Source organism: Haliotis cracherodii, unplaced genomic scaffold (genome assembly GCF_022045235.1).
Source record: "Haliotis cracherodii isolate W230 unplaced genomic scaffold, xgHalCrac1.p SCAF_20, whole genome shotgun sequence".
NCBI classification, from domain to species: domain Eukaryota; kingdom Metazoa; phylum Mollusca; class Gastropoda; order Lepetellida; family Haliotidae; genus Haliotis; species Haliotis cracherodii.
In genome coordinates this window covers 5,502,965-6,079,680 of record NW_027266276.1, presented here as the reverse complement: position 1 = coordinate 6,079,680, position 576,716 = coordinate 5,502,965, and the positions used below count along the sequence as shown (strand labels likewise).

The 576,716-nt window shown below is 40.9% G+C and overlaps 13 protein-coding genes across 34 annotated transcripts in view; 7 read left to right on the top strand and 6 right to left on the bottom strand.

The window, feature by feature from the left end:
* Window positions 1-1,010, top strand: part of LOC139470253 (reticulophagy regulator 3-like) — a 19,419-nt gene extending 18,409 nt beyond the window's left edge. Inside the window, exon 8 of the mRNA XM_071252597.1 lies at window positions 1-1,010. This exon is cut by the window's left edge and continues 1,284 nt beyond it. The gene's annotated coding sequence lies outside the window, so the exon portion shown is untranslated.
* A 15,837-nt stretch (window positions 1,011-16,847) lies between these two features.
* LOC139470139 (uncharacterized) lies at window positions 16,848-37,091 on the bottom strand. The gene is made up of 11 exons (XM_071252436.1): window positions 36,991-37,091; window positions 35,608-35,922; window positions 34,017-34,226; window positions 33,130-33,305; window positions 30,581-30,637; window positions 29,088-29,209; window positions 27,740-27,876; window positions 23,460-23,627; window positions 21,076-21,170; window positions 19,753-19,936; window positions 16,848-17,106 (listed from the first exon to the last, which is right to left on the bottom strand). Exons 2-11 carry the CDS (start codon window positions 35,908-35,910, stop codon window positions 17,023-17,025), a joined length of 1,536 nt encoding a protein of 511 aa, XP_071108537.1. The 5' UTR covers window positions 35,911-35,922; window positions 36,991-37,091; the 3' UTR covers window positions 16,848-17,022.
* A 13,608-nt stretch (window positions 37,092-50,699) lies between these two features.
* On the bottom strand, window positions 50,700-111,429 carry LOC139470251 (transmembrane protein 198-like). Of its 10 annotated transcripts, none has more exons than XM_071252593.1 (5): window positions 111,381-111,429; window positions 71,829-72,142; window positions 70,472-71,035; window positions 61,273-61,415; window positions 50,700-58,587 (listed from the first exon to the last, which is right to left on the bottom strand). In XM_071252593.1, the coding sequence occupies exons 2-5, from the start codon at window positions 72,016-72,018 to the stop codon at window positions 58,480-58,482; spliced, it is 1,005 nt and encodes a 334-aa protein (XP_071108694.1). In that variant the 5' UTR covers window positions 72,019-72,142; window positions 111,381-111,429; the 3' UTR covers window positions 50,700-58,479. The 10 variants fall into 10 exon arrangements, with proteins under 10 accessions (XP_071108694.1, XP_071108686.1, XP_071108696.1 ...); XM_071252585.1 differs by lacking the exon at window positions 111,381-111,429 and adding an exon at window positions 106,867-106,960 and having other exon boundaries at window positions 71,829-72,145; XM_071252595.1 differs by lacking the exon at window positions 111,381-111,429 and adding an exon at window positions 106,867-106,960 and having other exon boundaries at window positions 61,285-61,415; window positions 71,829-72,145.
* A 48,717-nt stretch (window positions 111,430-160,146) lies between these two features.
* LOC139470250 (small ubiquitin-related modifier-like) lies at window positions 160,147-175,066 on the bottom strand. Its single transcript, XM_071252584.1, has 5 exons — window positions 174,979-175,066; window positions 174,780-174,875; window positions 171,477-171,554; window positions 170,138-170,209; window positions 160,147-169,261 (listed from the first exon to the last, which is right to left on the bottom strand). The coding sequence occupies exons 1-5, from the start codon at window positions 174,997-174,999 to the stop codon at window positions 169,202-169,204; spliced, it is 327 nt and encodes a 108-aa protein (XP_071108685.1). The 5' UTR covers window positions 175,000-175,066; the 3' UTR covers window positions 160,147-169,201.
* A 6,665-nt stretch (window positions 175,067-181,731) lies between these two features.
* On the top strand, window positions 181,732-248,111 carry LOC139470248 (ATP-citrate synthase-like). The gene is made up of 30 exons (XM_071252583.1): window positions 181,732-181,830; window positions 200,489-200,666; window positions 202,612-202,737; window positions 211,288-211,350; window positions 212,921-213,019; window positions 215,059-215,150; window positions 216,543-216,622; window positions 217,526-217,656; window positions 218,134-218,252; window positions 218,618-218,754; window positions 219,423-219,484; window positions 220,571-220,688; window positions 220,897-221,042; window positions 221,400-221,408; window positions 225,949-226,193; window positions 226,919-226,971; window positions 227,351-227,466; window positions 227,818-227,922; window positions 229,289-229,380; window positions 229,966-230,070; window positions 230,237-230,318; window positions 230,847-230,957; window positions 235,918-236,045; window positions 236,738-236,831; window positions 237,600-237,754; window positions 238,199-238,349; window positions 239,713-239,856; window positions 241,297-241,410; window positions 241,859-241,941; window positions 243,506-248,111. Exons 2-30 carry the CDS (start codon window positions 200,517-200,519, stop codon window positions 243,681-243,683), a joined length of 3,288 nt encoding a protein of 1,095 aa, XP_071108684.1. The 5' UTR covers window positions 181,732-181,830; window positions 200,489-200,516; the 3' UTR covers window positions 243,684-248,111.
* A 1,202-nt stretch (window positions 248,112-249,313) lies between these two features.
* LOC139470149 (ASNSD1 upstream open reading frame protein-like) lies at window positions 249,314-252,698 on the bottom strand. Of its 2 annotated transcripts, none has more exons than XM_071252447.1 (4): window positions 252,559-252,698; window positions 251,954-252,007; window positions 251,590-251,665; window positions 249,314-250,626 (listed from the first exon to the last, which is right to left on the bottom strand). In XM_071252447.1, exons 1-4 carry the CDS (start codon window positions 252,604-252,606, stop codon window positions 250,550-250,552), a joined length of 255 nt encoding a protein of 84 aa, XP_071108548.1. In that variant the 5' UTR covers window positions 252,607-252,698; the 3' UTR covers window positions 249,314-250,549. The 2 variants fall into 2 exon arrangements, with proteins under 2 accessions (XP_071108548.1, XP_071108549.1); XM_071252448.1 differs by having other exon boundaries at window positions 252,583-252,698.
* Window positions 252,699-253,602: 904 nt separating this feature from the next.
* On the bottom strand, window positions 253,603-283,262 carry LOC139470247 (vacuolar protein sorting-associated protein 41 homolog). The gene is made up of 26 exons (XM_071252582.1): window positions 283,219-283,262; window positions 280,460-280,564; window positions 279,402-279,494; window positions 278,752-278,835; window positions 277,466-277,540; window positions 276,346-276,480; window positions 275,553-275,675; window positions 274,687-274,748; window positions 274,045-274,126; window positions 272,861-273,025; window positions 271,925-272,057; window positions 270,696-270,811; window positions 269,996-270,052; window positions 269,051-269,194; window positions 268,006-268,098; window positions 265,871-265,998; window positions 265,043-265,090; window positions 264,400-264,538; window positions 263,943-263,993; window positions 262,532-262,724; window positions 261,691-261,831; window positions 260,951-261,087; window positions 259,555-259,654; window positions 259,065-259,109; window positions 257,392-257,468; window positions 253,603-256,744 (listed from the first exon to the last, which is right to left on the bottom strand). Exons 1-26 carry the CDS (start codon window positions 283,246-283,248, stop codon window positions 256,679-256,681), a joined length of 2,622 nt encoding a protein of 873 aa, XP_071108683.1. The 5' UTR covers window positions 283,249-283,262; the 3' UTR covers window positions 253,603-256,678.
* A 5,152-nt stretch (window positions 283,263-288,414) lies between these two features.
* On the top strand, window positions 288,415-391,175 carry LOC139470246 (POU domain, class 6, transcription factor 1-like). 7 transcript variants are annotated; one of them, XM_071252576.1, is made up of 12 exons: window positions 288,415-288,464; window positions 325,812-325,975; window positions 358,937-359,132; window positions 360,796-360,978; window positions 371,743-371,907; window positions 374,839-374,975; window positions 377,106-377,156; window positions 378,085-378,346; window positions 379,778-379,873; window positions 382,525-382,702; window positions 385,784-386,004; window positions 386,315-391,175. In XM_071252576.1, exons 2-12 carry the CDS (start codon window positions 325,877-325,879, stop codon window positions 386,437-386,439), a joined length of 1,713 nt encoding a protein of 570 aa, XP_071108677.1. In that variant the 5' UTR covers window positions 288,415-288,464; window positions 325,812-325,876; the 3' UTR covers window positions 386,440-391,175. The 7 variants fall into 7 exon arrangements, with proteins under 7 accessions (XP_071108677.1, XP_071108675.1, XP_071108682.1 ...); XM_071252574.1 differs by having other exon boundaries at window positions 374,836-374,975; XM_071252581.1 differs by lacking the exon at window positions 360,796-360,978 and having other exon boundaries at window positions 374,836-374,975.
* Window positions 302,697-307,150, top strand: LOC139470085 (E3 SUMO-protein ligase ZBED1-like). Its single transcript, XM_071252375.1, has one exon. The coding sequence runs from the start codon at window positions 302,770-302,772 to the stop codon at window positions 305,716-305,718; it is 2,949 nt and encodes a 982-aa protein (XP_071108476.1). The 5' UTR covers window positions 302,697-302,769; the 3' UTR covers window positions 305,719-307,150.
* Window positions 307,714-308,775, bottom strand: LOC139470461 (uncharacterized). The gene is made up of 2 exons (XM_071252868.1): window positions 308,432-308,775; window positions 307,714-307,999 (listed from the first exon to the last, which is right to left on the bottom strand). The coding sequence occupies exons 1-2, from the start codon at window positions 308,773-308,775 to the stop codon at window positions 307,714-307,716; spliced, it is 630 nt and encodes a 209-aa protein (XP_071108969.1).
* Window positions 391,176-408,687: 17,512 nt separating the features above from the next.
* Window positions 408,688-496,494, top strand: LOC139470243 (kinesin heavy chain-like). Of its 2 annotated transcripts, XM_071252569.1 has the most exons (27): window positions 408,688-408,730; window positions 412,317-412,490; window positions 412,696-412,837; window positions 424,329-424,416; window positions 458,913-458,986; window positions 459,310-459,414; window positions 459,794-459,842; window positions 460,871-460,926; window positions 461,774-461,861; window positions 462,292-462,416; window positions 463,384-463,488; window positions 464,537-464,685; window positions 465,151-465,299; window positions 466,578-466,750; window positions 466,986-467,261; window positions 468,346-468,495; window positions 469,682-469,873; window positions 471,446-471,563; window positions 471,987-472,173; window positions 472,570-472,732; window positions 473,821-473,892; window positions 474,718-474,738; window positions 478,197-478,313; window positions 480,044-480,180; window positions 489,099-489,178; window positions 489,380-489,494; window positions 491,522-496,494. In XM_071252569.1, the coding sequence occupies exons 1-27, from the start codon at window positions 408,693-408,695 to the stop codon at window positions 491,523-491,525; spliced, it is 3,147 nt and encodes a 1,048-aa protein (XP_071108670.1). In that variant the 5' UTR covers window positions 408,688-408,692; the 3' UTR covers window positions 491,526-496,494. The 2 variants fall into 2 exon arrangements, with proteins under 2 accessions (XP_071108670.1, XP_071108671.1); XM_071252570.1 differs by lacking the exon at window positions 474,718-474,738.
* Window positions 496,495-506,766: 10,272 nt separating this feature from the next.
* LOC139470245 (kinesin heavy chain-like) lies at window positions 506,767-524,096 on the top strand. Of its 3 annotated transcripts, none has more exons than XM_071252572.1 (12): window positions 506,767-506,877; window positions 508,049-508,172; window positions 510,449-510,576; window positions 511,584-511,829; window positions 512,663-512,809; window positions 513,475-513,657; window positions 516,606-516,723; window positions 518,177-518,333; window positions 519,699-519,861; window positions 520,422-520,484; window positions 521,166-521,335; window positions 522,698-524,096. In XM_071252572.1, the coding sequence occupies exons 1-12, from the start codon at window positions 506,794-506,796 to the stop codon at window positions 522,699-522,701; spliced, it is 1,587 nt and encodes a 528-aa protein (XP_071108673.1). In that variant the 5' UTR covers window positions 506,767-506,793; the 3' UTR covers window positions 522,702-524,096. The 3 variants fall into 3 exon arrangements, with proteins under 3 accessions (XP_071108673.1, XP_071108672.1, XP_071108674.1); XM_071252571.1 differs by having other exon boundaries at window positions 508,049-508,178; window positions 522,698-524,095; XM_071252573.1 differs by having other exon boundaries at window positions 506,767-506,862; window positions 508,049-508,178; window positions 522,698-524,094.
* A 10,284-nt stretch (window positions 524,097-534,380) lies between these two features.
* LOC139470060 (retinol dehydrogenase 16-like) lies at window positions 534,381-560,950 on the top strand. Of its 3 annotated transcripts, none has more exons than XM_071252348.1 (5): window positions 534,381-534,502; window positions 555,172-555,503; window positions 557,007-557,265; window positions 558,494-558,657; window positions 559,750-560,950. In XM_071252348.1, the coding sequence occupies exons 2-5, from the start codon at window positions 555,179-555,181 to the stop codon at window positions 560,007-560,009; spliced, it is 1,008 nt and encodes a 335-aa protein (XP_071108449.1). In that variant the 5' UTR covers window positions 534,381-534,502; window positions 555,172-555,178; the 3' UTR covers window positions 560,010-560,950. The 3 variants fall into 3 exon arrangements, with proteins under 3 accessions (XP_071108449.1, XP_071108450.1, XP_071108451.1); XM_071252349.1 differs by lacking the exon at window positions 534,381-534,502 and adding an exon at window positions 542,400-542,481; XM_071252350.1 differs by lacking the exon at window positions 534,381-534,502 and adding an exon at window positions 553,021-553,042.
* Window positions 560,951-576,716: the final 15,766 nt, after the last annotated feature.

Here is a 576,716-nt window from a genome sequence, read left to right as displayed (position 1 = left end):
CTGATGATTGGCCTTACTGACACAGATAAGGCTTTAGGCGATGATTAGAGACGGAGAGAAATTAAGGGGTTATTTGGATGTTTTCTTCTTTATTTAAACGGGGGCGCTCGTCACCCTGAAGACCCGGGTTTGATTCCTGACATGGGAACAATTTGTGAAGCCCATTTCTGGTGTTCCCTGCCGTGATATTGCTTGAATATTGCTAAAAGCAGCGTAAAACCATACTCACCCACTCACTTATTTAAACCAGGCATCATTTTGTGATCACCCCCAAATTAATTTTGTTCAACTTAACCTCCAAAGTAACAACTGCATTGGGCCTGTGTTTGCCTCTGATTTGTGAAAACATGTCTTTGTGACTGCAGAACTTATTCAGATTTTTTATATTTGGAGGAAGCTGCCTCTTGTCATCTGGCTGAATTCCTATCATGAGTTTCTCATTGATAACGTCAAGATATTTGATAACAAGTTTTGTCACACCTGTGATGATAAATATGTGGGTACTGTGATTAATACTTAGTATATTCTCCATGTTGGATTTCACCTTCAGCCTGTTTACATGCTGTCTTAGATCTCAAGGCCACTCCTGGGGCTACACTGGTGCATTCTGGGATGTGAATAACTTAACGTTTATTTAATACCCTCATCAAGGATGATGATACTTTCAACTGAGTTTCCTTGGTGCTTGGTTTTGTATCTAAAAAATTGTAAACAAAATCTTTTTCATTATTTGATTCCAATTTGAGTTTGGGTTTGTCACAATGAATGAAATCAATACCAAATCATGGTCCATCTGTTTTCTTCTGTGGCAGTAGGGATATGATCTGACGTTGTGATTGACCGTATTCAATGTAATAAGCACCCAGAGCGCTCTCAAAATTAGAAAAAGAGGGCTCTTAATAGAATATTATTTTGGTAAAAAAACAGAATTGAAAGATCGTAAATTTTGTGGTTTATGCTGATGGCCTGAAATGTTTATATACGACAGAATTTTCCAGAATTGCATTGCCCATAATCACTGATCAATATACAGCAAATATCGCTGTGAGTGCTAATTAGAGTGGGGCGCTTATTACGTCGAATACGGTAGTTAAAGATAAATTAGATCGAGAAACCTACTGGAAAAGATATTTTGCATCAGATTTTACAACAAAATTGTTAACTAGAAGTCTTGAAGAAAATTGTATTGTAGGTCCCCAAGTCTTTAGTTCGCTAATCTTTTCAGAGAATAGCTGAATGTCTTATGAATGTTAGTAGTGACTAAAACTCTCTGCCTCTAACAAAGATCCCAGGCATCATCTACCAACCAACCACCACCAACCACAACTCACCATCAGTGGTTGAGCTTCTATGATTCTCAACAACTGTCTTTGACACCTGCATCACTTCGGGCTTGCCTCCCACGTTATGCTGACACGCCGTGATATAACAGGAATAGCAATCTCATTAAAATCAGATCTTAGTTCTTGCTGCCGCTAAACAAAGATCTGAGGACATCCCATTACGGGTCACGTCAGAATGACCTTTCTCGAATTTTGACCGACCAATGAAATGAGTGACAAGAAATCGACATTAGCCAATCAGAAGGCAGCTTTCTCGAGCTTCACGACACTGGGGACTACACTTCCAAACATATTTTGAAGTATTCTCGATTAAAAAAATTAAAACTGATAAGAAGAACACTCTGGAATGGCTTATAGATGGCCTAGATTGTATGGACATAATCATAAAACTGTCGTTCGGAATACCCCGTGCCAAATATTTCGTGGTTGCATGATTAGAAAACACATTCCGACTGTCACTTTCATGATCTGGTAAGCGACACTCTGATTAGTCGGATGAAAGGTCGTTCTGACGTGACACCTGGGATGTCCACAGATATTTGTTTAGCGGTAGCGACTACAAAGATTTGATTTTAATGAGATTGCAGGAATAGCAGAGTTACTCACATACTCACATAACTATTGTCATCCTTGATGGTAGTCAAGTTCATATCAGATCATTTCAAAGTGCTATGTGTATCACCATGTATATTTGAGTTCATTCATGATGTAATTATTCATTTCCTTTATCTAGGGCTAATATTATCAACTTGTATAACTTCTCTTTCTAAGTTATACATGTTTAAGCATATAAAGGTTATAAAGTATATGTTGTTAGTTTGAATTTTTCAGTTTCCTTTGTAGTAATTTGGTATGTTGTTTTAATGGCATATTTTCGGTTTGAAAAGTTTTGTTGAATGTTAATATATATATTGAACATTACCCAAAGTTCCGTAGTTTTAATCAAGATTATTATTGTTTTTTGTTAAATCATGTTTCTGTTCAGCATGTTCTTTGATCAAGTTATTATTGTATGTTGTTAAATGTAGCAAAATATTGAAGTAACATTTAGGAAAAAGATATTTTTTTTGGAGGGGGGGGGATTCTAAAACTTAATGAATAGGTACCCTGACTTGTTGTAAGAGGTGACAAAAATGGAATCGGATGTTACAATGTCGATGAGGCTGATTCTGTGTCATCGTACACCAATGGCATGGGTAGCTTATGCAGTCTCCCTCAGTGACTACATTGGAGTAGCCTAGTGGTAAGAGTGGTCGCTTGTCACACCGAAGACGCGGGTCCGATTCTCCAAATGGGTGGAATGTATGAAGCCCATTTCTGGTGTCCCCCACCCTCCTATTGCTGGAATAGTGCTAAAAGCTGCGTAAAACCATACTCACTCACTCACTCACTCAATGACTACTGCATAGCTGAGAGGGGTGGCACATTCCATGAAACGATCTTAGCGCTACATCGATCGAAACCCCAATACTTCAACAAAGACTTACAACAGACATAACGCTATTAACACTTTTTAGACTGTGGCCCAGGGTCCCTTCCACTTAATGATCAGAGCGCTAAGATTATTGTAACTGCTATATTTTAACACAGGCTTAAGACAGTCACAGCGCTAAGATCGCTTTGTAGAGTGTGACCTTGGTTGTTTTCATGCCATTGTGATATAACTATAATGTGGGTGGCTGCAGTGTGGAATAACAGTCACTCACTCTCTCACTCACCAGATTATGTACTTAGGTATCTTATGATTAATGCAGAATCGTCCATAAATACAATTTTCAGGGGCGTTAACCGATAACGCATGCCGTCCACACAAGTGCCCAAACACTAAGTTTGGTTTACTATGGCATTATCAGACTAAGTAAATGTGATTGCTCTCCAAGTTGTGTATTCATTGGTTGTTTATGTCATGGAAACTAATCGGGTCCCACTTTCTTTTTAATGATTGGTAGATATTTTCGGTACATGTTAGGAGTCATTACAGTGCCCTGAAATCTTTGATTACCGGTAATAACCATGAACATGATGAAAGCTGATTTTCCATTTTTTTATGGGTTTTTTTATTCAGTCTTAAAGAAATAGTTTTGTTTTTTTAATCTATCAGGTGGGAATTGTTTTTTCTTCTATCTACATGTATTCTGTTGGAATGTTTTGGTTGAGGTCCAACTGTAAAATGAAAGAAATAGGGGACGAGGTATCGATATCAACCTTAGGATTACAAGGACTTGGAACCATCTTGTAGTGCTTCATGATTAATTCCTAAATTTATTTCTTAATTGTAATGAAAGATGTTGGAACATGTGTTTGTTTTATCACACATACAATGGATATTTGGACTTCAAATGATTTTAGGACATACTGCTATACCTTGGAAATCATCACATTAGGGATACGTTCAGCCCTCCAGGTAGAAAGACTGCATCAAGGAAACAGTATTAAAGATAAATCTTGAATAAAACGATGTAAATATTTTATCCCTGTGAAGAATTATTACACACAGTCTGCACTTCATTGTAGAAAATGTTCAAATCACGTTTCATTTTTCTTGTCAGAATAATAGGGATTTTAGATATTTTATATTTCTGTTTGATTTGTGGTAATTTTCGAACATAGTATTATAACGATGATGGACAATAAGTTTTTAATGTATTTCTAGAATGTTAGTCTCTGCAGCCTTTGCAATACTAGTCAAGTCCCTGGTGTATTTTTAAATGAATTCATAATGCAGGGTCAAAGGTCACATTTGTTGCAGAGCAGCATGAATGAGAGACTTTGAATTGTTTCTCTCTTAAATACTCCATGAAATTCCCATCATCTAGATGTATTCTGATGAAACATTAAGTATACATTTTGTTTTATGTATAAATGTAATGTTTAGCTGTGTCAATTAGTGCTTTGATTTTTGAGTTTTGCTGTAAGACTTTATTCAGATCTTCCATCAGACTTTATCTGATTATTGTGGGTGTCAGAAGATCTCTCAACATCAGTGCTTATGCTAAAGTGCTGACTCGGGCTCATCCGTTTAATCCATGATGCACATACATTTATTTATAAATTAATTATATGTAACAGGGATACTATACATGACTGTGATGTGCCGCCAGCAACAGGAGGTAGGTTTATCCTGAGATGTGTTTTATGGTAGTTCTGACCAGGATCTGCTGATTGTTGGTTTACATCCCAGATTTGCTTACATGACACTCCATCCTGGTCTGTCAGCACCAGACCCTTGCTTGTGGACTTTCACCAAAGTTGTTAATATATTGTCCGACACTGGCATCCACAGATGTTGCTTGGTGAGAGATATCACTACAGTGAACTGCATCCCAATGCTTTGTGGGGCGGTCGGGTAGCCTAGTGGTTAAAGCGTTCGCTTGTCAGGCTTAAGACCCGGGTTCAATTCCCGACATGGGTACAATGTGTGAAGCCCATTTCTGGGGTCTCCGATATTGCTGGAATATTGCTAAAAGCGTGTAAAATTATACTCACTCACACAATGCTTTGCAGACCATTGTGACATCATCAGTTGCCATGACATCACAATCAAGTGACATCACCAGTATCTCTGCCACAAGCTGTACTTGTACTATTAACACTCAAAATGTTGATTATTACTTGTAAACAGAAAAGGTCGGAATGATTTTGGATGATAAATAGAATCTCACCCTTGTGTCTGCCAAGTTCAAATATATCAAGACTCGTTGATACAAGTAAATATTTGCTCAGCAAGCCTTGGATATTTGTAACTTTCATCAACTCGTCTTGATATATTTTACCTCAGACGACTTTGAGAGTTAGATTCTCTATGTCTACAACCTGTTTCCCCTTAGGCTTTCATTCAATATTAAACTGACCTGCCTGTAAATAAAAAATATACACACTAGGGGTCCTCCATCACTGAAAAAATATATATCTACCACAATCATGCCAATGGAGAGTGCTATCATCCTGCTTCTAGTGAAGTAACCACAAACATGTGAGAACAAACATATAACTACGTAACTATGAATGTTTGTTTTCTTAATAACTAAAAAGTTAAAGTGATTTGCCAAAAAATGTGATTAAAGTAGTCTGGCCTATTACCTGTTGAAACTTCTGTCTAATGCTGTACATATAGAGAATCTCACCCCTGTGTCTTTTGATATCAAGTATATCAACACGAGTTGATATATTTGATATCAAAAGACACTCTGGTCAGATTTTATTTATCATCCAACATCATTCTTCCAACTTTTTCAGTTTGTAGACAGTAATAAGCAGTGTAAAAAATACTGCTAACAGCTTCAGTAGCAGAGCCATTGGTGATGTCATTTGATTGTGACATCATGGTAACCAATGACATCAAAACTGTCTGCAAAGCATTATGATGCAATTTCATTGTAGCGATATCTACACTGTAGATATTGCTCGATCTCACCCAAGCGATATCTCCTGTGGGAGCCAGTTTGGGATGATAAATATAAGTGTTTGTGTGATAGAGTAGATTCATCTGAACAAGTGCTTTATTGTGATTGTATTTAAAACTGGGGTGCAGCTGCACAAGCGTGTCTTACTATAAGGACTATTGTTAGCCTATGCTAAGATGGCGATCATGACAGTCTTTACACTAAGTTACGTTTGTGGATAGCCTCCTTCCCGGTCCCTGGATAGCCTCCTTCCCGGTCCCTGGATAGCCTCCTTCCCAGTCCCTGGACCATGTGCTCTGTTTTCCGCTATGCAGATTCAAATGCTTTTACCAAAGTGTCACAGTTCCGAAATCCTCTACCAGTTTACCCTGTATGCCAAAATGTCACTACTTATAACTTGTTTAGTTTTCCAAGTAAGTGTTAAACACGTTTTTCTGGCTAACAGATTTTCGTTCATGAAGCGTGGTCAGTATCGGGTAGCTTAAAAGAAATATTTACAACAAATTAGGTACCATGTTTCTCGAGTAACATTTATTAAAATTATTAGGGAATATTTTACGCAAAATTGATTTTGAATATTGTGATGATATTGAAGTATTTGAACAATTGACATATTTGAACATCTTCTGTTTGTTCACTGAGAAATCTAGTGCATCCTATTACCATGATCATGTTGAAATGCCTGATATTTCTATTCAAAATCATGCTTTGTAAATCCTGAAAATTGGTCTCCTTGAAGTTCAACATAGCCAGGTAGATATGAAGAAATATTGTCTGAGATATGATAAGAGTTTTTTATAATTTGCAGCCTATTATCCTTTATGCCAAAGATGCTGAAGACGCCAACCCTGTTTGAGGTGATGATTGAGCTTTGTGACCTGTAAAGCAGTATTGTACATAATAATGTTTTTTTCAATAATTAAGTTTTTTAAAGTATTTTTCCTTCTTTTTAAAACTCAAACATGTCAAAAACTGTAAAATGTAATAGTAAATAGTTTTGTAATAAATAAATAAAATTTCATTTCTTTATTTTCTAGGCATGTCAGAAACTTGTCTTATATTTTTGAAAGGATAAATGTAATATTAGATTGTTTCATTCAATAGTAGAATATTTTTTATATAGTTTCTTTCTTTTGGAAACACAAGAATGTTAGATAATTGTCTTTTAATTTTGAGAGGATAAATGTAATATTAAGATTGTTTTGTTCAATAGCAGAAAACTTCTTAAATATTTTCTTTTTGTGGAAACACAAGAATGTCAGAAACTTGTCTTATAAATAATGAAAGGATGCATGTTGTATTCAGATTGCCACAATGTGTATATAATTGTGTATAAATGTTTTATAATGATAACTGAATTATTCAAATTATAAAATGTCTGTGATTGAGATATTCTCAGCGACAAGGTGATAAAGCGGGCGCCTGCTCACAATGTACCTGGATATATAGTGTGAATAATGACATGACAAAGAATGACATCATTCCATGGCTTATACATCATTCTTCAGTTAAAGCTTTGTCTGCCTCATTTGTTGGTATTGCTACTGACACACGATAAGTAAAACTGTCATTTTCTTATTCTGTAAATAAACGTTTGTTCTATACATTTCAACATGTTCAGCACTGTCATATTTTCCATGTTGTTAAGGTGTAAACATTCTGTTGTTGTTACGATTGTCAATATTTTCCTCTTCTGTTTTCAGTTTATACAAATTACCAATAAACACTACAGCTTCTCTCATTGAAACTATAAATGTTTATAGAAAGATGTGTTATTACATTGAAACAAATTAGGTCACAGCTTTTATCCTGAAGAAGTAGATATGTGCATGAAGGGGTATAAGTGTACAACAGAATGTTACCTATCTCTCCTGGTGAGAGTGTCCACTAGCCTATAGCAAAGCCTAGTTTTCTCCCTTGCCTTTTCAAGCCAAATTGTCCTGGCTCACTCGTGGTGACATCCTATGTAGAGCATGAGTTGTGTCCCTTGTGATGAAAACGTGATATCCAATCAGATCGCTGTTCTTATTTTGAATGGAACCTGAAATTCTCAGCAGGGGTTGTCTAAAAATAGGACTGCATCTCAGTAACTGCAATAAGCGTTCAGTTGTTTGAGTTAAAATAAAATGAAGTTTGCATTCAAATATATAAAAGTACCAGGGCATGATTGAACACTTTGAACGACTTCGAAAATACTTGTCTTTGCTGAATTGTTGGAATTTTTTGGCCCAAATTCATCATGTAAGGCTGTGATTAAAGCAGCGGCCATGTTTTCAGAACCCGTATGTTGATTTTGTAAAACGTTCTCCGAATGGACTATAGATAGTCCTCACTAAAGCCAGTCTGTTTTAGCAGAGCAATATCGGCTTTAAAGAGCACATGTGAAAACTAGGTGAGTGTGAGTGAGTTGGGATTTAACGTCACTTCAACTCAAAACTAGGCTTTGATAATAGGCTAGTCGACACTCTTGACTTTGGAAGACGAATGTAACTATGGTAACCCGATTCAAGCCTGCAAGACATCATCATTTCATCATTTTGAAAAAGAATTTGTTGTAATTGTGTTTGCATGTATTTGATTTTGACTATTTGCTGAGGCACTCAACACTTGTATGACACGTTTAGTTCATACATATACTTGACAAAATATGTTTTTCGGTCATGTGAGAGTCCAAGCTAACTGGCGCCATCAGAGGGAAGAAACGTTTTTTTAATACCTTGGTGCAAGGCAGTTCATGATTAACATCATAAACAGATATTTTTGTGAATAGTGTTTCATCTACAACAAACCTGTGAATGCCAATGCATTCTGGGGATTGCTTTTTGTGGCAGGCTATTTGCCAGTGACGCCAGTGATGAGACACCTTTGCTCTATATTCTCTAGAGGCACAGGTGGCCCAGATGTGTAGGTCACTACAATTAGAATTACATGCCACATTCTGTTGGGTTCAAATCCCAGATTCATCCTGATTCTGCTGCTTGTTAGCCATGCCACAGGTTTCACCAAAATCGTACATGTGTACGACCTATGTCACTTTACGTACACCACCCACAAGCTGACACATAGTCATACATGTAGAAGCTAATCTGTGTCTTCCGTTTGCTAGGGGGCATGAGTGGCCCAGTAGTCTAAGGCGCCGCGATGCGCTGTGCAAAGTTGCGTCCCTTGGGCACGCCAGAAACCTATGATTGTGGGTTCGAATCCTGGTTCGCCCTGATTATGTTTCGAGGTTTGTCAACACCATATCCATGCTTGTGGGTTTCACCGAAGTGGTAAAGGTCTGAGACCTGCATCACTTCGGGCTTTCTTCCCACATTAAGCTGACATGCCGTGATGTAACTGGAATAGTTAAAAGCGGCGTAAACCCAACTCACTCACTCATTCTTCTGTTTTCTAACATTCTAGATAGCATGCTCCTGGCATACATATCAAAACAGTGTGTGGCCAAAATACAGATGTGTTTAGTACTGTATACCACCATCTATAATGTTAGTATTTGGTGCCTGGGGTGGGGGTATGAAAGGGGGTTGGTCGTATTAGGCGTTGGGTAAAAGATCTCATCTTTTTTTCTAGCTGTTTCAGGTTCCACTGGTGATGTCAATCACTAGTTCTTATATTCTAAAATTCAAAGGTATTTTAATACTGCATATAATTAAATTATTTCAGATTAAGTATTAAAGCCTATTTTACTGGTTTAATCCTTGGTTGTTTTCAGATCTGCCATTAATATACTGAAGGAATAAGATAAGGGAACGCATGGCAATGTAGCACGATATTACAGCTGTGTTTATAAGGAATATTTCATATCCATGGCTTAGCCACAATAAGTTATAAGATTTTCTTCAAAAACGTGGCATTTGTTTTTTATACCTTAAATATTTGTAAACAAACTATTCAAGACATCTGTATAGATTAACTTTCAAGTGATACACAAGAAGCAGAAGTTTTGGGCAGGACTTGTTAATATTAGGTGTGTTCACCAAACTGCCAAACAATTTCTGTATATATATGCTTTTGAAAACAAGTTAAAGACCGCCCAGAACTGGAAGGCTGCATGATGCCACCAGCCATGACAGGTTAACTATAGTCGTGAAATAATCGGGTTTTTTGTAACTTCTTTTGAGTAGTATATTAATAATCGATATGTACCGTTTGTCAAACATCTGCTTCGTTATCATGTTCCCTTATTCCTTGTGAACAGTATATGTTGAATGTCTCATACAATGTGTTCAGCTCTCAGTACGCAACTGTAGTGCTATTGTTAATGGAGCAAAAGTCTTAACAACTTTTTCTAGAAAACATCTTTTTACAACACCCACTATTCAAGCATGTCCAAGAGCAGCTGATGATATACAAATGTTTTCTTCACATATTTGATGCAAAAAAGTGACCCACAAAATGCAATTAACATTTACTTTTTCTGAATATAAGTTTTCACCCATCCCATTCAACATCCCTCTCTCATGCCTGTTGGAAACGTAAAGTTGTTATACCTTCTAGGTAATACTTTTACAATATGTTCATGATTCATACCAATTGTGGATGATCTTTTTAAACTTTCAAAGAAGCTGAAAAAAATGTAAGTTAATATACCGGTACCAACAAGGAAAATAAACTAGTTGTGAATTAGCATCAAATCAGTCCTATGGTCGTCCTTGACGGAATATACAGGGCTGTTCAGCCACAGTTAGTTTTAAGACCAGATTATATCTGAATAATCAGTACATGAACTACCTGTCACTTAAGAATATTGTCATGCCTTTGATTAGTTGGTGGGAAGGATGTTCGGAGCACTGCTTCTGTGAACTGTGTGTGTAATGGAAAGTAAATTTGTATCTCTGGTTTGCATTTGACGTGGTGATTTTGAGGATGGCTATGATGTTGATTTCAATTGAAAATGCTCCACATTTTGCATTTATACCTCTGTATATTGTTGTGAAATTTTCACAGTGTAGGAGCTTGTTATTTCAGAGTGGGAAATAAATGGATTTTAATACCATCAAAATGTTACATTACTATCATTTTTTATTAGATCATATAGTGACTGGAGGCAGGGTTTCGGGGTTTGTTTGTTTGTTTGTTTGTTTGTTTGTTGTTCATGGCCGCACTCCGCAATATGCCAGCTATATGACGGCGGTCTGTAAATAATCGAGTTTGGACCAGACAATCCAGTGATTGACATCATGATCATTGAGCCACACAATTGGGATCGATGAAATGCAACAACCAAGTCAGCGAGCCTGACCACCTGATCCCGTTAGTCGCCTCTTACGACAAGCATAGTCTCCTTTTACGGCAAGCATGGGTTGCTGAAGACCTGATCTAACCCAGATCTTCACTGTAAATTATTGATCTACACATGTCAAATTTTATGACATGCATCAACCAAGTCGGGAAGCTGCCCACCCAATTCTGTCAGATGCCTTTTTTGACAAGCATGGGTTGCTGAAGAAACTAACCGGATCTTCATTGGAAATGGAGGACTTAAACCAGATTAACTTTACTTTTTGGGCAGGGAGAATCTGGGATTTGAACCCACAGCCAACACATCCTGGCATGGCTTCAGCCAAAGGGCTGTGTGTACCTCTAAACCTTGAGTGTGTGAATGTTGTTTTATGCTTGCAGTATTTCAGATATAGTTTGAGACCCTGTCAATAATCGGTCCAGACAAACCAGTGGTCGATAGCATGAGCAATGCCTCAGTCAGGGTAGCGTGACACTCGAAATCATTATCAACATCTTACCTGGAACCTCCAAGTTTTAAAAGCTGAGAGTTTGTTTGGGTGATACCTATTGCCCAGAAAATCCTCCCCACCATTATACCTGGCTGTGGACCGCCTCCGTGGCCTAGAGGTAGAGCGTCCTCGTCCAGAGAGAGGAAGGTCCGGGGTTTGATCCCCGGCCGCGTCATACCAAAAGACATTAAAAGATGGTACTTGGTTACCCTGCTTGGCGCTCGGCATTAAAGGGCTGAAACAAGGACTGGTCGGCTCGGAGTCAGTATACTGTGTCTGAGTGGAGTATTCATGTTAAACTGTGGCATGTATCTCAGTGAGCTAGGACTATAAATCGGCATCAGTCCGGACTAGTACAAGCAGCCACACAAACACACATACACGTGCATGCACATCGCTATGTAAGGGCAATAATCTTGGACGCCATGTTAAACCCAATTTCACCTCACCTCACCTGGCTGTGGCCTACTACAAAATCATGCTGTTTTGTTATATGGAATCTTCTGTTATTCATTGCTGCCCTTTTATTATAAGGCTAAAAAAAATAATAGTCTTGGTTCCCAGGCACCAACCACATCATCATAAAGTCTGCCGCACGTTTTGTTTTATTTCCATTTTTAAATTTAAAAAAAAAATCCTAATACTTAAACACAATGCAAACAAAAAATTGAAAATGGACACAAAAAGGAAACGTGCAATGGACTTTATGATGATGTGGGCAGTGCCTGAGAACCAAGACTATTATTTTTTTTAGCCTAACCTTCATAATTGTATGTTCCAGAAAGAAATAAGGCAAGATACAGACCATTCTGGCTCTGTTTTTGTTTCAACTTAAAAAAGTCAATTGAAATTATAACAAAACACGGTCAAAATCTAAAATTTTTAATGAAAAGAGGCACACCAGTAGTTTTCTCACTGAAACAAGGTACAATTCCTTCAGGCAGTCAAAAGTGACATCGCTATTGGTGGTACAACACCACAGCTCAACACAACAACATTTCATTGACAATCTCTTCAGCATCTCTGAGCTAACCTTCACAGCCCAATCCAATTGAAGGATGTGTGGGTTCTTGCCCCCATCAGATATCTGCTTTCTAAAACTAAGACTCATTTTACCACATGAAAACAATAGAAAACCCACACAGAACACAAATTTTCCTCAAATGGTTGGTTGTAGATGCCACTGACCTAAATGACAGTGTGAATAATATATCCATAAAACAACAGCGCATCTTTAATCATTCATGATTGGAACTGGGCATTTTAAGTTTGTTTTTGAGATACAGAAATCAGACATGCTGGTCTGAGTGCTTTGCCCACTTGTAATGTCAATAGAGAAGCCTTGATGCTGACTGGATGATTGGAAAGTTTATGTGATGACCTCCTTTAGAGACATCATCAAATCATATGCCATACAGAGAGGCATCATATCATTAATTTTTATTACATCGATGACATTCCCTACCTACAGCATAACAGTGAGTGAGTTGGGTTTAACGCCGCTTTTAACAGTATTCCAGTTATATCGCGGCGTGTCAGCTTAATGTGGGAGGAAAGCCCGAAGTGATGCAGGTCTAAGACGTTTACCACTTCGGTGAAACCCACGAGCACGGGTATGGTGCTGACAAACCTAGAAACATAATCGGGGCGAACCGGGATTCGAACCCACAATCATAGGTTTCTGGCGTGCCCAAGGGACGCAACTCTGCACAGCGAATCGCAGCGCCTTAGACGACTTGGCCACCCGTGCCCCCTACAGCATAACAATTGTAGGCAGTGGGGGGGCTACATCTTCCCGAGGCAAGGTAGTTAGCTGACTATAAAAGTCCAGTTTCCACCCTTGATGAACTAGGCTGGAATTTCCAAGCTCGATCATAGGACCACCAGTGGCTATTATGAGTTATGTCCCTTTCATTTGCTTCAAACAAAATGGCGGTGCCCAGTTAAGACGATCTGATCAATATCAAGATCTATCGTGTAATAAAACAGGTCTTACTTAGCGAAGTGCATCAAATCACGTGAGTGCCTTGATTAAAAACATAAAAGAATTTGCAAAATATCTGTTGACGCCCAGTTGGCGGTACACATGCTTTGCAAATCCTGCAGTCGATGAAAATCTGCACATTGAAATCCATGTTGTTTACGAACCGGATGACCAGTTCGCAACACGATTTTGATTGGACTCTGCATAGACTGGTTAGTCCAGCCAAAATGTAACTCCATAATACCAGCCTAGTTCAGCAAGGGTGGAAACCGGACTTTTATAGTCAGTTAATGCCCTTGCCTCAGGAAGATGGGTGGGCTAGTGGTTAAAGCAAATGTCACAATGAAAGTTTGAGTTCCATTCTCCGCATTGGTAAAATGTGTGGCGCTCTCTCTGGTGTCCCCTGCCATGAAACTGGTGGAATATTGCTAAAAGAGGAGCAAAACCTGACTCAATCATAACAAATGTTTAAAGCTCAGCAACAAACCATTTTCATCATAGACAGGTGCCAGGTTGTTAATGCATTGTGTCTCCATTGTAATGTGTATTCCCTGAGTGAATTTGGGCTTTGAACAGTATTTCAGTTATATCATGGTGTGCAATAGTATTAACCCCTTTAGCTTGCTGAATTGTTTTCACACTTCTCTTTATTTGGGGGTGCCGTCATGGCTAGTGACACACTCTGTCAAATGGGTTGAACTGTAGCGATCCGGCAAATGACCCACTCTGTCGAATGGGTTTGACAGTAGAGGCACGGCTAGTGACCCACTCTGTCGAATGGGTTTGACAGTAGCGACATGGCTAGTGACACACTCTGTCGAATGGGTTCGACAGTAGCGGCACAGCTGGTGACACACTCTGTCGAATGGGTTCGACAGTAGCGGCACGGCTGATTATGAAGGTCTTAGATGTTTACCACTTCAGTGAAACACTTGAGCACGAGGACGGTACATAATCAGGGCCATCTGGGATTTGAACCCACTACCACAGGACCCTGGTACAGGTAATGTGTCACTCTTTGAAATTTCTTTTCCAATACGAAGAATCAAAAACAAAATACAGGAACGATGAATCAACTGAACATGTATGAAGATTATAACACAAAAAATATTGACAACGTAAACAATCAACGACAAGATCTCTCTCATGCAAAGGTAAAATTGTTCTTAAAATGAACAAAGAAGTTTTTAAAATAAATCATATTAAGAATGACAGTCTCATGTTCAATTGTTCAACATATGAAGAAACTGATACATCTATTTCTTTTCGTGACATTTACCTATTATTAAATTAAAAATAAATACATTTTACACACATTGTATAAAAAAAGTGTTAACATTGCAATAAAAATCACTTTTATACCTTTAACTATATAAGCATAGCACTAATATTCATTAACAACATTGACAACAAACACTCCTGGTACAAGTCTTAACTACACATAAAGGCATAATTAATTCTACTATATCACTTAATAGTGATACATAGTAACTGGTCTGTAAGTAGTCGCATAATTATTTACACCCTCACTGTGTTACAGTTGGTTTACAGTGTTATTGCTCAACTCATGAGAGATATCATGTCAGAGTTAAAGTGTCTGCACCAGTCTGGACCAGACAATCCAGTGATTGATATCATGAGCAACGATATATGCAACTGGGACAAAATGGCTGAAGGAGTTGCGGAAAACCAGTTCCAACCCAGATCTCCACGCGGGTACAATTACACGCAGTTGACTAAGTCAGCAAGCCTGACCACCGGATCCAATAGGCCGCCTCTTACGGCCAGCATAGACTGTGGAGTTTATTCTAACCCGGAATCCCCATGGTTGAGTTGATTGAACACAGTATGGTATAGTTATTACTCTACATAATGTACTTTTACAATGGAAGTATACACGAGTGAGTGAGTGAGTGGGTTTGGGTGGGTGGGTGAGTGAGTGAGTGAGTTTGAGTGAGTGAGTGAGAGGGTTTGGGTGGGTGAGTGAGTGAGTGAGTGAGTTTGTTGCTGCTTGTACTAGTCCGGACTGATGCCGATATATAGTGCTAGCTCACTGAGATACCATGCCACAGTTTAACATGAATACCACTCAGACACAGTATACTGACTCCGAGCCGACCAGTCCTTTTAGCCCCTTAATGCCAAGCGCCAGACAGGGTAACAACAAGTACCATCTTTTAACGTCTTTCGGTATGACGCGGCCGGGGATCAAACCCCGGACCTTCCGCTCTCCGGGCGTACGCTCTACCACTAGACCACGGAGGCGGCCTGCTCCAATGAAAGCATACGATAAGACCTAAATGTTACCAAGATCCAAGTAATACCAGACTGAACTTGACATGGATAGCTCTTTTAGGTCATGATGTGTAAATTATAAATGAAAAAACTAGCCAGACTAATATTTTTCTTTTGCAAACATTATGTTTACTGGACGTTGCAAAGGAAAAATGATGTAATATTGACAAAGTTCATTATCTTCATATCAGCAAATTTGTACCTACTTACAAATAAATAAATAACACAAAACAAGAAATTAAATATTTTGGCCTGATGCATGTTAATCACAAAACTGACACCACAAATGTTATTTCCATACAGTCTTCACATGAAATGTATCAAGTGACTGATGGGAGATGTATGATCCCCAGCTGCAATGCATGATGGGAGATGTTTGATCCCCAGATGTAGTGCATGATGGGAGATGTTTGATCCCCAGATGCAGTGCATGATGGGAGATGTATGATTCCCAGACGCAGTGCATGATGGGAGATGTATGATTCCCAAATGCAGTGCATGATGGGAGATGTATGGTTCCCAGCTGCAGTGCATGATGGGAGATGTATGATTCCCAGCTGCAGTGCATGATGGGAGATGTATGATTCCCAGATGCAGTGCATGATGGGAGATGTATGATTCCCAGATGCAGTGCATGATGGGAGATGTTTGATCCCCAGCTGCAGTGCATGATGGGAGATGTATGGTTCCCAGCTGAGGTGCATGATGGGAGATGTTTGATCCCCAGATGCAGTGCATGATGGGAGATGTATGATCCCCAGACGCAGTGCATGATGGGAGATGTATGCTCCCCAGCTGCAGTGCATGATGGGAGATGTATGGTTCCCTGCTGCAGTGCATGATGGGAGATGTATGATCCCCAGCTGCAGTGCATGATGGGAGATGTATGATTCCCAGATGCAGTGCATGGTGGGAGATGTATGATCCCCAGATGCAGTGCATGATGGGAGATGTATGATTCCCAGATGCAGTGCATGATGGGAGATGTATGATCCCCAGCTGCAGTGCATGATGGGAGTTGTATGATTCCCAGCTGCAGTGCATGATGGGAGATGTATGATCCCCAGCTGCAGTGCATGATGGGAGATGTATGATTCCCAGCTGCAGTGCATGATGGGAGATGTATGACCCCCAGATGCAGTGCATGATGGGAGATGTATGATCCCCAGATGCAGTGCATGATGGGAGGTATAACTTCAAATACAGAATGTTGTTAATGCAATTCCTGTACATGGCAGTACTAGCAGACATACATCACTTGGTTAATCAAAACAGTAATCGTCTACGTCTAGGAATTTTTTCTTTATGATGCAGTCGTACAAGAACTCTTCCCTCACAATGGAAACCTGCAACACATACAAAGAAATATGTTACATTGAAATAGTAATAGAACATACAGAGAAATATGTTACATTGAAACTAATAGAACATACAGAGAAATATGTTACATTGAAACTAATAGAACATACAGAGAAATATGTTACATTGAAACAGTAATAGAACATACAGAGAAATATGTTACATTGAAACTAATAGAACATACAGAGAAATATGTTACATTGAAACAGTAATAGAACATACAGAGAAATATGTTACATTGAAACAGTAATAGAACATACAGAGAAATATGTTACATTGAAACTAATAGAACATACAGAGAAATATGTTACATTGAAACAGTAATAGAACATACAGAGAAATATGTTACATTGAAACTAATAGAACATACAGAGAAATATGTTACATTGAAACAGCAATAGAACATACAGAGAAATATGTTACATTGAAACTAATAGCACATACAGAGAAATATGTTACATTAAAACAGTAATAGAACATACAGAGAAATATGTTACATTGAAAGAATAATAGAACATACAAAGAAATATCTTACATTGAAACAGTAATAGAAACATGAATTAAGATTTGTTTTTCATTATGGTGTCCCAAATAATTATACCAGCCTTCCAAATGCACCATAACCAAAGCAGTTTCCTTGAACATCAGTACATGAAATAACTGAAATAATATTTCTTCACAATCTTCCGGAACAATCTCATTGCTTGTACAACCATCCCATTTTCACCACCACCCCACCCCCAGCATCCAACCCCCCACATCCACCCCACCCCCAGCATCCAACCCCCCACATCCACCCCACCCCCCACATCCACCCCAATCCCAGCATCCACCCCACCCCCAACCCCCACATCCAACGCCCACATCAACCCAAACCCCCACATCCACCCACCCCCAGCATCCAACCCCCCACATCCACCCCACCCTCCACATCCACCCCACCCCCAGCATCCAACCCCCCACATCCACCCCACCCCCACATCCACCCCACCCCCCACATCCACCCCAATCCCAGCATCCACCCCACCAACCCCCAGCATCCAACCCCCCACATCCACCCCACCCTCCACATCCACCCCACCCCCCCACATCCACCCCAATCCCAGCATCCACCCCACCAACCCCCAGCATCCAACCCCCCACATCCACCCCAATCCCAGCATCCACCCCACCCCCAACCCCCACGTCCAACGCCCACATCAACCCAACCTCCCACATCCACTCCACCCCCAGCATCCAACCCCCCACATCCACCCCACCCTCCACATCCAACCCCCACATCCACCCCACCCCCAGCATCCAACCCCCCACATCCACCCAACCATAGCATCCACCCCTCCATATCCACTCCACCCCCACATCCACCCCAGCCCCCACATCCACCTCAAACCCCACATCCGACCCCTACATTCACCCCAACCTCCACATCCAACCCACCCCCACATCCAACCCCTACAACCACCCCAACCCCCACATCCAACCCACCCCCATATCCAACCTCCACATCCAACCTAACCCCCACATCCACCCCAACCCCCACATCCAACTTAACCCCCACATCTAACCTAACACCCACATCCACCCCAACCCCCACGTCCAGATTAACCCCCACATCTAACCTAACCCCCACATCCAACCTCCACATCCAACCTAACCCCCACATCCAACTTAACCCCCACATCTAACCTAACCCCCACATCCAACCTCCACATCCAACCCACCCTCACATCCAACCCCTAAATCCACCCCAACCCCCACATCCACCCACCCCCACATCCACCCACACATCCAACTTCACCCCCACATCCACCCTAACCCCCACATCCAACCTCCACATCCAACCTAACCCCCACATCCAACTTAACCCCCACATCCAACCTAACCCCCACATCCAACCTCCACATCCAACCCAACCCCCCTATCCAACCCCTAAATCCACCCCAACCCCCACATCCACCCAACCCCACATCCAACCCCACATCCAACTTAACCCCCACATCCACCCCAACCCCCACATCCAACCCCCACATCCAACCTAACCCCCACATCCAACTTCACCCCCACATCCACCCCAACCCCCACATCCAACCTCCACATCCAACCTAACCCCCACATCCAACTTAACCCCCACATCCATCCCAACCCCCACATCCAACCCCCACATCCAACCTAACCCCCACATCCAACTTCACCCCCACATCCACCCCAACCCCCACATCCAACCTCCACATCCAACCTAACCCCCACATCCAACTTAACCCCCACATCCACCCCAACCCCCACATCCAACCCCCATATTCAACCCAACGCCCACATCCACCCCAACCCCCACATCCACCCCAACCCCAGCCCCCACATCCACCCCAACCCCAACATCCAACATAACCCCCACATCCAACCCAGCGTGCTTAGGCATGGAGTTAAGCACTAAATAAATAAACCTATTAATAACCTATTAATGAGATAAGTTTTTTTAACTACCAGTGCATGCTTAAGTCATTTACATAGGTCCCTTCAACTTCGACACAAACGTTGTTTGACCTTGTTTCAGTAACACACAATGCACTCTGAGTGTGCTTGGGCTTGGAGTCAATATATAAACCTATTTATTACAATCTACTGCCAGAACTCACCCCCTTTAACTCCGCCTTCTTTACTTTTGTGCTCTTGGCACAGAACTCGGCTTTACTGGCCACCAGCAGCGTCATGGTGCCCACAGTACCAACGCCTCCTTTATGCTTCACGACCAGCGTGTTCATGTTCGCTTGCGTGTCACAGAAGCTGCCGGAAAACAGGATTTTCTGTCCCTTGAAGACACTGGAAAAATACGTAAACAATTTGATTATTTGTTTTGGAAATTCTTTTTCATCCAAACTGAGGACACTGTAAACAATTTTAAGAGTGAGTGAGTGAGTGAGCTAGGTTTAACGCCACTTTTAACAGTATACCAGTTATATCACGGCGTGTCAGCTTAATGTGGGAGGAAAGCCTGAAGTGATGCAGGTCTCCGATGTTTACCACTCGGTGAAACCTACAAGCACGGGTATGGTGTGGACAAACCTAGAAACATAATCGGGGCGAACCGGGATTCGAACCTACAATCATAGGTTTCTGGTGTGCCCAAGGGACGCAACTCTGCACAGCGAATCACGGCGCCATAGACAACTGGGCCCCCCGTCCCCCAACAATGTTAAGAAACATTATGATGAGATTTACTGCTTTATCCAGGAATTTATTCTAAAAACCTCGCTGAGGATGTGGCTTGGGGTAGCTTTTAGACCTAGTGGTTATGTGGTTGCTCTTCATGCCAAAAGCTTAGGTTCTAGTCACATTGGTTCAGTCCCGAAATGTGGGGCGGTCAGGTAGCCTAGTTGTTAAAGTGTTCGCTCGTCACGCAGAAGACCCGGGTTCGATTCCCGACATGGGTACAATGTGTGAAGCCTATTTCTGGTGTCCCCCACTGTGATATTGCTGGAATATTGCTTAAAGCGGCGTAAAACCAAACTCACTCACTCACTCACTCACTCACTCACTCACTCACTCAGTCAGTCCCGAAATGTGAAGCTCATTCTTGGTACTACCATTACATGGGTGGAATATTGCAGGGGGTCAGGAACTAGTCATGTTATTAACATGTTTTGTTACTCAGTCCAGTATAGCACCTCAGACAGCAGGGAACCATATAGGAACCAGTTTCGTGCACAAGACTAACATGACACAACAAAAGTCATGAACCTTATTAACATTTACAATAGTTTCCGTTTTGTCTTTAAAAAAAGTGTATCATTCACCTCATTTCTGATAAACACAGGAAACCTGTATTCCAAACAGCCATCACGCCACATGCAGTGGAATCTGGCCGTTTACAGTGATTCATGCAACGTCACTACTCCAATGCTGCCCGAGGTTCTATTCAGGTAGCAACATTAACCAGGGGGCCTGAGTGTCTGGAATACCTTGTTGCTTTCAGTCCCGACACTTTGGAAAACTTCTCTGTGACATCTTCTTCATCTGCTGTATCACTGGACGTGGAAGGCCCCAAAGAAGAACCCTATAGACAGAGATCGAGAATGTCAACCGCTGTAGACAGAGATCGAGAATGTCAACCCCTGTAGACCGAGATTGACAATGTCAACCCCTGTAGACAGAGATCGAGAATGTCAACCCCTGTAGACAGAGATTAAGAATGTCAACCCCTGTAGACAGAGATCAAGAATGTCAACCCCTGTAGACAGAGAGAATGTCAACTCCTCGGAAGAACCCTGTAGACAGAGATCGAGAATGTCAACCCCTGTAGACAGAGATTGAGAATGTCAACCCCTGTAGACAGAGATCAAGAATGTCAACCCCTGTAGACAGAGAGAATGTCAACTCCTTGGAAGAACCCCGTAGACAGAGATCGAGAATGTCAACCCCTGTAGACAGAGATGGAGAATGTCAACCCCTGTAGACAGAGATCGAGAATGTCAACCCCTGTAGACAGAGATCGAGAATGTCAACCCCTGTAGACAGAGATTGAGAATGTCAACCCCTGTAGACAGAGAGAATGTCAACTCCTCGGAAGAACCCTGTAGACAGAGATCGAGAATGTCAACCCCCGTAGACAGAGATCGAGAATGTCAACCCCTGTAGACAGAGATCGAGAATGTCAACCCCTGTAGACAGAGATCGAGAATTTCAACCATTGTAGACAGAGATCGAGAATGTCAACCGCTGTAGACAGAGATCGAGAATGTCAACCGCTGTAGACAGAGATCGAGAATGTCAACCCCTGTAGACCGAGATCAAAAATGTCAACCGCTGTAAACAGAGATAGAGAATGTCAACCCCTTTAGACAGAGATCGAGAATGTCAACCGCTGTAGACAGAGATCGAGAATGTCAACCCCTCTAGACAGAGATCGAGAATGTCAACCCCTGTAGACCAAGATAAAAAATGTCAACCCCTGTAGACAAAGATCGAGAATGTCAACCCCTGTAGACAGAGATCGAGAATGTCAACCCCTGTAGACAGATCAAGAATGTCAACCGCTGTAAACAGAGATAGAGAATGTCAACCCATGTAGACAGAGATCGAGAATGTCAGCCCCTGTAGACAGAGATTGAGAATGTCAACCCCTGTAGACAGAGATCAAGAATGTCAACCCCTGTAGACAGAGAGAATGTCAACTCCTCGGAAGAACCCTGTAGACAGAGATCGAGAATGTCAACCCCCGTAGACAGAGATTGAGAATGTCAACCCCTGTAGACAGAGATCGAGAATGTCAACCCCTGTAGACAGAGATCGAGAATTTCAACCATTGTAGACAGAGATCGAGAATGTCAACCGCTGTAGACAGAGATCGAGAATGTCAACCGCTGTAGACAGTGATCGAGAATGTCAACCCCTGTAGACAGAGATCGAGAATGTCAACCCCTGTAGACCGAGATAAAAAATGTCAACCCCTGTAGACAGAGATCAAGAATGTCAACCCCTGTAGACAGAGATTGAGAATGTCAACCCCTGTAGACAGAGATCAAGAATGTCAACCGCTGTAAACAGAGATAGAGAATGTCAACCGCTGTAGACCGAGATAAAAAATGTCAACCCCTGTAGACAGAGATTGAGAATGTCAACCCCTGTAGACAGAGATCGAGAATGTCAACCCCTGTAGACAGAGATCGAGAATTTCAACCGTTGTAGACAGAGATCGAGAATGTCAACCGCTGTAGACAGAGATCGAGAATGTCAACCACTGTACACAGAGATCGAGAATGTCAACCCCTGTAGACAGAGATCGAGAATGTCAACCCCTGTAGACCGAGATCAAAAATGTCAACCCCCGTAGACAAAGATCAAGAATGTCAACCCCTGTAGACAGAATGGTTCACACTAACACTGCTTATAACAGTATTCCAGTCATATCATGTCAGCTTAATGTAGGAGGAAAGCCCAAAGTGATGCAGGTCTCAGACGTTTACCACTTCGGTGAAACCCAGGAGCATAGGTATGGTGCTGATAAACCAAGAAACATAATTGGGGCGAACCGGGATGCGAACCAGGCGTGCCAAAAGGACGCAACTCTGCGCAGCGAATTGCGGCGCCTTAGACGATTGGGCCACCCGGTCCCCCCTGTTGTAATAAGAATAAGGCATAACACATACTTTGTGCTCTACTTGCTGTTAATACAGTGATGAAGGAATTAAGTGCATACCAACCCCAGAAGTATTGACGATGTATATTTCTTAAACTAAACAGTTAAACACTTCGTTTTTCGTGTCTCAGGTGTTAAGATGTTAATAACACAAGATCTTCAAACTCAGAGTTAAACTATCTTCTTATTATATAGGCATATACTTACTACTTTCCTGTAGGTGAAGTCCCCAGAGCTAGTTTCGTAGTGCACGATGTAGCAGGGAATTATGTGATGGCTGTTGAAGATGACAAGTTCCTTACCGTCCGGCGATGTGTGAGAATCATTACCTTTCGCCAGAGACGCTCCATGGATGAGCTTTGTACATTTGTACACCTGCAACAACCACAGCGCCATGAATTCTAGGGTTGAAGTTGTGTATACTTCACAGTCTGACAGACATGCAGGTCTTCTAGGCCCAGTCCAGCCTGAGACAGAAACTTTTTAGTCTTGTATTGAGACTGTTTCAGTAGATTCTAGCCTGAACGTACTTATTATGATTCAGTTTAGTTAATGCCTTCAGACAAGTAGTTAGAGCATCTTCCCGAGGCAAGGGAGTTAACTGACTGTAAAAGTCCAGTTTCCACACTTGCTGAACAAAGCTGGAGTTTTATTTTGGCTGGACTAATGAGTCAGATCATCTTGACTGGGCGCTGCCATTTTCTTTGAGGCAAATGCAAGTGATATGAGAGGTGGAATCTGATTGGTCAATAGGAGGCGCACAGAAGGGACATAACTCTCAAAAGCTACAATCAAGCCTAGAAATTCCAGCCTAGTTCAGCAAGGGTGGAAACTGGACTCTTAGAGTCAGATAACTCCCTTGCCTCAGGAAGATGTGTCAGAGTTGCAGACTGCAAACCTGCAACAAAATTACTGGTCAACAATCATTGGGTGAGGGTTGAATCTGAGATACAAACCAACAATCATTTATTTCTGTCAGGAGTGAATGAAGCAACAGCTACAATCTATATTTAGACAGATACTGATTAGTGGATACAATTTAATGTGGTGTTTAATTGTGTCCTGGATATAATTACACAAGTCCTGACAAGATGCTTAAATCAGTCTTCCCTTGTCTTCAACACACGATGATAAAATATTCTGCTTTCACAGATTAGATCTGGCCACGGAGGTTTTCTGTGTCTTCCAGAGCATTAAACGTTTGCACTGACTGACTACTTCACACACTTGATTACTTGATTTTTGATGCAGTCAACTTCGGCACATGTGGACACAGGCTACGGCAATGGCAAAATGATTGACGATCATGTCATCTATTGTTCATGACTTCACACAGGGTATAATGCACCACCATTCCAACAATACATTGACTATGTGAAGTGTTCTTCTTGTGATGGGTGAACCTACACTTTTCAACATTTTCTGGGGGTGGTCAGCTCTTGGTTCAGAACTCTTGAGTGTGGTCCTGGTAGTACCTGACACAGCAGTAGCTCCTTGAATGTAGCCCTGTACTCACCTTCCCTGGTAGTACCTGACACAGCAGTAGCTTGGTTGCCCCCTGAATGTAGCCCTGTACTCACCTTCCCTGGGAGCACCTGACACAGCAGTAGCTTGGTTGCCCCCTGAATGTAGACCTGTACTCACCTTCCCTGGGAGCACCTGACACAGCAGTAGCCCCCTGAATGTAGCCCTGTACTCACCTCCCCTGGGAGCACCTGACACAGCAGTAGCCCCCTGAATGTAGCCCAGTACTCACCTCCCCTGGGAGCACCTGACACAGCAGTAGCCCCCTGAATGTAGCCCAGTACTCACCTTCCCTGGGAGCACCTGACACAGCAGTAGCTTGGTTGCCCCCTGAATGTAGACCTGTACTCACCTTCCCTGGGAGCACCTGACACAACAGTAGCCCCCTGAATGTAGACCTGTACTCACCTTCCCTGGGAGCACCTGACACAGCAGTAGCTTGGTTGCCCCCTGAATGTAGCCCTGTACTCACCTTCCCTGGTAGCACCTGACACAGCAGTAGCTCCTTGAATGTAGCCCTGTACTCACCTTCCCTGGGAGCACCTGACACAGCAGTAGCTTGGTTGCCCCCTGAATGTAGACCTGTACTCACCTTCCCTGGGAGCACCTGACACAGCAGTAGCCCCCTGAATGTAGACCTGTACTCACCTTCCCTGGGAGCACCTGACACAGCAGTAGCTTGGTTGCCCCCTGAATGTATCCCTGTACTCACCTTCTCTGGTAGCACCTGACACAGCAGTAGCTTGGTTCCCCCATGAATGTATCCCTGTACTCACCTCCCCTGGGAGCACCTGACACAGCAGTAGCTCCTTGAATGTAGACCTGTACTCACCTTCCCTGGGAGCACCTGACACAGCAGTAGCTTGGTTGCCCCCTGAATGTAGCCCTGTACTCACCTCCCCTGGGAGCACCTGACACAGCAGTAGCTTGGTTGCCCCCTGAATGTAGACCTGTACTCACCTTCCCTGGAAGCACCTGACACAGCAGTAGCTCCTTGAATGTAGTCCTGTACTCACCTTCCCTGGGAGCACCTGACACAGCAGTAGCTTGATTGCCCCCTGAATGTAGACCTGTACTCACCTCCCCTGGGAGCACCTGACACAGCAGTATCTTGATTGCCCCCTGAATGTAGCCCTGTACTCACCTCCCCTGGTAGTACCTGACACAGCAGTAGCTCCTTGAATGTAGCCCTGTACTCACCTCCCCTGGGAGCACCTGACACAGCAGTAGCTTGGTTCCCCCCTGAATGTAGACCTGTACTCACCTCCCCTGGGAGCACCTGACACAGCAGTAGCTCCTTGAATGTAGACCTGTACTCACCTTCCCTGGGAGCACCTGACACAGCAGTAGCTTGGTTGCCCCCTGAATGTAGCCCTGTACTCACCTCCCCTGGGAGCACCTGACACAGCAGTAGCTTGGTTGCCCCCTGAATGTAGACCTGTACTCACCTTCCCTGGAAGCACCTGACACCGCAGTAGCTCCTTGAATGTAGTCCTGTACTCACCTTCCCTGGGAGCACCTGACACAGCAGTAGCTTGATTGCCCCCTGAATGTAGCCCTGTACTCACCTCCCCTGGGAGCACCTGACACAGCAGTATCTTGATTGCCCCCTGAATGTAGCCCTGTACTCACCTCCCCTGGTAGTACCTGACACAGCAGTAGCTCCCTGAATGTAGCGCTGTACTCACCTCCCCTGGGAGCACCTGACACAGCAGTAGCTTGATTGTCCCTGAATGTAGACCTGTACTCACCTTCCCTGGGAGCACCTGACACAGCAGTAGCTTGGTTGCCCCCTGAATATAGCCCTGTACTCACCTTCCCTGGTAGCACCTGACACAGCAGTAGCTCCTTGAATGTAGTCCTGTACTCACCTTCCCTGGGAGCACCTGACACAGCAGTAGCTTGATTGCCCCCTGAATGTAGCCCTGTACTCACCTCCCCTGGGAGCACCTGACACAGCAGTATCTTGATTGCCCCCTGAATGTAGCCCTGTACTCACCTCCCCTGGTAGTACCTGACACAGCAGTAGCTCCCTGAATGTAGCGCTGTACTCACCTCCCCTGGGAGCACCTGACACAGCAGTAGCTTGATTGTCCCTGAATGTAGACCTGTACTCACCTTCCCTGGGAGCACCTGACACAGCAGTAGCTTGGTTGCCCCCTGAATATAGCCCTGTACTCACCTTCCCTGGTAGCACCTGACACAGCAGTAGCTCCTTGAATGTAGCCCTGTACTCACCTTCCCTGGTAGCACCTGACACAGCAGTAGCTTGATTGCCCCCTGAATGTAGCCCTGTACTCACCTTCCCTGGGAGCACCTGACACAGCAGTAGCCCCTGAATGCAGCCCTGTACTCACCTTCCCTGGTAGCACCTGACACAGCAGTAGCTTGGTTGCCGCCTGAATGTAGCCCAGTACTCACCTTCCCTGGGAGCACCTGACACAGCAGTAGCTTGGTTGCCCCCTGAATATAGCCCTGTACTCACCTTCCCTGGGAGCACCTGACACAGCAGTAGCTCCTTGAATGTAGCCCTGTATTCACCTTCCCTGGGAGCACCTGACACAGCAGTAGCTTGATTGCCCCCTGAATGTAGCCCTGTACTCACCTTCCCTGGGAGCACCTGACACAGCAGTAGCTCCTTGAATGTAGCCCTGTACTCACCTTCCCTGGGAGCACCTGACACAGCAGTAGCTTGATTGCCCCCTGAATGTAGCCCTGTACTCACCTTCCCTGGGAGCACCTGACACAGCAGTAGCCCCTGAATGCAGCCCTGTACTCACCTTCCCTGGGAGCACCTGACACAGCAGTAGCTTGGTTGTCCCTGAATGTAGACCTGTACTCACCTTCCCTGGGAGCACCTGACACAGCAGTAGCTTGGTTGCCCCCTGAATGTAGCCCTGTACTCACCTTCCCTGGGAGCACCTGACACAGCAGTAGCCCCCTGAATGTAGACCTGTACTCACTTTCCCTGGGAGCACCTGACACAGCAGTAGCTTGGTTGCCCCCTGAATGTAGCTCATGGAGTAGCTCGGGTACTCACTGAAGTACACCCCTTTCCCGTACCACCCCGTGTCGGTCCGGTGGCTGAAACCCGCTGAACCTGTTGAAGAGGAAAGCAAATAAATGTACACATTCCTGGTATGCTCAAATAAGAGTTAGATAATATCCATTTGTGCTTGTATCTTTGTCTCAAGTTCATAACTCATGTCCTTCATTTCAAATTTCTATTTCTTACATGGTGTGCAAAACTCAACAAAACTATATATGACTTGATGATTTGATTGTGCAATAAAAACAAGACATAAAACAATTTATTATTATACTTAAGTGTGATAGGCTGAGTTTTCCGAAGTTGAGAATATTTCATTGCAGTGAACATAACACTTTGACGGAACTGTTGTCATACAAGAGTGACTTCCCCTCCCTTTTCGTCTCCCTTTATCGTCAGCGTCTAGCCCGTATACAAACTGTTGACTCCCTATTTACGTTAGTTCCACATTGACAAGGCAAAATATCACAGATAGTCATTTATGGAGTTAATATCGCTTCATGCCATTTGTTATTCTCTTGAAAATGTTTCGTTATAAACTGTAAATTTCTCACTTAACTTGTCAATCAAGACTGTTCGTTTTGCAAAGCACCATTTTTGTTACTTGACCAGCGTGTATTATTTTGCTTCCAACTGCGGTTTCGTAGATTTCAAGTATCTTTTTTGTTAAAGTTGATTTTGTATATAATCATATCTATATAAAGAATTCTCATGACCCTAAATTTTTTTTGTTACTTTGGTTTATATTTTTTTAAGATTTTGCCCGAAATCTACTTTTTTAGTTGCAAAGTACAAGGGTTGGCGAACCGTCCCTGTGTGTTAGGTAGGGAGAACTTATGTTTTAAGGTTTCACATATGTAATGAAATAAAAGTTTATAATAAAAACCGGGTGAGATATTCCATGTTCCAAAGGATTTTCTTGTTTGAAAGTAAACTTCTCGTGTCTGAATAGAGAAAATTCTAATTCTGATTAGAAGAGAAATATTATTTCACATGTATCAAATAAACTAACATGCTACAATTGAATTTATTTTAATGATTCTTACAGCCGTAACAACTCTTTTGTGTCCCATGTGCTGCAATTGTCTGTGTCCATTCTCAATTTGTATGCATTTTGTACACATTTTGTTCATCATTTGGTAAAACCCTGTGAGAAAGTATTGAATTAGTGCAAGTATGTGATTAACGAACACATCACACAAATATCCAAGGGACATTATTCATGTCTATCAGCCAACTGCAGACCACTACAAGAATAGTACCTGGCACCCTGAAGCCAGTCTCACAGATGGGGACGATGTTCTTTTCCTCGGTGCCATGGAAGGCAAGGACCGGGTAGGAGTTGTCTTCTCCTCGTGTCTTCTTCAGATGTTGCCGAGCATCCCTTTGAGAAACAAGCAATGTGTTGAAAAGTACCATTGTGATTAGGGTTGCAACGAATAGGCTATGAGGCGAATACGACTCGTATCATGGATATAGAGGAACGAATACAAATATTTATTCTCGATTACAATAATATAGCTGGTATATTGCTGAGTGTGCATCAAACAACAAACAAACAAACCATGGCACCACTGACATGCCCGACCTTTCTACCAGACCCTAATATTACGTGACTGTCAATGCCAGCAAGCCATGTTTTGAAAAACATGGATATTTGTCATTTACAGGTTCTACTGCCATCTTGAAACATGAAGTGCGCAGTGAAGGCATATTTTATTTGATCACAATGTTATTAGTGCTGCAGTATTTCACAGCCACGGTAGTGTGTTCAGACACCTAACATTTACCAATATTTATTAAAGTAGGTAATAACAACCCAGTGTGATGCAGCCATTTTCATATGTGCAAGTGCCTTAGAAGCAAATATTTTGCCATTTAGAACGTGGTCAAATGTAACTTATGTTATATTTGGGATAACACTTTCTTAGTAAAGTACAGATTCTAGTACTGTTGAGTCCCGTGCGGGATTCGAACCCACACCTGCCAGGGTGAGGCACCTAATCGCCAGCACACAAAGTCAGCGATCTAACCCACTCAGCCACCGAGGCTTCCACAAAATGGAAGTCCGACAACTGGTAGTCTAGATCACGTACTTTGAGTACCCCCATGACAAGTGTAAATTGGCACGGCTCCCATGGCCGAAAGCTATGAATACACAATGCCATTTAGAAAGTGGTCAAATGTAACTTATGTTATAAGTGGCTATTATGAGTTATGTCCCTTCTATGCCTCTCCTGTGGACCAATCAGATTCCACTTCTTGTATCACTTGCATTTGCTTCAAACAAAACGGCAGCGCCCAGTCAAGTCGATCTGATCGATAATCAAGATCTATATTGTCTTATTGTTTAAGAACTGGATTTGATTTGGTCGCACGATTTTGATTGGACTATGCATAGACTCATTTGTCCAGCCAAAACGTAACTCCTTAATACCAGCCTAGTTCGGCAAGGGTGGAAACTGGACTTAAATAGTCAGTTAACTCTCTTGCTTCGCATAGGTGTATTTCAGTCTCCGACAAAAACAGGGAAAATGGCCGAAACTATTATATTATTAATCATGGAGTTTACAGGATTCAGATAACTGGCCAAATGTCACTGATTGATTACTTGAAGTGACATAGGTCGTAGATGTTCACCACTACAGCGAAATCCACCAAAATGTCCATGGTGCTAATATACCAAGGACCATAATCTGGTCTGCCAATTCAAGAAATAGTAGTTGACAGAATCTGTTAAGTCCAAAGAACTTACTTGAAACGTTTTACCAAAGTTGGGTTGACGACATACTCCACTTTTGAAACTCGGACACTGAAATAAAAAATTGGTCATTAAGCTAAAAATATCAGCTTCTCTGTCATGTCATCAAGGGCCATCCATTTCACATCCCTTCACCCATCTCCCCCTACATCAAGACCCTCCTCCTCCTCCCTTCCCCTTCACCAAGACCCTCCTCCTCCCTTCACCCATCTCCCCCTACATCAAGACCCTCCTCCTCCTCCTCCCTTCACCCATCTCCCCCTACATCAAGACCCTCCTCCTCCCTTCACCCATCTCCCCCTACATCAAGACCCTCCTCCTCCCTTCACCCATCTCCCCCTTCATCAAGACCCTCCTCCTCCTCCCTTCCCCTTCATCAAGACCCTCCTCCTCCCTTAACCCATCTCCCCCTACATCAAGACCCTCCTCCTCCTCCTCCCTTCACCCATCTCCCCCTACATCAAGACCCTCCTCCTCCCTTCACCCATCTCCCCCTTCATCAACACCCTCCTCCTCCCTTCACCCATCTCCCCCTACATCAAGACCCTCCTCCTCCCTTCACCCATCTCCCCCTACATCAAGACCCTCCTCCTCCCTTCACCCATCTCCCCCTTCATCAAGACCCTCCTCCTCCCTTCACCCATCTCCCCCTTCATCAAGACCCTCCTCCTCCTCCCTTCCCCTTCATCAAGACCCTCCTCCTCCCTTAACCCATCTCCCCCTACATCAAGACCCTCCTCCTCCTCCTCCCTTCACCCATCTCCCCCTTCATCAAGACCCTCCTCCTCCTCCTCCCTTCACCCATCTCCCCCTACATCAAGACCCTCCTCCTCCCTTCACCCATCTCCCCCTTCATCAAGACCCTCCTCCTCCTCCTCCCTTCACCCATCTCCCCCTACATCAAGACCCTCCTCCTCCCTTCACCCATCTCCCCCTACATCAAGACCCTCCTCCTCCCTTCACCCATCTCCCCCTACATCAAGACCCTCCTCCTCCCTTCACCCATCTCCCCCTTCATCAAGACCCTCCTCCTCCCTTCACCCATCTCCCCCTTCATCAAGACCCTCCTCCTCCTCCCTTCCCCTTCATCAAGACCCTCCTCCTCCCTTCACCCATCTCCCCCTACATCAAGACCCTCCTCCTCCCTTAACCCATCTCCCCCTACATCAAGACCCTCCTCCTCCTCCTCCCTTCACCCATCTCCCCCTACATCAAGACCCTCCTCCTGCCTTCACCCATCTCCCCCTACATCAAGACCCTCCTCCTCCCTTCACCCATCTCCCCCTACATCAAGACCCTCCTCCTCCCTTCACCCATCTCCCCCTACATCAAGACCCTCCTCCTCCCTTCACCCATCTCCCCCTTCATCAAGACCCTCCTCCTCCTCCCTTCCCCTTCATCAAGACCCTCCTCCTCCCTTAACCCATCTCCCCCTACATCAAGACCCTCCTCCTCCTCCTCCCTTCACCCATCTCCCCCTACATCAAGACCCTCCTCCTGCCTTCACCCATCTCCCCCTACATCAAGACCCTCCTCCTCCCTTCACCCATCTCCCCCTACATCAAGACCCTCCTCCCTTCACCCATCTCCCCCTTCATCAAGACCCTCCTCCTCCCTTCATCCATCTCCCCCTACATCAAGACCCTCCTCCTCCTCCTCCCTTCACCCATCTCCCCCTTCATCAAGACCCTCCTCCTCCCTTTCACCCATCTCCCCCTACATCAAGACCCTCCTCCTCCTCCTCCCTTCACCCATCTCCCCCTACATCAAGACCCTCCTCCTCCCTTCACCCATCTCCCCCTACATCAAGACCCTCCTCCTCCCTTCACCCATCTCCCCCTACATCAAGACCCTCCTCCCTTCACCCATCTCCCCCTTCATCAAGACCCTCCTCCTCCCTTCATCCATCTCCTCCTACATCAAGACCCTCCTCCCCCCTTCACCCATCTCCTCCATCATCAAGACCCTCCTCCTCCCTTCACCCATCTCCCCCTACATCAAGACCCTCCTCCTCCCTTCACCCATCTCCCCCTTCACCAAGACCCTCCTCCTCCCTTCACCCATCTCCCCCTACATCAAGACCCTCCTCCTCCCTTCACCCATCTCCCCCTACATCAAGACCCTCCTCCCTTCACCCATCTCCCCCTACATCAAGACCCTCCTACTCCTCCTCCCTTCACCCATCTCCCCCTACATCAAGACCCTCCTCCTCCTCCTCCCTTCCCCTTCATCAAGACCCTCCTCCTCCCTTCACCCATCTCCCCTACATCAAGACCCTCCTCCTCCCTTCACCCATCTCCCCCTTCATCAAGACCCTCCTCCTCCCTTCACCCATCTCCCCTACATCAAGACCCTCCCCCTCCTCCACCTCCTCCTCCCTTCACCCATCTCCCCCTACATCAAGACCCTCCTCCTCCCCCTCCTCCTCCCTTCAGACCCTGAATATCATATAGTTGTCCCTTACTTGGTGGTGTAGGTTGATGTGAGAAGCCTGTAGAACTGAGACTCGACCAGACCCTGAATATCATATAGTTGTCCCTTACTTGGTGGTGTAGGTTGATGTGAGAAGCCTGTAGAACTGAGACTCCGCCAGTCGGAAGTGAGTCTGAGCTGCTGACCCCTCCTTGTAAGCGCGCTCCGCGGCCAGGGGGAAGTACACTGTCTGGTCCCCCTCCATAGCTTCCTTCTCCCCATCCACCAGTAGAAGCCCTGTGCTCACCTGGCAACACAACATAGATCTCTCAGACAGGTGCCTTCACCTGGCAACACAACATAGATCTCTCAGACAGGTGCCCTCACCTGGCAACACAACATAGATCTCTCAGACAGGTGCCCTCACCTGGCAACACAACATAGATCTCTCAGACAGGTGCCCTCACCTGGCAACACAACATAGATCTCTCAGACAGGTGCCCTCACCTGGCAACACAATATAGATCTCTCAGACAGGTGCCCTCACCTGGCAACACAACATAGATCTCTCAGACAGGTCCCCTCACCTGGCAACACAACATAGATCTCTCAGACAGGTGCCCTCACCTGGCAACACAACATAGATCTCTCAGACAGCCCTCACCTTGCAGAACATATGATATCAACACAATTCCACCTAAACTCCATCCCCACCCCATCATCTGCTTCATCACCATCCACTCACCTTTTGTTTTGTTTCTTGTTTGACGCCGCACTCAGCAATATTTCAGCTATGACAGCATTCTGTAAATAATCGAGTCTGGACCAGACAGTCCAGTGATTGACATCATGAACATCGATCCACGCAATTGGGATACGATGACATGCATCAACCAAGTCAGCGAGCCTGACCACCCAATCCCGTTAGTCGCCTCTTACAACAAGCATAGTCGTCTTTTACGGCAAGCATGGGTTGCTGAAGACCTATTCTACCCCGGATCTCCCGGTACCCACTCACCTGGTCCTGCAGTGACTTCACTTCCTTCTCCTTCTCCTCGACCTTCTTCTTGGTCTGTTCCAGCTCCTTCTGCAGCTGCTGCTTGGCCTCGAACGCCTTCTTGATGAGCTCCTTCCTCTCATCCTCGGTCATCTGGGAGAAGCTCTTCACCAGGGACATCCCACGATTCAATACGTCCTTCCCATCCTTCTTTGGTGCAGGCTTCTTGTCCTGCATAATCATCATAATCATTCATTCAAGCCTTGGAGTTTTGTCAACTTTTGATACATTTGATTCTGTATATATACGCTCCATACTCACTTTATTTGAAGCCTACATGTATTCAATATCTAGCTATGTACCTTATTATGTAATGCTCGTACGAAAAATAATTCTGAGAATATAATCGCATAAATCTTCTATCTTGTCAACTATTTTATATAAATATGTTGTATGTATTCTACACATCATGTAAGGGAATGTAAACATGGGTCGTTGGCCTACAATTTACCGAAATATAGAGTATAAGTACACACTTGTTACTCTTCTGTAACAAGTTCAGCATAGAAGTACATTTAAAATCGAACACGTAAGTCCTTGATAATTTTAATTGAATCATACATGAAGTTGTTCACATGAGTTCTTAGACAGACTGTCCCTTAGCTACATTGCATCGCCAGTTGTATTTGAGATGGGACAGTACTGGTCATATCAAATTTGTTTCAATCCTGAAAGAACAGTGTAATTTGATTGGATGGCTATTTTTGTCAATGCGTTATTCGAGCCAAACTCAAAACAAAGCGGGGAGGACATTGGGTATACCGGTATATCATAACAGATCCAGTGGGTGGGTGGGTGTTTGAGTGAGTGTTTGAGTGAGTGTTTGAGTGAGTGAGTGAGTGAGTGAGTGAGTGAGTGAGTGAGTGAGTGAGTGAGTGAGTGAGTGAGTGAGTGAGTGAGTGAGTGAGTGAGTGAGTGAGTGAGTGAGTGAGTGAGTGAGTGAGTGAGTGAGTGAGTGAGTGAGTGAGTGAGTGAGTGAGTGAGTGAGTGAGTGAGTGAGTGAGTGAGTGAGTGAGTGAGTGAGTGAGTGAGTGAGTGAGTGAGTGAGTGAGTGAGTGAGTGAGTGAGTGAGTGAGTGAGTGAGTGAGTGAGTGAGTGAGTGAGTGAGTGAGTGAGTGAGTGAGTGAGTGAGTGAGTGAGTGAGTGAGTGAGTGAGTGAGTGAGTGAGTGAGTGAGTGAGTGAGTGAGTGAGTGAGTGAGTGAGTGAGTGAGTGAGTGAGTGAGTGAGTGAGTGAGTGAGTGAGTGAGTGAGTGAGTGAGTGAGTGAGTGAGTGAGTGAGTGAGTGAGTGAGTGAGTGAGTACGGTTTTACAGTGCTTTAAGCAATATTCCATCAATATCATGGCGGGGGACACAAGAAAAAGCCTTCACACATTGTACCCATGTGGGGAATCAAACCCGGGTCTTCGGCGCGACGACCAAACACTTTAACCACCACCTATTCCACCACCCCCATAACATAGTGAGGATATTATAAACTAGATTACCGAGGATGTGTATGATTGGGACTGTATGTGTCGCGACAGCCCTGAGACAACACCGTGACAACTTACGTCTTCGTCAGAGTCCACTACATCAGTGTCACTCCCGCTATCAGCATCAGCAGCTACACCAGAACTCGTCGGATGCGAAAACTCCGCAAAATGAAGCAGGTTCTTGCGGTAGCACTTAGCTCCATACTGACATGGGGGCAGCGATGTTGAGTCAGGTAATTTAGGTTTCGGGTCCTTCTCCCCATCTTTGGGATGATCAAAGTCGAGAAAATGCTGCGGATTCTTCCTGTAGCATCGAGATCCATATGGACATTTTGGTAGATCTGTTTTAGCCTTCTTTGCTGCACTAGGTCCATCTGCCATTTTGGTTTGATACTGGAATCACACAAAATAACTGAATAGCAAATAGTCATCTGTGGAAATAGGGAACGTCATCTTCCCAAGGCAAGGGAGTGAACTGCCTACAAAAGTCCAGTTTCCACCCTTGCCGAACAAGGCTGGTATTATGGAGTTGGATTTTGGCTGGACTAACGAGTCTATGCTTAGTCCAATCAAAATTGCGCAACAAAATCTAAATCCACTTCGTAAACTGTCCCGCAGATTTCGGACAATTGCAGGATTTGCAAAGCATGTGCACCTCCAACTCATTGTCAACAGATATTTTCCAAATCTTTTCATCTTTTTAATCAAGGTGCTCATGCATTGCGCGATGTAAGACCCGTTTTATCCCAACATAGACCTTGATTATCGATCAGATCGTCTTGACTGGGCGCCACTGTTTTGTTTGAAGCAAATGCAAGTTATACGAGAGGTGGACTCTGATTGGTCTAAAGGAGAGGCTCAGAAAGGACATAACTTGTAATAGCCACTGGTGGTGCTACGATAGAGCCCAGGAATTCCACCCTAGTTCGGCAAGGGTGGAAACTGGACTTTTAAAGTCAGTTAACTCTCTTGCCTCGGGAAGATGTGGATTGTCTGGTCCAGACAGTAATATTTACTGCCACTGTCATATATACAGCTGGAATATTCCTGAGTTAAACAACAAACAACTACCATACTTGGATCTACTCTGCTATTGCATACATGACCTTCTTGCCTATATCCATGTGCTTATCAAACACTTAATAGGCCTAACTGTGATATTGTTTCATAGATCTATTGTCACACATGTGCATATTTGAATTATGAATTGGATGAATTAATGATAAATGGCTGTCACTGATTTATGGTCGGTCTTCACGTTTTCATACAATTTCATACAATGGACAGACAATCTTGTGGCGACATATATTTGTTCAATAGACTCCATGCCCATCTCAAATTATCAAATTTATAACTGTCTATATTGACCTACATACACCTCAGATGCATTTGAGAGCAGATCCTGACAATGTCCGTGTACGAGCAACGTATTTTACCTGATAAATAAAACTGACAACTTACATGCTGCGTCCACTCGATCTGAATTTGAGAGGACGTCAAAATTTCGCTGATTCGGTTTGTTTACAACGATGACTTCCGTGTCAGCACATGGTTGAACTTGTATAGACACGCCCAGGGACGCTGGCACAATTCTGTTAAAACACGCGAGACATGTTCACGCATCCTGAAGTTGTTTGATGGTGTTGTTTCCAACATTTTCGTATTTTAGTTAAGTGTATATATAAGCTAAACAATATAACAAAGAGTAACATTTGACCTGTTTACAAATTGGATACTTTCCCCTGGAAGTCAAAGTTACAAATGAAGTATGTTCTAGGTGCAAGGGGACGTAAGAACCCAACAAAATATAAATGTTAACCGCTATACAGAAATGACAAATGCACTCAAAGCGCGACATGACAAGGGTGATGATGGTTTGACATCTTAATTCACAGGTGAAAAAGGACATTTTCATGGGACCATATCTGTGGTCCCGTGGCACTAAGAGAGTGTGAAAGGTGAAAGACCATTATATGGTCCCGTGGCACCAAGCGCCTTAAATTAGAGATTTGGCACCACAGGCACTCGTAACAGCACGCAAATAAATACACGACATCGTATATTTCTATTGACCCATGTATCCTATGAAGCCAAATAAATATATTTATTTGTGTACAGCTATGAATTCCCCAGACAGGTTAAGTTTAAAAGAATATAATATATTCATGCCCATCTTTACAGGTATGTGGAGTGGTAGAAACGGGTTCCTTCTGTCTAACAATGACAAATCCACGCAGTAATGGAATGTTCTACGATGAAAATCAGTATTTAAAGTTAATAACACATTATCTTGTTCAACCACGACATATATATTCATTTAGCTGAATATGTTTGGGTAGGTCACATAAGGGGTAAAAACTGTTGTTTTAAGTTGCAAGATGTTTGATGTTTTAATGAAGACTTTGTTCGTTATCATGTGTCTGCGGTGGATATTTCGTGAATGTCAAAGGAACTGGCGCAATGCATTTGTAATTACTATGCCTCAAAGTGAGATTGGCCAATCAGAGAGCAGGGCTACTAATGGAATAAAAAAATATATAACCCCACATGAGCCCATATACCGTCAGTAAAAATCCAAGATGGTTGTTACCAATCTCATTAAAATCAGATCTTAGTTTAGCGGTAGCGAGAACTTAGGTCTGATTTTAATTAGAATGGGTTGTTACTGACCTAATCTGAGACCGTATACAGTCAGTAACAGCCGTCTTGGATTTTCCAACACCCTACTCACATATTGCACATGGAAATTTCGTTATTTGACACTGTTTTGTGTTTTACTATCATTAGTTGTGATGTGCAAGGACCTTAATCTGTGTTTTAGATCAGGTTCGTGACTTTATTGATGATGATTATAGTTTAAATTGTCACCAAGGTTTGGCCTCTAAGGTTTGAAGAGTAGTCTCCCTTTGACCCATAACGTCGGCGAAGGGTTGTAAGTGTCAAGTTTGTATGGATACCAGACAGTAAACTTTTCGGCATAATAAATTCGTTATGGCGTCCTTCGTTGCCGTATACGGTGTTATATTAGGTTAGCAAAAACATATTGAGCTCGGCTCACGCCATAAAGACGCCATAACTAATATTATTCACTTAAGAGTTACACAAGCTTCACCTAATGTGCTGATCGATCCAGTTCACTGCTGTCTGTACCTTATCCTTTATACTGTCACAATGCTATTGGTTATTAGCTATGTTGTTCTTAGTGGCCGTATACGGCAACTAAAGAGACACGTCTTGCAAAGGCATCATTTGGAAGTGATACACATTAAGGAGGTGAGGTGAAATGGGGTTTAACGTCGCGTCCAAGATTATTGCACTTATACAGCGACGTGCATGCACGTGTGTGTGTGTGTGTGCGTGTGTGTGTGTGTGTGTGTGGCTGCCTGTACTAGTCCGGATCTATGCCGATTTATAGTGCTAGCTCACTGAGATACCATGCCGCAGTTTAACATGAATACCCCACTCAAACACAATATACTGACTCCGATCCGACCAGTCCTTGTTTCAGCCCCTTAATGCCGAGCGCCAGACAGGGTAACAACAAGTACCATCTTTTAACGTCGTTTGGTATGACGCGGTCGGGGATCGAACCCCGGACCTTCCACTCATTGGATGTCAACTTCTTTATTATGAGGAACACGCCGTTTCGGAGTATATGCTTACTCTTTCATACACATTACTAAATCATCATCCACATCCGTTATTTACAGCATATTTTAAACGTCATTTGTTTCAGACAGTTGCCACGTTCTACGATTTTTACGCTAAGCTGTACTGAAGAAAACAAAAACCACGTTCCTATGATATTATTCTTTTGTATTAACAAACATATTAGCGAAACGTTGCTTACGGCGGAACCTTGCATCTTCATACTTTCATCAACCCAAGGGGTTTATTCATTGTCCCACTTCCCCAGTCATCAAGGCACACAGGTGTCATGTTACACAAACGTAGAAATGCAATCGCTTTTCTCAGTAAGTCAAATCTACTTGGTCTTGGAGATTGACAGACCTCAAAAACTGGCAGTGTTTCATGTAACAGATCGCATGCTATTGTTACACCGGTTGTACGAAACACTCAAAGTGGATATAAATTTAGACGAGCCTCTGCTAATAAAGCTACATAATCGGCACATGTGTAAATGTTTCAGCTTTAACCCCTGTGCCTAAATAAGTGCATGTATGCGTATGCCATTAGTCCTGCACCATGACCGTGGAATATATTTATTTTGTGGAAAAAAAATAATCTAGAAATGCATACAAAAGCAAGTCTAGCCAGCTCAAGCTAGCTCTATTCTGAAATCAGCATAGAGATTATTTTTTTATTTTTAGAGTCAAGAAGGATATTGTGTAATATACGATTTCAGAGAATAAATGTTAGTCTAGTATGCCATCTATAAACACGATAATCAATCTCTGATGACGTCATCATGTTGTTGAGCACAACACTATAACCTGTTCGTAAGACCTCGGTGATATCCTGTTTAAGATCATTAAACTATCGGTACTTGCTTTGATACTTACAGAATTCTTCGAAATGATTTTAAGAAGCTGTTTATCAGGGAAAAAGAACTGTGGTAATAAATTCAAGAAAGCATTCCTGGTGTTTTGGGGGGAAAAATTAAAAGAGGGAGAAGCATTCGTACAATCACCATGAATATATCAGTTGAGCAGTGGTGTAACCATTTTAAAATCTTCTGTATGTCAGTGACACTGTATTTAATTATTCAGCTATAATTGATATCAATTGGGATCTCCATCTGACAGAACATTTTACGTAAATGATCTGAACAGACCATTTACAGAGGAAGAATTATATTCTTGTTGAAAAGTGTTAAAATAAAAAAAAAGACTCCTGGACCTGATGGTCTTCTGGGTGAATTTCTGCACAACTTTACACCAACTCGAAGAAAAATTGTTCAATAAACTGTTTTACCGTGGTACATTCCCTCCCCGGCGGGGAAACAGTATTATTTGTCCACTGCACAGGGCATGAAATATCCAAGAGCCTAATAATTATAGAGGAATATCCTTTATTGGCTCATTTTGTAAAATACTCTGGGTTGTTCTGAAGAAAAGACTGTAGCTGTGGTGTCATAGAAATAACATGAAATGCAAGCCGGTTTAGTAGATGTAAGTATATTCTAAGCTATGTCCACCATTGACATATACACACTGCACTATCCATGGGTCCTCATGACTTTAGGCCAGCTAAGGAACGATCGTTTGATATACTGATGGAAAAAAAATTGCCTGCCATAAAAAATCATATTGCTGCAAGGTATTTTTCTTTTCTTTTTAATCAGGTCCTCAGCTTTAAATAGTTTAAAAATATCTCGTTTTGTAGGTGTAGCTGAGAAAAAATATCTAATCTCGATATAAAATCGTCAACATCAAGCTTGGATATGATGCTTCTCAGCATGTTTCTAAGTTTACACCGCTTCTACAGCCTTCTGAAGTATGTATAATATAATACATTCGACACAAACCCTGTATGGTTGTCTATCGTTCTGAGTGAACAGTCTGTCGCCTTTCATCCTGAACGATGTATATATCATACACGATGTACACACACCCGCCTTTCATCCTGAACGATGTATATATCATACCCGATATACACACACCCGCCTTCATCCTGAACGATGTATATATCATACCCGATATACACACACCCGCCTTTCATCCTGAACGATGTATATATCATACCCGATATACACACACCCGCCTTTCATCCTGAACGATGTATATATCATACCCGATATACACACACCCGCCTTTCATCCTGGACGATGTATATATCATACCCGCTATACACACGCCCGCCTTTCATCCTGGACGATGTATATATCAAACCCGATATACACACACCCGCCTTCATCCTGGACGATGTATATATATATCATACCCGATACACACACATCCGCCTTTCATCCTGAACGATGTATATATCATACCCGATATACACACACCCGCCTTCATCCTGAACGATGTACATATCATACTCGATATACACACACCCGCCTTTCATCCTGAACGATGTATATATCATACCCGATATACACACACCCGCCTTCATCCTGGACGATGTATATATCATACCCGATATACACACACCCGCCTTTCATCCTGAACGATGTATATATCATACCCGATATACACACACCCGCCTTTCATCCTGAACGATGTATATATCATACCCGATATACACACACCCGCCTTTCATCCTGAACGATGTATATATCATACCCAATATACACACACCCGCCTTTCATCTTGAATGATGTATATATCATACCCGATATACACACCCGCCTTTCATCCTGAACGATTTATATATCATACCCAATATACACACACATATACATGTTTCCTATTTGTAATGAAGAATTTAATGTAGGTTATTATTCGTAATGGAACATGGAAATACAACTCTTAAAAAAATGAAACTCAAAGTCAGATTTGTGTGAGGCAGGAAAATACATTTATACTTGGAACCGTACAAGGTATTGAGCCAAAATGTTGTGGAGAGAAAACTTGGTGATTGTAGTCATCTCAGTTATCGGTACATAGGAAAAGTCCAAGGTGAAGGTCATGTACCATCAATAACGCGTATGTCCCCCGTTGGAATCGATAACGGCCTGACATCTCCTGCCCATGGAATAGACGAGTATGCGAATCAAATCCTGGGGAATGGTAGCCCACTCGGCCTGCAACGCAAAAGCCAACTGCTGCAATGTCTGGGGTTGTGGTTGACGTCGGCAAAGCCGTCTAGCGAATTCATCCCACAGGTGCTCTATCGGCTTCAAATCCGGGGATCTGGAGGGTCAGGGGAGAACATCAACGTTGTTGTTGTGTAGACAGGCCCTTGTGATCCGTGCTGTATGCGACCGAGCGTTGTTCTGTTGGAATACACCGTTGCCGTTGGCTGCAATTAGGAGGACGTGTGGGAGGATGTATCGTTGAGCCGTAAGATTGCCCTGGATATGGACCAAACCTGTCCTGCAATGATGAGAGATAGCCGCCCACATCATAACGCTAATCCCACCAAACCTGTCCACTTCCTGTACGCAGTTTCCGGCGTAACGTTCTCACCGACTTCTGTAGACCTGTGCTCTTCTATCCCCTCGACGGAGGAGAAATTTTGATTCGTCGCTGAACCAGACATCTCTCCATCGCAGTCGAGGCCATACCCTGTCTTGACGACACCAATGCAGTCGTTGTTGACGATGTTGTCGACTCTATAAGACGTGTCGAACAGGACGTCTTGCTCCCAGACCTGCTGCTCTTAAACAGGTTCGTACGGTCTGGTCGGAGATTCTGCGCAGTCCGGGTATTTTGGATGGAGGTTGAGGTGACTGTGGTCGTCCTTTCACGTAGGTGGCGCACCGACCTTGGCCGATCACGTGTTGACCAATGCTGTTGAAACCGATCCCATAGCCTTCTGATGGTGCTGGGCGCTACATTAAAAACCCTGGCTACAGTTGATCGGGATTGCCCTGCTTGCAAGCGGCCTATGAACGTTCTTTGCACTTCTGTTAATCTTGGCATGTTGTTGAACTGTCACTGCTCGATTGACGCAGATGCCAGGCAATCAAAACCCCTGCACTTTAATACCGTGCGTGCAGCTCCGTGGCCCTTTTGTTAATGCACTGGGCGCGATATCCGAATCGTACGTGTTTCCCGACTAATGGTTTGCATGTCCTTGTTGTGATCATTTTGATCCGGGATTTGTCCCCGATACTATAACACATTAAACCTCTTAATTTTTTGCACCTCTTCGTCCGCCAAAATTATCTGTGTTGCGTTTCTTTTTATTTGCAGAGTATATATAAAGGATCGTATTCACTATGGTTCGCAACGAGAATATGAACTAAATCATATTCCGCATACATATCGCCAAACGTTTTAGAGTTAACCGAAATTATTACCACAGTAAAGTTTATCCCAGTTCTGGTCGCGCCACCGCTGACCCCGGTTAACTATAACGTCTTCGTGGTGTATTATTATTCCGGAAAATGACTTTTGAAGTGTCCGACGGGACGTGTTTTGGTTCACAATTTGATGGCTTGAACTTATCTTAATGCAATTATGTCGGAACTGACGTCTCCCTGGCTCTGTGATCTTCGAAGTTTCATGTGAACCGCGTGGGTGGTTTTAGCTCTGCCAATACGGACTTCGGTGCCATGCTATCAGACGCGCTGACCGTCGTCCATCCGTCCTACGATACAGTACACGCGACAGACAGGGAAACCTCCTCGCAGTTTGGTCTTGAAAGCAAATACGCTGAAGCTATCAATCATATTAAAGCATCTTAATTTTAGTTTCTATTTTAGTTATAGATTGGAGTAATGTTTTGTTTGTTGTTTAACGCTGCACTGTGCAATATTACAGCTATATGACGGCGAACTGTAAATACTAGTAATCGATTCTGGACCAGACAATCGAGTGATTGACATTATGAGCATCGATTCACGCAATTGGGCAAGGATGACATGCAGATTGGAGTAATGAGCTATTTGTATGCTGATTATGTCAGCAGTGCCTTCAAAGTCGATCCGGTGTCGTAATGTACTGATATACATTAGACACGATAAATGTGCGATAACTCGTTAAGCACTGTGAGCACGTGGTATGTCGTACACAACCTTGAACTTCAACTGATTTCAAACATTCTATGTCTGACAACTGCCATGGTGTCTGTTTTGAATATTTCTAGACGATGTATTTAGCTCATGAACAATCTTGAAGCATTTGAAAGCAATTATATGTCCAATGATTTCTCAGAAGTGATTTGCGGCAAGGATATCTTCTTCACCGACTTGAGTTGCTTTGGCGGCCATTGTATATGTTTTAAAATGAAAACTTACTTTGTTGTAGCCGGGAACATGTTCTATAGAAATGTTGATGATGTGTTTGGAAGGATTTTTAGTTTAATGCAAACGGATTGAAAACCATGACATAAGCTCACATGGACATTGTAGGTAAACGTCAGTCGAGCTACAGAACATTTGCCTCTATTTTAAACATGATATGAAGACGGCCAATCGACTGGCTTTTCTGATCTGATTCTGATGCCATTGACTGGCTCCGTGTGCCTTTGTGGCCATGATGTTTGTGTCGGCCCAACCTTTCCCCGCCTCCTGTCTGTATCGGATCCCGGGCACGCGACTTGTACGCGGTCGAGCAGATTGATTCAGGGAGCGTCCAGCCTGCTCGCATTTGGTTCCCCACTTTGAAGCACGGAGTTCTGACGTCTTAAAGGTTATGGTTTGCGAACGATCGATGAACAAGACAATGTCTGAGTTTGTAGTTTGGCAGACCTATCGTTATATCTGATGGGTGGTCTCTTAAATTGTCTAATGATACACAGACAAGTCAATGAACACTTCATATTTTCGGCACGGGTGACCCAGTCGTCTTAAGCGCTGCAATTCGCTGTGCAGAGTTGCCTCCCTTGGGCACGCCAGAATCATTAGATCGTGGTTTCGAATCCCGGTTCACCCCGATTATGTTTCTAGATTTGTCAGCACCAGATCCGTGCTCGTGAGTTTTTTAACCAAAGTGGTAAACCTCTGAGACCTGCATCACCTATAAGTAACACAAGACCTGTCACAGAAGAAATACCCACTCACTCACTCGGTCGCTTGTATCCAATGTTCTATGACAATTATATAGTTACATGAACACGCAGCCTAGCGAAATTCCAATTCCGGATCCATAAAAATTAATATTGTTTTACCTGCAGATCCAAAACCAGATATATAGCTGAGCTAAAGTATTTATTTTTTCAAAACAATTTTTTTGTATTTTTGTAGCAGACTATTTCGTTTTTTTCCCCACAATATGAAGCATAATTATTTTTTTCAAGAATATTCGGGGAATATCAAATGGTCGGCCCCTACCGTTGAATTTTGACCGACAAATGTAGAATGCGTACAAGCAGTGGACCAATTTGAAAGTGGCCACTCCCCTGACAACGACCAGCAGTAGACCAGTTTGAAAGTGGCCACTCCCCTGACAACGACCAGCAGTAGACCAATTTGAAAGTGGCCACTCCCCTGACAACGACCAGCAGTAGACCAATTTGAAAGTGGCCACTCCCCTGACAACGACCAGCAGTAGTCCAGTTTGGAAGTGGACACTTCCCTGACAACGACCAGCTGTAGACGAAACCGGAAGTGACGAAGTGTGAGAAAGGTTAATATCGGTATCTCTGATATGTGTTTGCACTCACTGCGATTGACATTAATGACGGACATTATGAGTCCGGATCAATTCATTTCGTGAATTTCATCGGTTTCACGGTTATAATCATAAATCCCCCTGGTCGCCAATTCTATCACACATCATAAAAGTAACCCTGCTTGCAAGTTCCATCCTAAAATCACCATCGATTGCAATGACAGCAATGTAATAAAGTCGACTTTCCTTTCCTTTCACGGCGTAGTCATGTATATTTTCATGAACCATAACATCCTTCTTGTCAGAGAAGGTTTGTCTGTTTATGGTTAATGTTTATACTGGAACCGGTGAAGATCCGGGGAAGAATTGGTCTTCAGCAACCGATGCTTGCCGTAAAAGGCGACTAAGCTTGTCGTAAGAGGCACTAACGGGATCGGGTGGTCAGGCTCGCTGACTTGATTGGTGCAAATTTGTAACAATGGCAGGAAAATCAGATAAGCCAATTTTCCTTCTAACATTTTCAAGTTTTGGAATTCTGACTTGGTCAAATACACAAATATAGCTAAAATGAATGAAATGGGCATTTAAAAAATATAAAAAAATGAAAATCTAAATATGAGCAAATCTGTGACCCACGATGTACATTTATGAAAATCAGCATGGATCAAAGACTTGCTCGTGTTCCAATATTAGAAAAAACCCTGAAAATCTTTTGGCCACATTTTATCTTTACCCAAGTATTTGGTGTTGTCAAGTGTTATAACAAATGTTATATTTGGGATAACATTTTCATAGTAAAGTACATATTCTAGTACTTTTGGGGTTGAGTCACGTCCGGGTTAGTATTGTCTTGAAATGAACAAAGGTAATTTCTCATTCATATGAACACCTTTGATATCTTTCATTAAAATTTCTACTTCTTAAATTCAGCAGATCCTGTGGGTCAAAAAGGTCCGTTATCCTACCTTGTCCTTGCGCATGACTTTGTTGTATTTGCACCGTAATAAGTTAATCGAGAATATCAGATGAATGACGGTCCAGTGGATAGAGCGTCTGCCCCGAGAGCGGAAAGTCTGTGGTTCGATCCCCTTCCCAATCATTCCAAAAGACGTTAAAAGATGGTACCTGTTACACCGCGCCCGTGAAGATCGGGGTAGAATAGGTCTTCAGCAACCCATGCTTGTCGTAACAGGCGACTATGCTTCTCTTAAGAGGCGACTAACGGAATCGGGTGGTCAGGCTTGCTGACTTGGTTGATGCATGTCATCGATCTCAATTGCGTGGATCGATGCTCGTGATGTCAATCACTGGATTGTCTGATCCAGACTCGATTACTTACAGACCGCCGTCGTATAGCTGCAATATTGCGGAGTGCGGCTTTAAACAACAAACAAACAAACTTGTTACAATGACGCTCGGCATTAAGGGCCAAAACAAGGAATGGTCGGCTCGGGGTCAGTATAATGTGTCTGATTGGGGTATCCATGTTAAACCGCCACACAGGGCTGTTTGTCTGTTTATGGTTAATGTTTATACTGGAACCGTGAAGATCCGGGGTAGAATAGGTCTTCAGCAACCGATGCTTGCCGTAAAAGGCGACTAAGCTTGTCGTAAGAGGCGACTAACGGGATCGGGTGGTCAGGCTCCCTGACTTGGTTGATACATGTCATCGATCCCAATTACGTTGTACGTGGATCAAAGCTCATGTTATTAATCACTGGATTGTCTGGTCCAGACTCGATTATTTACAGACCGCCGTCATATAGCTGGACTATTGCTGAGTGCGACGTTAAACAATAAACCAACCAACCAGCCCACCTGATGATTGGCAAGGCATAGCTCTGAACCTTACCAGCAATGAAGAAGTTGCTATCCACAAACGTTTAATGTCTTTGTTTTCCCACAAACGCCAATCATACTTGGAAATGGAATTGAATCACACTTGCGGGGACAGGTTATTGACCGCCCTTATCAGGAGACCTTTTGCTGTACACGTCCTTCACGTACCACTGTGATATTGACATTATGGTTTAGCTGAAATGCGTTTTATTAAAAAATGTTAAAAAATAAAGACACGAGAAGTTATGCCGAAGTGCCATCCGCTGCGTCACTATGGTAACGAGAGGCAAAAGTGGAGTTATATATTAAGAATATAAATTGCTTATCAAAATCTCCAGCTGTTTAGGGTTAATAACCCTGGTGATATTGCTGGAATATTGCTAAAAGCGGCGTAAAACCTCACTCGCTCACTCGAGGTGATAACCTTTTCAATCACCTTTACCCTGTGGGGAGAACAAGCCGAACAACAAACACAACTTAACCAAGAATCTACAAACGTGCCCTCATGTTGTTGTCGGCAATATTCAGCTTCAGCACAGCGACCTTTACATAACCCAGTATGGACAAGACCAACGAGTGGTTGACAGCATGAGGAACGGTCCACACTATTTGGAAATTACGGTGTACAAGGACTTTTTCTGCCCCAGTAATCCCTTCAGTGGTTTCATATACTGACTATGGAACACATGTTCCAATGAATGGCGGCTTCGTTATACATACAGTATACTACGTTTATGACCAACACGCTTATAACGAACTGACGGATATAACGAACTTATTTTTTAGTCCGGTTCATTTCTTGTATACATGTATATGCTGTATGTATGCTTATAACGAACTACGGTTATTACGAACTAAATTAGTGTTCGTTATAACCGTAGTTTACTGTACATGATTGTGTTGCTAGCAAATGACCTCCCCTGACGTCTAGTGGATAGAGTGTCTTCGCAGAGTGTGAAATGTCGGTGTTCGATCCCCGAGCGCGTCACGCCAAAAGATTGTAAATGTTTTATGAAATATAGGAGATATACATAAGATTAGGCTTTTGGTTGGGTGGATGTTGTTAGGGACGCACCTCTCTTACGTGTCCTGTACATGGTAACCGTTCACCGGATTCTTTTAGATCTATGGCAGGTGAAAACCCAAACATGTCCGTGTCTCTTGGCACTACCTGTGTAAAGATCAGATTCATCCTTACTGTAACTACCATTGTATGTACCTCCGGTATTATTACTGTCTGTCTGCAGGTATGCAATAATTACCATGTACATTTTTACAAATCCTGTTGACTTTCCAGCGAACGAGGGCACAGAGCTTTGCATGTTCCCACATGTGAAGTGAAATGGAGTTTAACGTCGCGTCCAAGATTATTGCACATATATATAGCGATGTGCATGCATGTGTGTGTGTGTGTGTGTGTGGCTGCTTGTACTAGTACGGACTAATGCCGATTTATAGTGCTAGTTCACTGAGATACTATGCCGTAGTTTAACATGAATACCCCACTCAGACACAGTATACTGACTCCGAGCCGACCAGTCCTTGTTTTAGCCCCTAAATGCCGAGCGCCAGACAGGGTAACAACAAGTACCATCTTTTAACGTCTTTGGTATGACGCGGCCGGGGATCGAACCCCGGACCTTCCGCTCTCCGGGCTGCCCACTAGGTTAGCAATATCAGGACAGGAGACAATAGTCAACCTGTAAGTCAGATAAATTTAGAAGTCAGCCTTGTGGTTGATAGTGTGGGCATGAAACAGACAAGCTATCAGCCGAGTCACCTGACAGCTGGTCACCCAAGATGGTCACGTGACAGCTAGTTTACCATGGTGGTCATGTGACTATCCTACTGAGACTATATTATTTCTCTGGAAGCCCATTTAGGAGCCTCTGGACTTGCTCTTCTTCTTACAAATATAAGCCACTGGGCATCTCAGTATGGTTCCAGTGAGTGAATGCTACTTATGTCGGTCGTCACCTATATTTAAACTTATAAAAGAGACCTGTAAATGCGTTAGGCCAGGCAAACAAGCAGTTGATGGCAGGAACAGCAAGCATGCTGTTGCTCCTGTGAAGGTCTGGGTTGGAATTGGGTCTTGTCCTAAGAGGCGACTCACGTCCCCGACCCCCAAATAAAGGTTTGAAAAATGAAAAGGCCACGTTTAATCATTTGTTATACATACTTGTATACAAGCAATTCAAAATTAATTTTGAAATATATTTAGCACATAGATATGCAACATATCAATCAGAACTTGGTGTTGATGTCACAAAGCCGAAAACCCCCCAACTCATTTCAGTGAAGTTGTAAAGTTTTTGGCTGATCAAACCAATCCAACTGCTATTCTCTGAACACACATACAACAAACACTTGTGATTCATTTCATATTTTTTTATTCAAAGCCAACCATTATATACAGCAAACAAGAACCATGTCAAGTGATGCTTCCATTCCTCTCACCTGTATAAACAGTAACAACAAGTACATCAACAACAGACTGAGTCAGGTGGACAGGTGATAACAGATCATCCTCGATGATCCAGGGTACTATATCCACATTCTAGATAAATACCCTGGTATTATATCCACATTCCAAAGATATACCCTGGACAAATTTGCCACCATAGTTCATTTTGTAAGTGATGTCATCAAATCAATCTCTCTTGTACCTTCTCCCTCGTGAGTGATTTGACTGGACAGCTATTTTTAACATGGTGCAATTCGAATAAGGCTCAAAATAAAACTATGGTAGGGAATAGGTCCAAGGTATGTATAATGATAGTATGGATATATAATACTCTTGTCAATCAAGGATGACATGATTAGTGTTTTGTTATGTGTCAAACAAACATCAATAGACAGCAACTTCTATATTTACCAGTACATAATGCTCTTGTGCAGATACCAATATCTTTACATGTTTTCACTATTTACTTAATGCTCATCAAAGGTCTGTTGTCATATTACTATCCATTCCTTTGCTTGATATTACCAGTATTCACTGTCAGAATACCAATGAAAATAGTCTGAAACTAGCTCGTCTTAACAATCGTTGTGAATATCATATCGGGTTGACATGTATATATTACATTTTCCTCATTTAAGCCTGCTTCATGGAACATTATTACTTAATCAGGTTTTAACAGACTATTTAAGTTTATCATTTTCAAACTGTGAATTGCTTTAAGCTATAACACAATATGTTATTATCTTGTCTTCTTGTCAATGTATTAATTAACAGATCTGCCCAAGTTCCTCTCATTGTGATGTTTGTATTTTGGGTTACTTTTCTTTCGGCAATTAGAGATGAACAATGCTGTTGGAATCTAAACAAGACATCATCCTCGATTATCCAGGGCACTTTGTCTCCACTGTGTCCTGATATATACCCTGGACCCTTCGTTGGGGGGGTTGGTTGGTTTGTTTGATCCTGTTAGTCGCCTTTGACGACAAGCATAATCGCCTTTTACGGCAAGTATGGGTTGCTGAAGACCTATTCTACCCCAGAATCTTCACGGGACCCTTCTTTGGGAAGTGACTTCACACAGTAAGGTTCAAATGATTCCCAAACAATTTCTAGTAAAGTTATTTGAGTTGGACCTAAATCCAGGCTTTAGCAGAGAATGAGTGAGTGAGTGAGTTGAGTTGGGAGGGGAGACACCAGAAATGTGCTTCAAAGATTATACCGATGTAAGAAATCAAACCCAGACCTTCAGCATGACAAGCATTGGATCCAGGGTATCAGTTTTAGAATGGAGATAAGATACAAGGATATGGAGGATGGGTCAAATACATTTGTAAATATTCTTAGTTCTAAGAATTCTGTCCTGACACATGCTAAATGGAAACCAGTACATTTCAATCAACATCATAGACACGAGGTCTACAGAAATAGTTTCATGAGTATATAACAGGGTAAATAACATTCGCCATGTCCAGTGTTTATATATTCCTAAATACTCTACTGCATCTTCATGCTGCTAACATGGCTAAAGTCAGATTAGATTAGAAAAATATACCCTTCAAAATTTCTATGTAATATTTCTGGAAAATAAAAATCTAGATCTTCTATAACAAATCATTCAACATGATTTAACTGCAAATTCCATAACAAACATGTTATTTACAGCTGAGGACATTTTAAATGCAATAATTCACCTTTATACCTGAAGCTTGTTTTTACTAACTTCCATAAGTTACAACAAAACTTGTATAAGTTACAACATATACATTTTGTAAGGAATTTCAATAAAATAAGATTGTCATTTACTGGTTTAATACCTTATGGTTGAACAGAAGATTATCCATAAATCAATTGCATTCCAGTTCTTCATATGTAGCATAAATATCAAAAGACGTTAATGCAATGACACATTTGTTTCCATAGCAACAGTAACAACCTGTATTTTACCTGTACAGATTCATGATAGCTGACAAGAAACTGAATATCGTACTTTGATGCTGGTTATGGAAAATTTTGCACATGTAACGATTATTTATGTTGAAGAAAAGGTCAGTCACATACATTATTTAGAAGTAACTTTATACTTTCCTGGTGCCTCAGATGGCGTCAGGATCAAAATAGCAAGAAATCAATTCACCTTCCTTCTGAGCATTAGGTTATCAGACCCATTCGTGCCCCACGTAATGTTATAGTGGACTGTCAAACAAAACAAGTGCAGGGTTTGAAATTAACTAAGTCCACATTGAGGACAGAGTTATAGATTTCAACGTCTTTAGGGGCGGTCTGGTGGCTTAGTGGGTAAAGCATGCGCTTGTCACGCCGAAGACCCAGGTTCAATTCCCGACATGGGTACAATATGTGAAGCCCCTTTCTGGTGTCCCGCTAAATGCGGCGTAAAACCATACTCACTCAACGCCTTTATTTTTGTGTGCAATGTTTCAGTATGGATGTTGATATCTTTATGAAACTTAATAAAGGTACTAGTGAGTGAATATAGTTTTACGCCGCTTTTAGCAACATTCCAGCAATATCATGGCAGTGGACACCAGAAATGGACAAACATTGTACCCATGTGTGGAATCAAACCCAGGCCTTTGGTATTACAGGCAAACGCTTCAACCACTATGCTACCACACCGACCCAAGGTGCTAGCATCTGTATTGAAACATCGCCCATGAGAATAAACAAGTTGAAATCCATGTCGACTGTGGCTTCAATCTTACTTTCACTTGTCCAAGACTAGTAATATTCAGGACCAGTATTACAGCCTATCAGATAATGAAAACAGGTGCCCCTTCTCCAACCAGTTAGCCTGCATCTTCTGAACCAATATTTCAACTTGAAAAACAAATACAAGTTCAGCACCAGGTACAATATCAATGACATACTGCATCTTAAAGATTTGTCAAATCATGCCTTTCGCATTTGAGAATGTAATGATGGAAACAAATGGTCTTCACCACTGTATCCAAATCAGGAATTGAACTTAAGTCTTCAGCGTGACAAGCGAATGCTTTAACCACTTGGCTACTCCTGTAATTAAACGTGCATCTGTTTCATCTAAAACCGGCAACAGAAAACGTTATCTATCATCACCGACACAAATGATGTTTGCATGAAAACTTGGGAGAGTTCTGCATGATATTTACACAGAAACAAACACAATCATATATACAAGCAAATGAATTTATACAAGTCATAAATAATGTATGTATTAAAGTAGAAATTACTTCATGCTGTGTACAAAAGTAACAAAAACGCTTCCACAACAGGTGCTTGAGGTGAAGGCTTATTTGCTGTGTTGCCAACTAAGTCTGCTGCCTATCTAATACAATGCATTATGAAATGAGACAGTTTGGATAATATACAGGCATTGTGCATTGGACAGCTGGCTTACAAGCTCAGGCTCTTAACATCGTATGACTCTTGGGCAATGCTGTACCTTTATAATCTTACAACACAAAATTAATCAATAATTACTTGCCTATTCAGTTGCCAACCAACTCCATGTTTTCAATAATTGTATGTCATTTAAAAAAATTAGGGTAGTTTTTTATGAAAATTACTTCCATGTTATCAAGATAGAAATTGTCCCTTTCCTGTCCAATCACTGTTAGAATTTAAGGCAATCTCATTAAAATCAGATCTTAGTTCTCGCTACCGCTAAACAAAGATCTGAGGACATCCCATTAGGGGTAACATCAGAATGACCTTTCATCCGACCATTTAGAGTGTCGCTTACCAGATCATGAAAGTGACTTCTAATCATGCAACCTGGAAAACTTTAACACAGGGTATTCCGAACGATAGTTACGAGCTTAACGACTGAATCCATACATTCTAGACCATCTATTAGCCATTCCAGAATGTTTTTTTGTTCAGGTTTCAAATTTTTAATCGAGAATAAGTCAAAATATGTTTCAAAGTGTAGTCCCCAATTTGAAATTAGTGCCGTAAAGCATGAGCAAGCTGCCTTCTGATTGGCTAATGTCGACTTCTTGTCAGTCCTTTATTGGTCGGTCAAAGTTCACGAAAGGTCGGTCTGACGTGACACGTAATGGGTGTTCTCAGATCTTTGTTTAGCATAACTAAGATCTTATTTTAATGAGATTGAAATTAAGGCAGATCCCATGGTCTGTGACGTCTTCTCCTATGGGATTTCATTAGGGACCCCATAATTTTTATTTTTTAACATTATAGCCTAGAGTCTCATTCCACAGAGCGATCATACCGTTAAAACGACCATAGCTCCCATACTTTAGCTAAGACAGTCGTAGAGCTAAAATCGCTTTGTGGAACAGGTTTAGTACTTTCATGCATAATTTTATACAGTTATACTTCTGCTTTTCCTATGCCCCACCTACCCAACACATAATTTCTTTGAGGTTCTAGTCAGATCACTTCTCAATAAATCCAGTGTCATGAGTTACCTGAGTGATATCATTGGGGTAAAAGTGGAACTGAGACCATATTAGGTAAATAGTTTATCTATACAACCAATTCGCAAAAGAATTCATAAATACACTGCATACCTACATCACAAAAATAGTGATAGTCCGAATACCTGCTGTATGAAGACTAGAAGTGAGGAAATAGTTGTCAAGAATACATTCATGTCCCAACTGTTGAACAATATTCCTTAATCAATCAGACAAAAATATCAGACAGATTTTCTCAAATTCTGCCTAACCAACAGAAACTCAGTGAATTTAAGCTACTTTAAAGTAATAACAATGAGGGAGTGTGGTTATTACGCCGTTTTAGCGATATTTCTGCAATATCTTGTCGGGCACACCAGAAATGGGCTTCATACATTGTACCCATGTGGGAATCAAACCCAGGCCTTCAGCATGATGGACGAATGCTTTAACCACTAGGCTACCCCTTTGCCCTGAAAGAGGCCATTTTGTCTCTCATCAAGGCAGGGAGGAATAAAAGAACCCTCGCCAACAACTCATTGACTTCATGCCTATGGGTGTGTAAAAGCGTGTACATATATTTTGAAGCTTATTTCTCAGTCGGTATGACAGTAGTGACGATCGAGTAGGGTTTTATGCCGCTTTTAGCAAAATTCCATTACTATCATGGCAGGAAGCACCAGGAATGGATTCCACACTTGGCATGAAAGCAGAGAAAACCATCAGTCCATGGAATGTTCCATGCTCCCTTGCTTACCAGCCTACTAAAGAGCACAGTCTGCACTGACCACACAGTGTATTTATTGACCACTCAGGCAGCGCTCATCTTGCATGAGAGCATCTGTGGTGCAAGGCTGATTGGCTGATTACATATACTGCCTACCAGTTCATGCAAACTTAAAAGCCGAGTTTCCAGGAACCTGCCAACATATGATTTGTACAAATTATGTTATCACATCCGCAACTCGTCAAATGTTTTCATTTATCCCAGCTGACCCATTTTTGTACCAGAAATATTATATATTCGTTTCTTGATCATATCTTAATTTGCCAACATGTGGAGATGAATGTACCCTTGCATAGATCTCTATTAATGCTGATAAGCAGTGCTGCATTATAGCAATGATAACTGCCAAAATATATAGCATAGAATATTGCTATAAATGCCTATCAAAGACTTCAATGATAACTGTTGTTTGATATTGTCATGTTTTAAGTCAAATGATTTATGATTTTCTTATGGTATCCAAGCACTTTGAGAAAATAAAACTAAATTTCAGCTTATGAAGTCCTTCTGGCTGTGACAAATCATCAAAGCCTGGACGGGCAACAACCACTGATTTCAAATACTGTGTTCATTGCATAGCAGACACAATCCTTTCTGTGTGCCATCTTCCATATGTACAAGGTCAAGGACATCTTAGGGTCACATAAGAAAACTATCTTCCTGCTGACTAACATCAATGTTATTGCACTGATAGTGTCATGAGTTATGGGTAGTGATTGCTGTTAGAACAATGGTGATGCTTCATAATGATCTTGGTCTCTCTCCACAAAGTGATCATAGCAATACAACAATCATATCTCCTATACTTTAAAATACACCTACAACAGTTGTAGCGTTATGATCGCATTGCAGAGCAGGCCATGGTTAATCAATTTTCCTCCAAAATCTAACCTATGTGAATAATGCCTTAACAGTTTGTCAGATTAACAAAGTTGTGGATCTGAACAGGACACATGTAACAGTGGCTGACATAACATTAGTCTCATAATAAACTCTAAGACTTGCGTAGTGTTAAGACTAGTTTCTTGCTTGCTTGAGGCTGACTATAAACAATGTTGCCACCAAAAGAAATATATTAAAAACATTAGACGTTATGACTGAAAGTTTGTGGTCTCAAAAACCCAACTTTATTTGTATTTTGTTGAAAACTTTTCTTTAGGAACCTCAATAAAAAAACAATAAAATAATATGACTGTTAACCTTCCAGCACCTGACAGGCTTTTGGGTTGTATGATCCCCAGGGAGCAGAGAATGAAAATCCAGTGCACACTGATCCACTGACTTAGATAATAATGTAGATCTATCATGGTCTTAGTGCCTTGAGCAATTACAAATTGGAGAGTGATCTATACAAATGCTGATTTAGTTTCATTCCATTTAATCTTTCTTATTTTGCCTCCTGGCAACCACATTATTGACCAAGAAAATCCAGAAAAACAAACCAAATGTGAATGGCTTAATGACAGGAAAAGTACCACTTTAATATGAATACCTCAAGTAGTTTCTAACAAATAAACTTGCTTTGTTGAACCGATAAGGAATAGTGAATCAACAAGCCCATTCATGATGGGGATTTTCTGTTTGCAATATACATCCCAAATCACTAACAACCCATCCCAGATCACTAACAACCACAAATGCACACACAAAGAATGACTGATTAGATGTGATTAGGGACTTTGAGCATTGTCTATATATCTACATCTATCTATTTGCACCAAACCTTGAACAATATTGCCGAGAAATATGGCCATGCAAGCAGAAGTGTGACCTTCATGAAGGTCATTGTGATTGGTGAGTTCAGAGGAAAACGGAATGGTTGTCATGACGTCATCCAGTTTATGCATCTTGACACGCAGTAATGCTGACTCTGATCATATAACATTTGATGACCAAGTGTAGTTGGAGTGAAGTCTTATCTACAACAACCTAGAATGGGTATGGATGAAAAGGACTTTTTCTTTTCAATTCGTGGCAGCAAAATGAAAATACAAGCATATAATTGTCTGAGATCACAACATAAAGATTCAGTTCCTGTAGTGACAAGCATGGGTGACAGTGCATGATTAAACAGCCTCCCGATTACCTCATATGACATACAGCTCTCCTCTGTGGTCCATACTATTCACCTTCCAACTTTAACCTCGGCTCTCAAGCACATACTATTTTCCATCCAACAACTCCAAATTCTTCTTTCCAGCAGATGCTACTTCCCAGCCAAAAAACTCCAGTTTCTTATCCACAGCAGATGCTACTTTCCAGCCAACAACTTCAGTTTCTTTTCCACAGCAGATGCTACTTTCCAACCAACAACTTCAGTTTCTTATCCACAGCAGATGCTACTTTCCAGCCAACAACTTCAGTTTCTTATCCACAGCAGATGCTACTTTCCAGCCAACAACTTCAGTTTCATATCTACAGCAGATGCTACTTTCCAGCCAACAGCTTCAGTTTCTTATCCACAGCAGATGCTATTTTTCAGCCAACATCTTCAGCTGGTTTTCTCCATTTGCTATTCACCATCCCACGACTCCCGTTCCTTTTCCAAACACCATCTTCTTCACAAAGGTACATACTATTTTCCTTCCAACAACTCTAGCTTCAGCACTACAGCAAATACAGTTCTCCTCCCAACAACTTGATGTCTATCACGACACTCAGTTCACAAGCTAATAACATGGTAGACATTCATTAGACAGAGCTTAATGAGTCCAACCCATGCATGAGATAAGCACTACTGGCTGCCATGTCCTATACACATCAACGTAGGTGACCATCGGCTCCTCCGTGGTTGGAGAGTCCTCAAGCAATAGGATATATCAGTCTGGTGCTTCCTGTGTAATGATATGCTTCAACATCATTCAGAGTGAATGCTTGAATGACATCAGTCCATATGTGTTGTATTACCCTGTGAGGTACCTGGTTAATCATCAACGACAAGCATCCTCGTGCGATGTATCACGTGTACGGGATACGTCCATCTGTCGGAGTTTGATGGGTCTATAATGCAAGTGATACATTTTGATGTGAAGGTATCGAGTATGGTTCTAACATGAACTTGATATGGATATATCCAAACCTTGAACTTGCATGGGTGTAATATGAACGATATCACCCCTTCCAGAAGATACTGTCCCATGGTTATAAGTGATACCATCCCATTCATGTACATGAGTGATATGTCCAATGCAAGTGATATCAGTGATATCGTCCCATGCAGGTGATATGAGTGATATGACCTATAGTAGAGGTGTGATATGATCATGGCACTTGTGTCAGTGTAGTGTTAGCACTTTCCACTTCAGTCATCGGGTCGGTCAGGCTTCTCATAGCCGGGGACAGTTTTCCCTGGATACTCTGAATGTAGTCCTGTAACATAAATGTTTATCAGTCAGTATTGCAGTTTCACTTACCGTTCCATACATAGCATGGCACAATCACTTACCAATCTATATATAGCATGGCACTTTCATGACCAGTCCTTATATAGCATGGCACTTTCACATTCCATATATATAGCATGGTAGGGCACCTTTTCTTACCATTCCATTAATGATTAAGTGAAAATAAGCTTAAACAGGAATACTTCCGTATACATGCTCAACTTATGGTATATGTGTGACAGTTATTTGATGTTGACTAGGTTAATACTGACATGGGACCAGCCTACATCTGTTATCATCCGTATTCAAATGGTCTTAGTCTTCATAACTATTGACCCCTCACCTCTACTAGGTGAGGTGAGAAGAAATTGGGTTTCACGTCGCGTTCAAGATTATTGCACTTATATAGCGACGTGCAAGTACGCGTGTGTGTGTGTGACTGCTTGTACTAGTCCGGACTGATGACGATTTATAGTGCAAGCTCACTGAGATACCATGCCGCAGTTTAACATGAATACCCCACAGTATACTGACTCCGAGCCGACCAGTCCTTGTTTTATCCCCTTGATGCCGAGCGCCAGACAGGGTAACAACAAGTACCATCTTTTAACGTTTTTTGGTTTGATGCGGCCAAGGATCAAACCCCGGACCTTCTCTCCGGGTGGATGCTCTACCTCTAGACCACGGAGGTGGTTTCACGTCTACTAACAAAATAGTTGCTGATAAAATTATTATTAGATTTGACTGTATGTTTTTGAAGACTTTCATGGAGGCATCACATGACAGACACATTCAAACCAGAACCTCTGACTGAGACGAGGAGGTTCATGAAATGATGCCATGGATCATGAGAAAAAGCAATTTGATAAAAAAATTCAAAGAATGAAGAAAAATGAAATGATTATATTTGGAATACTTTGTGATATTAAAATTGGACAGTGTTGATGGAAATAAGGAGAAATTGCTTCACAATAAAGTTTCTTCGCAGAAGGAAAATGTGTAAATAAACGTCTTCAACAACAAAACAAACATAATCACAATATTCAGAATAGTTGGTCAGATGTTATGGTTAATCAAAAATTCCATGGACTGTGATGATGAATCAAACTCATGTTAACATAACAAAACAATAGGCTTTTGTTTCTCATTTGAGGGGGTACCCCGTGAGGGGTTGTGGGGGTGGGGGAGGGGGTTTCCAACTAAGAAGCACCATGAGTGTTGTGAGTTCAGTCTGTGACTTTAGACACAACTCCGACACCTGAGCCTAGTAAAATTATGTTCAGCCTGGTAAGGCCAGCTAACAATAGCACATGTAATAACACTAAAATCTACTGCAAATGATGCCAAGAGCCAAGCTGGGGCTGGGACTGACATTGATATTTGTCTGTCATAAATATATACTTTGCCATGCTATTGAAACCTGTTTGGAGTGGCCATGATAACCAACACGTGTGAGTGAGTGAGTGAGTGAGTGAGTGAGTGAGTGAGTGAGTGAGTATGTCAGGCTTAATGCAGCTTCAAACAGTTTCAGTTGAATCACATGCCAGCCTAATTCTGAGGAAAGCCAGAAAAGATGAAGGTGAGTGTGTGTTTAACGCCGCTTTTAACAGTATTCCAGTTATATCATGGCGTGTCAGCTTTATGTGGGAGGAAAGCCAGAAGTGATCCCAGACGTTTACCACTTCGGTGAAACCCACGAGCAAGGGTATGGTGCTGACAAACCTAGAAACATAATCGTGGAGAACCGGGATTCGAACCCACAATCATAGGTTTCTGGCGTGCCTTGGACAACTGGGCCACCCGCGCCCCCAACAGATGATGGTCTGAGAGGTGTACCACCTGGGTCAAACCCACAAGCATGGGATAGTAATGACAAACCCAGAAATATAATCACTTCAAAACGGGATCCAAACTCCAGCACAGGTTTCTGGTAAGCCAAAGGATCTCAAATTGCACATAGAATTACACCACTGGGCCGTCGGACCCCCTCCACACCACAGATATGCTGAAAGACTGATCCTGCATCACAATAAGGTTCAACATCCGAACTCATGCCTAATTTCAGTCTTTGCAATACACTTTTGAGATGACTAGCCCAAACTGGGTCTTGGCATCATTTTCAGTACAATTTACTGTTAGTCAGTGTACTAATCTTGGCTGAGTGAGTGAGTGGGTTTGGTTTAACGCTGCTTTAAACATTATTCCAGTTATATCACGGCGTGTCAGCTAAGTGTCGGAGGAAAGCCGAAGTGATGCAGGTCTCAGACGTTTACCACTTTGATGAAACCCATGAGCACGGGTATGGTGCTGACAAACCTAGAAAAATAATCGGGGCGAACCGGGATTCAAACCCACAATCATAGGTTTCTGGCATGCCCAAGGGATGCAACTCTGCACAGCGAATCGCGGTGCCTTAGACGACTGGGCCACACGTGCCCCCCTATTCTTGGCTGAGCTTACCAGACTGAACAGAATTGAACTAGACTCAGGCATTGTACTCGTGGCTAAAGTCGCAAACTGTACTTACAATAGTCACAGTGCTACGTGGTCTTCTTGCAATGATGGGGGGAAATTGGATGTGAAAACGAGAAACAAAAACATGGGTTAATGAGTTTTAGCTTCAACAAGGGTTAATGTGTCTAGTCATGCGGAGAAAATGGAAGTGACGAACTTGGTTGTTCACCTGCGAGATGACATCCCCGTTGACGCGCCGCACCTGGTATAGGTGGCGGTAACGAGAATGTTGCTCATCTCGGCGTTCCCTGGCCCGAATACGTTTTAGGTTCACCTTCTTGGACCTGTTGATGTGTAGTGCTGAAAAAATAAAAACAAAGAAGTATAGGCCATTGTCAGATACATGGAATCATAACACATGGAATCTCAACCATATGTGCTTTTCATATCAATTATATGAGTCGATAACAGTACGAAACTCAGGCCTGATATCAAAAGACATATGTAACATATGGAATATATTATTCCTGATCAAATAATAGTTCCTGATACAATTCTTCCGATCATTGCATCAAAATTCTTAAAAGTTATATTATTGGGTATATTTTCAGTAGATTGGGAGAAAACGTGTGTACAGCTGATTGCTATTTCCTGCTTAGTTTATGAGAAAATACACAGGACAATTTTATCCCTGCATATAAAACAATGCATATCAGAACAGGAAATACAATTTAAATGGTAAGTCATCATGTCTAGTGATGTTTTTTCATCAAACTTCAATTTCATATTCACCAAGTTTGTTATCACCTGTTTGTTTACCTGAATTCGCTAAAGGGATACGATGTAGTTTTGTACTGCGCATAATACTCAACAACAAAAAATTACAAAAAATACTGAATTCTCTAGAGGGGGATGGGCATTAGGCTTGGGTGTGCACTATACTCAAGAAACTATGTCATTTATCATCAAAAATAATTTTTCCAAAAATTTTAGTGTGTAAACCATAATAAGCAGTGTCTTGGGCGTAAAAAGTGCTGCCAACCACCATCAGTAGCAGAAGTCTAGTGATGCCATTTGATTGTGATGTCATGGTAACCAAAGATGTCACAATGGTCTGCAAAACAGTGTGATGCAATTCCAGTGATATCTCCATGGATGAACACGAAATTTATCTTTCAACTCTGTTTTATTTTCATCAAAATAATTTTTTAATAAGAGCCCCCTATTTCTAATTTTGAGAGGGCCCTAGGCGCTTATTACATCAAATACGGTAACTCATTTGAGTTTCTAGGGCTTCAGCCCTGCCCTTGTCTGAAACAGGTGAACAAATATGTGGGGTCTCCATAGAATTGTTAGAAATTTGCTTCTGTTTACCCATGCATACCAGGCAGGAAAGGATGGTAAGTGTGAAAGCACTGATATACTCCCCAGGGAGCTGAGAATACAATACTCAATACACACTTATCCATTCACTGCTGAGGTGATTGGTTTGGACTTACTTATTATCATGATTATAATAATTAAAATAATGGTGTTTTCATATGGTGGTGGCAGTGAGCTTAGGATAGGGGAAACACATTTAACATATCAACAATTTAAGAACCAATTTCAAATCCCTTTGAACTTGTTGTTATACTTATCAATTACACAAAACGCCCACATCTCCCAGTGACCAGAATAACATGAAACAGCTTCAAGAATCAAGAACAGCAATTGTTAACATGTTGGCATATCGCCAATAAACATTCGTTCAATAATGCCTTTTTTAACCCCTGGTACATAAACTGTATATGTTCCTGAAATAATAACCATATTTCCTACCATGCACCAAATATCAAATAAAACTATTTCATAAATATTTACGACAATGTTAGCAGTTCCTGCTGTACAAGCTCAAGCTGTGTAAATGAGTCATAGGCAGCATATTGCCAGTGCCATACACTATGATAACTACCAACTGGTGAATAACATAGGTTAGAGGTCATCTGGAGGTCATCAGGTACAACAGTGCCAGCAGTATTTATTTTGGTCTTGTTGAATGGATACACTTTGTTTGTTGATACTGATACAAGATACATGAAGTAGGGGGCATAACTCTATCTGACTTTCCACCAAGTGATGGCACCAATCTTGATCTAAACACGAATGACAAATACCCATGAGGAAACTGGACTGGATCTTCAACAAATGTAAAAGACTTGCAAATTGTTGTCCCATGGTCCAAAGGACAAGCAAAAGAAAAATCTACTAGTCCTGTTGGACCTCTGCCTAGACTTTGACAGGCGTTTAGAAGTTGGAAGATCATGAATACATGACACTTCTTATGGATAACAACTTCTTTTATTCTACTTGACAGACTAGTGTTGCTTACCAAAAAAGTTAATAAATAGAATTACATTATCATAATGCTGCAAGCTCCATCTTTATATACTTCAGTGGTTTCATTTTTTGGAACAGGTAAATGTTTCAACTTTTCATAGATAGTGTTTGTAACACATCCATTATAAAAAAAATATTTTAAAAAATATTAAAAAATATATTAATAAATAAAATAAAAAATACCTCACACTAAAATTGGATGATAATTTTTTTATATGCATGTTAACTGCAGAGGTGGTAATAGTTTGTCTAGGTCTTGAAGACTTACACACCTACATCACCTGCCAACAGCTTAATAATGGGATGTTAGTGAGTGAATGTTGTTTTACGCCAATATTCTTGGTATATATCATGGTGGCCTGGAAGTAATCAAGTATAGATCAGCAAAGTAGTTGACTATCCGGGTACTATACATAAAGCAACAATGTACACAGTAGGAGAAGGATAACACACAATCACAGGATCTTCATTTTGTTTGTTTGTGTAACGTCGCACTCAGCAATATTCCAGCTATACAATGGCAGTCTGTAAATAATCGAGTCTGGACCGGACAATGTAGTGATTGACATCATGAGTATTGATCTACGCAATTTGGAAACAATAACATGCATTAACCAAGTCAGAGAGTCTGAACACCCGATCCCGTTAGTTGCCTCTTAAGACAAGCATGGGTTGCTTGACCTATTCTGTGGTCTTCAGGGGGTCGACCTTCATTTAGTTGGCTCTTAAAACAAGCATGGGGATCTGATGAAATACTTGACAGTTGCCAAACAACATTCATGTTGCCCTGAGGCCAGCAAGAAATAAGAAATTTAAATCTCCTGTCCAGTCTGTCAAGTTATACTTCTCAGAATCTATCAACGAAGTAGATTTGACCTCTGGTGTTATTCAGAACTTGTCCTTATCGCCGAGACTGCCTCTTTGGTCTAGTGAATAGAACGTCTGGCCGGAGAGCGGAAGGTCATATCCGCAACATACCAAAAGATGTTAAAATATGGTTCTTGTGCTACCCTGTCTGGCGCTCGGCTAAAACAAGAACTCGTAGGCTCAGAGTCAGTTTACTGTGTCCATGTTAAACAGCTGCATGGTATCTCAGTGGGTTTGCACCATAAAACGGGCATTAGTCTGGAATAGTACAAGCAACCAAACACACGTACACGCATGTCGCTATATAAGTGCAGTGGTCTTGAACTTGACGTTACCCCCCATCTCACCTCACCTTCATCATAGATGAACTGACCACTTACAGTACATACAGACTCTCTCCAAAGTGTCTTCTGAAATCAAATATATCAAGACGAGTTAATAAAAGTTACAAATATCCACGGCTTGCCAAGAATACTTTCACTTTTATCAACAGGTCTTGATATATTTCAGCTTAGACGACGTAAGGGTGGAATTCTATTTATCATCCAAAATCATTCTTTTGACTTAATGTATGACATGGTGATATGGTTCTACAATTCATTCTGAAATTTGTTTCATATTATCTGTCATAACTGTATAAGTATAGCTTCAGAGTCTGCAGACAGGCACTTATCAAGTTTCTAAAATCGAGTCCCATATCCAAGCTGTTGTCATGACCCATCTGTGATTCATTAACAGTAATCCCGTAGCATAAATCAATGTTCCTTTTCCTTCGTCATGCGTCACTCATAAGATATTTATACAGTTTCCCTACAAACTATACATCGTTTAAAGTATCATTTTACACAATATAATGAATTGGGTATTTCATTACAGCCATTGAAATCTGTTTCAAGGATGAATATCTCTTTAACTCTTAAAGCTAACATATCTTTGCAGTTAATTACCATTCTAAGTTTGTCCACACGCAATACATCATATGTTTGTAAAAGACTTGGTAGCACTAGCAGACACAAGCACTCACGCCAAGGCAATTTAAATTCAGACCCATTTTTCTTCCTGACATTTTTCGGCCAATTGTAGATCAGCTGATGCTCCAGACTAATTACTGCTGGCTACGGTTGCACAATGATGTTTGTCGATGGAGATAACCCTGCGTGACTTGGTTGGCAAGCATCCTGCCAAACAGGCCATGTTAACAAGCGATGCATTTCTCCGAGTCAGACAGTCACACACTTACAAAATCCATTTGTGACAATCTTGTTGTGCGAATGGTGTCTGTCTGCACTTACTGTGTTCATCCTAATGTAAATAGGGGGTACGAGAATCCGATTAATCTTCTTAGAAAATGGTTGATTACATTTATTATCAACACTTTTCTGCAAAACATGTATGCATCAGAGATTGTTAGCAACTGGTGTAATGATTGGATGATAGAGTGAGTGAGTGAGTGAGTGAGTGAGTGAGTGAGTGAGTGAGTGAGTGAGTGAGTTTTTAGGCAACTTTTAGCTATATTGCCATATTACCATGGTAGAGGACACGCCATACAAAGTACATTTGTTTGTTTGTTGGCAATACAAAACTAAAATAACAAACATTACATTCAGATGCTCTATGGAATCGAGCCCTCTAGGCCAAAATCTTGTGTTCACTAAACAGCCATTGGGCCCTTGAGATTAACATCTTGAATTTACGAAACAGCCATTGGGGCCTTGAAACTAACATCTTGTATTTACGAAACAGCCATTGGGCCCTTGAAACTAACATCTTGTATTTACGAAACAGCCATTGGGCCCGTGAAACTAACATCTTGTATTTGCGAAACAGCTATTGGGCCCCTGAAACTAACAACTTGAATATACTAAACAGCCATTGGGCCCTTGAAACTAACATCTTGAATTTACGAAACAGCCATCGGACCCTTGAAACTAACATCTTGAATATACTAAACAGCCATTGGGCTCCTGAAACTAACATCTTGAATATACTAAACAGCCATTGGGCCCTTGAAACTAACATCTTGAATTTACGAAACAGCCATTGGGCCCTTGAGACCAACATCTTGAATTTACGAAACAGCATTGGGCCCTTGAGACCAACATCTTGAATTTACGAAACAGCATTGGGCCCTTGAGACTAACAACTTGAATTTACTAAACAGCCATTGGGCCCTTGAGATTAACATCTTGAATTTACGAAACAGCCATTGGGCCCTTGAAACTAACAACTTGAATTTACTAAACAGCATTGGGCCCTTGAGATTAACATCTTGAATTTACTAAACAGCCATTGGGCCCTTGAGACCAACATTTTGAATTTACTAAACAGCATTGGGCCCATGAAACTAACATCTTGAATTTCCTAAACAGCCACTGGGCCCTTGAGACCAACATCTTGAATTTACTAAACAGCAATTGGGTCGAGACCAACATCTTGAATTTACTAAACAGCCATTGGGCCCTTGAGATCAGCATATCGTTTATTATTAAACAGTCCAGTGAAATATGTCCAGTCTTGTCATATCAATGTTCAAATCAACATTGCAATGTTCACTGATAATTCTGAAACGACAACAAGCAACTCATTCACCATCCTTATCATAGACGCAAATCTTTTATCGAATGAATGTTGTCATTTCTAAGTTAGTTCTTTTTCATGCAATATTTTTACAAGACACCAGTTATCAAAGTCAAGATGTCTTCTTGAAACTGTGAAATTAAATTGTTTAAGGTGCATGAAATAGTAATAACTGAAGCAATACTGAGGCCATTTAGGACTTCGATTTCATCCCTGCTCAAAGAGTATGTCCAGGTGAATCAATGCACATGTGCAGTCTTCAAATAGAAGCAAATCGTTTGGGTCAATGCATTTGTGACGTGTGGGAGGAAAGCCCTAAGTGATGCAGGTCTTAGACATCCACCACTTTGGTGAAACCCATGAGCACGGCTAGCGTGCTGCAAAACAAAAGATCAGAATTGGTATGAATCCAGGATTCAAACCCCTGATTATTTGATTCTGCAAGACCATGTGACACACCTCTACACATCAAATCACAGGAGCCAGGTACGGATAAACAAACAAAGTGGAGTTGGAATGACTTGAATCAGACTTGCCAACTTCCCCACGCCTAATCTCTCTTTCGGATCATAGATCTATTGCCAAAATCAATAGAGGAACACAGGGTAAAACTGGGACTTAGATTTTGAACAAAAAGCCTTCTATTAGGAAATAATTCTATAACATTAAGCCATATTTAGTGATTATCTTTCACAGTAATGTCACAGGACATCAAATACCCTGGAATGATCCAGCACCTCTATTGCCTGCTTTAAAAAACTTAACCATGCAGATAATTAACAAAATGGATATTTTATGTTTCTGAAAAATCTTTTCCTTTTCCTTTGTTAGATCTTTGAACTTTTCTCCATTCAGCTATCAATAATTGGCAATTTGCCACAATTCCCAGCTTCATTTTTACAACTACAGTGAGCGAGTTTGTTTTATCAAAGCCTTGACCACCATACAGTTATCCCACTGTGTTTGCCTACTGTTGGGGAGCAGTGATGCAGGTCCTACACATTTACCACTTTTACATAAACCCACAAGCACCTGTTGTGCTAACAGACTGAGGATCCCTATAAGGATGACACAGGGATGAGAACACACAAACAGCACTACTCCCTTGCTACAGACAAGGGGGGCAACTCTGTCCAGCCAACTGATGTACCTCAGGGAACTGGGAAACACTGGCTGCTTATGTAAATTAAGAAAATATAAACACAAACTGTTAAGGGAGAAGATTTCATTTGAGATGTGACTGTTAACAGACGTCTACACTTGGGGTAATATTTTATATTATTTTTCTATATATTTTCACATTTAAAATTCTGAATTCCTGCAAAAGGGTCTACTGGGGAGTTGTTACAGTTGGTGTACATGGGATTTGGATTTGGAGACAATAAACTCTGATAGGAATGTAAGGGAGTGTGTGAGTGAGTTGGGTAATACACCTTTCTGTACAGTTGTACACTTATATCATACAAGCTTAGACTGGGTGGTGCTCTAAATTTAGAAACATTAATCTAAATTTTAACCCCCTATATCTGAGACCCAACTCTGCACAGCGAATGTCCACACCTCAGAAGACTAGAGTAGAGTGAGTGAGTGAGTAGTGTTTTACGCCGCTTTTAGCAATATTCCAGCAATATCACGGTGGGGGGACACCAGAAATGGACTTCACACATTGTACCCATGTCGGGAATCGAACCTGGGGCTTCGGCGTGACGAGCAAACGCTTTAACCACTAGGCTACCCGAACGCCCCCAGAAGACTAGAGAAGCTGATAGGGATACTCGATGTGTTATGACTCAAAGAAGTGATACTGACAGACACATTAGTTGCTACACACATGGCACAATGATATTCACAGGGGAGAAAATTGCCTTTGCGCCATGCCTGTGTCCATTAACCTTAAAGACAAGCCCAACACTGAAGGGGCTGAAGAGATCTGGGCATTCACTGCAGAAAACCCTTGTGTAGACTTGCACAAGTCTCTAAGGCAATAATTATTAGTTCATAATATATAAATTATAAGTTCTAGAGTATGTAAATAATAAGAACAAGTTGTCCCTATAAGAGACTGGAGTCCCAGACTTGCCTATCAGGAAAATAGAATTACTTCCCATGCATGGATTTTTCTTTCAGTACAGACTCGGAGCAAGTCTAGAGATGCATTGGACTTGCACAAGTCTCTAAGGCAATAATTATAAGTTGAAATCATAATTTCTAGATTATGTAAATAATAAGAACAAGTTGTCCCTATTAGAGACTACACTGGATGGACTTATCTCTCAGTACAGACTTGGATCAATCTAATCCTTGTGTAACGTGAGTCAGATGTAGTTTAACATTGTGTTCAAAATTATTGTACTTATATATAGTTACGTGCATGCATGTGCGTGTCCGGACAAATGATGGTTCTATTTTGCTAGCCCACTGAGATACCATGCTGCAGTTTAACATGAATACCAATATTAGTATTCACAGCACAGTATTCTGACTCCGAGTTGATCAGTCCTTGTTTTAACCTCATAAGTCTGAGCGCCAGACAGGGAAACATCAAGTACCAACTTTTAACATCTTTTGGTATGACAGCTTAATCATATGTTGATGTGCATGTGCAATGGATGGGGAGCAACAATATAAATTTAGAACATGGTACATGGTCCACTAAAAACAGAATATGTTTTTGGATTCCCCCCCCTCCACACAAATTTGTGTTAACCAATAATAAAGCTATATGACAGCCAGTTCTGAATAGTTTCCTTGTACAGCAAGCATATAGGGCACCTTGTCTAACCTTGAACCTAAATATGACAGATATCTACCGCGAGAAATATCAAGAGATTAGTAGCCCATCCTTTTCTGGAGAAAAACAAGATTGGTGTCACACAGACTGATAGGGTGTTTTGTTGCTTGGTTGAATGACTTTTAGGTTTCAAGTGAATGAGCGTACCGTATTTCTGCTACTTAATGCCCCTAACGTGGATTTTTATTGGGGGACATAATAATAACCTGGCATGTATTTGAAGCCCAGGCTATTTTCGTATCTGTACTTTACAATTTTTGGTACCAGCAGTAAGGGACTATTCATTATATGTTTCCTGAAAGGGATCATTCATTTACTTGTTTACTGGACATGGCATGTATCAGAGGCTCAGCCTTTATTCTTCAAAGCTGGTTTTGACCCATGAATTAGAATGCTATGCTAAACACAATGCTATTTAGAAAGTGATCAAATGTAACATGTTATATTTGGCATTACACTTTCTTAGTCTAATCTACAGATTACAGATTCTAGTACTTTTTGGGGTTAAGTCCTGTCCGAGATTCGAACCCACACTGCCAGAGTGAGGCACACAAAGTCAGCGATCTAACCCACTCAGCCACCAAGGGTTCCACAAAAATGAAAGTTTGACAACTGGTAGTCTAGATCACGTACTTTGTGTACCCCTCTGACAAAGGTAATTTGGCACGGCTCCTAAGGCCCCAGATTGTTAGATATGACTGCCATTACAGACAAGTCGTGGAAATAATAACAGACAGGAAATAATTAATACAGTTGTGCATGATCTATGTGTTTGTTTATTGACTTGGTCTGGGTTTGTTACCTTCCCGATGGTCCACTCCCTGTCCTGTAATCCTCCATTGTGTAATAGCTCCAACAAGGAAACAAAATGGCCAGCAGCCCAGTATCACCCAGCTGTACCAGCACACAGGCGGCGACTCGTTGCCTTTCACTCTGTCCCACACATACAGCACCATGCGAAACTTCTCAATAAAATAGTCTAAAAATGCTACCATTAAAGCACCTCCAAAAATACTTGTCCCCAAAATTGTGAAACACTTTTGGAATTTCAGAATGAGAAAGGCAAACAGCAACCCAAGACCGACGAGTAATCCAATGGGTATCCACTTGGTTGAAGGATGCATGAACTGTTCAAGGACTATCAATACAGCGATTGCTAGTGCTAGTCCAAGATGGAATCCGGTGAGAAAGAGTCCCACATATTGCACAAGCATCGTGATGAGGCCACAGAGTATCCCGGCGCCAATGGCCACACCGATATTTCCTTCTGTAGGCATAATCTCTTCTTCCTTGCAGATCATGTAGATGAGGACACCGCCGAAGATGAACCCGGTCAGGAACATGACTGCCTTGAAGAACCGGTACCCTGAAAGTGGAGCAGGTAGGGTTTTAGATGGGATGGTTTCAGAGTGACATTCACAAAGTATACATGCCGTATTGTTGTGTTCATGAACAACACTGTTGTATGAAGGGACTGATTTGCGTGTGTGCTGTGTGTGTGTGTGTGCTGTGTGTGTGTGTGTGTGTACGTACAGAGTGATATTCACAAAGTATACATGCCATATTGTCGTGTTCGTGAACCACACTGTTGTATGAAGGGACTTTGATGTGTGTGTGGTTGTGTGTGGTGTGTGCCCCTTGGTGACACACGTGTGTGTGTGTGTGTGTGTGTGTGTGTGTGTGTGTGTGTGTGTGTGTGTGTGTGTGTGTGTGTGTGTGTGTGTGTGTGTGTGTGTGTGTGTGTGTGTGTGTTCATTGCACCTTGTGTTGCGTCTTGCCATGCGAAAAGGCATCTTTCTGTTTAGAAATAGTGCAAAGACTCCAAATTGATTGAACAAGAAAAACAGAAACATATTTGGTTAGATATTCCACTTACAGCCTTGTCATGTTATCAAAGTGAAACTAAACAAAGCTTCAGTGCACTGGCAGTAAGGCAAAGCAAAGCTATGTGTTTCACATCGGAACAACATGTGACACTTATTTCTTTTTTTGTTTAAGTAGCAATATTTGTTGCTTGCTTGTTCCATTTTTCTCTTGGTTAAACAATGTTAGCACAATTCCTAGGTTACATTCAAATAACTGTACAACCATGCCAACCACACAAATTAATCATTCATGGCTCAAAAAGTTATTTTCATTTCTCACTCTTTCAAACTTACCAAAAAATGTATACAGAATTCCAAATATGAAACACATCGCACAAACAATTGCCGAGGCCACGTCATACTGGGAGTCTATGTGGTCGCACTGATGCAACAGGGGTGGCATCGTCGTCATATTCCCCCGCGGGGTCATGTACGTCACGTCCCCGGCTGAAGACGCTGCGCTGGTCTCCACCGTCGTGTCCATGTTTACGTGGAGCAGATCACCGGTCAGCTTCAAATCGGTGTCCTGGTCAAACAGAAGTATCCATCCTTCTGCCAAACTGAGATATTTGTGTCCGCATTATCAGCTGCGTGTTCATCGGAATCACCTTCTGAAACAAAATGAAATAATGTTAAGATGTTTGTTCTGTGATAAGTTGTGTGTGATCACATGACCAGGGATGTTCGGTTCATAGGGAAATTGGAGTCTGGATTTCGGGGAAGACGTTTGTAAAATGTCAGCTGACAATTGCTGTGCAACTTGTGTTTCGCGATACTTTAGGAAAATCAATCCTGCCTTCTTCTTTGCCCTGATCTATATTGCTGCCACTGCATCTACCAACAGAGGATGAACATGATGGCTGTAAGCAACACCAGTTTTGTTTGACATTTCGTACGCAAGCTTTGCAGCAAATTTACGATTGTCAAAGACTGATTGTTTACTTAAGCAAATAATAAGCCGTATCACAGTTGAAGCAAACTGTCTTGATCTGTCATTTTCACATGAGACCATTAAATTATTTTTCCTATTTTGTAAGCGTTTGCTTGTCCAAGAGAAACTAAAAACACTTAAAATTCATTTCTATTGCCTGTCCTAGGACGAGAGACTGATCTTGGCTAAGCTAGTAGGAATAATTCAGTTACATCAGCTTGGCGTTGGACGAAAGCCCAGAGAGATTCGGATCATAGATGCCTTCTTCAAGGGACTCCATAGACTCTGCTGCTGAGCCAACCCATCAACACAATGTATTTCAAATGTTTGTTGAAGCACTGATATTCAATCATGAGACCAAACCTTTCTATGCCATGCAAATGATGATTTGTAGGACTATACAGCATGATAATATTCCCCAGAGTAGTTCAACATGCATAACAGTAGAGAACTGTTCCACCAAATGTATTCCATAATCACTTGCAGTGTCATCAGTGAAAGCACTTCACATTAATGACTTTCAACACAAACAAGGCCTCAGAATTCACAATGTCCTTAAACCCATTTTACTGGCTTGAATAATTAATCATATCCAATTTCAGCAGGAAAAAGATGTTACATTCTGACAATCAAGCCAAAACATTGCTCAACTGACTGATTATAACAGAAATAGTTTATCAGTGGTTTCACAAGAAACATCTGTTGTCATGGCAATTCTTCAGAGTGATACTGGGTATTAAAGATATCATATATAACTTTTCCTTATTTCAATAGCTCTGTTAATGGTTTCAATTATTCAAAATATCGTTGTACCACAGTCGGTAAACAGGGATTGGTTGTTATTTTACGCCAAACTCAGCAATACTCCAGCTCTATGACACCGGTCTGTAAATAATGCAGTCTGGACCAGACAATCCAGTGATTGACATCATGAGCATCAACCAAGTCAGCGAGCCTGATCACCCGATACTGTTAGTCGCCTCTTACGACAAGCACAGTCACCTTTTACAGCAAGCATGGGTTGCTGAAGACCTATTCTAACTCGGATCTTCACAGGTCTGATGAACAGGGAATTATCCAAGGAACAATAAGAGTGTTTCCAAGCAATCAAAGCATTGAGTGTGGCTTTAAGCCACTTTTAACAACATTCTTTTGCGTAATCCATTAGACTTTTTAATATCAGAACATGTCCCTTTGATCTGGGAGAAAAGCCAAAATGGCACTGTTGTGCACACATATCACTATGGTTAAACCCACTAGCATGTGACAGAGCATGGATTATAATTAATTTGAAAATTGGATTCGAACTAACAAACCTTTTATAAGCAAAGAGATGAGGTGAAATTGAGTTTAATGTCGCGTCCAAGATTATTGCACTTATATAGCAACGTGCATGTACCTGTACAACAATAGGATAACAAAGGTGGAAATTTAACAAGGGGAGCCAACAGATAACTGGCATTGATAGGTGATTAGCAAAGGAATCTTATTACTTTTGTTGTTCGTACAGGTACGTATATATGTTCTCTGCCTCATAGGAATTGAGGGATGAAGGAGTAAGTATATAGTCCGAACCGTTGTGTTCCTCATGATAAAGAAGTTGACATTCATACATTCTCTTCCTTGTGACACCGTATTTCGCTGTATTTTGCTGTATTTCGCACAACGTACCCCACTCACAGAGATGCGTCCCAGGCCACGATGCCCTCAGTGATGCATATAAAACATTCCTGGTCACAACTCACAGAAATATTATTTTTTTACCTTTGGTTATGGTATTAAATCATCAGCAAAGCGACATTTCTGCGTCTCTATGAGCTACGTGAGTAAGGCGGCCTGGGGCACTGTGCCCACACCCACTGCACCGAACATGTCTCCCAATCACAATACATCTACACGTTATCACAGATCACTTCAGCTATCTGACAATCTCCCATTATGACCTCTACTACAATGCATCTGGGAAACAAAGTCCCGGGGCATCATATCCCTGTGATAAGTCTATCTCTTACAGCGAATAGAACACCTTAGATAGCCACACAGAAGGTGGACTGAGTCACTGTCATGTGGACTTGTAGATAGGGAAGGAACAGGTGTCTTAACAGTTAATTCTCCGGAACTGTCACTCAACTTCACCTTGCTCCACAATAGCTGCCATGTTCATGGCTTCTTCCCATTAATTACCACACTGTTTTCCTAACAAAGAATTAGGAAGTTACACTGTTGTTGTTGCATGGTTTAAGATTTTTGCTTTCATACATCATCATACAGTTTTCCTAAAACAGAATTATGAAGCTGCACTGTTTATATTTTACGATTTAAACTTTCATTCATCATCACACTGTTTTCCTAACAAAGAATTATGAAGCTGCACTGTTTATATTTTACGATTTAAACTTTCATTCATCATCACACTATTTTCCTGACAAAGAATAAAAATGACACTACAGTATATTTCTGGGGTTTTGTTTTTAACTAACACACATGATCTGTTTTTAAAAAAAATGATTATGTAACAATTTCACAAACAAGTTGTAAGTTAAAATTAAAATACAATCTAATTGGGTGTGAGGATTTTTAATTTTTCATGATGATAATAACATTTGAGTGATATGTAATTCGTCAGAGAGAATGACTTGCCACCAATGTCATAATGACAAACATGTTCCATAAATTAATTAGAACAATGGCTAGAGAAGTCAGTCATACTGGCATAAATATGGTTCCTCATACAATTTCTTACCATTTAATATGTAACCTTAACATCATGTATCAGTTTTATACAACACTAGTACCATGACACATAGCACATGTACTTAAGTACACTGTAACTGGCCTATTTCTATACAGGAAAAACGGAACAAATGAAGATTGCAAAATATGAAACAATTGTACGCCTTAATGAAGGGATGAATAAAAGATATAGAGAAAAAAGGTAAAAAAAAAATATTAAAAAATAATACACCTCCAGTAATGTTAATATAAAAGAACAATTGAATAAATAAGTTAGAAAATGTAAATATATATGAAGTTGGTATGAATTTTGAAAGAATACCTCACACTGCAGATAGAATCCCACTCCTCACAACACACTGTGTGTTCCCAGGATAGAGGGTCCACACCACATTAACATCTTACGTCACATCCAAGACACTTCTGCGTCTTACGTGGGTAAACATACATCATGTGACTCACAACACACAAACCACAGTCGTGACGTTCATTCATATATTTCTCACACCTTGAACTATCATCGCACCATCAATCTACCTGTCATTTACACCTGCAGCAGAAATCAATGAGAACCAATACAAAACATTCACGTAATCTGAAGTATAATATCTACCTGGTGTGAGTTATAGGAAGTACATGTACCTTTATTCTCACCTGTCGTTAGTAAATACCTGTCTCTCACCTGTCCGACGCAACAGTAAATATCTCTCACCTGTTCACCTGAGCTCACCTGAGTCTTTGATGTCCCTGGTTGCATAATGGTATAATTGCTACAGTGTATGCCTGGAGAGTTGGTCAACAGTGGCAAGGTGTCGAACTGCGATCACTGACAAGTTGGATCACCTCCAATTAGCCACGACAAAGGAAACAAGCCTAAGAAGAGGGGCGAGTTTATGTAATAATTAAGTGTTGTAGATTAGATGGGATTGCAGGAGATGGTGTTAAGCACAAGAAGCACAAGTGCTGTCTGCCTCTGTCAGCTGTCATGTGATTCAAGCCACCAGTGCTTCAAACTATAAACACTTTTCAGTTTATCCCAACCAGATTCTGTTGCTATGGTTTAAGGCTTGGTTGATCCATTGCTTTGGAAAGGGGTGTGACCAAATTGATCTGTTGTTTAAACATGGCATTAAATTGTTGCAAGATGTAAGAAATGTTAAATAACATTAGTTATTACAATATGTAACAACTGAGATGCTACGATGTATGAATACATGACACTCTTATTGACAACAACTTCTTATATTCTTTGTCATGACATTACAGAACTACTTCTTGCCCCCCTTCGTCAGCTGAATTTTCCTGATGCCTATCAAAGACTTAAGACAATGTACATGGGAAGCTGAAACATATTTACAGTGAAGTCACAAGGAAACCCCAGGGGAGAATCATCAAGTTGATATCATGCCTTGTTAGAAGTAATGTTTTGGACTTGGTCTAACTTATGTTATGTTAATGTAGTTGGCTTGTTTAGAAAACAAAATTTTCATCAAAAATTATCTCCTTCTGTAAAGGTAAAAATACCATACAATGTTTTAATAAATGGTGAGTGAGTGAGTACCATTTTTACACCGCTTTTAGCAATATTCCAGCAATATCACGGCGGGGTACACCAGAAATGGGCTTCACACATTGAACCCATGTGGGAAATCGAACTTGGGTCTTCGGCAAAGTGAGAGAACACTTTAACCACTAGGCTACCCTACCTACCCTGATATACTACCTCACCCAAGATATATAAAAACCTCAATAATCAGGATCCTGTTAAATCAGAATTCCCGTACAGTTTCTGCTGGAAACACATACATGTATACAAAGTGACAGAATGTCTTCAGCCACCTATGCTGGTTGTAAGAGGTGACAAAACTGATCTGTTGGTCAGGCTCAGTGACTTGGTCTATTACGTCTCACTGGAATCCAGTTGCATGGATCCAAGCTCACGATGAAACCATTGTGGGTTTGAATCCCGGTTCGACCTGATTATGTTTCCAGGTTTGTCAGCACCATACCCGGGATCATGGCTTTCACCAAACTGGTAAATGTCGAGACCTGCATCACTTTGGACTTTCCTCCCACATTAAGCTGACACGCCGTGATATAACTGGAATACTGTTTAAAATAGTGTTAAACTCAACTCACACTAGATTTAATCCTTTAAACACTTCAACTTTTTCCTCATGAAGATTTTAAATTGCTAAATTTGACTTGATTCATTTTATTATATAACTGATCATGCACCCCAAATCGTCAATGCAAATCCCAGATGTGAGCTCACTCAGGTCAACCAGAGAAACACAGCAAGCTTATGCGCACGTTTTGAAACTAACAATCCCAAAACTACACCACCTTCGGAAACCAAAATATGCACAGGAAATACCAAATGTACATGGCAACAATTTACGTGCAATTGACAGAGTAATTGTTGTACAAAGTCCATCCATTTGACAATATGGACTGTAGTTTGATTTATAATGGATGATTTGGTCAAAAAGAGCTCTTTCTATAGTCAGTCTTTGACAAATTCCTGTCATTAGTGAATGATTACCCTTTTTATCATGTAAACTTGATCATTTAATCAATAAATGCCATTTTGCCCAAATCCATCATGCTGTATTTCCCTCCACCGAATTAATTCAATCAAAACGAAAATTGCTTTCTTTTTTTGCTTAAATTTGATCTATTAGTTACTGTTTTCATACACAGCTAGTGTTCCGAATTCCCTATCCTTCAACAGCTGATGGTTACCCAAACAATGAAATTTAAATTACGGAATCAAATTAATAAAATATCTGAAATTAATCCATCTTAAATATTTTTAGTGTCCAAGCACAGGGAAGTGAGTGAGTTGGGTTTTATATCAACGTTTTGGCATCACAGCGTGTCAACTTGGCGTCACAGCGTGTCAACTTGGCATCACAGCGCGTCAAATTGGCATCACAGCGCGTCAACTTGGCATCACAGCGCATCAACTTGGCATCACAGCGCGTCAACTTGGTATCACAGCGCGTCAACTTGGCATCACAGCGCGTCAACTTGGCCTCACAGCGTGTCAACTTGGTATCACAGCGCGTCAACTTGGCATCACAGCGCGTCAACTTGGCATCACAGCGCGTCAACTTGGCATCACAGCGTGTCAACTTGGTATCACAGCGTGTCAAATTAAATAGCCAGGAGACATTAAGGCAGAAGACATTAACCACTTTGTTGAAAACAACGAGCATAGTTATTGGTTCTGACAAACCAAGGATCATAATCAGGGAAAATGTAGGTTTCGAACCCATTATCATAGGATTCTGGCACGGTTCCCTGTAATTATAAGTTTAAATCATAAGTTCTAGATTATGTAAATAATAAGATCAAGGGTCCGATGAGTACCGTACTATCCACATATCTAGACTTGCCTATTAGGAGGGTAGAATTACTACACATCCATGGACTTTTCTTTCAGGCTACTCTTCTGTTTGTACAATGTATAGCACCTGTGTTTGACATGGTTTAAGTGTTTTAATCAATGACCCTAACAAGAAGACACTACACATATTCTTGATTTAGCAAGCAATCTTGCAAGAAGAAATGTGTCTTTGGAAGTGAATGAGAAATTCTAACGAATCATAGATATCAGCTGACTTAGTCACACAAGCTTGAAGCAAGGTAAGTGAGTTCATGTGAAATCTGATAACCTCTTCTGTACCTAATTAGGTTTTATTAATGAATGAGATAATTGAATATGTAAGTAACTGCCTTGAGAGGTCAACATGAAGGTGAAAGGTCATCAACGGAACATTGGCATGTCTGTTCATAGCGAGCTCATCACACACTCCAGTGAAACTACCAAAATAAAGCCACAGTAACGTATTATTCCTCTGAACTTGGACCAGGTTTTTTTTTTCTGACATCACAACACAGATGCTGTTTTATCTCCTCACTAAATTGAGCACAGCCACATATTTTTATCTCAAGCAGTGTTGTCTTTTCACACATTGATGAATTTGTTCCGATACAAATATTCTCCTTTGTGCAAACTGCACATAGCACTCACCTGTTTTTTGGCCCTGTCTTACACCAAACTGCTACATTTCGACAAAAGTGTTCAATTCTGTGAATGCAGTTCAGGCATGTTGCCATAACATTGTGGCAGGGTCACTACACTGCATTTAGGTTTAAATCAAAACACTTCAAGAAATCAGTCTTCTTAGCACACTTAATTCAATTCATATCCCAGAGAGGTGGGGTAGCCTAGTGGTTAAAGCGTTCACCCGTCACGCTGGAGACCCGGGTTTGACTCCCGACATGGGTACAATTTGTGAAGCCCATTTCTGGTGTCCCTGTTGTGATATTGCTAAAATATTGCTAAAAGAAGCGTAAAACTAAACTCACTCACTCACTGAGCAAACATAACATTTGCATCCTTTGGGACTCTATACATAACATTTGCATCCATTCACAATTTCTATGCACACAGGACACATTATTTTGTGTTTGTTAAAACGCTGATAAAATATTTTTCAAAGATGCATTAAAACCATCTCACTACATGTATTAATTACAATTTTCAATAATATTTGAAATAATTATATTCAAGTTGTGTCACTGAACAAAAGCCAAAATATCCCAAGTACTCCAAATACTTCATCTAAAATACCAATCAGTAAGACATTTGTTTCTTGTCCAGAACATACAAGTGAGTTGCCCCACACAAAGGCCACAAGGACGTAGTGAACTGATGGAATGTACAGATACCAAGTCACATATTAGATCGTGATGTGCTCAATTCCTGACAAGAACGCAAAGGTTTGATTTACTCTTTTAGGACAACCTAATTCATACGAATAATTGACCAAACAGACGTGTAATAAGGCTGATGGATTGTGGTGCTCCTGCTTCATGAACCTCGTAGATCACAGACAGACGTGGGTTAATCAGTTTGACATGAAACACAAGTCTACTACCTAGTCATGCAGAATTAGGCTGCTTCATTGAATAAGAATCACAATTACAGGATTAATAATTATATTGTAGTGTGAATCAATAAATAGCTGTTAATGTGAGTGAAAGAGTGAGTGAGTGAGTGAGTGAGTGAGTGAGTGAGTGAGTGAGTGAGTGAGTGAGTGAGTGAGTGAGTGAGTGAGTGAGTTTTTATCCGACATGCAGCAATAGTCCATCCATGTAACTGTGGGTGAACCACAATCAAACTCAGGTCTTTATCACGATGGACTAGCACATTAATCATGAGGCTACCCAACACGCCCAAAGTATACGTAATTAAAAAAGAAACAGGTATGTATCGAAGTGTGTACCATTATCAAATATGTAACAAGGTCAGTCAAATTTACTTTATTAAGTGATGACAGACAGAAATTGAAAATGTTAAAATACAAACATCCTGTCCAGATCCATTCAAAACAAAAAACTGAAACACAATATTTTTCTACTATGAAAAAGAAATCGGTCTAAACTTGTACTTAAACCACGAGCCTGTGCCCGAGTTACTCTTACAAAGCTTTGATTCACGTCCTGACCACACTGCCAGCACTGGTAATCCCCTATGTAGGTTGCAGCTATAAATCACGCACTCACAGCAAGTTTAACGCGTCTTTGAGTCAGCACACATACAAATCCACCTACCTTACCTGTCGAAGTACATTCCCTAAATACGTAATTTGAAATCCACTGCACTCAAACTGTGAGTATGAAAACAACGGGATAATCCAGTAATCTGTAAAACCTTCCACCCTTCGTCTCTACGTGTTGCATGCACTACCTGTGAGGCCAGTGTGGCAACACAGAACAAACACGTGGATCAATAGAACCGAAAGTCTAAATATTTCATTATCAGTCGACAAACCTGAAATCCGTTGCAATCAAATGCAGCGTGTGAACTCTGACATCAGCATGGCGTCTGTGTCGCGATGTTGTTATCCACAGAGACCTGCAGTTTGATATGGACAAACGTGGTAGGGGGCATCTCAATATTAATATGTCCATTTTCAACGGATTTGAAACTTTTCTCCACATTGTTAACTAAATATGGTATAACCTGCATATAAAAAAATATTATCTCATCCATTAAATTAGTAAAGTTCAAATCATGTCTGAACATCCCAAATACCTGGTCTTGCAAAAACTCTTTTCTATTGTTGTTTATTGGCCTCTTCACATTTGGAATTGAGTCTAATATTGAATTGATTTAATGAACAAATTCAACCAACAGAACGCAAAAAATGCTAAATAAAATTACATGAATTATATAGCAGTGATATCCTGTTACCCTCAACACTGTATTTGTTGGCATAGAACAGCCTCTTACTGTAATTTGATTTTAAAAAATCACAATTTTGGTATCATAGAAATAATAATTTGACATTATGCTGAGTTGATAAATAATGACCACATTTTCCTATTTTAAGAAAAAATCGTAGAATTTATTTAAGTCAACACCAGCAGGATGATAAGTTGTCACACCTGTTGTTGCAAGAACTGCAGCATTCAGTTACCTTATGTTCCATTTCAAAAGACATTCAAATGTACATGACTATTTTGAGACGCCCCCTCCACCGCGTGGGCAGGTTGTGTACAATGCTAAGGGTTCCATTTCCTCTGGGGTGACAGTTCTTGTCACAAATGTTTATCTCTACAGGGTGTTATGAACAATTATACCATAGGGGGGTCGTTACAACCTTACAAGGGATTATAGCATGAAGGAGAAAGATGTGATAGCATGTGAACGGAACATATGGTATTGAACCAAGATCAGTTACCACACCTCAACACTAACACTAGATGAATGAACAATTAATCTTACATTATATTTGTGTATGATCGCAGACACTCTAGGAACCACCTGTCTTAAAAAGTCAGGCCCACATTTGCTCTGGACTGAACAACCAGATGTTATCACAATGACTACCAATTTACTTTAGAATGAATGATAAAATCTCAATCTGATTACAAACCTCCATTCAAAACCCTGTCAGGAGTGCACACATGTTGTTGGTTGATCTCTCTTTAAGCTGTCGCTACATAAATCTCTTATTGATAAGAGGTCATAGTTTTATGACCTCATCTCCAAATTTTCAATCTATCATGAACAAATGTCACTTCAGAAGTCAACATTATTCCAACAGTCAGTCATGTATCGCCTGTGGAAACTTAAAAACCAGAGAAGAGAAGCGTCAGGGTGTTACCTTTTTTTGGTTAAACTGGGGGTTCTTAATTTTTGAATTAATATTTAAGGGTTTTGATGAGAGATGTGACGATCCTGCCATGCTACACAATGCAGCTTTAGAAACTAACATTTTTAGTCCAGTAGTCCTTACAATGATAAGGAAGACCTACGAAAATGGCAATTCCTACTTGTCCTTATGTTACCTTAACTATTGGGCTGTTTGGCAAGGACTAGAGGACTAGTGTCAATTTCTAACGCTGCAATGACATTGAAAACTTTAAAACTTTCTTAAATTATTTGTTTCTTGTTTGATGTCTCACTCAGAAATATTCCAGATATATGACGACAGCCTGTAAAATAATGAAATTGGGACAGGATAAACCAGTGATTGATGTCATGAGCATCAGTATACATCAACCTTTTACAACCAGGATACCAGTAAGTGTTTGGGACCAATTCGGACCCTAAATCCCCGCAGGGTCTGAAAGATGGCATGGTGAAACTTAAACAGTGTATCACATAAGATCATAATGATGACTTTGGTTGATTAAAAGACTGGGACCTGATAATATTAATTGTATAATTTACAGGAAATTGTATATTTATAATATGATACTTATCCTATCTCACACAAAGTATGCATAAAGTGAGATGGGATAAGTTTAAAAATTTGTAAATTTTACAGTAAATTGTAAATTTATAATACTTATCCTATCTCACTCTATGCATAGTTTGTGTGAGATAGGATAAGTATTATATTATAAATATACAATTTCCTGTAAAATATACAATTAATATTATCAGGTCCCAGCTAAGTATTAAAAAATTGATATTTATGTTGAAGGTTTAATGTGCATTTATTCTAAGTGTCCAAACCATGCATCCATGCCTACTGGACAAACACATATTGTGTGTCATTTTTCATACTTAAGGCATGAGAGTGTCCATGCTGAAACAAGACAGTAATGCCTGAACATTAAATATGGTTACATTTTAAGAGAAGAAAAAAATAATCAAAATGTCAGACAGCAAAAATAACAGAACCTTCAGTAAATACAGAATTGGTCAGTATTGTCCTCAAGCTTAACACTAATCTTGTCAGATTTACTGAGATGAAGCATGTCTACTCAGGCTCAATGAAGCATTTGGCATATTCTAATTCATGTCATTAGCTTGTAAAACTGCCATCAACACCAACTGACAAGATAACACCTCTGTACAAGCAGAATCAACCTTGGCAATGTCAAATCATAAACAAACCCTCCTTATTTTTTACAGCTGCCTGATGAAAAGATTGTAACTTTCAAAAAATAACTGCATTGTCTTGCATCGCCATGGCATTCAACAAATGATAATTTGATATGGTATTTTTCATATCATTCCGGAGACTGGGGATCAAATTCCTGCAACAAAGCTGGTCAGGTGGAGAACAAACCTGGTTCATTGTTACCCAAACCCCCAAACCGCCCCAGGTCACGATCAAGGGATCCTGTTGCATTTCACTTGCAGCATCAGATGTTGAAGTTCACACGCATATCAAGACATGATATGGGAGCTTTTTTCACACATTATCGCTCGAGGTCTACATTCCTCATTTATCAGCCGAGCCAAGGAGTATTTATCTTGCAACACATCTCATTATCTGGACTTCCTGATGTGGAATAACGAATACATATATCATTCAATGAACAAGGCTGAATCTACAGCCACTGTTATTATATATTGGAGGTGTGACTTTTGTAAAAAGGATGCTTATACAAGGATGAATTAAATTTATAAAGCTTGTACATCATTATAGGTACCACTGTAATTGATATCTTGTCATATTATATGAACTGTCTCTATTTTGTACATGGTCCGATGTTCTTTATACCAAACTTTTGAACACCTGTGAGTTTTGGTATGATTATCATTAAGGTATGATTTCAACATTGTGGAGTGAGTTGGTTCAATGAGTCACTGAATAGCATCTCAGTTATATCATGGCTTGCCAGAGTATGGGTGAGTAAGTGAGTGAGTTGGGTTTAACACCACTTTTAACAGTAATCCAGTTATATCATGGTGTGTCAGCTTTATGTGGGAGGAAAGCCCGAAGTGATGCAGGTCTCAGACGTTTACCACTTCAGTGAAATCCATGAGCACGGGTATGGTGCTGACAACATGGACATAATCGGGGAGAAACGGGATTAGAAACCCACAATCATAGGTTTCTGAACCACCAACCTTCCGTTATGCACTACACCACAGAGGTAATTCAGTGTATGATGACACACAATCAGGTCATCATGTCAGTCAGCAACAACGAGCACTGGGCACGGGGCACCTACTCTGTCCCCGAACACCAGCCCTAACAGATACATGATGTTATTACCAATAAGGTTACCAGAAAATCCTGTCACACCCAGCCTCATTCCCCACCAGGAAATACACCATTTAAACATTTTCCTCATCAACCTAATCATCCATCCTCTACACCAGATATCATCTCCTTTCACCCAACCCTCCCTTAATCTGACCCTAATCCTTCCATCGGACCTATTACCCACAAGCTTCCAAAGAGACATCTTACCATGTGGTAACAGGAATGTAATTATGTAACCGTCTCCCAGCTGTTGGTTATTACATCACAGATTGCATGATTGCCATAGATAACAGCCTCCGTATCCCCCATCTCCCGTCATCTGACCTCCGTATCACCTGCCCATGGGATAATGCAGGTGTATTGATCGTGGGAATTTATAATGGAACAATTACTTATTTCTTATCATGAAGACATTTTAATGAGGAGTTAGTCAGTGTTGATATTGATTATTACGTGAAGCATGAGTCGGTCTGATGTACGATACATATCAATGACATAACTCATCCTAGTTGTCAGGGAAACAATGACACAACATTAAAAGATATGTGTATAGGTTGTTTTTTTGTTTTTTAATTTCAATATTTTGCAATTCAATTTGAAAATTGAATCACAAACAAGCCTCAACATGCTTGAAATACATCATTGAGTTCACAGCTATTGTTGCTGCTGGTAAATTTCTAAATCATGTGTGGCAATTAAAACTTTTTATTCTCCTCACGATTTGAATCCACAATGACATGACTACAGATAATGAAATATCATTAAGGTATGATTTCGACATTGTTGAGTGAGTTGGTTTAACAATGAGTCACTGAATAGCACCTCAGTTATATCATGGCTTGCCAGTGTATGGGGGAGTGAGTGAGTGAGTGAGTGCTTTTAACAGTATTCCATTTATATCACTGCATGTCAGGTGGATTAATTACAAGCATCAATGGTTGATTTTCATAACCAAACACAGAAAACCCATCTATAATAAGCTTCTGAGCAAGTGCAACAAATGTGACATCAGTACTATTCTTGGAAATCAAGAGAAGTGTGCCACACAACGCCACCCATGTTCATGCCTTGGACCACCACAATCATTTCTGAGAAACCTCTGAAAATAGTAAGACCTAGGTAAATCCCTGGTCACGCCACACAATCCCTATGAATCAGCCCTAATATAAGAATCTGGGTCTTGGAGTCCCATTCTGGCCTGGAATCCTTCCACCCAGCTACACATGACACCAATTCTTCAATAACACTAGGTACATCAGCTATACAATAGCAATTTCTCAAAGGCTTGAATTAAGGAACACTTAAACACATAAACATGTTGCCAAAAGAATGTCTTCACAAATGTTCCATAGGATAATTGGCCAAATCGACAAAAATAAAACAGGTGTTACAGCTGAAACCTGGCCTGTTTCCTCCAAGAAATCTTGATTGCATTATCCTCCAGCTGGGATATATAGACCCCAAGCCTCAATGTCTTGTTTCTGAAGATGTAAACAACAGTCTGCCACCAGCTGGGGACAAAATAAAACTGCAGCCCAAGATTCTTGCGATCATAGGAACAAGCGAAATGTCACAAAAGTGCTTTCCTTGGAAGCTAAGGAGCACTTTTATTAGGAACCATTAAAAGTCTGTGGATAATAATCCCAATCAACACAAATCTGATTTCCTAAGGAGGAATGGTAAGGGTCATGTGCAGAACATGTGGCAATACCTGTTTGAATATCAGCACTGGGTGGAGGCGAAAACCTTTATTGTTCCAATAATTCATAACTGGAAAAGGTTGTGTTAACATTCATATTAATGAAAGTAAAAGGTTATTTTACCGAAATGGCAAGAATTACGACATGGCACTGATGTAGTCTTGTTCCTGTTGCCCTTCAATTGGCTCACATGGACCACAGGTTATTGCACAGTTTAAAGTCGTTCGTTGGTAATTACAAAGCCCTTGGTGCCTGTGGGTCAGTGAATGAGATAATCTGCTGAAGTCAGCAATATTTTGTTTCGGTTGCACAGCAGCTTTTAAGTTTGATCAAGTCAGGAGCAGATACACCAGTTTTCTTTGTTTATTTGTTGTTAAAAGCCGCACTCAGCATCATTCCAGCTATATGATGGCGGTCTGTAAATAATTCAGTGATTGACATCATGAGCAGCGATCCACGCAATTGGGATATGATGACATGCATCAACCAAGTCGGTGCAGCAAGCCTGACCACCTGAACCAGAGATAGGAATTGGCACTAGTCCTTGCCAAACTGCCCAATAGTTAAGGTATCATAAGGACTAGTAGAAATTTGCCCTTTTTAAGGGTTTTGCTTTATAGTATATATTACCAAGTTGTAATCAATCCACAAGGACTACACGACAGGAGGCACCAACAACGGACTTCACACTTTGAACCCATGTAAGAATTGAAACCAGGCCTTCAGCATGATAAGCCATAGGGTCAGGCACGGCCACTTGTCTGCTAGTCTGAGACTAGTGAAATCTAGTGGCACTTGTTTTCTCCAAAAATCTAGTTATTTTATCTAAACCACTTGTCCAGGATGAGCTACGGTCTAGTTGTGTATGATCAAAGGTGTCTGCCCCTGTCAGAGCGACTCCTTTTGCTACTAGGCCACCCACAACCTTAATCCTCAAAGAATACAGATGTGTCCTTACCACAGTTAAGTAGACAAGGATCCTCTAATCATTCTAAATATTTCCCCACTCCAGCGTGTCTACACCAGAGTCAACAACTTAACATCTTCATTTGTCTCACACCTACAATGCCCAGAATGTCAAAAGGTGCAGACAGACCTTTTAATGAAAGGTCAAGCCAAGAACAACACAGGAGTCAAACATGCGGGTCATCCACATGACAAGGGCCATATCTCAAAGACAACAAGGACTTCGGTTCAACTCACGAAAATCGTTAAGATGGTTAAAGTTTGACAAGTCTGATTCACTCTCTGGAGTTTACAAAATGCTGACCAGAAGCTTAGATCAATACGAGGTCACCATGGACGCAACCCAGATGAGCTCAAGGTGTGGCAGACAGACGAGAACATCCCAACTCTCAAATCCACAGCCGCAAGTCAGTTGTCGAGAACTCCGTTGTTTTTTGCAGAAGTCAGCAATAATCAGCTTTATTATGGTGGCTGGTAAACAATCAAACCTGGGCCAGAAAAAAAACAGTGGTTGATAGCATAAGCATCGCCCCACACTGTTGGGTAAATGACATGGAGACAACATGTCACCTTGCCTGAGCACCCAATCCAAATTAGTCATCTTTTTCGACAAGCATTAGAGGGTTCGGGATCTTTTCTAACCTAGGTTCCAAAAGAAAAAAATGAATCAAATGTTGCTTGAAAATGTGAACAAAATTATATAGTGAAAAGAAGTTGTTGTTTTTATGCCATCGCCAAGAAATCAGTAAAATGTACAATTAACAAACTCATTTACTGTCGCTATCAGTATAAATATATTATTTAATATATTATAATGAAAACCTGTTGAAAATGTATCTCAAAAACAAATATGACAAATCACACGAGGAAATAAAAAATAATACCTGATATTGAAACATATAATCCAAACAGGTCTTGGGCTATAATCTAAAATTGCCCCCCAATTTTCAGAATCCTCGTTAATATTTGTACCCTCAATCAGTATGGATTTAACCAACCTGCCCTTTGTCAAACATTCTTTTCATTACTTGATTTTGAAATTTTCACATGCCATATTCCCAAGTAAATATGGCAATATTATTGTTCCAAGATTTGAAGACTGATATCTACAGCTCATGGCTAACAGCCAAAGGTTCCTGTATCGATGTCAGTTATACTTGTATTTACTCTTCACAGATTTTGTTAATAGGAAATTGCTCAAAGTATGATATTGTAGTTTCCCTGTCAACACATCATTTGTCAAACGTCTCTCCTGTAAACAAGGGAGTAATACAAGCATCTTTGTCCTTCTGAAACGGTTTCTAATGGTAATTGATTCAAGAATCTCCCAAGCTCCTGACATGTCAATAGTTTAATGTGTCCAGTACTCCATACCCTACAACACATCAAAGAAATGGTCGAAACAGGTCCACAAAGCCTGCAATACATTACCAAACCCTTGGTCTCTCTTTCAGACCACAGGGCTCAACCCATTCTCAGTTCTAGCAGGCAACCTGTTCTCAGCTCTTGCAGTCTTGTCAGCTCTTGCAGCCTCAACTTAACCCATGCTGAGCTCTTGCAGCCTCAACTTTAACCTATGCTCAGCTCTTGCAGCCTCAACTTAACCCATTCTCAGCTCTTGCAGCCTCAACTTAACCCATTCTCAGCTCTTGCAGCCTCAACTTAACCTATACTCAGCTCTTGCAGCCTCAACTTTAACCTATGCTCAGCTCTTGCAGCCTCAACTTAACCCATGCTCAGCTCTTGCAGCCTCAACTTAACCCATGCTCAGCCCTTGCAGCCTCAACTTAACCCATGCTGAGCTCTTGCAGCCTCAACTTAACCTATACTCAGCTCTTGCAGCCTCAACTTAACCCATTCTCAGCTCTTGCAGCCTCAACTTAACCCATGCTCAGCTCTTGCAGCCTCAACTTAACCCATTCTCAGCTCTTGCAGCCTCAACTTAACCTATACTCAGCTCTTGCAGCCTCAACTTTAACCTATGCTCAGCTCTTGCAGCCTCAACTTAACCCATGCTCAGCTCTTGCAGCCTCAACTTAACCCATGCTCAGCTCTTGCAGCCTCAACTTAACCCATTCTCAGCTCTTGCAGCCTATACTCAAAAGCATTCTCAGCTCTTGCAGCCTCAACGTAACCCATTCTCAGCTCTATCAGCCTATACTCAACCCATTCTAGATTTTAGGGTTCTCTGATAGAATTATTGTTGTTTAATCTTATATGTAACTTTAATTCATGGATTACATGTTGGTCTACGAAGCTCTGTGTTGAGATCGATGGCTTGCCCTTTGTGTGTTTCTATTGCTGGTCATTGTTTATATTGACTTTGGTTCCAACATTTATAATCTGTTTCTGGTATTTTGAAAGTACTGTATCATGACTGTCGAATATCTTCGCTTAATTTAATTATCAGCCTCAAAATCACTCTGTGTGATAAACAGCTAAGTCTATGCAGAAATACTCCACAAATCAGCATCAGTGAAAATAATATTAAGAATTAACAAGAGAAATTTAAAGGATTCCAAAGACTAAATGTTCCACTAATATTTTGTGTAATATATTCAGTCATTGTAAAATGAATGGGAATATGTGATGCAATCTGAGAAATTTAAAGGATTCCAAAGACTAAATGTTCAACTAATATTTTGTGTAATATATTCAGTCATTGAAAAAAGTTGTTGAAATCAATTTGAAAGCTGATAATATTGTGGACATAGCACTGCGTATGAATACCTTTCTTGAAAATGGATGCTGCATTCATTTTTTTTAACTGTAAACTTCTGGATATCAATACTCAACAACACCCCCAAATTTGAAAATACATAATGTTTATCTCCTAATAGTGTCCACAAAGATTAAATGTTTTGTATAATACATCTAATTTTTCCATGAACTTGTTCTTTGAAGCCAACATGTGTCAAAACACTTAAATCCTGTATCTCCGACACGATCACACAATCTCCATAATAGTTGCTCCACAAACAAAATCATACAAACACTGCCTTGATGAAACCAAGACACAAAAACCTCGAATGCCTTCCAGCAGTAAACACATCCAACATCAAACCGAATTCTTTTCCAAAGATTAATAAAGGTGCAACACTGTTGCAAGATCTGACGCCTCATCTGAAAGCATCAGGCCTGTTTCTGGTTCACCCTGGGGTAGCACCGCGCTCAACTCCAAACAGACATGGCCCCACAATCAGCAGCCACAGAATACACTCCACAAACAGTTTCTTATATTCCCGATCGCTTTCTGCCTACGGGCTTCACAAAAAGTCTGCATGCTTCTTCAAGCACAAATATGAACGAAATGGGAATTATTTGCCTCAAACCATTTGATAAAGATTGTAACCATCCCAATATCTAGAATTGACTGGGGTACAGAGACTAAATTTAACCCCTTCGTTGCTGTAACCCAATATCCAGATTGACTGGGGTACAGAGACTAAATTTAACCCCTTCGTTGCTGTAACCCAATATCCAGATTGACTGGGGTACAGAGACTAAATTTAACCCCTTCGTTGCTGTAACCCAATATCCAGATTGACTGGGGTACAGAGACTAAATTTAACCCCTCCGTTGCTGTAACCCAATATCTAGATTGACTGGGGTACAGCAACTAAATTTAACCCCTCCGTTGCTGTAACCCAATATCTAGATTGACTGGGGTACAGCGACTAAATTTAACCCCTCCGTTGCTGTAACCCAATATCTAGATTGACTGGGGTACAGCGACTAAATTTAAACCCTCTGTTAGTGTAACATATTTATTTTCAAATACTAATCCAGAGATTACTCATCTGTTGAGTATGAGCTGCTGGATGTAAATATCCCATTCAAAGTTCCGGAATGCATGGATTGCTTCGTTAATTGAAGTACTAAAACATCTTGATACTCTAAACCTGCTTTGTAATTAACTGCAAAGGTCAAATCGGGTGCAAAAGTTCCTAAAAATCAATAAGAATTGTTACGACATTCAACAGTACCCTGAAAAGATTTCAAGCATCTTATTTTCTGTACTACAGTTGCCAAGCCTTGAGTTCAACATCCTATGACTGAACCCTTGTCAACTGTCACTCAGTCGGACAAACAACTCTTTCAACAACACCTTGACTGAAGAATGTCTTTACACAGCAGCAATAGACGCAACAAAACCTATCCTGACACCACAGGATGAAATATTGCTTTTCATTTCAGAACACACTGGTTTGATATGATTCCAATTCTGTACTTACTACACATTATAAAAAGATATCACACCCTGGCAATATAACTTTGACGATAACGTCATAATGGTCCTTAGACTTAACTTGTGGGGTCTTTCATAATACCATGCTTGTATTTCATTAAAGAACCTTTGAGATTTATCGCTTCAGTAATCGAAATAAATGTTTTCCTGACCCTAGGACACTATATCCTTTAAATGTCAAGACAGCATGCTGTGTCTGTGATAAGGTGAGCTTTAAGTTCCACGTCAGGGCACCATGCTGATAGCAGGATGTTAGGACATATCAGGTTTTATCTCTTTGTACATGCAATATATTTATATCTGTAAGTTTAAGATTAGAAATTTGTACCAATTAAAGTGAAGTTTAGTAGATCTGTACAATGAGTTGAGGTGAGGTGAGGTGAAATGGGGTTTAACATCGCGTCCAAGATTATTGCACTTATATAGCGACATGCATGATTGTGTGTGTGTTGTGTAGCTGCTTGTACTAGTCCGGACTGATGCTGATTGATAGTGCTAGCCCACTGAGATACCATGCCGCAGTTTAACATGAATACCCCACTCAGACACAGTATACTGACTCCGAGCCGACCAGTCCTTGTTTTTAGCCCCTTAATGCCGAGCGCCAGACAGGGTAACAACAAGTACCATCTTTTAACGTCTTTTGGTATGACGCAGCCGGGGATGGAACCCCGGACCTTCCGCTCTCCAGGCGGACACTCTACCACTAGACCACGGAGGCGGTCCTGTACAATGAAGACAAACATGATTGAAGGAGTAAGAAGCACGATGTTATGGTTATTTTTTTGTCCAAAAACATTGGATATGTCTCACACATCTGTCACATTGTCAAAACAAAACCACTTTTTTAACTTTCTATAAAAAAAACACATCCAGTAGTCTAGAGATTAATATTTCTTGTTTGATATTGTATATTGAAATTATAATTCTATAAATTTATTTTAAATTTACAGAAAAACAACGACAAATTAAGGAACCAAATGACAACCAAACCCTTAATTGGAAGTTTAATACAAACAAAGCTATTACATTGCTCCTGCCTTCTCAGTTGGAGGTGAGTCATGTGTTATACCCCAGTCATCCACACCATTCTGAAACCTGCTCTCAAACAAAGTTCCCTGTTATCAGATCAACTTATTATCATTTATTATGCAGGGGGAAATGCTAACAATAGATGAAAACCTGCCATAGTGACATTACCGCATACAGAACAAGCTAATGAGCTGGATACACAAAGACCAGTTTGTTCGGCTAGATTTGACCTCAACAAAACACGTAAAATAAAAAAAATAAAAATGAGTCTCTCATACCGACCCTGAAACTGAATGTACAAATACTCCCAAGCAAGTCTACCATCCTTTGGCTAGTCTAGATTTCTTCAGGTTCTGAAATGAAGAGATTCTTTGGGATCCTTGCTATTATATATTTGCAGAGAATTCAACAAACAAAATCTAAAATATTTTCATTTCAGAGACCCGATGCCTACTGGTTGTACACACAATATCAATAACACTGATGTGTTTCTGGTGATCTTTCAACTAAGGTTGGGATGATACACCAACTGTGCAATCCGATACGTATCACGATACCTTTCTCACGATCTTATTTGTATCACAATACTTGCATGTGCTCTTAATTGTGGTGCATAAGCCATCTTTTTCATAGACAGGATGGCCAAATGGCTGTCACACTGACGATTTACAGTTGGCAGTATCAAATATGGCATAAAGGATGAAAATACTTATGTTTTCGCTACTGATTTTCTCCACTAAATAGTGTTTGGTGCAAGAGTTATCACAGCAAATATTTAAGGTAAGAATCAATATTACTTACTTAGTGTGCGACTGTGATCAATACTTATACCGAGAAGTTACAAATCGCAATCCACCAATGCGTCTGTGTATCATCCCACTACAACTTTCCATCCATATTTTCATACACCCCCGATATTTCATCATTCATTCATTCATCAAGTCCTTTGGTTCATGCTCAGTGAATGACTAATTTGCCTTCAGGAACCCTCACTTCCTACAAGGGCGAAGGTCATGAGACCGTCTAGATTTGTTCCTGTCGTCAGTTCCTGTACTTCACTGAAACATTTCCAAATATCATAAGTCAAAATCAAATTTTTCGTTTTTTTCCACAAATATAACCACTCTATCTGATAAAGTAAGAAAAATCAGAAGGTTGGTTTTTTTTAAAGTTTCTGACTTCTGACTTCAAAGGCAGTAAACGTGAGGAGTATTGGACCCCTACATAAGTGGTTTCAATGACTTCAAGAGGTGGCAATTCATCTAATGACCACCGCTTTCTTTCTCACAACAGCCACCAACCCTGTGACTGTATCAGTATGTGAAATAATAGACCTGCAATAAAACCCTGTTTATCTGGACTTGTAGAAACTCATGCTTGGGTCATGTGACACTACTTCACCCCCCATCAATACCTCATCTCCAGTTACGATTTTATTACTTCAGCTGCTCACAAAGTCACTATAATGACCACCTAGAGGAAGACTGATGTTTACGCAGGGTAAATTTCAACTACAAACACTTAAAATGTTCGTAAGTGTGCACTTAAAAAAACATTTGTTCAGAATTTAAAGATTCAGATTTTCATCAAATACTCTTTATACTGATCAACATTTTCTTTAGAATTAAATGTCAATTTTTTTTTGTATTTAATTGTCTTCACTTTCCCTCAACCAAATATTTTCTTGCCTATTTGTGAAATGTTTTTTTAAACTGAGAATTTCAAATGGTGTTGAGGTTCAAATTTCTCAAACAAGGGGGCTTTTAGAAATAGTGCTCACCCAGTTCCAAATGTCATTTTAAGAAATAGTTGAAGAAGATAAAATAGAAACTTAAATTCTTAAAATGTCAGCAAGTTTGAGTCTAAAATAGCCACATTCTTTTAATTTTAAAACTTTTCATTTTTAAAGTCACTTGACAACATTATTACTCATACTAAGAAATACAATTCATTCTAATTCTGTAAGTGGTTTACATTGTGCCATGCATAGACAATACCAATCTTAAGGTTGGTTGGTTGTTTTGTTGTTTAACACCATAATCAGCAATATTCCAGCTATATGATGGTGGTCTGTAAATGATTGAGTCTTGGCCAGACAATCCAGTGATTGATATCATGAGCATCGATCCACACAATTGGGATTGGTGACATGCATCAACCAAGTCAGAGAGCCTGACCACCCGATCCCGTTAGTCGCCTCTTACGACAAGCGTAGTCACCCCAATCTTAAGGAGACATTGTGTCCACAAAGTCTCCTTTTCTGTTTGTGAAAGAATGAGTTGGGTTGGGTTAGTTACTGCCTTGAACAGTATTTCAGTTATATACTACTCAAAAGAAGTAAGAAACCACCTGAATGGCATGAGAGATTACCTTCAGAAATATGAAAGAATCAGCGTTCTTTAACTTCTTATGAGTAGTTTATATGGGAGGAAAGCCCAAAGTGACATTGTCCTAGATATTTACTCCTTTGGGAGAACTACAAACAGTGATGCATAGTGTCAAGGATCATATTAAAGACGACTATGTTTCTAACACACTACAGGCAGATCCTGATCACTACTAAGGGACATAACTCAACATATCACCTGCCTGTTGTGACAAAGGTGAGGTAAAGATTTCCATCCAGCAGTGCTGAAAAGAGTCATTGACTGAGGCCACACAACATTTCATCCTGCAGTGCTGACAAGACTCACTCAGCTAGGCACAATCTAACCCACACCATGGCGCTGGACTCTATATATTGACTACAAACATTGTGGAGATTCAAACAGTCTTGGGCATGAAATGTTTAATATTTCGCTACAAGGCGACCACACCAGATAGTGACAGGAGAATGTATTAAAAGCTGTTACCCAGCCAGTATTGAGACATCAATTAATGTCACAGACACACCAGGCAGCAGAGAATGTCATGGCTAATGAAATATTTACGCCTCAGGAATGTGTGTGTATAATCTTACCTAACCAGGTAGGTAAGCTGACCAGGAAGACAGATGGTTGGGCGATGATGTGTTGAGGGAAGGAGTCGTAACTATGTCAACAACTACATCCATCATTGTGTTTATCCTCAGTCTCACGATATATATTATAGCCATGCCTTTACATAGTGGTTTTCTTCTACCGTAATTACTCAAAAACTTTTATACTTGGTATTACTTCCTTGTAATATCTGACCAATCCTCGCACACACTGATTTCACTCACTCACTCACAGCTGGAATATTGCTGACTGCTATAAAACAACATTCACTCACTCACTCATGACAAAGCTGGAATATTGCTGACTGCTATAAAACAACATTCACTCACTCACTCATGACAAAGCTGGTATATTGCTGACTGTTGTAAAACAACATTCACTCACTCACTCATGACAAAGCTGGAATATTGCTGACTGCTATAAAACAACATTCACTCACTCACTCATGACAAAGCTGGAATATTGCTGACTGCTATAAAACAACATTCACTCACTCACTCACGACAAAGCTGGAATATTGCTGACTGTTGTAAAACAACATTCACTCACTCACTCATGACAAAGCTGGTACATTGCTGACTGCTGTAAAACAACATTCACTCACTCACGACAAAGCTGGAATATTGCTGACTGCTATAAAACAACAATCACTCACTCACTCATGACAAAGCTTTAATATTGCTGACTGCTGTAAAACAACATTCACTCACTCACGACAAAGCTGGAATATTCCTGACTGCTGTAAAACAACAGTCACTCACTCACTCATGACAAAGCTTTAATATTGCTGACTGCTGTAAAACAACATTCACTCACTCACTCATGACAAAGCTGGTATATTGCTGACTGTTGTAAAACAACATTCACTCACTCACTCACGACAAAGCTGGAATATTGCTGACTGTTGTAAAACAACATTCACTCACTCACTCACGACAAAGCTAGAATATTGCTGACTGCTATAAAACAACATTCACTCACTCACTCATGACAAAGCTGGAATATTGCTGACTGCTATAAAACAACATTCACTCACTCACTCACGACAAAGCTGGAATATTGCTGACTGTTGTAAAACAACATTCACTCACTCACTCATGACAAAGCTGGAATATTGCTGACTGTTGTAAAACAACATTCACTCACTCACACATGACAAAGCTGGAATATTGCTGACTGCTATAAAACAACATTCACTAACTAACGACAAAGCTGGAATATTGCTGACTGCTATAAAACAACATTCACTCACTCACGACAAAGCTGGAATATTGCTGACTGCTGTAAAACAACATTCACTCACTCACTCATGACAAAGCTTTAATATTCCTGACTACTGTAAAACAACATTCACTCACTCACTCATGACAAAGCTTTAATATTGCTGACTGCTATAAAACAACATTCACTCACTCACTCACGACAAAGCTTTAATATTGCTGACTGCTGTAAAACAACATTCACTCACTCACTCACGACAAAGCTTAAATATTGCTGACTGTTGTAAAACAACATTCACTCACTCACTCATGACAAAGCTTTAATATTCCTGACTGCTATAAAACAACATTCACTCACTCACGACAAAGCTGGAATATTGCTGACTGCTGTAAAACAACATTCACTCACTCACTCATGACAAAGCTTTAATATTCCTGACTGCTGTAAAACAACATTCACTCACTCACTCATGACAAAGCTTTAATATTGCTGACTGCTGTAAAACAACATTCACTCACTCACTCACTCACGACAAAGCTTTAATATTGCTGACTGCTGTAAAACAACATTCACTCACTCACTCATGACAAAGCTGGAATATTGCTGACTGTTGTAAAACAACATTCACTCACTCACTCATTCACTCACGACAAAGCTGGAATATTGCCGACTGCTGTAAAACAACATTCACTCATGACAGCTGGAATATTGTTGAATATTGGGTTATGAAACAACATTCACTCACTCACTCATGACAGTTGTATTGACCACTGTTTCATTCAACAACATTCACCCAATCACAGCTCTAATATTGCTGCAATATCACCATAAAATAAGCACTCAATCATGAAATACTGGTAATATTGCTGTCATTGAAAAACATTCCTCTAAACACCATCTCAAGACCCTGAAGACAGCTTCAGTAACTATTGATGATACAGCGCACTCAATAATGGCCTGCACTGAATCACAATAACATACATCATCTAATTACACCGCAAGTTCACAAATATTTTCAATTAATCAACGCTTTGGTAAACAGCAATAATGCTAACACAAGCAAGTCAGTATTCTGATAGTAGATAATGGGATTAATGGATGTTTAGATTGAGATAAAATTTATCAACAACTTTGTTGAAACATGGATAAGTGGGATGAATGGGCTTGTCTCCAGAACAGAGACGTGCATTCCGGGGCGTGTCGCCAGTAACCTACATAGCAGTGATTCATAGGTATACCATCCAATCAATAATGGGTAATTTGTGATCTAAGCTGAAATACCTTGTAGATGAATTCTCACTCTATGAAACAGGCTGCTGATTTGATGGAGGCCAAATTGATAAGGCCATCATAAAAATATCTCTTTCAGGCAGCAAACCCAGTCATATGAAGTAAGAATATATTTTAATAAATTAAAGCTAGCAAAACAAGAATTTCATTTAGAGTCGAAGTGCAAGAACATAAATTAGCCAGGGCATCATTCCACAAATCGATTTTAGCGCTACGATCATCGATCATCGTATGTCTGTGGTACAGTAAAGGTAAAGTTCTTTGTGCGAAGATCGGGGCCCAGGTCAGACGAAAAAATTAGCAGCAAAAAAATATATGGTCACTAACGGGGTTATAGTACTATATATTTTATATCGTACTATGATCCCAGTAGTGACCATATATATCTTGCTCCGAATGTTTGCGTTTGACGTATTGTAACCATCTGATTCACCAGCATGAGATGGCTCTTTCAACAAACAGGCACAGTTAGAACTTAATACTGATAGCCCGGGGCTGGTACAAACTCCTGCAGGCTAGTACAAATTTTCCTATTGTTTTAACATTACAAGGGCATGTTATCTTTAACCGGGCTTGTAAATCTTTTGAGGTTAGTTCTCACCCTGCAAACAGGGGGTACTTATACTGGGGACATATTCTGCCATAATCCCCACATGGAATATATAGTGAAGATAATTTACAGGCAAGTATTATTACGACAGTGATTTTATTTCTTCATCATGTTCATTAGCACCTCATCAGTTTAGATGGAAAATGATACCTGTCAATACTATCTTAATTTTGTCATAGTCACATATATATAACTCAATATTCAGTTTGCAAAACATTTTATCTCAAATAAATATTCTGTTCTTCAAAAGTGCTTGCTCCCTGTTCAACATCTGCTGATGGTTCAGAGTTTCATCCCGCATAAGTCAAGTGAACCCAGTTTTGATGACATATGTCACACGGTTAGCCCGTGACATACCAGCACAGCTGCCAGTGACTCAGTACAGAGGTTCTACATGCAGCTATTGTGAATATGCACAAAAGATGATAATCTGCTGACTATGACAAATACAGTTGCCATGGTGATAGTGACAGGAATGGTAAAAATTCCTGTTGTCTTGCAACTGGTTTCTAACCTGCTGTTTAATACACATGTCAGGAACATCCTTGGTGAAATAGCTACAGGATTAATATAAAGTGAGTCAAAGTCGAGGTGTTTTTAGTGTGTATTTATTGCGGCGCAATATCATATGATACACTTGCAAAACAACTCTGACAAAGGAATCTGCAGAACCTAATTAAAGATGGAATGCTAACTGATGGATAAAGCCTAGGAAATACATATAACTCTATCCTGTTACGGGGTGAGTTAAAGCAAAAGATTATGCCATGTGGTATGATATTTAGTATCTACAGAAATATGACACATCTAACCCTTCAAAGATACTAAATGAGAGCAATTGGGTTTCCAACTAAGAAGCACCATGAGTGTTGTGAGTTCAGTCTGTGACTTTAGACACTACTCCGACGCCTGAGCCTAGTAAAATTCTGTTCAGTCTGGTAAGCTCAGCTAACAATAGCACATGTAATAACACTAAAATCTACCGCAAATGATGCCAAGAGCCAAGTTGGGGCTATTGGACTCAAACATTATTGGTACAAACTGACATTGATATTTGTCAGTCATAAATATACACTTTGCCATGCTATTGATACCTGTTTGGAGTAGCCATGAAACCAACAAGTGTTTGTGAGTGAGTGAGTGAGTGAGTGAGTGAGTGAGTGAGTGAGTGAGTGAGTGAGTGAGTGAGTGAGTGTGAGAGTGAGTGAGTGAGTGAGTGAGTGAGTGAGTGGCTGGGTGAGTGAGTGAGTGAGTGAGTGGCTGGGTGAGTGAGTGGGTGAGTGAGTGAGTGAGTGAGTGATTGGCTGGGTGAGTGAGTGAGTGAGAGAGTGGCTGGGTTAGTGAGTGGCTGAGTGAGTGGCTGAGTGAGTGAGTGAGTGAGTGAGTGAGTGAGTGAGTGAGTGAGTGAGTGAGTGAGTGAGTGAGTGAGTGAGTGAGGTTTATCACAACAGTATTTCAGTGTGATTCATGCTGGAGGAAAAAGCAAAGTGACACAGGACAATATATCCAGCTTGTGCCTGACAAAGGGTCATAATCAATAATCAAGGCAATTCTAGAATTGAAACTTGTTTGGAAATGTACATCAAAGTTACCTTGACAATGTACTCCATAACACCATCACATATGGAGGTGGTACTTCACAGAAATGTTTCCTCCATTAAAATACCCAACAAGTTGGCATATTACCATCCGTCACTACTGAACAAAAACATATTCTAGATCCTGTACCTGCCACCCAGGCCTCAGTGACTCTCGACATTTGTTCTGGCTCAGTGAGTCAACCCTTATTATCCTTGTCACTCCCAAATGGACAGCTTTTAGCAAGTTTATTGGCAATCACCTGATGTGAGGTTGTTCCCACAGTTGTGAGTCACTGGTGACAACATGTGAGTCTATAATGAAACTGGAGCACCATGCACAGCTGACAGACAAATTAGACTGGGCTTCAGTCTCCTCTACACCTCATGACAGACAAACTAGACTGGGCTTCAGTCTCCTCTACACCTCATGACAGACAAACTAGACTGGGCTCCGGTCTCCTCTACACCTCATATGACGGATAAACTAGACTGCAATTCAGTCTCCTCTATACCTTATAAAGTTATATGACAAATAATCTAGACTGCAATTCAGTCTCCTCTACACCTTATATGACGGATAAACTAGACTGCACTTCAGTCTCCTCTACACCTTATATGACAAATAATCTAGACTGGGCTTCAGTCACCTCCATACAATAAATGAGATGACCCAGACTGGCCTTCTGTCTTCTCTACACTATACATGTATATATAATAAAGTAGACTGGACTTCAATCTCCTCTACACAAAACAAACATGTAAGATAACCCTAAACAAGACTTAAAGCAAGTTTAGACAGCATATCGACCATTGATCTGCTACCTATATTACCAGGACAATGGCACAGACAATCATCCAAGCTGAACAGTCTGACACTGAGTGTGAGACCAACCGTCGCATATCATCTAGGTACAGATATAGACACCAACACACTACTTGGGCTTTGTTCAAGTGTGTTGTTGAGGATCAGAATGTATGTGGTCAAACATTTAACTGATATAGACAGCCACAGCTCTAACATCAAAACAAATCTTGGTTTTGACTTGGCGATTAAATTGGATCGATGGTCGAAGGTTTTACGTAGTCTTTGACAAAGGGAAGTCATGATATTTTTTAAGTGTCTATATTCATATAGACTAAACAGTATTACCTTTTGCTCAAAAACACGTCACAAATCATACATTTCGTAACAATATTGTATTTCAGCTATGTGCACTGTGTTAGCCTTTTGACTCCAGAACCCCGTCTGACTAGCTCAGTACTACTTCTAGAAGTGACAGTGTTTCTTTTCCAAAATATATCAGCATTGGGATGAACTTTATTGTCATTTCTTACATCATAACCACATGGTTTAATAAAAAAATAAATCAAGACCTCACTGTTTCTCCATAGGTCCTTTGTTAAATGTGTACAATTCGTACCCCGATGGGTTGGTTCTCATAATACATAATAACTGTTTGCATGATCCAGACTGGACTATTAACAGTCTGTAGAGAATAATATTCCAGCTTATTCTTGACGGCCTGTACATCAAGTCTGGGTCAGGCCAACTTCCAATTTGGTCTTTAGTTATAACGATGTAGCGAGCATGATCATCAAGTTATTAAATTATAACATTTTCTCTCAATTACAATATTTCTACTGTATGTTATAAGCACAAAATACTGTTTTAATTATTGGTAATGCCTACAAATGGGTCTTATTTCTCGGTCAATACTCAACTTTCCTATTTCGTATTTGCAATGAATATAAATAGGCTCTCACTTCAACATCATTTACATGAAAAACACCTGTATTATTTGTACAGAGCAAAGATGGTGAACTATTTGTAGACCACACTTGACCCACGACATATTTGTCCTGAGTATATATACCTTCTCAATTTCTACCCAAAATCTATAACAGATTTCTAACTAAGAGAGTTCTTATTTAAACAGTCTGCAATATGTCACACTAATGTGATTATTTCGCCTTAAGAATATTTTTTCATTGATTAGTTGATTGAGAGAATTGTGTTTAATGTCGCTTTTAACAGTACTCCAGTTATACAATGGCATGTCAGCATAAGGTGGGTAGACAGCCTGAAGTGATGCAGGTCTCAGACTTTGGGGACACCCATGAGCACGAATATGGTGCTGGCAAACCTAGAAACAAAAACGGGGCGAACCGAATGATGTTTGAATTATTTTATGATGCTGTGACGGTTTGATTTGTTTCCTATTTCTAATTATTTGTTCTACAGTTCTGCCTTCCAAGACTGTATATTTCCGTTATGGGAAAAAGTGAGTGTTACTGTCAGTTTATAATTTCTTTATCTCCTCTAACACAACCTAAGCATGACCACTGATATCACATGCCTTCAGCCAATTGTTCATATTTCATACAATAATAATCATAAAGAAGATAATTTATGGATGTCAACTTCTTTATCATGATGAAGAATAATAAAGAAGTTGACTTCTTTGATAGGCATTTAGAAGTTGGAGTAACTGTAATAAAGAAGTTGTTCATCCATAAATTCTTATCCTTACTTAAAGAAGCTGACATCCATAAATTCTCTTCCTTATGTGTATCACTTCTTAATGCCTTTCCAAGACTTAGTAATAACCATGGTTTATTCACAAGGCATATCAAGGCTAAAGTACATGACGTCAATATGAATTATTAGAGATATATCATGGTATTATATGACTTTAACAGCAGAGTTAAACATTGTTGTCAAATTCAGACCTTTTCAATGCACATATTCACATTAAGCACATTGCCAAGGCCAGACTGCCAAATTCAGACCTTTTCATGGCACATATTCACATTTAAGCACATTGTCAAGGCCAGACTGCTAAATTCAGACCCTTTCAAAGCACATATTCACATTTATACACATTTAGGCCAGACTGCCAATTCTAAGGCCTTTTGTGAATCTTGACTACTGTCTCTATATGTCCTATTGGGCTTTCAATAACTGCTAATTGAAGATCCACTAATCAATTGCCATTTGTCAACATCTGCAATCCCTAACTAGTCAGCTCTTAGAGAAGCATGGGGCCCTAATGACATCATTAGCCAATCAGAGCAGTGACCATATATTATAGGCATGTCCGCCATCATATATCACTCACCCCTGAATGTTAGCATCACCTGGCCTTGAGGGCACAGAGGAGGCAGCCAAGCAACCAACATATATTTTAACTCATTTAATCCAAAACAACCATAAAAACTTTATAGTCTTGAAACATTTTACAGTTTTTTATATAATATGGTACGTAAACATTTATATAGGTTAATGGTCATTTTCAAAATCATTATTTATACATGTAACTGCCCCTCATGAAGACCCTCATTAACTTTGACTGTTAATAAAACAATCAAATTGGTTACTTATTATATTAAGGATGATTCTCAGCTGTGGTGAAAGCTTGTAAAAGGAAGTAAACAGAAGAATTATGTTACTCTCATTTAGACCTTCATTTTGACAAATGCTGGAAGCAAAAGAGAGTAATGTGAATGAATTTACCCCTCATGAAGACCTTCATTATTGGCTTATAACTCTGTGACTGTCAATCTACCACCCATAGACACCCTCAATTTTGTCTTAGGACTGAAGTTAGGGACGGACCAGTTGATATTCTGGAGGGGGGTGAGGGGGGCCTAGGAATTGTTTGCAAAAGAAAATTGTCTCCGGACATAATAAAATTATGCTTCAGATATTATAAAAAAGGTCAATTGTTGGGACAAAAACCACATTGCTGCAAAGTGTTTCAAGCTCATAGTTTTAAATAAAAAAGTAAAAAATAGTTTTGCGGTTGTATCTCATCAAACCTACCCAAACACACCGAATATCATGTAATGTAACTCTGTGAATGTGTCTACCCCTCCTTCAGACCCTCAAATTTGTCTGAGGATGGCAGTTACAGTTCCTTGGTGTGAAGACAGAGATGATGTAACTCTGTGAATGTGTCTACCCCTCCTGCAGACCCTCAACTTTGTCTGAAGATGGCAGTTACAGTTCCTAGGCGTGAAGACAGAGATGATGTAACCCTGTGAATGTGTCTACCCCTCCTGCAGACCCTCAACTTTGTCTGAAAATTGCAGTTACAGTTCCTTGGTGTGAAGACAGAGATGATGTAACTCTGTGAATGTGTCTACCCCTCCTGCAGACCCTCAACTTTGTCTGAAGATGGCAGTTACAGTTCCTAGGCGTGAAGACAGAGATGATGTAATTCTGTGAATGTGTCTACCCCTCCTGAAGACCCTCAACTTTGTCTGAAGATGGCAGTTACAGTTCCTAGGCGTGAAGACATAGATGATGTAACCCTGTGAATGTGTCTACCCCTCCTGCAGACCCTCAACTTTGTCTGAAAATTGCAGTTACAGTTCCTTGGTGTGAAGACAGAGATGATGTAACTCTGTGAATGTGTCTACCCCTCCTGCAGACCCTCAACTTTGTCTGAAGATGGCAGTTACAGTTCCTAGGCGTGAAGACAGAGATGATGTAACTCTGTGAATGTGTCTACCCCTCCTGCAGACCCTCAACTTTGTCTGAAAATTGCAGTTACAGTTCCTTGGTGTGAAGACAGAGATGATGTAACTCTGTGAATGTGTCTACCCCTCCTGCAGACCCTCAACTTTGTCTGAAGATGGCAGTTACAGTTCCTAGGCGTGAAGACAGAGATGATGTAACCCTGTGAATGTGTCTACCCCTCCTGCAGACCCTCAACTTTGTCTGAAAATTGCAGTTACAGTTCCTTGGTGTGAAGACAGAGATGATGTAACTCTGTGAATGTGTCTACCCCTCCTGCAGACCCTCAACTTTGTCTGAAGATGGCAGTTACAATTCCTAGGCGTGAAGACAGAGATGATGTCACTGTGAGATCAGGGAGTTGTGATTAAATTGGACAAAATTGATTTTCCGAAAAACTGAAAATGTCCTTTGTGAGGCAGAATGATAAACGTCTTTGTTCCAGATGATGGAGAGAGGATTTACAATGTTACATTGGAAACTATCCTTCTCACAAGTACACATATGCTTGTACTTCAAAAACTTCTTCAAAACGGTAAAGCCAATATCATTTTAATATGAAACATGTTAAAAGCTGATATTCATAGGCATATATTTGCTGTCTACATGTATACATTTCTCTTTATGAACATGATAAAAAAAGTATAGAAACAGTCATACCTTTTTTTAATTTCCCCCTCCCCCTCCCCCTCCCCCACCCCGACATATCAAAAAAAAATTTCACTCTAAAAGGCTAGCCAAATGTCTAGATCTAGAAACACCTGACAATGCTTTATACTATGCATGTCAGGATATACTAATTTTGGCATGCTGTCACACAGAACAAGAAAATAAAGGGCATTTCTGGAGATTGACGTGTAAAAGTACTACTAAACTAATATAACCGTAGGATATATATTTAACCCAAATGTGACACTAATGAGAGTGTGTTACAATCAGTCTGTCTGGTAGAAGGGCAGCAGAACAAAGGGTGACCTTTTCAGTGATAAGTTGTCTTTTGGAACAACAGTTTTTGTCTAAAAATATCAGACCATAAAAGCTTTTTCCAGAAACAAGCAGATGGTTCCAGTCTAAAAAGATACTTTTGAAAATTTCTTTCAGAGATAATGCACTTCAATGTGAGAAGACATTTCAGCCAGTGAGTCTCCCTACCTCTGTCTCGTCGTACAGAATTGATTTGTCCTGACAAATTGAAAAAGAGATAACTTCTACATGACTCGGTATTTCATAAATATTCTGAGCTCACCTAGCAGTCTGTCATCTCATGCCTAACAAACTGATAAATCTCACAATATCACAAAGAAATATTATGACTGGAGATAAATGTTTTGTTGTAATGATATTGGTATCGCCACAAATCTCTCATAAAATCATAGAAACAAACAAAAACATACCTTGCATTCAGGAAATGCATAATTTCCTATCTCTGAACTCCAAATCCAACAACACAAATGCCACTGAATGTCAGATCCAAAACACAGAAATCAAACGGATTCTACAAACATGCACAGCTGACAATTCCAGAAAACATATCTCCAGATTTGAATCTTCCTTTGAAGCAGATCTGCCTTGACACACCCGAATGTAACCGCTGTAATGTTCAAACTGGTATTAGTTCTGTCAGAGGAGAAAACCTCCGCTCACATACGTTTCCTATTACTGGCTGACAGACTGCCCAGCACAGCACAGTCTTGTGAGCGTGTCAGAATCTTTCCACTTCCTGTATAAACGTTTGAAACCGTGTGTGGACCGTGAGGGCTTCTGCTTGGATACACCGACAGGACTCAGACAAACGAACATATGACGACGAAGACAGTTTTCACATAGCTGGGCCACCCCAACATCCTCACAAGCCACAAAACACACAGTCCATACACAAAAACACCACCTATATTTTTATCAGAAAGGAAAGAAATCTGGGCCTGTATCTCAAGATTTATCTGACCGGCCACAAAAGCCTGAACCTTTCATGTCATGGGTTCAGTGTCCAGCTTACCTGGCCATTACAGAGGTGATGTGACGAATGGTTGACAGCCAGCTCCGATACCCAATGTAGCGGAACAGCCTCTGTCAATGCATTAGCCCAGATAGGAGGGCTGCCTGGAGATGTGCCTGCTAACTGGCTTGTCAGTGATCAATGCTCCACAATACTCCACTGTGTGTGTTCAGCAGGGAGCTTCTCTCACCAGAAGCCACAGCTCGCCTGCCAACATGACTCTTATCAGCGACATAACTACTTCCTTATTAATAGGGCAGTAGGCTGAAGCTGCTAATATATATAATTCTGTGAGAATGACAGTAATCATGGTTCAGTGACGATAATCATGTATCTGTTGTGTACGATGAGGTATTATTCTTGAGTGTTTGAAATTCAGCATGAAAATCATAGGATGAAGGTCATAATCCATATGTTAAAAATTGAAGGGCATAGATAAAATTGATGTCAGAAAATCACAAGGGACCCATGCAGAAGACACACCCCACACCCTGACCCTCGTCTGTCTCCAAGACCCAAGAGAATAAATGAGTCCAACTCAAGTCTAGAAAGATTGGGCAAGTCTAGATTGCTCAGCCTTGAAATTAAGCACAGCTCAGACTCCATTTGGATTTCTTTCTTTTATTTTGTAGATATTTATTTTAAAATAAGATTATTTTCCTGGACTATCATTAGTAAATGTGTATGTAATATAGTTCCTTTGGTGAATTATCATGATATAACATTTATACTAAGTTTTCCTATAATAATTAGATCCACATCAAGTGCTTTTATGAGTTATCATGGTGTAATATTTATACATCATTTCATATAATAATTGTTTAGCAAGTAATACATATCATCAGGTAAAAATATATATAAAATATCAGTAGTTTCAGTTATAGCTTTTTAGATAGATGCTAGCCTAAGGTAATGAGAACACATCTCCTAGACATAACTTTTGTCTTATTGAATAGTATGTCTAGGAGAACTGAAACCACTTGATGTGGATTATATTACACCATGATAACTCATAAAAGCACTTGATGTGGATCTAATTATTATAGGAAAACTTAGTATAAATGTTATATCATGATAGAATGAACAACATTATTATCCTAAGCAGGGGTTTTCATAATGACAGAGTTTAGGCTATCTAAGTTTCTATCATAGTGCATTTTCTGAACTAGTTATACACGTACCGGTACTTAAGTGAGTACTATGAAATAGTGAGCAATATTTGCTGAGGTGCTCAATTTGTACCTATTATGGCATATATTATTCATTGCATATGGATAGTGATATATAATGATTGTCCAGTTAGAAAATCATTGGGTATATAATCACACATAGAACATTGATGAAGAAACTTAAAGCACTTCTGAAATACTTAGTGAGCACTATGATATTATACTGACTGTATTTATACATGTCATGCTGGTGAGGGGGCCAGGCAGGACTATGGTGGGGGACATGACAGGGGAAACATGGGTCACATGGCAGGGGAAACATGGGGTCACATGGCAGGGGAAACATGGGGTCACATGACAGGGCAAACATGGGGTCACATGGCAGGGGAAACATGGGGTCACATGGTGGGGGGAAACATGGGGTCACATGGCAGGGGAAACATGGGGTCACATGACAGGGCAAACATGGGGTCACATGGGGGGGAAACATGGGGTCACATGGCAGGGGAAACATGGGGTCACATGACACGGGAAACATGTAGTCACATGGTGGGGAATGGGTCACATGGCAGGGGAAACATTGGGTCACATGGCGGGGGAAACATGGGGTCACATGACAGGGGAAACATGGGGTCACATGGTGGGGAATGGGTCACATGGCAGGGGAAACATGGGGTCACATGGCGGGGGAAACATGGGGTCACATGACAGGGAAAACATGGGGTCACATGACAGGGGAAACATGGGGTCACATGACAGGGGAAACATGGGGTCACATGGTGGGGAAACATGGGTCACATGACAGGGGAAACATGGGGTCACATGGGGGGGAATGGGTCACATGGCAGGGGAAACATTGGGTCACATGGGGGGGAAACATGGGGTCACATGCCAGGGGAAACATGGGGTCACATGACACGGGAAACATGTAGTCACATGGTGGGGAATGGGTCACATGGCAGGGGAAACATTGGGTCACATGGTGGGGAATGGGTCACATGGCAGGGGAAACATGGGGTCACATGGCGGGGGAAACATGGGGTCACATGACAGGGCAAACATGGGTCACATGGCAGGGGAAACATGGGGTCACATTACAGGGCAAACATGGGGTCACAGGTTGGTTCACACTGTGAAGAGGGAGGGTTATCAGTGATGTCGGCAAGGGCCTGATGTTGTACTTAGGAACAGGGCAAGGTGATGTAGGCTACAGGACAGAGCAGGGCGGGGCGGTGCGGGGCGGGGCGGGGCAGGGCAGGGCAGGCCAGGGCAGGGCAGGGCAGGGCAGGGCAGGGCAGGGCAGGGCAGGGCAGGGATGTTGTGGGATATTATCACAGGGCAAGACTAGCACGGGGTACATGGCAAGGACACCTAAGATCAGTCTTCAAAATAATACTGAGCCATTGACTATTTACTCACAAGTTATCATTCACAATATTATTAATAGTTTTCTTTGGGTATTCAATATATTTTACTACCTTCAATTGGTCCAATCTACTGGTTTTTTTCACACCAGTGAGTTACATATTTTTCTAAATTCTGCTTAAAATGCAGTTTTATATGACTTCTAATTTGTGTCTATTTGTGTGCTGCCCCAAGTGTGTAACATGTCGCATAAACTCAGAACAGCGACATAGATATATAATTAACAAGCAAAACGAAGTGCTTCATGCATTATTCACATCAGTGTATATATATGCATATGAGGTCATGTATACATGGTGCCTGTATTTGATCAGAAAATAAAAATCTGTGAAAAAATATAGGGCCGCAAATTGAACATGATACATTGGGTAATTTTGTAGCGTTGTTTTACTATTGGGTTTTGGAAATTTTTCATGCATATTTGTATACAAGCATCTTAAAATTAGTTGGGTAATGGTGATTTGTTTTGCCTATTTTACTCAAATACGCAGCTGATCTGGAGCTGTCAGATAACAGGTTTATGTTGTTTGTTTTAATATACACCGCGGTCATGTCACAGGGTGGCTATTCTAAAATCTGAAGCTAGTACCTACAAATACCTTTACAGCACAGGCGGTCGGGTAGCCTAGTGGTTAAAGTGTTCGCTGGGGCGGTCGGGTAGCCCAGTGGTTAAAGCGTTCGCCCGTCACGCCGAAGACCCGGGTTCGATTCCCAACATGGGTAAAATGTGTGAAGCCCATTTGTGGTGTCCCCCGCCGTGATATTGCTGGAATATTGCTAAAAGCGGCGTAAAACCATACTCACTCACTCACTCACTAAAGTGTTCGCTCGTCCCGCCAAAGACCAGGGTTCGATTCCCGACATGGGTACAATGTGTGAAGCCCATTTCTGGTGTTCCCAACCCTTATATTGCTGGAATATTGCTAAAAGCAACGTAAAACCTCACTTTACAGAACAAGAGGACAGGGACAGTGTGACTATGGAGTTGAACCCCATTCACTGATGACACTAGTGCAGGATGTTGTGTTGTTCTTGTGACATGTGATGAGGTTGTTCTCATAGTCTAAGAAGATGTGAGGCGAAATGGGATTTTAAGTTACAGTTAAAGATAATCGCACATATATAGAGAGGTGCATGCCTCTGTGTGTGTTAGCTAGTACTAGTCCGGAATAATGCTGGTTTAAAGTGCTAGCACTGAGATGAACAAGATATACCAGTTTAACATGAATACCATACACAGATACAGTATACCGACTCCAGGCCGACCAGTACTTGTTTTATCCCTTAATGTCGAGCCCTAAGCAGGGTAACAAAACTTAGTTTTTGTTTTTGTTTGTTTGTTGTTTAATGCCGCACTCAGCAATATTCCAGCTATTTGACGGCGGTCTGTAAATAAGTCTGGACCAGACAATCCAGTGATTAACAGCATGAGCATTGATCTACGTAATTGGGATACGATGACATGCATCAACCAAGTCAGCGAGCCTGACCACCCGATCTCGTTAGTCACCTCTTATGACAAGCATAGTCGCCTTTTACAGGATCATGGGTTGCTGAAGACCTATTCTACCCCGGAATCTTCATGGGTCTGGAGAGAGCAGTCACACATGACATTATTTTTAATGTGTCATGAGTTTATCAGCATCGCCATCAAGTTTTAATAAAAGAGGGAGTATTCATTTACCTAATTAAAACAGTATGAGTTCAAACAAAGATATTCACTACTAAATCCATCAAATTCAAAGCCTCGTCAAAGAATAAGCGTAACCATGACAACACAAAGCCAAAGCTGCCTCAATACTTTCCTTCCTGAAAAATATCAAGTTAAAACCTACAATCGTGATATTCATGAGTATGTGGTGATTAAATTATTTCCTTGACCAAGCACCGTGACCTTCATGCCCTCGATACGATCCTTACCTGATACATCAACCCAGCCTGATGACAATAACACTCCGACCATTGCGTTTAAACTCCAAAACAAACACACTTACTTGGAGTAGCATTACAAATCAAGTGATGAGGATGCCACGTAATTAAGATCACTCATGCTGTGTTTCCTGTCACAATGATGGAATCAAGGGGATAGACACACAGTTCAGAAATCGGTCAGATGTACAACGTTCCTCCTAGTGACAACCTGGAGTCCAAGCCCCTCCATAACTACAGTAAGCCTTGTGAGTTTCAACATAGTGTACATCCTCTGTTATTGATTTTGTACGCAATTACCCAAGCAATAAATAAAAGGATACAGCTGGAAATGGATCAATATGTCTTACAGCTCCTTAGCTGCAGCAGCATTATATGGCTATTCAAACAAAGTACACTACGTTACGGAGCAATTCAACACCATTGGAAGCTGGACAAAGGAAAAACATTAGGCCGAACAAAAATATGTGGTTCTGATTACCCCACTGAGAGGCGACTAACCCCTCTCAGTTGGACTCACTATTCATAACAAAACATGAAACTAAATAAATTGAAATTTGGTGATAACCAAAAAAATATTTTGGCTTTTAAGTTTTCATAAAGCAAATTATTTCTATACTGTTTCATAATTGGCTGACAATAGATTTTGTTTGTTTTTTTTGTTGAATGCCGCATTGAGCAATATTCCAGCTATATGATGGCGGGGCTGACAATAGAATGGGCAGAACTAGTGTTGCATTACTATGTTGAACGAAGTCACCCATTTTGTACTGTTGTCTACCCTTTTTTTGTTGTAATGATTAAAAGAGCAGTCCGTGAAGTTATTATTGTTGATATGTTTATTTCTTATATTAAAATAACTTCAATGTGTTTTAGCATTATGGGTGAGTGAGTGAGTTGGGTTTAATGTTCCATTATTCCAGTTATATCTCGGCATGTCAGGAAAGCTGTGGGAGGAAAGCCCGAAGTGGTGCAGGTCTCAGACGTTTACCACTTTGGAGAAACCCACGTTCAGGGATATGGTGCTGACAAACCTAGAAACAGAATCAGGGTGAACTCAAGATCACAGGCTTCTGCTGTACCCAAGGGATGCAACTCTGCACAGCAAACTACAGCGCCACCTCAGAAGTTCCCCCTTCTCAAATGAAGAAATGTCAAAGTGGCCAGAACACATGAATTGTCCATTCCCTGCATACATCCTAGTAACCCATATATTACTTAACGCAAACCCATTATTCAACAATCTGTAGCATATTCTCAAATCATACAGATTAAGTAATTTTCTTGACATGCGGCAGAATCATATGACAGCTGAGTGTTTGACAAAACAGTCATGACATTTTTGCAGCAACATTTGGAGTCAATGTCCTAGCTAAGTCGTTTATGAAATATTGATTTGTTTGTCTAAATCAGGGGCAGTGAAGTGCACTACTCCATACACCAGAATAAACCTGACTTCAGAGTGGATATGAACTGTTACCCATTGTGGCTTGCCTTATGTAAAACAAACAGCAATTAGCTTGTGTTTGCTGCTGATAACTATGAGTGACTATTGGAAGCATTTTTAGCACTACAATAGGTGGACTTGGAGTGTATTTTTTGTTTAACACCACATTCAGAACACAGCCCTAGTGCAGACATGGTATTAAAGAGCTATTAACCAAGATCACTGCTAAACATAACTACTTGCAGTCACCGACTGTCAATATTACCTGTATTGTAACCATGTGATCAAAACTCAATGATGATGTTTATCGATAAGAAATGGACATTTCTTGAAAAGCTCACTTTGCAAATGTTGTTATTACTGTAATTAATATTCCGTATCGGCAGAATGTCTTATTTCCACTTAATAAGTATTAGCATTCAAGTAGCTATCTTCGTTAATTAATCATTGCAATATTTCGTGCTTCCATTTTAAGGGCCGTGGACTATAAGACGACTGGGTCACCCGTGGCCCCGATATATAGGATTTTCTACCAGGGGAGTTTTAAAACTACAATAGTTATCCTATGGGCAACATAATGTAAAAAGTTGCAAAATAATCCATATCAATGTAGACCAGTTCTTGGCTGTATTTCCAACACACATCTTGTGTAGACATGGAATCATTTTGCAGACTCTCCCAGCTCCAGCTCTCGGGCACCAGCCATGATGGCATTGTCCGCTTGGTTTGGGCCTGTATCTATCTACATGGTCTTTGATGGTGGGATAGAGTGTATCTATGGTTCATGACCATTCCACAAAGTGATTTCAACACTACAATGATTGTAAGTCTGTGATAAGGTTTGAGACCAACAATCGTTGTAGCACCAAGATGATAATTATACCCATTCTTTAACATAGACTAAAGACACAGGGTTTTACCAAATGCTAATTGTTGCGTCCTACACATATACAAATTTAGAATGGACGCACTCCTATACTCATACAACGGATGCAAATGCTTTAATTACATTGCAAGTCCTGGGGGATGAAAAAAAGACAGCTGTTTGTTAAAACTAATCAAAGTTGTAGACTCCATGCTGCGTATACCGGGGTAAGTGATATTTCTATTCTGGTAAGAAATACACCTAAAACTCACAGCATCAGGGGAAGACTATGTTCAATTTAACATTGAAATCCCTGTCTACACGAGGCATCTGAGCTTGCACCACTAAGTGCTACGATCAGACCTCAGTTAAATTCTTGGAAATCAAACTCAGTGGGACCCCCAATTTTATGCCTCAGACATGCAAAAACTGTTACCAAGCATCTGCTGGACGAGAAAATAATTAGATCCAGGTAATCCTTGAGGAGTCCTAGCTGTGAGATGGATTTGTGAAACGAGGCCCAGTTCTCATTCATCACAACATGTACAATATCGTGACCTTTAATGTCAATACATGAATTGTTTCTTGAGCAAGAAAACATCACAATAGCTAGCACCATCTATAGCCACTGAACATCCATCAACTTAATCCCATTACAAGATCAAGTAACTATCCAAAACACAGACACAGCAGTCAAGCAAATTTCGTGACCGGAATTGTAATTTCGTTATCATCAATTAGGAAATACTATATCTTCTACAACTGTATATTTCAGGAATAAAAGATACCAGACTTGGCTTGTAGCATTTCACCCTGAGGCTTGGTGCTTATTGTGTGAACTTTTATCTCAATGTGTGAACTTTTATCTCAATAGGAGAAAAAGTGTTTATCTTAAAATGCCCACTAGAAATAAGTAAAATGTCTAAAAAAGACCTCATTTACCGTTGCTACCAAAATAAATAAATTATACCAAAATGAATAAATTATGTAAAATATTATAATAATGACCAAAAAAATCTTTTGAAAAAACTCCTGTCCCCGATTATATTTTTGTAAAAGAAAATTCCAACCTACTTCACATTTTGAGTAAATCAAAAATATGTATATGAAATTGATTTTTTTATCCAAGAACATGACATTTGGGTGAAAGTCGGTAGTTGTTAATTGTGCAGTCTTGCTTAAAAATTACTAGCCCTGCTTGTATGTTACTAAACTTGCTTCATAGTTGCATGCCTTGCTTAAAACACCAAATGTCTTGATTAAAAGTTGCTTGCCTTGCATAAAAGCTGCTTGTCTTGCATAAAAGCTGCTTGCCATGCATAAAAATTGCTTGCCTTGCTTATAAATTGCAAGCTGTGGGTCCTGTTGAATCTTTTGCAGCCAAACTCTCATTGATCACAGAGGATGAAATGAAATATACCCAGTGCATCTACGCTGTCTTTCAGTAAATGGACAAATACAGGAAAATACAAATATTTAGATAGTACGTAGTTTGACACTTACCTCAACATCATTCAGTGATTCAGCAGCAATCTATCCCCTGTCTCAAGCACAAAGGAATCCCCCTCTTACAAGCTTGAAGCTTGCAGGTTGGCAAGCTAATCTGACAATAATTATTCTCAGATGGACATCCAGATAGATAGATTGCCAAGTTGATCTGCAAATACTCTTCTGAGATGGACATCCAGATCGACTGCAAATCTGTCCAATGATTTCCAGAGTCTGTAAGTTGAAGAAATCACAAAACGATAGTCAGCAAACTCCAGATCTTAATCAATAGGCACCAAGACCTATTGAATATGCAATTCCGTGCCTGCACAATCCATTCACAAGAACACTATGAAAACAACTCATCTCTGTCGGGACAGCTGGGGAGGTCAAGGAACCCTCTCTTTTTCAGACTGACTAAAAAACTAAAAAACGATTTGAAAAATATTCAGTTTGAGTCTGAGCTGACTTCCCAAACCTGGTGAGTGGGAGGCAGGTTTTGTTTCAGCTAAGTTCAGTCAAACATCCCCATAGCAGAAGGCCAAGCAAGAACTTTTTACAGTGAATACCTCAGTCCAGGAGATGGTATTTCCTTTGTCACAGCAATTGTGCAACCAGGTGGGCTCTAGGAAGTTAAAAGATTACAAGAATCACTGACCCCTCATTCACAACATACTCCCACCATGTTTGCCCGCCAGCTGATCCCTGGGTCTATGTTTACAGTGGTCAGCCAAAGAGTCGGCTTACACCATGAGCAGAAATAGCCCCAGGCAACTTGGACACTGACAGGGGAAGTCCCGAATCAATGGACTCTATCATGGGGGACTGTCTCAAAACAAACAGGTGCATTTGTTTTGGCTAGGATTCTGGGCTGGGTTGGTCTGTTCACTCTCTGGGAAATAAGCATGGATTTATTGGATTTAAAGGATTTGTTATCAGATACACCTTTCTATAGACAAAAACAAATAGAGAAGAGGAGTTTGACAGAAAAAAACCCTTAAATGTAATCATTCAAACACAAAATTTGATTATCTAAATCAAAACTCAGGACTCTCATAATGTGAGAATTTTTATGAAAATAACATTAATTCAGCACATTCATTTTTGGATGTTAGTAAAATTTCTGCATAACAGTGCTGATGAAGTGATACGTCATGTTCACTAGTTCCACCAAATAAGGGGTGGTTGACTAGACAGGTGGTTAAAGCATTCGCTCATCACACCAAATACCCGGGTTCAATTCCCAACATGGTTACAATGTGTGAAGCCCATTTCTGGTGTGCCCTGCCATGATATTCCCGGAATATTGCTAAAAGCGGCATAAAACCATACTCACTCACTCACTCACTCCACCAAATAACGGATCGGTGAAGTGGCTGAATGGTGAGTGAGTGAGTGAATTGACAGGTGAATTGACAGGTGAGTAAAGGGGGAAATGGGAGGAGGAACTCAACTTAAGTAACATCATCCTGAAGTCTACATGGAGATACTGGTGTTAAATATGTTACTGTTCAAACAGACACCATACCTATATATACACACACAACTATTTATATACACACACCACACATATTTAAATATATACACACAACTATTTATATACACACACCACACATATTTATATACACACACACCATACCGAAGAGTCTTTTGTTTATAACTACAAGTATAAACTTCTAGTGACGTCATCCTATTGTTCTCCAGTCGGGTTAAATCTCATAAACAGGGACGATATAATATCCTGGGGATTATATCAATACAACTTCTGTTTATATTGTAACATATGAATGTTTCTCCATATAAATTTATTATGCATTTGAACACAATGTAAAGAAATGTAAAATCAAATGTTTTCTTTATATTCCCAAGGATTGAACATGCAACCTTCATATCTGTAGCCCAGTGAGTGTACTGCTAGGCTACAGTGGCGCTGATAAATCACAATGCTTTCAAGAATGTCTTTTTCAAGTACCCTGCGCCAGCAAACAGATATTTTACGCCCATTTCCAAAGGTTCAAGGAAAGTATGTTTGAAACATAGAAATGTTGATAAATGTTGTTTTAAGTTTCTTTTTTCGGTTTTTAAGTCAGATAAAACACTTACCCTCAGGTTTTTATCCCACAAATAACATAGATCGAATTTTGACAACTGTCCACGAGACAACTGATTCCTTCTGGCCAGTTGGTACAAGATCGAACACTGTACGTTCAACCAGACCAGAACCGGGTTACACCATGGCTACAAGGAGGTGAGGTGAAATGGGGGTCAACATCACATTCAAGATTATTGCGCTTACCATATTCAACGTAATAAGCACCCAGGGCGCTCTCAAAATAAGAAATAGGGGCCCTTATTGGAATATTAATTTGGTGAAAAATAACAGAGTTGAAAGATTGTAAATTTCGTGGTTTAAGCTGACAGCATGATATGTTTATATACGGCAGATATATTTTTCTAAATTTAATTTCCCATATTTAAGGGTGCATACTGCATATAACACACGAGTGTGTATTATACATGAATAAATAAGTCTTCTGTACATTGATCAATCGGAACAGGTGCTAAATGGGATTGTTCACCAGCCAATATATAGCAAATACTGCCGTGGGCGCTTATTATGTCGTATACGGTATTTAGTGAAGTGCATGCATGTCTGCAGCTGCTTGAACTAGTCCAGACTTATTCCCTTAATGCAGGGGCAGGTACCATCTTTCAACATGTCTTAATGGCCAAGGGATGGAACCATCATCCGTCCGCTCTGATGCTGAGAAGCAGAGGAGGTAATTCAAAGGAAGTTTGTTTGTTTGTTTATTGTTTAATGCCGCACTCAGCAATATTCCAGCTGTAAATAATTTCGTCTGGGCCAGACAATCCAGTGATTGGCATCATGAGCATCGATCCACACAATTGGGATACGATGACATGCATCAACCAAGTCAACAAGCCTGACCCCCCGATCCTGTTAGTTGCCTCTTACGACAAGCATAGTCGCCTTTTACGGCAAGCATGGGTTGCTGAGGGAAGTCAAACAACTGATGATCAGTTTCGATTTCTGTATTTCGATATAAGTATGTTCTCATGTTACTTTGCAAACAAAAATAATTGTGTTTTGCCATCAAATTGAAAGAGGATATGATTTTAGAAAGTTCATTTTTTCATTTTGTTTGTATTGTTATTCCAATCTTGTTAATCAATACAAAACCCTGAGACAAAGTTTATTGATACATATAGATTTTCATCTTCCCGAGGCAAGGAGTTAACTGACTTTGAAAGTCCAGTTTCCACCCTTGCCGAACTAGGCTTGAATTCCTGGGCTCGATCGTAGTGCCACCCATGGTTATTACGAGTTATGTCCCTTTTAAGCCTCTCCTATGGACCACTCAGATTCCACTTCTCGTATCACTTGCATTTGTTTCACAAACAAAACGGCAGCGCCCAGTCAAGGCCTACAATCAAGATCTACATTGTGATAAAACGGGTCTTACATCGCAATGTGCATCAATTCAAGTGAGCACCTTGATTAGAAACATGAAAAGACTTCTAAATTATCTGTTGACAACGAGTTGGCGGTGCCATGCTTTGCAAATCTTGCAATCGATCGAAATCTGCACAACAGTTTACTAACCGGATTTCGATTTCGGTGCGCGATTTTCATTGGACTATGCATAGACTCATTAGTCCAGACAAAATGTAACTCCATAATTCTTGCCTTTCTCGGCAAGGGTGAAAACTGGGCTTTCATAGTCAGTTAACTCCCTTGCCTCGGGAAGATGATAGATTTTCAGCAACTGATATGTTGTAATATCCTGAAGTTTCCCACAAAATCTTTATATCCTTTACATATATGCATCTGTTAAGTTAGGCATGGCTTACTATATGTTTCCATATTAAATAGTCAATTTACGCTAAATGTCACACATGGTCATGTGGCTTGGTTGTGTCTGCCCCGCCCACATTTTAGTCATCACATGTGCTGTATGTACAGTAAACTATAACATAATGAATTGAAATGGGAGACTAATTTATAATAACCATAGTTCATTATAAGCATATATACATCACAGGGGTGTCACGATAAATCAAAATATCAATATATTGCTCTTGGTAAGCACTTAAAGTCAATAAAACTATTGTTAAATCATTTCCCGATCAATGGTATCGATTTCAGTTAGGAATACTGATAGTTTCAATTGTATTTATCATATCAATAAAATACATGCAGTGCTGTTCAAATTTGTTTTTCTTTTGATCATGAATGGTAGTAATTTACACATGCTAATTTGGAAGTTTCTTTTTCTTAAAAAAAATCAAAAACAAATCCGTCATATCTCAAACTTTACTTTTTATTTGTTGTCATGGTGCTCACATTCAACGGAAACTTCAGTTCCAAGGTTTAATTCAACTGTAAAATAAATCTAAAATGATACACTGAATACTATCGATATTTATCGTAATAGTTGCTTGCAATATCAATAGTTATCGCAATAGCTTCTTTCAATATCAATAGTTATCGCAATAGTGATTTCCAGACCAAAAGTCACCCCTATATCTAAGTAACAATATCCAAAGGGTTCAGGGTTTGATAAAATCCCCAATATCTACATGCTGTTCTCATATCGCTCACTATTAATGACTGCTGTGCTAAACAACAAACACACAAACAAAAGCTCAACTTCAAAGAATATTGTCTCAAATACTTTTGACATGGTCCCCACTCAGCTTGCCTTACTGAAAAGGGTTTATCTTCCTAACAGATTTATTTGGTTTAATTTGTGTTTGTTTGAAGTGTTCCATATGGTTCAGCAAGTCACAACTGATCAAAGTGATTAAAGGTTATTTCAAGCCATTAAGCTGAGAAGCTGTAGATGGCCAAGACCGATACTTAGAGAAGCTTTGTTAATTGAAAGATACAAACAAATGTGTTTATCAGACTCTACTAGCAGCTTGGAAACCTAAAGTGTTAACATGTGGGCACAGAGAGGGTTGTTTATGAAGGGGTTAATAAGGAGAGGCTGATCAGTCATTAGTGTCGTTAGTGTCGTTAGTGTCGTTAGATGCATGATGGCAATACTATGGACTCAGTGATGAGGGATGGTGGTGTAGCAATGTGGTTCCGTGTGCGAAATATGCATCAGTCGGAAAGCGCACGTTAAATCTCCAAAGTAAGTAAGTAAGTAAGTAAGTAAGTAAGTAAGCAATGTGGTCAAAGCATTACCCGGTCACATCGAAAACCTGGGTTTTAATCTCCACACTATTGCGTGTGAAGCCTGTTCTTGATGGACTGGTCGTTTAATAATTTCATATTTTGGGTGGGATGCGGGGGCAATACTTTCTGGCATTGCTAAAGACATACTGGTATGGAATTCTCAAAGAAGGAGCCAAGCATATATTTTGGGACGTCCACAAATAGTGTGTGTTTTAAAACCTGAGGCAATGGTTTTTTTCAGAAAAAACTCTGGAACCAAGACTATCAATGGTTGTCACCAAAACTCCCCCATGTGATATTGCTGAAACACGGCTGAAATTGAACTCACTACCTCGGTAATAAAGACGAGGGTGGTCCATCAATTTCATCAATAGGCATCAGTGTGACGGAACATCTATGAACACTGTAATTAGCCACACATACTCCTTTCATGGCTTCCTATTTAAAAGATTCAGAGAAACATTGTGTTGGTCTGTTGAGAATGCTGTGGGGAAATACTACATCTTTTAAAGATGAGATATTCTTTCCTTGGTTTAAGGATTCTGCCAACCCTAAAAATAAATTGAAAGTGGGGAAAAAATCAAGTCAGAAAAGCACTATGTTTCACGCTTTTGTGTTGATGATTGAGTGGATGTTCGCTGTAATATTGTCAGCAATATTCCAGTTCCAACAACGATAAGTGCAAAAAAATAAAATCAGAAAAGGACTTGTAACAAACGTTATATTTGGGTTAACACTTTTTAAGCAAAGTAAAAATTGTAGTACTTCTTAAGGGGTTGCCTCCCACCTGGGATTCGAACCCACACTGCCAGAGTGAGGCACCTAATCACCATCACACAAAGTCAGCAATCTAACCCACTCACCCACCAAGGCTTTCACAAAGTGAAAATCTGACAACTGGTAGTTTAGACCACATACCTGTGTAAGTTGTGTAATTTCATTTTTCTCACTAGAATTTGTACTTTACTGAGAAAGTGCTATCCCAAATATGACATTTGTTACACGTTTGACCTCTTTCTAAAAGGCATTGTGTATTCACAGAAAAGGACTATTTTAGAGTTTATGATTGAGTGTGAATGTTGCCCGTAAAGACAGAGAAAACAATAACTGACAGTATAAGCAAAGATCTATGCCATCAGTGTATGATGAAAAGTCAAGTCAGCTCGTCTAACCACCGGATCCATCTAGTTGCCTATCACAACAAGCAATAGAACGATGTGAAGCTATTCTCATGCCAAGGGGTCAAGGAAACTGAAAGAATTATCGCTAGAACCAACTCAAATGCTCTGTATTTAGTATGGCAGCAAATACTTTGTGTGATCCTGAATAATCTCCTGACAAGTGTGGAGACAAAATAAGATAGGTTGGGGGGAGGGAGGGGGGAGGGAGGGGGGAGGGAAGATGATGATCAGGTGTGAATCAAGAATCAAGAATTTTTAAATTTTTTTTGGTGTGTGTATACGCCCATGGACCTATATAACAAGTATATACAAGTCCATGTGTCCTTGGGGGGAGAATCTCGGGGTTTGACCAAAGTGACATCAACTCTCAAAACTAAAATATATTACCACACCCCTCTTGGCGGAGTGCTCCTATTGCAATGTGGTGGTAAGGGAGGTGGCCATTATATGGGAGGGGGACCAACTACATGGATTGAAAAGAACACTTGACCAATTCAGGGCATCTAAACAACGGCAATGAGGGGGTGAGTGACGTTTTTACCAGTATATCAGGGATACCACAGCCTGAAACACACCAGTAAGGATAGGATGCTGGGGGCAAAGTTTTAGAATCAGCATAAAACTGGCATGAAAACATCTGGCAAACATTGCAGAAAGAAGGAGGAAAGTTAAAAACAAATTGAAGAAGATGAGAGACTGAGACTAGAGAGAGATACATGAACAGAAGATGAGTCATCTGTTTCAACACCAGCTGGCAGATGTTCACAGCTGACTACTGTGAACGTAGCAGAGTAGCAGAGAAGAAAGAACAAAGAAAAAGAAAGGAAAACTGTTCCATCTCTAGCGGTCAGTCCCAATAACTGCCCCCATCTCCAGTGGTCAGTCCCAATAACTGCCCCCATCTTCAGCGGTCAGTCCCAATAACTGCCCCCATCTTCAGCGGTCAGTCCCAATAACTGCCCCCATCTTCAGCGGTCAGTCCCAATAACTGCCCCCATCTTCAGTGGGCAGTCCAAATAACTGCTCCCATCTCAAGCAGTCAGTTCCAATAACTGCCCCCATCCCCCATCTTCAGTGGGCAGTCCAAATAACTGCTCCCATCTCAAGCAGTCAGTTCCAATAACTGCCCCCATCCCCCATCTTCAGTGGGCAGTCCAAATAACTGCTCCCATCTCAAGCATTCAGTTCCAGTAACTGCCCCCATCCCCCATCTCCAGTGGTCAGTCCCAATAACTAACCCCATCTCCCATCTCCAGCGGTCAGTCCCAATAACTGCCCCCATCTCAAGCGGTCAGTCCCAATAACTGCCCCCATCTCCAGCGGTCAGTTCCAATAACTGCCCCCAGCACACACTGAGACCTGCCTACACTGACAGCCTGGCTTGTTGATAAGATCAGAACCATGTAAGTAATTGATTCAGCATGAGAGGTATGTATGGGGCATGTACCTCGCCCCCACTTGTGTGTAATCAATCAGTGTGTATCAGCGCTATCAAGTAACGCCATTCATGTCCTGCCAGGCGCCATGTTAAACACCCATCCAGGTCAATGCTCTCACCATTGTTTTGTACAGGGTTTGTTTACATCTGTATGTTAATAATTTACATACAAGTCAACTATTTCACCTGATTGGTTCTGGGGTCCTGAGACCGAAAACAGTCAGATGTCATAACAGTGTTTCCTTATTTAAAGATGAAAAGATTGTTAGCGCTTTAGAAATGTTTCTATTAACAGGGTTAATTGTTCGAAATGCAAGTGGGCATAGTAATTAAAGTGGTTTAAATAGTGCATGATCACGTGTTGATCATTTTGGTAGCAGATCCATTCACAGAGGGCTTCCCTAGTTCATCTCAAAGGAGTTGAGGTTGAAAATTATAAAAATATATATTTCTCTTTCTTTTTTAAAGATACTTTACCTCTGTGTACAGACAGGTGAGTGAGTAGATGGGTGGATGAGTGGGTGGGTGAGTAGATGGGTGGGTGGGTGAGTGAGTGAGTGAGTGAGTAGATGGGTGGATGAGTGGGTGAGTGAGTGAGTGAGTGAGTGAGTGAGTGAGTGAGTAGATGGGTGGATGAGTGAGTGAGTAGATGGGTGGGTGGGTGAGTGAGTGAGTGAGTGAGTAGATGGGTGGATGAGTGAGTGAGTAGATGGGTGGGTGGGTGAGTGAGTGAGTGAGTGAGTAGATGGGTGGATGAGTGAGTGAGTAGATGGGTGGATGAGTGAGTGAGTAGATGGGTGGGTGGGTGAGTGAGTGAGTGAGTAGATGGGTGGGTGGGTGAGTGAGTGAGTGAGTAGATGGGTGGATGAGTGAGTGAGTAGATGGGTGGGTGGGTGAGTGAGTGAGTGAGTAGATGGGTGGGTGGGTGAGTGAGTGAGTGAGTAGATGGGTGGATGAGTGGGTGAGTGAGTGAGTGAGTGAGTGAGTGAGTGAGTGAGTAGATGGGTGGATGAGTGAGTGAGTAGATGGGTGGATGAGTGGGTGGGTGAGTGAGTGAGTGAGTAGATGGGTGGATGAGTGGGTGGGTGAGTGAGTGAGTGAGTGAGTGAGTGAGTGAGTGAGTGAGTGAGTGAGTAGATGGGTGAGCGGGTGGGTGAGTATTTGGATGAGTGAGAGAGAAGGATTGTGAGAGAGTGAATGATGGTTGAGGGATGGAAAGTGAGTGAATGAGTGCGTGAGTTTTGAGGGAATGAGTGTGAGTGAGAGTTGAGTTATTGTGTGTAAGTTTAAGTCGAGGGATTGTGAATGTGAGGAAGAAAGGAATGTGAGTGCCAGGGGAAGGAAGGAGGGAGGGGCGTGTGCAAGATTGTGTGTGAGGGAGGGGTGTGTGCAAGATTGTGTGTGAGGGAGGGGTAAGGGAGGGGCGTGTGCAAGATTGTGTGTGAGGGAGGGGTGTGTGCAAGATTGTGTGTGAGGGAGGGCGGTCTGTAAACAATCGAGTCTGGACTAGCCAATCCAGTAACTGATATCATGAGCATGGATCCACGCAATTGGGATACAATGACATGCATCAACAAGTCAGCGAGCCTGACCACCCGATTCCGTTAGTCGCCTCTTACAACAAGCATAGTCACCATTTACGGCAAGCATGGGTTGCTGAAGACCTATTCTACCCGGGGTGAGTGAGAGAGGGATTGAGTAAGTAAGGGAGGAGTGTGTGAGAGGTGGGGAGTGGGGGAGGGAGGAGGGGGAGATTGTGAGTGAGGAAGGCAGGAATGAGAGAGGATTTTGAGTGAGTGTGGGGGGTCAGGGAGGAAGGAGTGAGAGAAAGGATTGGGAGGGAGGCAGGAACTGCGAGATGCACTTTTCATTGACTTTATAGGTGAGATATTGAAATTTTACAGACAAACAACCATCTGATCTTCAATGGTTAATAATCAATTGACAAATGTTTCCCAAAAATCATCACTGAACAAAAAGAAATGAGAAACAATGGAAATTTTTAAGTCAACAACACAGACTCAATTTGTAATAATCAAATAATATACCAGACAGTGACCAAATCCTACCCATTGTTCTAAAACTCTTCTCTGAAGTCAGATCTATAAAACAGAACTTGGTAAACATATTAACACAATTCCTCCCAACAAAATCGTTAAAAGCTATGACAGCATGACAGACTCATGGAGCCATTGATGATTCTTCCGTTACAAATACACAGTGCATCTGGTGCGGTTCTCATGCTATGTGTCTTATTGTAATATGCATCTAACAGACATGTCAAATATCAAATGATTTCCTGATAGGTTTGTTACTAATTAAATAAAAATTGGTATTACTCTAAATATAAGTTCACATTAAACAAAAACATTTCACACCAACCAACCATGGTTTATGAAACAGTTTGTATGTTTGTTGTTTAACGCCGACACTCAGAAATATTCCAGCTATATGACAACGGTCTATAAACCAGAAAATGCAGTGATTGATATCATGAGCTTCGATCCATGCAATTTGGATACGATGACATGCATCAACCAAGTCAGCGAACCTGACTACCCGATCCGGTACGTCGCCTCTTACGACAAGCATGGGTTACTGAAGACCTATTCTACCCCTGATCTTCACAGGTCTTATAAACTAGAATCCTCGAACCAAATAACATTAGAAGAAGAGACTAAACAACTTTCAGATCAATAATCCCTATTGGTAGGGAATATAAACCATTTCTGACCAATCACACATTCAAGTACCACAATATCAATATCAAGACGTATTCATCATCATCTTTATCCAGTCCATCGCTCTTCCTGACAAGCTATTATCCCATAACTAACATATAATCTCTCATATCAATATTGACATATTGATGACAATGGTCTGTGTAAGGGCAAGACACACCAGGCTTGCCTCACTCAGTGGGCTCAATCTGATTCAAGGTGAGAATGACAAGGGTTAATTCAGAGAGCTAAGTCAATATTTTGTAAAATAAGCTGGGGGCTTGTAATAACAGGTGATTATGAAGGACAATCATACATCAATCAACTCAAGTCCGAAATAGCTAGTCATATTATTAGCTTATTGAGTATCGAATCACCTCATTGACCCAGATAACTCTTGCCTCTTTTCCTTCTGGCCTCAAACCATTGACTCAAATGACTGAGCTCTCTCTTTTTGTTAGCACAATTGTTCTAAGATTACAATTGTACTTAACGATTGATTACAGGTTGAGGACTGAAGTATATATATTCCAAAACATCTTGGTTCAGTACCTTGTTTTTTTGTTTTCTTAAAATCACAGGTTGAAAAATGAGGTCATCATATTTCAATTAATCCTTGTTATCAGATACTGAGAAATATTTAGTGAGTGAGTGAGTATGGTTTTACGCCACTTTTAGCAATATTCCAGCAACATCACGGTGGGGGACACCAGAAATGGGCTTCATACATTGTACCCATGTCGGGAATCGAACCCGGGGTCTTCAGCGTGACGAGCGAACGCTTTAACCACTAGGCTACCCAACCGCCCCGAAAAATATTTAGATAAGCAGCTGAAATATAAAGAAAATAGTGAGAAGGGGTTTTCAGAGCTTTGAACAGTATTTTGATTATTTAAGAATTGACCTTTACTTTGTGTGAGTTCATTGGAGTATGGAGCTTGCGACAACGTTCATACAATGTTTGGCCCTCACTCGATGAAGGTTCATACTCCAATTAACTCACACAAAGTGAAAGTCAATTCTTATAATTTTTTATCACAATTTCTTACCTCAAAGGATGAAGGCCAAGTTCTAAACACAATTTTATTATTTAGTACGTTAGACTTCATGTTTACACTGACAGCCAGACAACACCCAGCTATATCATGGAATAAAATAGTTCCCCAAAAAGAGAGGTGACATGAGTGTATGGGTGCATAACTTGCTCTTCAGAAACATCTTACACAACACATGTGTTCATATAATATCACCATTAGATGAGAAAGGTCTGTAAAGAACTACCTCAGTAAGTCAGTCACAACGACAGCGCGTCGTAAGACATTTACATCTAGTACAAGATATCAAAATGGCCGACGCGATAAACGTGACGGGAGGATTTCCGAAGTTGTTAATGAACCTGTGGCGGTTACATGTGTTAGTCATCATTGATCAACTGACCGATTATTGAAAGGTGATTAAAGATGCGTCAAACAGACACCAAGGTAAATTCGTAGATTGCTGGAGACAATCACTGTCAGCCTAGACACAGATCGAGTCGATACTGACGATAGTTTGGATGTGCATTTTTTCGTTTGTTCATTAGGATGGGCCGTAGTGAGGAAATTCGTGAACAATCATGCAGTCAAGCTCTCATGTTTCTCAATGTATACTGAAATGCTGACACCAAGATTTAAGGTTCTAAATGATCAGAAATAATGTTTATGTATGTTTTCGTGCTAGAGAATTCCCAGGGGTTTCCCCAGGAATGTGGAAGTAGTCCGTCAGTGTTTACATCATTTCAAGAACACGGTCTCGTGAAAAACGTCAAATTGTGTCGTTCATACACTTATAAACGTCAATTTCGCAGTCATGTGACCGACCTCTCGTCCAATGGAAAAGCCATATATCGTGTAAACGTCAAATTAAAAAATTATATCACTGTGTTTCATCATAATGTGGGTAAATAGTCCACATTTATGCAGGTCTGAGATGTTTACCACTTTGCTGAAACCCACAAGCATGATACTCAGGTAAACTTGGGACTTGAACCACCGACCAAATCCTGCTGCATTGTCTTAGTTCACAATTCAAAGCTGGAGTAAGGCAGCACCCTTTTTTTTTTAATTTTCCTTTTTTGTTATCCAATTAGCTTGGGCTGGTTGAAATGCAAAAAAAATAATACAAATACAATATAAAAAACTTTTCATAACAACATGTATATATATTTCTCAGAAGGCTTTGTTGTCTTTATAACAGGACTGCAGCAGTAGCCAGAGACTACAAACCATTTGACCAAATATCATTTAAAAAGTTAATGGTTACCATGGTAACAGCATTTAAAAAAAGTTTTGTTAAAAAGCATTTTTCATCTTTCTACTCCATTAAACATGGAGAGACAAAAAAATAAAATAATTAAAAACATTTTTATATCATTTTCTGATTGTGGATTTTGGTTCCGGTTGTTTAAATTTTGTGAACTGACAAACTAGAAAAGTGTCTCCTAAATTACAAATATCTCAAATTAACCATGCAACTACATCAGCTTGTTTATAACTGACCTATTTCCAAAACACTTTCACCACTGAATGCAGAAACCATCAGCGCAATTATGTTAGCTTGTTAACGAAACTAACACCAAAAAGCACTCCGAAACTGGTCAATGGCAATTCTTTCTCCCAACCGGAGCAAAATACATGATGGCCAATGGCCAAAACAGATCCATGGGCTATCCCTGGCACTACTTCCTCCCAACCATACCAAGGATTTGACTGTTGCCTCCCATCTGGGGAGGAGAACAATGAACAAGAGATGAGACCCAGTATACACACCATGGGAGTCAGCATCCATACCTTGTCCCTGTAACCTATTTCTGACATGCACTAATCATCCCACCAAGACTCCGGAAACAAGGAGCCTGATTAGCTCTGCATATGTTTGCTTTCCCATCTGACCTATTTCTTAAAGCCCCAGTTTAGAATGGCAGTCAGGTAACTTGTTAACTTGTTAACCATACTTGTATAAATAGTCATATAGCTACATATAGTGCATATTGGAAATTTGTATTTCGAACCATCTTGTTCCATTGCATAACCACATTTTAAGGATGAAAATGAACAAGTTTATTTCTATTCCTTGAAGCTGAAATTATATACTGGTATATATCAGTTTATGCTCTTAGCTTGAAGTTTAAACATTATTTAATTAGCTTATCAGTTAATTGACTTGAAAAGAAAAACAAATCACACAAACTGTCATGGAAAGTTTCAAAAATATTGAATTAAAATTTTGCTTTGTCAGTTAAAACAGGTATAATTAACACAAATTGTCTGCTGTCAGCTATTTGTTTGTTTAATGCTGCACTCAGCGATATTCCAGCTATGGTATATTCCAGCTGACGACAGCCTGGTAATAATCAAGTCTGCACCAAACAATCCAGTGATTGATATTGTGGGCAACGTTCCACGTCGTTGGGTTGACAACACAACATCAACCAAGTCACCGAGCTGGAAAGTCCACTCCATTTAGCTGCCTCTTACAACCAGCATAGATTGCTGGGGACCTATTCTTCTCTGGACTCCCCAAGGCAAGGGGCTGCTAAACTAAAGTAACAAATCTGATCATAGATTCCTGAATCAGAGCGACCCATGTCATTCAGAAATCGGGGGTCATGAATTTTGTTCCGGGAATCAATGATCTGTAGAAGTGATGTCAGAGGGACCCCTATATTATTCAGACATTGAGACTCATATATTTTTATCCGGGGGTCAGTGATCTGAGACTGCTGGAAATATGAATAGTTGTCTGTTTTCCATATGGCTGTAGTTTCAAATTGTGTCATTATTTTCAATTACCATTTCTTCCAGCCACGAACCACCTGCTGGGACATCAGTCTCAAGTAATTCAAAGCAAATTACATGGATAGAAAAAAGCACTGCCTGTTAGCCCAACCAGTTTTTCTCAGGATTGTTAAGAATTTCTAATTTCTTGGTAGGAAAGAGTTGGTTGGTTGGTTGGTTGTTGTTTAACGCCTCACTCAGCAATATTGCAGCTAAATGACATGGGCCGGTAATAATCGAGTCTGGACCAGACAATCCAGTGATTGATATTATGAGCATCGATCCACACAATTGGGATCGATGACCATGCATCAACCAAGTCAGTGGGCCTGACCACCCGATCCCGTTAGTTGCCTTTTACGACAAGCATAGTCGCCTTTTACAGCAAGCATGGGTTGCTGAAGACCTATTCGACCCCGGATCTTCACGGGTCGGGTAGGATAGAGCGAAAGGTGTGGAGGGTGAAGGGTGAAAAGAGGAGTGTGCCATGTGTGTGTTGTTAAACATATATGTCTAGCCCAATTCTATCAATATTATTGCGATACTTAATTTGCACAGTTTCTGGGTCGGCTTACAAGATGACCTATCAGCCATTTATTCCTTTGTTGTTTAACGTCGCACTCAGCATCCTGTATATAATCAAGTCTGGACCAGACAATCGAGTGATTGATATTATGAGCAACAGTCCTCTCATGAGGAGAACGATGACTTGCTATTTAACAAAGTCACCGAGCCTGACCACCTGATCCATTTGGTTGCCACTCACGACCAACATAGGTTGCTGGGGACCCATTCTAACCCAGAATCAGCACAGGAGCTTTGTGTAATGTAGTCTGTTTATTTTTTTAATTTTGTATTTCTTTCACCTGCCCACTGGAGATGAAACACAAAGCACATGGCTGTTCTTGGTAGCGAATATGTTGCTATGTTCCTAAAAAATATACCACTGAAACAGAACATCACTGATTCTTCTGAGAATCGTAAACGCCTTGTAACCTAATACAAACCATCTTTTTCCAGACAAACTCACAAGACCAAAACAACTTCCACTTTATCCAAACGAATATGGACAAGGATATATTTTCTTGACCAAAATAACGTCTCAAACAGTTTTTTTCCTGTCAAACAGTCAAGGAACTTTTCTTCTGTCCATTGTCCATACACGACACGACAACAGGTAAACCTTCTTAAACATAGTGGTGTTAATATATTTACCTGTGCATTTCTTTTCCCCCTAACCACATACAGGTTACTATCCTGTGTGTGATCAACCACGGCCGTTCACAGAAGGCATCAAGTTTGTCGTATACTTAGTGGCCATCTTTCTACCACCAACACATGTGCTTCGTGGACCAAACATGCCTTTTCCAGAATTCGGGTTGTAGGTGTTCTGACTTTTAACACGTTACAGACCTAACTTGGCCGTGAAATAAATCATGTTTAATATAGATAAACACGATATTGTTATCCTTGGCCCAGACATTCTTCCCAGTGCTTGAGAAATCATGTAAACATGGCTTGTGTTGGGGGATGTTTTTAAATGCACAAATATATTCATAAAAATCATTTACTTTTCAACATCACATTGGGGCGGTTGGGTTGCCTAGTGGTTAAAGCTTTCACTCGTCACGCAGAAGACATGGGTACAATGTGTGAAGCCCATTTCCCCCCCGCCTTGATATTGCTGGAATATTGCTAAAAGCGGAGTAAAACCAAACTCACTCACTCACTCAACATAACATTAAAAGGTTTATTACTTTTTATGGCTTGTTGCAATGTTAGAAAGGGAGCCTTACTTCATGCCAGTCCAAGACTGAAAACTTTAACAATGGACAGCTTATGTTTTCTAAAGATTATCGTTTTTTATGAGGACATGGGTAGCCCAGTCGTCTACGACGCTGCATTTTGGTGAGTTCATCCCTTGGCGTGCCAGAAATCTGTGACCATTGGTTTCACAAACATAGTAAACGTCTAAGACCTGCATCACTTCAGGATTTCTCCTAACAACAAGCCTACACATTGCGATACACCTGAAGTATTGTTCACAGCAGTGTAAAAGTAAACTTAATCTCTTTTTTTTTACGATTATTAAAACGTTGGTTGCAGTGCTGGGTACATTTATTGATGTTTTTTTTATTATCTACAAAACATCTGTGCATAAGATGAAAGCAGACTGAAATTATTATCATAATTAATAATAATTTGGTTGCTGGTGGAAACATTGGATTTGGGCATTTATTCTGGTGAATATGGAAAAAACTCAGTCGTTAACCAGCAAACACAGTATTAAAAATATGTTTATAGTGAACACGCTTATTACAACTGATCGATATAACAAACTCTTTTTAGTCCCGGACATTTGCTGTATATATATGCTGCATACATGTTTATAACGAACTATGGTTATTACAAACTAACATTAGTGGTCCATTAGTGTTCATTTGAACCGTAGTTTACTGTACATACAGCACATGTGATGACTAAAATGTGGGCGGGGCAGTCACAACCAATCCATATGACCATGTGTGACATTTAGAGTAAATCTCCATTTTTACATTTTGTTTGTACTGTTATTCCAATCTTGTTAATCAATACAAAACCCTGAGACAAAGTGTATTGATACATATTGATTTTCAGCCACATGAGGCACATATCCAGTCTGGTTTCACCTACTGTAGCCTCCAGTCACGCAGTCATCAGACTCACTAATAGAAGTACAATATTATTTTCCACAAATAGCCAGGTTATCAGATTATCCATGTCTACATTATATCCCAGAATGTGAGATTCTAATGTCTTGGACGCCATGGCAACAAGACAGCGGTAAATGCTGTATACCCTGATAATGTTAGCTTACATCTTCCAAAGATTCATTTTCTACGAGCCAATAAGATGGATAAAAGTTCTTCAGAGGAGGCTCAATGGAGATGCAAAGATGAATATGATCATTAACCACACAAATAGACATTATTAGCAGTGCGTGTTTTTGTGTAATAAATACTGTATATTAGTAATAAAATTGTATCATGTAAGCTACTCATACAATTTCCTGATATTGAATACTTACCGAAACAAACTGGGATATTCATCTCTTTATCATATAATATCATTCCTAAAACAATCGAGGCTTAAAGCGTATTTTCACTCACTGATGTAACACTGGAAACTGTGTATGAGTACAGTGCTGGAATCTGTCAACCTGACTTGTATTATAACAGACACAGTACTGAAGAGGGGTAAACCTCCAATGATGGTGGTCTTCACTGGCAAATAGTTCGAGGGCTGGAATTCTGAACCAATTCTCAAAAATACTTCAATTTTGTTATAATTTTGTTGGTTTGTTAATTAACACCGCACTCAGCAATATTCCAGCTACAGTGATCCCTCGATATACCGCTGTCATCGGGGTCCAAGAAACTGACCCCGCGGTGTAGGAAAGAGCGGTGTACAGATATTCCTTGCTGAGGTTCACATTTACGTAATGATGGTAGTGAATGGAACAGTGGCGCAATTATTTCCGGTGGCATGGGACAAACGTAGATTTGAGTGGATAAGAGATATATTTAGTTCTGTTAATAATGATAATTATGCAAGGGGGAAAATTGCACTCAAAATTCTAAGATTTTTTTTATACCCTTCGTAATTACGCTATTTAAACAATGAAGTTCCAATGTTTGGTATAGGTCTCTCACGGTTACTCAAGTTCGGATTAAATACCGGAAGCCATTGTTTTGATTGTTGTTATTGCATTACACGCAGCCAGTTTGAAGTTCGAAGACATCTCACATGTTGTCTTACCAATCACAAGCTGAGATGAGTATTAAATGAAACAATGCGGCTTATGTTTGTTGTTGCTGTGATTTGATTTTATGTGAGTTTAATGCCAGATCTGTGTACGATATGTTTTTTCAAAACCAGAACAAAAGGCAGAATGGTTTCGATCACATTCAGCCGGATACAATGAATGTAATTGTTTTACAAATACACACACGTGTACATCGACTTGGAATTAAATTTCATCAGTTTATTTGTAACTTTATTTGCTTTAACGCGCTTTAACGCGCTTTTAGGGGAAAATTCTTCATGCATTTTTGGGAGCCATGGTTTACCCCGCGGTGCATCCGGAGTAGCGGTACATCGAGGAGCGTTAAGTCGAGGGACCACTGTATATGACGGCGGTCTGAAATTAATCGAATCTGGACCATCAATACAGTGATTTACATCATGATCATTACAATTGGGATACGATAACATGCATCAACCAGGTCAGCGAGTCTGACCACCCGATCCCGCGAGTCGGCTTTTATGACAAGTTTAGTCATCTTTTCGACAAACATGGGTTGCTGAGGACCTATTCTACGCCAGATCTTCACAGGTCCATCAAAATGTAGGTACTCCAAGATTATGTACATGTTTCAACATGGATACATTTATGGGAACAGGGTGCAACCTGGTTTTCATGTCAACATGCAGCTGCTGCAAGTTAAATCAAGTTCCTTAAATCAAGCCCTGCATTATCAGTCCTGAGACTGAATGTGTTCTACTTGCCAGCCATGGGACATTTACTTCAGGACCGCCTCAGTGGTCTAGTGGTAGAGCGTCTGCATAGAGAACAGAAGGTCAGGGTTCGATCTCCAGCCGCGTCATGCCAAAAGATGTTAAAAGATGGTACTTGTTGTTACCCTGTCTGGCGCTCGGCATTGAGGAGCTAAAACAAGGACTGCTTGGCTTGGAGTCAGTATCCTGTATCTGAGTGGGGTATTCATGTTAAACTGCTGCACGATATCTCAGTGTACTTGCACAATAAATTGGAATCAGTCCGGACTAGTACAAGCAGCAACACACATACACACACATGCATGCACATCGCTATATGAGTGCAATAATCTTGGACGTGACTTTAAACCCAATTTTACCTCACCATTTACTTCACAGCATTCAATCACAAATGAAAGATGTTGTCAGACAGTTAATATTGTATATAGTTTTGTCTATTTCATGGAAGTTCTTGAAAAACTTGAGGAAGAGTTTCAGTTTCAAAAACTTAAAACAATTTTGTCATGGTCTGGAAAACCTATTATATTGACAACAAAGCTGACACTACTGAAGAGCAGGAAAGAAAAAAACAGATGAGTCCTTATCCTGATTGGACATTCTCATACTAAAATAACCATGCTTCCTTATGTTGGCAAAAGAGTTGAAATAACAAGGCAGTAATTACAGTTTTACTGCAACATACATAACTATAACCTGAGGGAGCAGTTCAAAAGTTTAATGTAAGATAAAAAACTTCGTTTTGAACCAGAGTGTGTCAATTTTCTTCACTCAATCTAATACAGATAGAGATTTTGTTAATTGTCTGACTTGAATTGATTTTGAAACATTAACACAGACCTGTTAACCCAAACCCAAACATAATTATGACTATGAATTATTACTGACATTAAACTTTTGAACTTCTCCCAGGATACCAGATGTAGGATTCTTTGCTCAAGGAGGACATGCATATATAGCCTATTGGTAACAGAAATAGAATCCTGTCCTAAGAGTGAAATGAGTGAGTGAGTGAGTGAGTGAGTTTGGTTTACGTCGCTTTTAGCAATATTCCAGCAATATCACGGCGGGGGACACCAGAAATGGGCTTCACACATTGTACCCATGTCGGGATTTGTGCATAGAAATGAATCAGGCCAAGATGATCCTGAACCTAAGCAGTATCCAGTCTGTGCAAAGAAATGTGGAAGTGAAAACTGAAAGTGTGATTACATATTTCAAGGGAATATTGTCCGAAAAACAGTTTGCTAGTCACTTTCCGTTATCTTCATAATAATTTCTTAAATGGTAAATTCTTTTTCTTCAACGTTTTGGTACCAAGACTGTCCAGATGATAATATGCATAGCGGGTACTTAGTTTAACGTTCTTCGACCAATTGCAGATGCAGTTGGAAGCTACATTAATTTTCCTCATGAAAAAGTGAATGTTGGGCATTTTGTACAAAAAACACTCAGTACTGGGGAAAAAAGGTTGAACAATTTCCACTGTAGGTGATGGAATCTGATTGGTCAATAGGAGGTACATGACTTGTAATTGCCACTGGTGCGCTACGATCGTGTCTGGAAATTCCAGCCTAGTTCGGCAAGGGTGGAAACTGGACTTATACAGTCAGTTAACGCCCTTGCATCGGGAAGATGGTTTGGATTGGGCTGAAGATAGGCTCAAGAACTTTTCACGGATGAATCGAGATACTGTCCCCTCAAGAACATGGCACGGTACAAGTCAGTAACGAAATCTAAATCCCTGGCTTAAGACTTGCAATTTACACAACAATATCTACAGTTTGGATACAAGGGTTAATACACCAATTTTACATACCTACAAGAATCAAACTAACAGATTAATTTGGAAAAGAGAGCAAGCGATGCCAGGGAACAATCACAGAGCTGCTACTAGTATTCAGTGTATATCACTTTCAGTGTTTATGTTGAACCAGTCACATTAATATGTCTTGTCAAGATAAACATTCAACTCAAATAAGAGATTGATAAGAAATTTGTGCAGTTAGAGTTGTCATGATTGATTTACACTGCTGTGGTTAAAGGTCAGTCTCTGCATGTTCAGGATGACCTAAAAAATAACAAGGGTCCTAATCATTTTTTAAGACATTTTTACTTTTTGCAGTATTTTGGCATAACATAAACAAACAACGGAAAAAGACGACGCTTGTGACGATTTAAGGATTACCTTGCTCCGTGCCCTGGTTGTGCAAAACACTTTGGAGGCTACTACCCTAAACAGCTCTCAGCATCATTTTCAGTTGATTTTAGTGTTTGTTTGGTCGTTGTTTAACGCCGCACTCAGCAATATTCCAGCTATATGACGGCAGTCTGTAAATAATCAAGTCTGGACCAGACAATCCAGTGATTGACAGCATGAGCATCAATCAATGCGTTTGGGATCGATGACATGTATCAACAAAGTCAGCGAGCCTGACCACCCGATCCCGTTAGTCGCCTCGTACGACAAGCATAGTCGCCTTTTACAGCAAGTATGGGTTGCTGAAGACCTATTCTACCCCGGAATCTTCACGGGTCTGATCTTAGTACTTATATGGACTATTATTACATGTATTAGCTGAGCCTACTAGACTGAATACAATTTTACCAGTCTCGGCTTTGGACTGTAGTGGCTTAAGTCGCAGGCACTAACACAATTGGATATTGTGACCTGATTGTAGACTTTATGGTACTGAAATCTAAAGGTAGGCCAAATCACAGACTTCCATTCATGATTCTGAAGATAAGTGAGCCGAATAGTAAATCAAAGAGTGAGGGGATGACAGCCTTGTCAGGACAGACTGTTTGTTCCTGCAACTTGAATGAACACTGAAAACTTGAGGAAAATGAAAAAAACAGTGTACACAAACATTGAAACATTAAAATACACAGTAGATGTTCGATAAAACTATATGCACGCAACTCAACCTTGCTCTATAGATGCAGCCTATCAATTTGAATGACAGGAAACGTAGAAATCAAGTTACCCAAACAAATAAAAGCAGCAGGCTCCTGACCCAATCTAAGAATCAGGTTGTTGTGTGTATGTCAACAGATCAGAAAAGGGCACCTGTTTTGTAATGATAGCCATGGTGGGGGGATTGCACAAGTGGCACATGGTGGACAAATGTTTGCAGGTTACAGCTTAACCCTTTATATGTTGCCGTGTCTCAGACATGGAGGACATATTTATTACGATTGGTTGGTTTGGTTTAATGTTTAACGCCGCACTCAGCAATATTCCAGCTATATGGCAGCGGTCTGTAAATATTCCAGTCTGGACCAGACAAACCAGTGATTGATATCATGAGCATCGACCCAAGCAATTGGGATCGATGACATCAACCAAGTCAGCGAGCCTGACCACCCGGGCCTGTTAGTCGCCTCTTACGACAAGCATAGTCGCCTTTTATGGCAAGCATGGGTTGCTGCAGACCTATTCTACCCCGGATCTTCACAGAAATATAACATCTCCGAATACCATTTTACCCAAAAGAGAGTGAGTTCTGTTTTACGCCAATTTTAATCAAGCCAGAGTTTCTGGTTTGAGTGAGTGAGTGTGTGTGGTTTTAACTCTGCCTTGAAAAGAATTTCAGTTATATGACGGCGTGTCAGTTTGAAGTGAGAGAAAGCCCGATGTGATGCAGGATTACCAGTTGGTGACACCCACTATGACAGGCATGGAACAGACAAACCAAGAAACAAGCGGATTCAAATCTAGGATTCAAACCCATGCCTAAGGGATGCAACTCTACAGCAGTGAACTGTACCGCCTTAGACACCTGGGTTATCTGACAAGGCAATGAAGGTGAGATTTCCGGAATTCCAATCCCATTTATCATTTTCAACCAACAAGATTGCACTAGGCATTCCCATTCGTTTTACGTCCGCCGCCGTGGTCTTGCGGTAGAGGACCGGTCTACTGTGTCTGAGTGAGGTATTCATGTGGGGTATTCATGTTAAACTGCGGCATGGTATCTCCGGACTAGTACAAGCAGCCACGCAAACACGTGCATGCATGTCGCTATATAAGTGCAATAATCTTGGACGCGACGTTAAAACCCAATTTCACCTCACCATTCATTTTACAATAGTTCTGAGGTAAATATGCATCATAAAATTTGATTAAGCAGAAAGTAAACTTGTGTTTCAATAACATGAAACAAAATGGATGGGACGGCCAGTTTGCCATGGTCTTGTCCTCCTTTAACCATGCTTATTTGGACGTCACCATAATCAAAGCTGTATCACTGCAGTCATGACCTCACATTTCAGTCCTAACAGAGACCATCTATTTTAGGGTCTCCCGTGCTAAAGGGGTTCATAAACTTGTGGATCAAACAGTAGTGTTTCTACATGATTGTATTTTAATTCACAGATGCAATTTCTCCTATAAGCCGACATGTGGCTTCAATGGCCCCCCAACACATGTGTCTGTTATGTTTTTTCTCTCCAGTGATCTGTCCGTTCTATTGCAAATGTTAACGGCAGTCTGGGAGATGAGGAGGGGTCAAAGGTCAATTGTTGAAATGTCACATGATGACGAGAGGAAGCGTGGAAGGGCGGGAGGTGAACTAACTGAAAATATGACAAAATGGTGAACGTGCTTCACACCTTTCCTCTGGAAGTGGGGGTCTCCTGATGAGACCACTACCAATTACCTCCCCTTGAAACAGGAAAATATAGAAAACGATTGCTGTAAAGCATAAAGTCAAAAGCAACCATTTGCAGGGAGCATTCATTATTTTGTCAAATGCTTATAAAAGACCGAATTAAGCAGGGTTTTAGTACTTTTACATGAAGCACAATTCCTGTGTATTTCACCAATAATTTCCTAAACATTCTTGCAAAAGTTTTTGATATGAGTCACAATAACTGATAACTGACACAATAAAGTCGCTAAGGAAATCTAAAATCAAACTGGTAGATGATAGTATGACTAGTCCTCCTCTAACAACTGGATGCTAACACCATGAGCAATGATCTGCTAACAACTGGTGGCTGACATCATGAGCAATGATCTGCTAACAACTGGTGGCTGACAGCATGAACAGTGATCCTATAACAACTGGTGGCTCACAGCATGAACAGTGATCCTTAAACAACTGGTGGCTGACAGCATGAACAGTGATCCTCAAACAACTGGTGACTGACAGCATGAACAGTGATCCTATAACAACTGGTGGCTCACAGCATGAACAGTGATCCTTAAACAACTGGTGGCTGACAGCATGAACAGTGATCCTCAAACAACTGGAGACCGACAGCATGAACAGTGATCCTCAAACAACTGGAGACTGACAGCATGAGCAGAGATCCTCAAACAACTGATGGCTCACAGCATGAACTGTGATCCTCAAACAACTGGTGGCTGACAGCATGAACAGTGATCCTTAAACAACTGGAGACTGACAGCATGAACAGTGATCCTCAAACAACTGGTGGCTGACAGCATGAACAGTGATCCTCAAACAACTGGTGGCTGACAGCATGAACAGTGATCCTTAAACAACTGGAGACTAACAGCATGAACAGTGATCCTCAAACAACTGGTGACTGACAGCATGAACTGTGATCCTCAAACAACTGGAGACTGACAGCATGAACAGTGATTCTCAAACAACTGGTGGCTCACAGCATGAGCAGTGATCCTCAAACAACTGGTGGCTCACAGCATGAGCAATGATCTGCTAACAACTGGTGGCTCACAGCATGAACAGTGATCCTCAAACAACTGGAGACTGACAGCATGAACAGTGATCCTCAAACAACTGGTGGCTGACACCATGAGCAGTGATCCTCAAACAACTGGTGGCTCACAGCAGGAGCAGTGATCCTCAAACAACTGGAGACTGACAGCATGAGCAGTGATCCTCAAACAACTGGTGGCTCACAGCATGAGCAGTGATCCTCAAACAACTGGAGACTGACAGCATGAGCAGTGATCCTCAAACAACTGGTGGCTGACAGCATGAGCAGTGATCCTCAAACAACTGGTGACTGACAGCATGAGCAGTGATCCTCAAACAACTGGTGGCTCACAGCATGAGCAATGATCCTCAAACAACTGGAGACTGACAGCATGAGCAGTGATCCTCAAACAACTGGTGGCTGACAGCATGAGCAGTGATCCTCAAACAACTGGTGACTGACAGCATGAACAGTGATCCTCAAACAACTGGTGGCTGACAGCATGAGCAGTGATCCTCAAACAACTGGTGGCTGACAGCATGAGCAGTGATCCTCAAACAACTGGTGGCTCACAGCATGAACAGTGATCCTCAAACAACTGGTGGCTCACAGCATGAACAGTGATCCTCAAACAACTGGTGGCTGACAGCATGAACAGAGATCCTCAAACAACTGGTGGCTGACAGCATGAACATTGATCTTCAAACAACTGGTGACTCACAGCATGAACAGTGATCCTCAAACAACTGGTGGCTCACGGCATGAACAGTGATCCTCAAACAACTGGTGGCTCACAGCATGAACAGTGATCCTCAAACAACTGGTGGCTCACAGCATGAACAGTGATCCTCAAACAACTGGTGGCTGACAGCATGAACATTGATCTTCAAACAACTGGTGACTCACAGCATGAACAGTGATCCTCAAACAACTGGTGGCTCACGGCATGAACAGTGATCCTCAAACAACTGGTGGCTCACAGCATGAACAGTGATCCTCAAACAACTGGTGGCTCACAGCATGAACAGTGATCCTCAAACAACTGGTGACTCACAGCATGAGCAGTGATCCTCAAACAACTGGTGGCTGACAGCATGAGTAGTGATCCTCAAACAACTGGTGACTGAAAGCATGAACAGTGATCCTCAAACAACTGGAGACTGACAGCATGAACAGTGATCCTCAAACAACTGGTGGCTCACAGCATGAACAGTGATCCTCAAACAACTGGTGGCTGACAGCATGAACATTGATCTTCAAACAACTGGTGACTCACAGCATGAACAGTGATCCTCAAACAACTGGTGGCTCACGGCATGAACAGTGATCCTCAAACAACTGGTGGCTCACAGCATGAACAGTGATCCTCAAACAACTGGTGGCTCACAGCATGAACAGTGATCCTCAAACAACTGGTGACTCACAGCATGAGCAGTGATCCTCAAACAACTGGTGGCTGACAGCATGAGTAGTGATCCTCAAACAACTGGTGACTGAAAGCATGAACAGTGATCCTCAAACAACTGGAGACTGACAGCATGAGCAGTGATCCTCAAACAACTGATGGCTCACAGCATGAACAGTGAATCTCAAACAACTGGTGGCTGACAGCATGAACAGTGATCCTCAAACAACTGGTGGCTGACAGCATGAACAGTGATCCTCAAACAACTGGAGACTGACAGCATGAGCAGTGATCCTCAAACAACTGGTGGCTCACAGCATGAACAGTGATCCTCAAACAACTGGAGACTGACAGCATGAGCAGTGACCCTCAAACAACTGGTGGCTGACAGCATGAGCAGTGATCTGCTAACAACTGGTGGCTGACAGCATGAACAGTGATCCTCAAACAACTGGTGGCTGACAGCATGAGCAGTGATAACAGTTGGGTACAATGATGACACAAGAAACTCCCTATCCCATCCGTTCTCAAATACCAAGTCTGTTTGAGAAACTACCTCCTTAACAACTGACTACCACCTATCCTCCAATCAACAGTCGTTCTTTAAAAATCAACATCGTAACGACAAACAGAAGGATGGCAAGTATGGGTGAATCTGAAGTGGGATGACACCAGGGGGCGCTTGCATCAACATGTGAAATGACACACAGACAGGGCGTGTGTACAAGACAAACACACATCTGCCAGCAAACTGTGTGCCCACTCTCAACAACTAATGATTTCCATTCTTTTCTCAACATGGCTGAAAGTGGAAGTAAGAAACACTCAGGATGGATATGTTCTTATGTTACGTGAACGGAATGTTTTTGTATTGAAATGAAACTGCCTGATTGATGTTTCTGCCTGTGTGCTTCAAGGCCTCTCTTGTGGGAGGAAAATCGATGGCAGTTCAGATTGTAATTTCCGCTACTTCTGGCTTACAACATGAAAGCATAGTTAGCTCTGGAGCTCAACCTTATATCAACAGACATAAAATATATATATAACCATGATAATATCCTGTATTGAGAGATTATGAGTGAATGGGGTGTTACTTTACATTGACTTGTCACAGAGTTACAGTATTTAAGGTTGGTCATTGATCCGAACTTAGAATTTTCCACTTTTCAAGGATATTGAACTTCAGAATCCAAACAATTTCCGTTTTGATTGTATGTTCGTTGTTTAATGCCTCACTCAAGAATATTCCAGCTATATGACTGAAAATAATCGTCTCTAAGATTAAAAAGTCCAGTCTTGACCCATCAATCCAGTTATTGATATTGTGAACAACAATCCATGCCCTTGGAGCAGTGTTCGAAATAACTACCTGCCCGTGGCTGGTAACTTTTCTGTTGGACTGCATGAAATGTTCCTCTACCTGGCTGACTGTCTGGCAGATAATTTTAAGGCTACTTACATATTCAGTTTTATTATAACTTTTTGTAGATTCTCAAGTAATTGTTTGTATTATTTCAACTGAATCAAGATGTGATATTTTTTTGGTGATTTTTCAATATTTATTATGTCTGAATGAGGGCAGGTAACTTTGAAGATGGGCAGGCACCTGGGCTCACCTGGGCTCACCTGGGCTCACCTGCCTGACTGAGTGTCTTGTTGGGTTTTAAAAATATTTCAAACACTGCCTTGGAGTAATTATATGCATCAACCAAGTCAGTGAGCCTAACAGACCGATCATGTTGGTCGCCTCTTGACAAGCTTGGATTGCGGAAGACCAGTTCTAAGCCAGATCTTCACAGGTGTCTGAAAGAGTTAATCAAAATGTCCAAAAGAGAGACATATTAGGTGTTTGCAGGTACTTTAAAAAACCCAGAAACTGGCCCTTCATCACCATTTCCTCAAAGCCCTGAATATGGTAACACCAGGAAGAGATCCCAATCAACAAACAACTTCCACATGCCAGCAAGCCTAAAAAAAGAACAGAAATAATCTTCAAATCTGGAGACTTTACATCTTATGTGAAGAAACCAATTGATTGATTCAGTCAATCAGGGTACAGAAATCACAGGCGATGGTGGTCAAATTGTAACAAAACCTTGAGTCCCATAACACAGCCAGGAGACAACATGTAGTCTCTCAAATATTATCTTACAGAAAACTACAGTTGTTAAATTATCTTAATAAAAAAATAATAAAAAGGAGCCCAGAGACTTTCTTTTCAGACTGCTGCAATCTAGACTTGCCAAACATTATAGACTTGCACAGGCTGTATTGGATATATTTGTTTCAGGGTCTGCATGACAGACTACACAGGCAGCTGATTTCCTCTATAGTGCCATCCAGGCATCAGTCCGGGTGTGTATCTCGGTTGTTTGTGTCATTGTACGCTGACTTTGTCATGATATCAACCACTGGTTTATCTCCAAGGCCACAAGATATAGCTGGAATATTGCCAACTGGGGCATAACACACAAAAAATAAATTTACATGCAGCTTAAGCGACCTCATTCTAAAGCTTGATGCCTTGAATCTGTATGTACATATTCACAGAAAGATTATCCTTTCATTGTCAACAATAGGAACAAACACCACAAGCTAACAAATCCTTGCATTCATTTGTATTGTATGTATGCTCAGAGCCACCTGTATGTTTGTGTGATTGATCAAAATGATAAAAGCATTGAAAAGTTCATTCTAAATGTTTCTCAATACAAGGAAACGCTCAAAAAGAGTTTCTGTGGACTAATTAGATCTGACATTTTCTTGACGTGAACCTTTGCTAAAAGAAATTTCATACTCATAAACACTGATCATCAACAAGATAAACAGGAAAAAACAGTTTTTTAAACAGTATTCTTTTAAACATGGGCTTTCTTTTTCGTCCAATATTTACAATGTTCACTAAGGGGTTGAATAAATCAGTTCATTTCTTCCCACATGGGCCAAGCAGAGGCATCACCTGGAAATAATTGAGTCTGGACCAGACAATCCAGTGATTGATATTGTGAGCAATGATCCAGGGCCCCGTTCCTCAAAGCGATCTTAGCTGCTAAGGTGATCGTAAGTTCCATACTTCAACATACATAGGGTAAGCTTAAGATCATCGTCAAGGTCCTTTTGTGGAATGGGGCCCTGCCAATCACGCTATCCATTAAATCGCCTGTCGTGACCACCATAGGTTGCTGTGGACATATTCTATCTCAGATCCCCTTTGGGAATATTAAAAAACGACAAAAGAAGGTGTATGTTTCTTGCTCACTTTTTATGAAATTAGAGCAGGCATATCCATGTAGCTATTAACCTGAAACAAGAGGGTTCAAATACCAAAATGTCTAATTTGCCCAACAGCAGGGAAACTTACAAATTCTACTTGCCCAGCTAAATCAGAGAAAAGAAGAAAACTTTAACAACAAAACTTTATTAAAATAAGCAGCAGCTAATGGGAGATGTGCAGAAAGTTTTAAAGTTAATACCACCATTTTTCATACTTGCCCAAGGGCAACTAAATTACATGTTCCCACTTACCAGCACTGTAATTTTATGGGTCGGGCAAGTTGGGTGTACTAACTAAACACCCCTGCCTGAAATATCTTCCCCAAAAAAGTGAACTGCCAGTGAAAACAGTCATGGTCAGCTTGAAATTAAAATATGCAATTAAAAAAATTAAAAGACATTTACATTAAAAAACCTTTGTTTGGTTGTTTTTTTGTTGTTCTTGTTTAACGCCGCACTCAGCAATATTCCAGCTATATGGTGACGGTCAGTAAATAATCGAGTCTGGACCAGACAATCCAGTGATTGACATCATCAGCATCGATTCCACGCAATTGAGATTGATGACATGCATCAACCAAGTAAGCGAACCTGACCACCCGATCCCGTTAGTCGCCTCTTACGACAAGCATAGTCACCTTTCACGGCAAAGATGGGTTCCTGAAGACCTATTCTACCTTGGATCTTCACGGGTCACATCATCCCCTCCCAAAACCCCCCCAAAACACAAACAAAAACAAAACAAAACAAAAAAACATTGTAATATGAGGCAGCATTATGAGTCTGAAGGCTCCAGTCTAAGATCGGGTGAGGCTTTTTTTAAACTGCAAAATACTGTTCAACATATTTGATATTAGTTGGGGTCAATTACTGGAGGATATTTTACATGCCTGGTAATGATGATAGTGAAAGGGGGGGGTCTTATGCTGCTTTCAGTAATATTCCTCCATTATCACGGTCGGGGACACAAGGGGGGGCTTCACAAATTGTACCATTGATGAGGACTGAACCCAGGCCTTCTTCAAGATGGGCGAACACTTTAACCATGAAGCCATCATGATGAAGTTAACTCTTCTCAATTAGTCAATAGGCAACTCAGCTAAAAGTCCAATCTGTTTCTCTCTCAGAAAGTACAATAATTATATAATCACATTATACCTCTTCACTACCATACACATAATCGTGTAATCACATTACGAGCTTCACATCTGTAAATTGAGTTAAGCAAGTATGTGATCCGGTTTCCACAATGGCCAGTTTATCTTGTAGGTCTGTCTTTGTGGGGCATGGCACGGGGTTCCCTAGAGATCACCCATCCAACCCACGTCTATATATTGATTTACGGTGGTACTCGGACTAATTTGGAATCTCCATTGCACAAATTTTCAAATAAATATCAGGAAAGAAATGTTGGTTTTTTCAAGAGTTTTTCTTCTTTTTAATTGTGCCACAGGCCACAAGAGGTTCACGTGTGCCTAGGGAAGTGTGCCAAAAGGAGAATACTTTTGATCCATCTTGATCTCAATGAATCTAATTTCACCATGTCAGAGCGAGATAACAAAAGAAAGACCCATTCCAGTTCTATTCCTGTGATGCCGTTTTCAAGTTTCTGAATCCCTGGATTATTTTGTGAATCAACATACGATCCATTGGATATATTCATGACTATGTTAATTTACCATGTGTTCGTCCAGTTACTTGTGTGAAAGTACATTTATCTCAGTGACTTCATATATACCACTCAAATAAGTTAAAGAACACTCTATTCTTTCATATCAATAGTAAATCTGTGTTGTATCATCATTACCAACATAATCATCCACCAAAATCATCACCATCGTCGCCGTCATCATCATCATCATCACCATCGTCGTCATCATCATCATCACCATCGTCGTGGTCGTCGTCATCATCATCATCATCACCATCGTCATCATCGCCATCATCATCGTCATCATCATCATCACCATCGTCATCATCATCATCTTTGTCATTATCATCATTATCACCATCATAATCCAACATAATCATCCCCCATCACTACCATCACCAGCACCAGCATCATATCAACACCATTAACAACAGCATAACAATCACTGGCATTTACTGAAGTCATCACAGTACCCAGTACACAGTACCCATCATCCAAAGAGTAGTGAAAGCTTCTTAAGATTTTCTTTTACAGGTACATAAACTACCGAATGTTTTTGATATTTAGAAAGCTGAGTATGTATGCATATGCTACATAATTTAAACGACATACCTACTTGGTAAATAGTTTTTGGAATTTTATTTGGGAGCTGTCCTTCAAATAAGGCTATTCGCCTGCAAATGCTGGGCTAGTGACACACTTTGTTGTAAGGGTTTACCCGCAGCATTGGGAGAATTAAAAGCTTCTTCCAAAACACCAAATTCCACTCTAATCTTCCAACAGTATTTGTGTACCAAAATAATTACATTAAATTTGTTTGATGCACATGACTAAACACGCTTTGAAGTTTAAATTATAAAACCCGAAATATATCTAATTTCAGGCTGAGAGTTCATTTCCAAACCTTTGGCCGAATTCATTGGTTGGTATTCTAATGGCAACGGGCCCAGTACAAATTGTCTGAAATATCTTCCCACTTGGTTGCAATAAACAATGGAAATGATAAGACTACTCCGTCCCAAGATGCCAAAATGGGGGTAATATATTGATTGAATCTGACAAGATAGCCATGATCAGAGGATATCAGTCCCAGGAGTCATTTGTAGTGGCGCCAAGGGTACGGATGGTCTTTTCAAGTCTTTGAGTATATTCCATAGGCATCCGATTAGATGTATACATGCAACAGAGACAGTAAATACGGCACTGAAGTAGTGTGTATTAAATAACAGATTGAAATACATAATTCATCTTCAGGGTTTGAATACATGCTGAGCCACACGGTCATAGATTTACTGCAACATACATCGCAATATGGAAAATTTACAAAACTTAAAAATAACAAAATCTTTCACAAACATTTATATTTGTAGTTTACAAATGTTTTAGGATCGGAATATCAACACTAAAACTGGTCTCAGCATAACCTGACACATATATAGTGAACACAAAGGGATCATGAATATTTTTGGGGATTTGTTTTTTTTAGAATAAAAAAACAAATAATTTTAAAATCAATTCTGAATAGGCCTAACCAAAACTAAATTCAGAATTCTTGTATTCTTCAGTAAAAGTCAAATACCTCAAGAATAAGACTAGAAAAAAGTCAGTGTTTCAGTTTTTAATCACATTCAGAATTTCACATTTTGCTGGTGCAGAAAATTGTAATTATATTAAAAAAATATGTCCTTTTCACAAAGCCGATTTGATTCAGAATTGCAGAATTGTTTAGTTATCTTAATTGCTTTGGATGACCTCAGCCAAGACATTCTCGAACTTTTGGGTCAGCACATCTGTAAACTACACAAATCAAACATGGCCTCCTTGAGTCCCCAGAACCTTCGTTTCATCCCTTCACGAAAAGGGATAGTACCAGCTGTGGATTTCTTTACAACTGATTACAATCAGCTCGTTTCGGTTGCATCACTGTATGCCAAGACTAAGACCAAGGAGACCACGCCTGCTATAAAACATACCATATCGTGGCAGAATGTTTAGAAAACTGTCTCTAATCTTTGGGACCAGTTACAAGAAAAATATCTCCCGATTACCAAGTTCAAAGGATATATTTGTAAGCAGTGTCAAGACACATTGCTAGTATTGTGATAAAGAGAGTGATGGAGATAAAAAATGTCATGTTACAATGTTTTTAAGATTCCACTGAATTATGGCTTTGTACTTTTCAACAATATTCAGTGTTTGTTAAAGTAGTGATTCCATACCATTTTACACTACATCCATATTGTAACTGCATATTGAGCCTCACTGGTGTGTTGTTGTTTTTTATTCTATTGCAGTGTTCCTGCTGGCTTTTGAAACTGCCTGTCCTTGTGGACTGGCAACTCTCAAAGTTACCAGTCTCCCCTAATTTTTGCCAGTCCCAACTTTCAACAAATGAAAAAAACGTATGTAAATTATTTGGTTTTAATTCTTTCAACATCATGTTCAGTGCAAAGATGTCATCTCTGAAGTAACTTCATTAGATCTATGTGTCATTCGCACAAACTTCAGTCACAATTTTCTCTTCTTTTTTTTAAATATTTCGAGACAAAGTCGCTCCGAATGGATATTTAACCAAGACACAGACAAGGGGAAACCCTGATGGTAACAGACAAGCTGACTTTGTTCGAAAAATGTACTTAAGGGAATATCACCAATGTTTTGTTCAACAACAAAGATTTATAAGGTACTTTATTTGCCAGTCCACAGGGACTGGCAGTCACATGAATTACCTGTCCAAGCCTAATTTTACCGGCAAAGTGGCATATATAATTTGTCCTATATATTCAACTGTTACTAGTGCAGATACTTATTTAGATCTGTCAGCAGCAAATCAGTGTTAGAAATTGGCACTAGTCCCCGTAGTCCTTACCAAACTGCCCAATAGTTAAGGTATCATAAGGACTAGTAGAAATTTGCCCTTTTAAGGGTTTTGTTATATCTTATCATAAGGACTAGTGGACTGAAACAGTTAGTTTCTACCGCTGCAAATGTTAGAATATACTCCCAAAATGGAAGTACAAATTTTCTAAATATTCATGTTAATGCAGAATCCAATATCATGTAGATGTATTAATGTACTGACAAACACTTGTCTTCCAATTCCAACAAAAAAAGGTTTGGTGACTGAATTAAAACAGAATTGCAAATATAGTATGTCTTTCTTTGAAAATATGGTCAGTAGGTTTTATATAAAATTAAATGAATCATTGTTTTGAGTTTTTTTTAAAAGGTTTTCCATAACTTTAAAATTTGACATTTTCTCCACCAGGGTCGTGCTATACCTCCTCCTTTGTCAACAGATTCAGCAGAAAGAAAATTGACTGTTTCAAAAATTCTAATTTCATACCATCTTTGTGAATTTATTTAGCAAAGCAATTAACATAAAAAACAAAAATAATACCAAAATTCAGAAAAATAACTAAATCAGATCTGAAAAGCAAGAAAGATTTCAACAAGCCCTTTGTGTGAATCTGACATCGTCAGTTGTCTGTAAACTGTCAACTTAGCCCTGTGTGGCCCAGAGGGAATACTTAAGGCAGGACACCTACAAGTCAAACATTTTAATCTAACATGGAAGCAAGGATCGATGTTTGTTTAGCTTTCATTATCAGCCTGCAAAGCGGCTCCCAATTGGTAAATCGGGAGGCAAGCCCTTACCAGTAAATATTTGCTTCTTGGGGATTGAGTGCATTTCCTACGGCAGCTCTGTTTTCATTCAAGTCTAACTCTACAATATCCATGATATCAGTCTTATTCGATTGTAGTCACTGGTCCTTGTAACGAGACATACAGGAAAACCTTTCAGATTGAAGTAACTTGTGGCAGCTAATGTGGGACAATGGGGAGTCCCAGCAAGTCTGATTCAAGTCCTCAAACACCACTTCCACTTTCCATTTCTTGGTGAGGTGAGGTGAAATTGGCTTTAATGTCGCGTCCAAGATTATTGCACTTATATAGCGACGTGCATGCACGTGTGTGTGTGTGTGTGTGTGTGTGTGTGTGTGTGTGTGTGTCTGCTTGTACTATATCTGACTGATGCCGATTTATAGTGCTAGCCCACTGAGATACCATGCTGCAGTGTAACATGAATACCCCACTCAGACACAGTATACTGACTCCGATCCGACCAGTCCTTGCTTTAGCCCCTTAATGCCGAGCGCCAGACAGGGTAACAACAAGTACCATCTTTTAACGTCTTTTGGTATGACGTGGACGGGGATCAAACCCCGGACCTTCCGCTCTCCGGGCAGACGCTCTGCCACTAGACCACGGAGGCGGTCTCCATTTCTTGGACTGCTAACTCAAAGTCTAAGATGTAATTCAAACTTGCAGTTAATGACGATGTGAATTATACATAGACAAAGTAAAAAAGGTTTGAGTCCACAAGCCCTAACTTGGCTCTAAGCATCACTTTAGTACCTTTTAATGTAATCATATTTTATGAGCTGAGCTAACTGGATCAAACACATTTCTACAAACCAAGGTTTCGGACTAATGGCTAAAGTTGCAGACAGAAACACTCATTACAATGTGTGTAATTATAGGCTGGAAATGGGCCCCTACCTTAGACATACCGTATTTGCTGTGATAAGTGTTCAGGGCCCTTAGAAAGTTGACAAGAAAACTCTGTTGGACATAGACTTTGTCTAGTGAGAATTACCAAGCATTTTGCAATAATAGTTGCACTTGATCATTAACAATGTTAAAAAATGATAAACCAAATTTATCATTCGTTTGTTGTTTTTCCCACCAGAGTGTTTACAGACACAGCAGGCGGCATACTGAAAATGAAGGACTAAAACAATAACTTTATGGTAATATTTGTTTAATCATGTTAATGCTGTAGGGCTTCAACGAGTACTCGAGTACTCGGGCCCGGGTCGTTTTAGTGGGACTCGAGTCCGTTATCAAGGACTCGAGTACTCGATAAGGGGAGATCACTCTGTTTCAATGTTCACATTGTTCATAAATTTATTGATTAAAGCTTAAAAAAAATGAATAATGTATTCTTTGTAGAAAGTAGATGTACATTAGAACAATTGAGAATGTCACATAAAATAGACGTAATTATTGTTTTTCCTTCCCGACTTTAAGAAATTGAATGTATCTAGGCGATTATTGCTGCTTTGCTCCGACTCAAATGCCAAGTGTATTCCCTTACACGGATTAACAACTGATTAGCTGGTATATATGTGCTATTTCAGCGCTTACAAATCAAGCGACAGTTTGGTACAGTTTGGAAACGTGACCAATTCATGAATGAATTAACTTATAGAACTACATTTCCATATTTTGCGGCCTTAGTCTTGCAGCCCAGCAGCTGTGTATACGTGTATGCCACGTGATGCACATTATCGATTTTCTTCCTGCGAATTATTGTTCGTGCTTGTTGGCAGGTGTTGAATGAAACTCTGATCGTCAGAAAAAAAACTTGGTTTGTGTTCAATATGTATTGTAGTATTTGTAGACGTGACGTAATGTTTTTGAAGGTCGTGATTAAGATTAGTGCAGTTACAAGCAAACATTAGCACTGAACACTTCCATACACTTTGACAGATAAACAAGTTCCGTGGACGCTTTCTATTTACATTTCAGTGCAGTTCAATTATACTTATAACACGTTTTAATACTTTTAGATGGCAATTTTGATCTAATGAACTTATATTCTTAAATGACACCCTATTTTCGGGTACTCGAGTACAAGTCGAGTTTCACCCCTAGGGTACTCGAGTCCAAAAATTTGGACTCGTGGAAGCCCTATAAATGCTGCTTTGAACAGGATTTCAGTTATATCATGGCTTGTCAGCTTCATGTGGGAGGACAGGTTTTCCTTGGCTCAAAACAAAACCTGATGGTGGTGGCCGGCCCATGGCTGATAAGATTAAACAAAACAAAACAAAAGTAGGCCCATCATTTTATAATCAAACTTTAATAGTCAAACTACCTCAAATGTTACTCTTAACGAGTCAAAGTATGGCATTTACGATATATATATTCGTTCTCTTGCAACTAAAGTTCGTGACAAGGCATCAATAGCGGTAATCTGACCATGGTTGCTGTAAATAAGGGTGAGTTGTGTGATATACCGATCACTTCACACACGATTTCGCCGAAATTAATGTTAACATTATTGAATGAAATTTTGAATAAAATTAATTAAAATTAAGTCCAGATAAACAACGAACACCTTTTTGTGACCAGTTGATATAATAATGGGATTAAGTTGCATACTTCAGTTTGGATTTGTTGACTGGTATTACCGGTGTTACATGATCGCAGGGTGATGGCTGATAATGTTTTTTGATGTGGGGAAAACATTGTGTCATCGGAAAACTTCAGTTTATTCATAATATAAGTAAAATTTGAGGAGCCATGCTCTACTGCAAACTATAACTGCTGTCAGCGCTATATTGAAGCATGCAATAGCGAGAGAACAGTGTATACTTATCAATAAGCCAATCTCCTTCTTATAACAAGAACTTTTTACTATTTTATCAATAATTTCAATTATTAAACGAAAAAATAACATCAAGGTGTTGCTGCTTACCAGAACATACACTGAGGTGAAAGATACATCAAAGTATGCAGTGAAAATGTCATCTGTCCAACATGCCACCAGCCATGTATGCAAGGTGTTGCTTTAATGAGAATCTGTCATATTATTCAGATGGGCTGTTTGAGGGATGACAGGAGTATGGGCAACCATAAAGATAAAAAAATATATCAAATTAAAATAAAGGTTACTAATAGGCAAATATAATAGGAACAAATTGCAGCAACATCTGGCGTTCATCATTGTGAGTGTTGGCCTTTGGTGCACACATTTTTCTTTTGAGTTCTTTCACATACATATATCTGTGTTGCCCATGTTATATCTGTGTTGTCCATGCTATATCTGTTGCCCATACTATAATTCTGTTGTGCATGATATATCTGTGTTGTCCATGTTATATCTGTGTTGTCCATGTTATATCTGTGTTGTCCATGCTATATCTGTGTTGTGCATGATATGCATGTGTTGTCCATGCTATATCTGTGTTGTCCATGTTATATCTGTGTTGCCCATACTATAATTCTGTTGTGCATGATATATCTGTGTTGTCCATGTTATATCTGTGTTGTGCATGATATATCTGTGTTGTCCATGTTATATCTGTGTTGTCCATGTTATATCTGTGTTGCCCATACTATAATTCTGTTGTGCATGATATATCTGTGTTGTCCATGTTATATCTGTGTTGTGCATGATATATCTGTGTTGTCCATGTTATATCTGTGTTGTCCATGTTATATGTGTTGTCCATGTTATATGTGTTGTCCATGATATATGTGTTTTGTCCATGTTATATCTGTGTTGTCCATGCTCATATATGGGTTGTCCATGCTCATATATGTGTTGTCCATGCAATATATGCTATGCATGTGTTGTGCATGCTATATGTGTTGTGCATGCTGTATATATAAATATGTATGTTGTATGTGTGTGATATACCTGTGTTGTGTATGATATACTTGTGTTGTGTATGATATATATGTTGTCCATGCTATATCTGTGTTGTGTATGTTATACATGTTGTGTATGATATATCTGTGTTGTGTATGATATACATGTTGTGTATGATGTACCTGTGTTGTGTATGATATACCTGTGTTGTATTTGATACACCAGTGTTGTGTATGATATACATGTTGTGTGTGATATACTTGTGTTGTGTATGATATACCTGTGTTGTGTATGATATACATGTTGTGTGATATACCTGTGTTGTGTATGATATACATGTTGTGTGTGATATACCTGTGTTGTGTATGACATGCATGTTGTGTATGATATATCCATGTTGTGTATGATATACCTGTGTTGTGTATGACATACCTGTGTTGTGTATGATATACCTGTGTTGTGTATGATATACCTGTGTTGTGTATGATATACATGTTGTGTGTGATATACCTGTGTTGTGTATGATATACATGTTGTGTGTGATATACCTGTGTTCAGTATGATATACCTGTGTTGTGTATGATATACATGTTGTGTGTGATATACATGTTGTGTGTGATATACCTGTGTTGTGTATGATATACCTGTGTTGTGTATGATATACCTGTGTTGTGTATGATATACCTGTGTTGTGTATGATATACATGTTGTGTGTGATATACCTGTGTTGTGTATGATATACATGTTGTGTGTGATATACCTGTGTTCAGTATGATATACCTGTGTTGTGTATGATATACATGTTGTGTGTGATATACATGTTGTGTGTGATATACCTGTGTTGTGTATGATATACCTGTGTTGTGTATGATATTCCTGTGTTGTGTATGATATACCTGTGTTGTGTATGATATACATGTTGTGTGTGATATACCTGTGTTGTGTATGATATGCATGCTGTGTATGATATATCTGTGTTGTGTATGATATTCCTGTGTTGTGTATGATATTCCTGTGTTGTGTATGATATACATGTTATGTGTGATATACCTGTGTTGTGTATGATATACCTGTGTTGTGTGTGATATACCTGTGTTGTGTGTGATATTCCTGTGTTGTGTATGATATACATGTTGTGTATGATATACCTGTGTTGTGTATGATATACCTGTGTTGTGTATGATATACCTGTGTTGTGTGTGATATACCTGTGTTGTGTATGATATACATGTTGTGTGTGATATACCTGTGTTGTGTATGATATCCCTGTGTTGTGTATGATATTCCTGTGTTGTGTATGATATACATGTTGTGTGTGATATACCTGTGTTGTGTATGATATACATGTTGTGTGTGATATACCTGTGTTGTGTATGATATACATGTTGTGTGTGATATACCTGTGTTGTGTATGATATACCTGTGTTGTGTATGATATTCCTGTGTTGTGTATGATATACATGTTGTGTATGATATACCTGTGTTGAGTGTGATATACCTGTGTTGTGTATGATATACATGTTGTGTATGATATACCTGTGTTGTGTATGATATACCTGTGTTGTGTATGATATTCCTGTGTTGTGTATGATATACATGTTGGGTGTGATATACCTGTGTTGTGTATGATATACCTGTGTTGTGTATGATATTCCTGTGTTGTGTGTGATATACCTGCGTTGTGTATGATATACCTGTGTTGTGTATGATATACATGTGTGTGATATACCTGTGTTGTGTATGATATACCTGTGTTGTGTATGATATTCCTGTGTTGTGTATATTCCTGTGTTGTGTATGATATTCCTGTGTTGTGTATGATATACCTGTGTTGTGTGTGATATACCTGTGTTGTGTATGATATACATGTTGTGTGTGATATACCTGTGTTGTGTATGATATAGCTGTGTTGTGTATGATATACCTGTGTTGTGTATGATATACCTGTGTTGTGTGTGATATACCTGTGTTGTGTATGATATACCTGTGTTGTGTATGATATTCCTGTGTTGAGTATGATATACCTGTGTTGTGTATGATATACATGTTGTGTATGATATACCTGTGTTGTGTATGATATACATGTTGTGTGTGATATACCTGTGTTGTGTATGATATACCTGTGTTGTGTATGATATACCTGTGTTGTGTATATTCCTGTGTTGTGTATGATATTCCTGTGTTGTGTATGATATTCCTGTGTTGTGTATGATATACCTGTGTTGTGTATGATATACATGTTATGTGTGATATACCTGTGTTGTGTATGATATACCTGCGTTGTGTATGATATTCCTGTGTTGTGTGTGATATACCTGCGTTGTGTATGATATACCTGTGTTGTGTATGATATACCTGTGTATGATATACCTGTGTTGTGTGTGATATACATGTGTTGTGTATGATATACATGTTGTGTGTGATATACCTCTGTTGTGTATGATATAACTGTTTTGTGTGTGATATACCTGTGTTGTGTGATATACCTGTGTTGTGTATGATATACCTGTGTTGTGTATGATATTCCTGTGTTGTGTATGATATACCTGTGTTGTGTATGATATACCTGTGTTGTGTATGATATACATGTTGTGTGTGATATACCTGTGTTGTGTATGATATACCTGCGTTGTGTATGATATTCCTGTGTTGTGTGTGATATACCTGCGTTGTGAATGATATACCTGTGTTGTGTATGATATACATGTGTATGATATACCTGTGTTGTGTGTGATATACCTGTGTTGTGTATGATATACATGTTGTGTGTGATATACCTCTGTTGTGTATGATATACCTGTGTTGTGTGTGATATACCTGTGTTGTGTGTGATATACCTGTGTTGTGTATGATATTACATGTATTTACATCATATAGCTGGCATATTGCTGAGTGCAGCGTTACACAACAAACAGACAAAAATCGGCGACTTATCTTTGATTCTTAACCAAGTGAGTGAGTTGGGTTTAACGTCGCTTTTATCAGTATTCCAGTTATATCGCGGCGTGTCAGCTTAATGTGGGAGGAAATCCCGAAGTGATGCAGGTTTTAGACGTTTACCACTTCGGTGAAACCCACGAGCACACGGGTATAGTGCTGACAAACCTAGATACGTAATCAGGGAAAAACGGGATTGGAACCCACAATCATAGGTTTCTGGCATGTCCAAGGGACGCAACTCTGCACAGCAAATTGCAGTGCCTTAGACGACTTGGCCGCCTGTGTCCGCCTTAACTAAATGCCCCCTGCAGGAAAATTGGAAGAAAAGTTCACGTGTTCTTAAATTCAGAGGTATTTTGAGACAATACAAAATGAAGCATTAAGACCTGTTTCCATTTGTTGGTCTTGTTATAAGTGAATACAGGCTACTTCTATACCACATTAAATTGGTTATCAGTTATGTATACATTGTAACATGTTTGGGAAAGTTCCAAATTGGGAACTTTTATTGACATTTGCTGCAGACTTTGGGTCGAATATCGGCCTCTGAGCAGGTCAAGATACGTCCCTGAAAACATATTTGTACACAACAGAAAGTCTTAATACAAACAAGGGGTTTATCTAGACAGTGCTCAGTGGCTGACATTCAGCCCCAACTCTACAACAAATAAGAAAACGTAGAACTTTGTGGACAACAACTTCTGGTTTATTGCCTATAGCGACGTTTTGATGTAGATTCTTACACCGTTATCATACGTGTAGGTGGTGTTATTGGCTGTCTTACTTCCTCCCCAACTTCCAGAATGCCAATCAAACAGCTACATAATGAGGTGCCGGTCAGGCTGCCTTCCTTGCTGAGTGTACAAGTCTCCAGCCTTTGATATTTCTAATGCCAATCAAATATACAACAAATGTCAGTAAATACACACAAATTGGAATTATTAATCTCCAAATTGATGTTAACATGGTCGATATACCCTGTAATGTCATGGCTTTGTAGAGGTGACCTGGACTTCACTAATAACAAGACCGATAAAAGAAGAGGCTTTCATGCTTAATTCTACATCATTGCATTGATCATTGATTGTTGATAGCAATGCTCAAATACAATATAAAAATACCTCTGAATTTAAGCAAAACAAATAAGTATTTTCAAAATAATCCCTTTTTGTCGCCATTTTTCTGTCAAGGTTAATTAGAAATCTAGTTTGGAATCCAAGAAATCTCTGGAATTTAATAGTATTCTAGTCGTATCACAATAGCCTTCATCGGTTTCTTTATTCTTCGAGGTACAGGGGTATGGCCAAAAGAGGTAAACCACAATAGAACACCTAGATTCATGTTTACTTTCATACATTTGTAACCTACTATGAAAATAAATGGATATAGAGAATCTCAACCAGAGTGTCTTTTGATATCAAATATATCAACACAAGTTGATAAAAGTGGAAAATACTCTCTACACAGTCAGTTTTGAAACAAGTCATGGGAAACTAAAACATAGATACTGGCCATTTATGAGATTGGCAACCCCTCTTTTCTTACAATGAGTGAAAATAATAAAAATATTTAGCCCTAAGTTAATGAAGATGTATGGTCATGCATTCTATCTGAAAATCCTATTCTTAAGTACATGTACTTGTATCAGCTGTGTACACTGATATGACTCAAGCCTTCTTTTAATACTGAAGCCAGATCTATGATATGCCTGATGACTTGAGACGGACAATGGCACCCACTTATATCCTCATTGGATCCAAGTCTGTCATTTCACAAATATCAAAGATAATCTGGTCTATGACAACAGAATCATTTTGAGTGAATGTTACAGAAAATCACAAATCTCGACCATACAAACAAGTGATTGATAGCATGAGAAACAATCTACGAGTAGGTGGTATTTCTCATTGAATCAGGATAGGACGCACATTAGCTGATCCCCCCCCCGTCCGATCCTCACCTCAGTCTATCAGTATTTCTATTCAGATCTTAAACTACATTTGCTGTCATAAGCTGAGACCAGAAAAAAAATATTTTGACAGACAAGTTGACAACCTGAGTGGGATTTACAAAATAATTAGCCTGTGTTATGTAGCTCTTAAAACTGACGACATCTGTCAGTTAAAAATCCACTAGGACGCTCGTTAGAAGAAACATTCATTCATGTTAGTCAAATTCTGGATCTTTGAAATAAATGCAGTGTCAACTTGACAGCTTACCACATCAGCTGTGAGCAGACGTCAAAGTTTGAATGAGTTGACAAGTGCGCGTCGAGTGCAGTTCCGGTTTGTAATTTAAAAAGGCATTACGAGTTATCTCCCTTTCAAAATAGAGGATTTTAATGCTGCTTCAAACAATCACAAGGCCACAACATATTATTGCAGACGGCTTTAAAAGCAACGATGGTCTGGAATTATTCACAATTCATTAATTACATTGTTTGGAGGTTGGAATGCATAACCAGCCTTACTCCTTGTCTGAATCAAGTGTCTGGTGTCTGGTTCAGATTCAAGTGTTTAAAAGCAGCATTGATGTAGCTGGAATTTTGCTGACTTTCACTATCACTCACACTCACTGATCTGTCCATGGCAGCTGTTTTTAAAAAAATAGATTTAAAATAAAATGGATAATACCCTTTTGCAAATAAGTATTGATACTGTAATTGTGTAATTTGTTAACATATCACTGGCATCAAAGTGATTGAGTGAATATAGATGAATATATTCGAATGAATATTCCACAATTCTCAGTGACCCAACCAGCAGTAGTTTATTACCCAATTCAACAGAACAAACAAATTGTACTGTCTTATTGAATTTTATCCCAACTGAACACAAGAGGGGAAGAAAATAAACATAAGATATCACTTTAAAGACAAAAATAATCTTTGCAACTGCATTGTTCGTATTACAGAATTTTCTTGTTTAAATGGAGTACAAGCCCATGTTTTGTGGTTAATTTTTCAGGGGGAAAATACTATCTGTTTATCGTTGGTGACTTTCTGTGTGGTAACTCAAAGTACAAACTGGGTCGGTTGTGATGTGACGAGCGACGTAACATCAAGCATTGCCATGATTTGTGTACAGTGAGTGAGATGTTTTTAACACCACTTTGAAAGTATTCCAGTAATATCATAGTCTGTCGGCTTGATGTGGGAGGAAAGTCCGAAGGTTTGCAGGTGTCAGACTACCACTTGGTGAAACCCATGAGCACGGTATGGGGCTGACAAACCTTGAAACATAATCGGGGCGAACCGGGATTCGAGTGAGTGAGTGATTTGGGTTTAACGCCACTTTTAACATTATTCCAAATATATCACAGCGTGTCAGCTCAATGTTGGAGGAAAGCCCAAAGTGATGCAGGTCTCAGACGTTTACCGCTACGGTGAAACCCAGGAGCACAGGTATGGTGCTGACAAACCTAGAAACAACTGGGCGAACCGGAATTGAACCCACAATCAAAGAATCTTTTACCAGAGGGCGACTAACCAATCAGATAGCTAGATGTTTTACGAATAATGTTAAATGAGTGACCAGGCTTCTTCTGGAAACGTACTCATATGACCAAATATGGTATTGGAGTGCTGGAAAACATAACACAACAACCAGATAAAAATGTTCACTGTGTGTGTACTTTATTGATACATCTCAACTTTGATGATACACGATGAAACACTCTGTACACTCAGGGTAAGATAACAATGATATACATACATTTAGGTGATATACAGTGACAACTTCACCACCAGCTGTAACCATGGTAACCATCCTGGTGACCAACCAATACACCTCGGCCTGTCCCACATAGCCAACTATCTCGAGTCTATGTCAATGCATGGGAGTTAACATCATTCTTGTGTTACAACTATCATAAGACTTGTTACGACTATAATTAGACTATGTTCGTCTTAGCGTAAGTATCGTCTTTGCCTTCTTGGGCTTTATTAATTTACAGATCACCAACACAAAATGTAAAAAATGTGGATTTAAATCAAATGATGTTTTAATAGATTTTTCTAATGGAAAAAAGTAATCGTACTACTTCAATGTTGGAAGAAAATAATTCTTTTTCATAAAAAGATCACTTTTTATTTCCTTTTTTAAAGATATTTAGCCCAGCTATCCTAAATGCCATTCCCAAAAGTGGTAGTTTCATGATCTCTGTTTGCAAGAGTGTCAAGACAACTGCTCATACAGCAATCTTGGTGCTCTATGACAAGAGAACATCTGTTTCAGAATGGGGCCTAAGACAAGTCATCTGCTAGCCAGATTTGTGGAATAAGGCGCAAGTCACTAAACCTCAGACTTCACCTTTGTTAGGAACTGAACCTGGACCTTCAAGTAACAAGCAATCACATTAAGCACTGAGCTACCATAGTCTTTCCTTAACATTCTATGTTGAGTGAGTGTGTGTGAGTGAGTGAGTTTGATTTTATGCCGCTTTTAGTAATAGTCCGTCAACACCAGAAATGGGCTTCACACATTGAACTAATGTCGGGAATGGAACCCAGGTCTTCAGCGTGACAAGCAGACGCTTTAACCACTAAGCATATTCTATGTTGAAATGTTTAGGTGACAAATCACAAAGTGACCGAAAAAAACTATTTCTGAGTATGAAACAGCATGCTTACAACACATGCAATTTGCTTCTGGGGAGCTAGACAGCCAAGTCACAGCTGATGGTTTACATTAGTATAAATTTATGTAATTTTTTTCAGAGATCTTCAGATTTCTTTTTCAACCTTTCATTATTTTAGTGTGGAAAAATCTGTCAACCAACTAAAAAAGTCTTGCCGGGCTTCTCCAATGCAGAAGAAGAAGTATGGATTGTTGTTTGTTGTTTATACACCTCGCTCATCAATATTCCAGACAAGGTAACAGCTCTTGACCAGGCAACCCAGAGATTGATATTGTGAGCATCGATCCATGTCATTAGGTTACGATGACACACAACCAGCCAAGTCACTAAGCCCCACCACCAAATCCAGTAAGTCGCCACCTACGACCAGCATAGGTTGCTGGGGGAACAATTCCAAAGACATATGGTCCTGATAAGCTATTAAATTCAAATTATCATGCAAAGCTGCTATTTTCTCTCACAGACCATATACTTAATGAAATGCTGAGCTCATTGTGAGGTTCCCGGTCAAGTTCAACTGACCAAGGGAGATAACTCCATGATCTGACCGTGGTGCAGCAAAGTTGTCACTGTATGTTCATAACAAGAAAGAGAAAGTTCAGTTTATTTATGTGACCAATCAAACTTGAAATTATTAAATAGGAAAGATGGGACTGAAAATGACCCACAAGTTATTCATTGATAAAATTTAAACAAATTTATACATATAATGGTAAAAGCTGAGTGAGGGTATATAAATGGCGTTATGGCACCTTCAGCAATATTGCCACCTCAACATTGTGGGGGCACACTGGGAATTAAACCACAGACTGCTGCCTGACAAGCCCACCCCGTACCCACTGAGCTACCCCACATCCTCATTAAAAGCTGAGCTGACATACAACACAGGTGTGTAACAGAATAACAGAATTAGAAAAACCTCAATTAACAAGTCATTTGAGTAAAAGAAACTGGTTCCAACAATTTTCTCTTTGCGCTCTGACCAGAACAAATGAAGTATCCTATGTAGTATCGTGACTCTGGTGACACAACACGTACAGTACCACGACTCAAATGTCACAACACGTACAAACGTAGAGTGTCATGTCACGAGGGTTGCAACACGTACAGTACCGCGACGCAAATGTCACAACACGTACAAACGTAGAGTGTCATGTCACGAGGGTTGCAACACGTACAGTACCACGACGCAAATGTCACAACACGTACATACGTAGAGTGTCATGTCACGAGGGTTGCAACACGTACAGTACCATGACTCAAATGTCAGAACACGTACACACGTATAGTGTCATGTCACGAGGGTTGCAACACGTACAGTACCACGACGCAAATGTCACAACACGTACATACGTATAGTGTCATGTCACGAGGGTTGCAACACGTACAGTACCGTGACTCAAATGTCACAACACGTACATACGTATAGTGTCATGTCACGAGGGTTGCAACACGTACAGCACCACGACTCAAATGTCTCAATACAAATATGGCATCTTGACCCAGGTGTCGCAACACAAATATTTTAATGACTCGTGTCACAACACGTATAGTATCATGAAGTAGGCATATCGTGACTTCCCCAGAATAAAAACTTGTAAAATTAACACTAAAACTACTTCGCATATAAAAAATAAGCTTCTAGAGTAGCCATTCTTAATCTTATAAGAAAGCACAGATACTTTGTGTATACACAGTAAACAATCTAGCACGTAATCTAGTAAACAAGCTCACTACACGTAACCTATGTAAAAGCCTATCTTAAACTTCAAATAACATAACAATCACCAAATGCATGAACTAACAAAGAATATTTTAAGGAACAACATCTAACAACATGACAGAACAAGGAGTCTGGAGCTGTCACAACAAGCAGTAGAACTGACCTCTTGTACAAGTTCTCTCAGCATATGAAGTCTTCTAATGTTTATAACATATATTACATCAATGAATGAGTGAGTGAATAGCTTAACGCCGATTTGAACAGTATTTCTGTGTTATTGTCAGCACAATGTGGGAGGATATGTTGGATTACCATGTGATGCAAGTCTTCATGTTTACCACTTTGGTGAAACATACAGATGTGGTCCTAGGCGGATCCAGAGAGATGGTCCTGGGGGTCCGGCCACCCACTTTTGAAAACCAAATACAGTATGGTGTAGGCAGTAACATTATCTGAGAGGGTTTGGATATTTTGGACCCCTCCCTTTTGAAAATGCTGATCTGCCCATGATGGTGCAGACAAACCTAGAAACAAAAAAATACAAGCACCTAAGGGAAGCAACCACGTGCAGAAACTGTTTGATTGGCATTCTAGGTGGCAAGGAAGTAAGAAAACCGTACAACTCTATGGATAACAACCTCTGGTTTACCGCACAAAGTGATGTTTCGATGTAGATTCTTACTCCATTATCACTCCAGCTGGATAACGGTGTAAGAATCTACATGGAAACGTTGCTATATGCAATGAACCAGAAGTTGTTTTCTTACTCACGTGCAGTAAATGTCCATGTCTGCCAAACAAATATCTGGCTTGGCTCACCAGGTCAACATGGTCAAAGGATATAAATGTTCATTTAATTTCTAGTGAGCTAGGTTTTGGGTTTAACGCCGCTTTGGACAGTATTCCAGTTGTATCACGGCGTGTCAGCTTAATGTTGAGGAAAGCTCAAAGTGATGCAGGTCTCCGACGTTTCCCACAAGCGCGAGCATGGTGCTACAAACCTAAACACATAATCATGGCGAACCAGGATCCTGGTGTGCCCAAGGGACGTAACACAGCAAAGCTAACTGCAGAACCTCATTTGACTGGGCCACCTGTGCCCTCTACTTTATATGTACATTTCCTATACTTAATAATACTCACATAGTATTCCACCGGGACATTTATTTTAGAGTGAGAAAGTTGAGTTGAACGTTGCCTTGAACATTGTTACTGCTATCTACTGCCTGTTAGGGGTGAAATACGGCTTAATGTGGAGTCCAAGTTTACTGCACTTATAGTGCGACATGCATGCATGTGTGTGTGGCTGCTTGTATTAGTCCGGACTCATGCCGATTTCATAGTGCTATCCCACTGAGATACCATGGCTCAGTTTACACGAATAACAGACCTCCCTCGAATACCAGACCTCTCTCTGGGCGGATGCTCTACCACTAGACCACAGAGGCGGTCTCTGTCTGTCAGCTTGATGGGGAGGAAGCATCAAGCGATGAAGGCCTTTGAAGTTTATGTCTCTGATGAGTGAGTGAGTGAGTATGGTTTTACGCCGCTTTTAGCAATATTCCAGAAATATCACAGCAGGGGACACCAGAAATGGGCTTCATACATTGTACCCATGTCGGGAATCGAACCTGACAGACAACCTGTTAATAATTGAGTCTGGACAAGGGAATCCAGGGATTGATAACATGAACAATGATTCACGGAATCGGGATATGATGAAATACTGTCATTGTCAACTAAACCACCACACCATTTGGTCGCCTCTTACAACTAGGTTGCTGGGGACCCATTCTAGCCCGGAATCCCCACAGGATTCAGTCAGTCATAACTCAAAGAAGGCAATCTTCCCTCCGCAAGGGAGATAACTGACAATAAAAGTCCTGTTTCCATCCTTGCCGAACTAGGCTGGAATCATGGAGTCATATGGTTTTTGGTTTGTTTAACGCCGCATTCAGTACTAATCTGCATATATGATGGCGACCTCTAATTATCGTGTCAGGCCAAGACAATCCACATATGACATTGTGAACAATGATCCACACCCTTGGGGTAAAATGACATACTGTGAACCAAATCACCGAGCCTGACCACATGATCCCGATTCAGTAAGTCGCATCTTATAACCAGCACCTATGAGGCAGACAGACAGTGAGTTTGGTTTTGCGCCGCTTTCAGCAATATGCTAGAAATATCACAGCAGGGAACACCAGAAATGGGCTTCACACATTGTACCCATGTCGGGAATTGAACCCGGGTCTTCGGCGTGACAAGCGAACGCTTTAACCACCAGGCTACCCGACCATAACACAGACAGACTGACAGACAGACAGACAGACAGACAGACAGATAGTATCACAAGACTTGAATGCATGGGAGATAAGAACACAAAGAAGTTTTTTGGTTTTTTGTTGTTATAACGCTGCACTCTGTAATATTCCAGCCATATGAACATACAGAAAGTCTAACATGCAAACTGTCAGGGTTCGATTTAAGGAAATTGGTTTAACTTGCACCAGGTGCACAAAACAAATCCAGACAAAACCAGATAGCATCCTGTTCCCATAAAATTACCAAAGGTGCAACACAGGACGGCCTGCTGCCAGTGTCACAAAAATTAATGATACACTGCTGTAAGACATAATCCAAATCTTGAAATACCCACAGTTTGGACATCAAGCCTAAGAAAGCATGAGTGAGTGAGTGAGAATGGTTTTACGCCGCTTTAAGCAATATTCCAGCAATATCACGGCGGGGGACACCAGAAATGGGCTTCACACATTGTACCCATGTCGGGAATCGAACCTGGGTCTTCGGCGTGATGAGTGAACGTTTTAACCACTAAGCTACCCGACCGCCCCTAAAAAAGCATGACAAATTACACATAAGACAGAAATTGAGTGATGTAGTATGGTAAATAAACTTTAGAGGTTTGAGTGTGTTCAAAGATCAATGTTGTGTGGACAAGTAAGGGTCAGTCAGACACAAATGTGAAATGTTTTGACATGCACTTGGTGCATGTAGACATAAATATTAGGATGCATTTTTCAATACTAGGTTGCACTGGGTCATGTTTCGTACAGCTAAATCGAGCCCCGCAACTACAGATACAGGAAACTCACAACTACTTCACCTCGCTCACTCTAAAACACTGGATATAACCATTTATACAATAAAATATGAATTGACTGTAACCATGGTAACATATGATAGAATGACAATCAATGTCACTGAAATCTGATCTTAGTGCTCGAAACCGCTACACAAAGATGGGAAGACATATTAGAGGTCACGTCAGGATGACCTTTCATCTAACTATCAGAGCATCGCTTACAGGATCATGGAAGTAAAAGTCAGAATTTGGTCTCTTAATCATGCAGCCTCGAAAATGTTAGCACAGTCATTCTGAACGCGTTACGGGCTGTACGATAAACTTCTGATATGGAAGAGACTTTCAATACCCTGGGGAGGTATTGAAGTTCTGCCATGCAATCGAGGCCTTCTATTAGAAATTTGATTTGTTCAGTTTTTAAACAGTGTCATGATATGTTTTAAAGCGTAGTCTGGAATGGAAGTCTGCATTTTGAAACTTGTGTGTAAAGCTTAAAAAAAGCAGCTTTCTGATTGGCTAATGTCAACTTCCTGTTAGTCATTTCATTGGTCAGTCAAAGTTTGCCAAAGGTCAATCCGACGTGACCTGTAATGGAATGTCCAAAGATCTTTGAGTAGCTGTAATGAGCACTAAGATCTGGGCCCACTTGCACAAAGCGATCTTAGTGCTAAGATGATCGTAACTCCCATACTTTAACATAGGCTTATGATAGTCTTAGCGCTAAGATTGCTTTGTACAAGTGGGCCCTGATGTCGGTGAGATGAACAAAGTGATGGACGAGGTAACCAAGCCATTTACAACATACATGTTTCACAAGAAAACTAAAACTAAAACTCAACACAATCCAAAACATCAAAATATTTCAAAAGAAAATCTTACATTTTCGAACTAAAGCATCAAATAGGTCAACCACACATACACTGTAAATACTTATTCATGTTGTGTGAAATCTAGCAAAACAAGAAAATATGTTCAAATTGCATGTACTGAACTTCAATGGACTAAAGTTAAGACACAATATTTCAAGACCCAAACCATCTGGCTCTGAGGGTGTATCTTTGGTGGCGCTACATAGTGCTGCAACAACCACAGAACAGCCGATGTGCATCAACTCTGTATAGTGAAGTGCCGCACCTTAGAGTGAGTGAGTGAGTGAGTTTGATTTTACGCCGCTTTTAGCAATATTCCAGCAATATCACGGCGGGGGACACCAGAAATGGGCTTCACACATTGTACCCATGTCGGGAATCGAACCCGGGTCTTCGGTGTGACGAGCGAACGCTTTAACCACTAGGCTACCCGACCGCCCCTCCGCACCTTAGACCACTGGGCCACCTGAAGGAAACTTGTTAAGTTTGGATTGTTTGTTGTTAAACACTGCACTCAGCAATATTCCACCTGTATGACACCGGTCTGTATATAATTGAGTCTGGACAAGACAATCCAGTGATTGATGTCATAAGCACAGATCCACGCAATTGGGATACTATCACATGCATCAACCAAGACAGCGCGCCTGACTACCCGATTCCGTTAATCGCCTCTTACGACAAGCATAGTCACCTCATACGGCAAGCATGGGTTGCTGAAGACCTATTCTAACTTAGATCTTCACGGGGTTATCGATACATGACTTGTGGCGGCACAGAGTACCATGTTACACTGACTGTTTCCGGAATTGTTACACCACTTGTTTCGCCCCAATATGTGACAGTGAGTGAGTGAATGAGTTTGATTTTATGCCGCTTTTAGAAATATTCCAACAATATCACGGCAGGGGACACCAGAAATGGGCTTCACACATTGTACCCATGTTGGGAATCAAACCTGGGTCTTCGGCGTGACGAGCGAATGCTTTAACCACCAGGCTACCCGACCGCCCCCGATATGTGTCGTATCACAAGCATTGATACCCCTCCATTTACTGCGGGGTATAGTCCTGTCACTAAAATTATTATCCCTATTTAGGCTTGTTTTCAAATTTTGCCAATTCCTCTTTAAGTTTTAGTGAATAGCTTGATGCTCTGTGGAACATTTCAATTGCTGGTACGCCACCTAGTGTTAGCGAGGAACACCAAAGTGATGCAAGTAGCAGACATTTATCACATTCGTGAAACTGTTGACCACATGCATGGTGCAGTCAGACCAAGGATCAATATAAGGTTGAATCAGAGATTCAAACCAGTGAAATGAGCACTTGGACCACTGGGCCACCCTAGCCTTCCAGTCCAGTATTAATCATATATCTCCAGCGATGTATATAGACCTGCTCATAGGACAAAATACGGCTTCAAGTCAGCAGTAAATGTCAGTAAAACTTCTCAAATTGAAATTACAAATTTCCCACATCCTGCTGTTACAGTTAGAACTAAGGAGATGGCTTGGCCAAGGTGACTTGTATTTCAGACATCAGGGCCAATGAAAAGGAAGAGGATTCAATGATTGCAATGTTAACCATGTCAACATAATTCTGAAATTAGGAAAATAACATTTTGAAGAAATATTATAAAATTGAACAAAATAATGTTTTCTCAGTTTGCCTTTGTTTGGAGTCAAAGATAAAATGCTGAAATCTAGTGTAACCCTCCCCTTGACATCTTACAAAGTCAACCAAAAACATTTTAACTGCTATATGCAGGGCATGATCAGTTTCCATTTGCCCGTTGTAGTGTTTGAAAGTTGTCAGTACACCAAGCCTCTACAGACAAACTATATATACAACTAAAAAAAGGCAAAGAACACCCAATTCTTTTTCATATGACTACAGTTAATGTGTCATGGCTGGTGGTTATTCCAACACAGCCTTCCACTTGTGGGTGTTCTTAACTTGTCTTGAGTAGTATAAAACAAATAATGGAATAAAAGTGATATTTTAGAGGTCATCAAGCTGACAAGCTGATTGGCTGGTTCCGTTGCGTGCACTGTAACCATGGCAACAGAGATGGCCTTATTTGCCTCTAAAACCCAGAATTCAATGAAAAGAACCACATGAAAAATCAGAAACATAGGCGAACTAAAATGGCCTAAATTCGACACAAACTGATCAGATGATTCTGACATTGGCAAACTGTGAAGATTAAATTAACAAATCTGCTCTGGACTTGAAGGCTTGGTTCCGCTCTAGCTTCATAAACCAGTTGAGCTTTGAAAATGTCCCAATTGGAGACTCCATGTCTCGATGAGTGACCATCTGGTGTCGCTGGGAGGTGTCGGACGTGAGATCAGTGGCCTCCAGTCTGTTCCTGGTACACCTCGATAGAATCGTCATTCTCCATCTCCAGCTGAAACAGCAACCCCATGTCAGACGGGCTCTCACAATGGAAACAAGATGGCCAACATGCCACTGAGAACTATTTTCCTTCCTGATGCAAATCTTTTCTCTGTTACTCAAAATCCAGCTTATCTTTTTGGGGTTAGTTTTTTCTTTGTTGTTTTACGCCGCACACAGCAATATTCCAGCTATATGACGGTGGTGTATAAATAATCGAGTCTGGACCAGACAATCCAGTGATTGATATCATAACCATCGATCCACGCAATTGGGATTGATGACATGCATCAACCAAGTCAGCGAGCCTGACCACCCGATCCCGTTAGTCGCCTCTTACGACAAGCAGTCGCCTTTTACTGCTAGCATGGGTTGCTGAAGACCTATTCTTCCCCGGATCTTCACGGGTCCCAGCTTATCTAGTCATATGGGTAGTAACTAGTCTTGGACTAACATGGTTGTCAAGCTGAAGTGTTTGTTTGTTTGTTGTTTAATGCCACACTCAGCAATATTCCACCTATATGACAGAGGTCTGTAAATAAATCGAGTCTGGACCAGAAAATCCAGTGATTGACATCATGAGCATCGATTATGGCAATTTGGAATACGATGTCTTGCATCAACCAACTCAGCGAGTCTGACCACCCGATCCTATAGTCGCCTCTTACTAAGCAATCACCTTTTACGGCAAGCATGAGTTGCTGAAGTCCTATTCAAACGATCTTCACGGGTCTCTGGACTAGTTGGATATGATAAATGGTGTCTACCCCTGTTGTTGCGAGTTTGCAAGTTTTTGGATATTTTTTTTTTTCAATTTTTTTTCAAATTTAAAAAAACAATAAAACTCTCCTCTCACAAATATATGAGTGTACAGTAATGAGTATATTACCTGTTTCGGTGTTTCACTATCATTGATTCTTCGGCCGTCAAACAAAAACCTCAATGATGTCAACTGTAAACCCTGGAACAGAACGTACCACTGTGTTGTAGGCATAAGTCACGTTAACGACCGGCATACATACTACTTTCCTTGAAACAGAGAAATAAACACAGCACTGGCAAAGATAGAAATATCCCACAATACACAATGATGATTTCACATTATATCATGGTATAAAGGTTTCTGATACTGACCCCGCTCAACTCATGTGAAGTTTGTATATGCAGGGTAATGACTCCATGACTATACAGGAGGGGGGATGGGATTGATGTTGCGCTCAACATTATTGCACTTTTATAGCAATGTGCATTCATGTATGTGCATGTAAATGTTGGTTTTACAGTGCAAGATCACCGAAATACAATGCAAAACTGCTACTGATATCCGCATCCGTGTAGGTATGTGTAAACGTTGGTTTTATAGTGCAAGCTCACAGAAATAAAATGCCATAGCTTTAATATGGTCAGTGAGGAAGTTAACGCCGCTTTTAACAGTATTCCAGTAATATCACGCCGTGTCAGCTTAATGTGGGAGGAAAGCCCGAAGTGATGTAGGTCTCAGACATTTACCACTTCGGTGAAACACACGAGCACGGGTATGGTGCTGACAAACCTAGAAACCTAATCGGGGCGAACCGGGATTCGAACCCACAATCATAGGTTTCTGGCATGCCCAAGGGACGCAAGTTTTAACGTGGAAACCCTACTCAGACACAGTACACTCCAAGCCGACCAGTCCTTGTTTTATGCCCTTAATGTTGGGAGTCAGACAGGGTAACAAGTACCACCTTTAAACATCTTTTGGTATGATGCAGCCGGGGATCGAACCACCGATCTTCGGCTATCTGGGCAGACGTTCTGTCCACTAGACAAGGGAGGTGGTACCATTTGTGTGTGAGAGAGTAGGGGACACTGCTTTAGCAATATTCCTGCCATATCACTGCAGCAGGACCTCAAGAATGAGCTTGACACTTTACACTTGAGTAGGCTAACCCAACACCCAAATACAAGTACAAAGTGCAAAAGGACTACCGATAAGGGCATTGCCATTTTAGGTAGGAAGGGCTGCTCCGAGAGTGAGGGTCCCCGGACTGATCACAACGTTTTCTTTTGAGACAAGGCTTAATGGATGACCAAAATACAACACACAGTCTCAGTGTCCAAGGGAGGTAACTCCTGTGTCAAACATAAACTAAATACCACTAATTACTGGCGCATTAATCCTTGCCTCCATGACTGAAAGTTTCAATGCTGTAAAACAGTTGTGTTCTGCCATTGTTACTACTCACCATTCTTTCACTGTAAGACTTCTTCAATTTCAACATTGGTGTACTCATCTTCACTCGGAAATGTATTTCTGTGCTGTCCTGCAAACAAACAGAAGACCTCAACATAGAGCCACTGTTGAATGAGTGAGTGAGTATAGTTTTATGCCACTTTTAACAATATTCCAGCAATATCACGGCGGGGGACACCAGAAATGGGCTTCACACATTGTACCCATGTCAGGAATCGTACTCGGGTCATCGGCATGACGAGTGAACGCTTTTACCACTAGGCTCCCACTGTTCATGAAGATTCCGGGGTAGAATAGGTCTTCAGCAACCCATGCTTGCCGTAAAAGGTGACTATGCTTGTCGTTAAAGGCGACTAACGGGGTCGGGTGGTCAGGCTCGCTGACTTGGTTGATGCATGTCATCAATCCCAAATGCGTGGATTGATGCTCATGATATCATGATATCACTGGATTGTCTGGTCCAGACTCGATTATTTAAACAACAAACCAACCAACCAACCAACCAACCACTGTAGAATGAAGTTACTCTGTTCAAACACTATTGTCAATGACAGTAACGCAAAGGTTTGTTTGGTTCTTTGTTGGTTGTTTAAAGCCACACTCAGCAATACTCCAGCTACATGATGGCTGCCTGTAAATAATCAAGTCTGAACCAGATAATCCTGTGATTGATATTTTTAACAATCATCCACGTCATCCGGGTATCATGACACGTCACTAACCAAGTCACCAGGCCTTATAGCCGATCTGTTTGGTCAGACCAGCATAGGTTGCCTGAGACCTGTCCGACCCGGAATGCCCGAGAAGTGTAACACAGAGGTAACGAGACAAAAATGGAGCAGGGTTCACTCATACCCCCAACTTCAACTCCAACATTTGTTTAAGTTAAAAACATGAAAAAAGCAATATTTTCTCAGAAAATCGACATTTCAAAATCAAACTTTGCACTGCACTTCTATTGGTACAGAAACTGTACCCCAGTTGGAAAATAATCCATAAAATAGTTTCCTAGTTATAGGTCGCACTAATGTTTAAGTAAAAAACATATTCAAAGTTCACAACATGAAAAACATAATATGTTCGGAAAATACACAAATCAAAATCAAACTGCACTTCTCCTATTGGTACAGAAACTGTACCCCAGTTGGAAAATAATCCATAAAATAGTTTCCTAGTCATAGGTCGCACTAATGTTTAAGTAAAAAACATATTCAAAGTTCACAACATGAAAAACATAATATGTTCAGAAAATACACAAATCAAAATCAAACTTTGTACTGCACCTCTTCTATCTAATATAGTATGGATGCTGTTCACTAAAACTGAGAAGAATCCATGCAGTTGTTTTCAAGTTTTAGGTCACATAAATGTTAAAGTAAAAATATACGAAACAAAAAATGAATAAAAGCTGTATTTTTTAAACAAAACCCAAATATTGAAATCAAACTTTGCACTGCACCTCTCCTATAGGTATAAAAAGTGTTCAAGTTTGAAAAAATCTATGTTGTAGTTTTCGAGTTATTGGTCACACAAAAAAATATATCCTCGGAAGGACAGACAAACTTCCTTGGTAAAACTGTATACCCTCGTCCTATCAGGTGAGAGGTATAATAAGCATCGTAAAACTTATTAAGTAAAACTTATTAACAATGACAACATGTAACCATGGTAACAGGTTCAAAATAGGTATCAGGGATAACCATGTATTTTTTTCTATTCAACAACAGAGTAGAATAGGTCTTCAGCAACCCATGCTTGCCGTAAAAGGCGACTATTCTTGTCGTAAGAGGCAACTAACGGGTTCGGGTGGTCAGGCTCGCTGACTTGGTTGATGCATGTCATCGTATCCCAATTGCTTGGATCGATGCTCATGATGTCAACCACTGGACTGTCTGGTCCAGATTCGATTATTTACAGACCGCTGTCATATTGCTGGAATATTGCGGAGTTCAGCATTAAACAACAAACAAACACAGGACACTCATAGAGATGTTCATAATGGGCGTCAGTATGTTGTCATGGAAATACCGTCCTATGAAGATGTGTAATGGTGTTTTATCCGGTGAATCCCCCCCATACAGTCAATGAACTGATCTGTGGCAATTGGTACACATGATTGACAAGTATGCAGATGCCAAAAGATGATTTCAAATGATCTGCTTAAAAAAAAACTGTAGTCCTGTGTAGATAGGGGTACATTGGTGATTTGATGGGTTTGTACTTGATTTGCAGAACCAGTCCTGATGAAACAATTGTGCTAAAAAAACGCAATATTTCTTCATTAAAATTGCAAGATTTATTCCTGAACTAACAAGCCTTATAGAACAACAGGATCATAACATCGTCTGAAAGGTGATCAATGCACGGCAGCATCCGAAAATGAAAGCAAACAGCAGTGTCACTTTTTTAAGGCACTAACTCATCCATGAACATTTTATTTTATTTCTTCTCAGGTATTCAGAAGGGCCAGTGCTAGAGAAAAATCACAAGTCCCACAGAATTTTTTCTCGAAAACTGCATATCACAATTTCTTACATTTAATTTTTTTTAAACAATATTACATATGATATCTTCCAGCATTTTACATTCGTTCAGTCTGTACAGATAAAAAAGAAGACTGCCTTTTCAAAATTTACACTAGCAAAAATTGGTACTCATTGATTTTGAAATAGGTGATCAGGACAAATCAACAAATTACTATTAGTTTCATCAGGAGAATGGATCAACACATTTGTCAGAATTCACCTGGTTAAAGCAGAGCGCCTGAGGGGGTATTTTACGCTTATCTGTAGCTCTGTAAAGTGAAGACAAATTAACAAAACCAGAGTAATGTTACGAGAAACAAATGCTTTTGGACAATTCATGAAATGATATATTCTGAAAACATGTTCAGAACAGATTGGATGACAATCAATCATTGTCCAAGAAAACTAATGAAATTTGAAACCATAGATCAAGTAGCACATGCTCGTGTCATAACATTTTTTTCAAATATTTTTTGGAAAAAGAAATGTAAATATATTGACATTTTTGCATATTGATGAATGTGAAATTATTCCAATACAGCTTTTGTCTTCAAATTTGTGAAATGGAGTAAGGGTGCAATATTTTCTAAATCTCTTTATCCTGGATCGAATCTCATGGGGTCATTAACAAACGAACACTATTTTATAATTCTGACAAATCGAAAGTTATGGTCACTAATCATCGCATTATTGTGCAAATAAACTAACAAAACCATGGCTCTACTGCTACTTTAGTAAGAACTTGTGACAGTGAGCATGTGTGTCCTCACCTGGCCTACAACTTTTAGTTTGATGTATTCACTTGACGAGTCGCTGGCACTGGCGGTGCCACCATCTCCAGGTCCCGATGTCTCTTGACTATGGTCCTGACAAAACACAACAAGACAGTGAACAATCGGGAAAAAGTTAGACTTTTCATTATTAAAGAAATCTCCGAGCAACAATTTGTAACTATGCAAAACTCCATACACCCTGATCTTGATCGGACATCCTGAATGTTTCGCTCCTAGCACGCTCGCAGTGTTTGGGGCACCTACAGTTTCAACTTCCGGGTCAACCACGTACGCGCTTCCCCATGACTAGTTACAGTATATACTTGACAATAAAGACAGCCTACTGGATCATCATTAGCGAATCCTATTTTCAGATTTTAGCATTTCCAGTTCCATGATCAAATATTTTTCGAATCAGAATCAATCATACACTCGATAATGAATTAAGTGTTTACAAAATTTGATTTATTAATACTTTAATAAAACAAACCAAATAGCACTTAGAAATCACTGCAATTTCGAAACCAAATGAAGATAGCATTTAGGCAATTCTCCATGAACGAGCAGAATGTGCCTATTTTTTTATTCAGTTACGAATAATATATACGGCTATTCATTGTTTTTTCGCAGAAAATAAAAGACATGATACCAGTATTTCAGATACTATCCACCCAACTACCATTATCCAAGTATATCACACCGTAAATGGGATTTAATAATGAACTGGTATGTCCTTACGACGCATTTATCATTATTCTAGCTGCATTCACATATAGTTGCTATGGGGGCGGTCGGGTAGCCTAATGGTTAAAGCGTTCGCTCGTCACGCCGAAGACCCGGGTTCGATTCCAGACATGGGTACAATGTGTGAAGCCCATTTCTGGTGTTCCCCCGCCGTGATATTGCTGGAATATTGCTAAAAGCGGCGTAAAACCATACTCACTCACTCACCTTTGTTTAACGGATGTATTTATTGGTAGGTAGTAAATAAATTTAAAAATCAAAGGACATTTCAGGTTTTTGTTCTTCCGAAAGGACATTAAACACAGTGCATGGACAATTTGTTTGTGGTGAACATGCAAAATTGAAGTTGACAGAAAGGAAAGACTGTGTTTATTTCCTCTTTTCATTTTGTCCGGGACCAATTTTCTTTGAATATAGTAACGTCCAACATTATATATTCATCCTACCAGTTGTGAATTTCCTGCAATTATCGGGTTGTCCTACCACCCACGTGATCAAGGTCGGTCAAAGTCAATACAATACAATTTGACGTCCGTACACTTTTCGTGTAAAGATAACCCCTATGTTTTCAATGTAGAACTGGACTATCTGTAGATGTCAAGAAATTGGACTACAGGTATACTAATTGTTAATATTTATTTTAGTAAGTAGGAAATAAATAGTAATTGTATAGATATTTCATATATATCTCCCTAATATATACGTCAGAGGGTAAGTGAGTGAGTGAGTATGGTTTTACGCCGCTTTTAGCAATATTCCAGTAATATCACGGCGGGGGACACCAGAAATGGGCTTCACACATTGTACCCATATCGGGATTCGAACCCGGGTCTTCGGCGTGACGAGCGAACGCTTTAACCACTAGGCTACCTCAGAGGGTAAGTGATGTGTCAGTCGGACAGCGACTGTATCCAACATAGTTCCAACTGAAACCTGTTTCTTATACAGTGGCGTAACTACATATATGCAAAACAACAATTGCCTAAACAAATCGTTTTTACTTGCCTTTCTCGGCAATCCATCGGTCTGTCCGATAGAGTAACTGACCTTGTATCAAAGGGAAGCTACTCTAACCCTTGTCCATGAAACGTCACGGCCACAGTCAGACGTTGACAGTCGGTCTGTCCTGTCATAACGTTACGAAGTGCAGTCATATGTACACACAGCTAAAAAACGAGGTAACAATTCCAACATATTTCGGACACATCCAACCGTTTTAATTTGTGGAAAAGGTTGCAAGCCCCAGAGGTCTACAATAGGGCTGGGACGAGTCCAAATTTACTCCCCGGGTACCCACCCCTCTATTACCCGACCCTACCCGGGTACCCGCTGTAGGTCTCAAGAGGTAGGTACAAACTGTCCGATTGGAAAACGTTCGACCGTAGCTCTGGTAAAATGTGTTTAGATACAAGTATGAAACGATCTGGTGTATACACTGAAGTTGACTGAAGTTTTATTTTTATTCAAACATATAAAACTCAGAAGGAATGGGCGAAGTAGTCATGAGTAGTGAGTATGGTTTTACGCCGCTTTTAGCAATATTCCAGCAATATCACGGCGGGGGACACCAGAAAGGTAGTCATGAAGAACTGCGAACATTAGTGACTTGTAGTTGAAACATAGAGGTTTAGATACGTTTTATCACTAAACAATATATCACGTGACTAACCACGGGTCCGGGTAGTCCTGTGGGTACCCGGGTCCTACTTAGTACCCACCCGACCCGAGTACCCGAGTTACCCGTCCCAGCCCTAGTCTACAAGCATTGATATGGAAAGTGATCCCGCTTGGCTACAGTGCCCTCGCAAAATTCTTTTTTCAATTTATATCTCCAAAGTTGCGACAACTTGTAAAATTCCTTAGCCACGTCACAATTAGACACTGATTTTCAGTATATTAGCCTATTCTTTTGATAATGATAGCAACTATCCCAGTAGTTTCTCCAGGTTCCCCTATGGTTAATTCTGACTCAATCGCCGACATTCGTCACCACTCGCGCCTTTCCGTAACCTGCAAGAAGACTCGTCCCCCTATCGATGAATGTTATGTGCGAAAATACGACAAACCAATCAAAATGCGCGTATGATTTCAAGTTCTTCGTCAAAGAATCCCTCAGAAATAATTTTCGAATCTACATATGTCTTGCATCTAAAAATATACCCAAGAAACAGTTAAATGTGTTCAATCATACTGTATAATTTCGCACGTCCCGATGCGCTTTAAATTGCATCTGAAATATATATAATATATGGGGAAATACATGTGAACCATAACGCGACGAGTTGACAATTATTTTAGGTATGCCCGTTTGCGCTAAGACGGAACCCGGTCGCAAAAATGGCCATGCGAGGGGCACGAGTCGCTATTCGGCTTGTCCCGGAATGACATGAAGTGGTCACGAATGATTAACAACATGTTCCTGCTGTTGTGTGTGCAAACATGACAGCATTAACGCTCATTATATTTTTTAAAGAATTTCTTCAACTTATGGTAATTCAAGCGCACTGTTTTTTGTATGCTGGAGGGGCGGTCGGGTAGCCTAATGGTTAAAGCGTTCGTTCTTCGTCACGCCGAAGACTCGGCTTCGATTCCCGTCGACATGGGTACAATGTGCGAAGCCCATTTCTGGTGTCCCCCGCCGTGATATTGCATTAATATTGCTAAAAGCGGCGTAACTCACTCGCTCACTCACTAGTACGCAGAACAACTTAATAAGTGAAATAGCGCCGCGCTTTGAATCTCGGACCAACACTCATTTGCACCGACGGGGTCCTGGCTGTGCAATCACAATGGTTCAGTTTCCTCCATCTATCAGCTGAATTTATATCCTGTCCGTACCATTTTGGAAGAGGTAAATCAGAGTGTACGCCAAAGACGCTTGTGTTAACGGTACGACCCTATACTGAAGACGTGAAAATCAACAAACTCAAGTCTGCTTACATGTCAGTAACAGCTTCGAACGAAGGGCAAGGTCACCATCGAAACAAGAAAAGACAACTGTGATCTACTCACAACGTTTTACGCTAGAGATCGTTATTGTTCACATTTGGGATGTTTTGGGCCACAAAAGCAGAAGACAGGCACACTTCCTCGGAGCTTTCGAATGATTTTTATACTCGATAGATCTATCGGTAGCCGCACATTGCATTTTGATACAGCTCGATTATATAATGCCTGTAGTAGTTCTATGTACAATCTTCCCGAGGCAAGAGAGTTAACTGACTTTAAAAGTCCAGTTTCCACCCTTGCCGAACAAGGCAAGAATTCCCGGGCTAGACCGTAGCGCCACCAGTGGTTATTACGAGTTATGTCCCTTCTATACCTCTCCTATGGACCAATCAGATTCAACCTCTCGTATCATTTGCATTTAATTCAAACAATCATAATCAAGATCTATATTGTGATAAAACGGGTCATACATCGCGAAGTGCATCAAATCACGTGAGCACCTTGATTAAAATCATGAAAAGATTTGGAAAATATCAGTTGACAAGGAGTTGGCGGTGCACATGCTTTGCAAATCCTGCAATGGACCGAAATCAGCACGACAGTTAACAAACCGGATTTCGATTTTGTTGCGCGATATCGATTGGACTTTGCATAAACTCGTTAGCCCAGCGAAAATGTAACTCCGTAATACCAGCCTTGTTCGGCAAGGGTGGAAACTGGACTTTTATAGTCAGTTAACTCACTTGCCTCGGGAAGATGATCACATGGATGTCCAGCTCGATCGTAGCTCCTCCCATGGCTATTACGAGTTATGCCCCTTCTGTGTCCCTCCTACTGACCAATCAGATTCCACCTCCCATATCACTTGCAATTGCTTAATAAAATGGTGCAAATCCTTCAGTCGACCGAAATCTGCTGGCTGAAATCCATGTTGTTTACGAACCGAATGTCTAGTTTGTTGGGCTATATTGATTGGACGATGTATAGACTTGTCAGTCCAGCCAAATTGTAAGTCCGGAATTCAATCTTAGTTCGGCAAGGGTTGAAACTGAACCTTTATAGTTAGTTAACTCCCTTGCCTCGGGAAGATGACGTGATAAATTAGAAGGAAACTCAGAAAGGCTGCAAGATGACTATCGATGAATGTTATGTGCGGAAATAAGACAAACCAATCAGAATGCGCGTATGACTTCAAGTACTTCGGTCAAAGAATCCCTCGGGAATATCTTTTATATATTACACATGTCTTGCTTTAAAATATTTATCCAGGATACAGTTACATGTGTTCAATCATTCTGTATAATAATGTAAGTCCCGATGTGTTTTCAATAGCATCTGGAAATATATGTGACATTTGTGAATCATTACGCAACAGTTTACTAGTTGACGATTCTTTTAGCAATGCCCGTTTGCGCTTAGACGGTACCCAGTCCCCAAAATGGCCACGACAGGGGCAAGAGTCATTCGGTCCCGGAATATCACGAGTTGGTCACGATCGGGGGTACCGTGATAGGGCACCTGTAAATTCAACTTCCGGGTCAAACAGATACTCATTTAGTCATGACTAGTCTTGTTATTATCACGACAAAAAAGAGACCGCCTTCCGGATCGTCATGAGCTCCCCCGAGTTTTGTTTTCAGTTTTCAAGAATTTCACTTCCATGAGTATATATAGTAAAACTTCCTAAACGATTACTGGGGTTCATATACTTCTCTCTCTCTCTCTCTCTCTCTCTCTCTCTCTCTCTCTCTCTCTCTCTCTCTCTCTCTCTCTCTCTCTCTCTCTAAAGATTCAGAGGTAACCAAATGACTATCTAGAAAAATATCGACTAAATTCTATTGCTACACTTCTGTAGACACAAAAATAAATAACAACACGTCTGCTAATAATTGTACTCTCAAAGAATTCCTCCTAAAATCGACAATGAACCCAAATACTTAAAAAATTCTGTAATTAGTACTTTATTTTAGTTGACAATGCTCATTGGATTAGCAAGGATATACCTATATAATCAAGTAACATAAGCTGCATCATTGTATCACAAGTAACAAAATTCAAGTACAGTTTCCATAAAGATACAATTTCAAGACTAGTGCGGAAACATGTACATATTATGATAGTTATTTGATAAAGATAATTTCAAAAGCTATTGGCTACTAACAATAATGGCTTGACTACTTGTTTTTCCCACTAGTTACCTGGAATAAAATACTTGTAGCCGTATGGCCACTGGGTAAAGATTTAAACTTTGAGGCCTGATATTTTCGGGTGCACAATTAAGATCTATTTATTGTCTTTGGTGGCAATTTATACAGAAAGAAAGATTTTTTTCGAAATAAAAAAAAAAGGGGGGGGGGGGGGGGGGGGTGCGCACCCCCGCACCCCCCTCTGTATCCGCCCATGCCAGGTATCGCCATTGCTTTCATGTTATTTCTGACATTCCGTGTACAAAGTTGGCTGTACCAATATTTAACTTTAATTTTTGTGAAACTATGAGCAAATGCGCTTATTTCTGTCCGTGGACAAAATACAGGTTATGCAATTTTGGAAATATAGCTGGTTTCAGAATTGTTTTTTTGGGATGAAATGACAGATAGAAAGCAATGACAAAACTGAAAGTGCATCGATCATCGTGTTAGATTGTTAGATTTATATTTTCGCGTGAATTAGTCACGTGTCACCGCCCGCGTTTCTTTTCTAAAGTTGTACAGAGACCATGCATGCTCTGAGTTGTATTTGAGCAAGGTGATTATGGTGGGTTCTTTTGAATAATTCCTCAAAGGAGTCCGTTTTGTTCATCATTTTCTGAAAAAAAAAATTTCTCGCTTCTCATGAAAACGAGCTAAAGTAAAATGAGATGCGATCACGTATGCGCTATAACGGGGAGTTAGCGATAATTGGTCCTCGGTGAGAACTGTCGCTAGCCAGTATGGGTTGCTGAAGACCTATATTCTATCCGGGACATGAGCAGTGTCGGTTGCGTCAGACTCAATATCTCTTGCGTGTGTTTTATAGGAAATGAGACCAGCCTTCACGAATACAGTATTTTTTTGTCTCGACTGCTATTTCAGAATTTTGGACAGGTAAATATCCTTTCAGATTCGGCTTTTATGCATTGTATTCCCCACGACACGCATAACACATTATTCATATCATAAATATCACTTTAGATGAATATCTGCTGTTTCGGAAGAGTCCGTATATCTATTATTAGCTAGGTCAGGGGTCATACAAACATCGGCTGATGCGACACGCACGGCAATGCTGTGTTGATCACGAAGTGGCGTGAGAGGTGGCCTTATAAATCGAGAGCACCTCGCGTTCGTCTGTCACTGTGCGCGACGTCCAGCTTCAGGTAAGGTACTCAAAACCTAACCATACTCCCGGCATAGTGAAAATGTGTTTAGGTATCGCCCTGTGGATAAATGGCACGGCTGAAGTTGACGGTCGATGTGACTATTTCATCTCGCCGACAGCCGGCTCTCTGTTGACGCTGTGCTTACTGTACAACTGGGTGAACATAACGAAGCATGCCTCAGACATGTTCAATATCCAGCAGTTTCGTGTCGCAGATATTGTATCGGTTGTTTGGCCGTCTAAGGTGTTTATTTTTATGTTAATAAAATATTTTTGTCTCGTCTAATCTTCAGCATTTGAGATGGCTATAATGTGTCAAATTAATATGCACATTTCACTCAGGCATGTATAATAACATTGAAAATGAATTATTTTCTGATGAGATGACAGAACTTTCAGTTCCTTGATCAGCAGACAATGTTTTTTTTGTTTCTTAATTGTTGTGTCAGCATCCTTCAAGTGTTGAGCATATCAGTTAACAAGATTTGATAACATTCAACACACATTTACACTCGATTCAGGATTTGACCTGTGAAGATCTGTTACACCGATGCCTGTCGTAAGAGCTAGGCGACATAAGGAATCGTGTACTAGAGCTTGGTGACTTGTTTGGTGCATGTCATCGAATCTGTGGACTGTCCAGAATTGATTATTTACTGACCACCATCAAAAAGCCTGAATATTGCTGAATCAAAAACACAAACACCCAAAAATGCAAACATCTTTCCAGGTCTGTCAAATAAAAATACCAAACCAAATTTCACTCTTGATAAAGTCCTCCATTATTAGTCCTAACATTTGTTTACTGTCGGACAGATGATGTAATCTCTGTTGGTAAATGTAGTTGTTCAGTGCGTCTTCCGAACAACAATGTTCATAAACATAAGATTAAACCCTTTGTGCTATGTCACCTTTTCCTGATACAGTGAGACTGTTCCTTGTTTATATGAATATGATTTGGCAGTTCTTGGTATAATATGTATAAGATCAAGATGAAAAGTACAAGTCTCAAGTCTGCTATCATCTGTGTGTCATCTGTGTAATAAGAAGTTCATTCCCTAAATAATCCTCATTATCAAACCCTTCCTCATCATTTAACCTCACAATGCAACCCGTCCTCACATCCAACCCAGATTCACACCCAACCCCACCTCACACCCAACCCCACCTCACACCCAACCCCTACTTAAACCCAACCCCACCTCACACCTCACACACAACCCCACCCCAAACCCAATCCCACCTGACAACCAACCCCACCCCACACCAACCCCACACCAATCCCACCTCACACCCAATCCCACTTCACTCCCAACCCCACCTCACGCCCAACCGCACCTTATGCCTCACCCCACCTTATGCCTCACCCCACCTCACACCCAATCCCACCTCACAGCCAACCCCACCTCACAGCCAACCCCACCTCACTCCCAACCCCACCTCACACCCAGTCCCACCTCACAGCCAACCCCACCTCACACCTCACCCCACCTCACACCCAATCCCACCTCACACCCAATCCCACCTCACTCCCAACCCCACCTCACGCCCAACCCCACCTTATGCCTCACCCCACCTTATGCCTCACCCCACCTTATGCCTCACCCCACCTAATGCCTCACCCCACCTCACACCCAACCCCACTTCACACCCAACCCCACCTCACGCCCAACCCCACCTCATGCCTCACCCCACCTTATGCCTCACCCCACCTCACGCCCCTCCCCACCTCACATTCAACCCCACCTCACATCCAACCCCACCTCACGCCCAACCCCACCTCACGCCTCACCCCCCCTTATGCCTCACCCCACCTTATGCCTCACCCCACCTCACGCCTCACCCCACCTCACGCCCCACCCCACCTCACATCAAACCCCACCTAACATCCAGCCCCACCTCACTCCCCGCCCCACCCCACCCCACCTCACACTCAATCCCACCTCATGCCCAAGCCCACCTCACGCCTAACCCCACCTCATGCCCCACCAAATGCCCCACCCAACCTCACACCCCACCCCACCTCACACCCCACCCAACCTGAAGCCCCACCCCACCTCACGCCCAACCACACCTTACACCCAACCCCACCTCATGCCCCACCCAACCTCACATCCAACCCCACCTTACACCCAACCCCACCTCACGCCCCACCCCACGCTCAACCCCACCTCACGCCCCACCCAACCTCATACCCAACCCCAACTCCGAACCCCCTGTTCCTCATGAAACCCCACCCACTCACCTAGCCTCTGACCAATCTCATCCACATCCCAACTCAACTCACCTCACCTCTGACCAATGTCATCCACATCACCCATATCACCTCACCCCTGACCAATCCCACCCACATCCCAACTCACCCCACCCCTGACCAATCCCACCCACATCCCAACTCACCTCACCTCTGACCAATCCCACCCACATCCCAACTCACCTCACCCCTGACCAATCCCACCCACATCCCAACTCACCCCACCCCTGACCAATCCCACCCACATCCCAACTCACCTCACTTCTGACCAATCCCACCCACATCCCAACTCACCCCACCCCTGACCAATCCCACCCACATCCCAACTCACCTTACCTCTGACCAATCCCACCCACATCCCAACTCACCCCACCTCTGACCAATCCCACCCACATCCCAACTCACCTTACCTCTGACCAATCCCACCCACATCCCAACTCACCTCACTTCTGACCAATCCCACCCACATCCCAACTCACCTCACCCCTGACCAATCCCACCCACATCCCAACTCACCACACCCCTGACCAATCCCACCCACATCCCAACTCACCTCACCTCTGACCAATCCCACCCACATCCCAACTCACCTCACCCCTGACCAATCCCACCCACATCCCAACTCACCTCACCCCTGACCAATCCCACCCACATCCCAACTCACCCCACCCCTGACCAATCCCACCCACATCCCAACTCACCTCACCTCACCTCTGACCAATGTCATCCACATCACCCATATCACCTCACCCCTGACCAATCCCACCCACATCCCAACTCACCTCACTTCTGACCAATCCCACCCACATCCCAACTCACCCCACCCCTGACCAATCCCACCCACATCCCAACTCACCTCACCCCTGACCAATCCCACCCACATCCCAACTCACCTCACTTCTGACCAATCCCACCCACATCCCAACTCACCTCACCCCTGACCAATCCCACCCACATCCCAACTCACCTCACCCCTGACCAATCCCACCCACATCCCAACTCACCTTACCTCTGACCAATCCCACCCACATCCCAACTCACCCCACCCCTGACCAATCCCACCCACATCCCAACTCACCTTACCTCTGACCAATCCCACCCACATCCCAACTCACCTTACCTCTGACCAATCCCACCCACATCCCAACTCACCTCACCCCTGACCAATCCCACCCACATCCCAACTCACCCCACCCCTGACCAATCCCACCCACATCCCAACTCACCTTACCTCTGACCAATCCCACCCACATCCCAACTCACCTTACCTCTGACCAATCCCACCCACATCCCAACTCACCCCACCCCTGACCAATCCCACCCACATCCCAACTCACCTCACCCCTGACCAATCCCACCCACATCCCAACTCACCTCACCCCTGACCAATCCCACCCACATCCCAACTCACCTTACCTCTGACCAATCCCACCCACATCCCAACTCACCCCACCCCTGACCAATCCCACCCACATCCCAACTCACCCCACCCCTGACCAATCCCACCCACATCCCAACTCACCTCACCCCTGACCAATCCCACCCACATCCCAACTCACCTTACCTCTGACCAATCCCACCCACATCCCAACTCACCTCACCCCTGACCAATCCCACCCACATCCCAACTCACCTCACCCCTGACCAATCCCACCCACATCCCAACTCACCTTACCTCTGACCAATCCCACCCACATCCCAACTCACCTCACCTCTGACCAATCCCACCCACATCCCAACTCACCTCACCTCTGACCAATCCCACCCACATCCCAACTCACCTCACCTCTGACCAATCCCACCCACATCCCAACTCACCTCACTTCTGACCAATCCCACCCACATCCCAACTCACCTCACCCCTGACCAATCCCACCCACATCCCAACTCACCCCACCCCTGACCAATCCCACCCACATCCCAACTCACCCCACCCCTGACCAATCCCACCCACATCCCAACTCACCCCACCCCTGACCAATCCCACCCACATCCCAACTCACCCCACCCCTGACCAATCCCACCCACATCCCAACTCACCCCACCCCTGACCAATCCCACCCACATCCCAACTCACCCCACCCCTGACCAATCCCACCCACATCCCAACTCACCCCACCCCTGACCAATCCCACCCACATCCCAACTCACCTCACCCCTGACCAATCCCACCCACATCCCAACTCACCTCACTTCTGACCAATCCCACCCACATCCCAACTCACCCCACCCCTGACCAATCCCACCCACATCCCAACTCACCCCACCCCTGACCAATCCCACCCACATCCCAACTCACCCCACCCCTGACCAATCCCACCCACATCCCAACTCACCTTACCTCTGACCAATCCCACCCACATCCCAACTCACCTCACTTCTGACCAATCCCACCCACATCCCAACTCACCCCACCCCTGACCAATCCCACCCACATCCCAACTCACCTTACCTCTGACCAATCCCACCCACATCCCAACTCACCTCACCCCTGACCAATCCCACCCACATCCCAACTCACCTCACTTCTGACCAATCCCACCCACATCCCAACTCACCCCACCTCTGACCAATCTCACCCACATCCCAACTCACCACACCTCTGACCAATCCCACCCACATCCCAACTCACCACACCTCTGACCAATCCCACCCACATCCCAACTCACCACACCTCTGACCAATCCCACCCACATCCCAACTCACCTCACCTCTGACCAATGTCATCCACATCCCAACTCACCTCACCTCTGACCAATCTCACCCACATCCCACTCACCTAACCTCTGTCCCACCTCGGGGCTTTACGTGGCCGTTGTCTTAGGCATTGCTATCAGGGGTCCGGAAATTTTAAAATCCCAATTGGACATTTGCATTTAGGCCACACCCCATTCAAATAGCGTAATTTAGTACGACTTTTCACACACATTACAAGTTGTTATGTAAGTGTTCCCTCGTTATTGCGCTAACTCGGCTATAGCGCATGGTAAAGCATGGCTCACAAAATTTACTAACATCTTTAATAAACTCAAGTTTTCCAATGACACAATGTTTTCCCCCATCTCAGAAAACATTATCAGCTGATCACCGCGATCACGTAACACCGAAAATACCGGTCAACAAATCCGAACTGAAGTACACAATTTAATCCTATTATTATAATATCTGGTAATAAAAAAATTGTTCATTGTTTTCTGGACTAATGTTTGCAATATATTTGATTAATTATATTCAAAATTTAATTCAATAATTATAAAAATGTTTACAATAATTTTGGCAAAATCATATGCGAAGTGATCGGTAGATCGCAAAACTCAACGTTATTTACAGCAACCACGGTCAGATTACTGCTATTGATGCCTTGGAACGAACTTGAGTTGCAAGAGAATGGATACACATATCATATATGCTGTACCATGACTCGCTAAAAGTCATATTTGAGGCAGTTTTACTAATAAATGTCAACATAACGTTTTTGCAATCAAAATACATGTAGTGCGGGAAGTCCCTACGTTAACTGGTCAAAATCGTTCCATATGTCATAAAATATCCTGCATACCATCTGTACCAAAGTGATACGCTTTTGGTTATGGTTCTTATAAGTTTAAGTATATATGGTGGAAGCTGCAACTAAAATGTGATATTGGAATATATTATTCCTGATAAAATAATAATTTCAGATACAATTTCTTCCAACCATTGCATCAAAATGTTTTGAAGTTGTATCATTGGGTAAATCATCATGTCTAATGATGATACTTTTATTGACCAAGTTTGTTTTACCTGTTTATTCACCTGATTTCGCTGAAGGGATACGATAAAGCTCATCAATTATTTTGAACCCGAAGGTAGCGTTGTTTGTTTTTGAAAATGTCTTGACAGAAAAATTAAAATGTCTGGAAAGCAATATTTTAAACTGGATATTTGAGGTTCCCAATCGGAAATGTCTGGCTTATATGACCATTTCCGAACCCCTGATTGCCATCCCTTGGGCATGCCAAAATCCTATAATTGTGGGTTCGAATCCCGGTTCACCATGATTATGTTTCTAGGCTTATCTGCACCACACCCGTGCTCGTTGGTTTCACCAGAGTGGTAAACGTCTCAGACCTGCATCAATCCCGATATGGCTGCAATATTGCCGATGCGATGTAAAATGTATAACTCACTCACTCACTCAGACCTGCCTCACTTAGGGCTTCCTCTAACATTAAGCTGACACACTGTGATACAACTGGAATACTGTTCAAAGCAGCGTTAAACCCAACTCACCAACTCACTCTGACCCACCCTGACCTCAACCCACCCGTCACCCAAAGACACTGAACCATCCACAACCACCCCCTCCACACCATCTCCTGGATACCTACTGTCTGAGTTTGTAGCTGGACACCGTGACACAGAGCTCTATGCAGTGTTTGTGTAGGGCAGCAATATTATACCGTCTCCCAGTAAGTTTTGTTTAACATTTGACTTTGGTTTCCTCAGACATGTCAGAGTAAACATGGATAGTTGAATTTCCATCGTCACACCTGTACCACACCTGTTCAGGTATTCCATTGTAGAGTCGTGTTTATTGACCAGTGCCATCTGCTCAATTATGGTCCTTTGTCTAGCGTTGGTTTGCTTGTAATATACTAGTATATTGTCAGTCACATTTGTTAGTGGAAGTCATCAGTCGTGTGTTCCCACATGGCTGCTGCACCTGTCTGGGGGAATCCTCATGAACACCTGTACGATGGCAAATAGATGTTTGTAGAAGCCAGCTTTGATAGTGCTTATGTTGAGGCCTTATGAATTGAAACGGGGGCGCCCAGTCGTCTAAGGCGCGGCAATTCGCTGTGCAGAGTTGCGTCTCTTGGGCATGACAGAAACCTATGATTGTGGGTTCGAATCCTGGTTTGCCCCGATTATATTTCTAGGTTTGTCTGGAATACTGTTAAAAGCGGCGTTAAATCCAACTCACTCACTCACTCACTCACTCATGACCATGTGCTTTGCTATTTATAGCGCAACGGTAAATAAGCTCCGCCAACTGTGATTGATGCAGAAACCAAACACGATCGATTTTGAAGTGAACCACTTCAAAACCTGGGCATGGAAGATGAGCTGGTTACTAGGTTTACCTGAGGTTGTTAGGAACTTAATGCAATATAGGGTCACACGGTGATAGGTTTATAAGACTGCTTTTCATTGTTTTATTATTTTCACATATTAATGTTTTTGGAGGCAGTTTCATAAATCAAGTTTTAAAAATGTCTGGCCCAACCGGGGTAATTCAGTCCACATCCTGCATGCATGGATTCTGGTTCTGTGCATGTCTTTAAGATAAGGGTACTGTCTCAGTGTTTCAGGGTAAGTCTGACCTGCCTGTCTGGGGGCAGCCGCATCACTTCCTGGTTTGTACTTGTCTCATACCATGTGCTCACTCAAGTGAAAATGATACTTCTACACTGCATTTTTATAAATAGTCACCTGTCTCTTGTTTCACATGATCTAACAATCAGAATTGTCAGGCTGTTTGGGTAGAAATCTCTTGAACGCACCCCTCCTTAAAACACCAAGGTGAAAATAGTTTCAAAGCTTTATCTTGGCCCCATCAAGAACGGTGTGACAGAGCTCCAGATAACTTTTTGAGCAATCTAGGGTTTCTATTTTAATTGTGTTATTACATTTTTCATTGGGTAATCAATATTTTGTCACTCGTCTGTTCATCACTCTATTGGGTTTTTCCCCAAACTAGATAACATTTTAAGATTAAAAAAATGAAATAATGTTTTAGATTTATATAACTGTTCTAAATAGATATTATTGTGTTTATGGAATTAGCTCCCTTGTACGCATGCTGAAAAGGCTTCATTGGGTATGCGAGCTGTTTTTATACATTTAAGTTTTTCATTTAATGCATGCGTTCCTGTACGCAAGTTAATTGAAAGTAATTGGGTTTTGAATATTTGGTGGGGGGTACGCAAATACGCTGCTTATCTGTAGGTCTGGTGTTAGAAATGGTCCTCAGCAACCCATGAATGTCGTAAAAGGTTAGTAACTTGGTTGAAGCCTGTCATTGTATCCTAATTGCATGATGTCAATCACTTGATTGGTCCAGACTCGATTATTTACACACCCCGTCATGTTGCTGGAATATTGCTGAGAGTGGCATAAAACAACAAACAAAACTTAGAATGACTTATTATTACAATGTCATTGTGTTACATTCTTGATTGTGTCATCATTCAGAAATTTGGTATGATTGATCATATTGTCAAATGTTGTTCAGTCTTGCCCAGACTTAATTATTTACATGTTGCTGTGACAAAACTGTCATATTGCTTAGAGTGACATAAAATAACATTCACCCTCGCAAGAATATTGTCAAAGGTTGCGACGTTATGATGGATCAATTTGACAAAAAGGTATTAATGACAAGTGATGATGCTTCATATACAGAGATGTGATTAATACAGTTTTGTGATATATTCCTGATAATAATAAGAGTAGATCATAATTATTTGGTTTTCCTGTTTGGTGTTGAGACGGTTGTTCGAAGGCATTTCAGGGGTAGAAACTAACAGTTTCAGTTCACTAGTCCTTATGATAATAACATATAGCAAAACCCCTAAAAATGGCAAATTTCTACTAGCCCTTATGATACCTTTCGGGTAGCCTAGTGGTTAAAGCATTTGCTTGTCAGGCCAAAGACCCGGGTTCGAGTCCCGACATGGGTACAATGTGTGAAGCCCATTTCTTGTCACCCCGCCGTGATATTGCTGGAATATTGTTAAAAGCGGCGTAAAACGATACTCACGCACTCACTATTAGGAAGTTTGGCAAGGATTCCAGGACTAGTGCCAATTTCTAACGCTGCATTTGAACTTGCTGAGCAGAGTTGTGTCCCTTTGCTATGCTAAGATCCTATGTGATTTATCATCCAGGAAGTTCTCAGAGCTGCAGATAAGCTGTGTATTTGCGTAAAGTACTCACAATAAATTACCTTAACGGAGCTATTTTTGACTTGCCTGTGAAGAAGCACATGCATGAAAAAAATGAAAAGCACAATGAAGGACACTGAGTAATTACCCAATGCAGCCTTATCAGTTTTCAGCCTGTATGTGTCTTTACAGGTCTTTATTAACTGTTGGAATGCAAGGGTCACATATACATGAACTCTACTTTCAAAAAAGTGCTACGTCTCCTTATAAGTGGTTTTGTAACTTCGACATTATGGCTGTTGTGCTTATGCAATTTGTGACATGCTTGGGGCATAACATTGGCGTGAATTAGATAAAATTTTGATTAAATTAATAAACACCCCAAACAGGTTTTTAAGCAGAAATATGTATGATTTTTTTCATATTACAAGACCGCTTCCGTGGTCTTGTGGTAGAGCGTCCGCCCGGGGAGCAGAAGGTCCTGGGTTCGATCCCTGGCCGCGTCATACCAAAAGACATTAAAAGATGGTACTTGTTACTCTGTCTGGCGCTCGGCATTAAGGGGCTAAAACAAGGACTGGTTGGCTCAGAGTCAGTATACTGTGTCTGAGTGGGGTATTCATGTTAAACTGCGGCATGGTATCTCAGTGGGCTAGCACTATAAATCGGCATCAGTCCGGACTAGTACAAGCAGCCACGCACGCACGCACGCATACACACGTGCATGCATGTCGCTAGATTTATATAAATGCAATAATCTTGGACGCAACGTTAAACCCAATTTCACCTCACCTTGTATTACTAAGTTATTGTCATGCTGTGTTGATGGTCCTTCACATTAATTTAGTTGTATGTATTGAACCCCCACCAAGAACATTATCAATACCCAAAGTGAATGATAACGTCAGTAAATACTCGATGGCTCATAAATTTATCTGAAGCCCTGAGTTTTCCTTGGTGGTAGATGGCTAAGACCTGTATCACTTTGGTGTTTTCAGTTCATTGCTGTTATATTTCTGCATTATACTCATTGCTTGTTGGAAATGAATATATACTACTTGAAAAAAAGATAAAGAACATATTTTTTTCATTTGACTATAGTTAATCTGTCATCACATGACATTAACTATGTTGTCATATGTTTGTTATCTAGATAGACTGAAATAGTGTGAAATAGTTTGATTTTATTCATGACAAAGTTTACCGTGTTGTCTATTGTCATGTTATAGTCGATTTAAGGAACAATCAAGTTTTGAACTATTCCAGAAGCATTAAATGAATTGTCATCAGTGTCACCATGACAACACTTTAAGAAACATTACAAGAAAAATGACACCTTCCTACATAATTGGTCTGAACTGCTTGTGTAAATATTCAATGAAACCATTATTGAATTACCATGGCTAAACATTTCCACTCCATGTTCAATACTATTGTACTTGGGTATTGATGATTAAGACAAATACCTCCACGTGGGTGGCTCAAGGAGACGGTGTAAGTCATGCATTGTTGATCACAACTACTTCTGTGTACAATTGGTGAGGATTTCCTTTCAACACTGTTCTTATTGAGGGGGTGGGTGGTTAGCCATGTGATTAAAGTGTTTGCTTGTCATGGCTGATCTAGGTTTGATTCCCAACATGACGATGTGTGAAACTTTGTTGTGTGTCTCCATTTGAGATATTGCTAGAATATTGCTGAAAGTAAAACCTCACTCACTCACACAACAACTCACTCGAAAGTAGCTGCATATTTCTTAACTTGTTTTTATCCCCCGCCCAACGAAGTTGGCGGGGGATATAGAAACGGGCTCCATCCGTCCGTCCGTCACGTTTTGTTTCCGGAGCATAACTCATAAACCGTTCAATATTTTTTCATCAAACTTTGCAGGTCTGTCAGGTACATGCTGAACTGGTGCCTTTTGCTATTGAGAAATTTTAGAATTTTTTATTTTTTACGTTTCCATGGCAACAAGATGGACTTAGGTTCTGTGAGGGTAGGGTTCGTTTCTGGAGCATAACTCATAAACCGTTCAATATTTATTCATCAAACTTTGCAGGTCTGTCAGGTACATGCTGAACTGGTGCCTTTTGCTATTGAGAAATTTTAGAAATTTTTATTTTTTACGTTTCCATGGCAACAAGATGGACTTAGGTTCTGTGAGGGTAGGGTTCGGTTTTTTTTTTACAATTTCCATGACAAGTTCCACCTCAGTTAAAAAAGGTTAGGGTTTGTTTAGATTTAATTATGTCATAAATTCTGCAACAGGGGTGGGGGATATAGCCACATTAGTGGCAAACTCTTGTTATTTTGACAATAGAATATTAAGATGACACATTTTTATTTTCGTTTTGTGGATCAACTGGTTGAGACCAAAGCTTCCATTAGAAAAAAAACAACAAAACAGGATAAATGTACTTAGATGTCCGACTGCAGGGTTTGATTGATGTAGTAACAATGAACTTTTTAAACATGCAGAATAATTGATTAAATGCTTTGTAGCTTTTGGCCACTGCAGTCTAATTGTAAAATCTTCCAAACATTCTCGGAAATAAATAAATATACAAGTTACTGTAACCATGGTAACAAGACTGAACATCCTGCTTTTAAAAAGTATGAAATTACATATAAACTGAACAATAAACATTAAAAATGATGAATATTTTGGGTGATATTTTTATGAAATTGTATGCTCAGTTTTCACAACAAAAAATGGCCGAAAAATTATTTGTGATCCCAAACGATTTTTGTTCATTATCTTTTCTCCACTAAACCAAGCAACCCAAAAAGATTCATGCCAAATAAAAACATGAAGCATGATGAGATACACACATTTGTTTTTGTTTTCATCTCAACGACCAAAGCTATATTGTAATATTCTGTGTAACATAAAGTCCAAAACCGTGACCCAGGTTTCTGCTGTGCTGAAGTTACTTCTTTTTGTACATCCTCTTTAAGCATTCTTGCTCGTATCTTGAAAAGACCAGATGGAAGTTGAACCAACCCTTCTCCCACAGAAACGAATCGTGGTGTTACTCTACTCCATCAGAATGTCTGTCTGTCGCAAGGGTATGTTTAAATTGGATCCACTGTGGAACAAATCAATTTCTTGATGTCCACTAAATTTTGTTTAGCAGATCACTTCATTAGAAGTGGCCAAACTTGGAATTTCCCCTGGGAATCACATGGTACCTCCAATTAGACACGGTTATTGACTCTTGCATGTTGTAGATGTCGAATTAGATGGTTTTCATTGGCTGATTTTATCACCCACGATGTATCGATTGAGTTCAGGGGGTTCTGCAGCAAAAGACGTACAGAGATAGGTGAGGATCCTCAGGATAGAGTTGAGAGGGTAAGGGAGCCATATGACACGCATGATATTGATATAGGGGCTTCATGGCCATGTTGAATGTTCACATGCATTGATTGGGGAGGATACATAATGGTCCTCCATCTTTGAGGCTGATGTGGGTTTCTGTAGAGCGGAGCAATTTGCTTGATATGAGATATCAGGATGAACTCTTATGAGTTTATGTAAAATGTGTGATATGCTTTGAAGAGGTGTCAGAATTTTGAAAGCGATAGAAATTGGCACTAGTCCTTGCCAAACTGCCCAATCGTTAAGGTATTATAAGGAATTGTAGAAACTTGCCATTTTTAAGGGTTTTGGTATATGCTGTCATTATAAGGACTAGAAGGCTAAAAATGTTAGATTCTAACGCTGTGTTGATAGTCCTGTTTTCTCCATTACTGCTAGAGAGCATATGAAGCGTGTTGATAGATCTGTGCATATCATGAGTCACAATCAGTTTCACGTGACTGAATTATGTGAATCGGGAATAATAATCTGTTCAGCTTAGATGATGCCTGATGTTTTAGTAAAAATAGGAAGGTCAAGTAGATTCAAAATGATGCATGCATTTGTAATGTGTACCATGTACACATGAGGAAGCTCAATGCCCCCAAAATATTTATGATATAATCATGACAATATTATTTTGCTATAGACTCCTCAAGCCTTTGGAAGTGTAATTGACTGAAATCTATAAAGTAGTTTATTTGGGTGTCTAGTTGTTGCCTTTGATGAATAATGGAACACACATGTACTCATACTTATTGTGTGTCATGACCACTGATGACTTATTTGGCCACCCGTGTAGATCCGGGGTAGAATAGGTCTTCAGCAAACCATGCTTGCCATAAAAGGCGACTGTGCTTGTCGTAAGAGGCGACTAATGGGATCGGGTGGTCAGGTCGTAAGAGGCGACTAACGGGATCGGGTGGTCAGGCTCGCTGACTTGGTTGATGCATGTCATCGATCCCAGTTGTGTGGATCGATGCTCATGATGTCAATCACTGGATTGTCTGGTCCAGATTCGTTTATTTACAGACCGCTATCATTTAGCTTGAATATTGCTGAGTGCTGCATGAAACAACCAACCAGCAAACAAACAAACTTATTTGGCAATACAGCCCTGCCAGACATATGTATTTGAGTAATATTGTTGAATGTATTTGGTATATTTGAGTAATATTGTTGAATGTATTTGGCACATTAACCAGCATAACAGTGTAGAGACAGACAACTGTGAAACTGTATGTTCATTGTATAGTTAACGCAGATGTTTCAATAAGATGATGCTTACTGAAAGATTCAAAGGCTTATCAACTTTGACAGACACAAGACTTGGTGTCTTTTCAATTATGACACAGCCATTGATAACACAATTCTGTACTCCAAACAGAGTCTGCATCACGAGCAGACAGAATCAGCCAACACTTAACGATTTCAAGCCAATCGTAGAACATTAGTTGTGAATGAGGCAATCATTCGCCTTTTAGAATAATCCAAGGTTAATGTGATAAAACACCCCCTCCATCAGCCTATACTATTCGTCAGAGAACTGGTTATTGATCAAGTATCCATGTACTGGCCCCTTAAAGGAAGGGGGAACGTGTATATTGATTTTGCTAGACGTCTTATCCATGGACAGTAATTCTTGAGGCTTGGCAGTGGCTGAGAGAGATTTCTGGAGATTTACAGTTTGGCGCTGTAAGAAACTAATGAAAAACTCCTAGGCCGGAAATTGACTAACAAGATGCTTGGGTTTTCTCGCCTTCTGTATTTGTAGTGATTTGTTGGTGTAAATATTTGATAGGGTGTGAGATTGGTGATACGAGTGGTTTCGTTTGCATTTCGTTTGATTAAAACCAGGTTAATGTTGAAGATGGCTGTAGGTGTTCATCGGGTGTGCTAATTGTTAATGTGTAACAGGTGCTTGTCAGTAGGGGAACAAAATGGTGTTCGGTGTGTGAACTTGTTGGAGTTAATTGTGTTCTGAACTTCATGCTGGCTATTGAAAATAATTGCACCTCAATTGCTATGGAATATTTGTTGCTATCAGGGAGAAAATGTGAGTTTGGGATATGTTTCAGTTGTGAATATGGAGAATTCTTGTTTTCATTCCAGGTGTATACTATCATGATTACTGACTCAGGTCAAACATATTTTTTTTCGGGTGACTGTTTTTTGTGTGAAAAACGTCATTGTGAAAAGAACAGATTTGATTTTGTACTCTTTGTTGATGTCCTTATAGTATAGCATTGAGTTTTGTATTTATGTCATAGACCTATTTTTAAGATAAATGAACACACTCACTAGCCTCTAAATCAGTACTAGCCCACTAGTCCCTAAATCAGAACTTATTCAATAGCCTCTTAATCAGTACTATTCAATAGCCTCTAAATCAGTACTAGCCTCTAAATCAGTACTATTCACCAGCCTCCAAATCAGTACTAGCCCACTGGCCTCTAAATCATTACTAGCCCACTAGCCTCTAAATCAGTACTAATTCACTAGCTCCTAAATAAGTACTAATTCACTAGCCTCCAAATCAGTACTAGCCCACTGGCCTCTAAATCAGTAATAGCCCACTGGCCTCTAAATCAGTACTAATTCAATAGCCTCTAAATCAGTACTAGCCTCTAAATCAGTACTAATTGACCAGCCTCCATATCAGTACTAGCCCACTGGCCTCTAAATCAGTACTAGCCCACTGGCCTCTAAATCAGTACTAGCCCACTAGCCTTGAAATCAGTACTAGCCTTCTAGCCTACATAAGTTCGCCCAACACCTAGGGTATTGTTTTCCAGACTTTCCACTTATGTCAGATGGTGGTTTTGGTGGGTAACTGTTGCGTCATCACTATTTTAGTTCCTACCCATGATCGACTGTATCTTCAGATTGAGTCACAGGCTACACAGACCCAGACAAGTTGTGTTCAGTAGAGAGAGCAGGGAGGGGGTGACACAGACCCAGGCAAGTCGTGTTCAGTAGAGAGAGCAGGGAGAGGGTGGCACAGACCCAGACAAGTCGTGTTCAGTAGAGAGAGCAGGGAGAGGGTGGCACAGACCCAGCCAAGTCGTGTTCAGTAGAGAGAGCAGGGAGAGGGTGGCACAGACCCAGCCAAGTCGTGTTCAGTAGAGAGAGCAGGGAGAGGGTGGCACAGACCCAGACAAGTCGTGTTCAGTAGAGAGAGCAGGGAGAGGGTGGCACAGACCCAGCCAAGTCGTGTTCAGTAGAGAGAGCAGGGAGAGGGTGGCACAGACCCAGCCAAGTCGTGTTCAGTAGAGAGAGCAGGGAGAGGGTGGCACAGACCCAGACAAGTCGTGTTCAGTAGAGAGAGCAGGGAGAGGGTGGCACAGACCCAGCCAAGTCGTGTTCAGTAGAGAGAGCAGGGAGAGGGTGGCACAGACCCAGCCAAGTCGTGTTCAGTAGAGAGAGCAGGGAGAGGGTGGCACAGACCCAGCCAAGTCGTGTTCAGTAGAGAGAGCAGGGAGAGGGTGGCACAGACCCAGCCAAGTCGTGTTCAGTAGAGAGAGCAGGGAGAGGGTGGCACAGACCCAGCCAAGTCGTGTTCAGTAGAGAGAGCAGGGAGAGGGTGGCACAGACCCAGACAAGTCGTGTTCAGTAGAGAGAGCAGGGAGAGGGTGGCACAGACCCAGCCAAGTCGTGTTCAGTAGAGAGAGCAGGGAGAGGGTGGCACAGACCCAGCCAAGTCGTGTTCAGTAGAGAGAGCAGGGAGAGGGTGGCACAGACCCAGACAAGTCGTGTTCAGTAGAGAGAGCAGGGAGAGGGTGGCACAGACCCAGCCAAGTCGTGTTCAGTAGAGAGAGCAGGGAGAGGGTGGCACAGACCCAGCCAAGTCGTGTTCAGTAGAGAGAGCAGGGAGAGGGTGGCACAGACCCAGACAAGTCGTGTTCAGTAGAGAGAGCAGGGAGAGGGTGGCACAGACCCAGCCAAGTTGTGTTCAGTAGAGAGAGCAGGGAGAGGGTGGCACAGACCCAGACAAGTCGTGTTCAGTAGAGAGAGCAGGGAGAGGGTGGCACAGACCCAGACAAGTCGTGTTCAGTAGAGAGAGCAGGGAGAGGGTGGCACAGACCCAGCCAAGTCGTGTTCAGTAGAGAGAGCAGGGAGAGGGTGGCACAGACCCAGCCAAGTCGTGTTCAGTAGAGAGAGCAGGGAGAGGGTGGCACAGACCCAGCCAAGTCGTGTTCAGTAGAGAGAGCAGGGAGAGGGTGACACAGACCCAGCCAAGTCGTGTTCAGTAGAGAGAGCAGGGAGAGGGTGACACAGACCCAGCCAAGTCGTGTTCAGTAGAGAGAGCAGGGAGAGGGTGGCAGTTATACATGTATAAATGAAGGGTGTTTGTCTCCCCAGCCAATGTCTTCACAATACTTCCATTTGGCTGTCCCCAATGTGGCTTGTCGCTGTATTTAGTGATGATTGGTTCCCCGCCCTACCCGACTCATTGTACGATGTGAATGGGAATGGAATACCGGGTCTGTCAAGTGTAAATGATACATAGATACCCAACCATCTGGAAATGCCTTTCATTCAGTGATATAGCTGTGATCACAATGACGGGTGATTTGGTATTGTGTGATGATGACGGCCATCGTAATAAGTATCTGTGTCTGGCAACACATGCAAGTTTATAAGCTTTTTTCCATCTAAATCATAAATGATTATACCATAATATGATTGGGGCATGACATGATTGGGCCATGACATGAATGGACCATGACATGATTGGGCCATGTCATGATTGGGCCATGACATGATTGGACCATGACATGATTGGGCCATGACATGATTGGGCCATGACATGATTAGGCCATGACATGATTAGAACACATGACGAGCAAGCCAATAAGACTGGAAGCCAATTGAACAGGATTAAGTGTACATAGGTCGGTGATAGTTGGTCAATGAGTTTGGAGTAGGCAGATGCTGTAATATTACCACCGATTAAATGAAAACTGTTGAAAGCAGCACTGAACCCAGCTCACTCACTCACTCACTCACTCACTCTGACAACTGCAGGTTTTCAACTCACATTAACCTGACAGAGCTCCAGATAAGCTGCGTATCTGCGTAAAATAGGCATCAGAAATGCAGAAATACGCAGTAAAATAAAATCCAAGCGTATCAAATACGCAACGAACATTATAGATACGCTACAAAAATAAAACTTGTGCGTATCATCAAAATATTGTGAAGTAACCCTGCGTATTCGATTAGCAAAAACAGCAACTTATTTTGAAATTATAAACGGGCATTCCGTTAACCTTGCCAAACTCCACGATGACACTTACATCATGATCATTTGCCATCACACTTTCGTGTGGAAGTATCTTGAGTCCTATAAAGCTCTCAAACCCACACGACACCAGTTTGCAGGGACTAGATGAATAGTGTTTTTTAAATATTTAACTTAAATACCCACACGTGTAAAAACTAGTGGGTAACAGAAATTTGAATACCCAGATAGAATTACTGATACCCAATGATTTTTGAATGCATGGGTAAAATACCCACAACACCAAAAGCTTATCTGGAGCTCTGACCTTACATGCTGTCTTGTAACTGAAATACATTTCACAGCATCATTAATCAAGCTCATACACTTCAATGACGTTGCTGAAACACTGGTGACCTTTCAGCTTCATTAAAACTGAAAACATTAAAGTTCACTCCCCTCCCCACAGGGACAGTTGACCACTGCTGGGGTGACAGCTGTGGCCTGGTGTGCTGACACTCAATGAAGGAAGGAAGGATGGTGTTATGCAGTTGAACTAGTTTGATCATATCGGTATTAAGCTGGCAGCTTGGAAAGTGTTCACTGGTTGTTATTTCTGTTACATGGATTTGCTAAACAGTCTTTTAGCCCTAGCTAAAAAATCTCATAAGACCAGTCGAAGTTTGTCTATGTAGGGTGTGACCATTGCTCAAACTATCCATGCATTGCAACTGTACATGGTTTGATGGAAATGCGATAGTAGTTAACATTGATGCTGTGCTTTAGTAGTGAGAATATCCATGGTCAGAAGCAAAACTCTATCCTTGACTTGCTTGAATGTTACAGAATTTATAGAAAACTTTTTGACTTACTGTTTCTATATTTCAGAATAAAATAATTACAGAAACAATCCAAGATGTCCGCCAAGGCGATATATGAATGCAAGGGGAAGGAACTCTTGAACAAGTTCCTGAATGATGAGGCCATGAAGAACAGAGTAGCGGAGGTGACGGAAGGTGTGAACTGGGACAAACTCACGCAGGAGAACCCATGGCTGCTCACAGAGGTAGGCAATAATCCTCAGTGTTTCCATGTACATATACATGTGATTACCGTTTTGTGACTGGTGTAATATGTCGTGGACTGGGTATTCCAGACACGGTCCACGCACACACCAGACACACCACACACACCACACACACCAACGATTGCGCGATTCACGCTAAAAAAATCAAATCGCCCCTCATAAAACACTCAATGCGCGATCTGTCGCGCACAGTAATTTCTTGTACAGTCACTTACTTTATCAGCTGTTTATCCCTACCTTTAGATTCAATACTCACTAAATCTTTAATCAATTAACGAAGAAAGACAGTTCACAGCAAACATTGTAAACAACTGTTGAAGACCGATCGATAATAACCGGAAGTTCGATTACGAGTTACGTCCCTTGGGTTGCTGAATAAATTATCGACAGGATTTGCATAGGAAACGAAATTTAATTTACTTTAGTAGAAAGCGTTTCAAAACTTTGATAAAAATTATGTTGTATGTTGTTGTTTAGTAATCAAAAACCTTTGGTGACAAGATGTTAAAAGACAATAAATATTCTATCTTGAATAGTTCTGAAATTTTTTTGAGCATTTTAGTTCGTTTTAGTTTCATTTCTGAAATCACACGATATGAATCGCCGACTGTCATTGCAGACGATCTTTTGAATAGTGAAAATGTTGCTCGCAAAAAAAAAATACAGACTCTTATAATCAAAATAGATGTTCTAAAAAAGACAATGATGAAACCACAGTCACTGTAATTACTACTGATAGAAAAAATCACAAAGCATTGTTATTCATTTCAGTTCTTTATTCTGATCTGTTACATTTTAATATGATGATGTTCCAGTACATAATACAAAATAAGACATTTTTGAAAAAAGCTGTTATTCCCCCCTACTTTTTTCAAAATCCCCCCTATTTTCTACATGATGGGGGGGACAAGTCGCCCCTTGATTTTCAATTCTGGGTTGGACACTGCACACACAATTAATTTTACATCACATTTGACAAATATGGTTCATGTATTTTGAGCATTGTGGACATGTTATGTCAACATGGAATTTGTTGATTGCTTAGGATCTGGGTGTTTTTTCTTTAAAATACATCAAAGATTGCATGATGATTGAAAGATTTTGGTGTGAAATTCTTTCAAATAATAGGACAGCCTGTGGTCTAGTGGATAAAGCTTCTGCCTTGAGAACGAAAGGTCGGTGGTTTGATCCTCTGACCACTTCATTCCAGAAGACGTTACTGGATGGTACTTGTTTTTACCCTTCCTGGTGCTCAACATTAAGGTGAAAATGCAAGGACTGGCATGATGTGTCTGAGTCTGGACCACAAACATGCATGCACATTGCTATATTAGTACAGTAATTACAGTCTTAAACTCAGAGGGACCACTAATTTTAGGACCGCCTCCGTGGTCTAGTGGTAGAGCGTCTGGTCCAGGGTTCGATTACCGACTGCGTCATACCAAAAGACGTTTAAAGATGGTACTTGTTGTTACCCTGTCTGGCGCTCGGCATTAAGGGGCTAAAACAAGGACTGGTCGGCTCGGAGTCAGTATACTGTGTCTGAGTGGGGTATTCATGTTAAACTGCGGCATGGTATCTCAGTGTGCTAGCACTATAAATCGGCATCAGTCTGGACTAGTACAAGCAGCCACACAAACACACACACGTACATGCATGTCGCTATATAAGTGCAATAATCTTGGACACAACGTTAAACTCCATTTCACCTCACCACTAAGTTTAGTTCATTACAACCGTCAAAAGCAAATATACAGCATAAGTACAGCAAATAGTCAGAACAAAAAAAGTAAGTTCTTTACATCCGTCTGTTCGTTATAAGCGTGTTCTTTATAATCGTTGTTTACTGTACAATAATCTTGAACACGACGTTGGACCCCCTTTCACGTCTTCTATGAAATCATGAAAGTACTTGTTATTTCAGTCGAAGCTGGTTGTGAAGCCAGACCAGCTGATCAAGAGACGGGGGAAGCTGGGGCTGATCAAGGCTGGGGCTGACCTGGCCGGCTGTAGGGAGTGGCTCAACGGCAAGCTGGGCAAAGACTTCAAGGTAGATGGCAATATTCCCGATTCCTGTGTGACATAACCCGCATACCACACTGTTGTGTGTATAGATATGTGTAGTATAGTCAGTATATCACACAGTTGTGTATATCAATATGTATAATATAGTCAGTATATGACACTGTTGTGTGTATAGATATGTGTAGTATAGTCAGTATATCACACAGTTGTGTATATAGATATGTGTGATATAGAACCTGCATACCACACTTCTGTGTATATTGATATGTGTGATATAGTCAGTATATTACACGACTATATAATGTATATTGATATGTGTGATATAGTCAGTATATTACACTGCTATATAATGTATATTGATATGTGTGATATAGTCAGTATATTACACGACTATATAATGTATATTGATATGTGTGATATAGTCAGTATATCACACTGCTATGTAATGTATATTGATATGTGTGATATAGTCAGTATATTACACGGCTATATAATGTATTTTGATATGTGTGATATAGTCAGTATATTACACGACTATATAATGTATATTGATATGTGTGATATAGTCAGTATATTACACTGCTATATAATGTATATTGATATGTGTGATATAGTCAGTATATTACACGACTATATAATGTATATTGATATGTGTGATATAGTCAGTATATCACACTGCTATGTAATGTATATTGATATGTGTGATATAGTCAGTATATTACACGGCTATATAATGTATTTTGATATGTGTGATATAGTCAGTATATTACACGACTATATAATGTATATTGATATGTGTGATATAGTCAGTATATTACACTGCTATATAATGTATATTGATATGTGTGATATAGTCAGTATATTACACGACTATATAATGTATATTGATATGTGTGATATAGTCAGTATATTACACGGCTATATAATGTATATTGATATGTGTGATATAGTCAGTATATCACACTGCTATATAATGTATATTGATATGTGTGATATAGAACCTGCATAGAACACTCCTAAAGACACAGTCCTGTTTTGCTCAGTGTGAAATAACAGCATTCCTCACTGTGACAAAGGAGTAAATATTTCTGGGCAGTCTCTCATTTTCCAGTCTACTGGCACTGAAAATATGAACACCATCTAGTTATGGAGCTGTATATTCCCCTGAATTCTGTGATAACCAAGTTGTCTCGTGTTGAGGATGGTGGAGAAGTTAACGTGGTTATGTCTCATGTCAATACCGTGCAGATGATAAAGTTAGCCGGTAATCTGTTTCCACAGCTACATCAATTTGTCTGTCTCTTATCAGATATAAAATATGGCAAGATACCATTATGCTTTATTATGCCAGAGGTTAACTTTAATCTATATTAATTTATTTAAAGAAGTAAAACAACAACTGATTTTTCATTTGACATATGGTTAATCTGCCATGGCCATGATGCTCTCAAACACAGCTGTCATCAGTTGTACAGTGACACCCTACACAGCAGTCATCAGTTGTACAGTGACACCCTACACAGCAGTCATCAGTTGTACAGTGACACCCTACACAGCAGTCATCAGTTGTACAGTGACACCCTACACAGCAGTCATCAGTTGTACAGTGACACCCTACACATCAGTCATCAGTTGTACAGTGACACCCTAAACAGCAGTCATCAGTTGTACAGTGACACCCTACACATCAGTCATCAGTTGTACAGTGACACCCTAAACAGCAGTCATCAGTTGTACAACACAGCAGTCATCAGTTGTACAATGACACCCTACTCAGCAGTCATCAGTTGTACAAGGGCACCCTAAAACACAGCAGTCAACAGTTGTACAGTGACACCCTAAAACACAGCAGTCATCAGTTGTACAGTGACACCCTGACACAGCAGTCATCAGTTGTACAAGGACACCCTACACAGAAGTCATCAGTTGTATAGTGACACCCTACACAGAAGTCATCAGTTGTACAATGACACCCTACTCAGCAGTCATCAGTTGTACAGTGACACCCTAAAACACAGCAGTCAACAGTTGTACAGTGACACCCTAAAACACAGAAGTCATCAGTTGTACAGTGACACCCTGACACAGCAGTCATCAGTTGTACAAGGACACCCTGACACAGCAGTCATCAGTTGTACAATAACACCCTAAAACACAGCAGTCATCAGTTGTACAAGGACACCCTGACACAGCAGTCATCAGTTGTACAAGGACACCCTGACACAGCAGTCATCAGTTGTACAAGGACACCCTGACACAGCAGTCATCAGTTGTACAAGGACACCCTACACAGCAGTCATCAGTTGTACAAGGGCACCCTAAAACACAGCAGTCAACAGTTGTACAGTGACACCCTAAAACACAGAAGTCATCAGTTGTACAGTGACACCCTAAAACACAGAAGTCATCAGTTGTACAGTGACACCCTAAAACACAGCAGTCATCAGTTGTACAAGGACACCCTGACACAGCAGTCATCAGTTGTACAATAACACCCTAAAACACAGCAGTCATCAGTTGTACAAGGACACCCTGACACAGCAGTCATCAGTTGTACAATAACACCCTAAAACACAGCAGTCATCAGTTGTACAAGGACACCCTGACACAGCAGTCATCAGTTGTACAAGGACACCCTGACACAGCAGTCATCAGTTGTACAAGGACACCCTGACACAGCAGTCATCAGTTGTACAAGGACACCCTACACAGCAGTCATCAGTTGTACAGTGACACCCTACACAGCAGTCATCAGTTGTACAAGGACACCCTGACACAGCAGTCATCAGTTGTACAAGGACACCCTGACACAACAGTCATCAGTTGTACAAGGACACCCTAAAACACAGCAGTCATCAGTTGTACAAGGACACCCTGACACAACAGACTGTTCCTGTTGTACAGCTTCCTATAGGTCCCCAGCCTCGACACCCCCCACACAGACATCAGGTCCCGGTCCATTCCTCCCTACAAGCCTGCGTGTTGCTCAGGCTGAGGCTAAATGGCCTCATTTTATTTACTTTGACTTGCCAGAGGCTGGTCAAGCAAATATTGATCGGTGACGATAAATAGTTTTCCTCTGCTAGCCTATCAACTTTAGAAACCAGGATAACTTGGTCCTGAAACTTGTCTGACATGACATGTTGCCAGCTTTGACAGTCGGAGTGTGATGGGCAGATGGCGAGGAGCTGAAGTTAGAAGTGTATTTTCTGACATAAAATTTGATAAATGCCTGGATGGAAGGGGAAAGAATAGTTTGAAGATGAACATATTAGTCTTGTTTTATTTTGAATTGTTGGTTTTTATATCCACCCCTACAAACTTGTAAGCATTATCACAAACTTTCGGCACAATAAATTATTAAATTTTCGATTTTGTGAGAAATTGTTCAAGGCATCTGCGTATATCTGTTCAAGGCATCTGCATATATCTGTTCTAGGCATCTGGATATATCTGTTCAAGGCATCTGCATATATCTGTTCAAGGCATCTGCATATATCTGTTCTAGGCATCTGCATATATCTGTTCTAGGCATCTGCATATATCTGTTCTAGGCATCTGCATATATCTGTTCAAGGCATCTCCATATATGTGTTCAAGGCATCTGCATATATCTGTTCAAGGCATCTGCATATATCTGTTCAAGGCATCTGCATATACCTGTTCATGGTATCTGCATATATATTATCTGTCAACAGACATTTCCATGAAGCAGCAATGTATGGAAGGACCAGGTATGGTGTATTTCTTAAAGAGATGAGAATACAGTTTGCCAGAGCTCCAGATAAGCTGCGTATCTGCGTAAAATACACATCAGAAATGCAGAAATATGCAGTGAAATAATATTCAAGCGTATCAAATATGCAACAAACGTTACAAATACGCTTCAAAAATAAAACTTGTGCGCATCATCAAGATATTGTGAAGTAACCCTGCGTATTCGATTAGCAAATGAGGAACTTATTTTGAAATTATATACGGACATTCCGCCAACCTTGCCAAACTCCACGATGACAGTTACCATCATGATCATTTGCCATCACACTTTCTTATGGAAGTATCGTGGTATTTTTGAGTCCTATAAAGCTCTCGAACCCACACAAAACCAGTTTGCAGGGACTAGATGAATAGTGTTTTTAAATATTTAACTTAAACACCCACATGTGTAAAAACTAGAGGGTAACAGAAATTTGAATACCCAGATAGAATTACTGATACCCAATGATTTAATTGCATGGGTAAAATACCCACAACACCAAAAGCTTATCTGGAGCTCTGGTTTGCGTTTTTGTTGTAGGTATTTGGGGACAGTTAAATGCTGTGAGGCAGGATGTTTGGAAGTTCCTGCCTCAGTATGTGAATCTAGAGTCCCCTTAATGTTAAACATTGAACTTGAGGTTTATGAAGAGGAACCCACAGCTTCAAGGCTTAATTCTGGACACTGACGAGTACAATCTTGTGAAAAAGAGAAACTTGCCACTGACATTGAAGTTGAATAAATTTGAAGCCTCATCCTTTAGGTAGAAAAGCACAATTCAAATGTCATTTACCATGAACAAGCCCATGACAAGACTAAGGTTGACTCGTCGGGGTCTTGTTATATTCAGGGAGGACTTGTGGACTGCCACTTTGACCTTTAGTATGTTTAGTCAGATGGCAAGTCTGTAGCTAATCATTATTCTCTTACCCTGAAGATGCACCAATGGCCAGCAAGGTCGCTGTCAGATTTGGACCAGCATAATTAAAATTGAATTTGAACCACCACAGATACTGAATGTGTTTTATATATAGTGTGAACACAACTCAGGTTGTAGTGAGCTCAAGGGGATGGGTGAATACTTCAAGTATAAGAAATGTAATGAATATGAGTGTATTTAGGAAAAGACGTCCAGAGAAAAATCATGGAATTTTAACCTGAGTTTCCCATGAGTGTAAAACAGAAAAGTCATTGAAAAGTCATGAAAAAATATTTTTAGACTAATGTTTTTTTCTCATGATACATCAGTGACAAGCAAATGAATGCCTCGACCAAAGTGAAAGCGAAAGTTTAAATCAACTGAATAAAGTTTATTTGGTTATATATCATAGAAAGCTGGCATAAAACTCAAGGAAAATTCATAGAAATGTGCCAGGCTAATCGTATATGAACCCTGTTGGTTTAGGTGCTCCCTGGAGTCAAACAAATCTCAAAGGCCCCAAGACCCACCTCAATTTCTAACCCTACATAATCTTGCCTTGTCATAACCATGACCATTGTGACAGATGTGACCTTCAGGGGTCATTACAGAGTGCTGGCTCTCTGAACATAAGAAGCCTTGGATAAATCCATGCAGCCATGGATTAATGGACATAAATCATGAGATCTTCCATGCATGAGACTCTGAGCCAGGCTGTGTTTGCTGCAGTTGGCTTCCACATAACGGCGACCGGCCATTGATTCCTGGTCGTCATCCAGCTGTTTTCTCCCATCTTGTTAAATACTGTTATTGTTTCTGTGACGTCATGGCAGATGATCTGTCTCAGCAGCTGTCTGGTATATTCTATATATACCGGTAGGTTACCTTGGCCAGACATATGTATCTTCTATTTCACATTTGAATCAATAGGCCAAGATGTCAATATTGTTCCTTTTAATAAACATCTGAGATTGTCACTGTCTGATTATTAATTGATAAAAGAAACACTTTAATTATGTGATCCATAGTATCTGCAGGAAAATTTCCAATGAAGAATTTTACACATAGGCATTTATTATCCAATAACATTATCAAACTTTAAGCTAGCAAAAGCAAAGACATGGCTCCTATGTTTTATTGTGTCGAAAGAAGCAACTAACAGGATCGCTGACTAATGCATGTCATTGTTTCCCAATTGTGTAGAGACCCGTGAAGATCTGGGTTAGAATAGGTCTGCAGCAACCCATGCTTGTCGTAAGAGGCGACTAACGGGATTGGGTGGTCAGACTCACTGACTTGGTTGATGCATGTCATCGATCCCATTTGACCGCTGTCATATGGCTGGAATATTGCTGAGTCGGCGTTAAACAACCAACCAACCAACCAACCAATTGTGTAGATCGATGCTCATGATGTCAATCACTGGATTGTCTGCTCCAGACTTCATTATTTACAGACCGTCATATAGAGGAAATGTGTCTTAATTATTGAAACTGTTTGTAAATCTTTTAATTTGGTCCAAAGACTATCTGAGAAAAAAAGATTAGGCCAAGCGCTGAAGTCAGTAACTAATAACCTTTACTCTGACCTTGACGGAATGAATCTATTTCCAGCAAAGCACTAGTTGTTTAATTATCCTGAACCTTGTCATTAATAACGATTGTTCCTCGTGTGACAATGCCTCCTAAACTGTGTGCTTCTTGTCCAGGAATGTTTCATGTTTTGCTTCATGTATTATTGATCAGGAATTCATCAAGCCTTCCGTAATTGGTGCTGATTATTACCGTTTACCATACAGAACTATTGATCACCAGTTTCTTCCGTCAACCCGTCGTGGCTAGATCATTATGCTGCCATTGAAAATTATGATGCTGGTTTGAAGCTGTGATGATTAGATTCATCCAACGGTTATTGATTTTGTAGGTTTTGTCAGAGAACATGCATCATTACGAAGTGTATACTATGAGACATGCTCCATTTGCCATGTATACTAAGAGATTTGTAAAGATTTCTCATCTCATAATACTCATAATCGCAGAAAGTTTGTGAAAATCAAGTACCATATTTGACGTAAAAAGCGCCCCCTTCTAATAAGCTCCCATGGCGATATTTGCTAATATTTTGGCCAGTGAACAATCCCAATTGGCCCCCTTCCGATTTTTTCGGGTATAATACTCACTCATGTTATATATGCACCCTTAATCATTGGCAATTAAATTCTTGAAAAATAAATCTGTCGTACATAAACATTTCAGGCTGTCAGCATAAACCACGAAATTTATCTTTCATCTCTGGTTTTTTTTCACCAAAATAATATGCTAATAAGAGCCCCCATATTCTAATTTTGAGAGCGCCCTGGGCGCTTATTACGTCGAATACGGTACATGTAGTCTGAAACCTCTATCTCAGCTCTTCCACCACGTAGCTCTGTCCCGTTTCACATCAGGTTAATTTTGATGTGACTTGATTTGTTGTTTTTTTAATGCCACACTCAGCATTATTTCAGCTCTTTGAATGTGGTCTGTAAATAATTGAGACTGGACCAGACAATCCAGTGATTGGCATCCTTATCAATCCACGCAAATGGGATAGGATGACATGCATCGACCAAGTCAGCAAGTCTGACCACCGATCCTGTTGTTCGCCTCTTACAACAACCATAGTCGCCTTCAACAGCAAGCATGGGTTTTCTAATCTTCACAGATTAAAAATGTTTGTGAGGCAATTTAGTTATGCTGGGTTCATTTGCACAAAGCAATCTTTGCACTAAGATGATCGTAACTCCCTTACTTTAACATGGGCTTACAATAGTCGTCACGCCAAGATCGCTTTGTGCAAGTGGGCCCGGATTTTATGGTTTATGGTAAGGCTACTGTGTCAAGCTCAGCCGTGGAGAAGGAACTCTGATGTGTCTGCTGACACGAAACTAACCTGCAGACAGTTTTATTACAAAACAAGATTCTTCTATATAGACACATCTTTGAACAGAATTCTTATTCAAAATGCACTGGAGTAACATTGTATCAGGCCCAATTCCTTATTGTGATTTTTGCACTTAACTGTTGAAAGTCAGTGATAAACTATGAGAACTTAGGTCATCAGCACTAATATCACTTCCCGTTCTTTGTCCACCAAACAACCAGCCTTTTGATGGTAAGGGCAGTCCCCAATTGGGGTCAGAGGTCACATAATTCCTTGTGCAGAGTTACACCCCTTTGTTGGGACAAACATCTGAAAATTACAGGTTCGAATCCCAAATGTAACCTGATCATGATTCTAGGTTTTCAGCACCATACTTGTGCTGGTGGGTTTCACCGAAGTGGGGCAGGTCAAGGACCTGCATCACTTGGGCTTCCTCCAGCATCATGCTGACACGCCCTGACCTAACAGAAATACTGGTCAATGAATTGCTGCATTAATTTCAGAAGTAAAACATTTGTGTCACAACAGATTTCAGACCTGATGTTTCTCCAGCCTGTTTGCTTGCTGCCGAGTTCCATCGATGCCCATTTGATTGATATTTAGGAGGGGACACGGGTGCCCCAGTCGTCTAAGGTGCTGCGATTCTCTGTGCAGAGTTGCGTCCCTTGGGCACGACAGAAACCTATGATTGTGGGTTCGAAACCTGGTTCGCCCCGATTATGTTTCTAGGTTTGCCAGCACCATACCGTGCTCGTGGGTTTCACCGAAGTGGTAAACGTCTAAGACCTGCATCACTTCGGGCTTTCCTCCCACATTAAGCTCACACGCCGTGATATAACTGGAATACTGTTAAAAGCGGCGTAAAACCCAACTCACTCACTCCAGCCTGTACAGGCCAGTGCTCAGGTAAAATGTCAACTGATTCATTCGTCACATGTCTTATTGGTAGTTACAACATTGTTCTTTTCCTTTCACAGATTGGAGCTTCAACAGGAAAACTGAAACATTTTGTCGTCGAACCTTTTGTAGCTCATCAACAGGTAAATACAATCTTCCCATGCTCAGGTTTAGATAGTGACTTCCCAGCAACTATTTATGTGTGTGATAAAAACATTACATATTGTCAATAAAATTGTTTCTGAGGGGGCATGGGTGGCCCATTTGTCTAAGGTAACGCCGTTTGCTGTGCAGAGTTGCGTACTTTGGCATATAAGAAACCTATGGTCGTGGGTTTGAATCATTGAGTTCTAGATTTGTGAGCACCATACCTGTGCTGAAGGGTTTCTTTCACTAAAGTGGTAAACATTAACATCTAAGACCTGCATCACTTCAGGCTTTCATCTCTCATCAAGCTGGCCCGCCGTGATATAACTGGAATATTGATCAAAACAGCTTTAACCCAACTCACTTTCCACATACTGAGCATGATATGACATAACATATGAATTCTATTCAGCTACTTGAGAAATAGAACTGACGTGAACATTTTGCTGGACTGCACTTTGTTTGTTTCTGTCTTTCTTTCTTGGTGTAGGATTTGGCTTTCAGTGTTATGGCCGAGTTTGACAGTCACTTTAACATGTCTGTGATAATTGTTGGTTTGAAACTATTGTTTCTGTCCTTAATTATGTGTAAAACATTAACTTGTAATCGATTGAGGATGAGTGACATTACTTTAGAGAGATATCAGAATTCAAACTTGGTGCCTTTGGAAGCCAAATTGGGAAAAAAGTTACATTGTTCAAACTTGGATATTTTTAATGTTATTTTCATAAATACCGGTACTGAGGAAAGGTAATATATTCCCTCTGAGCAGGGTCCTGATTTATAAAACAATTGTACCGTTACGACTGTCGTAAGACTATGTTAAACTATGGGAGTTATGATAGTCATAGCCTTACGATAGCAACGGGAGCCTTGTCTAGATAAATCCCTGGATATCACATTTATCACAAAGGGCAACTCCTCCATCTGCCTTAGCAGTGATAGAAATTGGCACTAGTTCTGTCGACCTTGCCAAACTGCCCAATAGTTAAGGTATCATAAGGACTATTAGAAATTTGCCATTTTTTAGGGTTTTGCTATTTGTTATCATATTAAAGACAGGTGCCCTAAAAATGTTAGTTTCTACAGTTGGTCTTGGGGCCAAATACTTGAGTTCCACAGAGAGCATGTCAGTGCAAGGAGTTAGCGTAACAGCACTCTTCACTCTCCACTCAATGCCCATGAAACCACTGCCCAGTCACCTGTGTCACTCCCATTGTACATGCAGCTTGAGCAGCGTTGACGTGGAAGGTTGGAGTACAATATTGGATGTAATTGTACTACGCATGACCCAAATGAAGAACACCCATTGTATCATTGTATTAGCTGTGATCTAATTTAAGAAATTTGATATTGATTTCCCAACAACTACTTGTGTATGTGATAAAAATGCTTGATATTATTCAATAATATGACAGATGTTCATTGTTTCTACATAATGGATAGCATATGATACAACTTCTAAATTCTTATAAGAGTTACTTGGAGATTATCAACTGTTGTGAACATGTATTTGAACTGTTGTGAACATGTATTTGAACTAATTTATGTTTTTTTGTGTTCCAGAATGAAGAATTCTATGTTTGTATATTCTCTCACCGATACGCTGACTCCATTCTCTTCCACCACGAGGGAGGAATTGACATCGGTGATGTTGATGCAAAGGTACAATCCCTGAAATGGTCAACAACTCTCATTACTCTATAGATTACATAGACTTATTGCTATCATAGCTCTACAAACACTTAGTGGATCTCGGCATTATTAGCTAACCTTCCCTGAGATTACCTTGAAGGTTTCTGGGAGAGTTACCATGTTGCCTGAATTGTGATCACCCAATTCCCATTGTGACAATCAGTTCCAATTGTGACCACCCAGTTCCCATTGTGACCACCCAGTTCCCATTGTGACCACCCAGTTCCCATTGTGACCACCCAGACCCTATTGTGACCACCCAGATCCCATTGTGACCACCCAGATCCCATTGTGACCACCCAGTTCCCATTGTGACCACCCAGATCCCATTGTGACCACCCAGATCCCATTGTGACCAACTAGTTCCCATTGTGACCACCCAGATCCCATTGTGACCAACTAGTTCTCATTGTGACCAACTAGTTCCCATTGTGACCACCCAGATCCCATTGTGACCAACTAGTTCTCATTGTGACCACCCAGATCCCATTGTGACCAACTAGTTCTCATTGTGACCACCCAGATCCCATTGTGACCACCCAGATCCCATTGTGACCACCCAGATCCCATTGTGACCAACTAGTTCCCATTGTGACCACCCAGATCCCATTGTGACCAACTAGTTCTCATTGTGACCACCCAGATCCCATTGTGACCACCCAGTTCCCATTGTGACCACCCAGATCCCATTGTGACCACCCAGATCCCATTGTGACCACCCAGTTCCCATTGTGACCACCCAGTTCCCATTGTGACCACCCAGTTCCCATTGTGACCACCCAGTTCCCATTGTGACCACCCAGTTCCCATTGTGACCACCCAGATCCCATTGTGACCAACTAGTTCTCATTGTGACCACCCAGTTCCCATTGTGACCACCCAGTTCCCATTGTGACCACCCAGATCCCATTGTGACCACCCAGTTCCCATTGTGACCACCCAGTTCCCATTGTGACCACCCAGTTCCCATTGTGACCACCCAGATCCCATTGTGACCACCCAGATCCCATTGTGACCAACTAGTTCTCATTGTGACCACCCAGATCCCATTGTGACCACCCAGTTCCCATTGTGACCACCCAGTTCCAATTGTGACCACCCAGTTCCCATTGTGACCAACTAGTTCTCATTGTGATCACCCAGTTCCCATTGTGACCACCCAGTTCCCATTGTGACCACCCAGACCCTATTGTGACCAACTAGTTCTCATTGTGATCACCCAGTTCCCATTGTGACCACCCAGATCCCATTGTGACCACCCAGTTCCCATTGTGACCACCCAGACCCTATTGTGACCAACTAGTTCTCATTGTGACCACACAGATCCCATTGTGACCAGCCAGATCCCATTGTGTCCATCTAGTTCCCAATGTGACCATCCAAATGCCATGTGACCACCCAATTCCCATTGTGACAATCAGTTCCCATTGTGACCACCCAGATCCAATTGTGACCACCAGATCCCATTCTGACCAATCTGTTCCCATTGTGACCACCAGATCCCATTCTGACCAATCAGTTCCCACTGTGACCACCAGATCCCATTCTGACCAATCAGTTCCCACTGTGACCACCCAGATCCCATTCTGACCAATCAGTTCCCACTGTGACCACCAGATCCCATTCTGACCAATCAGTTCCCACTGTGACCACCAGATCCCATTCTGACCAATCAGTTCCCACTGTGACCACCAGATCCCATTCTGACCAATCAGTTCCAACTGTGACCACCAGATCCCATTCTGACCAATCAGTTCCCACTGTGACCACCAGATCCCATTCTGACCAATCAGTTCCCACTGTGACCACCAGATCCCATTCTGACCAATCAGTTCCCACTGTGACCACCAGATCCCATTTATGGTGTCATGAATCCAAAGGCATAAATCATTTCTCATGGTTGTAACTATTAGGTCTGCTTGTTCCAGACTTGATTATTTATTGCAATCATAAAGCTGAAATATTGCAGCGTTAAACAACATTCAGTCACTCCTGTTTCTGTGTCTCAGGCTGTCAAGCTGGAAGTACCTGTCGGGAGTGACCCCACCGCAGACAGCATCAAGTCACAACTGCTCTCCAAGGCCCCAGCTGGTGCACAGGGGTATGTTATTAGGAGCCCATATCGGAACTAACCCCTTGTAAGGCTAGAACTCCTTCCACATTGTTTACTGCCTCTATGGTCTAGTGCATCTCCCCGGAGAGTGGAAGGTCAGGGGTTTGATCCCAGACCTCACCATATCAAGAGGCGTTAAAAGAGGGTACTTGTTTTTACCCTGCCTGGCACTCTAAAAACAAGGTGCAAAAATCTTGTATGCGACGTTTTACTCCATTTCACCTCTCTTTACCTTCCACATTGTGGTAAGACAATTGTAATTGCAGTAATTGCAGTAATTGAACATAGGCTTGGGACAATCCCAGAGCTAAGGTCAATTTGTTGAACAGGGCCCTGCTTGTAAATGCATGTTTGATGTGCGTGCCTTTTTTAAATAAAACCATGTCGGTAGGGAATGTTCATGTGGTCAGGCCGGAGTGAATGTTCATGTGGTCTGAATGTTCATGTGGTCAGGCTGGAGTGAATGTTCACGTGGTCAGACTGGAGTGAATGTTCATGCGGTCAGGCTGGAGTGAATGTTCATGTGGTCAGGCTGGAGTGAATGTTCATGTGGTGTGAATGTTCACGTGGTCAGGCTGGAGTGAATGTTCACGTGGTGTGAATGTTCATGCGGTCAGGCTGGAGTGAATGTTCATGTGGTCAGGCTGGAGTGAATGTTCATGCGGTCAGGCTGGAGTGAATGTTCTCGTGGCCAGGCTGGAGTGAATGTTCATGTGGTCAGGCTGGAGTGAATGTTCTCGTGGTCAGGCTGGAGTGAATGTTCATGTGGTCAGGCTGGAGTGAATGTTCACGTGGTCAGGCTGGAGTGAATGTTCACGTTGTCAGGCGGGAGTAAATGTTCATGCGGTCAGGCTGGAGTGAATGTTCATGTGGTCAGGCTGGAGTGAATGTTCACGTGGTCAGGCTGGAGTGAATGTTCATGTGGTGTGAATGTTCACGTGGTCAGGCTGGAGTGAATGTTCACGTGGTGTGAATGTTCATGCGGTCAGGCTGGAGTGAATGTTCATGTGGTCAGGCTGGAGTGAATGTTCATGCGGTCAGGCTGGAGTGAATGTTCTCGTGGCCAGGCTGGAGTGAATGTTCATGTGGTCAGGCTGGAGTGAATGTTCTCGTGGTCAGGCTGGAGTAAATGTTCATGCGGTCAGGCTGGAGTGAATGTTCATGTGGTCAGGCTGGAGTGAATGTTCACGTGGTCAGGCTGGAGTGAATGTTCACGTTGTCAGGCTGGAGTAAATGTTCATGCGGTCAGGCTGGAGTGAATGTTCACGTGGTCAGGCTGGAGTGAATGTTCACGTGGTCAGGCTGGAGTGAATGTTCACGTGGTCAGGCTGGAGTAAATGTTCACGTGGTCAGGCTGGTAATGTGGTGTTGTCGTTCCAGTGCCCTGACCAAGTTCATCCTGTCCCTGTACAAAGTGTATAAAGACCTGCACTTCACCTACATGGAGATCAACCCTCTGGGTAGGTAGCACTAATATTGCTTGTCATTTAAATTATTTATCTTATCTTAAACTTATTATCACTAGAGAAATGGTAACCTGTTTAGAAGGAAATATGTTTTATTACCTACATAAGGTTAGAAATCACTGAGTACATAAAAGTCGTTTGTGCACTTGCGCAAAGACTACTTTACACACACTAGTGTTTTGTTGACATCAGTTGAATCCTATTGTGATGTAAGGTTGGAAAGACGTCACACTGCAAACTGCTGAAGATTGTTGACTTCATTTGACAATTGTGATTTACTAAGATGGCGGTCGTCATGAGTGCATTTTTACTATTACTAGTCTCGCATGTGTGTCAAACTGATTTTACAGAATTTGTGTTAGAAATCATATATTAGTAGTATTACTATCACTCTTGCTGGGGAAATGGAAGTATGTGTATTTTGACACTCATGCTTGTATAATAATCTCTATATGCCCCCTGTGGGGATGACGAAATATAAAAGATATACTAGAAAGCCTATTTTGAATCATACAATCAAACACAGTAGTTGAAATGGTTTTTTTTAAGTAAATAGATTTCTTTCATGACTTGGTTTTGTTGTTGAAATATCCCACTAGGAGTGGTGGGGTTTGAGGGAAATAGGATTAAAATAAAAAGATCATACAGATTATTTCTTGTTCAGCAAATACATATCTAAATGTTTTGCCATGTGGACAATGTTTAAGTAAACCAGTCTTTTCCGCCTTACGTATTATATGAACGTTTTGTTGGGAGCGGTATGAAGTTTTCATTCTGATTTTGAAATTTGGCAGGCCAACTCCTATAACGCTTTCCTTGGTAATTTTATAATTTTTGATGTCTAAATGTCACATGCTATTTGTCGTGCCTGACCTTGCTCTCTTTTCTGTTGTCCAGTCATGACCGAAGGCAAGATCTACATCCTCGACCTGGCGGCCAAGATTGACCAGTGTGCCGAGTTCCTGTGTAAATCCAAGTGGGGGGAGTTGGAGTTCCCCCCTCCATTCGGCCGCGACGCTCTTCCGGAGGTAACACTTCCTTCAGGGAGGCCCTGCAGATAGTGTTCAAGCCCCTTGGCTACTCTAAGACATGGGTTCTGTTCCCATCCTCGTACAGTTTGGACACGAACCCTATCCCTAAAATTCCTACGGTTCCCTTGTTTTATTATTTGGTTAGAGTTCCTATAATTATGCTAAAAAAGATGAAGTGTAATTTCTATATAAAACCTAGTTGTAATCTTTTTTAACCCAATCATATGATCAAAATAAACATAGCTATGACAGGCATCATCTGTATAAACTATGGTACGGCTAAAAGTAAAACACTAATCTAACACCACTATGGTATAAACTCTATTCAGTTAAGAAATGCTGACTATATTTTGTTATCTTCAAAGATGAGCAGAAAAAAGTATTTTAGAACACGTTTTAAATTAGCAGTCAGATCATGATAGTTGCAGTGATAACACTGGTAACGTGTGACATGGTGTTATGGCGTGTCGACAGGAAGCCTACATCGCTGACCTGGATGCAAAGAGCGGGGCGTCTCTGAAGCTCACTGTCCTCAACAGGAAGGGGCGGATCTGGACCATGGTGGCTGGGGGCGGAGCCTCCGTCATATATGCGTATGTATACAGACACAATACCTCCCTCTGTTGTATAAACATATGTATACAGACACAATACATCCCTCTGTTGTATAAACATATGTATACAGGCACAAGACATCCCTCTGTTGTATAAACATGTGTATACAGACACAAGACATCCCTCTGTTGTATAAACATGTATACAGACACAAGACATCCCTCTATTGTATAAACATATGTATACAGGCACAAGACAACCCTCTGTTGTATAAACATGTATACAGACACAAGACATCCCTCTGTTGTATAAACATGTGTATACAGACACAAGACACCCCTCTGTTGTATAAACACATGTATACAGACACAAGACATCAAAAGTTAATAACCTTCACCTTCAGTGACACCATCTGTGACCTTGGAGGAGCGTCTGAGTTGGCGAACTATGGCGAGTACTCGGGTGCGCCCAGTGAGCAGCAGACATACGAATACGCCAAGACAATCCTCAGTCTCATGACGCAGGAGAAGCATGCCGAGGGTAAGGAACGGTCAGATCCACTTTTGTAACCTCAGTCTCACTGATTGAGACTTTTTAGCTTACCTGAGCTTATGTAGTGGCCAGACCACCTCCATGGTCTAGTGGTAGAGCGTCCGCCCGGAGAGCGGAAGGTCCGGGGTTCGACCCCGGCCGCGTTTCCCTACAACATACCTTCATTAACTGACCGCCTCCGTGGTCTAGTGGTAGAGCGTCCGCCGGAGAGCGAAAGGTCCAGGGTTTGATCCCCGTCCGCGTCATAACAAAAGACGTTAAAAGATGGTACTTGTTGTTACCCTGTCTGGCACTCGGCATTAAGGTGCTAAGACAAGGACTGGTTGGCTCGGAGTCAGTATACTGTGTCTGAGTTGGGTATTCATGTTAAACTGCGGCATGGTATCTCAGTGAGCTAGCACTATAAATCGGCATCAGTCCGGACTAGTACAAGAAGCCACACAAACACACACACGTACATGCACGTCGCTATATAAGTGCAATAATCTTGGACGCAAAGTTAAACCCCATTTCACTTCACCTCACCTCACCTCACCTCACCTCACCTCACCTCACCTCACCTCACCTCCCTTACTTCATGAGTTTGATGATTTGATGATAGGTGGCGCTGTCTGTGCTTGTTTAATGCTTGTTTAATGCTTGTGTATTAATTTCAGGCAAGATACTCATCATTGGTGGTGGCATAGCCAACTTCACAAATGTAGCCATGACGTTCAAGGTAAGTTTTTTTTTTTTCATAAACTGATCTTTTAACCTGATTAACAAAATTCATGTGGGATTAAAAGTTGAAGTGTTAATTGGAATTGAAACAAAATGGTATTTGCAAGGTGACTACACTGTAATTTGTGAACGCAAGTTTTGTTTTGACTTGTAGGGAGTGAGTTATGTTTAACGCCGCTTTGAACAGTATTCAAGTTATATCACGGCATGTCAGCTTTATGTGGAAGGAAAGCCCAAAGTGATGCAGGTCTAAGACATTTACCACTTCGGTGAAACCCACAAGCATGGGTATGGTGCTGACAAACCTAGAAACATACTCGGGGCGAACCGGAATTTGAACCCACAATCATAGGTTTCTGGCGTGCCATAGGGACGCAACTCTGAACAGCCAGTTGAGGTGTCTTAGATGACTGGGCCATCCGTGCCCCCTTTAACTTGGAATTTGAAAGGAAAACTATGCTTAAATTGGTATTGTTCTCTGCTTGCTCTGATCGGGTTGGGCGTAGGTACATTTTTAAACTTTTTCTATTTTCCTATCTCACACTGTGCATCTCTCTTTCTTCTTTGATCCTCTGTCATAGGAATATTGGAGTTTTTCTTATGGAAATATATTACATTATTCACGGTTTGATGTTGCATTTAAAGGAATAATTATCAATGGCAGATAAACTAGGTATTGAACAAGCCACCAAGAATCATCCAGAATATATGGCAGTATAGACAATATCCATAATGAGAGGGTTTCACTGTATTGGCAATATCCATATTAACAAGGTTTCACTGTATAAGCAATATCCATATTGATAGGGTCTGGCAGTATAGGCAATATCCATATTGAGAGGGTTTCACTTTGTTGGCAATATCCATATTAACAAGGTCTCACTGTATAAGCAATATCCATATTGATAGGGTCTGGCAGTATAGGCAATATCCATATTGAGAGGGTTTCACTTTGTTGGCAATATCCATATTAACAAGGTCTCACTGTATAAGCAATATCCATATTGAGAGGGTCTGGCAGTATAGACAATGTCCACATTGAGAGGGTTTCACTGCATATTACAAGATGCTGTACTGTTAACAGGGTATCGTGCGAGCTCTTTTAGAGTTCCAGCAGAAGTTGATCGAGTTTGACGTGAAGATCTACGTGCGGCGAGCTGGACCCAACTATCAGGAGGGACTTCGCATTATGAGAGAACTTGGTGAGTGAACATAACAGTTGCTCTGTTGTCAGTATTTCAACACACGATTACAGTGTGTGAAGCCATTCCTAAAAGCAGAGTAAAACCCCACTCACTCACGCAACAAGTTATTGCATAAATGATCACACGTTTGACTGATGGGTGTGCTCTACAAGTGCAGTGAGTGGTGAATGATTAAGCTAAGTTTCACAATGGATTTGTTTTCCAGGGGACAACCTAGGCGTACCGATCCAAGTGTTCGGGCCTGAGACTCACATGACCGCCATTGTCAGTATGGCTCTCGGCAAGCGAGATATCCCTCCTATGCCTAAACGGCTTCAGACAACTGCCAACTTCCTGCTACCAGGGGGAGCTGTGAGTATTCCAACATTTTTTTCCCATTATTTTTGGAAGTAATAGTATTTATTAAAAAAAATAATTTCAAGATGTTTTTTATATTTAAAGCATTGAGAATATTATTGACATGGGTATACATGCCTACATTCAAGTATCCATATCCCATCTTTTTGTTAATCAAATCTTTGTTAATTATACACCTGGAAAATTGTTAAGCATCACCCTGTACACTTTGACTCCATTTAAAAGGTTCACCCATTGTGTTCTGTGTCATGTCCTGAATGGTGATTACACTCTCAATGAACTAAGTGTTTAAGCTGAACAGACCTGATTGTTGTGTCCCTCGGAGTAAACTTGACTTTGTTTTGTTTTCAGCTGGCCAAGGTAGATTCAGTAATATTTTCATGTTGTCCGCCTCAAACTTAAGCCTTTATTCCCTTGCCTGCCTGTATGCATTCAAATGTTGTAGCTGTTCCTAGGTCACATGGATCAAAAGGTCTTTGTGGCATTATATGTTTGTGCTTTGTCCTCCGTGTAATGTATACAAGTATACTACTCCAAGCAACATTCAGCCAGGACAGTCACATTTTAAAAAAATCAGGTTTTCCTGACCTTCTAACATGTGAAGATCCGGGGTAGAATAGGTCTTCAGCAACCCATGCTTGCCGTCAAAGGCGACCATGCTTGTCGTAGAGGCGACTTAACAGGATCAGGTGGTCAGACTTGCTTACTTGGTTGATGCATGTCATCGCTTCCCAATTGTGTAGATTGATGCTCATGATGTCAATCACTGGGTTGTCTGGTCCAGACTCGATTATTTACATGCCGTTTACATTATTTACATGAGTGTGGCGTTAAACAACAAACAATACAATACATCTTTTACTTCTAAGTTCTTTTGTGTGGTATATTTAATCTAGGGTCTTTTTGAAGCAGTGGGAGCCTTGTGATTACAGCGTTTTTTTCTTCAAAATGGGGGACAATACAGTTGTTAGTGTCCCCCAACAGTTTATGATTGTTTGTTTAAATCATGTTAGCATACTTTATAGAAAGATAACCTACTTTCAATATGGAGCAAGGCTCTGTGTAAAGAATGGAAATGAACAATCAACGTATGAGGTGAGCTACAGAACCTTTAGATTCTTGTGTTATTTGACACTAGTTCTATGGTAGATCTATAGCATTAACATGTGGGAGTAGTTGTTTCTTTGAATACAAATGCTGCATTGACGCGTCAGATGAAAATCTTAGCATGTGCTTTGTCATGCATCCTAGTACAAGACTAATATTTAATCAGCAGCCCTAGCAGCAACACCTACTACTGCAGACTTTTCGTAAAAAGCTGATAGCTAAAATCTGTTTCTCATTTTCTGAATCAAAAACAATGAACCATAACTTAACTCAACGATTGTTTACAATACCCTCTCTGGGTGGTGGTGAGGAGCTATGCAGAATTGTGTCCCTTTGTTGTTCTAGGATCTTATGATCGTAAGTTTGAAGATTTCTAGGTTTGTCAGCACCATGTCTTTTCTCATGGGCTTCACCATACTGGTAAACTTTTCAGACCTGCATCACTTCAGGCTCTCCTCAAACACACCATGATATAACTGTAATACTGTTCAAATCAGTATTGGGGCGGTCGGGTAGCCTAGTGGTTAAAGCGTTCGCTCGTCATGCCGAAGACCCGGGTTCGATTCCCGACATGGGTACAATGTGTGAAGCCCATTTCTGGTGTCCCCCGCCGTGATATTGCTGGAATATTGCTAAAAGTGGCGTAAAACCATACTTACTCACTCACTCACTCAAATCAGTATTAAAGATCACTCACTCACTCACTTGCCATGCTCACTCACAACACAATGTGTACCAGTCTAGGAGTCCCAGGTTCCCCTCCTTGTAGAGATGATGACTCAGTTCCACACGCCGCACCACTGACATCATCTCAGTCTCATTAAAATCAGATCTCAGCTCTCGCTACCGCGAAACAAAGATCTGAGGACATCCCATTAGGGGTCACGTCAGAACGACCTTTCATCCGACCAATCAGAGCATTGCTTACCAGGTTAAGAAAGTGACAGTCGGAATGTGATTTCTAATCATGCAACCTCGAAAACTTTAACTCCGAACGATAGTTACGGGTTTAACGACTTTATCCATACAATCTAGACCATCTATTAGTCATTCCAGAATGTTCTTTTGTTCAGGTTTCAAATTTGTAATCGAGAATTTGTGAAATTATGTTTCGAAGCGTAGTTGCCAATTTTAAATTAGTGCCATAAAGCACGAGAAAGCTGCCTTCTGATTGGTCATTCCATCGGTTGGTCAAAGCTCACGCAAGGTCGGTCTGACGTGACCCTTAATGGGATGTCCTCAGATCTTTGTTTAGCGGTAGTGAGAACTAAGATCTGATTTTAATGAGATGGACACCATATTGACCTTGACTGGACATAGTGTCCCTCTTCAATATGGCCGCCCACGAGGAAGAAACTAGCTAGAGTTTCTGAAAGGCTTTTGTAATAGATTTAAAAAAGGTGCTATATTATTAAATGTTAAGATAATATATTTCATCTTCAGAAGACTATAAAGTTGTTATTTTTTTAAAGAAATACTCAGGTTAGGTGTCATGGGACTGATTAGACAGATTTGATAGAGATACTGTACTATTTGATATTATTTCGAAACTCATTGAAAAGTGTATTTATGTGTGATTGAACTTCAAAAGAATGTGAAAAATACTCATTAGTACAATAACATTGAATACTACTTGTACAACATCTTCAGACAATCGAGTCCCCATCTGGACACAGGGTCCCTGTCAGTATTTGAGTAACATATACAATAGCTGTTCCTGTCAAAGAACGCCTTCCAACCCTTGTCTCAAGGCTTTATAACAACCACTGCATTCCTTTCAGTCAGCCTTTGTTTTTCTAATGTATTTCATTAACTGTGTCCTTTGCAATTTTGAAGTATATACTACTCAAAAGAAGTTACAGAAAACCTGATTTAAAAAAATAATATTCCTATGATAATGGTTAAACTATAGTCATATGAACGTTCACATGTTCTTCAACTGCTTTGGGGACGTGTATTTTGTATCGTGCTTTATGTATTTGCATATTGTCCTGGCAAGCTTTTTACTTTATTCCTTAAAAACATGTGATCCTGTCTTTAATCCCTGATATGTCCTAATTGTGACTCTAGGTTTGTCTACCCGTGAAGATCCCGGGTAGAGTAGGTCTTCAGCAACCCGTGCTTGCTGTAAAAGGCGACTACGCTTGTTAGGTGACTAACAGGATCGGGTTGTCAGGCTCGCTGACCTGGTTGATGCATGTCATCATATCACAGTTGCGCAGATCCATGCTCATGATGTGTATCACTGGATTGTCTGGTCTGGACTCGATTATTACAGACCACCGTCATATAGCTTGAATATTGCTGAGTGCGGCGTTAAACAACAAACAAAAACAAATCAGATTGAACGATTCCCTTACGTCACCACACAAGGCTCGCTGGTCGCTGGTCCGAACTGCATGTCTGCACAATAACCCTGATTGTGGGTTTCATCACCTCCAACTTCCCTGGCATGTTGGGGTGACAGATAGCTGATATATATACGAGGGTTGATTGATAAGATATGAGCCTGACATGGAAGGAACTGTGTAAATATTGCTGAGTGCGGCGTTAAACAACAAACCAACTAGGTTTGTCAGCACCTTGCTCATGGTCATGCGTTTCACCTTAGTAGTAAATGTCTATGATCTGCATGACATCAGGCTTTCCTCCCATGTCAAGCTGACACGCTGTAATACAACTTATATATACTCGGCATTAAACAAACTCACCCACTCACACTTAAAAATATTTTGATGATGATTATAATAAATGGACGCTTATCTTTCCTTTGTTCTTGTCCAATGGCCATTATATCCTTAACAGTAGAGCCTCTGCCTTATATCTTCACATGGGAACTGTTTCTTTTAACATATTGGTTCCATGGTTTCTTAAAAAGTTGGTGGTATGTTTTGTTATTTGGATTGTGTTTAAAGTTTTTGTTTCAGGTTTGGCGTTGATTCTTGATTCTTATGTGTATATCTTTACCCCAATGACTCGTGAAGATCCGGGGTAAAGTAGGTCTTCAGCAACCCATGCTTGCCATAAAAGGCGACTGTGCTTTGGGTGTTTGGGGTCTGATTTAGGATTGAACACTGCAAGGATTTCAGAATCTTCATGCGCAATGTAAACCATTAAGTAAGAAAAATGTACAACTTTATGGACAACAACTTCTGGTTTATTGCATATAGCGATGTTTCGATGTAGATTCTTACACCGTTATCAATGATTATGTTTTTTCCAGTTAAATTAAAGAAGTTCCTGGTGTAAATCACCAGATATTTTTGCTCTGAAATCATTTGTGATGATTAAAACCTTTAAAGTAAATCTCTAGTATTCAAGACAGAATTTGAGAAACGTAAGATGCTAAGATCTAGTAATATCAGTAAGGTTATCTTTGTGAAAGACTAATTGTATCTGGAGCTATGTCCAGTCTCAGATCCTGACAATAACTGACAAGTCTTTGGAGAACCTCTTCCAGGAAGTCACAGCTGTAATTTCACGAGCTAGTCACTTGTGACAAGCTCTGTGGGGATTACGGGTTAGAATTGCTGGTTAGGAGAGACTCAGTGACTTGGTTGATTGCGTGTCATCGTACCCGACGTTGCTCACACTAAGCTGCGGACTGTGGTGTATCAATCACTGGAATGTCTGGTCCAGAGTGGACTGCTTACAGGCTCCCATCATATAGCTGGAATATTTCTGAGTGTCGCGTTAAACAACAAACAAATAACACTTGTGACAAATATTTTTGATCACCTGCACTTTTACTTGTACAAAGAGAAAATAGACTGAAAATAGCCCTTGATTCCAGTCCCCAACCACAAGCCGCAGGGGGTCCTCCAACGAGCTCAACCAATCAACATCCTCGACAGCCAGTGCTCAGCTTGAAACGCTGGCCAATCAGGTGGAGGGTAACAAAGATAAGATGTTGTTCACCAAGAGCACCAAGGCCGTTATCTGGGGCATGCAGATGAGGGCGGTGCAAAGCATGATGGACTACGACTACGTGTGTTCCCGCAAGGAGCCCTCCGTTGTCGCTATGATCTACCCGTTCACGTATGTATTGTCATGTTTTGTCCTTTTGTTGCGGGGGCACAGGTGGCCCAGTCATTTAAGGCGTCACAATTCGCTGTGCAGAATTGCATCCCTTGGGCACGCCAGAAACCTATGATTGTGGGTTCGACTCCAGGTTCGCCCCGATTATGTTTCTGGGTTTGTCAGCACCATACCCGTGCTCGTGGGTTTCACTGAAGTGGTAAATGTCTGAGACCTGCATCACTACGGGCTTTCCTCCCACATTAAGCTGACACGCCGCGATATAACTGGAATAATGTTAAAAGCAGCATTTAAACCCAACTCACTCAGTCACGCTTATTGTTGCATGTGTGTCCATAGGAATTTAACAAGGTGTCGGAATAGTAACTTTAACAAAAAATGGTCACCTTTATTCTCAGCATTTGATTCATAACTCTCTGATGATACATGATATGTTTGAGTCTGACTGTGTGTTGCAACAGTGTTGGTTTGAAAAAGGACAATGTTTGTTTCCAACCCTTTAATTTTCTAAAGAGTGTATTGTGCCATTCTATGCAATCCGAAATATGTCTTTGACGGAATACTGTATTAATCTACAACTCTGGGAACAATAAAAACGTTTATAAAAAAAAAAGAAAATATTGCTGAGCGCCGTGTTAAGCAAACAAACAACCAATTATTTGATTAAAGAAAGACACCTTGATATTATTACATAGCCTCTCTCACCAACACATGTTTTTCTACAGAGGTGACCATAAGCAGAAATTCTACTGGGGCCACAAAGAAGTGCTTATCCCAGGTAAGACGCTTCATCCAAACTTTTGTCTTCAATTAAATGGCAGATCTATTCAGTGTTTTGTTTTATGAATTATTTCAAAAGTCTAACAATAACTGTCCATCTTGTAACCTTAATGTTTTAGAAAATGAGTATCATTTTATGCTTGTGTGTAAACAAGTATATTCCAAAGAAGTTTACATCTTATCCAAATATCAATTTGTTTTGCATACACATGTCAACCTCAAATATTACGCTATTACAAAATATTGCAGTGTACATACATCATGCATTGTTAGTTAGAAGAAACATGCATACCTTGTAAATACGTTGAACTATGGACCTATGGTCTCTTAGTTTGCAATGAATATACAATTTTTGAAGATATTCCTGTCTCTCCTAGCCTACAAGAACATGGCTGACTGTATGAAGAAACATCCAGATGCGGACGTGCTGATCAACTTTGCTTCTCTCAGATCGGCCTACGAAAGCACAGTGGAAACCATGAACTTTCCTCAGGTAGATGTTGTGTGATTATACTTTTTATGACCAAAATAATGTCAACATATTATTGAAAAACAACCTTACCTGTTAATAGCTCTGGGTAGCACTGGACTCAGCCTACACATATGCTTGTTCACAAATATGGTGGGCATATTGTCAGCTATTATATATGGCATATTTTCCTAAAACTTGTACCAACAATGGGTACACATTATTTACAAAGTAAGGCAGATTATTCATTGTGCTATGATTGTAACTTCCATACTCAAACACAGACTTTCAACGTGTGTAGATTCAATTGTTTCGACTTTCGACAATTTTATTTTTTATTGTGATGAATTACCCATGTTATGACCCTGTCTTCAGATCAGAACAATTGCCATCATTGCCGAGGGCATCCCGGAGAATCTCACCCGACAGCTGGTCAAGACAGCTGATGAGAAGAAAGTCACAATCATCGGACCGGCCACGGTGAGTACACGCTTGGACGTCTCAATACATTGTCACAAAACGGCATACAATATTTGAAAATGCCTAACATTTGACCATGCATCATATGCCCAGTCATGCCTGAAACTTGAACACGTGACCAGAGGGGCCCTGACCTTGAGCACGTGACCAGAGGAGCCCTGACCTTGAGCAAGTGACCAGAGGAGCCCTGACCTTGAGCACGTGACCAGAGGGGCCCTGACCTTGAGCACGTGACCAGAGGAGCCCAGACCTTGAGCAAGTGACCAGAGGGGCCCTGACCTTGAGCAAGTGACCAGAGGGGCCCTGACCTTGAGCACGTGACCAGAGGAGCCCTGACCTTGAGCACGTGACCAGAGGAGCCCTGACCTTGAGCAAGTGACCAGAGGGGCCCTGACCTTGAGCACGTGACCAGAGGAGCCCTGACCTTGAGCAAGTAACCAGAGGGGCCCTGACCTTGAGCAAGTGACCAGAGGGGCCCTGACCTTGAGCACGTGACCAGAGGGGCCCTGACCTTGAGCAAGTAACCAGAGGGGCCCTGACCTTGAGCAAGTGACCAGAGGGGCCCTGACCTTGAGCACGTGACCAGAGGGGCCCTGACCTTGAGCACGTGACCAGAGGGGCCCTGACCTTGAGTACGTGACCAGAGGGGCCCTGACCTTGAGCACGTGACCAGAGGGGCCCTGACCTTGAGCACGTGATCAGAGGGGCCCTGACCTTGAGCAAGTGACCAGAGGGGCCCTGACCTTGAGCACGTGACCAGAGGGGCGCTGAACTTGAGCAAGTGACCAGAGGGGCCCTGACCTTGAGCAAGTGACCAGAGGGGCCCTGACCTTGAGCACGTGACCAGAGGAGCCCTGACCTTGAGCACGTGACCAGAGGGGCCCTGACCTTGAGCAAGTGACCAGAGGAGCACGTGACCAGAGGAGCCCTGACCTTGAGCACGTGACCAGAGGAGCCATGACCTTGAGCACGTGACCAGAGGGGGCCCGACCTTGAGCACGTGAACAGAAGTGCCCTCACAAATGAGCATAGATCAGAAGTGCCCTCACACATGAGCATAGATCAGAAGTGCCCTCACACATGAGCATAGATCAGAAGTGCCCTGACCTTGAGCATATGACAAGATGGGCCCTGACCTTTCGCATATGACCAGAAGTGCCCTCACACATGAGCATAGATCAGAAGTGCCCTCACACATGAGCATAGATCAGAAGTGCCCTCACTCATGAGCATATGACAAGATGGGCGCTGACCTTGAGCATATGACAAGATGGGCCCCGACACATGAGCATGTAACTAGCATGTACGAGGGACGAGCCCCAACACGTTACTTGGCCAGGGTTATACAGATGTTGTTTCATTACAGGTGGGTGGTGTAAAGCCCGGCTGCTTCAAGATTGGCAACACAGGCGGCATGTTGGATAACATTCTCTCCTCCAAGCTGTACAGGCCTGGCAGGTAGGAGTTACTTCCCCTCATCCAGATAATCTGCCAAAACATACACGCTTATTAGGAACTGTTTTTTTGGTCCCAGCCATTTGCTGTATATGTGATTCATATATATGATTATAATGAACAACGGTTAAAACCAACTAAAATTAGTGGTCCCTCTGAGTTCATTATAACCGTAGATTACTGTGTGTGTGAATCACATTGAGAAGTAGTATTGTATGTGAATCACATTGAGAAGTAGTATTGTATGTGAATCACATTGAGAAGTAGTATTGTATGTGAATCACATTGAGAAGTAGTATTGTATGTGAATCACATTGAGAAGTAGTATTTTATGTGAATCACATTGAGAAGTAGTGTTGTATGTGAATCACATTGAGAAGAAGTAATTTATGTGAATCACATTGAGAAGTAGTGTTGTATGTGAATCACATTAAGAAGTAGAATAATATCATCAGCAGTAGTATTTCATCATTAACATGATTAAAGAACATCAATACTTTGAAATTTATTTTCATTGATAGAAAGGCGAAGATCTGGATAAATTTGTGTCCTTCCTGTCTCTGTTCATTCCAACTATTGTGTTTTCAGTGTAGCCTACGTGTCTCGATCCGGGGGCATGTCTAATGAGCTGAACAACATCATCGCCCTCAACACCAACGGCGTGTACGAGGGAGTAGCCATTGGAGGAGATAGGTAGGGCTTGCTTTGTAACAGCTGTAGAATATATATATATACTTAACCTTTGTTACTAAACAGTTTCTTGCTGTTGTGAAACTCGTAGGACAACACCTGTTAGAAATATTCACTTCTATTATGTATTCTGTGTCGTTGTTACTGTTATTGGTTTGTCGTATTCCAGATACCCAGGAACCACATTTATGGACCACATCCTCCGTTACCAAGACAACCCAGAAGTTAAAATGTTGGTGCTGCTCGGAGAGGTGCGTTCTTCATCCAAAATTCTAAAATCGTAACCTTTGTGATTTTGATGTTAGTTCAAATTTGGACTTGGTAAGGTTGAACTGGTATAATACTAGATGTTATTCGGGACATGATCAAACCTGCATTTAACCATGTAGTGTAAATATTTGCAGTGATTGTCTGAGAACATTCCAAGGAAAAGATTAGTATTTCAACAACATTCATTCACAACTCCATTGTTTAGTGACTGCCTTTATGGTCTTGTGGACAGAGCATGTGGTGGGTCGGTAGTTTGATCCTGGCCAAATCATATCAAAAGACGTTTAAGCATGGTACTAGTTGTTATTCTTCTTGGCCCTCGGCATTCAGGGGCTATAACAAGGACTGGTCGGCTCGGAGTCATTATACTGTGGGGTATTCATGTTAAACTGCGGCATGCACATTGCTACATGAGAGCCATAATCTTGAAGGTAAAGTAAAATCCCATTTCATCCCCCCTTTTGTTTGGTGTGACTGAGAGCCAGGGTGACAGGTCGGTTGTGTTGCAGGTCGGTGGGGTGGAGGAGTACCGGCTGGTCAACGCCCTGAAGGAGAACAGAGTCAACAAGCCGGTGATCGCCTGGTGTATCGGAACATGTGCCAAGATGTTCACCTCAGAGGTAGGAGCAGTCAACTCACTAAAATATAGCTTTGAGGAAGTTGCTGTTTTCTGCAAATAGTCAGTATTTCAGCTGGAGATCTGACAGGATTATTCATATGAATAATGTGATGAAGAGAAATAAATGCTCCCTGGCAGGGAGTTAGTTCAATTTTACGTGGCTTTTGCCGCTGTCAGTGTAGGTTGTTGTTTTTTTAATGCAATTGAGAAATAACTGGATAATTAAGGAAGTTTCACCAGTGAATTATCACTTTTTGGATACGCTGATGATTATCGATTTTGAAGAAGTATTAATGGTCCAGTCACCTAAGGCATGCAATTTTCAAAACAGAGTTCTGTCCCTTAATCATGGCAGGATCCTGTGATCATTTTTTTTAATCTCAGCCATGATTGTTACTAGGTTTGTCAGCACCATGCCCATGTCTGTGGTTTCACCAAAGTTGTAAACGTTTAAGACTTGGACTTTCATCTACATTAACCTGAGGTGCCATGATATAACTGACATACTGTCCAAAGCAGTGTTAAACCAACCTCACTCACTCAGGGGGGCGGTCGGGTAGCCTAGTGGTTAAAGCGTTCGCTCGTCACGCCGAAGACCCGGGTTCGATTCCCGACATGGGTACAATGTGTGAAGCCCATTTCTGGTGTCCCCCGCCGTGATATTGCTGGAATATTGCTAAAAGCGGCGTAAAACCATACTCACTCACTCACTCACTCAGGATATAACCTGAGATGTAGACTCTGTACGTCCCCCTGTTGGTGTAGACTCTGTACGTCCCCGTGTTGGTGTAGACTCTGTACATCCCCCTGTTGGTGTAGACTCTGTACGTCCCCCTGTTGGTGTAGACTATGTACGTTCCCCTGTTGGTGTAGACTGTACATCCCCCTGTTGGTGTAGACTGTACGTTCCCCTGTTGGTGTAGACTCTGTACGTCCCCCTGTTGGTGTAGACTCTGTACGTTCCCCTGTTGGTGTAGACTCTGTACGTCCCCCTGTTGGTGTAGACTCTGTACGTTCCCCTGTTGGTGTAGACTCTGTACGTCCCCCTGTTGGTGTAGACTCTGTACGTTCCCCTGTTGGTGTAGACTCTGTACGTTCCCCTGTTGGTGTAGACTCTGTACGTTCCCCTGTTGGTGTAGACTCTGTACGTCCCCCTGTTGGTGTAGACTGTACATCCCCCTGTTGGTGTAGACTCTGTACGTTCCCCTGTTGGTGTAGACTCTGTACGTTCCCCTGTTGGTGTAGACTCTGTACGTTCCCCTGTTGGTGTAGACTGTACATCCCCCTGTTGGTGTAGACTCTGTACGTTCCCCTGTTGGTGTAGACTCTGTACGTTCCCCTGTTGGTGTAGACTGTACGTCCCCCTGTTGGTGTAGACTGTACATCCCCCTGTTGGTGTAGACTCTGTACATTCCCCTGTTGGTGTAGACTCTGTACATTCCCCTGTTGGTGTAGACTCTGTACGTCCCCCTGTTGGTGTAGACTCTGTACATCCCCCTGTTGGTGTAGACTCTGTACATCCCCCTGTTGGTGTAGACTCTGTACGTTCCCCTGTTGGTGTAGACTCTGTACGTTCCCCTGTTGGTGTAGACTCTGTACGTCCCCCTGTTGGTGTAGACTCTGTACATCCCCCTGTTGGTGTAGACTCTGTACATCCCCCTGTTGGTGTAGACTCTGTACGTTCCCCTGTTGGTGTAGACTCTGTACGTTCCCCTGTTGGTGTAGACTGTACGTCCCCCTGTTGGTGTAGACTCTGTACGTTCCCCTGTTGGTGTAGACTGTACATCCCCCTGTTGGTGTAGACTCTGTACGTCCCCCTGTTGGTGTAGACTGTACATCCCCCTGTTGGTGTAGACTCTGTACGTTCCCCTGTTGGTGTAGACTCTGTACGTTCCCCTGTTGGTGTAGACTCTGTACGTCCCCCTGTTGGTGTAGACTGTACATCCCCCTGTTGGTGTAGACTCTGTACGTTCCCCTGTTGGTGTAGACTCTGTACGTCCCCCTGTTGGTGTAGACTGTAAGTCCCCCTGTTGGTGTTGACTGTACATCCCCCTGTTGGTGTAGACTGTAAGTCCCCCTGTTGGTGTAGACTGTACATCCCCCTGTTGGTGTTGACTGTACGTTCCCCTGTTGGTGTAGACTGTACATCCCCCTGTTGGTGTAGACTGTACATCCCCCTGTTGGTGTTGACTGTACGTTCCCCTGTTGGTGTAGACTGTACATCCCCCTGTTGGTGTAGACTGTACATCCCCCTGTTGGTGTAGACTCTGTACGTTCCCCTGTTGGTGTAGACTCTGTACGTTCCCCTGTTGGTGTAGACTCTGTACGTCCCCCTGTTGGTGTAGACTGTACATCCCCCTGTTGGTGTAGACTCTGTACGTTCCCCTGTTGGTGTAGACTCTGTACGTTCCCCTGTTGGTGTAGACTCTGTACGTCCCCCTGTTGGTGTAGACTGTACATCCCCCTGTTGGTGTAGACTCTGTACGTTCCCCTGTTGGTGTTGACTGTACATCCCCCTGTTGGTGTAGACTGTAAGTCCCCCTGTTGGTGTAGACTGTACATCCCCCTGTTGGTGTAGACTGTAAGTCCCCCTGTTGGTGTTGACTGTACATCCCCCTGTTGGTGTAGACTGTAAGTCCCCCTGTTGGTGTTGACTGTACATCCCCCTGTTGGTGTAGACTGTAAGTCCCCCTGTTGGTGTAGACTGTACATCCCCCTGTTGGTGTTGACTGTAAGTCCCCCTGTTGGTGTAGACTGTAAGTCCCCCTGTTGGTGTTGACTGTACATCCCCCTGTTGGTGTAGACTGTAAGTCCCCCTGTTGGTGTTGACTGTACATCCCCCTGTTGGTGTAGACTGTAAGTCCCCCTGTTGGTGTAGACTGTACATCCCCCTGTTGGTGTTGACTGTACATCCCCCTGTTGGTGTAGACTGTACATCCCCCTGTTGGTGTAGACTGTACATCCCCCTGTTGGTGTAGACTGTACGTCCCCCTGTTGGTGTGGACTCTGTATGTTCCCCTGTTGGTGTAGACTCTGTACATTCCCCTGTTGGTGTAGACTCTGTACATTCCCCTGTTGGTGTAGACTGTACATCCCCCTGTTGGTGTAGACTGTACATCCCCCTGTTGGTGTAGACTCTGTACGTTCCCCTGTTGGTGTAGACTCTGTACGTTCCCCTGTTGGTGTAGACTGTACGTTCCCCTGTTGGTGTAGACTCTGTACATCCCCCTGTTGGTGTAGACTCTGTACATCCCCCTGTTGGTGTAGACTCTGTACATCCCCCTGTTGGTGTAGACTCTGTACGTTCCCCTGTTGGTGTAGACTGTACGTTCCCCTGTTGGTGTAGACTCTGTACATTCCCCTGTTGGTGTAGACTCTGTACGTTCCCGTGTTGGTGTAGACTATGTACGTTCCCCTGTTGGTGTAGACTGTACATTCCCCTGTTGGTGTAGACTGTACATCCCCCTGTTGGTGTAGACTCTGTACATTCCCCTGTTGGTGTAGACTCTGTACATTCCCCTGTTGGTGTAGACTCTGTACGTTCCCGTGTTGGTGTAGACTATGTACGTTCCCCTGTTGGTGTAGACTGTACATTCCCCTGTTGGTGTAGACTGTACATCCCCCTGTTGGTGTAGACTCTGTACATCCCCCTGTTGGTGTAGACTCTGTACATCCCCCTGTTGGTGTAGACTCTGTACATCCCCCTGTTGGTGTAGACTCTGTACGTTCCCCTGTTGGTGTAGACTGTACGTTCCCCTGTTGGTGTAGACTCTGTACGTTCCCCTGTTGGTGTAGACTCTGTACATCCCCCTGTTGGTGTAGACTCTGTACATCCCCCTGTTGGTGTAGACTCTGTACATCCCCCTGTTGGTGTAGACTCTGTACGTTCCCCTGTTGGTGTAGACTGTACGTTCCCCTGTTGGTGTAGACTCTGTACATCCCCCTGTTGGTGTAGACTGTACGTTCCCCTGTTGGTGTAGACTGTACATCCCCCTGTTGGTGTAGACTGTACGTTCCCCTGTTGGTGTAGACTGTACGTTCCCCTGTTGGTGTGGACTCTGTATGTTCCCCTGTTGGTGTAGACTCTGTACATCCCCCTGTTGGTGTAGACTCTGTATGTTCCCCTGTTGGTGTGGACTGTACGTCCCCCTGTTGGTGTAGACTGTACGTTCCCCTGTTGGTGTAGACTCTGTACGTTCCCCTGTTGGTGTAGACTCTGTACATTCCCCTGTTGGTGTAGACTGTACGTCCCCCTGTTGGTGTAGACTCTGTACATCCCCCTGTTGGTGTAGACTCTGTACATCCCCCTGTTGGTGTAGACTCTGTACATCCCCCTGTTGGTGTAGACTCTGTACATCCCCCTGTTGGTGTAGACTGTACGTTCCCCTGTTGGTGTAGACTGTACGTTCCCCTGTTGGTGTAGACTGTATGTTCCCCTGTTGGTGTAGACTGTACGTTCCCCTGTTGGTGTAGACTCTGTATGTTCCCCTGTTGGTGTAGACTCTGTACGTTCCCCTGTTGGTGTAGACTCTGTACATCCCCCTGTTGGTGTTGACTGTATGTTCCCCTGTTGGTGTAGACTGTACATCCCCCTGTTGGTGTAGACTCTGTACGTTCCCCTGTTGGTGTAGACTCTGTACGTCCCCCTGTTGGTGTAGACTATGTACGTTCCCCTGTTGGTGTAGACTATGTACGTTCCCCTGTTGGTGTAGACTCTGTACGTTCCCCTGTTGGTGTAGACTCTATACGTTCCCCTGTTGGTGTAGACTCTGTACGTTCCCCTGTTGGTGTAGACTCTGTACGTCCCCCTGTTGGTGTAGACTCTGTACGTCCCCCTGTTGGGGTAGACTCTGTACGTCCCCCTGTTGGTGTAGACTCTGTACATTCCCCTGTTGGTGTTTAACTCTGTACGTTCCCCTGTTGGTGTAGACTCTGTACGTTCCCGTGTTGGTGCATTGCAGGTTCAGTTTGGCCATGCAGGGGCATGTGCAAATGCAGAGTCTGAGACAGCAGAGGCCAAGAACAAGGCTCTGAAAGAGGTTGGAGCTAGTGTACCCAAAAGCTTTGATGAACTCGGAACTCTCATTCGGTAAGAAATGATTTAAGATTGATTAAAGTCGTATGAATGATGATGTTGCACATTTGTTGCTTATTCCTAGAATAAGAATTTTCTTTAGTTTTCTATTCTTTTTTGAAACATTTATTGCTCAGCAATCTACTGACCCCAAAAATATGAAAAGTAAAGAGGAAGCATTATATTTATTTCCCCAAAGCAAAGCTACATGTTCATAAAAATGTGTAGGCCTGGGACCAGTCCAGATTTACTACCAGGGTACTCACATCCCTATTACCTGACCCTACCCGGGTACCCGCTGTAGGTCTCACGAGATAGGTACAAAATGTCCGATTGGTGGTAGTTTGACCATAGCCCTGAAAAAACGTATTTTGGTACACTGTAAAACGATCTGGCCATGCACACACTGAAGTTGACTGAACTTTAACCTGTATTCAAACATGTGAAAGTCAGAAGTAATGCATGCATACTCGGAAAGAAAAGTAAACATTAGTGACTTGTAGTGTAACCATGGAGCTATAGTGATTTTGTGTCATTAAGCAATATACTCATATCATGTGACTAGCCCTGTGTCTGGGGAGTACTGTGGGTACCCAGGTCCTACTCGGACACACACGACCCAAGTACCCAAGTTACCTGTCCCAGCCCTAGTATACAATACATTGAACTGTAACTTGTACCGAGAATGAAGTATTTGTTGTTTGCAGAGAGGTGTATGAGAAACTGGTGGAGGAGGGCGCCATTGTGCCCCAGCCAGAGGAAGCCCCACCCACAGTACCCATGGACTACAACTGGGCCAGGGTGAGTAGGGGTGGGTGGGTGTTGGTCATGTCTGTCTCCTTGGGGATGGATACACAGGTCTTGTCTGACACCATGCCGGGTGGGTGTCAGTTCTGTTTGTCTCCCCAGGGGTGGGTGGGTGTGTGTCAGTTCTGTCTGTCTCCCAAGGGGTGGGTGGGTGTCAGTTCTGTTTGTCTCCCCAGGGGTGGGTGGGTGGGTGTCAGTTCTGTCTGTCTCCCAAGGGGTGGGTGGGTGTCAGTTCTGCTTGTCTCCCGAGGGGTGGGTGGATGTCAGTTCTGCTTGTCTCCCCAGGGGTGGGTGGATGTCAGTTCTGCTTGTCTCCCCAGGGGTGGGTGGATGTCAGTTCTGCTTGTCTCCCCAGGGGTGGGTGGGTGTCAGTTCTGCTGATCTCCCCAGGGGTGGATGGGTGGGTGTCAGTTCTGCTTGTCTCCCCCGGGGTGGGTGGGTGTCAGTTCTGCTTGTCTCCCCAGGGGAGGACGGGTGTGGGTCATGTATGTCTCTTTAAAAATTTGGGATGGATACATAGGTCATGTCTGAGATGTGGGTGTCAGTTCTGTTTCCCTCTACCCACCTTAACATATGTTGATGGAACTGTTGAAAGTTAACTCTTTGATCATTGACCAGTGGCTATTAAAGGAAGGCACTTGTGCAGTGATGTGCACTGACAGAATTAAACGCAATATCACGTCTGGCAGACTCAAAAGAAGGGGCAATGACCTTGGACACTTTCCTGACTGATTTCAACTGAAGCGGTTATTTGTCCTCCAGGAACTTGGCCTGATCCGGAAGCCTGCCTCCTTCATGACCAGTATCTGTGATGAGCGAGGCCATGAGCTGCTGTACGCTGGCATCCCCATCACCGACATCTTCAAGGAGGACATGGGCATCGGGGGAGTGCTCAGTCTACTCTGGTTCCAGAGGAGGTAGGTGCATTGTCTGCTGGGGTGTCAGGGTAGTGCATTGTCTGCTGGGGTTTCAGGGTAGTACATTGTCATGTGGGGTGTCAAGGTAGTCAGTTGCCTGTTGGAGAGTCAGGGTAGTCCATTGCCATGTGGGGGTGTCAGGGTAGTCCATTGTCATGTGGGGGTGTCAGGGTGGTCTGTTGTCATATTGGGGTGTCGGGGTAGGCCATTGTCATGTGGGGGTGTCAGGGTAGTCTGTTGTCATTTGGACAGGGTGACCATTGACAGTGTGGATATGTCAAGGACTAGGCCTATTGTCAATCTGTGGTTTCCAAGGAGGTAAGATGGATCTGGAACGTCAGCAAATATTTTACCAATGTTTCGGATCTAATATTGAAATAGGAAATGGACATGGCAATTGTTTTCAGGACGCCCATGATGAATTAATTTTCTTGTCATTTCCAGATTGCCAAAATATGCCACCAAGTTTATTGAGATGTGTCTGATGGTGACTGCCGACCACGGCCCGGCTGTGTCCGGAGCTCACAACACGATCGTGTGTGCCCGAGCGGGGAAAGATCTCATCTCATCTCTCACATCCGGCCTGCTCACCATTGTACGTACATTCATAGGCTGGTATCTACTGGCTTCATCGTAGTAAAGACCGCCTCCGTGGTCTCGGGGTTGAGCGTCCGCCCGGAGACTGCCTCCTTGGTCTCGTGGTAGAGCGTCCGCCTGGAGAATGAAACGTCCGGGGTTTGATCCCCGGCCGTGTCATAGCTAAAGGCATTAAAAGATGGAACTTGTTGTTACCCTGTCTGGCGCTTGTCATTAAGGGGCTAAAACAAGGAAGGGTTGGCTTGGAGTTTGTATGCTGTGTCTGAGTGGGGTATTCATGTTAAACTGTGACATGGTATCTCAGTGGACTATCCTGTAAAATTGGCATCAGTCCGGACTCCACTCCACACCACACCACACCACACCACACCACACCACACCACACCACACCACATCACACCACACCACACCACACCACACCACACCACACCACACCAAACCACACCACACCACACCACGAAATTGTACTTTAATTATCTAATGGGATTCCAGGTTAGAATAGTTCAACTTGTAATGGCCATTAGAGTCAACCAAATGGATCGGGTAGTCGGACATCTGAAGTGGTTAATAGTGTGTAATCGTACCCAAACGATGTGGATCATTGTTCACAAAGTCAGTCACTTGATTATTGCTGGGCCACCGTCATACAGCTGGAATATTGCTGACTGCAGCATTAAACAGCATTCCCTTACTCAGTTACCTATGGTGTTGTTGCCTTCGTACACACTGACGTATGACAGAATCAGAGTTGGCTTGGTGACTGAGGCCCAGTGTGTTTTTCCAGTTACAAGGAGGTTAGAACCACTTGTTTGCATGATGACTTATTGGGTGCACCTTACTTATGCTTCGTCCCTAATTTGCCCGATCCGGTTTGACTCTAGATTACAGTATTTACAAGCCACCAATTTACAGCTGGAATAGTGCTATCTGCTACTCACTCACTCACTCTCTCTCACTCACTCACTCACTCACTCACTCACTCACTTTTAAACTTGTCCTATCTCACACTCTTTATTTCTCGTTCTTCTTTCAATCCTAAGTGGAAATGTACCCAAACAAAGAAATGTACCCAAACAAAGGTTTCCAGCTTCTAAAAAACAATTCACCCAAACACACCTAGCATCACTTGCCATTCACAAGTTTTGTCTTATGTACACAAGAAGGCGTTACTTAATATTGTTCTGTATCACTGTTTAGCTCCAGCTTCCTCGTGTATATCCTACGGTCGTTGCCTTTATAGGCTGGGGATTTTCACCCACCTTCCAATCATTGGATAAATGCATAGTGTGAGATAAAATGAGTATATAAATGTACAATTTATTGTAAAATTTACAACTACCAAATATTTATGTATTTTCCAGGGAGACAGATTCGGTGGCGCTCTGGACGCTGCAGCCAGGCAGTTCAGCGATGCGTACGACACGGGTCTGATTCCCATGGACTTCGTCAACGACATGAGGAAGAAGGGTCAGCTGATCATGGGGATAGGTCACAGGGTCAAGTCGGTCAGTACATGGTCGTGGATCTTGGGAACAGAACTCTAGGTCCCATCTAGGGGCGGTCGGGTAGCCTAGTGGTTAAAGCGTTGGCTCGTCACGCCGAAGACCCGGGTTCGATTCCCGACATGGGTACAATGTGTGAAGCCCATTTCTGGTGTCCCCCGCCGTGATATTGCTGGAATATTGCTAAAAGCGGCGTAAAACCATACTCACTCACTCACTAGGTCCCATCCTGCTGTTTTAGTTCTTCAAACATTTTGTCCCGTGATGACTGTCTGAAAGTATTCAATTCATTGACGTTTAATGACCCTGTAAACAGAGGTGTAAGTGTGTTATCACTATCAGGTCTGTGAAGGAAGATCCAGGGTAGAATAGGTCTTCAGCAGCCCATGCTTGTCGTAAGAGGCGACTAACGTGATTGGGTGGTCGGGCTTGCTGACATGGTTGATGCATGTCATCGTATCCCATTTGTGTGGATCGATGCACATGATGTCAATCACTGGATTGTCTGGTCCAGACTCGGTTATTTACAGAACGGCTTCATACAGCTCAAATATTGCTGAGTACGGCGTAAAACAGGAAACAAACAAATAAACAAAGCTATGAAGGGCTCAAATTTGCCCGTATTTACTGTACATATTTTACATATTTGTGTCAGTAGATATTATGGTTCTGTTAAAGCGTATGATCTACTGCAAGTCCCATTAACTTCCTTGTTATATTGCCATGTTTGTACATTAATCCTACGGTGTGTTAACATATCAACATGTATATATTCTCCTCAAAAGAAGCTAAAGAAAATCTGATTTTTTTCATGACTACAGTTATTCTATAATGCCATGATAGATTAACTATTGTCATATGAAAAAAACAGAATGATCTTTTATATCTTTTTAGTAGTATATAAATCCTACTCAGTATTCACCTGATGAAGGGTCAAGAAATAAGTTTGACCCAGCATGTACTGTATGTACTTTAAATTTATCATCCAAAACTGGCTCCCACAGGAGATATCGCTTGGATGACCGTTGTGATGTCACTGGTTACCATGACGTCACAATCAAGTGACATCACTAATGGCTCCGCAACTGAAGCTGTTAGCAGTACATTTTACACTGAAGACACTGCTAATTGCTGTCTACAAATTGAAAAAGTTGGAAGAATGATGTTGGATGATAAATAAAATCTCACCCTCGTGTCTTTTGATATCAAATATATCAACACTCATTGATAAAAGTGGCATAAATCCTTGGCAAGCCTCGGAATTTTTCCACTTTTATCAACTCGTGTTGATGTATTTGATATCAAAAGACACTCGGGTGAGATTCTCTATATATCTCCATACGTGTTCCCAAAGATGTTATTGTTGGCAGTGAGTCGCTGTGTGCATTGTGAAGCTATGTCTGATGAACATAACTGTAGCTGAACAATTGCTGTCTGTTGTAGCTGAACAACCCTGATATGAGAGTGGTCATCCTGAAGGAATACGTCCAGAAGAACTTCCCCGCCTCGCCGCTCCTGAACTACGCCCTCGAGGTGGAAAAAATAACCACATCCAAGGTAGGAGTGATACTGGTTACTGTGAGCCTGTTACATGTATACAAGGAAGCAAAAACTATCCTTCGAGCTACTTCAGTCAACCCTTTCTTGCCGTAAAACGTTTAAATTCCAATTTGCCAAGGGTATTTTTCTAGGTGTGTCAGCACAATACCCATGCTTGTTGGTTTCAATCAATTAAACGTCTAAGACCTGCATCATTTTGAGCTTTCTCCCACATTAACATGATTAAGCTGATATGCTGTGATATAACCGATATTTGGTTCAAAGTGGCGTTCGATCCAACCCTCTCAATGACTAAATAATGATGAGATGGAATTTGTACCTCATGCATGTTGTAGAAGGGTTAACTCTATCAGCTATTGATCATAATTTTTTTGTGGGAGACTTTCATACAGCTGTGAAATGGTTATGATTTCAATCCTACTTCAACAGTTGTACTACTTTCCAGAAACCTAATCTGATTCTGAATGTTGATGGCTTCATCGGGGTCTCCTTCGTCGACCTGTTGCGAACCTGTGGCTGCTTCACAAGGTGGGTACTGTCCATCACTGTGTAACCATGGAAACACTGTACCTGAATGTGTGAATGTATAGCTTTGTTCATGTATGTGTGAGATTGTTCATGGATGTGACTGTGTGCGTGTGTACATGAATGTGTGACATTGTTCATGGATGTGAATGTGTGACGTTGTTCATGAATGTGTGACATTGTTCATGGATGTGACTGTATGCATGTGTCCATGAATGTGTGACATTGTTCATGAATGTGTGACATTGTTCATGAATGTAACTGTATGCATGTGTCCATGAATGTGTGACATTGTTCATGGATGTGACTGTATGCATGTGGACATGAATGTGTGACATTGTTCATGGATGTAACTGTATGCATGTGTCCATGAATGTGTGACATTGTTCATGGATGTGACTGTATGCATGTGTCCATGAATGTGTAACACTACATCCGACTTTGTACATAAATGTGTGACATTGTTCATGGATGTGACTGTATGCATGTGTCCATGAATGTGTACTACTCTTAAAATAAGCCGGAAATAGCAATCAGCTCTTCACACATTTTCTCCCCAATCAGTGGGTGATTTAAAAATATTTAATATCATGGCCAATGAAAAGAAATGTAAATAGAGTGATAGGAAGCCTGATGACTTTGTATCTGTAGCGACTATTGTTTATTTCAAGGCGTGTTCATGGTGAGTTCGTGTGATTCGTCGACAGTTCGAACAAGATTTCGCCAAAATTAATGTAAACCCAATTGAATGAAATCTTGGTTAAAAGTAATGTAATGGATTACAAACACAAGTCCAGATACACAATGAACACTTTTATAGCCAGATAGTGTAATAACAGGACTAACTTCTGTATGTCAGTGTGCATGTAAAGGGAAGTAACTGTGTACTATATTGGATCACATTGTTTTTAGTATTAGCAGAGTTCCAGATAAGCTGTAAGTGTAAGGTATTTTACCCATGCATTTTAAAATCACTGGGTATCAGTTATTCTATCTGGGTATTCAATTTCTGTTACCCACTAGTTTTTACACATGTGGTTATTTAAGTTAAATATTTAAAAACACTATTCATCTAGTCCCTGCAAACTGGTGTCGTGTGATTTCGAGAGCTTTATAGGACTCAAAAATACCATGATACTTCCACAAGAAAGTGTGATGGCAAATGAGCATGAGGTAACTGTCATCGTGAAGTTTGGCAAGGTTAACGGAATGCCCGTTTATGATTTCAAAATAAGTTGCTGATTTGCCAATCGAATACAATGGGTTACTTCACAATATTTTGATGATGCGCACAAGTTTTATTTTTGTAGCGTATCTTTAATGTTCGTTGCGTATTTGATACGCTTGGATATTATTTTACTGCGTATTTCTGCATTTCTGATGTGTATTTTACGCAGATACGCAGCTTATCTGGAGCTCTGATTAGGATTTTTTGCCGGAGAACCGATTTTTTTTTTTTCATTTGCTATTGTAATAATATTGCTGAAAACGATGTGAGATTGACGCTCCATTCACATGCTTGATAACACTGAGTATGAAGTATAACATATCTGACGTCACTTCGCAGGGAGGAGTCCCAGGAATACGTAGAAATCGGTGCCCTCAACGCCCTGTTTGTCCTGGGGCGAAGCATGGGCTTCATCGGCCATTACCTGGATCAGAAGCGGCTGAAGCAGGGACTGTACCGCCATCCTTGGGACGACATCTCCTACATCATGCCCGAAGGGATGAATGAAACCCAGTGAAGCTGTGGTCATCCTGACCATCATTGAAACATGTTGTAGAGAAAGTAGTATGACTGTTGATACCGATCACCTGATTGTGTGTATGGAGGAACCCTGAATGATATGTCCATGTGGAGGGATCTCATTTCTTCTTGGGTCCAGTGAGCAAATATTATGAACAAAGATTTAAATACACGTACCATATTTGCCATATTGAACACCCCATTGTATAAGTGCCGCTTTTTGTCAATATTATTAGTGACTGGGAAGATTATTAGTGCGAATGTGGTAACTTCATTTACTCAACTTTAGATTACAAAATATTAACGTTCGTCAGTGAAAATGGTTTGGGTGAAAATGACCATTTCACGCACTGAACAATATGATTGTTTGTTCATGGACTATAGAATGACATTTATGGCACTTATGTCAGTAGACATTTGATAATAAGGAATATGGTATTTGTTAGTTAGCGTCAGTGTTTTAACCACATATGAACGTGTCAAATGATTTGTTTCGCGGGAATTGTTGAGGTTTTGTGTTACGGGGAGATGTTTCAACATTGCTAAAGTCCACACATATGGATTCTATTTATTTATATATATTAACAGCATTTTGTTTTGTTATATTTTTGCCTTTTGCTTCTCTGATCTTCCATTATGTTTTTGTTGGTTCTTTTTCTTGCATTCACGCCTGAGCAATACTTTAAACATGTCTCTATTTCAAACATATACACTGACATCAGGCTATCTTTAAGTCATCTTCTCGAGGCAAGGGAGTTAATCCACTGTAAAAGTCCAGTTTCCACCCTTTCCGAACTGGGACGGAATATTTGGCTTCGATTGTTGCGTCACCAATGGCTATTACGAGTTATGTCCCTTCTGTGTCCCTCCTACTGACCAATCAGATTCCACCTCTCATATCACTTGCATTTGCTTCAAACAAAATGGCGGCCCATTGAAGATGAAAGTATGGGTAATCAATATGGATATTGTCATATATATATTGGGTCTTACTTCGCAAAGTGCATCAAATTACATGAGCACCTTCATTAAAAACATGAAAAAATTTGGAAATATCATTTGATGCTAAGTTGAAGGTACACATGCAAATCTTGCAGTCGACCGAAATCTGCAGTTTTCAAACCGAGTGTTGATTTTGTTATGCGATTTTGATTGGACTACACATAGATTTGGGCTGGACTAACGAGTCTAACTCCATCATTCCAGCCTAGTTCGGCAAGGGTGGAAACTGGACTTTTATAGTTATAACTCCCTTGCCTCAGGAAGATGATTTAAGTCCTCAGTATAATCATTCAGGGTGTCATCATTTCATATTTCATATATACTTCAAGTATGGGATAATAAAGGCCACTTGATATAGCTGATACATTGTTGATTGCCATGAACAATACAAGAAATACTTAAAAGATAATAAGTTAATGAGGTCTCACTGTATCAATCTCTTTAAAATCAGATCTTAGATCCTGCTTCCGCCATTGTCACTACCATATTTTCTTGATTATAATGCGCACACATGTATAATGCGCACCCACCTCTATTGGATTCAGTATTTTGGAGAAAAAAAAATCGTACATTGATATACATAGCCAATATTTTTTAATTATTTTCTTGGTGTACTGTATTGACAAGCTTTCTTTCTTTGTGGTAATTCAACATGTCTAAATAGCCATGAGTGTGTACCACACCCTACGCAAGTTGAGACTTCAACACTGCTTATTATGAAATCCCTTGACGTGAAAGCATCACGCTGTCATGGATCTGATGTCTGGCATTCCTATCATCTGTCTTAAAGACGATGCTGGACGTAACAAGTGCCATTGGCAGGCATTTGAGTTTGATGAGGCGCTCCTTGTCCATTCCAGTTGGCAGTGATGCTGTTGGAGATTTAATGAGCGCTTCCAAGGGACCAGATTTCATTCCAGACCAATGTCCATTCATTCACAGATGACCACAATGAATATGTTGACAATGAAGGCCAATACATGTGCTGAAACTACCCACAATCAGTTTCAGGGTTGATCAAGCACTTATCATGGTGAGAGGGGAGAACCCTTTGGAACGGACTATTTAATACTTGGGGCAGGGCTGGTGTTGTTGTTTTTCCAAAAACTGAATAGATTTTTTTATCCTTACTGCTTCAGGACATACAATTTTTGCCTTTGGAAGGAGGAGCAGACCTATTTTCTTTCCATTTCCCATTTATTCACATCCAGGAAATAATTTTATTTTTTTTTTTTTTTTTTTTTTTAAAAAAAAACACCCCACCCCCCCACTTCCCAGAAATTTTCAGCCCCTCATAATGTGAACACTATATTCATATATTTTAGTTGTCACATGTCTATTACTATTTATTTACAACCTGCAAACTACTTTATATTTTCATCTGTGTGGATACACTGCAGTATCAGGTATGTATCATGCTTAATGATAAGCATGATACGTATACAACAAAGTATTGTCAACTATACTACTCAAATGAAATTAAAGAATACCAGATTCTTTCATGTCAATCTGTCATTGGGTGCTCTTTAACTTCTTTTGAGTGGTATATAGTTTGTGAATCATGAACAAAGCTGTTTCAGCTGGTGTGATCTCATTCTTGTCCTGGACGTTTTGTTGTTAAGTAGAGTTAGAAATGGATGCGGTAACTTATTACATGTGGGGTACATGTATGCTAGGGTAGAGTTTGTGTTGGAGAATAGTGTACATAGGAGTCCTACATCAGGGATGTGATGGGAATCTTGGGGCACGCTTGTTGGTTCATGGATTACAGAAACTTAAGATTCATTTTCTTGGGTAGGTTGAAATAGATCCTCAATACTTCATAGGCTTATTGTCATGGAGTTAATCTTCTATACAAGCCTGTGAATATTGACCTACCCCAGGTCAAAATAGAAATGAAAATATATTTGTGTTTCTAAATTTTTACGTTAAATTATTTGGGTCTTTGGTTGGTAAATGAGAGAAAAATCGATGTAAGCCAGTTCAAGATATTTGCCGTCTTTAAAGTGCAAATTATTCATTATGTTTTTCTTCGTTTAGTTGCAGTGGACATGATTTTTTTAAACCATTTTGTACTTGTCTTCATTCATCTGTTTCTTGTAAAAATAGGGAAATATGCTTGGAAAAAAAATAAGTTCGGGATCAAAAATATTTTTGTAGATATATTTCTGAAATTATGAGCTCATTCTACACAACCGTAAAATATCCCCAAAATATTCATGAACCCTCTCATTTTGTTCAACATAAAATATTTACAATAATTTTCTGGTTTTGGGCTTTTGGATCTGGTCATTCCATAACTGAAAAATGAGTGTCACCTCAAGACTTCATCCCCTGAGCAATTGAAAACTGACGTTAAGATGTACAGAGTAGATGCTGTGATGGCATGGATTAGATATAACTGGTTGTCTGCACAGCTGTTGAAATACAATGTAGCGCAGTTTCCCACCTTGTGATATACTACTCTATAAAAGTTGGCATGACAGATTAACTATAGTAATACAAAACAATCGGATGATCCTTAACTTTTTTGGAGTAGTATACTTGAACACTATACAGTACAGCTCAGCTCAATGCCATGGTTGGTGGATATACAGGTATATTGCACCAACATGACTGGTCTTGTACTGTTGGGGTACAAAGTATGCTTATTGTTTAGACATGGTGAAGTCTGTTTGGCACATTGTATTTCTGTTAGACATGTTTTCATGGGAGATAGCCTTACTATATTTGAACATTTTGCTGAACATGTCTCGTGAAGCATCATGAAGTCTCTTACTGGGTCATGTGAAGGGTGTCCATGAGATGAGGGGTGCAGTGGTATAGAGTAGCCTTGGGAAGATACACCAACTGTGCGATCCGAAACATCAGGATACCTTGCTTAGATCCGACACATATCACGATACTTGCATGTGCTCTTTCTGTGGTGCGTAAGCTATGTTTTTCATAGACAGGATGGCCCAATATCTGGCACACTATCGATTTACAGTTGGCAGTGTCAAGTTTGGTTTAATGGATGAAAATATTTACATTTTCACAACTCAGTTTCACTAGTAATTAGTGTACCATTTAATAAAGAATACATTTAAGATAAGAATCGATACTTTTTACTTTGTGTGCAATTGTGATTGATACTTGTATTGAGAAGTAGAAATTTGCGATCCACCTATGCATCGGTGTATCGTCTCTTCAGGATTTAGCATGGCAAGAGAAGCCGGTGATGTGTAATATTTAATATTATTGACCAACAGAATTGGATATGTAGTTTTTTATATCCCAACAGTAGAGACTAACACAAGCTGGTTCAACATATCCTTTACTGTTGCCATCCCACCACCCATTGGAAAGACGTGTCCATGGTAACATGTCTGCAGTGGGTTTTGGTGGAGGACTGTGTCTTGAATGGCCATGAATGTACAGGACTTAAACAATATTGTGGGACGCTTACTCAGAGTATTTAACAATTCGTCATGCTGTAACCATGGTAACATGTCTTGTGACTAGAAGTCAGATGTAGACTTGGTGCAGTAATAAAGCTTGGAAATATGTCAGATGTTTGTTCTTGTGATAAAGTCGTCAAGGCCGTTTACTAATTATTGAGCCATGAAGATCCGAGCAACCCGTGAAGATCCGAGCAACCCGTGCTTCTTGTAAGAGGCTACTGTGAGGATCAGTTGTTGTACTGAATATAACCAGGTGAGCTCCTGTGATGAAATAATCAGTTTGGTTGGTTGGTTCAACACTGCAGTCGGGATTATTTCAGTTGTATGATGGTGGTCAGTAAATAACTGAGTATGGACCAGAAAATTCAGTGATCAACAGCACAAGCATCTTTTCAATAAAATCTGATACGACAACAAACATCAAACAAGTCAGCCAGTCTGACCACACGATCCCATTAGTTGCCTCTTTAGACACAATATTTACGGAGTCTTAATAACTTGTCAGTCATGGTGTTTTCATACATACACACAAATGATACAGAGGGAATGAGGCATACTCTACATGTCGCACGTGTAGGTGTGTACCGAGTCCTTCCTGTCACGCAGCATGCATAGGGAACCTGAAAGTGCTGTAAAGAGTTGCATCCCTTTGTCATGGTAGGATATGCTGATCTTCGGTCAATCCTAGTTTCAACCTTCATTTTCTACATTTACTTTGTGGTTTCCCTTAAAACGTAAACAATCACAACCTGCTTAACTTTTTATTTTGTTTATTTTAACGCCACGCTCAGTAATATTCCAGCTAAAAGACGGTCGTCTGTAAATAATCAAGTCTGGACCAGACAATCAAGAGATTGATATAATGAGCATCAACTCATGCAACTGAGATACATTGACATGCATCAACGAAGTCAGCGAGCCTGACCACCTGTTAGTTAACTCTTACAACAAGCATAGATGCCTCTGAGGACAAGCATGGGCTGCTGAAGACCTATTCTACCCCGAATCTTCAAGACTATAACTTTTGAAACTCACAAAAGGGGCTTACATGCAATGAGCGATTCTTCACATTCAAAACTGAATAAATCCAATGTGCTCAATCTTACAAATCAACATGGCAGACACAGCAGGCTAATAAATGATATCGGACAGACGTCATCACAGACAAACAATTTCATGCCAACAAGTCTTTAATATCAAAATGTACAAACAGTCTTCGCTACACACATCCGTGTTTGAATTCACATGCTGAGAGTTTGCTGACAGCCACAACATCATGGATCTGTTTTCTGTTTAATGCCACACTCAGCAATATTACAGCTATAAGACGGCAACCTGTAAATAATAGTCAGGACCAGACAATCAAGTGATTGACATCATGAGCATCATTGCTTCCCGATTATTAGTTTGGAAACGGAATGAACCGAGTAATCCTGAATGATTCATAGAACTTACCGGTATATCAAAAACGAGAAAAGAAACGAATTACTAATCTGAAAATATATCATTCATGAAGTTTGTTTTGTATGTTTGTTGTTTAACCCCGCACTCGGCAATATTCCAGCTATAAGACGACAACCTGTTAATGATTGACGCTGGACCAGACAATCCAGAGATTGATAACACCTCGATTGGGATATGATAACATGCAATCAACCAGGTCGTCGGGAATGTCCACCCAATCCATGTAGTCGCCTTTAACAACAAGCATAGGTTGCTGGGATCTATGTTCTAACCCTGAGTCCCCATGGGTCAGATCATGGATGTGTGGCCCAAGCCTATTTCACCCAAGTGACTTGATAACTTCTGAACTGACACCCCCAGTGTCACATGGAAGAAAGGTAATTAGAGGCTTTACAGAGCAAATGATTGAGCACCACACAACACATGTAACCATGGCAACATGACACACCGCAAATACATGCATCACTTGTACTGTTGCAAAGAGTACATTAAACATGGACTCATCCAGTCATTACTGAAACAGCGACAAACTATCTTGCTGAAGGATTGGTTTGTTTGTTTGTTGTTTAACGCAGCACTAGGCAATATTTCAGTCAGATGATGGCAGTCTGTAAATAATCGAGTCTGGATCAGACAATGCAGTGATCGATATCATGAGCATTGATCCACACAATTGGGATACGATGACGTGCATCAACCAAGTTAGCAAGCCTGACCACCTGATCCCGTTAGTCGCCTCTTACAACAAGCATAGTCAGTCGCCCTTATGGCAAGCATGGGTTGGTGAAGACCAATTTTAATGCGTTGCTTCTCAAACAGCACCAAACTCTTTCTTGGACAGGCACACACTGTTTTGTTGATATTCGAGGTACATGTCTCGATAAGGAAAATCCAAGTGTACTTCATTGATGACATCATCAGTTCCCCCGATCTCCCATCTCCCAGTGCATCATGGTCACCTTCCCCCATCCTGCCCCCCACCACTTAGTCTCTCCATGTCCTTGTACTCTTCAACCAGACTGTCCATGGTCTCTGTAAAATACAGCAGTTCCACGCATCATACAACTTTAGCATTTCACGAGAAGCAAACCTCTCAGAATACACATCAGCCCTAGTCACTCACCACCCAGTTGGAGGTTTCCAACACAAAAGATGATAATTCAAGTGGATAATAACCGGGATTTACCTCACATGAAATCATGCATCATATAAACTCACTGATAAAAGAAACGTGAATACAATATATGTTGGTTAATACAGTCAAGTCTTGTTAATCCAACAATCAGCTTTATCCGACACTAATAATGTGAACCGATTATATCAATGACATTTAGATCTGTTAATCCGACAGCTATGGAGATTGCATGATTAGAAAACATTCCGCTAACAATGGAACATAATATGAATATTTCATTTTTTCATCACAATGTGTTTGTATCGTTATCTATCATGTAGTTGTCCTATTTTCAATCACGAACGTTGATACTACTTAATTTCGTTTATCCGACATACTTGTTAATCCAACATAATCATATGCAACCAACCGTGTCAGATTAATGGGACTTGACTGTCTGAGAAGAATTACTCATATTCAAGAGACATTAGATTGGTTTGATGCACAAACGAACATACCAATATGTTGTGTGAACTGATGCTCATGACCGCATTACATGTGACGTCATAGATCCATGACTCTTGATGCTCCATTTGTCTCATGCAGGATTAGTGTGTAATGTTTGGAAATTGTGTGCAACATATCGTGATAAGAATAAAGACACACAGTGGTAACACTTGACCGATTGTTAGTTTTGACATAAATTTGTACACATTGGCAACATCTCTTCTTAATGTACATACTTCTCAGTATGTTTCTATGGTAGGCGGTTCTTTTCGCGGTGAGTACACATGTATGCATAAAACTGCAAAATGGATGCAAAAAGTTCCTCCAAGTTCACATTCTGTGTTCTGCTTGTTGCCAAGGTTACAAAAACTTACTTTTTGACTGAGCCATTTCTCTGTCAGCTGAAGACAGAAAAAAGATGCTGCAGTTCTGCTGTTGCTTGTACACCCTCTGAAACAGACAGCACACGTGAAAGAGGGATTTGCCCCACTGTGTTTCTAGATTTGGGACTACACACTGGTAACAAGCATGTCTTGCGATTATTAACTGTAAGATTGTTGTCACATTTCAATTCTACCATGTTCCAGAAATGTCCCTTTTAATTTTTTAATGGGTACTGGGACAGTCAAGTGCACTGAAGTGAGGTGAATAACCAGCTTCTGTATTGAATTTGATTAATTCCTAACACAAACTCACGTAATCATGATACTACCATGATTACCAACTCCAAATACTTACAGCTCCTTTCCTGATTGACTTCAACTCATCTTGTAGAACCTTCTGCTCAGTAATCTGTATAAAATGAGATACCATGAAAACATGAATAAAATACAATTAGGCATCCAATCAACAAAACTAAAGGGATTATGAGGCCGGATTATTATTATAATTAAGCATCGTCATTCTTTTTCCATTTGCCATATTATTGAGCAATCATAGCGTTCACATATCAATAGTAACATCCTTACAGAGGCTGTACAAAATGTTGATATCTCAAATAAGAAATAAAGGACTCGTGGTCGTTGTTTACCATACAAAAAAAACACTGCAGGGAGAATAAACCACTCGGGGCTGTCGTTTATTTCTTGATTTACAATTAGATTCTTAGATTATAATTCTGTTGTTTGATAAGTCTTTAATTTATTTTCATGGTTATTGTTTCTCTGACTTCGATGTCATGTAGGCAAAATAAAATATGAACTTCATATGAAATGAATATTTCCTCACACTTCTCATGTGTCTACGGCCTCGTCGTTGGACTATTCTTGACATGATAAAAACGAAAGTCTTGTCTAACCTGAGAATACGTATTGCTTATATACTGCAGTAGTTTTAAGTAGTACCTTTGAATTAAGTTCCTGTTTTACCCTATTAGCTCCTGTATTAGACATTGCGTCAATATTTCACACAGCAAACATCAATCCGAAATTTGGGAGAGGTGTTTCATGTTAGTCTGCTGCAAACCTCGAGTTTACAATGTTTACAAGACATGGAAGTTAGAGTTGTCTGCCCTTGGTTTAATGTAAAAGTTAATTTGCAAAACACGGCTTTGGAACACTAATGATATATTTTCTAATTCTTTGCTGAAATTAGATTGTGAAATGAATGACATTGATGTGAAATCACTACCATTATTTTACATATTGGTATATGGATCATAATTTTTTTTAAAAGATGTCACAAATTATATTACTCAGTACCAAATTTGTAAATAGAACATAAGTATATATATACTGCCAGTCTTAGGGACTGGAAACATTCCTTGCTGTCTTCACAAGTAAATAGGGATGTCATTTTGCAGCGTCTCTCTGTTATGTCATTCAGATAGGATGTTTTTACCTTGCACTGTAGGGCAAAAAAAAGAGTACTGGTACAGTTCATTATTAGCATTTATTTTGTAAGAAATAATGGAGATCCTAAACATTGAAAAAAATATAAGCTGATTTCAGAGCACAATCAACCCCCTCTCTCTCTCTCTCTCTCTGTGTCCCCCCCCCCCCCCCCCCCCCCCGATGTTGAACTGTACAAGCAGAGTTTATATAGCTGCTATTTAGACACTACTGACTACAAGCCAGTACTTGTTTCAACCCCTTAATGCAGAGTGCCAGGCAGGGTAACAACAAGTATCCATAATATCTTTAGGTATGATGCAACTGGGAATCGAACTTCGCACTCTGCGAGCAGATGTTCTATCCACTAGCGGCGGTCTACAATGCAGGAACTATACGCAGTCTTATTTACAGTTGAATCGTGGTGACTGTGTATGTGATCGTTAATACATCCGGTCTCCATGTTTCTTTTCTCTCAAGCATTTGCCCACATAAAGAGAATAAATAAAAAACAGTACATTGATTATCATGAATTTATTCATATATATACACACATGATATTCATCACCGTAACAACGTTGTACACAATACTCATTATAGCTGGGACGATACACCAACTGCACGATCCGATACGTATCATGACATGTTGCTCATGATCCGATACGCATCACGACACGTTGCTCATGATCCAATACGTATCACGACATAGCTCATGATCCGATTCGTATCACGACACGTTGCTCATGATCCGATATGTATCACGACACGTTGCTCATGATCCGATACGTATCACGACACGTTGCTCATGATCCGATACGTATCACGACACGTTGCTCATGATCCGATACGTATCACGACATGTTGCTCATGATCCGATACGTATCACGACACGTCGCTCATGATCTGATACGTATCACAACACGTTGCTCATGATCCGATATTATCACGATAGACTTCTCACAATATTATAGCAAACATTTAAGGTATGAATCGATATTTATTACTTAGTGTACAACTGTGATCGATACTTGTATCGAGAAGTAATAAACTGTGATCCACCGATGCATCGATCTATCATCCCACCACTAATACCCATGCAGATCAGATAATCATATGCTGCATTCTTCACATGAAATATCTGAGAGATGTTCAAAAGAAAACCCTGATGACAATTCTCAAGAGTATGTCAATGAGCTTTGCTGAAAGTAATTGGTTTTCATGTGTTAACTTCTTAAATGTTGGTGGCTGTCAGAATACGATTTTCAAAAGAAACCATCATCACAAATCTTTGGGAGGAAATTCCGAAGTGATGCAGGTCTGAGACGTGTAACACTTTGGAGAAACCTACCAGCCTGGGGATGATGCTAATGAACTAAGAAACATAAGGGACCAGTCATTTATTATCGAGAGTGCGGGTCAAAGGGAATCACGGGAGGTCATAAAAAATAATACACATAATTGGGGAGTGTCATGAAAAAATGGACATTTTATAGATAACACATAAAGTTTGTTCTCTCTCCCTAGATCTCAGACATCAAATTTCAACTTGTTAATTTTCTTAATTTGCTAAGTGTCCAGGAATTCAGTTAAAATAACTCTTGATTGATTTCAGTCATCATAAAACATTATAAAACATTATGTAGTTCATATTCTTCATCTCAGTTTAGATTTCACGTCAAACAATTGCTTGAATGTTATCTGAACATGTCAGGAAAAGTCAGTAGCACTAAATCTATGTGTTTCATCATCTTCCCAAAGCAAGGGAGTGAACTGACTATAAAAGTCCAGTTTCCGCCCTTCCTGCACTAGGCTGGAATTTCAGTGGCTTTTATGAGTAATCTCCCTTCTATGTCCCTCCTATTGACCAATCAGATTCCACCTCTCATATCACTTGCATTTGCATCAAACAAAATGGCGGCACCCAGACCAGACGATCTGATCGGTAATCGAGATTGTATTGCAATAAAACGGGTCTTACCCAGGGAAGTGCATCAGATCACGTGAGCACTTTGATTAAAAACATGAAAAGATTTGGAAAATATCTGCTGACAACGAGTTGGCGGTGCACATGCTTTGCAAATCCTGCAGTCGACCGAAATCTGCATGCCAGTTGATGAACCTGATTTCAATTTCATTGCGCAATTTTGATTGGACTATACATAGACTCGTTAGTCCAACCAAAATATGACACCATAATACCAGCCTAGTTCGGCAAGGGTGGAAACTGTACTTTCATAGTCAGTTAACTCCCTTGTCTTGGGGAAGATGCACTTCATTTGCACAAACCAAATTAATCACAGAAGCTCTGCATGCAGTTGAGGACACACAGATGGATTTATACATTATGCAACAACCTCAAACCAATGTACAAAGGAAAGTAGCACACTGCACAGGGGACAATAAATGATACTACCAAGTTTGTTAACCTTCCTTGCATGAGAGTAGACAGCATTATAACCTTGTGTCCAGTAACAGTTTTTAAGGTCATTAAGGTGACTATGCTTGTTGTAAAAGGCGACTAACGGGATCGGGTGGTCAGGCTCGCTGACTTGGTTGATGCATGTCATCGATCCCAATTGCGTGGATCGATGCTCATCATATTAATCACTGGATTGTCTGGTCCAGACTCGATTATTTACAGACCGCCGTCATATAGCTGGAATATTGCTGAGTGCGGCGTTAAACAACAAACCAACCAACCAACCAGTTTTTACATAAAGTAACAACAGAGACAGGGAGATTTGTTAAAAAGGAAGCAATTCCTGTAAATCATTAAAGGAAGTTTGTCAGAAGGTCATCATCAAGGTCACCTCTCTCCACATATTCCTTCCATTCTGTATCTTGAACAGTTATCTTATAATGCGTTTTTCTCAAAGTCAGTTCCCAGTACTTAATGAGTGATCTGTGAGTATGGTTTTATGTCGCTCTTGGCAATATCGCAACAGCACTTCCGGCAGGTGTGCTTCACACATGAGGGAATCGAACCAGGGCCTTCAGCACGACAAGCAAATGCTTTAACCACAAGGCTACCCCACTGCCCTCTTTAATTTAATCCCCAAGGGGGAATCCAGGTTTTCATGGCTCCCCAGAATAGGCCATAAGAGACGAATTAATTGATCGGTTGGGCAGGCTTGTGACTTGGCTGATTGTATGTCATCCTGCCCCGAAGGCATGGATCTTTGCTCACAATAAGAATCACTGGGTTGACTTGTCTGGTATAGACACGATTTATTTACAGGCAACCATGACATAGTGGAGTGCGAGCTTAAACAATAAAAACAAAAACAAACAAACAATCTTTATATGATAAACATATATGCTTTCTTCATAATGTTTGTGATATCCTATCACATCTCATACACCAATGAGTTGTTCGAATAACCCAGGAATGATAACACGCTGTGAAATCTGGATGTTTTTCATGATGACTGAATGTCTGAATGTAACTATGGAAACATACACTATTTACCTACAACATATTACAGTGAAGTTAGACATCAGTAGGTAGTGTAAAGGTTCAATTTTTTCATATGTTGAATGTAACATGTAAGATCCAAATTCATAATCTGGGTTTTTAGGATAGAGGTTAGACAGATAGTCAGTAGTATATAAATAAGTTCTGAGGAAAGTATCATCACTTCATGTAGTGTTCTCTGGAACCAGGGCCTCTTTTGTTGCTGCTGCATATCTTACAATTTGTCTGAAAAAAAAGGAAATCACATTTTCAACTTGAGTGAGAGAGTGAGTATGGTTTTACGCCGCTTTTAGCAATATTCCAGCAATATCACGGCGGGGACACCAGAAATGGGCTTCACACATTGTACCCATATCGGGAATTGAAACCCGGGTCTTTGGCGTGACGAGCGAACGCTTTAACCACTAGGCTACCCGACCGCCCCATTTTCAACATTAAGTGAGTGAGTTAAAATTCATGTCATGTTAGTGGAATTTTGTAACTAGAATATATAATATGTTTGTTCTATGGTATTCTTTTTTAAATTCCTGTGAACAAAGGACAATAGAAAAATAACCTTTAACTTATTACAGATTTTCATTGGATTCCAGTTGAAAAACACATTTCACATTAAACTATATCATAACATACCAATATCAAATTCAGAGAGGGCGGTTTTCATTACAACTAATCATATCAAAAGACCTATGATTACAACAAAGGTAGAGATGGGTTTCATTGCCATTTGAATGTAACCAGAGAACAGCCACATCTTGTATTCATGTTAGAATCAACCCCAGGTCCTACGTGTAACAAGCAAAACACACCAACCACATTCCTACCTCAACCCTCTCGACTTATTAGTGGACAGGACAGGCTACTGAGGTACTTACCGCCCCGGCAGGGAGACAGTCTTCATGGAATGCATGATGGCAGAAATATGCATTGACGTTACTTGCATATCGCAAATCTGGAGGCAGAAGTAATTTCAATTAGACATTTAGACATTCTGCTTTCATAATATATGCTACTTCACCACTTTCATTGTCTATAACAAACAGTCAGCGAGTGAGTGAGTTTGGTCTTATGCCACTTTTAGCATTATTCCAGCAATATCACGGTGGGGGACACCAGAAATGGGCTTCACACATTGTACCCATGTGGGGAATCGAACCTGGGTCTTCGGCGTGACAAGCGAATGCTTTAACCACAAGGCAGTGTGCTTCTATAGCCGCTAGTCCAGTAAAATACTATTATACAATAGTACTGGTCCAGGCTTATGTTCATCACATGTGAACACTATACTATAGGAACTGTTGCATCAATAGATTTGCAGGTATTTGGTTTGAACGCAACATACAGTTTCATGTCGTCTACGTAAAATTATACCACGGTATCTAGCCATATTTCCATGAGGTGCTGTAGATAGTGGGAATACTACTGGGCCCATCAATCTTGAGGGAAGCCAAATTGTAGCCTTGTATCTCAGAAGTTACTTCAGCTATTAGAGCATGCTGGCATCTTCCCATCTTCTCAAAGCAAGTGCGTTAACTGACTATAAAAGTCCAGTTTCAACCCTTGCCGAACCCGGCTGGAATTCCGGAGTTACATTTTGGCTGGACTAACAAGTCTATGCATAGTCCAATCAAAATAGCTTAACAAACTAGACATCCGGTTAATAAACAACAATGACTTGATAAACAACATGGATTTAATGTGCAGATTTCTGTCGAAGCAAATGCAAGTGATATGAGGCCTGAAATCTGATTGGTCAAAAGAAGGTGAGGTGAAATGGGGCTTAACGTCGTGTCCAAGATTATTGCACTTATATAGCGACATGCATGTACGTGTGTGTTTGTGTGGCTGCTTGTACAAGTCCGGACTGATGCCGATTTATAGTGCTAGCACACTGAGATACCATGCCGCAGTTTAACATGAATACCCCACTCAGACACAGTATACTGACTCCGAGCCTACCAGTCCTTGGCTTAGCCCCTTAATGCCGAGTGCCAGACAGGGTAACAACAAGTACCATCTTTTAACATCTTTTGGTTTGACGCGGTCGGGGATCGAACCCAGGACCTTCTGCTCTCCGGGCGGACGCTCTACCACTAGACCACGGAGGCGGTCCTTGGTCAAAAGAAAGGGACATAGAAGGGATGTAACTCATTATAGCCCTTGATGACGCTACGATCGAACCCAAAAATTACAGCTAAGTTCGGCTAGGGTGGAAACTGAACTTTTACAGTCAGTTAACACCCTTGCCACGGGAAGATGGCATCTTCCGGAAATATATGACCTTCACAAATCAAAGACACACCACAGATTCCAACCTCATATGTAATCTGTCCAGGATACTATGGTCTATGGTGTTGACATGGAGAATCGAAACTGGGACTGAGTGATGAGCAAATGCTTCGTCCACTCAACTATCCAACCACTCCACTGCAAGCATAAATCACTGGGGACCTACAACCTCGTCATATGACAAGAGTGAGTTTCGTTATAAGCTGTAGCCATACAGAGACATTTAGTATTTAGTCTGGGAACACAAGGAGGTACCTACCATTCACAATCAGCTGCTGGTGGCAAATCGGACACACCTGCACATCTGTAGAGATAAAAAGATCCTTAAGTGTCTTGTTTTTATAACCATTAACACATATTAAATCACACTCAAATCAACTACAGTTTTGAACTACAGGTGCCAAAGGATTGTATAAATCATGAAAACACCACCACTTAAAAGTAAACAATGAATATGTTTCATATATAAAAGTAAACAATGAATATGTTTCATATTTAAAAGTAAACAATGTTTCATATATAAAAATAAACAATCAATATTTTTCATATATAAAAGTAAACAATCAATATGTGTCATATATGAAAGTAAACAATCAATATTTTCCAAATCACCCTCTGTCAACATTTTTTGATAAAATAGGCTTTCCTGATATGGCCACAAATACTGGGTAAAATTCAGGGAATTAATTAATTCACACAGATTGGAAAATTTAATATTAAATTATTAAATGACCCAGCTCCATACTGACCATCAACAAACACTCCTTTCTTCATCGTGCGAACCAGTCTGTCCATCAGATTAAAGCTGTCAGCAACAAGGATCTTCCGACACCCCTCTCGGAGAGATATCTGAATTACAAATACATGGCAGTGAACAACTCCACCTCTATCAGCAAAAATATAAAAATCCTAATACTTAAAAACAATGTGATCCAATATAGCACACAGTTTCTTCCCTTTAAATGCGCACTGCTTTACTGCACATCTCGTGTTATGGTCATGGCAGCAATAGGAGTGTGAATGCTTGTTTATGTAGGTCGACCCTTTCCCAGGTTGAAGGTACACAACTGTTTATCTGGTTACATACTAGTTTGAACAAGCAAAAAAAAAAAAACACCGCCCATCCGCACTTTATTTTCAAACGTCATTTCCTGAGAACCAATTCTTTTATTTTTTTAATCCTCAAACTACCTGTGTTCTAAATGGCCTACACACAAAATATCAGTAGGGACAGGACTAATGTCAGCCTGTTTCAAAGCATGGGAGTCACGAGAGCAAAGTGGGCTTGTAGTTACTGGTCTTGCCTCTGTAAGGTCTAAAGAGACTGGGTTTCCATTGTTGATACTAACGATGACTATTGTCTGTATCATCAAGTTATTTATTGAGGTCCTGAAGATACAGTCACAGTTATCTGTCCTTAAATACTGAAATATTAAACGTATTGAAGACTCATTAGGGAGACTTAATGCAAGTCTGTGACAATGGTTGCTGTGAAGACTGTTACACTGAAGCTCAGTGGATTACTGTCACTGGCTTTGTTCGACAACTCGGAAAGGAAAGGTTGGATTTGAAGGTTTATTTAAGAATAAACGACGAGTGGGAGTTGTTTATCGTACAATAACACATGATAAACAACTCACACTCATCGTTTATTTCTTATGTGAGATATCAACATTATGTACAGCCTCTTTAAGTACACACTTTAAAAATATTTCCCCGTATTTAAATAATGACGACTCCCTGAATCGAAACTGACCACAGCAGTGTCGGACAAGTCCATTTTGTGAACAGGGTTTGGTCCTTCCCGCATATTCCCACAATTCTCACATTGATTATCTGTTCCTGTTCTCTCAATACTGATTGTCAAATCCTCCCACTTTTGGATGCGATCGTTGGCCACTGTGTTAATCTAGTTTGCCCAATTAAATCTATGGGGAACAACTAACTCACTCAACACTTCCCCCTAGAAAATAACAATGTCCAGTTTACGACGTCATCAAGTTGCGAGCGTATGTTCGAATCTCCAGAAATAGAAGAATGTCTTATCGTAAAATAAACCACCCTTTATTCACTGTTTTTGCGATTTATCGGGTATCTTATATTAGAGATTACGATACTTCAATTTGCTTGCAAAGATTGTACTACCTGCAAGTTATAGTCCTGCAGGATCTTGACAAGGGAGTCTCTGAGTGACGGAATCTCCATGCCCTTCTCTATACGGCTGATGACCTTGATAGGGTCAATGTCCGCCCCCACGTTCTGTAGTAAAGCTGTTATGAACTCTGGAAAAACATAAACAAATAATTGATCCCACACAACACTATTCACCGATACGCGGATTCTTACAGTTTGCACATTGATTTTTCGATTCATACCTCAATGAACCCCCCAGAATACACAGTCAATCCTTAAATGACTATCGTAGGTTGCTGTAGCAACACAAAATGATATGTTACATAGTATTTTATAAGTTTTCAGAACAATACATGAGGTTTGTCCTTCACGACGACACAACACTCCAGACGATAGCGAACAGATCTTATTCGCCTCTTACAATGAGCACTGAATTTAGTAAGCATCTAAGGGCAGATAGCTTTAGCTGCACTATTTAACCAAGGCTCTAACTACACTGAATACTTGTATTTTAGGGGGTAGGTTGGGTAGCCTAGTGGTTAAAGCGTTCGCTCGTCACGCCGAAGGCCCGGGTTCGATTCCCGACATGAGTACAATGTGTGAAGCCCATTTCTGGTGTCCCCCGCCATGATATTGCTGGAATATTGCTTAAAGCGGCGTAAAACCATACTCACTCACTCACTAACTCACTCACTCACTCACTCACTCATGTATTTGAGTATCTAAGGGAAGATAACTGTGAGTGTACGAACTTGGCTTGTCCATGGAGTAGTTGATAAGATCCTCCCACAGATCCTCGTCCACCTGCTCCTTACAAAACTCTATAGCATGGTTGACATCCTGCAACTCCGTCATGATCAGCGTCAGCGCTTGCCGCACATTCCCCATACGACCTGAAACACACACACACGCTCTGGTCGAGTCGTAACTCAAGTACATTAATGATACAACACTTTAAGGAAAAAATGTGACTTTGTTTATTGGAAGACTATGTTTGTAGGTTTATGTATTTGAAAAATGGTGCTTGGTGCTAATTTCTTTGTATATGGTACCATATACAACGAAGTAAGTTGTATAAAATGTCAGTTGTACTTAATTACGTAAATCAGCTATACATACTACTGGGACAATACACAGATGTATCGCTGGATCGCGATTTTTTTACTTCTCGATAAAAGTATCAATCACAATTGCACACTAAGTAAAAAGTATCGATTCTTACCTTTAATGTATTCTTTCATAAATGTTACACCAAACACATTACTAGTGAAAATGAGTAGTGAATATATAAATGTTTTTATCCATTGTGCCATACTTGACACTGCCAACTGTAAATTGTTAGTGTGCCAGGTATTTGGCCATCTTGTCTATGAAAAAGATGGCTTACGCACCACAGATAAGAGCACATGCAAGTATCGTGATACGTATCTGATCATGAGCAAGGTGTCATTATACGTATCAGATCGCACAGTTGGTGTATCGTCACGGCCCTGTGATTGACAGGATTCGCAGGACTTGTATTCAACTAAGCTTGAATACAAGTCCTGTCAATCACTGTTTGCAATAATCTCCAGGTTTTAACTGAAAACATACCGAGAAGAAACACTTGTTCCCTGACAAAGCTCCTGGCTTCACACTCTTCCAGCGCCATCTGCAGGGGGTAGGACTCACTACGTCGCAGAAAGGGGAGTAACTTAGGTCGGTCAAACTCTGCATACAGCTTCACCATCTTCCCATGATGCTCTTGGGCAGAGTTCATGTCCTTCTGAATCAGCTGATCCAGGTACTGGAGAAGACGATGCACATATTGTGAATCAAACTCAATTTGTCTGTGATAAGCAATTACACTGTTCACTAGGCTTCCTGACATTCCCATGAAGATCTGAGTGAGTGAGTAGGTGGGATGTTACGTCGCTTTCAGCAATATTCCAGTAATATCAGGTGGGAGACACCAGAAATGGGCTTCATAGATTGTACCCTTGTCGGGAATCAAACCCAGGTCTTCAGGCGACGAGCGAACGCTTTAACCACTAGGCTACCCGACCGTACCCCACAATCAGGGTAATGCATTTGTCTTTAGTTGCTTTAGGCGACCTACCGTGGCTAATGGTAATAAACATCTTTTAGAATATAAGAGAACTTACTATATATACTGACTCCATGCTGACTAGTCCTTGTTTTATCCCTCTTATGCTGAGCCCCAGGCAGGGTAACAACAAGTACCATCGTTTAACGCCTTTTGGTACGAGGCATGCATTTCGAATCATCACCCACGATCAGTGTTACATAGATGTACATGTCTCATGCCACTGTAAAATAATTATGTTCTATTCACTACCATCTCTACGTAATGTGTTGAACATCAGCAATGAATATCTGTATAATGCTCTTTCCTAGAAAGCGGGGTCGGGATCTTGGACCCCGATTACAGCGGTATAGCGAGGAATCACTGTTCCATCTTTTAGTGTCTTTTGGTTAATGCTGCTTGGGAACAAACCCATAACTTCCGCTCTCCAGGCAGACGCTCTATCCACTAGACCAAAGAGGCAGTCACAAAGAATATGAATACCAAATAAAAAACAATGAAGACTGTTAGCATGGTTACACATTATCTAAACAGTCACATATTACCAAACTAAATGGCCACATGAAATGGTCCAAATTATTTGAATAATTTTGTTATAGGTGAATGCTACATATAAACATGCATTTGCATAAAAATACTGCCAAAAAGTACACTTTTTAGTAAAGGCTAGATTACTCCTTGTTTTGATCCTAGTCAGATTATGCTCTAGCAACTTAGGTCATCATGCCAATGTGCAGAGTTGCATCCCTTAACCAGACCAGGATCTGCTGATTCTGGATACAAAACCAACATTCAACCTTTGTTTGTTCACTTTGAGCTGACAGGCAGTGATTTAACAAAATATTGTCGAAAGCAGCAGTAAAACCCGAATCATTTGCACTCTTCTCTGAATGCGACACACTGGAAGCTGAAACTCACCACATAGAGGTACCGGGGTGTCTTGTCCAGTTGTTGTACGACCTTCGACACCTGCAAACGAACCATTTATTTATTGTGTCTATCCTGGCAAAAGGGCATTCTATTATTTGGAATTTTGTCAAGAGATTTCTGAGAGTAATCTGCCCTTCTCAATATTTGCTCTCTATTGTGTGCAAACCATTACAGACTTGTATGCCTGTCCTTTGCCAGTGTGTATGACTCTTCAACAAGTTTGCTTGTGGGGAACTTGACAAGTAAACGTCAATTGAGGATAAATTCATAAATACATGAGTACAGGAAAACGAAAAAAGGTTTGACACAGACAAGATCCGACTGCAACTATTGAAATCAATGTTTATTTATTATCTTCGTTATTTCAGTCATCTATCCTCCTACACTAGATCATCATGCAGGCCTCTCTACTGCTGCAGGGTGAGGGACATCACATCCAACTCACCGGGACTTTGGCCACGTTGTCCAGCAGCATTTTGCAGGCCTGATCCTGATCGAACTGCATCAGCTGCACGATCTTGTCACTGATGGAGTCAAACAGGTCGTGCTTGTGGATCAACTGGAACACATCCTTGTGCTTCAACCTTGTCAGAAACATCACAATGCACATTATGCAAAGGATAGTGAGTGAATGAATGTTGTTTTACAATATGCTAGTTATCCCATGGCACTCTCATGGTAATACGAGTAAGGCTTCACACTGTACTAAGAGTTATCCCCCTTATTCCACTCTGTAATAAGAGTTATCCCCCTGTTGTTTCACACTGTACCTTGTTGCACTCTGTTATAAGAGTTACCCCCCTTATTCCTCTCTACAATAAGAGTCATCCCCCTTGTACCACACTGTAATAAGAATTACCCCCCTTATTCCTCTCTACAATAAGAGTTATCCCCCTTATTCCACTCTGTAATAAGAGTTATCCCCCTTATTCCACTCTGTAATAAGAGTTATCCCCCTTGTTCCACACTGTACTAAGAGTAAGTCCCCTTGTGTCACTCTAATAAGAGTTATACCCCTTGTTTCACACTGTACTAAGAGTAACTCCCCTTGTTCCACAGCACATGTGACTATATTCAGTGTTACTCACCTCAGGTAAATAGCCAAAGCCTTGTCAAAAGCCCTCTGACATGCATATCTGAAAGTAATAAGGTTGAAACTGATTATCAACCAACACAAGCTTGCACATCAAGAAATATGAAGCCATTAAGATTGACATTGCTGCAGGAAAGTCATTTGTGTCAGAAATCAGAATCATGATCTTTGTCAAATATCCCACATTATTAGTGTGATGTATAAGAAAACCATAATCAATCTTACATTGAAACTGTGATATGTCTTGACACTGTGGACATGACACACAATATACAGACATAAAGTAAAATGGCTTGAGATCTCACACACAAAAAGTCAATAAAGAGTAGATTATAGTTCATTTTCATACCAAGTAACGACCTCTCATAGAATCATTGATCATTGTTTCTGATCATTGGATAAATTACTGCTATGAACAGAATTGTTAGAGTCCTAATAGAAACCAAAATTCAAGAACGAGATCAATTAGAGTGAGTGAATTTTGTTTGACACCTAATGGACACACGAAACACAGTCACACGACACACAACACAGTCACAAGACACACAGTCACACACATGACACACAGTCACACACACGACACACAGTCACACGACACACAGACACAGTCACACAGACACAGTCACACAGGACACACAGTCACAGTCACATAGACACAGTCACACAGTCAAACAGACACAGTCACACATGACACACAGTCACACACGACACACAGTCACACACGACACACAGACACAGTCACACGACACACAGTCACATGTCACACAGTCACACGACACAGTCACACAACACAGTCACACAACACATTGTCATCCTGACTTACAGTTGTCCCAGGCACTGAAGGAGGTCCCAATTGTTGCGATCTCGGTCGAGTTTTGTCAGCACGGCATTGATGATCGTCTCTATACTGTACAGATCCTGGGGCCACTCTTTGATCAGCTGGTAGAACCTCTGTTAGAACGCAATAAAGTAATTATTTAATCTTCATCCAAATTTTAAAAATGAAGCTTTTATTTCTAAAATCTTAATTCTCTTAAACAAACTGTTCAATGCATCCTTGTAGATTTTGTTAATACTTCATGGTTTGTACGTATACCACGTTCCTACATCACCGGTGAACACGGTATGGTATTTTCAATATGGCTGGCATGGGGACCATACTCAAAATCGGACAGGCACTAATCAAGCAAGTATCAGAGACATCATCGGTGGGATCATCCATGCAACATTTCAGCTTCACATACACGGGGGTTAAAGAGGAGAAGTCGAAAATGTGTTTCAGGGGAGGTGTCAAAAATATTAGGACTCATTGATGGACAACACGCCACAACATAAGCTCACTTGACATTTAGCCAGGTGAGCTAAATAGTTGTACATGCTGTGCATCACACTCCTCAATATTACAGCTCCACTGTTCACATACCCTCCAATCACAGTCTGATCTGAAAAAAACTTCCCATCACAACTAACTAAAGAGTGTGAGTGAGTTTGGTTTAACGCCGCTTTTATCATTATTTCAGTTATATCACAGCGTGTCAGCTTAATGTGGGAAGAAAGCCCGAACTGATGCAGGTCTCAGACATTTACCACTTCGGTGAAACCCACGAGTACGGGTATGGTGCTGACAAACCTAGAAACATAATGGGGGCGAACCGGGATTCGAACCCACAATCATAGGTTTCTGGCATGCCCAAGCGACTCTGCCCAGCGAATCGTGGCGCCTTAGACGACTGGGCCACCCGTGCCCCTCTAACTAAAGAAGACTAAACAAAAAATAGTCTTGGTTCTCAGACACTGCCCGCATCATCATAAAGTCTGCTACAGGTTTCGTTTATATTTCCATTTTCCAATTATTTTTTTAAAACTATGCAATCCAATATCGCACACAGTTACTTCCCTTTACATGCACTGTGCTTCACTGCGAATCTCGTGTCATGGTCATGGTGGCAATAGGAGTGTGTATGCTTGTTTTTGTAGGGAGGCTTTTTCCCGGGTTGATGGCACACTACTGTTGATTTGGTTACATACTAGTTTGAACAAGCCAACAAAAACAAACACCAGCCGCCCGCAATATATTTTTAAAAGCCATTGTCTGAGAAACAATTCTTTTATTTTTAAGCTTTATTATTAACTAGTTATTTACTGGCTGTCTATGTGACAATGCCAGTAGCAAGGTTAAATACTAGTCTAAACAAGAGTCATCAGGAGTTGACATATCCCCCGGTCTGGTGCAATTCTGAAATTGACCCTGCCTACTTATACCCCCCTTTTGGTTCATTCCCATTGGATACCTTCAGGTCAGTGAAGGAAAAAACAATGCTGTTCAGTTCTTTTCAAAGTCCCAAATCATCAAAAGGCAGCATCTTCCCAAGGCAAGGGAGTTAACTGACTATAAAAGTCCAGTTTCCACCCTTGCCGAACTAGGCTGGTATTATGGAGTTACATTTGGAGTGGACTAACGAGTCTATGCATAGTCCAATCAAAATCACACAACGAAATCAAAATTTTTTGGAAACTATCTCGCAGTTTTCGGTCGATTGTATTATTTGAAAAGAAATTAAAAGTCAGTTAACTCTCTTGCCTCGGGGAGATGAAAGGCAGCATCTCACCACGAGACTCATCTGTATAGCAAGTATCAACAAGAAATATTGAATGGTTTAGGAGTTCTGCTCCAGAAATGGAAAACGGACAGCGGATGGACAGACATGCTGATCTCAAAATCCCCCAATTTTTCAAACCGGAGGGATAATAAAAGGCAACGTTTTCTTGACAAAATTTGTAATACATTTCACTGGCGGAATTTGGTTAAAATTTTGTGAAAAGTCTAATGGTTGGCATCTCAGTACACCCAAACTCATCCACAGGATTCCAGATCAGCGAAGGAATTGAAGAGAAGTGATGGAGCTCAACAGGAAGGTGTCTGAGGATGGTTATTTTCTGTTTGATATTCTGACTTACCTCAGTGTCTACCTGTAGGAACTCATTCAGCACCATCTCATATATAGCCGGGTTGAGCTTCGGGTCTCCACGGGGCAGGTAGGTCGCTATAGCCTACAGCAAGGGAGACAGTTGCACATCAACACAGTCACACACAATACATCATTTTTTGATGTCATCCTATTGTGTGTTTTCTTTCAGAATATAATATTAGATTTTGAGGGGTATAAGTAGTGATTTCTTTCATGAATACATGCTTTCTGTCTGACATGACCTACAGGGTACAATGACAGATATACACACCAACACAGTCAAACACAGACAGAACTGTGGACTAACATACCATATTCGACGTAATAAGTGCCCTGCTTGAATAAGTGCCCACGGCGATATTTGCTAATGTATCTGCTAGCGAACAATCCCAATTAGCACCCCTTCCAATTGATCAATGTACATAAGACTTATTTATTCGTGTATAATACACACTCATGTGTTATATGCACCCTTATTTATGGGCAATTAAATTCTGGAAAATATATCTGTCGTGTATAATCTGCACATACTCAGGCTGTAAGCATAAACCACTAAATTTACAATCTTTCAATTCTGTTTTGTTTTCTCACCAAAGTTATATTCTAATAAGAGCCCCCTATTCTTCTAATTTTGAGAGTGCCCTGGGTGCTTGTTACGTCGAATACTGTATTCTGAATCTTGGCCACTGATACAACAGCGTACAGTATACAATCTCAGAGTGACAGTTATCTGGCAAGATAAATGTGTCTGTCGAATATCCTCTCCATATTTTACTATCATATTGAGTCTACTTGGTCACTTAGAGACGTGAAGATCCAGGGTAGAATAGGTCTTCAACAATCCATGCTTGCCCTAAAAGGGGACTATGCCTATCGTAAGAGGTGACTGATGGGATCAGGTGGTCAGGCTTGCGGACTTGGTTGATGCATGTCATCGTGTCCCAATTGGGTGGATTAATGCTCATTATGTCAATCACTGGATTGTCACTATGGTGAGATTCTCCATATCGTCACAGCAAAGAAAAGATGCTTACCTTCAATTGACTTATTTTGGCGAACTTGTAGACCTCATCTTCCCATAATTCCTTCTTCTTGCCGAGGATCTTCACACAGAGTCGACCAGCATCGTCATAGCAGCGCTCCTCCAACAGATAGTTCAGATACGCACGACCGATGCCCTGAAATAATAATAACTCTGTTTATAGTGCACTATATTCCAATCACGAAGTGAATGTTATGGTACTACACTATCATTACCCCGGTCAATGGATCATTGTGCACTCCAATTTCATTCTCAGCTCCCTGGGGAGTCTATGAAGCACAAGAAGACACATTGCTATCGCTTTCTACTGGGTACCATTCACTGCTAAATGAACAGATACATATTTTGAACAAAGTCACTTGCCTATGGTGACAGCATATGTGCTACATGTGCTTCTGGACCCCAGAAACCGAAGCCCTAGAAACTCTTGAAAGAAGCTTCTTGTACTGGGCCGGACTAGTGATGGTTTTATAGAGCCAGCCCACTGAGATATCATGCAGTTTAAAATGAATACCCCACTCAGATACAGTATACTGACTCCGAGCCAACCAGTTCTTGTTTTAGCCCCTTTATGCCGAGCGCCAGACAGCGTAACAACAAGTACCATCTGTTAATGTCTTTTGGTATAACGCCGCCGGGGATCGAACCCCGGACCTTCCGCTCTCCAGGCGGAGGCTCTACCACTAGACCACGGAGGCGGTCTAAATAACATAAGTGTATAAATGCTATAACTGATTTCTAATTATCTTTTTAGCCCCTTACAGCCAAACGTCAGACAGGGAAACAACAAGTAGGACATGGCAAGGGGATACAACCACTGACCTTCCACCCTCCAGAGAGACGCTATCTCCACTATCCACTAGACCATGGAGACAGTTTACTTATTCTGGCCAAGATTCCTGCAGACTTACAGACCTTGTCTCCTCCCATTCCTCACCTCGTATGTGTGTCTCTTGAGTTCCTTGCTGTGTTCCGACGCTGCTGCCATGGCTGCCTAAATTGTGTAAAAAATACTAACATTACTTGGTTTATATTTTTAAAAAAGACTATTAAGAGTTTTAATATATTTTCATGGTATTTACAGGCACATTCAACTTAGTCTTATCCAAAGACTCTCCATTCCAATCAGGCATTGTTTCCAACAAATCCCCACTTTTGTAGACCAGTGGGTGTGTGACTATTGTTTTACCTCACAGACAGCTGTAATGATAGCATTAGTGAGTATCTTCCAAATTTGGTGTGTACTGATAAACAGTCAGCTAGGTCACACATAGGGCTGGGACGGGTAACTTGGGTTGGGTGGTGACTGAGTAGGACCCGGGGACCCGGGCAGGGTCAGGTAATAGGGGTGCGGGTACCCGGGTAGTACATTTGGACTCGTCCCAGCCCTAGTCACACGTGTCTCCATTTTAGCTGTTGTGCTTGTTTACAACACATTCAGCAATATTCCAGCTACATGACGGCGGACTGTAAATAATCAAGTCGGGACCAAACAACACAGTGATCGATATCATGAGCAAGCATGGGATATTTGGACCTATTCTCCAGAAATCCTTCAGCCAAGCATGGGACATGGATGAACAAGTTTGCTTTAGAATACTCAAAGGGTTATGAATACAAACTGTGTAAATACGAACCTCAAACTGCTCGTGTTCCAACAACCACGTGATGTGATCATCCTGGTCACGGAGTCGCGCCAGGACAATGTCTTTTGGACTGACGATGTAGAACAAGTTCTCCTCCACAATACTCTCTGCACAACAAACACAGAATTATTCCACTGTCTGTAGAGGATGTGCCACCGTTGATGATACAATTTTTCTTCCCCCTTATAAACAGTGAGTGAGTATGGTTTTACGCCGCTTTTAGCAATATCCCAGCAATATCACGACGGGGTACACCAGAAATGGGCTTCACACATTGTACCCATGTCGGGAATCGAACCCGGGTCTTTGGCGTGACGAGCGAACACTTTAACCACAAGGCTACCCGACCGCCCCTCCTTATAAACAGAACACCTAACGAATCTTCTGTACATATTCTATATCTACATAGATTTTAACTTTTTAATTCATTTTATTTCACGATCCAGCATTTTAGCTCTAGACAGTTGAATCTGTAAAGCAAATATTTGAAAATGTGTTGCCATAATGTCACATGAGCATATGAATGATGCTTTGTTAATTAACATAAGGTGAGGTGAAATTGGGTTTAACATCGCGTCCAAGATTAGTGCACTTATATAGCGATGTGCATGCACGTGTGTGTTTGTGTGGCTGCTTGTACTAGTCTGGACTATTGCCGATTTATAGTGCTAACACACTGAGATACCATGCCGCAGTTAAATATGAATATCCCAGTCAGATACAGTAGACTGACTCCGAGCCGACCAGTCCTTGTTTTAGCCCCCTTATGCCGAGCGCCAGACAGGGTAACAACAAGTACCATCTTTTAACGTCTTTTGGTATGACGCGGCCGGGGATCGAACCCCAGACCTTCCGCTCTCCGGGTGGACGCTCTACCACTAGACCACAGAGGCAGTCTAATTAACATAAGAGTATTAATGCTATAACTAATTATCTACATTCTTATGACAGCTTACACGTATTTCTCAGAGGTAAACAAATACTGCTGGTTATGTCAATATGATGGAATATTCAGATGCCAATTGACAAAATGACGGAATAATTAGATGTCAATGACAAAATGGCGGAATAATTAGACGTCAACTGACAAAATGACGGAATAATTAGATGTCAAACGACAAAATGACGGAATAATTAGATGTCAAATGACAAAATGATGGAATACTCAGATGTCAACTGACAGAACAACCGACTCCTTACAGAAAGACGTATTCACTCACCGAGGTGGTAGTCATTACACCGGTACTCCTGGAAGCCTCGGATTGAAAGAGCATCATTGGAGATTTCATCAAACCTGTTCATCCCTGCATCCAGCACTTGCAGGTGTGGGCGGTTGGACACCATGCGGCCCCCCTAGAACATCGGAGTGACTGATTGGTGAGTGAGTGAGTGAGTGAAACAGTATTTCAGTTCACAGATTACTGTATGAACAGTATCAAACATATCTTTGAACAGTATTTCAGTCATATTACAGCATGTCAGGTAACTGTGTGAGGAAAGCACAAATGCATAGCTGTCATAGTGAGTGAGTTGCTTGACAACGATATAAGGATCTATACCGAAATGTCACCTTTACAGTGACAAAGAAGTTGTTATCCATACATTGTGTCTACTTCAATAAATAAATTGTAAGAAAATATTGAAAAACGTGTGGTCAAATCTGTTAAAGGCTGAAATTTAAACTGCATTACTGGATACTCTGGCTCACTGACTTGATTGATGAATGTCATCATATCCCAATTGTGGTGTGGTGTGGTGTGGTGTGGTGTGGTGTGGTGTGGTGTGGTGTGGTGTGGTGTGGTGTGGTGTGGTGTGGTGTGGTGTGGTGTGGTGTGTGGTGTGGTGTGGTGTGGTGTGGTGTGTGTGTGTGTGGTGTGGTGTGGTGTGGTGTGGTGTGGTGTGGTGTGGTGTGGTGTGGTGTGTGTGGTGTGGTGTGGTGTGGTGTGGTGTGGTGTGGTGTGGTGTGGTGTGGTGTGGTGTGTGGTGTGGTGTGGTGTGGTGTGGTGTGGTGTGGTGTGGTGTGGTGTGGTGTGGTGTTGTGTGGGTGCGGTGCGGTGCGGTGCGGTGGGGTGGGGTGGCTTGGGGTGGGGTGGGGTGGGGTGGGCGAGCAGGAGGGCGCGTGGGCCCCCCGGAGTTTTGTGCAAGTATTGCCTCACCTCCTGATGGGGGTCATCCTTCTCGTACGACAGCACCACCACACTGTCCCCAAGTGGGGCGATTCCGCAGACAAAGAATTCGGTCTTAAACATGGCGACGATCTCCACGTATCTGTTTGGCAAATCTCTGGCATCTCGCCTTTCCTGTTCTCGTACCACACAAATCTGTCAAAAAAAGATGTCACAGCTCAAACCTAGACATATAGTTACTGTTACTATCCACAACAAACTAGGTTCCTGGCTCCAAACACACAAAGGAATCTTCTATCTTCACCTTTAAGTGTTTAATAAGCTTCATGGAGTGGACCCTCACAGGTAAACAACATTCTGAGGCATATGGCAAACCACTCCAGTGAGGATATAGACAATAATTAATGAGTGACGAGAAATGACGAATTATCTGTCACAAGTGAATTCAATTTTGCAAAGTCACAAGCCTTGGAGAACGACAAACCAAAATATCCATGTGTTATGGATTTTTGGACACTAAAGAAACATTCATAGTTTTCTCACTAATCACAAAAACAACTGTAAAACATCTCAGTTACAAATGACGACTTTTCAGGAAGTTTTCACTACCATTTGAAAATAAGATCAGATAAGCAGTAAGCATGAGTCAGGATGAGGTAAAATCAACTATTATTATTCTGTTGGAATGCAAGATGTGATTGTCACTTAGCATATCAAGTTTGTTTGTTTGTTTATTTGTTGTTTAACGCTGCACTCAGCAATATTCCAGCTATATGTCGGCAGTCTGTAAATAATCGAGTCTTGACCAGACAATCCAGCGATTGACATCATGAGCATTGATCCACACAATTGGGATACGATGACATGCATCAACCAAGTCAGCAAACCTGACCACCCGATCCCGTTAGTCACCTCTTAGGACAAGCCTAGTTGCCTTTTATGGCAAGCATGGGTTGCTGAAGACCTATTCTACCCCGGACCTTCAGGGGCCACATAGCAAGTATAACGATGATGACAATAAAAGAATTCAGAGAAATAGTCTAAGTTTAAAAACACCTGGATTTGTTTCAGATTCCAAATAATGCAAAAGGTTCCTGACATATCAAGGTTTGTCCTCCTGAAATACAAATGTTGTCAATCCTCACCATTGTCGTTGATCAAACTTAAAGTACTTGCTTCCATATTGTATTACAATCGGTCCGAGAAGAACCTACCTTGACCAAGTCGCCCCAGCCGAGGAGCAGGGTATGGTCATCCTTCCAGAACAGGCTGCAACAATACAGCTCCGGGCGGTGACTGCAACAAGGTCAAGGTTGATTTGCGAAAAATGGCTACCCAGTGGGATATTTTAAAAGCATAGAATTCATGTCCACATGTCTACAATACATCAGTGTATGTATCACCCAATGGTGTACCAGTACAGGAATGAGATGTATCAGTTGGGATTATTTAACACCAATTTGTCTCGTGAGTTACATGGAGTGAGTGAGTGAGTGAGTGAGTGAGTGAGTGAGTGAGTGAGTGAGTGAGTGAGTGAGTGAGTGAGTGAGTGAGTGAGTGAGTGAGTGAGTGAGTGAGTGAGTGAGTGAGTGAGTGAGTGAGTGAGTGAGTGAGTGAGAGAGAGTGATTTAATGCTGCTTTTAGCAAAATTCCGTCAATGTCAGGGCTGGGGACACCAGAAAGGGGCGTCATACATTGTACCCATGTGGGGAATGTGAACGCTTTAAGCACTAGGCTACCCCGGCGCCTCTATTCTAACCCAGGGTTGTGAACAGATTTATCAAGCCTTCTTGATACAAGACTGGGAAAGGGTTTCCAAATCCACTCAGAAAGGTGGTGAAATGCAGTTGTCATACCTGTGGCCTTTATCAATGTGAGTTATTCTTTTCCTGGACGTCATATCGAAAATCTTCACACTCTGCAACAGAAACTCATAGATACACACTGCTCCACGGTCGTGGCTTGGCATAGTACCTGACATACAACTAACAATAACACTGGATCGTTTAAGCCCCTTAAGTGTTTGAGTTGATCTTAGTGGCATAGACATTTACTACTTATGTGAAACCCAAGAGCTGACATGATACTGTAAGATAGGGATCACAATCAAGACCAATCTGTGAATCTTACACATGATCAGCAGATCCTGGCAGCAAAGGGATGCAACTCTGCAGAATGAATTCCTTAGACCACTGGGCCACTGATAATGGCCATTAATGCAGAAAGTTGGATTTATGAAGGCTGTAAATGAGACAAGTGCGCCGGAAATTAAAAAAAAGAAATATGTCAGCCCTTTTGTCAAAAATAAACTAACTGATAAGTATGTATAAAAAATGCTTGAAAAAACATGTCACTGGTTGAAAATACAACTGCACTACTGATCTATTTCTAATATAAGGATGGTTGCACGCAAACCCCTTCCCCAGGCATGTTTTATGGGGGGGTTTGTTTGTTGTTTAACACTTCACAGTGGCCCATAAATACTAAAGTCTGGACCAGACAATCCAGTGATCAAAATTGTGAGCAAAGATCCATACCATCTGGGTATGATGACACACAATCAACCAAGTCACTAAGCCTGACCACCCTATCCATGAAGTCGCCTCTAAAGACCAGCACAGGTTACTGGGGACAAATTCTAACCCGAAATCCCCATGGCATACATGGGTTCTGTGCCCCCAACTTCATCAAAATCCTAGATATGCCTCTGTATCCAACATACCCTATCATTTGACCATGCGATGAAGTCTCCTCGCCATTTTATGTTTCGGATGGGACCTTCACCTTGGTGTAGTACGGTCATCTTGTGTCGACTGAACAGTCCTCCTCGTTCATTCAGTATAAGCTGTGAATGAAAAAAAAACGTGTTCAACTTAATAAGCGCCCAGGGCGCTCTCAAAATTAGAAATAGGGTGCTCTTATTACAATATTATTTTGTCGAAAAAAAACCAGAGTTGAAAGATAAATGTCGTGGTTTATGCTAACAGCCTGAAATGTTTATATAGGAGAAAAAATTTTTTCCAGAATTTGATTGCCCATAATTAAGGGTGCATATAACACACGAGTGCATATTATAAGCGAATAAATAAGTGTTGTGTACATTGATCAATCAGAAAGGGTGCTAATTGGGATTGTTCACAAGACAATATATTAGCAAATATCGCTGTGGGCGCTTATTAGAGCGGGCGCTTATTACATCGAATCCGGTAATTAAGATTTCACTTTCTGAATATGGCTATTCAAAGGTAGGGGTTGTTTTGTAAGGTGCTTGGACCAGCTTGAACGTCATGTATACACCTTTCGATTAATTATCTGCCCAAAATATCAAATAAATTTCAACTTCCTAATTTGTAGTATTCCCCAGATAGGAGCTCCTCAAATTAACAAACATCAATATAAAACATTAAATATATACATTTCTCTATTTACTAAATACATTCATTTCAGTTGTCTGTCATAAACATGAACTTTTACTTCTATTGTTTTGTTTTTTCACTCTGGACAACAAAGCTCACCTTCTCATCTCCAGTGACGAACAGTCTCCCCCTACCCGGCTTGCTGAAGTGCGGATCAAGAGCAACGGCCTTGACAGGTCTATCAAAGGTCACACACTGGTTGTTTTCCGAAGCATATAGACCAGATATGATCACCTGTTTGAAGGACACGTACAATCAATCAATCTCACAATCAATTACTTGACCCTGTTGACATCCTACAATGTACTCTTGTGCTTGGGTTTACTCCCAGACTGATGTAATTTGGCCAAAGTCAGCTAAAAGATATAATTCTTTTGTCTTATAACTTCATGATTTCAACAGTTCTCTCTGACAATTGTCCCTATCTGACAAAAATGTTCCCTATCTGACAACAATGTCCCTATCTGACAATGACAACTCTGACAACAATGTTCCTATCTGCCAATGAGAGTTCTATCAGACAACAATGTCCCTATCTGACAATGAGAGTTCTATCAGACAACAATGTTCCTATCTGACAATGACAACTCTGACAACAATGTTCCTATCTGCCAATGAGAGTTCTATCAGACAACAATGTCCCTATCTGACAATGAGAGTTCTATCAGACAACAATGTCCCTATCTGACAATGAGAGTTCTATCAGACAACAATGTCCCTATCTGACAATGACAACTCTGACAACAATGTCCCTATCTGCCAATGAGAGTTCTATCAGACAACAATGTCCCTATCTGACAATGAGAGTTCTATCAGACAACAATGTCCCTATCTGACAATGACAACTCTGACAACAATGTCCCTATCTGCCAATGAGAGTTCTATCAGACAACAATGTCCCTATCTGACAATGAGAGTTCTATCAGACAACAATGTCCCTATCTGACAATGAGAGTTCTATCAGACAACAATGTTCCTATCTGACAATGACAACTCTGACAACAATGTCCCTATCTGACAATGACAACTCAGACAACAATGTCCCTATCTGCCAAAGACAACTCTGACAACAATGTCCCTATCTGACAATGACAACTCTGACAACAATGTTCCTATCTGACAATGACAACTCTGACAACAATGTTCCTATCTGCCAATGACAACTCTGACAACAATGTCCCTTTCTGACAATGACAGTAAACATCAAGGAAGTTTCTACCTTGCCATCGTCGGAGCAGCTGGCCACAAAGTCTCCCTTGTCGTCAATGCTGATCTGGTTGATTGTTGTCGTGTGCTGGAGGGGAGGACATACATCAACACATCACAAATCTAGCAACATCATCAATGGTGAGGTGAGGTGAAATGGGGTTTAACGTCACATCCAAGATTATTGCACTTATATAGAGACGTGCATGTACTTGTGTGTTTGTGTGGCTGCTTGTACTAGTCCGGACTGATGCCGATTTAAAGTGCTAGCTCACTGAGATACCATGCCGCAGTTTAACATGAATACCCCACTCAGACACAGTATACTGACTCCGAGCCGACCAGTCCTTGTTTTAGCCGCCCCTTAATGCCGAGCGCCAGACAGGGTAACAACAAGTACCATCTTTTAACGTCTTTTGGTATGACGTGGTTGGGAATCAAACCCCGGACCTTCCGCTCTCCGGGCGGACGCTCTATCACTAGACCACGAAGGCTGTCACATGATCAATGGTATCTTTGGAGTCCTGTAGTCTTAGGAGGGAGTTTGGGACTATTTTGGGGCATGTACTATTCCTAATTCAGACATGTCAGGGACTAAGACAATATATATATATTTTTGTTTCAAGTAGTTGTGTCACAAGGGTGTGTCATGAACTTTTACAAAGTTGAAACATTGATGTTTCAGAAAGTTATATTCAGGCACTGTATCAATTGAGTTGCGCCACTGAAACATTTCAGTCCAATCTCATTAAAATCAGATCGTAGTTCTCGCTACCGCTAAACAAAGATCTGAAGACATCCCATTCGGGGTCACGTCAGAACGACCTTTCATCCGACCAATCAGTGCGTCGCTTACCAGATTATGAAAGTGACAGTCTGAATGTGATTTCTAATCATGCAATCTCGAAAACTTGAACATGGGGTATTCCGAACAATAGTTACGGGTTTGACGACTGAATCCTTACAATCTAGACCATCTATAAGCCATTTCAGAATGTTTTTTGTTCAGGTTTCAAATTTGTAATCGAGAATTGGTCAAAATATGTTTCGAAGCGTAGTCACCAATTTGAAATTTGTGCCCTAAAGCACGAGAAAGCTGCCTTCTGATTGGTCATTCCATTGGTCAGTCAAAGTTTGTGAAAGGTTGGTCAAAGTTTGTGAAAGGTTGGTCTGACGTGACGTGTAATGGGATGTCCATTGTAAGCTGGGGGTCAAGCTTACATGACCAAACAGACTTGTAGCTAACATGGCTAAAGTCACTGACTGCTATAAGGTTGTGTCAAGAAGAGAGTGACATACTGCATTAAGTTCCTTGCTCTTAATATCATTGCCGCTGTGGTCAAGGATGTGGATCACTCCCCAGTGAGTCCCCAGAGCCAAGAACTGAAACAGACAGGGATGGTGTTACAATGTGAAATACAAGTCAGAAAGCAAAACTAATACAAAAGGTGCAATAAATTATCTGTATTGGGTGAGGTGAGGTGAAATGGGGTTTAACCGTGCGTCCAAGATTATTGCACTTATATAGCGACATGCATGTACGTGTGTGTGTTTGTGTTGCTGCTTGTACTAGTCCGGACTATTGCCGATTTATAGTGCTAGCTCACTGAGATACCATGCCGCAGATTAACATGAATACCCCACTCAGACACAGTATACTGACTCCAAGCCAACCAGTCCTTGTTTTAGCCCCTTAATGCCGAGCTCCAGACAGGGTAACAACAAGTACCATCTTTTAACTTCTTTTGGTATGACGCAGCTGAGGATCGAACCCTGGACCTTCCGCTCTCCGGGCGGACGCTCTACCACTAGACCACAGAGGTGGTCTATCTGTATTGGGAAATATTTTATTCAATATTTGGGAGTTTTTACAACTGTTGCTGTAGATCTGGGCCAATCAGTATTCCAAAATAAATACCTGTCTAAATCTAGGAACAATTATTTTCTACCTTTGGATGTACAGCCATGCAGCTGGCAGCATCCTTATTGAATATTCCTGTCAGATCGTTGCCAATTCTCTCATACTTCAGTTTGGGCTCGACCTGTCCAAATAAAGACATTTAGTTAATAATAACACTGCAGAGTTAACCGTGCTAAAGTTTGAACAGTTAATCAGCATTTGTCAAGGAGAGTAGGAGGATGGGCGACCGTGTTCAGTAGCTTGACAAGTGGCCCAGTGACTGGTCGCCCAGTCGTCTAAGGCGCCGCAATTCACTGTGCAGAGTTGCGTCCCTTGGGCACACCAGAAACCTATGATAATGAGTTTGAATCCCGGTTCACCCCAATTATGTTTCTAGGTTTGTCAGCACCATACCCGTGCTCGTGGGTTTCACCGAAGTGGTAAACGTCTGAGACCTGCGTCACTTCGGGCTTTCCTCCCACATTAAGCTGACACGCCGTGATATAACTGGAATACTGTTAAAAGCGGCGATAAACCCAACTCACTCGTTCCTATGCCAAATATAAAGTGTTGGGGACATATTCTGATTTCCCCATTCCACAAGAGTTTTTAAGTATTTTTGGGTTGTTTTTTTTATATCAGAATAATAATTGCTTTATTTCTGACTATGTCATACACAAGATACAATCATGTGTATGCCACTTCTTTCATTAAAGTGTCCGCGCATCATGCTGAAGACCCGGATTTGATTCCCTCCGCACATGGGCACAATGTGTGAAGCCCATTTCTGGTGTCCCTAGCTGTGATATTGCTTGATAATTGCTAACAGTGGTGTAAAACTATACACACACACTCTTTCATTCAACATGTTATTCTCAAATGTGCTCTTACAAAAAATAATTACTTATACGGCATGACAAATTTGTGGGAATACAGCTAAAGTTCAATAGAACCCACAAACAGTGGATGCTGGAACAGCTGAGGGAAGCAACTCTGCACAGCACACAGCAGCTAATTTGACCATAGTCTTAGACATATTAGATCCCACTTTAAAGTCTTCATTTAAATATTTTCAATTAATTAGTTTTACTGATTATTCAGCATTACCGAATCTTCATCATCTTCATCATCATCATCATCATCATCTTCATCATCATCGTCATCATAGTCATCATCATCATAATCCGCAACAGCTTCAACCTCCTGTACATTCTGTCAACATACATTATTTACTTTTATCACAACAATAAGCATAATTATATACAGGGTAATTGTTATAAAGGTTTTACATTGTTGCATGTCAAGCTTGCAAATTACAAATGAAACACTGTATTTTTTTTTTCTTCATAATACACGCAATACTAATGTTAAAGTTAAAAACTCACAGGTTACTTGATTCAAATACTTCAGATAGTAGCGTCGAGGAATACCCAGGGTTACCTAAATAAAGCTCTCTTATGAAAGGTCGGTATTCCTGTAATTTAGTTTCTGATTCCAGCTATACCCATAAAATGCCAGAGTTAACACAGGTAGACTGCAAAATGCATGCTCCAAGTGTGTATTGTTCTAATTATCTAAGCCAGCAAAATTCCACAGCAAGCATGGCAGCTACTGTTGATTAATGCTTTCCAGAATGGTTCTGCTCAACTCCCATCCTCCCGAGGCAAGAGAGTTAACTGACTTTAAAAGTCCAGTTTCCACCCTTGCCGAACTAGGCAGGAATGACTGGGCTCGATCGTAGTGCCACCAGTGGTTATTACGAGTTATGTCCCTTCTATCCCTCTCCTATGGACCAATCAGATTCTACCCCTCATATCACTTGCATTTGCTTCAAACAAAATGGTGGCGCCCAGTCAAGACGATCTGGTCGATAATCAAGATCTATATTGTGATAAAACAGATATTACATCGTAAAGTGCATCAGATCACATGAGCACCTTGATTAAAAGCATGAAAAGATTTGGAAAATATATGTTGACAACGAGTTGGCAATGCACATACTTTGCAAATCCTGCAATTGACCGAAATCTGCATGCCAGCTGATGAATCGGATTTCGATTTCAGTGCGCAATTATGATTGGACTATGCAGTCCAGCCAAAATCCAACTCCATGAATAACAGCCCAGTTTTGCAAGGGTGGAAGCTGGACTTTTATAGTCAGTTAACTCTCTTGCCTCGGGTAGATGTTCAACCCCACATCAGCAGACAGTGTCCAATTAAGAGAACATCGCCCAAGTAGGAGCATAAAATAGGAAAGTGTATATCACCAGCCTAGAATTGCAAACTTCACTGAAAAAATCACTGCACAGCGATAGAAACTAACAGTTTTAGTCCATTAGTCCTTACAATAATAACATACAACAAAACCCTTAAAGAGGGCAAATGGCTACTGGTCCTTATGACACCTTAACTATTAGGAAGCTTGGCAAGGACTTTAGGATTAGTGCCAATGTCTAACGCTGCTGCATTTGGACTAGCAGGGACACGTGTCCAGAAGGCCTAAAACATACAACTTCATACACAATCCTTGCATATGCCATAATTAAATCTAAATATAGTATTGAAAATGCATTACTGTCAAGAACATAAACTTAGCTCTGTCAACGACAACAGTTTTTCTGAAGACCGAGTCTGCTGGAACTTCAACATTTTAAGTATGTCCAACAGTCTATGGTAGCCTACTGACACCACTCTAGCAGTTATTGTGATGTAGGATTGGGTTGGACACCTCTTTTAATGAATTAATAGAATTTGAAGAAATTCTGAACAATTTTTATCAGGTTTCAAGTTTCGCAGAGAAAATGGCCACTGGACAAGTGTGCATAAAGGTAAACAATCGGGTGCTAATGACTTGGTAAATTAGCACTAATTATTTGTGACAGCGCCCGTGGTCTCGTGGTAGGGTGTTGACTAAGTGGAATAATTAAAAGTCTGGCTTTGCTGCAGGCTGACAATGTACTAATTGAAATAAGAGGTGAGGTGAAATTGGGTTTAACGTTGCGTCCAAGATCATTGCACTTATATAGCGACGTGCATGCATGTGTGTCTGTGTGTGGCTGCTTGTACTAAACCAGAATGATGCTGATTTATAGTGCTAGCCCACTGAGATACCATGCCGCAGTTTAACATGAATATCCCACTCAGACACAGTATACTGACTCTGAGCCGACCAGTCCTTGCTTTAACTCCTTAATGCCGAGTGCCAGACGGGGTAACAACAAGTACCATCTTTTAAGGTCTTTTGGTATGACGCGGCTGGGGATCGAACCCCGGACCTTCCTCTCTCCGGGCGGACGCTCTACCACTAGACCACGGAGGCGGTCAATTGAAATGTGAAAAAGTGTGCCTGGTAATGAGCACTCTCGAACATGTCAGATCACACATTTCTTCTCTCTCAGAAGTTCAAGGAGACTAGGGTGACAGTGAAAATTCTCAAATGGGCACACCCTAACTTTCTGTTCTTGTTACATTTCTTTTCAGCATGTGCAGGGTTTGTGGAAGAAGTTGCACAGGCCTTCCGAACATGTGTCCTGCGAGTAAAATACGGCTATTTTCTTAAATGAAGTTTGTAATTCTAGGCTGGTAATATATACTTAGGCAAGACTGCAGTCTACCGTGTGCAGCTTATGGCTCTAATTGTCTCTGACGACAAGCATGACAACTAAAAGGACCCAGGCCATATGTCCAGGCCTCGGAATCAGCCTGATTGTGATTTCCGGTTTCTGTCAAATCAAGTTCCAAGTTCGGCTGTGAAGAACCGGTTCAATTTTCAAAAGCACATCTATTCTCTTAGGTTCAAGTCAACAATACCCCACAGGCCAGGGTTTACTTATCAGAAAACTCTTAAACATATCGAAATAACATACCCCCAATTCTGCTTCCGAGGGAGTCGCCATTTTGAATAAGATGTATCACATGACACAAATTATTTTTGTTTACGTTTTCACTTTGGGCGTAATATAAGTTATATTTGCTTAAAAGGGATAGGATTGTATATCATCTACTAAAATCCAGCAACAAATTGTGTGGGGAGTTTCTTCTATTGACCGTACATATTACAATTTCTGGGAACTATATCCTGCACTGTGAGGAGTTATTATATACTAACAGATTCAAGCTACAAAGCCTTTTCTTACACATTGCTGTCAAATACCAATTCTTCATTGGTTATGAAGAACATACTAATACTATTATTTTATCGTTCCATCCGCATAATATAACTAGCTTAGAGTAATATTTCCCTCTCTGATGAATTACCACATGCTAAACAACTACTGCTCCCGAAATTTGGAAAATTGAAGTGTGCTACTTTCCTAATGAATAATCTTATTTGCAGTATTCTGTTAGATCTTATGACAACACGCTGACAGTACACATTGTCAGGAAAAATGCTCACGTTTCTTAGCGATCTGTTACAGAATTGTATCCATTATATGTCAAATTTCTGTAGACACAGCTCAAACTTAAATCATGTAATCAAAGACTTAGACATGGCTTGCCCTTAGATCCAGACAGTTATTCACCGAAACCCTTTCTGAACTGATACATTAAAACATAAATTGTTGTATGAATATCGAATCCTAAAACAGAGCAGATTAAATCTGACCATGGCAAAATAATCACTGACATACTAATATCGGAACAGGTGTGACTTTAAAATATATTACCCAATGATCGTCAGCCTCACAAAAGTTATCTCCCCTTTGACCATTCACTACATGAACAATGCAGCCGATTTGATTAAATATTTTACTGTTATACAGTTGTGTATAAATATTGTATTTGCAGTCCAGAGAGTTGAACAATATAAATGGGTCTAAAAAATGTGTCTAATTTCAGTTTACATTCGTTATTAGCTCTTCAATGGCTCTTTCAGCAGCACAGATAACCAGTTCTTCAATAGGTGTGCGGGCAGTGGCTCAGTGGTCTGTTGATGTGAGGTGAAATGTGGTTTAACGTCGCGTCCAAGATTATTGCACTTATATAGCGACGTGCATGTACGTGTTTGTGTTGTTGCTTGAGATACCATGCCGCACTTTAACATGAATACCCCACTCAGACACAGTATACTGACTCTGAGCCGACCAGTCCTTGTTTTAGCCCCTTAATGCCGGGCGCCAGACAGGGTAACAACAAGTACCATCTTTAAACGTCTTTTGGTATGACGCAGCCGGGGATCGAACCCCAGACCTTCTGCTCTCCGGGCGGACGCTCTACCACTAGACCACGGAGGCGGTCCTGTTGAGGGCCTCGCAATTAGCTGAGCAGAGTTATGTGGACTACTCGTGCAAAGAGTCGCTGGTGGTGTTTTCTAATCCTGGAACGAGTCCAAATTTACTACCCGGGTACCCAATCCCCCCTTTACCCTACCCCGCTCTAGGTCCCAAGAGAAGGGTACTAAATGTCCGATTGGGAAGAATTTGATCGTAGCCCTCGCAAAATTTGTTTAGATAAACATATTAAACGATCTGGCCATGCATACACTGAAGTTGACTGAAGCTTTATCTTTATTCAAACATATGACAGTCAGAAGAAATGTGTGCATAGTCAGAACGAAATGCCAGCATTAGAGACTTGTAGCATAACCATGGAGTTCTAAATATATATTTTTCATTAAACAATATATCACGTGACTAGCCATGGGTCCGGGTAGCCACCCGACCCGAGTACCCGAGTTACCCTCCCAGCACTGGACTGTTTTCGAATTCCAGATTTGCCACACCTACGATTCTTGGTTTGTCAGCACCATACCCCTGCTTGTGGGTCTAAACCTGCATCACTTCCGGCTTTCCTCCCACATTAGGCTGACACGCCGTGATATAATATAATCACTGTTCAAAGCAGCGTTGAACTCACTCACTCACTCAACCGTAATCGCAAAAAGAAATTGAATAAGAATATATCTTTCATCGGACATACATCACAGGCAGACGAGTGGATGTTGTTCAACGGAAGAGTCACCGTCATTCCGTGTCTGTATCGCTGTGACCTGGAACCGCATCCGTGGTTCGATCCCCCGCCGCGTCATACCCAGAAACGTTAAAGATGTTACCCTGCCTGGAACTCGGCGATAAGGGGCTAAGACGAGGACTGGTAGATTCGGAGTCAGTATGCTGTGTCTGAGTGCAGTATACGTTTTCAACTGCAGCATGGTCTCTCAGTGGGCCGGGCTGGTACAAACAAACGCACACTCACACACGTATACATAACGATCGTGCAGCGATTTTAAACGCGTCAGTTCAATTTCACCTCACCTCACCTCACCTCACCTCACCTCACCACACCACACCTCACCTCACCACACCACACCACACCTCACCACACCACACCACACCACACCACACCACACCACACCTCACCTCACCACACCACACCTCACCTCACCACACCACACCACACCTCACCACACCACACCACACCACACCACACCAAACCACACCACACCACACCGCCCCTCAATTGTGAATAGCCTCACGCTACCTTCATAGATAAAAGGCCGTTCTCTGTCTGCTGGAAGTCTAAGGCAAACCCAAGATGTTAAAATATTACGTTTTAGAAGTTGTGTGAGACAAAAAGAGCTCAACGTATGTTTTGTTCGAAGTCCCTATGCCCAGTGCTCGTTAAATATAAACCCGCCGAATGTCCGGGTGAGTGAGTGAGTTTACGGCGGGGCACACCAAAAAGGGGCTTCCGGCACATGCTACCTATGTAGGGATTCGAACCCCGGTTTTGACATGACGAGCTTTAAGGCTTTAACTGCTTGGCTATCTTACAACATCACCGTGTGAAAGCTCCAGGCAACTATATATACTGAACGGGGGCTCCCACGACTGTTTTCATGACCTACTACAGTCGTGTATTAACATTGAACATGCACATTTATATGCCATGCAGTCATACGCTGATTATTTATGATACCATGCATAAATATATGTTGGTCGTAAGGGTCAACTTAATGGATCGGGTGGTCAGACTTGGAGATGGCGTGTCAACGTACCCTGACGGCGTGGATCGTTGCTCATAATATCAATCACTGAATTGACTTCATCAGACCGCAGTCATGTAGCGGAAATACTGGAGTGCGGAGTAACACAAAGAACACACACGTCCGAAAACGCACGCACGCACAATCACGCCCAAGAAAAAACTCACTCACTATTCCATCACCTGTTGTAATAATGCAGACCACCAAACGGCGTTGCGCACCACGGATATATCACATTTAATATCAGTAGTTAGGGAAGCACAGTCACGGGGAGTAAGAAAACTAAGATCATAGCTATACCAAACTGCCCAGATACATAATGACGACATTTGCTGTCCATGTTGTCGATCGCAGGCGTGTCATTCCGTCTTGGATGTGAGATCGTCCGTGTCATTCCGTGCAGTCATCCACATTCCCGTGGGACCACCCGATTCACAACCCAGCGTGAACCCCGATTCACTTTCCAGCATGAAACCCGATTCACATCCCCTGGTCCACATTCCAATGGTACCACCCAATTCACACGCACGTGGTACCACGTAATTCACATTCACGTAGTACCACCCAATTCACACTCACGTGTGCCACCTAATTCACGGTGGCGGTCGGGTAGCCTGGTTGCTAAAGCGTTCGCTCGTCATGTCGAAGAACCGGGTTCGATTCTCGACATGGGTACAATGTGTGAAGCCAATTCATGGTGTCACCCGCCGTGATATTGCTGGAATATTGCTTAAAAGCGGCGTAAAACCAAACCCAGCTTTTTCTAGTACAAGGGATACGAAGTATAAGATGGTTTCAGTAGAGGGTTGTTTAAAAAAAAATATTGACCACAAATGCTTTCCAGGCTAAATTTAAAGTTACAAATTCTGATATTTTTTTTGTAATTTGTGTACAATATCTCATCTTCTTTGTGAATGTGAAATTGTTGAATCAATTTGGGCAAATAATTTTAAAATGGATTTCTGAAGGATGCGGGCATGTTTTTTTGTTTATTTTAAATGTTGTCACTGATTCTGTCTTTGATTTATTTCTCTTATTGGGTAAACTGTATATCTAAAATGTAAATGGAAGAAAGACCATCCTCACATTAATCATTTTAATAATTAAGTGTTACAATTAAGATTTTTAAAATTTTAATTTTTTTTAATTAAGAGTTTTATGCTAAGTGGGCCAAGTATTATTCATTGCTTGAACATTAACAAAAATGGTAAATAACTTTGTTTCACAGTACTTCCTAAAAACAAGCATAAAAAGTATCAGTATGTGAGTGAATATTTTTTTGGTCTTTGTACTTGTCTTTTGTGTTATAAAAAACACACCAAAATACTGTATTTATTGTTTTTTAAATTTTGTAGATGGGACTCCTGCTACCCTGTTTGAAATAAAAATATATGAATTAAAAAGACTGAAACAAATGATTCCATTTTATATAACATTTTCTTGTATTAATAAACTTAGTTGTGTTTACGTTCTTATTTATTCACACGAAGTATCCTTATGATTAGCATCCACATATATCATTTTCATCTAGATTCAACTTACCGTAAATCCATCAATTTTGTTATCACGAATGGGTGTGACTAAAAGAGTTTAATTGATTACATTTGCATAAATTATGCTAATTGAGTGGTAATACTTGGAAACTAGAACATATGATATGTAATATGTCTGACAAGTATCCCCAATAAGATTAAATATCTAACTAAAGAAATCAATTTCATTTGTGACATGACACATCTAGGTCAGGAGTCATGTCCATACACACAGATCAAAACGACATCTCACAAATATATTAAATTTTCAATTTAAAAGTACAGTGGGTCCACAGTATACACCGTCTTGTTTATAAACATCGAATAACTTTCATAAACTTGGGATTATGCTAATGAAATCCAGCATAAAGTAGTTCAGACGGAAGCGTTTCCTTATAAGAATAAAAATATAAACAAGCCTTCCCTATACATCCAACAGACGCCTACAATTTCATACGTACTTAGTCGTGAAGAATATAGCATTTAGCAGATACCCACAATTAGTTCAACCTTGTGCCCAAAAATAGAAATTCCCCGGTCGCATTCGACTGGCCATTGTTTGGCAAGTCCAATTCTCAGCGTAGAGCTACCAGAGGTAGGTGGGACATCTAATATTTATTTATGACGAATTATCATTAACATAATTTATTAACATGCACATGTGCTTAGGTGCATTGTCAGTCGGCGTATTTCTAGCGATGGCATTTATTTAGACGACATCGTTACCTTACCCGATTCATCTTTATTTCGCAGTTTGTCGGAAATTTTGGCAAATTTCGCTGAGGAATTTCGATTATTTGGTGAGTTGTATAAATTTTAATATCTGGCACATGTACATAAGATGGTGTAGTATTATCATAATTTATTGTGTGCGGTATTTCAACATGCTTCCTTCCGTCACATGATGACCCTTTTGGCTTGTCCGAGACAAGAAGAATACGTTTTGTCTGTGGATCCATCTTTTCGAATTTACCAGTGTGGTATACAGACAATATACACCGGCTACGTACGCATATATCACTGTTGATTGACAACTTGTTTATTTCTGACTGCGGCTAGCCGGCCATGTGCTTTTATCAATCTGACAGCAGTTTGTTTACAAGTATTATCATAATTTATTGTTAATTATTATGAAAAGTGCATCTAAATTGCAATTAGGCCATGGGATAGTAATACATTTAAGATAAATTTAAGTGACTTCGACTTGATTTTAAGTATTTTTTGTTTAATTGAAAGTTTAATTTTTATTTTTGTTAAGATGTAACTAATTTAGTAGTTTGAAATTTGTTTGAATTTTGTGTTAACATAAAAGAGAAGTTTGAAATAAAAACTAAAAACAGACTATATTCAGACTGAATGATTGATATTATCATGAATTTTATGGATGTGATATTTTATTTGTTTCAGTTAGATCTAAATAAATATATTTATTTGCAGTTCAAATGTTTAGAAGACTTTACAAGCTAAATACAGTATCGCCCTGAAAAAATGAAAATAATACAGCTTTTAAATTTTTATTTTGTTTTGAACAATCATGCACATCACAATTGTTCATTTTAAAAAGAAAAGCTGTTTATATTCCTCTTGACTATGAAATTGGCATTGTGAACATGCATACACTACAATGGCAAGAATGTAAAGGTTTTGTTAAGCATTGATAGAAATAATAGTTTTATTGACCAAAATAACCCTTAATCTATAATTTGTAGTTACTTGATTTCATGGAGAGACAAAAGGTGTCCTCATGGGGAAATCAGTTGCCTGTCTTGCCGATCTGAGTACAATGTCCCTCTTGGGTACAGTTTGTGGAGCCTATTCTCAGCAGCCCCTGTTGGGATAGAGCTAGAATATTGCTACAAGCAGATAACCACAATTGCCCACTGACAGAAAATCCCAGCGATTGTTAGGAGCAATACAATATGATTACTCATAACTTGTCATAAACCTAAAACAAGACTGTGTGTATCTGGGAAAATATCTCTTCATGTGATAGGGATTTTGTCAATTTTTCCATGTTTGTTTTAATTCTTGCCAAAGGATGAAATACATCTTGTTTTAATTGAAAATGATTCATCAGTCATGTCAATTATCTTATCTTAATCATTCAAGCCTTAAATAGTATTTGTATGCAAACTAATTATTATCACAATGTTGCAGTCTGTGCAAAAAACATTTGAGTGAAGTAGCCTGAACAGGGCTCCTGACAGCATTTTCATTAGGTTTGAGTGTTATGATATGGACGATTATTAGCTGAGCTTTCTTGGCCGAACAGAATTTTTCTGGACTGGGGCTGTGGACTAGCAGCTATAGATGCATACTGCCGTTGAAATGATTCACTGATGAAATGAGGGGTGGTGGGGTAGCCTAGTGGTAAAGCGGTTGCTCGTCATGGCGAAAGTCTGTGTTCGATTCCCTCCCCATTTCTAGTATCCCCAATCATGATATTGGTGGACTATTCCCAATAGCAGCATGAAACCTTTAAGGCTGGGACGAGTCCAAATTTACTACCTGGGTACCCGCCCCCCTCTTACCCTACCCTACCCGGGTTCCCACTGTAGGTCTCAGGAGATGTCTCAAAATGTCCGATTGGGACATTTTTTAGCATAGCCCTGGCAAAACGTATTTAGATACATGTATTAAACAATCTGGTCATGCATACACTGAAGTTGACTTAAGTTATATGTTTATTCAACCATATGAAAAGTCAGAAGGAATGGGTGCATAGTCAGAAAGAAAAGTGAACATTAATGACTTGTAGTGTAACCATAGAGTTCCAGATAATTTTAGTCATTAGACAATATATCACGTGACGAACCACGGGACCCGGTAGTCCTGTGGGTACCCGGGTCCTACTCAGTACCCACCTGACCCGGGTACACGAGTTACCCGTCCCAGCCCTAGAAACCTCACCCCCTCTCTCACTGGTGGAATGTGTGTGACAAACATTTCAGCCTGCCAGCCCAAGGTTGTCTTTTGGCACCGTTTCCATAACGTTTAGTCGGAACTACATGCGTTATTGTTTCTGGTCCACAATCACTTTGACTTGAGTGACTAGTTGCTAAAGTTGCACGTTTCTGATGTACAATGATACTTGACTTACCATATGGTACATGATACAGTAGGCATGTACCTTCGGGTGATGCATAGGTTACATTTTTCTGATACGATACAGATTGAGACCTCACTTCACTTGGTATTTTAAAAGATAGATATGAATACAAGGCATACAAGTAAGGTATACAATAGTCATTGAATGGCATCTAGAACTGATACATGTAAGGAGAATTTATGGATGTCAACTTCTTTATTATGAGGAACACAACGTTTCGGAGGATATACTTACACCTTCATCAGGTATACACCGCCTCCGAGGTCTCATGGTAGAGCGTCCGCCCGGAGAGCGGAAGGTCCGGGGTTCGATCTCCGACCGCGTCATACCAAAAGACATTAAAAGATTGTACTTGTTGTTACCCTGTCTGGCGCTCGGCATTAAGGGGCTAAAACAAGGACTGGTCGGCTTGGAGTCAGTATACTGTGTCTGAGTGGGGTATTCATGTTAAACTGCAGCATGGTATCTCAGTGAGCTAGCACTATAAATCGGCATCAGTCCGGACTAGTACAAGCAGCCACCCACACACACATACACGTGCATGCACGTTGCTATGTAAGTGCAATAATCTTTGACGCGACGTTAAACCCCATTTTCACCTCAGCTCATCAGGTATTCAATACAATAGCCTCACAAAGAAAAAAGAAATTAATTTCAAGTACATATCCTGGAAAAATCTAAAAAGTATGAAAAAGAACTGTTATGATATCCGAATATGCCGAATTTGAGGAACATTGTTCCACTGACCTGTGTTTGTGATACATATATCTGCATATAATACAGTATGCATGTGTACAGTAATATTTACAAAGAAAATGTCATTCATAGGTTGTACTTGATCATGTCCCATTTGTTGGCTCTCAGTAAATCCTGAAAGAAAATATGTAAAAGAGAAATCCTTTCATTCGATGAAATCAGTGCTTCCGGTATTCAGAGTTCAATATAAGTCAGGTCGAGTGATATTTGGGGTTCCCCATTGAAGGTTTTAAAATTAACAGGAGTGTTCTAGATTGAGATTAGTAAACTTGAAAAAGGACATGTCACATTTCCTGTGGACAACCAGTTTTACTGAATGGTTATTCTGTAGCAGAGTAGTATCTTGATTCAAATGAGTTTTACATCATCTGGCCATTTCAATGTAACAACAGTCACACATTTACAGATAATTAAATGTGCTTCTTGCCAAATTTAGCAGGTGCACTCTCTGGACAGGACACACAAATTGGCTTTGTCTGTTGCACAGATTCAATGGTCATAGAGCTGACACCTGTTTTAATTAGCAGGGGTTACACTTGTAGTGTGATGTATATGGTTTTATACAGGTGTGTGTACAGGTGTATATGTAATCATGTCGATGCGTGATACCTTCTGTCACATTATGGGCTATTTGTTTATGTTTTATGTTTTATTTTTATTTTTCACCAAAGTGCACGACTTTGAACTGACATGCCCAAATGAACAAATGAAATGCTGTTCAAAGCAGTATAATCTTTTAGTTTGAAGTTTACACGATATACGGCTTTTCCATTGGACGAGAGGTCACGACACAATTTGACGTTCATACGTTTTTCACGAGACCGTGTTCTTGAAATGATGTAAACAGTGATGGACTACTTCCACATTCCGACGTTCATACAGTTTATGCCCTCACTCTATGAAGGTTCATACTCCAATGAACTCACACAAAGTGAAAGTCAATTCTTCATTCAAACTCACTATTTTTAGCTTTGTCAAATGACTTATCGTTGTCCAAAGTACAATTGCCCTGGTTTTGTTATTGACATTATCATTGAGTAAATGACCAATTGAACTTTATTCATACTTTTGCTGAATACATCTTCAAAATAGAATATTGCCAAGTCTTTGAAAGGCATTTAGAAGTGATACACATAAGGAAGAGAATTTATGGATGTCAACTTCTTTATTATGAGGAACACAACGTTTCGGAGTATATGCTTACTCCTTCATCAGGTGAATGAATGCTATGAGGCAGAGAGCATATATATGTACACGTAACCAACTGACTAACTTTGGGGAACTTTCTGTTTTTTTTATCACTAGATTACCACCATGTCAAACTTTTGAGGTGAAAAAATGACTTTTTTCATACAAATAAACAAGACAAATTTCTGACATTCACACTTAAGACATATAGATTATTTTGGGCTTGACGCATTATTCAATGACAATTACATGAGATTACCCTAATGCAATTGTTGACCACCTGTCAGTGTGAGCACCAGGCAGGGTAAACAAAGACAGGTGGGGCCAGGTCAGGCGACCCCTGGGGTGGGGCTGTGTAGTGCTCTGTGACCACTCAACCGGAACTAGTTTTGATGTATGCGTAATCTGACAGTGAGACAATTAACACCTTGTTAGATGTCCCCTCCAGGGATGACATGTGGAGGTCAAGTGTGACATGAGTGAGTGGATGGGACGGTGGATGGTTGGGAGGGATAGATGGGATGGTGGATGGATGGTTGGGCAGTTGCATGGATGGATGGATGGATGGGAGGGTGGTTGGTTGGGATGGATGGATGGATGGATGGATGGATGGATGGGAGGGTGGTTGGGATGGATGGATGGATGGATGGGATGGTGGTTGGTTGGGATGGATGGATGGTTGCATGGATGGATGGGATGGTGGTTGGTTGGGATGGATGGTTGCATGGATGGATGGGAGGGTGGTTGGTTGGGATGGATGGATGGATGGATGGATAGATGGATGGATGGGAGGGTGGTTGGTTGGGATGGATGGATGGAAGGGAGGGTGGTTAGTTGGGATGGATGGATGTTTGCATGGATGGATGGATGGGAGGGTGGTTGGTTGGTTGGGATGGATGAATGGATGGATGGGAGGGTGGTTGGTTGGGATGGATGGATGGTTGCATGGATGGATGGATGGGAGGGTGGTTGGTTGGGATGGATGGATGGATGGTTTGGAGGGTGGTTGGTTGGGATGGATGGATGGTTGCATGGATGGATGGATGGATGGGATGGTGGTTGGTTGGGATGGATGGATGTTGCATGGATGGATGGATGGATGGATGGGAGGGTGGTTGGTTGGGATGGATGGATGGGAGGGTGGTTGGTTGGGATGGATGGATGGGAGGGTGGTTGCATGGATGGATGGATGTAAGAACATGTGAAACAAAAGATGAATGAATTGTTTATTAGATTGTCACTCATGGACTGTCACAGATCTAGCACAATTATATGCATCATTAAGATATTTTACTGATAAGGTAGACCCCCTCACTCCCCCCGGTTTTAGGGGGTCGGGGTGGTAAGCGAAAGAGTGGCATGGTGGTGAAAGGCAGGGTTGCGTCCCTCTTATTATGATGCTTGCTGACTTGGTTGATGCATGTCATCGTATCTCAGTTGCGTAGACCGATGCTTATGATGTCAATCACTGGATTGTCTGTTCCTGACTCGATTATTTACAGACCTCCGTTATATAGCCGGAATATTGCCGAGTGTGGCGGCGTTAAACAACAAACCGACCAACCTTGCTTGTGTCAGTCACCAAAGTGAGAAACGTTAGCCTGAAGTTTTTATCACACCAATAACTATTTGTCAAGAGAAGCCCAAACAATGGTTATTTACCTGTATATGAACAAACTTCAGCTGAGTCCATGTTATCTGAAGGGGACGAGAGTGGCTCAGTGATCTGAGACTGTCCAGAGTTGCTTCCCTTATGCATGCCAGGAACCTGTGGTTGTGAGTTTGAATCCTAGTTTGTCATGGTTATGTTTCTAGGTTTGTCAGCGCCATACCCATGCTTGTGGGTGTCACGAAAGTGGTAAATGTATGTGTCCAATGTCACTGTGTGCTTTCCTCCATCACAAAGGTGAGGTGAAATGGGATTTAACATTGTGTTCAAGATTTTACACTTATAGGCATCGTGATAGGTGTCTAGGGAATGTACCACTTCATTTGGTGATATGTTTCCAACAAAGTAACACCACTGTACCTAGTTGACTAGAACGAGGGTCAGGGACTAGAATGAGGGTAGAATGAGGGTTGGGGGTAGAATGAGGGTTGGGGACTAGAACGAGGGTAGAATGAGGGTTGGGGACTGGAATGAGGGTAGAATGAGGGTTGGGGACTGGAATGAGGGTAGAATGAGGGTTGGGGGTAGAATGAGGGTTGGGGACTAGAACGAGGGTTGGGGACTAGAACGAGGGTAGAATGAGGGTTGGGGACTGGAATGAGGGTAGAATGAGGGTTGGGGTAGAATGGGGGTTGGGGACTAGAACGAGGGTAGAATGAGGGTTGGGGACTGGAATGAAGGTAGAATGAGGGTTGGGGGTAGAATGAGGGTTGGGGACTAGAATGAGGGTAGAATGAGGGTTGGGGACTGGAATGAGGGTAGAATGAGGGTTGGGGGTAGAATGAGGGTTGGGGACTAGAACGAGGGTAGAATGAGGGTTGGGGACTGGAATGAGGGTAGAATGAGGGTTGGGGGTAGAATGAGGTTTGGGACTAGAATGAGGGTAGAATGAGGGTTGGGGACTAGAACGAGGGTAGAATGAGGGTTGGGGACTGGAATGAGGGTAGAATGAGGGTTGGGGGTAGAATGAGGTTTGGGACTAGAATGAGGGTAGAATGAGTGTTGGGGACTGGAATGAGGGTAGAATGAGGGTTGGGGGTAGAATGAGGGTTGGGGACTAGAACGAGGGTCGGGGACTAGAACGAGGGTCGGGGACTAGAATGAGGATCTGGAACTAGAATAAGGGTTGGGGACTGGAATGAGGGTCAGGGGCTAGAATTAGGGTTCGGGCTAGAATGAGGGTCGGGGACTAGAACGAGGGTCAGGGACTAGAATGAGGATTTGGAACTAGAATGCGGGTTAGGGGCTAGAATGAGGGTTGGGGGTAGAATGAGGGTTGAGGCTAGAATGAGGGTTGAGGCTAGATTAAGGGTCAGGGGCTAGAATGAGGGTTGGGGACTGGAATGAGGGTCAGGGGCTAGAATGAGGGTTGGGGACTGGAATGAGGGTCAGGAACTAGATTAAGGGTCAGGGGCTAGAATGAGGGTTGGGGACTGGAATGAGGGTCAGGGGCTAGAATGAGGGTTGGGGACTGGAATGAGGGTCAGGAACTAGATTGAGGGTCAGGAACTAGAATGAGGGTCAGGAACTAGATTGAGGGTCAGGGGCTAGAATGAGGGTTGGGGATCTAGAATGAGGGTCAGGAACTAGATTGAGGGTCAGGGGCTAGAATGAGGGTTGGGGGTAGAATGAGGGTCGGGGACTAGAATGAGGGTGAGGAACTAGAATGAGGGTCGGGGACTAGAATGAGGGTCAGGGGCTAGAATGAGGGTCAGGAACTAGAATGAGGGTCAGGTGGCGGCTGCTGAGTGTGAGCTGGTTGATTGTGCCACACTGCTTTGAACTGCTCCTGCTATCAGGAGCTGGTTTGTCGGGTCCAGACTGGAATAGTTATTGGTTGTTGTGATCTAGGTGTAATGTTGCTCTGATGTAAAACCACATTCAGTCAAAGATGTATCATGAATAAAACTCCTCCAGAAGTCAGGTAAAAAATGTTGGGTGAAAATTATGTATGATTTGTACTGGAAAGAAAATGGCACATTTGAGTCAAAGACACACGTTCAGGAAGAAAGATCCTGCCATTTTGAAAAAAAAAAATGCATAAAAAATAACAAAGAATATAAATTTAATAATACAGACAGCAATGTGTAGGCATGTGACTTGTGCTTTGATGGTTTTTATTCTATCATGATTGAAAAAAATAATCTTGTCTTGAGTTCAAGATTTTTTTTGACAGCAAGAGTCTATGTTGCATCCAGACACCAGAGACTGATGCTTATTCATGCCACTGTTGGTCAATAGCCCACAGCATTCAGGGTTCCTGTATGTCATTAAAGTCATCTTTCACTCAGATACAACACCTTCTTGTGTTAAGATCTGAGGACGCCTCCACAGAAGGTGGCGTCAGGTGACCAACCCTCAACTGCCCAATCTAAATAAAGGATGCTTGTTTTCTTGAGCCAAACAAATGTCAGCTTTCTAAAAGATTCAGCTTAATTTCTTTGCTGCCTCAATACAGGAATTTTGATCTCAGCAACTGCCTCAGAACACTAAGATACCCTAGATTTACCTCCATTTGATGCCGTTGCGCTCAGAAATGACAGGATGTACGACACATCCACAACACCATTTTAGTGTGGCTTTAAAGTTGTATGTCTGATTATGTTTATTTTCAAAATACAGACATGAGATGCTTGTCTAAATGCTTAGCCAACATGTACTGAAAATTTAGAAGACTCAACACTGACTGGTTTAGAAGAAAGTTCACCTGACGCGACCGCTTGTGTAGGTGTCCTCGGATCTTAACTCAGTGGGGTATTGTATCAGAGTACAAGATCTGACATCAGTGAGATTGTCAGGGTTCAAAATTCCATGCATTTGGGCGCTGATGTCACTGTTATTGAAGCTGCATTTACTAATCAAAGTTTTTACATCCAAATACCATGTAATAGTTTGTTTGTTGTTTTACGCCGCACTCAGCAGTATTCCAGCTATATGACGGCGGTCTGTAAATAATCGAGTCTAGAACAGACAATCCAGTGATTTACATCATGAACATCGATCCATGCAATTGGGATCGATGACAGGCATCAACCAAGTCAGCGAGTCTGACCACCCGATCCCGTTAGTCGCCTTTTACGACAAGCATAGTCGCCTTTTACGGCAAGCATGTGTTGCTGAAGGCCTATTCTACCCCGGATCTATAATGAATATTATTATTTATGTGAAGCCAACAAAAAAGCGAAAACACCAAGACGTATTAGTGTGTTATATCCAGACATATATTATTCTCAAAGCAAATGATTTTTTGGCACAATGTAATTCTGAAGGGCACACCTAGACATCGTTGTGGCTCCCCAACATTGAAAAAACATTAATTTCTAACATGCCCATTCGTGGGGGCTTATTCCACAGTGGGTGTCCTAACTGGTTCCCATGAACATTTCCCCATGGGTATTTCATGGCAGAATGGGCCTCCAGTACCACATTAGGGCTAGAAAGGAATATTCTTCCACGAGTGCCTCAGGGCATTCGTAAAGATGAAGCTTCATTTTGGAATTTAACTGTGTCAACAGAAAGACTACATTTGATCAATGAAACTCATTGGTTAACTAGTTGTCTTTATTCTTGCAGTCAATATTGTGTTACCCTCCATGGGCGGATACAGCTTTTTTGAAAAGGGGGGTGCACAATTAAGATCTATTTATTGTCTTTGGTGGTAATTTATAAGCGGGGGCACGGGTGGCCCAGTCGTCTAAGGTGCTGCGATTCGCTGTGCAGAGTTGCGTCCCTTGGGCATGCCAGAAACTTATGATTGTGGGTTTGAATCCCGGTTTGCACCAATTATGTTTCTAGGTTTGTCAGCACCATACCCGTGCTCGTGGGTTTCACCAAAGTGGTAAACGTCTTGAGACCTGCATCACTTCGGCCTTTCCTCCCACATTAAGCTGACACGCGGGGATATAACTGGAATGATGTTAAAAGTGGCGTTAAACCCCGTGAACAAGCAGGTTGGAAGTGGTCTTCACCAACCCATGCTTGTTGTAAGGCGTGACTAACAGGATTGGGTGGTCAGACTAGCTGATTTGGTTGATGCATAACATCGATGCACATGATGTCAATCACTGGATTGTCTTAGACTGCCGTCATATAGCTGGAATATTGATGATGGCCATGTTATGTTGACCCAGTGTGCTAAAGAGTGTAACTCTGTGGTGTGGAGTTGCTTCCCTTAGCTATGCCAGGATCAGCTGATGATGACCACACAATCAGATTTGCTGTTGTTCAAAGCATTGTTAAACCCAACTTGCTCACTCCTGGATAGGTAATTTGGCATAAACGTCCATGTTGCAAAATCAGCAAGGCATCTACAACAATGGCTGCAGGAGACGGGGATGAATGTAGTGTAATATCACATGAATCATAAACACATACTGATACCAGGCCCACAGAATTACGTTGTTCCAGAACATTTGTAATGATGTGGCATTCGTGTGTATTGAATATTCTTTAGCCTGTGTAATAAAACAGGTCACGTTTAGCTAGGATTCCATGAGTTATAGGTCACGTTCAGCTAGGATTCCATCAAACATAGGTCACATCAGCTAGGATTCCATCAAATATAGGTCACGTTCAGCTAGGATTCCATCAAATATAGGTCACATCAGCTAGGATTCCATCAAATATAGGTCACGTTCAGCTAGGATTCCATCAAATATAGGTCACATCAGCTAGGATTCCATCAAATATAGGTCACTTCAGCTAGGATTCCATCAAAAATTGTTCACGTTCACCTAGGATCCCATCAAATATAGGTCACGTTCATCTAGGATATACCATCCAATATAGGTCACATCAGCTAGGATTCCATCAAATATAGGTCACATCAGCTAGGATTCCATCAAAAATTGTTCACGTTCACCTAGGATTCCATCAAATATAGGTCACGTTCATCTAGGATATACCATCCAATATAGGTCACATCAGCTAGGATTCCATCAAATATAGGTCTCGTTCAGCTAGGATTCCATCAAATATAGGTCACATCAGCTAGGATTCCATCAAATATAGGTCACGTTCAGCTAGGATTCCATCAAATGTAGGTCACATTCAAATATAGGCCATGTTAACCTGGGATACGATCAAATATAGGCCATGTTAACCTGGGATACGATCAAATATAGGCCATGTTAACCTGGGATACGATCAAATATAGGTTACATTCACGCTGTTTTATGAATGAAATACTGTTTCAAGCGATTTCAGATTAGGAAAGAAGAATAGTCATCTGTCTCACTTCCCCTGAACCATATAATCTTCTCTTCCACCCAGTCCTTACTGTAATGGAAAATCTCTAAATGAAGCAAGTCTAGATTTTCAAGCATCTAGATGTAGAGGATATATTTTCAGAGACTAAGTGTTAGTCTACCAGCTCAGTTGAGGTAACTGGTCTTCAGAAATCCTGATGCCTTAAGGTATCTTTTATATTTTGATGAGATCATATTGTAATTTTCATTTATGAAACAAAACATTAATCTCAAGCCTGATACACATTCTTTTATTACATTTTTTAATTTGTCTCCTTGTGAAGTTGCCTTGGCTCCTAACATGTTGCTTTGGCAATCAGGAAAATAGCATCAGAAAAAATATGATCTTCAGAAGGTCAAAGTGGTGACTTTCAATTACCGTATTTTCTTGAGTATAGTGCGCACCCATGTATAATGCGCACCCCCCTCTAGCGGGTTCAATATTTTGGAAAAAATGAAATTTGAATATTATGCGCAGAAAAAATTTACACTGTACCCTTTCAGCAAAGTCCGGCAAACGAACGGGTGCTGAGAAACTTCGTCAGTACAAATTCGAAATTTGAGATAAAAAATCACCAGACATGTTTATTTACTGTTTAAATAGTATTGATTGTTCTGCTAGGCATTGTTTTATATCTAGGGATTAAGATTACCTTGTGTATTTTCTCGTAAACTAAGCCGGAAACAGCAATCAGCTGTACACACGTTTTCTTGGAATCGACCGGTGATTCGGTCAAGACACACCCAATGATATATTCTTTATAGGATTTTTAATGCAAGGATCGGCAACTATTGTATCTGAAACTAATTATTTATAAACTATTTATCAGGAATAATATATTCCATTATTTTCTTAATTATATGCAGCCTTTACTAAACATATTTAAAATAATAATAACCCTAAGCGAAGCAGCTGATCGCTGGTCCCGGGTATTATTTTTTACATGGAACATGTCTGACCAGTCACCGTCAAGGCTCACGCGCACGGGATCACGTGAGCGCGAGAATTTCATGTTGACATAGAATCGTCAAACAAAAACAAATATGAGTTTTAACGAGTCAAAGTATGTCATTTATGATATATGTATCCATTCTCTGTCAACTAAAGTTCGTTTCAAGGCGTCAATAGCGGTATTCTGACCGTGTTTGCTGCAATAACGGTGAGTTGTGCGATCTTCCGATCGCTTCACACACGATTTCGCCGAAATTAATAAAAACAATATTATAAGGAATTTTGAATAAAATTAATAAAGTAAGTTACAAACATAAGTCCAGAAATACAAAGAACACTTTTTATAGACAGACAGTGTAATTACATAATTATTTTGTGTACTTCATTATGGATTTCTGGCATGGTATTTCCATGGGGGGAAAAAAACATCCAAACTCATAATTCGTGTATAATGCGCACCCCCTTCTACACAGCTGTGTTTTTTCGAAAAAAAAGTGCGCACTATACTCAAGAAAATACGGTAGCTTTAAATGACTTGTAAACTTGTGTGCCCTAAATATATACAATTACTGGCATTATTCTCTGTCTCATATACAGGTCTACCATTACAGTTTTATTAATTTTTCAAGCAAATGTGAATTAACATCGAGAAACACAACGCCCAAAACCATTTTGTAGTTAATTTGGTCATAAATAGTCATTGTTTGTACTGTTTCTGTTACTGAGTTGCCTGACCTTGTTACTATGGAAACCTCACCTTCAGTGTACACCTCCCAGATTGTTTACCCTAGATCATTACGTGTTGGTCACCTAAAGAATGTTGATGAACATCATCTAACTGTAAATGTTCTGTGATGGATGGAGATGATTAACACTGATAACACTAGGTGTATTTTAAGAAATAATGCGCACCCTTTACTGCTTTCATCCCAGGAGGGCTGTTGGGTGGCCTTGTGGGTACAGTTCTCACTTGTCATGCTGAAGGTCCAGGCTCTATTGCCCAGATAGGTACAATGTCACTCACTCGCTCACTCACTCACCCAAACTCACTCACTCAATCACTCACCCAAACTCACTCACTCAATCACTCACCCAAACTCACTCACCCAAACTCACTCACCCAAACTCACTAACTCACCCAAACTCACTCACTCACTCACTCAGCCAAACCACCCACTCAGCCCACTCACTCACTCACTCACTCACGCACCCACTCAGCCCACTCACTCACTCACTCACTCACTGTGTGCATCACCATGTACTTTGTCGTTTTGCAGTTATCAGTCTGTATTTAGAAATTTATTGACTGAAAATATTTTCATGAGTTAAAGTATTAATTGTGTGACAAGCTATATGTTGTTTGGTATTGATATAAACATACAAAATTATACTTGTTTGGGAAATGCCAAGATTTGTCAAATTAAATTACACTGCATTTTCCCACTACTTTGGAAAATAAAAAAAAAAAATATTATGATTTTGTTGGTAAAGAAATATTTAAATAATGAAATATACTTAATTTCCATTAATAATGCTTGGTTTGTAAAGAAATTGAATAAGAATGACTAAAGAACTCCTTTAAATAGTTTATAACATGGGATAATTGATTCCTAACTAATGATAGCTTTATGTTTGAATTAATTGCCTTAAAAAACAAAGAAAAAACAGTCCAACAACTTGACAGATAACATCCTACAGATCAAGTTTTGAAAGTAGTCCCGTCATCAAGATACTCGCTCTACTGTGATCAGGCAGTCAGTGTGTGGCTTAGGCAGTTCTAAAAATAACTTGACCTCATTCTCGATGCATCGACTGGCTTCTGCAGTGAGCTGAGTGCTGATAGCAAGCAACAATGTGGATCAATGCACTACTAAATTTAGCAGCTATGCCACTTAGTTGACGCCATTTTGAAGGTGACTAGAAGTATTCAATCAACATTGACTACAGTCTCAGGTAGGAGTTAGGCCTGGGAAAGTCAGAATGGAGGAACCCCCTGGTTGTGAGAGACACAATGGAATGCTGTTGAAAAGTTTTTGGGGTCGCTCCATTAGTCATGTCTGGGATTACTTCAAGTTCGAGGTCACAGAGTCGGGTATGAGATATGTGGATAAAAAGTCTATGTATTGTATGCTATGTGGCCTCAAAATGAGGTACTGTGGAAATACAACCAATATGTCCAACCACCTTGACAGGAAGCACCCCGGTGTGAGAAATCAGACACCAAGCAGGTCAGTGGTTTACATCGATGCAGCAGACAGTGGAGTTATTAAACAAGAAGAAGGTGAAAATGTCATCGTCAACAACTTTGTTAGTGAATATGGAAATGTTTCATCCTCGGCGACGGGAAATTTTGGAGGAGCAAGATTTGATGGTGAAGAAAAGCCTTCTGATGGGATAAGAATTTTGAAAAGTTTTTGGCAAGAAGGTGCAGATGATGTGTGGGAGTATTTTAAGTTTGAGGTGGACGATGAAGGGAATTATATGGACGTGGAGGTGGTCTACTGCACGCTGTGTGACTGCAGGCTGGAGTTTAAGGAGGACACAGCTAACTTGCACGTGCACATCATCGATGAGCATCCTGGTGTCAGACACGTCAATCCCTCCATGCTAGAGGATGAGAGTTTGATGACCACAGAGCAGAAACAGGATCTGGTGAAACGATTGGCTGAAAAATGTCGGAGGGAGATCTGTGCCAAGACGGATTTAAAAGCAAATAATGAGGAATCGAAGAACTCCTCTGTGAAGAAATATTTTCGCAAGTTCTGGGGACATGCTACAAGCAATGTCTGGGAACACTTTAGGTTTGAAGCTGATAGGGATGGCAACTACATCGACAGAACTATCATGTACTGCATGCTGTGCAACACACAGCTGAGATACTGTCACAACACAACCAACATGGCCTACCATTTGGAGAAGCGGCATCAGATTCAAAAGAAGCCTTTCCTCAATGTGAAATATTTTAATTTGTCGGCTGTGTCGGATCAAAAAAGCAATGTGAAGAAAGGGGCGGAGAGGAAAATAGGTTCTGTTTGCGTGAAGAAAACGCCTGTCTATGCTGAGACCTTCATGCGGAACCAGAGCGAAGGGGAAGTAATCTTCGAACCGCCTTCTTTTTATCGGGCATTCTGGGGTAATGCTACTAGCCCTGTGTGGGAGCACTTTAAATTTGAAGTTGACAGTCGTGGAAATTATTTGGACAAAACGTCGGCGTACTGCACTCTGTGTGGACTGAAGATGAAGTATTTTCAAAACACTTCCAATCTGTCACAGCATTTGAAGCGTAAGCATGTAGAGGAGTGTTTTTCTTCAGCTCTCCAAGCAGACATGAGTGACAGTAATGCCTCCACATCGTCCAAACCAACATCGAACCAAGCAAAGCAAGAGGACATCACACAAGCAATTGCCAAACATTTCATTGCTGATTTGAAACCCCTACGCGATATTGAGTCGCCCAGTTTTCGTGAAATGTGCATGGTGATGTGTGCTGACTATTCCCTGCCAGACAGGGAGAGGTTTGTGGAGGAAGTCCTGGCGCCTATGTATCACAGTAAAGTTTCAAAAGTTGTGAAAGAAGTGTCTCAGGCAGTTAAGCACTGTCTTACGACCGAAATATGGCGATCAGACTGTGGGGAATACCATTTGACGGTGATGGTGAATTATATCAATGATACATGGGCATTTCAGACTGAAATGATTAAGACTTTCCCAATCAATACAGAAACTACCCCCAAGGATCTATCAAACAACTTGTTGAAAATTTCAGAAGACTGGAACCTCAAGGATCCGATGGTGGTGACGGATGGCAGTCCCATGTTGGCAGAGGCCGTGTCCAGCACGCGGGACTGGCCAAGTGTCTGTGGATTGAATCATACTGTGGCTGTAGCGGTACACAAATCATTCTCATTTCCGGCTGTACACAAGATTTTATCAAAAGTGAGGAACTTGTTCTCACAAATAAAGAAGGTGGCTCAATCTGTTGATATCAAGCAGAAACAGAACTCGTTGAATTTACCAGAAAAGGATGTATGCAGAGAATTTGATGATCAGTGGTGTTCAAGCATAGAGATGCTGCAACTGTATGTGGAACAGGAACCTCTCCTGAAGGCTGTTGTGGGGGAATGCAGCCTCCACCAGGACCTTCCACTGTCGGAAGTCTCACTGAAGCACCTGGAGAAGCTGGTGGAGATTCTAGTGGTGTTCAACACCGCAGTGGCCTACCTGTCCCCAGACAAGGGGCACACGCTGTCTGTCATCCTGCCCATTGTGATCAAGCTGAAGGGCAGTCTGCATCACGCCCCTGATGATGTGGAGTTTGTGAAGAGTGTGAAGGCCATTATGGCCCAAGTCATCGATGATAGCTACGGCGCCACAACTATCCAGGATCAGATGAAAGTCGCCTCTGCTCTGGACCCAAGAATGAAAAAACTTGCTTTTCTCTCTGCAACTGAAAGAGAGCACATTTGGCGAAGAATATCCAAGGAAACAAGTGACCTGGCAGACACAAATGTTGTAGTGAAAACAGAGATCGATGACGGATCGTATGGAGATTCCACTGTAGGCGCAGAACCACCAGCCAAAGTTCCACGGGCGGATGTGTCAATTTCTGATTGGTTGGGAGATATTGTGAGGGTAAAAAGTTTGTTGAGTGTAGGTCAACAGATTGAAAATGAGCTCAAACTGTTTCACTCGGAGCCAGACATATCGTTTGATGACAGCCCGATTCATTGGTGGCAGAGGAGATATCGCACATACCCCCTTCTTTCCACCCTTGCAAAGCGTTACATGTGCATACCGGCGATAAGTGGGGAGTGCGAACTGAAACGGTCGGACATCCGATGTAGAAGAGCGAGATTAGACTCTGAAACCTTGGACATGCAGCTGTTTCTGAACCACAGTAGTAACCATGGTAACCATGGCAGCACTTGAAACATCCAATAGTAACTGAATGATCTGCCCTTGAGTAAGTGAGTGAGTGGGTTGGGTTTAACGCCGCGTTGAACACTATTCAGTTATATCGCGGCATGTCAGCTTAATGTGGGAGGAAAGCCCAAAGTGATGCTTTACGTTTCCCACTTAGGTGAAATCCACAAGCACGGGTATGGTGCTGACAAACCTTGAATCATAACCGTGTCGAATTTGGATTCAAACATGCCCTTGAGGTGCTGGTGGGGTGGCCTGATTATGTTTCTCGGTTTGTCAGCACCACACATGTGTTCATAGGTGTCACCGATGTGGTTAGAACTGGTCTTCAGCAACCCGTGCTTGACGACTGGTCAGGCCATCACCAATCTGGTAACCATCTAAGACCTGCACTTCTTTCAGCTTTCCACTCACATAAAGCTGATATACCATGATATAACCACAACAACTGAAAGTCTGTTTAAAGCATTACTAAATCCAACTTGCTCACTCATATTTCTTCATTAAGATGTGAATGTCAGACTCATGGGTACTCCTTGTTTGTGTTTTACTCAGATCAGCAGCTTTTATGAATGAAATAGTTTTTCTTCAAAGGAAAAATATCAAATGGAATAGTCAATCTGGCAGTATACTTTTTTGGACTATGTTTTAGTGGTCGGTCTGGTTATTAATCGTATTACCCCTTGTTAGAATTAGGCTTCAACAACCCATGCTGGTTGTAAAAGGCGACAAACAGATCAAGTACAAATATACATGATTAAAATATTTTACTGATAAGGTAACATCATTGTAGACCCCATTTTAAGTGGTTGGGGGTGATGGGGGGAAAAGGGAGCTTGGTGATGAAAGGCAGGGTTGCGTCCCTTTGGCGTGCCAGGATCCTATAATCATGGGTTTGAATTCATGATTTGTCTTATTATGATGCTTGCTGACTTGGTTGATGCATGTCATCATATCCCAAATGTGTGGATCAATGCTCATGATGTCAATCATTGCATTGTCTGGTCCAGGCTCAATTATTTACAGCATTCTCTCAGTGAGTGCAACAAACAAAATATTCTCTCAGTGAGTGCAACAAACAAAATATAATCATGTTATGTTATTAATTCATATTGCCTCAGTTTAATCCTCACTCCTGCATCTAAACCTTGTGATGTAAGATTTGTGGAACAAGAAATAACATTGGTCCAGCCCGGTGTGCCTTCAGATAGGCAGTGGATCATCATTGTAAGAACATGCAATTATTGTCTACAAGCATCTTTGTTGGACTCTAATGGATTCGTTTTGAACTCTCAGCCAGCTGGCTATTGGTGTTATCAGATGCTGAGAGTCAGGGTGGAGGCTCATGTGAGGATCAAACAGATGAAGCAGACCGATGTCAGACAATGTTGTGACACTACACACAGTAGTCAAAAGTGACTAGAATTACCTTTGAAATCCCAAGTTTTAGTGAATAAATGTTGACTTTTTGTTCTGAGTAAGTGTGCTTTGTTTCTATGTTATATATACACACAGCCTTCACATTTTGAAGTTGGTCATGATGTTTTTGATGTGATGAATTCTCTTCATAGATCCAAGTGCAAGTCTGGAATGCATGGTTTACCTGTGTCAAATCTGAACCTTAATGTAATAGGATAGCACATGCAGTGCTAATAAAGTTAAACTGAACTCTAGCTTGGCTGTACTAAATCCTGCTTGGTACTGAACACCTACTTCGTTGAATGAACACCTACTTCATTGACTGAACACCCACTTGGTCATCCTGAACACCCACTTGGTCATACTGAACACCCACTTAGTCATACTGAACACCCACTTTGTCATACTGAACACCCACTTGGTTGTACTGAACACCCACTTGGTCATACTGAACACCCACTTGGTCATACTGAACACCCACTTTGTCGTACTAAACACCCACTTGGTCGTACTGAACACCCACCTGGTCATACTGAACACCCACTTGGTTGTACTGAACACCCACTTGGTCATCCTGAACACCTACTTAGTCATACTAAACACCCACTTTGTCGTACAGAACACCCTCTTGGTCATACAGAACACCAACTTTGTCGTACTGAACACCCATTTGGTCGTACAGAACACCCACTTGGTCATACTGAACACCCACTTGGTCTTACTGAACAACCACTTGGTCGTACTGAACACCCACTTGGTCATACAGAACACCCACTTGGTCATATAGAACACCCACTTGGTCATACTGAACACCCACTTGGTCATACTGAACACCCACTTGGTCGTACTGAACAACCACTTGGTCGTACTGAACACCCATTTGGTCATACAGAACATCCACTTGGTCATACTGAACACCCACTTGGTCATACTGAACACTTACTCGGTCATACTGAACACCCACTTGGTCGTACAGAACACCCACTTGGTCATACTGAACACCCAATTGGTTGTACTGAACACTCACTTGGACATACTGAACACCCACTTGGTCGTACTGAACACCAACTTGGTCATACTGAACACCCACTTGGTCATACTGAACACTCACTTGGACATACTGAACACCCACTTGGTCGTACTGAACAACCACTTGGTCGTACTGAACACCCACTTGGTTGTACTGAACACCCACTTGGTCATCCTGAACACCTACTTAGTCATACTAAACACCCACTTTGTCGTACAGAACACCCACTTGGTCATACAGAACACCCACTTTGTCGTACTGAACACTCACTTGGTCGTACAGAACACCCACTTGGTCATACTGAACACCCACTTGGTCTTACTGAACAACCACTTGGTCGTACTGAACACCCACTTGGTCATACAGAACACCCACTTGGTCATATAGAACACCCACTTGGTCACACTGAACACCCACTTGGTCATACTGAACACCCACTTGGTCGTACTGAACAACCACTTGGTCGTACTGAACACCCATTTGGTCATACAGAACATCCACTTGGTCATACTGAACACCCACTTGGTCATACTGAACACCCACTTGGTCGTACAGAACACCCACTTGGTCATACAGAACACCCACTTGGTCATACTGAACACCCACTTGGTCATACTGAAACCTATTGCAGTAATATTCATCTGGTAGAAATGCATGTTATTCTGACAGAACCGTGGAAAAAAATGTTTAATGTGTGTACATGTAGGTAATTCCTTGTTTGTGAAAGAATGGCAAGTACGAAAGAATTTAGTTATCAAACACCTTTCGCTTTGCTGTGATGGCTGTCAGTCATCCCTGGTTGCATCCCTTGGGAGTACCAGGATCCTGTGATCATGAATTCCAGTCCCTGATTGCCCCTGATCATGATTCTTGGTTTGTCAGCACCATGGGTCTGACCTCAGTGGTGAAACTCCAAGACCCGCATCGCTTGATGTGCTTGTGGTGCGACTGAAAGACTTGCTCACTCCTTTAATCCGTTGTGGGCCAGTGGGAGTTGTACATGGTTCGTAATAACATGAACTCTATCCCCCTACAGGCAATCCCAGAAGTGATGCTGCAGGTTACGATCGATTATGTTACTGCATATTATTACTGAACCATGGTCATATGTTTGTTTCCAGACAAAATACACTGCATCAGTAGTGATTCAGAGGGTTTGATATTGAGAGATTACAAGATATTGACCAGATTGTACATAATATTCAGAATTCCTAAATGAAAGAAAAACTGCCATTTGGTATAACAAAAGCTCTCTTGTTCACCCACTCAACCAGTTTTGGTGAGTCTTATTTAAAAAACAAACAAGTAAGATTGATTGTTAGAATAAACTGCCCAAGAAAGAATGAAAGTATTTGTTCATCAACAGATTTTAACTGAAATTACAGGCACTAGTTTTCAACTCTTTGTTCATGTGTGACTTTGAGTGAGTGATTGAGTATTGTTAGAAGACACATACAGCAATGTTCCAGCCATATCAGGTTTGCTGGTACATGTATTAGGTCTTGGTCAGACAGTGGTTGAGAGTATGAGCAGGATTGGGTACAACATTGTGCCCAACTGATCCACATTTTGACACACTGTGGCTATTCTGCCCTGAATCCCCACAGTTACATTGTGGCTTGGATTTGTTCATGTTTGTTTGTTTGTTTGTTTGTTGTTGAACACTGCACTCAGAAGCATTCAAGCTATATGACGGCGGTCTGCGAAGAATAGAGTCTGGACCAGACAATCCAGTGATTGCCATCAGGAGCATCCACGTAACTGGGGTACGAGATGGGTTCCTTTAACACTGTAGCTTTAAGAAGGAATAATCTTTGGATGTTTTATAGTCTCCCAAACTACTTTTACTACTTTTATCTCCTTAATAAATATCCTGGTTTGAGTTGATTTCTTTTGTTTTACAATTTGAAATTGAAGAACGAAATTAAGAAAATTGAATCGAATTCCTACAACTCATTTTTATGAAGTTATGTTTCATGTGAAGCAGACATTAACTTGAACCAGTTGTAAGACATAATCACGTTTATCTGTGGTTTGTCTGTATAAATGTCCAAAAGAGGACTCCGGCCGCGAGAATTCACACATTCATGTGGTCATGTGACCTGCAGAAAATTACTGATGTAAATAGACTCTGAGATTGGGAATGCTCGAGAGACTGCCGTACCATTATGTCTGCGAACATTCACTGTTGCTATGATGCGGGGTCGTTTGGTTGCCCCACAGAGACGAATATTGATCGTCAGGAGTCACCCAAGTCTATATCTTCCTGCCAACTCACTCAGCCGTGAGGGCTGGTTCGGTCTGGCAGAGAACGCTGTTGATTGCAAACAGAATTGCCATGCAGGGTTTTAAAGGTACTCAACCTGATTTCAATTCAAAGAAAATGTGTCCATTTGATGACTAATGGTGGAATTGAACTCGGGCTCAGCGATCTCTGCTTCGGTGTGAAGATATTTCAGGGAAACAGCCAGGGTCAAATTTATGTGTCTGGTTAGGTTGAAAAAGTATAATGTCAGATTCATTAGCAATAGATGCTGGTCAGGAGATAACCAATGATTAACCAGTACAAAGTTTCTGGACGTAAAAATATTTTCACTCCTGATTTCTCGATGACCATTTATACAATACTTTATGTGTAAAGGTCACATGGATGCCTTATGGGGCCTTGGGGCCATAGTTTTGGTATCGCTGATGTTAAAAAATTTCAACATTTTTTTACAATCAATCTGTAGAAGTCTGTCTTACTTCACTTGTGCATGACAATGGTTTAGGATCTATACTGAAATGTGGCATCCTAATAGAAAAAAGAAGTTGTCATCCATAAAACATCTTGATAGTTGATGTATGCAGATGGAATTTTTTAGGAATCCTTCAGAATCCTTTGAAATGTCGCATCATAATAGAATAAAGAAATTGTCATCCATCCATAAAACATCTTGATTGTTGAAGTATGCAGATGGAGTTTTTTAGGAATCCTTCAGCGATTGGAGCCTGAATAGAAACCATGTTTGAAAAGCAATGTAAAAGGTTGGAAAACATACAGAAACAAAAAGATATTTGTGGCACACACTCAAACACGCACCCAGCCACACACCAACACAGTTGATGGTACAGGTATTTTTGTTTCAGTTTTAACAGAAATCATTGTCAAGGAAGGACACACCATGTTCTAGGACTGCCTCAGTGGTCTTGTAGGAGAGTGTTCGTCCGGAGAGCAGATGGTCTGGGGTTCGATCCCTGGCCGTGTCATACCAACAGACGTTAAACGATGGTCCATGTTGTTACTCTGTCTGGCATTAAGGGGCTAAAACAAAGACTGGTTGGCTCGGAGTCAGTATACTGTGTCTGAGTGGGGTATTCATATTAAACTGCAGCTTGGTATCTCATTGGTCTAGCATGTCACTATATAAGTGCAAAAATCTTGGACGCGACATTAAACTCCATTCACCTCACCTGACCATGTTCTGATTAATTGCGATAAACTAAATTTACTTTGTGGAAGATGATTGTGGCTAACACAGGGTTTTTCCAGATGCGAAATCACATCTTGTACATGTAGCAGGGCATGGAGTCATCCCACAGATGACATCCTTACCTTGTCAGCTTGCTGACGGGGTTAACCTGTTTGCTCATATGGACAAGGCGTCCGACCTCTGATCAGAAGGTCTGGTTTGAATCACATCACAGGACTCGGAAATGGCCGCTACATAGACATATAATCTGAGTGTGTACCATGAGATGCAACAAGGTATTGTTGTTTGAATCATTAAATTTAACTCAAATGTTGATTGCATATTACATAGAACGACAGTTCCGTTCTGGCAAGAAAACAGGATAATTCACATGCTTAGATTACCTCAATCTTATTAAAATCAGATACAAGTTCTTGCTATCGACGAGGACATACCATTACAGGTCACGTCAGAACAACCTTTCGCGAACTATGACCTACCAATGAAATAACCAACAGGAAGTCGATGCTAGCCACTTAGAAAGCAGCTTTCTTCAGCTTTGGGTACCAGTTTCAAAGTTGCGACTTCCATTCCAGATTATGCTTTTTAAAGTATTTTGAATCAGTCATACAGTCCGTAACTTTAGAGGTTGCATGATTAGAAAACATATTCCCGCCAACAATGTAACATAACAATATGAATATTTATTTTTTATTTTTTATTACATGTTTGAATCCTTATCTATCGTGTAGTTGTCCGATTTTCGATCACGAACGTTGATAATACTAAATTTCGTTTATCTGACATACTCGTTAATCCGACATAATCATATGCAACCATCGATGTCGGATTAACAGGACTTGACTATACTCACAGTACATGGTGTCATTGGTAGATTTGCTTCAATGCAACATGGACTTCCAGTGCTCCAGATAACTTCCCAACCATGGAAGTCAAGTACTGGGCCCCGTTCAGGTAAGGTTAACCTTAACCACCAAGGTTAGAATTAAGGTAACCTCAGTTGAATTACGGGGGCGATGGGGTCGCCAAGTGGTTAAAGCATTCGCTCGTCACGCCGAAGGCCCGGGTGGGTACAATGTGAGAAGCCCATTTCTGGTGTCCCCAGGGGAGATATTACAGGAATATTGCAAAAGTGGCGTAAAACCATACTCACTCACTCGCTCTGAAATAAGTCCGTTTCACAAAGCAAGCTTATCTTAATCTTGACTCAGCGTGCTAACCTTAATGCTAAGGTCTGCTGAAAACATTATTCGACATACTGTTAAAACACGACAGTTTAGGATGTTATTGCTTATTTCTAATGAGATCTGTGATTTGCCGATTTTGCATAATCGTCAAATGTAACTTCTAAACAGAAACGGTTAAGAAAATATTGCTAACTTTCACAACATTTTAACCGATCTTCACTGCATTCCAAGGTGTTGCTTGCTATCAATGTAGACATATCATTTTGAGCTCTATTTAATTCATCCTAAGGAAAAACACACAGCATAATAAAATAAAATGTTAACAAATTAGAGTAGTTTCCCCTTGATCTACCAAAATATGAATCCAATAATGGAAAGAAACATGCCTCCACTGTATATATCTGTATTAATAATGCCGATTTGCTTTGTTTAAGGGGGGATAATTCTCAAACATGGGTAGCAATGTCGGTTGTAGTCATGTATAATGTATGTCACAAAGAAATATATTTGCAATTTACTTAAGATAACGACCCAACTCTCTCTTACTCATACTTCCTTACATCCCTATTTGTTGGGTAGCCTAGTGGTTAAAGCGTTAACTCGTCACGCCGAAGACCCGGGTTCGATTCCCGACATGGGTACAATGTGTGAAGCCCATTTCTGGTGTCCCCCGCCGTGATATTGCTGGAATATTGCTAAAAGCGGCGTAAAACCACACCCACTCACTCACTACATCCCTATTTATATATCAGTTGTTAATTCTAATTAGTTATTAGTAATAAATTCAGTGGTATTCAGTCATCTTTAACATACCTTCATAATTAAGAATGGATTTTTTTTTTATGTGAACACGTTCTAAATATGGGATGTCGCTTCAGCAGGTTTTCAGGGAGGTTTAACAATTCATAGGTGCTTACATCACTAATGTTTTGCTCAGTCATTTTCCATTAAACCTGTCATTAATTGACTAGTTCCGGAATAATGCTTGTGTGAGACTAGGTGGAAAATTAGCGAACACATCACTAATGTTTTGCTCAGTCATTTTCCATTAAACCTGTCATTAATTGACTAGTTCCGGAATAATGCTTGTGTGAGAATAGGTGGAAAATTAGCGAACACACGTTTCATAACGATTGATTCTGTTACCTTTTTGTTGCCTCCATCTGTTGGTGACAATGTAGACTATTCAACGCACTTGCTCATATGTTACAACATATATTTGCTGATACATGTAGTATACAAAACGACAATTATATTAAACAAATGAATATTAATTAGGAGATGAACATACTGTGTTTTCAATGTAGAGCTAGGTTACCTGTAGATTTAACCGCGCTAAATTGAATTTAGACCAAACACGCAGCGTGAGGTTTCAAATGTTAAATTTAGCGCGGTTAAATCTACAGATAACCTAGCTCTACATTGAAAACACAGTTTTTTTATTGCAATTCTACCATGACTAAATAAAACACGAACTCTTTGGTGTTAGCAAATATACTGAGTGAAGCGGCATGGGTTGAATCCAGTGTTTTGAGTGGGTTATCGATCTGAATTACGGAATAACCTAACAAAATATGGTGCTGTATATACTCAAGCAGTTTGTTTACACCGTAATACTTCACTCCAACATATGACAGGCATTTAAAGCATATAAGCACGGCAACTTGGTAAGCTAACATGAGGTGAGCATCCCTAAAGAAAACAAAACAGGTTTTGCAAGGCTTTCGCTCTACATCGCACGTCACCGTCATGATGTCATATCGCTCATTGTGACGCAACGACGTCACAGTCGTATATAGAAAAGCGCCAAAATTCCAAGCTCTCTGTTGTCTCCAAAACGTAATTACATTCCCCTTGTAGATTGCTATTGTGTTGTTTGCACGAAATGTATTGCCACACATCCTTTGAATATTGTAATAACCGCATCTGTGCATCGTAGATATAATTATTTATATATGCCTACTGACAATGACTGAAAAAAGTACTATTCTATGAGTATTAGCTTCCACGGTGAGGGGATTATTATGATTTAATAGCCTCTGATTGACCAATGAGAATCGAGTAAATTCCAAATTCATGGTAGAATGAATATTGATATTCCATGCATTTGTGTAGAACATGGTGTCCTGTTAAACTATTAGTCATAAAAAGATCCTCTTTGTCCGGCCAGTCAATGAGGTAAATAACAGGAAAATATAAATATTCCCTGCATCTATTTATTATCAATACAATTAATTTGAATTGTGGTCAAAGAGTTTACTCATGAAACTGTCATGTATGATTAAAATTATGTGTTTCTAAAAAATGAATACTTAGGTTTGAAATAAACCCCCGTACTATTAAGGTACATTGAATAAATTCCATTATGATAACAACCTTAGTGAGATATGGTTGGGAAGGATCAATCTTAAGTTCTGATCTTGGCATATATGGTTAACCTTAGTTTAGGTTGTTTCGTCGAGCAGTGTGCTAACCTTCACTATGGCTTCAGGTTGAAATCTCAGAAGTTACGATCATCGTAACCCTTAGTTTGTTTTGTGGAATGGGGCCCTGGTTGTTATAAGAACTGAAGGGTACCAGACATATTTTTTCAAACCAATAAGTACTGTACTGCCCGTTTGTTGGTCCACACTGGTTGCCATCTCTACGTGAATAGGTACGCCTAATTGGTTGGAAAACATTTGCAACACACTTACCGCCGCCATCATTCAAAGACCTTGTGTTGTACGTGTGGATTTTGGTGCCGAACTAACGTAAACAACCGAGAAAAGGGCATTCCAATCAGTAATTATTAGCCAATCACAATGCAGGATTGGGATGATATCCATTTGCGTTTGACATGAAATTACATATTTACCTTCTAAACAGGAGTTAATGGCTGACACAGTAATAACTCTGCTTTGAAGAGCGTTTTGAGAATAAGTAGATAGCGTACAGTAACAATCATTGGTATTTGGTATTGTTCGCCAGCGTATTTGATACAGTTGTAATTTGCAATCCCTATTTGACTAGTTTTTATCTGTACAATGCACTCATACAGCATTTATCTGGCTCACTGGACATCCCCATTTATTATAGGGTTGAGGCTTGTGCACTTGTGCTATGATATGACAAGGTTCTTGGAAACCAAATAAAGCATGCCTCATCGCCAGCCACCACCAATATTTGTTACTATGAGTCTACTTGGATTTGCAAATAGATAGGCCCAGGTAAGTCTCAGCATATAATTAACTCACACATCAGTTTCATTTTTTGTGTGTTCTTCAAAAAGTTATTTGAATATTTAGCAATGTGTGCAGTGTTCGTTTGGCTCCTCCTGTATTTGTGGCGGATAATGTATTCAACTCAATTATTTAGGGTGGATGGAATCTTTAACCAGGGTATATAGGGTGAGCGCAGTCTTTAACTCAATTATTTAGGGTGGGCGGAATCTTTAACCATTATATTTAGGGTGAGTGCAGTCTTTAACCCAATTATTTAGGGTGGGCAGAATCTTTAACCATTATATTTAGGGTGAGTGCAGTCTTTAACCCAATTATTTAGGGTGGGCAGAATCTTTAACCAGAGTATGTAGGGTGAGTGCAGTCTTTAGCCAAATTATTAAGGGTGGGCGTAGTCTTTAACCCAATTATTTAGGGTGGGCAGAATCTTTAACCAGAGTATGTAGGGTGAGTGCAGTCTTTAGCCAAATTATTAAGGGTGGGCGTAGTCTTTAACCCAATTATTTAGGGTGGGCAGAATCTTTAACCAGAGTATGTAGGGTGAGTGCAATCTTTAGCCAAAATATTGAGGGTGGGCGTAGTCTTTAACCAGAGTATGTAGGGTGAGTGCAGTCTTTAACTCAATTATTTAGGGTGGGCGGAATCTTTAACCAGAGTATGTAGGATGAGTGCAGTCTTTAGCCAAATTATTAAGGGTGGGCGTAGTCTTTAACCCAATTATTTAGGGTGGGCAGAATCTTTAACCAGAGTATGTAGGGTGAGTGCAGTCTTTAGCCAAATTATTAAGGGTGGGCGTAGTCTTTAACCCAATTATTTAGGGTGGGCAGAATCTTTAACCAGAGTATGTAGGGTGAGTGCAGTCTTTAGCCAAATTATTAAGGGTGGGCGTAGTCTTTAACCCAATTATTTAGGGTGGGCAGAATCTTTAACCAGAGTATGTAGGCTGAGTGCAGTCTTTAGCCAAATTATTGAGTGTGGGCGTAGTCTTTAACCAGAGTATATAGGGTGAGTGCAGTCTTTAACTCAGTTACTTAGGGTTGGCAGAATCTTTAACCAGAGTATATAGGGTGAGCGCAGTCTTTAGCCAAATTATTAAGGGTGGGCGTAGTCTTTAACCCAATTATTTAGGGTGGATGGAATCTTTAACCAGGATATATAGGGTGAGCGCAGTCTTTAACTCATTTATTTAGGGTGGGCGGAATCTTTAACCATTATATTTAGGGTGAGCGCAGTCTTTAACCCAATTATTTAGGGTGGATGGAATCTTTAATCATTATATTTAGGGTGAGTGCAGTCTTTAACTGAATTATTTCGGGTGGATGGAATCTTTAACCATTATATTTAGGGTGAGCGCAGTCTTTAACCCAATTATTTAGGCTGGATGGAATCTTTAACCAGAGTATGTAGGGTGAGTGCAGTCTTTAACTCAATTATTTTGGGTGGGCGGAATCTTTAACCAGAGTATATAGGGTGAGTGCAGTCTTTAACTCAATTACTTAGGGTGGGTGGAATCTTTAACCAGGGTATATAGGGTGAGCGCAGTCTTTAACTCATTTATTTAGGGTGGGCGGAATCTTTAACCATTATATTTAGGGTGAGCGCAGTCTTTAACCCAATTATTTAGGGTGGATGGAATCTTTAACCAGGATATATAGGGTGAGCGCAGTCTTTAACTCATTTATTTAGGGTGGGCAGAATCTTTAAACAGAGTATGTAGGGTGAGTGCAGTCTTTAGCCAAATTATTAAGGGTGGGCGTAGTCTTTAACCCAATTATTTAGGGTGGGCAGAATCTTTAACCAGAGTATGTAGGGTGAGTGCAGTCTTTAGCCAAATTATTAAGGGTGGGCGTAGTCTTTAACCCAATTATTTAGGGTGGGCAGAATCTTTAACCAGAGTATGTAGGGTGAGTGCAATCTTTAGCCAAAATATTGAGGGTGGGCGTAGTCTTTAACCAGAGTATGTAGGGTGAGTGCAGTCTTTAACTCAATTATTTAGGGTGGGCGGAATCTTTAACCAGAGTATTAAGGGTGGGTATAGTCTTTAACCCAATTATTTAGGGTGGTTTGAATCTCTAACCCAAATATATAGGGTGAGCACAGTCTTTAAACCAATTATAAAGAATTGTTTTTCCCTCATGAGTTAGAAAAGCATGGCATGTCTTGGGGTTTAAAAAAACACCTGTATATCTTGCATTGACATTTACAGCCAAATGAAAAAACGGCAGAGACCTAGGTTCATAGAATCCTGTCATGCCCAAGGGATGCAACTCTGCACAGCGAATTAGGGATGCTGTCAAGTGCAAGGAAGTGAATCATAGGACTTGGCTGACTAATCAAGTCTGTTTGTAATTACTTTTTTTGGACATCAGATCTGTATTGTATTTATATCTTTCAGTGTCAGATCAATATTGTCCGTATTGTACTGGGGAACATAAATACAGAAGTGGGGAGACCATCCATAGAATACATATCAAAACTAATCTTTCTTTTACGTTGTTTTAGGGAGCAAACATTTTATTTTCAAGGATTAGGTAGGGATATTTTCTAAAATAAACAAGTCCCTTTTTTTGTAAAGACAAGTTATATATGCCTTCAGTTGTCATCTTCCCGAGGCAAGACTATAAAAGTCCAGTTTACCCTTGCCGAGCTAGGCTGGTATTATGGAGTTACATTTTGGCTGGACTAACGAGTCTATGCATAATCCAATCAAAATCGTGCAACGAAATCGAAATCCGGTTTGTAAAGTTTCATGCTGATTCCGGTCGATTGCAAGATTTGCAAAGCATGTACACTGTCAACTCGTTGCCAACAGATATTTTCCAAATCTTATCATGTTTTTAATCAAGGTGCAGACGTGATTTGATGCACTTCACGATGTAAGACCCGTTTTATCACCATATAGATCTTGATTGTCGATCAGATTGTCCTGACTAGGCGCCGCCATTTTGTTTGAAACAAATGCAAGTGATACGAGAGGTGGAATCTGATTGGTCCATAGGAGAGGCTTAGAAGGGACATAACTCGTAATAACCACTGGTGGCTCTACAATCAAGCCCAGTAATTCCAGCCTAGTTCGGCAAGGTTCGAAACTGGACTTTTAAAGGCAGTTAACGCCTTGCCCCTGGAAGATGTCAGTTATAGGAAAAGAAAAAAATGTGCCTTTCTTGCAGACAAGTGTCAAAAGAATACAGTTAATCATTCTGTAAAAAAATAATAATTGAGCATATGTTTATGTTGGGAAGAATAATTTGGTTCCTAAACGCTAAAAACAAGATGGATTGTTTGATAGGCATTACTTAGAAGTTGACGGATGACACAATTAATGGATAACAACTTCTTGACAACGGTATAAGGATCTATACCGAAACGTCGCCTTTACAGTATTAAAGAAGTTGTTATTGTGTCTACTTTGTTATAAACAGATGATTGTGTTAGCATTGGTCTTCAGCAACCCATGCTTGTTCCCTCCCTCCACCCGTGAAGGTCTGGGACAGAATTTGTTTTCAGCAACCGATGCTTGCTTGTCACATGCTTGTCACATGCTTGTCACAAGAAGTGACTAACATAATCGGGTGGTCAGTCTCGTTGGTGTGGTTGATGCATATCATCATATTCAAACTGCGTAAAACGATGCTCATGATATCAATTACTGGATTGCCTGGTCCAGACTGGATTATTTACAGATAGCGGTAACATACCAGAAATAACAAACAAGCCAAACTTTAACTGATTGCTTTGGAGGCCTGATCCCATCCCACTCCGTCATATCAAATGTAGGCATTCAGGCTCCTCCAAGGTTTACCATATCAATGATGCTTGACTTTTCCCTTCCATGACAAATGTTGCATGATTTCAATTTGTTAATTTAATAGCAAGTGACAATTGTGGCTGTTAATTTGTGTTGGTGTTATTGATACCCCAAAAGTTCTTTTAAAGCCATAATAAATATAGCGAGCAAGTTACAGGATTTTCAATTTAATCAAGTAACTTACAATAGTTAGATGACCTCTGTGACCTTGTATGAGTAGGTCCTTACACCAGACGTGTGTACATCTTGCCCAGCACTTTATTCTCATTCAAGTTCAACCAATAAAAAGCACTTCAATTCCTTTCGCTCAAACAACCAAACAAGACCAATCCTTAAACTCGATTGGCATGGGCTGCCAACTTGGTTTGTGAAGAGGGAGATGATTAGATAATATCGAAATTATGTCCGTGCCAATATCATGCACCCATAAAGTCACTGGGGCGTGATGCTATCATTGAGTTTATTGTTAGTGGTTTGTTTGCCATCGTGTTGATCCATTTCTCACTGGCCTTTAGTTGAATTTTTTCCCTACTTAAAGGAGGGGATAGAGGATGGGCCGGTGTTTGTTTGCTTACTGGAATTAAAGAACAGAGTCTGAGTTTGGACCTCCACTTGGTGGCGAGATCTGTTTCATGATTTGAATCATTCATTATGTGAGGCGTTTTGGGCTGATTGTTTACCTGTTGTGCAGGGCACAATACATTTGTGACTTCATCTTCAACAGCGCCAGCCTCTCTACCATACATCCTAGCCATCACAGAAATAGGTGAAATAGGGTTTCTTGCATTTATGTAGCAATGTGCATGTACTAGTCCGGACTAATGATGGTTTAGAGGATAGGTCTTCTGTAACCCATGCTTGTCGTAAGAGGCGACAAATGGGATCAGGTGGTCAGACTTGCTGACTTGGTATCGTATCCCAATTGCATAGATCGATGCTCATGATGTCAATCACTGGATTGTGTGGTCCAGACTTGATTATTTACAGACTTGTGTCATATAGTTGGAATATTCCTGAGTGTGGCGTTAACAAACAAACAAACAAACCAAATTGAGCTGCATGGATGACCATGTTAATCCTGGCCAAGTGCCAGACAGGTCAACAACAAGCTCCATCTTTTGGTAGGATGCGGCCTGGGATCGAACCACGGAGCTCCCTCTCTCCGGGCAGACAGTATCAGACAGGGTCCATCTGAAGCCAAGTTAAACACCAGTACTCTTTCACTTTCTACATATAAAGAGAAGTTATGCTTCTAGATATCACAATATGATGATCAGAAGAACTTTTGAGTTTTGAATATTTATGCAGATGTTTCCAACATATCAAATAGAGCTGAAGTTCTAGATGTCAGATTATGCTTCTTGAGAAGCATCATTATGGAACATTATGAATCTTTTGTTTTCTGGCAGCAGTTGAAATCCTGAAAAATATTTTCCTTCAAATCGTTACCAACACATTTAGAGGTGAATCTGATGCTTATGGGACCATTTTAGCTAGTCATTTATCTTTTCAAAGCAGGTACCTTAGAAATTTGGCTATGTATTTGTGTTGTGAACATTGCAAATCATATGAGTATTATGATGTTGAGAAAAGTGGCACCTGGGGCTATTAATAAGTTACATGATGAAATTTGAAATGCTGCCATTGATTGAAATTTACAACTGGTAAATAATTGCTCGTCATTGTTAAAACAGTCATCATTTGTTGTTTGTTTTTTGTTTTTGTTTGTTTGTTGTTTAACACCGCACTCAGCAATATGCCAGTTATATGACGGCAGTCTGTAAATAATCGAATCTGGACAGGACAATCCAGTGATTGACATCATGAGCATCGCTCCACACAATTGGTGTACAATGACATGCATTAACCAAGTCAGCGAGCCTGATCACCCAATCCTGTTAGTCTCCTCTCACGACAAGCATAGTCACCTTTTACGGCAAGTATGGGTTGCTGAAGACCTATTTGTATTTTCCATATGTCTCAGATAAAAAAACTTTTTGGTCCCAAATAGTTGTCTATGATGGTGCAGCATTAGGTATAAGAAGCTCACAATACCTCAGAAAGTCTTCAATCAATTTATTAGTTGGGTCGCATAATGAAAATGTTATTTGTAAATTTTATGTGCCTGACCCAAATTTTGCAAAAGGAGAACATGATAGCTGTTTTATTGAAAATATGCTGTGTTTTTTTTAATAACCTTTTATTTTTTTTGTCTAAGACCTGCATCACTTTTAATTGGACTTCCAAAAGAAGCTGAGACACTTTGACATAACTGATATAGTGTACAAACTGATGTTTAACCCAACTCACTCACTACACTCTGATTGTTTGTTTGTTTAATGCCACACTCAGCAATATTCTAGCTATATGACGGCGGTCTGTAAATAATCGAGTCTGAACCAGACAATCCAATGATTGACATCATGAGCATCTCTCCACACAATTGTGATACAATGACATGCATTAACCAAGTCAGCGAGCCTGACCACCCGATCCTGTTAGTCACCTCTTGCACCTTTTAAAGCACGCTGGGTTGCTGAAGACCTTTTCTACCCTGGATCTTCAAGGGTCCTATTATCTAACTGAGGTATTTAAGCCATTGTTAGTTACCTCAATTAGATCATAGAATTTTTCGTAAGACTATGTTTCATCTAAATGTTACATTATATAATATTATTCTATCATTAGATAGATAGGGGCTGTCGGGTAGCCTAGTGGTTAAAGCGTTCGCTCGTCACGCCGAAGACCTGGGTTCGATTCCCAACGTGGGTACAATGTGTGAAGCCCATTTCTGGTGTCCCCTGCCATGATATTGCTGGAATGTTGCTAAAAGCGGCGTAAACCATACCCACTCACTCACTATCATTAGATAGAAATTTAACTATAATATATAACACTATGTTTCATCTAAATGTAACCTTATATAATATTATTCTATCACTAGATAGACATTTAACCATGACAAGTAAGACTATGTTTCATCTAAATATAACATTGTTATAAGTTACATTTAGATGAAACATAGTCTTACTTATCATGGTTAAATTTCAATAATCTAAGTAAGGAGATATATGGATGAACAACTTCTTTATTACATTAGGAGCGACGTTTCAGTGTAGGTTCTAACACCGTTATCAATCAAGTGATGTACAGAGTATGGTTGACAAGTATATATACAGGATAGGAGGCAGTGTTTATACAGTTGAGTAGGTTTAAGATGCAGTTACACTGCTGCAGTGGAGAAGCCCGTTATGTTCACAGAAATTGAAGCCTGCAATATAAACAAAATCGTGAAGCCAGTAATATAAACAACAAAAGGATTATATGACTGATTTGAATCTTTGATGAGGTATTTAACCATGATCAGTAAGACTATGTTTCATCTAAATGTAACATTGTTATATGATTATACTTTATGAATATTGATAATATTGTATATAATACTGGACTCTCATTTTGTCAGCTCCTTTAGCACAACTTCACTGTGATAAAACAAATCTATTTCTGTCAAAGACATTTTTTTCCAGCTTTACTGAAGATGTGAAGTCTTTACCATTGACAAAAACAAAAACCCTTTGATCTGACAGAAATGGTCATCTACTAATTGTAATTAATGATGATCTATGGTATGCATTTCTGTCAGTTCGAACATTCACATTCAAACATACATTTGAAATTGTTGCTGAGAAATCATGTATTATTTCATCCCTGTAAATGTTCTCTGTGTATAGAACACACCATGCCCCAGAATAAGTGTGTGTGCTGACTTCTTATGTTATTTAAGTAATGTGAATACATGTTTGTGCATTTTAAAGTAATAATTAAAATAATTTCTGAACATATTAGAATATGAATGAGATGTAGATCTCTGAGTAAATTATGGCTATTCTACACTCAGACCATATTATGCTAATAATTCTTCTATTATGTAAATTTGACAATTATGATAATATGAAAGTCTGTTATATGTAAAACACAGTAGATATCTAGTTGCTATCAGCTGTGGAATATTTGACTGCTCCTGACAAAACAGCCAGTCCACATTTTCTCTCCCAGAATTGGTGTATTGATTTTTCCAAGTTGCCTGGCAACCAGACCCATTATTTGCTTAGAAACTCCATCAATTTCACTGTGTATAGATTAGTATGCCTTCCACTACAGTCGGCAGCTGATAGGAATTTCCACATCTAATTTGGCTCCCTGATCATAAAAATTTATGAAGATATTTGCATTGGAAATGAACCTCAGTATACACCATTGGTTGAGTGGAACAGGTTTTTCACCGGAGGTGGGATTTGACTGAAGTTATGTACAATTGATTTTAGAACTACCTGTTTAGAATAATGTATTTCCTTGATAATAAATGAGGAAATGGATTGATAAATTATCCATTTTAATCAGAATTAGTTGTACTACGGAACAAAGTCTGTGCAATCTATCGTAGTAGGGTGCTGTCAACAATAGAATGTTATTGAGCCAGATACTGGCTATGCCTGCATATGGAAGGCTCTTCTGTGATCAACATAAAAGACTTGCATGGACTGACAACTTGAAAAGCTTCTACATTTCTGTAATTTTATGTATGTCAGAAAGACAACACCCAAAAAACTTATTAATGAGAGAAAAAACAATTTTTATATATCCCAGAGAATTTATGTGTTTGTTGCACATTTGTATGAACTTGGTCATATTTGATACAAGCGAAACAGGAAAGTTGGCCATTCTAATTCTGAAAATTAAGTTGACATTTATTTTAGTTTTGTTAAAGTGGCAGCTATTTTTGGCAGCTGTATGGTGAAACCCATGGACTACAGTGGCGCTTGTTGCATGGGTAAGACCCCCCGGGTCACAGTCGCTGTATTAGAATTCAGTCTCATGCAGTTCCATTATCAGAATCAATGCAACCACCTCGCGGAGCCTCATTATGGAAGCAGAGGATGGGGGAATATTGAGCTTCGTAAATTACATTGCATTACTCGCGGAGACCTCGCATCAATATCCTCGGTTAAATTAAGCCGGCCGTCTCCAGGGGAACATAGATTGGAAGCCTGCGCACGCCAAACATGACATTTTCAATAATTATGCTTCAAGTCCTAGCTAAATTCTCAATACATATCGTTAGTAATGGCATCTCATACGTCTTTGTCCAATGAGCAAAGGTTGTGTGATTATGGAACGTTATGGGACAACAGCAAAAAACGACAGGTTCCGTCTGAGTGCATGGGTTGGTCAAAATAATAGCACATTTATCATGGGGGAGAGAGCATTGTGAGCCATATTGGCGTTAATTTCTTTTGAATTTTGATGAGGCAGATAATTGGAGAAACCATTAATAACAATGATGATTGAGACTGAAAGAAGAACTATTCTTAACCATGTCAAGAATTTAAATGTAAAACTTGTGAAAAGGGACATGTGTCATATGTTTGAATTGCATTTATTAAAATTAAATGCTTTTGGATTTTATCAAGTTTAACAGTGTTATAACAAAATGGTTTAATTCACTAATGGTGGCTTGTAATGTAAAGGTTGGTGGATAATAAATGCAAGATAGGGATTAGCTCAGCAATTCCACCGGTCCGGTTTGACCTCTAACACTGTGCTTGACACGGAAATTCATCCTTGCGCTGCTGCTAGTAGCGAATCGTGGAATCGTATTGCCTGCTACTTAACCTAGGCTGAGCCTCTCTCTAGCAAGACACATAGTGATACATTGGATATTATTATGACAGGTAATGAACATATTATAATAACTAAGCTTTGTTCAATGAAATATTCACAGTGGTATCAACGAATTATTAATTAGCACTATGGGTAAGTGTGAAATTCCGACATTTTGCCCCAAAATAAAAACAAATTTGACACGATGACCAAAAGCATGAGAGCTCCATGAAGCCAGGAAGCCATCGCTGGTTCCGAGACCATTGATCGGGGAGTTATCAACTCGGCTATGTTTTGCAGGTCCTCCGCTGGATTGAATGCTGTGCATCTGTTGACCATCATTTTGGCATCCCTGCACTCACGACATGGACACTGATTCGAACGATGGGACAGTTACGGAAAGCCTCAATGGAGAAACAAAACCGGACCCAACAAAGCTCGCCCATTCGGCCATTATTAAGCAGGTAAGACAAGCTATTGTGGGGCCGCTCCCTCGTCTTGCTGTGGCTGATCGCCGGACCACACATGTGTTGTTGTTCAGGTACGCATAGATTTTATGCAGGTAATGATTCTACTCATTAACAAATCTATGCTAATGATATGGAATGATCCTTGTGACTTCCTTCTCGCAACTGACGAAGAACTCTCAACTAATAATATTACAATATCTTTTGCTTCTTAATGGAGAGGGAAATTTCACTAGTTTTATGTACATGACCAGCGACGTGTGGTAGTGTGTTGTGTAGAGAGAGGAGACATTGTTGGGAGTTGGTGGACCTTCATATTACCAGGTATGCACAAACCGGGGACATGATATGTGTTACTGGGTTTATATTGCATTATTTATCTAGCATTTCATTCATTTATCTAATATTTTGCATTACATTTTTAACCAGTAGATTTAGGGTATTTCATATGGATGATGAGTTTACATAAATTTTGGGGTGTGATTGGGGATGTTAAGATCATTTGTTGGAAATTCAATGGTGATGTATGAAGTGAATTTTCACTCATATTTTCATCATTATTTAATGTTTTATAAAGCGATTTTACATAATTTAGTAGCCGACTTCCCACGGATATATTTAGATGCTACTGATGTTGACCATCTCAGAATCATATGTTTTGATGGTTTATGCTGAAAGTATTTCTTATTGATTTTAAATCAGGAAGTTAAGATGTATAATGCCAGTAACTGGTGTTACGACATTCTAGAATTATGGGGATTTGTGTTTTAGCTGTTTGAGGGATGAAATGTTTAAATATTTCTGATTTTGTCAGAATTGTAGTCATTCGTTTGTTATTCATAATACTGATATGCGAGTGTTTGTATTTTTCAGTAATATGGAATATAATAATATGTTTTAATTAACTTTGTGTTTAATTAAATAGTATCAACACAAGCTGTTATTTTGTAGGCTTTTGTCTGTTTTAGTAAAGGGACTGGTTATATGAGATTTATAGTGTTTTGGTATTGTGATATATCTTATACATTTATAATATTACTTTATTAGTTTTTGTTGTTTATCTCTTTGTATCAATAATTACTGTATTATTTGTTGTGATGATTTAATTGCAATTTGAATGAAAACAAATATACAATGGCTATGATTTCTTCTTAACCTTGTCCTACACTCCATAATTTGAATGAAAAGTCGAATTATGACGTATTTGTTGTTAATCTTTTTGTATTAATAATAACTGTATTTATTGTAGTGACGATTTATTGATAGTTTGAATGTAAATAACTACGATGGCTATAATTTCTTCTTACACTCCATAATATGAATGACAAGTTTGTATTGTTTATAGATTGTGAAGAACTTGTGGCAATTAAACGCTTCTTAAGAAAGTGAGCACATTTATTCAATGATATGATATTCAAAACAGACACTGCTTTGTTGAACGCTGTTGATGTGTTGACGCATGAGAGATAGTTCCCCATGTTGAGGTGAGGGGAAATGGGGTTCAACGTCGTGTCCAAGATTATTGCACTTATATAGCGTGTACGTGTGTGTGTTTGTGTGGCTGCTTGTACTAGTCCGGACTGATGCCGATTTATAGTGCTAGCTCACTGAGATACCATGCCGCAGTTAAACATGAATACCCCACTCAGACACAGTATACTGACTCCGAGCTGACCAGTCCTTGTTTTAGCCCCTTAATGCCGAGCGCCAGGCAGGGTAACAACAAGTACCGTCTTTTAACGTCTTTTGGTATGACGTGGTCAGGGATCGAACCCCGGACCTTCTGCTCTCCGGGCGGACGCTCTACCACTAGACCACGGAGGCGGTTTCCCCATGCTGAGACAGGTGCTTGTCGGGGGTGATAGGACAGGACACACTGGGGAGACATAATACCCATATCTTTAGCCTAATGCCTTCAAGTACAGTAAAAGCGGCGTTAAACCCAACTCACTCACTCACTCACTCATGTACAGTATTTCTGTGCATTGAAAATAAAATGGCTAATTTAAACATATGACACTTCTGATAGGAAATTCTGAATGTTTTCCTACGTTCGAATGGGCTCTGATAGTAGGTCACCAGGTCTTTATCCTCATCCTTTAATAAAATGAAATATATATACAAGGGAGGTTACAGTCATGTTTCAACTGAGCCTTTCAAATTATACTTAATTATTGAGTACAGAGTGAGTGAGTGAGTCTGGTTTTATGTCGCTTTTAGCAATATTCCAGCGATATGACGGTGGGGGACACTAGATATGACCTTCACACTTTGTACCCATGTGGGAATTTAACGCGTGACAAGCAAACGCTTTAACCACTAGACTACCCCACCGCCCCATTTTATACAGATATGTCAAACCAAAAAAAAACAGTTGAATGTTGTATTTTACTTTGTCAAATGTTAAGATGTATGCATTTTTAACTCATTTTCATATATCTGATTTGACAGCATTGTTGTTTGTTAAATTATATGGTTTGTGTACATTAATGCTTAAGGAAAGTGTTTTTGGCTTGAGAAGTCCTGCTGTACAATGGATCTACCCTTGAAAAACCATCATCGCTATGTGGCAGTGATATTGCTGATTGAACAATCTTATCACATGTGATATTTCACCCTGAAGTTTTATAAAGAAAAACTCAAACAGTGATTATTTACCCCTCCAGCATCACCTGAGTAGAGTATCTGAACTCTGTCATCTATAAGACACTGCAATTCTTCGTCCTGAGTTACTTCCCTTATGCATACCAGGAACCTATGCTTATGGGTTTGAATCCCGGATTGTCATGGATTTCACCAAAGTGGTAAACGTCTAAGGCCATAACTTTCCTCCACATTAAGCAGAAATGCCGTAATTTCACTGGATACTGTTCAAAGCAGTGTTAAACTCACTCACTCAGTAATGTGAATAAGAGTGATATTCTGAGAGTGTAGTACAGGGTTATTGATCGTAGTGGCTTATGTCATTGTGTTGCACATGGTGAAGCAGCAGCACGAGTACTGATGAACCAGGATTATGGGAGCTGTATGAATTTGCATTAATGAGGTTAGACTATTATATGGATTTGGTTGACTAACATATAATAAACATATGAAGTTTGAACAGCTGTTATGGGTATTGTGTTAGTATTGTCATAAGGTGCTTATGGATGTGAGAATAGTTTTCAATATTGTGAGGCGGGATACATTTTTGTTTTATGTTTTGTTGTTTTCAAACAAACTGTGTAAAACATTTGTGTACATTAAACTTTGATGGGTGTGATTCACCTGAAGAGTGATTGTGAATTGTAGGACTAAATATATATATTTGCAGTATTAAGTGCCCCCAGAATTTCTACGCCGATCGTAATATTTGTGTATATTGCAGGGTGTGTATTGAAAACAGCATTGTAGAATAGGTATATAATTAGTTGTCAAGTAACTGTTATCAAAATCATTTAAGTTTCCTTGATGTTTGAACCAAGTTTGTTCTCTGTTGCTCGGTCTGTCAACAAATTCTACTTGTGTATTGTTTGAATAAGTGCCCTCCTTGACAGTTTTGTAATAGCTGATGCTGTTTATTACAGTGAATACTGTGTATATAATTATATGGTGCAATTCATCAAGTATAGACAATTTCGTAATAGCCAGTGGTGTTTATTACAGTGAATACGGTGTATATAATTATATGGTGCATTTCATCAAGTATTGACAATTTTGTAATAGCCAGGGGTGTTTATTACAGTGAATACGGTGTAAATATCTTGCATTTTATCACATATAGACAATTTTGTAATAGCCAGGGGTGTTTATTACAGTGAATACGGTGTATATATATTGTGCATTTTATCACATATAGACAATTTTGTAATAGCCAGGGGTGTTTATTACAGTGAATATGGTGTAAATATCTTGCATTTTATCACATATAGACAATTTTGTAATAGCCAGGGGTGTTTATTACAGTGAATACGGTGTATATATATTGTGCATTTTATCACATATAGACAATTTTGTAATAGCCAGGGGTGTTTATTACAGTGAATACGGTGTATATATATGATGCATTTTATCAAGTATAGTAAAAAGGTACACAGTGATTTGGGATGATAAAATAATGTGAGGTGGAGTGTTTGGTAGTGAACATTTTATGATAAACTTATCATGGCCTCATGTGAATATATTTTGTCAATATTAACAGATGTTGTATGGAAAGTGTTGTATTTTAATGTGACAGACATATTTCTGTCATTCGATAATGACACTTATGACAGCTGTGTGGTTGTGTAGTTGATTAATTAACAATATTATTTAATGTGTCAAGTAGGGCTGGGACGAGTTCAAATTTACTACCTGGGTACCCGCTGCAGGTCTCAAGAGTAGGGGACAAAATGTCTGATTGGGAATAGTTTTATCGAAGCCCCAAAACTATTTAGATACATGTATCAAACGATCAGATCATGTGTACGCTGAAGTTGACTGAAGCTTTATCTTTACTCAAACATGTACAAGTCAAAAGGAATGTGTGCATCGCCAGAAAGAAATGCGAACATTGTAGTGTAACCACTGAGCTACAGTGAGTTTTTGTCATTAAACAATATGTCACGTGATTAACCACGGGTCCGGTTGGTCCTGTGGATACCCGGGTCCAACTCAGGACCCACCCGACCCGAGGACCTGAGTTACCCATCCCAGCCCTAGTGTCAGGTAATATTGTGTTGTTTAGAAGCATATTAATGAGGTCAAATATATGAATGAACATTTCCTCTTCTGAAGCATGCTGCCAATTCCACAGCATGTATTTCTTCGACGGGGTGGTGATGGATGGTGGTTGGGGTTATAATTAAAAAACATACATATTTGCATTCATTTGGCATGCCCAATACTTGTAATAGTGGGCCTGACTGCCCGACTGGCCCCTATTGTGTCTCTCGGTCTGTTAGCACCAGGTGATGGCTGGTCTTGAGGGTTTCACGGTAGTGGTAAATGTCTAAAACTTGCTTCACTAGGGGTTTCCCTCCCACCCCACAGACACCTCAAGTTGACACGCTGTGACATCACTGAAATACTGCAGGGTAAAGCACAACTTACTTACTCAATCACTCACTCTCAAGGCCAAAATGTTTTTTTGTCCCTGTGCCAAGAGGCAGGCAGTAAAGTATGTTATAAGGTACTTTTAAAAAAAGCTGTAAACTTAAAGAACAAAATAACAGAAAATTTTGGGTACAAAAAGTTCATTAACTTTATATATATTTCAACTTTTTCCCAAATTAGACTTTTTTTTGTAAAACATGTAAATTGGTTTGGCCTAAAAAAGTGTAAGACAGCAAAAAATGTCTGCCAAAAGACCACCAATATGTAAATTTTAATACATCCCCCAAACAACTGACATTAGATTCTTTACTCCAAGCAAAAAATGTCTTGAAACATTCAGAAGTGGTATCTTCTTGAAAATTGTAATTTCCCTGCAAGATAAGAATGATTTAGAAAAACGTCCTTCTAACGCACTTCTCTTGTGACAAAGTCGAAACCACTTACAAACCTAAAACAACAGATGATTTTTTGACTTGCAGAGTCCTCCTGGCTGGGAGACGTATTATGCAACTGTGAGCAATCTTGTCTTTGCCCGAGGAAAATCTTGTGCACATTTATTGTGATTTTTTAGCACATTTCCATAGAAATTCTATCATCTGTCACAAGGGTCAATTTCAGTGACTCTAAATTTGTGAAATTTACATAACGTTGATCATAGCTCAAATCTTCAGGACTCCTGAGAAACAGTCGTTAGGCTTGATTGATTTATCGAAGAAATTGTGAATGTGGTAGCATCCATTTTTTTTCAATTCATAAAGAAGTTACTGTCAACGGTTTTCTTTTCTCTAATCTTGCATGACTCGAAATAGAATTATGATAATAATTTCTTTAAAAGGTGTCAGTCAGTTTAGGGGTGGTTTGATTGGTGGAAAGTTGCATCTTGTTAATCCATGAAAACACCATGAGAAGTATCCAAACCATAGTGGTTCAATTGAACTGTTCTGAGTTGACTCCCTTAGTTCTGCCAGGATCCACTGGTTGTCCGTTTGAATCTCAGATTCGCCCAGATGCTTATCCTTGGTTTGTGGTACTAATTGTGATTATGCTTTCAGTCACTGAATTGCCTGGTCCAGAGTCAATTATTTTCAGGCCTCAGTAATAATGTTTATATGCAGCAGAGTGGGTTGTTACCCATCATTCACTGGCTCCTTGGGGTAGAATGTTCAAACAAGTAAGCTTGGAGTAGAATGTTCATACAAGTAAGCTTGGGGTAGAATGTTCATACAATTAAGCTTGGGGTAGAATGTTCATACAAGTAAGCTTGGGGCAGAATGTTCATACAAGTAAGCTTGGGGCAGAATGTTCATACAAGTAAGCTTGGAGCAGAATGTTCATACAAGTAACTTTGGGGCAGAATGTTCATACAAGTAAGCTTGGGGTAGAATGTTCATACAAGTAAGCTTGGAGCAGAATGTTCATACAAGTAAGCCTGGGGCAGAATGTTCATACAAGTAAGCTTGGGGCAGAATGTTCATACAAGTAAGCTTGGGGCAGAATGTTCATACAAGTAAGCTTGGGGCAGAATGTTCATACAAGTAAGCTTGGGGTAGAATGTTCATACAAGTAAGCTTGGGGCAGAATATTCATACAAGTAAGCTTGGGGCAGAATGTTCATACAAGTAAGCTTGGGGCAGAATGTTCAAACAAGTAACTTGGGCGAGATCATCATAAAACTAGGCCCAGTGCAGCATGTCTTGTCTGCATCTTCACCGCCAACAAGTAGGCTCTGCGCAGCATGTCTTGTCTGCATCTTCACCGCCAACAAGTAGGCTCTGCGCAGCATGTCTTTTCTGCATCTTCACCGCCAACAAGTAGACCCCGCGCAGCATGTCTTGTCTGCATCTTCACCACCAACAAGTAGGCTCTGCGCAGCATGTCTTGTCTGCATCTTCACTGCCAACAAGTAGGCCCTGTACAGCATGTCTTGTCTGCATCTTCACCGCCAACAAGTAGACCCTGCGCAGCATGTCTTGCCTGCATCTTCACCGCCAACAAGTAGGCCCTGCGCAGCATGTCTTGTCTGCATCTTCACCGCCAACAAGTAGGCCCTGCGCAGCATGTCTTGTCTGCATCTTCACTGCCAAAAAGTAGGCCCTGTACAGCATGTCTTGTCTGCATCTTCACCACCAACAAGTAGACCCTGCGCAGCATGTCTTGTCTGCATCTTCACCGCCAACAAGTAGACCCTGCGCAGCATGTCTTGTCTGCATCTTCACCGCCAAAAAGTAGGCCCTGTACAGCATGTCTTGTCTGCATCTTCACCGCCAACAAGTAGGCCCTGCGCAGCATGTCTTGTCTGCATCTTCACTGCCAACAAGTAGACCCTGTACATCATGTCTTGTCTGCATCTTCACCGCCAACAAGTAGGCCCTGCGCAGCATGACTTGTCTGCATCTTCACCACCAACAAGTAGACCCTGTGCAGCATGTCTTGTCTGCATCTTCACTGCCAACAAGTAGACCCTGTACAGCATGTCTTGTCTGCATCTTCACCGCCAACAAGTAGGCCCTGCGCAGCATGTCTTGTCTGCATCTTCACCACCAACAAGTAGGCCCCGCGCAGCATGTCTTGTCTGCATCTTCACCGCCAACAAGTAGACCCTGCGCAGCATGTCTTGTCTGCATCTTCACTGCCAACAAGTAGGCCCCGCGCAGCATGTCTTGTCTGCATCTTCACCGCCAACAAGTGGACAAACAGCAACAGTCCCCCATTTGCATGTTCATGAAATTCCTACACACGTCGGCCATTATCGATTGAGGAGGAACCCCGGTCTCTGGGAACCCAAATTGAATCTTCTCAACATTGCGGTATTGATCGGCTGCAGTAAAAACTACACTGACAGGGCTAGCTTCTCAGAGCCATGGTTGAAATGAGGTCATGCTTGTTTCTGTGTGTCTATTGACAGTGCTTAACGTCTGTATCATATTTTACAAGTATAGTGTAACATTGGCATATTACGTTTCCATGACTTCTTTCTAGTATTTCTGTGACTATTTATAGAGGAGGTCTTTCCCAAGGACAGTAACTTGATTTAAAGGTGGCAAATAAATGTTTGAGAGCAAGAGATGCGTGATAAATGATACAGTTGTTTTCTGTGTTGTACATTCATATCAGAACCATGACAGGCCTGTACGACACATGTAAGGATTCACTTTTGTCATGATTTGATAGATATAAAACGTTTCCTTCATTGTGTAATAACTCAAATGTATTTGTAGGGCCATTTTATTTTGTTGTTGTACAGATTGTCTTGCCCAAAAGACTTGAGTCAAATTAAAGAGGGAAAAATAATATATTTGATGTTAATTTCCTAAAAGTAACTGTGAAATAATCTTTATGACAAAAATGTAGGGGATGTAGGGCTGCACAGATGTACTGATGTACTAGGGATGCAAGTCTACAATTCATCGTGTAGTGAGTGAGTGGGTGAGTTGGGTTTAATGCCACTTTTAACAGTATTCCAGTTATATAGCGGCATGTCAGCTTAATGTTGAGGAAAAGCCTGAAGTGATGCAGGTCTCAAATGTTTACCACTTCAGTGAAACCCACGAGCATGGGTATGGTGCTGGCAAACTTAGAGACATAATTGGGACAAACCGGGATTCAAACCCACAACCACAGGTTTCTGGTGTGCCCAAGGGACGTAACTCTGCACAGCAAATCGCAGCACCTTAGACGACTGGGCCACCTGTGCCCCCAGTAGTGGGTAGAGAGTCTGCCAGGCAAGAGGAAGGTCAGTTGTTCAGACCCCGGGATGTTTCATACCAGAAGATGGTACTTGTTGTTACCCAGCCTGGTGCTTGGCATTAAGGGGATAACACAAGGACTGGTATCAGTACAATGTGTCTGAGTGGGGTATCCATGTTGAACTGCGGCATGGTAAGTCAGTGGACCAGCACTAGTCCGAAGTAGTACAAACAGCCACACACACATGTGCATGCTCATAGCTACACATGTGCGATAATCCTTGAACGTGACTTTATGCCCCATTTCACAACACGTCACATCATGAAACAGCTAGACGCCAAGGTGTATGTAGTCATACATAGGTATCAACGTCTTGACGATTTCACTGTCAGAGTAGTATTTTAGACTTAATTTCCATTGGATTGTCTGGTCCAGACTTGATCCTTTACATGCCACTGTCATATACCACTAAAAACATTACGGACCACCCGATTCTTTCATATTACTATAGTTAATCTGTCATGTCAATTTTTTTAGAAGTATATAACGAGAACATTGCTGAGTGCTTAAAGTTGTATGTTAATCACTGAATTACAGAATCAGAGGGTAAATTGATGTAAACTTTGACTATTTACAGTATTTTTAAAGATTTCATATCTTTGGATGGCTATTTTCATCTCAGACAAGATAATTCATTTTTCATTACATTCATGAAACAATACTGTTGTTTGAAACATAGGGTATGTTTTCAGACAATTTCCACTTTGACCTTTAAACTTAACTTAAAATGTCTGTGACATATATACAAGCAGATAAGGCCATGCGTCCTTTGAGGTTGATGGGGAGACATCGAAAGCAGAGTTCTTCAAATGCTAATTTCATATGTGGTGCTTGGCAATTTGGTATCATCCTCACATTTCTGATTTTAAAGAAGTCTTTTCAGTGTAGTTTGGTTTCTTGGAAATGTCAGCTGGTGCTGTTGGAGAGATGAAGATACTTACGTGAACTGAGAACCCTCAGTTGTGATACAGTGTCATAGCCCACGTCTGCCAGATTCAGAACCCTCAGTTGTGATACAGTGTCATAGCCCACGTCTGTCAGATTCAGAACCCTCAGTTGTGATACAGTGTCATAGCCCACGTCTACCAGATTGAGAACCCTCAGTTGTGATACAGGGTCATAGCCCACGTCTGTCAGATTCAGAACCCTCAGTTGTGATACAGTGTCATAGCCCACGTCTACCAGATTCAGAACCCTCAGTTGTGATACAGTGTCATAGCCCATGTCTATCAGATTCAGAACCCTCAGTTGTGATACAGTGTCATAGCCCACGTCTACCAGATTCAGAACCCTCAGTTGTGATACAGTGTCATAGCCCACATCTACCAGATTCAGAACCCTCAGTTGTGATACAGTGTCATAGCCCACGTCTACCAGATTCAGAACCCTCAGTAGTGATACAGTGTCATAGCCCACGTCTGTCAGATTCAGAACCCTCAGTTGTGATACAGTGTCATAGCCCACGTCTACCAGATTCAGAACCCTCAGTTGTGATACAGTGTCATAGCCCACATCTACCAGATTCAGAACCCTCAGTTGTGATACAGTGTCATAGCCCACGTCTACCAGATTCAGAACCCTCAGTAGTGATACAGTGTCATAGCCCACGTCTGTCAGATTCAGAACCCTCAGTTGTGATACAGTGTCATAGCCCACGTCTACCAGATTCAGAACCCTCAGTAGTGGTACAGTGTCATAGCCCACGTCTGTCAGATTCAGAACCCTCAGTTGTGATACAGTGTCATAGCCCACGTCTACCAGATTCAGAACCCTCAGTAGTGGTACAGTGTCATAGCCCACGTCTACCAGATTCAGAACCCTCAGTTGTGATACAGTGTCATAGCCAACGTCTGTCAGATTCAGAACCCTCAGTTGTGATACAGTGTCATAGCCCACGTCTACCAGATTCAGAACCCTCAGTTGTGATACAGTGTCATAGCCCACGTCTACCAGATTCAGAACCTTCAGTTGTGATACAGTGTCATAGCCCACATCTACCAGATTCAGAACCCTCAGTAGTGGTACAGTGTCATAGCCCACGTCTTTCTGATTCAGAACCCTCAGTAGTGATACAGTGTCATAGCCCACGTCTACCAGATTCAGAACCCTCAGTTGTGATACAGTGTCATAGCCCACCTCTGTCAGATTCAGAACCCTCAGTAGTGATACAGTGTCATAGCCCACGTCTACCAGATTCAGAACCCTCAGTTGTGATACAGTGTCATAGCCCACGTCTTTCAGATTCAGAACCCTCAGTTGTGATACAGTGTCATAGCCCACCTCTGTCAGATTCAGAACCCTCAGTTGTGATACAGTGTCATAGCCCACATCTACCAGATTCAGAACCCTCAGTTGTGATACAGTGTCATAGCCCACGTCTACCAGATTCAGAACCCTCAGTTATGATACAGTGTCATAGCCCACGTCTGTCAGATTCAGAACCCTCAGTTGTGATACAGTGTCATAGCCCACGTCTACCAGATTCAGAACCCTCAGTTGTGGTACAGTGTCATAGCCCACGTCTACCAGATTCAGAACCCTCAGTTGTGATACAGTGTCATAGCCCATGTCTGTCTGATTCAGAACCCTCAGTTGTGATACAGTGTCATAGCCCACGTCTGTCAGATTCAGAACCCTCAGTTGTGATACAGTGTCATAGCCCACGTCTGTCAGATTCAGAACCCTCAGTTGTGATACAGTGTCATAGCCCACGTCTACCAGATTCAGAACCCTCAGTTGTGATACAGTGTCATAGCCCACGTCTGTCAGATTCAGAACCCTCAGTTGTGATACAGTGTCATAGCCCACGTCTACCAGATTCAGAACCCTCAGTTGTGATACAGTGTCATAGCCAACGTCTGTCAGATTCAGAACCCTCAGTTGTGATACAGTGTCATAGCCCACGTTTACCAGATTCAGAACCCTCAGTTGTGATACAGTGTCATAGCCCACGTCTACCAGATTCAGAACCTTCAGTTGTGATACAGTGTCATAGCCCATGTCTATCAGATTCAGAACCTTCAGTTGTGATACAGTGTCATAGCCCACGTCTATCAGATTCAGAACCCTCAGTAGTGGTACAGTGTCATAGCCCATGTCTACCAGATTCAGAACCCTCAGTTGTGATACAGGGTCATAGCCCGCGTCTGTCAGATTCAGAACCCTCAGTTGTGATACAGTGTCATAGCCCACGTCTGTCAGATTCAGAACCCTCAGTTGTGATACAGTGTCATAGCCCACGTCTGTCAGATTCAGAACCCTGAGTTGTGATACAGTGTCATAGCCCATGTCTACCAGATTCAGAACCCTCAGTAGTGGTACAGTGTCATAGCCCACGTCTACCAGATTCAGAACCCTCAGTTGTGATACAGTGTCATAGCCCACGTCTTTCTGATTCAGAACCCTCAGTCGTGATACAGTGTCATAGCCCACCTCTGTCAGATTCAGAACCCTCAGTTGTGATACAGTGTCATAGCCCACCTCTGTCAGATTCAGAACCCTCAGTTGTGATACAGTGTCATAGCCCACGTCTACCAGATTCAGAACCCTCAGTTGTGATACAGTGTCATAGCCCACGTCTGTCAGATTCAGAACCCTCAGTTGTGATACAGTGTCATAGCCCACGTCTACCAGATTCAGAACCCTCAATTGTGATACAGTGTCATAGCCCACGTCTACCAGATTCAGAACCCTCAGTTGTGATACAGTGTCATAGCCAACGTCTGTCAGATTCAGAACCCTCAGTTGTGATACAGTGTCATAGCCCACGTCTACCAGATTCAGAACCCTCAGTTGTGATACAGTGTCATAGCCCACGTCTACCAGATTCAGAACCTTCAGTTGTGATACAGTGTCATAGCCCATGTCTATCAGATTCAGAACCTTCAGTTGTGATACAGTGTCATAGCCCACGTCTATCAGATTCAGAACCCTCAGTAGTGGTACAGTGTCATAGCCCATGTCTACCAGATTCAGAACCCTCAGTTGTGATACAGTGTCATAGCCCGCGTCTGTCAGATTCAGAACCCTCAGTTGTGATACAGTGTCATACCCCACGTCTACCAGATTGAGAACCCTCAGTTGTGATACAGTGTCATAGCCCGCGTCTGTCAGATTCAGACAAACAGTTTGAAGACATTCCAATGTGTTTACTTCTTTGATATCAATGGCATCGAATTAAGCTTCTAGCAAAATACGTCCTTATTAGAATTTCAAAAGATGGAAGCTCGGTTGTTTTATCCTGTCAGACACTTTTCATTTTCTAAGATCAATACATCTTCCCAACAGAACGCACTAGATTTAGACGTCTGAATATGTCTGCCAGAAGTTTTGATCAGAATGCATTCATCTTCTTTAATTACTTATGGCGGGACCGATAAGATGGATATCTATTTTATGTTGAGGAAAGAAATTAGGTTTCCTACAAAGGAATTGTCTGATTGTCATTAGTGGGTCTTTTGAAGGGTTTTGTGCTGAAAAGCTGTAGAGAAAATTAAATGTGTTTTTGCACGATAGGAGATTAATGTGGCGTAAAACTGTTTGAATAAAATAGTGTGTTGAGTGTGTCAGTTAGATTCTGGCTGACTTGCCCTGATAAATAAACTTTGGTACTGTGTAGATGAATCTAACACTTTGGTTTCCTAGGGACTGAAAATCATTTTCTCACAGGCTGAGTGTCTGAATTTTAATAATCTATTACTGGTTATTAAGTCAATCAATCATCAAAATTTAATAGGGGTTGGTTTGGTCTTTTAATATGTCATGATCAAATGCTAAGGAACCATAATGCATTTCATCTTGTTTAGGATCAGATCACCATGCAGCTATTCATTTTGTGTTTACATTAATAATGTGAAAAATTCAATTGTGTTTGCTTTTCTAAAAATTCCAGGTCTTCTTTGTTTACAAAATGAAAAAAATTGTTGTATATGGTTAAAAAATTTTTATTATGCTTGTTCTGTTATTTTGAGGCATGGTGAAATGGATTATGTTTATAACAGAAAGTCTTGTTTTGTTTGATTGTTGTGTTATGCCACATAGTCCGGTAATTAAAGGTTTATTTTTCATGAAGGTTCAACAAAATTGACGGAAAAGGTTTTTTAACACATTTCACTGCCTTGATAGGTCTACTTTAAAAAAAAAAATAGTTTACCAAAATTTGACTTGGGGAAACACCCAAAATAGGTCAAATCCAAGATGGCCGCCATCAATACAAACGAAAATCGAAAAAGTAAAAAAAAAAGAATCAATCAAAATCTAAACATGGATGATGACTCTATTTATAATCAACTTCATAAGATTAAGACAGGGGAATATATATTTAATAATTTTAAAGTGAAATCTTACACAGAAATATATTACAGCTGCCCGAAATGTGAAAAAAATGCAATTGTTCCATATCGGACTACAAAATACTTAACACGGGCTTATAAAGAGGGAATAACCCTGCAATACTACAGTTTACAAGTCAAACTTACTATCAATTTAAATGTCTAAAGTTCAAGACAGTCTTTATATTCACACTCATAATCTGGACATGAAGAGACGATTATTCAGTAATGTCAGAGAAGTCATGACTGGGTCCATTTGAAAATGTCATCCCTTTGCATTGTCCACATGCTGAGGTACATTGTAGACAATTTTTTTCTGCATGAGCATGTGTTTTCATCACACTTTCCAGTGCAATTGTATCTGATTATTTTCAACAGAAATTTAGGAGTGACAGCTTGGTGCCTTGTGATTGGTTTCAATATAGTGCCCTTGTTGCTCTTGTGAAACGTCCAGCCCCATTCTGTCGCATCCATATTGTTGCCTAGCCAGGTCTGCACTTGGAGTCAGACTCGTTGGCTGGGCAATCTGGCAGCATTTGATGTCGGTGGAAGGTGTCGACGGGGTAGGTAATTTGAGCTTGATACATACCTTCTCAGTGAATATTGTCACACGTTCAGAATTCAAATCCAAGCCAGGCATACAGCCGCAGAGGATTGCAAGTGCCTGATTACCAGCCTGCTCGATTTCTGCATGGTTTCCACCTGTCACCATTAAAAACCTTTGAATATTCCTGAGACCATCCCCATGCCATATGGCCTCGATGTTGTGTCGGTCCCTGACAATGCATGTACAAAGAGCAAAGAATGGCTGAGATTAGGATCAAGGATCATCTGTAGGATGAAGATGTCAGTGATCTTTGTACTTGTCTGAAGAAAGATGGCTTCATGGTATCGGGTCTGAAGTGATATTGCAACAGGATGAGAAGGTCGGTGTCATTCCCTACCACTACCACAGGCTGTGTTTGAGCCAATGTACAAGCAGACATTGAAATGTCATAGTCAGCATCTCTGGATGAGTGTTTAATCTGAAAACCCACCTTTTTCGATTTTTGACCCCAACAGAGTGATGAATTTCTGTTTGTTTCTTTCATTTGCCAAAAGGGCTTTTTCTTCATTTTCAGAATCAAGTCTGGTGTGAAATCCACATCCACTCCAATCTCACTTCCTGTTCTTCTCTGATGGGTCTCATCCTTGGTAAAAAAACACCACAATAACCATCAAACACGTTCGATAAGAGCATTGCAGAAATGGTTCCTCAAGAAATGAGCCTGCACAGCTTGTGACACAGATTTGCCGGACAACATCTGATCTGTACTACCCTCTGAATATACTTGAGTGATGATCTCCTTTAACCCAGATCCAGCCATCAGATTCCCAACTGTACCCACAAAACTCATCTAAGTATGGAATCCCCCCAAGACCAGGGCTATTTGATGCAAGGGGCTCTCAGCTGGCCGTGATTCAATGATCATGTATGCAATTCACCAAAGTTGCTGGTCGATTGTAATAACCGGCGTGATTCCATGTCGTCTGGCATATTTGGAAATATACTCCAGCGTTGATCTGACACAGGATTCGTCACTTGGTGTCACATTGATAATCAACAAGAATATCTCAGAGCTCTTCCTGGGGTATGGAATGTCAGAATGGAGCAACTGCATGCAACCGGAACACAGTGGTCAACACACACAGAAGTGGCGCACTCCACAAATTATCTAGTTTGCTATTCTTTTCATCAAGACAGAAGTCACCAGTTGGTGAATAGATAATGTTCGCCAGCACTGCCTTTGGATTTCTTTGTGAGAATGGTTTGACACTGTTGATTTTTTTAACATCATCCAAGTCCACCTTAACTCTTGGTACCCTCCGTCTCACCATCTCGCCCATGGCATGGATTGAGCCAGTCCCATCAAACCTTTTGCTGGCATGATCTATATAACCAGCCTGGTATTGCACGAATGTATCTGCAATGTCTCTGATTAGGTGAACACCATGAGTGGTCACCGAGAATTTTCTAAATTTACGAGGAGCTGAAACCGAGTTGGCTTATCATATCCACTAAATTACGATGACCATATATGTGTTATAGTGTGATACTTTGTCAAACTTGTCGAGGAGGCAGAAATGATGGGGACATTTCGAATGCATTATTGCCTGACCCAATGATGCAGCTCAGCTCTTGATGATAGCTTGAAGGAGGATGCGTAATGCATGTGGGAGGTAATCAAGATTGGTGTCAATCAATGCCATCTGCTCATTGTCGAGATACACATCAACATGTTTCGACATGCTCTATACCTGCGTATGAACGTATCCTCCTCCAACTTTAATCAAACTGACCATGTCGGATTTGTCCACCTTTGCAACATTTTCATATGCCGTAAGAGATGCAATGTTAGGTTGTTGCCTGATTAGTTATGAATACCTTGTTCCCATAGTGATTCATGAATTCCCTTTTCAGCTGAGATGTAGTGTGTAGTTGATCATCACTCAGTGCACTCATTGACTTCATAATGTGATGCAAATTGTCCAAAGGAATCGTTTCATCATCATTCTCTTCCAAGTAATAAATGGCAATCTCAAATGCTGTCATCTAGGACATACACTTCAGTCGACCAAGTCTCCGTTTCTTTGGTGGTGCCTCCCCATGTTCAATATAAGCTGCAGGTATACTTGTCCCTCTCCGGAAAATTCTTATCACAAGCATGGTGATGGATAGCTTCTTCAGCTGGTAGATTGTATATGGGCACAATACTTGACTGTACCATCTTGGTCCAATCACCTTGCCTGTTGACACAGTATGTTGCAGACATATGTTGAGTAACTGAAGAGCCATCGCACGGCTGAAGTACACTTCTATATGGATGTTTGTAAAAGTACCACATAGAAAACAGTGAGTTTTAAAATTTAAGGCTTAAACATATGATCAAAAGGTTTCAGCTACTTTGATTGCCTTTGGATTTTTATGCATACTTCGACACTGTGTACCAACAGGCTACAGTTGTATATGATGTCTGGTGCATCGAATTTACAGCAGCATTTTGCTGTCAACTTCACATAATCCTGGGGTTTGTCCAGGTTAACTGGTTCCATACATAGCAAACAAGTCACCATCTGTGATCTACATAGGTCACCTTCAGTTGAGAATAGTCACCTGCGAATAGTAACAGTTGATAGAAATATGGTTGACATGTGTCCAGATACAAATGTTGCTTTTCCGATTATAGCAAATGATTTTTGTGCTAAATGTCTTGATTATATCTTCTGAATTAACTTTTAATAAAGTTTCTGAGAAGGTAATACCATTTGAGAAAAATAACTGCTTCCCGGAGTTTGGATTATCTCCCTTGATTTTCCTTTAAACAAATATTGATGTTAATTTTAAGGCTCTGTTTCAAATTTTATAATTATATTTGTTCATATTTTCATCAGTTATTCCTCTCTAGAGCCAATCAACTATATATTATACAAGTTTTCATTTTAGCTATAAAAGAAAAATAGCTTATACATACCTTTATGTTCTTGAGGTCTATCTTTAAAACATTGTATGCTCGGCCGCCATTTTGAAGAAGGGAATACTTTGGGTTTTTTCAATTATTTTTGTTTCTAACTTGATTATTTATGTGAAGACAATAAACTGCATGATTTTATATGCGAAACGTCAACATTATAATAAATCGGTTCATGTTCTGCAAGAATTACTGATATTAACAAATTTATGTACTTTTTCGTCATTTTGAAGCATTATTTTAAATTTCTATGTGAATTTTCCTTTCAAAATTGTTAAATATACATTCCTTTGCATTTATCCTGGCAAGCTAATATAGATAGACTCATCATAAATGGGTTTTTTGTTATTGGTTCCACGTTTATGACTATTATTACTTTTGTTGGTGGCCATCTTGGATTTGACCTATTTTCGGATGGTTCCCCATGTCCGATTTTGGTAAACTATTTTTTATTTTAATGTATAGGTGCCAAGGCACCAAAATCCAGCAATAAACCTTTTCCGTCAATTTTGTTGAACCTGGACCTTTTAATTACTGGACTAACACTCAGCAGTATTCCAGCTATAAGATGGATGTCTGTGAGGAGTCGAGTCTGGATCAGACAATCCAGTGATTAACATCATGAGCATCGATCCACGCATTTGTGATACAATGAAATGCATCCACCAAATCAGCAAGCCTGACCACCTGATCTCGACCTAAGTCGCCTCTTACGACAAACATGGGTTGCTGAAGGTCGGATTTTGAATGGTCAGAAAGTCTTTGTAGATGCAGAAGTAAAGTCAGGCTAAATTTCTTTGGGTTTATGGATTTTATTACTGAATGGTTTTGTTGAAAGGTTGAAATACAAATAAATATTAAAATGCTTTCAACATTAATGAGATGTTGAAAGCACTTTGATAATTATTTGTATTTTGACCTTTCAACAAAACATAAGGTGATTTGATATTTAATCGGGTGGGTAGGTGGAAATAAACAAGATACTGACTCACTTTTTCTGGTCCTTTAAATAGTAACTTAAATTTGACTTTTTGAATATCTGAAGTGTTTCTGTTTTTTAATTGACAAATTGACAGAAGACAGTGGTTTACTATAGCATTCCAGTCAATGACAAAAACGTTGAGATTAATTTTATTATCAAAACAATGTAAAAACACTTCGTTTTATTTTTAGAGCCAGTATTCAATTTTAAGACTAGTGGATTCGTAAAGAAAGTGTGTAAAGTTTGTAGCTATGGAGCAGAATTCTACCAGAATAGTTTAGTAGTTTTTTCAAGTCTTTGTGTTCTTAAACTATCGTCTAAGGTGCAGTAATTCCCTACACAGAGTTGCATTCCTTTGGCACACTAGAACCTATTTTTGTTTGAATCCAGGTTTGCTCCGATACGCTTAAAGGTTTGTCAGCACCATACCCGTGCTTGTGGGTTTCACCAAAGTGGTAGACATCTGGGACGTGCATCACTTCGGACTTTCCTCCCACATTAAGCTGACACGCTGTGATATAACTGGAATATTGTTAAAAGCGGCGTTAAACACAACTCACTCACTCCTCCTCTGTCCAATACCGCCCCCCTCTCCTTATCCCCCCACCCCTCATCCTCCCCCATATTGTGGTCCTATAATGATGTAAGCATGCCACCTGTTACCCCACAGGCCATATTGTTAGCAGTTGATGCTGTACAAAGCTGTAACACTGCCACTCAGCATTGTCCCATTATGTCAGCATTTCCCTCCTATTCATTAGAATTTCATTATTCTGTCAGGTGAAAAATAATACATTTTGGGGTATCATATTTCTATTGTTACATACATTATCTTTGATTGTGATTCTATGGGTTAGTTTGTCTAAATAGAAAGATCAATGCTTTTACACGTTATAATGTAAAATGAGGCATTTTGTGAATCAATAGGGACTGATACATCTGGCGTAAAGGGACATTTGAGAATTGTAGGTTAAATCTTGAGATAAATTCTAATTGACAAAGTATCTGTGAGAGTCCGTTCCCCTCTTGATGAACAAGATATGTTGTACCACATACATGATCCGAAGTGCTTCATGAATAGCGTTAAGTGAATCACCTGAGATAATGCACCCAAATGGGAAACTTGATGCCACAGGATTAAATCTATCATTATTTATAGCCCTTTTATGATCACTAAATCCAGCTTAAGAAGGGCCCAGACATTTCCCCACAGGACTAGTCCCAACATGGACATTTCCCCACAGGACTAGTCCCAACATGGACATTTCCCCACAGGACTAGTCCCAACATGGACATTTCCCCACAGGACTAGTCCCAACATGGACATTTCCACAAAGCACAATTCCCCACAGGACATATCCACACAGGGGATATTCACACAGGACATATTCACACAGGACATATCCACACAGGACATATTCACACAGGAATATCCACATAGGACATATCCACACAGGACATATCCACACAGGACATATTCACACAGGACATATCCACACAGGACAATTCCTTCACAAACAGGTAAACAGCTACTGAGGCCCAGGCAAGCCTTATAGTATCAGTTCAACTATCAATGCCATGACAATTTCACTGTCAGAATACCATGTTATAATTTCCATTCTGTATTATTTTCTTAAAACATGTCTTCCTCACATGTGTAGGCAAGAAGTGGACCAAGGGTACTTTAAAGGGTGGTTTACTTCACCTTATAAATCTCATTGGGTGCGTGGTCCCTGTTGGGATTCTGTGGTCCCTGTTGGGATTCTGTGGCCCCTGTTGGGATTCTGTGGCTCCTGTAGGGATTCTTTGGCCCCTGTTGGGATTCTGTGGCCCCTGTTGGATTCTGTGGCCCCTGTAGGGATTCTGTGTCCCCTGTTGGGATTCTGTGGCCCCTGTAGGGATTCTGTATCCCCTGTTGGGATTCTGTGTCCCCTGTTGGGATTCTGTGGCCCCTGTAGGGATTCTGTGTCCCCAGGTCCCCAGGCAACTAAATAGATTGGGTGGTCAGACTCAGTGGCCTGGGTGATTGTGTTTTGGCATGTCATCAACATGTGAACTGATGCACAAATCAGTCGCTGTTTTTTCCGGCCAAGACTCAATTATTTACACGTTTTTTACTGCCCTGGGATTCCTGAACAGAAAGATGACACCCGTGCCGTCAGTAAAACTGCTGTACGATCGCTGCCTTTAAAGTGTCCACACTGAAGACCAGGGCCCCGTGCTCTTAGCGCAAAGATGATCGTAACTCCCATACTTTAACATAGGTTTGAAACAGTTGTAGATCCAAGATCACTTTGTGGATCTAGGCCCCCAGAGTCTATTCCCCACATGTATACAAAGTGTACCGCTTGTTCTTGGGTCAACTGTCGTGAAAGTGGCTGGAATTTTGCTAAAAGCGACATAAACCAATGCCATCTCATATAACTTTGGGACCATATGTCACACATGACGAGGTTCAATCTTCTCATTTTCATGGAATGGGAATCATTTCTAAACTGAACGGAAAGATCGATATATTGATACAGAAAATCAGCCTGAAGCTGCATCATGCTAACTAATGCAGTGTTTCTGACAACAAAGGTCTGGTGTGGTGGTAATCCTGAAATTGCTGTCCCAGCAGACAAAGGTGTAATAACACTGGCTCTCCTGTCACCTGTCACTCACACGACTCGGGGCTTTGTTCCCCAATAACATGGACATGGCTTTATCAAACTGTCCATAGCACACATGCCAATTCACCAATCTCCTTCAATAGGCCGCTTAGCTGTTGTTGAGCATGTCTGCTAATCTGTATTAAACCAGTGAACGCTTTGTCCATATTCGACTCAATGAATTGATGTTATTGTTAGTAAAAAAAATTAATGGTTTAATTGTGTTAATGCAAGATGTACTCTGGTATATGTGGCTGACCTGAAAATGTAATGAAAAAGACACACCAATACCCAAAATATTTTTTGCAAAATTAATGTAATTTTTAGGCCCATGCCAGTTTCATCTTGTCCTGCTCAGAGGCCGATATTCAGCCCCAGGTCTGCAGCAAATGTCAGTAAAAATTCCAAAATCTAAAATAATGTTAATATATTACATTTGTGATGGTTTGGTCAAGGTGATTTGTATTTCACTGGTATCAGGACCAGTGAAGAGGAAGTGGTTTATTTACATATTTGGATTGGATGCTACGTTAAGAAACCTTTCTTAACTGAGTGACAATTTTTCCCAATTTACCGGTCAAGGACACATAGTTTTGTATCCTAGTTAGTAAGTCCCTGCCATCAGAACCTTGAGTGAACAGTGACTAAAATAGTAGAGATAAAGAAAGTTTTTCAGCATAATGTTCCTATTTCATCAAAGTATATTTATTATGTGACCGTGTTCAATTTCTTGAGTATTTCAACGATGTATATTATTACTAATTGATTCAAACACCGATGTGACCCATGAAGATCCAGGGCATCAACTCATGCTTGTCGTAAGAGGCGACTAACGGGATCAGGTGGTCAGCCTTGCTGACTTGGTTGATGCATGTCATCGTATCCCAATTGTATGGATTGATGCTTGTAGTGTCAATCACTGGATTGTCTGGTCCAGACTTGATTATTTACAGATCGCCATCATAAAGCTGGAATATTGCTGAGTGCAGTGTTCAACAACAAACACAACAAACAAAGAAACAAACAAACGTATCAAACACTGATGTGATGTTTTGTTGTCAACATCTAAATAACTATCAGTACAATTTATTATTTGTTTGTGAGCTATACACATACGACTGACATGAGATGTTATAACAGATGCAGAATCACTGATCTTGTACAGAAAATACAGATACTATTAACTTGGTATTGTATAAATGTTATAACAGCAGATGCAGAATCACTGATCTTATACACAAAATACAGATACTATTTACTTGGTATTGTATAAATGTTATAACAGCAGATGTAGAATCACTGATCTTATACATAAAATACAGATACTATTTATTTGATATTGTATAAATGTTATAACAGATGCAGAATCACTGATCTTGTACATAAAACACAGATACAATTTACTTGGTATTGTATAAATGTTATAACAGATGCAGAATCACTGATCTTGTACTGAAAATACAGATACTATTTACTTGGTATTGTATAAATGTTTTAGCAGATGTAGAATCACAGATTTGTACACAAAATACAGATACTATTTACTTGGTATTGTATAAATGTTATAACAACAGATGCAGAATCACTGATCTTGTACACAAAATACAGATACTATTTACTTGGTATTGTATAAATGTTATAACAGATGTAGAATCACTGATCTTGTACACAAAATACAGATACTATTTACTTGATATTGTATAAATGTTATAACAGATGTAGAATCACTGATCTTGTACACAAAATAGAGATACTATTTACTTGGTATTGTATAAATGTTATAACAGATGCAGAATCACTGATCTTGTACATAAAACACAGATACTATTTACTTGGTATTGTATAAATGTTATAACAGATGCAGAATCACTGATCTTGCACAGAAAATACAGATACTATTTACTTAGTGTTATATAAATGTTTTATTTCTGCCATAATTCACAAACTGTCATTAACAGGAAAGCATCCTATCTTTTTTGACATTGTAGCTGACACAGTATTGATCAGCCCGTCAAATGTCAGCGAGGGTCTGTATCAAGTGTTCAAATCTCCGAGTGTCAGACAAGTACTAGTGTATCATGGAGCTCAGGTGGCCAAGGTTCCGAGGCATCAAATCTCTGTAGGTGTCAGGGGGTGGGATGAATTCTTGGTTCCTCCTGATGCTTGGCATCTTTGATGTCCCTGTTAGTGTGTTTTACCACAGTGGGAACCTACATCAATCAGGGCTCTCCTCCCATGTGATGGTGACACTGGTTGATGTCATTAGACACTTCTGTGTTTCATGTCACTACAGGGGCGGTGTGGTAGCCAAGTGGTTAAAGCATTCGCTCGTCACACCGAAGGCCAGGGTTCAGTTCCTGACATGGGTACAATGTGTGAAGGCCATTTCTGGTGTCCCCCACCATGATATTGCTGGAACATTCCTAAAAGTCAGCGTAATATCTCACTCACTCATGTCCGGAGGAATGATATGGCCACCCCCGTCAGTTAGTGACCATGCATTTGATTGTATTTTGTGGAGGAGGGAATATATATATATAGTGTGTGTGGGTGTGTTGGGTGGCGTAGGCGAGTCGGACCCATAGAATTCTGCATTAGGTTTTGCCAATAAAATATTCTGTCTCTGAGAAGAATCTTAACAAGACAAACCCTTTTTTTAATTTTTTTTTTTAAACTTAAAAAAAAAAAAAATTATATTTTTTTTTATTTGATGATCTTAGTTGTTGCACTTCCATGACTGTTCAGTATCAGGTTTTGCTATTTGGATATTGTGGGAGTTACATCTAGTCTGAGCCTTTTTTGCGGAATAATGTTTCAAGTGAACTGACTAACTTTCTGTATCCGTCTAGATGTTGGTCATTTCTTCATGAAGCTGTCTTGTCTGGCTGCTTCTTCTTCTGGTTGACATCAGGCTCGGTGGCTTTGTAATCGATTCAAAATAGGCTTAATACATTTGACATGACCCCTCTTTAATGCATTGACCTAACAAAGAGGAGTAGTGTTATAAAGAGGAAGTGTCACACCTGGTGACCTCTGTTGTAAGAGATACCTGTGTAGTCCATTATACATGTTATGGCCCAGGGGATAGATGGTCAGGACATCTGTTTGTTTGGGTGGAGGTGAGGGACTGGGGCAGGAGGAAGAGATATCACAGTACATGCCCATGTTATAGCTGAGACGAATGAACGGCCATGTCATTGATTTTGTTAGGGGTGGGAATGAGGGATTGGGGGTGGGCTCAAACAGATATTAGTCATAGAACTGAATCAGTTTGTTCTTTAACGCTGTACTTGTCTTCGTGTTTTCTTGGTTTTTGTTTAACACTGCACTCAGCAATATTCCAGCTATATGACGCCGGTCTGTATATAATCGAGTCTGGACCAGACAATCCAGTGATTGACATCATGAGCATCGATCTACGCAGTTGGGATACGATGACATAAGGCTGCACTCTACGGTATTCCAGCTATGTAATGGCGGTCGGTATATACAACTCAAAATAAGTTAAGGACCACCCAATTCTTTCATATTGCTATGGATACCAACTGACTTATTCTTTATGTCTCTGCCTTAATATGGAAGGAATAATACTTTACTTATGCTCAAAATACACTCAGAGTGGCATAAAACCAGTTCACTCATTTTCAATCAAGAACCCAATTTACCTTCATGGAAAGATTGGGTTTATTTTCCAGAAAGTATCCAATAATGTTTTGACAAGACAACAAAGATAAATTTTGTAAAAACTGGAGAAGTAATTGTTTCGTAAAGATGGCCATTCTGAAGCAACTCTCTTGGGACTCTCTCCATGGTCACGGCCAGGCGTGGCTCTGTGATTAACTCTATGACTGACAAGTGGACCATACACTGAGAGCCATTCACTCTGTCATCTGGGGGGAAATTGAAGGGGTTAACCAACCTTTGACATGCTGGCCATCAGTGTGGGTCTTGTATTAGAATTCTCTATTTAATTGCAAGGCTGATGTCTTTATTTTCTCTGTCCTTCCTTTGACCTCTACTCATTAAAAATGAGATTTTTCTTTGTTTTCAGTCTCAAGGAAAAGTTAGTTGGTCTTTGTTTGTGGTCAAGATGCAGGAGGCAAAATATGAAACTAGTAAACTCTTTTCAGGATTTTGAAAGATGAGTTATAACAAAAGTGAATTTAAAATTACTTAAGTGTTAAAAAAAGTTGAAATGTTATTTTGAAGTATTTATTTCAGCAAACTAGTGGACAATGCTGTTTTACCTTGATAATTGTGTAAGCATGTATACTCCTAATTTTTCAAATTTGAAATCAAAATTTAAAAATATGGGGCTGACCATTTAGAGGACCATGATGAGCCCAAAGCCGGAGAGGAATCAGAGAGCTAACAATTGACTTCGGTTGTACGGTTTACCAAAATCCAAACACAGGGTAAAAAAATCCAATCAGAGAAAAGTGGAATATATTGTTAAACACATGAATAGAGCACAAAGTAGTACAACAATGTCTTTATGATGTGGTTGCCATAGACACCAAACTTGACTTCTGATTGAAATAATTTGATGAAACTTGAGTGACACAGTTCAGGACAATTATCATCCGGGGGGGGGGGGGGGGGGGGGGGGTGTCAAGTTTGTCAACCAATTTTTTATACCATTTTGGCTCATTCTGTTACTTCGAGGCAAAGCAAAGCTGAATCTCCCCTCAATCCTGTCACTGAGGCTTATACTGGAGACTAGTAACAGTTTTTTTTGGTCCCTTCCTTTTAAGTGGGGCATGGGTGGCCAAGTTGGCAAAGGTGCTGCATTTTGCGGTGCAGTGTTGGATCCCTTGCCTGTGCTGGAATGCCATGATTTGGGTTCAAATCCCGGTTTACCCCAATATGTTTCTAGGTTTGTCAGCCCCTTACCCAGGTTCCACCAAAGTGGTAAACGTCTGAGATCTGCATCACTTCGGGCTTTCTCCACAGTTAAGGTAACACGCTGTGATGAAACTGGAATACTGTTCAAAGCAGCATTATAACCAACTCACTTACTCACTCCTTTTAATTAGACTAACGCTTAGTTTCTGAAAATATATAATTTTGATAGAAACTAACAGCTACATTTAATTTGAAAAAGAACCCCTTTGAGATGGGAGGTTCCTGAATCTGTGGGAAATCTAGACTTGCTTCACTTAGGGCTACAGCATTGCAGTAAGGGCTGGGCGGAAGGGAAAATAATATGGTTCAGGGACTGTGAGACTCACTACATTTTAAGGTTCAATTTTTCCTATGGACATCACCTCCTTATACATGACCTCGACGTACCCTGTGATTTCAAGATTGGAAATGTGCTGAGGAATATCAGACAAGAGTCTAACTTGCAAAGAAAGAAGGTTCCTTTGTTTTTGATTGATTGAGTTTAATTAATATTGGAATGGATCCATTTCTCATTAATGTGGTTGAGTTTGATGTTAGCAATAGATGCCTGCAGGAAAGACTACAAACACCGAGAGATGAAAGGTTTCTTTCTTGATGAGATTGCTAACAAATCCCTTCAGTTAGCTTTGAGGTGATGTGTCTAGTGAATTCGTATGATCCTCAAGCGCAAGATGATTGGTGGTTCCTGGAGATAGTTTGTCTGTGTGTTTCATTTCTGCATACTTTTTCTCTTTTCCTTTTCTTTTTAACTTTAGTTCTGACACTTCTTTTTTTGTCTATTCTTTTTCTTCCTTTATTTTTGTTGGGCCCAGTTGCGTCAATTATCTGCTAAGAGATCAGCTGTTCCTGGGTTTGTAAGGAGGGGTAGCCTAGTAGGTAAAGCGTTCGCTCATCACGCCGAAGACCTGGGTTTGATTCTCCATGAGTACAATGTTTGGAGCCCATTTGTCAGGTGTTTCCCGTCATGATATTGCTGGAGTATTGCTAAAAGCGGCGTAAAACCAAACTCACTCAGTATACAACAGATTATACATGAAAATTCAATATTTATTAAAACTTTGTGTTTTGTTTTTACCTCTAAAGATTTATTATTTACTTAATTAATTAATTAATTAAAATTAATTAATTAATCATAGTCTTCTATCAACTTACATTTGTTGCATGTCTTATGGTCTCACAAAGCACTGTCTGTCAAAAATCCCACACTCTTTTAAAGACTTGTGATTGAACCCACTCTTGGAGTGAGTGAGTGAGTATGGTTTTACGCCGCTTTTAGCAATATTCCAGCAATATTCCAGCAATATCATGGCGAGTAGCCTAGTGGTTAAAGCGATTGCTCGTCACACCAAAGACCCAGGTTCGATTCCCGACATGGGTACAATGTGTGAATCCCATTTCTGGTGTCCCCGCCGTGATAATGCTTGAATATTGCTAAAAGTGGCGTAAAACCATACTGACTGACTGACTCATTCATTATTTACACCATTTGAAAGCGTTCTCTTGCCCACTGACAAGCTAGATCTGGAAGACTATAAATATCAGCCATGATGTCCTCATTTATTCTTTAAAGGAGCCCATTATAGGCTGGGTGATACTAATGGTTTTTCTGTTGCAACAGTTAGTATGTGTGTTTTAGAAATAACCTCCTCTATCTTGGTTGCATTTGTTTAGTTATGGTGTAGGGGTCGACTCATTTTGCCCAGCTGAATATCGACTTTTTTGTTGTACGTGTATAATAGGGAGTCTGTGTCAGCTATTTATGCGACACTCGTGTCAGATGTTACAAAGCATGAAATGCTCTGAATACTGATGTAAGTGTGTACTTTTATCTCACCATCATCCGTATCTAAAATACACATAAGATCTGTGTTATCGTCTTGTCGCATATGATGGATGAAGTTCTTGACAGTCCGAGGTACTGCTTGCCAACTACTGTTGCAGTTTTAAGTAAGAACTACTTCCTTTAATTTGTGGAAATACTCCCCTAGCTTCCCTTGTCAAGAGTTGCTAGGCAACCCTGTAAAATAATGTATCTTTCATTTCACTGAATGACAGTCGGAGATGGCTTTCCCAATCAATAAGAGCTGGTTTTGTGCCCGACTCTTGAGCTATTGAGAAATGTGACAGTGTCAATTTCGCAAGATTGAACACATGCGTGAGACGCTGGAATGGGAGAGGGGAAATGAGTGAAGGGATTATACTCATCAATAACGGAATTGATTGGGTGCTGATTTTGTTGTCTTTAGCACAACTGTGGATGGGGCTGGCGCGTTAGAGCGTTACTGTGACATAATCCTGGTCAGATAGTATTACATCATGGATTATTATTAGCAATATTGGACAAAAAACAATATTATTACATAGAAAACATTTTTAATGAAATGTTTTTGATAGGTAGTGAGGATGGGAGTTTGTAAAGATGATGTTGTATAACAAGAAGATTAATACTTCTTGGGATGCCTTAGATGGTTTCTTAAGGTGTAGAACCTTTAAGAATTGTTGGGCTTGCTGCACTTGTGTCAATTCATACACTCTTAACATAGGATGATTCTGAAAAAGTTGATTTCCGAGAGGAATATCTTCTGGGTAGAATTGGTCTCCACAGTCTCATGCAAGTGATAACAACAGACTTATGAGGATTACTGTATATGACCATAGATAAGTCAAATTGTGAAGACCAGAAAAAAGATTCAGTAGAAAGGAATCCGGCTATGTAAAGGTTACACTTTCATCAAACTATATTTCTGTTGGTAAAAAAACTACATTGTATCGCTTAAGGTGAACGAACAACGCTTTTACAAACTTTATCAATGAAAATGAAAAATTTGCGATTAAACAACACTGTTATGATTTGATGTCAGTTCAACTTGTCCATCGTCTATGGTATAAATGAAATTGTTGGAATAATTGTGTCTCTGAAGTGAACAATTCACACATGTTGTCTATGGAATCCACTTCCATTTGAGCAAGGGCCATCCTGCCGTTATAGGGAACATGCTCAGCAAAACCATGATCAGTTTCCAACAATGTTCTAGATACCATCACCCTGCAGACAATTGCCCAGTCACGTAGGAGGCAGCAGGCTGAGAAATACTGGCAAGCTCTATCATGTCTATTGTTCTGTGGTTTGCTCTGGTAGCCATGTATGACTGAAGATGCTTTTGTGGCAGATCAGCCTGTCATATCTAGCAGACGTGACTTGTCGGCCATGTTGCTTCCATATCGACTCGTTCTCACTGTGGTTTTGGCATCACAGAGAAGGTATTATGTTAGCAAGTGATCTTTTGTTAGTGTGTTAGCATGATTGCTGGGACATGAAATATTCATCCCTGTGTGAGAGTTTATTCAATATTAACACTGACTTGCCTGAGGTACATGTATGTGGATACTTTTGACCCAGTCTGCCTAAATACGCACAAGAGATTCTTCTGTGGTCACTGATTGCATCCATGTACACAGCCTTAGAATGATTATTTTGAAGTTATATTATATTTCTTTAACGCTGCGAAAATTCAGCTTTATGACAGTGGTCCATAAACATTGAGTTTTGGCCACACAATCCAGTGATTGACATCATGAGCATTTCTCTCCACAAACTAGTCTTCAGAGTAGAGAGCTAGTCCTGCTTAAATAAGACAAATATTTTTTACTCTGTTAACATTTTCTGTCCATTATATTCAATTCTAATATATAGCTTCTCACTACAGCTGGAATTATTTGTGTATATTGCAACACTTTATATTATGTTTCTCAGAACCAGTGGCTACAGTGTGACTTTATATCATTTTACTAGTAATCAGTGGCTACAGCGTAGCTGTATGTTACATTTCTCGCACTCATTGTCTACAGTGTTATGTCTCCCCCAGAATGGAGGGAGACATATTGTTTTTGGAACGGTTCCCGTCGGCGTCGGCGTCGGCGTTCCCACCGTTTCCGGACCATAACTCAGAAACTGTTTAATATTTTTTCGCGAAACTTTGTATACACATTAACCCAGCACTGAAGTGGTGCCTTTTGCTAATTAGAGATTTTTGACATTTTTATTTTTTCTCGTTTCCATGGAGATAACTTGAACATAGACTCTGAATGGGGGTAAGCTTGGTTTCCGGACCATAACTCGGAAACTGTTTAATATTTTTTCGCGAAACTTTGTATACACATTAACCCAGCACTGAAGTGGTGCCTTTTGCTATTTAGAGATTTTTGACATTTTTATTTTTTCTTCTTCCATGGAGATAAGTTGAACATAGGCTCTGAATGGGGGTAAGCTTTGTTTCCTGACCATAACTCAGAAACCGTTTAATATTTTTTCGCGAAACTTTGTATACACATTAACCCAGCACTGAAGTGGTGCGCATTAGTTGTTTGAAATTTCTAGGAGTTCTATTTTTGTCTCTGTTATTTAGTAATGGAGGGTGGGAATGAAGAGATGGGGTTTAACGTGAAGTAAACGAATGAATGGGGGTTAGGGGAGTGGGGGGAGACATATGTTTTTACGAGTAAAAACACTTTCTAGTTACTATATGTTACACTTCTAGAAATCAGTGGCTACACTGTTACTCTATGCTACATTTCTCGCACTCATTGTCTACAGTGTTACTATATGTTACACTTCTAGAAATCAGTGGCTACACTGTTACTCTATGCTACAATTCTCGCACTCATTGTGTACAGTGTTACTATATGTTACATCAGTGGCTACAGTGTTACTGTATTATGTTCCAGGAACAGTGGCTACAGTGTTAGTATCTGTTATGATATTAGCTACAGTGTTACTATATACAGTGATCCCTCGTTACAACGCTACCTTCGGGGTCCAAACAATTGATGAGCGTTATAGATGATTAGTGGTTTAACGAAGGTCGAGTCGTAGGTGGTAGATGACCAACAAGACAGTATACATGCTCTGCCTACCTGACACGATCCATTTTGCACGTTTCAGGGTTTCAAAAAAGATTAGAATAGAAGTTATTTAAGATTCATAATGTAAAAAATGAATTATCGAGTATAATATGCGCTTTCAAAAAAACAACACACACATCGTATCTTTTCAGGTGAATAAGCAGGTATGAAATTTTATATAAAACATCACTAGACATGATGATTTACCATTAAAAATGTATTTCCTGCTCTCAAAGGCATTGTTTTATATGCAGAGTTTAAGATTACTGTGTGTATTTTCTCGTAAACTAAGCCGGAAATAGCAATCAGCTGTGCACACGTTTCCTCCCAATCTAGCGGTGATTTGGTTAAAACATACCCAGTGATACCACTTTAAAGAAATTTGGTTCAATAGTTGGAAGAAATTGTATCTGAAATTATTATTTTATCAGGAATAATATATTCCAATATCGTGTTATTTTAGTTGCAGCTTCCACCATATATACTTAAAATTATAAGAACCACAAGCGTAGCACTTTGGTACCGATTGTATGCAGGATATTGTTTTACCTGTGAAACGATTTTGACCAGTCACCGTAGGGACTTCACGCGCAACATGTATTTCAATTGCGAAAACGTTATATTGACATTAAATTGTCAAACTGCCTCAAATATGACTTTTAGCGGGTCATGGTACGGCATTAATGATATGTATATCCATTCTCTTGCAACTAAAGTTGTAAAGGCGTCAGTAGCGGTAATCTGACCATGGTTGCTGTTAATAACGGTGAGTTGTGCGAGCTACCAATCACTTCGCATACGATTTCGCCAAAATTATTGTAAACATTATTGAATGAAATTTTGAATATAATTAAAACATTTTTATTGCAAACATTAGTCCAGATAAACAATGGACATTTTTTTATATTACCAGATATTATTATAATAGGATTAAATTGCATACTTCAGTTCAGATTTGTTGACTGGTATTTCCGGTGTTAAGTGATCGCGGTTATCAGCTGATAATGTTTTCTAAGATGGGGGAAAACATTGTGTCATTGGAAAACTTGAGTTTATTGAAAATGTTTGTAAATTTTGGGAGCCATGCTTTACCGCGCGCTATAACCGAGTTAGCGCTATATTGAAGGGCGCAATAACGAGGGAACACTGTATTATGTTCCAGGAACAGTGGCTACAGTGTTAGTATCTGATATGATATTAGCTACAGTGTTACTATATATTATGTTCCAGCAACAGTGCCTACAGTGTTACTATATGTTACATCAGTGGCTACAGTGTTACTGTATATTATATGCCAGGAACAGTGGCTACAGTGTTAGTATCTGTTATGATATTAGCTGCAGTGTTAATATATATTATGCTACCAGTGGCTACTCTGTTCCTATTTTTGTGTTCCTAGCAACAATTGGTTACAGTTTTACTATGTGTTGTGTTCCTATAAACAGAGGCTACAATGTTACTGTATGTCATGATATTAGCTACAGTGTTACTATATGTTATGTTCCTAGGAACAGTGGCTTCAATATTACTGTATAACATGTCACCACCAACCAATGGCTACAGTGTTACTGTATGTCATGATATTAGCTACAGGGTTACTATATATTATGTTCCTAGGAACTGTGGCTTCAATATTACTGTATAACATGTCACCACCAACCAGTGGCTACAGGGTTACTATATATTATGTTCCTAGGAACTGTGGCTTCAATATTACTGTATAACATGTCACCACCAACCAATGGCTACAGTGTTACTATATGTTATGTTCCTAGGAACAGTGGCTTCAATATTACTGTATGACATGTCACCACCAACCAATGGCTACAGGGTTACTATATGTCATGTTTGTCTTCCAGGATGTTATGCTCTCAGCCACCACCACACAGTCCCCGCTGGCGCCGGTGTCGTCAGTCTTTACGATGCCCTCTGTCTCGCTGCCCAATGCTTCAGGAAGCACTCTGGGTCTCTCCGACCATTTGTTCATGTCCGTACCCTCCATAGCAGACACCTCCACAACGTCCTCGGTCACAGACGCCAAATCAGAAGCAAATGGTGAGTTACAAGGTCAAGGTCAATTGTACCCACCATTGAAGTGACCTTGACTTGAATTGTAAGGTGAAGGTCATTCATTAATTTTCTTCATAAATTATGGGATGCATATCACCTGGTTACTTGTTTCCTGAGAACTTGCCCGGATTAACAAATATCTAGGTTAATATATCATTGGTTTGGAATAACATCCCTTTGTCTCAATATAAAGATTCTGTAGTATGTATGCACAGTATCTGTCATAGAAAACAGCCAAATAGCTACTTGTCTGCTAGTCACACGATTGTCAATGTTTGAATAAAGATAAAGCTTCAGTCAACTTCAGTGTATGCGTGATCAGATTGTTTTATAGTGTAGGGAAGTGTATCTAAATACTTTTTTGTCAGCCCTCCGTTCAAACAATTCACAGTCACATTTTGTACTCATCTCTTGAGGCTTACAGTGGGTACAGGTAGGGTAATAGGGGGTTGGGTACCCTGGTAGGGTTGGGTATTAGGTGTGTGGGTACCCGAGTAGGGTCGGGTAATAGGGGGTTGGGTACCTGGGTAGGGTAGGGTAATAGGTGTGTGGGTACCCGAGTAGGGTCGGGTAATAGGAGGTTGGGTACCCGAGTAGGGTCGGGTAATAGGAGGTTGGGTACCCGGGTAGGGTCGGGTAATAGGGGGTTGGGTACCCGAGTAGGGTCGGGTAATAGGGGGTTGGGTAACCGGGTAGGGTCGGGTAATAGGGGGTTGGGTAACCGGGTAGGGTCGGGTAATAGGGGGTTGGGTACCCGAGTAGGGTCGGGTAATAGGGGGTTGGGTAACCGGGTAGGGTCGGGTAATAGGGGGTTGGGTAACCGGGTAGGGTCGGGTAATAGGGGGTTGGGTACCCGAGTAGGGTCGGGTAATAGGGGGTTGGGTAACCGGGTAGGGTCGGGTAATAGGGGGTTGGGTAACCGGGTAGGGTTCGGGTAATAGGGGGTTGGGTAACCGGGTAGGGTCGGGTAATAGGGGGTTGGGTAACCGGGTAGGGTTAGGTAATAGGGGGTTGGATACCTCGGTAAACTCGGGTAATAAGGGGTTGGGTAACCGGGTAGTAAATATGGACTTATCCCAGCCCTTGTAGCCAGGCTGGATTATCGTATATTGGTTCATGCTTTTAATCAGGGGCGGTCAGGTTACCTAGTGTTGAAAGAGTTCGCTTGTCACGCCGAAGACCAGGGTTTGATTCCCGACATGGGTTCAATGTGTGAAGCCCATTTCTAGTGTCCCCTGCCTTTATGTTGCTGGAATATTGCTAAAAGCGGCATAGAACCATACTCACTCACTCATGCTTTTAATCAAATTTGTAAGTCAAATGCTTGCTGAGATAACTCTTCTCGTTGTAAAAATGATCAAGTCAAATTTGCAACCTATTTCATTCTTTTTTTTGTGTATCATTGTAATTTGTGTCGAAGTATTGGAGTCAACGTGTGATAATTTTGATGAGCTAGTTTGGATTAAGTACAACTTAACTATTTCGCTATTTTGTAATTAGAACAAGACAAACTACAGATCTTTTGTATAGTTTCTGTTTTACATAACAACTCAATAATTGAAGAAAATGAGCTTTTGTGATTGGGTTTGAGACTTTGCCAGAGCATCTTGTGATGATCTTGTTGATATTTGGACTTTTTATCGTGTAGGTGCAATCCACTCATTATCGGGTCAGACCCAGCTTCTCGGACAGCCCCAGGTGGCAGCACCACAGTTCTTCCTGGCAAGTCAAGCGGCGGCGCAGGCAGCTGCCGTTCAGGGGCAGGCGGCAGCAGCGTCCGCAGCGGCCAGCTCCCTCGGTGTACAGCAACTTCTCATTCCAGTCTCCACAGGTCAGACTCAGTCAAGTACACTGCACGTTCCTCAAAGCTTGTCCATTTGCCGAAGTCACAGAAAAACAATTGGCTCGGTTGACTCAGTTTTTTGGCTATGCCTCTATGTTATATTGTAGTGTCCACAACAAAGGATTTCACTATTATGTAAATCTTTGTTTGTAAGTCTCAGAACTTATCAACTATCCCTCATATGAACACGGAATAAGAGTTGATAAAAGCGGTGTCTTGTCGTATTAAGAGATGGAATTGGTTTGTTGTTCCGTTGGTAGATTCCGACTGAGTTGAGAGGGTTCAAGACTTTTTTCTTCTTTTTTTAAAAAAATATTTTTATTTCAATTCAGTAGACATATATATAACATTGGTACATTAGGTATATAAGTGTAGCAATTCATAGTCTTAAAACATGATCAAATATTTTCCAGACTTTCTTTGGCACCTTGTTTACATCTGGCCATGAATTGTATACCTAAAATATTTTATTGCAAAATATCAAATGTAACCTATTTAAAAAAATATCTAGCCTCACATATTCCTGACACAAGATAAGGCTTCACTGAAAGTTTCTACGTGAATAATCGTTCTGTTTCTCAGCGTTAGAAATTGACACTAGTCCTATAGTCCTTGCCATACCTAGCAATAATTAAGGTATTATAAGGACAAGTCGAAATTTGCCTTTATGGGGGTTTTGCTATATGTTATCATTATAAGGACTAGGGGCGGTCGGGTAGCCTAGTGGTTAAAGTGTTCGCTCGTCACTCCGAAGACCCGGGTTCGATTCCCGACATGGGTACAATGTGCGAAGCCCATTTCTGGGGTCCCCCGCCGTGATATTGCTGAAATATTGCTAAAAGCGGCGTAAAACCATACTCACTCGCTCATTATCAGGACAAGTGGGATAAAACTGTTAGTTTCTATTGCTGGTGCTGTATCTGTTCTGGTGTAACACCTGCTTGTTGTAAAGGGACCAATCTGATATCTGGTATCTGCAGTGGCTGGTTGAGAGAAGAAGTCGTACACCCAGGATGAGCTGTGACCTGGGCCCTGTTCCACTTAGATATTCTATTGAAAAGAAGCCCTTCATATTAAGATAGTGAATCTGTCATGCCATGATTGTCTATAGTAATATGAAACAATCTGGTGGTTCTGAACATTTTTTTGTCGTTATCTTAAACGGATACATTGACTTTTGGCAGTCCCAGCACAAGTGTTGCTTTGTGGAACAGGTGTTTGAACTGGTGAAGCATCACAATCACACCCTGTGACATGGATAGACACTATGCGCTGCTAGTGGTTGTTTGTGTGTAATAGATAGCTTGTCAGTGGATTGGAGCTGACATTATTGACCATCAGTTTGTCACCTGGCTGTTTAGTGCAGGGTCATACCTCAATGAGATGGATTGGTGGTGACTATTGAACATCGGTTTGTCACCTGGCTGTTAAGTGCAGAGACATACCCTCGTATATGGATTGGTGGTGACACTGTAGTCTTGGGGCTGACTTTTGTCCTCTTAGCTGGAAATGCTGAAGTCTTTTAGCTGATTATTGTCCTCTGAACTGGAAATGCTGAAATCTTGCGGCTGACTGTTGTCCTCTGAGCTGGAAATGCTGAAGTCTTGCGGCTTACTATTGTCCTCTGAGCTGGAAATGCGAAAGTCTTGCGGCTGACTATCGGCCTCTGAGCTGGATATGCTGAAGTCTTGCGGCTGACTATCGGCCTCTGAGCTGGAAATGCTGAAGTCTTGGAGCTGACTATTGTCCTCTGACCTGGATATGCTGAAGTCTTGGAGCTGACTATTGTCCTCTGACCTGGATATGCTGAAATCTTGCGGCTGACTATTGTCCTCTGAGCTGGAAATGCTGAAGTCTTGCGGCTGACTATTGTCGTCTTGGGGCTGACTATTGTCCTCTGAGCTGGATATGCTGAAGTCTTGGGGCTGACTATTGTCCTCTGAACTGGATATGCTGAAGTCTTGGAGCTGACTATTGTCCTCTGAGCTGGAAATGCTGAAGTCTTGGGGCTGACTATCGTCCACTGACCTGGAAATGCTGAAGTCTTGCGGCTGACTATTGTCCTCTGACCTGGATATGCTGAAGTCTTGGAGCTGACTATTGTCCTCTGACCTGGATATGCTGAAATCTTGCGGCTGACTATTGTCCTCTGAGCTGGAAATGCTGAAGTCTTGCGGCTGACTATTGTCCTCTGAGCTGGATATGCTGAAGCCTTGGGGCTGACTATCGTCCTCTGACCTGGAAATGCTGAAGTCTTGCGGCTGACTATTGTCCTCTGACCTGGAAATGCTGAAGTCTTGGGGCTGACTATTGTCCTCTGACTTGGATATGCTGAAATCTTGGGGCTGACTATTGTCCTCTGAACTGGATATGCTGAAGTCTTGGAGCTGACTATCGTCCTCTGACCTGGCCTTGATAAATCCCTGGAGACTGTCATGGGAATTGATTGGTTCAATGTCTGACCTGATTCTGTATATTCGTACCCTGACTCCCTGGATCGATGTTCGTGTTATCGACCCCTCTGGTCCTGACTTGATTATTTAAAGGGCATAGATATTGCTGGAAGTTGGCTGTGTAAGACATTACTCAACATTTATCATCCTGGCTCCCACCCACAGGTGATAAGGCTTGGGTGAGATCAACCGATATCTACATTGCAGACCCTTGTAACCTCATTGGTTACCATGACGTCACAATCAAATGACATCACTAATGGCTCTGCTACTAATGCTGTTAGCAGTACTTTTTACACTTGAGACACTGCTTATTACTGTCTACAAACTGAAAAAGTTGGAAGAATGATGTTGGATGATAAATAATATCTCACCCTTGTGTCTTTTGGTATCAAATATATTAACACTCGTCGATAAAAGTTTAAAACTCCTCGGCAAGCCTTTTTAAAACTTTTATCGACTCGTGTAGATATATTTGATATCAAAAGACACTTGGTTGAGATTCTTCATATACTCACTAGCTTAAGATTTGAGAAATATTGATTCTACTTCTGTCACTTCAAGTATGATATATTTAATACATTTAAGTTTTAATATCTTCTAAATATGTTTGAAAATATATCTTTATGATGAGAAACAGTGATATTATTACATCTTATAACTCACACACCAGCTCATCGATGGACATATTGCGATGTGTCTCTACAGGACTTTGCCACCACATGCAATGTCTAGCACAGCACAAATGTCATTAAGTTCATTCATGTGAATCATTGCAACCATCTTCCCTTTCACCCACAGAAATATTCTCTACCACTAATTTTCCTCTCAAAATCCGTTTCTATCTTTATGGTCAGTGCTCCAGATTTCACAACACGAGCTGATAATTTTGGAATGGTAATATTCAAGCGGGCGTTTTCTGTGATCCCGACTGTGCCTTTGATCTGGAGATGTTTGCTTTCATTCCCTGGCTCTCAATACAGTTTTTCTTCAAAGACTTACTTCACAATAGAACATTTGCCTCATTCATTATGCATACGTTGGTGTTCACATTCAGAGGAGACAGTGTCAGATGTGCTGCTTACCAAACAACTCATTGTCTTGAGATTAAGACTGCTTTGTCAAACATGCCTTGATAATGATGGCTAATAATGGAGATAATCAGTAATTTGTGGAAATAAAGGTCAATAAGTCCATTATGGAGGCCTGATGTAGGATTTGTCTCAATATGTTCATTAGCGTTCACTCACTGGGTGGAGCATACGCTGTTGTCTCATTAGCATCACTGTAAGTATTATCTCATGGGAAATACAGACTCTATACACTTTAACATCAGAGCTGTAACCTTTAGCTCAAACAAATGTACCGTAAGTCCTTGAAAAAATGTCAGCCTGGGCAGGCATATGCTTTGATTACAATGAATGAGCACCTGTTGTGAATATATAATTAGTCAGCTGCCACATGTAATAAATAAATGGCTGCCTTGATAATATGCTTTTCTCTAACTAGTGCCTGCCTAAAATAAATGCCGTCCTTGAACAAAAGCCTAGACAGACATTGGATGGGAAAGAAAAGTTAAATAATTCTCCATTTTCAAAAATGCTGATGTAAGATCAAAACAGTTTTATTTGGTGATAAAATAGCCAGGACGTTTACATATGCCTGAATGTTTTCTATTTCCATAATTTGATGGCCCCTGAAAAATGAGAACACAAACCAATTTGGCCACCTCACTCAATGCAGACATTCCTGCCTACACAGGTTATTAGTTTGTTTGTGTGTTGTTTAATGCCACTCCAGATGTAAATAATGAGGGCAGTCTGTAAATAATTGCGTCTGGACCAGACAATCCAGTGATTGACATCATGAACATTGATCCATGCAATTGGGATACAATGACATGCATCAACCATGTCAGTGAGCCTGACCACCCGATCCCGTTAGTCGCCTCTTACGACAAGCATAGTTGCCTTTTACGGCAAGTCATGGGTTGCTGAAGACCTATTCTACCCCGCATCTTCACGGGTGAATTGATTCCTGTTATAGGGGGACATCCGCTAATAGACTGGGTAAAATGGTTTGTTTGTCACAATGTTTTATGCAACGTAAGTTGCCATTTAATGCAGAAATAGTAATGAATCTGATGACTATACAGGGTAAGCATGTATCCTGCCACGGTTATAGTGTGTCGATGTAAAGGTCAAGGTCGTAATATGAATAGAATTTTCCTGTGTTCAACTCTGTCTAACAGGACGTTCGTCAGCACTTGCAGGAATCCATATTAGAACAAGTTTTGTACTCTCCCATGTGACTATCACATGTCAAAAATGTTATATGTGGGATTACACTCTTGGGATTACACTTTGAAAAATACAGATTCTAGTACTTTTTTAATTGGGACTGTCAAATGTTTGCTTTTGTCTTTAAATCAAAGTCTACACCTAATGTCTGTTAACCACAGAATATCCAATGTATTTTAGGTCATATCACTGCTCTGATGGTGGAGAGTGGTCTGTGGCTTGGAAGGCAGTGTAGAAATACCCATAAGATGTTACCTCAAATACTGCTTGTCACACTACCACGCACGCACGCACACACTCAGTCTCACACACACACTCAGTCTCACACACACACTCAGTCTCACACACACACACACACTCACACACACACTCAGTCTCACACACACTCAGTCTCACACACACTCGGTCTCACACACACACTCAGTCTCACACACACACACTCAGTCTCACACACACTCAGTCTCACACACACTCACTCTCACACTCACTCTCACACACACTCTCACACACTTACACACATGCTCACACACACACACTCACATTCACAATCACACGCACACTTACACACATGCTAACACACACACACGCTCACACACACACACACACACACACAAGCTCTCTCTCTCACACACACACACACACTTACACACATGCTCACACACACACACACACTCTCACACACACTCACATTCACAATCACACACACACACACGCTCACACACACACACAAGCTCTCTCTCACACACACTCACTTACACACATGCTCACACACACACACTCTCACACACACTCACATTCACAATCACACACGAACACACATGCTCACACACACACACAAGCTCTCTCTCTCACACACACACACTTACACACATGCTCACACACGCTCACACACACACACATGCTCTCTCACACACACACACACACACACTTACACACATGCTCACACACACACGCTCACACACACAAGCTCTCACTCTATCTCACACACACACACACTTACACACATGCTCACACACACACGCTCACAGACACATGCAAGCTCTCTCTCACACACACACACTTACACACATGCTCACACACACACGCTCACACACACGCTCACACACACATGCTCACACACACGCAAGCTCTCACACACACACACACACGCTCACACATGCTCACACACACACACACACACAAGCTCTCTCACACACATACACACACAAGCTCTCTCTCACACACACACACATATGCATATAAGTGCATATATAAATGCAATATGAAACCCCATTTCACCTCACCATCAAATACATTATATGTTTATTGATATTCCAACTACATAAATATCATGAATATCATTTGATAGTTAGCAAGATGAAAATTATTTGGCAAGAAATATCCTGAAGATATTTACTGGTATTATTATTATTATTGATTACACTTTGCCTATTTAGAAAAACGGTACAGCAGTAATATAAGGTATTTATACATTCGTTCATCCGTCCTCCCCCCAGGACCATTTAAAGAGGCTTGCACTCAGGAATCTCGACTGGAACCAAAGAAATCACAACAGCTCCATTCTGTTTCATTGTTACACGCACTGCTGTTACGTACGTTGTTTGCATTACCAGCTGCTAATCAATTCTTGTGCCCTGATCAGCCAGTTGTAATGTCAGTCCCAATGAAACGGAGTAAAACAAGGACGGAGCATCAATGCTGAATCACGACCACAGCTTTTTAAAACTCTTCAAAAAAAAACATTTCCGACTTTATCTGAGTGGAAATGTATGTTCATGCAAGTTTTCATTGTCTATTGTTCTGCTTTATGGCTTTGCAAAAAACTGTATAGATTTTTCAAACACTATTGTTTCTCTGGCGGTTGTTATTGTTGAAGGCAACTTAAATTGATATCGCCAGAGTCAGACACACCTGACTGAACTGGAATACAGGCTGGATCAATGCTTCAGTATTTTTGATGGATCAACAGCTATGTCATATAATCAATGTATATTTTTTTTAAGTGTCAGCGTTAGAAGCTGTCTAAAATACTCACTATGGCCTGGTCAATGTTTAAGTTGGAACAAATACTTAGAAGGTTTTATAAGGAGTTAATAATGTTCTTAATGTAGAGGTTAATCCATGTATTAAAAATGAAAATGTGGCATTGAACAAGAAACAAAACAATATCAAAGAAGATTGGCAATGTCAGGTTCTTTGAGGAATGACTGTTAAACTTAGAAGGATGTTACTGCACCCCTGACTAGATCTAACCTAAATATGCTGTTTCTTTTGATTTGTAATGCACACACAAGTTTGCTGTGACCTTTGACTTTTTAGGGTCGCAAATGTCACAAGCAGTCTTGTTGAAATTATGTAGAAATGCCAATGTATGATCAGAATAATTTTTTTGCCTTTCCTGGGCTTTGTTTAAATCAAGCTTGTTATTTGTTGTAAAAAAAGCATCTAAATGCAGATGGTTGTAATGTCAGCCCCAATGAAACGGGGATGGTTGTAATCCTTTACTGCAGGGTAGAATTTGCTGCGGAGATGTTGCTTCCAAAGGGAGATAATCAGCTTACAAGTAATAACTGCATTGGCCCATAGAAACGAATGCTGGGTACTTGCAACCAGTTTGTTTTGTAAACTCTTTCTCGTTTCTTCATTTCCACTGCTGGCTATTGTGTCAGTGTTGTAGTTCACAAGGTGTGTTTTATACACTAGAAGTGACAATTGTTCGGTTCCCTTTATAGTATATTCAGCAATTGCTCAAAGCAGACAAATCATTTTATTTATTTTCTTTGATAAAATAATGTTGCATCTAATGAATATAACTGCTAATTTGAATATGGTATCTGTATTAGGATTTTTAAGATTGGTCAATCCTCTGAACTGTATAGATACCATACTCTACAAAAACATTAACGATCAGCGTGCTTACTCAAATCATTGATTTGTAAGACCTGGCATATTGGCTATGAGCATGATGAAATCAGCATTTTTTAATGTATTAAATGAATATTTTTTAACTCACTTAGCTGTGCCAGATCATGGATTCAAAACTCTCTTTTACACCAATCATGAACCTTTGACTCACTCACGAACTCACAAACTAAGCAAACTCACTCACTCACTCTGCACACACTCAGCGAACTCTCTCACTCACTAAGCAAAGTCACTCACTCTGCACTCACTAAGCAAACTCACTCACTCACTCTGCGCACACTCAGGGAACTCACTCACTAAGCAAACTCACTCACTCACTAAGCAAATTCACTAAGAAAACTCACTCACTCACTCACTCTGCACTCACTAAGCGAACTCACTCACTCACTAAGTGAACTCACTCACTAAGCGAACAAACTCACAAAATCAATCATGAACGAAGTCATGAACCAACGATCAAACAAGAATGCTGTCTGCACTTAACATGTAACAGATATATACAATTAAGGTCAAATATTCAAGAAACTGAAATCCTCCCCAACCAAGATCACATTACTGAGAGTTAATATCCCATTTGTCTTGTTCATGGTTGACAATCTGAAGCTGTAAAACCAAATCTAATTTGTGATACAGAAAAGATTATTAGAGCTGAGGCAATCTGTTGTGATTGAAGGACATTTGATCTGCGAGCAGACAAGTGATTTCCTCCGATTAATGGCGGTCTGATAACATATGCTGGACCTACTGATCTGGTATTGATTAGCGCTTGGATCTGTGTCGGGGATGTTTTGTCAGTCGTCAACGAAGCGCCATTTGTGGACATTGATACAGACAACACATGGGGAAGTATTCAGTCTTCCTGATATCGGTGGGAACAAGGCAGCTTGGGTTGTATTCTCCCCAGGGAGCTGAGAATGTAATGGTGTGCACACTGATCCATTGACCGGGGTAATAATGGTGTCACGCTCAGAACTGCTACATGGAGGCTAGCGCATTAAAAGTGCACATTATTATTGTCAGCTCCTAATGACAGATTTCTATGAGCGAGCAGTGAACACTCACTCACCTACCCACTCACCCACTCTCACCCACTCTCACTCACTCACTCACTCACTCACTCACTCACTCACCCTCAATCACTCACTCACTCACACATCTTTCCAAGTCTCCAGACATATAAATAAATAGAACTGCATCTCCCTGCAAAGATTGAAAGAAATAAAGTTACCCTCTTCACCCCTGCTGCATGTACCATTCCACAGCAAATTGTTCATTGACGTATCACCTTCCAGCAGCTAACCGCTGACAGCAATTTCTTACACAGCTTGTCTGCCCATCATATTGTGCTGTAACAACAGCACTGCACAAATCAGGGGTTAATCAATGAATGACATCAGACCCTGTGTGTAATTCTCATGCTTTTCAAGGTGTGCCAGTCACACTTCTCGTGGCGCTTTCAAGGCAGCTGCCAAGGAGTGCCGAGGAGGGAATCTGCAGGTGTATTGACTGACACTGCCTGGAAAGTATGGGATAAATTAATTATATCCTGTCCGAGAGATAAAAACAGTTCGATGTTGTATAATGCTCACTGACACTCAAATGTATCCATTTGGGCATTTTTCTTTGGGATTTCAGGTTAGATTAGATTCCCACGAAGCCATGCTTGTCATTTGAGCAAATGAGCGGACTAGGTTTTCAAGACTGGGTGGTCAGACTCGGTGATTTGATATTGAGGACTATTTCTGAGGATTGTTTGGTCACAATGCCTTACCAAGCTGATAGCTGTCATCTTGCCATGACGTGTTTCTGAAGAATAATTTAAGGATTGAATATGGTCTGACTTGTGAGACAAAAGGTTTACCAGCTTGCTGATACTGTATTGATTATCCACACGGGGATTCCAGGTGTGAATTGGTCACCTGCAACCTTGCTGGTTGTAAGAGATGACAGAAAGGATGGGGTGCAGAATTGACATACATCTTAAAATGTGAGGCAGACAGAAAATGGGTTTTTATCAATCTCATTCAAATCAGATCTAAGTTCTCGCTGCCGCTAAACAAAGACCTGAGGACATCCCATTACGGGTCACGTCAGAACAAACTTTCCCGAACTTTGACTGACCACTGAAATGAATAACAAGAAGTCGACACCAGCCAATTAGAAAGCAGCTTTCTCGTGCTTTACGACACCCGTTTCAACCTGGCGACTTCCATTTCTGACTACGCTTGAAAAATATGTTGACACAGTTCCCGATAAAAAAATTTGAAACTGAACAAACAAACTCTCCGGAATGTCTAATATGTGGTTGAGATTGTATGGCAGTGCTGATTTTTATGATATTGGGTTTTTATCCAGTTATTAAATTTACTAGGATTGGCAATCAGTCTGAGCCAAGTCCCCCTTAAAGTAGCATCTGAGCCATGTCCCCCTTTAAAGTAGCATCTGAGCCAAGTCCCCCTTAAAGTAGCATCTGAGTCAAGTCCCCCTTAAAGTAGCACCTGAGTCAAGTCCCCCCTTAAAGTAGCATCTGAGCCAAGTCCCCCTTAAAGTAGCGTCTGAGACAAGTCCCCCCTTAAAGTAGCGTCTGAGTCAAGTCCCCCTTAAAGTAGCGTCTGAGTCAAGTCCCCATTAAAGTAGCATCTGAGTCAAGTCCCCCCTTAAAGTAGCTTCTGAACCAAGTCCCCCTTAAAGTAGCGTCAGAGTCAAGTCCCCCTTAAAGTAGCATCTGAGCCAAGTCCCCCTTAAAGTAGCATCTGAGCCAAGTCCCCCTAAAAGTAGCATCAGCAGTGAGTCTCAAGTGATGAATTGTATGTATTATATTATATGGGCTATATTTATTCATTTATTATATATTATATAAGTATTTTTTGGTAACAAGTTATGAATGTGTCCATTACCATAGTTGTGTTTTGTAGTATTAACTTGATTTATATATGCCAATGATTTGGAAGACGTTTTTGTTGATTATTTATTGATCTTTGGTGGTTACAGTTATGAAAGTGGCATTCATTATGTATGTACATAGCATCTAACTGATATCATTGTATCCTCACATAATGTCCTTCATTATACAGGTAATGGCACCCAACAGTTCATCAGCATCCCGGTATCCTTGGCAACGGGAGGGAATCAACAGATTCAACTCTTGACGACGTCCAATGGGCAGATTATCGCCACAAATCTTGCCAGTTTACAGGCGCTGGCACAACCTCTCAACCTCGGTCTGGCTGGGGTCACAGGTAAACTTAAGACTCGAAGACATTAAAAGACAATGTAACATGAAAAGAAACTGAAATGTTTTGGTGGCTGTTACCATGACAACATGATGGTCAAAGAGCTGTTGATGTGAAGTTTGGCTGGTCAGAGTTTGTAACCTGGCGGAGGGGAGACAACTCTGTACACCACAGTAATGTGGTAGGGTTGGTTGGTTGGTTTGTTGTTTAACGCCGCACTCAGCAATATTCCGGCTATATGAAGGCGGTCTGTAAATAATCGAGGCTGAACCAGACAATCCAGTGATTAATATCATGAGCATCGATCCATGCAATTTGGATCAATGACATGCATCAACCAAGTCAGCGAGCCTGACCACCCGATCCCGTTTGTCGCCTTTTACGACAAGCATAGTCACCTTTTACGGCAAGCATGGGTTGCTGAATTCATCAGAAAATAGTAAATGGGTCATTAAACTTTTCCCAATTCATTATAATGGCATTCCCAAAGACATACACGAAGGTATAAATGTCCCAACCTTGGAGGGTAGAGGGGAAATATCAAGATTCTTATCATGGCCGCCTGCCCACTGTTTGCAGCGATGGTAACAAATGAGGGTAACAAAGGTGTCATACACATGGTAGGAGCTTGTCTAGTAACATCCCAGGGGAGCCATGAAAACTAGGTACACCATCGTCTGGTAACTTCCCAGGGGAGCCATGAAAACTAGGTACACCATCGTCTGGTAACTTCCCAGGGGAGGTAACTAGGTACATCATAGTCTGGTAACTTCCCAGCGGAGGTAACTAGGTACACCATAGTCTGGTAACTTCCCAGGGGAGGTAACTAGGTACACCATAGTCTGGTAACTTCCCAGCGGAGGTAACTAGGTACACCATAGTCTGGTAACTTCCCAGGGGAGGTAACTAGGTACACCATAGTCTGGTAACTTCCCAGGGGAGGTAACTAGGTATATCATCGCCCAGTAACTCCCCAGGGGAGGTAACTGGGTGTAACACAGTACATTACCATCCCAAGGGAGATAACTTTGTACGCACTAGTCATCCAGTACATTCAGTCAGAAATAAACTGAAGAATATTATCACTGGAAATGTTTATGTGAATGAACAAAAGAAGAGCATTATGTAATAATGTCAGTAAGGAAGCAGGAAATAATTTTATTGGTTTCCCGGAACCAAACAGTATTTCATTATGAGCTTTATGTTGTTCAAACTGGTGCAACTGAAAGCAATTTATCCTGATTGAAATGCGATGATGCACGACTTGATAAGGCTACATCATATGTTGTTATAATAATGTAGAAAAGATAATTGTGTTTTCATCATGCTCTTTGTGCCTGAACAATAACATTCTGCATTGATATTCTTCATGGGAAGATGTCTGAAAACAGGCATTCATCTTGCAGGATAAATATGTGATTTGTTGCATTAAATATGAACATCAAGTCTCTTCTACATTAGACAAACCATGTGGTTTTGCCCCCGTGAATATCCGGGTTAAAATTGGTCTTTAGCAATCTATGCTTCTTGTAGAAGGCAACTAACTGGGTTTGGGTGATCGAGTTTGATGACTGCATTTCATCATGTCCCATTTTCTTAGATCGTTGTTCATGATGTCAGTGACTAGATTGCCTTGTCCATATCATGAATATGATCATCTTTCATTCATGGTGATAATAGGAATATGTCATGTGTCACTCATGATAACAGGAATATGTCATGTGTCACTCATGATAACAGGAATATGTCATGTGTCACTCATGATAACAGGAATATGTCATGTGTCACTCATGATAACAGGAATATGCCATGTGTCACTCATGATAACAGGAATATGTCATGTGTCACTGGTTATGATAACAGAAATATTTCATGTGTCACTCATGATAACAGGAATATGTCATGTGTCACTCATGATAACAGAAATATGTCATGTGTCACTCATGATAACAGAAATATGTCATGTGTCACTCATGATAACAGGAATATGTGATGTGTCACTCATGATAAAAGGAATATGTCATGTGTCACTCATGATAACAGGAATATTTCATGTGTCACTCATGATAACAGGAATATGTCATGTGTCACTCGTGATAACAGGAATATGTCATGTGTCACTCATGATAACAGGAATATTTCATGGTTCACTCATGATAACAGGAATATGTGATGTGTGACTCATGATAACAGGAATATTTCATGTGTCACTCATGATAACAGGAATATGTCATGTGTCACTCATGATAACAGAAATATGTGATGTGTCACTCATGATAACAGGAATATGTGATGTGTCACTCATGATAACAGGAATATGTCATGTGTCACTCATGACAACAGGAATATTTCATGGTTCACTCATGATAACAGGAATATGTGATGTGTCACTCATGATAACAGGAATATGTCATGTGTCACTCATGATAAAAGGAATATTTCATGTGTCACTCATGATAACAGGAATATGTCATGTGTCACTCATGATAACAGGAATATGTCATGTGTCACGTGTGGTGACAACATCAATATGTCATGTGTCACTGGTTATGATAACAGGAATATGTCATGTGTCACAAGAGGTGATAACATCAATATGTCATGTGTCACTGGTAATGATAACGTAAATGTCATGTGTTACAAGTGATAACAAGAATATGTTAATCTTTCATTCTAGTAATAGCAGGGCGTTGGGGTAACCTAGTGGTTAAAGCGTTGGCTTGTCACGCCGAACACCTGGGTTCGATTCCCCACTTGGGTACAATATGTGGAGCCAGTTTTCCGGTGTCCCCCGCTGTGATATTGCTGTGTAAAACCATACTCACTCACTCACGTTTATAATAGCGTGAGTGTATTTATATAAGTCACTGTTCACTTACGACATGATGTTTGTCCGCTTGAAGCAGTCAGTCAATCATGATGTTGATGTTCCAGCAGGCAGTGTCTCCAGCCCTGCAAGTCACCACGGTAGCAGTAGTAGTAGTAGTCACGCAGTGTCAAGTCAGTTGGCGGCAGCGTTGCCACAACTTTTGTCCACAGGAGCACAGGGGCAGCTGCTAGCACTGGGCACACAGGTAGGTACAGCATAGCTGAGGAGATACTGGTGGTAGTGAGGTGTTATGATAGTTACAGCATAGCTGAGGAGATACTGGTGGTAGTGGGGTGTTATGATCGTTACAGCATTGCTGAGGAGATACTGGTGGTAGTGGGGTGTTTTGATTGTTACAGCATTGCTGAGGAGATACTGGTGGTAGTGGGGTGTTATGATCGTTACAGCATAGCTGAGGAGATACTGGTGGTAGTGGGGTGTTATGATCGTTACAGCATAGCTGAGGAGATACTGGTGGTAGTGGGGTGTTATGATAGTTACAGCATAGCTGAGGAGATACTGGTGGTAGTGGGGTGTTATGATCGTTACAGCATAGCTGAGGAGATACTGGTTGTAGTGGGGTGTTATGATCGTTACAGCATAGCTGAGGAGATACTGGTTGTAGTGGGGTGTTATGATCGTTACAGCATAGCTGAGGAGATACTGGTGGTAGTGGGGTGTTATGATAGTTACAGCATAGCTGAGGAGATACTGGTTGTAGTGGGGTGTTATGATCATTACAGCATTGCTGAGGAGATACTGGTTGTAGTGGGGTGTTATGATAGTTACAGCATTGATGAGGAGATACTGGTGGTAGTGGGGTGTTATGATAGTTACAGCATAGCTGAAGAGATACTGGTGGTAGTGAGGTGTTATGATAGTTACAGCATTGCTGAGGAGATACTGGTGGTAGTGGGGTGTTATGATTGTTACAGCATTGCTGAGGAGATACTTGTGGTAGTGGGGTGTTATGATAGTTACAGCATTGCTGAGGAGATACTGGTGGTAGTGGGGTGTTATGATCGTTACAGCATTGATGAGGAGATACTGGTGGTAGGGGGGTGTTATGATCGTTACAGCATTGATGAGGAGATGCTGGTGGTAGAGGGGTGTTATGATAGTTACAGCATTGCTGAGGAGATACTGGTGGTAGTGGGGTGTTATGATTGTTACAGCATTGCTTAGGAGATACTGGTGGTAGTGGGGTGTTATGATTGTTACAGCATTGCTGAGGAGATGCTGGTGGTAGAGGGGTGTTATGATCGTTACAGCATTGATGAGGAGATACTGGTGGTAGTGGGGTGTTATGATCGTTACAGCATTGATGAGGAGATGCTGGTGGTAGAGGGGTGTTATGATAGTTACAGCATTGCTGAGGAGATACTGGTGGTAGTGGGGTGTTATGATTGTTACAGCATTGCTTAGGAGATACTGGTGGTAGTGGGGTGTTATGATTGTTACAGCATTGCTGAGGAGATACTGGTGGTAGTGGGGTGTTATGATTGTTACAGCATAGCTGAGGAGATACTGGTGGTAGTGGGGTGTTATGATCGTTACAGCATAGCTGAGGAGATACTGGTGGTAGTGGGGTGTTATGATTGTTACAGCATAGCTGAGGAGATACTGGTGGTAGTGGGGTGTTATGATAGTTACAGCATTGCTGAGGAGATACTGGTGGTAGTGGGGTGTTATGATTGTTACAGCATAGCTGCGGAGATACTGGTGGTAGTGGGGTGTTATGATAGTTACAGCATTGCTGAGGAGATACTGGTGGTAGTGGGGTGTTATGATAGTTACAGCATAGCTGAGGAGGTACTGGTGGTAGTGGGGTGTTATGATTGTTACAGCATTGCTGAGGAGATACTGGTGGTAGTGGGGTGTTATGATCGTTACAGCATTGCTGAGGTGATACTGGTGGTAGTGGGGTGTTATGATCGTTACAGCATTGCTGAGGAGATACTGGTGGTAGTGGGGTGTTATGATTGTTACAGCATTGCTTAGGAGATACTGGTGGTAGTGGGGTGTTATGATAGTTACAGCATTGCTGAGGAGATACTGGTGGTAGTGGGGTGTTATGATTGTTACACCAAAGCTGAGGAGATACTGGTGATAGTGGGGTGTTATGGTAGTTATTATAGCAGTTGTGATGGAATACTGGGGATATTGTCTTATCAATTCTGGAGATTTGTATGAAAAACTTCCTAACAGTTCATCCAAATAGATTTACGACCTGTTTGTACATTGTACAAGGTTGTCTTTCTTTGTACAGAGTTGTGTCTCTTTAAAAAGAAAGAGTTTTGCTCATTTTCTAGCTTTCTTCATTCTTTGTTTTCAGAATGCAATCCGAGGATTATCATTAGATGGAAAATTCAAGTTTGATAATCAGGTGATGAAATACTTTTTGACATTTATGTATGATATCAAGTGTGGAGAAAAAACAACTAAATCAAAGTTGTTATGCTAAATATTTATCCAACTTTATATATAATTTATGCGGTATCCATTTTGCCAAGCCAAATACCACATTTTTTCAAATTTGAAATTGTGGGAAAAAAAGATGCTTGTCAAAGAAGTAGATTTCTGGTGTCAAATCCCATTTAACAACATTTTAAGCCAAGCATTTTTCAGCAGACACTCTAGTCATTTTGCAATATTTTGCATCTTATGCTCGTGAGAATTGTGCTATATTTATTCGTGTAGTCTAGATGTAATTGTTGACACTGGTACCCCCAGTCGTCTAAGTTGCCACAATTTCGCACTGTAGAGTAGCATTCATTAGTCATACCAGAAACCTGTGACAATGAATTTGATTCCTGGGAGCGACCTGATCATGTTTCTAGGTTTGTCAGCACTGTAACTATACGCATGGTTTTCATCCAATCACTTTGGGCGTTCCTGCCAACATCAAGCTGACATGCTGAGATATACCGGGTAACTGAAATACTGTGTTGAACCCACCTCTCTCACTCTTTCATGTAGAGGGGGCACGGGTGGCCCAGTCGTCTAACGCATCGCGATTCGCTGTGCAGAATTGCGTCCCTTGGGCACGCCAGAAACCTATGATTGTGGGTTCGAATCCAGGTTCGCCCCGATCATGTTTCTAGGTTTGTCAGCACCATACCCATGCTCGTGGGTTTCACCGAAGTGGTAAATGTCTGAGACCTGCATCACTTTAGGCTTTCCTCCCACATTAAGCTGACACGCCGTGATATAACTGGAATAATGTTAAAAGCGGCGTAAAACCCAACTCACTCTCTCACTCACTCATGTCAATATGCATTCATTAACTAATCCACCATTTCGCCTCAATATAGGTGCTGACACCAGTCTCTGTCGCTCAAGTGAATAATTCTTCAGCTTCCTCCAACCAATCAACTGCTGGCGCTGCAGGTCATTCAGCCAATCACACCATCTCTACTTCCCCATCATTACAACAGACACTAACACAAACAGTGGGTGGGTCAACGTCGCACACCGTCGTGGCACAGCACAGCCCCACGCGACCCTCAGCACTTTCCGCCAACCCGGCAGCTACCTCGAATGGACTTCCCCCCTCCGTTAGTCAATTGCTACCAAGTAAGTTGCCCAAGAAAAATTTTGATTTGAAGGATGGGATTTTGTATGGGCCCTTTTTGGCCCATTGGAAATGGTAAATTTTGAACGTTATGGAAATGTTTATCAAAGTGTTTAAAAATGTATCTAAACAATCATGTCTCTTGAATGATGAGAATACCTTTTTTATTCTGCACCTGTTTAGGACTTAAGGTGATCTTGTTCAGAAGTGTTCAAAAAGAAGTAATTTGTTTAAACTTTAGAGCAATTATCCATGACCATCACCCCGAAAGTCATCCGAAAATCAGTTTGGGGGAAAGTATTATGAAAATATTGTGAAATGAACATTTCTAATCACCTTTGAAAGGTTGCAACTTTTATTACATTGGCAGTTCCAGTGGGCCAAACTGTTGCTATGATACCTCGTCCCTGGCTTTTCTTCCCGTTTGTGGCAGTTCCGAGGATGCCTATCTATGTGTTGCACCTACTTCTGTTACAGCACATATTGAGTTTCTTTTCGTTCATGTATTTTCTCTCATGTTTGTTTCGTCAGTTACGGACAAAATGAAGGGTTATGTTAGCAACAGAATTCAGAATATTCTTTGGGAAGTGAGACAGCGTGAAATTGTACATGACGAAGAAACATTTATGTCGGTAATACTTGTGTGTAATGAACAGCAAGAATCTAGAAGAAATTTCTAATTATCTTATCCAAGTGAATGATGTAAGCCCAGGGCTTTTGGCATGAAACTTACCACGTTCATTCACATGGCACAGTGGATCTGTAATTTCAAGTATGTTATTCGAAATATTTTGTTAATATTGTCATTTTAAAAAAGAAAATGAAGTATAATATTTGTAATGTCAACCGTGAATGGAAAGGTCACTGATGTCTGTTTATTGTTTAGATGATGTAATGTTTCAGTTTGTAACTTCATCAATTGATGAGGTCATATTGTATTGTTCTCAACAATGAAGCATTGTCATGGCATATCATTTCAACTGACCAATCAGCATTGAGAATGCTAAAATGAAAGTTATTAGACTTGATCTTTCTTCCGTTATTGGCAATATTGGTCTTTTAGTATAGTTTATGTACTCAGTTTTGACATCTTCATTGGCTGTCTTAATTTTAAGAAATTAAAATTAAATATCATTATTTTGAAAATGTTTTCTTAGAAAAAGAATGTGAAAAATACCAACTTGTAATTTAGATGGAACAGAAACCTTATAGGCTGTACCTGAATTGACATTTTGTGGCTGCGTACTGCTTGTAGTTTTATATTGATTTCTCCAGGTAGCAGTATGTGTATATGACGTAGTTACTTACTGCAACAATGTAAAGTTTAAAGCTCTGACTTGCTATATTTTACTGTCGGCTGCTCAATGTGCATCACTGTAGTTTTGCCTCAGTTAACATTGAGTTTGGCTATTTTTTCTGCACCTGTTTTGAAGAGAAGAGCACGGTGTCTCTGCCCTTGACCCTCCCAGCCCCTAAGACCGTACTGACCTCTAACGGACTTCCCACCAGTATTAGTGAACTCATGCCAGGTAAGTCTTAGCTAGGATCCATCATGAATGGCAGACTGTCTGACTGATTGGTTTACGGATTCCGCCGACCCTGAAATAAATTCAAGTGGGGGAAAATGTGAAATAAAAAAAATAAAAAAATCTGAAAGACAAACTCAACAAACTCTGCTGGCATGGCAGCACAGTCAGATGAACAGAATAGTTTGAAAAGTGTTTTTTTATTTGTTTTGAACCAGGATTTTTCCACATAAAAACAAGCGTAAACCAAGAAGTGTGGCCTTGCTATGTATGACATGTGTCAGTAGCTGGGTGTTCAGGGTTTCAGGAAACTGAACGGTGTGGGCGTGGGCATAACGTTGAACTCCTTAAAATCTTGTACACCCTGCTGATGAATCATGTCACAAAATTGTCGTAACATATGCTGACTGGTTACACAGCCCTATTTTTGCTGAAATAATTTGTGTGTGAGTGAATGAGTGGATGAGGGTGTATGTGTGTGAGTGTGTGTGTGAGTGTGAGAAGCCATTTTGAGCTGAATTTCAGGACAATGACCTGGACATGGGTATGGTGCAAGCCAAGAGTCATAGGGTGAATCAGGGATGCATAGGGGAGACAACTCTGCATGGCATATAATATGATATGTGGTGCTTTAGATGACTGAGCCACCAGCCTCATAAAGATTCTCAACGGGCATTATGAGCTGTAATGGCCTCCTTATGGCTCATTGTGGAGCGATATTCGCATCAAGTCGTAACAGAACTGGTTGGCCTGCTGTTTGCTGAGACAAACATGCATATAAATAGGATTTGATATTGTGGTTTGAAAATGCCAGTCCTAATGGTAAACTGTGGCGTTTATGTTCTTTGTGGCAGAGACAACCCAGTTCCCAGTTCCTTGCTGAACCATTGCTGATTGCTGGCGTGATTCAGTACCCTCTTACAAACACTAAACATGGGCAACACAATTCTGTGATCCAGACAGTGAATGAGCCTTGACTCTCTATCCAGTACTGAAATGTATACCACATTGCCTCTAACAGATGACCCCCAGATGTATAATAATATTGGCCATATTGTGAGGCATGTATTTCAGTCCAGCGTCTACTGGAGACATGGACTCTATTTCTTTGCTGGATGTTTCTAGATCGGGATCATTCATTTACTGTTTTATTTAACCTGGGATATACTGGAGACCTGGTGTGTATGAGAGACCTGGTGTGTATAAGAGAGCTGGTGTGTATGAGAGATGAGAACTGATGTGTATAAGTGATGACACCTGGTGTGTATAAAAGATGAGACCTGGTGTGTATAAGAGATGAGACCTGGTGTGTATGAGAGATGAGACCTGGTGTGTATGAGAGATGAGACCTGGTGTGTATGAGAGACCTGGTGTGAATAAGAGAGCTGGTGTGTATGAGAGATGAGAACTGATGTGTATAAGTGATGACACCTGGTGTGTATAAAAGATGAGACCTGGTGTGTATAAGAGATGAGACCTGGTGTGTATGAGAGATGAGACCTGGTGTGTATGAGAGATGAGACCTGGTGTGTATGAGAGACCTGGTGTGTATAAGAGAGCTGGTGTGTATGAGAGATGAGAACTGATGTGTATAAGTGATGACACCTGGTGTGTATAAAAGATGAGACCGGGTGTGTATCTATATTAGACCTGGTGTGTATGAGAGATGAGACCTGGTGTATATGAGAAAATGGTATGTATATGAGACCTGGTGTGTATGAGAAAATGGTACCGGTATGTATAAGAGACATGGTGTGTATGAGAGATGAGACCTGGTGTGTATGAGAAAATGGTACCGGTATGTATAAGAGACCTGGTGTGTATGAGAGATGAGACCTGGTGTGTATGAGAAAATGGTACCGGTATGTATAAGAGACCTGGTGTGTATGAGAGATGAGACCTGGTGTGTGTGAGAAAATGGTATGTATATGAGACCTGGTGTGTATGAGAGACCTGGTGTGTATTTATAAGAGACCTGGTGTGTATGTATAAGCCTGGTGTGTATGAGAGATGAGACCTGGTGTGTATGTATAAGCCTGGTGTGTATGAGAGATGAGACCTGGTGTGTATGTATAAGCCTGGTGTGTATGAGAGATGAGACCTGGTGTGTATGTATAAGCATGGAGTGTGTGAGAGATGAGACCTGGTGTGTATGTATAAGCCTGGTGTGTATGAGAGATGAGACCTTGTGTGTATGTATAAGCCTGGTGTGTAAGAGAGATGAGACCTTGTGTGTATGTATAAGCCTGGTGTGTAAGAGAGATGAGACCTGGTGTGTGTGAGAAAATGGTATGTATATGAGACCTGGTGTGTATGTATAAGCCTGGTGTGTATGAGAGATGAGACCTGGTGTGTATAAGTGACCTGGTGTGTATTATAAGAGACCTGGTGTGTATGTATAAGAGTCCTGGTGTGTATAAGAGACCAGGTTAGTATTCTTCCAATAGATTTTGTGCTTGTGTCTGTTGGAGGAAATACAGTATTCAAGTTGTGTTGAAGAGTTTGTGCTTGTTAAAGCTGCCATTGTGCAGATGACCCCCTACAGTTGTGAAACATTTTGTACTCTGTCAGTAAGACTATCTGCCAATCAGTGACTTTTCCAATTTGGTCGTGAATATTGTCGCTGTCAATATAGCAAACAGTTTCCTTTCCAGACACAGTGGGCAACTCAACTGAGAGTACGACGGTAGATGGGATCAACTTGGACGAGATAAAAGAGTTCGCTCGGCAGTTCAAGATCCGTCGATTGTCCCTGGGACTGACCCAGACGCAGGTGGGACAAGCCCTCAGCGCCACCGAGGGGCCAGCTTACAGTCAGTCAGCGATTTGTCGGTAAGACGCCGCCACCCTACAGATGGGATATTGGCTGGATTGAGTGGGTCAGGGCTTTGTGGTGAAAGGGAGGTAATCATGTTTTCATGGAATCAATTTAAACTTAGATGAAACGGAGGTAGGTGTTGTTTCCGGAGCAGAACTAAAAAACTTTTCAACATTTGTCATCCAAACTTGGTACCTATATTTTTCAAGGGCTGAAGTTATACCTTTTGCTGTTTAAGAATTTAAAAAAACATTTTTTTCCTGTTTCCACGGCAACAACTTTGACTCTGTTCATAGTGGTGTGTTTGTCTGGCCATATCTCTAAAACTAATTCATACTCTTTCTTGAAACTGTACACACACAAAGACCAGGTTGTCAACTGGTACCTTTTGCTATTTACGGATTTTTCAAATTTGATATTTCCCTGTTTTCATGGAATCAATTTAAACTTAGCTGAAACGGAGGTAGGTGTTGTTTCCGGAGCAGAACATAAAAACTTTTCAACAGTTTTCATCCAAACTTGGTACCTCTATTTTTCAAGGGCTGAAGTAGTACCTTTTGCTATTTAGGAATTTTACGAAAAAAAATAAATCTTGTTTCCATGGCAACATGTTTAACTTTGACTCTGTTCATAGTGGTGTGTTTGTCCAGACCATATCTCTAAAACTAATAGGTATTCGTTCATGACACTTTGCACACCCAAAGACCAGGTTGTCAATTGGTGCCTTTTGCTACTTAGGGGTGTTTGGAATGTATATATTATTTTCTGTTTTCATGGCAACAAGTTTGATTTTGACTGTTCATAGTGGTGTGTACCTGACACAGAAATACAAAGTTCTGCATCCCAATTCCATGCTATTGTTTTGATAGGTCAGTAACTATTCTTGTCAGGGGCAAAACTACCATTGTAGCAGAAAAGCAACTGCTTACACCTAAAAAAAGAACATTTTTTTACACCTAAAAAGCACAATTATTTTTAAAAATAAGAAAACCTGAATTTACCATCAGTAGTAAATTATTAATTTAAACTCTACATGGTCGAACATGATGCTTAGTGTCTAACTTGAAAATCGGAATTGTACGCAGTTTAGGATTTTAGTGGTAGACGGTTTATCAAGTTGTGAGAGTAATGTCCCTTTGTTGACATGATGCACGTTGTTAATATAGACTGTCAAGGAAGATTGAAAGGCTATTTTAGATCAACATGGCCTCCCCATGAATTTATGACAACTAATAGTCTATGAGTAGTCTACCAGTACCTTTTATCTGTTTAATATGATATTCTGAACTGCAATATCCTAAAATGAACAAGAAATTGAAATCAGGGGTGCATTGTAGAGCAATCAATTCCTTTTTCAAGGTTAAAAAAATACCAAAAAACATTTGTTGTATTTTTAGTTCATCTCGAAACCTTTAGGAAATAATTTGAAGAAATACTATATGAAAATTTCAAATAACTATACTTGCTAGTATTTCACCCAGGCTAGCAGAGAGCCCTTTAATGTAAGTATCACAAAATATAGTACTTCCTGCATAAGCAAACCGCGCTCTCACAATTGTTTTCCTGTAATGACAGGTTGGCTTGCGTATATGATATTCCAAAATATGAAACAATAAATAACCAACATATACTACGAATTAACATGTAAAAACACATAAAAGTTATATTATCAATTTGTTTTGACGTTCAAGTTTCATTTGTCATCATAGATGTTTCATGAATGCAAGTCGAAAATGTGTTGGTGAAACACATTTGTGTATGTTACTGATAAGAAAATGCGTTGGTGAAACACCTTTATGTATGTTACTAATAAGAAAATGTGTTGGTGAAACACCTTTATGTATGTTACTAATAAGAAAATGTGTTGTGAAACACCTTTATGTATGTTACTATTAAGAAAATGTGTTGTGAAACACCTTTATGTATGTTACTAATAAGAAAATGGTTTGTGAAACACCTTTATGTATGTAACTAATAAGAAAATGTGTTGGTGAAACACTTTTATGTATGTTACTAATAAGAAAATGTGTTGGTGAAACACCTTTATGTATGTTACTAATAAGAAAATATGATAAATAAATTACCAATATTTGTTACAAATATACTTCAACATAAATGGTCCAAAATGCAGGTAATAGCGTTAAAGAGCGTCTACTTTTTAAGAATCCCTGCGAGGGGAGCATGCCACCAATCCCCCTGAGAGGGTTTAGGACTCTTGTAAAATTGATTTTGCTTACACTTATAATTAGCCTAGTTGCGCTCCTGCTTGTATTAAGACAGACAGATTAGATAGAAATTCTCTCATTAAGTAGGACCTAAAGTAACAGTCAAATGATTTGTTCTTTCGAATTTGTGGGGGCAAGGGGGATTTGTCATCTTCTTATAACTCTTGTTTTAAAGTTTAAGTAAATCAATATGATGTTTTATAAAGGTGGTTTGAAACAGTTTTACCTGTGTCATTTGTTAGACCCTTGCTCCCTGGGGATACGAAAGTAATTTGTTATCAGGAAATTCACACATATATATTATGCATTTTAATCGTGAAATAACTTCACCGTGTTTGTCACGACACTTGACAAGAATGGTGTCAGCTCGCTTGTGAAAATGACAAGCAAGAATGATGTCAGCTCGCTTGTGAAAATGACAAGCAAGAATGATGTCAGCTCGCTTGTGAAAATGACAAGCAAGAATGATGTCAGCTCGCTTGTGAAAATGACAAGCAAGAATGATGTCAGCTCGCTTGTGAAAATGACAAGCAAGAATGATGTCAGCTCGCTTGTGAAAATGACAAGCAAGAATGGTGTCAGCTCGCTTGTGAAAATGACGAGCAAGAATGGTGTCAGCTCGCTTGTGAAAATGACAAGCAAGAATGGTGTCAGCTTGCTTGTGAAAATGACAAGCAAGAATGGTGTCAGCTCGCTTGTGAAAATGACAAGCAAGAATGGTGTCAGCTCGCTTGTGAAAATGACAAGCAAGAATGATGTCAGCTCGCTTGTGAAAATGACAAGCAAGAATGGTGCATTCATACAACTTCAACTTAGGGGAATGCACAATACCTGACAAGGTTGTTTCTATATCTCTCTCGCTTGTTTCAGATTTGAGAAGCTCGACATCACACCGAAGAGCGCCCAGAAAATCAAACCTGTGTTAGAAAGATGGATGCTTGAGGCAGAAGAGCGGTATAAGAACGGAGTTCAGAATCTCACCGAGTTCATCGGCAGCGAACCTTCTAAAAAGCGCAAGCGGCGTACATCATTTACGCCACAGGCTTTGGAAATATTAAACCAGTATTTTGAGAGAAACACCCATCCCTCAGGTTAGTAGTAAATCTAGGTTGTGTGTGGTTAGGGGGGATTATTATAGCGGGGAGGTTGGGCTGGTGGGATTGGTCCCCCCCCCATATCCCCCAAATACATGTAACATTTTTATTTCCAGCTTCAACCTCTTCCCTATTATGAATGAAGAGTCCCAAATAATAATCCACATTTTATGATTGTTCTATTTCTGTGACATCCTCTCTTCCCCGCCCCCCCCCTTCCCATACACACCCACAATTTTTTTTATAAAAAATTCTGTAACAATTTTTTCATCTTTGTGATTATTTATTGTATTAGGTCTAATTTCAGGTGCTGAAATGACAGAGTTAGCAGAAAAATTAAACTACGACCGAGAAGTCATCAGGGTGTGGTTCTGTAACAAAAGGCAAGCGTTAAAAAATACCATAAAGAAGTTGAAACAAGAGGCACCGTGACTCATCCATGCATAAATATGCGGCATAGTTTGATGTTTGGCCAGATTTGTTAATTATTTATTATTTCAAAATAGGTTGTTTTTTCTCAGGGCTATGATCCATAGTATGGGGTGAAGAAGCAGGATTCAGATCAAACTTCACACTTTTCAGTAGAAGGTGGAAACGGGTCTATTACTGTCTTTACTAGCTGCTATAAGACTATATCTTCCATAGAAAAATTATTAAAAAATTTATTCCTGAAAACAATTATTCATTTGTCCAGTTATGTATGTTGAGGTGATCAATAGATTTCTTATTTGTAAAAATGAGTGAACTGATAGTTTAAAGACAAAAAGAAGAACACTTCAATGAAATCCAACATTTAAGCCATTGAACATACATAACTATGGAAATTCTAAAGAAATACACTACTCAGTGTTTGTAGGGGTATATTCTGAAGGTCCAGGTTGGAGCTGAATGATTGGTTGCTAGGAGATGGGGTCATACAAATAGTATCCCACATTTCCATGCAACTGATGTATGTTCAGGTTTATTCAAAGTAAATAAAAGAAAGTACCAAATTTCATGAGTAAATGGTAAATCTGTAAACATGTCTGGTGATTTTATATCTCAAATTTCAAATTTGTACTGACCAAGTTTCCTATCACCCGTACATTAACTGAAATTCGCTGAAGGGGTACGGTGTAATGTTTTTTCTTCGCATAATATTCGAAAAAAAATGTTTTTTAAAAAAAATGACTCCGTTAGAGGGGGGTACACACTATACTCAAGAAAATATGGTACACCAGTTGCTGTTATAGATCTGGAACAATATGAAATAACACAGTATCCTTCCCAAATGTTGAGTAGTAAGGTTTGTGAAGATATAGTCTTACAGTATCGAATGTTAACAATGTGTTTCAGGTGATTGTGGTTTAGTACTGATAATTCTTGATGCAAACACAGTCTCAATATCAGAGTGTTCAAAGTGTTACTCTTCAAACTATCAATGACTGTGGAAAAAGTGAAAGCAAAGCACGTAAACATTTTTTGCCACCAGACACAAAACTATTTTTGGAATTATCAGTACTGAATGATATAAGCAATAGCTATGTGACTGAAATGGTAGTCATGTGATGAAAGCTTTGTCACATGACAAGCAAATCACATAGTCACATGATTAAAACAAAAGTCACATGACAGAAATCCCACTAAGATCTGATGCTTGTTCATGCTATGTAAGTTGAAGCTATTATGTGATATTGTGTTTATAGGTATGTAGTGCTCTCTAGGTATGACTTGTCTCCCTTGAATTCAGAACAACATGGTGGTAACTTCCAATTTTCACAATCATACACTGAAAGTGTATATCCATTGCAAGAATCATGTGAAGTCCGTAAGTGAAGCTTTTGTATAAATTGATGATAAAAGTCAATTTAATAGAAAAAATATTTTCATACAATGTTAGAAGTTCAACACTAAAATATGACATGTCTTGTGAGAAAATTTTCCCACAAAAGCGTAAAATGTACAAATTCTGGTCCATTTTAGAAGGAAAGGATATTTACAAAATGTGTGCAGTATTGCCAAGCTGTTCTGAATTACAAGATTTAGGTTGTTATTTATTAATGGTAATTTTACCATGTCTGATATTTTTTAGTGGTTGACAGTTGGTCAACTGTGCGCTGAAGGCTTTTAACCCAGCTTGTAGAATCTCTGTGACAACTGAACGTGATGCTAGCGGGAATCACGTCTACCTGATGAAGTTGTGATAATGTGTATTGAGGAGGTGAACAATTATTTGTTAATTTTATTACTGAGACCTAGGGTAAGCTTCAGTAGTCCTGCATCAAGTGTAATACTTTAGGTTGCCAGGTGACAGCGCCTTCCTTCAGGCACTTTAAAGTCATTCAGAATCTCTCTTAAAAATGTTGAACCTCAGATGAAAACTGAATGTCCTTTGTTATATTGTGGAACAGTGCAATTTATTGCTGTGTTTGTAGATTATTAAAGAAAAATTGAAGAATTGAAAAGTCAATTTACTACTCTGAATTGTAAATATTTGACAAGAAAGTCTCTGGAATGATTAACAGTATGACCATATTCTGTCTGGTAGGTAATGCTCAGTTGTTTTCAATGATTGTCCTGAATGATGACAACACTAAAAATAATAATAATAATTATGATGATAATAAGTCAGACTGTGAGCAGCACTTTTCAAACGGATTTGTAACCATTTGACACTATCTACCATTGTAAATTGAACTACCATAATAGACGTAATAAGCGCCCTGCGCTAATAAGCACCTACGGCGATATTTGCTAATATAATGGCTAGTGAACAGTCCCAATTCGCACCCCTTCCAATTGATCAATGTACACAAGACTTATTTATTCGTGTATAATACACACTCGTGTGTAATATGCACCCTCAATTATGGGCAATTAAATTCTGGAAAAATATATCTGTCGTATATAAACATTTCAGGCTGTCGGCATAAACTATGAAATTTATCTTTCAACTCTGTTTTTTTCACCAAAATAATATTGTAATAAGAGCCCCCTATTTCTAATTTTGAGAGCACCCTGGGCGCTTCTTACGTCGAATACGGTACACATATGAATAGGTGTATTTCTCAACATTATATACTTAAAAAAAAGTTAAGGCCCACTTGATTCTTTATTATTAGTATAGATCATACAGACTAACTATCATAATATGAAGGATTGGGGTGGTTCTTAACTTTTTTGGAGTAGTATATGTCTCAAAGCATTCATATACAAACCGGATCAGATTTGGTCATGATGTACTGCCAGGGACCCTAAGTATTTCCACACAACTTGTTTTCATAACACAGCTTTCAAGTGTGACGTGACCTACAAGGCCGTGGTTAACTTTTTTTGACAGGGGGATGGGGCAAATATTTATACAAGTATCACTTGTCCCAACTTGATTCAAATAAAACTGTTTTCTATGAAAAATCAAGGAGGGGGGTTGGGGGGGGAGCAACTGCGCCCCCGGCTGGCTACGGCACTGACCTAACAACTAAATCAATAACTATTGCCCTGGCGACTGAGATGCTATCTGAAGAAGTTTGAATAACATCCAGTATTATTTATACTATGCCATGACAGATTAATTTTGGCAATATTAAAGAATCAGGTGGTCCTTAATTTCCTTTGAGCAGTATATATAGAACAAACATGGAAACACAAACCAGAGGACAGGTGGGCCGATATACCAAGTGCAATATTTGAATCTTAACATTTTCATTTGGCAACACTCTGAAAAGTTTTGCTTGTCAAAATTTGCAGCTGGCTGATTCTCGTGATCAAAACTGGTGATAATCATACCGATCAAGACTTTTTAGGGTTTCCTTGTAACATGTCTGTGAGGTCCAAACAGAGGGGGTACGGGTGGCCCAGTCGTCTAAGGTGCCGCAATTCGCTGTGCAGAGTTGCACCCTTTGATACGCCTGAAACCTATGATTGTGGGTTCGAATCCCAGTTCGCCCCGATTATGTAACTAGGTTTGTCAGCACCATACCCGTGCTAATGGGTTTGACTGAAGTGGTTTGACCAAAATGTCTAAGACCTGCATCACTTCGGGATTTCCTCCGACATTAAGCTGACATGCCGTTATATAACTGTAATACTGTTAAAAGCAGGGTTAAACCCAACTCACTCACTCCAAACAGAATGAATGAGAAGCACATGTAAAGCAACAAACAAACAAACAAACAAACAAACAAACAAACAAACAAACCTTGTGGAAATACTTAAGGTTATTCACGTTAGGTTAATCTAAGGCTGAACAGATACACCGTGAACCCACTGATTCTATGAACCCATAGCTTACATCATGAACATTATGATCGGCAAACCACAGCTACTTAATATCAAAACACTTGTATAATGAATGGACTAATATGAATCAGAATGTTTGTTTTATTTGTATGTGTATTTATATCTTAATGCTGCCAAATATTTGTATAAAATAATTATTTATTTAACTTAACCTAGTGCGAGTAATAGTCAGTGTTCATCTTAGATGCTATTGCAATCAAAATATACATAGACACTGTAGAATGATGCGGAGTTTAAGTCTTTGTTTTCGAAACCAGGCAAATTAATAAACAAGAACTGTTGTGATAGTTGAAACCTTGTATTTTGAAATAAAGTAATTATTAAGTTCCCTAAGCAAATCTAAAATGGCCCATATTTTTTCCCAAATTTATCAACATATGAGAAATTAGGGGAAGTATTTTGTCCAAAGTTATTGACGGAAGATATTTTGATATTGCTGGGTTTTTATGTTATTTGTGTACTTCAGAATTTATTAATTTTTGAAGACAGGACTTTACTGTGTCACATACGATGACAATGCTTTTAAATGATTTGTCACGACTCTGGGACCAAGGTCAGCTACATGCTCACAGCCACTCTGTTTCCATAAGTGTTAAATATGTCTGAAGTTGATGTTAAGCTGTTAGAATCTGTACATGTGCCAGAACTATGTTGCTGTGCAATAGTCCCATGTGGCCACTGACAGCCCGTGCATGCGCTGTATGTTAATGCAGTTATGTTTCATCCATACCAAGTTTGTGTTGACTCAAAGATCATACCTCACGTTTTTATTTTTTCCAAAGACGAAAAGCTAATGCTGAAATCCTAGACTGTCTTAAAGGAGGACTATGGTTGGATAATTTGGCAGCCCCATGAAGTAAGGATAAGATATATGGATGATCAACTTCTATATTACAATTAGGAGCGGCGTTTCGGTGTAGGTTCTAGCACCGTCACCAAGCAAGTGATGTGCAGAGTATGGTTGACAAGTTTATTTACTGGATAGGAGGTAGTATTTATACAGTTGAGTAGGTTTACGATGCAGTTACACTGCTGGAGTGGAGAAGCCCGTTATGTGTAAAACATATTGTGAACCCTGTATATATACTGGTCAACCATACTCTGCACATCACTTGCTTGATAACGGTGTTAGAACCTACACCGAAATGTCGCTCCTAATTGTAATAAAGAAGTTTTTCATCCATAAATTCTTATCCTTACTTAGTACTCCAACTTCTAAATGCCTCTCTAAGAAGTTAGGCCTAGGAGGTTTAACTTGACACATTCATACACCACTTACTGGCCTCAGTACAGTGGACCCTGTGTACAGTGGACCCTGTGTACAGTGGACCCTGTGTACTCCAGACACTGGCTTTGAGTATTAGTGTCAATCTCCAATTACTTCTCTAAATACCGGCATTGTTTTCTGATCAGACAATTGCCTGCTGAAGAGGATTACAATAGATGTCGAAAACCTTCTGACTATGTTTTAGCATGTGTGTTTTAGCACTTTTCATTAGGAAACCACGCTAACTAGTGAGTGAACAATCTATAACAATCTGCTGCAGCTGTTAAATCCTTTCTTTTTGTTTCCTTTGAATTGACAAACTCTGAGTAGTCTGACAATATTTGCCAGTTGCACCTGGACTAGTTTAACAGAATCCACTGTACATCAGGGTGGCCCAGTCGTCTAAGGTGCTGCAATTCGCTGTGCAGAGTTGCGTCCCTTTGGCACCCCAGAAATCTATGATTGTTTTGGTATAGTTTTGGTATAGATCCTTATACCGTTGTCAAGCAAGACTGTCTTGCTTGACAATGGTATAAGGATCTATACCGAAATGTCGCCTTCGCTGTATTAAAGAAGTTGTTATCTATAAATTGTGTCTACTTTGTCATCCGTCAACTTCTAAATAATGTCTATCAAACAAAACAATGTTTCAGTTTTTACATTGATACCTTGACTGTGGACCCCCACCCAGCTGACACGTTATGATATAACTGGAATAGTATTCAAAGTGGCGTTAAACCCAAACCACACTCTAGACAGTGGAACATAGTCCCTCTGTTAAAGACATGTAGTACTTTCATATGTGGTCAAAACCACTCACCTTTATCATTAAGCTGTTTCCCCTAGAATAGACTGTTCTCGACAATCTCATTATTTCACGTCAGATATTGTCCCATTTGCAAAATGAGTCTGTTTGTTTCCAATAACTCTAGCAAAGCAAGTCATGCGAGGAGAAGTGTCTCCCTGCTTGAAGTGAAGCAATGTTGTTTATTTACAGTTCCAGAGTCTTAATATATTCACGTTTGTATGAGAAAATGTATAAAATATGTTTTCACAATAAGTGTTATATAAATATATATATACATCATTTTCAGTCATTTATGAAGTTTTGGAAATTCTCCAGTTTGCATTATTGAGTGGATGTTATATCTGAATGATCTAAAGAAGAGAGAAAATAGCTTACTTAGGGAGTCTTTTTAAGAGATGTCTTATTACTTTAGAATCACATGGTTTCGATCTTAAAAAACATATGCCATGATGTGATTTATGCATGCATGTATTTGTCAATTTTGTAATTAAATATGAATTATGAGCAAACTATATACAGAGGAGATCGATTCCATTTTTAGAATAAGATTGTTTTAGAATTCAATGTAAAGGAGTGTTCTAAAGTACAATGCTGCAAAAGTTGCTGAATCAACAGAAATGACTCCATAAGTGAGCAATCAGTCTTCTTGAAGGTGATTCTGTGACTAACATAGATATATAAATATATGGTTGTGTTTACTGATGTACATTGGAGAATTTTGAAGACAAAGCTAGTCATGTTTTCATTCTCCTGTGTTGATGTTATCCTTTATTTTTGTACTTAAACTAGATGTAGATCATCATTTCATTGTAAACATATCAGTTTGACTACAGGGTCCATTTCGTTGAACAAATTTTGTACCTTGAGCTTGTTTATGTGGAAGAGTAAAATGCCCGACGGAAGGCCGGTCTCATGGAGATGCAATTGTCAGAAAAATGCATAGAGTTATTATACTGTGTGTATTATAATGTAAGTGTTGCTATGACAATAAGATGTGGGTGTTGCAATGACAACAATATTATGTAGGTATTGCTATTACAACAATAATATGTAAGTGTTGCTATGACAATGTGATGAAAGTGTTGCTATGACAACAGTTAATCAATCAATGATAACCTGGAGCTGAGAAATGTTGCTGTTACTGACGATGTGGCTCCATCCATGCTTTGTTGGTGAATTAATTTGCTTTCTTTTTTTTGTCATGGCAACGTTTATGAAAATAATGAGTTGTATGTATGCCTTGTTTATGTTGGTTGTCATGGCAACATTTCTAAACTAACTAGTGGTATGCATCATTTTCTCATCTATTCACCTTGGAACTACTTTTTCTCATGGAATTATTGCATATTTGTGAAATCTGACCTCATGTTTGTCCAGATTTCGAATCGTGCTGATACGAAGTATTCTCCATGTTGTGAGGTGTGTTCAGTGACTCTTGCCCCCATTGTATATTTTTGTACTTTTTAGTTATTTTTACTTTTGTAGAACCAAATTTATCCTTAAATGTAGTCCATAATTTGTTGAACATATATGAACAAATCGTCATTTGATATCTAAGCTTGATTCAGAATAATGACTATTATATATATATATGGTGTAACATGGTTCTGACTGTTAGTAGTTGTATGAATATGTTATGCTGCAAAGGTTACAAATAATTTTGTCATCACATTTTACGTTGCATTTGGAAGATAATTCCACAGCTCATTGATACCATTGATCATAATCTTCTGTTCAAGCAGGTCTTGGATGTAGGGGAACATACAGCTGTTTATTTTGATGTTCCTTTTACTGGGGCTGAAGTGTGACTATCGGATTATATTACAAAATCATTTGAATATTCCTGTCGAATTTGTATTATATCATAATAATCCTTGTAGATTTGTCATAATCTGTGTGATTCATACTTACCTATCTATGTTGGGGCACTAAATGGATATCAAAATGTCCTTGTTAAAATGTGCACAATCCAACTGATTCGCTCCATCATGTCTTTATGAAATTTAAAGGTGTATTTAATTATGAGAAGTGATGAGGGTGTCTGAAATACGTTCTTGAAGGATGCTACTTGTAACACTGCACAGACTTATCAATGGGGAAACAACATATTATTTTGTTTTAGAACCCACGCGAATCTTCATATTTAGACATGTGATGAAGGGTAGTTTTCATGTTTTCATCGTCCTCACGTGTACATGTATGTCCATGCATAGACTCCAGGAAAGTGCTGACTTGTTGATGACGCAATCCATGCTCTGTACATACTGAACAATGAGTGTTTCATCTGTGTATGATTATTGTGCTTTATATGACGGGGAATAACACAATGAACCCATCCTCTGTGTTCAGGGAGAGTTTCTGCTTACGTCTAACACCCTTGGTACAAGTGGAACACTATTGTTAGTATAATTCATTCAGTGTTGAGGTACATATTGAATTGTGTGTTTTTGTTTGGTCAAATTGAACAGCAGTGTTTCCTTCTTTCAAGTTTTTCTAATTCAGTCTTGTCAATATTTGTGAGGGGGGAGGGGAGAGGGGAGAGGGGGGGGGGGATAGCCTTGAGGTTAAAACATACGATAGACAAGCTGATCCAGCTCTCATCCCTTCCATGGGTGCAGTCTGTGAAATTTGCATTGATATTCCGGGCTTCACATGGCCACAAATCTGTTAGGCAAGTGAATATGTAGAGAGACGAGTGAAAATGTAGAGAGATGAGTGAAAATCTAGAGTGTGTAGTTGTTTTCTCCCCATATCTAGTTATTTTACAGAAACCTCTCGTACGCGATGAGCTGCAGACTAGATGGATGTGACCCATGGTATTGAACGTGGATATTGCTGGAATGTCACTGTAGGTTAGCACATGGCACTCTTCTTTTAACTGCTGTCCGAGGTTGTTCAGGTTCCAAGGGTGTTAATCGGAACAGACCAAGTACTCCCTGACACAGGAGGAGGCTGTTACTCTTGCTTCCATCTACACATGTAGTTATTGTGTCTCCTTGCATTTATTCTCTAATCCAGTAGCCAAGGATGTGTTTACCTTGTCAGATATGTTTTGCTGTTTTTGTTTGTGGCCAGTGCAATATTTACTCCTTTTTTTCTCTTGTTATGTTATTTCACCTTGAGTCTTCAGCTGACCAAAAAATGGCATTGTAGAAGCAATCTTTTTATTTATGTGCCATTTTTATTCTACAATACACTTGTTTATCATGCCTTCAAAGTCGGTTTTGCAGCCAGGATTTGTGATATTCTTTTGCATTAGGAAAACTCTTGTCTATATTCCAACATGACAATGACAATACCAACAATTGACAACCGCTGTCTGTATTGCTGGTTTGTGTTGGGCGTTATTTAGTGATGTTTCATATCCTGGATTATACCGGGCATTATGTTTCCTTCTACCACTAGGGAAGGCACAGGTGGCCCAGTCGTCTAAGGCGCAGCGATTCCCTTGGACACGCCAGAAACCTATGATTGTGGGTTTGAACCCCGGTTCGCCCTGATTATGTTTCTAGGTTTGTCAGCACCATACCCGTGCTCACGGGTTTCACCGAACTGGTAAACGTCTGAGACCTGCATCACTTTGGGCTTTCCTCCCACATTAAGCTGACAGGCCGTGATATAACTGTAATACTGTTAAAAGCGGCATTAAACCCACCTCACTCAATTCTACTACTAGGATGTGTCATGTCAATTGTTTTGGCGGCAAATCCCTAAATAATGTTCAAATCTTAAATTTATTTATTTAAAAAATAGAACAGTGTCATTTTTGTTGTTTTGTTATAAATTGTGGCGACCGTTTTCATGAGCGGTTAGCCCCTTGACATTCAAAAAGAACTATAAATGAACCTAAGGCAGTATTGTGTCAAGGACTTTAATGGGAGATGTAATAGGCTAGGTAATCAAGGCTGCATGCTCCTAATGATGCATATTATGCTGAAAATTCTTGGTGACACCTTCTATCTCATGTTTGTTTCTCTTGTTTGTGTATTGTTTGTTGATCTGTTACTTCAAATCCACTTGTTACTGCCAAGCTCACCGAACAGTTCAGTTTAAAAACCAGCAGTCGACTCCTGTTGTAGAGAGAGAACCTCTTTATAAGAAGTACATGTAATTCCCTTCTCAAGCTTTATGTTTAAGTTTGGCATAATCTGCTGGTGGTGCATTTTTGTTTGTCATGTAATTCAAGCTATTTTATTTTGTTTGAATTTGACATTCAGTTGGAAACTTTTGCCCCTGAGAATTCTTTTGTAAAGTGTCAAATTGCAAGCATATACACATTTGTTCCTGACTTCCTAATCCATGTCTGGGCCCATGGTATATGTTTGCAAAAATGGCAAGATACTAGAATATTTTATTTCCCCTTTTGTGGCAGCAAATATTTATTTAATTTATTGCTAGCTGTTTATACAAACCAGATGTGTAGTATGATAACTTGACTTTCATGATTGCCAATAGAAAGTATATGTAACACATATGGCATTTTGTAATTTTTGCTACAAGTTTAATTTTATTTGTTATTGCCATGTTTATAAATAATGCATATTGAGTTCTTTTCCCATCATACAGTGTTTACGCCATATCATGTATCATATAGATATTATTATACCCATTCATTTGACATAGGCTGTTATTCGTATCACTGATTGTATATTCAACATTTCCTGTCGAATAAATCCTCCTCATAGCTTCTTGACAACTTGTGTTTCTGTGGACAAACAATGGCGAACACATCAACAGTAAAAAATATATTCTCTTATGAGATCTGTATATAAGTCTATAATTTATATAATTTTGATTGAAAATTTATATAAAGATCTCACCAGAGTGACTTTTAATATGTAATGTATCAACAGGTATCATCTAATAATATACGAGGGACGTTCAATAAGTTTTGCAACTTCAATATAATAACAAGTCGCAGAATATCTTTTGCACTTTTATTTTTTAATATAATCTCCATTCACCTCAATACACTTATTCCATTTGTCCTTCAAGTTTTTAATACCACTTTTATAGAAATCCGCAGATTGGCCCTCTAACCACGCCTCTGTGGCAGCCTTTATGTCCTCGTCGTCCTGGAAGCGTCTTCCACCTAGGGCAGATTTCATTTGTGGGAACAGGAAATAGTCACTGGGGCTAAGTCTGGGCTGTAGGGTGGGTGATTTAACTGTTTGTATTCTGCGACTTGGTCTTATATCGAAGTTGCAAATCTATCATCTAATTTAGCAGACACGATATTCACAGGTTTATGGTAACTATATTCAAACAAGGATAATGATACAGGAGCAGGTTAAAACAATGCAACTATCAGTACGGGCACATCGTTTCCAACCTCATCAGGAACAGCAGATGACAACAAGCACTTGAAACAATGCTTTGTTTGGATGTGTGTTGTTTAACATTGCACTCAGTAATATTCCTGCTGTAAATAATCGGGCCTGGACCAGACAACCTAGTGATTGACGTCATGAGCATCCATGCAACTAGAATACCATGACAAGCATCAACCAAGTCAGTCACCACCCGATCTGTTAGTAGCCACTTACAAGCATAGTCAACTTTTACGTCAAGAGTGGGTTGCTGAAGACCTGTTCTACCCCGGAATCTTCACGTGTCCTCTTGTGTCAGCGAGTCATGTGACTTGATTTGATAGTCATTCATAAATACAAGATTGTTGAAGAGATTTCTTAAGATGATTGGAAGGCTTTTGCCAGCTTTATTTGCAAAAGCCGATATGTAAGGTTACATTTGTAAATGGAAATATGTACAATACTATTTGTATTGCTGATATATATATTCATCATACGGAGCACTCGGCTAATAATCTCCGTTCATCATATTCAATACTCTGTGCTGAAATATATCATTTAAACAGTGGTATTTGATATTGATGTATGTTTTCTTTGTTTGTTGTTTAATGCCGCACTCAGCAATATTCCAGCTATATGGCGGCAGTCTGTAAATAATCGAGTCTGGTCCAGACAATCCAGTGATTGGCATCATGAGCATCGATCCACGCTGTATCAACTATTGAGATGAATTGAGCCCCATCACCGTATCTTTATTGAGATGAATTGAGCCTCATAGCTGTATCAACTATTGAGATGAATTGAGCCCCATCACCGTATCTTTATTGAGATGAATTGAGCCTCATAGCTGTATCAACTATTGAGATGAATTGAGCCCTATCACCGTATCTTTATTGAGATGAATTGAGCCTCATAGCTGTATCAACTATTGAGATGAATTGAGCATCATAGCTGTATCAACTTTTGAGATGAATTGAGCCCCATCACTGTATCTTTATTGAGATGAATTGAGCCCCATCACCGTATCTTTATTGAGATGAATTGAGCATCATAGCTCAACTATGATGACCTTTGTGGAAGAGACCATTTTCCAGCAATACATACAACTATCAATCCCTCTGATAAACCACTTTCAATAAGGTGGAACTTTACTAAGGCCAATTGGTCTTTATTCTAAACATTGTGTACAGAAAAACTATTATCTGACATTTTAAGGGATGTTTTCGGATCAATTAAATGATACTGGAGACGAAAGCATTCCTAAATCCTCTGCAAACACATGGTTTGATAATGATTTTAAACAAGCTAGGAAAAAAGGAAGAAAGCTTGAGAAATATTTCCGCCGACATGCCACTGTCCACTACTTGAATAACGTTAATATCACGAGCGTCAAAGCGAGAGGCACCTTTAAACAAAATAAACGTCATTCATGGAGGAACTACATATCTAAAATCGATTCCCGCACACCCGTGTCCAAGGTGTGGAATATGATTCAAAAGATTAAGGGCAAAGGATCAAAATCTGGAGTTCACCATCTCAAAGATGGTAAAACACTATTACCAACTAAATTTTAAATTGCCAACAAGCTTGGTGAAACTTGCAAATCATTCCTCATCATCAAATTATTACCCTCAATTTCAGAGGCTTTGAAAACAACAGGAAAAGAAAAAAGAAATTTTAATTCTGATAATGGTGAGGACTACAATGAAACATTTTCACTCCATGAATTGCATACTGTCCTAGGGCAAGCTCATGACACTGCAGCGGGGGCGGACAACACACATTATCAGCTCCTGAAACACTTGCCTGATTCATGTTTTAAAAAAGCTGCTCAATATATTTGATGAAACACTGACAACCGGAAATGTCTCTCCTCGTGGCACAATGCTATTATCATTCCTATACCACACAGATCCATCCAATTACCATCCAATATAATTAACCAGCTCTGTTTGTAAAACCAGCACATGGTCAACAATCATTGAGCCTGGAACTTGGAGACTAAAGTGACATCCACTGTGGTTTCCGAAACAACACAGGTACCATTGACCAGCTGGTGCGTTTAGAAGCATGTATTATAAATTCCATTGTCAACACAAACAACATACTGTAACAATCTTTTTCGATTTAGAGAAATCATATGATGTAAGGTAGAAGCATGGTATTTTTCAAAGATTTGCATGAATTTGGATTGAGGGGCATATTACCTGCCTCTCACATTCTTACCACACATCAAATATCTAAAGGCAAAATGCCCGAAGGCCCTCGACTTGGGTGGGGCGGGCATCAGACAACCCTCCTTCACTTGTACAGATCATTAATACGCTCCAAACTAGACGATTGTCTGTGGTAAAGCCTGCAAAAGCAATTAAAAAATAGACGCAATACACTACCTAGGCCTAATGCTCTGTCTCGGATCTTTTAGACGTCTGTTGTGGACGTCTTACGTGCACAGTTTGTATGTGGAAGCTGACGAACCTTCCCTCGAACAACGCTGCATTAAACTAACACCGCAATCCATCAATAAATTGCATTGCAATCAATCAAATCCAGCATACAAGTGCGTTTTCAACCCACTGTATGAAAACCTGTTTCGAAATGTGTCAAAAATGGTTCCACCGCATGGAATCAGAATTCAACCACGCATCACTGTACCTAAAAGAGATCTGAATATCATATCACCTTACCAACTTCTCCTCCCTGGTAGATGGTAAAGCCAGAGGTGGAAACCTCACTCTAACCCAGCTTAAAAGCCTGAAACAAATCCTTTTTGTTTATCAACAAACATATGACCAATTACGAACAAAATATAATTCTCAGATCCATTTTTATAGACTGATCCAAGGATGGTGGAAAAGTTGGAAGTGCCACCATCTTAGGATCCAGAACTGTCTCCTCAAGAATCACTGCTGAGGCCAAAGCCATCTTAACAACTTTGACCTTTATTAAACAACGAAATCCATGTAAAAAATCATCTTTTCAGATTCATTGTCTTGCCTTCAGGGACTTAAAGGGGCACTGATCTAACGCAATTCCCCGGGACTGGTTGTTGCCTTTGTTATTGTTTTTCCCCAGTGAGTACCCGGATGTAGAGCAGAAATCTAGACTAGCTCGCGACCTCTGCTGCGCCATTCGTAAGCGCATTAGTCACATTTATTGGTAGTAATAAGGGCGTATGGTCACATTGATCAACAAAATGAAATACAGTTTTCGAGATAATAAGGAAATGTAAGTATCTTTGTGGGTAGCATCGGTAATGGTGACGAAGTTTTGATAAGACACTTGCTTGGTAATTTTGCGATTTTCGTTTACACTATTTTGACTTGCAACACAAAGTAAATATTTCACCTGAGCATTGCTTTTTTATAGTGTGTATATTTTTTTACTGTGAAATGTGTAACAAATTTATGAAACGTCTAAATATTCAGTTATTTTACAAAGTGACTGAAAAACATTTCTATCTGTATTATTATGATAACGAATTCCAAACATTTTAATGTCATCACCAATTTTAAGAGACTGAAAATGTAACGTTGAAAAGTACATTTCTATATTGTTTGGCTTCTAATTCTACATAATAATCTGTTGTGATGTTTGTATGCCCTTTTGATCGTCTTAATCAATTTGGACAGATTTTTTAGTCAAAATGACTTAAATATTTACACATTTTATAAAATGCCTGAGAGAATCACATTTTACAAATTGACGGTAATATATACACGCTTACAAAGGAAAAGACCTGTGAAAACAACGTCTATCGCTCATTGAGGAATTTCCCAACCAAGACGTAGAGAAACAAGAACGAATCGGTTCAAATGAAGGAAAACAAAATGCAAATATCATAATTAGAACCTACCAAATTTATGTGTATAAATTTTAGGCAGCTTCCTTGTTCGAGGAATGTATCCGTGAATATCCACACAAAGGAACAATATCCCACTCGTCTGCAGCTGTACAAAGAAACTCACTAACAATCAAATATTTTAAAAGATATATATCGTTTCGGGATATTATAACCCGTGTTCGTTTCTCAACTGATCACTTGGATTGTTTCAGGTGTTTTACATAGGTGTCACATCTCAATGGTCCGCTGAGAAAGCCCACGTGACAATTATTTTCTTTACGTCCACGGTTCCTAAAAAATCCATTGAGTGATAGATAACAATGATCAATCAATCAACGTATTAACGGTTAACCCTTTGAACAAAGTATGTTGTTTTTACATCGGCACTTCACGCCATTATATGAGTGTATTCCCTTTGTTTTAGTAAACCTAGACATGTAAACACTCACTCTTGACATATCCACTGTGCAAGATAACAGTGATTAATCAATCAACGTATTTTCTGAAACGATCCGTTGATTTACAAAAAAAAGTAAATCAACTGATCATTCATCTCTTGCTGGGCTGCCACGTGCATATTACATAACACACATTTCACCTCACTTCAAACCTGGATTTAGATTGAATAATTACCCCAGACACAATAAATGCCAAATGGTTACCTTTGTCAGGTAATCTAAGTGGCGCTACCACTAATTGTACCTGTAATAAATTCATTAACTGAGCATCAAGTGAATGACGACAAATACACAAGTGTAGGGTCATACTAGAAAACATGGATGACAACAAGTGTGTAGTAATCGTAATATCGACGCAAGCCGAAATCCGAAATTCACTGCATGGATACATTTTTTAGTATTAAACTATAACCATCTGGGGGTATTTCCAAATGACGACATCCGATGAGCTCCGCTGTTCTTTTTGTCTGTTTGTTTAGGCTGAAGAAATTAATTAACATGCGCCCTTTGTCGAAATCGTTATAGATCACAGTTAACCAATCAGTGTTTATGCAAAAATGCGTAAAACAAATATTGCCTCCAGCCTCCAAGTTTATTAAGCTGTCCTTGCAGACGGTAGCCCAGTCTCTGGTCACGCTCAGTTGCGTTGCGTATCATCCGGGTACTCACGGGGAAAAAAACAATAACAAAGGCAACAACCAGTCCGGGGAATTGCGTTAGATCAGTGCCCCTTTAAAAGTGTCTCCCCAAGTCATCCTATGATCCTATATATTTTAGACCTTTTCAATGATCTTTCTACTGGCCAATGTTAAATCGTCTGTTGCTGGTTGTCAAGTCATGTAGGCATAACAGGTAACTCAAAAGCCGAAGCTGCAGATACAGCAGCTCTTGCATTCGTCACCACTCGCTCCTTTCCGTAACCTGCAAGACGACTCGTCCCCCTATCGAGGAATGTTATGTGCGAAAATACGACAAACCAATCAGAATGCGCGAATGATTTCAAGTTCTTCGTCAAAGAATCCCTCAGAAATAATTTTTGATTTTTACATGTCTTGCATCTAAAATTATACCAAAGACACAGTTAGATGTGTTCAATCATACTGTATAATTCCGCATGTACCGATGTGCTTTAAATTGCATCTGAAATATATATAATATATAGGGAAATATATGTGAACCATTACGCAACGAGTTGACAATTGTTTTAAGTATGCCCGTTTGCGCTAAGACGGAACCCGGTCGCAAAAATGGCCATAAGGGCACGAGTCGCTATTCGGCTTGTCCCGGAATAACACGAGTTGGTCACGAATGCAGCGCTTGATCTCATGCAATAAAGGTGGGACACCCAGCAAGGCATCAATAAGCTCCACGAATTCCACCAACAATCGGTCATACCTACTTGGGTTTTCAGTCAAGACATGCCACAGTCGGTTGACCCACGAATATATGCTTAAAACAGATGAGGACGAACCTCCTAAGTGTATCCCTTGGGGTGAAAGTTTCATCGTTAAGCATATATTGCTTGACTGTGTGGACTTTGCAAATCGCAAGGGACCACATGATCAAACAGTGTAAGCGGGCATCTGATCTTAGGATCCTTGAAAAAATTGATCATAAATTATAAATATGTATGTGAATAACTAACTTATTGTTTTTAAATTAAAATTTGGTGTGATGCTTTTATCAACTGACATTATTGAAGGCTCTGTCCATCTGGTAAAGGGACCGTAAAATGATTGAACGTGTGATTTGTTCAAAGAAATGAATAGATTATAAACAAATTTAAACCAGGAACAGAATCATCAAAAAGATATCAGAGTGGCAGAACCTCAAAAGGATAAAAGAACCAGTTTATTTAACAAGTTGGGACCCCACGAGGACATGGATGCGTCCGAAAACACAGCATAGGGCACATAGCTTGTCGGCCTCAAAAGAATGTGTGGGGTAGATCCCCGGTTGATCCTCCGAAAAGATAGTTTCTTCGCATATTGTACAGTGGAGGACTGAAGACTTTTAATTTTAATGAATTACGTCTATTTAGTCCAGGATTTTAAACCATCAGCATTCTGTCTACAGGAAACTTATCTAAACCAGACATATCATTTTAACTTACGTCAGTGCAATTCTTTTTCCCCTCAATGTGACAGGGCCACTGGAGGAGCATCAATTTGAAAGCAGGATGTTATCCACAGCCCTGTTATACTTAAAGCCAATCTCCAAGCCGTTTCAGTGCAATTTACATTGCACGTTGCTTTTCCTCTGTGCTAACTGTGCTTCGTCAGCTCTTCAGCTTCCTAATATTCAAGTACTTAACGATCAACTCCCCAAACCACGTGTACTCACGGGTGATTTAAATAGCCACAGCCCATTCTGGAGTAGTAGAAACACTAACAATAAAGGTGAAATACTGGAGGATTTTATATCGCCAATGATGACCTATGTATATTTAAGAATTTACTTTCACTTTGTGTGAGTTCATTGGAGTATGAACCTTCGTAGAGTGAGGGCCAAACTGTATGAACGTCGTCGCAAGCTTCGACGTTCATACCATGTATGGCCCTCACTCCATGAAGGTGTTTGTTTGTTGTTGAACGCCGCACTCAGCAATATTCCAGCTATATGACAGCGGTCTGTAAATAATCGAGTCTGGACCAGACAATCCAGTGATTAACAACATGAGCATCTATCTACGCAATTGGGATCCATGTCATGCATCAACCAAGTCAGCGAGCCTGACTACCCGATCCTGTTAGTCGCCTCTTTACGGCGTGCATGGTTTGCTGAAGGCCTATTCTAACCCTGATCTTTATGGGCCTGGTGTCACCTCCCCTACATTAAGACGAAAGGCCGTGAATCAGCCGAATGGTGTTCAATGCGCATTAAACCCATGCCAACACCTGCACTAGTGTATATGTGAATGTATCTAAGTAGAACTTTGGAGATAGCCTTCGGCTTTATTCGTTGCAGTGAAATCAGAGCACACCATTTGCCTAATCCATGCCCAATAGTGATTCTGAACTGCATGAAGCGAACGTAAAATATGAACTGCGTTTCGTCAACTGTCCTTATTGCTGCATTACCTGACTTCCCGTATTTCAGGCTACGCGTAATAACGCTCAAGGGCCTAAAACGGAAGTAATTCCGTATTTAGACCCATGTATTTACATTATGGTATATATTCTGGTGTGATCTTCCTTAAATGAATTATTTTCATACTTTGAAAGTTAATACTTTGCGATGCTCTACAAGAGGCAAATCTTAATGTGTAGTAAGTACAAGTTCAAGGTTTTCATTCTATGAAGATATTTCCGGTTCAAAGTTAAAATTCAAGTTTATATTTTCTCAGATAAAACAACTTAATAGTTTATAATTTTTATTCAACGCAAGGCGTTCCCTATTTGGGTAAGAAAGCGTAAACGCTTCCGAATTTAAGCCCGGATAACATATTTAAATGAGAAAGGCTATTTTCCGTTGTTAGGCCCACGGCTTAAAGACAGGAAGCCCTTAAACTGACGTCATGAGTGTTTGCTTTAGGCCTGCAATATTTCAGCTGGCTTACGGCGGCCTGTGAATAATTAAATATAGACTTGAGAAACCAGTGACTGAAACCATGAACGGCAACCAAAACCATCTTGGCACACTGAAACACAGTCAGCAAAATGATTGAGCCTACTACCCGATTCATTTTAGTCGACTGTATCATTATTCAAAAAAAAAAAATTTAATACATTTATATTACCATTTGTCTTAACTTGTACACTGACTCTTCAATGAGTGAGTGAGTATGGTTTTACGCCGCATTCAGCACTATTCCAGCAATATCACGACCGGGGACACCCGAAATGGGCTTCACACATTGTACCCATGTGGGGAATCGAACCCATATCTTCGTTTTAACCACAAGACTACCCTACCACCCCTAAGGTGTCGTAAGGACTGGTAGAAAACTGTCATTTTTGAGGATTTGCTACATGTTATCATTATTTGGACTAGTGGACTACATGTACAAATGTTTGTTTCTACCGCTGGACATACACAAAATTTACGTTTGTTCAAGGCAGGGGTTTCTTTATTTCACTGCGTCTGTTGATCTGAAGTTTGTTCAAGGCAGGGGTTTCTTTATTTCATTGCGTCTGTTGAACTAAAGTTTGTTCAAGGCAGGGGTTTATTTATTTCACACACGCACGCACGCACGCACGCACGCACGCACGCACACACACAGGCATGCAAGTACACAAAAAATATGAACTGCAGTAGTGCTTAGTCAACACTCAAAGACTACTTCTCCATGGTTTTGTTGGTTCAAATGTAATTTGATTTAAAACTTTATTTTTTTTAAAACAAAATCGAATAATACACAACTGCTGGTGGGTATCTTAGATCTTTTATCTTTGAAATTCAATAAATTTGTATTTTCGGCACAAATGTACAACATTTTATGTGATTGCAAATGCATGTCCTTCCCTAGTCTTTGTTGAAACAATTTAATTTAACACAAAGTTACCCAGCCACAGATAACTTTAACAAACTGTTGCAGGAGTGAGTGGTGGTTAAAAAGACATAATCAACTTAAACGACAGTTCTTTATTCTTTCAATTTTCAATTACAACAAAACAAACTCGGTATACTTTCTTTGCCATTCAGTTGGTTAGTTTGTTTGTTGTTTAACGCCGCACTCAGCAATATTCCAGCTACATGACGGCGGTCTGTAAATAATCGAGTCCGGGCCAGACAATTCAGTGATTGATATCATGAGCATCGATCCACGGGTCTTTTGCCATTCAGAATACATGTTCTCTGTGCGACAAAACAGGACAGGCATGAACATACTTTGAACGATATTGACTTTACCTCTCAGCGGACAATTGTATTCCACTACTTCAACCCCCTTCGAGTGCATATTAAGCCTCGAAATACTCATGCTTTTTCTAATTTTACTCAACCAAAATGTGCAATGATTATACAAAATCTACCAATAAATTTTAACTATCATTTAACTTTTTTTCCAAGTGAATGTTTAGGGGTGTTAAAAAATTGAAGATTTAAAATAACTGTGCCTAAGGACATGGAAATCGAATATAGACACGCAATACATGCTTGCCTTCGATTTCAAAACCCTCGATGGCTGCCGCCTCCATGTGATCCCATCGATAATTAGTTTCATTTATTGATTTGGTCATGAATAAGAAGATTATATGACTATAATTAACTAGTTATATATAAATCTATATTGTGTTATGGATCAGGGAAATTTAATTTTCCAGTGTTGATACAAATACTTCAGAATCAATGGTGTAACTGTACACGTTATGAGGATGTTGTATGTCTGTTGTTGTTCTACGAGGGCGCACGGGTAGCCGAGTGGTTAAAGCGTTCGCTCTTCACGCCGAAGACCCGGGTTCGATTCCCGACATGGGTACAATGTGTGAAGCCCATTTCTGGTGTCCCCCGTCGTGATATTGCTGGAATATTGCTAAAAGTGGCGTAAAACCATACCCACTTACCGTTGTTCTACGTGGACCGGTGAAGATTCCGGGATAGAACAGGTCTTCAGCAACCAATGCTTGCCGTAAAAGGCGACCATGCTTGTCGTAAAGGCGACTAACGGGATCGGGTGGTCAGGCTCGCTGACTTGATTGATGCATGTCATCGTATCCCAATTGCAAGGATCGATGCTCATGATATTGATCACTGAATTGTCTGGTCCGGACTCGATTATTTACAGACCGTCGTCATATAGCTGGAATATTGCTGAGAGCGACGTTAAACAACAAACAAACAAACGTGCTATTACAATATATATGGTTGTTATGTTTCTCCTTCTCCTGACATACAGTTTTATTATGTTTAATGTTATGTGCGTTATAGTTCAGGCCCTAACCTATCCTTGATTATCACTGGTTAACTGAATCTTAACACCGATTAACTGTTGAATCTTGTCAACACTGGTTGCCAGAAATGCGGTAACTTCGATAGACTTTGGTCACACAAATTATAATAATCGACCGAGCGTTGTACTTTTCACCACAAGGAAGGCATACACGTCGGGGGATTTTTTACCTTTAAATAAATATTCCTGTATATATCGAGGGTGGTCAATGCTACACCCATGGGCGGATACAGCTTTATTGAAAAGGGGGGGGGGGGGGGGGGGGGGGGGCCATGCTACACCGTAGAACAATCTCTTCAAATGTGTACTGACAACCCAGGTAGAGTTGGTTTAATTTCAGGTAGTTTCTTAATTTAATTTCTTGGAGGTCCCCCTCCCTAAATCTCAAGTGTAACACATATGGTTTGTAGGAACAGGTAAAAAAGGCCACAGATACCCGACCACACAACGCCAAAAGACAAGAGAGCCACGTGAAAAATATAAATATGAGCATAAATAGTGTGAGTTTCTATCTTTATGCTCTACTCATTTATATCCGAAGGATTTACAATACGCTTTGATCAATAGTGAATAAACCCCAAGTTAAACTGCAAGTAAGACTACTGCTGCGAAGATACATAAGGTAGACAGCCACCAGGTCCCAGGAAGAGATATTGGTCTCTTGGCGCCTGTACAAGGATGGAATGGCTGTCCATCTGTTCAAGTCCGAGTGGCCCAAGTTACAGTGTCAACTGAACTGAACTCAGACAAGTGAAACAGAACTCTGATAGTTCTGAACTCAGACAAGTGGAACAGAGCTCTGATAGTGCAGCTGTTTGATGGAGCAAATGTATGCTTTGTGGTGCTGTGATGCATATAAACTGTTCAAGGTATGTGTTACGAAAAGAATAAAGATATAAGCATACAAACTGTGTAGGCTTATATTTATAATGTCGCCATTTTCGATTTGTGTCCCTTTTGCTGTTTAGGTGTGTCCTTTTTGTCGTTTGGGTGTGTCCCTTTTGTCGTTTGGGTGTGTCCCTGGGTGTGTCCCTTTTGTCGTTTGGGTGTGTCCCTTTTGTCGTTTGGGTGTGTCCCTTTTGTCGTTTTGATATGTCCCTTTTGTCGTTTGGGTGTGTCCCTTTTGTCGTTTTGATATGTCCCTTTTGTCGTTTGGGTGTGTCCCTTTTGTCGTTTGGGTGTGTCCCTTTTGTCGTTTTGATATGTCCCTTTTGTCGTTTGGGTATGTCCCTTTTGTCGTTTGGGTGTGTCCCTGGGTGTGTCCCTTTTGCTGTTTGGGTGTGTCCCTTTTGTCGTTTGGGTGTGTCCCTTTTGTCGTTTGGGTGTGTCCCTTTTGTCGTTTGGGTGCGTCCCTGGGTATGTCCCTTTTGTCGTTTGGGTATGTCCCTTTTGTCGTTTTTGTATGTCCCTTTTGTCGTTTGGGTATGTCCCTTTTGTCGTTTGGGTATGTCCCTTTTGTTGTTTAGGTATGTCCCTTTTGTCGTTTGGGTATGTCCCTTTTGTCGTTTGGGTATGTCCCTTTTGTCGTTTGGGTATGTCCCTTTTGTCGTTTGGGTATGTCCCTGGGTATGTCCCTTTTGTCGTTTTTGTATGTCCCTTTTGTCGTTTGGGTGTGTCCCTTTTGTCGTTTTTGTATGTCCCTTTTGTCGTTTGGGTATGTCCCTTTTGTCGTTTGAGTATGTCCCTTTTGTCGTTTGGGTATGTCCCTTTTGTCGTTTGGGTATGTCCCTTTTGTCGTTTGAGTATGTCCCTGGGTGTGTCCCTTTTGTCGTTTGAGTATGTCCCTTTTGTCGTTTTGGTATGTCCCTTTTGTCGTTTGGGTATGTCCCTTTTGTCGTTTGGGTATGTCCCTTTTGTCGTTTGGGTGTGTCCTTTTTGTCGTTTTTGTATGTCCCTTTTGTCGTTTGGGTATGTCCCTTTTGTCGTTTGGGTGTGTCCCTGGGTGTGTCCCTTTTGTCGTTTGGGTGTGTCCTTTTTGTCGTTTTTGTATGTCCCTTTTGTCGTTTGGGTATGTCCCTTTTGTCGTTTGGGTGTGTCCCTGGGTGTGTCCCTTTTGTCGTTTGGGTGTGTCCCTTTTGTCGTTTGGGTGTGTCCCTGGGTATGTCCCTTTTGTCGTTTGGGTATGTCCCTTTTGTCGTTTGGGTGTGTCCCTTTTGTCGTTTGGGTGTGTCCCTGGGTGTGTCCCTTTTGTCGTTTGGGTGTGTCCCTGGGTGTGTCCCTTTTGTCGTTTGGGTATGTCCCTTTTGTCGTTTGGGTGTGTCCCTTTTGTCGTTTGGGTGTGTCCCTGGGTATGTCCCTTTTGTCGTTTGGGTATGTCCCTTTTGTCGTTTGGGTGTGTCCCTTTTGTCGTTTTGATATGTCCCTTTTGTCGTTTGGGTATGTCCCTTTTGTCGTTTGGGTGTGTCCCTGGGTGTGTCCCTTTTGCTGTTTGGGTGTGTCCCTTTTGCTGTTTGGGTGTGTCCTTTTTGTCGTTTGGGTGTGTCCCTTTTGTCGTTTGGGTGTGTCCCTTTTGTCGTTTGGGTGTGTCCCTGGGTATGTCCCTTTTGTCGTTTGGGTATGTCCCTTTTGTCGTTTTGGTATGTCCCTTTTGTCGTTTGGGTATGTCCCTTTTGCCGTTTGGGTGTGGCCCTTTTGTCGTTTGGGTATATCCCTTTTGTCGTTTGGGTGTGTCCCTTTTTCGTTTGGGTGTGGCCCTTTTGTCGTTTGGGTGTGTCCCTTTTGTCGTTTGGGTATGTCCCTTTTGTCGTTTAGGTATGTCCTTTTTGTCGTTTGGGTATGTCCCTTTTGTCGTTTGGGTGTGTCCCTTTTGTCGTTTGGGTATGTCCCTTTTGTCGTTTTTGTATGTCCCTTTTGTCGTTTGGGTATGTCCCTTTTGTTGTTTAGGTATGTCCCTTTTGTCGTTTGGGTATGTCCCTTTTGTCGTTTGAGTGTGTCCCTTTTGTCGTTTGGGTATGTCCCTTTTGTCGTTTGGGTATGTCCCTTTTGTCGTTTGGGTGTGTCCCTGGGTATGTCCCTTTTGTCGTTTGGGTATGTCCCTTTTGTCGTTAGGGTATGTCCCTTTTGTCGTTTGGGTATGTCCCTTTTGTCGTTTGGGTGTGTCCCTTTTGTCGTTTGGGTATTGGGTATGTCCCTTTTGTCGTTTGGGTATGTCCCTTTTGTCGTTAGGGTATGTCCCTTTTGTCGTTTGGGTGTGTCCCTTTTGTCGTTTTGGTATGTCCCTTTTGTCGTTTGGGTGTGTCCCTTTTGTCGTTTGGGTATGTCCCTTTTGTCGTTTGGGTATTGGGTATGTCCCTTTTGTCGTTTGGGTATGTCCCTTTTGTCGTTTGGGTATGTCCCTTTTGCCGTTTGGGTGTGGCCCTTTTGTCGTTTGGGTATATCCCTTTTGTCGTTTTGGTGTGTCCCTTTTTCGTTTGGGTGTGTCCCTTTTGTCGTTTGGGTGTGTCCCTTTTGTCGTTTGGGTATGTCCCTTTTGTAGTTTGGGTGTGTCCCTTTTGTCGTTTGGGTATGTCCCTTTTGTCGTTTAGGTATGTCCCTTTAGTCATTTGGGTGTGTCCCTTTTGTCGTTTGGGTATGTCCCTTTTGTCGTTTGGGTATGTCCCTTTTGTCGTTTGGGTGTGTCCCTTTTGTCGTTTGGGTATGTCCCTTTAGTCATTTGGGTATGTCCCTTTTGTCGTTTTGGTATGTCCCTTTTGTCGTTTGAGTATGTCCCTTTTGTCGTTTGGGTATGTCCCTTTTGTCGTTTGGGTATGTCCCTTTTGTCGTTTGGGTATGTCCCTATAGTCATTTGGGTATGTCCCTTTTGTCGTTTTGGTATGTCCCTTTTGTCGTTTGAGTGTGTCCCTTTTGTCGTTTGGGTATGTCCCTTTTGTCGTTTGGGTATGTCCCTTTAGTCATTTGGGTATGTCCCTTTTGTCGTTTTGGTATGTCCCTTTTGTCGTTTGAGTATGTCCCTTTTGTCGTTTGGGTATGTCCCTTTTGTCGTTTGGGTATGTCCCTTTAGTCATTTGGGTATGTCCCTTTTGTCGTTTTGGTATGTCCCTTTTGTCGTTTGAGTGTGTCCCTTTTGTCGTTTTGGTGTGTCTCTCCTGACTTTTTATCCGGCCGTTTACATCAATGTGTGATGTTGGTGCTACAGGCAAGTCTAGTAAGGTTGTTTCTCTTATTCACATTATGTTGAATTATGACTATTATACAGCAAAATATATAAATCTATCTTCGAGCACAGGAAGTCTCAGCTGTAGGCCTACACAAACAAAAATAGTTTTTAATGAACATGTATTCTACATTAAAAAGAAAATTATATGTTACTGATGTCGACACGGTTTGAAATGTTTCTATTGAAAATAACTTGCATTAAAAAGACAGTTTACTGTTCAAATTGACAACTGTCGTTAAAATCGTAACAAGGATCACGTTAACTGCTTAAATTAAGCGCCATTTCATTCTTTTTGACAGGTGCGTCGATAAAGAGGTCACGAGAGGTCATTCCATGACGTCATCCTCCCAGCATTCTTTGGAAACATGGCGACTTTGTGTTGAAGATGATGATGTGATACAGTACTTTGAGGATGATTTGACCAATTATTCTGCTCCGGGACGATTTACAAACACACGTGACAGTTGTCAGAGGTATTTCTCGAATTGCCTGGTATAATTCAGTTCGGATATTACCCAGACGGCTCTGTATTTTACCATCGGCATTCCGTCCCGCAAAATGATCAATGAATCAGAGAGATCCAGTTGGTCGCCAACACGAAGCGAATAATTTATTCTCACTTTGATAGTTGTCATAATAGTTAAGACGGGATTTACGAACATTCTCTTGTATCCCTAGTTATTCCAGAAAGGAGATAAAAATGGCTGCAGACGAAACAATCAAAGTTGTTTGCCGAGTACGACCCTTGAACTCGGCAGAGGAGAAGGCTGGGAGCAAATTCGTCTTGAAATTTCCAACAGACGACTCCATAGCTGTATCCGTGAGTACATCTATCATTGAATATGTGTTGTGTACTAAATACATTAGGATAACTGTCACTCACCAAAGACAACCCTTGGACAGTTTATTCTGTACTGTGACGTAATGCTCACAACACTGATGTTAATGCATATATATGTTTATCATAATAAATACACCTCCAGGTGACTTCGCAATTCTTCATCATTTTTATGCATAATGAGAAGAGATTTGTACCGGTTATATATTTTACTGGTTTGTCTTCACTTAGTGCAGTGACTCAGTGTTGTACACGAGATGAATGTGGATAAAGTCTGTAGATTGATTATGGTATTGATTTGCCAAGGAAATTGCAAATGGCAGCCCTTCTGGTTGCACGCAGTCTGTTGCAGATCAATAATAAACAATTGTTGATAAAATGGCAGGATGGATAGAATTCAAGTGTATCTGTACTTGAATAGCATGGATGTTTCAACACAAAACGGTCTGACCGTTGCTTATGTTCCTCTCACCATAGACGCTAGATATAAACACGGATATAAAGATACAGCTTATGTATTCACTCGATGGAATAGCATGGTTGTTTTTCAGATGCAATTTGCTCATTGTTTATCATACATTTAACTTCAGAACACATAGATAAATTTCCATCATGGTAATCATTGTAATGCATGATTCGGCTGCAATGTCATGTGTTATGTGAACCTGTGATGTGCTGACAGTTTGACCACAATACTGACACTAGAAATTGGCACTAGTCCTGTAGTCCTTGCCAAACAGCCCCAAATTAAGGTATCGTAAGAACTAGAAGACATTTGCCATTTTTAAGGGTTTTTGCTGTATGTTATGAGAACTAGTGGACTAAAATATTAGTTTCTACTGCTGCACTCCATGCTGCCAGTTTATCAATATTATGTTTATTATCTCTTTATAATCATGATAATGAAATAGTATTTTCTGTAAGCATTACTTTCCAATTAGTTTCTTTTGACATTAAAACTAGATTTTGTGATGACCCTGCTGACATTTTCATCATGTGAAATCAAAATGCGCCTGTCATATTTTCCATTAGTGAGCATTATGGTAAGCTTAAAGGAATGATCTAATCAGTTTAGTAATCATGGGAATAGTATTATGACCTAATACTCTTTCACAGTTTCATGCTTAGGATCTGGCATAGCTCGAACCAAGTGATCTACCAGACAGACTGTCACATTATGTAATTTTACACACATGATCCCACACATCCCTTCCACACATGCACTGGCAAGGTTTGTTGTAATAATTAATACACTTATTGTACAATGTTAGTTGTTTGCCTCAACTGCTGTTAGCGTTGCAGCAGAGGAGGAAATGTGCTGTGGGACCACGTGTGTCTGGCCTTGACTTACCGCTGAGAACCTGCTGGAAATGTCAGGAATTCACCACAGATGCACACATAGCTTTTATCTCAGCTCAACGGCAAGAGCTTCAAGTCAAAATGGGTTTGTGTAGATTGAAAGAATTGCAAGAGATATTTCTGCTTTTTAAAAAAAAGTACTGTCAGTTTGGGCCATGTTAAGAATAAGAGTCTATATATAGTTCCCATGTCACAGGGACTTCATGTTTTTCCTCGTTCATTCATAGAGAGCAGGTGTTTGATCTCTGTGAGATGTAGTAACATTAAAAAGCAATGGTCTCATATTCATATTTGGCTAAGTTTACGTGGTTGAGGCACACTGTATCTAACATGGCGGTAGTGCACATTATGGTCTAAGACCATATTCTGTGTAACTATTTTTGTTATCTAGTAGGTAAAACTAGCCTTCATTGCAACCCTAATATAATTTTTAAGAGACCTGGTGAACAGTTGATATAGTTGCCAATCTTAAATCCATCCTAATGCTTTTGTTGGTTTTATTACTATCTTTTAAACGTGTTGTTGTAGAAGCTTTGGTAAATGTGCACCTCAAACACCCACAGGCTACTCTTCTTCAATAGAATATGAAGTAATGTTGACAGAAGGTGCAGTTGTCTAATACCTCTGATATACAATGACAATCCCATTTGCTATGTGGGTATGTACATCTATGTTGAGAGGGTGTGAGCAGTTGAATGTTCTTTTCTAGCATAAACTAGGTCACTCGCTTCTGTGGCTTTATGATGGAAATGAGATGACATGTTTTCATGTTCGTGGGAAGAGCAATGGAAAGAGATAACTGAAAATGTAGGAATGTTTCCTCCACATCTGCTCGATTATTATGACGTTTTGCAAATTTGTTAAGCTTGTATTGATTTGAAATTTCAGTATCAATACACTGACTGAAAAATAAAGCGATCATTTGATTAAGGATAGGGGCGATACTAGTGGTGGGATGATACATCGATGCATCGGTGGATCTCAATTTTTTACTTCTCGATACAAGTATCGGTCACAGTTACACACTGAGTTAAAGATGTCGATTCTGACCTTAAATGTTTGATTTACCGAATGTTCCACTTAACACTAATCAGTTGTGAAAGCTAAAAGTGAAAACATAAATATTTTCATTTGTTGTGCCATACATACTCTGCCAACTGTAAATCATCAGTGTGCTAGGTATTTGGCCATCCTGTCTATGAAAAAGATGGCTTACGCACCACAGATAAAAGCACATGCAAGTATCGTGGTGCATATCAGTTCGTGAGTAAGGTATCGTGATATGTACTGGATCGCACAGTTGGTGTATCGTGCCAACCCTAGGTGATACAGTACTGGGATATATTTCAAACTCTCTTGGCTTTCATTAATCCTGGTAATTGTCATGTTTTATCTTCTATGTTTGTCATAATTCTAAGACAGAGGTAAAAAAACAAATTAGTTTGTCAATTGTATGAATATATTTGAGGTGTAATATTCGTATTATTTATGTTCCAAGTTTGTGTATTTTAATGTTGTGGGAAACACTTTGTAGCTATTATTGATCTGTCAATAACACCCTTGTTGTTTGACAGGGTTTGAAATTGACAAAGGTATGCTAGTACAGACTAGACAAAGTGAGGCAGGACCACTACCACTTTTTCCATTAGGGAGATGGCGTCTCTGTAGCTGTTTGTTCTTGCTGACTAGTGAAAAAAACAAATTAATTTCTAACCCTGTTTGATAGTGTGAGTGTTGCTGTAAACAATGCATGAAAACATAGTTGGATGAACGTGATGAATATTTTGTTGAGGGGGAGATGAGAATTTAATGTGAAATAAGACATTGATTTTATTTCACCAATTACTCCAATGACCTCTGAGCCCATGTCAAGGTTAGAGCAGCTGCACGCTATTGCATCATTTCAGTATCTGTAGTGTCATGATTTTAGGTCATGATCGTTGTCTGTGATCATATCCAGAGCTCGGTTATCATTAAGGAAAGGTTTGTGTATCTCGTGTGTCTATTATCCAGGGACTGCCTCTGTGATCTGGTGGTAGAGCGTCCCACCGAGGTGCGGAAGGTTCGGGGTTTGATCCCTGGCAGCGTCATACCAAAATACGTTAAAAGATGGTACTTGTTGTTACCCTGTCTAGCGCGGCATTAAGGGGCTAAAACAAGGACTGGTCGGCCCAGAGTCAGTATACTGTGTCTGAGTGGGGTATTCATGTTAAACTGCGCCATGGTATCTCAGTGGCCTAGCATTATAAATCGGCATCAGTCCGGACTAGTACAGACACACACACACACACACACACACACACACACACACACACACACACACACACACACACACACACACACACACACACACACACACACACACCACACACACACACACACACACGTCGCTATATAAGTGCAATAATCTTGAACGCAATGTTAAACCCAATTTCACCTATTATCAAGGGTATGTCAGCATTCACAGGCATAGATGCCAACATGTTCATATACATGTACCATATATTTAAGAAATAAACGACAAGTGGGAGTTGTTGTCGTACACTGCAGGGAAAATAAACCATGAGGGGTACACATCAAGTTACGAGCACATGTTTGAATCTCCAGAAATGACGTCATGATATAACAATGTTTTATTGTGAAATAAACCATGCTTTGTTCCTCATTGTTCTTGGTGATTTATCGTGTAGCTATCTTACATACAGAGTGATATGACGGGGGAATGATTTTGTCTGGGATAGGAAATATTAAACTTACTGATAGTGCATAGCGGATTGAAACGTAATCACTGACTATATTGGTATAATATATTGGTCATTTTGTGTTTTGAATGTTTACAGTATATATTAAGTGAGTTTATTGATTATAATTAAATCATTATTATTAATAATTTATTTATGCCTATTGTTACTTGTATATACTTGTATGTTTAACTCCTTATATTTTGTTGATAATAATTAAATTATTCTGTCAGCATGAAAGCATTAACATGAGTTTGTATGTTTGTTATATTCCCACATGTCTGATAATAGTAACTATTTAAGACTTTGTAAGTTACATGACCTTTACCATTGGTAGTGACAAATTATCGACATTTTTGTGTGGAATATTATTCCAGTACAACTTCAACAGGCCAAACAAATGATTAAACCTAGGAAAATAGTATGAAAATTACATGATCTGTTAGCATGGTTAAGCATGTTCAATATCAATCACAATTTTTTGTGTGTGAAGATGTCAAATTTATGACAACATAATAACATTTGTATGTATACATTCTATAAACATATGAGCAACTATCAGAATAACTGAATGTTCTTGTGACTACAAAGTACCTGCAATCAAGTAAATATGTCCTGCATGGATACGGACACGTAGGTGATTCTTTTCTATAACCTCCAGTAGAAACGTATCCGACTGAAAACACACAAGATGTCATGACACTGGATTTGAGGTCAGCTGGTCACAGTCAGTAAACAGGGTGTATACATCGCCATCACTCAATATGCTTCTGAATGGGGTCACTGCCCGGGGTATTGATGACCAATTTAGGTTACAGACATTCTTTGTGTGAAGATATTTGGTTCTTGGAGACTCCCTGAGTCCCAGTCACCCTTCATTTCAGCTACAGAAACTAAGAATTTTGGTCCACTAGTCATGATAATGACATATAGAAAAACCCTTAAGATTGATTTTCTACTTATCCTTGTGATACCTTAACTGTTGGGTAGTTTGACAAGGACTATAGGACTACTACCAATTTCTACTGCTGCATTTGGTTTGTTGTTTGTAGATTGAGAAATGAACTGTCAACTGGCTGGTTGTAAGAAGTGAATAGTTGAAAGTCACAAGACAAGGATTTAGATTGGTTGAAATGCCACAACCAAACTGTCCCAAAGACCCTTTTCATCATTCATAATGATATAGAATAATGTCCTATAAGAAACTGATAAAATCATGAAAATGTCTGATTGCAAAACCACAGCAAATTTGCATTAAACATCATAGGTCCTCTGTTTCAGACAAATCAGTTGTGAGTGTTTTTAAATAAATAGAAGTGTGCAGTATTATTGATATACAACAATTTGAAATACTAATGAAGATGTTATAAAATACGTTAGGGATAATGTTTCAAAATCATTCATATTTTAATCATGTTGGCAAAGTTTACATAAGTGACAGGTTGTACTGAAGTTATAAAACTCAGAAATTATAAGTTTGATTATGGTGATAGAAAAAGTATAACTTCACAACCAGCTTCCTGTATACAATGTGTCTATTACGCATGTTACATGATCATAGCAACATCCAACAACATGGCAGACAACTATGAAGTTGTCAAAATGTGCAGAAAGTCTGAGTATGGGTTCTTATTTATTCAGGTTCATTAGAAAATATATTGTACATATTGCAACACATGAACAGCTAATGGCTAACTTGCAATACTAACTCAGGCCAATAGTCATCACTTTAAAGAATGCATGTTTAATGCTGCTAAGATTGGATAGTTATCATTGTTAATGAGAATGAAAATGCATTGTTAACCTGAATATATTATTGTTATTCTTCATTTATAGTTCTAGGTGTGAAATATGACTGTTGTCAGCACTGTATTGACAGGATTAAACATGAGATCACATTATACAACATTTAATTTCACAGTAAACAGAATGTGTTACATTGTGATGACATTCAGGATACAGTATAGTGTTTACTGAGCCCACTCCGCCCACCCTTGTGTACTGGAAGTGTACTCACTGTAGGTGTGCAGTGTATGGGTTGGGTAGAGGCTGTCTATGGGGACAATACACAGGTATGTCTGAATATCTTCTTGTCGCTAAGCTGTGTCCTCCATTCATAGACCATCCCCAAGTAAGGGTCATCTTCATAGTCTGGTGACTATTTCCAGTCTAGGTATGAATGTTGTAGTTGGAAATTGCGACGTTGTTTCTGTGTATTTAGGGTAAATATACTGCTCAAAACAAATTAAACAATGGCATGCCATGTTTGTTTGTTTATTGTTTAACGCCACATATGAACAAGACTTTTCAAGAGTCTGTGTCATTACTAAACTCAAATCTACTAAATAAGTTTTGTTTGGATTTCTTTTCAATCCCTTTGTTGGTGGAATATAGACTTGTCAAGTTTTCATGTACAATATCGAGTATGGTATCACAACCTCAAGAAATGTGTTGTATCATGACAAAGTCTATCATTTCAGCCCTAATGTGTATACTTAAGTAATGGATACGTAGAGAGCTTGTGACCTATAATGCTCTGTTCACATTGTGACTACCTTTAGGATATTTACAAGTAAGTGGGGCGGTCGGGTAGCCTAGTGGTTAAAGCGTTTGCTCGTCAAGCCGAAGACCCGGGTTCGATTCCCGACATGGGTCCAATGTGTGAAGCCGATATCTGGAGTCCCCCGCAGTGATATTGCTGGAATATTGCTAAAAGCGGCATAAAACCATACTCACTCACTCACTTACAAGTAAGGGCAAATCCATTTGTAACTGGGCATGCATTGTTTTTTGTAGTCAAACACAGAAAGTCAAAATGATGGTAATGATGATGATAATAATGAACTAAACACATAAATAGCTCTGGAATCCAGCCATATGGTAATAAATAATGATGATGATATATATGGGGCTAAAATTCAGCTAGAATTAACTACTTGAAAGTGCTGTAGGACACTTTATGACACTGGACATCATGAGAGAGGGTCTATGTGATATGCGTCAGTTGAACAAATGAGTCTTAGTTGTGATTGGGAGGTGGTCAGTTCTTGAATTCTGAAGTATGGTGGTATTGCATGCTTAGTGTGTTATCAACAACTGGTGATACTCTTTTTGTACTCAGTGGTTCCTCGTTCTAATGAATAACACAAATATGTCTCAGCTGCAGGTTTTTCAGGGATGATTACTAGATTTCAACTCAGTGTTGACATGGGCAGATTGATATAGATGATGTCACATGAAGGCTGTAATGTGTTAAGTCATCAATGATATGTCTTAAGGGGATAACAACGGAGCATGTCAAGCAAGAAATTATAAGTGGATGCCTGCAGCTTAATATAAGCAGCTTTGTGATAGGAGTTTAATGTGGACAGATAAGAACATTTTCCATATCTCGTGATTCAGATAAATTTACTGTTATGATATCGACTGTGGTTAGCTGAACATAAAAAAACGAACCAACACTTTACTGGAATCAACTTCCGACTGATCATGCTAATTGTTGCAAAATGTTTACAGTTAAATGAACAAAAAACAAAATGGAGTTTACATGCAAAGTGATATGTAAATTTTGCTTCATCTTTTAATAGTTGAATTAGATGGAAAGTTTTATTTTGTGAATAATCTTTCATATGATCATGACAAGGAAAGGCTGTTGTCCATGTACAGCGATAGATAGTCCTGTAGACCTTGCCAAACTGCCCAATAGTTAGGGTATCATATTAAGGACTAGTAGAAATTTCCCATTAAGGGTTTTACTGTATGTTATCATTATGACTAGTGGACTCAACATGTAACTTTCTATCTGTATATATAACTTGGAATAATTTGTTGAATTGATAAATTGTCAAATAATTTGCTTAAACAGTTATAAGATTTGTTATGTCTGTCCTATGATAAATATATGTGTTAAGTTTTTATGTTAATTGACAGTGAAATGTGGTACATATATTAGTTGATAAGATTGATAAGACTAGGTGAATGATGATAAGTGTGGGATAAAGCCTGTAATCAGATTAATATTAAAGTATATTTATGGATGGAACAAATGCATACCAGTTAAATACACATACTTATTATACATCACATTTACAGTCGTGTGTGCACAGCATCGCCTCGTCAGCCCCATAAGTAGCCTAGAAAGTTTCCTCACCTGGCCGCATTTTATCTGGGCCAGCTTGTTGTGATTGGCTTGAGTTGGAAGCCGGAGATAGATGAGAGATGTAACCTTCACTGTGGGCGGACTGTGCAATACGTACATCTGCGGTTCAGGGGATTTCTGATGTGATCTGGTGAAGCATTATATCCATGTTGTCTCACTTGGGGATATGTTTGAATCACAGAATCACCCTGATTATGATCCTTGGTTTGTCAGGACCATAATTGTGCGTGAAGATTTTGCCATAGTGGTAAATCCACTTGGGCCTCATCACTTGGGGCTTTTCTCCAGCATTAAGCTGACATGCTGTGAAGTTGGCATGATTGAACCAAATCACACGCTGATGTATGGGTGTTTTCATGTTGGAGTTTTCAGGGATCAGATTACAGGGTTGTGGGTCGTGGTTAGTTTGCTTCTTACGACAGACCTGGGTTTCATTCTCCACATCGGTAAGCAAGCCTCAAGGACTGATATTAATCTGGTTAACATTGGAAGGCATTCCCAGTTGTGTCTCCCAGATTAACACATTTGTGAAATAACACATTATAGTTACATTGTGATATTCCTTTGATCATATGTAGATTTCCCAGGAGGAATCACCTTGAAAACGGGGGGCTGGACTTACAGAGTCAAGATTAACAATGTTTCTCTGTATTTGCTTTTGGATTGACTCCGTGGTCTAGTGGTAGAGCATGCACCCGGAGAGTGGAAGGTTGTGGGTTCGGTCCCGGCTGTGTCATACCAAAAGGCGTTAAAATATGGAACTTGTTGTTTCCCAGCCTGGTGCTGGGCATTAAGGGGCTAAAACAAGGACTGGTCGGGTCGGAGTCAGTATACTGTGTCTGAGTGGGGTAGTCGTGTTAAGACTCATTTCACCTCACCTGCATGTGCTTTAGTCAGCCATGTTCCATTTTTGTTTGCCACAGACTTACTACTAGCTAGCATTCATTTCTAACATTGATCGTGTGAGATGATCAGCTATATACATGAACCTAGGAAGTAGGACTTTACTCTCGAAACTCAAGACTTCTGGATATGTATATAATTAACATGACTAGGAACAAACTTATCAACTTTGGCATCTTAGCCATGTATGTTTATTGTATATTTATTGTATATTTATTGTATATTTATTGTATATTACAGTATGATATACATGAATAATATCCGACTCGACTGCATGTTGACTGTAGGACATGATTGATGATTAAGTAAAAACTTGCCATCCAAGATGTTAGCTGTTGGCTTATACAGCCCTGCATGTTGTTGATCCTGTTATGGGGGTTACACCATGAATGGCACATCGCCAGGTTAAGTGTATATTGTCACATGGAGGAAAGAGGAAGGGCAGCTACATCAACAATAAATGATGAATTTAAAGCTTTAGGTTGTTTTGGAAGGGGGAAGTTTGCAAGCAAAAAATACACTTTCCTCTGTCAAAACTGTCAAGAAAGACATGCATTTTAGTTTGTAGGATTGCAAAATTGTGATATTATTCGATTTCTTTCAATTAACTTGCATACAGAAACGCATGCAGTTTATTGAAAAACTCAAATGTATATAAACAGCATGCGTAAATACCCAATGAAGATTTTTCAGCATGGGTACAAAGGAGCTAATTTCGGAAACACAATTACGAGCCAATTTACTTTCTGAATCAGGCCTATATATTTAGAACAGTTATATACATCTAAAACATTATTTCTTTTTTTTTTAAATCTTAAAATGTTCACTAATTTTTAGAAGAACCCAATAGAGTGATGAATAGATGAGTGACAAAATACTGGTTACCAAATGAAAAATGTAATAACCCAATTAAAATAGAGACCCTAGAGTAAGAACTCAATTGCTCAAAAAGTTATCTTGAGCTCTGTATTATTTTCATAAATTTTGAGGAATTTTGAAATTTGTAGTTCAAAATGGGAATTTCTGGAAGCATCTGCTGCAGACTTAGGGCTAAATGGCCTCCTGAGCAGATCTAGATAAATCCCTGAGTTTTCATTGTATACTGTCTTGGAGTGAGTGAGTTGGGTTTAACACAACTTTTAATTCCATTTATGTCACAGCGTGTCATCTCCATATGGTAGGAAAGACTGAAGTAATGCATGTCTCCAACGTTTACCACTCTGGTAAAACCCATGAGCATTGTTATGTTAACATGGTTATGGAGCTGACAAATTTAAAACAGAATTGTTGCAAACCAGGATTCTAACCCACAATCATAGGTTTCTGGCGTGCTCAAGGGATGCAGCATTTTGCACAGTGAATTCTGGTGCTTTTGACGACTTGGCCACTTTCTCAATAATGGTCCTGGATGTAAAAAAAATTGTTTTATTGAAGCAAAACCCATATTAAACATTGTTCAAGCCACTTTAGGATATTAACCAGTGTTTGAAATTAAGCAAGGAAATTGGTCAGGGGTTCTCATCATAGCCCTGTTAAAAGTTACAAAAGAATTGGCAGACCGTGGTTCAAATAGAGGCAAACCTCCAGGACCCCAGGACCCCCCTTAATTTGAACACTGTCAATATATATATATAAGGTTTGACAAATGTCAGGTTATCTCGTAGCACAACAGATTTTCAAGAGAACAGATTTAAACAGTATTGCTTAGTTTGGACACCTTTGTGTCACCTTTTCTCACCTTTCAAAGGTAAACTACAAAAAATATGACTGACATTCACTTGACTGACTGGCAGTCAGGTCTCAATTTCATGTTCAGATTACTGTCATTTATCTAGCATTGTGTCTAGGATGTCTAGTAGACCAGCATTTTTGTAAAACCCTTGCATCATGTCTGGTAGACCAGTGTATTTGTCAAAACCTGCCATCATGTCTGTAGACCAGCGTATTTGTCAAAACCTGTCATTATGTCTAGTAGACCACCTATTTGTCAAAACCTGCCATTATGTCTAGTAGACCAGTGTATTTGTCAAAACCTGCCATTATGTCTAGTAGACCAGCGTATTTGTCAAAACCTGCCATTCTGTCTAGTAGACCACCTATTTGTCAAAACCTGCCATTATGTCTAGTAGACCAGTGTATTTGTCAAAACCTGCCATCATGTCTAGTAGACCAGTGTATTTGTCAAAACCTGTATATGTAATGTGTGAGTATGAATATATTTAAGGTAATAATACAAAATCATTCCGAGAACTTATTCTTGTTGCCATGGTTATGTGCTATGTAAATTAATTCCTGCGTTGTTTTGTTTCAGAACAAAGTGTTCGTGTTTGACAAGATCCTCAAGCCTAATGTAACCCAGGAACATGTATACAATGTTTCAGCTAAACCCATTGTTGCAGGTGAGTGTCATGCTATAAACATCTTATGACATGCATGTTAGGTAATACTGAATAGTGTGGTGAACTTGTTTCGTAGTTGAATGATCATATTTCAATCATCCCTAAAAGCAGAACATTGTGGAACCAATTCTAGCCCCAACCTTTTGTATTTTCAAAGCGAGATTATGAATCCCTTACATGCAGTTACCAAATTTATCAAGACTGACATCTTAATTTTATAGCAACAGAAAAAAGAGTGGAGATTGATTTACTCCAAACTTCCCTTACAAAAGCAATTAGAACTTTGAAAGTAAGTTTCTTTACAGTTTGAAACATTCGATGAAATAGTTCCACTTCATCATGCTTGGAACTGTTAAGAGCACATCAGGGTCACTGTACTCACGTTCAGGGTCTCTTTAACATTTGAAGATAGGATGATGTAGGCCTTTTTCAAATTTGAGAAGCCTTTGGGGTATCATTAACTGCATTGCAAGCAAATTACTTTGTCCTGTAAGAATAGTGCGATAATTCCTGTAAATTTGAGAAAAAGGTTGGGATTTTGTAGTAGCAGTTTTAGGTTGCCAGAGATTTAAAGTTGACATTGAATTTTGAAGGTGTTTTCTACATTCTTTATGTGCATGCTGGATGAATACGCTTTGTGAATGTCTTTTGAGGTATGCTCTTTGAGGGAAACTATATTGCAATATTGTGGGCTGCTATTACAGTGCAATCGCAATAGTGAAAATAGCACCAATAGCCACCCCTACATTGCACAGTGCAGGTCCCAAGAGCTAACAAGATGAGGATGGGGATGTTGCCATGTGTGACCTGGCTGGTTCTATGCAAACGTCCCTGATGACATCAATCATCTGTTTACCTGGCCCATATGCAGTTATTAACATGCCAACATGATATATCTGTAATACTGCAGAATAGACCAGCAACACACAACATTACTCACTCACTTATGATGGCACTTGGGCGGTCGGGTAGCCTGGTGGTTAAAGCGTGTGCTCGTCACACCGAAGACCCGGGTTTGATTCCCGACATGGGTACAATGTGTGAAGCCCATTTCTGGTGTCCCCCGCCGTGATATTGCTGGAATATTGCTAAAAGCGGCAGAAAGCAATGTTCACTAACTCACTCACTCACTCACTATGATGGCACTTATGCTAAAAGAATAATTTACTGAAAGTGATTCTGGACCCTTGAGCTTGTAGATGGTTGGCACAAACTTCAAACACAACACTACATCACAGAATCATTCAGTAATTCATTACATATTCCCAGTGACTGGTGGAAGTGGTTGCTTTACAAATTCATGACATGACCTGTGCACATCAGCAGTAGTTGAGATGTATTCCCACATCGATTGCATTGGAGCTTCATCCAGAGTTACCATGGTGATGACATACTATCTACCATCAGAAGTACTGGCACCAGAATGTCTTTGAAATTAAAGTTCAGATGAAACTTCTCTCGGATTGTAATGATCTTTGCCTTGCAATTGAAGTGGCTAATCAGTTTCTCAGAATGTCCCATATGTTCCTGCCTTGTGCTTAACATGTATTCTACACGGATGAGTCATATCAGTTGTGTTCCAAAAGCATGTTCTTACAGTGTAGATTCTCACAGTTGGTGCATAATTTGTGTATCCCATGGCAGTGGAATGCCCAATTAATTGTTATTTATTCATGGTTTGAAGACTACAAACAAGACTGATGTTATTGTTACTCATTTGGGTTGCCATCTTTGTGGACATTTTTTTGGCAATTTGTGGTCAGATTGTGTTGGATATGCAGAATTCTCAACAAATGTTTCATCTTTGAAATCATATATGTTTCTGTTTTAAGAATAATAATAGTTAATTAAAGTATTTTGTTTCCTAGAGCTAGCTTGGTCCCCAACCTCTCATCACTCAAGAAATGAAATCGCTATGTGGCCTACATAATGCTGACGCGACTTTACATTTTTATTCACTCACAAAATTGCGAAAAGGGTTTAGGGTCGGTGATTCCATGTTAGGGTTGGTCATGGACCAGGACACATGCAGGTTGTGTGGCCGTATCATTTAGACTGATCTTGATCAAGTTAAATTGGATAATCCTGATTCATGGACTCAGTTCAGGACCTCAAAGTGATCTTAGCGCTAAGGTGATTGAAAGTCCCATATTTTAAGATAGACTTATGATTATGGTATTGCTAAGATTGCTTTGAGGAACAGGGCCCAGAAGGGTCCTGGAGGTCTTCTGCCATCCAACAATGAGATGAAACAACAGACACAGAACGTGCAGTTTTGGATATCAGCATCCATTGACTTCAACCGTGCTTGCATGTAGAGGAATGGTATGAATTAGCTTTAGGTCAATTATTTTGTTTATTGGTTTGGACAATTGTAGTTTGACGAGCTCCTTGGAAAGTGTTTTACGTTACAGAACAGTATATTTGAACATACTGAAGATTTGTTGGATAGACCATATTTTTTGTTTTCGACATCTTGAATGGACTGACTTGACGTGCTGCAAACTTATCATGATAAATGTGCTATCTCTACATAAGCAGATGTTTGTACAATCAACCTCATGTGTTTTAAGTCTGTTGCCATTACTCTTGAATAAACATTCATTCATTCCTGTAGATTAAGAAACCATATGCACCAGTGAATGGAAGTCACCATTGTGGTCTTGAGTATATTTCCCAATATGGTCACATTGCATGAAGTCAAGTTTTCATAAATAATACTCCAGTCTGTACCAAACACTTTTTGGACTACTGGTTCAAACATGGCTGCTGGCATCATTTTCAGCTGAGCTTACAAGACCAAACCATAGTTTACATGACTTGGGCTTTGGACTTGTGACTAATGTGGCAGTTTTATACTTAAATGTTTCTTTGCAAACATGGCTTTAATTTCATCGATATCATGTCTAATAGAGAGAAAAAGGATACTTTTTTATGATTGCTTTGAATATAATGTAAAAATACCTCTGAATGGACGAAGACATAAACTTGAAAAATGCAACCATTTTTTCTGATTTGCCATCAATGGGCATTTAGTTTATGATCCTTGATAAAATTTCATGTATACTCAGGTATAGAAACTAACTGTTTTAGTCCACTCGTCCTAATGATAACATATAGCAAAACCCTTTGTGTGAAGCCCATTTCTGGTGTCCCCCGCCGTGATATTGCTGCAATATTGCTAAAAGCGGCGTAAAACCACACTCACTCACTCATTCACTGTCATACAGACCCTGAAGCAAGTATATCTAATACAGCCCATGCTATAATGTTTGGCAAGTCTAGATTACTACAGTATCTGAAGATGAAGAGAGTCTCTGGGCTCCTCTTTTTTGTTGTTATATTTTTATGAAGATAATTTGACAACTATTCTTTTCTACAAGATATGTTCATTTCAGAGACTAGATGTTAGTCTAGCTCCCTGTTGGTATTGATGTCTTCCTGCTGTAATAGCTAAACATGCCAGTGCTTGAGATGTGTATCGGTAACACAGAGACAGCAAGTCATGCCCAGTATCAGGCAGACAACCACAGATGAAGTGATAACTCTGACTGCAGTGAAGCATGACACAAACTGCCCAACAGCCCCCAGAGTTAGTGTTACTGACAGTGGTGAAAGTTAACATGGTTTCCCATGTCCAAAGGGAATGTAGAAGCTAATGGTTCGTATGGACGTAGATATGTAGATCCCTGTAAATTTTGTGTATTTCCAGTGGTAGAAACAAACATTTTTTGTCCAATAGTCCTTTATTATGATAACAAATAGCAAAATCCTTAAAAATGACAAATTTCTACTTGTCCTTATGATGTCTTAGGGGCAGTCGGGTAGCCTTGTGCTTAAAGACTTCGCTCATCATGCCGAAGACCCGGGTTTAATTCCCCACATGGGTACAATGTGAGAAGCCCATTTCTGGTGTCCCCCGCCATTGCTGAAAGCGGCGTAAAACTAATCTCACTCACTTACTATGAGGGGCGGTCGGGTAGCCTAGTGGTTAAAGCGTTCACTCCTCACGCCGAAGACCCAGGTTCGATTCCCGACATGGGTACAATGTGTGAAGCCCATTTCTGGTGTCCCCCACCATGATATTGCTGGAATATTGCTAAAAGCGGCACAAAACCATATTCACTCACTCACTCACTCACTTACTATGATCCCTTAAATGTTGGCAGTTTGGCAAGGACTACAGGACTAGTGCCAATTTCTACGCTGATTTCTGTAGTAGGCATTTAGGCATTCATGGGAATTAGTAGCTGTGATAGAGACAAGTTTAGCAGACTGAATCTCAAACGACAGGCAGTCACAGTCACCACAGTGTGCACTGAAGGGTCGGGGAGTTGATGAAGCTGCCAGATGGTTCAGTAGCGATCATGCATATTCTGAGACCAATGTCTTGCTGAATCCTCTATACATGCATGCATACTGGTGTCCTGACGGGCTATAGTAACACATGGATGTAGCACAGGTAATATGGAACTGTGGCTGTTGTTAACTGAATCCTCTATACAAGCAGGCACACTGGTGTCCTACTGACTGGCTATAGAAACACATGGATGTAGCACAGGTAATATGGAACTGTGGCTGTTGTTAACTGAATCCTCTATACAAGCAGGCACACTGGTGTCCTACTGACTGGCTATAGAAACACATGGATGTAGCACAGGTAATATGGAACTGTGGCTGTTGTTAACAGAAATCCTCCATACAAGCAGGCACACTGGTGTCCTACTGACGGGCTATAGTAACACATGGATGTACCACAGGTAATATGGAACTGTGGCTGTTGTTAATGTCATGCTGAATCCTCCATACAAGCAGGCACACTCGTGTCCTACTGACTGGCTATAGTAACACATGGATGTAGCACAGGTAATATGGAACTGTGGCTGTTGTTAATGTCATGCTGAATCCTCTATACAAGCAGGCACACTGGTGTCCTACTGACTGGCTATACTAACACATGGATGTAGCACAGGTAATATGGAACTGTGGCTGTTGTTAATGTCATGCTGAATCCTCTATACAAGCAGGCACACTGGTGTCCTACTGACTGGCTATACTAACACATGGATGTAGCACAGGTAATATGGAACTGTGGCTGTTGTTAATGTCCTGTACAGCTGTAATGTGGATGAGAGAAACCAGATCTCCTGAAACTGTCTAACCGAGCATCAGGAACATCTCCATTGAACTTAATCAACACCAGTCTCGATAAAAATGGACAGGCCTCACAAGCTGTGAAATCAGCAAAGATTATTTTTGGCAGAAGAATATTGTGTAATTAAGCATCAGGAACATCTCCATTGAACTTAATCAATGCCAGTCTCAATAAAAAAGGTGAGTCCTCACAAGCCTTGAAATCAGCAAAGATTTTTCTTGGCAGAAGTATATTGTGTAATTAAGATTTCATTGACTGTATGTTGGTCTCTTTGAAGCCGGATTCAGGATCAGCATTCATGTTGTCATTGGCAGGATGATTCACACTAATCATAGATCACCAGTGAGTGGGTTATATGCAGGCATGTAGAGAGATTATCGGTGAGAAAGCAAGCAGCCATTTCATTTATGTAAGAACATTATGTTGATAAACATGTTGAGAAAAGTCCCTTATACTTAAAATATTATCATGATCATTATGTTATACTATTAAGTTATACCATGTCATGTATACACATGGTATACATATAGGTTTAATATAAATAATGGCATGGTTCTGATTACATTTCAAACTATGTTTCACAAATATGCTTTTACATATAACTTTGTATTCATGACTCACTTGTATGTACATGACTTGTTCTCGTCGCTTTATGGCTAAAATAATGCTGATATGATGTTTAATGTTAACTCACTCACTCACTCACTTTTGAAATAGGGAAGTTAGGTAGGCTTTTTAAAATTCGTTTTCTTTCAGTAACCCTTCAGCCATGTTGGAGAACTACTGTAAAGTTAGAAGTGTTTGGTGTATATGTGGGGCATGGGTGGCCCAGTCGTCTAAGGCGCCGCGATTTGCTGTGCAGAGTTGCATCCCTTGGGCACGCCAGAAAAATATGATTGTGGGTTCGAATTCTGGTTGGCCCCGATTATATTTCTAGGTTTGTCAGCACCATACCCGTACTCGCGGGTTTCACCAAAGTGGTAAACGTCTGAGACCTGCATCACTTCGGGCTTTCCTCCCACATCAAGCTGACACGCCGTGATATAACTGGAATACTGTTAAAAGCGGCGTTTAAAGCCAACTTACTCACTCACTCATTGGTGTATATTTACATTCCTGACAGAGTTAGTGAGGCAATGTGTCTTCACTCTTCATCATTAAGTTTTCAAAGACAATTTGGTTTGCTCACAAGTCACATGGTATTTACTCCAGGCAGTATGTATTGTGCAGCAATAAGACTATATTATCATGATTATAACTGTTCCTGTAAATTACAAATGGAATTGTTAGGCTGTTGTGTAGTCTAGATTTCTTTCCCTCACTGAGACAGTGGTTAATATTTCCAACACATTTTGTGGGAAGGGGCAGGCCACATGTGCTATATCTTCATCTAATTCTGTCAGCATTTTAGTGGAAGGCATGGATCATGTTATGTTTTGTTGTAAAAAAGAAGCAGAATGTTTACTGCTAAGATAAACTGTCTGCCCATCTTTTTATTGAATTGTATCCTGTAATCACTTTAGAAGTGTTACCTTACAAACTTTGTGAGTGAAATACCTGTAGCTCTCCATACAACATGCCAGTGGTTCTGTCAGCCATCAGGAGACAAGTCGCACACAAGCAAGACACCAACAGTGGGAAGTCCGTAGGGGTGGATGGCCTCTCTGGTTGGTTCACCTGCTTTATACATCGACAGGGGCAGGGTCTGGTATTGTAGCTAGGTGTCGACTACTGAAGCGTTTGCAAAGAACCACACAGTTGTACTTGCTTCTTCATAATGGAGATGTAAACACATGGCAGAGAGAAAACTTTGTTCTTCAGTGCCAATGTGTTTTTGAAGCAACATTAGAACTTAATGCATTTAGAATTGGCACTTTCTGGAGTTTTCATCGGCAAAAGTTTTGAGTATCAGTGTTCCTGCTGGCTCTTGAAACTGCCAGTCCTGGTGGACTGGTAACTCTAAAAATTACAAGTCCTCCCTAATTTTTGTCAGTCCCAACTTTCAACAAATAAAAAAACATATGAAAATTACCTGATTTTAATGTTTTCAACATCATGTTCAATGCAATGATGTCATCCCTGAAGTAACTTAGTTAGATCTACACATCATTCACACAAAGTTCAGTCACAATTTTCTCTTCTTCTTTTTTTAATATTTCAAGACGAAGTCACTACAAGTATATTTTTAACCTTGAACCAAAGCGAAATATCATTTCCTTGTACTAAATATCGACAAGGGGAATATACTTATATGAATATCACAGATTTATAAGCTACTTTATTTGCTGGTCCCAAGGGATGGGAACACAGAGTATACATAAGTTCATTGCTAAAATAGAGGCGTCTTGTCATTGTCTTATGTATAATGTCTGTGCTCAAAGCTTTCAAGTCTACACCTGGGAAGATGTCCTATTGCTTCCTTTTAGTAGATTTTGATCTGAAGGTGTCAGCCAGGCTCGATGGACTGAAATACATTCCTTTTGGTTGCAGACTAGTGCCAGTAGTGGCTGAATATGCATACTGTGTACATCCCATGGTGTTCCTGTTACAGGTCAATGGTCAGTGATTATTGGTGGTAGACACGATGCTCCTGTTACAGGTCAATGGTCAGTGATTATTGGTGGTAGACACAGTGCTCCTGTTACAGGTCAATGGTCAGTGATTATTGGTGGTAGACACAGTGCTCCTGTTACTGGTCAATGGTCAGTGATTATTGGTGGTAGACACGGTGCTCCTGTTACTGGTCAATGGTCAGTGATTATTGGTGGTAGACACAGTGCTCCTGTTACAGGTCAATGGTCAGTGATTATTGGTGGTAGACACGGTGCTCCTGTTACAGGTCAATGGTCAGTGATTATTGGTGGTAGACACAGTGCTCCTGTTACAGGTCAATGGTCAGTGATTATTGGTGGTAGACACGGTGCTCCTGTTACAGGTCAATGGTCAGTGATTATTGGTGGTAGAGACGGTGCTGCTGTTCCAGCCATAATCTGTAGTGTGAGAGGCTTGTGCTTGCACAGAGGTGTAGGTGTCAGGTTCTTGGAGCAGTCAGGCAGGGATTCCACACAATGTCAGCGTAACTGTTGAAGGTAGTGAGAGCCAGGTATACCACATTGACATGGCTGTGTTCAGGGAGTGTGGGAGATAGCAGTCATTGCCTTGTAACCAGTGGCATTGTGTGAGGCTGGCAAGAGCTAATGATGGATCGAAGTTCATCACAGATAGAAACATTGGGTTGTTAGCTTCAATGGTTTATCCTGTAAAACCAGCTGTATTTCATTACTTGCTGTGAATCTGGACATTTTTGTTTGTTCATTCCAGAAAGAACTTTTTGGAAACCAAAGTTTAGTTGTTTCTGTTCTTTTGGTTTCAATTGACAGTCGTATCTCAGCAATATACATGCTATTATTTCCCAGGCCCTATACTTCTGAAACCAGGCTTAGGTAATTACTTACTTTACACTAATTATTCAAGTAAGTACAAAGATTTTAAGTTGCCCTTCATTGGAAACCTATGGTGGTTTTGACACTCTTGGCAACATGTGTAGCATCAGTGGAAATATTATGGCAGTTTTAATAGTATAATCACATTGTAAAGTAGACCATTCACTCACAACATATACACAGAATTGAGTAATACTGTTTTTGGAGAATAAGTAAGACACACGCAAAGTCTCAAATGTCATAATTTACCCTTGATACCTGTTGCCTTACATGCATAAACACTGTCGTACTCTCTCGCATCAAAGTTTGATAATTAACAGATCTCCATGTATAACTCTATGAGCCCCAGACAGGCTAGAGATATATATATATATATCAAATACAGCCCATGCAAGTCTATAATGTTAGGTAAGTCTAGATCACCGCAGTATCAGGCTAGAGACATGTGTACTAAACCAGCTCACCCCTCCCTTTACTCAATGCACTAAGTATGGACATATCTCCCATACTTTCCCACTGATAGATGATGGATCCAGCTTCCAGGCATAGTTGGGTGGCATGCAGGACCCTCTCTTCATCTGTATACAACTCAGGGAGGGAGGGGTTAGGCGTTAGGTTTAGACTGAACAGAATTGTGCAAAACACAGGTTTCAGACCAGTTGCCAAGTCACAGACTGTAAGTAGCAGGAGAATGAACAAATCATGAACAAGTGGCTGTTTGCTGTCAAAACAAGATTTTCACTTGTTCATTGAAAAGTTGTAGCCTTTGACATTATGTGGGCACCCTCCCTGTTGAAATATGTATGTATGACTCTCTGCCTTTAGCCTGACATTTAAGATGCTGCATTGTAAACTGTGCCTGTGGTAACACTGATATGAGGAGAATGATTCATGATGGACTTGTAGCAGGTTCTTTGAAAACGGTGTGGAGAGATTGACATCTGTGTTCCATCTGGCCAGAGCCTCTCCATTGATGCTGGTTGTAGTCATGTCTCTTCATCTAAAGCTTGCCTCATCCTGTGTAAGTTTCACACTGTTTTGTACACATTTTCCAAATAGAATATAGTTCAAAAGAAGACAGAGTTAGAATGAAGTTTTATTTTACCAGTCCACAAAAATGATCTGCCTAAGGGTGGTGTCTACCTGATAGTAAAAGTGGTAGGACACAAGGAATGTCACTACTGTTAGTCCTTCCAGAAATTTGCTAGTCTTTGTCCTAGACAAGTTGACCTTATTTTGGACCCTAAAAGGTGAAGTAATTTGCTGTCTCTTTTAAACCTCTCATTGTGGGTAGCCTTGTGGAAGAAGCGTTTGATCCTCAAGACTCAGCTTCAAATGCCCACATCTTAAATTATGGTGATATTTATACTGGCTATCCTATGGATTTCAATTACAAATCTGTTATCCAAGTACTAACATTTTTTTAGAAGTCTTCTAGACGTCTCTTCAGCTGTAGGGGAAATGTAAGTTTTGTACTTCATTTTAGACAAAAAGTACGAGTTTTGTGTTTGCCTGCAGTAGAGATATGGTGCAGGATGTCTTTGAGCCTGTTGAGTCACTCATGGATTAATGAATGTGTGTCAGTGTTGCCAGCATCAGTACAAGGCAGTCCAAGGGAACACTTCCCGCTTTTATACTTCCTTTGTGACTAATCATGGCGTAACCCCAGCCAATAGTTGTGGTAGATATATTGCAATACATATATATAGCATTATGCAGCCGTGGTATAATAGTTGTTATAACATCAATGTTCATAAAAGAAGTACCTGTGTAAAGCTTACCAGCATGAAACAATGTCATTGTTTTAAGTACCGCTTCCTAGAGGTTTCCATTTTAGCATATTTGCCTTAATAAGTACCATGGTGCTTACAAAATAGACAAAGGATGGTGCTTATTGTCAGAGATTGAGCAGTAGAGAACAGAATAAGTTCAAACATCCATGAAATGTTTTCGATAATAGTTGCAAGACAGTTACATGCCCTTTCTTCACTGCTATGTTTATGGGCGGTCGGGTAGCCGAGTTATATTGTTAAAAGCTGCATAAAACCATACTCACTCACTCACTCACTCAGTCACTCACTATGGTTACCGTTGAAACATCTGTAAGATGCACAAGAATATAGGGTTTGTCATCTCAATTTTTGGATTTTTGGGAGCGTGATGCTTAATATGGTGAGTACGGAAAATAACATTTTTAATGAAAGTGTACAAAGTGACATATTCATTCTGAACTACAGAAACTGAAATCTTTCTTAACGACACATTTTGTAACTGTTCCATAGCAATAATTATTTGACTGCCTCTTCCATTACTTCTTTGCATCATTTTGAAGAAACAGGTTGTGTTTTGCACCACAATTTCAGCAGGTATCAATGTTTCTTAAGCATGTACATTTTTACGAAAATTACAAAAAAGTGAAAACAAAGGAGTGATTATGATGATGCTTAACATTTTTTCAGTTGTATATATTGGCCTGAATATGTCTCATAGTGGTTCACTTTTACCATTCATAAACCAGTTTTCATCACATTTTGTGGGTTAAGCATACTTAAAGATTCTCTCCTGAATGCCATGACCAGATGGGGTTTAACCGAGGGTTACGTTGAATGGCATCATTCTGCAGATGTATCTATGTAGGACATATTTGTGGGAGGAGAAGGAGGAGGAGGAGGAGGAGGAAATGTCTGCCACAGATGTAGCAGGATAAACATGATGCTTCTGTAAGTACTTTTCAAGGTTGGAAATAATCTTAAATTTACTACATATCAGAGACTCCCAGATCGTGTAGATGGAAAGATGGAGATGTCTACGACCGACCTGTGAAGACTTGGGGTAGAATAGGTCGTCAGCAACTCATACTTTTGACTATGCTTGTTGCAAGAGGAAACTAACAGGATCGGGTGGTCAGGCTTGCTGACTTGTTAAACAAATGAACGACTGGATAGTGTGCTGGCAACAAAGGTCTGGATCTTCTGTTGATGGACATTGGTAAAGCAGTGAACAGAGATGGGCCATGAAACCAATTCACTGTGAAAGTTTATGGGGACAATATTTAAACATTATGTGTGTGGCATCCTGAAGTGTGTAGTGAGACAGATACTGCTGATGATTTGTAGAGGGTTGAGAAGCACATGAAGATAGGGAAGTTGCAGTGATTGGAAGAATGTAGTTCAGTTCACATCAGAATTCATCCTTGCAAATACATCTTGTTCTCTATTACATTATTCAAGCGGGGATCCAGTCTTAAACAGCAACTTAAACAGCAACTTAAACAGCATTAGAAATTGGCACTAGTCCTGTAGTCGTTGCCAAACTGCCCTATAATTAAATGTCATTAGGGCTAGTAGATATTTGCCATTATTTAGGGTTTTGCTGTATGTTATCATTATAAGGACAAGTGGATAAAAACAGTTATTTTCTATCACTGTTAATCCACTTGTCTGAAGCCATAGTCCAGAATGATTTCTTCATGTGTAATATTTTTTCTGGTTCAGAAAGATCAGCTTATACTAGTCCATATACTGAGACTTACATCTACTGGAAATGATACCACATTCAAGTTGGGGGTAGTAGACATGAAAGGTTTTGGCACAGACTGCAGATCGGAGTAAGATTTCAGTCCAGACAGAGACACGACAGAGGTTGGAGTAGACCAGTTTTCTGAACACATGTCATACACCAAGGAAGAAAGTTGGACAGTCAGTTTTGCAGTGCTGGATAACATGTTCCGCAGAGCTTAGAGATGCGCTCCTCATTTAGAGAATATCAATGCTATGACATATAATAGATACTGTTGTATAATATAGGAGGAAGTTGTATTTCCAATTAACACAGTATGCCAGTGCTGAATAACTGGTTTGTCAAAGCTGATTGGCACATGACCCATTAACTCTAAATCACAGTGCTGAAGTTGACAGTGTAGAGAAGATTCAGGAATTTGAAGGCAGTTTCAAGTATCAGGAGGAGGAAGGTTGCCCATTTATTCTCACATCTTCTTTCATTGCACTGGTTGTAGGCTTAGAACTTAACACGTAGCTCAGGGCTAGTAAAACTCCACGCAGGCTAGTACTAATTTCCCTATTGTTTACGAGTTGGGTTTATTTTAACAGTATTCCAGTTATATCACGTCATGTCAGCTTAAAGTGGTAGGAAAGCCCAAATTGATGCAAGTTTTAGACGTTGACCACTTCGGTGAAACCCACGAGCACGGGTATGGTGCTGACAAACCTAGAAACATAATCGGGGCGAACTGGGATTTGAACCCACCATCATAGGTTTCTGGCATGCCCAAGGGACGCAACTCTGCACAACGAATTGCGGCACCTTCAGCGGTAGAAACTAACATTTTTACTCCACTAGTCCTTCTAATGATAACATGTAGCAAAACCTGTAAAAATGGCAAATTTCTAGTAGTCCTTATGATACCTTAACCATTGGGTAGTTTGGCAAGGACTATAGGACTAGTGCCAGTTTCTAACACTGGCCTTAGAAGGCCCCCTCCCTATTGTATTAACATAACAATGGCACATTATCTTTATTGGGCTAGTAAAGCTGTTGGGTTTACTTCTAACCTTGTAACCAGGTAGGTTTCTTTATGGTTGGATTAAGCTACTTTGGCCTATCCCTATGATAAAGACTTCTAGCTGAAGAAAAACTTGTATCACAATAATTTTGAGATATTATTGAAAGTAAAACAGTGACACTCAGTCATTTGACGAATGATATTGAAAGGACTAGTAGGGTAATTGATAGTTTTTCTACCTATGTATTACATGGATAACTTTCTCGAGGTGCATGTGCAACATTTCTGATAGGGAGTCCCATTGCCCCAGTGAGACTGTTGGTAGACTGGAATGACACATGAATAACCGGTTTTCTGGACTCCCTGCTACCTGGAGGCTGTCAAGGTGAGAGAGGTATTCCTGTATGTTATTATTATAAGGACTAGTGGATTAAATATATTAGTATCTGTTGTGGAAATAACAGGCAGATCAGTGGTTGTTTGGTTGGTTGGTTGGTTGGTTGGTTGGATAGTTAGTTTGTTGTTTAACACCACACTCAGCAATATTACAGCTATATGATGGCAGTCTGTAAAAATAATCGAGCCTCGACTAGACAATCCAGTGATTGATGTCATGAGCATCGATCCACGCAGTTGGGATATGATGACATGCATCAACCAAGTCAGTGAGCCTAACTACCAGATCCCGTTAGTCGCCTCTTACGACAAGCATTGATGCCTTTTACGGTAGCATGGGGTGCTGAAGACATATTCTACCCCGGATCTTCACGGGTACCAGTGGTTGGAAGCATAGCAAGGATTTGTAGTGCACAATGATGTGCCATGGCGTTGTAACCATCCAATGCTCATGTGGTTTCTTACAGTAACCATACGATCTGACCAGTCATTGTTTTTACCCCCTTAATGCCTTGCCCCAGTCAGGATAATAAGTACCACCTTTTATCATCTTTTGGTATGACGAAGCCCGAGATCAAACCACCAACATTTGGCTCTTTGTACAGATGCGCTATCCATTAGGCCACCGTGACGGTCGTTTCAGAACGAAACCGGGTAACTTGATAGATGAAGGATGTCACCAACTGATTTGACATTGGCCGACATTGTTTCAGTGTAATCTACTCCAGTAGTAATGATTCCCAACTGTGACTCACACAAATTAAATACAGTCATAATGAATCATGAGTCAAGTTGCTTGTTCACTTGAAGTTATTATGATTGATCATTTCATCCCCAAATATTTTTCTGAAATGAATCTTATAATATTGTCAGATATGGATTATGACTAGCTGGAAACACTGTTGATATTATTAAACCATTCTTTCATGTAAATCAGTTTGAAATATTTGTATTACATTTTGTTAAGTTTGATGTCTTGTGGTTTTGAAGACTGATCAAGCCTGCCTGACTGCTTGTGTTGCTAAAGCATTCTATAAATAAGTGTATCCCATCCTTAAAATCTAGTTGGAGGTCAGCTAAGTTGACAGGTAAATAGTATCTTCATATCCCTCATTATTACATCTCTGGCAACCGTGACTGGGAATATATTTGATGGGTGTAATATATATCACGTATTGACCCTTGAAGCACACTGGGCTCTTTGTAATGTATTCTCTTAGCTTTTTAGTGATGGGACTTGTGTTGGTTGTATGAAATCTCACTTCACAGTGGATACATTCATAGCATGACAACTTGAAAACATCTCAACTATCTACTAAGCCTAGAATGTACAGCATTTTCGAGAAAATTTGAAGGATTGCTGTTATTTTGTGTAAGTGCTGGTATATGACTGGCCGAGTGTTATTGATGTGATAAGGACAGGTCACTGAGGTGTCAGAAAAACTGCTGACTCCTGTAAATTGTGTTCTTGCTACCTGTTATTGTTTTTCGCTATTATTCCATACATAATCTTCTGGCTTTGTAAGGAGATAACAGGAGCACTAACGACGAAGAGGCTTTAATGCATAGTTTTACATTATTGCATTGAATGCAGTTTAAATTCGGTGTTTAGATATCTCCGAATTTAGGAAATAAGAACCTTAAAATCCCAATTTTGAACAAAAGAATGATTTTCCCGATTTGCCTATGTGAAGAGAACCTAGTTTGGAATTCCAGATGAATCCCTGTCATGTAGCAGAGATCAATTTAGCAGCTGATTTTTTGTCTGAAGTGTTTGGAATTGATTAAATTTTCAGAATTGATCATAAGTCTAGCAAAGCAATTGATCGATTTTTGATTAATGATGATGAGAACAGAAAAATACATTTAATAAATATAATGTATTCTAGCTGTTCCTTCATGTGAAAATATCAGTAAGTAAAATAGCGAAACTGCAAGATGATATTTTAATACACTATGCATAAAAAAACACTTACAAAGAAACACTGCATTGTCTGTTACCAGGCTGTTTTGTTCATGTTATAGTCAAGTTTATCACCTTAACAACTTCATTAAAATGTAATGATACAATTTGAAAATTTTCGATCATAGATGTCACGAACAATTCCTTGGTTGAAAACTAGAACCAAACTCATTTATTTTTTCTGAAAGAGCACATTTAGCTTGAAGCTATTTGTGGGATAGGATAGTCTCTGTGTTGAAGAATATGATTTGTAGCTCCATGCTCTCTAAAGTTATTTAACTATGCATGACTTGGTTTAGGCTTTCGATGTAAAAATAGACAGCACAAGTAATATGGATTTGAAACATGTTAGCCATCATGTGTGTATTGAAGCAGTCTGTATTTTTTAAGAAACCTGTAAGTGCAAGTACAGGTTTGTGCTCATCATTGTTAGAAAAACTGTTTGCTATCTTTATTATTCATGATTTTACTGACAGTGACAGTTATCACTAAAATTCATTTTTTCTCTCTCCAAATTTACAAAATGCAGTCGGCTGACTTGTGCACTCTATATCAGTAAAATTCTGATTAAGATTGCTTCAAGTAAATCTTCTGTTTCCTTTCTGCACTGAACAAGCCATTTGCATTCTTCTAACCAGAAACATTAATTGATTGGCAAGTCAACATACAGGTGTGTTCACAGTAAGTTGCACACTGCCGGGGCAGATTATTGGTTACAGCAAGGCTTGTCAGGGTGACCTAATGCTGAGTGCTGTGACTTCTTGGGGATGGAACTATGCACATGTCCTATGGCCTTGCGCCTTAACATTACACAACATTGCAACATGAGTTGTCAACAAGGCTCAGATCACTGTATGCATGGTTCAAGATTTTATTGAAATCTCATTTTACTTGTCAATATCTGGCAACATTCTATTTGTTTGTTTGTTTGTTTGTTGTTTGTTTGTTGTTTGTTTGTTGTTTGACGTTGCCCTCAGTGATATTCCAGTCGCATGATGACGGCATGTAAATAAATAGTCTGGATCAGACAATCTAGTGATTGATATTGTGAGCAATGATTCACGCCGTCAAGATACGATGCAAGTCACCAAGCCTGACCACCTGATCCATTTGGTCACCTCCTACGACTCGCATTTGTTCCTGGGGACCAGTCTTACCTGCAAACCCCACAGGGGTGGGGCCAGTGTAGATACAGCTGACAGATCACTTCATCAGAAGGAAGGTCCTCTTTACATCGAGTAAATCGAGTAAATTTCAAATAAAGGTCAGGTGTTAAAATATGGGAGACACCTGAGAAGGATATTATTTGTCAAGTTTACACTCTTCTGATTCCCATTTTCTTGTGAGAGTTCTTATTATGTCTTGGATAGATTATTCTTAGCTTGTGTGCCAACATTCTTTATTTCTCTGTGGTGGTTTTGTGCTTTGTTTAGCATGAACACAAATTGGTTGTCTGCATGATCCGTAATATAATGAGGTCGCCGTACCATTGCAGTGCATCAGGCAAACAAGCATGGAACAAAAAGATAAACGTTTGAAAACATTTTGAACCATTATAACGTGTTTAGTTAATAATCGTGGGATACGGTTGGTTGAAGTTTATCATTCTTGTCGGAATTCTACAACATGTTCCTAGTTCTTTATTAACCATGTGCTGTAACCATGGTAAGAGTAGGAAGATTGCATGGAGTTGGAGAATGATGGAAGTGTGTTATAAGAAAACGTACAACTTTCTAGATAACAACTGCTGGTTTATTGCATATAGCAACATTTCCATGTAGATTCTTACACCGTTATCAAGCTTGATAATGGTGTTAGAATCAACATTGAGACATCGAAAGCAAGGTACCCTGTGGGGACCTAGGTTAGCATTGGCCTCAAACTCATGTGCTGGTCGGAAGAGATGACTACACTGGACCGGGTGGTCAGACTGGTTGATTGCGGGTTATCATTCCCTGACGACATTGGACGTTGCTCTTAATTTGAACTTACATGGCTGACCCAGACTTGCTTATATGGCGGGCTGCTTTAATGGAATGTTACTGAGGTGTTTAGAAACAAGCAGTTGAATGGTAGAAATTGGGTCAGGTCCTCTAGTCCTTGCCAAACTGACCAATAATTAGGTGTCATAAGGACTTGTAGAAATTTGCCATTGTTAAGGGTTTTGCTCTACCGTATTCGACATAATAAGCGCCCAGGGCGCTCTCAAATTAATAATAAACTTTTGGTGAAAAGAATAGTTAAAAGATCGTAAATTTCGTGGTTTATGCTGACAGCCTGAAATGATACAAAAGAAAAGTCTGTGCGTATTAGACACGGCAGATATATTTTTCCAGAATTTAATTGCCTATGATATGGAGCGCATATAACACACGAGTGCGTATTATACACGAATAAATAAGTCTTGTGTACATTGATCAATTGGAAGAGGTGCTAATTGGGATTGTTCACTGGCCAATATATTAGCAAATATCGCTGTGGGCGCTTATTAGAGCGGGGCGCTTATTACGTCGAATACGGTATGTTGCTATAAGGACTAGGTGACTAAAACTGTTAGTTTCTATCGCTGCAGTTAGTATTGAACGAGGATTGAGTGACCTCAATATGTGATTGTGTTACCATGACAATCTGAATCACGCAGTCAACACTGGTTTCCCTTTCCCAGATAGGATTATTTATGGGTTGCTGTCAAACAACTGAAATGTTGGAGACACTAGGATACCGCAATATTCACTCACTCACTGAAATGATTCATTACTTAAGTTCCAATTACTTGAATTTAACCAAAGCAATTATTCAGCATTAGGCGACATGGGATTGGGGAATAGTTTACCAGGGATAAATCAATTTGACTGGAATGGAGGAGAGGAAAGGGCTGAAATCATCCTGACAATTTCTGAAATTGGCTATCGATTGAGAAGCCAAACATAGCAACAGAATAGCCTAAAACAGAGTGGGTTCTGATAAGAAAGGATTTTCCTTGGTTATGATGAAACAGGTCGGAAAGGTTTAGGTTTGGAGGAGACCTGTTGTATCCTTAGGAATAGTGTTTGTCTTTTTTTGGAGTACAGAGGTCTTTGGAACGCTATATATGGACAGGAATAGTTTCAGGCTGTCATGGTACAAATTGACATTGATCAGTCTTGCTCAGGAACAGTGAAGTCATCTCTCTCTTAAGAAGTGATCCGTATTCCATGAAATGGTTTCAATGAAAGAATTATCTATTGTAGTATGTGCTTATTTCAGAGAATCACAAAATATTGATAGAGCTAATCTATTAAAATCTGATCCTGGTTTCTTCTCTTGAACCATATTTATTTTAGTGGCATGGTTAGGATGTCTTACATAGACACATGGAGACCTTGGCTGCCTTATATGAAATATCTTGATTGTTAAAAGTCATTTCTTTTTGTGAAACTTAGTTTTGAAATGAGCTGCCATTGTTGTTCTTGGGGCCCAGGTGGCCCATTCGTCTTGGGCACTTCAACTGGCTGTGCAGTGTTAGTCCCTGATGTGTTCCAGGATCTGCTGATTACGGGTTTGACTCTCACATTTGTACTTGTTATGATCCTTGGTTTGTTTGCTCCATACCTGATCTCGTGTGTTTCACCAAAGTGGTAAATTTCTCCAAACCTCCATCATTTACCACATTAAGGTTACATGTCTTGACATAACTGTTCAGAGTAGCATTATAGCAAACCCATTCATCCTGATGTCTAGCCACATGGTGACTACATGACAGCTCTATAAATCTGCGAAGCTCAGAGATTTGTTGATGGGAAGGCAAGTATTACAATGCTCTCTATCACACAGCTTGATTTAATTGATTTTTGGTTATTGCCGACGTTGCTGTCAAATATGATATGTCATTCCATATATCAGGGTGCTAAAAGTATTTGATAAATAAATCTCTTTGAGGCTGTTGGAAGTGGCTTGCCTTAGAAAAGAAATATCTGCCATACTTTTATGTTGAAGCAGTTTATGTTCAAAATTAATCATTGCAGTCAAGGCGTTCTTGTCATAGCCCTTGTTAAAGGTTACAACAACAATTGAACACGAAGCTGTAATAGAAATACCACTGAATCTAGAGGACTGTATCTTCAAACATGTGACCTTCAGTTGGTTATGTTACCTTTTCGACTTGCCGCACTCAATACCAAATAGTGTGTGGTCATATTCTTGTTGTAGTTATCTGTTTTGATTACTAAATGGTCACCAATTTCTCATCTGAAATAACAGTGTAAACCAGGGGTATATTTTTATTCAAATAAGTTATAGGGCACTCCCAAATATGTTTCAGTGCGCCCTTTAAAGTTTAACTGCCTGTCAAGAAAACTTTTCAATATGAAGAAAGTAAATAGGTTATTTGAAATTATGTACTAAGCATTCTCATTTCTTCATCAGTGTGGGAGCGATTCACCATGTTCGCAAAGCATGTTTACGTCTTTCTAAAGATCACCTGTGGGAAATTGCTTTATCACTGGCATCATACAATAAACATTATCACAGCATATTTTAACAAGGATGTGTGACTTCAGGTGTGCCTTTTAGCGCACTGGGGGTATTTGATCAGTGTTGTTATGATTTAAAACATTGGACCTCAGGATTGTTACATAGGTGTTATTATCAATGAAACATTATTGGCTTAAAGCAAATTCAATTGTCAGCCGACATGTGTCTCCTCAGTGACTCTGGTAAACATGGTGTTGACCGTTTCAACACTGCAGTACACAAATAGATGACCTGTTCAAATAATCAGGAGTTCCTTATCTGCCAAGTAGACATAATATTCAGCAGGTTGTTCTCTCATATCCTGGGTTGAAATAACTTCATCCCTGAAGTAACTACAACTCCAGGTTTGTAAGATCGTAAAACAATAAGCCAATTATTAATCTATTGGCTGGGCAGTACTCCTGGCTTTGGACTGAGTGAAAACTGGAGTGTCACAATTCACAGTTGCACATCAGTCATGCTTTTGATAAGGGAGGGAGTGAGTGAGTGAGTTGAGTTTAACGCCGCTTTTAACAGTATTCCAGTTATATCACGGCGTGTTAGCTTAATGTGGGAGGAAAGCCGAAAGTGATGCAGGTCTAAGACGTTTACCACTTCGGTGAAACCCACGAGCACGGGTATGGTGCTGACAAACCTAGAAAACATAATTGGGGCGAACCAGGATTCGAACCCACAATCATAGGTTTCTGGCGTGTCCAGGGGAAGCAACACTGCACGGCGAATCGCTGCACCTCAGCCAACTGGGCCACCCGTGCCCCCTCTTTTGATGAGTGAAAGTCAGGGAAACTGTTTAGGTAGATGGTTATTCTGATGCAGAATTTGTGTGTTTGTTTGTTTGTTGTTTAACGCCACACTCAGCAATATTTCAGCTATGTGCTGGCGGTCTGTAAATAATCAAGTTTGGACCAGACAATTCAGTGATTGACATCATGAGCATCAATGCAGTTGGGATACGATGACATACATCAACCAAGTCTTATGACAAGCATAGTCGCCTTTTACGGCAAGCATGGGTTGCTGAAGATCTTTTCTTCCCCAGATCTTCCTGGGTATGATGCAGAATATGTCCATGTTTATTGTAAAACTAGGTAGCAGTGGTTACAGTATGTGACTTGGCTCATTGTGTGTCATTGCCATGGATTGTTGCTCATCCTATCTGCCAGTGGTTTGGAGCTGATTTGATTATTTGCAAGCTGCTGTGTATTTACCGAATATTGCTCGCTGACATTAACCAACATTCAGTTCCTAAAGCTCCATAACGAATGGTCAGTTTGGTTGTCCGATTTTTGGCTTGTCATGACGAATCTCCACAGAAGAACATGTCATCAACAATACCTCTGTTTTAGTCTCTGCCAAAACGTTAAGAGTCTATTAGCCAAAATTCTCTTCACATAATTTCAGTAGATTGTTATGTGTTAATTGTTAATATATGAACTCTAATTGGCTGATCATACTAGACCAAACAAGGCTTTTGCTAGATCTGGGTTTCATACTGGTGGAAAGTGTCACACCTGCTATTTACAGCCAACCATACCATAAATAAGTGTATTTATTTTCAATTTTCAAACAACTGTGATTTCACTCATTAATTCATCAATTTCCTGTATATTTAACAATGTACATTGATGAGGCATCAAGATGGCGTTGTCTGTATATTCCAGGACGCCCCTGTTCTATTGTCCTACATGCTACGCATCAAATCATGGATCTGCGAACATCAACCTCTGTTGCTGCCCTTTCAAATATAAATTCATCAAATATGTTCTATTGATTTGATAATGTACACCGATGTGGCAACAAGATGGCGTTGTCTGTTGTCTCTCTGTCCAGGGCATCGCTGTTCTGTTGTCCTCCATGCTCAGACAGACATGGATCCGTGAACATCAACCTGAGTTGCTCCTGGGGCTTGATACTGGCCATGAATATTTCAGTCATGTTGTGTCTGACTTGGTAGTTATTGATCTGAAGCCTACACTCTGCAGTTCAACCCTAGACAAATGTATGTGACCTCTGTGATTGAGATAAGCATTATGGTGTGGGAATTCAGAAGCATTGGGGGGAGGCTGGGTCACTCAGAAGCATTGGACCAGTTGTATTTAGGGCAAAAGCCAATTTGCATCTGATCTACAAAACATCCTATTGTTGATACTGCAGCTGAAATTCATGTAGCTTGCGTGTGTCTATATATATATATGTTTGTAATGATAGGGTTCTTTTGTCCTTTGTTCTTATGCTATTCAGGGGCGGTCGGGTAGCCTAGTGGTTAAAGTGTTTACTCGTCACACCAAAGACCCGGGTTTGAATCCTGACATGGGTACAATGTGTGAAGCCCATTTCTGGTGTCCCCTACCGTGATATTGTTGAAATATTGCCAAAAGTGGCGTAAAGTCATACTCACTCACTCACTCTTATGCTATTTTGATGTTGGAATTCCCTAGATGTTTACAGGATGTCCGATCGGGTGATTTTCTTGGACATTGACTGATTATCATCCGGAATGTACTGAAGATAATTTACAAAGCGGTAATGTTAGATATATACGAGAATGTCCTAAGTTGATAAGATCATGAAACTCTCCTATTGGCACTTTTCTCGAGCAAAATCTCTGCTTGGACGTTTGACATTAGGGTCACGACAAGAACCCTTGACTCTTATCGTTGATATTGAACAAAACAATATCATTTATCCTCATGCTTTACAGGAACATAGATGGGTATTGAGTGTTAAGGAACTGTTTCCAGAATTATCACTGTTATTCAACCTACAGATTTGTCCTTTTTTGTGTTACTGAGCTTTCAATGGATGCAGCTGCCAGAGAATTCTCACAGGTGTACTTCCATCTTTTATTGCTAATTTCAGTATGTACAACAAATATGACAATGAATGCAGCTGCAGAATTCTCATAGGTGTCCTTCCATCTTTTATTGCTAATTTCAGTATGTACAACAAATATGACAATGAATACAGCTGCAGAATTCTCATAGGTGTCCTTCCATCTTTTATTGCTAATTTCAGTATGTACAACAAATATGACAATGAATGCAGCTGCAGAATTCTCACAGGTGTCCTTCCATCTTTTATTGCTAATTTCAGTATGTACAACAAATATGACAATGAATGCAGCTGCAGAATTCTCATAGGTGTCCTTCCATCTTTTATTGCTGATTTCAGTATGTACAACAAATATGACAATGAATGCAGCTGCAGAATTCTCATAGGTGTCCTTCCATCCTTTATTGCTAATTTCAGTATGTACAACAAATATGACAATGAATGCAGCTGCAGGAAAATTCTCGGAAGTGTCCATCCATCCTTTATTGCTGATTGCAAGATGCACAAACAAATATGACCTCCAAATAACCTATGGACATCCATCATGGTGTGAAGTACATCCTTTAGTTGACGTTTGTCTAATTCCAGGAAGCGAACAGACCAGTGCATCAGCTCTATATTGAGCTAAGGGAGAAGTAATATCTATTGTTACATCAATCAATAAAATCCTTTCCGTACCACCATGCTGAATATAGCGGGAGCAAGCTGAGACTGCAACATCGGTTGTTCACAGTAAACATTATATCCCTTATCGATGCAGTGAGTCACTGTGGGAAGTCAAACAAGTTATACCACTGAGGCTATGATGGTCATTACGAGGCATATCAAACCAGCTGTGTTCAGTGTAGGGGAGACCAAGGTGCTCGCTGTGGCAGTGTCTTCTCACCTGCTTGCAAGCAGAGATGGGTGTATCTGGACCTCCTCAGAGGCTGATATTCATCTCCAAGTCTCCAGCAAATAACAGTAAAAACTTCCAACTTGGAATTTAGAAATTCCAAATTAATGTTGGTATATATAAATATTGGCCTTGTAGATGTGTCTTGTATTTCACTGATAAAAGGACCAACGTAAAGGAAGAGGATTTAATGCTTACATTATTGCATTGAATACAAAGTTAAAATGAAATAAAACAAAAATGTCGTTGGTTAATGCCACACTCAGCAATATTCCAGCTTTATGACGGCGGTCTGTAAATTATAAACTCTGGACCAGACAATCCAGTGATTAATATCATGACCATCGATCTACGCAATTAAGGTAAACATATACCACTAACAAACTAGCCAGTTACTGAATGTATTTGCTCAAATCTTCCTTGTGTATATAAAGAATGTTTTGCTTCCTCTAAGGAAGTATGATCAGACTTCATATTCAAGACCTTTCCTTATGCATGATATGGAGAGGTTATACATTAGGAACAAAACATTTCTGTTCCTACAAACTGACCGCCTCCATGGTCTAGTGGTAGAGCGTCCGCTCGGAGAGCTGAAGGGATGGTACTTCTTGTAACCCTGTCTCGGCAATAAGGGGCTAAAACAAGGACTGGTCGGCTCGGAGTCAGTATACCGTGTCTGACTGGGATATTCATGTTAAACTGCGGCATGGTATCTCAGTGAGCTAGCACTATAAATCGGCATCAGTTCGGACTAGTACAAGTAGCCACACAAACACACACACGTACATGCACGTCGCTATATAAGTGCAATAATCTTGGACGCGACGTTAAACCCCATTTCACCTCACCTCATACAAACTCTTTTATGGAAATGGTATGATTTTAGGGGCCTCAAGAGAACATGAATGTCAGTGACAAGTGAAAGTGTCACAGGAAGTGCAATGCAAGTTGTAGAAAATCCAAACAGATGAACACTATCATAGGCAGTGAGGATAGTGAGCTCTTTCTTCCTGCTTCCTTAGCAACTTTGGGAGTGTAAGCAGACTTTGTGAGGAGCACAGTCAGCTGTGTGATTGATACCATGTTATATCCCTCATGTTGTCTCATACACTGTCAATCAAACAGTTAAGGTAACTTGGCTTTCATCCCCAGTAATTGCAAGTGTCTTGAGACAATTATTTCTGTGGTGTATACGGCTGAGTTAAGTAGTCTGTCTTAGCTGGGGAATCTAACTAGGGAAATCCTAACTGGGAGAGATTATGTGCAGGTTTTTGTAAGGAAATAATGAACGGTGGCTCTCCCCACCTGTATGTAATTAGCTTTATTACCTGGTTTTGACAGGTGCTTGTCGTTATGAAGCTGATTAGAGGGGAAAACACCTGATAAGAGTATTTGATTGCTTGTATATCATTTTTAAGTAATAAATATAAATAATCAGTTTATGATAAGATAGTAGGATCTTAAGGTATGGGAGAGTAACGGTACAATTGCGTTTTTTAGAGTGTATTTTAGAAAGGTTTTTCTTGGCTTTTTTGCCCTGCATTGATTGTATTTTGATACCTTTGATTGTTTTATGATAAAGGTTTTGAAGTTGTGTTGTCATCAAGTGAACTGGCTAAAAATTATGGATTCAGTTCCACATTTATTAAATATATGTTTGAGTTTTTTTCTAATTTTTGATATTATTATTATTGCCAGGAGATATCAACAGTGCGTCATCCTCTAGAGGGTCCTGGGTTAGAATATGTCCGCAGCACACTGTTGCTTGTTGTGAAAGGTGACAAAATTGGATCAGGTGGTCATGTTAGGGGACTTGGTTTATTGTGTGGGATCATACCTAATGGGGCTGGGACGGGTAACTCGGGTACTCGGGTCAGGTGGGTACTGAGTAGGATCCAGGTGCCCTCAGGGCTACCCGGACCAGTGGTTAATGACCACAATTATCTAGAACTCTATGGTTACACTTCAAGTCACTAATGTTCACATTTCTTTCTGACTATGCATGCATTCCTTCTGACTTTCACATGTTTGAATAAAGAGACAGCTTCAGTCAACTTCAGTGTGTGCATGACTACATTGTTTTATACGTGTATCAAAATACATTTTGCTATGGTCAGTTGATTCCCAATCGGACATTTTGTACCCATCTCTTGAGACCTACATCGGGTAGCTGGTAATAGGGGGTTTGGACTCGTCCCAGCTCAAATACAGTCAACATTGGGTTTTGCTCATAATATCAATCACTGGTTTGTCTGTTTAAGATTACATACAGCGGTATAGGTCACTGTGATACAGCTGGAATTTTGCTTACTATAACAAGACAAACATTGAGGTGTCGTCATGGTTGTCTTAAAGTGAAAGTGATGTAGTCAGCTCACTTCTTCATCCCTTGTGTTGTTTTTCTTGGGTATTCTCCAAGTGCGAATATTTACCTACCGACTTCACCTTTGTACTGACAGTAGGCTCATCTTTCCCTCATCTTGGGTCGGTCCAAGTGTCAACAGAGGTACGAAAGGTTTGCTGCATAAAGCCCCTTTCTGTGGAAATGTCAGAGGTCTCTGATTGTTGGTGGATGGTCCATTGATGACATAGGGTGTGATGGTAGTGATTGATGGAGCTGAGGTCAGGAATTTACTGATGTATGAAAACAAAGGTGTAAACATCCCTGATGTGGTGGAACACATTCCTTAAAGCTATGCGGAACAAAAATCACAGTTTTGTCAAGCATTGTTGCATTGTGAGAAATACTGGCATAGGTATGTTGCTACGTAAGAAACTAGTCTGGTTGTTGTAGTGCGTACAAAGGAGTGCAAGACTGGAGCCCTGAAATGTGTATCTTGTATTCATTGATAGTGTACTTGTATGTAGGTCTTTAGGTGGCATTTTAGAAGCTGAAGTCTCAGTGAAGAGTTGACCAATGGATTACAACTTCCCAAACACTCTGGTGGCCGTCATCAAAGTCCCTGCAATTCACTGTGCAGAGTTGTGTCCCTTGGACAGACACTTATGATCATGGGTTCGAAACTCACTTCTAGGTTTGTCAGCACCATTCCCGTGCTTGTGGGTTTCACCAAAGTAAACACCTGTGACCTGCATCCCCTAGGGCTTTCCTCCCACATCAAGCTGACATGCGGATATACTTGAAGTACTGTTGAAAGCGGTGTTAAGCCCAGCTCATTCAGTCACTCTTTCTGCAACCTGGTTCAGATGCAGCAATAGTCACAACCCTGGTCTGTTATATCAGGTATATTGTGTAGATCCAAAAATAGCAGCGGATTTGATAATCTCGGGTGATTTCTGTAGTTGTCTGTTATCTGGTGTTCAAGATAAAGGTCAGGGTACAGGCCGGCTGACTGCAGATGTTATAAGTAGATTTCATGTGGATAGGATGTCATTCACTCTCTCTTTCTCCGTATCTCACAGACTGAGAGTTAGTGTCAACATATCGCAACTGATTCAGTGTATGGGCAGGGCATGTCTGTCTGTCTGTCTGTCTGTCTGTCTGTCTGTCTGTTACTTCAATTCAACTCCACTCACTCACTCACTCACTCACTCACTCACTCACTCACTCACTCACTCACTCACTCGGCATTACCAAAGAAGTGCAATGTCTGCTTTTCTTCCATGAGGTAAGCATGTGTGATGGAATCTAATTAGCGTGATTAAGTACTCTGATCTAGAAAATAGATCCTGCTGATGTTGTGGCTGGGTCGTTACTAACGAGGAAGGCCTGACAGAAGCCTGGAAGCTGATCAGATGGTATCAGCTCTATCTAGCCACTGCTGTCTCCCCGTCCCCTAGCATGGTCCTGGGCGGCTGTGTATCTTGCTCTTCTCTAGATCAATTTCTGGAATAGGTTTTCAGCAACCCATACTTGCCGTAAAAGGCGACTATGCTTGTCATAAAAGGCGACTAACGGGATCGGGTGGTCAGGCTCGCTGACTTGGTTGATACATGTCATCGATCCCAATTGAGTGAATCGATGTTCATGATGTCAATCACTGGATTGTCTGGTCCAGATTCTATTATTTTACAGACCGCTGTCATATAGCTGGAATATTGCTGAGTGCGGCGTTACACAAACAAACAAATTCTGGAAGGTTTTGTATGTGAGTGCATTGGATAATGTTTAGATTTCTAACCCTGTGAAAATCTGGGTTAGAATAGGTTTTCAGTATGTGTGTGTTATTTGAGGTGACTAATTGAATTTGGTAATGAGACTGGCTGACTTGGTTGATGCATGTCATTGTATCCAATTTGCAGCATAGATAAAACTTGATGCTCTTGATGTCACTCACTGGATTGGCTTGTCCAAACTCGATTATATACAGACTGCCATCATACAGCTCAAATATTGATGAATGGGGTGTTAAACAAGAAACATCTGTTTTCTATTTGGGAGTGAGGTTGTCTTCTTAAAAGAAAATATATTTTCATTCAGCAGATTTGTTTAAGGTTAATTTAATGGAACCCTTACCATCAGTTTCTGAGTGTAAGGATCACTTGTCCTGTTTGTGTCCCTGTTGTGGATGAAGCACCAGACATGATTCATTCGCTGTGTATTTGGTTCAGTCTAATGTGGTGCAACCATGTTGCAAGGGAGAGGAATGTGATGAATCACTATCACCTTGGAGCAGGAAGAGCAAGGGGGGCACAATGGCCACAGTTGTCTGAGGCACCACAATCTGCTATGCAGAGTTATGTCCCCTGGGTGTGACAGAATCATAAGATCTTGGTTCAAGTCTCAGATTTGCCATGATTATGATTCTAGTGAGTGAGTATGGTTTTATGCTGCTTTTAGCAATATTCCAGCATTATCATGGTGGGGGACATCAGAAAATGGCTCCACACATTGTACCCATGGAGGGAAACAAATCCAGGTCTTAAGTTTAATGAACGAATGCTTTAACAACAAGGCGACACCACAGCTCCTTTCATAAAAGACGTAAGCATCTTAGATCTGCACCATTTCTCCACATCAGCTGAAAAAATATTCAAAGCAACATCAGACCCAACCAATGAGGCTTCTCGTCTGTGGGGCCAGGTTCCACAAGGTGATCTGTGCACACAATGCAGTTACTTCTGTTAAGTAAGACAGTCATGGGGACTCGCAGCATCTTGGATAACTTGCCCTTTAGCCCTGTTTAATGATACAGGGCCTACTTGCCCAGAGTGATATTCGCGCTAAGATTATTGTAAGGGTACGGCAGTTGTTGAGTTAAAATTGCTTTGTGGAATGAAGCCCTGAGAAAGATTTCATTGTAATTCCCAAGGCATTTAGATCAAGAATAGAAAATGGAGTTTTTGGTTGGCATTTAGAAATTGTTAGGATGGGAAGACACATGATGAAATGGACGACAAGTTCAATTGTGATCTTGCAAGATTTGGGACTAGCTGAGTACATTTTCATTAGGTGAAGCCTACTAATGTCGTTTCATTTGAAGTGAGAATAAACAGTGAAATGTTGTGAGGGGTATCGTGTCATGAAGACAAATGTTCTTAGGTTTGGAGACCATAAAACTCTCACATAGTCTGGTTCAAATACTGCTTAACATGGAGATGAGAGTCCTCACTGATGGAGAAACTTGTCAGAGTGATCTAGAAGACAGTGACATCAATGGTGTTAAAATGTCACATACATTAATCCTGGGAAAGTGTTGATAACATCTATTTATATGTACTGAGGAAACTATTAACAAATTCAAAGACTGATAAGACTCTTAATGTCTTATGTTTTTTGGGTGTTGTTTAAGGGGTAGGGGGGAGAAGGGGCTTCAAGTTTCTCAGGTTCTCTAACTGTAATATTTTAAGCAAAACAAGATGAAATTCGAAGAAAGATTGCCAGTTCTCTAAAACATTTCTGTTTTGCTATGTTTTGATGTAAATTTCTTGGAATCTATCCATTTCCAAAGAAGGTGAGGTAGCCTAGTGGTTAAGGCGTTTGCTCATCATGCTGAAAGCCTGTGTTTGATTTTCCACACAAGTACATTGTGTAAAGCCCCTGATTTCTGTGAATACCCTATCTCTATAACATCACAGCCAGAAGTTCCCCATTAATGCTGTCCTCACGCCAGAAAATCGTTTTGATTTTCAACAGATGTTCGCTTCACTTCCAACTTACCTATTATTAAGGAAGGGAATTTATGGATGGCAACTTCTTTATTATGAGGAACACAACGTTTCGGAGTATAGGCTAACTCAGGTGGATGAATGCCATGAGGCAGAGAGCATATATGTGTACAACAGAATTAATAAGATAACAAAAGGTGGAAAATAACAAAGGGTAGAAACTAACAAGAGAAGCCTACAGATGATTGGCGCTGATAGGTGATTAGCAATAGACAATGGAAGCCAACACTATACAGTTGTTAGTTAAGTACCTGTGATTAGTTTTCAAGTAAACTCTGTCCTTCGGCTAATACAACTGTGCATATGTCTTTCCTGTGTGTGCTGAAGTCAACATATAAGAAGTTTGAGACCACATTCTAGCACATTTTTGGATACAGATTTCTGGTGTCTCCTGCTGTGATATTGCTGGAATATTGCTGAAATCAATGTAAAGCCATACTCACTCATTTAGAAATAGGATGTGCTGTTTTGCTTAATTTATTTGATTTGCCAGAACAAAAAATAAGTATGTAGCAGTAATCTTTAAAATAAATTAATGAACTAATGGTATTTCACACCAAAGAGAGTTCACAAGATTCTGTCTACCAGCAAGTACATACATCGGCAAGCTCTCCATGCTCTGAGTAGGATGTATCGATCTCTGGCACGGGTCACCTGATGGGGAAGGTATGTGGTCGATTCCATCAGCAAGAGCTGCTTATTTCTGTGTCATACTGACTGGATCACGCCAGGCAGAAAAATCAATAAGGCCCCTTTCATTTGGCCCTGGAGTTATCATGGATACATATTAAATGAATGTTAGTTTAGTTTTGTCGTTACTTATGATTTCATAATCAGGAGTTTCACGCCTAGAATGTATTTGCAATATTTGCATACAGTTAAAAATTCAAGAGGTTAAACAGTTCTCCTATGGCATTTGAAGCTGGACTGTTGTGAGGGCACCGGTGGGCCAGACATCAAAGGCTCTAATTCACGATACAGTTGTGTCTCTTGGGTATTCAGAAACTTATGATCATGGGTTCAAATCATGGTTCGCTCTGATTATATTTCTAGGTTTGGTAGCACCATTCCTGTACTTGTGGGTTTCCCAAAGTGGTAAACGTCGAGACCTGAATCACTTTGGGCTTTCCTACCACAGTAGCTGACATGCAGTGATATAACTGGAATACTACAGCATCACTCGCTCATGTTGGTGCTTAATCAGCACAAACATCTTCCATCCAACTACATCCGACCCCAGTTGTAACTGCCGGATCCTGTGGATGTTATGCTTGGTTTCTTGAGGAGACAATAGTTCGGTAAAGTTGCCTGCATTGCAAACATTGATAGATCATTATATAGCCTGGAAATATGGCAGTTCACTCGATGGCCTCACAAGATGCATTGGTTCATATAACCTTGGCTGGCCATTATGAGACTGCTTTCCACGTGGGATGTCAGTAGTGAAGAATTTGCTGAACCTGCTGAATTTCTTGTCAGTATTTAGTTATGAGTCGATTTTCCAGCTAATGGGATGGAAATTATGATGCAGCTTTGTCTAGTGAGTCATACTATTGACTTAAAATATGTCTGTTTGATCATATTAAAATATACAAGATGTAATTTAAAATGATTTTATTATTTATTTTTACAAATTGTATGTTCCGAGTGCAGCATATTTACCATCCCAAAACACAGTCGTGTTACACCCTCTTTGTGTTTGTGGAAACCGCTGTTGATCCTCGTTTTGTCCCAGCTATGATCCTTGGTGTGACCAGCTACTAGGGCTGCACCGAAAACACTATGAGGTGAATACGATACGTATCGCAAATATAGGGTATCGAATACGAATATTTATTCACGAATACAAGAAGTCAGCACTTGATGTATTATTTATTATATTCAATGAAAAATACAGCGATCGCTCACTACAATGCTTCCCTTGGGGTTCAAATAATTGGTGAGCGTTATAGACAATCAGCCATTTAACCGGGGTGGAGTTGTAGATGTCCCTTACAACAGACTACCTCATGGCTTGTACATATTCCATAAATAGCAGACAACATCCAAGTAAAAAACACTCTTTTAAATTTTTTGTGGTAATATTCGATTCTAGTGACCACAAAAAAAGAATTCAATTCATGAAGGGATACGGTTCGATTCACCGAATACACGAGTGAATCGTAATAGCTCTACCAGCTACATACCTGTGCTTGCCGATTTCCCTGTGTTGCTTTCTACCGCTGTGCATTCAGCGTGTTTGTGTGCCCAAAAGAACTATTATCAGTCGCTGTGCAGCAGTAGAAACTAACAGTTTCAGTTCACTAGTCCTTATAATGATAACATATACCAAAACCCTTAAAAGGGCATATTTCTACCAGTCCTTATGACACCTTAACTATTGGGCAATTTGGCAAGGATTACAGGACTAGTGCCAATTTCTAATGCTGCCGTGTATAAGATGTATAATGGACGTCATCACAAATTATTTTTTCTAGTAAATATACTTTCAATGTCAAACTTATTTTGACAGTGATTTTGATTTTAACCATGGCATTGAGAAATTCCCAACCCTGAGTAACTGGTAATGTTTGCGGCAGTGTTTCCTCAGCTGGCGACAGATGTCTGGACTAAACACAGTATTGATCGGATATAAATTATTGCTACAGTGTGTGAATATACCCAAAATATCAGCATAAAAAAAACATGTAACAGTCTTGTAGGAATATTTACATGCAGAATAAACTTTGTAGCCAGCTCTGAATATTGGTTGCAGTATAGAAGGGTGAATCGTGTGTTTAGATCTTGCAATGACAGATTCAGTTGGTTCCACATTTACAAACGGACATTTGACAAGCTGTTGAATGACAAAGTACATGTGCAAGTGTTGCTATTGGAAGGCCAAGCTGACTCACTGCTGTGGATTTGGCGTCATTTGTACATGAATAATGGATGGCTTTTCTTAAAGAATGTCATTTTGTGGAGTGTGAAAGTGAAACTCATTTCTAAAGATTGGCGAGCCATTTCAGGCTGTCTAATTAGCATGTTTGACTATATTGATAAACATAAAATCAAAATGAAGTTATATGTGTGAATACATTTTGAAGTTTCATGTCCACCCTCATTATTTTCATAAACTGTCGTATAGCAATGGATTATGTATGCTACCCAAAAGCAGTTAAAAACCTGACATGACAAATTAACTACAGTCATATGGAAAATTCTGGTGTTCTTTTTAACTTCTTTCGATTAGTATCAACATTTCCATGATAGTGAGGTGAATGTGTGAAAGTGGTGATTGTATAGTATGACGCTATATTATCTCCTAATTGACGTGTCATAAAAGTTGAACAATAAACAAGAAACATTTTGTGTATGACATATTAAATAGATCTGTAAGCGTTCACCATTAAGATCCATTATAAATTAACTACCGAGATAATATAGCGTTCTTCTGATACAATAATAGTCAGATGTTCATGATATGTGGTCCAGAATAAGCCTGTGAAATGTTGACAGTGATAAATACATTACCTTGATGAGGACGTGCCTTTTTTGACATTTCTTAGAAAATCTTGAATCATTAATTATATTGTCAGAAGAGCCAGCTAAAATAGCTGAATAGGTCTTCAGCAACCCATGCTTGCCGTAAAAAGCGACTGCTTGTTGTAAGAGGCAACTAATGGGATCGGGTGGTCAGGCTCGCTGACTTGGTTGATGCATGTCATTGTATCCCAATTGCGTGGATCGATGCTCATGATGTCAATCACTGGATTGTCTGGTCCAGGCTTGATTATTTACAGACTGCTGCCATATAGCTGGAATGTTGCTGAGTGCGGCGTTAAACAACAAACATCACTCACATCACATCAATAACATTATGACAAGGACACCTTGACATTCAGTCTTACACTTCCTCCTATGTGGCCTGTGATGTGACGACTGTATGTCATGTATCAACATGAATGACTCTGACATTAGTCATGTGTCAGTGCGCGAGAAGCTGCTGCCATGCTTTGTCACTATAAGCTGTAATAGTTTCAGTGAATACGATATTAATATTTCATAGGACCGCCTTACACAAAGCAATCGACTTGTGTGCATTATGTTAAAATATATATCAGGCACACACGCACACACACACACATTCAGTTATGGCGAGCGCTAGCCAATTAAAACTGTGTTCAATCTTACTCCATGTATTTAATTATTACTATACACACATATACATATATATACACACTCTAAATCAATATAATTGACACTACAAGCCTTTGAATTCGCTGTGCAGAGTTGCATCCCTTAGGCGCAGCGATTCGCTGTGCAGAGTTGCATCCCTTAGGCACAGCGATTCGCTGTGCAGAGTTGCATCCCTTGGGCATCCCAGAAACCTATGATTGTGGGTTCGAATCCCGGTTCGCCCCAAGTATGTTTCTAGGTTTGTCCGCAATATACCCGTGCTCGTGAGTTTCTCCAAAGTGGTAAATGTCTGAGACCTGCATCACTTTGGGGTTTCCTCCTATATTAAGCTGACATGCCGTGATATAACTGGAATACTGTTGAAAGCGGTGTTAAACCCAACTCACTCACTCACTCCGGACGCATTATGTTGCACTGAGTTATGCCCTGGTTCTGTTCAAGTTCCTGACCACCTGTTTTCTGTGTTGCAGATGTACTCAGCGGCTACAATGGAACCATCTTCGCCTACGGACAGACATCCAGTGGCAAGACACACACCATGGAGGTATGTGCCACTTTAAGTTTTGTAATTTGCATCTTTGATAAAAAATTAAAATAGGCCCGCAATATGTTTGTGTGGCATAACCAATAATGATGCTTGGCTTGGGCTGGGCTGACTGGCAGTGCTTGCAGGTTTGATTCCAGTCATTCATAAAATGGCAGAGTCACGATATGGCTGAAATATTGCCGAGGTGATGTAAAGCATTAACTCACTCACTCACCTTACTCTGTCAGGACCTGATATTTTGTTTCGTTGATTTACAAGACTGACTGACAATAGTATGAAACTGGGCCTTTTGTAAGAAATTGTGACTAATTTCTTTCCAGGGTGTCTTGGGACATCCTCAGATGCAAGGTATCATCCCTCGCATCATCGCCGACATCTTCAACTACATCTACGGCATGGATGAGAACCTTGAGTTCCATATCAAGGTGAGTGCATTACCTGCTGTAGAAGAGGAACAACTGGCGGTCTGAAGTCAGTGACTCAAATGTTGGGTGCAGTACAGTAAACTTGGGCCTCATGCACCCTCCCTGTGATGCCTTGTGTGGTCACATGCTGTTTTGCTTCATTAGTGAATATTATTTAGTCACTATTTACTCTGTATGTAGTTAACTAAAATATTCCATTTTAAATTGAATTTTCATTTATGTTATGTGGGATGACTTGCAGGGCAAAGGTAAATTGACTTGTAAAAGCTTCTTACATTTTGTGATTTTATATCCTGCTAGTTCCTATCCAACAAACACTGAGCTTGCAAACCCATTCTGTGTGGTCTGAATTTAACCTTGTTATCTGATTACATTTCAGGTGTCATATTTTGAAATTTATATGGATAAAATCAGGGATTTACTTGACAGTAAGTATGGTTTTGAATCTGCACAGACTTCGTAGTACAATGTCCTCGTCATCAGTACCACAGCAGTCCAGAGTTCCACTCAGTGTATTTACCAATCCAAATTTTCATTCTATGTAAATCAGAACGATGCTCTATAGGTACAGTGCTAAGTGACTGGTGCCATTTTCAATACTCTTTCTTTCACCTGACACAGTAATATATGTCAAGTTACAATTTTAATTTAGGTTAATGTGCATATTTATAATGTGCCAAATCTACATCCTAAAGCATGCTCCAAGTGCTATATTATTAACCCGGTCACTAGATCAGTGTGCACGCGGTATTTTATTCTCAGCTCCCTGGGGAGTATACGACCCAAGCTACCTCCATTTTTTTGTAATCATTGTGAAAGGAGCACATGTTTATGCATATCAGTTTTATTACCATTCTGTAGTTTTTTTTCTAAAAGATGACTAGATTGGATCATGGGGTCAGGCTAACTGCCTTGTCGATTATGTGCCATCATACCCCAAATATACGGGTCTTTGTTCATAATGTTAACCTCTGGATGGTCTGGCCCTGACTCGATTATTTACATAGCTGGATACAGCTAGAATATTGTAACATATGTCATATGTGGGATTAACTCTCTTAGTAAGGTACAGATTCCAGTACTTTTTGGGGCGGACCCTACCAGAATTTGAACCCAAGCTCTCAGAGTGAGGAACCTAGTCACCCGCGCACAAAGTCAGAGACCTAACCCACTCAGCTACTGAGGCTTCTGCAAAATAAAACCTGGTAGACTAGATCACATACTTTGTGTACCCCTCTGATAAGTGTAAATTGGCACAGCTTTACTTTCTTAGTAAGGTACAGATTAGTACTCTTTGGGGCCGACCCCATCCAGGATTTGATCCCACACTCTCAGAGTGAGACACCTAATCGCCAGCACTCAAAGTCAGCGAACTAAGCTGGAATATTGGTGACTGGCATAAAACAACAAACAAACAAACATCCTATGATAATCCAAATATTTTCTCTCTCTCCAGTAACAAAGACCAACCTATCTGTCCATGAAGATAAAAACAAAACTCCATATGTAAAGGTAAGTATGTCTACTAGTGGGTGTTTGCAGTGATGTTCATGGCAACAGTTAAAGAGCTCTGTTAAAGATAGTTTTTAAAATGTCAGAAGCTGTATGATTTTGATACCCCTGTTTGGAGATTTTGAAGCTTTCGTCTGGCAGCATCTGTCCCAGCCATGCTTGTGGGTTTCACTAAACATCTATAGCCTAGTCAAGTCTTTCTTAGGCATTTAGGGGGCACGGGTGGCCCAGTCGTCTATGGTGCTGCAATTCGCTGTGCAGAGTTGCGTCCCTTGGACACGCCAGAAACCTATGATTGTGGGTTCGAATCCTGGTTCACCCCGATTATGTTTCTAGGTTTGTCAGCACCATACCCGTGCTCTTCGGTTTCACCGAAATGGTAAACGTCATCAAATGAACAAATGCCCAATGTACCTGGAACGACTTGAACAAGCTGTTGGCAAAATGAGGATTTTGGTTTAGAATTGGTCCCTGGTAACCTTTGCTTCAGGGGTATCTTAGTGAATTGGGTGGTCAGACCTGTTGGTTTGGTTAATTGCATGTCATTGTACCCCAACGGTATGGATCATTGCTCACAATATCAATCACTGTATTTTCAGTCAAGACTTGATTATTTACAGGTTGCCATCATATTGGTGGAATATTGCTGAGTTTGGCGTTGGTCAATAATGAATATAGAACTATTCTAGTGGCAGCCTATTGAAGGATATGAGCATGGGAGTTATAGTCCTGATGGTATTTAGGTAACAAACTTGATGGCGAACACACATTTGGTTGTAATGCTGAAGACCTGGCTTTCATGTCCCATGTGATGCTCAATAATTGTGATGCTTTTCTTCAACTTCAGGGCTGCACAGAGCGGTTTGTGTCCAGTCCGGAGGAAGTGATGGAGGTTATAGATGACGGAAAGTCCAATAGACATGTTGCTGTAACTAGTAAGTAGTTGTTCAGAATGTAGTGTTCATGAATGAGGTTATTGATGATTGAAAGTCCAGTAGACGTGTTGCTGTAACTAGTAAGTAGTTGTTCAGAATGTAGTGTTCATGAATGAGGTTATTGATGATTGAAAGTCCAGTAGATGTGTTGCTGTAATTTGTAAGTAGCTGTAGAGAATATAGTATTCATAGTGAAGGTTTCAGGTGATGGAAAGTGTAATAAGCATGTTTGCTGTAACAAGTTGTACAGAATTTTGTATTTGTAGTTTGAATCAATCATGGTAGAATGTCTCATAGACGTGTTTTGGGGCCAGGATAGGCTGATCTTGAAATTTAACCCAAGATTAGTCCTTCACACAGAATAGCAGAAATTGTCACAAAAATTTGTTTGGAATTTGACTGTGCTATAGGATGATATTGTTTGTTTCAGATATGAATGAGCATAGCTCAAGAAGCCACAGTGTGTTCCTGATTCATGTAAAACAAGAAAATGTAGAGACAGAGAAGAAACTACATGGAAAACTATATCTGGTCGACTTGGCTGGCAGTGAAAAAGTAAGTTCCATGTTACAGGAAGAACCAACCTAGTGCAAACTACTACTACCGCGTGCCTGTTGAAAGAGTTCGGAGGATTATGTTTATTGTGTATCATCATGTGATGACATTGATGCTCACACTATCAGCCACTGGTTTGCCTGGCAGAGGCTTGAGTATTTAGAGGCTGATGTAGTAGGAGGAATGCTGACTGCCGCATTACACAACATGCAATTTCTGACCTCTAGAATTTGATTTGATGCAGTGAGCTCATTGATCATGAGAATCTTTGTGTGATGAAATACTTCAAGACAATTATTTTGCAGTGTTTTAATTAATTACTAGTTGGAAATAAAACCTAGAAGTTAGTGTGTTCTGGTTTCATAAAAGTTATGGTCAGACATGAAAACAGGAAACCTGTGATGATGGATCTGTTCGCTTTCTATCCTAGACCTGACTGCCATAGAAGCTTCACTGTTGAACAAAGTAAAAGGCCATCCAATGACATCATTTGACACTGACGAAATATCTCATGTCATCATACCAGTGGTGAAATGGATAGCTCAAATAGGATGGACTCGATTGGCCATCCACAGCTATTCCACTGCTATTTTGGGACAATATACCTAGTCCCTCTAGATTTTCACAAGACCCGTGATGATCCGGTGTAGAATAGGTCCTCAGCAACCCATGCTTGCCGTAAAAGGCGACTATGCTTGTCGTAAGTGGCGACTAACAGGATCGGGTGGTCAGGCTTGCTGACTTGGTTGATGCATTTCAAATTATCCCAATTGGATCGATGCACATGATATCAGTCACTGGATTATCTGGTCCAGTCTCGATTATTTACAGACCTCTGTGATATAGCTGGAATATTGCTGAGTGCGGCGTTAAACAACCAACCAACAAACCAACCAACCAACTAGATTTTCACTCACCTTGGACTAACTAGTGCCTGCTTAATTGATGATTTGTAATTCTATTTCAGGTTAGCAAAACTGGCGCTGAGGGAGCAGTACTGGATGAAGCGAAGAATATAAACAAGTCCCTGTCAGCTTTAGGAAATGTAATCTCAGCTCTAGCTGATGGAGTGGTGAGTCCTACATTCTGCACCCCGGAGACCACCTCCGTAGTCTTATGGTAGAGTGTCTGCCTGGAGACCGCCTCCGTGGTCTTGTGGTAGAGCGTCTGCTCGCCCGGAGACCGCCTCCGTGGTCTTATGGTAGAGCGTCTGCCTGGAGACCGCCTCCGTGGTCTTGTGGTAGAGCGTCTGCTCGCCCGGAGACCGCCACTCGTGGTCTTGTGGTAGAGCGTTTGCCTGGAGACCGCCTCCGTGGTCTTGTGGTAGAGCGTCTGCCGGCCCGGAGACCGCCTGCCGGCCCGAAGACCGCCTCTGTAGTCTTATGGTAGAGCGTCCCCCTGGAGACCACCTCCGTAGTCTTATGGTAGAGCGCCTGCCTGCCCGGAGACCGCCTACATGGTCTTGTGGTAGAGCGCCCGCATGGAGACCGCCTCCGTGGTCTTGTGGTAGAGTGCCTGCCCGCCCGGAGACCGCCTCCGTAGTCTTATGGTAGAGCGCCTGCCCGCCCGGAGACCTCCTCCATGGTCTTGTGGTAGAGCGCCCGCCTGGAGACCGCCTTCGTGGTCTAGTGGTAGAGTGTCTGCCTGGAGACTGCCTCTGTGGTCTCTTAGCAGAGCGTACGCCTGGAGAGTGGAGGTCGGTTGTTCGATCCCCGGCCATGTCATACCAAAAGATGTTAAAAGATGGTACTTGTTGTGACCCTGCCTGGAGCTCAGCATTAAGGGGTTAAAACAAGGACTGGTCGATCTAAAGTCTTCAACCGTCATATTGTCGATACTTTTAACAAGAGTTTTTATTAGTGCTGTAACTGCTACAAGATCTTTTCCTATTTTCTTAAGTGTTTATTACATACCTTGTATAGGTATTTATTCAATGTGTCCCATTTGAGTCCTGAGATTTGTAAAGGATTGGTCCGTGTGAGATCTCTTTGACAACCTAGAAACCTTACAGTTACTGCTTGGAATCGTTGAGATGCTGTACACCTATGTCAACATTCGCTCTCGACATGCGATTTGCGGAAGATGTCCTGGTCTCAGGGGTATCACTCATATGGTTTCAGAAATCTCACGTACCATACAGAGACAGTAAGTTGACCCGAATCCTGCAGGAGAGTTTGGGAGGCAACGCTAGGACCACCATGATCATCTGCTGCTCCCCCGCATCCTACAATGAGTCGGAGACCAAGTCCACGCTGCTCTTTGGTCAGAGGTAGGCAATAATCCTGCTGTGATGGCGCCTTGTCAATAATGATCAGAAATATGTGTCTTTAGAAAAATGCAATCGTTAGGCATGGCTATGGTGTGAAGTTTATCAAAGTAAGTTTGTTTATCTGAATATAAATAAATTGAAAGTGATTACGTGGTTGCTTGGCTAATCAAGCAATTTGAATAAGTTAGGCCCCTCCCACTAAGGGACTACTGTTTTCTGATTGGCTGATAACAGAATGGGTGGGGCTTGTGTTGGATTATTGCACTGAAAGATATCACTGATATTTCGATTATGATTAAACGTTATTATGTTATGTTAAATAATCAATCTGTGACGTTATCATTGTTGACATATTTATTTATTGACTTCTGTTTTGGTTGTTGTTGTCGAATTATAAATGAAAAAAGCCATGTGCACACTTAGCGTAAATCCGCGACTAAGTTGGATGTGTTTTTGTGACTGTAGGGCCAAGACAATCAAGAATGTGGTGTCAGTGAACGAGGAGCTGACAGCTGATGAGTGGAAGAGGCGCTATGAGAAGGAGAAAGAGAAGAACGCGAAACTGAAGGGCATTATTGAGAAGCTGCAGGCTGAACTGAACATGTGGAGGAGTGGTGAGTGCAGTGCAGTGCAGTGCAGGGGGGCCACAGTTACTGTCTACTCCAGTCTCGTGATACGCTTACCTCACACCCCGACACACGTCATGATACTGTGTCACCGTACAATGCACATTGTGATATATGGTTCATGATACGATGCACGTTGTGATATATGATACGCTTACCTCACACCCCGACACACATCATGATACTGAGTCACCGCACGATGCACATTGTGATATATGATTCATGATACGCTTACCTCACACCCCGACACACGTCATGATACTGTGTCACCGTACGATGCTCATTGTCATATATGATTCATGATACGATGCACGTTGTGATATATGATACGCTTACCTCACATCCAGACACACATCATGATACTTGAGTCACCGCACAATGCACATTGTGATATATGATACGATTACCTCACATCCGACACACATCATGATACTTGAGTCACTGCACGATGCACATTGTGATATGTGATTCATGATACAATGCACGTTGTGATATATGATACGCTTACCTCACATCCAGACACACATCATGATACTTGAGTCACTGCACGATGCACATTGTGATATATGATACGATTACCTCACATCCAGACACACATCATGATACTTGAGTCACTGCACGATGCACATTGTGATATGTGATTCATGATACAATGCACGTTGTGATATATGATACGCTTACCTCACATCCAGACACACATCATGATACTTGAGTCACTGCACGATGCACATTGTGATATGTGACTCACGATACGATGCACGTTGTGATATATGATTCATGATACGATGCATATTGTGATATATGATTCACGATATGATGCACGTTGTGATATATGATTCACGATACGATGCATGTTGTGATATATGATTCACGATACGATGCACATTGTGATATATGGTTCACGATATGATGCACATTGTGATATATGGTTCACGATACGATGCACATTGTGATATATGGTTCACGATACGATGCACATTGTGATATATGGTTCACGATACCATGCATATTGTGGTATATGATTCACTATACGATGCAGTTGGATTACTGAGTAAGGATAAGATATATGGATGAACAACTTCTTTATTACAATTAAGAGTGACATTTCGGTGTAGGTTCTAACACCATTATTAAGCAAGTAACTTACTTAGTATATCTTGATGTTTGAGTCACAGTATGATGCATATTGTTACCGTGTGTCAGTGATGCTGACAGTGCTTGTTACTTTGTATCTATGGTTCTAAGGGTAGTGTACTCAATCCACAGGTAAGGAGGTTCCTGCAGATGAACAGATGGACATGAAGTCGGCTGACACCTCTGTGATGGAGGAAGCACCTCCACCACCACCTCCTTCACTGGCCGCCTTCTCCATGAATGATGCAGACAAGCTACAGTGGGAGGAGGCTAAGCTGGCCCTGTACAAGCAGATGGACGATAAGGTAGGCGTCCCGTAGTAACAGATAGATAAGGCAGGAGTCCCGTAGTAACAGATAGATAAGGCAGGAGTCCCGTAGTAACAGATAGATAAGGCGGGAGTCCTGTACAAACAGATAGATAAGGCAGGAGTCCCGTAGTAACAGATAGATAAGGTAGGCGTCCCTTAGTAACAGATAGATTCCAGTTCCTCCTGGAAAGTTATGCAGTGTGTAAATATGTCCTGTATCTCATTCGCAGGATGAGGAGATCAACAACCAGTCGCAGCTCATCGAGAAACTGAAGGAGCAGATGCTGGAACAGGAGGATTTGATCACTGCCTCACGTTCCGACTACGAGAAGCTGCAGCAGGAGATGGCTCGGATCCAGGGAGACAATGAGTCGGCCAAGGACGAGGTGAAGGAGGTGCTCCAGGCCCTGGAGGAGCTGGCCATGAACTATGACCAGAAGTCTCAGGAGGTGGACAACAAGAACAGTGACATCGAGGGACTCACTGAGGAACTCAACCAGACAGTGGTAGGTGGATGCTAACATTGTCTTGCTTCCTCACAGGAGGTCTTCCACTTGTTCTAATTATGTAAACCCAGGTTACTTTGATTTGTTTGTTTGATATTTTCGAATGTAGTTGCTTAGCGCATGACCAATGGACCCGTCTTCCCAAAACCTTGTCCCTACGGCGTGTCATTAAAATATGGTTATAGCCTCCTCTATTACACCAGACCGATGATGAGTTTTTAAACAAGCTTTTATTTAGTTTGTTTGTTTGTTGTTTAACGCTGCACTCAGCAATATTCCAACTATATGATGGTGGTCTGTAAATAATTGAGTCCAGACAAGACAATCCAGTGATTGACATCATGAGCATCAATTGATGCAATTGGCATACAATGACATGTATCAACCTAGTCAGCGAGCCTGACCACCCAATCCCGTTAGTTGCCTCTTACAACAAGCATAGTCGCCTTTTTTGGCAAACATGCCTTGCTGAAGACCTTTTCTAACCCGGATCTTCATGGGTCAGGTTACATTGAATGTTTCCTGGTATCTCAAAGTTTTATGAATTGTAAGATGAGTGTGATTTTAGTTATGCTAAAAATTCTGGCATTACAAGCAGAGTCTATTAGTCCTCTGAATAACTGTTAGAAAAGTAGAACTTGTATCACTTACTGCAGTGGTGAAGATTAAGAATTAAAGACAAGGGTCCTTCTCAGAACCCAAATGTTAAGATTCTGTTTCTAAAGATAAGATTTTGAAGGACCCCAGGACCCCTTAATTCTAACACTGTGAATGATATAGAAGAATTTTCTTTCCAAAGTTTATTATAACACTGCCTACAATATCAGTTTTTCAGATCCGTTCATTTTCAAGCATATGGCCTGATTGTTCTCCAAAATAGCCTGAAGAATTTTTCCAGTTTGATATTGATATAGAGTAATGTTCTATTAGAAGTTGAACAAATTATGAACATGACCTGAAACCATTTGTCTCAAAAATATCACTGCGATAAAAACAGGATCCCGAAGATAGAATTGTGTGAGATGACTGGTTGCACTAGTTGTTGTTTTATTGTGTTGCTGATTGTGTCTACTTGTGTCTGTAGAGCACCTTGAACTCAGTCCAGTCTGAGCTGGAGACCCTGAAGGACTCGAGTCTCCACCAGAAGAAGAGAGTCACCGAGATGATGCTGTCACTCCTCAAGGACCTGGGAGACATCGGCTCCGTCATCGGAGGTAGCGCTGCTGAGTCAAAGGTAGGGACACCCATATTTGTCATCAAATCTTGAAACAAGAGATTCTTTTGGATATCCAGCAGCGTTGGGTTAGCCTAGTGGCCAAAGCATTGGCTTGTCACGCTGTAGATCCAGGTCAGCCGTCCGTTTCCATTTTCCGGAGCAGAACTCCAAAACTGTTAAATACTTCTTGTTGAAACTTTTGATTTAGATCTGTCTAGATGGAAACTACTGACTTTTGATGACTTTTTAAAAAGATTTCCATGACAAGCTGGACTTGACTGGACTTGAATATTTCTATATGAAACTTGCTATTCAGATCAGTCTAGTGGTGAACTGGTGCCTTTTTATTATTTGGGACTTTGAAAAAAGCTGAACAGCATTATTATTTTTTCTTCACTGAACTGAAGGTATCCAATGACAATGAACCAAAAGTGAGGTATAAGTAGCCAAACTTGATTTCTGAATTGCACCAGACCGGGGGGATATGTCATCTCCTCTTGACACTTGGCTTTGGAGTTATCTCCCTTGAAGTCATGAACCTTTTTTAGGATAACAACTACTTTATTTTTTGTAACATTGTTTTAGAACTACTTCTTGCCGCTTCATTGGGTGAGGATGATTCATGTAGTCATGCTATTTCAACTTGTTATGTCCTTGTTTTTTCTGAAATTGTTATTTTTTCATGTTGCTGGCCAGATAATAACTCATGCTCCACCTTGATAAGATTTTTCTGGAGCAATGCCATAGCAAGCTATCATGGCAGAGGATATGAATACTGTAAATCTTCAATTAATGTGAGCATGAATTAAGTGCGAAGAATGCGAGTGGTCTTTGTATGCATTTTTTAAACTTTTATGTCTCCAAAATTACTATCTACTATAAGACGGCCTCACTGCACACTTTGGATAGAGGAAATACCAACTTGAATATAAACACAAACACGGTTTATTGAGCAGCAGTTGTAACAAGTACATAACAATGTCATCCAAAGAAAAGGAATTACACAATTGGCATTTGGTGAGTTATCACTGCTGGGGTCAAGAGTTCTACCCACTCGTCAAACTAAGCATTACGGACCACTCCAGCAATCCAGACAAAGGGTGGCAGTGAAAAGATTTAGGATATGAGTATCTTGTGGTTGTTTCAGCCGGCCGTGGGTGGCAGTGAAAAGATTGAGGATATGAGTATCTTGTGTTTGTTTCAGCCGGCCGTGGGTGGCAGTGAAAAGATTGAGGAGGAGTTCACTGTGGCGCGTCTCTATATCAGCAAGATGAAGTCCGAGGTGAAGACCCTTGTGAACAGGTCTCAGAACTTGGAGTCGTTGCAGGCCGACTCGTCCAAGAAGCTTGATGAAGCAGAGAAAGACTTATCTGAGTGTAAACTCAAAATTCAGCAGGTAAATTATATATTTATGGGCACAGAAGATACTCTTGAAATGGCTGAAATGGCTGAAATGGCAGGTCCGGATAACCAGATGGTAGTACCGTATAAGGTGTCATTATATATTCACCCATGAAAATCCGGGGTAGAATAGGTCTTCACCACCCATGCTTGTTGTAAGAGGTGACTAGTGGGATTGGGTGGTCAGGCTCGCTGACTTGGTTGATGCATGTCATTGTATCCCAATTGCGTGGATCTATGCTGATCAGCCTAGTTAATATTTAGCATTTACCTGATTAATTGCTGGTCTTGATTGGAATTTTTATCCATAGAAATACAGAATAACTAAATTATTTGTTATCCTGACACAACACATTACAATTTACTTCTGGATTTTGATCCTATAACACAGAACCAAAACGTGCCTCTTCCTCCTCTGGGGCGACCCTGGCCTTGGTTACCAACAGGAGTTATCTGTCCCTGATTCCTTCTCTGTCTTCTCAAAACACAAGACTCGGGCTCAAGTCAAGTGCGGATGAGAAGACAGTGAAGGGATAAGGGACAGGTAACTCCTGTTGCTAACCAACGGCTGGGGGCACCCCATAGGAGGAAGAGGCATAGTTTGGGTTTTTGGTTTTGGGTTATAGGATCGAAGCCCAGAAGGAAATGCTAATGTGTTAATGTCAGGATAAGTATACTTATATCATGAATATACAAATTCATGTAGTTTTGTTATTTAGTGAGGGGCGGTCGGGTTGCCTAGTGGTTAAAGCGTTCGCTCGTCACGCCGAAGACCCGGGTTCGTATCCCGACATGGGTACAATGTGTGAAGCCCATTTCTGGTGTCCCCTGCCGTGATATTGCTGGAATATTGCTAAAAGCGGCGTAAAACCAAACTCACTCACTCACTCACTGTTATTTAGCGACACATCAATATGCTTTGAGTAAATATATCGCTACTAAACTTTCCAATCAATGACAGCCCTAGGATCATGAGGACATTTCAGGTTCCATGAAAGAAAACAAGAGGGTATTTTGACTACTTGTCAGTGATAACTGTAACTGTTATGGACAACTTTGAGACTGTATTTCATTCAGAAAGCAACTTCTTATTAATACCATGTATTGATCCAGGAGGATATTGGTTCCAGCAACCTATTGCCTGTCTAAGGGGTGTCTACAGTGGGTCAGACTTAATTGATTGCATGTCACTGACAGCATATGACAGTGCTCATATCAACCCCTGTCCGACTGTAGCTCTCAACAACTCGCTGGTCTGATCTGTGCCGTACTGTTATCAACCACTGATGTGGCTAGAATATTGCCGACTGTGTCTATCAACAACTCACTGGTCTGATCTGTGCCGTACTGTTATCAACCACTGATGTGGCTAGAATATTGCCAACTGTAGCTCTCAACAACTCACTGGTCTGATCTGTGCCGTACTGTTATCAACCACTGATGTGGCTAGAATATTGCCAACTGTAGCTCTCAACAACTCGCTGGTCTGATCTGTGCTGTACTGGATTATGAACTAGACAAACATTGTATGCATGAGTTACCTAACACGCCCTTGCCATGTTGACAGCACGAGGCTAAGATGTCCACTCTCACAGAGACCATCCAGGACATCGAGTCCAAGAAACGGGAGCTGCAGAATAATGTGGACTCTCTCAATGAGGAGGTGGCCAAGTTGAAGGCACAGGGTATGTCTCCAGGACTATAGATATTGGACAGGAACCACCCCACTCAACCAAATTTAAATTTTATTGTTCATATTCATACAGTACTATTGTGTTAAAATTAAATACTTGTCCTAAAAGAAGACTTGTCTGATAACAATTTCCATAACCATTACCAAACTATCAGTCCTCCAGGGTGTATAAAAACAGGGCGGGGGGTTAACTTGTTCGCTCGTCACTCTGAAGACCCGGGTTCGATTCCCCACATGGGTGGAATGTGTGAAGCCTATTTCTGGTGTCCCCCGCTGTGATATTGCTGGATTATTGCTAAAAGCACTGTAAAACCATACTCTCACGATTGTTTTGATTCTTGGTTTGTCAGTATCATACCCATGGCCATGGGTCTCATCTGGGTGACTCACTCATAAATAGTATTTTGCTTGGCAGAACAAATACACCAGACGTCCCTGTCCCAGGTGGAGAAGGAGACGACCGACAAGCTGCAGTCCGAGGTGAAGATGAAGGAGGCTCTGGAGAGTCAGATGGAGGCCCACCGAGAACAGCATCAGAAGCAGCTCAACTCCCTCCGGGACGAGATCACATCCAAACAGGGGATCATCGACAACCTCAAGGAGTAAGTTGATCATAGAGATAACCCGGGGTAGAATAGGTCTTCAGCAACCCATGCTTGCCGTAAAAGGCGACTAAGCTTGTTGTAAGAGGCGACTAATGGGATCAGGTGGTCAGGCCCGCTGACTTAGTTGATGCATGCCATCGATCCGAATGGCGTGGATCGATGCTCATGATTTCAATCACTGGATTGTCTGGTCCAGACTCAATTATTTACAGACCGCCGTCATATAGCTGGATTATTGCTGAGTGCAGCGTTAAACAACAAACTCACTCACTCACTCACTCACTCACTGATAGCTCACTCACTCAATGTGTAGCTCCCCAGTGATTATGATGTTCTGTGTTACTGTTACTGGTGATGCAAGTCTGACCTGTCTGTCTGTCTGTGTGTGTCCAGGACCAACCAGAAGCTGACCCTGGCCCTGGAGAAGCTCCAGGCCGACTACGACAAGCTCAAGTCCGAGGAGGCTGACAAGACCAGTAGGCTGTCCGAGATCTCGCTACAGATGGACCGCCGAGAACAGGCAAAGCAGGATCTCAAGGGGCTTGAGGAAACTGTTGTATGTAGACTTGTCATAGAAACAATTTATTTTAGTTATCAACAGATTTTAAAAACAATAATTGTATCTTATCCTGACTCATACCTATTGCTCATGCGTATGAGTCAGAATAATTTTAAATAATATCATATTTAAAAAAATAATTACAGTTTTGGGATACTTGTATTGAATGGATTGATTTTTCCAACGACCACCAGCACTGCTGAAATATTGATCACTGCCATTGTTATCCCTGATTGAGTGAGGCTTGAACATAGATTGGCCCATCCTCAGATATGTTGAGATCTTTCTGGTTTCAGCATGAAACTGTGTGGCATGGATCGTTGCTCCCTTGTATAGGAGGAATATTGTTAGCTGTGAGGTCAAACAACATTCACTCAGTCACACACTATAGATGCATCTGTCCCTTGTGCCTATCTGATACATGTAGTAATTCCTGGTTTGAACAAAATCCTGTTTCACACTCTTTGGGTTTGGGACCTGGACTATCGTAAGTCTATGTTTAAGTATAAAGTTTACGATAATTGTAGCGCTATGATCGCTTTGTGGAATAGTGTGCAGGTCCCAAAAGCAGAAGAAAAAGAGTGAAACTGGATTATGTTAAATTATGTGTGTGATTGAGTGAATGTTGTTTGACATAGAATAGGTCCCCAGCCAAGCATTATTTGCTGGTTGAACTAAGCTGGATCCAGTGTGGTTCAGGTTTTGGACGATGCTCATAGTATCCACCATTGGGAGAAGCTCCTGTCGTGATGTTGCTGGAATATTGCATCAAGCGGCGTAAAACCACACCCACTCACTCACTCACTCATAATACCAGTCAGACTTGATTACTTTCAGGCTGCTTTGATACAGTTGGAATGAAGCTGACTTTTGGATTAGACAACATGCCCTCACACTCACTCACACAATGCTGTTTAGTGAGACAAGTGGTGGGGTAGTCTAGAGGTTAAGGTGTATGCTCATGACAGCGAGGGCAAGGGTTCCGTTCCCCAAATAGGTACAATATGTGAAACGCCATCATGATATTGCTGGAATTTTGCTAAAAGTGGCATAAAACCCAACTCACTCACTCACTTGCCTTCCAGGCCAAGGAGCTCCAGACCCTGCACAATCTGCGCAAGCTGTTTGTCCAGGATCTCCAGAACAGAGTCAAGAAGGTTGGTATTGGGATTCTCTCTCGGTTATTTGTTCACTTCAAGGAGACCCGTGAAGGTCCGGGATAGAATAGGTCTTCAGCAACCCATGCTTGCCGTAAAAGGCGACTATGCTTGTCGTAAAAGGCGACTGACGGGATCGGGTGGTCAGGCTCGCTGACTTGGTTGATTTACGTCATCGTATCCCAATTGCGTGGATTGATGCTCATGATATTAATCACTGGATTGTCTGGTCAAGACTCGATTATTTACAGACCGCCGCCATATAGCTGGAATATTGCTAGGTGGGGCGTTAAACAACAAACCAAACCAAACCAAAATCACTTCAAGGAACTGTTAGTTGTGATACTTCCTTACCCAAAGGGAGAATTGTCTATCATCATTATAGTAATTAAAAGTGGCCCTAAATAAGGTTGAACAGGTGATATGACATTGTTTGTATTGCCTGAAATTATTGTTTGAAATTAAGCAAGGGGGCCTTGTCATAACCTAATTTTAAGGTTTAGGGGTCCTAGATTCCAATACTATTGGTACTAACCTCAAGGATTATGGGACCCACATTCATTTCAAACGCAGCTAATATTAGAAGAAAGACATGAAAGTGGTCCCTTTATTCAAATTGTCTAACTACATTAGACATTCCATAAGGGTCTCTGGGCCCTGGCCTCCCGGACCCCCTTAATTTTGAACACAGAGGACACGAGGAAAGGTATTCAGGTATGATAAGAATTTAGATGTTTTGGTACCCCCAAAATAATTTGAATTTGTAAGTGATACAATTCCATATGAATGGGTGAAATGGAACTGAGTTTGTGCTGAATGTTGTAGCTAAGTTCACAAGGATCAGGGGTAAGTTTGTTAGACTAGTCTACGATAGTTTCACTCTAAAATTTCTTGTTTCAATTCTCGTGTTGTCCATCTCAGTTGATATCACATCTGGTTTCTTAGACGTCAACAAAATTGTCTTTCATTTCATTTCAAGCGACAGCACAATCGGTCAAGGCTTTTCATTCACATCCCCACTACCTTTGTTTGTTCCCGGACCATAGGGCCATTTGAACTGTCACTGTTTATTCTACCTTGAATTTGGGAAATACTCAATTTTGATTGGTCAATCAGAGGTATCAAATCACAATAAACCTCCACTGATTGTAACAGCTGGTTTGACACAAAATCACTGCGGAAGCTAATCTTTTTAGAATAGAACTTCTTTTACAATCATTGTCGGTTGGCATGTTTATATAATTATGTGTACATTTTTGGGCTACAAAATGCTATGGACCAGTTACTACAATATTCAAAGGATGTGTGGCAATACGTTTCGAGCGGAAAACATGATTGAAATATTTCAAGTTTTAAGGACAACAGAGAGTTTGCTATTTGGCGCTTTTCTGTATATCACAATGAGCGATATGATGTAATAATAGCTACATGGGTGTATAACAAAACCTTTGCAAGGCTTGCTCAGTTTTCTTTAGCAGTGCAAACCTCATGTTAGCTTACAAAGTTCCTTGCTAAATGCTTCCATTGCCTGTCATATGTTTGACTAGAGAATAACGGTGTTAACAAACTGCTTGAGCATATACAGCGCCATATTTTGTTTAATGGCTGTTGTCGGTGATTCCGTAAATAATGATCAATAACCCACACAAAGCACTGGACTCACTTGCAGCGTCGGGGCGGTCGGGTAGCCTAGTGGTTAAAGCGTTTGCTCGTCACGCCGAAGACCCGGGTTCGAATCCCGACATGGGTACAATGTGTGAAGCCCATTTCTGGTGTCCCCCGCCGTGATATTGCTTGAATATTGCTAAAAGCGGCGTAAAACCATACTCACTCACTCAATCACTCACATGCAGCTTCACTCAATATATTTGCTAACAGCAAAGAGTTCGCCTTTTATTCAGTCATGGTAGAATAGAGATAAACATATTGTGTTTTCAATGTAGACCTAGGTTTCCTGTAGATTTAACCATGCTAAGTTTAACATTGGAAACCTCACGCTACGGGTTCGATTCCAAATTCAATTTTCTAATTTGGAATAACTTTTGTGGTAAATTATGCAGTTGTTTAAGATAGACGTGGAAGAAATACTGTAACATCGCAGTTCCTTGGTGTTGGCCAGGTGCTCTTCTGATCCCAAATATTTTATCTTTGATATAGTTTTTGTTAACTTTACATCTTTAACGTCTGTAGAAACAGCTTTGGTTTAATATAATTATGTTTCTTGCAGCGTTTTTTGTAGCTCATCTGGATTACTTTGTCAGTGGTTAGATATGGTTTATTCTGCTTGTCTCTCTCTGCATCCAGGGCTTAAGTAGAAATATATTTTAGACATTTTCATCAAACATTACATGTACCTCTCTAGTTTGAGAGCTAGTGTATTTTGATATTTCCATATTTTAACTCTTTTTTTTCTTCTTCTTTTGTTTCTTTGAAATCAAAATACTGACATTTAGGGCAGGTTCCTTATCACGAGCAAAACTCACCAAGCAAGCTGTATGCCGATGTTATTTCAAAATGTTCACAATTATTATTTTCATGGACTTCTGGGCAAACTCATTGCATCTTTGAAAGACATTTAGAAGTGATATACATGAGGAAGAGATTTTCTTCCTTAAACTCATTGTTATTGTGGCCTTAAATTTTTCTCTGCTTGGATTACGTATCCGCCTACTTTAGGAATAGAAAATCTAGAAAAAGAAAAAAATAAGAATGACAAGGGTTTACATCTTTGACGATAAACATCACTTTAAAAAATAATAATAATCCAAGGAATTTTTATATATATGTCTAAAACAGATTTATTTTATCTTAACCTGACTCATACTGAATGCTTATCTCATCTAACTCATTCTGATGATATATTATCATTTTTTGGGTTAAAATCTGTAACCAAACCAACCAACCAACCAACCAACCCCCCCCCCCCCCCCCCCCCCCCCCCCCCCCCCCCAATTTTAATAAGTCTGGCCCAACTGACATGCGACCCGTGAAGACCCAGGTTAGAATAGGTCTTCAGCAACCAATGCTTGCCGTAAAAGGTGACTATGCTTGTCATATGAGGCGACTAATGGGATCGGGTGGTCAGGCTCGCTGACTTGATTAGTCCAGACTCGATTATTCACAGACTGCCTTCATATAGCTGGAATATTGCTGAGTGCGGCATTAAGCAACAAACAAACAAAGAACTGACACGGAAGGCTGAATCTGTGTCCATATGTAGAAATTACTCATACCTTCTTTCAAGTGGATCAGGAGGGGTACAAGGCCATTGTAACATCAGCACCATTAAAAACAATATCTGTTAACAGACAGGTAACCCTCAGTCCTACTTGAATAATGCTGTAGATAGCATTCATCTGTGTAGCTACTGTGTTCACCTTCATAGGATTATTTTTCAGTAATTTTCTGTAGTTTTTGTGGAAGCTTTTTTAATTGAATGATGATGGAAATGTTGATGTTTCATCTGCTGTAGGAGGAACCTCATCGTCTGGAGGCAAGAGCGTCCACTAGCCTTTTTATCAAAGTCTTGCTTCCACCCTTGCCACATCAAGCCCACTTTCCTATCCTGAATATGATTGGATGTCGCACATATTGATAGTCCAATCAGAGAACGTTTCACAAAATCAACATCCGCGACTGGTACACATTCGTATGACGATTGCCTATGTTTTTACGTCTGGGATAAAATCGTGAATGTTTTCATGGTCGTAAATGTAATCGACTTGGTTGTCGCCTATGGTAGTCTCCATCTTTTGTGAAGCTATGCGAGATAAGAACAGCGATCTGATTGGATATCGCCTTTTATTACAACTCGTGATTTATGTGAGGTGGCACCAGGGTCGAGCAAAGAAAAGTGGCTTTGATATAGGCTAGTGGACATACTTGCCTCGGGAAGATGGAGGACCCTAAACTCTGATTTGAGATGAGGAACAGGAGTACTAGAGACAAGGAATCATGCTTCCAAACCTAATGCCATTTAAAACGTTGTTCTGGTTTGAGTGGCAGCTGTTATAAGATGTCAGTATTGCTGACAGGTGGTGGGGTGGCCACGTGGTTAACACGATTGCCCATCATACCTAAATCCTGGGTTTAGTTCCCCAAACGAGTGAAGCAGTGTCCCCTGCCGTGCTGTAGCTGGAATTTTGCAAAAAGCAGCATAAACCTATACTCCCTCCCTGAGAGTACGCTCCATCTTTACATGTGAAGAACTGTCTGGAGTTGGCAGCTGGATTGTCTGGAAAGGAGATGTCGGTGCCTTTGTTAAAGGAGTTGGGATTATAAATTACTGTTTGTTTTGTCCCCAGTCTGCCAACAAGAAGGAGGAGGAAGAGGAGGAAGACACAAGTGGCAGCGCTGCCCAGAAGCAGAAGATCTCCTTCCTGGAGAACAACCTGGAACAACTCACCAAAGTCCACAAACAGGTTGGTGAAGAGGGAGGGGTAGGGCGGGACGATGGAGGGTTTGGTCAGGGCTAGGTTGCAGTGTTAGAAATAAATGAAAAATGCCAGCCTGCCATCAGGACCCGCAGACTTTAGAAGTTGCAGGCACTGACTAAGCTATTCAGGCCCTCATTTTGAAAACTGCAGCTTTTTGTGACGAATCAACCGACACATATATTTACTGCAGGCCTTAAGGACCCATACAAATTTGAAACTACAGACCCAACAAAAGAACTACCTGCCACGGGTCCACAGATCCACGGGCAGTTACGTATTTCGAACACTACTAGGTTGAGAGAGTATTACTTCAGGGCAAGGTTGAGGGGGCTTATTTCAGGGCATGGTTGAGTAGGCTTATTTCAGGGTGAGGTTGAGGAGGCTTATTTCAGGGCATGGTTGAGGAGGCTTATTTCAGGGGGGGCATGGTTGAGGAGGCTTATTTCAGGGGGGCAGGGTTGACGAGGCTTATTTCAGGGCAAGGTTAACGGGGCTTATTTCAGGGCAGAGTTGAGGAGGCTTAATTCTGGGCAAGGTTGAGGCTTATTTCAGGGAAAGGTTGATGGGGCTTATATCAGGGCAAGGTTGATCAGGCTTATTTCAGGGCAGAGTTGAGGAGGTATATTTCAGGGTAAGGTTGAGAGAGGCTAATTTCAGGGCAGGTAGGGGGCGGGGGGCGGTTGGTCAGAGTAGGATTGAGAGAGGGTAAGGAAGAGAATGATTGAGGGAGGATATATCTAGGGCAAAGCAGTGCAGGGTTTGGTTGGGGCAGGGAAGGACTGTCAGTTGTATTGATGATGTTACCGAGATGTGATCCTGGCAAAGGTTCAGTGGACAACTTAATTGCCTTGTGTCTGAGCTAGTTCCAGATTGACAGGAGTTAACCTAATTGTGATTGAATAAAAAACGCTCAAGGTTCACTGATTGACCTTCACCAGTGACGGCTTGGCTTTATGTAATGGGACTTGACCCCTTCTGTTGTAGATTTATCAGCTTGTCATGGGAGAGGTACATTCTCATATTTATATTGCATGGTCACCTCTCCTTTCAGTGTCTTGCAGGTTCTCCCAACCATGAAAATATGACATTAACACTGTGTGTGCATTCATAGACAAGGAAATAACTATAAAATCTAAACTGACATTCATGGCAGTGGTGTAGTCTAGTGGTTAAAGCATTGGTTTGTCACACAAAGTTTCAGGATTTGATTTGCCGGACGGGTACAATAGCTGGAATATATATTGCTAAAGAGAGAATCTCACAATGAGTGTTGATATATTTGATATCAAAGACACGAGGATGAGATTTTATTTACCATCCAACATCATTCTTCCAACTTTTTCAGTTTGTAGATAGTAATAAGCAGTGTCTTAAGTGTAAAAAGTACTGATAACAGCTTCAGTCGCAGAGCCATTAGTGATGTCATTTGACTGTGACTTCATCGTAACCATTGACGTCACAATGGTCTGAAAAGCATTGTGATGCAATTTCATTGCAGCGATATCTACAATGTGGATATCGCTTGATCTCACCCTAGCGATATCTCCTGCAGGAGCCAGTTTTGAATGATAACATATTTTACACTCTAACTAAACTAATTGTAAATGCAGGAAATGTTGTTATTCTCTCTATGATCAGAAATCACAACACACTGAGCATCAGGACACTTCAGCTATTGCAATGTTCCCTAATCATAAATGTGCCTGATCTTCCAGTTGGTGCGCGACAATGCAGATCTCCGCTGTGAGCTTCCCAAGTTGGAGAAGAGACTGAGAGCAACCATGGAGAGAGTTAAGTCCCTTGAAACAGCTCTCAAGGAGGCGAAGGAAGGAGCCATGAGAGACAGGAAGAGGTATGGAGTTATTTCCCTTTTTTGTAACATAAAACTTTCTTTTATTTCTATATCTATATAATGGTGGATTTTCATAATACTAGATTTGGATTTTTGCAGAACTGTCATCGGTTTTGTGTGTCAAATTGAAAGTTTGTGTTCATGTTGTGAGTGATTCCATGTAGAACATATATGCATGCTTTTATGTATGTCATCTGATGAGAAAGTTACTGAACTGAATTATGCCGTACAAATAATATGTCTGTATGATACTGAGCATTCATTTGCTGTTGTGTCTTGTAGTGTGATGTTTATGTAATTGTTCCTGCAAGAACCCCTTTTCAGTAGATTATTACATGTACGAACACTGATAACATAACACAACACCTCCTCCCCAACCTTAGTTCCGATGTCTATCCTAATCCTTGGTAATGGTGTAACAGACTGTAGTTAGAACTGCGACACGTTTCCTTTAACACCTTGTCCCTTTCTGAGAGACATGATTATGTAGTAATTTCCTGCTAATATACAACTGTTTAAACAGTACTACTCTGTTAATCTACCTCATGTTCCCCCTGGGAGGGGCCATGGGTGGCCCAGTCGTCTAAGGCGCCGCAATTCGCTGTGCAGATTTGCGTCCCTTGGGCACGCCAGAAACCTATGATTGTGGGTTCGAATCCTGGTTCGCCCCAATTATGTTTCTAGGTTTGTCAGCACCATACCCATGCTCGTGGGTTTCAGAGAAGTGGTAAACGTCTGAGACCTGCATCACTTCGGGCTTTCCTCCAACATTAAGCTGACAAGCCGTGATATAACTGGAATAATGTTAAAAGCGGCGTTAAACCCAACTCACTCACTCCCCCTGGGAAGATCCAGGTTAGAATTGGTCTTCAGCAACCCATGCTTGTGGTACAGAGGTGACCAACAGGATTGGGTGGTCTGTCTCACTGATTTGGTTGCTGCGTGTCATCGTATCCCAATTGTGTAGATCGATGCTCATGATGTCAATCACTGTATTGTATGGTCTGGACTTGATTATTTACAGACCGCTGTCATATGGCTGGAATATTGCTGAGTTCTGCTTTAAACAACAAACAAACAAACAAACAAACAAACAAACAAACGAAAATATCACGTGTAACCAAGTGGTTTGGTTTGCCTGATAACTTTTCACTCTTGAAATAATCTGCATGTGGGATCTAATGAATCTTTACTACAAATACTTACAACTGGAACACTAATAATATAATTATATAATGACTTGAATAAGGTATGGGAAGTTGGTTAGGGAACTCTCCTGAATCATCAATAGACCTTGCTTCAAGACTAATTTAGATAAGTGAGATGATTTTGATATATAATCTGGTGGAGGGCGTTTATCAGTGTCATGAAGATCTGTTTATGGTCTGTTTACAGTTATGAAAATAACTTTTGATACTTGGTCGAATATTCATTGATAGATATTACCATGTTGAGGAAGATATTGTGAAGTCCATAATGTTCAGTCGACTCTCGTTAAATGGCATTTTCAACCTTTTCATCGCACATTGGGGTCACGGGTAGCCCAGTCGCCCAAGTTGTTCGAAGGGGCATGCAACAAGCAGCGTGATCTGAAAGTCTTAGTAAAACATGCTGCAATTAACAATAAAACTATATTTCAGTGAAATCTTGGAGTTGTCCTATGTGTTGATAGGTTGATCAGAAGCAGTCCAGTGAGCACTGATTCTTTACCAGATAATAACTTCTTGAATTGTTTGATAGGCATTGCTTAGTGTTGACGGATGACCAAGTAGACACAATTTGTGGATAACAACTACTTATTTTACTGTAATGGCTACGTATAGATCCTTATACAGTTTTCTTTGCTTGACAATGGCATAAGGATCTATACTGATACGTAGCCATTACAGTGAAATAAAGAAGTTGTTATCCAGAAATTGTGTCTACTTTGTTTTAGACTTTCTGCCATCAATTGTCTGTGCCAGTGAGCAGTGACCGGACTGTTTACATATGTCCTGTGTAGCTGACACATCAATTGTCTAGGCCAGTGAGCAGTGACCGGACTGTTTACGTATGTCCTGTGTAGCTGACACATCAATTGTCTAGGCCGGTGAGCAGTGACCGGACTGTTTACGTATGTCCTGTGTAGCTGACACATCAATTGTCTAGGCCAGTGAGCAGTGACCGGACTGTTTAAGTATGTCCTGTGTAGTTGACACATCAATTGTCTAGGCCAGTGAGCAGTGACCGAACTGTTTAAGTATGTCCTGTGTAGCTGACACATCAATTGTCTAGGCCAGTGAGCAGTGACCGGACTGTTTACGTATGTCCTGTGTAGTTGACACATCAGTTGTCTAGGCCAGTGAGCAGTGACCGGACTGTTTAAGTATGTCCTGTGTAGCTGACACATCAGTTGTCTGTGCCAGTGAGCAGTGACCGGACTGTTTACGTATTTCCTGTGTAGTTGACACATCAGTTGTCTAGGCCAGTGAGCAGTGACCGGACTGTTTACATATTTCCTGTGTAGCTGACACATCAATTGTCTGTGCCAGTGAGCAGTGACCGGACTGTTTACGTATGTCCCGTGTAGTTGACACATCAATTGTCTAGGCCAGTGAGCAGTGACCGGACTGTTTACGTGTGTCCTGTGTAGCTGACACATCAATTGTCTAGGCCAGTGAGCAGTGACCGGACTGTTTACGTATGTCCTGTGTAGCTGACACATCAGTTGTCTAGGCCAGTGAGCAGTGACCGGACTGTTTACGTATTTCCTGTGTAGTTGACACATCAATTGTCTAGGCCAGTGAGCAGTGACCGGACTGTTTACGTGTGTCCTGTGTAGCTGACACATCAATTGTCTAGGCCAGTGAGCAGTGACCGGACTGTTTACGTATTTCCTGTGTAGCTGACACATCAATTGTCTAGGCCAGTGAGCAGTGACTGCACTGTTTACGTATTTCCTGTGTAGTTGACACATCAGTTGTCTAGGCCAGTGAGCAGTGACTGCACTGTTTACGTATTTCCTGTGTAGCTGACACATCAATTGTCTGTGCCAGTGAGCAGTGACCGGACTGTTTACGTATTTCCTGTGTAGTTGACACATCAATTGTCTAGGCCAGTGAGCAGTGACCGGACTGTTTACGTATTTCCCGTGTAGTTGACACATCAATTGTCTAGGCCAGTGAGCAGTGACCGGACTGTTTACGTATGTCCTGTGTAGCTGACACATCAATTGTCTAGGCCAGTGAGCAGTGACTGCACTGTTTACGTATTTCCTGTGTAGCTGACACATCAATTGTCTGTGCCAGTGAGCAGTGACCGGACTGTTTACGTATTTCCTGTGTAGTTGACACATCAATTGTCTAGGCCAGTGAGCAGTGACCGGACTGTTTACGTATTTCCCGTGTAGTTGACACATCAATTGTCTAGGCCAGTGAGCAGTGACCGGACTGTTTACGTATGTCCTGTGTAGCTGACACATCAATTGTCTAGGCCAGTGAGCAGTGACCGGACTGTTTACTTATGTCCTGTGTAGCTGACACATCAAATGTCTAGGCCAGTGAGCAGTGACCGGACTGTTTACGTATGTCCTGTGTAGTTGACACATCAATTGTCTAGGCCAGTGAGCAGTGACCGGACTGTTTACGTATGTCCTGTGTAGTTGACACATCAATTGTCTAGGCCAGTGAGCAGTGACCGAACTGTTTACGTATTTCCTGTGTAGCTGACACATCAATTGTCTAGGCCAGTGAGCACTGACCGGACTGTTTACGTATGTCCTGTGTAGTTGACACATCAATTGTCTAGGCCAGTGAGCAGTGACCGGACTGTTTAAGTATGTCCTGTGTAGTTGACACATCAATTGTCTAGGCCAGTGAGCAGTGACTGCACTGTTTACGTATTTCCTGTGTAGTTGACACATCAATTGTCAAGGCCAGTGAGCAGTGACCGGACTGTTTATGTATTTCCTGTGTAACTGACACATCAATTGTCTAGGCCAGTGAGCACCACTTCATTACCAGATCTTTCAAGTGAACTATTTAGGCCCTTTTGGGACCTCAGGTTAGTGTTCTTCCCCAGTAACCCGTGCTTGTCGTAAGGGGCGACCAAATGGATCGGGTGGTCAGGCACGGTGACTTGTTGGATGGCGTGTCATTGAAGCCCAACGGTGTTGATCGATGCTCATGATGTCAATCTCTGGATTGTCTGGTCCAGATTTGATATGTAGAGACCGCCGTCATTGACTGTAGTATTGCTGAGTGCAGCGTTACACAACATTCATTAGGAAAACTAATTTCATATATTTTGTCTAAGTATTTGTAAATTCCATTCTAGTTATCAGATGTTCATGAAATACAAAGGATTTATCTTAAACCAAACAAGACTATCTAGTTGTCCTATATAGCGAGAGTCGACTGTACACCGTATTGGAACGTTTCTAAACAAATCTTATTTTTATATCGTCATTTCGCATAGTATCAAAACACTGAACACAGATGAGTAAAGTTTGCTGATCTAAATTGCTGTGGAGAGAAAGTTTAAACTGAATAAACTGCATATATTTTCAGCTTTGAATATTCTATTGTTGACTCACGGTGAGAATCATGTCAACTGTCTCTATGCAGTCAGGTGCCTGTTGCTAATGTATAGCTTTGCATCCTAACATAACTTTGACTTCAGACGCTTCGCTGTGCAGTAGCTGCTGGGGTGTAACATCAACCCTGGATGTAGAACAAATAATCCTTATAACATAGTTCCCTAGCTAGACTGAGTGTCACTAAAAGAGAGGTGTGGCTCAGTAGGTTGTTGTACTCACCATGGTGTTCTGTTTGGACTACGGGCAGTGGGGTAGCCTAGTGGTGTAAGTGTTGGCTCAGGTTTGATTCTCAACATGGGTACAATGTGTGAAGCCACTTCTTGTTGTCCACCCATGTAGATGAATAATACTAATAGTGGTGTGAACCCTCACTCACTCACTCACTCACTCACTCACTCACTCACTCACTCACTCGCTCACTCGCTCCGTGTTTGACTAAACCCATTATCTGCAAGTGCGTGTCCTCAGTAACAGTGTGTGTTTATATATATATATATTTGATATAGGGTGGCTAGACAGTGATCTAGCTGCCGGATCTTGTGATGAGGTGTTCACTAGAATTGAAACTAAATAAAAAGGCAATTCTCCATCTTCTAATTTTATTTCAATTCTATTATGATAAATTGTTAATCTGTCGCAGCATGACAGATTAACTATAGTAATATGAAAGAATCGGGGGTTATCCTAACTTGGTTTTTGTACAATAGCTTCAGTTTGAGTCCAGTTTGAATGACGTGTCACATATAACATCCATCAATCAAATTACTCTTTTCTTTCTCTGATAGAAACAAGCATTAATAAAAACATTTCTTCACATAATATTTGAAATTATTTTTTTCCAAAATACTGAATCCACAAGAGGGGTAGCGCACTATACTCAAGGAAATACGGAACTCATTGCATGGCATCTCTTATTCAACTGGGAACACCTTGAAGCATTATGACTCACTCCCCTGTTTTCGCTTTCTTAATGACACTTTTTCCAGCAAAAAATCCGAAACTTGTCTCACTGACGAAATGACAAGAGCTCATTTGAAAAAGGCCACGACTTTCAGTGTAGATTTATGAGGCATGTAATATAATATGTGATAGGTCTGTGCAGTGTTAGTCATAAGAGCTGAATCTGGTGATGCCACTTTGACATGAAACTGTGGGTAGGAATGGGTCCAGGGTATATATGATGACAGAATGGAGATATAGTACCCTGCATTATGGAGGATGGAAGAAGTTTGTGTATGAGCACCTCTTGGGTATTCCAGGGCCCCGTTCCACAAGGTGATCTTAGCGCTAAGATTGTCGTAAGTCCATGTTAAAGTAGGATGTTACGACAGTCATAGTGCTACGGTTGCTTTGTGGAACAATGGCAGGGCTGAAGAGGCCCGAGAGCCACTAGGAGCTGAACGGAAGCTGGGGATGGGGATCGGGTGTTACAATGTGTCATTGTAGCTATTGGTTTGAATGGAGCACTCGATTATTTCCCCTCTCCTGTGATGGAGATTGAATATTTGATGACCCAGGTGTTCAGCAGCATTCACTCTTTCTGCTGCATCAAGAATATTTGAAGCAGTAAATGAAATTCTAGAAAACACATACAGGTTTAACGGTGTAAAGAAATGTGAGAAAGGACAAAGGGTACAAACTCTGTGCAATACAAGGGGCGGTCGGGTAGCCTAGTGGTTAAAGCGTTCGCTCGTCACGCCAAAGACCCGGGTTCGATTCCCGACATGGGTACAATGTGTGAAGCCCATTTCTGGTGTCCCCCGTCGTGATATTGCTGGAATATTGCTAAAAGCGGCGTAATACCATACTCACTCACTCACTCACTCACTCACTGTGTAATACAAATGTCTGAACAGGCCCAGTATGGAGGTGACAATCATTCCAGCCTAACCAACTGTTTGATCTCTCTCCGGTGTTCTGTGTTTTGATAGAAGTTGCTGGTTTACAAATCAAGTCGAATCATGTTTCATGTGGAGCGATCAAAAGAACCACAGTTGGCACTAACACATTTTGAGTCTACTTTCAGTATTATTTTCAGTATATTTTAGGGGGCACGGGTGGCCCAGTCGTCTAAGGAGCCGTGATTCGCTGTGCAGAGTTGTGTCCCTTGGGCACGCCAAAAACCTATGATTGTGGGTTCGAATCCCGGTTCGCCCCGATTATGTTTCTAGGTTTGTCAGCACCATACCCGTGCTCGTGGGTTTCACCGAAGTGGTAAACATCCGAGACCTGCATCACTTTGGGCTTTCCTCCCACATTAAGCTGACATGCCGCGATATAACTGGAATACTGTTAAAAGCGGCGTTAAACCCAACTCACTCACCCAATTCAGTATATTTTAGTCTTTGGTCTTACCAAGCATGCTACAGGAGAAGACAGTATACATTCGACTAGTGGGTAAACAAGCAGGCTGGAAACTATACAGACTTTATGAATATTTTTTCTTAGCCATGATTGTCTTTGTCAGGAAGAAGTTTTTTTATGATAATACTAACACTGTCATTTGTACTTCTTATTCCATGATTATATGATATTGATTTAAAAAAAAATGATTCATACAAGAGCCTATATTCACAACACAATGTAATATTCAAAGAACATTGTTTTGTGACAGTTTACAAACATTGGTGTTGAAAATCTATTGACATGGCAGTATTCAATGTGAAGTGCCATATCAATAGATAGCATTTGTCTCAGTTGTATGAAAGTGAATTGGATTGCACCTGTAGTAGACTACTGCTGAGCGTGTTTCCTGAAGTTGTAGTATCAGACACTTAACAATGCTTCTGACCATGTTTGTAGGTATTCAAAATATCAAACATCAGTCACAGCAGCTCTGTCGAGGGAACATCAGCTCTCAGCAGCCATTTTGATCAATGTTCTTCTTTGTTTTTAAGTCCCAGGCCCCGTTCCACAAATCTTAGCGCTAAGGCTATTGTAAGCCTATGTTAAAGTATTGGAATTACGATCTTCTTAGCGCTAAGATCGCTTTGTGCAAGTGGGCTCAGAAATAATAGTATGCTTTCATTCAATGACTCCTTTTGTTTTTCTGGTGTAATTGGTCTTATGAGTGATTGAAGAAGGCTGTTTGAGAAATACATATAATTTTTTTTGTAACAGATAATGGTTAAACCTCGATTTAGTTTGATGTTTGGGCACAAAACCACAGTAGTTTGGGGCTATTGCAAATCTTTGATGACCTTTTAACATATTTCAGAAATTTCATCCAACTAATATTTTTTCTTTACTAGGTATTCTTACATATTTCTTGATGAATTTAAGTTTGTTCATGGACACAACACCAATAATTAAATAGTGCTTTTTCTTGTGGTAGAAGTTTTACACGCTTTGAAATTAGAACATTTGCACAAAATAACAAACACAAGTAGCTTACATGATTTTGTTTTTCATTCATCATAATTTTATGACATCAAACGCCATTTGGGAATTGTTATGATTTTATCAACTTTTTTCATTGTTATAACCAAATTTGAAAAAAAGTAAATCTCTAATACATTTTGAAAATGAATTCATCTGAAAACCTGTTTTGATTTTCAATGTGTATGTAATCATAGAGTGTGGATGGTTGAGGAAAACATACATCTTGTTTGATTGTGTCCCCGTCCATATTGAGAGTTACTGTTTGACATAATTTCATGCCAGATATTTTTCTGTTTCTAAAATTCTCCTTGGCCATATTAAATTGTCAGCGGCAGCAATGTTGCTTGTTTCAACAGTTTCAGTTGTTTCTGATGAATAAAATGTTCATCGTCAGTTAATAAAGGGAAGTAATCCTTCATGCAGAATTATCTCCCTTTGACAGTTGGACTTTTCTTAGCTCAGTATTCTTACAGCTATTAACAATACCATTATTTGACATACTGAAAGTTCTCTCAGCTGATATATCCAAATGACTAAAGACTGCTACATCTTCCTTGCATCCTTGGGGCAGGGATGGCCCAGTCGTCTAAGGCGCTGCTATTCCCTGTACAGAGTTACGTCCCTTAGGCACGCCAGAAACCTATGATTGTTGGATGAATCACAATTCGGTCCGATTATGTTTCTAGATCTGTTAGCACCATACCAGGGCTTGTGGGTTTCAATGAAGTGGTAAACATCTAAGACTTGCATCACTTTGGGTTTTCCTCACACATTAGGCAGACACGCCATATAACTGGAATACTGTTAAAAGCAGCGTTAAACCCAACTCACTCCTTGCATCCCTCTCTAACCTTTGCTCGAACTTGATCTTGTGTTCCCTGCATGTCTCTGGACAATGTAGCTCAGTAGTGGCATGCTGGTTCTAGGAAACCAGTTCACTAAGCTGTTATTCGTGTTGCAGATACCAGATGGAGGTGGACCGCATCAAGGAGGCTGTGAGGCAGAGGAACCTCGCCAGGCGTGGACATGCAGCACAAATCGGTAAGCTGTTTATGTTGGATCCATTCGGACAAATATCCTCCCAGGGCGTCTCATTTTTTAAAATATTATGTTTCATATATACATATCTGATTTCAGTTTATGTTTTCCCCCTACCTCGAGGATTTTGTCTAAACAATCCTCAAACTAGGATTAAAAGTCTTTGATTAAGTGTTTATGATTAATTTGGTTGTCTTCTTGCAGCCAAGCCCATCCGCCCCGGCCAGCACCAGGGAGGTTCCCCGGCAGGCCCCGTGGCAATCAGGGGAGGGGGCATGCCTCACAACGGTCCTACACCCATCAAAGCAGAAGCATCAGCGTAAGTTACAACAGCAACTGCACATCACAAGAGATGACACACTAAGCATGAAAGGAGATGACATCAAGGACTCGACGATTCTCCTGAATTTACCTTATTTTTTAGCACTGTTTTTAGAAAGCTTAGAGACTTATTTTACGCCCATCCTTTGTAGATATGCAGCTCACCCTGGACCAGTTTTTGAAATTTCTCAATGGCATGGGTACATTGTGTGTAGCCTGCTCTGGCTAGTCACTTAGATAATGTTGGGGGATGGTGTAGCTTAGTTGTAAAAAAAAGGAGCTCTTGATGCAAATGGGTTTGAATCCCAACATGAGTTGAGTACAAGAGTTGATGCCCATTCCATGTGCCCCCTGTGGCTGGAATATCACTCTCACTCACTCTTCTCCAGTAATGTGAGTCGCTATTAGTCATGTTTAGACTTCTGGCAGCCTCCCTGGTCTAGTGGTATAGCGTACTTGTTGTTACCCTGTCTGGCTCTCCGCAGGGCAGGGCAGGGCAGGGCAGGGGAGAACAGGGCAGGGCAGGGCAGGGCAGAACAGGGCAGGGCAGGGCAGGGCAGGGCAGGGCAGGGCAGAACAGGGCAGGGCAGGGCAGGGCAGGGGAGGGGAGAACAGGGCTGGGCAGGGGAGGGGAGGGGAGAACAGGGCAGGGCAGGGCAGGGGAGGGGAGAACAGGGCAGGGCAGGGCAGGGCAGGACAGGGGAGGGCAGGGCAGGGCAGGGCAGGGCAGGACAGGGGAGGGCAGGGCAGGGCAGGGCAGGGGAAGGGAGAACAGGGCAGGGCAGGGCAGGACAGGGGAGAACAGGGCAGGGCAGGGGAGAACAGGGCAGGGCAGGGGAGAACAGGGCAGGGCAGGGGAGAACAGGGCAGGGCAGGACAGGGGAGAACAGGGCAGGGCAAGGGAGAACAGGGCAGGGCAGGGCAGAACAGGGCAGGGGAGGGGAGAACAGGGCAGGGCAGAACAGGGCAGGGGAGGGGAGAACAGGGCAGGGCAGGGCAGGGCAGAACAGGGCTGGGGAGGGGAGAACAGGGCAAGGCAGGTGAGAACAGGACAGGGCAGGGGAGGGGAGAACAGGGCAAGGCAGGGGAGAACAGGGCAAGGCAGGGGAGAACAGGGCAAGGCAGGGGAGAACAGGGCAAGGCAAGGGAGAACAGGGCAGGGCAAGGGAGAACAGGGCAGGGCAAGGGAGAACAGGGCAGGGCAGGGCAGAACAGGGCAAGGCAAGGGAGAACAGGGCAAGGCAGGGCAGAACAGGGCAAGGCAAGGGAGAACAGGGCAAGGCAGGGGAGAACAGGGCAAGGCAGGGGAGAACAGGGCAAGGCAGGGGAGAACAGGGCAAGGCAGGGGAGAACAGGGCAGGGCAGGGGAGAACAGGGCAAGGCAGGGGAGAACAGGGCAGGGCAGGGGAGGGGAGAACAGGGCAAGGCAGGGGAGAACAGGGCAGGGCAGGGGAGGGGAGAACAGGGCAGGGCAGGGCAGGGGAGGGGAGAACAGGGCAAGGCAGGGCAGGGCAGAACAGGGCAGGGCAGGGCAGGGGAGGGGAGAACAGGGCAAGGCAGGGGAGAACAGGGCAGGGCAGGGCAGAACAGGGCAGGGGAGAACAGGGCAGGGCAGAGCAGGGCAGGGCAAGGCAATAATCTTGAATGCAATGTTAAACCCATTTCACTTGACTTTATGGCCGGTGGAAAACATGATTAGTTACAAGTCAGGAAGACGTTCAGAATAAACACCTTCCTGGTGTACCTGGCATTAATATACTTGATACCGACTTCAGACTAGTAATTGATGCACCATTAAATGCCATTCACCTGAATGGTTCGGGCTGTGAGGCTCGGTGACTTGGTTGATCGCATGTCAGTGTACCCTTACGGCCTGGATCGTTGCATACAATAGAATCACTGGATTGTTTGCTCCAGATTCTATGATTTACAGGCTGCTGCCATATAACTGGAATAAAGTGTGGCATTAAACAACAAACAAACTTGTGTTGAAACCTTGATCTGAGAGTCTTGTTTGTGTTGCAGATAAAGAGTGCCTGTGTTGGGAGCAGGAGACTGGAGTAGTGCGAGTCTGGCCATTCAGGAGGTAGAACCCACACACCAACATGGGACTGTTTTCCTCTCACTAGCATTCCGCAGCTTGTAGGGTGTCGCTACCTTATAGCACCACATCATGCATCGCGCTGGACAGTGTCCGCATATCATGCATCCTGCTGGACAGTGTCCGCAAACAGGCATTGTCAGGTTTCAGTGACAAGTGGACTGATATATCACGACACTATTTCTGCATTTACTTTGTACTGATATTGGGCATATTAGATGGAATGGATGGTTATTGAGTGCTGGAAACTTTCCAGAGTTTGCTGTGGGCTGGTCTTGCTGCTTCAGATTCAGAGCTTGGTGCAATGGCTGAAACCAAGATTCTGGAAGCATGTTCCTATGTTGGAATTGCCAGTTGAAACTGACCAAGGACATGGTGCAGCATAGCTGACAATTGTAAAAGGATTCCCTCTTGAAATAGTCAACCGATAAGCTCCTGAAGATAGGATGTGAAAGTGGATACCATGGCACACACCGGAACTGTTCAAGGCTGAAGAGTCTTGTGTTTGATTGGATCATAGCCCGAAGGTGACTCTTTGATGGACAATGTTTGTGATTGGTTGTATTAATCTCTGTGTATGTAGAGCTGGTATTTAGGCAATGAGATGACTGCAGTGTATATTATTGGATTGTAGATGTTCTGCAATTATGCTCTTCCTCATGGTGTCCATGTTATCGATATTATAACCATGCTTTGCCCGTATGCCAATCAGGCATGTGTGTTCATTGGGTGATTTTACCAGAAATGGCTTTTTCATGTATCCAGTTCGTTGCTGACTTCAAGGTCACCAAGGTGAATGAATAACCTTGACCTCAGTTCTAAAGGTCATTCATGCAATGTTGATGGAGTAAACTTGACCTTTGTTCTAAAGGTCACTCGTGCAATTTTGATTGAGTAACCTTGAACTTAGTTTTAAAGATCATTCATGCCCAGATTCGGCTATGTAAAACTGGCACGATTGGTGATCAGCATATACATTTTAAGATCTAAAACAAATTGTTTTCAATATGTCATCCATGAAATATGAAGATAATCCTTGAGAACATTTGTGCTTGAAGTCATTGGTCGGCATTTCGCAGAGGGCATCCTTTTACTTATATACACCAATTCAGTGACGAGGATTCTTGCGAGTAAGAAGACCGGTGTTGACATGTGACACCAACAGGAACTGAAGTGAAAAAGTGGCTGTTTGAGGCCAGAGGTGCTGATGTCCATTTGATCAGCGATACATGTTGGGGGTATAAACATTGATACCGGATCCATTGCTGTTTGACAAGTTATGTCAATGGTGCATTGCTGTTCCAAATGTGGTTGCTGGTAGCGACACCCACAGTTTAGTAGGCGTCATTGTGTACATTGTTCATCCTGCGCTATGTGTCTTATAATGCTGACTGGGTATTTTCATGTTGTTTTACAAACACAGGTACTAGTGCATCAATACAAACAGTCGTGATGTCGGCAACATTGACCAGGTTCAGACAGAACCAAGCATCTATTGGATGAAACCAAGTTAGAAATTGATAAAAATTCTATATTTATATTTTGGGAAGTAATAAACAAATTGGAACACTTCCAAGATGTTGACTCAAGGTAGAAAAAATCTCTACTGAAGAAAAAAGAGTTAGGGTCATGATTTTTTTGTATTGAAGACAAGTACACAATTTCATAAAAATATCCCCCAAAATTTTCATGATGCCTAACTTTTTTTGTTCAGTATACTTGCAGATATTGATGAGGTTTTTAATCGGTAATGCAAACTTTAAATTTGACTTTGATATTTAATAACTGTTTGTGCTTTTACACCATGTACACAGATGACTGTTTTACAGCGTTATCTCTTACTCCTTTATTTAATGTGAACAGTCTGGTTGTATTGACTGCTGAGTTGTTGACAAGTTGTTTTATTTATTTCAGTTGTGTATAATTAAGAATTTAAGCAGCAAAATATGACAAGTACAACCACAGGCTATATAAGTGATGAGAAAATCAGGACTGATTCTTGAACTGGAAGTCTGGTTTATGCTGTTTTCCTTTCCCCAGCTGGAGAAGGGGTGATCCTCTTCACTTTCGAATACAGCTGGACCCGTGTTAATTCTTTCAGGAATGATTTGCCAAAGAAAAGGTTGAACACTTGATACGTACATGCTGATGTTGTGATAGGGAGTGAGTGCATGGCATTGGTGCAACACGATTTCTTTCGATGAATTGGAAAGGATTAACTTTAGGGAGTACCAGGAACAGCATATTCAAATGTCATTAAATCTGCATCTTCCCGAGACAAGGGAGTTAACTGACTATAAAAGTCCAGTTTCCACCTTTGCCAAACTAGGCTGGAATCCTGGAGTTACATATTGGCAGGACTAACGAGTCTATGCATAGTCCAATCCAAATTACGCAATGAAGTAGACATCCTTCGTAAACAACATGGATTTTAACCTGCAGATTACGATCGACTGTAGGATTTTCAAAGCATGTGTACTGTCAACTGGGCGTTGACCGATATTTTCCAAAACTTGTCCTGTTTTTGAGGTGCTCAAATGATTTGATGCACTTGGTGAGGTAAGGCCCGTTTTATTATGATATAGGTCTTGGTTATCGATTGTTTTGATTGGGCGCCACCAATTTGTTTGAAGCAAATGCAAGTGACATGAGAGGTGGAATCTGATTGGTCAAGAAAAGGGACATAACTCAAATAGCCACTGGTGGCACTACAATCGAACCACGTAATTCCAGCATATAGTTTGTCAAGGTTAGAAACTGGACTTAAGTTGTCAGTTAACACACTTGCCCCATGAAGATACTGAATCTGATTTGATGAGCAAATTTAGCACATTTCTCTTAAAATTGGTTCTTTTTCATGTGGAGATTTGACACACTTTGTTCAATATCTGAATTTTAATCCAATAAAATGTTCTAATTCTAATCCTCTGACTTTGACAAGAGTAAGTGTAGTACATTTCTTTTAATATTGAATCTATTTCGTGTGGAGATTTTGAAACAAATTCAGCATCTGAATGGTAAACAAATGTTATGACCGAAACTAATCGTTTTATATTCTGATGGAAAATGGCTTGTGATATTGTGATGTGTTGTGTGGACTAAAAAAATCCCACAAAACCGGCAGTGAAGAAAATTCTGAATGAAGAGCTCCTATGAAGACAAAACCACTCGTTGTTGATTGTGCTTTCTGCGGTATAACCATGTGACTGTGTGTGTTGTTACAGAAATCAGGATCTTGTCACTGTTTATGAATTCTACAGATCTTTACCTGTTGATGGCCCAAGAACTTCGAGGGCATTCTTTGTAATGTAAGGTGGTATGGATGAGACTTGAACTATTTATGTGTATGTTTGAATATGGTATGCATACTTCCTCCAAGTTAGTGACGGGGGGATTCGCTTGAATTGTTTTAATTTCATGATTTGATCAGCCCCTGGACGTTGTGGAGTCAGAGGTGTGCTGTGATCGAGAGATTCTCTTTTCCATCTTGTTTTGTTTCACCTTTGAATTGTTTAGGGAGAATGACATGGGAACGTTTCTGGACAGTCAGCCTACTGCTGTTTTATTCCGAGTGCAATTGACTGTTTTGTCCATCACCTCAGAAATATTCATTATCACTTATTCAGTAAGATGTGTAGTCAGATGAATTTCTCCGTATCCCAATAAAATTCGTTCTAGTGTTATTTCTCTGCAAATATTACAATATAAGTCACCTGAAAATTGGCAAAAAAAGAATATATTATTCCTCCTATGTCATTGAGACATCAGAGCACAATTGAAATCTATATCCAACCAAATTTGAATTTTCTAAAACTCGGCATCTTCATCCTCATAACAAGTGATGGAGGTTGCTGCTGAAGAACATGGAGAGCCCAATTGTCAGACATGTTTTGTTATGTGTATGAGGCTGGGTCTATCCCCTACAAAAGCCGACATCTTAAACTCAAAGCTTTTGATACACCTTTTCAAAACTGATTTTGTTTCTGATATAATTTTGATGATTCAGCTTCTATCCCATACATAAGCTGACGTCTTTAAGCTACTTTCCCCAAACATGTCTTGTTTCTGTGTGACTGAAGACCTTGAAGCTTAGACCATCCAGAAATGTTCCATATGTCAGAGGCTGGTTCAGATGCTGAGTGTGAAAACAATGGGTGTTGCCGTGATGAAATTTGCTTGTTATCATATTGACTGTTTTCATCATGATTCAATAAGTCTTTCACGACGATGTTTTGTAGTTTATTATTGTACGATTTCCAACCTATTTCCATTATTGAAACAAGCGCTTATACATATTCGACAATATATTGTAATTTAATTTATTATGATAGTAATCCAAGCAGGTAGTATTGTGGAATGCTTCCTAATTTTGTTCTGTTTTAGTAAACTGTACATAGTCAATTGACATTTTCATGTTATCTGTAGTTGAGGTATGGTGGCTGGGCCTACAGAAGGCCATTGTGTACATAGATATTGGAGGCTTTTACTCTGGGCAGTGGAATCATAGAGGCGAGATGGTAAGCTTGCAGAATTAAAACACAAATTACAACATGCATTCTTTGGGTACAACATGCTGAGACAAAATTTCGGAAATTACAGTAGTTGAAAATCGTGGGTGAGTTTCTAGCGAGGGAATAGTCGTAAGGCCCACCACCATTAGTTGTGTCAATGTCTAGTCCACACTGTGTCGTGTCCTGCCACTCTAGGTGCACAGTATACTGCATTTGACGACTAGTACCACTGTATTTTACTGTATAGCTGGCCTGCCAGCTTCTTCAATCATGTGTGCTACAAGCTTAATCTGTAAGTGTGATTTGGCTCGTGGCTTAGCTGCAATATCCGTGATGTATAAAACACTATGTATGCTCGTTTCTGCACAAATAAAACACTTACTCTACTCTGTGTCATGTTTGTGGTGTTTTGCAACCAGTGTGTGAAAGCCAGTCAGAGTCGGAACCATCCTCGTTTCGAATGAAATGATGCTGGAACAACTAAGTTACATCGTTCTGTCACCACTGAAACAACTGTGAAGTCATCCTCGTATTATCCAGGGTATAAAAGTATTTGATGTAATAAGCGCCCAAGGCACCTACAAAATTGGAAAAAGGGGCTTCTATTGGGATAAAATTTTGGTGAAAAAGAAGTGGAGAGATCGTAAATTTCATGGTTTATGTTGACAGCCTAAAATGATACAAAAGTGAAGTCTGTGCGAATAATACACAACAGATATTTTTTTCCAGAATTTAATTGCCCATAATTAAGGGTGCATATAACTCACAGGTGCGTATTATACACAAATAAAAATGTCTTGTGTACATTGATCAATTGGAAGAGGTGCTTATTGGGATTGTTCACTAGCCAATATATTTGCATATATCGCTGTGGGCGCTTATTAGAGCGGGGTGCTTATTAAGTTGAATACGGTATATCTCGATTCTATATAAACTTAAATACCCTGGTCCAATTCACCACAATAGCTTCATTTTGCGTGAGGGTTCTAATGAAATGATGCCACAAAAAACAAATTACTCTGTTCTTTCACAATTAAAACAACTCTGACATCAGCAGTACTCAAATACCATCAGAGGTACTCCATTTGTCTGGATGCAAACTATCTCAAATACCATCAACAGTACTCCATATGAATGGATGCAACCTGTCTCAAATACCATCAGCAGTACTCCGTTTGTCTGGATGCAACCTGTCTCAAATACCATCGGCACTATATTTGTCTGGATGCAACCTGCCTCAAATACCATCAGAAGTACTCCGTTTGTCTGGATGCAAACTATCTCAAATACCATCAACAGTACTCCATATGAATGAATGCAACCTGTCTCAAATACCATCAGCAGTACTCCGTTTGTCTGGATGCAACCTGTCTCAAATACCATCGGCACTATATTTGTCTGGATGCAACCTGCCTCAAATACCATCAGAAGTACTCCCTTTGTCTGGATGCAAACTTTCTCAAATACCATCAGAAATACTCAATTTGTCTGGATGCAAACTGTCTCAAATACCATCAGCAGTACTCCATTTGTCTGGATGCAAACTGTCTCAAATACCACCAGCAGTACTCCTTTTTTCTGGATGCAAACTGTCTCAAATACCACTTAGAATGCTATGTATCAGTGACTTCTTCAACTGTCTTAATACTCAGGGAAACATTAATTTCAGCCCCAGGTTTTCTTTTATATGGTCATTAACTCTCATGTGGGCTCATATGAAGCTCACATGTTGAATGTAGATTTATTCCGAACTTAATAATTTGTTTAAAACGATCCTGTTTGATTACTAGTATTTGGGTGATTTTAACGAGTGTTTGGACCCGTGAAAATCCGGGGTAGAATAGGTCTTCAGCAACCAATGCTTGCCGTAAAAGGCGACTATGCTTGTCGTAAAAGGCGACTAACGGGAACGGGTGGTCAGGCTCGCTGACTTGGTTGATGCATGTCATCGTATCCCAATTGCGTGGATCGATGCTCATGATGTCAATCACTGGATTGTCTTGTCCAGACTCGAATTTTTACAGACCGCCGTCATATAGCTGGAATATTGCTGAGTGTGGCGTTAAACAACAAACAAACTTGAGAACACAGCGGCAGAGAAAATGTTTAATTTGCTCCTGTTTTTCAGTTCATATCTGTCATCAAAATATATTTTCAATCCAAATATTTTGGTGGTTTCAAAGGTAAAAGTATGGGAGGTGGGTGGTGTAAAAATGTCCACCATTTTCATCAGCGTGCACTTTTAAGGGCATTTGTGAAGGCCAAAATCACCAACTTACCCATACACACTCGGCACCTGCCCGACCCAGCCTATCTAGTATGTACACGACCGCCTCCGTGGTCTAGCGGATACAGCGTCTGTCCGGAGAGCCGAAGGCTGATTGTTCGATCCCAGGCAACTTCAAACCGAAAGACGTAACAGATGGTACTTTGAAGGCCAAAAGGACTGATTTGCTCGGAATACTGTGTCTAAGTGGGGTATCCATGTTAACCTGTAGCATGGTGTCTTTGCCATCGCTGTATAAGTGCAAAATCTTGAACGCAATGTTAAACCTGAACTTGAAAAGTGCTGTTCAGAATGTCACATTCCTACTATACGATGTGTCACGTGCAAGGGGCGGTCGGGTAGCCTAGTGATGAAAGCCCTCCCTCGTCACGCCGAAGACCCGGGTTCGATTCCCGACATGGGTACAATGTGTGAAGCCCATTTCTGGTGTCCCCGCCGTTGTATTGCTGGAATATTGCTAAAAGCGGCGTAAAAGCATTCTCACTCTTTCACCTACAATAATTATTTAGTTCATGACGCGACATTTACCATTTAGGTGAAACCCACGACCACAGGTATGAAGGAGTGAGTTCTATAGCCATGTGTCAGCTTAATGGTGGAAGAAAGGCCGGAGTAATGCAGGTCTCAGACATTTACTTAACCCACTGGTATGATGCTTATAGGGACTATAGCTGTTTCTGTGCTGACTGATGCTACGCATAAACAAACAGCCTTTGAAAATGAAGATGTATGACCCAAGACTAGAATTACAAGTACCCCAACGTCAAGGGCCTACTTGCACAAAGCGAACTTAGCGCTAAGATGATCGTAATTCCCATGCTTTAACATAGGCTTACAAGAGTCGTAGCGCTAAGATCACTTTATGCAAGTGGGCCCAGGTGGGGTTATGTCCAGTCTATTTGAATGAAGACAATGCTACTTGCCAGGAGTGCTGCTTGCCTACCGGCTCTGCCTTATTCAATTGTGCACGGAGCTTTGACGACCAGAACCTGTTTGAATGTATACGAGTGAGAATAGCGCTGCTACCGTGGTTTGTCGGCAACGGGTCAGGTATTGAACATAAATACAATGTACAAGTCACGTGGAAGCTTTTCAGTGAGAGCATAACGCCTTAGTCAGTTACGAAATCTCGACAGGCATTTATTGTTGACATATATTTTGTCAAGTCACCACATTCGGGACGATCAATAGAGATCCATATAGCCATATCGTCACACACAGACGGACATACAGTGAGCACACGACTGCCACAGGGTGCTTCCTATGATAGAAGCTACAGTATTCAAGTGGTGATATCCGGGTGTTGAAGTGGTACTGACACGTATTACTGACGTGCGACACGGCAAGCGAATGTTATAATGACATTTGGAAGAGGTGCTTATTGGGATTGTTCACTAGCCAATATATTTGCATATATCGCCATGGGCGCGCATTAGAGCGGGGTGCTTATTAAGTTGAAAACGGTATATCTCGATTCTATATACACTTAAATACCCTGGTCCAATTCACCACAATAGCTTCATTTTGCGTGAGGGTTCTAATGAAATGATGCCACAAAAAACAAATTACTCTGTTTTTTCACAATTAAAACAACTCTGACATCAGCAGTTCTCCTTTTGTCTGGATGCAAACTGTCTCAAATACCATCAGCGTTATTCCATTTGTCTGGATGCAAACTGTCTCAAATACCACTTAGAATGCTATGTATCATAGTGACTTCTTCAACTGTCTTAATGCTCAGGGTAACATTAATTTTAGCCCAAAGTTTTCTTTTATATGGTCATTAACTCTCATCGTGGGAACATGGGAGCTTCACATGTTGAATGTAGATTTATGCCGAACTTAATAATTTGTTAAAAAGATCCTGTTTGATTTGGGTGATTTCGATGAGTGTTTGGACCTGTGAAGATCCAGTGTAGAATAGATCTTAAGCAATCCAGGCTTGCCATAAAAGGCGACTAACGGGATCGGGTGGTCAGGCTGATTGTCTTGATTGATGCATGTCATCGTATTCCAATCGTGTGGATCAATGCTCATGAAGTCAATCACTGAGTTGTCTGGTCCAGACTCAATTATTTACAGACCGCCATCATATAGCTGGAATATTGCTGAGTGCGGCGTTAAACAACAAACCGACAAACAAACAATTATGGATGGATATAATTGAGAAAAACTGTTGGAGCATAAAAAAATCTATCCACAATAAGGCATCAGAAGGAGTTACTATGGGCTGTACTGTTCTCTTCAGTAGATGAATTATATTCGATCTTAAGCTCCAGGATAATAGCTGTAAAATTGCTGATACTGCGTGGAGCAATGTTCAATTATTCGTTCATGTGAGTGTGGTGGGGTGGCCTCGTGTTTAAAGCATTTTCTTGTCATGCCGAAGACCAGGGTTCGATTCCCGACATGGGTACAATCTGTGAAGTCCATTTCTGGTGTCCCCCGTCGTGATATTGCTGGAATATTGCTAAAAGCGGCGTAAAACCATACTCACTCACTCAATCGTTCATGTGAATTGGATTTAGGGGATAGCCTAGTTGGTTTTTAGTTGAAGATTTTGTTTTGATTCCCCTAATAGGTAAACGTGTGAAGCCCATTCTTGGTGTCCGATGTAAGAGCCTGTGTTGGTAGAATGAAAAGTGTGGTGAAGTGAACAGTACGAAACTGGGTCGGTTGGTGGAAATTGGTGAAGTGAACAGTAAGAAGCTGGGTCTGTTGGTGGAAATTGGTGAAGTGAACAGTAAGAAGCTGGGTAGGTTGGTGGAAATTGGTGAAGTGAACAGTAAGAAGCTGGGTCGGTTCGTGGAAATCGGTGAAGTGAACAGTAAGAAGCTGGGTAGGTTGGTGGAAATTGGTGAAGTGAACAGTAAGAAGCTGGGTCGAGAAGCTGGGTCAGTTGGTGGAAATCGGTGAAGTGAACAGTAAGAAGCTGGCAGTTGGTGAAGTGAACCGCGAGAGAGAACACTCACAATAACTGCACATTAACATCAGATTCGTGCCACTGTTGTCTATACTTGCCATAAAAGGCGACTATGCTTATCGTAAAAGGCGACTGACGGGATCGGGTGGTCAGGCTCACTGACTTGTTGATGCATGTCATCGTATCCCAATTGCGTGGATCGATGCTCATGATGTCAATCACTGAATTGTCTGGTCCAGTCTCGATTTTTACAGACCGACGTCATATAGCTGGAACATTGGTGAGTGTGGCGTTAAACTAAAAAAACCCACCAAAAACCAAACTTGAGGACACAGCGGCAGAGAAAATATTTAATTTGCTTCTGTTTTTCAGTTCATATCTGTCATCAAAATATATTTTCAATCAAATATTTTAGTGTTTTCAAAGGTAAAAGTATGGGAGGTGGTTGGTGTAGAAATGTCCACCATTTTCATCAGCGTTCGCTTTTGAGGGCATTATTGAAGGCTGGTGCAAAATCATAAACTTTCCTTCCAATACCCTCCCGGCACCTCCTTGACCCACCCCATCTACTATGTACACGACCGACTCCTTGTTCTGGCGTCTGCCCGGAGAGCCGAAGGTTGGTGGTTCGATCCCCGGCAACTTCTTACCGAAAGATGTTTCAAAGATGGTACTTGTTCTTACCTTGCCTGGCGCTAGACATTAAGGGGTCAAAAGGACTGATTTTCTCGGAGTACTGTGTCGCAGTGGGCTCTCCATGTTAACCTGTAGCATGGTGTCTCTGTCATCGCTGTATTAGTGCAAAATTTTGAACGCAATGTTATGCATACTTTCACGTCACCTACAATAATTATTAAGTTTATGACGCGACATTTATCATTTTGGTGAAACCCACGAGCTCAGATATGTGTGAGTGAATACAATGTGTCAGCTTAATGCTCGAAGAAAACCCGAAGTAAAGCATGTCTCAGACATATACCACTTTAGTATGATGCTTTTAGGGAGCATAGCTGTTTCTGCGCTGACTGGGGACGGTCGGGTTGCGTAGTGGTTAAAGCGTTCGCTCGTCACGCCGAAGACCCGGGTTCGATTCCCGACATGGGTACAATGTGTGAAGCCCATTTCTGGTGTCCCCCGCCGTGATATTGCTGGAATATTACTAAAAGCGGCGTAAAACTATACTCACCCACTCTGACTGATGCTTCGCTCTCAAAACAATCAGCCTTTGAAAAGGAAGATATATGACCCAAATCGAGAATTGCCATTACCCCAACGTGCAGGTGGAGTTATGTCCAGTCTATTTGAATGCTTGACAATGCTACTAGCAAGGAATCATGCTTGCCTACAGGCTCTCCCTTATTCAATTGTGCACGGAGCGTTGACGACCAGAACATGTTTGAATGTATACCAGTGTGATAGCATTGCAACCGTGGTTCGTCGGCGACGGGTCAGGTATTGAACATAAATACAATGTACAAGTCACGTGGAAGCTTTTCAGTGAGAGCATAACGATAGCAGTTACGAAATCTCAACAGGCAATTATATAGGTGACATATATTTTGTCAAGTTACCACATTCGGGACGATCAATAGAGATCCATATAGCCATGTCGTCACACACAGACGGACATACAGTGAGCACACGACTGCCACAGGGTGCTTCCTATGATAGAAGCTACAGTATTCAAGTGGTGATGTCCGAGTGTTGAAGTGGTGCAGACCCGTATTACTGACGTGCGACACGGCGAGCGATTGTTATAATGACGTTTGACCCCGCACATCTGGTATGTCGTGTTAGTGTTAAACTATACATGTAGTTATAGTGTTATACTGTACATGTAGTTATAGTGTTATACTGTATGTGTAGTTATAGTGTTATACTGTAATGTAGTTATAGTGTTATACTGGACATGTAGTTATAGTGTTATACTGTACATGTAGATATAGTGTTATACTGGACATGTAGTTATAGTGTTAAACTGTAATGTAGTTATAGTGTTATACTGTATGTGTAGTTATAGTGTTATACTGTACATGTAGTTATAGTGTTATACTGTACATGTAGTTATAGTGTTATACTGTAATGTAGTTACAGTGTTATACTGTACATGTAGTTATAGTGTTAAACTGTACATGTAGTTATAGTGTTAAACTGTACATGTGGTTATAGTGTTATACTGTACATGTAGTTATAGTGTTATACTGTACATGTAGTTATAGTGTTATACTTTATATGTAGTTATAGTGTTAATCTGTACATGTAGTTATAGTGTTAATCTGTACATGTAGTTATATAGTGTTATACTGTAATGTAGTTATAGTGTTAATCTGTATATGTAGTTATAGTGTTATACTGTACATGTAGTTATAGTGTTAAACTGTACATGTGGTTATAGTGTTATACTGTACATGTAGTTATAGTGTTAAACTGTACATGTAGTTATAGTGTTAAACTGTACATGTGGTTATAGTGTTATACTGTACATGTAGTTATAGTGTTATACTGTACATGTAGTTATAGTGTTATACTTTATATGTAGTTATAGTGTTAATCTGTACATGTAGTTATAGTGTTAATCTGTACATGTAGTTATATAGTGTTATACTGTAATGTAGTTATAGTGTTATACTGTAATGTAGTTTTAGTGTTAAACTGTATGTGTAGTTATAGTGTTATACTGTAATGTAGTTATAGTGTTATACTGTACATGTAGTTATAGTGTTAAACTGTAATGTAGTTTTAATGTTATACTGTAATGTAGTTTTAATGTTATACTGTAATGTAGTTACAGTGTTAATCTGTACATGTAGTTATAGAGTTATACTGTACATGTAGTTATAGAGTTATACTGTACATGTAGTTATAGAGTTAAACTGTATATGTAGTTATAGTGTTATACTGTACATGTAGTTATAGTGTTAATCTGTACATGTAGTTATAGAGTTATTCTGTATATGTAGTTATAGTGTTATACTGTACATGTAATTATAGTGTTATACTGTAATGTAGTTATAGAGTTATTCTGTATATGTAGTTATAGTGTTATACTGTACATGTAGTTATAGTGTTATACTGTAATGTAGTTATAGAGTTATTCTGTATATGTAGTTATAGTGTTATACTGTAATGTAGTTATAGTGTTAATCTGAACATGTAGTTATAGAGTTAAACTGTATATGTAGTTATAGAGTTAAACTGTATATGTAGTTATAGTGTTATACTGTATATGTAGTTATAGAGTTAAACTGTACATGTAGTTATAGTGTTATACTGTACATGTAGTTATAGTGTTAAACTGTATGTTTAGTTATAGTGTTAAACTGTATGTTTAGTTATAGTGTTATACTGGACATGTAGTTATAGTGTTATACTGTACATGTAGTTATAGTGTTAAACTGTACATGTAGTTATAGTGTTATACTTTATATGTAGTTATAGTGTTATACTGTACATGTGGTTAAAATGTTATAATGTAATGTAGTTATAGTGTTAAACTGTACATGTAGTTATAGTGTTATACTGTACATGTAGTTATAGTGTTAATCTGTACATGTAGTTATAGAGTTAAACTGTATATGTAGTTATAGTGTTATACTGTATATGTAGTTATAGAGTTAAACTGTACATGTAGTTATAGTGTTATACTGTACATGTAGTTATAGTGTTAAACTGTATGTTTAGTTATAGTGTTAAACTGTATGTTTAGTTATAGTGTTATACTGGACATGTAGTTATAGTGTTATACTGTACATGTAGTTATAGTGTTAAACTGTACATGTAGTTATAGTGTTATACTTTATATGTAGTTATAGTGTTATACTGTACATGTGGTTAAAATGTTATAATGTAATGTAGTTATAGTGTTAAACTGTACATGTAGTTATAGTGTTATACTGTACATGTAGTTATAGTGTTATACTGTACATGTAGTTATAGTGTTAAACTGTATGTTTAGTTATAGTGTTAAACTGTATGTTTAGTTATAGTGTTATACTGGACATGTAGGTATAGTGTTATACTGTACATGTAGTTATAGTGTTAAACTGTACATGTAGTTATAGTGTTATACTTTATATGTAGTTATAGTGTTATACTGTACATGTGGTTATAGTGTTATACTGTACATGTGGTTATAGTGTTATACTGTACATGTAGTTATAGAGTTAAACTGTATATGTAGTTATAGTGTTATACTGTATATGTAGTTATAGAGTTAAACTGTACATGTAGTTATAGTGTTATACTGTACATGTAGTTGTAGTGTTATACTGTACATGTAGTTATAGTGTTAAACTGTATGTTTAGTTATAGTGTTAAACTGTATGTTTAGTTATAGTGTTATACTGGACATGTAGTTATAGTGTTATACTGTACATGTAGTTATAGTGTTAAACTGTACATGTAGTTATAGTGTTATACTTTACATGTAGTTATAGTGTTATACTGTACATGTGGTTATAGTGTTATAATGTAATGTAGTTATAGTGTTAAACTGTACATGTAGTTATAGTGTTATATTGTAATGTAGTTATAGTGTTAAACTGTACATGTAGTTATAGTGTTATAATGTAATGTAGTTATAGTGTTATACTGTAATGTAGTTATAGTGTTATAATGTAATGTAGTTATAGTGTTAAACTGTACATGTAGTTATAGTGTTATAATGTAATGTAGTTATAGTGTTATACTGTAATGTAGTTATAGTGTTATACTGATGTCAATCACTGAATTGTCTGGTCCAGACTCGATTATTTACAGACCGCCGTCATATAGCCGGAATATTGCTGAGTGTGGCGTTGAACACAAAAAAAACCCAAATCCTCTGTGATACACACCAAGAAATACATTCAGCATTACCCATTCTTATAACTGTGCAGATCACCACGAGTAGTTAGTCATATCACCTGATTCAAAGAAGCAGAAATTGAAAGTGTAGTCAGCTGTTGTCAAAACAAAACATTCGTTACAAAACATTCGTTACAAAACATTAGAGACTCGATTCAAGTTTCTGTATCACTGTCACTGTGGTTTGAAGAAACAAAAATAAATATGTAAATTATTTAATACCGGATACTATATTTACAAATGGCCTAATCATATGGAAATATATAGTAATCGATGCTAAACCCTTGCCAAATTTGCACGCGCGCGCACGCACACACACACACACACACACACACACACACACACACACACACACACACACACACACACACACACACACACACACACACACACACACACACACACACACACACACACACACACACACACACACACACACACACACACACACACACACACACACACACACACACACACACTCACACCTACACACCCCTACATATGCACGCACGCACGCACGCACGCACGCACGCACGCACGCACGCACGCACGCACACACGTACATACATACATACATACACTGTTGTTCCTGCTCCAGAAGTGAATCCATCTCTGTGACGTGTTCCTGCAATGGCTGACGTGGGCACTGATTGGTTGCTGGAGGCCAAGATCTGCCTCTACGGACAACAGGACGACACGGTGAGGCCTTTAAAAGTATGAAAGAAATTGTATCGTATTAAAGATTTCTCGTTTTTATCAGTAGATATATAAAACGCTTTAGGTTGGGAGATGTATAGAAAAGGTGTAGACTGGTATTTCTTTGAAAATGTTCAAGTTAAATTGGGCATGGTTAAACCTTTCTTCAACAAACAATGTAGGGACCGACCATTTCATATCCTAAGGACAATGTAGGGACCGACCATTTCATATCCTAAGGACTGTGTAGGGACCGACCATTTCATATCCTAAGGACAATGTAGGGACCGACCATTTCATATCCTAAGGACAATGTAGGGAACGACCATCTCATATCCTAAGGATTATGTAGGGACCGACCATTTCATATCCTAAGGACAATGTAGGGACCAACCATTTCATATCCTAAGGACAATGTAGGGACCAACCATTTCATATCCTAAGGACAATGTAGGGGCCAACCATTTCATATCCTAAGGACAATGTAGGGACCAGCCATTTCATATCCTAAGGACAATGTAGGGACCAACCATTTCATATCCTAAGGACAATGTAGGGACCAACCATTTCATATCCTAAGGACAATGTGGGGACCAACCATTTCATATCCTAAGGACAATGTAGGGACCGACCATTTCATATCCTAAGGACAATGTAGGGACCGACCATTTCCTATCCCAAGGACTATGTAGGGACCGACCATTTCATATCCTAAGGACAATGTAGGGACCGACCATTTCATATCCTAAGGATTATGTAGGGACCGACCATTTCATATCCTAAGGACAATGTAGGGACCGACCATTTCATATCCTAAGGACAATGTAGGGACCGACCATTTCATATCCTAAGGATTATGTAGGGACCGACCATTTCATATCATAGCGACATACCATTTTTGGGTAACACACAACACATATTTTTCAGGATAAAACCTGAGAAAAAAAGAGACTTTTTTCAAGTATATTTATAAAATGCTCGGTCCCTTAAGACATATACATGGAGCCATGCCATCATTGGCATGTCTGAAAACAACGCGGGATTTGATCCCACTCCAAGCTGAAATGCTGTAACATAACTAAACTCAAGCACTCACTGAAAACAGCCGTAGAGTGTCCGAAGTCAGTTCCCTCTGGTGCTTCAGGGGGTATGCCTAGATGTTATTCTCCCCACTTTACATTTTCTAAAGGGTGATGACGTCATCAGCAGGGATGAGATATTCAAGAAGTTGGAGCTGATGTTGGAGCAGGAGGAGCTGATCGCTGACTTCCGGTCTGACTGCCAGGCACTGCAGCAAATGACTTGTAACCATGGTAACCGTAAGTTTCCGTAAATTGACACTGCCAGTGCAGCAGATGGCCCGTATTCATGGTAACCGCAAGTTTCCGTAAATTGACACTGTCAGTACAGCAGATGGCCCTTATTCATGGTAACCGCGAGTCTATGTAAATTGACACTGCAAGTACAGCAGATGGCCCGTGTTCATGGTTACCGTGAGTTTCCGTAAATTGACACTGCCAGTGCAGCTGATGGCCCGTGTTCATGGTTAGCGTGAGTTTCCGTAAATTGACACTGCCAGTGCAGCTGATGGCCCGTGTTCATGGTACCGTGAGTTTCCGTAAATTGACACTGCCAGTGCAGCTGATGGCCCGTGTTCATGGTTACCGTGGGTTTTCGTAAATTGACACTGCCAGTGCAGCTGATGGCCCGTGTTCATGGTACCGTGAGTTTCCGTAAATTGACACTGCCAGTGCAGCTGATGGCTCGTATTCATGGTAACCGCGAGTCTATGTAAATTGACACTGCCAGTGCAACTGATGGCCCGTGTTCATGGTAACCACGAGTCTATGTAAATTGACACTGCCAGTGCAGCTGATGGCCCGTTTTCATGGTTACCGTGAGTTTCCGTAAATTGACACTGCCAGTACAGCAGATGGCCCGTGTTCATGGTACCGTGAGTTTCCGTAAATTGACACTGCCAGTGCAGCTGATGGCCCGTTTTCATGGTAACCGTGAGTTTCCGTAAATTGACACTGCCAGTGCAGCTGATGGCCCGTGTTCATGGTAACCGTGAGTTTCCGTAAATTGACACTGCCAGTGCAGCTGATGGCCCGTGTTCATGGTAACCGTGAGTCTATGTAAATTGACACTGCCAGTGCAGCTGATGGCCCGTTTTCATGGTAACCGTGAGTTTCCGTAAATTGACACTGCCAGTGCAGCAGATGGCCCGTGTTCATGATAACCGTGAGTTTCCGTAAATTGACACTGCCAGTGCAGCTGATGGCCCGTGTTCATGGTAACCGTGAGTCTATGTAAATTGACACTGCCAGTGCAGCTGATGGCCCGTTTTCATGGTAACCATGAGTTTCCGTAAATTGACACTGCCAGTGCAGCTGATGGCCCGTGTTCATGGTTACCGTGAGTCTATGTAAATTTACACTGCCAGTGCAGCTGATGGCCCGTGTTCATGGTAACCGCGAGTCTATGTAAATTGACACTGCCAGTGCAGCTGATGGCCCGTGTTCATGGTAACCGTGAGTCTATGTAAATTGACACTGCCAGTACAGCAGATGGTTCGTATTCATGGTAACCTCGAGTCTATGTAAATTGACACTGCCAATGCAGCTGATAGCTCGTTTTCATGATTATAATTGCTAACTATGAATCAATGTAAATTGTCACTGCCGCTGCAGACGAATCGTAACCATAGTAACAGTGAGTATTTCTTCATTGCCGCAGTTTCTGCAGCAGATAAATCATCTCCCTGATAACAGTGAATGTATGTTTACAAGAATTCAAGCGGGCACTAACTACACCAGGTGGCCCGTAGGCATGGTAAAAGTGGATTTCTGTGTTGTAGGCTGGCTTTTGTTTTTTTAACAATTCTTTTGCAGAATAAACATCTAGTAAACAATAAGTGTGTCTCGGGTTTCCAGATGACATGACTTATCGCTAGACGTGCTGGATAACCTGAAGAAAGCGACAAAATAAATTTGATCGCTTGTCTTCAGACCACTAGATTTGACCGGGTGGTCAGACTCCGTTGACAGCGCTCACCGTAACCGTCCTCGACGGCATGGGACGTTGGGACTCATAATGTTAACCACTGGTTTGTCTGGTCCAGACTCGACTATTTACATCCCGCTGTGCAGAGTTGCGTCCTTTGCTTCGAATCCCGTTCGCCCCGATTGTTTCTAGGTTTGTCAGCACCATACCCGTGCTCGTGGGTTTCACCGAAGTGGTAAACGTCTGATACCTGCATCACTTTGGGATTTCCTCCCACATTAAGCTGACACGCCGCGACATAACTGGAATACTGTTTAAAGCGGCGTTAAACACCACTCACTCACTCACTCACTCACTCACTCACTCACTCAACCACTCACCCACCCACTCACTCATTCACTCACTCACTCTCTCACTCACTCTCTACAACCCGCCATGATGAAGCTGGAATAATTCTCACCGCAATGCAAAACAACAAACAAGCACTTATTCCATCTGTTCCAGATAGCATATGGCAAGAGTTGCCCTCAGCTGATTGCAATCGGACTGAGTGTGACCTCTGTTATCTCCATCTTCCTTGTAGGTGCGGCAGCAACGGACTCCAAAAAGACACCTGCCCCGAGAGGCGTCGGCAACATGGCGGCCATTCATTTGGAGAGAAAACATTGGGAGGAGGAGAAAGCCAGCCTGTTCGACCAGCTAGACGTCAAGGTGGGGTGGTGGGGCGACAATTTGATATTCTGGAGGATGGGCTGGTTTTGTTTTGTTTTTTTAAAAAAAAGAGTTTTGTTTGTTTGTTGTTGAAAATGTTTGTTTGTCTGTAAATAATCGAGTCTGGGCTAGGCAATCGAGTGATTGATATCCTGCGCATCGATCCACGCAATTGCCATACGACATCAACCAGGTCAGCGAGCCTGGCCACCGTAAAAAGTTTTCAGGTTTTGCACAAAAAAACATATTTAGGGGTACAGGCTAAATGTTCTGAAAAAAGATACTACCGCTTTTATTATCGTTACTGTGTACACAGGGGCGGTCGGGTGGCCTAGTGGTTAAGGTGTTCGCTCGTCACGCCGAACACCCGGGTTCAATTCCCGACATGGGTACAATATGTGAAGCCCATTTCTGGTGTCCCCCGCCGTGTATTGCTGGAATATTGCTCAAAGCGGCGTAAAACCATACTCACTCACTCACTACTGTTTACACATGTGTTCGAGGAATGAACTGTTTTTGTGAAACATTACTTTTTAATATCTGGACCTGAACTTAAAAGGTGCTGTTGAGTATGTCACATTCAAACAATAAGATGTGTCATGGCGTGTTCGTGCGTGCATGGGACGGTGGGGTAGCCTAGTGGTTAAAGTGTTCGCTCGTCACGCCGAATACCCGGGTTCGATTCCACCCATGGGTACAATGTGTGAAGCCCATTTCTGGTGTCCCCCGCCGTGATATTGCTGGAATATTGCTAAAAGCGGCGTAAAACCTCACTCACTCGTGCGTGCATGCGTGCTCTCTTCTGCAAGGTATGACCGGGTAGTGTAAGAGTTGCGTCCCCAGAGGTTATGCCAGGATCTGCTGATCGACGGTTCCAATTGAATGATTATGATGACGTGTTTGACAGCTCCACACCGAACTGTGGTTGTCATACGCCATGTCTCATTTCTGTCCGTCCTCCCATATTAAACTAATATGTTACAACTCACTCACTCACTCTTCTGCAGGATAAGGAGATCGACAGTCAGTTTCAGCTCATAGAGAGCCTGAAGGAACAAACGCTAGAACAGGAAGACTTGATCAGCGCATCTCGTCGCGACTACAGGACCATACAACAGGAGATGGCGAGCGTCCTGGAAGAGAACAGGTCACTGCTGCGGAACATAGGTTCACGGTTTGAGAAGACCTCAGAAGAGATCTGTCTAAGGGACGGTGAAATCGCGAGACTTACTGCGGAACTCAACCAGACAGTTGTAAATATTCAATTATCTACACCCCAGCGTTACATTATGACCCGTATCGCATCAGTATAAATCAAAGTGAAGTGAAATTAGGTTTAATATGCGTCCAAGATTATTGCACTTATTGCACGTGTGTGTGTGTGGCTGCTTGTACTAGACCGGGCTGATGCCGATTTATAGTGCTAGCTCACTGAGATACCATGCCGAAGTTTAACATGAATACCCCACTCACGACCAATATACTGACTCCGAGCCGACCAGTCCTTGTTTAAGCCCCTTAATGCCGAGCGCCAGACAGGGTATTAACAAGTACCATCTTTTAACGTCTCTTGGTATGATGCGACCGGGGATCGAACCCCGGACCTTCCGCTCTCCGGGCGGACGCTCTACCACTAGACCACGGAGGCGGTCATAAATCAATCGAATGCACATGCAGGATTGGGTCCCATATTTACCATAATCATTGATATGTCTGTACTATGCGCATGCCGGTGGGTTTAAAAAAAGTAACTAACAGTTATGGGGCGGTCGGGTAGCCTAGTGGTTAAAGCGTTCGCTCGTCACGCCGAACATCCGGGTTCGAATCCCGACATGGGTACAATGTGTGAAGCCCATTTCTGGTGTCCCCCGCCGTGATATTGCTGGAATATTGCTAAAAGCGGCGTAAAACCACACTCACTCACTCGGTTATCTATGACGTGGGTCACTTATAAGAATTAATATCTGCAAAAAAGTATCGAACGTAAAAAAGTACCGATAACATTATTTTGTGCACAGGAACGCGAAGAATTTTATTTTTCTTGGATCAGTGAACATGAACTAATGGTGTATTTCCGTGCCTACAGAACTCCCTGAATTCCGCCCAATCTGACCTGCAAGCGTTGAAAAGCCGGACTCTCGTGGAGACAAACATAGGCGAAATGATGCTGTCGCTCTTGAAGGATCTGGAGGACGTGGATCACCTCATTGGGGGCTGCCCTGCCGAGTGTAAGGTGAGATATCCACGTCTTTTCCCTGGAATGAGTGAGCTACCTTTTACACCGTCTTTACACTATTCCAATCCTATTTACAGCGGGGAGACGCCAAGAATGGCATAGGCATAACAATCGTCTATGGCGCCGCTATTCACTGTGCAGAATTGATCACGTTTTTTTATCACCATACCCGTGCTCGTGGGTTTCACCAAGTGATGAACGTATGAGACCCGCATCACTTTAGGCATTCCTTCCACATCACGCTGACACGCCGTGATATAATTGTAATATTGTTCAAGGCGGCGTTACACTCCACTCACTCACTTATCGTGAAGGTCATTGTATGCCTCCCGTGAAGATCTGGGTTAGAATTGGTCTTCAGCAGCTCATACATGTAAGACGGGAACATGTGGTCAGGCTCGCTGACTTGGTTCATGTCATCGTATTCCCATTGAGTAGAAGGATGCTCATGATGTCAATCCTTTGATAGGCTAGTCCAGATTCGATTACTTACAGACCGACGTCATACAGCTGGAATGTTGCTGAGTGCAGCGTTAAAAAAAATAAAAAAATCCAAAACAAACAAAAGCATCCAACCAACCAAATAAACTAACCAGCGCTCAGGATTACACTCACTCACTCACTCACTCACTCACTCACTCACTCACTGGCCTCTGTTGCAGCCTTCTGGTGAGACGGAAGACATTGCCGACACATTCAAGATGGCGCGTCTCAGCATCAGGCAACTCAAGACGGAGTTGAGGACCCACGTGACCAGGTCTAGGCCAATGGGTACTCTACAGGAGGACAAGTCCAATAAGCAATTGGATGAAAAACTGTTGGCTTGCAAACGCACGATTCAAATGGTAATAATATCGAATACTATTCAGTGAGAGAATAAGGTTTAACGATTCCTTCAAAGATATTGCAGCCACAGCGTGGTCAGGGGCACCTACGAAAACTCACACTTCGGTTAAAACCTTTGACCATTTGCCTTTTGGTATAATCTTTAATCACCACTTTGTGGCCGACCACTCTGAGGCCGCCTCCGTGGTCTAGTGGTAGAGCGTCCGCCCGGAGAGCGGAAGGTCCGGGGTTTGATCCCCGGCTGCGTCATACCAAAAGACGTTAAAAGATGGTACTTGCTGTTACCCTGTCTGGCGCTCGGCATTAGTGGCTAAAACAAGGACTGGTCGGCTCGGAGTCAGTATACTGTGTCTGAGTGGGGTATCCATGTTAAACTGCGGCATGGTATCTCAGTGAGCTAGCACTATAAATCGGCAACAGTCCGGACTAGTACAAGAAGCCACACACACACACACGTGCATGCACGTCGTAATATAAGTGCAATAATCTTGGACGCGACACAATTTCACTTCACCTCACTTCACCGACCTCTCTGGCGTAGTCGTGTAACAAATGTTATATGTGACCTGCACGGCATATAATGTGGGAGTATAATCGACGCCTCGTCTACCTGTCCATCCATCTGTCCGTCCGTACCCATTTCGTTTCAGGAGCGCAACTCGAAAACTATTCATTTTTTTAAACAAATATTGACAGATTTATCAAACAGATCCTAAAGTGGTGCTGTTTGCTATACCTGACATATCCCAAATCCGTGAAACTATCCTGAATCCAATTCCATGGTGTTGTTTTGATAATATCTACTCTTCTATACGGACAGACAGATTAAATAGAAATTCTCTCACCAAGTTGGACTTAAAGTAACAGTCAGATGATTTGTTCTTTCGAAATTTGTGGGGGCCTGAGGGAATTGTCATCTTCTGATGACTCTTGTTTTAACAATGCTTTGGTCACGGGTGGGTAGTTCAGTCGTGTAAGACGCTGCGATTCGCTGTGCAGACTTGTGTGAATAGGTGTGCCAGAAACCTATGATATTGGGTTTGAAACACCGTTCGCTCTGATTATATATCTAGGTTTAACAGCACCATACCCGTGATCGTTGGTTTCACGTAAGTCGTCTTCCCGAGTTAACTGACTGAAAAATCCAGTTCCCACCCTTGCCGAACTAGGCTGGGATTATGGAGTTATATTTTGGCTGGACTAACGACTCTTTGCATAGTCCAATCACAATCGCGTTACGAAATCGACATCCGGTTCGAAACAACAGGGATTTCAACGTGCAAATTTCGGTCGACTGTAGGATTTGCAAAGGATGTGTACCGTCAACAGGACAACGATAGTTTCCAAATCTGTTCATGTGTTCAAGGTGCTCACGTGATTTGATGCACTTCGCGAGGTAAGACCCGTTTTATTACAATATAGATCTTGATCATCGATCAGATCAGCCTAGTGGTTAAAGCGTTCGCTCGTCACGCCGAAGACCCGGGTACGATTCCCGACATGGGTACAATGTGTGAAGCCCATTTCTTGTGTCCACCGCCGTGATATTGCCGGAATATTGCTAAAGGCAGCGTTAAACCATACTCACTCACTCACTTGACTGGGCGCCGCCATTTTGTCTGAAGAAAATGCAAGTAATATGATAGGGGGAATCTGATTGGTCAATAGGTGGGGCACAGAAGGGACATAACTCGCAATCGCCACTGGTGGCGCTACGGTTGAGCCTAGAAATTCCAGCCTAGTTCGGCAAGGGTGGAAAACTGGACTTAACACCCTTGACTCGGGAAGATGACAAAAGTGGGAACATCTAAGACCAAAGAAGGCTTTCCTTCCACATTAAGCTGACACTGTTTAAAGCGGCGTTAAACCCAACTCACTCACTCACTTTTAGTATGGTGTGTAGAGGAACATACACTTGCCTTGTAATACACACATTAATATGACTTTCACCTGAAATCCAATACCTTGATAAGACAGGCCGGACTTGCATACCCTTCTGAAATGATATGCCACTAATATATGTTTATATCATTAGTCCCATATTCCATCGCAAGTGAATGCTCATAGCGCCAATACATATAATCTAAACGTTATTGCTTTATTTGTTTACATGCCACCTTCGTGTGTGGCGTCAGGCAACGTGCACTTTCATTTTCTATGCAAATTGTATGAGTTGCGGGTGCTACCGGTTGGGAAAGGCAAGATTAGGCTTTTCGCGAACACCTGGTGTCATCACTGATTTATAGTGATGCATGCATATAATTTTCACCGCTATTTTGCCTTTTACGTAAAATGGAATCTGTTTCGGATAATCGAGACTGGTTAATATCTGGCGTTGACGTTTTATATTAAAATGCAAACATGTCCATGCTCAAAACATGTTTGTAATATTTAGATACCGTTATTATAACGTTGGGCAGTTTTAAAAAGCAGTTACTTGGTATAGTTGTTCTGCGATGGCACAATGCCAAATAGCCGACCGGAGGAATACAACAGGGCGGCGAGTATGCACACCTGCAATTCATGTCACTTTTGCTGCTGAATGAAAACCAACAATATTTAGAAAATTCAGTGATAGATGTGTAAACATTTGAACTGGAGGATGTTATTGAAGTAGGATTTTGTGGTATGGCATTGCGTATTCTGTGCCGTACTGTTATCAACCACTGATGTGGCTGGAATATTGCCGACTGTGTCTATCAACAACTCACTGGTCTGATCAGTGCCGTGGAGTTATCAACCACTGATGTGGCTGGAATATTGCCGACAATGTCTATCAGCAACTCACTGGTCTGATCTGTGCCGTACTGTTATCAACCACTGATGAGGCTGGAATATTGCCGACTGTAGCTCTCAACTCGCTGGTCTGATGTGTGCTGTACTGGATTATGAACTAGACAAACATTGTATGCATGAGTTACTTAACACGCCCTTGCCATGTTGACAGCACGAGGCTAAGATGTCCACTCTCACAGAGACCATCCAGGACATCGAGTCCAAGAAACGAGAGCTGCAGAATAATGTGGACTCTCTCAATGAAGAGGTGGCCAAGTTGAAGGCACAGGGTATGTGTCCAGGACTATAGATATTGGACAGGAACCACCCCACTCCACCAAATACAAATTGTTTGTTTTTAATGTTTATATTGTTTACACACGGCATCCGATTAGAGGATGCTGGTAACAAGGTAATGTCTACCTAATCTTGACATCAGTCGCCCATGACGCCTCAACTGGCTCCACAGAGCTTGGCCCGGATCAGCTGATCGTGGGTTCGAGTCTCCGATTCCCACTGAATAAGTTCCTTGGTCTGTCCGCACCATACCCGTACTCGTCTGTTTCCGGGGGCGGTCGGGTAGCCTAGTGGTTAAAGCGTTCGCTCGTCACGCAGAAGACCCGGGTTCGATTCCCGACATGGGTACAATGTGTGAAGCCCATTTCTGGTGTCCCCTGCTATGATATTGCTGGAATATTGCTAAAAGCGGCGTAAAACCATACTCACTCACTCGTCTGTTTCCGGAAATGGTAAATGTGCATATGAAATCCCCTTGCAGGAATTTCTAATGGTCCCCCCACATCATGGCAATTGACTTCTGTTCCGAAGTGGTTTAGGAAGGTGTTTGCCAATAATGTTTTTTTTCTGTAAACCAACATGGCTGCAAATCATTTGGCAATATATTATAAATAGGGGGTATACTGAAGTTAGACAGGAGAGGAATGTGAGCTTGACTATTATAAACTCCGACGTTTTTGCTCATACGCGGTTTCTAAAGTTTCTTCAGCGTGTGAAAATAGCTTTAAATTTGGATTATTTCAAGAAAGACATGAAGCGACATGAAGTTATATACGAGGATTAATAGAATTATGATGCTCGATAAATTAAATATGACACATTAGTTATATTAAAGATGTATCAAGGTCGCCAAATAAAATATAATTCATGTATGTTAAGAATAAACATATTTATGATGGTTGTAAATAATGTATGAAATATGAATAGAAAATATATACAATGCTCGTCAAATTAGATATAATATATTAGTACTACAAATATATGTATTATGGTTGTCCGGATAATAAACAATGTTTTCCTATTCTCAGTCCATCTTACAGACCACAGAGTAAACACTTAATACAATTATCCCCTTTTCAGCTCAAGGTAATTAAGTGAGTGAATGAGTATGGTTTTACGCCACTTTTAGCAATATTCCAGCAATATCACGGCGGGGGACACCAGAAATGGGTTTCACACATTGTACCCATGTCGAGAATCGAACCCGGGTCTTCGGTGTGAGGTGCGAACGCTTTAACCACTAGGCTGCCCGACCGACCCCAGGTAATTAAGAGACTCTAAGGTAACTTAATATAATTATTTATATTTTATCTTTTACATAACTCGAGGGATCCTTTTTGTATAATATTTGACATAACTTTTAATTTAGGGACTCTATGTTAGTTCATCATTATCTATGATATTTACGATGCGGAACCAAAGCTACTGACCTCTATTTGACCCAAGATGCCTTGCACAAGGTGACCCTGAGTGGTGATGCGGCCCGGTTGGAAGCCATCATGATGGGGACTTTAGAGTCACGCGGAGAGCAGCATCTGAAGCAGCTGCAGTCTCTCAGAGATGAACTTGCCTCCAAACATGACGTCATCAGCCACCTCACTGAGTAAGTGCATTCAGTAACAGAATCTAAGTCTGTCATCACTTTAACTCTTCGAATCTGATGCCTGGCTCAAGCAACTACACCATACCAGTATGGAATATGGATGAGTGAGTGAGTTTGGTTTTACGCCGCTTTTAAAAATATTCCAGCAATATCACGGCGGGGGACACCAGAACTAGGCTTCACAAACTGTACCCATGTGGGGAATCGAACCAGGGTCTTCGGCGTAACGGACGAACGCTTTAACCACTAGGCTACCCCACCGCCCCTGAAATCTGGATGCTGTTGAAAAGGTTTAAATGACTGTGAAGCTCCACGTCTCCAAACAACGCAAACATAACGGCACAGTAGCTCACTAGATATCTAACGTCAACAAATACAGTCACTTAACAAATGTTGATGTCAGCAATGGCATCCATAAATACTCTCCATTCATACTTACGACTTAGAAGTAAGACTAAATAGGATAGATGTGAAGAAAATAATGTCATCAACAGAAGAAACATACATGTTGTACGTTCAGTCTCCTCGGCCTTGCACTTTCAGGATAATGTTTGCAGAGTCAATATATTTGTGGGAGAATTTAAAAGCATGGTCAAAGCACAAACGTCACCACAGTGAGTGAGTGAGTGAGTGAGTGAGTGAGTGAGTGAGTGAGGCAATATTCCAACGCTCTAACCATTAGGCTTCCCCACCGCCAACTTGACTTTCAGGATTATTATACTTACATAGAGACGTGCTTGTACGTTTGTGTGTGTGTTAGCGTGCGTGTGCGTGCGTGCGTACGTGTGTGTGTATGTGCGTGTGCTAGCCTTCGGAGATACAATGTCACAGTTTAGCACTCAGAGACAGTATACCGACCAGTTCTTGTTTTGCTCCCTTTGTGCCAGACAGGGTAACAACAAGTACCATATTTTAACGTCGTTTTGTATGACGCGGCCGGGGATCGAACCCCGACCTTCTGCTCTCCGGGGAGACGCTCTGTCAACTACACCACCCAAGCGGTACCACTTTTGTGACACCCACGATTACGAGTATTCAAGAATCATGTGGAATCTCCACCTATAATATCCCGACAAGATACGTTAAGATTGAGCTGGTGGCTTAAAGCAGTTCAGGGGCGGTCGGGCAGCCTAGTGGTTTAAGCGTTCGCTCGTCACGCTGAAGACCCGGGCTCTATTCCCGGCATAGGTTCAATGTGTGAAGCTCATTTCCGCCGTGATATTGCTGGAATATTGCTAAAAGCGGCGTAAAACCATACTCACTCACTTCAAGTAGTTCAATAGCCTTTGATGCAAATGTCTGCTTCAGATTCTGGGGAATACAAACCCAATAGAAGAAGCTCATTGTATCCGATCTTGTGTCCAGGACCAACCAGAAGCTGACCCTGGCCCTGGAGAAGCTCCAGGCCGACTACGACAAGCTCAAGTCCGAGGAGGCTGACAAGACCAGTAGGCTGTCCGAGATCTCGCTACAGATGGACCGCCGAGAACAGGCCAAGCAGGATCTCAAGAAGCTCCAGGAGATTGTTGTGGGTGTCTAAAATAACTGGATTTATCTGGTTTGATACACAGCTATGCCTCTGTCGTTGTGATTATTCCAGCTATATGGCAGAGGTCATTTATAATCGAGTCTGGACCATACAAACCAGTGATTGATATAATGAGCAAAGTCTCACGCCGTCGGGGTACACGCAATCAACCAAATCACGAAGCTTGACGATTCTAACCCAGAATTCCCACGGACGCCTGTAGAGATTCAACCCCTTATTCAAGTTGTAACTAAAGCTTCCACTAGGGTGAGATAGGTAGATATGACCTTGTGTGCCCTTGTGCCCTGGCGGCGTTCTTCTTGATATCGACCACTGGTTTGTCTGGTCGGAATTCGACCTGTTTACAGACAGTCGTGATGTAACTGTACTACTGCTGACTGCGATGTAAAACGCAAACACTCACAAGGACGATTCTGGCATAACTTTGACAAAATAGGAAAACATTCAGTAGTCTTGATTTGATCTCTGTGTTGTAGGATGTCTCGCTTCCAAGTGATCAGAGCCCGGCTAATGTGATACCTCATACTTTCTTCTCACAGGCCAAGGAACTTGACACTCTGCATTTGGAACGCCAAATGTTTTTCGAGGATATTCTGAGGAGTGTAAGTATCCCTACAACATACCTTGATTAACTCAACTACGAATTGTCAAAACAGATTCATCGTAAACTACGGTTATAACGAAATCAAAGGGACCACTAATTTTAGTTCGTTATAACCGCAGTTCGTTATAAGCATATATACAGCATAACGACAGCAAATAGTCGGGACAAAAAAAGTAGGTTCGTTATATCCGTCAGTTCGTTATAAGCGTGTTCGTTATAAACGTAGTTCACTGTATATCAGTTTTGGTAAGACTATTCATGTAAGTAGTTAGGCAAACTTAATGTTATATAATTTGTATAAATGAGGGGGAGATTATTTGTTTGTCTTAAGCAACTCATGTTTGCCATAAAGCCGGCTATGCTTGTCCTAAGAGGCGACTAACGGGATCGGGTGGTCAGACTCGCTGAGTTGGTAGATGTATGTCATCGTATCCCAAGGACACATGCTGATGATGTCAATCACTGGATTGTCTGGTCCAGACTCGATTTTACATACCGCCGTCATATAGCTGGAATATTGCTGAGTATGGCGTTAAACAACAAACAAACAAACAAATCATAAATTGTTTGATTACTTAGATAAAACAAATCATATACAAAACTAAACTGTAACCAAATAAGCATACTGGTCCACAAATCTAAACTAAACCAAATAGTGACACGCCTGTTCACATCACAGACTAGCACTACGGAGAAGGAAGACGCGGCGGACTCCAGTGATCAGATTGGACTATTACCAATGCTCATGCGTGAAAATGTCAATCTCCGAAGTACGATTCACCGAGAAAGAAAAATGTGGAAAGGAAAACTAGAAAGTAAAAAGGAGACGAAGGGGACTGAAAACAGGAAGTATGGAAGTGATAGACCTCCCTTTGTAGCATTCTGTTCTAATTGTTAAGCTGCGGTAAATGCTCGCCAAGAGTATTCAACCGAGTATGATCCATTTAGTAACAAGGATACTGGTCTATAATCCCCAAATAGGATCCATTTAGTAATAAGGATACTGGTCTATAATCTCCAAGTATGATCCATTTAGTAATAAGGATACTGGTCTATAATCTCCAAGTATATGATCCATTTAGTAACAAGGATACTGGTCTATAATCCCCAAATAGGATCCATTTAGTAATAAGGATACTGGTCTATAATCTCCAAGTATGATCCATTTAGTAATAAGGATACTGGTCTATAATCTCCAAGTATATGATCCATTTAGTAACAAGGATACTGGTCTATAATCCCCAAGTATGATCCATTTAGTAACAAGGATACTGGTCTATAATCTCCAAGTATGATCCATTTAGTAACAAGGATACTGGTCTATAATCCCCAAGTAGGATCAATTTAGTAATAAGGATAGTTGGCCCACTTGCACAAAGCGATCTTAGCGCTAAGATTATCTTAAGCCTATGTTAAAGCATGGCAGTTACGATCATCTTAGTGCTAAGATCGCTTTGTGCAAGTGGGCCCTGGTCTATGAACACAAAATGTATTTCTGTGTCGATAGAGAGAAGTCTTTTTATGTCGAGTCGCGCCCCTTCAGCCAGCCACGATCCTATCGTGGGAGGTTGAGTATATCCTTGATTCTCCCTGACATTAAATGATTGACCTTTGATTTGATTGATTGATCTTTGATTGGTTGAGTTATTATTGATTGATCTTTGATTGGTTGATCTTTGATTGATCGATCTTTGATTGATTGATCTTTGATTGGTTGATTTTTGATTGGTTGATCTTTGATTGGTTTATCTTTGATTGGTTGATCTTTGATTGATCTTTGATTGGTTGATCTTTGATTGATTGACCTTTGATTGGTTGATCTTTGATTGATTGATCTTTGATTGGTTGATCTTTGATTGATTGGTTTTGATTGGTTGATCTTTGATTGATTGATCTTTGATTGGTTTTATAGGTGTTCGGACAACGAGGCCCATTTACACCTTGCCCATAACAACTGTTTGCTAAATTCCTGTAAATTATATAAAGTAGACAAAACTGCCACAGACTTTAGTATGAGCTAGGACTACATTCTGAACTTCACGGCGAACGATTTTCTAATCTTAGAACATAATAGTACAGGTAATGAGAGGTCAATATTGAGAACTGTAAGATATCCCGACATTGTCTTACCTTGGTTTGGTATTCGGTCGTATTTTGGAATGTGAACGACATTAATAAACACTAACAACTGTCCCAATATTTTTGTTTCAGATAAAGTGTGTGTGTGATTCATTTGGAAAGCATGCGGTTTTCTGGGTCAAGCCATTAGGAGATAGAGCCGACACCTGATATGGGTCTATTTTCCACACACTAACATTCCGCTACATGTACTAGTGGGGTGTGGCTTCCTCGGCAGCATAGACATCAACATCACGTACATGACTTCTACGTGGACGACGTCAACATCACGTATATCACATCTACGTGGACGACATCAACATCACGTGTATGACATCTGCATGGACGACATCAACATTACGTATATGACATCTATGTGGACGACATCAACATCACGTATATAACATCTATATGGACGACATCAACATCACGTATATGACATCTACGTAGACGACATCAACATCACGCATATGACATCTACGTGGACGACATCATCATCACGTATATGTAGCAAATTCGTGTATTTTATGCACCCAAAACCTTAATAAAAGATTTACTATTTACTTAACGTTTCATTTTCGAAAACAAATATTTAGTGTTTACAAAGTACATTCTTTTGCTCGCCAACTCAAAGGACATTCTTTGTAACCAGAACGTTGTAACGTACATTTATTAATGCGGATTTGGAATGGCTCCGTCTGGATTAAGGGGGTCTAACTGTACATGCCTAATATCCCAGGGTTAAATCCAGATGCCCTGAGGCTTGAAACACTAATTGACCTTCACTTTGTGTGAGTTCATTGGAGTATGAACCTTCATAGAGTGAGGGCCAAACTGTATGAACGTCGGAGCTTGCGACAAAGTGAAAGTCAATTCGTATAATTTTTTTATCACAATTTCTTACCTCAAAGGATGTAGGAGAAGATCTAAACACAATTTTATTTAGAACGTGTGACTTCATGTTTACACAGTCAGCCATACAACAACCAGCTATATCGCGGAGTAAGATAGTTCCTCAAAAAGAGAGGTGACATGGGCGTATGGATGCACACCTGAGTAAGTCAGTGACAATGACAGCGCGTCGTAATACATTTACATCAAGTACAAGACGTCAAAATGGCCGACACGATATACGTGACGGGAGAGATTTCCGAAGTTGTTAATGAACCTGTGGCGGTTACATGTGTTAGTCATCATTGGTCAACTGGCCGATCATTGAAAGGTGAATAAACATGCTTCAAACAGACGCTAAGGTAAATTCATAGATTGCTGTAGACGGTCAATGTCATCCTAGGCACGGATCGAGTCGATACTACGATCGTTTAGATGTGCATTTCTTCGTTTGTTCATTAGGATGGGCCGTAGCGTTCGTGAACAATCATGCAGTCACGCTCTCTGACATTTCTCAATGTATACTGAAAGAATAAAGGTTCTAAATGATCAGAAAGAACGCTTATGTATGTTTTCGTGCTAGGGAATTCCAAGGGGTTTCCCCAGGAATGTGGAAGTAGTCCGTCCGTGTTTACGTCATTTCAAGAACACGGCCTCGTGAAAAACGTATGAACGTCAAATTGTGTCGTTCATACACTTATGAACGTCAATTTCGCGGTCATGTGACCGACCTCTCGTCCAATGGAAAAGTCGTATATCGTGTAAACTTCAAATTAAAAAATTATTAAGTAATAACTCTCAACGGGTAATTCCCTTCACAAAAGATGAAAATCAGACACTATGTACATACTTGCATTCACGTAGGACCCCCATTGACATAGGAACCAGACTTAGCTATTCAGAGTTGCGCCCCTTAGGTGTACCAGAATCTTATGTGGGTGGATTCAAATCCTAGATTAACTCACTGTAAGCACATTTGATAATGCATTCTTAAAAATAATGAGGGAACAGAAATATAACGTTTTTACGCTTACAAAACTCATGTTTTAAAAATTACTCATATTTAAGATTGATATATGACATCGGTGGGAGGGTACCTACTTGTGACACAGAGGAACAAGAAATACTTTTTGGCAAACAAGTTATTCACTTAAGCCTCTTTCTATATATACATGGGTTATCACGTTTGTGTGGCTTGGAATGGTAAATATCCTGTTTTCGGAATAAACATTGTATACATATTTCATAACTAACATTCCTACTTTTTGCACTTAATCCTCTTAACACAACACGCGTATTCATTCACCTATAGGGGCGGTCGGGTAGCCTAGTGGTTAAAGCGTTCGCTCGTCACGCCGATGACCCGGGTTCGATTCCCGACATGGGTACAATGTGTGAAGCCCATTTCTGGTGTCCCACGCCGTGATATTGCTGGAATATTGCTAAAAGCGGCGTAAAACCATACTCAGTCAGTCAGTCATTCCCCTATACAGTTGTACAATCTGCGAAAAAAACATGCCGTTTAAAAAACACAATAAATCGTGGTTGGTAAACACGTGACTAGAAGCAAGGTTTGTACCGTTTGTTTCGTCTCGCAATTTTTAATGTTTTCGTGCGAAGTTACCATACTCTAAAATAACAAAATGATTCTCATTTTGAGTAGCGGAGCGGTGTGGTGGTAATTAGTATTAGTGATGCGCTGGCTAATCACCTCAGTACAGAGTGTATATATTTTGCATTACTCATTTAATGAAATTTAAACATTAAACGTAATTTGCTATATTGAAGCAAGAGCATAATGACAATCGAAAATACTGTATACACAAGCAAGAGCGCGTGTGTGTGTACAGTAAACTACGGTTATAACGAACACGTTTATAACGACCTGACGGATATAACGAACTATTTCTTGGTCCCGTCGATTTGTTGCATGTATGTTGTATCTATCTATAAAATACAAAAGTCCAAAGATGAGCTGTATAAGTTACTCAACCGGTTTCACGAATGTGATTTTCAAGAGTATATATATATGGAACTTATTATCGCGGAAATAAGACGCGCACTTACCTACAAAGTGCTCATTCTGTCATAGTATGTGTGTCTCAAACAGCGGCCTTGCACAGTGGAGGTCAACTCAATCAGGTCATGAGTGAGTAAGTATGGTTTTACGCAGCTTTTAGCAATATTCCAGCAATATCACGGCGTGGGACACCAGAAATGGGCTTCACACATTGTACCCATGTCGGGAATCGAACCCGGGTCTTCGGCGTGACGAGCGAACGCTTTAACCACCAGGCTACCCGACCGCCCTTAATCAGGTCATGAAATAGGAAACATGCTGTTGACAGAATAGCCAAGTCCTATTTCTTGTGTACTTTCATTTTGAGCCCTGCAGACTGAAAGTAGTACGACATAAAATGTTATTTGAATCAAATGAAATGTTAATTGTAAATATAAAATTCTATTGTTCGTAAAAGGGACAGGAGCTGGGAAAACTTTATGAATGCATCACTGAAGATCTGGAATGACACCTGGGGTTGATGAAGACAAACCTGGCACATCATGAATATAAGACTTTTATGAAATTTCGAATCATGTTGTGATCTGTTTGCTTGTTGTGCCGTTTTGACTGTTTTATAGATAGCAATCTAAATAATTAAAATGACAGATAAAGGGGATTTTATAAAAAAATAAATGATTGTTTGCTTTTTTGTTTAACGCCGCACTCAGCAATATTCCAGCTATATGACTGAGGTCTGTAAATAATGGAGTCTGGACCCGTGATCCAGTGATGGACATCAAAACATCGATCCACGCAATGGGGATACGATGGCATGCATCAACCAAGTCAGCGAGACTGACCACCCGATCCCGTAAGTCGCCTCTTATGACAAGCATAGTCGCTTTTACGGCAAGCATGGATTGCTGAAGACCTATAATTCTATTCTATTCGATTTTATAAGAATGGCGAATCAAAAACACATGCTTTTGATATAGCCGGAATCGATCGAATTTTAGCGGAGATATATTATGATTAAGGAAATGGTTTTGTTGATATTTTTCACACCTTGAAACCATGTAGGGGTATCAAACCCAGGCATTCGGTGTGACGACCGAACGCATTAACCTCTAGGCTACCCCACCGTCCAAGTTTTCTTGAAATATGTTTGACATACTGTATATCATCCTGCCCGTTGTAAAATTCTGTCCGTTTATACAGTGAAGAATAAGTCCCAAGTATGTAATACTTGTCGCCGAGTGCATCCCATGCTTACAAGATGCATTTCAACCAAGTACACAGGGCCGCATATTTCTGCGGGCATGAAAATAACTGGGTATTTACCGTTGATGAAAATGGACAAATTTGCTCCCACGCTGTCATCAAGTATCTCTTACTGAAAGGGATAACTGTAACAGCCTTCTGTGGCCTAGTCGTCAAAGGCGCCGCGATTCGCTGTGCAGAGTTGCGTCCCTTGGGCACGCCAGAAACCTATGACTTTGGGTTCGAATCCCGGTTTGCCCCAATTATGCTTCTAGGTTTGTCAGCATCATACCCGTGCTCGTGGGTTTCACGAAGTGGTAAACGTCTGAGACCTGCATCACTTCGGGCTTTTCTCCTACATTAAGCTTACACGCCGTGATATAACTGGAGTACTGTTAAAAGCGGCGTTAAACTCATCCACTCTAACAGCCTTCTTCAGGGGATGATGTTCCTTCTTTTGCCACTGTTTTTTGACAGACCGCCGTCATATACCTGGAACATTGCTGAGTGTGGCGTTAAACAACAAACAAACAAATCATATTACAACACTTAACTCTGGAATCGAACCCGGGTCTTCGGCGTGACCTTTCCAATCGGTTGCATACAAGAAATACCTTTCTAGTGTTCAAATCGGATGCGAAAATATGAAAACATTGTAGCACAAACGCAACCTCAGCAGAAAAGCATGATGTGAAGGCAAAAAGTGTCTTTCATGCAGCAATCATGCAATTTACGATGTAAACCAGGGTATAAAAGCAGGGATTGTAGGGATTCGGTGTGCATTGTTTCTGTTCGTCTTGACAACTGCAACACAGAAAAACATCAAATTTCAGTCATTAAATGAAGTTGATGTCACGCCTATCTGAAAATGACCGCTCGAGAGCCATTGTTGGTTCCTGTCAGGAAGTTGCTAGGCGATAGACGGGCACAGATACACCATTTGGCCGTTATGGCAGCAGTGGCAGCAAACAGACAGAGACCGACCAAGGAGCGGCAGCCCCCCCACCCCCCACCCTCATCCCCTCCACACACACACACACACACACCTCCCTTTCCGAGCGTCCGCCAAGATCGTTGGATGCGTATCACCCCTCTGCGAAATCGGTTCCAGCCTGCAACAATCACTATCACCGCCGATTGTAGACAGCGAGTGCTGTGGAGGGCAATTCAGTGAAGACAGGTTCTGTTCACCGACGAGTCTCGTTTTGACCTCTCCCACGGTGATGGCCGAATACGAGCATACCGACGTCGTGGTGAACGTTACGCTCAGTACTGTGTTGGGGAAGAAGGCCGTTACGGAGGAGGAAGTGTCATGGTGTGGGGAGGAATCACCGAGAGACAGAGAACTCGTTCTTGCATCTTTCCCTTGTCATAACGTTATTTCTGTGCTAGACATGTGGCATTAAATGTCATAACTGGTCCATAGTCTGTTTGGAAATAATGAATTCTTTCAGATGTGTGCGTCTACTTTGATCAGATTCTTGTTTTATATCGTGTCACAGGAATCTTTGTTGCTAAATATACATGACATGATTATGGATGATCTACGACTGACCACACATCACCAAGTAGGCACTGTAGGCACAGTAGGCATATCACGAGAAGGTTGAGAACATTCTGAGGAATGAACTGGGCATGACAGCTGTTTCTGCATGCTTAAGTTTCATAACAATGAATAAGTTATATTTTGCCTCAAACACCAAGTTACCCGTGAAGATCCGGGGTAGAATAGGTCTTCAGCAACCCATGCTTGTCGTAAAAGGCGACTTTGCTTGTCGTAAAAGACGACTAACGGGATCGGGTGGTCAGGCTCGCTGACTTGGTTGATGCATGTCACCGTATCCCAATTGCGTGGATCGATGCGCATGACGTCAATCACTGGATTATCTTTTCCAGACTCGATTATTTACAGACCGCCGTCATACAGTAAAACAACAAACCAACCAACCAACCAGCCTTGAACACCAAGTAAAAGATATGCCTTACACATGCCTATATTTACACAGAGTACCAATTGGTGTACGTGTCGGCATTGAGTTGCGTTCCTTGGCCGTTTCAGGATCCGATTATGTCCCTTGGCCATACCCGTCCTCATTGTTTCACTCTCGTTTCTCTGCGGTGGGGTAGCACACACACTTATTTATGCTCAGAATGGCCTAAAGTTCACCATTTCAGGGGGCGGTCAGGTAGCCTAGTGGTTAAAGCGTTCGCTCGTCACGCCGAAGACCCGGGTTCTAATCCCAATTCACAATGTGTGAAGCCCATTTCTGGTGTCCCCCGCCGTGATATTGCTGGAATATTGCTAAAAGCGGCGTAAAACCATACTCACTCACTCCTGTTTCGTCCCCTTTTGGATTTCCTACCAAATTAAGCTGACACGCAGTATTATGACTGAGAAACATTTCCACACCGGAGTAAACCACACATATTTGCCACTTAGCTTGCGATTGCATATTTGTTTCTTATCACATTTAGTCAAAGATTGCTGTCTAGACGAAAAGAACCGTATCTCCTTAATCAGTTTTCCGGTGAGGTAAGTTTTGTATACGCTCTCGCATTGTATACAAAAATCGCGCTGCGTTTTACCCCATGAACACATGGAAGTTTGCACTTAACAGGGAGGCCAATGGCTTGGTCACATCTTTATAAATCACCTGAGTTTGATATACAAACCACGCCTTAAAGCTCACAGGCTCCACAACAGACCAGCCTGTGTATTCAAGAAACGAACCATATGCCACGTGTTTGTCAGCTGGAGCTATTTCGGACCTACTGGCCTCACGTTGATTTGTTGCATGCGGATGTATTCATGGCACATGTACAAGGAACAGATCTTTCTCATTCAGCCCCCGACGGCCTACTTGGCAGCGTTCCGTGATGGGTGATTGTGCAGCTTGTGTTCCCTGGCATCATCCCCGTGCACAGTGTGATGCTATACACTCAACTGGCGATAGTCCATCTTTTCCTGTGTTTTTTAGTTCTATAAGATGTAGCCCCAAATATACGGACGCCATGGATGGGATCCTTCCGCAGTTTATATTGGAATTATTCTGGTCGACTAGACTAACATCTAGTCTCTGAAATGAACACATCTTACATAAAAAACAGTGGTTCAGTTATCTTAATAACAATATAATAAAAAGGAGCCCAGTGACTCTCTTCATTTTCAGATACTGATACTGCAGTGATCTAGACTTGTCAAACATTATAGACTTGCATGGGCTTTTTTTTATATATATTTGTATCAGGGTCTGTAAGACAGACTACTGGTCGACTTGTTTCAATATGTGTGTGCAGTATATGCTGGTATTCAATGTGTTAAAATGTCTTGTCATGCATCAATTTATACTAAAGCATCTAAAGAGACATGTCTTGTCAAGCAGCAATTTGTTTTTGGCATCTAAAGGCACGTGTGTTGTCAAGCAGCAATTTATTAAGGCATCTAATGTGAAAAGTGTTGTCAAACAGCAATTTATTAAGACATCTAAAGTGACAAATTGTGTCATGCAGCAATTTATTAAGACGTCTAACGAGACATGTCTTGTCTAGCAGCAATTTGTTTTGGCATCTTAAGGCACGTGTGTTGTCAAGCAGCTATTTATAAAGGCATTTAAAGTGACATGTCTTGTCATGCAGCAATTTATTAAGGCATTTAAAGTGACATGTCTTGTCAAGCAACAATTTGTCCTAAAGCCACGTGTGCTGCAATAAAGCGACTTATTAAGGCATCTAAAGCCGCAAGTGTTGTCATGAAGCAATTCATTAAGGCATCTAAAGTCACGTCTTGTCAGACAGCAATTTATTGAGGTTTCTAAAGTGACATGTGTTGCCATTAAGGTTTATATCGACATTGTATTGTATGCAGTCTTCAGGGAGACATGTGATCTTGCTGTGTATATGTTAATATCAACACACTGAGGCAAGTATAACTTCCAATGCGTATACCTATTTCAATACATGAAGCTACAGAGGGAACAAACATGTTAATGCCAAGCCACAGCCACGCAAAGCATACACAATAAATTAATTCAGTCAGATTCAATCGCGATGAATAAAATAATGACTAACACAAGAAAACAAGGGGAGTGTGTGAGTTGGTTGTTCCCCGCGTTAAGATGTATTCTAATAACTACAGGGGCGGTCGGGTAGCCTAGTGGTTAAAGCGTTAGCTCGTCACGCAGAAGACCCGGGTTCGATTCCCGACATGGGTACATTGTGTGAAGCCCATTTCTGGTGTCTCCCGCCGTGATATTGCTGGAATATTGTTAAAAGCGGCGTAAAACCATTCTCACTCACTCCAGTAAATACAGGGCGGGGAACAAAAAAGACACAATTTGAACCATGTTTTGTTTGTTTGTTGTTTATCGCAGCACTCAAGAGATCCAAGCTATATGACGACGATCTGTAAATAATTGAATCTGGACAAGACAATCCAGTGATCGATATTGTGAGCAAAGATCCACGCTGTCGAGTTATGACGTTATCGACCAAGTCTCCGACCCCGATCTCCCCACGCATGTGGTTGCGTCACCATAGGTTGCTGGGGGCCTTTTCTAACCAGGAATCCCAACGACGTTGTGGCCATACGGTGAATGACACCCTGGTATTTGGCGTGACGAACGAACGCTTTCACCAGACGAATAAATGAACACACACAAAAAGCAAACCTCTTATTTGATTTATAGGTCGGTATGTTATATAAAACGCCTGCGGGGAAACATATGTCAAATGCTATGATAATAAAAACACAATTTCAATTATCATAAGAAGTATATGCTAAAAGCAGAGTTCTGTACAAACAGACTGCATTTTATGTACACATAAATGTAGATCAAACAACTTTTGAGCAAGAATTGTATGATGCTTTCGTTAATCTTCGTAGAAAGAGCATTCTCAAGTGTACACTCTCAAAAAAAGGATATTTATTAAGCGGGTGTAAAAGTATCTACACAGAATATGCGTGAACACAATCAAATGAAATTAGACACAGTGATCGACAAAAGTCTTGTCGTCTTTGTCAGCATTAATCCAGTTCAGTCATTGCACATGTGTAGCCACAAGGGGGCGTCATGGTCAGTACCTGGTCACACCACCTCTTGCAGCCGTCACTGCTCGACACCTCCTTGGCACAGATTGCACAAATCGTTGGATGTTTCCGTGGGGAATTCTTCGCCATTCCCCCTGTAAGGCATTGGCGAGTTGTGCCAGTGTGTGGGGACGCTGGTGACGTTGATTGACGCATCGATCAAGTTCGTCCCACAAATGTTCAATCGGGTTGAGATCAGGCGATTTGGACGGCCATGGATGGACATTGATGTTCTCATTAACAAGGAAATTAAGGAAATTAACTGTTGCACGTGCTGTTTTGGGCCGAGCGTTGTCATGTTGGAACAGCTCCCTCTGGCGGTCCAAAGTTGGGAGGAGGTGAGGACGCAGAATTTGGTCTATGTATCGGTTTGCTGTAAGATTACCCTTGACAACCACTAACTGTGATCTACCCGTGTAGGATATGGCTCCCCACGCCATGACACTCACTCCACCAAATCGGTCCACCTGTCGAACGCAGTTCGGCGCAAAACGTTCATGTCGACGTCGGTATACACGTTGTCTTCCATCCCGCCGTTGAAGAAGAAAACGTGACTCATCGCTGAACCAAACGCGTCGCCAGTTCCTGAGATCCCATGCCTGTACTCTGTTGCACCACCGGACACGTCGTTGACGGTGTAGACGTCGCAAGACAGGTCCATCTTTTTGTCGTCTCGCTCGAATTCCCACTTCCCTCAGACGATTTCTGATGGTTTGGTCGGAAATTCTTCGCATACCAGGCACTTGTCCTGCAGAGTCCGTTGCTGTAGCAAATTGATTCCGAAGGTGATGCAACCGGATGTACCGATCCTGAGCAGGGGTGGTCACTCTTGGTCTTCCACTTCTGGGATGATCTTGAGTCGAATTGGTGCGGGTATATCGATCCCATAGTCGAGATTTGGTGCTTTGGTGAACGTTAAAGTGTCTTGCAACGACAGACTGGGACTCCCCTGCTTCCAAACGTCCAGTGGCGATATTTCGGTCAGCTGCAGTTAATCTTGGCATTTTTCGATCTCCGTTCAAGTCAGAAAATTCGTAATGTACTAATGAATTTTGTACGGTCTTTAATAGTCAGTGTCTCTACTCTTGTTTCCAATAAACGTTTACCAAAAAACATCTTGAGATGTGTTTGCGCGCAATGCACAACAACGATGACATGATTAACGGGAATAAAACATAAGAATTGTCTTTATGACGATTGCTGGCAAAAAAAATCTAATTGGAATTCTGAAAACCCCTATGCGTTTCTTTTTTTGAAGAGTGTACTTCAAAGGTTGTGAAAACCTGCATTTGCTTGACCATTGCTCGACATAAAGGGAAAGTTGACTATTGCTCGACGTGAAGGGAAAGTTGCCTACTGCTCGACATGAAGGGAAAGTTGACCATTGCTCGACATGAAGGGAAAGTTGACTATTTCTTGACATGAAGGGAAAGTTGCCTACCGCTCGACATGAAGGGAAAGTTGACTATTTCTGGACATGAAGGGAAAGTTGACCATTGCTCGACATGAAGGGAAAGTTGACCATTGCTCGACATGAAGGGAAAGTTGACTATTTCTGGACATGAAGGGAAAGTTGACCATTGCTCGACATGAAGGGAAAGTTGACCATTGCTCGACATGTAGGGAAAGTTGACCATTGCTCGACACGAAGGAAAAGTTGACCATTGCTCGACATGAAGGGAAAGTTGACTTTTGCTCGACATGTAGGGAAAGTTGACCATTGCTCGACATGAAGGAAAAGTTGACCATTGCTCGACATGAAGGGAAAGTTGACCATTGCTCGACAGGAATGGAAAGTTGACTATTGCTCGACATGTAGGGAAAGTTGACTATTGCTCGACATGAGGGAAAAGTAGATGTCATTCCACGATAGCAATGTACACACAAAACAATAGATGTGAGTCAACATAGGTTTCTAGCTTGGTCTATCAGCACATGACAATGGGTTTTTACAAAAGACCGCTACAACCAGTGTTGGGGTGGTAAGGTAGCCTAATGGTTAAAGCGTTGGCTCGTCACGCCGAGGATCCGGGTTTGATTCCCCACATGGGTACAATGTGCGAAGTCCTTTTCTGGTGTCCCCCGCTGTGATATTGCTGGGATATTGCTAAAAGCGGCGTAAAACCAAACTCACTCACTCACAGCCAGAGTAACTTTGTATTGTGATCTATCATGACGGTTGCACTCATCTCACTCACTACCTGAAACTGATGACCTTAACATGCTGAATCCTTATGAATAAGGGTTATTACAATTTAAGCGGATTTGCCGCGACTAAAATGAAATGCTATTCAATCCAGCGTTAAACCCACATTCTCTATTTGAAATTTATAAGGGCCTCGCCATGTTGGAACAGTTTTTTTCATTTGTGTCAAAACAGTCATGTTTACGAGTTCTTATTCTTTATAAAATATTTGCATGGTGTAGACTTCGCGGTAAAAACATTAACTATTTCCACAGTTGTAAGACGAGTGAACAGCAACGCACCAGGCAGGCGGATGAACCCAAGTTTGGGGCAGCACGCGGTGATGCCGAGGATCTCTCAGCATCCCCCGCACGTGGGGAAAGGATGATGAAACCAGCCAATCGATGTTGTTAAATTTACCCATGGCCAGTTCGTGGAACGAAGAGCACAGCTGGTGAACGGACAAGTGAGGCGGTGAGTTCCTACTTCGTTTTTTGCCTTTCTTGTGTTGTTTGTGTGTTGTTCTTTTGTTGTCCTGTTTTGTTTTCCCCTAATTGTTCTTGTGTTGTTTAAACAACAACAACAATCTTGTGTTGTTTTCTGCCGTTCTTGTGATATTATTGTTTTTTTGTTATTCTTATGCTTTTCATGTTCCTATGTTCCTATGCTGTTTTCTTGCCGTTGTTGTTTTGTACCGTTTCTCTGTATGTTTGTTGTTCTTCTCATGTTGTTCGTGTTCTTCCTTTGCATGCTGTTTTCACTGCGTTTTGTTGTTTGTGAGTGGTCCCCATGTTATCGTTTTTGTTATTATTGTTTCCATGTTATTTTTTATGTTGTTTGTGTTTTATTATGTCTTCTGTAATTCTTACACTTTTCCTATTTTGTTGTTATGCGCAGTTGTTTCCTCTCCATCTATCTGAATACTCCATAGCAAAGACAGGTATGACATTTACGCTTTTTAGTACTTCCGAGACAGTGATGGGAATATCCACATATTTATTAGTCAATGTCCAAACATACAGTACAGTGGCTATTTGTTCACTTGGCTATTTATTTTTATCACAGTTAATTATTTTTATGAATATTGAATGGATGTTTTACCTACGAAGTCAATATGTTGACCAAGAACTGTAGCAAAATATTGAGTGAGTGAGTGAGTGGGTGCATGGGTGAGTGAGTGAGTGGATGAGGGGACACTAGAAATGGCCTTCACAGAATGTATCTATCGATGTTACTTGGCAACACGTTAACCACAAACCTACCCAACCGCTCCAGTACTTACAAAGCGATTCAAAGGTAATTATAGATTGTGGCTCCTAGGTATACAAACTGCGCAAAAACTCAAACGGCACGACGCATGCTCCTAATGAAATGTATATTATCTACGAATCATTGGCTATTCGACACCGATGTCTGTATAACTATGTAGGTTAATACGCGTCTTGTTTCAAGCAACTTTGGTACAAACCGAGAGAATGTTTGTTATGCAGGAAGCATGATCGGATTTACTTGTCTTTAGAAAGCATGTTTCAGTGTTTTCTGTGAGAGCAGGTATGTAAACCACATCGGAGGTTCGCATCAATTTGAAGAAAGCATCTATTGAGACAATCAAATGATGATTCAAACTCACGGTGCATTACATTAACAACATTTATTCAACACCACAAACATAATTGTGGACAGGTAAACCCCGTTAATCCGGACGGAATCGCTCCGATTGAAATTAACAAATGTCCAGATACACATGTGTCCGAAAGGACGAATGATGAGTACGGAGTAACGTAATATAAAAGTTCACAATACTAAGTGTCCGGAATTTTGCGTTTCCGGATTAACGAGGTCCAAACTTTGTGTTTCTTTGAAAGTTTCCTTACATTGTTAGATGATTTAACAGTTCTATGACATACCTCTGTCCTATATGATTGGTATCACCATTCGTAGTTACCGGTTACGTATATTTGGACCTGTGAAGATCCGGGGTAGAACAGGTCTTCAGCAACCAAATGCCTGCCGTAAAAGGCGATTATGCTTGTCGTCAGAGGCGACTAATGGGATCGGTGGGTCAGGCTCCCTGACTTGGTTGATGCATGTCATCGTATCCCAATTGCGTGGATCGATGCTTGTACATAGTAAATACAGAAAAGGATTGTCCCCAAATCGATCAACGAAGATTAGCTGCCTTTTCAGCGTGTCTACATTACACGGCAATAAATGCATATTTATATCAAATCAATTATGATTAATTAATATTATAAAAAAAGTAGCCAATAAAACAGTTTTTAGTAGCAACCCTGTTCGTATCATATCTTCATAGCTATAAATCTTAGAGATAATCCGACGAACGCATGGGAAGAAATGTTTACATTCCGAGAAACCAACGCCATTGGATGGAGTGATCACGTGGGCTTTGGCTGAGATGACGCACCGGATGTAAACAACTGCGCGTTTTCGAGTAGAAATGCCACCTGCTGGGAAGGTTTTGCGCTGATATAGTGTGCGTTCCCCAATGAGCCATTCAAACACGTGGTTGATGTACTGGAAAAATAACAACAAGCCACAGCTACATCGTGCCACGAACGTATATACATTCTATATACGTCTTTGATCGTGCTATACTGACCTTGCTAAACTAACATTTAGTCTCTGAAATCTTATATTAAACAATATCCTTCTTGACTCTAAAAAAAATAAAAAAATTCCCTTTGCTGATTTGTTGAATAGAGCTAGCTTCTGCTGGCTAGACTTGCTTTTTGTATATTTTTTTTCTAGATTATTTTTTTTTCATAAAATAAATATATTCCACGGTTATGGTGCAGGACTATGACCTTGCCTCTTCTGGAGACTGGAGGCAAATGTTAAACTGTAATTAATCTAAACATGTTCTAGTTAAACTGGTTGAATACTCATGTAGATAGAAGAACACCAGAGACCATATAAAACAAAAATATGGTCTCTGAATAACACATACGATTTGAATAAACACTGGAAGAACAAGAAGAAAATGTAAACATTCGGTCTTTTTTCATTCCTGGGATTAATGAGATAAGAGAGAACTTTAACGATTGCTTCGTTTTCCGGAAGTCACACAAAAAATCATTCGTGACCAACTCGTGTTATTCCGCGACGAGCCGAATTGCAGGTTACGGAAAGGGGCGAGTGGTGACGAATGAAAAAATGTGTATTTCCAGTGAACGCTCGTTAGTCCCGAAACCGTTTTTAAAAAAGGGGTCAGCATTACGTTTTCATTCCTTTGTCAAGTTAATGTTTGTTTAACACGTGTGTGCCCGCAGGTGTTACTTTGTTTAACACGTGTGTGCCCGCAGGTGTTACTTTGTTAAACACGTGTGTGCCCGCAGGTGTTATTTCATTTAACACGTGTGTGTCCACAGGTGTTATGTTATTTGATGTATGCTTACCCACAGGTGGTGATAGGTGACAAGAAACCAATTCTGATCGTTAAAGGCGACTTGACTCGGTTGATCGTCGTACCCCGCCATGGGGTATTACTCATCATAGCAATCACTGGATTGTCTGCTCCAGATCAGTCTATTTCATCGGGCAGTCATCTATGGCTGGGCCACAGTAGAGTGCGAAGTGTAAACAAACTACCACCCAAAAACAACACCTAAACAAACAACCAAGCAGACATTTCTGGGACAACTGCAATTTGTCTTTATAAAACTCACCGCCTCACCCAGTGGCAACGAAACGATTGACTAACATTGAAAACTCGTTGGATGATCGTTGTTGCCTGGAAAGCATACTGGGGATTTATCCTTTCTTTTTATATTTATCTAACATCCAAACCTAAAATTATACAAAACGTCATGGAAACTGGGTTTTTTGTGAACGAGCTGTGTACCTGACATCTGACACACACGTACCACAGTGATAGCGCGAAACGCCAAAGTAGGATCAAGGTCAAGGTCATGGACTGGTGTAAACATTCACCCTTCAGCATGGCACCACTCTTGGCAGGCGTGAATGTGCTTTGATATGTTTGGTTCACTTGACAAGGAGGGTCAGTTTCCGCAGTCTCAGAGTAAGGATGGAGATAGTGAGTTCGCTTTGAGCATTATTTCAGTTCCATCACGGCGGGTCAGCTTGATGAAGGAGACAGGCCCGGGGTTATCATTATGACCAGAATTACAAGTCACATTTATAAATAGATAGAGATTGTGAACCGTTGTGTTTCCCTGTCAATGTCTTATATATTAGGAATACAAATTGTATGGTAAAAGCTTTAGTATTGTTCTTAAATTATTCGATGTGTCAGATGTATTTTCACTTTGAAGAAGGGACTTTAGAATCCGCGTATGAATACAGTGTTTAAGTGACCCGCCCCATGTATAATATAGTGCTATATGACTTGTTCCCACGTGTCTACAGAATCACCTCTTTGACCTCATTTGCTTATTTATCGGATCGTGATACCAAGTTTATCTGACTGGTGTATGGCACCAATAACACTGTCCATTAAATAATAATCATGTTTCCCAGTGTTAGAGAAAAAACATTCCAGGCATCCAATACTCAATACCAGCAAATGTGAAATCACATCATGTTTATCTCTTAATTACGTCATAAGCTAATTTGCATATTACGTGAGCGGACGTTTCTCATGGTTTGTAAAAGAACACATACCAGTTAACATATGAATTCAGCATAGATTCACCTCCAGTTATTATAAGACCCTTAAAGTTTCGGGATGGAATATCTTCAGCAACCCATTCTTGCCTTAAATGCGACCACTAGCGGATCGGGTGGTCAGGCTCGCTGACTTGGTTGATGCATGTCATCGTATCCCATTTTCGTGGATCGATGCTCATGACGTCAATCACTGGATTGTCTGGACCAGACTATTATTTACAGACAGCCGCCATATAGCTGGAATATTGATGAGTGCGGCGTTAAACAAAGAAACAAAAACAAACAAACCTCCATTTATAAGTAATTTTCATGATATAATGTTGAGGCCTGGCTCCAGTAAACAGTCCAGAAGTAATGTGTATACACTTCCGGTTGTAAAGTTTTGCCACGTATTTCAAGTTTCATACCGGGATCTTTCTTTCTCAAGCCAAAAAGGCATCAGTCTACATTTTGTATTGGTTGCTGGTGTATTTGGAAAAGAGTCAATCACAGAAAAGGTTAAGTGATGCAATCTGGTTGGTTAAAGAGAATCACCCTTTCTGAATCATTTCATTAACAAATTTTTAGCTGGTTCTGGAATTTTGTTAGTGTCGACAGTTTACACATTAACTGTGATCTTAGTGAAAGACCTATCGCCTTAGGGCAAATATACCGCCTTGGGTACGCTTGAATATAATGTTATCCTCAGTTCAAACTGACAGTTCTTTATTCGGGGCAAATGAAGTGGCCCTAGGGTCCAATTTAGAGGGTGACCAAACATAGACATTGATTGGTTGGAAAAGAAAAAAATGTCGTCTGCTCCACATTGCCGTACATTTGTAGATTAATATTGCAAAGTAATACTAGAAGTTACCAGATTTGTTTCCAGATTGAATTACGAAAGATGTAAATCAGATGCACTTTCTGGAAGAGGATGTAAAAGATGTTGTAACATGTGCAAACCATGTACATCTTTGTGTTATTGTACGGGTGGTCCTTACGTTACGCTATGAATGGGAGGATGTTAACATATCTTGATGGAGGCTACTAAAATATTCCTAATGATTGAGTTAATATTTAACGTCAAATCGGCAATATTTCAACCATATCGTGCTACATTTAAAATAGATATATTTAGACTGTATAAAAAAACTGTCGTCGAAGGACAATAAAATAACAGACTTATCACAGATTTTATTTAAAACTAGTATAAAACCATAACAACATATCACTATCAATAACAATACATGATCATGAGCTGTAGGTGGCCACCAACTGAAGGTATATCACAATACCAGGGACCATGAGTGAGTGAGTATGGCTTTACGCCGCTTTATAGCAATATTCCAGCAATATCACGGCGGGGGACACCAGAAATGGGCTTCACACACTGTATCCATGTCAGGAATCGAACCCGGGTCTTCGGCGTGACGAGCGAACGCTTTAACCACTAGGCTACCCGACTAGCCTTAGACTGTTTAGAATTATTATACAACTTTGGGATATACTGTAAAGATAGTTATATGTGGCATTGTTTAAGTGATGGCTCATCGGCCTCAACGTCCAGAGTCTTAGATCTTGATGATGGAGAGAATCTAAAAAATTAAGATTGCTTTTGCGGGCTCCATCATAGATGATGGAGCCATGCTTGTGTTTAGAACGGATGAGTTATCTATACAAGCGAAGAAGGGTTGACTGGTCCCCTCCCCACTTGGAATTGGAAACAACTTTTAATAGATCTAGTGCCGTGAGGCGAGCCTCGGAGTTTTGCCCCTTTTATAAACTCATGTTGATATATTTGATATCAAAAGACACTCGGGCGAGATTCTCTATATATACACTACTGGGCCCGGTTCCCCAAAGCGATCTTAGCGCTTAGATGATCGCAAGTCCCATACTTTAACATAGACTTACGGTCATCGTAGCACTAAGATCGCTTTGAGGAACGGGGCCCTGAACTCTGTATAAGGATATTCTGATGTCGAGATTGGGACTGAAAAAGACTAATAGCTTGGATAAGTTTTCATGAAAATAGGGGCGGTCGGGTAGTTAGTGGTTAAAGCGTTCGCTCGGCACGCCGAAGACCCGGGTTCGATTCCCGACATGGGTAAAATATGTGAAGTCTTTTTCTGGTGTCCCCCGCCGTGATATTGCTGGAATATTGCTAAAAGCGGCGTAAAACCATACTCACTCACTATTACTTGATATTCCCATAGATCCGGGGCATTGCCTACATACTAGTATTCGTTTTAAAATGAACATAAGTAAACAATTGTCGTCCTCTGAGTTTTGTATAAGTAGATACTGTCTCAACATCCTAATGAATAGTTGAGACGTATAGTGAGCTACGGGTTTTGGTTAAATTTAAATTTAATGAGATATTCGTCAGTCATGGTTCTGGACTAGTCGTCGCCAGGTACTATCCGTAACAATCCACAGAGTTTGCAGACAAATGGGCGCACGTGTGGTTTAGTCGTCTCAGGCGGCGCAATTCACCGTGCAGAGTTACGGCCCTTGGGCCTGCCAGGTACTATGATTCGTGGGTTCGAATCCCGTTTCTTGGCACCATATCCGTGTTTGTGGTTTTCACCAAGTGGCGAACGTTTAAAACCTACATCACTTCGGGCTTTCCACCACTATATTACAGAAACACCCAGTCTGTCAAAAGTAGCGTTAAATTACACTCATTCAGTCACTCACTCACAACAGGATGTGTGAACGACTTGAATCAAAGTTAATGGGACTGCGAATTGACCCGAGGTCGAGTACCCGCTTTTAACAGTATTTCAGTTATATCGCGGCGTGTCAGCTTAATGTGGGAGGAAAGCCCGAAGTGATGCAGGTCTCGGACGTTTACCACTTCGGTGAAACCCACGAGCACGGGTATGGTGCAGACAAATCTAGAAACATAATCGGGGCGAACCGGGATTCGCACCCACGATCCTAGGTTTCTGGCGTATGATGAAACAGGCGACAGGGTGGCACGGCCTTGTGACTTGGTTGATAGCGTGTCCGACGGCGTGGGACGATGCTCACAATATCAATCACTTGTTCGTATGATGCATATTCAATTATTTACAAAGCGCCGTGCTGAGTTAAACAAGATACAGTAAACTACGGTTATAACGAACTAAAGGGGACTACTAATTTCAGTTCGTTATAACCGTAGTTCGTTGTAAGCATATATACAGTATAACTACAGCAAATAGTGGGGACCAAAAAAGTAAGTTCGTTATATCCGTCAGTTCGTTAAAAGCGTGTTCGTTATAACCGTAGTTTACTGTATATGAGTGACATAGACTGATTAACATTTTGCAATAAACACATGTAATAGACCGTTTATTAAACAAGGAATAGGGCTTGAAATAAATTGTGATCGATGTTATCAAAATAATTCCATTCGATGAAAACGGAAATGTTTTAAGATTCATTTTCTTCGTGGTTTCGGGAGAAATATAGCCATAGATTCGCACTGTCATTTACCTGTTGTCATGGTAACAAACAAACTAAATGGAGATTTGTTGTGAATGCTATATAAGCGAGATGTCTAGACTTCTATGTCCACCTACAAGTACAGAGAATATCCACGTCAATGAACAACTGTCACTATTGTCAACAATCGTTGCGGAAATACCTATATGAACTGAACTATTTCCGCTGACGTCAACAACGCCTAATTAAAAGTAACGGGATACTGTGTTCGGTGTTAATGATTCGTTATTTTCCTTTCATGAGGGTTTGACACTGGGAGACAAATAGCTCCTATTACTATTATAAAAGTCACAATATTAAGAAGACAGCAAAAACAACGCCGAGATACTTAGGTAAGTTCCTTCTGTGTTTTCATATTTGTAAAACATTTAGTCAATGGGGGATATGGGGCCTTTGTTTTGTCACATGTTAATTTCATGACCTTAACGGGTCAATAGATGAGATAACTGTGTACTGACACGAGTGACGAGACATGCTCTTTGTGGTATGCACCATCGCCCTCTCATCCTTGAAAATCCGCGATTCATTGATGCAGACAGAGGCTAGTTCCAGCGTTAAGTGGTATTTCACACAAAGTGTCACATATGTAATATTCATAAACCGAAACGTCACTTATCGTCGATATCGTATTATATAGATAATATATTTAAACTGGGTGTGGTGAGTGTGTGGGTGTAGTGGGGGTGTCGGTGGGGTGACAGTGTGGTTTGTTTGATGGTGTGGGTGGTGTGAGGTTGAGGGTTAGGATGTGATGTGGGTGTGGGTGAAAGCGTGTGTGGGGTGATGGTGAGGGTGGGGCAAGGATGAGGGTGGGGTGAAGGCGTGTGTGGTGTGAGGTTGAGGGTGTGTGTAGGGAGAGGGTGTGGGTGGGGTGAGAGCGTGTGTGGGGTGAGGGTGGAGCAAGGGTGAGGGTGGGGTGAAGGCGTGTGTGGTGTGAGGTTGAGGGTGTGTGTAGGGTGTGGGTGGGGTGAGGACGTGTGTGGTGTGAGGGTGAGGGTGGGATAAGGGTTAAGGTGAAGGTGTGGTCAGGGTGAGGGTGTGGATGTAGTGAGGGTGTGGGTGAAGGTGGGGCGAGGGTGAGGGTGGGGCGAGGGCGAGGGTGGTGTGAAGGTGATGGTGTGGGTGGGATGAGGGTTAAGGTGAAAGTGTGATCAGGGCGAGGGTGAGCGTGAGGGTGTAAGCATGAGTGTGGGTGTGGTTGTGGGTGCAGATGTAGTTGTAGGTGTGGTTGTGGGTGTAAGCTTGGTTGTGGTTGTTGATGTGTTTGTAGGCGTGGTTGTGGATGTAGGTGTGGGTGTGGATGAGGGTGGGGGTGTTGTGGATTTAGGTGTGGATGTAGGTGAGGATGTGTTTGTCGGCGTGGTTGTGGGTACAGGCGAAGGTGTGAGTGTGGTTGGGGATGTGTCTGTCAGTACAGGTGAGATTGTGGTGTCCTTATTCGATTCGAGGTCATTGTGTCAGAGGAAAGCGCATGCCCTCAATTCATGACCTATTTGGCCCGCCGCCAAGTACACGGAGAAAACAACATCAACATACACAGGCCGCATGCTAAATCTAAAAATAATGCAATCGGCTACGATACTTAATATAGTTTATCTACGATGCTGTCTCATTCGAAGGAATTTATCAGAGGAGGAAGCCCAGTTTTCGCTCGGGTTGCATTCCAGCATATCATTCTAAACAGGCCCGCCTTCACGCCTTGCGTAATCATGCACTCTGGCATTTGCGTCTGTACTTGCAGTCACTAAAACAGTTCTTCCAAGTGATGGACGGGAAATAAATGCATGTGCCCGTGTTAAGTTTAGTGTGAAGTGGGGTGGAACGGAGTTTAACGTTGCATTCCAAATTATTGCGCTCATTACTGCGTGCGTGCGTCCATTTTGTACTAGTCCGGACTAATGCCGATTTAATAGTGCTGGTTTGTTTGTTTGTTGTTTAACGCAGCACTCAGCAATATTCTAGGTACGAACGGGATCGGGTGGTCAGGCTCGCTGACCTGGTTGATGCATGTTATCGTATCTCAATTGTGCAGGTCGATGTTCATGATATCAACCACTGGCTTGTCTGGTCCAGACTCGATTGTTCACAGACCGACGTCATGTAGCTGGAATAGTGCGGCGTTAAGCAACAAACAAAACAAATCTAGCGACCACCACGATTACTACCACTGCCTCTAACACCACCACCAGAGCGTACGCCTCTACCACCACGACCACTACAAGTTATGTTATAATACCTTCTACATTACTGTTGCCAGAGCGAAATAATGCAATACTCCACTATACAATCAACACTATACTACTACTGCTGCTGCTGCTACTACTACTTCTTCAACAACAACAACAACAACAACAACAACAACAACAACAACAACAACAACAACAACAACAACAACAACTACTACTACTACTACTACTACTACTACTACTACTACTACTACTACTACTACTACTACTACTACTGCAACAACTACTACTACTACTACTACTACTACTACTACTACTACTATTAAGATCCGGGGTAAAATAGGTCTTCAGCACCCCATGTTTGCCGTAAAAGGCGACTATGCTCGTCGAAAGAGGCGACTAACGGGTGGTCAGGATCGCTGACTTGGTTCATGCATCCCTACTACTACTACTACTACTACTACTACTACTACTACTCCGGCACGCCTGCTACTGCTACTGAATAAACTGCTGAAATCATGAAAGAATACCACATGCGAAATAGAAATAGTGCAATTATAAAATAATAACAAAATACTCTCACATTTGTAGCAACAGATCGGCTTGCATGTCCGGTTCCCTGTAACATCCCGTTGACAAAACGGCCCCGTCAGTCACAAGTATGGGGTGAGAATGTGTACATACTACACCCTCAAGTCCTGTGACAGAAGGGGCCCTCGGCGCTCCACCCCCACCGCCTAGCACCCCGAGGGGTGATTGCGCGGACGCTGTGGGGGCGTCACGCCTCGGACCGAGGGTTGTGACTAGGTCACAGGGTTCTGTTTAGAATGCATGGAAGCATCCCAAAGACGAAGTAAGCGTTATTCTGTGTAGATCCATCCGGTCAGCGCCAATGCCGCCATCTTCCCAGAGTATCACCCCGAAATGATCGCTACCAGGAAGAAATCCCGATAACAACTTCTCTCGGTTTGGGATAGCAATACTGAAGATATCTCACTTACCTGTCGGCTTTTATATCTTACAGGACACCGCCTCGTCAGCAATATCTCACGTGATGATTACACACCTAAACTTTTTATATAAAATGCCGACTTTGCACAACATTGTTCTTTGATGTACATGACAACAAGGGGAGCTTACTCTAATCAGAACGTGTCTGCGCGGTTAACCGCTGTGATCGATAAGATCGCACTGCTTGCGTGGAAGGCAAATTCAGGATATTCAGCATTTATCTATTCTTAACATTTAGTGTTATATCAGTTATGGAGACTGGTTTGTGATTTCTTTTTATCAATACAGGACCAGCTAAGTGGCGAAGTCACCAAATAACCCCTTCAGAGGTAATCAGGTTTGAGATAAAAATTAAATGTTAATGTATATAAAAGTATGAAAATAAATTTAAGTATTTAATTTAAGTAGGTGTGTATGCACTATTTGGGCATCCTGGTCTATATATTCCCCTAATTATTCACTATTGTCAGTCTTGGTCTATATATTCCCCTTATTATAACTATTGTGAATCCAGGTCTGTATATTACTCTCATCGTCCACAGTTGGGAATCCTGGTCTATATTCCTTTCATTATCCACAGTTGTGAATCCTGGTCTATATATTCCCCTTATTACCCACAGTTGGGAATCCTGGTCTATATTCCTTTCATTATCCACAGTTGGGAACCCTGGTCTATGTATTCCCCTTATAACGTACAGTTGGGAATCCTGGTCTATATATTCCCCTTATTACGCACAGTTGGTAATCCTGGTCTATATATTCCCCTTATTACCCAAAGCTGTGAATCCTGGTCTATATATACCCCTTATTACCCAAAGCTGTGAATCCTGGTCTATATATTCCCCTTATTACCCACAGTTGTGAATCCTGGTCTATATATTCCCCTTATTACCCACAGTTGTGAATCCTGGTCTATATATTCCCCTTATTACCCACAGTTGGTAATCCTGGTCTATATATTCCCCTTATTACCCACAGTTGTGAATCCTGGTCTATATATTCCCCTTATTACGCACAGTTGGGAATCCTGGTCTATATATTCCCCTTATTACCCACAGTTGGGAATCCTGGTCTATATATTCCCCTTATTACCCACAGTTGGGAATCCTGGTCTATATAATAAGCCCATATCTGGTATCCCCCGCCGTGACATTGCTGGAGTATTTCTAAAAGCGGCGTAGAACCATACTCACTCACTCAAAAAGAAGGTTCTAGTCCCGATTTTATCCTATTACGAACCTTGGTCAGTCAGCACCTCACACGTGCTGGTGCCTTTCACAGTAGTGACACATATCTGAGACCCGCGTCCCCCTTTTCTCTTCCACTGAGCTCACTTGTGATATAATTAAAGGACTGTAACTCACTAACTCGCTCCCTGTTGCTCGCATGCCTGTGTTACAACACGTGACACACATAGGGAACTCCATATAACAAAATCACCCACAAAAAAACCAAAACAAACTTGGTGGCTTAATTCATTGGCGTGCGTCAATCCGTCCCGTGCTCGCGTGTAATGCTTTACTTTTGAAAGAAAATTCTTTGAAACAGGATCTGCCCTACTTATGTGTAAAATGAATAAGTTTCCAGATGCAGACAGGAAGTCTTACATTATTAAGATCGCGGGGAAAAGGTCTGTCATTTTTTATCGGTAAATGAATCACGTGTTTTGAAAATGTATAGCCTAATGTGTATCCCACGAAAATAAAAGCGTCGACCCTTAATCTATTTTTAAGAGAATATCTCGTAATTGTTTCTTCTCTCGTCTTCTAAAAGAATGGCTCGTCTATTTGCAGGAATTTCACATAATTGGAAATATTATCCATCCATAAAACGCCCAGGTTCAGTGGGCTAACTGTTATTAATTTTGGTAAATGCCACAAGCCTATCAGTTTTGCAAAAGAAACTCGATATTCTAGTTTTTTACCAGGTAAACGGTCTTGACCAGATTAAAGAAACTAAACGGGAATACTGGATTCAGCGTTAATTGTGTCTAGGGAAATGCTTGTCCAGAATATGTGGGCTTGGACGACCGCGTGAACTAAAGCGTGAGGATCACCAATCAGTCTTATTTATAGCGCGAAAACGCTGAAATAATATTATCGTTTGTATAAGTGACTATGTTTTTTTCCCGTCAAGAAACGAAAATGAGAAATACTGTCCAACGCCGGTTCAGCCCGATTATGTTTCCAGATTTGTGAGCACATACCCGTGCTCGTTGGTTTGACCAAAGTGGTAACAGGTCTTAGACCGGCATCCATTTGGGCTTTCCTCCCACATTAAGCTGATACGCTGATGTAACTGGAATACTGTTAGAAGCGGCGTTAAATCCAACTCACGGAATAAATATGTTTAGATATTTAGATATCCCTGCACACTTCCGTGACTGCACCAGTAGATCAGACCGGCACGGTGAAGACACCATGGTCACAATGGCTTCAATTGACCAATCAAACGTAAGCATCCCGTATCAATCGAGTGTCGGGAAATGGTTTCACCCGACATTTTGTAAATACTGTTCAAGGTATTAATTTAGCCATTTGGGTAGTTGCAAACGTGAAATCGATTTAATCTTATTGTATCTACCTACGTGATTGCATTGTGTTTCACTGAAGTGGGTCAAGTATTTTGGTTTGGGTACGTAAAGAAAATACATTTACAGATTAAAACCGATCTTCGCTGATAGTTGAATCCACCCTTTCTACATTCTGAAAATATTTGGTTCAACCGATGCCACAATTTTTGAGTGAAGCGCCCGTTTTGTTATTGGGTTTCACATGACTTGCAGCCATGTTTCGGCGACGCATAGTCATATTTGGAATATGTTTATTCAATGTTTATTTCAATTGTTAATATGTTAATCAATAGTTTAATGACAAAGAAGGCATTGCAGTAATGTATGGGGCTTGAAAGTGGTTTCTGTTCGGCGACCACATTTGCATATTTATCAGATCGTGACACCATGTTTATCGTGCTGGTTTATCGTATGAATAATACCAGCTTGTATTTGGTGATTATATTTACAGAAGGAAATATATCTCTAAATGCTGATGATCTCACTCTATGTCCGGATTAACGTTGTGTCACTGTGGGTATTACTGTTAATACAGCATGTTATTTGGAACTGACAACACGAATTAGCGCCCGTGGTGTCATTGCTCTTAAAAGGTGTCCGCGGCTGGTGGCGAGTGAAGCCCCGGATGTTCCTGATTTCCCTGATTAGTTTAATGGCGAAATTCCAAATCTCTAGGACAAAGTTACGTAAGTCAGGTATTTTTGATTTTGAGCCAAACATTTGCTTACTTGACAAAGGGGTAACAAGATAAACTGACTTGATAAGTTGCCGTCTATAACCTCGTATATACAGGTTTATGTGGTGCATAGACAACCAGACTCCCCGGGCCAAAGTCTGCTAGCATGACTCGCTTGTTGAAGAAAATCTTTCTGATGGTAAAAAGCCTGTTATCGCTCTGTGAACTTGTCTGTCATATTCAATGTGAAACCTGACTTAGCAGATACTTACTTAGTAGAGTCTACAGCTGAACTTGATGTAACGATGTCTTTATTCATGTCCACAGTTGATCCTCGTTAATCAGATACCGTCATTCATGTCTACAGTTGAACCTCGTTAATCACATACCTTTACAGTTGAACCTCATTAATAAGATACCTTCATTCATGTCTACAGTTGAACCTCGTTAATCACATACCTTTACAGTTGAACCTCATTAATAAGATACCTTCATTCATGTTTACAGTTGAACCTCGTTAATCAGATACCTTTATTAGAATCTATAGTTGAACCATCGTTAATCAGATACCTTCATTCATGTTTACAGTTGAACCTCGTTAATCAGATACCTTTATTAGAATCTACAGATGAACCTCGTTGATCAGATACCGTCATTCATGTCTACAGTTGAACCTCGTTAATCACATACCTTTATTAGAATCTACAGTTGAACCTCATTAATAAGATACCTTCATTCATGTTTACAGTTGAACCTCGTTAATCAGATACCTTTATTAGAATCTACAGTTGAACCTCGTTAATCAGATACCTTCATTCATGCCTACAGTTGAACCTCGTTAATCAGATACCTTCATTCATGTCTACAGTTGAACCTCGTTAATCAGATACCTTCATTCATGTCTACAGTTGAACCTCGTTAATCAGATACCTTCATTCATGTCCACAGTTGAAACTTGTTAATCAGATACCTTCATTCATGTAAGGTCCGAAGTTCATACAATTTGGTATTCACTCTCTGAAGGTTCTTACTCCAATGAACTCACACAAGGTGAAAGTCATTTTTTGAAACATCCTCACTACTATAACTACAACTTTTTGTGAAGTGTGTTTGATTATTAGGAAACAAAACCCCTGAGCAAAGAGGAATAGGGGATTATCTGTCACGAGTGAATTTTCGAACCATGTTCAGTGAATTTCAACATTCATTCACGAGGGTCAGATAATCCGTTATTCCTAGTCGCGAGTAGTGAGTGAATGAGTTTGGTTTTACGCCGCTTTTAGCAATATTCCAGCAATATCACGGCGGGGGACACCAGAAATGGGCTTCACACATTGTACCCATGTCGGGAATCGAACCCGGGTCTTCGGCGTGACGAGCGAACGCGTTAACCATTAGGCTACCCGACCGCCCTAGTCGCGAGTAGGTTATTCTTCGCAATGTATGACATGAACACGAATATAATTTTCTATTTATTACCGAAGAAGATGTCTACATACAGAGACGAATTTTAATGTTTACCTAAAAGGACAGCAAGTCGCAAGCTCATCCACATTCTGTCAACAAAATCGTCTGAATGACGAGACAATACACTGTTGACGCGTGACGTGATATGACCCTGGGACACTTTTATTTTTTATGAACCCCCATATGTTTGCCCTCTGAGGAAATATTATAAGGGTAACGCTATTTTTCAGGGCATTATCATTTGCAGAAGCTCGAGGTCTTCCATTAACTGACCATTAATATGGAAACGTCATAGAACAAACCAGATGACGTCACTATTGAACATTGTTTAATACCAAAGCACGTATTTAAATGTACTGCCGGAACTAGTTCCGATAACATATATTGAAAACTTGTAACATCGCTGGGCTTATTCAAACACTCCGGCGCAGTAATGACTTAGCATAACACCACTGCCACAGGCTAATTTGCATATCAGGTGACCGGACTTTTCTCTTGTTTGTAAACAATCGCGCTTATACTGAGATCAGAACAGATTAGCCTAACGCAAGTATTTTGGGGCGCTTTAAATGTTGTTGTGCATAATTATATAGATATGCTACTCCAACTGCGACACTGAGGTGCATGGCAATACATATTAATACATCAAAGTGACCATATCCGTAGGGATTCGATGACAGCACTGGAGCAGTACAACCAATGTAAACATAGGATAACTGCGCAAATGGAAATAGTTTTTCACTTTTTAGGATATTTTCTCAATGACATATGACATATGATTATCTACATGTGTAAACTTGCCAAAAATGAAACAAATTAAGAACACATGCAATATCTTGAATGGACTGTGTAAGATGCGACGAATCGTCACATGCCGCTGGCCTGTGGCAGAGGTACTGTGCTGGTCGGGTGTCTAGCCGGGAGAGCCACATTTCAGAAATGGCTATTGCCGGTAGAGCCACATTTTCAGCTGAGTGCATTTCACCTATTCTAGCGGGTAATTAATTAATCCGATTACCGATACCTGTATATGAGTGTCCCACATTTTAATTATACTCCTAATTTAATACTCCCAGACTGAGGGAGGCGACCAGTTCCTACACTGTGTTAGTGACGACATCCTCATCTTCACTACAGACAAGAACATTGAACATTTGTGTACTGCAGACATTGTATTTTGTGATGGTATATTTTATGCCTGTCCCAAGTTGTTTGATCAGATTTATTGTTTACATGCTGAGGTGTTTGGCCATATGTTTCCATTAGTTTACTGTTTGTTGTCCAATCGAACAAAATAGTGTTATGTCAACATGTTTCAGTACCTATGCGATTTTGCTAGTAGAGGAGGTCTAGAGTTTGCCCCACTTACAATTCAGTTGGACTTTGAACGTGCAGCTCACGTGACTGATGTATTTCCTGGGACATTAGTTAGAGGGTGTTTCTTTCACTTCACCCAATGTATCTGGAGGAGGGTGTAGAAAGAAGGTCTGGTGATGGACTGTAAGGAAGATGAGGAGGTGAAGAAGCTGGTGAGAAGAACTGCTGCCCTCCCTCTAGTACCTCGTGACAAAGTGGATGATGTGTGGCTTGATGCCATTGCTGACTCTCCTGCAGGCCCTAAAGTGACTGCCTTCATGGACTACGTGACAACCAGTTGGGTTCAAGGAGGGGCCTTCATGCCAGAGATTTGGAACCATTTCGAAAACCAAGGCCACCGTACCAACAATCCCATGGAAGGGTGGCACAACAAGATAAAGAAACTTGCCAGGAAGTGCCACCCGAACATCTACGAGGTAGTGAAGCTATTTCAGCGAGAGCAGTCACTCAAAGAGGTTGCAGTCCTGAGACTCTCTCACCAGCAAAGAGAACCTTCACGAAGAAAGAAGTACAAGGCAATCGATGCAGGCATTGCAGTAATACAGTAATGACATTAAATCCATTGTGATATTCATATGCTATTCATATTCATCAATGTAAAGTTTTGATGAATATGTTATCCTTGTTGAATAATAAATGAGAAAACAAGACTTGTTTTGTTATATACGGTAACCTGTTAGAATCACAAAGCATGTTTTGACAGCATAGCCGCGAGAGCCACATTATACAATCACGCAACCATAACCATTGCCGCGAGAGCCACATCTATTTTCGAAATGTGGCTTTGCCGGCCTGTAACCTGCTGGTCGCATGGAACTCTCAGGAGAGTGGACTTATTCAGTGACATTGCGTGTAGAGATGATAGATCACTGAGCTCAGCTAACACACGCTTGACGACCCCAGCAATCCTGTTGCTCGGCTGACGTCACATGACATTGTTTCCCCGGTGTATCTTGCAATAAAAAATAAAAAATTACATCATATGGTTTTGTGACGTGTTTGTAAACTGTTTGGCGCTGAATTCTAAATGGCGGCCGTTGTATGGTAGTAAATTAATACGTGCCAACTTTAAATGTGTTTAAAGTTGTATTATTCTGATAAACTTAATTGAATTAAGCTGTGGATCGCGTCAATGTCAATTTACGCACGACAGTGAAATATTGTATTCATACGCTTGACCTAGTTTATGACGAGAATCCCGATCAAATGAGGTTTTAAAAAGTTATTAGCGGCAGGTAATAAATAAAATACTAAACTCGCTCCCGTATACTACTAATTGTATGAAAGTCGTGAAGATACCAAAACTACCACGGGTTTCATAACATTGGTAGCACACGGGAGCGAGTTAAGAATACTACATTTGTCTTAAATCTTGCTGTGAAACATTCCGTCTCGTCACACCACACACTACACCACACACGACAGCACTATCGTGGAACAATGTACTGATAAGCGTCTATGCCGAGGAAAACCAACATAAGGCGAATTAATCTGGGTCACACTTCGGTCATTGTATATCGGCAACTACGCTCTTATCATACACGTAAGTGTGTATTATTTTCACACTCACATATGGTGATTGGGACTACATAACTGAATGTGAGGTTAGTTCAATACTATTTTCTTGCAGTCAAATATTCTTTGTCTGGTAAAGGGTAATGATAGCTCAATCTAGATTGGACATTAGTACAAGGTTGTTGGACAGTCTAGACGCAGACTGGATACTGGCACAAGACCGTTAGACAGTCTAGATTCAACCTGGATACTGGTTCAAGACCGTTAGACAGTCTAGATGGATACTGGATACTGGTACAAGACCGTTAGACAGTCTAGATTGATACTGGATACTGTTACAATACCGTTAGACCGTCTTGATTGATACTGGATACTGGGACAAGACCGTTAGACCGCCTAGATTGATACTGTATACTGGTACAATACCGTTAGACCGTCTTGATTGATACTGGTACTGGTACAAGACCGTTAGACAGTCTAGATGGATACTGGTACTGATACAAGACCGTTAGACAGTCTAGATGGATACTGGATACTGGTACAAGACCGTGAGACAGTCTAGATGGATTTGGATACTGGTACAAGACCGTTATACAGTCTAGATGGATACTGGTACTGGTACAAGACCGTTAGACAGTCTAGATGGATACTGGATACTGGTACTAGACCGTTAGACAGTTTAGATGGATACTGGTACTGGTAAAAGACCGTTAGACCGTCTTGATTGATACTGGATACTGGTACTGGACCGTTGGACAGTCTAGATGGATACTAGTACTGGTAAAAGACCGTTAGACCGCCTAGATTGATACTGGATACTGGTACAAGACCGTTAGACCGTCTTGATTGATACTGGATACTGGGACAAGACCGTTAGACCGCCTAGATTGATACTGGATACTGGTACAAGACCGTTAGACAGTCTAGATGGATACTGGTACTGGTACAAGACCGTTAGACAGTCTAGATGGATACTGGTACTGGTACAAGACCGTTAGACAGTCTAGATGGATACTGGTACTGGTACAAGACCGTTAGACAGTCTAGATGGATACTGGTACAAGACCGTTAGACAGTCTAGATGGATTTGGATACTGGTACTGGACCGTTATACAGTCTAGATGGATACTGGTACTGTTACAAGACCGTTAGACAGTCTAGATGGATACTGGATACTGGTACAAGACCGTTAGACAGTCTAGATGGATACTGGATACTGGGACAAGACCGTTAGACCGCCTAGATTGATACTGGATACTGGTACAATACCGTTAGACCGTCTTGATTGATACTGGATACTGGTACTGGACCGTTAGACAGTCTAGATGGATACTGATACTGTTACAAGACCGTTAGACCGTCTTGATTGATACTGGTACTGGTACAAGACCGTTAGACAGTCTAGATGGATACTGGTACTGATACAAGACCGTTAGACAGTCTAGATGGATACTGGATACTGGTACAAGACCGTGAGACAGTCTAGATGGATTTGGATACTGGTACAAGACCGTTATACAGTCTAGATGGATACTGGTACTGGTACTAGACCGTTAGACAGTCTAGATGGATACTGGATACTGGTACAAGACCGTTAGACAGTCTAGATGGATACTGGATACTGGAACAAGACCGTTAGACCGCCTAGATTGATACTGGATACTGGTACAATACCGTTAGACCGTCTTGATTGATACTGGATACTGGTACTGGACCGTTAGACAGTCTAGATGGATACTGGTACTGGTACAAGACCGTTAGACCGTCTTGATTGATACTGGATACTGGTACTGGACCGTTAGACAGTCTAGATGGATACTGGATACTGGTACAAAACCGTTAGACAGTCTAGATGGATTTGGATACTGGTACAAGACCGTTAGACAGTCTAGATGGATACTGGTACTGGTACAAGACCGTTAGACAGTCTAGATGGATTTGGATACTGGTACAAGACCGTTAGACAGTCTAGATGGACTTGGATACTGGTACAAGACTGATAGACAGTCTAGATGGATTCTTGTACAAAACCGTTAGACAGTCTAGATGGATTTGGTTACTGGTACTAGATCGTTAGACAGTTTAGACTCAGACCTAGATGTGTCACAGGTACCAGATCACGAGAATGTCTAGTTATATCATGTCATTGTTCATAATACCCTGGGTATATCTTGTCTCTTGGAATATCATTGAACTTGTATTTTCTTTTCTTTCACAGACCAGACATGATTCTCTGCGTCGTCATTTCCGTGACCATCGTCGTGGTAACTGTATTTACCAGGTGGTTGATAGGGAAACAAACTGTTGGTAACTATGGTAACAGATATGTTCTGATAACGGGTTGCAACAGTGGCTTTGGAAACCTTCTGGCCAAACGTCTGGACTCTCTCGGCTTCAACGTGTTTGCTGCCTGCCACAGCGACAACGGTGTTGAAGAACTCGAAGCCGCCACGTCAAATCGTCTCGTGACCTTCAAACTGGAAATTGCTGATGAGGGCAGCATACGCCACGCTGTGGAGTTTGTCAAGTCAAGGATTCCTGTAGGATGTGGTACGTACAGAAACATACAGTGAAATATAGACGGGCTTCCCGATTGTTCATCAGTTGTATGTCGTTCTTTTTCATAAGTTAACGTTGACGTTAAGGTTATGTATAAATGACGTTAAGGTTATGTATAAATGTCGTCAAAGTTATGTATAAATGACGTTAAGGTTATGTATAAATGACGTTAAGGTTATGTATAAATGACGTTAAGGTTATGTATAGATGACGTTAAGGTTATGTATAGATGACGTTAAAGTTATGTATAATTGACGTTAAGGTTATGTATAAATGTCGTTAAGGTTATGTATTAATGAAACGTAACTCGTCTACATAACCATACGACACACGTGTGAGTGTGAGCTGAGTTTCACCCCGTCAATTTGCACAGTATATGTTACCCGCCAGGAGAAAGGGGACCTTATGGTTGCTAGGATACAATTGTGCTGTGACGTCATAAAGAAAGCCGTATGACGTCAACTTACTCGTAATTTTCTCTCGTTAGTTCGAAATGTAATAAGAACATTATTTCAAAGCATTTCCGCATACATGTCAACTTTCAATTAATCAGGCATTATATCTAAAAACTGCAATTATTACATAAACAGTAATGAGCCTGAAAATGGGAATTTGCAGAAAATGAGTCCAAATGTTTGATGCCATGTTACTTTGTATTGAATTGAAGCTGATCAAATGTATTTTTGGGATCCTACGATTCTATAGTTTTAAAATATAGGAAGAAGACAAAATGTGTTTTCACCCATAAGGTCCGTCATACTCTAAGGTGTTCCATCTTGAAGTAGAAGGAATTTGGTTTTCTGCAGCTTTTAGCAATGTTCCAGCAGTAACACGGCACGTACACCATAGCTTCACACAATGTACCCATGTAGGGAATCAAACCCGGACCTTTGCAATGCCGAGCGAACACTTTAACAACTGGGCTACCCCACCGCGCTGATGTGAAAGGAAAAGTCCAAACTGACAGAAGATTGTCATAATCGATGCGTATCTGGGATTCGAACCCGTGAACCCGAGTTTCGATCTACTGTGCGAGAATTAAATGATCGTTGGTTCTAACCCAAGAATTGCCCTGATAACGATTAGTTGGTTTTACCATCACTGGGTTTTCTTCCCACATCAAGCTGACACTCCGTGATATATGACCCGTGAAGATTCCGGGGTAGAATAGGTCTTCAGCAACCCATACTTGCCGTAAAAGGCGACTTTGCTGGTCGTAAAAGGCGACTAACGGGATCGGGTGGTCAGGCTCGCTGACTTGGTTGATGCATGTCATCGATCCCATTTGCGTGGATCGATGCTCATGATGTCAATCACTGGATTTTCGGTCCAGACTCGATTATTTTACAGACCGCCGTCATATAGCTGGAATATTGCTGAGTGCGGCGTTAAACAACAAACCAACCAACCAACCAACCGTGATGTAACTTAAATACCGTTCAAGCGGCGTTAAACATAACTCACTCACTCATTCACTGACTTCACTCCATCCAGGGCTATGGGCGCTCATCAACAACAGCGGTACAGCCGCATCTCTCGGACCCGTTGATTGGCTGCAGCGACAAGACTACGCACACGCATTGGCTGTCAACCTCCTCGGCCTTGTCGACATCACAAGGTCATTTCTACCTTTGTTGCGTGAAGGCCAAGGTCGAGTTATCAACATGTCCAGCATTCTGACCAAAGTTGGTATGGGACCGTCACCATATGTGGTATCCAAATACGCAGTGGAAGGATTTTCCGACTGCCTCAGGTTAGTGAAACAACTTCGGAATAAGATCCACCGTGTACCCTTGACATGTTGTTTTGAGTCTTTAGTCTACAGCTTTTTATTCTCAACACTGAAAAGCCATAATAGTGCATGTATAAGCAGGGAAATAGCACATGCCTTTGCATGTGTTTGTGGCATGGGGCACGGGTTGGGCAGGATACGCTGGTATTTTCGCGAAACTCTGGTGCCATCACTCTCTGATAGTAACCCGGAAACACATGTCTTTTGTCGCTTATATTTACATCTATATGCGGTATAAAATATCCGCATGTCTATCGTAATACATGTGCCATGGTACCAGTGAAGATCCGGGGTAGAATAGGTCTTCAGCAACCCATGCTTGCCCCGAAAGGCGGCTATGCTTGTCGTAAGAGGCGACTAACGGGATGTGGTGGTCAGACTCGCTGACTTGGTTGATGCATGTCATTTTATCCCAATTGCGTAGATCGATGCTCATGATGTCAGTCACTTGATTGTCTAGTCCAGGCTTGATTATTTACAGACTGTCATCATATAGCTGGAATATTGCTGAATGCGGCGTTAAACAAAAAAACAAACCAAACATGTACCACATGAGCCAGTGTGGTGTTTCAGTATGGCGAGTCATGGTGTCTTTGAAGTGAAGTTCTTCTGTGAGTGTCTTTTTAACGGGACTCAGGTTTTACATTTTTTAGAAAAAGGGGGTCTGTTTGTATTTTTTACGTAAACTTCACAGGGCTTTGCTGAACACTATCACCAGCGTAGATAAATCCCAACTTCTTTTGTGCTGTGTTTTCCTAACTAAATATGCAACATCTGTGATGTTTCTGAAAACATCTTTGTTTGTTTGTTTGTTTGTTTGTTGTGTAACGCTGCGCTCAGCAATATTTTAGCTATATGACGGCAGTCTGTAAATAATCGAGTCTGGACCAGACGATCAAGTGATTGACATCATTAGCATTGATCCACGCAAATGGGATACGATGACATGCATCAACCAAATCCCGATCCCGTTAGTCGCCTCTTACGACAAGCATAGTCGCCTTTTACGGTGAGCATGGGTTGCTGAAGACCTATTCTACCCCGGATGTTCAAGGGTCGTATATGTTAATATCTACATATTCATTAATTATGTGTGAGTGGCGTTCAGGCCTTCACCTCTCATTAAGCTCGTGATGCCACTGAAATACTGTCAAGGCGATAACCCCATCTCACACACTTGTCCACCAAGGCTTGAGCTGTTCCGGCAAGGTGTGTCCGTCATCGTCCTTCAACCTGGCTTCTACAGAACCAACTTCCTGCCGATAGAGACGATGGTGGTCAAATACAAACAGAGCTTCGCGCATGCCCACCAAGACGTCCAGGCCTTTTACGGGGAGGAGTACCTGGACAAGGGTATGTTGTTGTTTGTTTGTTGTTTAACGCCGCACTCTAAATCTAAATAATTAAAATATAAATATAAAAAAAAATATAATTTTTTTGTTTTGTTAGTTTAACGCCGCACTCAGCAATATTCCAGCTACATGACGGCGCTCTGTAAATAATCGAGTCTGGACCAGACAATCCAGTGGTTGACATCATGAGCATCGATCCTCGCAATTGGGATCGATGACATGCATCAACCAAGTCAGCGGGCCTGACCACCCGATCCCGTTAGTCGCCTCTTACGACAAGCATATTCACCTTTTACGGCAAGCATGGGTTGCTGAAGACCTATTCTAGCCCGGATCTTCACGGGTCGACAAGGGTATGAATGTATGTCCAAGCAATATACAGTGAAACCCGTTGATCCAGACGGTAATAAACACAGACAAACAGAACAAATTACTGGATTAACGAATCGTGGTACTTTTGTTAACTTTATTCGTAACAGTTACTGCTGTCATATGTTCGGATTAACGGGGTCCTGACAAACGAGGTTTCACTCTGTCTGCCCTAGTGATATATACAGTGTTCCTTCGTATGATGAAAATGTAAATTATATAAGCGACAAAACTCTTTCCATATTCAATAGAAATCTGCTAAAGAGTCGATTGTATGATTCCGACGATATCACGAGCATGTGTTTATGTATCGCTACCAAATAGTGATGATACCAGGTGTTCGCGAAAAGATGAGTGTCACCCGTCACAAACACATGCAACGGCAAGTCAGTTCTTCACCTGAAAAATTGAACATGATTTTTGTCACTGATGCGTCAATGTTGGACATGTCCTCCACATGTCTACCTTAAAACATTTCGAAAGGAACACCATGTAAATATCTTTGGATCCAGGTTCGCCCCGATTATGTTTCTAGGTTTGTCAGCACCATACCCGTGCTCGTGGGTTTCACCAAAGTGGTAAACGTCTTAGACCTTCATCACTTCGGGCTTTCCCGCCACATTAAGCTGACACGAAGTGATATAACTGGAATATTGTTAAAAGCGAATCTTGTTAAAAACGATTGTTAAAAACCCAACTCACTCACTCTTGTTTGTTCTTTCAGCGTTGAAACACTGCCATGACATTGACTCCTTGACGTCGTCTGACCTGTCACAGGTTACACGGGCCTACGTGCACGCGGTGACTGCTCGTTTCCCTCGGGCGCGTTACATTGTGGGTAGAGACGCTAACATTGTGTTCCGGGTGTTGTGGAATCTCCCCTTGTGGATGAAGGACCGATTACTGACGTTCAATTACATCCAACCTGAAGGCACGACAACACCGCATCCTTGTCAGCCGGCAGATGGCGGAACACCATCATGAAATTGTGAAAAGGACGGCTACCATTTACTCTTTGTGAATACAAAAATGGTAGACACCAATGTCCTCGAGAGTACCAGAAAACATGGACGTTGGTCAATTCAAGATTCCAATTCAAATGACGACCATCACATGATGGGACGAAGACACTGATTAACGATCAGATTTGACCTAGTTCCTGTGGTAAATCCTGCAGTCAAATCTTTACAACACTTCGAATCTTGAATGAGTACGGGTGAAAACACTTGACGTTCTTCGTTCGCTGTTGGCATGCAATAAACGAAAAGTATTATATTTCCGTATCTACAAGAAGGCCCTTGGTTTGTTCCTGAATGAGTGAGTGAGTGAGTGAGTATAGTTTTACGCCGCTTTTAGCAATATTCCAGCAACATCACGGCGGGGGACACCAGAAATAGGCTTCACACATTGTACCCATGTCGGGATTCGAACCCGGGTCTTTGGCGTGACGAGCGAACGCTTTAACCACTAGGCTACCCGACCGCCCTGACCCTGAATGAAGGAAGTATGTAAGACATCCGTGCTCGAGACTCTTCAGACATTTGTATTTTACCATCAGTTGCAAAATGTCTAAATTGTTTATGTTTATGTTTTTGTTTACAAATGACATTACTCCGTAATGCAGACATTTGATAATTCAGGCAATTTCTTCGGGATCGGTGCTGTCTGGATTAACGAGGTTTCACCGTATCCCTGTTAATGTCGGATCATTTAACAGATGTTCCAGACCGTCAGCCACAAGACGCCAGCACAACTTAATATTGTTCAAATCATCAATGATATTGCCATGGGCGGTACCGCGGAGGTTTTCTCTACATATAAAGGTGACTGTATATTTACAGACAACACTTGTCATCGTGGTCCCTCGCGATCGTGTCATTCTGGGACAAGTAGGTTACGGAAAGATACAAGTTGAGATGCATACACTCGATGCTTTTTATCACTGTCGGCATTCAAAAACTTAGTCTTTTGTTTCAAGAAGGCCCATTCGTCACCGCTCGCCAATTTCCGTAACCTGCAAGAATCTCCATTTCGGCTTATCCCGGAATGACACGAGTTGGTCATGATCATTCGTCACCACTCGCCCCTTTCCGTAACCTTCAAGAAGAAATAGTTCGCTATTCGGCTTGTCTCGGAATAACACGAGTTGGTCACGAATGGGTCACGATGACACGAACGTGAATGAGTACTCGGTATTTTACGACCACCTGGTAAATAACATCACTAGATTGTCTAAATCCCACTGCTCAGGGATCTCTATGCACTTCGTGTCTTAAGGTATCATTCATTATTTAAACGAAATCTTGATCCTATTACTCGTAACTATAGACATTTATGACGAATAAGGTCAATTGGTTGAAGCGTACGCGAACATCTGCAGTTCAAGGGGAGACAATTCTGATTGTGTTCCCATGTACCTAGTACCTCTCTCATACGTGTGTTTAATGGTGTAATGTGAAAATATATTCTGCGAATACCTATTTATTAACTGTATCTTTATTCGTCACGTCATGACCATCCCAGGTCAGGTCAGAACGACCTTTCGCGACCTTGACCGATCACTGAAAAGACTAACAAGCAGTCGGCATTAACCAATCAGAAAGCAGCTTTCTCGAGTTTTACGGCACTGGTTTCAAAATGGCGACCTCCATACCAGACAACGCTTTGAAAATTATCGATTCAAAATTTGAAAACTGAACAAAAGATATTTCTTGAATGTTTAATAGATGGCCGAGATTGTATGGCAGTACTTTCCACGGGTTATGGAAGTCCCTTCCGTTTCAATTGTTTATCTCAATCCATCGTACAGCCCATAACTGTCGTTCGGAATGCCTCGTGTTACCTATTCGAGGTTGCATGACTTAGAAACACATTCCAAATGACACTTTCCCGATCTGGTAAGCGACACTCTGATTGGTCAGATAAAACGGTCGTTCTGACGTGACCCGTAACGGGATGTCTTTGAGATCTTTGATTAGCGGTAGAGGGGACTAAGATCTGATTTAAATGTGACTGCGGCGACAGAAATCATTCAGTACTGTGAAAGTTGCAGGTCAAGATTTGTTAATACAAGATAAAAGTTAGTAATGATAAAATATATGTATGAAATCTTCTTTATCACAATAAGGAGCGACGTTTCGGTGTAGGTTTCAACACTGTCATCAAACCTCTCAGAGAAGTAAACACCGAACAATGCACGTGGGTTAGCTCTATTGTCACTACTGGTTCATGCGGTTGCTTGGCAACAGAATCTTTCCTGAAATATAAAAAGTGTTTATTGTGATACTATTTTCACATTAAGTATGTATTCAACTTTCAATTGAACCTCAACACTTTTCTTTGCAAGACGTCAATGTACATCGTTTCATTTATAAAGATAGTGCAACAATAAGTCGCCTTCATCTACGATGTTCACACATTAATGATAATAGCATGTTCACATGAATGACAGCTAGACTAATTTCATTTGAAAACATCCATGTTTTGAACTTGTCAACACACTGGATGGTAACGTAAGGAATTTTTTTTGTAAAACAGCCTCATTTTAGAATTTGTCCGGGAAGTATTTTCAAAAAAGTATTTGAACACGAGCAAGTGTTTCACTTCCTCAAGAGGCTCAGATTAAGTAAGCGCAAACATACATGCAGGGTGCAAAAGTCATGTTGGGGCCCGGGTGTTTCATTGCTTGATATTCTCATGTCAGATAAGTGGTCCCTTTTCGCTCATTTATGAACGAGAAATATCAGAAGTACACAATTTAAAAGTGTAAGAAAGGCTACGTGTCAAACATTTGAACATGTCGTGATAATTGCCATACGTTTAATAATAATAATAATAATAATAATGATGATGATGATGATGATGATGATGATGATGATGATGATGATAAGTAGTAGTAATTGTAGCAGTAGTATTTCCCGGAAAATTTTAATTTTAATTTGCAGGGGTCCATAAAGGGCCCTCATCCTGACCTCCTCCTTTGATAATCCCGGCCAAATTTCCTCTGGGGTCAGGGTTGTCCCGATTAACCATATGTTCCATCTCCCCAGTCACAAAAAGTCTCCAGGACGCATTAATGGTCAATCCTGCAATGGTATTTGCATCCCTTGTACCAGAGAGGGCGTTTCTGCATGTATACTCTCAACTTTAGTATGTTGACATGAAACTGAACAATGCCAGTTTCATGAAAACGTCAGGTACTAGTGTGTGTATGACAATCAGTCAGTATGATTCAGTCCCGTCAGGAACTCAGACCTCCTATCAAATGTGGAGTACTAGATATGCGTGTATTATTAATGTTTGACACAACGAGAACTTTCAAAACAGGTTTAATGAACCGGCTTTAATGTGCAATATATGTATATTTTGTATACCGCAATGTATTCGTGTAACAAATATATCAATAAAAATATATATGATCATTCAATATTTATTCTATATGTGTGTGAGTAATGAGTTGAGTTAACGCCACTTTTTAACAACCTTTCAGTTATATATCACGGCGTGTCAGCTTAATGTGGGAAAACAGCCCGAAGTGATCCAGGTCTTAGACGTTTCCACTTTGGTGGAACCAACGAGCTGGGTTGCTGGTGCTGCATGCTGCTGCTGCTGGTGGTGGTGGTGGTGGTGGTGGTGGTGCTGCTGGTGCTGACAACATAGAAACATTATCGGGGCGAACCGGGATTCGAACCTACGATCACTGCTCACGGGAAGCAACTCTGCACAGCAATTTTGTATTATTTATGCACTATCCCAGCATGGTAGGCAGCGCATCTGTTATAATACGACGTCCCAGCGTCAGGGGGAGGAATGCTTATTGTGACGCAGCGCATGAACGTCTTTATCACGAGGAACACAACGTTTCGGAGTCTATATATGTGCGTGTTTTGATTATGATGTTTAACGTCGCACTCAGCAATATTCCAGCTATATAAAGGCGGTTTGTAAATAATCGAGTCTGGACCAGACAATCCAGTGATTGACACGATGAGCATCGATCCACGCAACTGGGATACGAGGACATGCATCAATGAAGTCAGCGAGCCTGACCACCTGATCCCGTTAGTACCATGCCGCAGTTTAACATGGATACCTGGTTAATGTTTAACCCCAAACCCCAAATACCAATTGGTTGAGATAAATATTCAAAACATAACATTTCTTTCTTTCCTTGACATATACAGATTATTTCAGTTGTAGGAATTGCATTGGATGCATCGGGGAATAAGTAATTAAAAATGACAACAGAAATGAGCAAGTGGTACGAATGTGTTCCGAACATTTGCGACTATTAGTTTTGGATATCTGCCCGGAGGACTGCACGTAGATGGTTCAATTCACAATTCACGAAAGACGTTAAAAGATGTGACTTCTCTGCCTGGTATAAATGTATTGAGGATAGTCTGCATACTGTGTGTTTAATGTTTTGTTTTGGTAAGTTGTATGAAAGCAATATTCCAGATATATGGGGTTGGTCTGTAAATAATCTAGTCTGGACCAGATAATCCAGTGATAGACATCATGAGCATCGATCTACGCAATTGGGATACGATGACGTGCATCAACCAAGTCAGCGCGCTGACCACCCGATCCCGTTAGTCGCCTCTTACGCATCTTCCCGAGGCAAGAGAGTCAACTGACTTTATAAGTCCTCTTTCCACCCTTGCCGAACTAGGCTGGAATTACTGGGCTCGATCGTAGCGCCACCGGTGGTTATTACCAGTTATGTCCCTTTTAAGCCTCTCGTATAGACCAATCAGATTCCACCTCTCGTATCACTTGCGTTTACTTCACACAAAATGGTGGCGCCCAGTCAGGACGATCCGATCGATAATCAAGATCTATATTGTGATAAAATGGGTCTTACATCGCGAAATGCATCAAATCACGTGAGCACCTTGATTAAAAACATGAAAAGATTTGGAAAATATCTGCTGACAACGAGTTGGCGGTGCACATGCTTTGCAAATCCTGCAATCGACCGAAATCTGCACGACAGTTTATGAACCGGATTTCGATTTCGGTGCGCGATTTTGATTGGACTATGTATAGACCCGTTAGTCCAGCCAAAATGTAACTCCATAATACCAGCCTAGTTCGGCAAGGGTGGAAACTGGACTTTTATAGTCAGTTAACTCTCTTGCCTCGGGAAGATGCCTCTTACGACAAGCCTAGTCGCCCCTCACGGCAAGTATGGGTTACTGAAGACCTATTCTATGCACGTCTCCATATACGTGACGTGGAACCATCTTGAAGGCGACGTAAACCACATTTCACCACACCGCCTATTTTGGACATGAATGAAGTGTTACTGACCAAATACCTTAACCTGGAGTATCCCCCCCCCCCCCAATAATCTTGAACGCGAGGGGTTAGCATACAGGTCTTGCACAGGTACGAGTATATAGCATGGACAGTTTATCTATTATACATCCCTACAGACCAGCGTATATCCTAGGGATGCAGCAGGCTTAACCTACGTGGTAACTGTTTGATCATGATTGATGCGCGCTTTTTTTGCATGTCTGCACAATAATCCTGATAGTGGGTAATCACCTCTAGCTTCCCCGGCATGTTGGGGTGACAGATAGCTGATATACGAGGGTTGATTGATAAGATATGAGCCTCACATGGAAGGAACTGCGTAACAGTCACTACAGTTCCTTAAGTTTGTCCATTTGCCAAAGGTCGCACATCCCTTTTTATTTTACTGATTTGTCACATTAATGCAATTTACTCAGTAGACTCAAGTTTTGGTGGATATACCTCTATGACATCATGTAAAGTCCATGACCCGGAAGATCCGGGTAGAATAGGTCTTCAGCAACCCAGGCTGGCCGGAAAAGGTGACTATGCTTGTCGTAAGAGGCAACTTACGGGACCAGGTGGTCAGGCTCGCTGACTTAGTTGATGCATGTCATCGTATTCCAACTGCGTAGATCGATGCTCATGATGTCAATCACTGGATTGTCTGGTCCAGACTCTATTAATTACAGTGAGTATGGTTTTAAGCCGCTTTTAGCAATATTCCAGCAATATCACGGCGCTACCCGACCGCTCCTCGATTATTTACAGACTGCCGTCATATTGCTGAGTGCGGCGCTAAACAACAAACAAACAAACACAGCACAATATTTCACGCTCAAGCAGCTCCTTCTATATATGTGAGGCTCAGAAGCTATCAATAATCCCACGCACCTGCACCTGTAAGTGCTGGTGAGTCCAACTCACTCTAACCGACTGCAGACCGACAAACACACCATGAATATATAAACCTGGTATCTGAAAATGAGACAAATAACATGACTAATAGTTACAGCTATCTGTGAGAATTCTGGGGCTATAACGACTTCCCACAACCGATGGCCGTCAGTTGGCGACATCAATTTGGATGATTCGGAACTTGCTGTTACAACCTTCTACGATGGTCTTTGATGGTGGCAAGATGCTGGACTATTCACCGGGGCTAGGTTCCTGTGGAGGAAAATATCCAATATGGATGAAAGGTGAACATAGATATATACTCACTTGATAAGGATAAAACTATTTTTAAACGTTACTTATTATAATATGTATATACATGGAATATTACTGCTGTCCCTCTTGAATATCTGAAATTGATCTTGTTGCTTGTCCACGCATCCCGTCTGCGTACAACTTCTGGATAACAACTTTTGGTTTATTGCCCACTGTAAAGTTTCGATGTAGACTCGTTCACCGTTATCACAACATCTGCATACATACCACGCTCATCTCTTGGCTGTAGACACTCTAAGTTGATATCGGTGTAAGAATGCTGCACCGTTTGAGCAAAAAATCTTTCATATCTTCGTAGATTGCCGATTGAAACTCGAAGTTGAGATTCATAGTCACTAAAGGCTGGAGCTGCTGGAATATGGCTCGACATTAAGGGAAAGTTGGGGCTATTGGAAAATTGAAGTCATACCTCTTGTCATACAGTCTTTGTCAGTGAGTGAGTGAGTTGGGTTTAACGCCGCTTTTAACAGTATTCCAGTTCCATATCACGGCGTGTCAGCTTAATGTGGGAGGAAAGCCCGAAGTGATGCAGGTCTCAGACGTTTATCACTTCTCTGAAACCCACGAGCACGGGTATGGTGCTGACAAACCTAGAAACATAATTGGGGCGAACCGGGATTCGAACCCACAATCATAGGTTTCTGGCGTGCCCAAGGAACGCAACTCTGCACAGCGAATCGCGGCGCCTTAGACGACTGGGCCACCCGTGCCCCTTGTCACTCTGAATTGTTATGCACTGATTTAGTAGGAAGCTGGTCTCTTATATTTCTAACTGGGATAGGTAAAACATTGGCAAATTCAACAATTATCGAACAATATCAGATCATCGATAAATCGGAAGCTTGTTCTAGGTCAAATTCCTTTTTTGGATTGTGTTAATCCGAACAAAAACGAATTTCGATGAACTTCTCAAACAAGAATATTGAGAACATGTCTGTGTTGATGGATGAACTGCACCAGCTGACATTTTTCCTCAAGATACATCTCTGGAATATTTGTTTTCTTCCCCCAAATGGCATCTTCAGTAATAGATACTGGAAGTTAGTATGTCCTTGTTATGATACAGAGTGTGATCACAATCACTTTCATTGACAATATATTTCCTCACATTTATACTACATCAATTGCGTGGATCGATGCTCATGATGTCAATCAATGGATTGTCTGGTCCAGAATCGATTATTTACAGACCGCCGCCTTATTGTTTGAATATTGCTGAGTGCGGCGTTAAACAACAAAAAACAAACAAAATTTCGATCTATTTCTCTTTTGGAGAAAAATTAGTTAGTTGCTCAACTATGAAATAACCCAAATATGGTCACCAGTTCGCTATATATCAATTGATGTTCCTGTTTACAAAGATGTATACAAAGATGTAAGTAAATTTCCTAATCGTTGGCAACGGTTTTCGAGTTTCAATATGACGCTGAGTTATAAGATATTCAATTAGCATTATTTGTACACGTTTGCTTCATCATGAGATATGTACTTTTATCCTTGGCATGCGTACATATGTATCCATGAGGTCATTGTAGAGAGACGAGCCAATGTGGCTGTGGTCTACGTTCAAACCGAGAATAGCAACTGTTCAACCGAAATGGCGATCGACACAGTCACTTGCGGTTCCATTGAATTTTACAAATTCAAAACTACAGTGTCCAGAAGTGTTTACCGCCTCGGTAAGATGATTCTAAAATCAACATAATACACATACACTTTCTTTTATAATTTTCTTGTTTGTTTTTGAACGCCGCACTCAGCAATATTCCAGCTTCTTGACGGCAGTCTGTAAATAATCGAGTCTGCTTGTCGTTAGAGGCGACAAACGGGATCGGCTGGTCAGGCTCGCTGACTTGGTTGATGCAATCCCAATTGCGTGGATCGATGCTCATTATATTAATCACTGGATTGTCTGGTCCAGACTCGATTATTAACAGACTGCCGTCATATTGCTGGAATGTTGCTGAGTGCGGCGTTAAACAACAAATAAACAAAACAGACAGAACTCTGTCTTGTAGAAGCGTATATAAAATGCCTTGATTTGCAAACTCTATCCTGCTTCATGCAGAGACAACGAGGCAACGGGTGAGCATTGAACAGTTTGATTGTCTCACTGCAATTTGCCTACACGAGCAGGAATCCATACAATGTAACAGCTGATGTACTTGATCATAGACAATATCAACTTTACCTGACTCAGTGTCCTGAATAGCTGCCATTAAGTAAATATACAGTAAAAAACGGTTATAATGAACACGCTTAAAACGAACTGACCGATATGACGAACTTATTTTTTAGGCCCGGCCTTTTGTTGTATATATGCTATATATCTGCTTATAACGAACTACAGTTATAACGAACTAAAATCAGTGGTCCCTTTGAGTTCGTTATAACCGTAGTTTACTGTTATATGCTGATGGAGGTTTTCCCTGTAATACCTTGAATTATGGTAATTAACACACCTGCAAATACAGATACCCGTGAAGACCCGGGGTAGAATAAATCTTCAGCATCCCATGGCCATGCTTCCCATGAAAGGCGACTGTGCTTGACGAAAGAGGCGACTAACGGGATCGGGTGGTCAGGCTCGCTGACTTGGTTGAGGCTTGTCATCGTATCCAATTTGCGTGGATCGATGCTCATGAAATTAATCACTGGATTTTCTGGTCCAGGCTTGATTATTTACAGGCCACCGTCATATAGCTGGAGATATTGCTGAGTGCGGTGTTAAACAACAAACAAACAAACAAACATTTTTTGTCGATAGTATATACTATTGCTTCTCGAAAGGACGGTCGGCTTTTTATTTTTTGGGTTAATTATTTCTGCATGTGGTGAGGGTATTGGAAATAGTTTACACGCGAACTTCCGCCGTTTAAAGAAATACCCATGTTTTCACTCTCGTAAATTGTCCGATAATATTCAAGCACACATAGTGCCATGTGTTTGGTCTACTCTGGAGACCTCCGTGGTCTAGTGGTAGAGCGTCCGCCCGGAGAGCGGAAGGTCCGGGGTTCGATCCCCGGCCGCGTCATGTCAAAGACGTTAAAAGATGGTACTTGTTGTTACCCTGTCTGGCGCTCGGCATTAAGGGGCTAAAACAAGGACTGATCGGCTCGGAGTCAGTATACTGTGTCTGAGTGGGGTATTCATGTTAAACTGCGGCATGGTACCTCAGTGAGCTAGCACTATAAATCGGCCTCATTTCGGACTGTGTTATTTCTGTGATCCATTTAACTTTCACCGCGATGCTCGCCATAAAAGGTGACTATGCTTGTCGAAAGAGGCGACTAACGGGATCGGTTGGTCAGGCTCGCTGACTTGGTTGAGGCATGTCTTCGTATCCAATTTGCGTGGATCGATGCTCATGAAATTAATCACTGGATTTTCTGGTCCAGGCTTGATTATTTACAGACCGGTGCGGTGTTGAACAAACAAACAAACAAACATTTTTTGTCGATAGTATATACTATTGCTTCTCGAAAGGACGGTCGGCTTTATATTTTTTGGGTTAATTATTTCTGCATGTGGTGAGGGTATTGGAAATAGTTTACACGCAAACTTCCGCCGTTTAAAGAAATACCCATGTTTTCACTCTCAATGTGATCGTAAATTGTCCGATAATAGAGTCATGCACACATAGTGCCATGTGTTTGGTCTACTCTGGAGACCGCCTCCGTGGTCTAGTGGTAGAGCGTCCGCCCGGAGACCTGAAGGTCCGGGGTTCGATCCCCGGCCGCGTCATGTCAAAGACGTTAAAAGATGGTACTTGTTGTTACCCTGTCTGGCGCTCGGCATTAAGAGGCTAAGACAAGGACTGATCGGCTCGGAGTCAGTATACTGTGTCTGAGTGGGGTATTCATGTTAAACTGCGGCATGGTACCTCAGTGAGCTAGCACTATAAATCGGCCTCATTTCGGACTGTGTTATTTCTGTGATCCATTTAACTTTCACCGCTATTTTGCCTTTGGCGCCCAAAGGAATCTATAATTGGCTGTTGTTTCTTTGGCGTTGACAAGTTTGTTCGAAAGCAATATCTGTGAGACCAATAACCTTTCGGTTAACCTCGTGTGTTGGGTAAGTGAAATCTAAATTACAATTTACTTTATATTGAAAAAAACATCCAATTTAATCATTCGCTATCTAATTTCGGTAAAGTTTAAGATCCAATAAACATTGCAAATGAAACCTACAACATTATTGTTGTCAGGTGTCTACCATTCAGGGGGGATTGTGATCCAATAGACCTTTGTGTGTACTGAAGTGATTAGATTGTTTCGGTCGTACACATATCAATCAGAAAGGATGTAGAGAAATGCATTTCTGCATACAGTTACACAACTCTGTGTGGAAATTTGAAGGGATATGACGAAAAACTCGATATAAAAGATTATTCGACACGTCAGACACATTGTTCTCAAAGTCAAAAACACCAAAATAATGTCTTTCATGGATTATATAAATAAGAGATCGTGTTAACCATGCAGGAACGGTTTTAGTAGGATTACAAGAATAATGAGAGAAAAATTGAATTTGTACAAAATCAGTCTTATGCAATGACATCTGATTTTTTTCCCACTGCCATGTTTAATAAATTGAGTGCAACAGATTCCATTGGTCGTAAAAGGCAAAATATTGATGAGCATTATATGAACCAATTCAAATGGCGTCACATATTGATTTATTGGAACAGGAGGGGGCCCGGGTGGCCCAGTTGTCTGAGGCTCCGTGATTCGCTGTGCAGAGTTGCGTCCTTGGACACGACAGGAGGCTGCGATTGTGGGTTCGAATCCCGGTTCCTATGTTTCTAGTTAGTCAGCACCATACCCGTGCTCGTGGGTTTCACCGAAGTGGTAAATTAAACGTCTGAGTGAGACCTGCATCACTTCGAGCTTCCACCCCCTCCCCACCCCCTTCCACATTAAGCTGACACGCCGTGATATAACTGGAATACTGTTGAAAGCGGCGTTAAATCCAACTTCCTCACTCACTTACTGGAACAGGAAAAAGAGATTTCGAAATGCAATGAAACAGGAGTGAGTGAGTTAGTGAGTTAAGTTTAACGTCACATCGGCAATATTTCAGCCATATCGCAATGAAACAGGACATCTGTGTTTGTTTCCAACTGCCATGTTTATTAACTTGGTCAGCTATGTCGAACAAGGAGTGAGTGAGTGAGTATGGTTCTAGCAACATTCCAGCAATATCACGGCGGGGGACACCAGAAATGGGCTCCACACATTGTACCCATGTCGGGAATCGAACCCTGGTCTTCGGCGTGACTAGCAAACACTTTAACAACTAGGCTGCCCGACCGCCCGTCGAACAAGGAAGTTACCTCTCCTAGACTCGAAGTCTTCTGCCTATCAATCACATGTCGAGTTATCTGTAGTTCTTAACAACCGGGTAGCTGAATCTAGATCTTTGACTTGGAATGATCAGGAACGCTCATTCGTGTCACCGGATTGTATGGTCCAGACTCGATATCACTAGGTTGCCTTCAAACCGCCAATGGCAAATGGATAGTGTACGGCGGCCTTAGGCAACTAAAACACTTACGTTTTTTAAATTAAAAGTGGCGGGTGCAACCGGTGAAGCAGGAATATTTACCGTTTTAATTTACCGTGTCATCACTGTTTTTGGGGAAAATCCGGAGTAGAATAGGTCTTCAGCAACTCATGCTGGCCGTAAAAGGTGACAATGCTTGTCGTAAAAGGCGACTAACGGGATCGGGTGGTCAGGCTCGCTGACTGGGTTGATGCATGCCATCGATCCCAATTGCGTGGATCGATACTCATGATATCAATCACTGGATTGTCTGGTCCAGACTCGATTATTTTACAGACCGCCGTCATATAGCTGGAATATTGCTGAGTGCGGTGTTAAACAACCAACCAACCAACCAACCTGTTTTTTGGTGACCCACTTATTTTCACTGTTTTGCCTTGTATGCGGACTGGAATCTGTTTCAACAGAAGATGGAGACTAATAATAATCTGATGTTGATGTTTGATGGTCGCCCGAAGTTGTCTGCCCTTGCTTTGAACAAATCCATCACCGAGGATGTATTGCATGAGAACAGCTCCTTAGTCAACAAGGCAGGCTGGTAAAATTGGTAAAACAGGAACTCTCCTTTTTCACACCGTACACTAACATGACTAACGCTATAAATGCTGCAGAATCTGAGGCTTTACTTTCATCTGTCATCTTGCAACAAACAATTGTTTATCTACTAAAAATGGACGAATTATACTGAGATTTAATTGGCAATTAGGGAATCTGAACGGGGAAAACCTAATGATTCCTACCCGAGCTCTTTGATGTTTGTTTGTTGTTTTACGCTGCACTGAAATACTCTTCTGCAAATAATCGAGTCTGGAACAGACAATCCAGTGATTGATATCATGAGCATCGATCCACCAATTGGGATACGATGACATGCATCAACCAAGTCATCGAGCCTGACCACCCGATCCTATCAGTCACCTGTTAGGACAAGCATAGGTTGCTGAAGACCTATTCTACCCCGGATGTTCAAAGGGATCATGCGATGCTGACAATGTCATATGCCGAAGATATGACAATTTGTGCACCTGATCATGAAGCTACAATCCATACTTAATATCAATGAATGGTGTAAACGATGGCATCTATCAATAACGGTAAAAAGACAAATAAAATGCATTTAAGATGCCCATTTGTAAAATGATCCGATTTTCATTTTACTTGTAGTAATAGCTTTTGCAATATGTTGATTTTGACAGATATCTAAGATTGTGGCTAAATGTGTTTGTTGGTGATGACCGAATTCATCGATTATTTACTGACCGCAGTCGTAAAGCTGGAATATTGCCGGGTGCGGCGTTAAACAACAAACAAACAAACAAACATAATTGTAACCTGATATCAAACCTCAAGTGAAGATCCGGGTTAGAATAGGTCTTCAGCAATCCATGCATGCTGTAAAAGGCAACAATGCTTATCGTAAGAGACAACTAACGGGATCGGGTGGTCAGGCTCGCTGACTTGGTTGATGCATGTCATCGTATCCCAATTGCGTGGATCGATGCTCATATGCATGATATCAATCACTGGATTGTCTGGTCCAGACTCGATTATTTACAGACCGCCGTCATATAGCTGGACTATCGCAGAGTGCGGCATTAAACAACAAATAATAAAAAATAAAAAATCATATTTCAAACTTTATTTTTAATGGAAAGCTTGAACGCTCAAAACCGCTCCCGACTTCTTACTTCGATTATTGAAAGATGGACAGCTCGAAAGCTCTACTTCACATCTCACTTCCCACTTCCGTAAATATGTTTCAGGAAATAGAAATCTTTAAAGCTTGAATTTGCTGTTAATTTCCAAGTTCCTATTTTATAGTTAAAGCTAGAACTGCGGTGGCCATGTTTTTGTTAATTAACTGTTACAAATGATGAGATTTTACGAAATACATCAGACAGTCGATGATTGTCCAAGCTCATATGCCTTGATATATCATAATATATCACTGGGTGTGCGTGCGTGCGTGCGTGCGTGTATGCGTGCGTAGTTTTATGTTCGCGGTAACGCGCAGACGAGTCACTAAAATCGGCTTCACACAGTGTTGACCTTGGGAATCAAACATCGGACCTCTCGCGCTCTCGGTTGGCAGGCTATCCTTGAATTATCCCGCTAAGGAGTTATATTTTCTTCTCAATGCATTTTACCTGGAAATCTCTTACTCATTTTGTAAAAGGTATCCATTATTAAAAAATCATATTTTACGGTAACCGCTTTAATGTGTTGTGAATTTCACTAAGGTAAGATCTTTTTAGATTTTTAAAAAATCGTTTAAGAGAATCAAGTATTATCTGCTCGTTATGTAAATTATAAAGAGATATCTCTAAACATTTCACGAAGATCTAGTTAGTTTAAAATTAGCTGAAATTTCATAAACGTCGCATTTAAAGTGACTGAAGTCAACGTATGATAACCGTTTTCGACTTAAATGGAGAATCGACAATTCACAAATTCAGGGTTTGCCTAATGTGTATGCAAACCGAAGATATATTAAACGGTTTATGAGTTATTCTCTTTAATCGAACCCTTTCCATAACTGAGCAAACGCAAAAAATATTAATGTCAAATAACAAACAAGGGACATAACTCTGCCCCAAATTTTTTTTCAATGCTGATTTGCTACCTCGATGAATATATTTATCCAAACTTAATGTGAGCAAAATTTCAGCCTTATATTCAAAGCGGTGTCTGAAAACCCCTCCCCATTGAAACCGGACGGTCGGTGCCCAACCTGTAACCCCTCCTACCAAGGATTCTAGCACGCTAAAGACCCACAAATCTGAACAGTGAATTGCGTCGAGCAGAAAGACCTACAACTCATGTATCGCCTTACAATGTATATTGGATGTGGAGACCGATTCCATATCACTGAATAGCAATGTAATTTATTCAAGATTCAACATTCATCACGTTCAGTACCTCACAGCATCATTGTCGGAACATCGTTCTCCGATTTCGCAATTAAATCCCCAAACCATGAACTACTACTGACGCGGACTGCGACTTGGCGTGATAACGCTTCAGAAATCACCCACGCTTCATCGCATCCTCTTGCTGCATCCCTGTTGGTGACATACTGTCTTGGAGTCATTGGTCTGGTGGCTGGGATTTACATGTATTCCAGGGTGTTTTCTGCACCAACTTGTTTTAGTTAGCGTTTGCCCTTGAAGTAACACAGACCGTAGATCCCGGCAGTTGGCAGGATTACTGCTGTGAAACGTTGGACAACAGACAGAAACTACTTTTTTATGCAAATTGTGTTAGTGGCGGTGCTACCGTTTGAGCACGGCATGCTCATTCACTTCGTAGTGTCTTCACTGATTTCAAGGAGCCATTCATATAAGTTTAACCACTATTTTGAATTTTCGCCCAATGGAATCTGTGTCGGCAGATAATCGGGACTGATCATTCCCTTTACTTTTATAGGAAACCAGGGTGCGAGTGTGATGGATTATGGTATTGCCTCGTCCGAGTTGTTCGATGTGTGTCATAGCTTTGACATACCGTCTCGAGCCGAGTCATCACACCTCCCCGTCACGACTTGTTTACGTACGCTTCTAGTAATTGACGCCACGCAATACACGTTACAATGCTTCCTTCAAATTTGTGTGGGTTGAAGAGAAGGTTGAACAGTTTAACATAAACCTTATTATCTGGGACTGTGCATGATTTACTGGAGAAGGCTGTAGATGTAGCATTTGTTAACGTTGAAGAAAGTATTGGGTATATTACTGAACCTGTTATTATTGCTGCATCTGATATGAAGAAAATGCATAAGGGCTGTAAATATGATCACCAATAGTTTGATAGCGAATGCCAGCTACTTAGAAAGGAACAATGTAGACGTTTAAAGAACTTTAGAAAGAATAAGGACAGAGGATCACTAACAGACCATAATAGAGTAAGGAATCAGTACAACGATGTTTGTAAGAAAAAAAGACAGAATATTTCGAACAAAAACAGAAACTGTTGGAATCAAGCATAGATAATTCTAAAACATTTTGGCCATCGCTAAAGGCCATTAAACCAAATATATATTGCAAAAATGACATTGATATTCAAGCATTTCCAGGAATTGTTTTCAGTTCCATTTAGCCATGACGATAACAACTTATTTGACATGGAATTCAACGAAGTTGACAGTGTAACAGCTGATATTCTTGAATATCCAATATCTAAAGAGGAAATTATTGACAGCATATCCAACCTTAAAGATAATAAGGCATCTGGAAATGATATTGTGATAGCAGAGTTTTTAAACATTCCTCAGATATTTTTAATACCACTTTTGGAACTTCTTTTTAATACCCTTTTAGAGAGATCATATCTTCCAGAGAACTGGACAGTTGGCATTATTGTTCCTCTTCACAAACAGGGCGCAACAAGCGATGTTAATAATTGTAGAGGCATAACTCTCCTTAGTACATTCTGTAAAATATTTGCTTCAGTTAGTAATAAGAGACTTGTTTTCTGGGCGGATTCTTGTAGTAAAATAAGTGAGTCACAAGCTGCTTTTAGAAAGGGATACTCCACCACAGACAATGCCTTTATCCTATATTCTATAATACAGAGATATCTATCAGTGAA

Excerpts from the sequence above, each read along its gene's own strand:
- LOC139470139 (XM_071252436.1), bottom strand. The coding sequence starts at position 35,910 with ATGGCAGATGGACCTAGTGCAGCAAAGAAGGCTAAAACAGATCTACCA. Across the intron at positions 34,227-35,607 it reads TAGTGGACTCTGACGAAGAC|GACAAGAAGCCTGCACCAAA; the intron begins GTAAGTTGTCAC and ends ATGATTATGCAG. Across the intron at positions 29,210-30,580 it reads ACTTTGGTAAAACGTTTCAA|GGATGCTCGGCAACATCTGA; the intron begins GTAAGTTCTTTG and ends TGTTTCTCAAAG.
- LOC139470251 (XM_071252593.1), bottom strand. The coding sequence starts at position 72,018 with ATGGACACGACGGTGGAGACCAGCGCAGCGTCTTCAGCCGGGGACGTG. Across the intron at positions 71,036-71,828 it reads AATTCTGTATACATTTTTTG|GGTACCGGTTCTTCAAGGCA; the intron begins GTAAGTTTGAAA and ends CTCCACTTTCAG. Across the intron at positions 61,416-70,471 it reads GGGAGTGGACCATCGGGAAG|CACTACACATCAACAGGTCC; the intron begins GTAACAAACCCA and ends TTATTTTTTCAG.
- LOC139470250 (XM_071252584.1), bottom strand. The coding sequence starts at position 174,999 with ATGTCCGATCAAGATCAGGGT. Across the intron at positions 174,876-174,978 it reads TGTCCGATCAAGATCAGGGT|GACCATAGTCAAGAGACATC; the intron begins GTATGGAGTTTT and ends GTGTTTTGTCAG. Across the intron at positions 169,262-170,137 it reads ATAGTGAAACACCGAAACAG|CTGGAGATGGAGAATGACGA; the intron begins GTAATATACTCA and ends TTGCTGTTTCAG.
- LOC139470248 (XM_071252583.1), top strand. The coding sequence starts at position 200,517 with ATGTCCGCCAAGGCGATATATGAATGCAAGGGGAAGGAACTCTTGAAC. Across the intron at positions 218,755-219,422 it reads GCAGGAGAAGCATGCCGAGG|GCAAGATACTCATCATTGGT; the intron begins GTAAGGAACGGT and ends TATTAATTTCAG. Across the intron at positions 237,755-238,198 it reads CTACTCTGGTTCCAGAGGAG|ATTGCCAAAATATGCCACCA; the intron begins GTAGGTGCATTG and ends TGTCATTTCCAG.
- LOC139470149 (XM_071252447.1), bottom strand. The coding sequence starts at position 252,606 with ATGTCTAATACAGGAGCTAATAGGGTAAAACAGGAACTTAATTCAAAG. Across the intron at positions 252,008-252,558 it reads AACAGGAACTTAATTCAAAG|ATTACTGAGCAGAAGGTTCT; the intron begins GTACTACTTAAA and ends CATTTTATACAG. Across the intron at positions 251,666-251,953 it reads AGTCAATCAGGAAAGGAGCT|AGGGTGTACAAGCAACAGCA; the intron begins GTAAGTATTTGG and ends TGTCTGTTTCAG.
- LOC139470247 (XM_071252582.1), bottom strand. The coding sequence starts at position 283,248 with ATGGCGACTCCCTCGGAAGCAGAATTGGGG. Across the intron at positions 280,565-283,218 it reads CCTCGGAAGCAGAATTGGGG|AATGTACAGGAGGTTGAAGC; the intron begins GTATGTTATTTC and ends GTATGTTGACAG. Across the intron at positions 272,058-272,860 it reads AGGATGACCCCCATCAGGAG|GGGGGCCGCATGGTGTCCAA; the intron begins GTGAGGCAATAC and ends CCGATGTTCTAG.
- LOC139470085 (XM_071252375.1), top strand. The coding sequence starts at position 302,770 with ATGGAGGAACCCCCTGGTTGTGAGAGACACAATGGAATGCTGTTGAAA.
- LOC139470461 (XM_071252868.1), bottom strand. The coding sequence starts at position 308,775 with ATGACCAAGTGGGTGTTCAGTATGACCAAGTGGGTGTTCTGTATGACC. Across the intron at positions 308,000-308,431 it reads TGGGTGTTCTGTACGACCAA|TACGACCAAGTGGTTGTTCA; the intron begins GTGAGTGTTCAG and ends ATGGGTGTTCAG.
- LOC139470246 (XM_071252574.1), top strand. The coding sequence starts at position 325,877 with ATGGACACTGATTCGAACGATGGGACAGTTACGGAAAGCCTCAATGGA. Across the intron at positions 325,976-358,936 it reads ATTCGGCCATTATTAAGCAG|GATGTTATGCTCTCAGCCAC; the intron begins GTAAGACAAGCT and ends TTTGTCTTCCAG. Across the intron at positions 386,005-386,314 it reads GAGAAACACCCATCCCTCAG|GTGCTGAAATGACAGAGTTA; the intron begins GTTAGTAGTAAA and ends GTCTAATTTCAG.
- LOC139470243 (XM_071252569.1), top strand. The coding sequence starts at position 408,693 with ATGCTTTGTGGTGCTGTGATGCATATAAACTGTTCAAG. Across the intron at positions 467,262-468,345 it reads AGGAACTCAACCAGACAGTG|AGCACCTTGAACTCAGTCCA; the intron begins GTAGGTGGATGC and ends TTGTGTCTGTAG. Across the intron at positions 489,179-489,379 it reads TGGACATGCAGCACAAATCG|CCAAGCCCATCCGCCCCGGC; the intron begins GTAAGCTGTTTA and ends GTCTTCTTGCAG.
- LOC139470245 (XM_071252571.1), top strand. The coding sequence starts at position 506,794 with ATGGCTGACGTGGGCACTGATTGGTTGCTGGAGGCCAAGATCTGCCTC. Across the intron at positions 508,179-510,448 it reads GACTTGTAACCATGGTAACC|GTGCGGCAGCAACGGACTCC; the intron begins GTAAGTTTCCGT and ends TCTTCCTTGTAG. Across the intron at positions 519,862-520,421 it reads AGAAGCTCCAGGAGATTGTT|GCCAAGGAACTTGACACTCT; the intron begins GTGGGTGTCTAA and ends TTCTTCTCACAG.
- LOC139470060 (XM_071252348.1), top strand. The coding sequence starts at position 555,179 with ATGATTCTCTGCGTCGTCATTTCCGTGACCATCGTCGTGGTAACTGTA. Across the intron at positions 555,504-557,006 it reads AAGGATTCCTGTAGGATGTG|GGCTATGGGCGCTCATCAAC; the intron begins GTACGTACAGAA and ends CACTCCATCCAG. Across the intron at positions 557,266-558,493 it reads GGATTTTCCGACTGCCTCAG|GCTTGAGCTGTTCCGGCAAG; the intron begins GTTAGTGAAACA and ends TTGTCCACCAAG.